This window comes from Typopeltis vanoorti, chromosome 13, assembly GCF_054136105.1.
Source record: "Typopeltis vanoorti isolate ZY-2024b chromosome 13, IOZ_Tvanoo_1.0, whole genome shotgun sequence".
NCBI lineage: Eukaryota > Metazoa > Arthropoda > Arachnida > Uropygi > Thelyphonidae > Typopeltis > Typopeltis vanoorti.
This window is the reverse complement of record NC_143561.1, coordinates 105,013,823-105,590,538: the sequence shown is the minus strand read 5'-3', so window position 1 is coordinate 105,590,538 and position 576,716 is coordinate 105,013,823. Positions and strand designations below refer to the sequence as shown.

Genomic DNA, 576,716 nt, shown 5'->3' with positions numbered 1-576,716 from the left:
TGGTTGCACGAAGTTGGGAGTGGGGAGGGGGAGATCAGCGAATATGTTTAACTAATTTATCAAAATTACAAGGGAAAGGCTTGCGAGGAATGTGAGCAACACTTCATTCCCACTATTATGCAAGATTGCACTCAATCCATTCAAAAGTGCATTCGCGTCTATTGATAATGACTCTGTCGTGGTTTTAAACGGTATTGTGACGGAAACCGTCAATATTTCATTGTTAGCATTTGTAAGCACAATTGTGTTTATTTCCATTGTTTTCTTTCTGTTTCATTTTGTTTTTCTTGATTGCAAACATTTAAAAATATTGTCTCAATGGGATGTTGCTTTTCTTTTAATAAGCGCTGTGTCGGAGGATACAAACTCAGCCGGTGTTTTGTCGCAATGATTGACGTAAAGCTAGGAGGCTGTTACTGGATACGATCGCATGGAGTTCACTTATTTATATATATATCATTATAGAACACGAACCGTACTTGTCACGTGATTAAATTATACCCGCGAGACTCAAACCACCACGTGAAGATATTGAAGCTCCATACAAACACACACAAATGTTCTCGCTGTTTTTTTACAATCAACATTGTTTCATTTTCAATGAGTTTGAATCCCCTTACACTACAAAGTTGGTTCATGCAGTCCAGAAAGTGAGCAACCATGGCAACCGCTTACGTTCCTGCAGCGGGGAAGTTAATTTCGTATTTTCATCTCTCACTGATATTAAAAAAAATCTTGTTACTATCTACGATTCATTAAGTTACAGGACGTTCCATTGCTGAATCTCCTCCTGCATTCTATCCAGACATTTTGCTTTCTTATTAACTCATATATTTATATCTAGATTGTCTTCGTTCAGTCTGAACACAGGTTCAACTCCATGAATATGACTTTTGTCGACAGACAATCCAATTTATCAGTACAATTAGCTCTTTACGGCGTTCTATAGCGCTGCTCATGCGATTGTACCAAATTTGGAATGAATTCATACGTTTAGCAAGTTTATATGCACGTAGCTCGTCAAAAGTCATCCAACTATTTATTTTTTAATTTAAAATAACAAATTTCGTAACATTGTTTTTAGTTTAATTTTCATTTCAACTTATTCCTGGTATGAGTTAAACACGCCACCTTTCGGAGTATCAGTGAATTACCGGCCCATCTTCCCACTTAATTTGTTTCTACGGTAACATAAACATTACGTCGCATTCATCTTAAACCAACAAATTCAGTCAGAAAAATTAAAGTTGTTTAATGTACATTTTTGGGATTAAAATTTAAATTTCCTTAGAATCAAAATTATATATATATTTTTGTATTTATTTATTTTTTTACTCAAACGCGTTCCTAAGAGGAAGATAATGCACCTAAGTGACTGAAAAACACAACCAACCGTATTTCAGAACACGTATTGTGTTACACTTGTTGTGATCTGTATTCAGAAACAAATATCGACAAGACAAACTTGTCTTGTAAAGATCCAACTTAACCGAAGCATTTCAAGTCTTTGGAATATGAAACATCCACTCAGTCATCGAGGCCAACGTTATCTGGGAAAAACGGAAGGCTCAGAGGATTATTTGTTGTTCGATTGTATTGTTGAACAGAAACTGCAACCACACGAAAGCGCAGACCGTCCATTGTTAAAGCAACAATCACCTGACATTTGTTAGCATTTCAATCAACGCTATCCGAGTAGGTTTAATAATGAAATCTCATTTAATCGAACTACATATAAAGATAGACTACAGATAAAAACAATCAATTTAAGATGCAATAAATGTTTCAATATCATTCTTGAGGGATATTTTTGAGGAAATGTCAGCCTTTAATTAGCTGTTGATCTTTCTGTTCAATTATGTTTATAAAATTCTGGAGTTTTCGCTCCAGAATCTCCAATCTAACTGAAAATGTCAAAGTAAATTGGCATCCCCGATTTACACCGATGGGTAATAAGCGAGTAACCGTAATTGAGGGACTTGAAAATCACAGTAATTTTCACTTCTGCCAAAACATTAGTTGGGCAGAAGTGATAAGATAGAAGAATTTCTTGAGCTCTTGCGAGACCACTTTCTCAAGCAGTGCGCGAGAGAAGTCGAGAAATAAAAACCCTTCCTTCTACTTCGTTTCGTTTTTTGAGTTCAGAGCTTTTGAGATAAGAAAATGAACTTGAATATCTGCAAGGGAACTTTGTTTTCATCGCTGGGAAGTTAAGACAGGCTTCGTTCAATTGCTACGATGTCCAATACTATTAACTGGACCTCTGCTTCACAACATTGTCAAATGTGAATTGAAACTCAGCAGTAAATTTCAATAAATATTTTATCCAGAGTAATTTGAAACATCGGGATACATCAGTTTTGTTTATAGCAAAAATCACTCAATTTTGATCGCTGATTGGCTGGAAATTGGCTCATGAAAGATGAGATTATCGGCGTACATTGACTAGTGTACGTAAGCTTTGTTTCTGGAGAAATAAATTAAAAGTGGTTCCAAGGACGTTTAGGAACAAGGGTGAATATAAATAAGTAATATTTTAATGTTTTCTCATTTTAGGTTCGTTTCTTTTGTTTCATTTCTTGCTGTTGATTGTTTGGCTGAAACGCTAAAGATACGAGGTCAATGTATTATGTCTGTTAACCTGGGAGGGAGGGAGGGATTGAACTGTGACCCACGTTTCTTGCAGGATCTCCTGCTGCATGAACAGCACATTCTTCCAATGTGCTAGTTTCTTTTCAAATTTCCCTTTACATCTTCTGAAATGGTCTACTTCACAAACGTCTTTCTTAAATTCTACGTTCAACATTTCTTAGAAAAAGATCAGCGAAATCGTAATCGGTGTCGGATATCAAGATCTCATCGGAGGGCATCTCATCTTAAAAATCTTCTATTAGCACGCCCCATATTTTTTATTCTGGTTTTATATTAATCTTTTCTACAAGCGTCTACCCTGTAACTTGGAAGTTCATTTGAATTTACGGGCGAAGCAGCTAAGGTTATGAGGCGCGTGTATTATGTCTGTAAATTGAGTGCATTCTAATGGTCGCCCAGTTTATCTGTTTTAGGAATAAAAATTCCTAAAACAGACAAACCGATAGGTCTGATTTTCAGACATAATACACGAGCTTCATTACCTTAGCTGCTTCGCCCGTAAATCCAAAGGTTTTCTGGGAGGAAAACCCTTCCATCGTACGAGAAAGATTAACTCACCTTAAGTGGAAAAGCCCTCTTTAACGTTCTCGTTCGGATTCGAACCCAGGTCTTTCCAACCAATAATCTACGGAGGCTCGCGACTTGGAAGCAAGCTCGTGTCCACCTTCCTCTTCAACTAGGACGCGAACCTGATCATTATTTTATCGGACCATTGTTCTCACTGCTGCCCTTTCGTAAGTATTCGAATGTTTATCGGCACCCAACCACGGTGTCTTATTTCTGCATTAGCTACTTCTTTAGTCCATCCCTTGCAAAGAAGTGGCAGAAGTTCTTTCTGGTGATTCATTGGGGGGGGGGGGTTTCCACAACTCCTTACAACTTAATTCTTGTGTTATCATGTTCTTTTCACATACGACAACACCTGTCTGCACTTTCGATAGTTTAAAATATTTCCGCTATCTTTATCTTCCTTGATCATTTTCTCTGTAGATCAACTTTCTTTAATTCGTATTGCAAACCCTTTCTTATAGAAATTAGTTTAAAACAGCGCAAATCATGCTTGGATTAGCGTTGATGACGAGCCCTGGTCCTTGTTCACGTCCTCAATTTCAAGGTGAAAATGCGTTCATTCTTTTGTATTGTTAGAGGGATTAGGGGGGCATCGTTTAGCGCACTCTTGCGTTAAAGTGGGTCATTTTTATAACAGCTTTTATTATTATTCAACTAGCCGCGCGTGACTTCATGACTATCCGTCTACACAACCGTGTAAAGTTATGTTTCTTGTGCAGGTGAACTTTTCTACTAGAAATTAAGCCGTTTAATACGTCGTTTGCTGTGTGTATCAGAGGTAAGAAGGTTTAATTCGATCATCCTTTTATAAGACGCATTTATGGAAAGGTATTGGAACTGTTTATTGTTCAATTGTCTTTGTAGATATTTCTCTTTGAGCAACAGTGCTTACTCATTTCGAGTTCTTTTCTCTTGCTTGCCTTGCACAATTTCGTTCGCTATTATTGAGTTAACCAAGCGTTGGTTTTGCCTTGAAAAACAAGTGTTGGTTTTATTAGTGAAACAGCAACCCCAGTGCATTCTTAATTCCATTTTAGAATTAAAAGAACTGGTGGAACGCCAACGAGTTTATTTCAGTTTTTCCACGTATTTTTTTACAGTCACCTGTGGAACTTTATCGATGAGACGTTAATGACTACAGTGGTTAAAACGCGTTGATTTAAAACTTAAGGGTTCATAATACATGAAAACATGCTCTTTCTGTGTTTAATAACTCGAAGATTTCAAAAGCATTGGCAAGGATTGTATTGTCTTTTATCAGTAAACGATCGTTGTTCGTAACTTCTACAAAATAGTGTGCAATTTAATTTTCTTTTGCATTTCTGAGCGAGCTCCTTCACCCACTACATGCATTTCAGGCCAGCACAACAGGTGACAACATGGTTAGCATAGTGGAAGTGGTTTTATAGTGGGGGGGGGGGGAAGAACGACGAATCGATTTAATGAAAGGTTAGCAGTAGTGAAGATTCGCGTGGAATTTTTTTTTTAAAAATTACAAGCAAAATTAAATTCATTACAAATGTAGATGAATGCTAATCCCATTCATCTATTGATAACCCTTAAAAGCAGTATTTAAAGCGTTCAAAATGGAGTTTCAGCTAATGTGTTTTTTACAACTGTATTGTTACGTACACGGTAAATGTTATTGTTAGAGAATTTATAATTGTTATCTTAATTTCCATTGTTACTGTATTCATGCTGTTTGCGATTGTTAGCGTTAAGGGCATTTATTCCCTTTCATATATTTCTTTGCCTTCTTTTTTATTGTAAAGGCGAGGAAAAAATGCCAAGGTATTGTCACGTAACGAATGATTACAAACCTACTTAACTACTATACAAAACAATTGTAATTTGTTTTTGTTGTTCTTGTGGGAGAAGTTTCCGTGCCTCTTTCTCAGAAGAAACTAATTCTGCGCTGGTACGCATGCGCTAGACATTTGTTTACAACAATTCCCCAACATTGATGTGATTACTCTTAATTGTCTTCTAATACTTGCGTTCTCTGTTTAAAATGACAAAACTGGTTTTCGTCATATCAAGTTTTAATATTGCTTCGTAGCTACATTAATAGATGTTGTGTGGAGCCAGTTAGCGATGTGTTTAAAAGGCGAACAGAATCCCCGACACACCCAAGATATTATATTTCAAATCATATCCTACACTTGCCACCTAAACTACGTAATGATGTATGCTCATTGTAGACGAGCAGTCTACTGTAACCAGCTTTCCCATTGTTGCAGTAAGGCTACGTCACAAATACCTATGTATATAATTCGCGTTTTCAGTGATTGCGCGATAAGAATGGTGGACAGATTTTTATTATTGCGTCCGAAAAACGTAACCAATGATGCAAATAGGCCTTAATCTGCCTCTGTAGTCATTAGAATTGTCATATTACGTAACAGTTGTAAATTAGTTTCGAAATTTTTATCAGATGATATAGTCAGACACCCTCAGAGTACGGCGTGCTTACTGAATTTCATATTTTCTTGCAGCAAGCGAATGAAACAAGTTCCAGGCTCCATCTAGAGATAATTTGCGTATTAACTGAAGATTACGCGTCCTGGTTTGATTTTGGTAGAATGATTTCCTTTCATCCATACGGATGGTAGGAGCTGCAATGCTATCATAGTAGGGAAGTGACTATGAGCAAGGTGGTTTCCCGTAGCCTTGCTTGCCGTACAATATCCTATGACTGTATCCTGTGTGTTCACGGGGCCAGTTGCGGGATATAAAACCCCGATAATAGACAATCATTACGTCACATCCCACTTTAAACTAAAGACTAAAACGAATGTTTGTTTGTTTTTTATTCCAGAAATACTTTCTTAAGAGGCAAATGCATAAAAGCAACATCCGAGTGACTGACCAGGATATCCGCAGTGTTAGAGCACGAGGTGGGTTACACTCGATGGGACTTGCATTAATGGGTAGAAACTAGGTTAGAGATTTTCTTTTTATTTACGCAAAATCAGATGACATCAGACAATCTATAACGATCAAGTTATCAAATCTCGCTTGCAATTTTTTTAAGGAAGCATTTTGACTCTGAGGAGTTTGGAACAAAGATGACAATTTACTGCAATTTGTTAAAAAAAAATAAACAAACAGTAGCTTCTGTTTGTGTATTTCCACCTGTTTTTCGAATCGCGTGTTTGTTTGGAATGTAGAACATGCATCAGCGTTTAGAAGGGACATCCCTAATGAATATTAATATGTGGAAAGAGATGTACAAACATCCCTACCACGGTGGGATTCATTCTTTGGGCCGAAGATAAAGCCAAAAGCTGTTCTCTGATAAAAGTCCGATGCCTTCATTTATTCCGTTGTACTGTTGATAGCACCTCATTCTTTTCCATGTAAAAGGCATTTGATCATGGTTTATTGACTTGCTTTGTTTCGAGAGCTGCATTCTGAGTGTTCTGCTAATTTTAATAACTTTTGCAGATACTTCACTGTTATTTCCCAAAGTTTATTGATGGATCAGACACCGAATTCGGACCAAACAATGGAGAGTATTATTGTGAAAGGAGTCACGTGGGAGTTGAATGGTTTTGCTACGTTCCAAGGCTGAAAACTGAATCCTAATGAGTTTTAATGGAACCAGTGCTGTCCACATAAGCTTACCAGTGAAATATCACAACCATGATAGCCTACTAAAAAAAAAAAAAAATAAATAATCAAGGCTTCGTTCTTAAAATGCTACATTTTAAGCCTCTTATCTTCAACATACTTTGAGTGCTGTGTTAATGTGAGTATTTATCTCACTGGAGTGTTTTCAGTAAAAATGTTTCTTGGTTTCGCATTCTTATGAGTCGAAGGTGACATTTGTGCTCTCACCTACCAACTGAAGTTACGAGAATTAATATCCTCTTGCGGATTTATTTTTAAAATTGCTCAGCGACGAAGTTTTTGCCGAAGAATATGAAAACAGGATTCTTTGTGGATTTTAATTTCAATGCAGGAAGTCGACTATTTATAATTTACGAGTTTCTTCACTTTTTTTTTAATTGTAAAACCCTAACGTAATGCAGTTTTCGAGTTGATTTATTTTTATGAAATGACAATTCGTTTAATATTTTAACCGTTACAGGTTAACAAATTTCACGGGTAGTTCTTCCGAGAAGGTTGTACGGGTGATTTCGTAATTCCTTAAGTAGGACTTAAGTAGGATTATGACTCAATGAGCAGAAATTAATCGAGTGAAGTTATCGGATGTTCTTGTCGTATCCATCTGCTGCGGTATCACCTTTTATCAGCTGGAAGAACAACAAGTTGAGGTGGGTTTCCCCCAGACATTTTACATGTGATCTTTCTAATGGCATGAGATTGTCAGCGGGTTGGGTGAGGTGGGGGGAGTGAGAGTTAGATGTTTCCCTAATAGAGTGGTCCGTGATTGGAACGAAAGAAAGAAAGCAGGCATGCAGTTCTTCGTAATGTTGGAGGAACTTCTTCTTCAGCATCAATGTACGAGTTTTAAGAGAAAAATGAAGTTAGATTTTAAATCACAATTGTGTCTGCTTGTTAATTGATAATATTGAGTAACACACTTCTATTAGTTACTAGAATAATAAATATTAAAGTTTCGATAGACCAGAAGGAAATAACTCAATTTTAGTTGACATTTTTTTCTGAGATTAGAATTAATATTACAATTAACTGCTTTCTCTCTCCTTCTTCCGTTGTTGATTTGAAATAAAAATGCGCTGAAGTAAGAAAACAATGTGCAAGAGAAGGTGCGAAGCAAGAATGCTTTTGATCTTACCCGTTATCTGTAGAGGACAGTGTAGGGATAAGGTGTTATTGAGCTATGAAATCTCTGATTATGGCAGGAGGGTAACAGCAATAGCCGAGCCTCAGTTAGAACTTCATTGGCTACAGCATTCCTCTCCAAGGGTATTAATCACCGCATCTCACTGTCAAACGCCATCCTGATTCAAGAAAAGGTGTGCAAGTTACAAGCATTGATTTTCAAAAATTTCCAGATTAAAATAAAAATATATAAAACAACTTTCTTGTGTTTAATAAGCAGAGGCTAAATTTCCGGTCTGTTCCTTATTAACAGTAATGCGCTTTACAAAATTTAAATAAAAACGTAATTTTCTGTACACCTGAGTGTACATAATTTTCTATTTCAACTTTTTCAATTTTCTTTTTCAAATAATTTATTAAGAACTGAATTCTCAGTTGGGAGATTGACTTGGAATATTTCGCGAATCTGTAGTTCCAACATAATTGATGTACTTTTACACCATGGCATTCGAATTGCAATATCCATTTGTTAACTTGTAATTTCCACCCTTGGCTATGATTTGTGTTGCTTCATTACCACAAAACAGTTTAAAGTATCGGGAAGTTGAGGTTTAATTACCGTATTTTCCGGTATATAAGACGCACTCAAGAAATTTAATACCATTTTCTGGAAAAAACCTAAACTTTAAAGTATGATTTTAAAAAAAAATGGATAAAAGAATAGGTAATTTTTAATAGTAAACTGACCTTTCAGAAACCTGCAAAACCCATGTCACTGTCATCTGATTCTTCTCTGTCATCATTAATTTCTTCTCTTTCTTCTTCCTCTTGTTCATCATCATCATATAAGAAATGATCTTCACTTCCATCAAAGGCGTTGCTAATTCCACATTTCAAGAAAGATTTAACAATCGTTTGTTCATTCATTTTCGCCCCTTAACCCACTCGCACACTTGAGAGATTGATGGCAGTTTCAGGGCACCCTTTGGTGTTAGCTGATGTACACCGGCATTCATCATCCACTTGTTCCACTCTTCGCTCATAAAGACTTTTTAAAAAATATTATGAAACTTGACTAGGGACTCCCCGTTCTTAGCCAATGCCGCGCTAGAATCACGTGAAGGTCACGCATCAATTTGGTTGCACCATTAACCACCTACAAAGATCTTGGAACATAAAAGGGAGTGCGTATGACTTTGAAAAGAGGAAACATCTTTACCTTCATTATATAAGACGTACTCCATTTTTAAGATGAATTTTTAAGGTAAAAAGTGCGTCTTATACACCGGAAAATACGGTAATGCGAGACCCATATCATTGCATTTAAAACCATAGCAATTCAGCCAAAACGATAAGACAGTTATAAGAGATAAGTTAAAAAGATAAGATATAGTAGGATAAAACACTATTATTTGTAATAAATATTAAAGTAACTTTTTGAAGATCTGTAATAATTTTATTTTCTTTGCTGAGTAAATGAAATTATTCTTATATTGTAAGATTTTTTTCTAACACCATTTATAAATTTAGTTAATTTTTATTGAAATTATCTTTATTAAGAGAAGTTTATATAAGGAGGTGACCACTTATATGGAACAGAGATTTCCAGGGTAACAAATGGCAATGCTGTAGCCAGTGAAGTTTTAACTGAGGCTCGGCTATTGCCGTTACCCAGCCATGACTAGAGCTTTTTAGCTCAATAACACTCCATCCACACAGATCTTCTTCATTCAGATGACGGGATAAAGAGTCAAGGACTCAGTCCATCGCCCAGTTCTTTTAAGAACTTTAAGAAGTTTATATAAGTCCCCGTGTGGTTGCCGGGATAAGAATAGCACCAATGTAGCTAATGCATGTCGTACGAGGCGACTAAAATTGGTACCCTTGGAGGGTAATGAATGGCAGTGCTGTATCCAATGAAGTTCTAACTGAGGCTCTGCTACTGCTGTTACCCTCTTGCCATGATCAGAGCTTTATTCATAGCTCAATAACACCTTCTCCTTACACTGTCCTCTACAGACAACGGGGAATATGAAAAGCAATATTGCTTCGCCCCTTTAAGCCAGTCCTTATAAGGATAAGTTTATATAAGTGGACTGAACGTCCCAGTCCTTTTTAGGACTTCCAGGGTAACCGAGATAGTAATGCTGTGGCCAATGAAGCTTTAACTGAGGCTCAGCTATTGCCGTTACCCAGCCATGATTGGAGCTTTTAACCCAATAACATCCCACTCACACAGATTTTCTTCATCCAGATGACGGGATAAAGAGTCAAGGACTCAGTCCATCGCCCAGTTCTTTTTAGAACTTTAGAAGTTTATAAGTCGATGTTTCCTCATCTACTTATCAGTATCGTCTTGAATGATATGGAAAAACTAACCCAGCCCTCATCGTGGCAGGCATAAATAACCAAAGGAATAATTAGTGAACATGATAACTAAACACTTTTCGTATTCATATTGGTGGAACAAAGAGTAGATCAATAGAATCTCTAATCTTGTTTCATTGTCAGTTGTTCGTGGAACAGTTCTGACTACTGGCTCTGCGCATGGCACGTCGTGTTAATTTCCTATCAGAAGTAAACACATCGAATGCACTGGTGACTGATGTTTTCGAAATCTCAAAATAAATAATCTTAATTTTTAATTAAAATAAACCACTAATATGTAAATGCAATTAATAATTCGTATCGTTAAAGAATATTATCGGTTTGGTGTTGCATCACGTTTCTAGAAACCATAACCTAATGCTCTTTATAAATGCGACTCTGTTAAAAACAAAACGCCGTATTTCGTTTAGTTAAAGAATTTGAATGGCAAATCCAGTTTAAACATGCATATGGGTTGAAGATGATACCGCTGTTTTCCTGTTGAGTGTTTCTGTAATTTAAGAAAAGAACCTTGATTAATTAGCATATTATTGTTTTGTCTTTTAAGGGAAAGCTTTTGATGGTTAAACAAAACTTGAATGTTTATTTCCAGACCAGAAGAACGACCGTTTACAGGTGTGTCAATAGTTACTGACTACAAAAAGTTTTTTTTTTTTTTCAATAGTTAGCACGTTAGTTGATCAGTTTTTATCTGTAAATTTTATGTGTTCCTTAGTGACTTACTACAGTCCTTTAATTGATACTCATCTTGGACACACTCAAGTAGTTACCTTTATGGAAATTAGATTTTTAATATGTAAGTTAAGAAAAATGACCGACGCAACTGCACCGATAACTGTGTTTGCAGTGGTGTGTCTTCTCTTACTAGCTCTGAAATCATTGGGTTCGAGATCAACTACAGCGAAAAGACCTCGGCCTGGCTCCTTTGAGAATGAAAGATTTTAGAGGATAAGACGATGTATAAAACTCGGAGATAAGATGCACAAAAAAGAATCCTCACTGCGAGCATAACGTAAGACATTATCGGAACCAAAGTAAGTTATAAATCGAAAGAAGGAAAAAAACGAGTATTATCGTAATGAATTTTTGAAATACGAAGGTAGTGTCAACAAAAGCAGTGGAAATTCGTAAACGATATACTCGATTCAGCCTATATAATAAATTGAAATAATGAAAGAACTTTAGAAGACAAATTTAATAATTATTTCATAGTCGCCAATGAAAAAATTGTAAATCACCCTAATAATCCATCCGTAAATTGCGTGCATAAAAGAAATGAGAGGTCAATGTACTCTTATTTACTACTTGTGAGAAGGAAACCAAAAATCTTATATTGAGACTAAAACTCTTCTGCTCCAGGCCACGATGGGATTAATATCAACATTGTGCAGGAATATTTGATGGGTCCTTTGGTGACTGATTTGCAATTGATCACTGGAGTGTTTCCAACAGAATTTAAGAAACCTGTCGTAATACCAATTCATAAAATAGGATGCAAAAAATGATCTTAAAAATAGACCGATCTCTCTGCTTGCAGTTTTCTCCAAAATATTAGAAATATTAACAATTCTTTAATATTTTGGAGAAAAAACCTCTTCTCTAAGAACCGGTATGAATTTAGTACTAAGCATGCAATGCTAAACTTCACAAACTTGATTTCTTGTATAAATTGAATCTTTATGGAGATGAAACGTGAATACTATAGCTTATTTAGGATAAGCTGAAAACTACATGTTACAGATGTATGCTATCTGGTGTCTTATTTTTAAAAATATTCCTGATCTTACCCGTATTGAGAATTTGTGGGATGAGGTAAGCATTGGGTGCAGTCAAGGGGCGACAGCTCCATAACGATCTTCGACTTCATTACATACCCCCAGGATGGAGGTCTAAAATTTCCATTGATCACTGTCGTATGTCCCATGGGACTGCTGTAGTGATTGCAGTGAAATAAAGTTCTACATCTTATTAAGGTGTGCGCCATGGTGTCTATTAACTTCTTTCCAAGCAGCGTATAAAAATAATCAAATGAAAACAAATTGCGTCCTTTGAAATAAAGGACGTGTGGCAACCCTAGGAATAAACGCAGGTCATTTTGTATTATTCCGCTCTAGGTCAACTGGCGATATGCAAAAATACAGGAATGGAGACAAAAGCAACTGTTGATATGGAGTGTTTCGGCATTACATTTGACACCACTTCGTTATGAGCTATTTTGGGTCAGGGTCTCTTAGTGATTCTTCAATCAATATAGAGTTTGGTTGTTCTGCAAGTATTTACTGATGTCAATGAAAACATGAATACAAATAATAACAGCTTCACTTATCAAGATTTCAAATTGAGCACTTAACTAATCTTCACTGTAATCAGTGAAGATTGGTTAAGTGCTAATTAATGTTTACATGACATAACAAGATAAGCTTTTTCATTGCTTAGGTATAATGGACATCGGTAATAGAATTACGATAAGCTTTCGTGGTGTGACGAAGTATACTAATTAAGAAAAACAAAACAGCTATAAGGATTTATTTTTATCAAAGGTCACTGATCCTTTAATGCTTTTCATCCTGAAGGACTAATAGATTAGGCCGTTGTAGTCTAACTTTGGGAGACCAACAAGCAGTCGTCTCCACCCTCAGCCAATCAGAGATAGCTGGACGCTCTTATCTCCATTAACTGCAGTGTGTGTGACTTCCCCATGCGTTTTCTTTGAGAAAAATGTCTATGATATTGACTCCGATGTAATTCTTATAAGGCCTTCATTAAAGAAGCATTATATACACAGTAGGTTTCTGGATTGTTCGTACATGCATTTGGCCTTGCTCTAGAGGAGATTAAATTTCCACTTGTTTTCGATTAGAAATCTAATATCCTCCACTTCCATGCGAGAAGATACGTATCCGACCCCCATTTCTTTCTTAAGCCTCCATTCTTCAGTTTCGCAGTTGTCGTGGAGTGATATTGTTAAGGTCTTGTTTAGTAAGTAAAGCTGGTTGATTTTCAATTGCAAGGTCCTGCGATACACAAGAATTTGGGAAGAAATCATCAATATCCGAGAGTTTGTCTTTAACAATTTCTAAGATTGGGAAACTGGAATAAAAAAGGCAATCAAACACTCACGCAATCACATAAGAAATTGATTTTTTAGTTTGTTCATATGATCACTCCTTCTGCTAATCATTCCTACCACTATCTACGCAAGCATACTCTCATTAAAAAAAAATCGTAATAAATAATTTATTTGACACCCTTAATTACACACAAATGTTTAGAATAAATAGTAGTAACAAAAAAAGTCTCGTGTACTGCTGTCTTTCTGGTCGAGTGCACAATGCACCTGCAGTCCACACAAATAGCCTTTGAGTCAGAATCTCACCAGGGTCGTGGATGTGAATGTCTTTAGATAGCGTGAGACGAGATGCACTTATATTGCGGCCCCGACATTACTTGAAATAGTTCCGTGTTTGGTCTCCAGAGCAACATTTCCTGAATATGTCGTTTAACTTACTGATGTACTAAATGCATGATTGGTGGTCATTGATAAACATGACCACTGCCCAGTTTCCCTAATAGTAACCATGAAAAGCCAAAACACTGAATATTGCTGAATACACAAGAACAAGATCTCTTACAATAAAGAACTTATCATTAAATATTGTTATCTTTTTGGAGTCTTTCAAACTCCTCTTCTCCTGCAACAACAATTTTTGTTACATAATTTCCAGTGGAAATGAACTAAAGTTTTAATTTTTACATATCTGGAAACCGTTCACTAGAGCCAAAAATATAGCTTTTCAATCCACTTTGGGCCTTATAAATGAAGTGGTCTCACATTGGGCAAAGAAATTCATATCCTGGCTAAACAATCACATGTCTATGGTGGAATTCTATCCAGGAGTGTACTGGTTGGAAAGCAGGTATGCTGCCAACGAGAATGGCATGAATAGTACGTAAATACTTACTTTAAAAGTTTTGCCCTTTAAACTTTCCAGTTGAATTTACTCCTGTGCTTGTATTGGCTTGGTTTTCAATGAATATTTTATATTTACAGGAAGAACAGGCAGGAGTCGATCCTGACCTGTTCCGAAATAAACAGCCTGTTCGACCTGCCAGCTCGCCAGAGGATGGCGAGTAGAACCCTAAAATGTTAAAGTAATGATTTAGCAATATTTTATATAAATATGAGAATTAATTATTTAAAATTGATTCGGTTGATTTAGAATCGTTTATAATTATAAATAAAATCCTGATTTATTCAAAGAGCTATTTCATTAGTGAAAAAAGTACATGGAAGGCTGTGTGGAATGGGTGATAAATAAAGCAATGAAACTTAGGGAATAACGCATTCTAACTATCTTTTCTTAATAACATAAATAGTAAAACAAACTTATATGCTGGCGTTTACTAAAAACTATTGTTAAAAACATAGCTTTGTGTCTTTCTTAAATCTACTTGCATAAAACAGACAAAATTTAGGGTAGTTTGCTGTGAACAAACTTACCAATACAAATCTTACCAATGTGCATCTTTCCAAATAGACAGGTGTGCTATTTGGAAAGATGCACATCTTTCCAAATCCAAGAATACCGCTGCATATCTCTCTTTTCCAATGCATTCATCTTGTTGTAGTACATATGAATATTGGAAAAACATGACCTCCCTTTTAACAAACTCGTGCTGACCATCACCCAAAACCGCTGTTATCAATCCATTTCTGTTTTCTAGTACTAACCATCACTTAAACCACAACTCCACACATAACTTGGCCTATAAATGTGGCCTCAGCTGAAACATACCCTTAAAACACATTTGATGCCTTACCAATATCAAGTTTACTTAATTCCTTGCATATGTCTTGCTAGCTTACCGACAGTACATCTCCAATTTTCTTCTACACCCATGCTTCTCATAATGTCAAGCTAAAATGACAATAAAATAACCTGGCTGAATTGCTCACTGAATACCTCAATTACATACTCTGCAGCAGTTAGGAATCTCACATTTCCATCCCTTAGCATCATTTTACCACAATAAGTGTCAGTCTGATTGGCTGCAGGTTCAAATCCCTCTGTGGACATGGATGTTTGTAATTGTCTGTGAAAGTACTAGTGGTGGTGGGCGGTAGAGGGTGATGGTAGTTGCGGTTCGTTGTAGTTGGTCGATTGAGTGTTGGAGACAGAGATATAGAGCAGGTATGCTCCCGCGATGACTCTCTGGAGGCTTAACGTAATAATCGTTCTTTCTTCCACATACTGAAAGTACGATTTTCCATGACCTGATTTTCTAATTTTTGCTTATATTGCAATTTTTTGTCGTTACTAACTGAGTTGCTTTTATGGCGCACACTTTGTAAGCGATGATTACCATTCTCATCTTTTGCCTTCATAGTTAGAGCTTTCAGCAGTCTCCTAAGTTCATAATCACCAGAACTGTAGCTCCACAAATTCTTTCTTTACAGAAGTCTTATATAGCTGGCCACCATCCAGGTGATCAATCTCATTAACTAGAAGAAGCAACACTCCATTCACTTTCATATCCTGTGATATCATGAGATTTAAGATGCAATCTGTGAGTGTCCTCCATTACTTACTGTCGAAAACGGTTTCCCCTTGACTCAAGAAATTTATTCTCCTTATTCTATCTCTTCATTTCAATGTATATTCAAGTTGTCTATACATTTCTTACTACCACCTTCCACGATTTATTGCGACAGTCAACTAAATATCTCTTCCTGTCAACTTGATATTGCAAAACCACTATCACTATCCCCCCCCCCTTGTACAGATATAATTCCCTGCTATTATATATATATCATCAACAACACTTCTCACTTCTTCTTGTCTTTGTATCCTATGAAAAATATTATCCTCCATTTCCATTATGATATAATCCTTGTCCAACCGTGTTACTTGTTCCAGCAGGTTTTGAGAATTTACTCAAACATTTACCCTATTTTTCGCCCTTATTTGTAGAACTACACACAAATCACTTTTAACTCTGTATCCACTCTTACCCATACCACTTCTCAGCTGTGATTTCCCACATCTGCCCATTCCCAATATCACCTTTATTACTCTTTTTTCCCCTTATATCTCCTGAGACTCAACTGCTTCCCTTACATCCTAGGCCATCTCTTTCATATCCTGACCATCTCTATACATTCACTACTGCTTACAACATCCACTCTCCTTATGCCATGTTTCCCTGGTCAGCTTGTTTCTTAACGCTCATCTCTCAGGCTACTGTTCTCCACTCCCAAGATCTTCAAGTCTCACCTGTTCCCTTTTCCTGATATTTCGCATCACCTCTATCTTTCGGATCTCTTGTTTACATCACCCATTACACCTTCTAACAACACTCTATTTGATTCGCACCAATTCCACTTAAATGTAATCCATAACGTTTTCTTTAATTCCATTCTTCCCTTACAAATCCCTTGTACCCCTTTTTTTTCGCACAGCCTCTGCCAACATACTTTTCATGATCCTCGCTTGCCATCTCAAATCAAACCATGTCATATCTTGGCAACACCCCAACAATGCAGTATAATGTTTCCTACCATGCTGTTAGTTTCCATTTCCCTCAGTATCCCCCTGATATCCGTTCTCACATTTCTCCAACAAAATCATTTATTCTCACAATCCCTTATAGCTCTGTATAGCAGCACAGGCATTTTGTAATCGTCTTGTTCATTCTCCCTGCTGAAAAACAGACCTCGTGCATCTGCTCGTTCATTACAACTTTAACGAGATATCCATTCATCACTGCTCTAAATTCATTCTATCATTCTATTCTTTTGCACTCTTTTATTCTCGTCCACCCAATATCTGAGTATTTGGTGGACGAGATATAGCTCATATCATACTCATCCTGATCAACAAAGTCTTTACATTTTGCATCCCAGAAATCAGACTGGTTGCACTACTGCAGTCTTGCTTGCTTTTGTTCTGTCAACCATATTCTGTTGTGTCCACAATCTCACTCACTTTTGTTTTCCAATCTCTTTGCAGTCACATTCTTGACAGTAATTTTCTCATCTGTCCTTTGGAAATAAGTTCTCTAGCTGATACTTCATAATACCTTCAGTTTAGTGAACAAGGAGTTAATTAAATAAAAATCAATTACTCTTACTGATGTATATTAAACTAATGAAAATATTTTCCTTCAGAGGATCGGTCCCTGGCAGGTGTAAAAAAAAAAAAACTCTCTCTGGTATAATTTGTTCTTGGGGAATACCTTCTCCATTAATGCAATTCAAATCTTAATGGTTTTATTCATTTTGCCATTTACCAATTTTAAGTACTGTTTTTAGAGATTTTTTTATCAGTCGGTTTCGTTTTCGCTTTTCCTTAGAAACTGTGGTTTTTAACTGGTATTTCACACAGTAATAACCTTAAAGTAGGGCATGGGATCATGAAATAGAATTTCAGAAAGAGGTGCTTAGAGATCATTCATGAGAATGTTTTAGAGTTTTAGGTTCTATATTACAGCTGGCCCTTGGTTAATGACAGAATTCTATTCCTGAAGAAACTGTCAATAAATATCCTGAATTATTTAATGTGGTCAATGGGGAGACAATAAGTTATGTTCCAGGTCCCTAAAAAATGATAGATAATACATTTCAAGCTCGGAATGTAAAAACAGTATTTTATGAATATGAAGCAATTAAATAATATACAATACAGTGGAAAATAAACTATTTTTTATTTAATTAAATTTAATCAAAGAAAATCCAATGGCTTAATATTTGTTATGTTCAATACGCAAGGGTGGATCTTTAATATCTTCTATTTCATGGCAAAAAGGGAAATTATCCCCTTCAGCTTTTGTTCTTTAGCCAACTCTCCACATTTCCATTGGAAAGATAATGTCCATGTCTATAGACCAGCTCTGTTACATCTTCAGCTGTAAACTTGTCCACTCCTGCCTTCTAATCTCTTCAATAATCCTCTCAACTAGCTCTACTCCTGGGAAGTTGTGCATAAATTCTGGAATAAGTTCGCACCATCGACCTGAATATATATAATCGACCGTTCGCATAATCGACCTGAATTAATCTCTATTTATTCAGGTCGATTTCTCATTAATTTCTGAAGTATTCTTTCCCTGAAGGAGCTATATCTAGTGTTATCAACCTTATGAGTACTGTCTTCAGTGAAACTATGAGATGGGATCCTGGTCTCCAGTCCTTGAAGGAGAAAGTAAGATGACAGACCAGATCACGATCATCAGTATCAAAGGAGAAGACACTCCTTTTGGATGCAACAGTGCCAAGTGAGTGTTCATTGCTTTGTAGTTCTTCCATCCTTTAATGCAAATTCAAACTTCGTAAATGGTGTTCGTTTACCATTTTACACTTTTTCGTTTTGTCTCAATATGGAAGCGTACGTGCTACCCTTGCATTGATCTGCTGCATGACCAATGCGGTTTCATTTTTCGCATTTCGGCTCATCGCAGTGTCTGCGTAGCTGTCCGATTTTTTTTTACAGCAGAAGCAGGATGGCGGCCTTCCTGGGACGATTAGTTAAGTTTTAGAATTCGCTCTTTTCACATTTTCATAAAAATGTATTTGTACATTACCAAGTTCACTTGAGGGCACCAGTAAGCAAGATGCCTCTACTAGATGGTAGTGGAAATACGGATCAAAGTCAGCACCAGGTCGACGGACCTCTGGTAGCATGCGAAAATCCAGTTCCTTCATGACTAGTCCATTATCATGTACCTCCGGTAATGGGCAAACTCCAGGAGACGAAAGTTCGTTTCCTGAACAGCCGTCAATGCATCTTCTGGACACTTGCCAGGACTTCTATGCGTTACAAAACAAAGTTAGATAACCTAAACAGGTAGGATGTGTATGTAGGAGTGATTTTGCTAATTATTATTACAGACATCTCATTAATCGTTATGTATGCAATACCTATCATACCTCTCCTTAAACTCATTCGCTATTACTTCACTCACATCTACATCTAGAAAATCCATTTTCAAGCAGCAAATATATTCCTCATACTCTTAGTAACAACATCCTTACTTAGCCTCCTGAGATGATTCATATTTCTCTCCTACTCATGTATTGAAAAATTTCTTTTGAGTCAATCTTCCAGAGAACCCATTTAACAACTTAAGTCTATTATGTGTCCTCCATGCTGCCTGCTAACTAAACTTCGATCTGTCGTTATAGGAAATATTCCACAGACCTGTCGCCATCTTGATCACTCCTTGTGACCAAATCTGTGCATGGTGAAGATGTGGCAATCTTAGAGAGAGAGAGATAATAAGAGGGATATCTCTACTTGTCAATGTCTTCCTCACCATCCAAGTAATCCTTTGAACCTTTGCAATATACCCTCTAAACACCAGCTCCTTGTTTCTTTTCTTCCGAAAATGCACAACCTTACAGTTTACAGCATTACATTGACAACCATCATCCCTTGTCCACTGCCAATTTTTTAAAATCATCCTGATGGATCTCTGCAGGATGCATAAAAAAACAGAAAATTATAAAATTAACAATAAAAGTGGGTAAATACTCATGTTGAAACTTTCATGCATTGATGAAGATCAATATATGTGGTTTCCATATACATAAAATAGAAAAAGACTTGCGAAGAATAACAACTGCTTAAATATTAATAAAAAATTCTTATTTCTCATCCTTTACTGGCTTTCACTAACATTTGACTCGATGCCAATATACACATGTATTCTGCAATAGCTTACTCATTTAACTTATAATCATAGATAGACCAGAAAGAGTGAAATCAGTCCAGCAAAAATATAAATATTTTCTGCATGGTGGAAATGCAGAAATTTTCCAGGTGTTTAAATGTAGCGGAAGCTAAGATGGGCAGTCACTAAGATGTAAGATTTTGAAAGAAAGATTACATGAGCATGAGCCAATGTGCTGTTTTTAGTAGCGCAATTCATTCATCCTTGCACAATATAGATAGGGAAACAAACTGACAAATATACATAAACAATGTATTTATATATTTAATTATAAACAACTGCTTATTATGGTGTGTGTGTGTGTGTGTATCCCACCATATGCAAGCATGGTTTGTTTTCATTATGTTTGCGATCTTCCATTTGGGAGCAGTTCAGAGATGAGGTTTGTTTTTAAGTTGTTGATTAATCACTTTCTGGGAACAATGATGCTGTTTCACACAATCTTCACTTCATCCTTTGCCCACTCAACTCAGAGGAGCCTTGTGCTGAGAAAATAGTTTTCTCGTTGTGACTCTTGACATCTCACACTTTTGGCCATGAAGCAATCTGATCTCTGATGTCAATTTATCTCTGAATCATACCTCTGAAGATATGCAAAGATTACGTAATAACATTGGCATGATTCATTCATTTTTACCTATGAGTAAACTTTCCACAGCTCTAGTCATGCAGACTCTTGATTCTGGAAGAAACTATGTGAGAGAGTGATTGAGGGCCCTAGAACTCTAAGAGACTCTAAACAGTATTCAGTTGAAAGCACGCCTGTTTTTGAACCTATACTGCTTATCTGTCCTCTCATTATTAGATGAATTGTCTTTTCTTAATAAATTAAGCAATTATTTTTATCTGTATTTCTCATTTGGGAATTAGTATTGTCATGAAGAAATCTCAACTCAAATTGTGCTCAACTGTATCATATACGAAGCAATATTTCAATGCAAAACTTTAACTGCTAATACTTGACTATAAATATAAAAAAGCCCAGTGTGTGTTGATGGTACACTTTGTAAGAGTAAACGTATGGTCATGAACGCAAGCCACTAGCACACCATCCTAAATAGAATAAAATTTTACGAGTAGAAATGTAAATTAAAAAAATAATTATATCAGATAAAATTCCGCTTTTGATGCGTCCCACGAGTGACAAAAGGCCTAGAATATTTTTGTATTATTACCATAAGTGGGATAAGGAGTTCATAACCTACCATTCCTCTCTAGAGACAAAACAAACATTCTCCAATATTTCATTCAGAGCCTGCTGGGTGGATTTCATCAATGAGTGGTTGACTCATACAAGGAGATGAAATTCATCTGCAGCTTATAAGAAATAAACCCTTTTTATTGTTAACTAGATGTGTCGGATTGTTGCATTGTATTTATCTGTCATTTTGGTTTTATTTTATATTGCACTGCTACAACATAAAATTGAGAAATATTAATTTTTATGTTTTACACAACAATGCTGGATATATAATTCAGAGGAAAGCCATTAGGCAATAGAAGCTAAACTTCTCTGAATGGAAGTATCACGTGATATACCCTATAATTGAACAAAACGTTTCATGAAGCCTCCTCATGACAACATTGAAATTTTCTTTTCAGAATGGTACCCACTCTTCAGAATTTTTGCATACTTGGCTTTTTAATTCACTTGTGTAATTTTAATTTCAGAAATCAACTGTAGTTATTGGAAGTTTTTCCACTTAATTACACAATGAATTAAAGATGCCAAGAAATTATATTCTTGGTATCTTTACCAAGACTTCAGGACTGGGGAAACTCGTATATGGAAGCTAATGACTTCACGTTACTTGTCTTCGTATCCCATAATGCAAAGCACATATCATTACGGATATGTATAAGGTATGTATTATGGGAAGGGCCACTACCCAGACCGGTTTTGACGTTTATTGAGATTGCATCAGTGGTAATCGAACCCAGAAGTCATGCCGAGGTTGAAGTAATGCAGAAGTCACATTATTCATCATTTACTTCAACGTTGGTATCACTTCTGGGTCTGCCCTATTGAATGCACTGTCAGTTTCTCTTACTGCCTAACATAAGCGCCAAATGTAGTTATTACAGTTGGCATCGCAGAGTTACATCTGTTGCGGCAGTGGTTCTTCGTAGTTTTGTTCTTTCCTAGCGGACTCCGGCAGTGACAGCCAATGACTGTTCTATCAATCAAATTCTGTTACGTTCTCAATATATAAATAACAGATTGTTTTGTAGTTAACAAGGTATTAAGCAGGATCGCTTTTCGAATTTTCCGCGATTTCCCTATGGGAAAAAAAAAGCTTTCTAGAAATAAAATCAAAACCGACATCTCAAACTGCCTTTTTCTTTAGTATTCTGCTTCGCATGCCAGAGATCTTTAAAAATCAGTTTTCCAATAACTTTTTCAGTCCCTCTAATTAAAGCATTGCTAATAATTAGCTTTAAGCTGCGCATGATCACATCATGTGATAGTGACGTCATTTAAATGAGTGCATTGATCTGCGCAGAGTACGAGATAATTCAATGCAAGATACAAAAACGGAATAAATAAATACGAAAAGCAAATGTTTAATAAATTAAAAATAAATAATGGAATCCTTATCAAAGTGGAAACGACACGGCGACCATTCAGACATTCTTTCTCTCACTGATCATCAAGTCAATTCGGGGAATATCCGTATTAGAACTTCCTGTCTTCAATGTCCGCTGCCGTAATGACAGATAATTTTTTTTTTATTCTTCCATCTTAATTTTCTGAACAGTTTCCAGCGAATCTTCATTTCCATCATCAGATGAAATTGAAGATTTTGTATATTATTACAAAAATATCAGAATGATTTTTGAGACGAATTTAATAATCACCTCAAAAATAATCACTACACGCGATTCCTCTTTGGAAGATGTAATCGGTGAAGCAGAAGCGTCTCGCAAATGAAAGAAAAATAAAATAAAACAGCCAGATGAAAAAATAATAATAAACCACATGAAGAAAGAATTTCTTTAAACATGGAAAGTGCATCTGTAGACAGAGAAAGGAACAAGAGAGACGGAATATACGGACATCGAAGAAAGGTTAAGTAAAGAAAATACAAAAAAAAAAGTAATGTTGAATCAAAGAAATAATTGCAAGAAGGAAAGTAGAAATGTTTCTTTTAAAAAGATGTTGAATCAAAGAAATAATTGTAAAAGAAGGAAAGTAGAAATGTTTCTTTTAAAAAGATCAAAATGTTGTTGTAGAGCGAAATTTAGAAATATAGATCAGTAATGCCACGATGTGCGATAGCAATTACTCAGAACAACATATTTACGATCATTTTGATAAGAAATAACCCCTCCCCCCTTATAGGGAAGAATGTTGGGATGATGCAACTTGAAGAGTGCACCAGATCGCCTCTTGGCCTAATTACGTGTCACGTTCAAGATAAAATTAATTTCCATATAATTAATAGTAAGGGGTTACATTTTCTAGGCTTAGTCTATTTGTGTGTGTGCTCGTGCCTATCTGGAGATCACCACCGTCCTCTAGCAGAGCACGTGTCATGAAACGCTGCGTGCATTCTTCAGGTTCTCAAAATAGTCTGTTCGTGTCGCTTCTACTCTCCCCCCCCCCTCCTCCTATCAGGAAGGAAGATAAAAGGAAGTGGATAGTTTTTTTGGGGGATATCGCTATTGTTGAATATCAGTTTGCGTAGCTGATTACTGTGGATAGGTGACGTTGCCTTGTAAGATAAGACAGTTCTGTCGCCATTCGTTCCACAGAAATCTTGCCGGACGTGCTGAGTACTGCTCGAAGTCCTGAGATGAATATTGAGAGGGATTTATACGAGAAATTGATGGAATAGTCAGAGGAATTTTTTCCCTTGCTTTCATTGGTACGAAAAATCTTTAAGCAATGACGTCACTTCACTTTCGGGATTATGTAAGTTCGAATTCGTCAATTTAATACTAGAAAAGACAATTAACTCATATTTCGGTTTCCTCCTATTTTCTCCATAAAACCTTCACAAGTCGTTTGTGTAAAAGAAATCAAAATTCCTGATGAAACAGATTCACATAAATAAAAATTCCTTTCAAATAGTCCGAGTGATATCTTAAATGTTCTTTGACAGAACACATTTTATTCTTGAGTCTTCAAAAATTAATATATAAAACTTTCAAAGCTTTCTTTAGGTGGACTTGAAAGAAACCTTTTTTTTCTTCCCTATTCCATTCTTCATCAAAAGATGCGTTTCTCGTGTGTGTGTTATAGTTGAATTAAATATATTCATTTTTAAATTGGTGATAAAATATTAGAACAAGTAAATACTTTCAAATACTAAGGATGTGATCACACGAAAAAGAAAAAGATACACTAAAATATCAAGCTTTGTCAAAGTAATGGCATAATAAATAATATATTTAAAAAGACAAAGTTTGCACTTTGTTTTACAGACGGACTGGGCCATGGTCATTACAGCTTCTTATATTCTGCAAAGTGAAATGATTTAAGACGTTATGAACACAAATATGTAAATAAAATTTAAGCCCAAGAAATAGAATAAAATAATTAGGAAATTATTTCAACGTCATTATAACCATCACAAATAATATTAAATATCTTCTTAATATGAAAATAATACGAATTCTAAATAGTGTCAACTAATACGTGATAAACAATTCTATTGCTTAAATTTCAATGCATTGCCTGTAATGAATTATTCTTAGAATAACGAGTACACTTTTACCCCCTAATAAACTCAAAGTCGTAGCAAAATCAAATCTGGTCAATTCTACTGCAAATCCCCCCCCCCCCCACATACACCCAGAGAATCAGAAAGTGGCACTTCGAAGCATAAAGAAAAGAAACACTCAAACAAAGATAAGAATTAAATTTGAGTTTCGGTCTGAAGACATACCAGATCGTGCAGAAAGCCGAACCAGTTGTGGAGAAAGCTCTGCGATGTTCCTCCAATCCAAAGAGCCTCAATGTTAAATGCCTTCACTTGCAGTGCATTATGACGATAGGTCGTAATACGACATTCGAGCATCAGTGGCAATCAAAAATATTAATAGCTCTGCTGATTATAAAAATAATTGAAATTTCATATTTAATTAAATATTTCAAATATTCAGTAGCATACTTAATGTATTATCAAATATTTAAAAAATTCTTTAGTTTACTATAAACTGCCAACTTGATACATAGAAAATAGGAAACACCAATATATTATTTAGATAGAAAGCACTAAATAGTCTAAGGTATGTGATCGCTAACTTTACCGGAGAGGGATCCGATCACACATTTTAAATGTGTTGGTCTCTTTATACGCTTGCCGTGGATCAGTCAATAAAAGCTTCAAAAGAAAAATATATCAACCTAAATCAACTTCCAAATAACGCCCTTGAGCATTGGATTGCCTTTAAATGTAATTCCTGCTTAGTGTGGATCATATTCATTTTTTAATTTGTATGCAGTAAGCGTCGCCTTTTGTTACTTATACTCTCTCAAAGAAGTGTACAAAAAAGGTATTCAAAACTTATAACTTATCGAGAATTGTATAAATAAATTTTTTTTTGTTATAATTAGCTGTTTAGTCTGCATCCCGAAACTCAAGAAACCGAGACATTTGCTTGCAATTTCATAGAGAAATTGCAAGCAAATGTCTCGGTTTCTTGAGTTTCGGGAAAAGAAAAATACCTATAAATATGCAAGTCGTATATCGCTTTGCTATTTCTAATAAAATAATCACCTTAAGTCAAACCAACGTCACTCTGTCATGTTCCCATGCATTCCCTCAGTAGAAGAAATCGAGATAAAATTACTTCCTTTTCCTTAAGAATTATTTATTACCATAATTTCAACGGAGCTTCTCGTACACGACAATAAAACACTTATGTATAATGACGTGGGGTGTTTGTAAGTGGTCTTTTCATGGAAGGTCCATTGTATATGGTTTATGAGCACAAGAAAAGCATAAATACACAAAAGAAAATATCTTCAAATATAATTTCCTTCTTTGAACATCTTTTCATTCAAAAACCATTTAATAATTTCCGGAAAAGTTTGCTTTCTTATATGCTCAGGGAAAAAAATTCCCTTAATCGAATCATTAGGTGGTCATTATTTGGTTTTATTTCGAAGAGAGTTGTAAAGTAATTCTGTTATTGTTCAGACCATTCGTCTGGTATATCAGTACAACGGCATCTATGAAAACATATCAGACAGGTAAATAAATGTTTTGTTTTATTATAATAAATAAAACTTCTGAAAAATTAATCTTTAAAAAGTTGTTTAAGCATATTCAGATACATCGCTATATTCTTTCAAATACCATAAAACAAAAATAATGATCTGAAAGGAAATTACCCATGTGGGATATGGATCGAGGCTTTGATCAGCGGTGTGTGTGTATATATATATGTTAAAGATATCAAGCAATTTCAAACCTGGTTTTACTCCATTTCCCAAGTGAGCAAACAGACAAACAAGTCAAGTTTGCGCCTGCAAGTCTAGCTGATCCTACAGCTAGTGCAAGACCAAGGCAACTCATGGTAAAAGTAGAATAAGCTCTGATCACTAATCTTAATATTTACCCTTAATGCCAAAACACATCTCCTAGAGGAGATGTTTTGTATTAAAGGCAAGGGGACCACTACCCAGACCGGTTTCGACCTTTATTGAGGTCTCATCAGTGGGAGCCAGGCTAGAAATACCAAGATTTTAGTAATACAGAGCTTATAAGTATTCTACCAGGACAAGTTACCATAAGGTGTTTTAACCTTATTAAATAAAAATCTCAGGAGGAGATATAAATGTAGAAAGTAGTTTACCTTGGGAAATGGAATAAAACCAGGTTTAAAATTGCTTGGTATTTTTAACATTTATTATAACCAGTTTGTCACTTGGCCTTGTGTCTTGCATTTCAGGGTGCAGTCTCAAAAGACGGCATTTGTCCGTATAGCAAAATCCCCTTAAAGAATCAAATTCTTTCACAGAACGTGAAAGACCAACTTGCAGTGCAACACCACAGGCTTGAGGTGTTGGAAAACCTGGAAAATTGAAGCGGACATTTTCCTATCAAATCAAGGCAGAGTCGTAATCTGTTTGCACAAACGTTTCATGTTTTTACTTTCAGATTGTTTTCTCTCAACTGTGAAGAGATCACAGCTACCGGAGGGAGAGTTAACCTGTTTTTTACATTGTGACAGGTGAAAATCTCCAGGGGGGCTTGTAATATTGTCCCCCCCCCCAATAGGGCTCTGTTTACATTCTCCAGTTCTTCTGTTTTCCTTTCATTGTCTTCATCCGTGCAGATGTGAAACAGTTCGACCTAAAAGAAAGAAAACAGACGACATACCCACAACATTTGCTGTCTTTAAATAATTGACAACAATATTAACACACAGTTGCTAGTTTTAAAAACCTCCACTACGAAGCTATTTTTTTTATCAACCTTAATAAAGGTAATAAAATTAAATGTAATAGCTTCGTCATTTAACTATTGCTTCTGAAATAATTTCATTAATATGTTCACAGAAAACAATAGAAATATAAGGGACGTAGCGTAACACCCATTCAAAATATCTGACTTATGATCTTCTTCTAATGACAATGCACTCGAGGACACCTTTCTAAAAATAAACTTAAAAATCTTATTTGTTGTCTTTATGGATTTGCAGCATCTTTTTGAGAAAGAGCGAAATGCGATGGCGAAACGTGGAACCGTGCTTCGACAATATGGCTATCATCAGTACTTTCACGCGGTTGATGGACACCAGGTTGCACATGAGTTGTTCAAACAGAAAACCCAAAGGATGTTAGGAAGGACTTAATTGCTATTTTTTTCTCGTTATTTATAATTATTGTAAAAACAAACACCAATGCTGTCAAATCAACTTGATTTTTTTCTTAACTCAAGAAAGTTACTGATTGAAATTCGTCTCAGAGTTATGCAGACATAAATACTGTACGTCCACAGATGCGAGACCCTTCGACACTTCTGCGCATGTCAGAAGGAGAATCCATTTCGATAATAGGGTAATCAATCCGCCTTGTGGGATGAGTTGTTCATTATTACACGTCGGAAAATTAACTTTTCTTTTATGAACATTGTAGTTTTGTTTTTAAAGTTGGTAATTCGATAACTATTTTGCTTATACAACAATTGGAAAATTGACGCAAGAAGTAGGTGATTTCGCCTGTTGGTAACCAATTCGTACATCTTTTATTTCTTTCTCCCATTCAACATCAATTGATTATTCTTGGCAATCTGCCAGTCCCGGTTTTATCCACTGTGGGCCTACAATACTATAAACTAACCTGTTTTTATATGATTTACATGGAGAAAAAGTCACTCTTGAATGCTTTATTCCTCAATGACAACCTAAGTCGTTGAGGAAAAAAGGCGAATGACTCGCATTCTGTAAACTGGTAAAGACGTTTTGTACTAAGTACACCAGTGCCGTCTGACGGCAGTTTAAAGATTTGAATTATAGCTTGCATTAGCTAAGTAGCATAGGATATAACTGACATGACTGTAAAATTAAATTTTTTCTCTGAGTGGATATAATTTGCTTTACCTTGAAGGATGAGAGAGCCAGTTTTGAATGTAAGAAATAGCCATCGAGTACGAATCTGTTTTTGGATCAGGAAGCGGATAAATACGAGGGACTACTTTGCGATCAAAATAATTAAATCGTTACAATTAATTTTTAACTGCACTTTTTTTATTTCATTTGACGAGCAATGAGGTCCATTTTCTGCAAGTTGTTTTCCCAACTTTTCGAAGAAAATATATATCAACTGTGTTAATGTAAACGCTTGAATAGTTATGTTATATAATAATAATACTTAAAAGATGACTTATTCAAAATCACTATTCGGCAGTGAACATGTAATAGTTTTAATGTTAAGCTCATGTTTCCTAATCAGAAAGTGTTTATTTTAAATCCAACATCATAAATATTATGTAAGTTTAAAATTTATAAATATATGTAAAATATTAATATAATTAAAATTAATTAAATTTCTAAATTATTTGGTTTTGTACTTTCATAGCCTAATACACCTATATATTATTTATATCGTTAGGTTGAAATAGGAGCCTTGGAGGGAAATATTTTTATGTCATGATTCTAATTCCACCATTTAGTGAGAAATAAACTGATTCTCTTCCCATTTAAGATAAAGATTTTCGAGAATATTTTCAATCGAGATTCAACAAGTTAAGAAAGAGCCCAGTTTCAAAGGTGTAAAGACAGTTTCAATCCAATACCCTTGGAGGGTAATGGATGGCAATGCTGTAGCCAATGAAGTTCTAACTGAGGCTCGGCTATTGCTGTTACCTTCCTGCTATGATCAGAGCTTTAATAGCTCAATAACACCTTATCCCTACTACCTCTACAGATAACGGGGAAGATGAAAGCATTCTTGCTTCGCCCCTTTAAGCCAGTCCTTATAAGGACTATAAGGATAATATTTTTATGAAGTGGAAGTATGATCAATCGACCGTGAGATGCGGTGATTGATTTTATATGAGATGCTCATATAGGGTAACGGATGGCAATGCTGAACCAATGAAGTTTAACTGAGGTTCGGCTGTTGCTGTTATCCTGGGTTAATGAGTTTCGCTCTCTTACGTTTTGCCCTCAGGGAGTAATTGAGTCACCGGGGAAAGTGTTCTCCAGCACGGCCCGCTGAGGGGTACTTGCCGGTGAATTATTTTCTTCGGAATGAGCGGTTCTGCTCGGTGGTCGAGTTTCACTGAGTAGAACCAACGCGGAGATTTGGACGGTCTTTCGCCCACGAATGAGTGGCCTAGAGATCGTCCGATATTTTTGAGATATCACCTTTACTTAAACAGTCGGTGATTGATTTTATACCCTTGGAGGTAATGAATGGCAATGCAATGCTGTTCCAATGAAGTTTAACTGAGGTTCGGCTTTTGCTGTTACTCCCTTGGGTGATGAGTTTTTGAGTTCGCTCTCTTAAGGTTTTTGCCTTAAGGGAGCACTTTGAGTCTCCGGGGAGGTTGTTCTCCGGCACGGCCCGCTGAGGGGCTTTGTCGGTGAATTATTTTCTTCGGAATTTGAGCGGTTCTGCTCGGTGGTCGGGGAGCCCGTCACTGAGTGGAACCAACGCCGAGATATGGGCGGTCTTTCGCCCACTATAGAGTGGCCTAGAGATCGTCCGATTTTTTGAGATGTCACCTTTACTTACATAGTCGGTGATTGATTCATTCAATCCAATACCCTTGGAGGGTAATGGATGGCAATTCAATATTCCAGGTGTACCCTCAAGCATGTGGTATTGCAGTTAAAGTTGGTTTTTCACGTTCTGTGAAAGTATTTGATTCTTTAAGAGGATTTGCTATACGGACAAATGTCGTCTTTTGAGACTGCACCCTGACATATAAGGCCAAGTGACAAAGTTGGAAAGTCAGTGGTAAGCAATTGAGTTATATATGGAGGCCTTCTTTACTATTGTTTCCATTTTGAGTTATCCTAGAATAGAACCATCTTTTTCGTCTTAGGGACACTTTTAAATAGATATCTGCGTGAGACCATTTATGAACCCGAAGTATTATTATCATTATTAATAATAGAATCCAAATTTAGTTTACTTTTAATGATTCTATTCATTGATTTATTGATAACTAAAATCTCAACCACATGACTAAAGTTTATTGAGAAAAACAGCAGATTTCTTAGGGGAGGTTATACGCGTATTTCTTAAGTCATAGTGCATTTATTAGCCCAACGATATGCTCAATGAAAACCCTTTATGAAATCTACTCCGATATTGGCAGCTGGAAGTAATTCCAACGCAATGCCTTTCCTGAGTAATATTTGAAGAAACTGAGCTTCTCCATTGTTCTCATTGACTTTTTCTTCCAGCTTAGCAAACACTACGCGATTCCTTGAGTTAAATTCCGAATAACAGTTCGCTATAACATTGACTCAAATCTAAGGAGAAATAAAAATAAATTACTGCGACGATTTGATAATGCATTATGTTTCAAAGTCAACTGCCTTTTCTAAACAGCATTATTTATAAACATTCCCAAAATGACCAAAGTGAAGACAAAACAGTCCATTACGCGATGCATTCTGTACTTAACACAAACAATAAAAACACACAAATTTCAAACACGCTTTATTCAGCATGTCCAATGCACAGGAAGTGAAGAGAATGCGTGACTATTTTAATCGAAAAAAGATAAAATTTGAAACGAAATTCTTACTATCCAAGAAGGCCAAAGCAACTATCGTTTACAAAACTCGAAGATAATTAGAGAAAAATTCTAATAGCTCTCATAAATCTGTTTAAAACGGAAGCAAAACTAATCGGATCACTGTTCATTCATATATCGCTGATCAAACCTCTCTTCGAAATATTAAACGTTTCACTGTTATGTCTGAGTTCCATATTTCTAGGTGTTTTCTCATCCCTTATAATTTGAGTCCTGTAACATGTTACTAGCTGGCTGTGAAATTGCAAGCGAATCTCGGTTTCTTGAGTTTCAGTATGCAGACTAAATAGCTAATTTTAATAAGAAAAACAACTTATTTCAACAATTCGCAAGTTGTCAATAACGTTTTTGTACACTTCTTTGAGAGATAATCTCTCTCTGTCAAAGAAGTGTACAAAAACATTATAAGTATCAAAAAACTACACTTACCATCTACAAACTAAGTCTAACGTAATCATTGGATGAAAACTGCTTTAAAAATGATTATATGATCATACTAAGTAAGAATTATATATATATTTAAATTTAAAGGAAATTCAATGCTTTGGAAGTTGATGTGGAAGTCTATGCAGTCGGCTAATAAGGCCGCCATTTTTAGTGATGAACAATCTGAACCATTCAAGTGCTGAATAATGGAAGTGATTCTCGCTGACAATTGTGGAAACACTTGAAAACAGTTAAGAATGAGGTCGACAATACTGATATGATTCCGCAAAACAGTTGAGTATATTTTTCACCATGAAGTGGCAGCCGTTTAGTTTCATTTGCGATTCCTCCATTCAAGCTGGGAGAGTTCATTAAAATTTGGAAGAGGAGCAGCTTTAATGTTTGAACACAAATTGCAAACGAAACCTTATAGGTCCTTATAAGGACTGGCTTAAAGGGGCGAAGCAAGAATGCTTTTCATCTTCCCCGTTATCTGTAGCGGACAGTGTATGGATAATGGGTTATTGAGCTATTATTAAAGCCCTGATCATGGCAAGAGGGTAACAGCAATAGCCGAGCCTCAGTTAGAACTTCATTGGCTACAGCATTGCCATCCATTACCCTCCAAGGGTATTGGTTCCAAACGAAACCAAACTGAATACTGCTAATTTATATAAAACTAGTCATAAAATAATAATAGGTGTGTACGTATTTTGCAGAAAGTTCTAAAAATTAGATAATTACTAGAAAATTAATACATTAATCATAATAATTTATAAACATTCATTTCTTTTATATTCATAAGTTGCAATATTCCTGGATAATAATCAAAGATTGTCGAATGAATATAAGAACGATTTCATATATTTTTAACTTTTAGAGTTACAAGAAATTTAATACGACCTTCATCAATGTTTCTCATGCAGTGTAATATTAAAGTGCATAATTCACTGACGAATTTTTCTCAACGAACCCCCACATCCGTATGATACTCCATAACTCACCTTCATTGTAGAAACACTCTAAAGTTTCTCTTAGACTGGATTTGAACCAAAGTCTTTTCCACCGAATGGAACCACTCTCGTATACTGAGGGAGCCAAGGAGATTCTAGATTTGAGTAAATTAATCTTGAGACTTGGAGCATTAAACTAGAAGTGTTCAATCCACTCAACAGCGATAAACGAAAGTTTCCTCTTGATTCAACAAAGAAAATGAAGTTGAGTCTTGATCCGCTCAAGGACAAAACGAGATCGAGACTTGATTCACTGCCTAAGAATGAAATAAAATTAAACTGTTTGGACCATTAATTATTCATTGAAAGAAGTGACATACCCTGTTTCGTTCAAATTGTAAGAATGTAAGCAAACTATGCTCTACCGAGAAGTGTTTACAGCAGACTGCATCTGGTATTTCTTTGTCTGATGCAAACTACACCCTCGACAATCGTAAAACTATTGGAGCGGAGAACGTGCGTTGTAATGGCCTTATTACTCTTCCCCAAGCCACATGCGATTTTGCTATCGATGTGTCCATTACGGAAAGATCAGTTTAAGGAGAGGAGTGCATGCCTACCCTTATTATTCATAACAGGCCTCTATTGTAACAAAAGCTTTCGCTAAAGGATTTAGCAGCACGAGACTAATTGTCGTCACAACAATTCTCCCACGCGAATGTTCACCCAATAATTGACTGCTGCAAATCGCATTCTAACAATGGAGAACAAAAGTCGATTTCCAGCAATGAAATAAGGCACGTTGGAGTGCGCTCTCAAAATTGGGATAAAATGTGCTCGTTTTCATGGCGTCGTAGGGCGAAATGAAATTCTTGAGCGACTAAATTAAAGTCTGTGAACCGTTTGACATCGTTTACACGCCAGCAATCTTAATTCCACTTAAGTTAACGCGATTAATGACTGCACAATGGAATCTTCCCATACGTGTTCGTTTAAGCCGTTACAAACGAAGAATCAGATAACTTAGACAAGATCACGGTTCTAAAGTAGAACTGACACGTTAAGCTTTCGAAACAAATAGGGAAAAACAGTCTTAAATCGCGTCACTTTATTTTTGTGTGGGTGGTCGGTGGATATCTTGAGAGCAGTTGTTGATGAGGAGACTATTTGGATTACTGCCAACTTCGACACGCATTCAATTCAATGAAGATGCAAAGAAAGACAGCGAGTAAAAATAGACCGACAAATACGGGAATTAAACATTGTGAGTTGATGTACGTCTAGGGCGCGATTGCGATTAAGGTGAATCTTCACGATGGGAAAGATTTGCGGTGTAAATTAATGCAATTAATATTTCGGGTAGTTTTTAGGGAGTTGGGAGGGATATTGTGCAGACCACATTACTCCAATGACAACATCTTACTCGGCGAAAAAGGAATAACAAAATTCAAATCAATGGGACTTGTTTTCTTCATTTTGTAACACTCGAAGTTCTGGAAATTAATTCGAAAATTTCAAAGAGGCTCTTTCGAATCTACTCAAATTTTCCAAGTTAAATATACACTTCTACTAATTAGAAGGCAGGAAATCAAATGTCGCATTCAGAAATTTTCTTATTTACTGTTTAAAGAGAAAAGTTACAGTAATTTAACATTTTAGACATTAAAAATATTGCAAAATTACTTGAAGCAAAAAAAAAAAAAAAAAAATAGCAAACTATGCAGTCGGATTTGTTTATGTAGAGCTAAAAAGGTACGAGCAAGGAAAAGGGTCAAATATAGGGATATACAATGAAAACTAACCCTTATCGAAAAAGGAAAATAGTTTTCGTTGGCTAGTTCTCTGAGGGTATCTCGGAGAAGAAGTGGATTTTGACATATTTACCTTTACACCGATGAACCCGTATCGACATCCTATCGGATGCCCATAACTCAATAGCATCATCAATCGATGATGCTATTAGCTCATTTCATGGGGGTGAAAAGCACTTTAAGGCAATCAGAGGTTAATTATCTTGTAAATCATAGCGTGAGTGTCCTTGAATTTTTAGAAATATCAGACTTTATTTTCCGCTTTGTTTTTCTTTCCACAAACGATAATTAGAAATACTCAATAGAACTAAATAAATTAATCTTAAGCGATTACACGTGCGATCTGACTAATCAACGCTAATTTTGGATGCTTAAGAAATCGCAGCTTGTGCGGAAAATTCGATCGAAAAACCACAAAGAATAGCCTTGAAGATGCACACTTGAAAATTCTTTATCATGCTTTAATGATGCTGTTGGTTATCCTTTAGTATTTCAGGCGTTAAAATTAATTGCAATTAGATTATATTTACGACCCTAATGACAATATAATAAGCTACATGATCAACTGGTTAGCCTAACCACATGCGAAAACTTTTCACATAACTGGCAGACCGAATTAAACTCTCAAAATCCAATCTACACAACGTCTTTCACAAGTACTGACGTCGAAACTGAACTTCCTTTGTTCTCCATGTATTGTTCTTGCAGTTTAGCAAACATCGCACGAAGTCGCTGCGACGTATTAACAATCATCACGCAAGCCATTGAGTCGAACTCTGAATGAGATTTCTCTGAAGTGACTGGAAAACTGAGTGGAAAACAAATATTACTGTTACGTGAAGATGCTTACACTTCAAAAATCGTCTGAAGTTTCTATCAGCATTAGAATACAGTCCAAAAATAACTCGAGTTAAGATGGAATAATTCTGTTCACCGAAGCCTTGGAACTCAAAAACACGCGAATTTCAAATCCACTGGTCAGCTGTCACCAAGCGCATGCTCAGGAAGTGAGGGGAATGCGTGACTGGCAGAGAAAAGAAAGGTAAAAATGTGTGAATAATTGCTCTTTGTTACTGTCTGTCTAAGAAGACTAACGAAGCATGGAATAAATAAACATTACTTCGTAATTTTCAAGATATTACTGAAAAAATGCTGGCAGCTGTTTAATCATAAGAAAATTATTTAAAAACAAATGGCAAAATCCTAGTAAATATCATTGTTGATGCCACTTTGCCAACTGAATAAATAAATAAAACAGACGAAGAAAAACATCTCCGAACGGTTCCCATGATATAAACCAAGTTAGGAAAGATACAACGTAGCACTGTAGGTGCGTTTGTGATATCCAACCGTAAAGAATATTACTTGATAAACAAAATACAGGAAGATCAGCGAGAGAGAGATCACTTTTACAGAGAGCGATGAAGATCACCGACGCCCTAGGATAAATTCACTGCTTGCATTAGGGTCTCAGTGAAAATGCATTTTCACCTTTTTTTTTTTTTTTATATAAAGTGGCAGTTATTGTTGTTTGATTTTAACAAAAATAATTACTGTTTTAAATATTAATTTTCAAAATCGGTCCAACTATTCTCGAAGTATTTCATACGGAGTTGAAGCTAATCTTGCAAAAGAAAAACGCATAAGATGTCTGTGCGCAATCAGGGATGTTCCGGAGCTAATGTGTCCGTTGTGAGAGCTCCTCCATTTATAAAAAGTGCCATTAAAATTATAAGAAAAGGTAATTTCAGTTGATACTTTAATTTCTATTTTTCAACATAATCTTCGTTTTTTTTCCCCTTAGAAAATGTTCTTACCAGTGATTTGAACCTGCTCGTCATTTTCGAAATGGATAACCTCGAGATGCGTCTTCAATGGCCAAAACTTCGAGGAAATAATACCCGGCTGTAAGGAGGATGCCACACTTATTAACATTTCTCTCTTTTAGATGGGGAACTCTCATTGAATAGAACAGTACGAAAATGGAACCCAACCTTACACAATGCATGTAAAGAGAGATGAATTCAGGCTGAATGAATTGAAATTTCTACCGACGCATAATAATGAGAATGTTTCTACAAATGCCTCTGGATCCATTTCCTACACGTAAAAAACGACTCCAATAACCTCCAATCAGCAAATAGTGGTAGATGGATCTTCACCTGCCATTGCAAGATCATCATCATCCTACTTGCTACAGATCAGATCTGAAGCAGCACGAAAAGCATTCTTACGATTGTTACGGTGTGCTTAAAGATTCGAGGGATTATCAAACTACAGTGAGGTACGGAAGTTATCTGTCTTGCTCTTCAAGCACATTCAAAATGTATTTGCCATTTTATTTTACATCCGGGACTTGGCGACGCCATGTTATAATGTTCTATTCAATACAACCTCCTTCGGTAATTTGTAGATGGGTTCTATCTTGCAATGCTTCTTAGCTTCAAAATAAATTAAAATCCATCATCATGAACTTCTCGGTCTTAAGATCATTTCACGCCGTAAAATAAAGTAACTCACACCCATTTTATCAGAATATCTTAATGTTTAACTTAATAATAAAAAATTAATATATTTCCGTGAGCTTTGTTAATTAATGGGATTTCGTACATGACTTTCAGATTTTTTTTTTTTCAAATGAAATGTTTAATTAAAATTTTTCTTAAAAAAAAAATCCAAGAAGCAAATGGTATTTCGTCGGAGCTCATACTTGGTCAGATTATACTGAGAATATTTTCGGTACTTTAGGAGTATATTTATACTATTCTGGCAATAATGACTTTATTTCCACTGGAGCTGTCTCCTGCATATCATACAGTTATTTGGATAGAAAACTCCAAAAAGACCAAACACTTTCGGGTGTTTGTCATTTAAGTTTACGGTAATTTGGCAACATTCATAATGAAATTTAATTTCATTTCTACGTAATAATGCGACACATAATTGTAATTCAATTATGTGTGGCATCCACTATCGAATAATGAGCAATCTTTTGACTTTCTATCAATTATCGCCGTTAATAATTCCAAACAAAAATTGATATTCTATTTGTATTTCTTAATTATGCCTCCAAATCTACTTTAAATCCGTCTTAAAGCAGATGTTCCTGTGATTAAAGCAATCCAAATCCATCTTGCTATTCTTCCAGCCAAGCTAATGCATTTTTATAACGGATGTGTTAACAGAATGAGAAAGAAATCAACAGACACTGAGAATCTGAATCTCTTTCTTGCATTAGATGGCGCTGGTAGGAAGCTTCATCTTACGCGAAAAAAATCAGCTTCTTAAGTGTTTGTGCGTTGCACGAGTGCATTGTTGAATTATAGATTGTTTTAAGCAACTGGAAACATTTTAATTATATCATTCAAGTATATCATCTTTTAAATACACATTTTCCTGGGTGTAAAGACAAGCAGTGTATTTCACTCACTAATTTTAAGATGATATCTAAAGTACTATTACTTTAACAGTGCCTTTTCAATTGATTTTTCTATATATACAGGTAACCCTCGTATAACGCGGATGTTAGGTTCCACAGAAATACCGCGTTGTATAAATCGCGTTGTGAGAGTCTCAGATCACATAGAAAAGGTAGGGTCATGTTCCGAAATGTTTTTTTTTTTTTTTTTTTTTTGGATTATATGAACAACAATGGCATACCCAACAAAAAATATTTTTATTTTATTCAGGTAAGTTAAGAAAACATATAACGCGGTTTCGATAAAAACACGTCTACAAATTGTAGTAACCCTTTACCTTTTCAAATATTTTTCACAGTGCGACTTAAAAATTAAAATTTTATCTTCGTTAAATTTGCGGCTCCCCGTATCGCGCGTTGTAGTTATAAGTAGCGAATTTATATTAGGGGAAATACCTTCAGCACGTCTGTACGTCAATTGTTTACCGTGTGAAGTGTTTATTGTTGTAAATTGTCTTTAGCGGTAAGCAAGGCCTTATTACAGACTTCTTGATAACTAAACCAGCCTTAGTATGCAATAAGAATTATACAAATGATGTCCAAGAGATTTCAAGTGATGACGTCCGGCCACTCGTAAATAAATAACATCTACGAAATGTTAGTATTGAAGACAGCGATGACGATTAAAATAGGCGTTTTATTTTATTTTCCCCAAAACAGTTATGCATTATGTGCAATGAAGTTTACGTACAATTTGTAATTTTTATAATATGTAGTAATTTTATATGTTTTCTTAACTTACCTGAATTAAATAAAAATATTTTTGTTGGTTATGTCATTGTTGTTTATATAACTAAAAAAAAAAAAGATTTCTGAACATAACCTGACTTTTTCTATGTGATCTAAGACTCGCATAACGCGATTTATACAACGGGCTTTTCTATGGAACCTAACATCCCGTTATACGAGGGTTACCTGTACATAGTATAAACTTATAAAAATTACAAATTGCACGTAAACTTGATTGCACATAATGCATAAATGTTTTAGGCAAAATAAAATAAAGCGCATGTTTTAATCGTTATCACTGCCATCAAAACTAACATTTAGATGTTTTTTTATTTACGAGTGGCAGGACGTCGTCATCACTTGAAATCTCTTGGACATCATTTGTATAATTCTCATTGCATACTTTGGCTGGTTTAGTTATCAAGAAGTCAGTAATAAGACTTTGCTTACCACTATGCTGCAATTTTTTTATTAAGTTGATAATATAGAGCTCACCTTAGTTAAAACTTACTTCATTGACTACAGCATTGCCATCCATTACACTCCCTGGGTACCCATTTTAGTCGCCTAGTACGACATGCATGGGCTACAGTGGGGTATTCACCACACAATACCTAGGAAGACAACTTATATTTTATTTATCAATTGCAGTAAATACTGTTGCTGATTAATATTAACTATATGAAAGAGTGAAAGAATCATAGTGGACATCCAATGAATATGACCATCATTCAGGTTTATGCACCAACTACAGAGGCACCAGAAGAAGACATTGAAGAATTTTATGGCAAGTTACAAGAAGTGATGGATGCAACACTAAAGAGAGATTTATGGCTACTCATCGGAGATTGGAATGCAAAAGTGGGAGAGCCTGAGGAACAAGGCATATCAGGTCGTTTTGGTTTAAGTATTCGTAACACTGCAGGGAAGAGACTAGTTGACTTTTATGCAGAGAATTGTTTGTTTGTTGCTAACACCTGCTTTAAACAGCACAAAAGAAGATTGTGCACGTGGATATCACCTGATAGACGATATATAGAAATCAAATTGACTATATACTTGGAAAAAAAAGATGGAGAAGTGCAATTCAGTCTGTCCAGAATTTTCCAGGTGCAGACTGTGGAACAGACCATGAATTATTAGTGACTACGATGTCAAATTGCAGAAACTGAAAACAACACAAATGTCAATTAGATATGATCTTGGAAACATATCAGCTAAATACATTACTCGTATACAGAACAGATTGAACACACTCAATTTGTGTGAAAGAGAACCAGATAAACTATGAAAAGAATACATAATTAAAACATAAGCAAAGATGAATATCCCAATAGTTTGTAAGAAGAACAAGTTCAAATGGCTGTCAGAAGATGCCATCAAAACTGCTCAGGAAAGGAGGAAAATGAAGGCCACAGGAAATTTGCAGGAAGTACGGCATTTGAATGTAGAGTTTCTACGACAAGTACTTTAATCAGGAATGACAACAAATAAAAAACCAAAACAAGAAATCTTTTCAAAAAGATCAGAGAACTAACAGGGAAGTTTAGTGCCAAGGTGACAATTTTGAAAAGTAAACACAAAGGATATCTTGCAGAAGCCCTTTACAGAAAGGACTCCAAAATTATTGAGAAATTTGAAGAGCAGGATTATACACAGGAGCCAGTACCACTGGAGAGTGAAGCGAGGTGGGCACTGCAACAGCGATCCAGTAAGATAGCACCTGGAGGAGATGGAATACCAATTGAGCTGCTCAAAACCCAGTTAAAATTTTAACAGTTCTATGTCGGCGGATTTGGATCACAACTACATGGCCTAGGGAATAGAAAAAAAACAGTTTATATACCTTTATTGAAGAAAGTGCGAAAATTACAGAACTATAGCACTGATTTCTCATGCAAGTAAAGTCTTACTTAAGATCATTCAGAAAAGACTGGAACCATTCATGAAGTGAGAAATGCCAGATGAACAGGAGATCAAATCTCCAATGTGAGATACATAACAGAAAGAGCACAGGAATATCAAATAATGTCTACCTTTGTTTCCTTGACTATAGCAAGGCTTTTGACTCTGTAGATCAGGCGTTCCCGGCACCAGGGCGCCCGTCGATCATTTTGTGTGTGCCCGCCGCTGTTCAACCTTGCGCCGTATAGTTGGAAATAATCACGTGCACATCACCCAACAATTCATGGCATGCTATATGACGCATGCGTTAATGACACATGACGATTATTAAACGCATACAATGTAAAGTAGACGCGCATTCGAAGTTGCACATTCATTTAACAAGAGAATTCAAAAAATTCGTTTGAAAAAATAGATGGTGCCCGTTCGCCTTATCGGTATTTTAGAATGTGCTCTAGGAAACAAAAATGTTGGGAACCCCTGCTGTAGATCATGTGAAACTGACGAATGTGTTAAGAACAATAGGAGTCCCAGAGCATTTCATTATCCTTCTGAGGAATCTTTATTATGAACAAGATGCTATTGTCCGAACACATCTTGGAGAAACTGAGTATTTCACAATACATAAACGGGTGCGACAAGGATGTATTTTATCTCCGTACCTGTTTAACTTCTACATCTATCTATCCCAATGGCTTTAACAGGCCTTTAAGGCCCACAACCTTCCAAGCATGCTTGGATTTCGTAACCGAAATACGAGGATAGAATGGTCACTCCTATGCCTCAAGGTATTCCTGGCTGTAGATCCCTGTGTGTTCACGGGGCCGGTTTGCCTGCTTGCGGGATGAAAAACACCAAATAAACTGGCGAAAAAAACCCTACTGCCCGCGGCCAAGACCGGCTAACTTGGCTATGGCTGAGGAAGATCCTTCAGCTCCTCACGTCTCCGACGGGAATCGAACCTAGGAGAATCCTTCCCCAGGCGTATGGTTGCGAAGCGCAAAGCCACTAGGCGAACCGCGCAGACGTTTAACTTCTACAGCGAATACATTTTAAGAATGGCAAGGCTGGAGGAGTCTTCAGTTGGAATTAAACTTGGTGGAAGAAATATTAATAATTTGAGGTATGCAGATGATACCACCTTGCTAGCAGAATGCAAAGAAGATTTGAAGGAACTTATTATGAAAGTTAAAGAAGAAAGTGCTAAATATGGTCTTAAACGTAACCTCAAAAAGACAAAAGTTATGGCAACATGTGAACCTAATGATTTTGAAGTAGATGGAGAGAAAATGGAAGCAGTTAACAATTTTGTGCTCCTAGGATGACGAAGTGATAAAGACAGGTATTGTACTGAAGAAGTTAGAAGAAGATTATTACTCGGAAAGAAAGCAATGACAAATTTAAGCAAGATCTTTAAAGATATTAGCCTCGCAACAAAAATCAGAATCGTGAATGCAGTGGAATTGCCAGTGGTACTGTATGGATGTGAAAGTTTGACCCTGAGAAAGAGTGAAAGAAGGAAGATAGATGCATTTGAATTATGGGTTGGAGATGCCTACTAAGAATACCATGGACTGCAAAGCAAACCAATAAATCAATGATAGACAGAATAAAGCCAGATTGCTCCCTCGACGGTATGATCATCAAGCAAACATTGTCATACTTCGGACATATTATGCGAGCAAATGACAGTCTGGAGAAGATGATGCTTGCTAAAGTTGTTGGAAGACCAAGAATTAGATGGGTGGATGGAGTTAAAAATAGCAACTGGAGTGGGCTTGGAAATTCTGAAAGACATGGTCAGGGACAGATCTGAATGGAGAATGTATGTTCATAGAATCACCAGGAGTAGAAAACGACTCGATGGAATATAACAATATGAAAGAAATTTAAGGATAATTCAATTTTTAATTAAACTATTAAAGAATATTATAAATCCATCATTATTTCAGAGCTAAACTGATTTAGAAACTTGGTTTCAAAATTAGCCAGAGAGCTAATGAGAATATGCAAGCTCGGTCATCGAAGTTGACTTGGTATAGTTCTCTTAACTCATGCACATAAAGTGAAATACAATTTTCTCATTTGGCGATTGGTATGGTATTCAAAATAAGAGGTTATAGCTTAATGTTTCTGTCTGGTCTCCGATGAGAACCAATAGTGGAAACAGCTACTAGACCAATGGCTGTTTAATCTCAACCAGATGCAGAAACAGTGACATACGGGCACCTGGTGTGAAATGATTTCGAAAGTGCAACACCATTGCTGAAGATTGTATTCTAGTAAGTTCTCTAGTCTTCGTTTTTAGTTTGAAATTCAGTTATATATATATCAAACTGATAAGTTTGATATATATATACAGGGTGTTCGGGATAAATTTGACATATTTATAATTAATTATACAGGGTGTTCGGGATAAATTTGACAGTTTCGTAAGGAAAAAGAAAATCTTCTTTGTATCTATTAAATTTAATGAATTGACAAAAAACATTACAGGCAGAGTTAATTACAATACTATCAACAAGATTTACTCAAAATAACCACCATTAGCATCGATCACAGCTTCAATTCTGCTTCGGAACCTCGAACAAGCTGATGCTACAGTCTCCCTGGGAAGGGCCGCAAAAACTGTTTTAATTTTATCCATTAACTGGGCTTTTGTATTACTGGAAGTGCGATTGGTGTCTTTTTCAACTGCGCCCCATACAAAATAATCCATGGGGTTCAGGTCTGGGGAGTTTGGAGGCCAAACATTTGGACTGGTGAAGTCGTAGAAATTTTCAGACAACCATTTTTGACTTTTCCCAGAGGTGTGGCAAGGGGTCGAATCCTGCTGCCATACATACGGCCTACCATTGGCTACCCTTGTTATCCAGGGCTTGACTACAGTTAGCAACTCCACGAACAAAGCCCGAATTCCAATGCCAGGGTTCTTCAACACCTGTTCCTGCAGATTTGCGAGGAATTCTGCTGTACGAACGCAATCAGATCGTCTGCTAGGGATCTTTCTTCTTGCTACATCCTCGTAGTCACCATTGCAAGTCTCTAGTTCATGCCTGATTGTTTTTACTGTATTCAGGGAGCATTGGGCAGCAGTCGTAATATCCTTATTTTGATGGCGGGCACGAATCATGATGATACAAGTTATTCTCTTCCATGATTCAGGTGGGTTCCAGCTATCCATCCTTTCTGACATCTTGTATATGAATGAAGAAGGGTCCAAACTTTTAAATGAAGAGAAGTGTGTGTTAATACATGTAACTTACGGAAAAATACTGTATATATATATATATATATATATATATATATATATATATACATGCACACCTTGTTTCCTATAACTTAACAATGGCAAATTAAAGAAACCTTCATGAATCTGTTTTCAGATATAAAAGTTGAGTTTTCCTAAATATGTACAAAAAATTGTTAATTTTTTAAATCAAATTCTATATTTTCTATACAGAATTATGTTATCTTAAATATAATCTCTAAAATTTTAAGCTTATTTGGTATTATTTAAAGATTCTAATTATTTAATGAATGACACATATACTCCTTTTATATTTGAACATAAGTTTTATATTATAATGCGATATGGCGGATTGTTACCTTTATTATCATTATTAGGCGATGAGTGAAATTTCTTTAATGACACTTATAATAGGTTCCTTTGTGTTTTTAACTGTGAAATTAAGTACGATTGCTCTTAACTGAGAATAGTTCTTTATTAGCTCAGAAACAGCGTCCGTAAAACGTACGGAATGCAATGACCGATTGGAATCGTTTCGAAAGCTCATTTCAGCAGGAGAGAAAGATGGTTGGTGCAGTTATCCGAAAGAAACGCATGCAGTTCCCCACCCTAACGATGACTTGTGACTGGCAGAAAGAAATGTAAACAGATGGAGACTTCCCTGCACACTCGAATGAAATATGATATTGGCGGAGACCGGAACAACTTCCTAATCTGCGGTTCTCTCTGGCAAGTGCAAACAATTCGAGTGTCCTATAAATGACCTAGCGGAGGAACAAACCATCGAGGTCATAAGGGGATTACATGAGGCAGGACTACTCCCTACTCGTTCTACGCCTTCCAGTAAATTGTTGGACAGGCCATCGTCATTAATATCGACAGGATTGCCGAGTTTTTAGTAAAAATAGAAATCGAATGCGAAAGATGTGTGAAAACCAATTTTCCAATAAATTACGCTCCATACTGTTAAAAGTCAATGATCGATCTTTCAATCCCTGTATAATTTAAGCCGTGCCAATAATCAGCTTTAGGCCGTACACGAACACATCCTATGACAGTGACATCATTTAAATGGGTGTGTTGACCTGAACAGGCTACGAGATAACTCCATGCATTGATGCAAGATTCATGGGCAAATGTTTAATGAATTTATTATTATTATTACGGGAGACTCCAGGGAGTCCTTAGACTCATCGAGGGAGGCCCTAAACATAATGCTCACACAATTATACGACATTCTCACAGTATCTATCATTACATGCCTTGAACTCACTCACGTCACAACAGACTCTGGCAGCTTATTCCACTCATTTACTACTCTAAAAGTAAAGAACCCAGCTCTAACACCCCTGCTAACCACACTCTTGCCCAGCTTCCATAGGTATCCCCTAGTTCTCCCAACACCACTCCTGATCTCAAAAATATCCTCTGAATTAATCCTATAGAAACCCTTTAGCAATTTGAATGTCTCAATCATATCTCCCCTTTTCCGCCTATCAACCAGTTTCTGCAACCCACAAATCTTCAACCTGTTCTCATATGGTTCATTCCATAGACCCTCTATCATCTTAGTCACTCGCCTCTGGATCATCGCCACCTCCTCCCCAGCAAGAAGGAACCAAGGTGACCAAATCTGGGCACAGTAGTCGAGATGAGGTCTTATCAGGGCTCGGTACAGAGGTACAATAACTTGCTTGTCTCTGCACGTCAAGGTATTTTTCAACAAACAAGTGAGTTGATGAGCTGATTTAGCTACTTTTGCAATGTGCCCCCTAAACTTCATCTCCTTATCCACCAACACTCCCAAGTCCCTGGCCTCATCAATCTCCTGGAGAACAGTTCCACCAATGTGGTATACTGCTGCTAATCTTTTCACCCTAAAATGCATAACCTTACATTTTGTCACAATAAATTTACATCCATTCTCCTTAGCCCAGAACTCCAATCTATCCAATTCGTCCTGCAAGATTTTGACATCTTCTGCATTCACTATTGCCCTACCTAACTTTGCATCATCAGTGAACAAATGAACTGTTCCTCTTAGATCCTTCCCTGTATCGTTAATGAACAAATTATAAACAGCAGTGGTCCAAGAACAGAACCCCACGGCACACCACTTGTCACAGGCCGTCTTTTGCACTCTACTCCTGAATAAACTACTCTTTGATATCTCTCCATCAACCACCCACCTATCCATCTCACCAACCCTATATCCATTCCCATATGTTGTACTTCACGGATTAGAATTCCATGTGGTATCCTGTCAAATGCCTTAGCCAGGTCCAGCAGTATCACTGTAAACCCATTACCCAGTTCAGCCGTCACTGTGTTATAAAACTTGAGAAAGTTACTGAGGCATGATCTACCCTTCACAAAGCCATGCTGTCCCCTGTACAGTATCTGGTTTTCATCAATCCATTCCTGTATTTTTCCCTTGACTACTTTCTCTAAGACCTTGACAACGACTCCTGATATGCTGATCGGTCGGTAATTTGCAACCGTAGTCTTGGATCCTCCTTTATGCAGTGGAACTATTTTCCCCTCTTTCCACACCTTCGGAACTAAACCAGACCCCAGACTAAGATTAGACAACATGGTCAAGGGAACTGACAATTCTTTAGCCGCTTCACGCAAGACCCGTGCCGGTATACCATCCAATCCCACAGATGTATTCACATTAGGGTTCTGTAATAGACTATTCACCTCCACTTCATCACAATTCCCGTATAAACTAATGGTTCCTTCATTTTTTCAATGTCACCACCTGGATGATATACTTTAGCAAAGTGCTCACTTAGTAACTCCACTATATCGACTGATTCAGTGACCTCCTTACCATCGTCATTCCTTAAAATTATTTTGCCGTGAACAGTTTTTTTCTTGCTTGCAGCATATTGAAAGAACTGTTTGGGATTCTCTTTAGCCTGCATAGCTAGATTCTTTTCATAATCCGCTTTTACTGTTTTTACCACACTTGTTACCCTTCTGGCCTGCACTTTATACCGTTCGTGTGCCAGCAGGTCACCTCTTTCTTTAAATTCCCTCCACAGTTGTTTCTTTTTTTTTGCAGCTCAAGCTTAATGGTGATATTCATCCATTTAATCCCTACTTGTTTTACTATTCGGACCCTAGGTATACAATCAGCCATAACCTCCTGTAAATGCTCCTTGACCACTTCCCATGCGCTATCGACATCCAGCCCTTGCAGTTGTACATGCCATGGCACTGAACCAAGCAATCTGCTAAGCTTGTCATACTTCCCAGCACGGTAATTCCACATATACCCCTGTCTTAATCGAAAATTCCACACCTTTAGCCACCTTATGATCACGCTCACCAATAGGTGGCAACATGGTCATATTCATTACAGTCAAATTCTCAGATTAAAAACAAATCTTATCAATATGGAGAACCTGCGTTTGTAGGTACAGCACACTTTGAACATTTATCTGCTATTTGGCAACAATCGTAGAATAACAATTGCATCAGAAAGCTCATGGGGGGATAGAAAAGCGGTATCTGAATGTAGGAAAGGCAGTCGATAGAAATATAAAATATATATTTTGTGGGAATAATTAGCCATTGTTTTATATTCAGATAAAATATGTTTGACAAATACCCTTTGAAATAACTTTCAAACTCAAAAATTGTATAGTTGTGCTCTTCCAAATTCATTTGACTCATAAGTAATCAAACAGTGACTCGAAATCCTATCCATGTCTTGCTGAGTATAATACACATACGGGGATACTCGCTATAATGGATGCTTACAGTAATGGTCCAAAAAAAAGTACATTCCTTGTTTAATTTTGCCCTAATATTTGAATAAAATAAATCGCGTAGAAACAACGTTTTAGACAAACTTTAGCAAACCAAAGAGAAATACCAAAGATAATATTTCTCAGAGGAGAGCATCGTCCGGTTACATTTGAAGTTAAGCTCTTGAATTCGGATATGATTTACGAGTCTGATAATGCACCAAATCCAAGCATTATTGGATTTGGTGCATCTCATTGTCTGATGACAAGGTGTAATATCCCTTATCAGACACTACTCTTCAAAAGAGTTACAAGTGTGTTGATAAGTAGGCACAAATACGATATCTAAAGCTTAATGCATCTTATTGCGGATTATCCAATTTCGTGTGGAGATAATTTGGCTTGTTTTCCACTGTAGAGTGGCAGCTTTCATTCTACGGGTAGAAGTTTGTGCTTTGGGCAGAATGCATTTGATTTCCACTCAGGTTCCTTCTTGCATTTATAAACCATCATGATTTTAGCCACTGAATATTGCAATCAGAAAAATCACAATGTATCTAATTTTTATATATGAACCGAAGAAATAGCTTTGAAAATCGTCCTCTCATATTTTAACCCTGTCTAACCATAGTTATTTCCCTCCATAGGTTTCATCACATCGTATCTGCTAGTGACCCAAATCTTGAACTTCTGAAAGTAAAGATTTCACAAACCTTCTAAAATTAGAAAAAAATAACTAATTCTAAATCACTTCTAACAATCCTAAAGCAATTACCTAAAACTCTTTAGATTTAGGTAATCACGTTCTTCTTTTCATGAAAGCAGTTGATTCTATCATAACGTTATATAAATAATTCTTATTTCGTAGTCTAACTATTATTAGAAAAATTCTTAAGGGAAAAATTTAAGCATCTCTCGTTATTTCGGAATTTTACAATAATATTCAACGAAGTCAGTGTTTAAAAACGTTCCCGCATTATCTTCTACTATGATTTGTTATTACTGAGTGAATCAGTTTTGCTCAACAGAATGTTGTCTTATACACGCATTTCCCCCGTATCAAAAGTGTCCACTTTATTAAAAGATGTCTTGTTTTGAAAATCTAGTTTTTGTTGGATCCAGTTTAAGCGTCGTAATATTGACTTATAATTTCGAATTCCTGGATTATCCAGTAATTGGAGTTAAAGTGTTCTCGTTGTTGTCTAAGAACAAGTTCCATAATCCAGTTATTTGATTAAAAAAAGCGCTGAAAGTAAAACAACGTTTCTTTTTGGATGTTAATAATAATCGAAACATCTTAATTTGTTAGCTATCGCTTTTATTTTTCTTGACCAGAAAAATAAGAGCGATAGCTATCAAATTAAGATGAGGAGAGAATCGTTTCCAACCTTTTTTTAAACAAGAATTTTTAACACAGCTAATCAGAAGCCAAGCAGTATTTTCCGCTAAGTTTCGCACTCAGACTTTTGAATATCCACTTGAATAAAGAATATTATTTCTTATAAAGTATTCTTAAGGGTGGAAATAATAAAATTGAAATTCGTGCCACAACATTTAAAGGTGTACCGAGAGGTTTGCATAAAGAAATGTTTTGACGAAAAAAATCCTCCACGAATAAATTAATAACCTAAGGATTAGAAAATAATCCTTATTCTCTAATCCTTAGATAATATTTCCAGTGAATTTCATCATATGCTGACAATATAATCACTATATTGATATTCTACATTCGGTGTATTTAACAAAATAAATAATAAAATAGGCTGACTAATATAATACGTAAAAGGGAAAAATAATATAAAAGTACAAAATGATGTTAATAATAATCGAAACACGCATCTCAGGCCAATTAACGATCGACAAATCCTTAAAAGGACTGGCTTAAAGGGGCGAAGCAAGAATACTTTTCATATTCCCCGTTATCTGTAGAGGACAGTGTAGGGATAAGGTGTTATTGAGCTATTAAAGCTCTGATCATGGCAGGAGGGTAACAGCAATAGCCGAGCCTCAGTTAGGACTTCATTGGCTACAGCATTGCCATCCATTACCCTCCAAGGGTATTGGATTGAATGAATCAATCACCGCATCCCACGGTCGATTGATTCCCCCCTTCAACCTCACCATCGGCAAATCTTATAGTTCTTATAAGAACTGGGCGATGGACTGAGTCCTTGACTCTTTATCCCGTCATCTGAATGAAGTAAATGTGTGGATGGAGTGTTGTTGAGCTAAAAAGCTCTAGTCATGGCTGGGTAACGGGAATAGCCGAGCCTCAGTTAAAACTTCATTGGCTACAGCATTGCCACCATCGGCAAATGTAATGGAGTTTGGAAGATATAAAAGAAATATTATGGAATAAAAATGGTGTATGAAGGAAATGCTGAAATCAGTAATTGTCAGAATGAGGAATACGTAAAAAATGCGATAACTACTATTGTTTTATAAATTGAAATTAAATAAAAGCGTTTAATAACATTAGTAGGATGTGCGATTGTAATTATCGAAAACAAATGGTTAACTACCACTTCTTAGGAAACGAAGCTTAATGCTCTCTTTAAGGGGACAGTTGTTGGGCAGATGCAACTTGAAGCTCATCAATCCCCTTCTCTGACCCTCCACCCAAGTTTGCTCTACTTTCTTACAATAGGCGGAAAATTTACGGTATTAGCCGAAGCCGAAATGGGTGAAAGATTTTTATACTGTTCATCTATTCGTGTGTGTGGATATGTGGAAATCAGTGGCGCCCTCTAGCAGAAAACGTGTGGAGAAACGTTCTCTGCTAGAGGGCGCCACTATTTAATTTAATGACTTTAAACACGTCTCTGCTAGTTAATCTAGCTGCTCCACTACAAAACCAAAGTTTCTCATATTTGATTAACACGTTCTACCGAGACAAAAATCCACAACCGTATCCAATAAACATTACCGAAAGGGGTTATGTTCTTAAAAGAACTAGGCGATGGATTGAGTCCTTGAATCTTTATCCCGTCATCTGAATGAAGAAAATCTGTGTGGATGGAGTGTTATTGAGCTAAAAAGCTCTAGTCATGGCTGGGTAAAGGCAATAGCCGAGCCTCAGTTAAAACTTCATTGGCTACAGCATTGCCATTTGTTACCCTGATTAGTAAGTAAAGGGTAAAATCTCAAAAAATCGGACGATCTCTAGACCACTCCATAGTGGGCGAAAGACAGTCCATATCTCAGCGTTGGTTCCACTCAGTGACGGGCTCCCCGACCACTGAGCAGAACCGCTCAAATTCCGAGGAAAATAATTCACCGACAAGAACCCCTCAGCGGGCCGTGCCGGAGAACACTTTCCCCGGAGACTCAATGTGCTCCCTTAAGGCAAAAACCCTAAGGGAGCGAACTCAAAAACTCACACCCAGGATAACAGCAACAGCCGAACCTCAGTTTACTTCCTTGGTTCAGCATTGCTAATTGTTACCCTGGTTAGTAAGTAAAGGGTAAAATCTCAAAACATCGGACGATCTCTAGGCCACTCCATAGTGGGCGAAAGACCGTCCATGTCTCAGCGTTGGTTCCACTCAGTGACGGCCGCCCCGTCCTAGCACCCCGACGGGCTCCCCGTTTAAGCAGAACCGCTCAGCGTTGGTTCCACTCAGTGTCGGCCGCCCCATCCTAGCACCCCGACTCCTGAGCAGAACCACTCATATTCCGAGGAAAATAATTCACTGACAAGAACCCCTCAGCGGGCCGTGCCGGAGAACACCTTCCCCGGAGACTCAAGGTGCTCCCTTAAGGCAAACCCTAAGGGAGCGAACTCAAAAACTCACACCCAGGATAACAGCAACAGCCGAACGTCAGTTTACTTCCTCGGTTCAGCATTGCTAATTGTTACCCTGATTAGTAAGTAAAGGGTAAAATCTCAAAAAATCGGACGATCTCTATAGGCCACTCCATAGTGGGCGAAAGACCGTCCATATCTCAGCGTTGGTTCCACTCAGTGACGGGGTCCCCGACCACTGAGCAGAACAGCTCAAATTCCGAGGAAAATATAATAATTCACCGGCAAGAACCCCTCAGCGGGCCCTGCCGGAGAACACCTTCCCCGGAGACTCAAGGTGCTCCCTTAAGGCAAAAACCGTAAGGGAGCGAACTCAAAAACTCACACCCAGGATAACAGCAACAGCCGAACCTCAGTTTACTTCCTCGGTTCAGCATTGCTAATTGTTACCTTGGAAGTCCTAAAAAGGACTTTGGGATCTTAATACCGAAAAGGTTATAAATTTCTCTTTTGATTACTTCTACTTTTAAATTTTCAAGTAAATAATGGTAGATGAACAAAACATAATATTATTGCAGAAATTTCAAATTATATAAAAAATTACCAAACAGTTCCTTTCATTATTAAAATTACAATATTATTTTATACGAAATATTTAATTCGACTTTAAAGCACAAATATAACGAAATAATCATTTCTTAATTGGTTCTACGTTTTACAATGATTTGTATTTGAACTTTTTTCAGATAAAAAAAAATTCAAAAATAACTACGAAATTCAAATAATCTCTAATTTAGTTCATCCTTAAATACTGAAGCAATTTAGGAAGTGAAAGATATATTTTGAGAAATGGATGCAATTTCTAAAATTGATTAAATTAACGTGAGATATCCAAAACTAAATATCTCGTGTACTTACAGCACAATACATGTGACCGTACTGCTTATTCGGGCGACTCGTAGTAAAGGTGGTTCAATCACTAGGCCAAACAAAATTCTTTCCTATTTACTGTAACTCATCAGTTGGTTGGTTTCGGAAGCTGACATTTTGCAATTCGTAGAATTTTCACTTTCGTAGTACCGCAGGAATTTAAGAAATAACATTTCGTCTTTGCTCTGTGACTCACACGAGAAGTTACGCAGATAACACAATATTGCTATAGATCTTATACAGTTTTGTTTAAACTGTGATAGTTGGAAGAAGTTGTTCGTACTGTTATAAAAGGCAAAGTAAATTCTCAGGTAAGCCAATAAATATGTGTGAAATTGATCCCCACGATTCATTGAAACTGTTATAATACTGATCGAAAAAATTCGAAGTCGAGTAGCCGGGTTTCCTGAACCTGTATTGCATGACAGGAAATGACACAGAAGGAGAGGACAACTCCAGGTGGCGCATGTGCGATGAACTGAAAAACAGCTGAAACGCCCAGGGACGACGCGATGGAGGAAAAGGCCCCATTACTGACTCCTCTACATCTCCCAAAGAGAAGGTACCTCCTATTATCCTTTGGGAAACGCACAAATGGACGACTCTGAGGTCCACTATGAAATATCTGCAGATAACTTACACAGGGGCTAAAATATGGACGAAAGCATAACAATCCAGCCCGCCACAGTGAAAGATAATCGCAAACTAACTGAAACGATGGATGGCATGGGTATGCAATACCACACATCCTCCCTCAGCTCTGGAAAAAACCTAAAAGGTGGTGCGCTGAGGAGTCTCAGAGGATATCAGCATGGAGATGATAGCAGCAGATCTCTGCTACCACCAGTTAGGGTTAGATGAATGTCCAGAGCTGACAAGAGCCAGACGCCACTAATCATTGGGGAAGAATCATAACTCCTTCAAACATATTGACGATGTAACATCAATCTGTGGGTTCAAGAGCACACCTGAACCTTCGAAGAAAAATTCATCTGCCTGTGCCACAGTTGTCAGAAATATGGTGATGCACAAAATCGTTTTAAAGCTGACTACGAAGTCCTAAAATGTGGTGACGGGCACCCTCTTTCTCGTTCTGGTACCAAAAGCTTCGGTTCCCCAGTCTCACGAAGCTCAACACAAGAAAGCATAATCTCCGCAGGCAGAGGTTTTTAAGAGGGTGAGTAACCAAGTCAGGGTAGGACCTGTGCCGACGAGGCTCACCCGTTGAAACACAAGAATAAAGACATCCGAACCTGACTGCAATCATTACAGCTTCTCCCGCTAACATGCTTCAATATTTTAGTAATCTTCAAGCAATCCAACCCATCACTAACCTCTACAAAAAGATTCCTTCAAGAAACACATTCTATTCTAACAGCACTCACTAATGAGAAGAAATAGACTTCTCCCGGATTCACTACAGATTGTAGCTTGGAATGGCAACGTCCTAACTATCTTAGAACTCCAAGAATTCTCACAGACATATCACCCAGATATCATTTTAATAAACGAAACCCATCTAAGATCCACAGATAATCCTAAACTGAAAGGATAACTGCTCCACAGAAATGACTGACTACATTACAGAGGCGGTGGCATGCGATCTTTATCAAAAACTGCATTAATGACAATTAATTAAAACAACTGTCCAACCTCTAACCTACAGATTACAGGCATTGAAGTTCGCACCAAAACAGCTGGTAAACTTAAAATCCATGCGGCTTACAACTCACCGGCATGAACTTTGCTGTTTTCTGATTTGAATACCATCCTTGGCGTTAGCGAGTCCATCATCATCGCTGCAGATCTGAGTTCAAAACATCTTAGAATAGGAAATCTACCAATAAGAACTTGGTAGATTTCCAAGTTACATAATCCTGTGTAACTGAATCCTTTTGAGTTACACAGGATTTAACTAGGCTGTTTTGACTGGTCCCACATGTGATGAGCTAACTCATCACAGTCCTACTGGCGCAGCTGACATCCTAGATATTGCCATTTCACAGAGTATTAAATATCAGTACAGCCTCAGAAATGAACTATCGTCAGACCATAACCCCGTTTTACTTCATCTAGGAAAATAAGAACTGTTTCCCCCCCCCCCCACACACACACACACCCTTTCATAGCTGGGGAAAATTATCTGAAGTATTTCCGAGGTATATTGTCCCTGTATAAGATCAAAGGAAGAAGTTGATATAACAAAAAAGAAATCTTACAAATCGATCAAGCTCTAGCAGCAGTCACAACTACAGCTTCCCTGAAGCCCAATCGTCTTCCAGAAGATAGCATGAATTTAATAAGATAAAAACAAGGCAAGGAAAGATATCATAACAAACCCACGCTTTAAGACAAAAAAATCTCTAATAAACTGAATAGCTCAGTCAGAAACGCTCTCAAAAAATTTCAGAAATCAACAATGGGAAATCAAGTTATTCTCTATTACCCCTGCAGATCATTCCATCTGGAAGCGCTTAAAGATCTCAGAAACCAGAGTAAATCTCTTCCCTCCCCTCTCCAATCAGATCAAGGTCTAATGCACACTGATGCTGAAAAACCAGAAGCTGTAGCAAGGAATTGTTAAAGCAATGCAGTCCGCACATAAAACGTAATGTCAAATCATATACTCGTATATAAGGTTCATCGCCAAGTTAGACGCACACTGAACCAAACAGACAATAACGCTATCCCGATCACGCCTACTTTCACCAGCGGAAATTTTGGGCATCGTCAAGCATCTCAAGAATAAAACAGCTGCAGGTCATGTTGGCATCACAGAGTTATCAACTATTACCCCGCAAAGTTACTGTACATCTTGCTAATATCATAAATTCAATCCTCAGAATGCAGTATTTTTCTCCCTCTTGGAAAATTGCTGACATTGTCCCAGTTTAGAAATCGGGCAAAGATCCACTTCTACTTCAAAATTATTGTCCCATATGCTTACTAATAAATCTATGAAAAATTGTTGAAACAAAAAATCAACCTCTCCTGACCGCAAGATTCAGTACACAATCTAAAAATAATTTCACTTTTATCGAAATCATAGCACCAACCAACAAATTCATAGGCTGATTGAACACATCATGGGATTCAATTGGAAACAACATACTGGTGTTGTATAACTTTAAATCGCAAGGTCTTTCGACAAAATTTCACACTATAGACTGTTCTATAAACTGATCTACAACATGCCATTCATTGAAGAGGATACAATTAACCAAATCATATCTCGCAAATAGAAAGATGCAAGTCAATATAAATGATACAGTCTCAACTCAACCTCGAGTTTTGGCTGGAGTTCCACAAGGATCCTTATTGTCTATTTACATGGCAGATATCCCACATAGCCCTATGTTGCCCATTATAGACCTTTATGCAGATGACATGGCAGTTTTAGTCAGTTCATTTCATCTGCGCCTTGTAACCAAAAAACTTCAACATCGCATTTTAAAGCTAGAAGAACGATGGTTCTCTGACTGGAGATTAAAAGTTAACCCTGAGAAAGTGTAGCCATATTCTTCACTAGAAGATTATCATCTCCCAAAGGGGACATTGTTCTGCTTAATACCAACATTCCTTGCAAAACTGAAGCCAAATACGTCGAAAGAATTGCTATTACTAGACAAAAGAATATGCGTCAACAGCCATATTAGGAACATAAGTACAAAAGCATATAAAGTTATCGCCCAACTCTACCTTTGATTAATAGACACAGCAAATTAAACTTAAGTAATAGACCACACACACCCTAATCAACTGCTACTCTACCAGATGGCGATGGTCCAAATTTACATGTGCCACTCCAGCATGGAACCAACCTCTAATGCTAATATACTTAAATTGCAACGAGCGCTAAACAAATGTTTACGAATCATACTAAATGCTCCGTGGTACGTCAGAAAGGTTCAGATTCACCGGCACAGAAATATCCCTTAAATCTCCTCATTCTTACACACCCCAGCAGAAATGTTCTTTCCTAAGACGACTACACACCTTATTGAACTGGTACAGCAAACTACAAAGGAAACGAATTCTAAAAGCATGAAAGACCTAAAGCCATTTTAATATCAAGTGAAGATACGTAACCCCCCCCCCCCCACACACACACACCATCACAGAGCGAGCTAAAAGCTCACTTTTCCCCTTTCATTGTGTTAGTTATCAGACAACGAGGAGTACAAATGCATTTTGCTTCACCCGATGAAACAGTCAAGTTCTGCGTCGACTAGTTTGCTGTTGTGTGGAACTAATAACATTGAGTAATCTTTTCTTGAAATTATCCCTTGCAATTGATTTCATAATGTTACAAGCCAGAATAAATTAGGATTTTAATGTAAAAATTGTTACAACTGATGGTTTGCGTTACATACTAATAATATATGCGAAGTACGGCACGAGACGTATGGTATGCGCTACTCCAAAAACTATTCTGAAAGAAGCGTGGTTTCGAATTGTGTGTAACTCAGGGGAAGTCGATTTGTGCGAAAAAATACCCGCTGACTTGTTAAACTTCTTGCGTCGGTGATGTTTTTGATACATGAGTGACTTTTCGTATGCCATCACTTGTTGTGTTATTAATTTCGGCCACCAAGCAAGCGTTACAATTTTATACTCTGCTGTATCTGCACATCGATTCATTCCCTTGATTTTCTCTAGATGATTATTGCGTTTTACTAAGAAACTGTGTTCTTTGACTTTGCTTTCTATTCAAATTTTTATGTTATTTTGATTGCCGCTGAACAGATAGGAACCATCATACTATCGGATAGCAAGCCGGCATTCGCATGTCTATACGGAGAACTGCTACAACAACTGCATAGCATTCTTCAATTTAGGACAGAATAAATGCATTTGAACAAATTTTTACCTTTCAGTTAAAAATTGTTGGATATATAGAAGACTTTTAGCGCCCTCTATAATCTACGTGTAAATCAATTGAGAAGTGAAATAAGCACTCGATGAAGATAAAGGTGCGGGTTCGAATTCCGCCGAGTGCATGCATGTGTGCGATTGTCTTTAGACGGGAGATAAATTTCATCGCTCGTTGTGAGATCACTGCTTATTGGAGGTCTGAAGTGGCTTGAAAAACGTCTTCGTTTAGTGTGTAGAACACAGTTTTCAAATTAGGTTTTAAAAAAAAAAAACTTTAGCTCGCCCACTGTACTTATATACCGTAAGTTTACAAATAAACATTTCGTGAGTGGGAACCACATAAAAAGCAGACTTGGTTTCGTTTTTGAGAAGGACAGACGTTTGCTTTTATTTTTTTTAGAGAATTCCAGAAAAATAAGAGCGATAGCTAGCAAATTAAGATGAGAAGAGAATCGTTTCCAACCTTTTTACAGACAAGAATTTTTAAGACAGCTAATCAGAAGCCAAGCAGTATTTCCCGCTAAGTTCCGCACTCAGACTTCTTTTGAATATCCGCTTGAATAAAGAATATTATTTCTTATAAAGTAATCTTAAGGGTGGAAATAATAAAAACAAAAATAAAATTCGTGCCATAACATTTAAGGGTGTACCGAGAGGTTTGCATAAAGAAATGTTTTGACGAAAAATAATCCTCCAGTTGAAACTTCATTGGCTACAGGATTACCATCCATTACCCTCCAAGGGTATTAATCACTGTATCTCACGGTCGATTCACATCTCTCATTCAACCATGTTCAACGATCGACAAATTTACACAGCTTGACTGGCTACAACATTGTCATTTAAAGGGGCGAAGCAAGAATGCTTTTCATCTTCCCCGTTATCTGTATAGGGCAGTGTAGGAATAAGGTGTTATTGAGCTATTAAAGCTCTGATCATGGCAGGAGGGTAACAGTAATAGCCGAGACTCGGTTAGGATTTCATTGGCTACAGGATTGCCATCTATTACCCTCCAAGGGTATTAATCAGTGTATCTCACGGTCGATTCCCATCTCTCATTCAACCGTCGAAAAATTGACACAGATCACTGGCAACAACATTGTCGTCATTACCATCGACAAATTAACATTAACATTTCTGGCTAGATGGGTGAAGCAAAATTGCTTTTCATATTCCCCTTTGTCTTGTAATGGAAGAACTTTGAATGGAGTGTTTGTGAGCTATATGCTCGCCCATTGAGGACAGTGAAGTTAGTTGCGTTCAGCTGAACTTAAAATAGATTTTGGTCTTTTAAATTTGTAGATTTCTTCTTCATTATATTCCGAGGCTTCTTTGATTAACGGGTTTGTATGGTTACTTGTCTTGGTAAAGAACTTCTCAGCTAGATTTATGAGAAAGGAAGAGATAAGGGATATTAACTTCTCTATGGATCTGGGTGTTTCTTATGAACCAGGAGGCATCCAGAATCATCCTCAGGCACTTATTCTGTAATCTCTGAAGTTGCAGAATGTTAGAATTTGCGGTGTGGCTCCAAGTTGGGGATGCGTAAGCGATAACCGGTCTAATTACCATCTTGTAAATTGTTAATTTTGTTTGCATGTCCAGTTTACTTTGTCTGTTGATCATAGGGTAGAGCTGTGCTAAGACGTTGGATGTCTTTGAGGAAATGTAACTAATATGTTTGCTGAATAGGAGTTTACTATCAAGAATCACTCCAAGATATTTAACTTCAGTCTGCCATGGAATCTTTACTCCCAATAAATAAATATCCTCCATGGTATGGATTTTCTTTCTAGTAAACAGTATGGCTGAGCTTTTCTGGGGGTTAACTTGGATCCTCCAGTCTGCCATCCACTTTTCTAAAGTGTGTATGCTATTTTGTAGTCTTTTAGTTGCCAGTTTTGGGCTCAGTGAATGTTGTTCAGAGGGATGTCTGCTACATAGATTGAAAACAGTAGAGGTGCCAGAAGAGATCCTTGAGGTACGCCTGCCGAAATCCTGCGTCTGGTCGAAACCGTTTCGCCTACCCTGACCTGCATGTATCTGTCTTTCAGATAAGAGTGTATTACCTTCATTAGTCTGACTGGGAAATTAAATTTTATCAGTTTGTAGAGAAGACCTTGATGCCATACTTTATCAAACGCCTTCTCTGCGTCGATGAAGATGGCAGCTGTATTGAGTTTCCAGTTGAAACCTTTAGTAATGATTTCTACCAGCCGGTGCACTTGTTGGGCTGTATTATGGGCCCTACGGAAGCCGAACTGTTCGTTAGGAATTTTGCCTAACTTATCTGTTTCTGCTTGGAATCTTGAGAGGATCACTTTCTCTGTTACCCTTCCGAGGCTGGATAATAGGCTTATGGGGCTGTAGCTTTTCTGTAACTTTCTGTGTCAATCTCTTCCTTTTTACTGATATTGGATACCGGACCAATATGATCGGGAAGAAACTTGGCTAACTTGTCCCATGGTATGAATGTGTGCAGAGGAGAGAATTGATCTGATGAACCTAGATTGAGCACTATGGACTGTGGTCAGAAGATAATTCGTTGACTGATTCCAATTTGAATTGGTATCCTAAATTTTTAAAAATGACAATGTCCAGCACATCCGAGCCACCCGAAGGGCTGAAATGGGTGGGCTCAGTAGGGCCGGCGACTACAACAGAGTTGAGCATTGCATAGTTGAAAAGTGTGTGGCCTTTGGTGTTAGTAGATGAGCTGTACCAAGATGTGTGTTTTGAGTTGAAGTCTCCTGCTATTATTATGGAGTCATTTGGACCAAGTACGGAGTCTAGATCCGTTGTCAGCAGAGGAATGCTTGGAGGGTTATATGCAGCATAGATCTTGAGACTCCCAGCATTGAAGGTATGTACCTCCACATCGGTCACTTCCAGGTTTACTGTTTTGGGTTTGTCTATTGTGTTATGATTCAAATAACTCTTTATATATATGGCTGTGCCTCCACCTCGTGCCAATTCTGTCGTTTCTGTACATAGTATCCACGGATTTTGGGGTTATTAGCTGATCTTAGGTGTGTTTCACCAATCAAGATGATATCAGCACTGAGACGAGTTGAAAGTTCTTGTAGTTCCAAAATCTTGTTCATCAATCCATTTGCATTCCATGCTATTATCTTAAGAGCTTTCTTAAGAGATTTTGGTTTGAATTTATTATTCATGACAGATGGCTGTTGTAATGTTTTGAGTACCATCGACAAATCCTTAGTCCTTATAAGGACTGGCTTAAAGGGACGAAGCAAGAATGCTTTTCATCTTTCCCGTTATCTGTAGAGGACAGTGTAGGGATATGGTGTTATTGAGCTATTAAAGCTCTGATCATGGCAGGAGGGTAACAGCAATAGCCGAGCCTCAGTTAGAACTTCATTGGCTACAGCATTGTCATCCATTACCTCCAAGGGTATGGTGACCAAATCTCGTAACCACCATCGACAAATATAATGGAGTTTGGAAGATATAAAAGAAATATTATGGAATAAAAATGGTGCATGAAGGAAATGCTGAAATCAGTAATTGTTAGATTGAAGAATATGTAAGAAATGCGATAACTAATATTGTTTCATAAATTTAAATTAAATACATTAACTAAATTTAAATAAAATCGTTTAATAACATTAGTAGGATGCGCGATTGTAATTATCGAAAACAAATGGTTAATTACTGGGAATTCTTCTCCTTCCTGTTTAGAACCAATGGTGACGTCACCACTGGTTCTAAACAGGAAGCAGGTAGGATCTGACTGTTGTGCAAAATAAAATAAATTAAAAATTAATTTACGAATCTTGTAAAATATTGTGGACCAAGAATATCTCTGGCATTTTAAATTTCATCTCACTTCAGGTTTTTGAAACTATTCCATTCCAAGATCAAAATTGCATTCAGAGTTTGTCGCTAAGAAATCTTATAATGGGCAAAACATTTTTCAATATGCTAATCGACAGTCTCACTAAATACCAGGAGTTTTTTTTATCTACACTAATTACTTCTGAATGTTAGTCATTTGCTGATAGTACTTAGAAGGCATAAATTCTCAGTGTTTGTTTATATTTGTTGATGTTTTTGGTGTGCATTATATTCAGTATTAATGCATGTTAATACTATTGAGTAAATATTCATCAGTATTTTGTTATTTAATAGTTACTACTGCACCAAATCGAATTTACTAATTTAAAGTCACCACTTTTGATGATTCAGTACGTAAATAGCCCTATTAATAACAAATCAAATAAATGGTGTACCTAATTAAATACTCAAAAATTTATGTTAAAGGCAATAGCTTGGAATAATTTAGATAATAAAGTAAGAATATTATGGATTCATTTATATCTTATTACTAAATTTAGAAAGACAATGAAGATTTTAAATTTCTAAGAGCTTAGAATATAATATTCGGCATCAAAATTTCTTTGGTTTGCACTACTTTAAAGACATGATTTAAAGTAAATTTCGAAACTTACATCTTTATATATATATATTTGGCTATAAAATATGGATAGAACTATAATATCTTCCATTCTAATATAGTTTACCTTTATCACAACTTTTTAATTTTAAACCATGGGTACTATTTAGTCTCCTGAACTATGTTATAATGACCCACGTTGTAGATTTTGTTTAAATAATTTATTCACTCAGTGTGTGATATCCAGATTACCATTTGGTAAACATCCTCTAAGCTGTCATTATATTTAACGGTGCCGAATTAAATATTTCTTAGACTAGCCCGTTTATAATTAACCGTCACGTTTTTCATAAACAATGCAATCCTATTTTATCAAATATCATCCCTGGATTCTGATTTCATAACGCCAGCGATTTTTTAGTCACTGCTACTAATGTCCAACGAAGAAAGTTAAGCAAGGTTAGTAGTTGAAAGGGAATCAATCGTTCGATACTGTTGGCACACTCTCCCTCGATGAGTCTTTGGACTCCGTGGAGGTGTCACAATAATAACTAGCCAATCGTAGTTTCTGTCACGCCGTAAGAGGCGCTATAATCGAATTTTAAACGGAAAATTAGCCATGATAATATATATCATGTAGCAAAAAATCCAATTATCTTTTATATTAAGTATAATTTCAAATGTTACATCATTGTATTTGAAGTCACAGATAATAATCTGATAAATGGGATTTGCATAATGAAATAGATGTGCCAAGTAATTTTGCAAGTTCGTCAAAATTAATAATTTTTTTTATGATTAGTATAAAGTTACAATGATTCTTTCTTAATATAACTAGGTTTCTGAAATTATCAATTATTTAAGAACCTTATAAGCACACCTTTATTTTTTATTCATAAGTTAATTATAATTAAGAAGTGGTTCAAGTTCTTTCACTTCACTTTCTAGGTAAAGACATGCATCTATAAGAAATTGCACAGGTCTATCCCCGTGTGGTGGCCGGGATAAGAATAGCACCGACGCAAATCCATGCGTGTCGTGAGAGGAGACTAAATGGACGCAGAGTTTCAAGAGTTTTGCTCTCTCAGGTTTCTTCCGGAATTTCGTTCCCGGTGAGGGGCTTAGATTTCGGGATGTTTGCCTGCGAGTGCATATTTTCAGTCTCCAGGGAGAGTGTCCTCCGACACTGCCCACTGAGGGGTTTTGTCGGTGGATGCTTTTCCCTGGAATATGCGTGGTTCTGGTCGGTGGTGGTGGGTGCCCCATCACCGAGTGGAGCCAACGCTGAGTTGGACGGTCTTTTGGCCACTATGGAGTGGTCTAGGGATCGTCCTAATTTTTAGAGTCGGCTTTACTTAAACAAAACGCACAGGTCTATCCTCTAAGCAACAGGAACAGTAAACTGAACACCAGAATCAAATTACTTATCTATAAACTGATGATTCGTCCTATACTCACTCACGCTTCTTCGACTTGTAGCCATACCGCTGACACTAGACTAATATTCTCTAGTTACGAGTGCAAAATAAATGTCTACAAATGATCCTAAACGTTCCATAGTTCATAAGAAACGTGCAACTTCTTCGGGACACAGATATCCCCCTATCTACATTTTCCTGCAGACTATAGCAACAAAGTTCTTTTCAAAAGCATCTGTACACCCCAACAAATTGGTTCAACTAGCTGCAAATTACGACGCGACAGATTACTTCAAACATAAAAGACCAAAAGCCATCTTAAACTCCTATTCTGATGTTTAATGTCGAAGCCCGCTCAGGGCGAGCAATTGGCTCAAATCTTTCCACTCACCGTTTCCCTATCAGATAGCGGGGAGTATGAAAAGCAGTTTGCTTCACCCTTTATGCCAGAAATGTTAATCGTTCCTTCACTTTACTGTAGAAGTTCTGTTTCGGCGTTAATAATTTCGTATTTCTCTATTTGCATGGGCGCTGCTTTACTGAATTGACCTCTGCCGTTTCGCTTTTTCGACTGAGGACATAAAAAGACCAGCAGCATCTGGTCAAGTCACTTAGAAGAGTAGATTCAAACTTACTGAATGCAATTCTCATGGGTCCGATACCTGTACAGAAGACAAATTAGTCTGATAGGACTGCACCATGAGGTAACATACAGGATTGCTGATTGAAGGCTTCACTAAAGTCGGAAGAAACGCGTTGGTAGGAACTCAGTTGTTTCCTCAGGGATTTATTCGTAGAAATGATGTAATTCGTTTCAGATAGAAGTAGCGTTAAACTTGTATGCGAAGTGGTAGGGTAAGATGTGTTTCTAATATATAGACTAGAACGTAATGACGCTTTTCCATGGCAACGCTAAGATCTGTTTGAGTGCTGCAGGGCTGGAAGATTAGTAGGTATTGTCAAGAGCGTGCTACGAATTAGCGATATTTCAGCCGAAACTCGATCTATTCCCACGATCCAAATTTGGCACTTTCTTTTTAATTTTCCTGCAAGTAGGAAGAGGAATTGAGAAGACATTCGTGTTCATGATCTTCTGAGGTAGTCTTTTCATCAACCCATCCGTTTTCTACACTCTTGGAATTATAAGGCAGTAACATGCCGTTAGGACGGCAGTGATCCATCTCTAGTGAGGCTTCCGTTGTGCAAGTCACAGAATTCCACTGAAGCTTCGGATCTTCAAAATTGGTGAATTGAACAGAATCTCTGGGAGAAACTGCCCCTGTTGTTGATCCATTCTCGCGTTTGTACTCCCCCTCCCTGGGAATATTAGGAGATGGACTGGTGCTATAACACGCACTGTTTATCTGCAATAATGAAAACTGGACAATAACTATCATCGCTGTGTTGATCTTTGAAATATAAAGTAAAAAAAAAAAAAAACGGCAATAATGTGCATCACATTCATTATCATGTGTTTCTATCCTGTTATATTTGAACGGGTGGTTCTCACATATTTAACTATTTTCATGTTCATCTCCTTTCACGTAATGAAAGGGTAAAGACAGAGAAATTTTTGTGGGAATTAAGCAAGATCTGAATATTTCTAAGGATGCCTAAATTGAGAAGTCATTTCTTACCGGTTGCAGAGTGAAGAGAATGAGTCGAACTTCTTCCTTTACTCAAGTAGGTCGAAGAGTGAGTTGGAAACCAATTGTTAGAACGAAGCGCTGGATCGGCTTTCGTATTCCACCTTGGGATGACCTTGCGGAGTTCACTTTTAACTAGAAAATAGACATTCATAATTACGTTCTTTAAGAACGCCAAAATAACTTAATTTAAAATTCACCTTCTTAAGTAGAATTAAAAGGTAGTGATGGTGAAAATTGCTTGAAAAAATTGATGGTGAAAACAGAAACCTAAGAATGCGCTTTGTATTCTTCGGCTTTCCTCGTCCATTGCATTATAGAAATTCCATCAGGTTCATCCTGACACGACTTCTTTTTAGTTGTCTACTGCCATGCACAGGTCTCCATTCCGCTAATAATTTCGGACGTCTTGCATTGCTGCATCTTCAAACTAGTCTAACCCATCCCCATTTAAGAACGCATAACGTAACTGTAATTGTCGTCTTATCAAATCAGAAGGCAAGATATCTTGTCTTCAAGTGTCCCCTCGAGCACATTCCATTCTGTTCTTCTTCGGGTAACCTTTCAATTTGTGAATCATATTTTGAGTTGAGTTTCAGCTTCACTACCAAATGTCATCACAGCTCTCTCACACACACACTCACTTCTGAAAAGCTTTCCCTTTCAAATTAAAGGGAATATCACATTTGAATATATCATTCATCCTAGCTGGATCCTTTTTATTTCTTATGTTTTTTATAATTTGTCGCATATAAGCACGTGAATGTACCGTCTCCAATTATCCATCTTCCCGTATAATTCTTTTTTGGTGTTAAATTGTCAATCATCATTACTTTCATTCTGTTCATCTTCAATCCATTTTGACTTTGAGCTTAATTTTATTTCTAGTTCTTCTGCATCTTCTAAGAGATGAATATCACCAGTACACGCAATTGACTCCATTAGTCTTTCTATTAATTTTAATTCTTTCATTCTTCGTAGGGTAGCATCCTCTAAAAGGAGGGTTGCAGCAGATGAGCAGCTCTTATCCATTTCTCTCGGTCTGCTTGCCTCCGTCATTCTCAAACCAGTCCATTCCACGATATCATTAAACCACTCTTTGGTTGGCCTTCCACTTCTTCTCTTCCATTCAACTTGTAATATACTTCTTGTCAGATGTCCTGCAAATCTGGTCTTTCTTTGCATAATATTATTGAGCAGTGTTCTTTGATTTGATATTTTCTCTGTATATGTAATCTTTTCCATCCTTCTGTAACACCACATTTCCAATGCATTAATTCTTTCCATCTCTCTCTTTCTGAGTGTCCATGACTCACTTCCATAACATGCAATACTCCAGACTCTTTCTTTAGCTATTCCAATTCTCACACCTATTTTAGTGTTCTTGTTTATTAAAATTCTCTTGGTTTCCATAAATGCTGATTTAGCTTTGCCTGTTCTATTTCTAATGTCCAACTCTGAAGTTCCTTTCTCTGAGATCCAGCTACCTAAATATTGAAATCTTTCCTCCACATCTTATCTTTGCATTATCTCCTACTTTTCTGCCCATTATCATTATCTTGGTTTTCTTTGTGTTAATCCTTAGTCCGTAATCTTTGCAGGCGTTTTCAATTCTTGGAACAATTTGTTGTAATCCATTTTCGCTTTCTGCCATCACCATAAAATAAAGGTTACACATATTGTAACTTTTATTTTTATTCCTCCTTCTACATTCTCAAATGCCTCTCTGAGCATCTGACTATAAAGGTTAAACAATAACAGTGACAACTTACATTCTTGTCTAACTCCTCTCCCCACCGGAATTCTCCTGTTGTCTCTCCATTTGTACATACTGACGCTGTTTGTGTCCAATATATTCTCTTTAGAATTTCCAAATCATAAGTCAATATCAATATTTTCTAGAATATCAAAATCTTTTCAAAATCTAGAAACCCCCAAAACACCTTTCCACCATGGTTTAATGCTTTTCCTCCAGTAATTCGTAGACAAGTAATATCCTCTCTAGTTCCTCTGTTAGTTCGGAAACCAAACTGTTCTTCATTCATTTCTTTTTCTATTTTACTCTTAATTCTCTCTAATATATTAATATATTATTTGTGCCAGAAGTTTTGCTGTGTGAGTTATGACTTATCGTTCTAAAATTGTTACAGTCTAAAACTCCCGTCTTTTTTGGAATGGGGAAAAATTGATCTTCTAACCTCCTCTGGTAATTCTTGTCCCTCATAAATTCCGTTTATAATTTATTTGCCATAACACTTCCATACCTTTTTCACCTACACTTGTAATTCCTTATACGTTCTATCTGTATACCATCTATCCCAGCGGATTTTCTCCTCTTTCTAGAGTCTTCATAGAGTTTACCTACATATTCCTCCCCTCTCTGTAATATCTTCTCTTTTTCTATTAAAATTTCACCTCATTCTTCCACTGCATTTCAGAAACAAAACCCTCTACGACAGATGTAAAGAGTCTCAATGAGATTGTAGCTGTCTTATTCCTCGTTTATTGAAAATGTTTCCCTTTTCCGATGCAGTTTAATAACCGAAAAACGTTGGGTTGGAACTGCTTTGTTTCTAACCTGAGACACTTTTTCCCATAAAATTCGTCTTTCAAAAAGCGGCAGTCTGAATATGTGTACCTCATCGATGTTTATCCCTCAACGCTTTTTAGCATTATTTAAGAATCTTCGCAAGTCAAGTGAATTGTTGTCTTTTGTTATCTGTCAAGGGGCATTTATTGTTCTTCCAGGTGTGTTTTCCAACATTTCATCCCCAGTCACTTCTTGAGCTGCTCACCCGCAAGTATTCCACATAAATATTCACTCATAGGTTTTTTTATTTCTATGTAAAAAGACCTTTAACATTTGGGATCATTGTCATGACAATGTGTGTGTATGAATTATTTGTTAAGGAAAATGATTTTCTTAAAACAACTCAATTTTTCAGATTAGAAACAAATGAATTCCATCTTTAAAATACTGCAAAGAAGAGGTTTAAAATTGGGTTTATAAGGACTTGAAATATAAATCAAATCAGTCTTTTAATGAGGAAACAATAAAGAAGGGCCACGAAACATCCCTAAAAGAAAATCAGTAATAGTCAATCAATCAATGAAACTTGGCGATTTGCTTTCACGATTGATTCTTATGTATAATCTATTATCGATTACAAATTTATAATTTCCTAGACATTTTCATGCTATTAAGACGGAGGTAAACTTGATCAATCGTCAAATAAATTCTTTGGTAAGAATTACAGCCGACTGAACTCGGAATATCGGCCGTAGTTTACGATTTTGTCAACTGCGTCTCTTCCACTTCCGTATGGAACTCCAAGTAAAAATTTGCAGAACAGTTCTACAGATTTCTAGATTTATTCTACCTCAGGCCAACGATATTATTCCTTTTTTTCTTTGAGATTAAAAGATAAATACTGCTTATTGTGATCGTGAGTGCTTGAGAAGTAGTTCGAATGCGCATGAGGTACGGACGACTCGATTTTTCGTATCATAAAATAAACGATTTTGTCTTACGAGGGAAAAAAATACTCAAAGTACACAAAAAGAATTCAGTTTTGTAATCGCAAAAGACTTCCTCATTGAAATTTGTGGTACGTTCGCATTTTAGTCAGAAAAATCGATTATAGACAAGGGAAACGTATATGAGGATGATTTTCAAAGGACTACTTGGGGAGGGGGGTGAATTTCATCCCTCACTGTGCAACCACCATTTTGGAGTTACCAACTTGAACAATTTCTGTGTTTGGTCTCTGGCCAAGTTTCCGATTATATTTTCTGCCCTTTTATTGCAGTTAATAAAAGGTTTGAAAGAACCGTTTAAAAATAAAATAAATAAACATACTTAAATATAAAGATCCAATAGGCTTCCCTTCGGCGATGTAACATTATTTAAATTAAGGGGATATTAAATCCCGCATTGTTTCAAAACCGAATAAGAAACTCAAAGATTTGCACAAGAAGTTTACTATATTCGGCATGAAACTCTTTGATTCCAATCTTTGAATTTCTTATTCGGTTTTGAAACAATGTGGGATTTAATATCCCCTTAACTTAAATAAATAAATATACGTTATTATTCCTGTAAGGCTTCCATGAATCACAGCACGTCGCGTAGTGGCCAAACTAGGAATTACCTGGAATAGGAAGAAGTATGTATGGACAGGGGGATAAAAAATAACTCACATGGTGACCAAGATTAGGAAGCCTAAGTGAACGGGGGGGGGAGTAGATAATACTTCTAGTAATAACGCTAACTAACCTAAAAAAAACTGATTTACTGATGAAAATAAACAAAATCTTCTTTACGTTATTAATAACACTCGCAACATGCATGCCAAATAGGGATTTAGCTGTGATTTTAATCCACCGATCTGCTTAGTCATAGTGAAATCATATCAACAACGAATCGCGTGAAAGCATTCTTTAAGAGAAATACAACAGGGTGGGGAAGTCTTACCTAGAAGGAGGAGAACAGCTGATCGATGTAGAACCAAACGACTTCCACCGCATCGTTCACTCCCGAAGCCAAAGACATCGCTAGAAGGACGGCATAATGAACTCCGAATAAAGGAACCAGGGTCAGAGTAGACTTGACTCACTTCTTGAAGTGGGTTCGAACGTTTCGCTATCAATTAGGGACACTTCGAAGAAATAAGATGAATGTGATAAACACAGTTGTAAACAAGCGATTTTAATCTAGCACTAAAAACTGTTCTCTTATTTAATTGTCTGGATTACAATAAAACAGCTTACTTAACAGATTAATCCAATAGTCGTAATGTGGAATCTTTCTCACCTGTATCGATGTAACGTCTTGTATGTAAAGTATTCGATGCAAACATCTTGAAGAACAGCACTCCAGTGATGTTGACGAAGAAGATGTTGACCTAAAAAGAAAAAAAAATCTTGTCACATGATAAAGAAGAGGATGGTTAAGCTAAAAAGTCATTTAGTGTTTTCAATAGCGCATACGTATTATTTCAACTTACAATGGATGCCGTGATTGGCCCACGAATGATCCAAAAATATCCTTCATTCACATTCTTAGTCCACGTATTTAAAGGAAATACGAGAACAAATAAAATAAAATTTCTGCCCATCAGGAATCTATAGCACACAAAAAATGCGACTCAATTTCAGACGAGTCTAAAAAGTCTCAGTTAGAAAGTAACTTAAACAGCAATAATAATAATAATGCCGTACTTCGTGCGGTGGATTTTTGTTTCCAAGATAGAGTTCCCAAGTTGTTTCCAAGATGTTCCCAAGCACTATTTCTTTTAACACTACACCGTGCTAATAATCTCTCTGTTTGCCAAGTGATCTATTATGCAGGGTTTTAATAGGTCAAGGGCCTCGAGAAACAGTTGTTCCTAAACATTTTTCTTAGTAGAGCAGTCAGAAATAAAATTTATTTATTTGGAGATAGTAAAAGTGATACGCATTTTATGTGTCAAAGCACTTCTTTCAACGTTATAATGAGTTGCTTTTTTAAGTACACACTTCAAAATAATTAAAGCAACTCGAGAAAAATTTGGTTGCAAATATTTTGTTTTTATTTAAAAGCATTTTAATGAATTATTTCTTGTAGTTATTTTAGGCGTGACATATTTGAACTGTTAATAGTAATATAATTCTATAAATAACATTGCTTGTGAGTTCGTTCAACCTTTTACATCAGCAAATTAAATCTTAGACTGTTATTTTCTATAAAATAAAAAATATATAATTAATAAAAACAATTTTAAATATTTAATTGATGTTTCTAATTATGTTTTCAAAGAAATATTTTAAAAATCTTCATATACCATATATAATATTATAACAATTTAATATTAATTTTGAGTTAACACAGCAGACTTTTTTGAGGAATCAATTGACCGTGAGATGCGGTGATTGATTCATTCAATCCAATACCCTTGGAGGGTAATGGCAGATCGCATCTATCTCCGTGTTAAGAACTGCCTCTCAGCCTACCTCCGCCGCTTCCTGGAGCAGGAAAGGTACTTACGGGGAGAAGAGCGGTTCCTGAGGAGATGGTGTGATCCACCAACCATCTGCCAGATCATACAGGGGGGAATCCGGTTGTGTCTGCCCCTATAACACCTTCAAGTTGTAGGTGTTGACGCTATCTCGATTCCTGATTAGCGTTTAACCCACAGGTCTAGTCCTTTCACAGTTGAAAGTTTTTCTGTCCCCAGGTTGGGGTTGACCTGAACAAACCCGGACTGCGAAGGCCAACATCGAGGTGGTCCCAAGCCCTTTTCAGGGCGGGGTCTTCCGGGCCAGGTCATCTCCCTTCTTTTCCTGGTTATACTGTTCTGGGTTTGCTCGGCAAACTCATTCCTCTATAGAATTGTCTTCCACATAGTCTTTAGATTTATTTACACTTGTTAAATTTGCTTAGTCTCTCCTTTTTTTTCCTTTTCAGGATTTTTCCTTTTTAAAAGTGAAAAATCAACGACCGTTTTAGTAGCACCCCTGGGGGGTCAACAGCTAAAACAGGTCAGCTGAGGCCTCTTTCATCTACTCTACTACTATGCACTCTATCTTTATTTCCTCTCCTACTATCTGCTGAATCTCAGGCTATCTTACTCCACAGGCCAATGATGAGATACGTTGAACTCACAAAATTTAATTTTTTCATTCAATCCAATACCCTTGGAGGGTAATGGCATGGCATAGCAATGCTGTAGCCAAAAATCTCGTTTTCCGATGGCCGTACATTTAACACATGCTGCAGTGAGCGTAATCAAGCACATTAAAATCGACCGCTATTGTTTTGAGCATCGGCGCCATCCTTTTGTTCTACAAATGGAGGCGGCAGAACTCCTTTGCTCATAACTAAGTTTTGGAAATTGGAAGGAAGCAGATCTTATTCCTTAGTCTGAGGCTCGGCTATTGCTGTTACCCTCCTACCATGATCAGAGCTTTAATAGCTCAATAACACCCTATCCCTACACTGTCCTCTACAAATAACGGGGAAGATGAAAAGCATTCTTGTTACCCTCCTGCCATGATCAGAGCTTTAATAGCTCAATAACACCTTATCCCTACACTGTCCTCTACAGATAACGGGGAAGATGAAAAGCATTCTTGCTTCGCCCCTTTAAGCCAGTCCTTATAAGGACAGATAACTTTTGTAGTAACTGTCATTACAGTATTTTAACTCATTAGCTGTGCGTTGTTAATGAAAAGTATAACATTTTTCTGACAAAAAAAAAGAAAAGAAAGTGTGCGTATCTATATATATCCTAGTTCTTTTACATGTGACATCGGCTTCACTGTTCTTTCTTTTGAATATGATATCAGGCTTTAACCACGGATTTTGAATAACTTTGATGGCAATTTTTTTTTGTGGAAATGTAATTATTACCGTCAGTAGAAATAAAGAAATAGCAGCAAACCGTGTATATTCCACTTGTAACCAATATGCAACTGAAGGATGCTCTTTCTCTGACAGCTAAACCCAAAGACAACTCCAGGAACAGTAAAAATTAGACTTACAAACTTTTTAATACGCTTTGAACAAAAAATCCTATGCTTCTGAGACTTGTGACTAGTATTACTCTATAAGAACTAAAAACTGCAATTTTGCAAAGGGAGTAGGACTTTTAGCTCGAACTTTTTTTTTTTCCAAAATCATCAGGATACCCGTCTCACTCTAAGAATTGAGTTGTAGACACATGAACGATTTATAGTACAGAAGGCGTTTGTCGCCTTCTTCAGCTTGAATTAACTGAATTTTGGTGCAGGTAAAGTCAGGTGTTTTTTTTTCCCATGACATTCAGGATTTTAATCTCCACAACTCAGAAAAAGCGACAGAAGAACGCACATTTCACACAACAGTACCAGTGTTGGGATTTAGGAACACGAGACGGTGACGGTTGTCTACCGTTCTCTCACCCTCAAAGTTTCAAATCATCGATAACGGTGAACTCAACTACAGGTGATGACTAAGGAATAAGATCTGCTTCCTTCCAATTTCCAAAAGTTAGTTATGCGCAAAGGAGTTCTGCCGCCTCCATTTGTAGAACAAAAGGATGGCGCCGATGCGCAAAACAATAGCGGTCGATTTTAACGTGCTTGATTACGTTCACTGCAGCATGTGTTAAATGTACGGCCACCGGAAAACGAGATTTTTGCAGAGAAATATTCCAGAACCTCAATATGAACGCAGCCATGGAATTGGATGGCATATCGGTCGGCCCGCGTATTCGGAGAATGTGCAAGGGAATTATCAGCTCCTCTGAACCAAGATTTTAAGTCTCAATATTGGGAAGGTGCCAATGGAATGAAAAAAAAAAAAAACAGAATAGTCCCATTCCGTAAAGGAGGCGGCAAGTGAAAAGTAGCAATCAGCATCCATAGGGAAGGTTAAGGCATTGGAGAAACCGGTGAAAGACAATTCAGGACTGGATGGATAGGAATATGAAACTCTACAAGAGACAACATGGTTTTGTAAAGGGTAGGTCTTGTCTTAGTAATTTGCTTACCTTTCATAATCAAGAAACAGTGGAGTTGGATAAGGGAAATAGCTATTCATTGATATTGCTAAAGCTTGAAAAAGCATTTGACAAGATTCCACACCACATAGAACTCCATCGCATAAATTGGTGCATATGGGGTTGGATATGAATCTACTGATTTGGATTAGATGGAGGCTGATGAACAGATATCCAATATTGGTTTATGGACACGTTAAGTGCAGGAGAAGGCAATGATCAGTGGGTGCTGTGCCAAACGGTCTAGTACTGTTTAAGTTGTACATCAATGGTATGGGAAATGATTTTACAGAAAATATTCAGTTGTTTTACTGAGGATGCTAAATTGGGAAGAGCAACTGGAAATGGTGATGCAGAGATCTTGCAGGAAGTCTTAAGCAGACTATCAGGATGGGCATAGGTAAATGGTTCTCAGTTTAAACATGGCCCAGTGTAAGTTGAAGCACTTTGGGAAGAGATAGGAAGCTCTGTACTACACTGATGGAACTGAAATGGAAGAAATTGATGATTTCAGAGACTTGGGTATGATTGTGGGCAAGGAGTTTAAGTTTAGAGGGCATATTGCAAAGGTAACCAAAACAGCATATTTCCTGCTTGTTGAAGAACACACTAACAAACAGGGATAGAGAATTTATTGTTCTCCTATATAAGGCAACATCCAGACTTCCATGCAAAGATCTGGAATCCCGGATTCAGCGGGGATGAAGAATTTTTGAGAGGATTCAGAGGCGAGTGATAAAGATTGTAGTAGGTCTGTGGAATGCTCAATATGAGAATAGCTTGACTGTCTGTAGGCTTCATGAATTAGCTGAAGCGAAACAGAGGAACATGATAGATGCATGTAACTTATTAAAAGATTAACACTAAAGACTTTTTAGTATATGACAAGAAGGGAGATAACCAGAGGGGTCCCCAGTGGAGTTGCTTAAGAGTATGGTTAGAAAGGGTATTAGGAGTAGCCCTGTTGATTGTAGGGTGGTGAATGGGTGGAATGGATTGCCAGAGCTGGTTGTGAGTGCTTCATCAATGTACGAGTTTAAGAAGTGTGATGGGTATTGTGCGAGTGATGGATCTCCTACGAGATCCATAATCTTCTTACAACTACAACTAAGAAATAGCAGATGAGACTTGCAGCACTCTGTAAACTGCATACATCAAAAAATAATGCATGTCAATAGGAAGACTTCGAGGACTAGTTAATAAGAGGACTGTCCTCCGTTCGTACAGGGAGAGGAGAGTTTTCTTAGAAGGGAAAATTCAAATATCACAGGAAAAAATTAGGATTTAGGAAGATTTCAATTTGTACCTTCATAAGTAGTCATTGATTCATTTCAGAGACGAGACCCAAACGTTTGGAAAATATAAAATAGCGACCACCTGTCTTGTACTTTTTGTACAAGAATTTTCCACTCTTCCTTTTCCGACTGACAACGCTGGTCCTACTCAACTACATCAGAATCGACCTGAGATTTAATTCCGATGGCAGACAGTGGAGTGTTGAGTACAGAGTTCGTAAACGGGCAAATGAATGCATGGTAGGACATGAAACCACAAATGCATACAATTTGAAGGGGATAGTAAACTGAATTGCAAGGAAAGGTTGGTCGATGGCGCACGAAAAAATATACTTAAGCATTAATTCTGAGCGGAGTTAATAACTTGAAGGGGAACAATTGTTCGATACTGCTGGGGCCTGTCCATTCTCACTGGGTTAACTTCGGCGTGTAAATTGGCGGATGCCTGGCCTCTGCGACCTCGGGGGGGGGGGGGGGGAGTATGACAGTAAACTGAATTATGTGTTAATTAAATGATACTTTGTATCCATTATGTTAAATTATATACATAGAATGAAGACATTTAACAACTGCGAATTTTGTGAATCTAAAAAAAAAAAGGTGCAATAGTTTCAGCTTAACAGCCAACTGTTGAAAGGATATCTAGGTCTAAAATTGATATTATAGGAGTTCTTATCTTTCATTTTCGGGCCTATGGAGTAAAACGAGTGCTGAGGGTCAGCAGATAGCAAAAGGGGTGAAATAAAGCTAGAACAATGAAATAAAGGTAGTAATCAGTCGACCTGATTAACTATATAACCCAAAGGCTAAAAGGTCCGCAGACATCTCCACACATCCGTTCTCACAGCTTTCGTCCAACAAACATATTTTAAGATGTTTGACAGACGAAAGAGCAGCAACAACAACAAAAAAGACAAATAAATTTCCGCATAAAAAGAAACAAGTAGACTGCAAAATTTGGGCAAGAAGAATGGAACCTGGACGGAGTGAGGCAGGCCACAAAGTACTGCACCGCCTCGATGTAAGCCTTCGCAGCTCGGGTTCACAGGTTTACCCCTCCTATATGGATTAGCCATTAACATGTTACAGACAAAAGAATTAAAAAAATAAAAAAAAATTTTTATGCAAAAGAAGCAACGAGGCAGTTCCTGTACCTTTCAGTAAGTAAGACAAGGTTTAAGTCTCCCTACTTCCGTTTGTTATGGGCTGTCAAGACTTCTTCAGCCAACCTACTTCCCCGGACCATATCTCACATGTAAAGAGTTCTAAAAAAACGCCACTGCCACCTCATCGTCTGTGTCAAGAATCTATGTGTTTACATGCGCGGGACTGATCTCACTTGTGTCATCTATGAATAGGTCACCCCATTTCGCACTAACTACCTTATGACCTTTTGGGCCCGTGACGAGGAGTAACGGGTACCTATTTTTCCTATGGTTCTTTTAAATTTTTCCTTACACACAAGGGGGTGTCTTTTAAGAGATGCTTTAAAGTCTCACCTGCTTTCGCGTAAGAGGAGGGGTCTTGGAAAGCAATTTCCGATTCCTTTGGTGTGATGTTAGATGATTGACTTTTTTTGTTTCCAATTGCTCTGGCCTTATTGGTCATTTGAACGTGTTGTTGGTGATTCCTCCTCAAATTGATTAATAATAAATAAATAATTTGTGAGTTCAACGTATCTCATCATTGGCTTGTGGAATAAGATAGGCTGAGATTCAGCAGATAGTAGGAGAGGAAATAAAGATAGAGTGCATAGTAGTAGAGTAGGTAAAAGAGCCCTCAGCTGACCTGTTTTAGCTGTTAACCCACCAGGGGTGTTTCTAAAACGGTCGTTAATTTTTCATGTTTAAAAAGGAAAAACAAAGGAGACTAAGCAAATTTAACAGGAGTGAATATATTTTAGGACTATGCGAAAAACATTTCTAGAGAGGAATGAGTTTGCCGAGCAAACCCAGAAGTGTATAACCAGGAATAAGAAGGGAGATGACCTGGCCGGGAAGACCCCGCCCAGAAAAGGGCTTGGGACTACCTCGGTGTTGGCCTTCGCAGTCTGGGTTTGTTCAGATCAACCCTGACCTAGGGACAGAAGCCTGAACCTGGGAATAGAGAGCTGGACAGAGATCTATAACATGGATATTGGTTTGGGGGAGGGTACGAAAAGCGCTCCCACACCTATAACACGAAACGGTTATAAGTGCACACACACCTGTATTCCCCCCTGTATGATCTTGCAGATGGTTGGCGGGCCGCACCATCTCCTGAGGAGCTCACGCCGTCTTCGCCCAGCGGTACCTTTCTTGCTCCAGGAAACGGCGGAGAAACAGTTCCTAATACGGAGATAAATGCGGTCCTCCTCAGTGAGAAGGTGTTTTTTCCTGATATTCCAGATGTGATGTTTGATCACATTTAGTAGGAAAATCAGGTGTTTCATTTTTTTGGTTATCGGGGGTGGGAAGAACTGTAGCAGGACTACTTCAGCGTGTGTGAGCACCGAGATTGCAAGCACCTCGGCCAGTCTACGCCAAACACGCTGTACGCGGGTAGTGATAGAGGAGGTGCGCCACAGTCGTCGCAGAAGGGAGAACATGGTCGCGAGCTGTAGACGGATTAGACAAGTTTCACCGGGAGTCTGCTGTAGGCAATTATCCAAGCCAAGTCCCGGAGAAAGGGTTGTCCCCAGCTGTTTTTTTTTTATGTTCGTAAAGAGCACCTCTGCGTTCATGCCCAGATCTAGCTTTTCCCAGCCAAATGTGTCGAATATTTTCCAGTACAGCTTGCTTGGGCTAAGCCTAAGTACTCGGACTCCATGCGTTGCCAGGTTTTTAAACAGCTTGCTGATTGTATACCACCACTCCGGCACCGTTTCCGCACATGGTCCGGCGTGGCCAGTGGTCCCAAAGCACGGTAGGAAATATCCTATAAAGTATCTGATGAGGTTGCCAGAAGGGTGATTCGATATGAGTGCTTTCCGTATGGTTTGAGCTTTGTTGGTTAAGTGGCAGTATTTGAGGATTGGCAAGGAGACCCCTTCCCCTGTGTGTGAGGGAAGGAGAAAGGCCTTGCGTATACCTCGTGTTTTCTGTTGTTCCAGAAGAAGTTTGTGATATGTTTGTTAGGTTGATAGTGTGTGTAGCAGCATTGGTTTCAGGATTGTCTTAATGACAGTCACTCTACCTTCGAATGAAAGGTAGTTGGGGTTGAAAGGGGAGAGTTTTTCGCGACAAGATTCAATTAACTTTGGTGTTTGTGGCACCGGGGTTGCGAGGAAGGGAATACTTAGGGGCCGGGTGTGGGTTTCAAACCATACGGAAGATCGACAAGGCCAAAATTTCCATAAATTTTGATTCTTGTTTTTTCGGGGTTGGTGTGAAGACCCAGGGTTTAGGAAGATCTGTAAATTTCCGATTAAAATCGTGAGCCCCGATGGGGCTCGTACCGATATCAACGGTTACGAACAGATACTACAATTTGCTCTTAGCCTGTTAACTTGGTAAGAACAGATCATAATGTCAATGAAAATCAGATCAAAGTGGTCTGTAGCTCACGCCGACTTCAACACCCTTTAAAATGATTTTCTGAGTGCTTAATATTATGTTTCATGAAACGGCTAACAATCTAAATCGATGAACTCGTATGGCGAGATAATAATAATAATTTGCGAGTTCAACAAGGAGATAATAAATAATTTGTGAGTTCAACAAATCTTCATCATCGGCCTGTAGAGTAAGATAGGCTGAGAGTCAGCAGATAGTAGGAGAGGAAATAAAGATAGAGTGCATAGTGGTAGGGTAGGTTAAAGAGGCCTCAGTTGACCTGTTTTAGCTGTTTGCCCCCCAGGGGCGTTTCTAAAACGGTCGTTGATTTTTCACTTTACAAAAAAGGAAAAATCCTAAAAAGGAAACATGTAACAAAACAAAAACAAAAAAGTACACAGAAAAGCAAAAATTGAAAGTTAAACTTAGATGTGGAGGAAGGATCTGGCCCGAGTGATGCAGCTCACAAGGAACTGCACCGCCTCGCTGTAAGCCTTCGCCGCTCGGGTTCTCAGGTCCTCCCCCACCTGTGATAGCTGAAACCGGTGAAGCTGTGTACAGAAACCCCACAAGGTGGTTACTGTGTCTTTCTTTTGTTGTGGGCAGTTATTATTCTTTTGGCCACCTCACTTCCCTTGGCCATGTCTAGTTTGCAGAGAGCTATGAAGAACGCCGAAGCTGCCTCCTCGTCTAAATCCTGGGCTACCTCTACTTGCTCAGGTGTGATTTTGCTGATGTCATCAACGAAAATGTCACCCCATTTTGCACTGACGATGTCAGATCCATGTTCTCCTATTTTTTTTATCGCTTCTTTGAATTTTTCCGCCATCCCTGGGATACCTCTGATGAGATGGCTGAGAGTCTCCCCTGCTTTCGCGTGAGGGACTTCTGGGTGGGCGGTCTCAGATACTTTTGCTGTTTTGGGCGTTACCAACTCTTCTTCCTGGCTTAATGGCCGTTTGGAGGTGTTGGTGTTCACCTCCATCTTTCCTAACTATATCTGTATTAGTATCTATATTGGTATTGATGGTTTCAATAGCGACTGTTTCTTCTTGTTGGATTTTACTGCTTGTGGAAGTTTTTTTCCCCTTTCGGTTTTTCTTAGACGTGGAGGTATGGATTTCTGTTATATCAGGAGCAGCCTCGAAAGGAGGAGAAGCTTCCTGTGGTGTATCATTTCCATTGCTTGGTGGAGTTTCTGGCGTGATTGCACCACCCATCCTCTCAGCAAGGGTTCTGGATGGGCATGTGTCCACTTTGTGGTCAATTACCCTACATTTCAGGCAAGCTGACTCACAGTTTTCTTGGTTGTGGCCTGCTTTGAGGCAGTTTTTACATTTCACTCTAGGACAGTCCGCCCCAAGGTGAGTGAAAGCACGACATCTAAAACATTGTTTTTTTACACCAGGGTAATTTATCATTACTCAGGCGGATCCAATAATAATGAAGTTGGGAACGGGCGTTTTCATCTCGAGGGAGATGTGGACTTCACCCGACTTCCATTCGGGGTTTTCTGCGTCATTTAGGACTTCCACCTTGTGTATAACGCCCCATTTCCCGAATATTTCGTGGATGATCTTTACATCCGTTTCAATATATTCTAAAGGGAATCTGGAGATTCTAAGTAGTTTGGTAATGCTCCCTACCAAAAATGGAACTATTGTTTTTCCATTACATTCGAATCCTGCAAGTAGTTTGTCTCTTGTTTGCTCACTCCTTACTACTACTACTTGGAAGCGGCCACCACCAAAGGGAGTAAACCCAAAAATCTGCTCAGCGCCGACCCTTTCGATGAGGGCTTTGGCCAAACATCGAGGTCGTAGATCAGCTTCCACTTCGATTCCAAGGGTCCACGTACGCGGCAAAGCCATGCTGGTGAGGGGGGGGCCTAACCTATTCCCACCACCGAGTGCGTTGTTCTTGCACCAGTCTGGGGTTTATTCTGTATCTGCTGCTGTAGTTTATTATCAAGTGCCTCTATGAGACGCTTTGCCGATAATAACTGAGCTAACATATACTATACTATACTACAATTTGCGCTTAGCTAAACAATTTGCTAATCACTTATGGGGAAAGTTCACAAAAATGAACTACACACTTGATCTAAGCCAAAAGACCGAGACCACAAAAATCCAGAAATGGTTCTAAGGAGTTATGTAAAGATATGAAAAATACCTTTCCCCAACAATTATCGTTGAGTACTTTTCATTACTTCTACTTTTAAATTTTCAAATAAATAAAGGTAGATAAACAAAACATAATATTACGTCAGAAATTTCAAATTATATAAAAAATAAACAAATATTTCCTTTTACTATTAAAGTTAGAATATTATTTTATAAGAACTATATAATTTAACTATAAAACACAAATGTAACGAAATAATCATTCCTTAATTGGCTTTACGGTTTATTGGGATTGTATTTTAACTTTTTTCAGATAAAATAAAGTTCATAAATAACTACGAAATTCTATAATCTCTAATTTAGGCCATCCTTAAATACTGAAGCACTTTAGGAAGTGAAAGATATAATTTGAGAAATAGATGTAATTTTTAAAATTGATTAAATTAACGTGAGATATCCAACGCTAAATATATCGTGTACTTACAGCACACTGCATATTACCGTACTTCTTATTCGGACGACTCGTAGTAAAGGTGGTTCAATCACTAGGCCGAACGAAATGCTTTCCTGAATACTTAAACTCATCAGTTGGTTGGTTTCCGAAGCTGACATTTTGCAATTCAAACACGTTTTCACTTTCTTAGTATTACAGGAAATTAATCAACAAACATTTCATCTTTGTTCTCTGACTCACACGAGAAGTTACGAAGATAGCAGAATGTTGGTGTGCGTGTATGTGAGAGTAGTAGTTAATAAGTTGCTTGAATAGCCGAGGGGTTGCAGTCATTTGCGAAATGGAAATTAGTTCGATGATGAAGGAATGTGTGGCGGTGCAGAATTATGAAGATACGTATTAAAAACATCGTGAAAAAAAAATAGTATATTAAAACAGCTTCGAAGGGGGGGGGGAATATATCCTCATGGCAGGATTAAAATATATTATAACAAATTATAATTAATACAAGAAAATGTAAGAAATGGCGCATTTTGGTTCATTGCTTAAATACTTCTGAAGATTTGCTTGTAAAAAATCTTTGGAAATATTTGGATTGATAAAAACGAATTCGTATTTTTGCATATAATTATTAAAATTATTAAAAGTGGTGGTTTACGTTACATACTAATAATATGCGAAGTACGGCACGTGACGTATGGCATCGCGCTACTTCAAGAACTGTTTCGAACGATGTACGACTCAGGGGAAGTCGATTTGTGCGGGGAAAAAAAAAAAAACCGCTTACTTGTTCAACTTCGTGTGTCGGTGATGTTTTTGACAGACGAGTTGACTTTTCGTATGCCATCACTTGTGTTATTAATTTCGGGCACCAAGCAAGTGAAGTTCTGCGTACAATTTTATTTTCTTCAGTAATCTGTACATCGAGTCATTCCCTTCCTTTTCTCTAGATGATTATTGGGTTTTACTAAGAAACTGTGTTTACTATCGGATAGCAAGCCACCATTCGCATGTCTATACGGAGAACTGCTACAATAACTGTGTAATATTCTTCATTTCAAGGCAGAATAAATGTATTTAAACAAATTTTCCTTTCAGTTAAAAATTGTTGGATATATATATATTTTTTGAGAATGACGGACGTTTGTTCTGCCAATGGACTGTCACCATTGTCACCGCTTGTATTGAAGGATTGTTCTTAGATAAAGATATTTGTTGAGATAACTTGCAATATAACAACAAAATTAAACTTTCATCCTCCCATTAAATAAGAAAGTTAAATGATTTATAATTTCAATGGTAAATGATTTGCACTTAAGAGATATGCAATGAATCTTTCACACATTATTATAAAAACGAATGAGTTAGAGAGCTGGCATTACACCACTTTTTCTGCTCATCATATTTGTTGTTAAAAGCACACGAACATCAAAATTTTAACCGACCACGTGAGATAGCCGGGATAAGAATAGCGGTATTTCTTTCCGTGTGGTGTTGCAGGGATAAGAATAGCCCCAATGCAAATCCAATCCATGCATGTCGTAAAAGGGGACTAAATGGACGCCGAGTTTCGAGAGTTTGTGTTTCGCTCTCTTAAGGTTTTTGCCTTGAGGGAGCAATTTGAGTCTTCGTGGAGGGTGTTCTCCGGTGCGGGGCCTTGTCGGTGGATACCTTTCCCTGGAATATGAGCGGAGCCAATGCAGAGTTGGACGGTCTTTCGGCCGCTATGGAGTGGTGTAGGGATCGCTCTAATTTTTAGAGTAGGCTTTACTTAAACATCGCCAATGCAAATCCAAGCATGTCGTAAGAAGCGACTAAATGGACGCAGGGTTTCGAGAGTTTTTCTCTCTCAGGTTTCTTCCGGAATTTTCGCTCCTAGTGAGGGGAGGGAGCTTTGCCTGAGAGCGCATATTTTGAGTGTCCGGGGAGGGGTTTTGTCAGTGGATGCTTTTCCCTGAAATATGAGCCGTTCTGCTTGGTGGTGGGGGGTTCCCCCATCACCGGGTGGAGCCAACGCCGAGTTGGACGGTCTTACGGCCACTATGGAGTGCTCTAGAGATCGTCCTAATTTCTAGAGTCGGCTTTACTTAAAAAACACCACTGTAGTCCATGCATGTCGTAATAGAAAATGGAAACAGTTTCGCTCTCTTTGGTTTCTTCCGAAATTTTGCTCCAGTGAGAGGGGGGGGTTGCCCTAATAGGGCAATTTGAGCCTCAGGGGAGGGTGTTTTCCGGCCGGATCGGTGGACGCCTTTCCCTGGAATGAAATATGAGCGGCTCTGCTCGGTGGTAGAGTAGGCCAACGCCGAGTTGGACGATCTTTCGGCCACTGTGGAGTGGTCTAGGGATAGTTCTTCTCATGAGGAACCAGGCTACAGTAGCGGTTTTACTTAAAAATCGCTACTGTAGCCCATGCATGTCGTACGAGGCGACTGAAATGGGTACTCATGGAGGGTAATGGATGGCAATGTAGCTAATGAAGTTTTAACTGAGGCTCCGCTTTGCTGTTACCCTCCTGCCATGATCAGAGCTTATAGTGCTATATTACCCTATCCATACATTTTCTTTACAGACAACAGGGAATATGAAAAGCATTTTTGCTTTGCCCATCTAGCCAAAAAAAAAAAAAAAAAAAAAAAATTAACCGGTATCGGAGTAAATTCAAGTTTAGCAATTGTTGTATGATCAAATATTAATATCATTAAATGATTACTGAAAATGCTGAGATAAGCCTTACTACAGTTTCTTGGAAATGCTTTGGCTATTGATTCACTGATGTGCACACACAGAAGTAATTTTGTTTGTTTGGGGCTCAACCAGGATATTATGATGTTACATTCTCCTTTAAAGATAAGCCTGCTCGAGACAGGGTAGAACGTATAATTTTCAGTTCAATTGAACCCCTTTGCTTAGATATTTTTAAGCAGAATGTCATTGTTTTCCTCATAAATGACAACATCTGGCACGTTAAAGGAAGTGAATTCGAGCATTTCAGCAAGTAATCGCACCGTCTATGTCGGCTGCTGAAAAAAAAGTAACGCAATAAAGGATGTTTTAATTGAGAACATCCTGAAAAAATGTATTAATTTTGAACCTTCTAATTTATTGCATTCTCTTCCTTCTGCTACTTGCGCCGATTATTTTTTATTCATTATTAAAATATTGCTGAAGTCAGCATCGAATGTGTTTTTCATAATATCGGAATTAAAATTAATTTCTAGCAGGCCACGTTAATTGATTCAGATTCTCTCTTTCGGACAGCTAGAACGAGAGGGAGAGAAGGTACAATTATACAATGATTTCCTTAAAATGAATCAATACTCATTCGTGAAAACTCTGTTAGATTCCTCGAAGCTAAAACACGTGAAATACAACGAATTACGGAGAAAAAATGAATTTCTATTTCACATCGAATGCCTCCCTGAATATACTAGAAAATAATCAATTTCTTTATTTAAAAATGGTAAAACTGTGTGCGCGCGCACGAGAGAGAGAGGACAAATACGATATTGCCAAGTAATAACACACTCGAGTTGTTAAACTTGAACGTATTCAAACGATAACCTTAAAGAGCCTTCTTTTCTCTTCAGGAGAAAAAGAAGGCTCTTCTCTCCTTTTATACGACGCATCTCGTAAAGCGAGTCGCGAAAACATTTAATCGAAGAGCATTCAGAACCATAAAACGATTCCCCTGAAAGAAATGCAACTCATTCGAGATGTTTATTGAAAACGATCGGGACTGACACTCGGAAAAATCGCAGGCTTGGATGGGGGAATCATTATTTGATGTCTCGGAATCACTCTGGCGAGTGTACGGCACCCCTACTGTCAGCTAAGACAGTGAATTAATTGGTGAAATAAATGACTTGGCTTCAACGTCACTTCTTTGTTGTCCCGAATCTAATGGGAACGACCAGGTGACTTCTCTTGCTTTCATTTGCACTATCTATCGATCACTGGGAATTTCTATGATGCTTATCTTCAGAAATAAAAAACACTTCATTCGCTAACAGATACAAACGGAATGCGCATTTACCTCAATCCGAAGTATTTCACGGCTAACAGCATCGAGACGGTGAAGGTCAGATATCTTTGAATTGGAGGTTGGTGTAAATGCAGCCGATTAATAAAGTTGGATGCGAATCCAATAAAGAACGAAATATTGAATGAATAACTCCACACAGTAAAACGAACATCATGCAAAAACATTGAAATTCTAAGACTGTAATATAAGTAAAATAAAAAGCGATTTCTTTTTTTTTTACTGATTTTTGTCTCGGCCAATGGCTCAGTGTCAAGCATTGTTGATGGCGGCCTTCAGATAAATTCGAAACAAATCAGTTGATTAGTCATTTGCGGTGTTCGATTCGAACAGCTTCTGAAGCAGTAAAACGACGCATGATAAAAACTTCAATTTCTTGTTATGCTGGTAATGTTAAAATAATCCGTGATGTGGATCTTAAATAAAATAAATCGAATTCATTCGTATCCCTTCGATACATGCGAACTTTTAAATAACCATTTCGTTTCGGTGGGGGAGGGCAAAGGCGAAAGAATGCTATCGGATTTTATTATCCAAAAGCGCCATTTTATGGATGGTATTATTTAAAAAAAGTTGTAAGAAATACAACTCGAGTATTCAGATGAAATATTTGAACTAGCACTCAGTCACAAGAAATAAATGTTCATCTCACAAAAGAATAAAGATGTCTGAAGATCCTTTGCACTTTCCCCGCTTCTGTGTGGCTATTTCTGATTATTCTTTCGCTTGGAAAATTTGTGATGATGATTTATCTAGCGTAGTAAGCAGAGGTAAGGAACTCTGGTTCCTTACCTCCTCTAACAACAGTTATCACAGACGTCTACAACATAAAACATTTTTCTTTTGTAGAGGTGAACGTCTCTGAATGGTAATCACTTAGATCTATTGAAGTTATGTTTTTTTTATTACTCTCAAATACAAGCCAGCGTAGGAATTCATTAAGTATGGGAGGGTTGAATAGTCATCGATTCATATGCGAAATTTGTAACACTAAAGAAATATTTAAATAAAAATGAATCGGTTGTCTCACTCAATTAGTATCAAACAACTTGGGCCTCAGCCCCAGCGGGTGGGATTTACATAAAATATTACGTTATTCGTATTGCTTTACAGTGGAAACGTATGTGCTTTTGGAATTTTCCATGTTTTATTCATGAAATACGTTCTAACACTAAGGCCGTACCTGTTCTAAAAAAAATCATAATTTTTTTTGAAGGACACTGCGCATAATACTGTATTTATATTCACTGATCAGTAATGGCTCAAAACTTACACGTATGTTGTCTGAACTCAATCATTTTGTCGGCCCACAACGTTCATTTACTCAGAACTCATTTGACCCTCTTTCTAGTCTACATTGGTATCGGAGTCACATTTTACTTTAGTAAAGAGTGTGACGAAAATTCCTTCCGAGAAAATGATTCTCATTCAAATAAACGCTGTTCTTACCTCAAATGCATGTGAAATGTATACGATACTCTGCTAAATTAGATCTCATTGCCATTCGTCCATGAAAACTGACATGCTAGGACCGGAAAAAGAAAGAATTTTATTAGTTAACTGAATTGTTTGCGGATGAAGGAAACAAACCTTGTTGGCTTTCATATTTTTGAAACATTCTAAAAGAGAAAGAAATAAGTATCACATTATATGACCAATATTAGGGTTTCTTAGAGGTGTATCGGCCATCACTTAAAGGGGAGCTCCTACGGGAAGTTTCTAAAATTCATAGTTCTGTCGATCCTTTCCGTTTTGTGTCACAACCACAAACTTCACACAGACAGAAGAGTTTTTCTTGACAATACGGACGAGACAGAAAACAATGTACGATTAGTGAAAAATGGAAAATTAAGAAGTCGCTGAAATTTCTTACTGGTTCGATTTTAATCTACCGATTACCTTAATCATTCTAAGATGATCACGTGCAAGCATTCTGTTACCGAAGTACAGCACGGTTGGGAAGTTTCACCTGGAAGGAGGAGAACAGCTGACCGATGCACAGCCAAACAACTTCCCCCACATCGTTCACTCCCGAAGCCAAACACATCGCAAAGAGGACGGCGTAGCGAACTCCGAATAAAGAAACCAGGATCAGAGTAGACTTGAACCACTTCCTGAAATGGGATTGAACGTTTCGTTATCAGCAATCAATTAAGGACACTTCGAAGAAATAACATGAATGTGGAAAACACAGTTGTAAATAAGCGATTTTAATCTAGCACTAAAAACTGTTCTCCTATTTAATTGTCTGGATAACAAGAAAACGCCTTACTTAACAGATTAATCTGATAGTCTTAATGTGGCTAATCTCTCTTTCACCTGTACCGATAACGTCTTGTCTGCAAAGTATTCGATGCAAACATCTTCAGGAACAGCACGCGAGTGAGGTTGACGAAGATGAAGTTGACCACAAACGAAAAAAAGAGCGAGTCACATGATAAAGGAGAGAACAGTTCGGCTAAAAAATCATTTAGCGTTTTTAATACCGCGTGCGTATTGAGTTATTTCTGTCTTATCACGACGGATGCCGTGGTTGGCCCACGAATGATCCAAAACTATCCTTGGTTCACATTCGTCACCCAATATTGCGAAAAGTTAAATATTCCGAGAAATCGACATACGTTCATTTTTTAGTCCCCCTATCGAAACATTTATCACAATGATTTAATTCGCTAATTCCTCGCTTCTGGCTGGTTCCTACTAAATTTATTTTAGTTCCCTGAAAATATGAATAATGTGGAACAGCTCTTACTTGTGGATATTTTGTTAGTGCATTAGTTTGTGCCTTTTCACTACTTAAGTTTCTGAGTTTTCTATGAGAGGCCGTAGATATGTTTGGACCTACAAATTATCCCCTTTACGGATTCACTTTATTATAAAAAGTGTAAACTTCCAATTTACTTCATCCATTTTCCAGTCCAACTGTACGCATAATCGCAGTCTGATTCTGAGTAGACCGATTTTAAACAAATTTGGTGTTCAGAATATTTGCATTTGTTTTTAAAAGACACCGCATTTTTTCCCTCACAATGTATTACATGCTGAGGAAACAATAGGATAAATGATAAAAAAGAAGCAATAATTATTCACTTCAGGTAGTTTCCTACTAAATTTATTTTAGTTCTCTGAAACGTTTTTTCGTGTTGAACCATTTTAATTTCGAAATGATGCAAACCAAAATTATGCGCCGTAACTATGCCAGAAAATTGCTTCAAGTGCAATTGTGTTGAAGGATAACGTCACAATCAAAGAATGCTATTACGAAACGTACCTGTGTACAAGTACATACATTCATCTCACTTGGTTTTTATCACGAAAATAGTTTTGCTGTACTTCAATTCCTGTAAAATTTTCAATCAATCACGAATAATAAGAAAAAAAACGTTATAACTGTAAGGGGGATCTTGTCATTTCAAAATGCTAAATTCTATTTCTTATAACAAACCACCATGATGATGCTGAACTACATTTTAATATGTAATTGATTTAAATATCAATTCTTTAATACTCAGACTTGAACTCTATTTATTTAAAAACAAATAAATGGTCTTATGGAATTTTATCCCTCAGAGTTAAATACTAATTATTTAAGTTTCATTTTTGAAGGAACGGTCAGGGTAAGGGTCTGTTAAACAGCACTATAAGGGAACACAAACGAGTCGAGTGTCTTTTTCAGTTACTGCAATTCGTTCATCCAGTGCAGCTGTCGTATTGTGTCATGGTGTTTTATGTCCAGTAAAGTAAAATAATGAGTGAACCACAAAAGTCTTTGAAATTTTCTTTCTTCAGGAAAATAGCACGAGACAAAACTCTTCACTTAGCTCTAAAAGGATGGAAACCGATTATTATTTTAGAAAACACGTACATTGTGATGTATTTATCCAGGACCACTTGGGAAAAGTTACGGAGGAAGTGGTCTGATATCATCGGCTACTTGCAAAGAAGAGTTGACTACGAAATGGACCTCAGTGAGTGTTATATTCTGAAATGCAAAGATGGGGAACTCATACTTGAAGATAGAGGAGCTGATGGAAGTAAAGTTTTTTCTATTAGTTGTGAAGAAGCTGAGAGATTCTCACCAAAAATGCACGACATTGATAATCATTTACTATTTATGGAAACTGAATACCAGCTATTCGTATCATTGGAAAAATTATCGCTAATCATCTAAATTCATCAAAGGTAAAAATAGACCTTTAAGAAACCAGGACGTCCTCTTAAACGATTCTACAATGACTTCTTAGGCTGGAACAGGCCATGCTAGGCCTAAATCCTTGATATGCATGAAGATGATGAGATTTTATTCAACTCAATAAATATTCTTTATTTTGGGATATTTACGAACATTTTACAAAAACTGCTTGTGTATATCTGGTGACAAAGGAATACACTGAAAGCTTAACGAGGCATGGTGTCATTTCCAGACTGACACATTATCAGATGTATGGAGGAGTACTTAGTATGGTAACTGCTCTAAAAACCCTTTTGCGTGACCAACTATTTTGATGTAATGTTACCAAGAAATAGTGAGTAACGAACATTTTCTTAATTGAAATCTTTGGAAAATGTTAAGAGTGTAAACTAAATCTTGTAAAATATTTTCAACTAATTACAAGATTCGAATTTTTTTTTCATTGTAAATAATAATATTTCAGCAAAATAAAATATGCATTTGTAAAACTTAAATGAACAAAGATGTGTGTTGTTGTGTTTTTCACAGTGAAATTTTTACTCAGTTATTCAGTTTAGAATTTGATATTTAAATCCATAACTTTATACCTTAAAGCAATTCTGTTTAATTATTAATTGCAGTGATTCTTAACCAGTGGGACACGGAAAATTTATAGAACGTTTCTAGTTTATAAAATTTTGAAATCTCTTAAAATAATTATTTCTGCTCATTATTTTACTTAGTTTCCAACTTATATCATTTTGTTAGTAATCAGATTTATGCAGTTTAATGCAGTAGTGTCTTTTGTGGTGGCACCAGAAGTCGACTTTTCGCTGCTGGCAACACTTCAAGTCGTGACATCTACCTATTGGACGTGTTGTAATAGTGATTCTCTCACGTTTTAAACAATACTAGTACGAATGCATAGAACTGAACGTTGTTAAGTGCTACTTGAGTGCAAATACTGATTTGTACTTTCTTAAAATTTACCTCCTTATAAAATGAGCAAAGAAAGAAAATTACTTGATTTCCTAAATAAATATAAATACAGTACTGTTGGTCATAATTTTTACAAGGCTTTACTTACATACCAGCCCCACTGTAGCTCATGCATGTCGTAAGAGGTGACTAAAATGGTGCGCAGAATTTCGAGTTTCGCTCTCCTAAGGAGGTTTTTTTGCGTTCGGGATCAATTCGAGTCTCCTGGAAGGGTGTTTTCCGGCATGGCCCCACACGGGCCATGCCGGTGGACGCTTTCCTCTGGAATATGGGAGGTTCTACTCAGTGATAGGGTGAGCCTGTAACTGAGTGGAACCAACGCTGAGTTGGATGATCTTGGGGAGTGGTCCAGGGCTTGCCTAATTTTTAGAAAGGACTTTACTTACATACCAGCATGTCGTACGAGGTGACTAAAATGGGTGGCAATGCTGTAGCCAAGGAAGTTTTAACTGATGATCGGCTATTGCTGTTACCCTCCTGCCATGATCAGAGCTTATAGCCCTATATTACCCATCCATATGTTTTCTACTACAGATAACGGGGAATATGAAAAGCATTCTTGCTTCACCCACCTAGCCTTTTTTTTTTCATATCGCAGAATAGTCTAAGATGAACATCTCTACTCCAAACATAAAAACTATCTAATAATCAGGGGTGTAATCGGGCCAGGGCCATGCCCAGGTACCTTTCTAAAACTATAAATATTTGTAAATTCATTACAATAAATTACAATAATGAGACTTATAATGCATTTCCAGCTTTCGGTCAAAAAACAGCAGCTTGCCGCTCTTGTCATTTTCGTTTCAGAAAACAAGGCAATGACCTGCGTCTATGTTCGGTTTCGAAGTTTCAAATCCAAAGAAAACTGACAATATTGCACCTCCACCCAATGCTATATCGCAGTTTGTCGTTTGTCATCCCTGCACCCCTTAACAACTTCCATGGACCTGACAAGTTAAAACGTGTAGTGTGCTCGCTATAGTTTGCTATATGTTCAGAGCAACAGTGGCTTGAAGGCAAGGACAAACATAAGTGGCTCATAGCGAAGAATGGATATGTGGGTTGTAGTGATTGTTCATCAGTAGGGGACTTAGGACTTCACAAAACTCAGGGGTTATCAGGGGTGAATTGCACAATAACATTTAACGGTACAGAAAAAAACTCAGCAATTGAAATCCTACAGTTGTTCCTAAACATTCTTAGTAGAGCAGTCAGAAATAAACTTTATTTGGAGATAGTAAAAGACTTACGCATTTTATGTGCAAAGCACTTCTTTCAACTTTACATGAGTTGCCTCATTAAGTACACACTTGAAAATAATTATCAAAGCAACTCGAGAAAAAATGTGATTTCAAAATATATTTTTCATTTAAAAGCATTTTAATGAATTATTTCTTGTAGTTGATTTAGGCGTGGCATATTCGTACTGTTAATAGTAATATTATTCTATAAATAACGATATTCGTAGTTCGTTCACCCTCTTATATCAGGAAATCAAATCTCAGACTATTAGAGTCTCTAAAATAAAAAAATAAGAAAATATATATAATCAATAAAAATCATAATTATAAATATTTAGTTGTTTTTAAAGAAATATTTAAAAAAATCTAAGTACACCATATATAATGTTATAACGATTTAATCTTAATTCATGGCAATTTTTTTTTGTATACTTACTTTTGTAGTAACTATCATTATAGTTACGTTTTATCCTTGTACTTACTTTTGTAGTAACTATCATTATAGTTACGTTTTACCCTTGCAGTCATGATTTAGCGTCTTAGGTGTACGTTGTTAATGAAAGGTAGAACACTTCTCAGATAAAAAAAAAAGTGTGCGTATCTATATCCCAGTTCTTTTACATATCAAGTCTGCTTCTCTGTTCGTTCTTTGAGTCTGATTATCAGGCTTTTGAATAATATCAGTCTGATACCACGTATTTTGAATAACGTTAATGGAAAATAATTTTTTGGTGTGGAAATGTAATTATTAGCGTCAGAAGAAATAAAGAAATAGCAGCAAGGGTGTATTTTCAACTTGTAACCAATATGCAACTGAAGGATGCTCTCCCTCTCACTGCTAAAACCAAAGACAACTCCATGCACAGTAAAAATAAGACTTGCAAACCTTCCAATACACTTTGAACAAATAAATCCAATACTTCTGAGACTCGTAAACATGATATTTGACACTAGTATTATTCTGCAAGAAATAAAAACTGCAACTTTGCAAACATTGTAGGTAGGGCTTTTAGCTCGAACTTTTTTTTTTTTTTTTTCGAAACCATTAGCAGACGGGTCTCACTCCTAGAATTGAGTTCCAGATACCCGAACGAGTTATTGTACAGAAGACAGCTTTTCGCCATCTCGTTTCCTGACCTTTACTGGTTGTATAATCTGCCGAAAATACTGTCAAGAAGGATAATTTTAATTACTTTATTTTTATTTATTATTTATCTTGTGTGCATTTAAAGGACTTGTTTCAGCTGAAGGTGGGTTCGCTGGTCTTTTACATAAAGTGGAAAGTTTGATCTTTCCTGAAAGTCGAATTCCGATTCCTCAAAACAGGCAAACCGACCTTAAAAACACGTGCGATTAACAGATATTAAATTCTGGTATATTTATAGCTTTCTTTAAGTAACGAGTGCAGCTTAAAACCAGAATTATGTCATTAGGAGTATGCATTGCCAAAAATAGTAATGTTAAAATTTGAAAGGTTTTCGGCCGTAAAGAGAACATATTCTGACAATTCATGGGAAACGAAAACAGAAAAGTATCCCGGATGTTAATGTGTTTCTAAGGTAAATGTAATCTTTTATTTCAAACGCGTCCACATGAATGGAGCGAATATCAAGACCAACTGACGACCATAAAATTTGACCAGTAGGGTGCTATATTTCCATGTACATCAATTAATCGCCTTCCATGCCGGTCATATTCATTAAATTACGTGTTTACTTTCTCATGTTGCGATTGGACAGCTAAACTCTTTAGATTGTTATGTAATAATAAAAATAACGAAACAGTTGAGATTGGAGCAATATTTGTAGTAATTTCTTCAGCTTGAATTAACTGAATTTTGGTGCAGGTAAAGTCAGGTGTTTTTTTTTCCCATGACATTCAGGATTTTAATCTCCACAACTAAGAAAAAGCGACAGCAGAACGCACATTTCACACAACAGTACCAATGTTGAGGTTTAGGAACACGAGATGGTGACGGTTATAGTTCGCCCACCATTTCTAGATCCCTTCTTGGCTTGGTGCCAAGAATAGTCGATTCATGCTGAAGGGGAGAAAGAAATGATGTACGAATTGGTCGCCAACATGCGAAATCACGTGCTTTGTCTGTCGCTGTACTAGTACTAGCTTGATTATTTTTTATTATTATTAATTTGTATGATGGATCCAGTACAGTCCACAAGTTCTGTTGTTACACGTTTCAGTAGCTCTTGCAAAAGAATATTGAATAATGTGCTGACATTCTGCGAAAAAGAATCGTCAGAAGGCCGTCTTCTTGTTCCCCTTTCTCAAGTCATAAAACGTGCAAGTGCAATTGCGGGCGTATCGGGGTCGACTGTTAAAAGAATTCGTAGGGAATCAAAAGGTGAAGGTAAGCCAAAATTTAAATCTCCTAAAAAAAGCGCCAGAGAAAGAAAACCATAGAATTAAATGATTTTGATGTAGACGTTATAAGAAGAGCTATTCACGAATTTTACGTGGTCGAGAAAAGAGTGCCAACTGTTCCGAAATTGATTCCTGTGCTTAAAGAAAAAATTAATTTTCCTTGTAAAAGAGAAACATTAAGGAAAATACTAAATGAAATCGGATTTTGTTTTAAAAAGTCACAGAATAAAAGGAAACTCATCATGGAGCGAAGTGACATTGTTTTATGTAGAGCGCAGTATTTGCACGTATTAATGTTGGAACGTACTTCTTAGTTTCGAATCCGCCATTTTGTTGTAACGTTCTCTTATTAATAAAATTAATTAATTGCTAATTGATCACTAATCCAAATGTAGGGAACTTTATATTTATACTGCGCCACCCTATATTTAGAATTAGTCTATATAAAATAGTAGAATCAATTTTCAATTAAATTAGCAGTCTCCTTACTCATTCAGGCCGAATTTAATATTTTCCACTTGAGGCTCCCGCAAGATTCGAATTATTTATGAACGGTGCAATAAAAAAGAATCAGGCAAACACAATATTGAAATTAACAAAACAAAACATTTAATATAAGGTTATATGACAAATACATGAATTCCACTTCTAAAATAATACAATTAAGTTAGTACATCAGATCAAATCATTCATATTAATTTAGTCTTCAAAATCTTCACATACAAGATTCACAGTTTTCTCAATTACAAGATTCTTTACTCAGATTAATAGAACAGAATTTCTTGTTTAATGAGTTTGCTGATATCTCTCAGTTATACTCCATACTTAACTCTCAGCACGCACTTATCATATTATTAATCGCGGCAAATTATTTTTAACTTCTAACTTCGGCGATATGCCACAGTAAATGTTAGAATAAGCGAAACGGAACTATCACTCAAATCTTCGTACACTGAAACAAATAAAATATGACTGTTCTTCCCGGAATTAATCTTCAGCACGTCAGATTTAATGTGAGCACATTTTCAAATTATATTTATTACACCCATGGAACACATTTAAAAGAATTCTTCAAGGTTATAACTAGATTTTCATTTGTCGCGCTTCACAATTCTCGACGGCAACTATAGGGCAGATTGATTATCCTTGTTTACTACTTTACAACAAATTAAGCTCCGTACAATTCTTCTTAAAGGCAATATAGAAATAAGTAGTAATTCTAAGCTAACTGGATTTATTCTGAATCCTTCATTTATCCAAATACGGCACTAATTTCCTATTACTGCCACTGCTGACTTTACTTTCAGCTATCTATAAGTTTTCACTTCGTCTCTGCACACTTCTAAATACTACTCCCTTGAATTCCTGCCCTTCAGTCCTTTTTATTTACTTTCACCTCCCTGCTTATATCCTTCCTTCTTCCCGCTTCAAAAACTCTCTTTACACTCTCTAACCACTCATAACCACTTCTCTCCTCGTTATCGAAGCTCACGGTCTACTCATGCGCGTTCCATTTTATTTCTATCTCCATGGCAACGAACAAAACGTAAACATTCGCATTAACGTTACATAAGGCTATACCTTTACATTGAGTAATGAAAAACAATAATAAAAATATTACAGTTACTTAATTTTCTCTTTCATTTCACTTACAAATAATAATAATAAAATATATGTTACAGCATATATATAAGGCACATTAAATTATATATATATAATTTCTTATAATATTATTGAAGGAATAAAGTAAATAAGATAAATGATATTTATCACTGAGTCCTTACAATAGCAAAATATACATTAAAATTATTTAATCAAATAATAGCTGATAAAATTCAGGAATAATACATAAATAATAATTCTTAAGCAAGGGATTAACAAATAATTTTTAAACATGCTTAATATATGATAGGTTATGTTAAATGTGAATGAAGGACAAAATAATTTCATTCACAGTTTAACATTAAACACTCTACGTACATATTTCTTGTATAACAACTGTTATACAAGCAAAATAGTTACACTTTAAAAACAACAATGTTCGTAAAAGAAAAGCTAAATTTTCCGACCTGTAATAATAAACAAACTGAGTTTGTTTATTATTACATCCCAGAAGACAGACTGATTACCCTATTATCGGAATGGATTCTCCTTTTTCTGACATGCGCAGAAGTGTCGAGGGACCTCAAATCGGTGGGCGAACTATATCTACCGTTCTCTCACCCTGAAAGTTTCAATTCATCGTTAGCGGTGAACTCAACTACAGGTGATGAAATATGAGTAAGATCTACTTCCTTAAAATTTCCGAAAGTTAGTTATGGGACAAGGAGTCTGCCTTGTCCCATAACGTCTGTTCTACAAAAGGATGGCGCCGATGCGCAAAACGATAGCGGAAGATTTTAACGTGCGTGTTACGCTGCAGCATGTGCGAAATGTACGGCCTTTTCAGAACGAGATTTTTGCAGAGAAATATGAACACAACCATCGGATTGGATGGCATATCGGCCCGTGTATTACGGGCCGATATACCATCCAATTATGCAAGGGAATTATCCAAGTGGCCATCCAAGAATATGCAAGGGAATTATCAGCTCCTTGAACAAAGATTTTTAGTCTCAATATTGAGAGGGTGCTATTCCATAAAGGAGGTAAGAGAGAAGTAGCAAATTATAGGCCAATCAGGAGTGGAGGTTAAGGCATTGGAGTAACGGGTGAAAGACAATTCAGGACTGCATGGATAGGAAGATGGTACTCTATAAGAGATAACATGGTTTAGTGAAGGGCAGGTCTTGCCCTACTAATTTGCTTACCTTTCATATTCAAGAGAGTGGAGTTGGATAAGGGAAATGGCTACTCATTGATATTGCTAAAGGTTGAAAAAGCATTTGAAGATTCCAAATAGAACTCCATCGCATAAATTGGTGTAAATGGGGATGGATATACTCTGGTGTTTTGGATTAGAGGGTGGCTGATGAAAAGATATCAAAGAGTGATTTATGGACACCTTCAGTCCAGGAGAAGACAAGTGATCAGTGGCCAGTGTACCAAAGGGCTCCATACTATTGTTTCATTTGTATATCAATGACGTGGGAAATGATTTTACAAGAAATATTCAGCCGTTTACTGATGATGCTAAATTGCGAAGAGCTACTGTAAATGAAGGTGATGCAGAGATCTTGCAGGAAGTCTTAAGCAGACTAGCAGGATGGACAAAGGTAAATTTCAACTCCCTGTCCACAATCATACCCAAGTCTCTGATGTCAGAGACTTGGGTATGATTGTGGACAGGGAGTTGAAATTTAAGGGTTATATTGCAAAATAGAGAATCATATTACGTGGTTGTTTCAGAACACACTAACAAACAGGGATAGAGAATTTATTGTTCTCCTATATAAGGCAACATCCAGACTTCCATGCACAGATCTGGAATCCCGGATTCAGCGGGGATGAAGAATTTTTGAGAGGATTCAGAGGCGAGTGATAAAGATTGTAGTAGGTCTGTGGAATGCTCAATATGAGAATAGCTTGACTGTCTGTAGGCTTCATGAATTAGCTGAAGCGAAAGAGAGGAACATGATAGATGCATGTAACTTATTAAAAGATTAACACTAAAGACTTGATCAGTACATGACAAGAAGGGAGATAACAAGGGGTCCCCAGTGGAGTTGTTTAAGAGTATGGTGAGCAAGGGTACTAGGAGTAGCCCTGTTGATTGTAGGGTGGTCAATGGGTGGAATGCATTGCCACAGCTGGTTGTGAGTGCTTCATCAATGGACGAGTTTAAGAAGTGTGATGGGTATTGTGTGAGTGATGGATCTCCCACGAGATCCATAATCGTCTTACAACTACAACTAAGAAATAGCAGATGAGACTTGCAGCACTCTGTAATCTGCATACATCGAAAAAGAATGCATGTCACTAGGAAGACTTCGAGGACTAGTTAATAAGAGGATAGTGCTCGATGCGTACAGGGAGAGAGTTTTCTTAGAAGGGAAAATTCAAATATCACTGGGAAAAAATTAGGATTTAGGAACGATCTCAATTTGTACATTCATAAGTAGTCATTGACTCATTTCAGAGACGAGACCCAAACTTCAGGAAAATATGAAATAACAACCACCTGTCTTGTACTTTTGTACAAGAATTTTCCACTCTTGCTTTTCAGGCTGACAACGCTGTTCCTACTCCACTACATCAGAATCGACCTGAGATTTGATGCTGATGGCAGACAGTGGAGTGTTGAGTACAGAGTTCGTAAACGGGCAAATGAATGCATGGTAGGAGAGGAAACAACAAATGCATAAAATTTGAGGGGAGGATAGTAAACTGAATTGCCAGGGAAAGGTTGGTCAAGTGGTACAGTCTCGGATCTAATGGCTCACGAAAAAAAAAACAAAAAAACTTAAGCATTAAGTCTGAGCGGAGTTAATAACTGGAAGGGGAACAATCGTTCGATACTGCTGGGGACTGGCCATTCTCACAGGGTTAACTTCGGCGTGTAAACAGGCGGATGTCAGACCTCTTTCGCCTTGGCGGATATGACTGTAAACTGAATTACGTGTTAAATAAATTATACTTTGTATACATTCTGTTAAATGATATACACAGAACGTGAAGACATTTAACAACTGCCAATTTTGTGAATCTAAAAAATTGAATATTTAAAAAAAGATATGAAAAATACCTTCCCCAAACAATCATCCTTATAAGGACTTGCTTAAAGGGGCGAATCAATAAATTTTCATCTTTCCCGTTATTCATTCAACTCAGTAAGGACGCAGACGAACTATACTCAACCAAGAAGCGTTTACAAAAATAAGAGCAGACATTTCTTTTTCCGATGCAAACTACACCCTCGACAATCGTAAAACTATTGGAGCGGAGAATACGCGTTGAAATGGCCTCATACTCTTCCCCAAGCGATGCTTGCTATCGATGTGTCCATTGTGCCCAATGTAGTCACCGGGTGGTATTTCAGAGACATTTATCGTATAATTACGGCGAGACAAGATCGTCGACTCGCTATTTACACCATGTGATCCACAATGGAAAGATAGGTTTAAGGAGAGGAGTGCATGCCTACCCTTATTATTCACAACAGGCCTCAACTATTTGACGGCTCGAGACTACAGTAATTGTCGTCATAACAATCCTCCCACGCGAATGTTCACACAATAATTAATTGACTGCTGCAAATCGCAATCTAACAATGGAGAACAAGTCGATTTCCAACAATGAAATTAGGCACGTTGGAGTACGCTCTCAAAATTGCCAAGATTATCAAACTATGAAGTCGGATTATACAATGAAATAATAACCCTTATTCAAAAAGGGAAATAATTTTCGTCCACTGGTTCTTTGAAGGTATTTTGGAGAACAAGTGGCCTTTTGGTGTATTTGCCTTCACACCGATAAACCCGTATCGGTGTGTTCTACAGCAATCACCTAAACCAGGGGTGGCCAATCTATGACGCACGCACCAAAAGTGGCGCATTGCATGATTAGAAGTGGCTCACTGAATCCCAGAGAAAAATTTAAAAAAATGTTGTATACGATTTATATATAAACACAATTAACCTACCACTGAATTCTAGAGTGCGCACTTATTATACTTGTTTGATCTTGAAGCAACAGGCACCGGCAAATGCTGATATGCGTCACCAGTTACTCAATCAGTTTACGGCCGCCTCTCGTCATAACGTTCGATGAACTTCTAATTCGATGTGACTGAACAATCCCTTGTTTTCGAACTTATGTTTTTATTAACAGTTCTTTAAGTTTAAGATAAGATTTCTGTTTTCATGAAGGGTTAATAGTTCTGTAAATTTAAAAAAATATATATTTTTTTATTTTGAACGCGTATGTCAAGTTCTTGCCTGCACCCCTAATTTGCTGATACTGAAACCTGCAATTATTCGGTGTATTTGTATGTGTGCGGTTTTATACAATATCTTTCCTTTTTATTTACGTATAGTAGATTTATTCCTAAAATTTAACTGATCATCAGCAAAGCTTTGGTAATGAGGATGTTTGTGTTGTGTGTGTGATTGCCAGCTGATCGACTGTTTTATGGCAGGAAACGATCTCGAATTGCATTGGACATAATATATTACAAGAGAGGGACGAAAACACTATGAAAAAAAATATATGTGAATTTTAAACTTATAGAACTGCATTAAGCCTTCATGAAAACAGGAATCTTATCTTAAACTTGTAGAACTGTTTTTGAATGTTCATAATGTTTAAAACGATAAAATAATTTAAATAAATAATTTAATAATAAGTTTAACTTTTTGAAATAATTTTTTACAGTCAGTTACTAATTACTTTGCAAAAGAAAATGAGCAGAAGAAAAGCAAACGCCAGTTTAATGAACTGTGGGAAAATTAGTTCTTATTTAAGCTCTCTCAGATAATAGAAGACATGATCTTATCACACTATAGAAAACATCAAGCGGAATTAGAAGAAAAACTGAAGTTAGTTCCTGGGTCTGAGCTGCGGAAAGAATAGGTGGTTAAGAAAAAGGAAGAAATAAAAAAGAGAAAATATATTTGTGAAACGAAGTTGTGAAAGTGTGGTAATGCTGCAGGCGTCTTCTGAAATTTCCTTTGTGTTGGCTAAAAAGCACAAGCCTTTCTCTGATGCAAAGCAAGTTGTTAAGCCCTGTCTCGAAAAATTTGCAAAATGCTTGGTGATAAGAATGTTGTAAGAAAAGTAAAACAAATTGCTCTGTCCAAGCAAACAATTACAAAACGCATCGAGGAACTTTCCCATGATGTTACTGAGCAATTGAAAGACCATGTTCATGCTTGTTCTTTCTTTTCTTTAGCCTTGGACGAATCCGCTGACATATGTGATGTAGCCCAATTAGGCATTTTTATAAGAGGAATTGATAGTAATTTTAACATCTTTGAAGAACTTATCGGTCTTGAGTCACTTCATGGAAAAACCAGAGGGTCAGACATATTTGACAAAGTAAAGTCATGTCTATAAAATCAACAACTAGATTCTAGTAAGCTTATCAGTGTGTGCACTGATGCAGCACCGTCAATGATAGGTAGAGTTTCTGGAACTGGAACTTTACTTGAAAGATTTTTAGGTCGTTCTTTACTAAAGTATCTGTATTATACATGAAGAATCTCTGTGTGGAAAAACTCTAATGAAGCATGTTATGATACCAGTTGTAAAGTGTGTGAATAAAATTAGAGCAAGAGGATTAAACAGAAGATAATTCAGAGAATATTGTGAACTGCTAGATATGGAATTAGTGATCTCATCCTTCATTGTGAGGTGCGCTGGCTTTCTAAAGGACAAGTTCTCAGTAGATTTTGGAAGCTGAAAGAAAGTGTTCGTAATTTTCTGGAAGAGAAGGATGAGCTGCATGAGGAAAAAGCCCTATTGTGTGATGAGAAATGGCTATTTTATTTAGCATTTTTAGTTATTGTTACCAGCCACCTCAATGATCTAAATTTGAAACTGCAGGGCAAGAACAAATTGCTTCCTAGCTTAGTAAATGACATCAGTGTATTCAAAATGAAATTAAAACTGTTCATCTCCCAGTTAGAAAACGGGGGTTTAAGTCAATTTCCACATTTAAAAGAACATAGTGAATCTATTGAAGATAATGGCAACTTGACAGAATATACTGAGAAACTCAGATTATTACAGGAGTCCTTTAACATTCGTTTTAGCGACTTTGCCGAAGAAAGAGACTGTATACGTGCATTTATAAATCCCTTTTCACTTACTGAACAAAAATTCTTGACGATGCCTAGTAACATACAAATGGGACTTATTGATCTCAGAACCAATTCTTTATTGAAAATGAAATTTAACGAACTTCCATCACTCCCAGATGCTTCTGATATAATTAATTTCTGGCGATCGTTGCCCTGTGAACATTTTCCAGACCTGAGAAAATTTGCTCAGAGTTATATCTGTCATTTTGGAACTACATACAGATGCGAACAAGCATTTTCATCAATGAAAATGATCAAGATCAAACTACGGTCGCGATTGACTGATTCAAATTTGAAAAACTATTTGAGGCTTTCTGTAACTGATTTAACTCCAAACATTACAAGCTTAGCAAAAGCAAAGCAATTTCAAAAGTCAATAAAATAATTAATGTTTATCTTGTCTTTATATGAAATCCTTTTATTTAAAACTGCTAAAAGTGTCTATATTACCATATATATATATATAATCATTTTATGCATAACTGTTAAATATATCCATATTACCATGTTTTAAAAAGGCTGAAAAGTGGTATAATTTGTATGGCGCATCTTAACTAAAAAATGAAAAAAATTGACGCATGAATTATAAAAGGTTGGCCACCCCTGACCGAAACGAATAGGCTGTAGAAATGTACCCGCACTGTTAACGCCATCTAGTGTCAATCCATGATGCTGTTGACCTCATTTCAGGTGGGGTCAACAGCATCATGGATTGACAAAACACCTTAAGACAATCACCGGTGTATTTTCTTACAAATCTTAACGCAAACACACTTGAATTTCAAGAAATATTAAACTTCATTTTCCGCTTTGTTTATCTCTCCGCAAATGATAATTAGCAAATAAAAATCCCAATAGAGATCAATGCAGCGAAATGATAAAATTACTCTTAAGCCACCTTTGGGCGCAATCCATTCGACTTTAATTTTGGATGCTTCAAGAATTAAATCTCAGCGAAAAAATTGAACGGAAAGCACTAAAAATGGCATTGAAGATGCACACCTCATTCAGGTAATGAAAAGTTAATAAAATACAGTTTTAAAAACACGATTCATGATTTTATAGCCTTAAGGAGGATGATCCATTCAATAGCTACGTCATATATCACGTCAAAAACTGGTTAGCTAAACAACATGCGAAGTTCACATAATTGGCAGCCCGAATTCAACTCTCAAAATCCAATCTACACAACGCCTTTCACAAGTACTGATGGCGAAACTGAGCTTCTTTTGTTCTCAATGTATTGTTCTTATAGTTTAGCAAACATCGCACGAAGTCGCTGCGACGTATTAACAATCATCACGCAAGACATTGAGTCAACTCTGAGATTTCTCCGAAGTGACTGGAAAACAAATATTACTGTGACGTGAAGATGCATAACATTTAAAAAATCGTCTTTAGTTTCTATCAGCATTAGAATACAGTTCGAAAATAACTCGAGGGAAGATGAAAAATTCAGTTCATCGAAGCCTTGCCACTCAAACCCACGCGGATTTCAGATTCACTGGTCATCTGTCACCAAGCGCATGCTCAGGAAGTGAGGAGAGTGCTTGACTGAAGGAAAAAACGAAAGATGAAAATGTGTGAAAAAATGCTCTTTGTTAATGTCTGTCTAAGAAGACTAATCAAGAATGAAATAAATAAAGATTACTTCGTTTATTATTCATATTCAGTAATTTTCAAGATATTTCATAAAAATGATGGTAGCTGTTAAACATCATAGGAAAATTATTTAAAACTAATGACAACATTCTGATACGATAACATTACCTAGATTCAATATGAAAGGATATAGTCCTTATAAGGACTGACTTAAAGGGGCGAAGTAAGAATGCTTTTCATCTTCCCCGCTATCTGTAGAAGACAGTGTATGGATAAGGTGTTATTGAGCAATTAAAGCTCTGCTCATGGCAGGAGGGTAACAGCAATAGCCGAGCCTCAGTTAGAACTTCATTGGCTACAGCATTGCCGTCCATTACCCTCCAAGGGTATTGGATTGAATGAATCAGTCACCGCATCTCACGGTCGATTCCACCCTTGATGTTCGTCCTTATAAGGACTGGCTTAAAGGGGCGAAGCAAGAATGCTTTTCATCTTCCCCGTTATCTGTAGAGGACAGTGTAGGGATAAGGTGTTATTGGGCTATTAAAGCTCTGCTCATGGCAGGAGGGTAACAGCAATAGCCGAGCCTCAGTTAGAACTTCATTGGCTACAGCATTGCCATCCATTACCCTCCAAGGGTATGGCGGTCGTGCAACCCCTCCATCCTCCAAGGGTATTGAAAAATTAAAATATTTAAATATATTATATTAAATAAAATATATTAGGTGTCTGAGTAGGATCCAGCAATGTTTTTTTTGAATTTAATTCAATAACATTTCTGAGAATTAATTTCACTCTTTTATTTTAGTTTTCAATTTATTGTTAATGAAAAAAAAAAAAAACTTTCCTAAAATAATACCGTTTATTTCTTTGTCAATATTTTCATACACGCCGATTGTACTGACATAACATGTCAATACAATCGCGTGGAATTACTAGAATTACCAAACACCTCTTCGCGATGAGTTCACCGTTTCAGTCCTACGTCGGTCACTTAACTAAACATCGCCTTAAAAAGTAATAATTGAAATGAATGGTCTTTGTTGCGATTATTGGATAGTAAGAACTCAATGAATTCGGGAAATTATTCAATGATTTATAAATGTAAAAAACATTCAAATAAAGAATCATTTCTGTTAATGACATCTGGTTGAGATGGAAGAACAAACAACGCAAATGAATCCGGTTTAAAATTCCTCAGGTCGTGGGATCGGATGAACCTATTTGATTCGCATCAGGATTGGAGTTGGATTTTTTCCGACCTAATTATGAATGAAACAAATTTAAAAATGTCGAAACGTCGCAATAGTTTAACTCTCAGCATTAATAACATAAATCATTGAATAATTTCGCCAACAGATCGCGGTTCAATTCTTGGGATGATAAATGACGTCACAGTACAAGACTACTGTGATAGGTGATTCGCTTGATTGTTTGCACTCTTGCTTATTTAAATTTACTCTCTCTTTGCCCACTGAATAAATAAATTAAACAGACGAAGAAAAACTCATCTCCGAATGGCTCTCATGATATAAAACAAGTTAGGAAAGATACAACGTAGCACCGTAGGTGCTACGTTGTATCTTTCAGATCAGCGAGAGATCAATTAAGGTCACCGACGCACCAGGATGACTTCACTGCTTGCATTAGGGTCGCAGTGAAAATACATTATTTTTTTTGTAAAGTGGTAGTTCTTGTTTGATTTTAACGAAAAAAAAATTACTCTGTCTTAAATCTTAATTTCATCAAAATCGGTCCATCTGTTCTCTAAGTATTTCACACGAGTTGAAACTAATCTCGCAAAAAAAAAAAAAAAAAAACCACATAAGAAGTCTACCGCTATACTGACATTCTAAGTGTCTGTGCGATAAAACTGTCAGGTACTATCCGAAGCTGATGTGTCCGTTGCGAGTACCATTAAAATTAAAAGCATAATTTCAATTGTTACACTAATTTCTATTTTTCAACATACTTTGCTGACCAGTGGTTTGGCCTGTTCGTCATTTTCAAAATGGATAACCTAGAAATATGACCCAAAGTTCGAGGAAATAATACTCGGGCTGTAGGGAGGATGCCACACTTATTAACATTTCTCTCTTTTGGATGGGGAACTCTCATTGAACAGAACAGTACGAAAATGGAACCCAACCTTACACAATGCGTGTAAAGAGAGACGAATCCAGGCTGAATGAATTCCAATTTCTACCGACTGATAACAAATAAATGTGGCGGTAAGGTAACGTTGCAAAGCCCGCATAGAGTAACAGTACCGGAAGCCGACCTACAGCTTCCTAAAAAGAGGTCTTCGAAAATGCTTCAAAACATTCCACGGAAATCGAACACGTAGAAAACAAACGACTCTTATAACCTTGTTTCGCAGCAAATATGGTAGATGAACTTTCACCCCCATTGCAAGGCCATCATCCTACTTAAGATACAGAAGGAACGGGTTTTAAACGAGGTTCCTATGATTAAAGCAATCCAAATCCTTCTCGTTATTTTTCTAGCTAAGCTAATACATTTTTATAAAGGGTGTCTTAACAGAATGAGAAAGATCAAGCACTGACAATTCACCAATTTAATTGAAACCACTACTGACGAACGAACAAATGCTCACTAATACTACTAGATTTCTTTATGTAAACTAGTCTGTTTATTATAAATGAGTATGCAAATATATTCAACGCGTCATCTCTGAAAAGGAAATGTGCACAAATTATAATCGGCAGTTTTAACAAGTAACTTAGTCATTTATTGAAACCTGTAACCAGCTGTCGAGCTTTGTGATCTACGCATAGCAAACCGAATAAAAATAAGAATCCTTATCGTGCTCACTCAATTTTATTAAAAGGAAACATCCCAAAAAATTAATTCTGTTAAAAACTCGCAGCATGTTTTCTTAAAACACGTGTTTTTAAGAATTACTACTTTATTAAGAAAACACATAAATATGAATAATGCTAGTATTTTCTTTAAGTGTATTGAGCTTGCCGTAAAACTGAATAATGTTAGTTAAATAAATGAATATTTATTTCGATCCAACTTCTTTGCCAAACATTTGCCCTAACATGCCACAATACAAGAGGAGATCTCCACGTCTAAAATATTATTCGAAATCCAAATAGGGAAATATAGTTTTCCTAAAATAAAAGAGAAAATGCGATTATCCTAAGATGAACACGAATTCATTGATATAAAGAGTGTGCGCAGATATAATTGTAACTGGTGACTTAATTAACAAATCTTTCCTCCTGATCAATTACAACATTTCGTAAATGACCAGAGGCTTCCGGTCTGGCCTCTTGTTTGGGTATAAAATAGGACGAAAAGGAATGGCAAGTTTCTTGGATGACGAGGAGGATGTTGATGTGATGCGTTTATGCCAAAGAAAAACTGAAGGTAAACCAAGCAATGAGATTTGATCTTGTCTGTATATTTTGTATTACTGGGGGTAAGGGTAGGCGAGCGGGGATCTCTTTTGCTCAAGAAGAGGTCGGTGCCATTCAACACAGCAGGATGTATTAGAGGAGAGTATAGAAATCATGGTTTAAGACGCTAGTTGTAGATGATCTCTTGGCCTCTGATCAGAGTATTCTCCTCATACCGAATGAACTTTTGGTACTATCTCAACTATAAAAAAAGTGGTTGCTATAAATATAAAGACAGAACATCTCCAAATTAGGTCCGAATGGTGAAGCTTTGGGAGACCTTTTTTTTATGCGAAGTGAAACACGAGCATTTATGAGGACTGGGTATGATAATACGTTTTAGTAATAGGACGATATTACTAAATGTATTGGCAAGCTAAAAATCACTTGCCCATACATCGTGTTATAGGTCACGTGACCTTTCATGTGTGAAGGCCGGCATAAAAAAAACAAAAGATTTATTCACTTGGTTGCAAATTGAATCAAACTCGTTTCAAGTACTGTACATTTACGACCAGTGGCCTAATTGCGAATGCACTTTACACGTGCAAAATATATTTACTTACACTTAAATCTACCCTATACTATAAAATGATAAGCTGAAATTGGAAACGGATGTGACGTCGGCTTGAAACTAACTTTTTTGTGCAACGTTTTTGTCAAGTTATTTCAAACTCAGGGGCTACCCCAAGTGTCGAGTTTTCAAAATTCGAGTAATCGGAATTCAAGGAGAACCGGCCTACCAGTTCAAAACACGGGGTGTTGGGCGTCGTAGGCTCCAGGGGGCTGAGTTCCCCTAGTAAAGAACAAAAACAGAATATAATTTCCTTGGAAGTTTAATGTAATTCGCGATGTTTTAAAAATGATTTCTGTTTCACTTTTAATCTAAATAATTTTACTAATAAGTTGATACACCTAAATATTTTTTGTACATTTAAAGTATACGAGTTTCTCATTAACTGTGTGTTGATGCCCTACAACTGGCGCCAGTGCACAGGCGCTGTTTTCCTAGACTTATCCAAAGCATTTGACAAAATCTGGCATTTTGGACTCCTGCACAAGCTTATCTCAGCCGGCATCTCACCTAAAATGGTTCATTTAATCCACTCATATCTTCAAAATAGATCAATGCAAGTAAAAATCAACGGTTCTACATCCTCCCAGCGCCACATCTTTGCTGGAGTGCCGCAGGGATCTCTACTGGCTCCATTGCTGTTCTCTGTATACATGTCTGACATCCCACACAATCCGATGACTTCCATTTTGGCCCCATATGCAGACGATACGGCAATACTAACCAGATCTCTCAGACCCCTTTTCATTACCAGAAAGCTTCAAGAAAACATTCTAAAGCTGGAGGGTTGGTTCTCTAAATGGAGATTGGAAGTCAACCCCCAGAAAAGCTCAGCCATTCTTTTCTCAAAAAGGCCAATGTCTCCTGTAGGAGATTTGTTACTGTTCAATATTAAAATTCCCTGGCAGTCAGAAACAAATTACCTGGGTGTAATTCTCGACAAAAAGCTATCTTTCAATCAACACACCAAGTCTGCATGCACAAAGGCATCTAAAGCCATAGCACAGATCTATCCGCTAATTAATAGAAATAGCAAGCTCAGCAACAGAATCAAAGTGCAGCTATACCAGTTGACGATTCGTCCTATAATCACCTATGCCTCTCCGGCCTGGAGCCACACCTCTAATGCTAACATCATCAAAATACAGCGAGTGCAGAACAAGTGCCTGAGAATGATTTTGAATGCCCCGTGGTATGTTAGAAACACTGAACTCCACAGAGACACAAATATTCCCTATATCTTCTCTTTTCTACGATCCTTAGCCACCAAGTTTTTCCTAAAGACGTCCACACATCCCAACGATTTGGTTCAACAAGCTACAGCATACGATCCAACGGACATATTCAAATACAGAAGACCAAAAGCTATATTGGCCTCCTTTAGTGATGCATAATCTCCATGCCCAATCAGGGCGAGCATTCTGCTCATAAATTTTAACCTTCACTGCAACCACAACAGATAGCGGGGAATATGAAAAGCATCTTGCTTCACCCCTAAAGACATAAATGTCAATTGTCAATTGTGTTGATGCCTGGAGATGAATAAGGTCAATTAGAATCAATCGACCGTGAGTTGCGGTGATTGATTCATTCAATCCAATACCCTTGGAGGGTAATGGATGGCAATGCTGTAGCCAATGAAGTTCTCACTGAGGCTCGGCTATTGCTGTTACCCTCCTGCCATGATCAGAGCTTTAATAGCTCAATAACACCTTATCCCTACACCGTCCTCTACAGATAACGGGGAAGATGAAAAGCATTCTTGCTTCGCCCCTTTAAGCCAGTCCTTATTATAAGGATATAAGTGTAGATGCCATAAATAAATATGTTTGGCCTGGAAAAGGCAATTATTTTTAGCCCCTCTAGTGGACTGAGTGATTTTAAAATAGCTTTGCATTGTGTATATATATACGCACATTATACTCTAATGTGCTATATATACTCGAGTATATAGCACATTAATATATATATATATATATATATATATATATATATATATTTTAATGTGCTATATACTCGAGCGGGTATTCATAGGCAATGCCCATTGTTGCAAATACAGGTGATTATCACGACTGAGTCGGTTATCATTGTTGTCAGGTCATCGCCTGTAATATTTCGATTTCTCTCTTTTCTGTTCATTTGAATCTGAATGAAGCTACAAAAATCTTCTCGCGAAAAATTATATAAATAATTATATACAGAAAGTAAAGCACTGAACAGGTTCTGAAATACTCCGTACATTCTTCCCTATAATTATTGTAGTAAATACTGTTCCAGAAAAACAATCTAGCAGATTTATTTCCATTTATTTATTCTCCACGGATTTTCAAATGAAACTTTACTTCATTGTTAGAAAACCCCCAATAGCTACACATGCAAAAGACGACGAAGCAACAAATTCGTTTGAAACTAAAACGTTCCCGCGTGGATTTGGTGTTTAACGTATCCTTCGAGAAACGGTGACATACTCTTCCTTGATGAGTGGCGAGAAAAGTGCACGGGACAATGTAAAACGACTAATGAACCTTAACGCAGCAGCATCTGCTCAGAGATGCATGCCCGCTCTGTTTATCCGACAGTGGTTATTAGGAGTTGTTGTGCACGTGGGTTTTTCTGCGAACTCTCGGGCGCAATCTGCAAGACACAAGTCACCTCCTCCGAAGAAAGCATTTGAAGGTGAACAGATGAGCTCGGAGGTCAGCCCTAGATGTAGAGAAATAAGGTCAAGGGTCAAACTGCAAGAGTGAGTTTTAAAAAACGATTCGTTTTGGCATCTGAATGAGAAAAATGTCTTACGCGACTTCTACAAGTGTCTAAAATTTTCAGTAGAAGGTTTGTTCGGCGCATATTAGATGGGATTCGAATGCAGGTCTTTCCAAATGAAGTGCAAATTTGCGCTTCCAACTGTTGCTATGGAAATAGTTTAAGAGACTGTACATGTGTCCGCTGGATTAACGTCAAGGAAACTACGGTTTCTAACCATTACTTCTGGTTGTTCATCTGTTGACAGAAATGGAAACTGTTGAAATATACACTACGTTGAAATAAGTTTGGGATAACATTATTTCGAATTAAAGATGATTCATGGTTTAGCAACTTCTTGTAAGTTGCTAACGATTAATTTCTGGGAGATTGAGCAAAGATTGAGAAACCCCCCCCATTTAAAGTCTGTCCAAGCCTATTTATTTTAAAAGTTTTTTTATATTTATGTCATCTTTAAAATACGCATTCTCCTGAGTAAAAGACAAACTATTTCACTCACCACTTCAGGATGATATCCAAAGAACTACTCTTCTTTCGGATAAATGGGTGAAGCAAGAATGCTTCTCATATTCCTCGTTATCTGTACAAGAAAGTACATGGATGGCGTAATATACAGCTATAAGCTCCGGTCAGTGCGGGGTAACGGCAATAGCAGAGCCTCAGTTAAAACTTAATTGGCTACAGCATTGCCATCCATTTCCCTAGGTCTCCTGTTTTCCAAAGAACTACTGTAACAATCCCTTTTCTATTATTTTTCTATAGAAAAAAAAAAGAAAACGATGTTTAAGAATATTAATATATACCCAGGAAAATAAAAAAATAATAAAAAAATGTTTCGGCTGAAATGAAAAACATATTATACTTAATAAAAATTATATGAACTCTGTTTTCCTAATTATATTTTAAAGATGCATATTTCAATTACCGTTTACTACAGACAGCTTCAGAAGTACTAAATTTTAGCATTCTGATTACACTCCATTTCATATCATAATTAACTACAAGGCAAAGATTATGCTGATATTAAAATTGAGTTTGGTAAACAGTTCACTTTGTGCATCGCATCTGAATACCAAGGGAGGAGGAGGAATCAAGAAGACGATTAATTTTTTAAAAAATATTTATTAAATTATATTTTTTATATAATTTAATAAATATAAATTATATTTTTTAAAAAATATTTACGTTGTGAACATTGTTTAAAACTTCTCAGATTTGCAACTTAAATGAAGATTCTTAACTTAAAATTGAAATCGCAATGCATATCTTGAAAATGTGTTTCAGTAAAAAAATCTTAAAATTATATTTAAGAATGATATAATTTAAATTTTAAATAAATATCCACTAAAGAATTATCAATCCGTATTACAAATCTGTTTCGGTTAATTAAAGATGGATGCTGTGACGTCATCCTAAGGAAAACAAGTGGATAATTTTTTGCTAGCACCGCTTTGTTTCCAAAAAAATTACGTGGGTTGGGGTGTTGTTTCACTTTTGTACATAAGTACTGCATACTAGATTTTTATTTAGAGCTACGTTTATGAAAGGGCTAATGCTGATTATGGTTCTGCATGGATTTCTTTAAGTCCGACTGCTTTAAGGTCGTTTCACAATACTTTCTTTAACAGTGAGGTCAGCATTTCTCTGCTCTGGATTAAGAGAGGAGCAGTTTCTACTAACAGGACTTTCTCAATTTACCTCCTTAATTCCAGTGATCCTTCTGGTTCAAAATAAACATAACGGGAGAGTTAGATGAGCCCGTTTCACAATACTGTAAAAAGTAAAAAATTTTCACGGAACACACTGGTTATTTTGTTATGTATTATTTAATAATTAATTGTTAAATTAGCTGATTTTATTATTAATTAATAAATGATCAATTAAACATAAACATCATTAAATTAATTTGTGCTGATTTTCATTGACATATCCCATTCCGATCACCAAAAATTTATATAAGTTCTTATGAGTGAATGCAGACGTTTTCTCCTGTGTGCCGGTAGTTTTCCCCTCCTTTTATACATCCTGGAGATCGTTGTAGGCTTGAGGTGGATGACTCACTATCTGTTGCTTCAAAAACACCTTCAATCAGAGATTTCTTAATACCAAAATTAAACAAAGCCCCTTATCTCTTATTCATATTAAAATTTCAATCTGCAGGCCTATTACTTTTAAAAAATCACGGCACTACGGTTTAGAAACGGTCACCCTACAATACGAACTTGCGAATAAAGTATTCAGTATTACTAGATTTGAGAACCGGATGCAGACTACCTTCGTCTTCAATTTCAGCTGAAATTTTTTTCTTTATACTTCCTTGCTGATTGGTCACTGATATTTGCAACACAGATGTTATTTCTTTCAGTTTTGAGAACAGAGGATACGCCGCCCATTGTTATAATCCTCTTGCAGGCAATTTTTATGACTAGTCATAAACAGCGGTATTCTCTTTCCCGATTGTTGAAAGATTTCGATGTGTGAAAATTAACGATAATTCATGAATATTTCTATGTTTAAAAATACACGGCTTGGTCACTAACATTTGCTACGCAGATGTTAGGCATTCTGGGTCTGAGCTTTTCGACATAGTCACAAATATTATTCTCCTCAGAATACTTCCACGATAAATTATTTATTCATGAAAAATGATTAAAAAACTAAAATGACAAATTCAAGGAGAACTTCTCGTGGAACACAGTTTGGGAGACCCTGCTCTAAAACATCAAGGGGTGGGTTCGCCATTGCCCATTCTGTTTTAAAGATGGGTATGAAATTCCAACTAAGAAAAATCCCTTTGGATTACGTAACATTATGAAATGTATTAAAATAATTTTTCAAAAAAAAAAAAAAAAACGTGATTGTATTGGTAGTTCCACATTCCCAATGGGGGGTGGGAACTATTAACTACCCAATTGGCCATTAACGGAACGGCAAAGTTTAACAGTTTGAATATAATGAAGGCATTTTTCACAATGCCACAAGGAATCTCCAAGTCCAGCTGATGGACTCGTAGAGCTTCTTAAACCTTAATTCACTGACGTTCCAATTCTTCCAAATTTGGTACAAATCCATCAACCTAATTACAGCATGTTAAAACTGATATGAGCAGCTGACGTATTGTTGCCAAATGTACTCGGCAAGCAGCAGATAAAGTACAATTGGCAACAATACGTAAGCTATACGAGAATGCCATTATTACAAACAATGCAAATGGAATTCACGTATTGTGACTTATCTAGGAATAAATACGATAAACGTAGAGGGAAAGCAGAATTCTCAAAGATCACATGGGGGGGGGGGAGTGCAAGGGAAGCAACAGGATATTCTATAATTTTTAAGGCATCGAGAGAAAGTGATGATTAAGATTAATATCTGAATTCTAAGTAGTGTTAAGTCCTTTGGTGCCCCTGTTATGTAATAATGGAATTCATTTAAACATGAAGGGTCGTAGTCTTCCTCCGTTAGTGATTATTTTGAGAACACCTTCGCGTAAATATACGAGTTGACAATCAGCTGTTCGGCGTATTCTAATGTATATTAGAACGCACAGCTAAGATTCTTACCACAAAAAAGTTTAGAAAGCGGATTGCTCCTCATATTTGTGCTCCTAACGGAAGAAAGAAAAAGCTCTCTCTTTCTAGACATCCTGTCTTTGTTCATAAGAGAAGGAAACTTCGTCTTCGTAAATGTAAACTTCTCTGGAGTACGCAATTTCTGCTGATTTTCATTCTGTTATTTAATTAAACGAAATTCAATAAAACTACGTCTCTTTTATAAGCAAAGTAAAGACCGAGATGAGGTCATTTGTTTATGAGAAAAAACGCATTTAAGGGGGAAAATATTATTTTATTAAGACATTTCTAAAACAATAATCATCGCAAGTTTTGAGTCTTTCTTGAAGTTCGTTTACAAGGAATTGCCGTCCTACCCGTTGTCGAATTCCTTGATGTTTCTTCCTAACCGCATAAATACATCTTTTGCTGACATCCCACCCCTTGTTCATCTAGTTTACCAGATTCGGTGGTACTTCTTACCATTTCTTTGATCATTCTATCGCATATTAACTCCACTTCCAATGCTAAATCCGATTGATCCGACACTCCATAAATCATGTCTTTTAATTACGTTATTTTGTATACCTTTTTGAAAGAATAAATGGGAGTTACTTAAATTAAGGGGATATTAAATCCCACATTGTTTTAAAACCGAATAAGAAACTCAAAGATTGGAATCAGAGAGTTTCTTGCCGAATATAGTAAACTATAAAGTATAGGCGAACACTAGCGTTAGCCAATGCAAGTGATCCTAGTACGTAGTACAATACCGGACGACTCGTTGCAAAGGTGGAGGAAGTTCAGATCGCTATTCTTAGGTATTTTCCATAATGTAAAAAACACATTTCCTAGGAAATGTATGCTGTTATTACATTATGGAGGGAGGTCACTACCCAGACCGGTTTCAGCCTTTTTTGAGGCTTCATCAGTGAGTAACTAGACCAATTAATACTAAAGTGTATAGCGAAAGTGTCCGGTTGCCCGGTGTTGTACTACGTAGCGAGTTGTCCGGTATTGTACTACGTACTAGGGTCACTTGCATTAGCTCACGCTAGTGTCGCCGATACTTTATAGTTTACTATATTCGGCAAGAAACTCTCTGATTCCAATCTTTGAGTTTCTTATTCGGTTTTAAAACTATGTGGGATTTAATATCCCCTTAATTTAAGTAATGTTTATATCGCCGAAATGAAGCTTATTAGGTCTTTATACTTAAATAAATGGGAGTGTTTTCATCTTCTACAACTTAACTTCATCTTTATTGATGGCTGTTTTACAGCCTCCGATTTATTATATCAAGTTCTCCGCAAACAAAATGAATTTCTGGAAGCATATTATTCGAAAGAATAATGCTATTATTTCTATTGCGATGCTTTTTTTATCTCCAAACTTTGTTGACTTAAACGTTTACAGCTGTTTCAAGTTAATTCCCATCTGTTACGTCATATGCCATTTTTATTCACCACAAAAGGCAGGGAAACGCATACTTCTCTCTGGGTTATGCATTGTTGACCGAATTCTCAAAGTGTGCCCACCATTCGTATGGAGTGTCCATGTTAAAAAAAAAACAGACCATGAATTTATTTGTGACGTCGACTCACTCCAACAATATGCGAAAACTATTGTTACAACAGATGACTCATTTGAAAGTAAGCATACATTATTATATTGTTAATGTTAGTATGTAATATTTTTTGTATTGTTTAGGTGGCAAATAATACCGGAAGCAATTTGAAATGTAAATCTTACATGTGGTAGTAATTCTGTTTGGCTCAAACAAAATAAGAATAATATAGTTACGATATAATATGAATATCTCTCCGTCGAGTTTACCAATATCTCTGACTAAAATGCGATTTTCTGCATTAACAAAATAAAATAAAAACAGATTACACCTTTTGAGTACCGAAAGGTCGTTTGAAATTTTAGGCAACAAACATCGGTTTCATTTGTTTGTTGAAGAAAGTAATAAGTTTTCAGATGTAATAATTTCGGAAGATGAGAGCTAATCCCATGGACACCTCCGGTATCTTATTATTACTATTATTATTAATTGAAAGTAAGAAATGCAGGAATATGCACAGGTCAACCGATTTTTGCATCAATATCTGGTCATCCGTTATTTTATTTTAAATATCAATTGATGATAACCAAAGAAATCAACTTCACCGGTGCAAGACGGGCATCAGTTGCCGTTGTCTCTTAATTTTCGCACGGCATGAGTACGTTCAGTGCAGTAAATGGATTTCAAATTATGAAAAGGAATGTAATGGAAACAAATGTTATATGACTGAAACGTTGTTTTTCATTTACATATATAGTATTTATTTTTGTGGGGGGGGGGAAAGGAGGGTACCATCCTGTGACTAGCATGTTGGTTATAAAAAAGGAATACCTCGATGTCTATCTATACTTGGAATTTTCATTTCTTTTCTTGCTGCAGGTTTTTATGGCAGCAAATATTTCTTTCTGATTTTAAAGTTAAGAGTATGCAGAATTGTACATCGCATGGGAAGAGGCAGTGCAATTAAAAATAATTGCACTCGATGAAATGCAAGAGTTGCTGCAATCTCTTATTATTAGCTTCCTCACCTAGAACATCCATCACACCCATCTTCTGATATTGTTGGACATACCACAGAACGAGGGTGGACTGAAGGGTTCTCGGCTTTTACCTTAGATGGCAAAATTATCGGCTAGATTTTTTTTTCTAAAGTCGGGACATCTGTCATAAACATCCATGTGAAACTGTAAGTCATTCTATCAAGTAGATGGTTTTATACAGCTGTCTGAAGCAAAAGTGTTGTCAGTATACTACCCTGAAATGGATAAAAGTGAGTATCGGGGGGGTGGTTATAAAATTCCTTTGTAAAAGAAGGTTTAACACCAACATTAATTCATTCAAAGTATATAAAAGTTTATGGACACTCTTCTCCTTCGTTTTCGACAATTAAGAAATGGGCTGCCTAGTTTAAACGCGGCCGTACCAGCCTTTAAGATGATCCACGTGGAGGACGTCCAAAAAATCACCACCAGAAATCATTGATCAAGTGCACGATATGGTATTGGATGACCGGCGAGTCAAAGTCGTGAAACTACTGAGACTATAGGCATTTCTAAAGAACGTGTACTATATATTTTGCATGAAGAATTGCAAATGAAAAAGCTTTGCGCAAGATGGGAGGGTTAAATGAGCGAATTTCACAATACTGTAAAACGTGTTCGACTGAAAATTTCATCCTCTACTACTAAAACATCAAGGGGTGGGTTCGCCATTGCCCATGCTGCTTTAAAGATTGGTATGAAATTGAAACTAAGACAAATCCCTTTTAAAATACCAGAAGATCAAAACACACGCGCATGAAAATCTCTGAACAGTGCTTGAAGAGTTTTAACAAGAACAAAACTAATTTTGTGCTTCGATTTATTGCTATGGATGAGACTTGGATTCACCTTTACACACCAGAATCCAAACAGCAGTGGACAGAAGTCCGTTGTTCAGTATCAAAGAAAACAAAGTCGGTTCCATCAGCAGAAATGGTTATGGTTATGTTTAGGGATGCTAAAAGTCATTTTCTTTATTAATTATCTTGAAAAGGGTAAACCAATAACCAGGAAAGATTATTCCAATCTTTTAACCAGACTAGACGAAAAAATTCGTGAGAAAAGACCCGGTTTGCAGAAGAAAAAAAAATCATCTTTCATTAAGGCAATGCATCTGCCCACAAAGGTGTTTTGGCAATGGGAAAATTAAGGGATCTGCACTATGAATTGTTGGGACATCCACCCTATTCCCCATATGGCGTATGCACGTTCTCTTACAATGAAGATTGACCGCCGAAGTACAATACTGGAAAAAATAAATATATTTTTGTTAGCTGAAACTACAGTTTGACGCTTTATGACCCCTGAAACGATATGAAAAAGAGGGGGAGGAGCTCGTACAACCAGCTAAAGTGCAATATTATGCGATAGTGAAGTATCTTTCACATTCTTACGTGCACGCGTTTAGTTTTGCTTGTAATATCCAGAATTCCACGCTAAGCATTTGGTAGAAACTTCAGAATTCTCTTGCCAAAAATGGGTTTAAGGTAGGTAGTGGCATGGAATCAACTTATCACCATTTACTTCAAAGAAGGGGTGAGGACGCTACTCGCACGTGAACAATCAGTTTCACTACTAATTATCATTCATTATTCCTCCCTCTTAATTGAAAGGGCTTTCACTGTGCTAACCCAACTGCCAGATGGGCTTATATTAAATGCCCGTAAAGGGAGGTTTCGCCTTTAGGAATCCGCTCAGACGGAAGAACAAAATTCAAACATTTTTACGAAAGTGAAGAATAGCGAGCACTAAACGAAAATTGCAATAGCTTTACCAATACCCAAAAGATCCTTGAATTATTAAATATGTTGATGTACTTGCGTTTTAAACACTCTCATAGTAAATTGTGTCAAGTTCCATAAGTAATACAAAAAGAGATAATACGGGGAGAAATTAAATAAAGCCGTCCTTCGGATCCTCGTGAGAACTCTTACAAATTAGAATAAAACGTCAAAGTCTGCTGAGGAGATCATTTTCTAACAGAACCTACCTTATTTAGAAAGAAGCACAAAACACGTCGCTAACAGGATAAGACTTACCTGCTAAATAACCCAAGCAGAAATAATTACATAATAAATTAGAAACCATCGCTAGCATAGAAATGCCTAAAACTACTCGACAATACTTGGCATTACTAATCCATTTACGCCTTCTTACCTTTAACACAAACGGCGATCAACGTGTTCTCAATGACTTCAGCATATCCTTCTTTCCACACTCGAATTCAATAGTAATAAATACCCATCAAGTTGGTACAAAAATATCACGAACGAAAACTCCGTACGGCTACGTAGTTGTCGCTACTCACGACACTAAGAACAGCTGATGAGTGGGGGGGGGAAAAACTTGATATTAAGTTTGCACATTTTAACACTAGAGGGCGCTAAACAATGTCACTTTTTCTCCTAACAGTACAAAACAATGGACACATTGTTACCTCAAAGTTTATGACGTAAACAATGACCCGTTAATATGAACTTAAAAATATAATTTCGAATAGTACGTTAATTATTATTTATAATGCAGGATTATTAGTTTGAATAATATTGGAGTTTAACCGTGAAATGGTGCTGGATAGATATGCAAGAGGGTAGGAGAATTGTTGATGGGAATTCAGATGATCATCGGCCGTAGAAGTATTTGTAGAAGATGCAGTCTGAAAAAATTGAATAATGGCTGTGCGAACGTGAGTGGGGTGTATTTGTGATGGCGGGGGGAGGGTCTTCAATTAATCTGACTGCTCTTTTCTCTATAGAATTCAGTATTTTCAGGGAACTCTTATGGGGCCAATCCCCACATATGAGAGTAGTATTCAATGGCGGGTGGATTTGTTCAGGGTTAAGAGCTAATCAGAGTAACGCGTCGAACAAAAGAGAAAGCCTAAAGCTTTGGCTACAAAGGAGGCAACAGTGATTTGAGGGATTGGAGTTATTCCGAGAAGATGGATCTCCTTTTGAATAGGAATTTGGATACTGTCAACGGTAAGATCGGAAGAACAATTGGATGCTGAAATGAATAATTTCAACGGGTTGAATCATCGGATGATATAGTTTGTATCTTTTGTAGGAGTGAGCCGATCACATATGGGAAAAGAAGATTTCATCCCCCACAAGCAAAACTGACAAATAAGCATATTTTTATGCTTGACTCGTGTTCTGGTTTGGCTCAGCATAGTTACCACCTCCCGCAACTCATCTCTTCATTCAATTAACTTATTAGAGGCTCAATATCCTGTTATGCTAAGCAACTTGTCTTTATAGACGTATCGTGATGTGGACTGTACGGCTAGGACTAACCGCTCTGTCACGCGTGCATTTTCTGCTGTTTCTTTGTGGTGCGAGATAACCTCGTCCCTCCCTCCGAGTTTCCGATAAAGGAATCCTGCCATCACCGTACGAGCTCGCTCATCTACTCATGAGTTTTCTTTATAACGGTTTTCCTATATTCTACAAGGAATTGGACTCCGATTCTTCCCAACCAAAAGGACATCATCGCGTAAAACCTTTCATCTATAAATTAAATATAACTCCGGCCAGCAAACTTTTTATTGCACAATTCTCGTTTATAAAATAGTTAATATTTCTTATCGAAAATACTAACATTAATTATCTAAAATGGCCACAACAATATCTTCCTTAAGAATGTCTATAGAAATAAAATACAGGGCGGTAAGAACGTCTCCACGGTGAACTAAAGTATCGCCAGGAGGTGCGTGAGTAGTTTTAAATTTCATGGAGAGGGCGCGCAAGCATCCGGGACTGGCACCTTTAAAGGCAGGACAGTTATTGAGCAGGTTAAGATGAAGGCAGATGTCTGCTTGCAGGCACTCAGGAAACCCCTTTAGCACCTGAAAAACATACAAGTACATTTCAGAATTTAAATTAAGGAGTAATTAAAGTTTAGTCATGTAAATTTTTAATATTACACGCCGATATGTTTTTTTTTTTTTTTGCTTGTGGCTCAAATATTTGAAGTAAATTTCAGTACTTTGCTTGATTAACCACGCTACCGGACAAGACGTATGTCTAGTTTGCTATGCATGCGAAGTGCATATTAAAATTGTAATAATTGATATTTCATTTAAATATGTGATATATACGAAGCGTATGAGGATGCGTATTTGATCCATAATGGCCGGTAAGGTGGTTAAAGAATACATGGTATTTCAGAAGGAAATATTGTGCACATTAATAGCCATATGAATAACGTAGTGACGTAATTTATAATTACTGTTAGTTTTAGATTTACTATACTAACTGAGATCGAACAGAGGATGAATGTAGGCAAAACATCTCGTGAGATGTAGCTTCACATTCAAGATGCCATGTTTGGTTTTGGATTGGGAGAATAAAGCGCACTGGACAGTAAAACAAACAAATTATATTTGCATTGATCATAAAGAGCATTCGCGTTGCGACCTATCCGAAAGAAGATTCCTTAGATGTTCTAACAAAGTGGGATTCCATTTGGGCAATCAGAAATGGATGTGGACGAGAGATCAGTCGGTAGAAGGCTTATCAATAGTTCTTTCTTATCTCGATCTGCTGTGGCATAGGAAAAAAGAAACAAAATCAGCCCTCACACTCCGAGAATAGACAATCAGTCGAGGGAGATAACAAACTCATCACGCTCAACAGAATACGTTTACTCGTTATATACAGAAAATATTGACAGTAGTAATACAAACTCAGCAACTGAGTCACAACCCCAAGAATATTTTAAAGTTAAGATCAAATGAAGGATTATTTGTACGCGTATTCTTATTTCTTTATTTGGCATAATTCTCACTAAAGGAAAATAGGAATGTGGTTTCCTTTAGTGAGATACAAAGATGAGGAAGCAAGCAGATTTAAAGGAAATAGTTTCTGTAGTGTGTTATTGGCCGGTACACGACGTGGAGTAGTTGATGCAGGTCGTGTAGTGTGCCTTCCGGCAATGACACCTTGAAGACGTCCAATAACACGAAATGTTCTGCTGTTTTTTCGATAGCCAAATAATGAACAGAAGAAAACTTCAAGCTTGCCTACGTTTATCTGACTTCGAACTCAAAATTCAATGACACTGGAATTCAAAAGTAACAAACGAATAAATATATGCCTACAACTCACGTATGGATTTATCTGAAACAGGAAGTAATTTTTATTGATTACGAGTAGTATATTGTGGATATATCAGGCCCCCATCCCCCCCCCCAAAAAAAAAGTATGGGTTTTGTTTTTAACACTTACGTAATTTCTAGAAGGCATTAGGTTATGGTTTCTAGAAACGTGATGCAACACCAAATCGATAATATTCTTTAACGATACCAATTATTAATTGCATTTACATATCAGCGGTTTATTTTAATTAAAAATTCAGACTTTATTTTGAGATTTCGAACGACATCAGTCACCAGTGCATTCGATGTGTTTACTTCTGATAGGAAATTAACACGAACGTGCCATGCGCAGAGCCAGTAGTCAGAACTGTTCCACAGATGCGCCTGTCAATGCACGTGTGCACTTCTCGACTACAAATAGCTTAAGATGAAAGGTTTACATCGAGCCTCGGTAGCGTAGTGCCAGCGGCATGCGCTTGCTAAGCGAAACACGACCTGAGTTGAAATCCACCTGAGGATTTCTTCGCAGGTTTTTTCCACTTAGTACTGAGTTAATCGGTCTTGGACCGAGGCGGTGAGGGGGTTTTTCCCCTCACTCCAGGAAAACCGATCTTAGAACACACAAACTTACAGACATGAGCACCCCATCGTCGTCAATAATTCCATAAGAGGGAATTATTTTCGATTTATGTGGGTGCCGAAAGAAATTTTCTCCTGGTATTTCAAATACATCTGCTGTTCTTAGTTTTTGCAAAGAGAAAAAAAAATCAAGGCATGATACACTATCATTGAGCAGTATATTCAACAACAAAAATATGCTATATTCTTATTGTTCATTATTTTTTTATTTCAATTATTTTTGTTGTCAATATGCTCGATGATAAAGTGTATCATGTCCTGATTTTTTTTTTTTTTTTGAAAAAACTTAAACAGCAGATGTATTTAAAGCTACTGAATAGCATATGAACAAAAATTCTCTCGCGTTGAAGGAGACACTTCTCAACAATTAAGTACCTACACACACAATTCATCAATGTCAAAATCATATTTTCTTCAAAGTTTAACTTAAAAAAAAAGTCTGAAACCCGCGCGCCATCTACTATCCAAGTTGTGCATTATTCTAATAATATCTGTAAGTCGCTTGTTTAAGTCATCTAAAGAATCCTCATGGAATTTCCAGCAAGCAAAAATATATTATCGTATGAACCAAGCAAGAAAATCAAGAAATGTGTGTTTATCTCGCATGTTTTTTCTGAAATATTTATTGCTTTCACACAGTACCAACGAGTTCTCTAACCGTCGATGAATACCGTCCAAAATAGGATTCGTTAAACTTTACTGATAAATATTAATCAAGTTAACGAATTAGCTAAATTAAATATGTTCAAAATGGGTTCCATCTTTAACACATACCTTTTCGATAATTTTCTAACTGTAATAAATTTCTTATGGCACCCAAAAGCTTTGACAACCCTTAAAGCTGTGCAAAAAATAAACTGTTATGCACATTTACCTTCAATGCTAGTCGTTATTTTCACAATTATCTGACACCTTCCAAACTCAATCCAGTTGCGAAATCTGATGTTAGCAGGTTCCATCCCACTGATACTAAAATTTCCATTGAGATACCCTTTAAAGAATCATTCGCCGATCAGTCCACGTATCTTTACAACAACGAAGTCATCTTGGAATACTGAATTCTAAGATGGTTAAACTATATGCCGAATGGACGCAGATGAACCTGTATGTAGTGTGGCCCATTCCGTCAAACTGCGGAATCCGATTTTCTCCTTTATTCAGTAGCAAAATGGCAAAAAACGAAGCACTGCTGAATATCAGCGATTAAAATGACTTAATGTCTGCTAGTAAACCAATCCCACTAATATCTTGAGGGACAGATTCCCTATATGGAAATCCCCTTCCGTCACGCGTGTTCACATGGTTTCTCCACTAGGAAATTCCTCTCGCCCCTTATGACATTTTCATTTCCCTTCAAAACCCTGCATGCAAAAGTAATACTCATTTTTCATTAACAATTTATCAGGCCATGTTTCGAATGGTAATAAATCCGGTATTTCGTTTTTTTCATGGACATGTGCACACACAAAAACAAATCATGTGATTAGGCTAAACGTCCAAAATCCTAGGAGGCGTGCCCTCTGTGGAAGATCACCCGACAGGCTATAATTAAAGTAATTTATATACAACTGGAAATCAAAGGGGAGGGAGTTAGCTTTTAATGGCTTCCAGATTGATGTGGAGATTTGAAAACGGTAGAATTATATCTGATTAACGTTCTTGCTATTTTCTGCTGTAGTGTCCCTGATGTTGGGAATAGTACCAGCATGGCTGTAATCTGTGGGATGCACAAAAGGAAAAAATATTTTATTCTGTTAGGAGGGTAGCCATTATAACCTGTGACGTTAAGTTAAGCAAGAAGAGACGTTAGAACATGAGCGGAATGCTCTGTTAACTGATGTTTTTACCTTATTGTGGAGGGGCGGGGGGTTGAAGGGAAAGTTTATGCATCTCCCTGGTGAGTTAGTTTTCTCTAAACTGTGAAACAACATGTTAAGGGTTGTGATTGAAGTGTCTAGTAATACTTTAGCATATAAATTAACAATCATTAATTTCTTTAATTAACGTCTGAATTCCAAATTTGCCACAATCGCGTGAGCAGCGTTATAGAACGCCGTAACGAGCAGTTTATGCAATGCCGCCAATTGTACCCATAAATCAGATTGTCTGTTGACAAAATTCAGGTCAATGGAGTAACACGGACGCCTAAATCTCAGAGACTAAAGTTCAGTTGGTTGAACCTGAATTCAGACTGAACGAAGACTATCTAGAAATGAAGAGGTTACAGGAAAGCAAAATGTCTGAACAGTAAATGGGGAGAACAGGCTCAGCAATTGTACGTCTTGTAAATGAATCGAGAGGTAGATTTTTTTTAATATCAGTTAGAGATGAACAAATGAAATTAACTTCACCGCTGCAGGAAGGTAAGCGGTTGCCATGGTGTCTCACTTTCTGCACGGCATGAACCAACTTTGTGGAATAAGTGGATTCGAAGGACACGTAATTGAAAATGAAATACCGCAATGGAAACAAAGTTGATTGTGAAAAAGCGACGACATTTACGTATATTATATTTCTATGAAGCAAAGAACCAGCATCACGCTAAACAATAGCCAATTCCTTCGTTACAAACACTGCACAATTCGGCTTCGGACTTTTTCCTTATTTCTTTTCCAAATGTAGCTTTTCAGGTCACTACTCTTTTTTCCTGCTTGGAAAGTTATCACTGGGATTGCTCGTGCAGAGCTGTAGATCACGCCTGAATATGCAGTGCGAATAAATAAATATGAATTTCACTACTTATTTAAAACATCGCCACTCCCATCGTATGGTTGCACACAAATGTGCGTTCTTACCTTTATATTAATGACGCAGAATGAAGAGTTTTTTCATGAGGTTTGAAGTGAAAACGAAAACGATCACGAAGACATTTGACCGACGCAAGAATGAAAACTAAAGACATTACATTAATATCTTTACATGGTGGTTTGAGTCTTTCGGGTATCATTTATCACGTGACAAGTATGGGTCGTGTTCGGTAGTGACATAAATAAGTGAATTCTGTGCGACCGTGCCTCGTAATAGCTTCTTAGCTTTATCAGTCATTGCGACAAAACACTAGTCGAGTTTGTATCCTTCGACACAACTTCCATTAAAAGAAAAGCAGCACCCCATTGAGACGACATTTTTAAATTCTGCTTGCTATCAAGAAAAACGATGACAGCATAGAAAGAAAATATAAAAGTTAGCTCAACAATGAGAAACAGCAAGAAGTAACAATGGAAATTAACAAAATTGTGCTTGTAAATACTAACAAAGACATATTGACGGTGTGCGTAACAATACAGTGGAAAATCATTTTGATTGGCTGAAACTACAGTTTGACTCTTTAAATGCTGCTTTAAGAGTCATTGTTAATAGACGCGAATGCACTTCTGACTGGATTGAGTGCAATATTGCATAATAGTGGGAATGAAGTGTTGCTCACATTCCTCGCAAGCGTTTTTCCCTTGTAATTTTGATAATAAATTAGTTAAACAGATTCGCTACTCTTCCCCCCCCCAACTTTGTGCAGCCACGTCCACTAAGGTGACCAAGTTGTCACGTGGAGAGGGGGGGGGGTTGTGCCTTAAGAAATCTGCTCTGCGCGAGAAAATTCAAACATGATTAAAGTTAACAAATTCGGGGGAAAACGAAATAAACTCGCCCTTTAGATCAGTGAAAGGTGCTTCCGAAAACTCTTCTCGCGTTAATATGAGAAGTTCCACTTTACGTGGCGGTTATTTCACTAACGGAACCAACTTGGTTGTTCAGAGAAACGTCCCGTTAACGCAGGAACACTAAACTAAATTAAATGCACGAAGTAAGAGCATACGAACGTGGTACAAAATGCTACCGCAAGCCCACAAATATCCACAAAGATAAGTTGTACAACAAACAATTCAAAAGTCTACCTTCCCTTGAATGCTTCTTATAAAATTACAATCTACATTTGTGCTTTCTTACCTCTAATACGTACTACAAGAAACGTATTCTTGAAGTGTTCATTAAGGCTATCCTTCTATCAACACTGGAATTAAATTTCTAATAGAGATGCGGCACGAAAAAAATAGCAAGAACTCCACAGGGCTATGTAGTATCGACAGTACTGACACTACGCTGTTGATTAAAATAAAGTTCTCATTTTTCAGTTGCACATTTCAACGTTAGAGCGCGCTAAATGTCACTTTCGCTACTAACAATACCAAAAAGAAAGTGGGAAAATGAACACATTATCTGATGACGTAAACAATGGCCAGCTAATATTATCATAATCCAAACTATATCTGCTAAGCGAATTGTTTTTTAATGAACGGTAATAAGTTTGGTGAATTAAATTAAGTTGCTTTACACATAAGAGAATGAATAGTTCAGTGCGCACCAATTTTAGCTATCGAAAACATGGAGAGGCTTTGCCACGTATAAAACGAAAATATAAGTAAATAAGTTTTGATGACTTCTATAACTCGCAGCAGGAGAGGTCTTCTGGCATTTTATTGCCAAAGGCAAAAGAAAACTGCAGAATGGTAAGTGACGTTATAGTAAGACGTCGTGATTGCGTGTCGATGAATGTTCCGTCACTTTAGAAGGAACAGCAGCAGTGAGAACAAGGGTCCGACAGGGAAATGATCGCGATTATTTTACGAGAAGGCTGGAAATGAGCTTGTTTCTAAGGGGAAGGGAGGATGTTAAGGGAAAAGAATATAAACACTGGGTGAAAATTGGGTCACTAACGGGAAACGAATTTGAGAACAACTGCGATGTGTCTCCGTTAAGATGTTGACATCCTCAATGATTAAGATTCCTCTTTTACTGGGGAAAAGATGAGAGAGAAATCGAGGACGACATTTTTCTGTCCTAGAATTATTCAGAAGACTATTCTGCAGCTGGAAGATATTCGGAAAGAAAGGAGTAGACGAGACCAAGTTGACCCTTAATGGAGTAGCGAGGAGTGTCACAGTGCGACGGCCAGGTGGGGAATTCTTCTCATTTTATACTTAAAACTGCAAAACTATTTACAAATACTGAAAGTGAAAATGATTTTAGCATTATATCCCGGGGCCTCTGTTTTCGCATGTAATTAATTACCAATGACAAGTTAATTACCTCACCCAAATCTCACAGCAAGATTGCTATTTGTCAGGATTCCTGAACTGTTTGTAACCCTTTCTCGTAAAAGTGAGAGGCCCATGGAGTCAAATCTCCTTTCGTAGTCACAAAAGTTTCAAACGTATTTTTATTTAAATCGTAATTTTTAATTTTTTTTTGGGGGGGGGGGGAACCGACATATTTAATTCTCTTCAGCTAAAGCAACTCAATTTATCGCACTCTCTGAACATTACTCTCAAAATGACCCCAAGTCAGATGTATTATTGAATTCTTCACAAATTATAAGCTCGTGCATAAAAATATACACCATTAAATCTATTCAAGTTGTTTTTATTAAGAAAAAAGTTCAGAATGTTAGTGAAATTTCTGGCAGTTTTTCTTTTACCGCGTGCGAAGCTTTTATTCTGACTTCATTTATTGCTTAATTTAACAGTCAGTGCAAGGCTTACCATTAATTATGACGCAACAATTAAAATCGGGTCTTCAAATAGTCTTGAAGTACTAAACAGCCTAGTACGTTGCACTTGTGGGTCTATGAGGTGACCAGGTATGTTTTTTTTTTCTTTTTTGTGCACATTGACTGAAACAGAAGCAAATAAAAATACCATGGATCACCCAGGACATTCTAGATCTAATAGATGAAAGAAGAAAATACAAAACCTTCCTAAAGGAAGAAAGCAAATAAATATAAACATATAAAAATATGATAAATAGATAGAAAGTGTAAAGAATCAAAAGAACAATGGTATACAGAGAAAGGTAAAGAAACAGAAGATCTAACAAAGACGGGAATAATCGATAAAGCTTATAACATTATAAAAAGAATAAGCAAGCAAAACAAGACAAGAGGTATAATTATCAAAATAAACAGGGGAACATAATTATAGATAAGGAAAAAATTTCGGAAAGATGGAAGGAGTACTTAGAAGATCTATATAGCGGAAATGATCTAGATACCATGGCTATAGAAGATGAAACAAGACTTGATGTGGAAGAAATTGATCCAACTATATGAAAAGATGAATTTGAATGGGCACTGAATGAATTGTCAACCAACAAGGCACCAGGAACTGATAACATCCCTTCAGAATTAATAAAATACTCAGGAAACATAACTAAGTCATACCTTTTCAAGATCATAAAGGATATTTATGAAACGATGATCATCCCCAAAGATTTTACACAATGTAATGGTCTATCATACCCATTCCTAAAGTAAATAATGCAAACAAGTGTGAAAATCATCGAACAATAAGCTTAATATCACATGCTTCGAAAATACTACTCAAATTTATACAAAAAAGAATAACGAAGAAGGTTGAAGAATATGTTGGTAATGACCAGTTTGGATTCAGGAAACAGCAGGGGACAAGAGAAGCAATCCTAGCTCTAAGAACAGTTATTGAAAGAAGAATCAAAATACTCTGATTACTCTTTCTTGACTTGGAGAAAGCCTTCGATAGTATTGACTGGAATCAAATGTTTCACCTCCTAAAAACAATAAAGGTAGATTGGAGAGATAGAAGGCTCATATTTAATCTTTACAAGCATCAAGAAGCCCTAATAGAAGCAGCCAGCAATACAACAAAAACCGCAATAGCAAAAATACGTAGAGGTGTAAGACAGGGGTGCTCTCTTTCACCCATACTGTTTAATCTGTATAATGAAGATGCAATAAATAAACTGAAAGAACAAATAGAAACCGGAATTAAGATAAATGGAATTGATATTAACTGACTACGGTTTACGGATGATATAGCAGTTTTAGTTGATAACGAAAACAAACTGAAAGCCACCCTAACAAAGATAGAAGAAATCTTCACACAGTACAGCCTAAAAATTAATTATAAGAAAACAAAACTCTTAATTAGAAGTAAAGCAAATCCAATGAAAATAAACCTGGAATAAATAATAATCTAATACAACAGGTATCCTCTTTTAAATATCTTGGAAGGCTTATCACAGAAGATGGAAGAAACCAATCAGATATTAAAGCACGAATAATCCTAGCCAAGAAAGCATTCTACAACAGAAGAAACATTTTTACCAGTAAAGGACTTAGCATCCAGCTAAAAAAAAAAGGCTAGTGAAAACATACGATATGGAGCATTGCATTATATGGTTGTGAGGCCTGGACTCGAACAAAACACGACATCAAAAAGTTGGAGGCATTTGAACTTTGGTGTTGGAGAAAGATGATGAAAATTAGTTGGACAGAATGGAAAAGTAATGAAGAAGTTCTGAATATAGTTAATGAAGAGCAGTCATTAATGAAACATCAATAAGAGAAGTAAAAGCCTAATTGGACACCATTTGAGGCATGGGAGACTATTACAGAAATAATGGAGGGGACTTTAGAAGGAAAGAGGCCACGAGGCAGACCAAGAATTTCATATATAAATAATATAATGATGCTAACTGGTGCTAAGAGTTATGAAGAGATAAAACGAAGGTTCACAAGACAGGATGTTGTGATGTGCTGCTATATTTACCAATCTTCGGATTGATGCACCAAAGAAGACGTTGCCTTTGTGGGTCTATGAGGTGACCAGGTATGTTTTTTTTTCTTTCTTTTTGTGCATATTGACTGAAACAGAAACATTAGAAGGCCCATAAATCGAGTAATCAAATCACTGAAAAATATTTCAATACACTCCATTAAAATTCTAATCAATGAAGAATATGTTAGAAAAAATGTCGTGTGTGTTCTTAAAAATCATGTTATAAATAAAATGTGAACTCTTCAAAAAAGTTTCAAATATTACTTTTCAATTAATTACCTATCAATTACTTATCATAAAACTTATTTCATTATTTAATATAGAATATTTAATTTTTAATAAAGTAAATTCTAATTACTATTGAGCTTGGCTTTCTTATAAAATCGTCAGAAGAAATATTTATTACTGGATTGAAAAACATTTTAGCGTCTAGACTCTAGAGAAGGGGGTCTTCAACGCATGGCTCGCGGGGCTCTTGGCAGTGGCCCTCCGGCCATTTTAAAAAAATAACTACTTAACATTAAAACGTGATAAAATAAAAAATAATTTCAATGAAGCCCGCGGGCAACTAAGCATAACTGCGGTACTTAGAATTGTAAGATGCTTTCCAGATTCACAAGGAACGCTGCTCATTTGAATCTTTACATAAAATCCTATAACAATAAATATTACATAGAATACTTCAGCCATCTACCAGCGCCAAGCGGTACTTAAGTACTAGTACCAACGTCGCTGGCTGAAGCAGTAGTTCGTTCGAGTGCGCTGTCTAGTGCCTTCCAAATACATCTCGAAGGTACTTCGTTATTTTCATATAAATACAAGGGGATCTCATCCACAGTCGTGAACAGTGTGATGTTCCTGTATAAGGCACGCAGGCTGTTCGTCGTATCAGCCATAGCCTATTGTGTTTTTATATTGCAAGACTTTTTTCATTAGTGTGAGACATATTCAGTGAATAATAACCGTTACACGGAAATTGTGGATCATTTTTTCGGTTCACCTTCCATCACTATGGCGTCTACGAGTAAAAAGTGTAAATCGAGAGATTCTTGTCGGGTTTTTAATGAAAAGTGGACCAATTTGTACTTTTTTGTACCCATCGACGATAAGCCAGCGTTTTAATTTGTTGTGAGTCAGTGTCAGTATCAAAAGAATACAATATAAAACGATACTATGAGACAAAGCATGCGTCCAGTTTCGATCACCTTAAAGGGCGTCTTCGTGTGTACAAAGCGAACCATCTCTAATTGATTTAAAATACCAACAGGGTACGTTTAAAAGGCAAAGGGAAGAGGGAGAAGCGTGCGTCAAAGTAAGTTATGTAATAGCTGAAAACAAATGCTAAAAAAATCAAAAGCCTTCTTGGAGGGCGAGTTTGTGAAAGAGTTTCTCATCGCTGCTGGAGATATTCTGTGCCCAAATAATAAGGAAATGTTTAAAAAAACCGAGTTTGTCTGGGGCAACTGTAGCACGAAGTGTCGAAGAACTTGCCAATGACATTGAAGGAACTTTAAAAAAAAAAAAAAAAAAAAAACGATCGTCTGAATTTACGTCATATTCACTTGCTTTAGATGGGAGCACAGATGAGAAAGATACAGCACAACTGGCTATCTTTGTCCGTGGCATTGATCAATAATTCAATGTGACAGAATAACTGCTAGCCCTCGTACCGATGAAGGAAACGAAAGGCACTGATATTCTTGAAGCGGTCATGAAACAGCGTTTCGACCACAGTTTAACCAATCTCGAGGGTGTGGTAACTGACGGTGCTCCTGTTATGGTGGGAAAAAACGAATGGTTTGTTGTGCTGCTGCAGAAGGAACTGGAAGGAAAGATTTCGCCCATTACCACTGTTTAATCCACCAGGAGAATTTGTGCGCGAAAACTATTGGATTTGAGAATGTCATGAAAGTTATTGCGACTGTCGTCAACATTATTAGGGCAAGAGGATTGAATCATCGTCAATTCCAAGAGTTTTTCACCAAAGAGTGCGAAGCGGATCACGGCGATGCGGTTTATTATAGTGATGTGCGTTGGTTGAGCAGAGGGAAGATTCTTAAAAGTGTCTTTGAGTTAAGGAGCGAAATACAGCAGTTCATAATACAACAAACCAAGGGGAAGCCAATTGCGGAATTCAACGATCCTAAGTGGATGACAGACTTTGCCTTTGTGACCGACGTCTCATTGCATATGGATGATCTAAATACGCGGCTACAATCCACAGATCCACTGGTGCACACTCGGTTTGATTACATCAGAGCTTTTGTGGCCAAGCTCAAACTTGGGAGGCACAACTCGCAAAAAAAGACTTAACTCATTTTCAGCTTCTCGCTGGTTCCAACTGTTCGTCTCTTGATGAATACGCTACAAAATTAGCCGTGTTGCGAAGTTAGTTCGAAGAGAGATTTACTGATTTTCGTAACCAACAGTCTTCTTTAGATTTATTTTCAATGACATTCAGTATCAATGCTGCCGAAATGTCAGGCTCAGTACAAATGGAGCTGCTTGAAAACAACTCTTCTTTGAGAGAAAAATTTATTCAATGTGCCCTTGCTTACATTTTACAAAGACTACATTTCTGAAGACGCATTCCGTAATCTTCGCCGACATGCTTTGAAGATGTGCGCTTTGTTAGGAAGCATATACTTATGTGAGCAGTTCTTCTCCAGAATGAAAATTCATGGGAAGTCCAAGACAAGATTACGGACCAACAACTAGAGAATACTCTTGTCATAGCTACTTGCAACATTGATGCCAACATCGACAAGCTGGTCAAGGAAAAACATTGTCAAGTTGCCCATTGACATTGTAAAACATGAATGTTTTATTCATTAAATTATCTTTTTTTCAAGTATTAATTGTATTTACTAATCATGAACCTTCTATCTACGCTCTTAAAGCTGAGTTTGTTTATTTTGGTAGGATTTTATGGCAAGTATCAAATGCACAGCGTTCCTTGTGAATCTGGAAAGCATCTTACAATTCTAAACACAACAGTATAGCTTAGTGTTCCGCCGGCTTCATCGAACTTTTTAATGCGGCCCGCACTGTCTGAAAGTTTGAAGACCCCTGCTCAAGAGTAAAGGAATTTCTGTTGTATCATCATTAGTGTAAGCCTAATAATTTCTCATGAATGTGCGATAAACTTACTGCACATTAATGAGGAACTTTAAAGTCACAAAATCCTTTTTAATCCTTTCCTGGATTAAAAGCATCTTAATACTCCTCGTAGAAGCCAAAGTCAATGAAATCATTAATAAAAGGCAAAATGCACGCTCTTCGAGTTCGTGTAAATATTCCAATACGAAAACATCTAATGTGGGCAGGTTTACATTTTCATGTTAATTTAGGAATCTATACTGAAATACGTGAACGCAATATCGTGTGGTGTGAAACCATAGACAGATCGTTGATATGCATTGGTGTAAGAATGATCAAGTCCTTCGCCTTAAAGGGGCGAAGCAAGAATGCTTTTCATATTCTCCGTTATCTGTAGAGGACAGTGTATGGATAAGATGTTACTGAGCAATTAAAGCCCTGATCGTGGCAGGAGGGTAACAGCAATAGCCGAGCCTCAGTTAGAACTTCATTGGCTACAGCATTGCCATCCATTACCCTCCAAGGGTATTGGATTGAATGAATCATCTTTTGATTCAAGAATGATCAATGACAGCAATATTCATATTAATATGGATTATACCAGTGTGAAAAATTGGTGTATAAGAGATACATTACAATTTTTATTATATTTCGCTATAAAAATTAACAAGCATTAAATTAAATTAACAAGTTAATTTTAATTAACGTTTAGTTAATAAAAAATTAACCAAGCAAGCATGAATCATTTATTCAAAATTTAAAAAAGAAGTAATAATAAAAGACGGAGTTTCTTCAGTGAGTTCTCTTTTGCTTTACTTCAGAAATACTTTGACAAATGCTTTTTTTTTTTCATTTTATTTCATGTCTTAGGGTGCTCGGAGCTGCTTGTTCACGATCCTTTAGGTGACACACTTAAATAAACATTTTGTCTTCACTCTTTCTTTACATTTATTCTGAATGCACATTTCTTAGACGCATGGGTCGTCAGTATTCTCGTTATTTCCTGCTTATCCTCTTACTTGTAGGTCGTAGTGCTAAGAATCATACTTTTGCGAGCATTTGACCAAAACTCAAAAGGTTGTCATGGCAGTGACGTCTTCTCACTAAAAACGACACTTGTTGTTTAAAAACTCATATGAGAAAGTGACGAGTATCAGACATTCCAATAAAAAGGGGCAGATTTGTTCATCCTTCAGATTCCGACTCGCGCCAACAAGCGAAATAACATTGATTTTTTTTTTCTGAGCTCACTACTAATTTTATACATCGATATCTGGACACCAACAATATTTCCTTAAGATCAGAATCCTAAATTAATAAAAATTATTATTTTTTACTTTTAAATTTTTTCGGTTTCCATTTTGATTAAGTGTAAAATGGTCTCGCGTATTTTTATTCTGCCCTTCTTTATTAAGCAAAAACTGAATACAAATACGTGAGAAAGTTTTTAAACTGCACGATTACAAACTACCCCGTGTGAAGAAGTGACTTCAGAGTGCTTTACTTTCAGTTTAATAGCAAACCAATTTTTCTTAACGAGCTCTTTGATAGTTTTGTCTTCTTTAAAATTCCACTCATTCCTTTGAGATGAACAGGCCTGAAGATATTCGTAACTTTCCCAATGAGCCTAAATAACTAACCTTTGATCTTTGTTTTCATCCCCTTTATTACCAGAGATTTAAGAGATCACATCTTAAACTTGGCTTGCATTTTTGTTATTGCGTATTTCTTAAATTATTCAATCTTCGGGGAAATTAATTCCTTTAGATAATAATTAGAAACCAATCAATTCTCATGTGATTTATCCCGAACACACATTACCGTAATTGATAATATAAATGAAAATTAGTGTAATTAGTTAATAATTAGAGGTCAATCACGGAGCAGTGTATGTTCAACTCCATTCTAAAATGAAGACGTTTTTCTAAGACACGACAGCATTAAGATGCTATGAAATTAACTATCAGTATTAATCGTGTAGAAAGCACATTCTATTCTCAGCGTGTGAAGGAGTCAAATTTAGAGTTGTTCAAGCTTCAACGTGCATCAGGATGTCTAACCATGTCGGAATATTGTCCCTTGTGATTCGCTTAAAGCAGCTCTCGCTGTGACTGCATCCTGAAGCCTTCACCCCCCTCGTAACATGTTCTTCTCAGCGATATTTTAAGTCAAGTAACTTTACTTCCTTTATTATTGTCATGACAAGGAGGAATTGGACCTTGATCATATCATCCCTCTTTCCCTGTTGACCGTTGCTTGCAATCCACCTGCTGTAATTCCATCCTCACATTCTGCATCGTATCATCTCAAGAAACTCTCTCTCTCTCTCTCTCGGTACCTAGTTGTATGTCTTTTTCTAGTATATGATTATGATGATGAACAGCCTATTTTTCTACCCACTGTAGGGTAAAAGCCTCTCCCATTGAGGGAGGTTTTGGGTCTACTACTCCCATGGTGACCCAGTCCATATTGGGAGAGTATATCTATACTTGGGTGAAGGAATGTACGAAGGTGGAAGACAATTACAAACATTAATGCCTACACGGATTCGAACCCGCAGCCTTATTGGCTGGAGAGCGGATACGCTAACCACTCGGCCAACCAGGCCGGCTTTTCTAGTATATAAGATAAGAAAAAACGTAAATCCTTGTTATAATTACCACGATAAATTGACATTTTAACGTTTTTTTTTTTTAGGCTCCTTGTATATACGAGTATATTTTATCTGCAACAAGCGAGTAGAGAAATTGTATTTTATTCACGTGAATAAGATGCTTTCAATGTAATTATTTAATTGGCTTGATTTTAATGTTCATTAATCTGGTTTGTCAGCGTACGTTTGCTGACAAAGCTCCCTTCTGAGAAATATTACGTTTGGTATTTCTCTTTGATTTGTAAAAGATGTAATAAAGTTGGTTGTACACGCCCTTTTCGATCCGAACGGAAGGGGGGGGGCGGGTTAATTCTTAAAAATATTTTTGAGAAGTCAAGAAATATTATGTAGAAACATTAAAAATGAGCGAAAAGGACGGAACAAAAAAAGAAATATAAATTTGATTATTTTTAATATTTGAAATTTTAATTGAAAATATTTAATACTTGAGATGTTTTATATAAAATAATTATATTATTCTTTCTACTCTTAGTTTTAATGACAGATTATTTTTTAAAATATGATTCACATACCTAAAAATATTTCTAATTAAGTATATATATTTTATAATTAAAAAAATATATATTTCAGCGATTACCATCGAGGTTTTGCCTTCAATTAAATAACAAAAGTTTTGATTTAGGCTTATAAAATCTTTGATTACGTTAAATATTTTTCAGAAATCAGTACTATTGGCCAAGGATGATTTTGGAAATTAATTGTAATTGGTAGTGCAAGACTTGTTTATCACCGTTTCTGATAAATATTATTGTTATATATTTTTCTTATATAGTATATATATAGTATATATATAGTATATATATATATATATATATATATATATATATATATATATATACAGGGTGATCCAAAAGTAACAGAAAAGGAAAAAAAATACAATAATTCGAAAAGTATAGACAGTAGAACGATGCGGTTTTCACAGAAATGCACAGAAAGGCATGAGATTTTTTTTAATAACGAAAAATTTTATTGCCAGAATAGTTACATTTTCCACCGCCAGGTGTCGCTTCACTTGTGTCAGTAGTTTGTGCAGTGGCGCAACGCAGCTAGGATTACAAATGTTCAATGTGATGGCCGTCATTCATAAGAATGGCTGTCAGACGTAGCACGACACCCTGCACAGCATCGAAGAGGGTTTCAGCTGTAATTCCTGTCACATGATGGCAAATGTATTGTAATACTTACCATGACCACATTCTAGAGTTTGCCATTCATAGATTTTCCACATTATTCCCATGTGAAATAGGGGATCGCCTTCAAACATCATTCTCACAACCACTGTGGAAGATATTTTAACATTCCCCGAATCGACTTTAAAATTTTCAAGGTTTCTCCTTTACGAGTACATACCACGATATACTAAAAGTTCAATAAGTTTCTTCTTATAACTTATTGACTGTTATCATTTAAATTAACAAATCTTTAAAATAAGACAGAGCAAGATAACCCAGTTGCTTGTTCAGGTGTAGATCCATTCTTGGCTGATTCGGTGCATTGCGGGACTCCTCTGGGCTCAGCACCAACTATCGCTTTGGTTTTACATCTCCTGCCATTCGCTATATTTTTAAGGTGGTTCATCCTGTTTCGCAACATTATGTTTAAGAAAATTCATTGTAACGTATTACATGTACATATGTCACGTTTACGATGCGGGTTCGATTTCATAAGGGCATCTGTACTTAATCCCATGCCCAGTTTCGATGAACTGATCATTGCACCTTCGGGATTCTCGAGTGTTTTAAAGGAGTGTGTTGTTTTCTGGCCATTTGGTTTTTTGTGGAATAATAAAACCACAAACGGCGATTAAGTTAACGAATAATCGTCAGGGTCAAAACAAGATGAAGAGAACAAACAGCTAAGGTCTTTGCATTATACTGTTGCTTGATGGCATTCGTTCTACGCTGGTTACCAGCGGCGTATCCATGGGAAGAACATTTTCAGGCGGCGAAATATTTATGAAGAAACGGGGTGGACTTCTCCCAAAGACAACGAATTCTTATCCCACATCATAATTTATGCTAATTCAATTTGGTTTATAAATCCATAATTGTTATCTATATTTCATAATTTAAAATAAAAATTCGGTCAATATTTTTACTTTGTTACTTCAGGAAATAAAAGCAATATTTGTTTATTTTTATGATGCATTGTGCTTCTTAAAATTAATGTTCATTACAAACTTAAATCGTTTAATCATAATAAAATGGAGAAGATTATGGATGCAACCATATTTTATAGTCGCATGTAGAAAGATGGCTAGTTCCCCCAAATTTACCAGAGATCTCATCAGATCAACCTTTAACAGCTGAGTTGTCTTAGATGAAAGCTGGATTCGTCTCAGAATGGAACAGATCGTCTTCGAAGTGGGATTCATCTATTGCGAAAGAGTATGACCTCAGGCGAGACCTGAGGTCATACTCTTTAAAATGTGAACCGCGATCAAACACGGTAAGAACACATTAATTTTCTTAGCGTCTGCAATTAGTATTATTCTTTTGGTATCCAAATTGGCCACTTATTTCGAGTTGAATTTGGGAAATCCAGCAAGGAAAATCAACATCAATGAAGAATGTCCGTGTTGTCCTCTGGCAGAGTGGAGAACCTTCGCGAATGTCTCGTAATTGGGAAAATCGATGTTCATCACCAACAAACAGCGATGTATGTTAAGTGAATTATTCAAAGCAATGACTGTTGATAGTAAACAATGCATGCTCTTTCATTATCAGTAAACAATGAAACAAATTTCATCCATGAGAAATTTTCGAACTATGCTTGTTATCAATAAACAAGGGAGAGTCGTTTATTTTTTTTTCCCGTTGTTTAAATTAAGTTTGTGTTCCTCTATAGCCACGCTGATTTGGTTCTTTGTCTCTTTCTTCTACTAATATTCTCCACCGATGAAAATAATGCAATAAATAGAACATAATAGGGGAATATAAAGACCATTGTACCAACTTAAAAATAAAAAGTCAAAAGGGCGACTTTTAGTTTTTACAGACAAAACCCAACTTGTTAATAAGGAGAATTAGAACCACATCCGATAGGAACTTCTACTCCCATTTCTCAACGCAATCATCAGGAAAAGAAAGTTCAATTACCCAGACATGGATCGGAAAATTTTCTTCCCTTAATTTTGAAAGTCTACTCATCAGAAATCTTCGCATTTATAAATATTTAAGAATTTTGTGGTTTCTGAAGTAAAACGTGCAAATCCAAAAACGCGTTCCTTTGGTCAGAAACAGCAAACGATTGTGGATGAAGTATCTTCACGACTAGATCAACGATAAAGAGGCTGTTGACTTCATATCAGTTGCTTCGTTATATAGCAAAAAGCTAAATTACATCCCTTCTATGAGAATTGCCAAGAAAGTGTCCTAATAAATTAATAATTATATGAAGGGCCAAAGGCTTCAATTCGGCTAAGAAACAATATGGGATGTAATATCCTTTAACTTAAATAAGTTCATGTCGCCGAATTGAAGCCTTTGGCTCTTCATATAATTAGCAAAAGTCGTATATTTCTGGAAGGTTGTGAGATTTGAGATTAGCAGAGCTATTTGCTTTGTCGAATTAATTTCTTTCCTCTCGCACGCATACATAATTATTGGTTGAATGTGGAAGCGTTAAAATACAAAATACTCGAGTATATCCTTATATTACAATTATACTATTCTATTCTTATAAGCCGATGTTAGTTGCAGATATCTGTATGAAGGACATTTCTCGTGAGGATGGATGGTTTGAATAATGACATGCCAATCCACGTTTCTCTGCAGGGATGTTATAAAGAGACAAAGGAGATAGTAAAAGCACCCTACTAAACGGACATTTCTCTAATCTAATCATCATCTAAGTAAGGAAGATGTGTTTATGACAATGTCGCGCTAACCATACGGTTAACAAATCATGGATCAAGTCTTCTATAATAAACACTTAGTACCCACAATTTCGAAGATAATTCCAGTGTTCATCAGTAATGGTATGTATTAATTATTCACTAAAATAAAATAATTTTACGTAATTAACAGAAATATTAAGCATCCAATTTACAAAAGAAATAAATACGGTTTCCTTTATTGCATTAACGAACTTTTATTTTAAATTAGTGTAAGCGATACAATTTCGCTACTGCTGTACACGCACATACTGTCCTTATAAGGACTGGCTTAAAGGGGCGAAGCAAGAATGCTTTTCATCATCCCCGTTACCTGTAGAGGACAGTGTAGGGATAAGGTGTTATTGAGCTACTAAAGCTCTGATCATGGCAAGAGGGTAACAGCAATAGCCGAGCCTCAATTAGAACTTCATTGACTACAGCATTGCCATATGTAAAGGTAAAGCCGTCTCTAAAAATTCGGACGATCCCTAGGCCACTCAATCGTGGGCGAAAGACCGTCCAACTGAGCGTTGGCTCCACTCAGTGATGGCCTTCCACCCACACGCCACCACGGATCAGAACCGCTCATATTACGAAGAAAAGAATTCACTGACAAAGCCCCTCAGCGGGCCGTGCCGGAGAACACCTTCCCCGGAGACTCAAATTGCTCCCTTAAGGCAAAAACCTTAAGAGAGAAAACTCAAAACTCTCGAATCTCAGCGCTCAAGGGGGGTAACAGCAACAGCCGAACCTCAGTTAAACTTCGTTGGTACAGCATTGCCATCCATTATTCTCCAAGGGTATTAATCATTAATCACCGCATCTCACGGTCGATTCTCCATTTCCAATGAAATACTTGAAACCAATTTCCTTATAGTCCCTATTATAGGGACTCGTGGTAAAGTTGCCCTGGTCCTGCATTACCTGTAGGATCAGCTAGACTTGCATCACTTGCAGGCGCAAACTTGACTTGTTTGTCTGTTTGCTTACTTGGGAAATGGAGTAAAACCAGGTTTGAAATTGCTTGGTATTATTAACATTTATTATACCCAAGGTAAAATACTTTCTACATATATATATATATATATCTGTTTTTGACTTGAGTTCACACATAAAACGCACGATTTCAGATAACAAAGCCGTGTTATAATTTAGGAGAGGGTTTCAACTGGACCCCGTACTCCCATTCCGATATTATTATTCCGATATTATTATCTTCCCAGCTACAAAGAGGATAAAATGAGATTAAATAAACAAACACTAATACTGGCGAAGAGAACTTGATGCTATTGAATCACAAGCAACTCCAATTACAAGGCGGAATGTCAAAATGAGAACTGGAGAATGTAAACAGAACAAGATAAGACCCAGGGAGATTTTCACCTGTCACAATGTGAAAAACAGGTTAACTCTCCCGCGGGTAGCTGTGATCTCTTCACAGTTGAGAAAAAAAACATCTGAAAGTAAAAACATGAAACGTTTGTGCAAACAGATTAAGACTCTGCCTTGATTTGATACGGAAATGTCCGATTCAATATTCCAGGTGTACCCTCAAGCATGTGGTGTTGCACTTAAAGTTGTTTTTTCATGTTCTGTGAAGGAATCTGATTCTTTAAGGGGATTTTGCTATACGGACAAATGCCGCCTTTTGAGACTGCATCCTGAAATGCAAGATACGATTCCAAGTGACAAACTGATGGAAATGTCAATTACTGAGTTACATGCTTGCAATTTTTGGAAATTTAACATATTCATAGCTAACTAGTTTTTTTTTCGCAGATCGAATGAAACTAGTTAATAAAAAAACTTCAATACGAATTTCTATTCTCAACGCAAGCATCAAGCAAAGAAAGTCGAATTACCCAACCCACATCGGATGGAGACTTTTCTCCGATTTCAGATTAACTTTTGGATCCAAGAGTGTTTACAAATCGTGATGTTTCGAACCTTTGGGGAATTCTACTGAGCATCAAGTCGTTGCAGTTATATTTAAGAATTTCCATGCAATCGGTGACCAGAGTGACGTAGGCTTTTTTTTTTTTTTTTTTTACACGCCCAGAAGAATAGGAAAAGGCGTCTAAACGAAGAAACCGAACACGAATGGTGGATCGGTAATAAATTCTGTGTTGGGTACAAATGTCACGCAAGTCGGAAAGTGAAGTGTCTAAGATGGTTTGTCTTTAGCCACTTGACGTCCATTCCCTGATTCGCTATAAAAGTGACTCCAAAACGAAGTCATAATAAAAGGTCCTAAAATAACCCAAGCGAAGACAAAACAGTTCATTACGCCGATGCATTCTGTTCTTAATAAAAACACACAAATTTCAAACACGCATTTTTTCAGCATGTCCAAAGTACATTCACAGGAAGTGAAGAGAATGCATGATTGATTTATTATTTATTATTATATGTTAATTTAATAAATGTTCCAGAGCAGCAAAAGAAAGAACACGGTTCCGTGACATGGTTGCCAACCTCCTTCTAGGGGATGACCCTTGTAGTAGTAGTTGATAAAATAGTTTATTTGCCTGTCTGATATGTTTTGATAGTTGCCGTTGTACTGATATACCAGATGAATGGTCTGAACAGTAGCAGAACTACTTTACACCTCTTCGAAATAAAACCAAACAAAGACCACCTAATGATTCAATTAAGGGAATTTTCTTTCCTGAGAATATAAGAAAGCAAAATTTTCCGGAAATTATTAGATGGTTTTTGAATGAAAAGATGTTCAAAGAAGGAAATTATATTTGAAGATATTTTCTTTTGTGTATTTATGCTTTTCTGGTACTCATAAACCATATACAATGGACCTTCTGATTTTTTTTTCTCTGTTATTATTGACGTCACCCATGTGTTCTTTTTGCCTAATTTCAACGCTCCTTGAAGTCTGGCCGATATAATTCAAGCCACATGAGCAGGTTATGTTGTAAACTCCAACATATTTGAAGAAAGGATGGTTATCGTTTGGAGATCTTAAGAGCTATCTAATCGTTTCTGTAGGTTTAAAGGCCACTCTTATTTTATGTGGTCTAAGGAGTCTTACGATCTTATTCCAAACTGTCCCTAAGTATGGAAGAATGACGATGGTAGAAATATAACGTATGTCATCTCGTTGTCTTTGTGGGAAGTCAAAGAAAAGTATCTTGTGGACGAGTATTCGAGGAAAATCATTCATGGTAAGGTTCTTAGATAGATATCACGGATAGTTCTTCCTGGAGGTCCTGTTGCTCTGCTGTAAGAAAAGAAGCACGGTTCTTAGTAATGTGCACAATGCTAAGTTTCTGAGAAATGTGGTGTGAGGAAGTGAAATGTAAATAACGTCCTGTAGTGGTAGGTTTGCGGTAAACTGAGAGGTTGATACCACCATTCGCTAGCTTCTTGATTAAAGTGTCCACAAATGGTAATTGGTTATCTTTTTCAGGTTCTAGAGTAAATTTGATTGTATGGTGTAAAGAGTTGATCTTGTTTAGGAAGTCTAACAGGTCCTTTTTTGTGTGGTTTCAAACAACAAAAATATCGTCCACATATCTCCACCATACTGTGGGTTTAGGGTCTACTTGTGATAGGATTTTACTTTCAAAATCCTCCATAAAGAGATCAGCACAAGATTGAGAGAGGGAGCTACCCGTTGCAAGGCCAGTCAATTGCTGATATATGGTTTTATTCCATGTGAAAAAGTTTGATGTTAAACAATGACGGAACACAGAAGTAATAATATCTTGTGGGAGCAAACTTTCTAAAATGTTGATGACTTCCTCCACGGGGATGTTAGTGAATAGGGATGTAACATCTAAGCTGGCGAGTAGATCCGTATTGGAGATTGAGATAGTGTTCAGTTTCTCTACGAAATGTTCCGAATTTCGTATATAAGTATCCGAATCGACGTGTGGTTTGAGGAGGCCTGCCAGATGTTTGGATAACAGATAAGTGGGCGAATTGATTCCATCTAGAATCGGGCGTAGTGGTATTTCATTTTTGTGTACTTTAGGAGCACCATATAGTCTTCGAGTTAGTGGATGCATAGATTTCAATCTTCGTTTTAAGTCTATAGGCCAGTTCACCATGTGACGTATTTAAATCGTTGGTATCATTGTGGTTCTTTAGTGTTGGGTCTGTGACTAAGACACGGTAGGTTGATGTATCCGATAGTAAGCTGTTAAACTTATCTTCGTAATCACTGGTGTTTAAAATCACTGTGGAATTACCCTTATCTGCTTTTAATATGCTAATCTCTTTCTTTTTCTTCAAATTGTACAATGTTCTTTTTCCAAAGGAGTAATGTTTTTTTGTTAGGAGTTCTTGAAGATGAGAGGATGATGCTACTTTTTAATCTAATATCATTAGCTATGGGTTCCGGTAACGACGAGACTGCCTTTTCTATATTACAAATGATATCCACTTTAGGGACATGATCAGGTGTTATCGCAAAATTGAAACCTTTTTTTTAAATATATTGATCTCTGGTTTTGTTAATACGTGATCCGATAAATTAAAAATAACTTTGTTATCAGGTAGAGAAGTTTTAAAATGTTTTGTATGAAGATCGTTAAATTTTTTGATTTGGTTTTGTTTGCTTGTTGTAAAGGCTTTGTCACAGCTCGTATTAACCATTCTGTCCAAAACTGACCGCATATTTTGGTCTAAAGTAATAGAGATATCGTCATAAATCTGATAACATTCTAAATCTATTTGGCTTAAAAGAAATCTGGTATGCTGTACCCGTTCACGTAGAAGTGTCAAAGATGTTTTAAAATAAACATGTTTCGCTCGTCTGGAATGGAATTGTTCTTTTAAAAATAAAAACTTTGGAATAATCTTGTTGTTCCGACATCTCTTAAAAAAAGGGAGGTGATTTAATAGTTTAGCTTTTTTTTTTTTTTTTTTTTTTTTTTTTTTTTTTTTTTTTTTTTACAGGAACCAAGGACTAATCTTGCCCGTGATATGGAAGACCCTTATTAGATCTCTTAACTCAACAGAACTATATTAGAATGCAAATGATAGAACGTTCCTAAATAACAAGTGAGGTCATGCACGCTCAATGCTTGTTTTGTACGCGCTATGTTCTTTTGTCTAATATAATTGGAATCGGTTGATTATAGTTTGTAACAGTTTACGTTTTAGTGCCTTACATCAGTTATGTACCCTGAAGATGCCAACAGCCTTAGTTGGTGAAACTGGTTGGTATAACATAATTTTTTATTATATGTACTTGATCAATATAGTCCCATCAGAAGTCTTTTTATAAGAAAAAATAACTTATTTATTCAATTTTCGATAAGTTTTGAATACATCCTTTGTACTCTTCTTTGAGAGAGAGAGAGAGAGCATAAGTAACAAAAAACAACGCTTACTGTCTACAAACTAATCAAAGCAAATATATACAAAAGAATGAATATATGATTCATACTATACTAAGCAGGAATTATAATTAAAGGCAATGCAATGCTCGAGGGCCATACATACATTCTACCAAACATATAATATGTATGGTAGAATGCATTGTTACCAGATTGAACTTCTGTAACGCTTGCGATAACATACCTTATACTATTTAAAGCTTTCTATCTAAATAATTTATTGGTTTTTTCTATTTTCCATGTATCAAGTTCGCAGTTTATTGTCAATTTAATTGTTTAAATAAATATTTGTTAATACATTAAGTATGCTACTGAATATTTAAAAGATTTAATTAAATATGAAATTTCAATTATTTTTATAATCAGCAGAGCAATATTTCTGATTGCCACTGACCCACGAATGTCGCTTATTACGACCTATCGTCATAATGCACTGAAAGTGAAGGCATTCAACATTGAGACTCTTTGGATTGGAGGAACATCGCAGAGCTTTCTCCACAACTGGTTCGGCTTTCTGCACGATCTGGTCTGTCTTCGGAACGAAAGTCAAATTTGATTCTTATCTTTGTATGAGTTTTCCTTTTCTTTATGCTTCGAAGTGCCACTTTCTGATTCTCTGGGGGGGATTTGCAGTAGAATTGACCAGATGTGATCTTGCTACGACTAAGTAAATTAGGGAGTAAAACTGTACTCACCATTCTAAGAATAATTCATTACAGGGGATGCATTGAAATTTAAACAATAAAAATTGTTCTAATTGTTTAACATATATTAGCTGACACTGTTTAGAATTCGTATTATTTTCATATTAAGAAAATATTTAATATGATTGTGATGGTTAATGACGTTACAATAAAACAATTAGGGAATTATTTAATTTCTTATGCTTAAATTTTATTTACATATTTGTGTTCATAACGTCTTAAATCATTTCACTTTGCAGAATATAAGAAGCTGGGATGACCACGGCCCAGTCCGCCTGTAAAACAAAGTGCAAACTTTGTCTTGTAATTATCGTTTTATTATAAAAGACGTCTTCTTCCTAACATGTATTTTAGGGCAGGTGGCCTGTTCCGGCCTCAAGCCATCTCTTTCTTGGTCTTCCGATTCTTCTTTTTCCACGTATTTATTTTTTCGGTATTCTGCTGTTGTCCATTCGATTTACATGTTCTATCCATTTTTGTTTATATTGTCTTAGGCAGTAATTAATTGGTTTTATATTCAGGGATTGTAAATTTTCTTCGTTTGTTTGATGGTCCCACTTGCTGTTTTTCTGAGAAATTTCGTTTCTTCTGTTTGAATTCGTTTTCCATCTTTTCTTTTTATGTTGCACGTTTCGCTTCCATATATCAGATTTGATTTTGACAAGACATTGTATAGTCTTGGCTTAAATATATTATTTATTACGCCAAATACTTTGACAAAGCTTAATATTTTAGTGTATCTTTTTCTTCTTCGTATGATAAATCGCATCCGAAGTATTTGAAAGTATTTACTTGTTCTAATATTTTATTATCTATCACCAGTTTAAAAAAGAAGATATTTAATTCACACAGACGAGAAACGCATTTTTGATCTACGAATGGAATAGGAAAAAAAAGGTTTCTTTCAAGTCCACCTAAAGATAGCTTTGAAAGTTTTATATATTAATTTAAGAAGACAAGAATAGAATGTGTTCTGTCAAAGAACATTTAAGATATCCCTAGGACTATTTTAAAAGGAATTGTTTTTATTATTTATGTGAATCTGCCAGTCAAAATATTCTTAATTATAGCTCAAAGATGTTTGAACGTTTTAAAACTGAATTTTGATTTCTTTTACGCAAACGACTTGTGAAAGTTTTATGGAGAAAATAAGAGGAAGCCGAAATATGAGTTATTTGCCTTTTCTAGTATTGAATTGACAAATTCGATCTTACATAATCCCGAAAGTGAAGTCATTGCATAATTTTTTTCTTACCTATTAAAGCAAGGGTAAAAATTCCTCTGATTATTCCATCAATTTCTCGAATAAATCCTCCCAATTTTCAACTCGGCACGTCCGGCCAGATTTCTGTGGAACGAATAGCGACAGAACTGTCTTATCTTACAAGGCAACATCACGTGTCCACAGTAATCAGCTACTCAAACTGATATTCTGCAATAGCAATATCCCCGATAAAAATCCCCACGTCCCTTTATCTTCCTTCTCTCTGATGGAGGGGGGTAGAGGCGGGGGGGTAGACTATTTTGACAACCTGAAGAATGCACACAGCGTTTCACGACACGTTCTCTGCTAGAGGTCTGCGGTGATCTTCATATAGGCACGAGCACACACACAAATAGACTAAGCATCGAAAAATGTAACCCCTTACTATTAATTATATGGAAATTAATTTTATCCTGAACTGAACACGTAATTAGGCTAAGAGGCGATCTGGTGCAGTCTTCAAGTTGCATCATCTCTACATTCTTCCCTATACGGTGGGGGGGGGGGGTATTTCTTATCAGAATGATCGTCAATATGTTGTTCTGAGTAATTGCTATCTCACATCCTGGCATTACTAATCTATATTTCTAAATTTCGCTCATTTAGTGGAATACAAGTTCTACAACAACATTTTGATCTTTTTAAAAGAAACATTTTCTCTTCCTACTTTCCTTCTTACAATTATTCTTTGATTCAACATTACTTTTTTTAGTATTTTCTTTACTTAACCTTTCTTCGATGTCCGTATATTACGTCTCTCTTGTCTCTTTCTCTGTCTAAAGATGCACTTTCCATGTTTAAAGAAATTCTTTCTTCATGTGGTTAATTTTTTTTCTTCTGGTATTAGTCAGAAAACTTGGCTGTTTGTTTTTTTTTTATTTGCGACGCACTTCTGCTTCACCGATTACATCATCCAAAGAGGAATCGCGTGTAGTGATTATTTTTCAGGTGGGGGGAGATTGAAAAAATAGACTACAGAATTTTATCGGAAATTGTACACTAATTTCAAATGTTCAAAACTAGCTAAATCATAAATGCTGGGCATGGCTTTTTCTTACTAAGATTAACTTTAGAAAATAAGTTTTTTTTATCATGTGGATATACAAAAGAAGTCGCAATTGGGGAAACCGGGCATCTCAAATGCTTCGCATTCCCTGTTTTTCATTTATTGGCTTAAAACGTATTTTCTGTAAACTTCTAATACTCGCTCTTCAAATAGTTTTTTGGTGGAATTCGCAAGAAAAAAAAAAGAAAAGAGAGTGATCGACGCTGGCTAGTATATTAACATAGAGCCCGGTAAAGGAACTATTATTTTTTTAAAGTCTCAACGCTTTCTTTACAGAATAAATGATGTACTCAGTTGCTATTCTGGACAACTTCATAAAGACTTCAACTACGTTTTCTGGATAATACAGAAATAATTTGTAAGGAGCTTCAAAAATTGAATTATCAAATCTTGGATTGCAAAAATAAGAGATTTTCAGAAGATACTGTTTTGATACTAAAAGTGCACAAGACAACAAGGTCACGCAGTATCAATTAAACAGTAGAATGATAATCTGCGAAACATTTTTAAGGGCCAATCTGCATTCTTCCGAAAATTTAGAAATATAATTATAATAATTCTTATTTGCAAGATCGACTTGCCAAAAATCATTCTGATATTTTTGTAATAATATACAAAATCTTCAATTTCATCTGATGATGGAAATTCAGATTCGCTTCCATCTATCAGAAAATTACGGAAGAATAAAAAAAAAATTATCTGACATCACGGCAGCGGACATTGAAGACAGGAAGTTCTAATACGGATATTCCCCGAATTGACTTGATCAGTGAGAGAAAGATGATGTCTGAATGGTCGCCATGTTGTTTCCATTTTGATAAGAATTCCATTTATTATTTTTAATTTATTAAACATTTACTTTTCGTATTTATTTATTCCGTCTTTGTATCTTGCATTGAATTATCTCGTACTCAGTGCAGATCAATGCACTCATTTAAATGACGTCACTATCATATGATGTGCTCTTGCGCAGCTGAAAGCTGATTATTAGCAATGATTTAATCTGAGGGACTGAAAAATTTATTGGAAAACTGATTTTTAAAGCTCTGTGGAATGCGAAGCAGAATACTAAAGAAAAAGGCAGTTCGAGATGTCGGTTTTGATTTTCTTATAAAAAGTTTTTTTTTCCATGGGGATATCGCGGAAAATTCGAAAAGCGATCCTGCTTAATACCTTGTTAACTACAAAACCATCTTCTATTTATATATTGAGTACGTAACAGAATTTGATTGATAGAACAGTCATTGGCTGTCACTGCAGGAGTGCGCTAGGAAAGAACAAAACTATGAAGAACCACTGCCGCAACAGATGTAACTCTGCGATGCCAACTGTAATAACTACATTTGGCGCTTATGTTAGGCAGTAAGTGAAACTGACAATGCATTCAATAGGACAGAGCCAGACCCAGAGGTGATACCAACGTTGAATTAAATGATAAATAATGTGACTTCTGCATTACTTCAACCTCGGCATGACTTCTGGGTTCGATTACCACTGATGCAATCTCAATAAACGTCAAAACCGGTCTGAGTAGTGGCCCTTCCCATAACGCATACCTTATACATATCTGTAATGATATGTGCTTTGCATTATGGGATACTAAAACAATTGATGTGAAGTCATTAGCTTCTATATACGAGTTGCCCCAGTCCTGAAAGTTCTCAGGCGCTAACTTTGTTTGCTTACTTGGATAAAGGATTAAATCACGAGTTTAATTTACAGTGTAATTAAGTGGAAAAACTTCAAATAACTACAGTTGATTTCTAAACTTAAAATTACACACGTAAATTAAAAAGCCAAGTATGCAAAAATTCTGAAGAGTGGGTATCATTCTGAAAAGAAACTTTTAATGTTGTCATGAGGACGCTTCATGAAACGTTTTGCTCAATTATAGTGTATATCACGTGATACTTCCATTCAGAGAATTTTAGCCTCAATTGCCTAATGACTCTACTCTGATCGTAAGTACAGTATCCAAAAAAAATGCCAACGGATGCATGAGATTTGTTTGTGTCATACTCTGAAGCTTGTGATCACCTAGTTATTGCTCTCGTGTCCAATCTAGAGTGGAGTGAATTAGAATTGAGAAACTGAATTATCTTCAGCATTGTTGCATAAAACATAAATTAATGTTTCTCAATTTTATGTTGCAGCAGTGCAATATAAAATAAAAACAAAATGACAGATAAATACAATTCAACAATCCGACACATCTAGTTAACAATAAAACGGTTTATTTCTTATAAGCTTCAAATGAATTTCATCACTTGTATGAACCAACCACTCTTTGATAAAAATCCACCCAGCTTACTGACGTTTTCGATATATATATTTTCGATATATGCCAAAAGTTTGAGATGTGAAGAGTCACAACCAGAAAACATTCTCTCATCACAAGGACACTCCGAGTTGAGTGGGCAAAGGATGAAGTGAAAATTGTGTGAAACAGCATCGTTGTTCCCAGAAAGTTATGAACTTAAAAAAGAAAAAACAAACCGTATCTCTGAACTGCTCCCAAATGGAAGATCATAAACATAATGATAACAAACCATACTTGCATATGGTGTGATACACACACTATAATAAGCAGTTGTTTATAATTAAATATATAAATACATTGTGTATATCCCTATCTACTTGTATATTTCGCAAGGATGAACGAACTGCGTTAACTAAAAACAGCACATTGGCTCCTACTCATGTAATCTCTCTTCCAAAATCTTACAGGTCAGTGACTACCCATCTTAGCTTCCATTACCTTTAAACTCCTGGAACATTTCTGTATTTCCACCATGCAGGAAATATTTATATTCTTTCTGGACTGATTTCACTCTTTCTGGCTTATCTATGATTATAAGTTAAATGAGTAAGTTATTGCAGAGTGCATGTGTCTAGCAGCATCTTGCCTTTGAGCTAAACGTTAGTGATAGCCAGTAAAGGATGTGAAATAAGATTTTTTTAATTAATATTAAGCAGTTGTAAAGTATAATGTCTTTTTCTATTTTATGTATAAGGAAACCACATATATTGATCTCCATCAATGCATATAAGTTTCAACATGAGTACTTAGCCACTTTTATTGTTACTGTTATAATTTTCTGTTTTTTCTGCATCCTGCAGAGATCCTTCAGGATGATTTTAAAAAATTGGCAGTGTGGACAAGGGATGATGGTTGTCAATGTAAGGCTGTAAACTGTACGGTTGTGCATTTTGGGAAGAAAAGAAACAAGGAGCGGGTGTTTAGAGGGTATATTGGAAAGGTTCAAAAGGTTCTCTTGGAAGGTGAGGAAGACATTGACAAGTAGAGATATCCCTCCTCATTATCTCTCTCTAAGATGGCCACATCTTCAGTATACACAGATTTGGTCACAAGGAGTGATCAAGATGGTGACAGGTCTGTGGAATATTTCCTATAACGACAGATCGAAGGTTAGTTAGCAGGCAGCATGGAGGACACATAATAGACTTAAGTTGTTAAATGGGCTCTCTGCAAGATTGACTCAAAAGAAATTTTTCAATACATGATGAGTAGGAGAGAAATATGAATCATCTCAGGAGGCTAAGTAAGGATGTTGTTACTAAGAGTATGAGGAATATATTTGCTGCTTGAAAATGGATTTTCCAGATATAGATGTGAGTGAAATAATAGCGAACGAGTTTAAGGAAAGTATGATAGGTATTGCATACATAACGATTAATGAGATGCCTGTAATAATAATAATTAACAAAATCACTCTTACATACACGCCTTACCTGCTTAGGTTATCTATCCTTGTTTTGTAATGCATAGAAGTCTTGGCAAGTGTCCTGAAGATGCACTGACGGCTGTTCAGGGAATGAACTTTCTTTCGTCTCAGGAGTTTACCCATTCTCGGAGGTATATGATAATGGACTAGTTATGGAGGAACTGGATTTTCGCATGCTACCAGAGGTCAGTCGATCTGGTCCTGACTTTGATCCATATCTCCACCACCATCTAGAAGAGGCTGAGAGGAAGAAGGGGCATCTTGCTTTCTGGTGCCCTCAAGTGAACTTGGTAATGTTTGTAAATTCAAATACATTTTTATGAAAAAGTGAAAAGAGCGAACTCTAAAACTTAGTATATAAGGGTAAACGAACACCATTTACGAAGCTTGAATTAGCAGGAAAGGATGGAAAAACTGCAAAGCCGTGAACACTCACTTGGCTCTTCTGCATCCAAAAGGGGTGTCTTCTCATTTGATTCAAATATTGTCTGCTGTTGAAGATAGTGATGATCGTGACCTGGTCTGTCATCTTATTTTCTCCTTCAAGGACTGGAGACCGGGACCCCCATCTCATGGTTCCGCTTCCACTGAAGACAGCACTCGTAAGGTTGGTATAACACTAGATATAGCTCCTTCAGGGAAAGAATACATCAGAACATTAATGAGAAATCGACCTGAATAAATACAGATTAATAAATCTGTTAATAGGATACAAGAAAGGCTTCTTTAAATAGGTTTTATTTAAAGATATTTGAATATTATATTTCGTCGTACATACAGCAAAATACAGTTAGTCCTCTGTTTATTATTACATGCCACTTCCAAGGACTCTTCATGGGAGGGCACACTTAATCATCCAACTACATGACACCACCACCACTACTATTATGGTTTGGTCTGCGACTATTTGCAATAATGTTTTTGAAATCAGAAGGCCAAAAATATCAAACGAATTCAATAATCAGCAACTGTAAACACAGCACAAACAGAGATAAGAGCTGCATAGCAATGATTTTTACATGCCATTAAACACCATATCACTTTTAAAGAATTTTCAAAGCCTATTGCAAAACTATCAAGGGTTACTGGGACTCATTACACATTTCAAAGGGTATTCATGACATCAGTGCAGCTTCGATGCATCAGTGAACCGCTTGAGTTTAATATGGTGCGAACTTATTCCAGAATTTATGCACAACTTCTCAGGATTAGAGCTAGCGGAGAGGATTATTGAAGACATTAGAAGGCAGGGGTGGACAAGTTTACAGCTGAAGATGTAACAGAGATGGTCTATAGACATGGACATTAGCTTTCCAATGAAAATGCGGAGAGTTGGCTAAATAACAAAAGCTGAAGGAGGGAAACCAGTTGATGTGCCTCCTCTATAATATATAAAACAGATGATCCACAGTGCCCCCCCCTTCCAAGCCATCGATACTCTGACTGATGAGCTCTGAGACTGACCAGGACTGAGAGTGAAGTGAAAGGGAACATAATCCATTGGTCCTCATTATGAGAGAGGGAGATTCTCAAAGAACGGTAAAATCTTCACAGTCAACTTCACTTGTATGCCTTCTTTAAAAAAATTGAAGACCTTAACCAGGGACTTGATCAGAAAAGTAAAATCTCTGTAAATTTGACGTTTTCTAAAATAGAGTAATGCAGAGGCCTTAAATGCAACTTAAAGAAATTTTAATCTGAACTTCAAACATATCAAAGTAAGTGCAGAAAATTTGTTTTTTTTTTTTTTTATAAGGAAATTGAGAAAGATCCATTTTTATTTCACAGCTGAAGGGGAAAAATTTCCCTTTTGCCATGAAATAGAAGATATTAAAGATCCACTCTTATCTATTTAACATCACAAAAATTAAGCCATTGGATTTTCTTTTGATTAAATTCAATTAAATAAAAAATAATTTATTTTCCACTGCATTGTATATTATTTAATTGCTTCATATTCCTAAAATGCTGTTTTTACATTCGGAGCTTGAAATGTATTATTTATCAATTTTGAGGGACCTGGAACATAACTTATTGTCTCCCTATTGACCACATTAAATAATTCAGGATATTTATTGACAGTTTCTTCAGGAATAGAATTCTGTCATTAACCAAGGGCCATCTGCAATGTAGAATCTAAAACTCTAAAACATTCTCATGAATGATCTCTAAGCACCTCTTCCTGAAATTCTATTTCATGATCTCGTGCCCTAATTTAAGGTTATTACTGTGTGAAATACCAGTTAAAAACCACAGTTTCTAAGGAAAAGCGAAAACGAAATCGGCTGATAAAATTATCTCTATCAACAGTAGTTAAATTGGAAAATGGCAAAATGAATAAAACCAATAAGATTTGAATTGCATTAATGGAGAGGGTATTCCCCAACAAAAAATTATAGCAGAGGGATTTTTTTCCACCTGCTAGAGACCGATCCTCTGAAGGAAAATATTTTCATTAGTTTAATATACATCAGTAAGAGTAATTGATTTTTATTTAATTAACTCCTTGTTCACTAAACTGAAGGAATTATGAAGTATCAGCTAGAGAACTTATTTCCAAAGGACAGATGAGAAAATTACTGTCAAGAATTTGACTGCAAAAGAGATTGACAAACAAACGTGAGTGAGATGGTGGACACAACAGAATATGGTTGACAGAACAAAAGCAAGCAAGACTGCAGTAGTGGAAGCCAGTCTGATTTCTGGGATGCAAAATGTTAAGAATGTGTTGATGAGTATGGTGTGATACTCAGATATTGGGTGGACGACAATAAAAGAGTGCAAAAGAATAGAATGATGGAATGAATTTAATGCAGTGATGTATGGATATTTCATTAAAGTTGTGGTGAACGAGCAGATCCACAAGGTCGGTTTTTCAGGAGAGAGAATGAACAAGGCGAGGATCATGAAAAGTATGTTGGCTGTGCGGGGGAACAAGAGATTTGTAAGGGGAGAATGGAATTAAAGAAAACGTTATAGATTACATTTAAGTTGAATTGGTGCCAATCAAATAGAAGGTGTAATGGGTGACGTGAACAAGAGATCAGAAAGTTAGAGGTGATGCGAAATATCAGGAAAGTGGAACAGGCGAGACTTGAAGTTCTTGGTTGGGGTGGAGAATAGTAGCCTGAAAGATGAGCGTTAAGAAACAAGATGACCAGGGAAACATGGCATAAGGAGAGTGGATGTTGTAAGTAGTAGTGAATGTATAGAGATGGTCAGGATATGAAAGAGATGGCCTAGGATGTAAGGGAAGCAGTTGAGTCTCAGGAGATATAAGGGGAAAAAAGAGTAATAAAGGTGATATTGGGAATGGGCAGATGTGGGAAATCACAGCTGAGAAGTGGAATGGATAAGAGTGGATGCAGAGAGAAAAGTGATTGGTGCGTTTATTTAAAAATAAGGGAGACAAAATAATTTAAATGTTTGAGTAAATTCTGAAATCCTGCTGGAATAAGTGACACATAGTTGGACAAGGATTATATCATAATGGAAATGGAGGATAATATTTTTCATAGGATACAAAGACAAGAAGAAATGTTAAGTGTTGTTGATGATATATATATGTAATAGCAGGGAATTATATCTATACAAGGGGGGGATAGTGATAGTGGTTTTGCAATATCAAGTTGACAGGAAGAGATATTTAGTTGACTGTCGCAATAAATCGTGGAAGGTGGTAGTACGAAATGTATAGAAAACTTGAATATACATTGAAATGAAGAGATAGAATAAGGAGAATAAATTTCTTGAGTCAAGAGGAAACCGTTTTCGACAGTAAGTAATGGAGGACACTCACAGATTGCATCTTAAATTTCATGATATCACAGGATATGAAAGTGAATGGAGTGTTGCTTTTTCTAATTAATGAGATTGATCACCTGAATGGTGGCCAGCTATATAAGACTTCTGTAAAGAAAGAATTTGTGGAGCTACAGTGCTGGTGATTATGAACTTAGGAGACTGCTGAAAGCTATAGCTCTGAAAGCAAAACATGAGCAATGGTAATAATCACTTACAGAGTGTGCGCCATAAAAGCGACTCAGTTGGTAACGACAAAAAATTGCAATATAAGCAAAAATTAGAAAATCAGGTCATGGAAAATCGTACTTTCAGTATGTGGAAGAAAGAACAATTATTACTTTAAGCCTCCAGAGAGTCATCGATGGAGCGCACCTACTCTACAGCTCTGTCTCCAACACTCAATTAACTACAACGAACCGCAACTACCATCGTCCTCTACCGCCCACCACCACTAGTACTTTCATAGACAATACAAACATCCATTTCCAAGGAGGGATTTGAACCTGCGGCCAATCAGGCTGGCACTTATTGTGGTAAAATGATGCTAATGGATGGAAATGTGAGATTTTAACTGATGGAGAGTATGTAATTGAGGTATTCAGTGAGCAATTCAGCAGGGTTATTTTATTGTCATTTTAGCTTGACATTATGAGAAGCATGGGTGTAGAAGAAAATTGGAGAAGATGTACTCTTGGTAAACTAGCAAGAAGTATGCAAGGAATTAAGTAAACTTGATATTGGTAAGGCATCAACTGTCTTAAGGGAATGTTTTAGCTGAGGCCACATTTATATGCCAAGTTATGTCTGGAGTTGTGGTTAAGGTGATGGTTAGAACTAGAAAACATTTTGAGTGATGGTCAGCACGAGTTTGTTAAAAGGGAGGTCATGTTTTTCCAATATTCATATGTACTACAACAAGATGAATGCATTGGAGAGGAGAGATGCATATGCAGTGGTATACTTGAATTTAGCAAAGCCTTTGATAGATTACCACATGAAAATTAGTAATAAAATTGGAACAGATGGATTAGATACTAGATTAGTGAGTTGGGTAGGTTATTGGTTATCAGATAGGTATCAGCAAGTTGTGTATGGGAACGTGGGATCCTGAATGAGGAACGCTGCTATTAATGATGCAGTTGCAAAATGGGGAAAGGAGCGAGGGGTAGAGCAAATGTCATAGCCTTGAGAGAGCATTTCAACAGAATGTATGAGTGGAGAAGTGAGTGAAACTATCAGTTTAATGTTGCAAAGTACAAAGTTCTGAAATTTAGTGGGAAAGGGATGAAGTGCAAAGTATATACTTAACGGGGAAATTTTTGAAAGAAGTAGAGGAGATGAGAGATCTGGGTGTGATGGTTTTCTTCAGGATGAGGCTATATTAGAAAGGATTCTTTGAATATTGACTAAGCTGGTATGTGGGGTATGAATACAGATTGAAGATGTGCAATTTGCACTGCCTTGTGAGTAGGAGAGGGAATCTGTTTAATACCTAAGTTGGGGTTACCAGGGTAATGTAGAATATATATTTCTTGTGCTATTTGGAAAGATGTGCATCTTCCCGAATAGCACACCTGTCCCTGCATTAGTAAGTTTATACGCAGCAAACTACCCTCAATTTTGTCTGTTTTATGCAAGCAGATTTAAGAAAGACACAAAGCTATGTTTTTAACACTAGTTTTTAGTAAAAGCCAACATATAAGATTAAGTTCTGCTATTTATATTATTAAGGAAAGATAGTTAGAATGCGTTATTCCCTACGTTTTCAATGCTTTATTTATCACCCATTCCACACATCTTTCCACGTACTTTTTTCACTAATGAGATGGCTCTTTGAATAAATCTGTATTTTATTTATAACTATAAACGATTCCAAAACAACCGAATCAATTTTAAATAATTTTAATCACTTTTAAATAATTAATTATCATATCTATATAAAATATTGCTAAATCATTACTCTAACATTTTAGGGTTCCACTCACTATCCTCTGGCAGGTCGAACAGGCTGTTAATTTCGGAACAGGTCAGGATCGACTCCTGCCTGTTCTTCCTGTAAATATAAAATATTCATTGAAAACCAAGCCAATACAAGCACAAGAGTAAATTCATCTGGAAATTTTAAAGGGCAAAACTTTTAAAATAAGTATTTACGTACTATTCATGCCATTCTCGTTGGCAGCATGCCTGCTTTCCAACCAATAAACTCTGCGATTGTTTAGCCAGTATATGAATTTCATTGGCCAATGTGAGACCACTACTTCATTTTTAAGGCCCAAAGTGGATTGAAAAGTTATATTTTTGGCTCTAATGAGGGGTTTCCAGATATGTAAAAATTAAAACTTTAGTTCATTTCCACTGGTAATGAAAATCAATGCTTGTAACTTGCGCACCTTCTGTTGAATCGCATCTCTTCTGGTTATCAGATTCCTTCTCTTACGCATGCGTAGGAAGTAGACACATTTGAAACCCTGGGAGGGTCATGAATGCCAATGAAGTTCTAACTGAAGCTCGGCTATTGCTGTTACCCTCCTGCCATGACCAGAGCTTTAATAGCTCAATAACACTTTATCCCTACACTGTCCTCTACAGATAACAGGGAAGGTGAAAAGCATTCTTACTTCGCCCCTTTAAGCCAATCCTTATAAGGCATAGGTAAGACTAAGGCATGCGTAAGATTATATAAAAAATGCCGATCTCTCCCTTGCAAGTTGTTTTCTTCGGCGCATTTTTATTTCAATTCACACAACGGAAGAAAGAAACCAGTTGATTGTAATATTCATTCTAATCTGAGAAATAATATTTACTGAAATTGCATTATTACGTTTATTTCCTTCTCGTCTATCGAAACTTTAATATTTATTATTCTAATAACTAATAGAAGTGTGTTACTCAATATTATCAATTAACAAGCGGACAGAACTGAGATTTAAATCTAACTTCATTTTTCTCTTAAAACTCGTACATTGATGATGAAATGAAGGAGTTCCTCCAACATTACCAAGAACTGTATGCCTGTTTTCTTTCTTTGGTTCGTTCCAATCACGGACCACTCTATCAGAGAAACATCTCTGTCACTCCCCCCCCCCTCTTCTTCACCGCATGCATACTCAATTTCCATGGATACCTTCTGTTCTTCTCCCCCCAGTAAAATGCCATCTACTAGTAACCTGTTACTAAGTTCACCTATCACCCCTTTTCCTCCTATTTGCTACTGTTTCTAGTCTACAAATTCTTAATAATCTTAAAGAAGGTGTTAGCATTGTGAAATGCATCCTCCTTTACACTCTTTTAATAAAATTTCAGAGCATCACCACGGAAACTAAGTTCGGACCTTCGCACAATAGTCCAAGTGAGGAAGTATTATGAAGATAATTATGGTCTTATAAAGAAGTAAAATTACTTTTTCCTCTCCTGTTAAGGTTCTCGAATTTTGCATGCAAATAACAAATAGTCGACTTCCTGCACCGAAATTAAAATCCGTTCTATTTTGTGCTTTAAATTAAAATCAACAGCAGCGAAGTTATTAGCCATGGCTGAGTACATTCGTTTTAAGGTCCACGTTGCAGGATATTCCATTCAACAATGGTGTGTTGTCATCCGGGTCTTTCTGCTCTCTACCCGTATTTTCCGAACAATGTTATTTATCTCTGTAACTCCACTGAGATTAATTCCCAGCCGTAATTTGCCCTTGTTTACTTACTCTAGATACTTTTGGTAGCTGTCTGCCGCTTTCATATAAGCAGTCATTTATTAAATACAAAAGGATGGTTATTTCTCCAAAAATCTTAAGCAATCAATTTAACAGATCTTCAACCATTAAAAAAAAAAAAAAAACATGGAGGCCTCAAAATTTACTTCAAAAAATTTTCCACCACAGACGGTTCAGTTTATTGAATGCATCATTTCCCTCTTTTGGCTTGCGATGGGACTTCACATTGTTTAAGGCTACCATTTATCCTTCAAGAAACCTCAGGGGAGAGTTGCGACCTTAGAGCAATGTCTGCTAACCCAGCAAATCGTTCAATTATTTAAATATCCGGATCCGCAGTATCCACAATCGATCATGCCGTTTGAATCACAAGCATCCCTCGTCTGACTGGTTTATTCATTGTAGGGGTAAAGAGCAGGTTTAATTACAATTAAAAACAATCTTAAAGAACAGAATGCATAAAATATAAAAGCAAACCATGCACACAGTGCGTCGTCATTTGTATCATAAGTTTACGTCCAAATTCATCAACCATTCGGCTGGCTTTGCCGATAAGCTCAAGAGGTCACGTCCGACTGGGCTGCCACGGAAGGCTCTTAAGCTGCATTCATAAGGAGGGTTAAAAGAGATCAAACTAAAGGCCGCTACTCGCATCCGCTATAATTTTTTGTCAAAGGTTTTGCGCCATTTAGATTCAACTTTCTTCTTTCACTACGCGTTATTCCCGCTTCCTATGCGGGGTCCGCGTGTTATTTAGATGCGACTTCTTGTTAGTACTACTCCCAACCGACCTGTCGCCTAGTCTGCCACGGGGGGGGGGGGATTTGTTTTTGGCTGTAGAAGCGTAGGTTCACGGGACCGGTTTGCCTGCTTGCGGGATGAAAAATGCCAGATAAACTGGCGGGAAAAAACCCTACTGCCCGCGCTCAAGACTGGCTAACTTGGTTATACCTGAGGAAGATCCACAAGTTCCTCACGTCTTCGACGGGAATCGAACGTGGGACACTCCTTCCCCAGGCATATGGTTGCGAAGCGCAAAGCCACTAGGCTAACCGCGCGGAGGCTATTTAGATTAAACTAAATTATTTTTTTCCTAATGAACATAAAAAAAACCTTATAACTCAAATAGCAGTATTTGAATATTAACTGTGCAATTAAGCGACATTGAGATTGATTTTCTGTCCAATAAACGAATGAGTCCAAGCAGGTCAAAAATATTCTCACACTCCGTGAATCTGTTAGCATTGCGTCGTTCAAATTTGACCCACGCAACTAAGGGCAGCAGGAATTCAACTGCATGCCTCACCGCCCATTACTATTTATCACTATGTCTCGAAAATTCACCCGATGTTATCGTGTAAATATTTCGGTAGTTTCTGAAATACTGTTCATTACGACACAAACTGTTTACATCGTGTGGTAATATGATGCACAAGTCGCACTCATCGCGTGCGAGTCATGTCGAAAAGCGATGGATTCGGTTTTTCATGGGCAAAGTTACATCGCAACAGCTGCCAAGAATTCTGTTTTCATATTCTTCGGCAAAAACGTCGTCGCAGAATGCGAAACTATAAGAAACATTTTACCGAAACCACTCCAGTAAGGTCACTTGAATTAACAAGGCACACTGATAACTAAACGTATATTGAAGATAAGAGGCTTAAAATGTACAATTTTAAACGCGAAGCCTTGATTACAGGATTATTTTCCAATTTTTTCACACATTAGTTTACTGAGATGTCAAGAGAAGGATTTTGTGAGGGCTTCCAATCAAGTTCTCATTTTCTGAAGACATCGCGCACGAATGTCTGCGAAACACACTATTGTACTTGCATTTTTTTTTTTAAATCAGTAGGCTGTCGTGGTTGTGATATTTCATTGGTAAACTTATTTGGACAGCACTGGTTCCATTGAAATACACGTACGCTTCTTAGGATTCAGTTTTCAGCCTTGGAATGTATTAAACCATTCAACTCCCAGGTGACTAGTTATTAAAACAAAGTTATTAAAACTAGCAGAACACTCAGAATGCAGCTCTCGAAATAAAGCAAGTCAATAAACCATGATCAAATGCATTTTACACGGAAAAGAATGAGGTGCTATCAACAGTACAACGGAATAAATGAAGGCATCTAATATTCATTAGAGATGTCCCTTGTAAACGCTGATGCATGTTATACATTCCAAACAAACACGCGATTCGAAAACAGGTGGAATACACAAACAGAAGCCACGTTTTTTTTTTTTTTTTTTTTTTTTTTTTTTTTTTTTTTTAACAAATTACAGTAAATTGCCGTCATTGTTCCAAATTCCTCAGAGTTAAAATGCTTCCGAAAAACGATTCTTGCAAGAGAGATTTACTAACTTGATCATTATAGATCGTGTGATGTCATCTGATTTTGTAAATCAAAAGAAAATATCTCTAAGCTAGTTTCTGTCCATGGAGTGTAACCCAACACGTGCTCTAACACTGCGAATATCCTGGTCAGTCACTCGGATGTTGCTTTTATGTTTTTCGCGAATAAAAAAAAAATCTTAAAATTAATTCTATCTGCATTTGGTTTTAGTTTTTATTCTAATGAGGGATGTGACGTAAAGGCTGTCTATTACCGTGGCAACACATTAAGTCGTCGGGTAACTCATTGATAAGATTTCTCCTCAATTCCGATAAGTAGTGTCGAACTTATGACATTTGGAATGGAAAAATGAAACTTTACAAAATACGCTACGAAACTTTACTGTTAAAAGAGAAAAAAATGTTTTGTATGCAGAAACGAATTTCCGCATAACTAATCAAAAATTAAATGCAAATGAAACAAGTTATACTCCGAGTCGAAACTGGCAACTTTTTTAATAAAAATAACTAAGGCATGCTGGGCTGTTTTTCTTTTAATAATTCTAAAGACTTTCCGGAATTGAAAACAAAGTCAAGCCAAATTTGGACGAGCCTGTTTCGTAACACTGTGGAATGATCGATAATTTACGACTGTTACGTAATATGACAATTCTAAGACTAGAACAGAGTTTAAGGGGCCTATTTGCATCATCGGTTACGTTTTGTTGACGCAATAATAAAATTTTGTTCACCATTCTCATCGCACTGAAAACGCGAATTATATGCATAGGTATTTGTGTGACGTAGCCTTACTGCAACAATGGGAAAGCTGGTTACAGTAGACTGCTCGTCTACAATAAGCATACATCATTACGTAGTTTAGGTGGCAAGTGTAGGATATGATTTGAAATATAAATCTTGCGTGTGCTGGCGATTCTGTTTGCCTTTTAAACACATCGCTAACTGGCTCCACACAACATCTATTAAAGTAGCTACGAAGCAATATTAAAACTTGATATGACGAGAACCAGCAGCGTCATTTTATACAGAGAACACAAGTATCGGAACACAATTAAGAGTGACCACATCAATATTAGGGAATTGTGGTAAACAAATGTCTAGCGCATGCGTACCAGAGCAGAATTAATTTCTTCTGAGAAAAATGCAAGGAAAGTTCTCCCACAAGAACGACAAAAACAAATTACAATTGCTTTGTATGGTAGATAAGTAGGCTTATAATCATTTGTCACGCGACAATACCTTGACATTTCTGCCTCGCCTTTGCAATAAAAAAAAAAAACAGCAAATAAGAATATAAAACGGAATAAATGCACTTAACGCTAACAATCGAAAACAGCATGAATGCAGTAATAATGAAAATTAAGAGATAACAATCATTAATTCCCTAACAATAACATTCACCGTGTATGTAACACAGTTGTAAACAAATAATTAGCTGAAACTCCATTTTGAGCGCTTTAAATACTGCTTTTAAGGGTTATCAATAAATGAATGCGATTAGCATTCATCTATATTTGTAATGAATCTAATTTTCCTTGTAATTTTTTTTAAAAAATTCCACGCGAATCTTCACTACTTCTAATCTTTAATTAAATGGATTCGTCGTTCTTCCTCCCCCCCCCACTATGAAACCACTTCCACTATGCTAACCATGTTGTCACCTGTGTTGACCTGAAATGCATGTAGTGGATGAAGGAGCTCGCTCAGAAATGCAAAAGAGAAAAATTCACACATTTTTGTAGATGTTACGAACAGCGATCGTTTACTGGTAAAAGACAATAAAATCCTTTCCAGCCAATGCTCTTGAAATCTTCGAGTTATTAAACAAAGGGCATATTTTCATGTATTATGAACCTTTATGTTTTAAATCAACGCATTTTAACCACTGTAGTCATTATAACGTCTCATCGATAAAGTTCCATAGGTGACTATAACAAAATACGTAGAAAAACTGACAAACTCGTTGGATTTCCACTAGCTCTTTTATTACTAAATGGGAAGTCAGAATGCACTGGGGCTGCTGTTTCACCAACAAAACCAAAACTTGTTTTTCAAGGCAAAATCAACGCTTGGTTAACTCAATAATAGTGAATCAAGTTGTGCAAGGCAAGCAAGAGATAAGAACTCGAAATGAGTAAGCACTGTTGCTCAAACAGAAATATCTACAAAGACAATTGAACAATAAACAATTCCAATACCTTTCCGTAAATGCGTCTTATAAAAGAATGATCGATTTAAACCTTCTTACCTCTAATACACACAGCAAACGACGTATTAAACGGCTTAATTTCTAGTAGAAAAGTTCACCTGGCACAAGAAACATAACTTTACACGGTTGTGTAGACGGATAGTCATGAAGTCACGAGCTGCTAGTTGAATAATAATAATAATAAAAGCTGTTATAAAAATGACACTTTACCGCAAGAGTGCGCTAAACGATGCCCCTAATCCCTCTAACAATACAAAAGAATGAACGCATTGTCACCTTAAAATTGAGGACGTGAACAAGGACCTCGTAATGAATGCTAATCCAAGCATAATTTGCGCTGTTTTAAACTAATTTTTATAAGGAAGGGTTTGCAATACGAATTAAAGAAAGTTGATCTACAGAGAAAAATGATCAAGGAAGATAAAGATAGCGGCAATATTTTAAACTATCGAAAGTGCAGACAGGTGTTGTCGTATGTGAAAAGAACATGAAAACCCAAGAATTAAGTTGTAAGGAGCTGTGGAACCCCCCCCCCCCAATGAATCACCAGAAAGACCCTTCTGCCACTTCTTTCAAGGGATGGACTAAAGAAGTAGCTAATGCAGAAATAAGACACCATGATTGGGTGCCAATAACCATTCGAATACTTAGGAAAGGGCAGCAGTGAAAACAATGGTCCGATAAAATAATGATCAGGTTCGCGTCCTAGTTGAAGAGGAAGGTGGACACGAGCTTGCTTCCAAGTCGCGAGCCTCAGTAGATTATTGGTTGGAAAGACCTGGGTTCGAATCAGAACAAGAACTATTAAGAGGGCTTTTCCACTTAAGGTGAGTTAATCATTCTCGTACGATGGAAGGGTTTCCCTCCCAGAAAACCTTTGGATTTACGTGCTAAGCATCTAAGGTAATGAGCCTCGTGTATTATGTTTGAAAATTAGACCTACCGGTCTGTCTGTTTTAGGAAGAAAAATTCCTAAAACAGATAAACCGGCCGATCATTAGAATGCACTCAATTTACAGACATAATACACGCGCCTCATAACCTTAGCTGCTTCGCCCGTAAATTCAAATGAACTTCCAAGTTACAGGGTAGACGCTTGTAGAAAAGATTAATATAAAACCAGAATAAAAAAATATGGGGCGTGCTAATAGAAGATTTTGAGATGAGATGCCCTCCGATGAGATCTTGATATCCGACACCGATTACGATTTCGCTGATCTTTTTCTAAGAAATGTTGAAGGTAGAATTTGAGAAAGACGTTTGTGAAGTAGACCATTTCAGAAGATGTAAAAGTAAATTTGAAAAGAAACTAGCACATTGGAAGAATATGCTGTTAATGCAGCAGCAGATCCTGCAAGAAACGTGGGTCACAGTTCAATCCCTCCCTCCCTCCCTCCCAGGGCCTTCTAAGGTTAACAAGACATAACACACTGACCTCGTATCTTTTAGCGTTTCAGCCAAACAATCAACTGCAAGAAATGAAACAAACGAAATGAACACAGAATGAGAAAACATTAAAAAAAAAGCACTTATTTATATTCGCCCTTTTTCCTAAACGTCCTTGGACCCACTTTGAATTTATTTCTCCAAAACCAAAGCTCAAGTACACTAGTCAATGTACGCCGATAATCTCATCTTTCATGAGCCAATTTCCAGCCAATCAGCGATCAAAATTGAGTGATTTTTGCTTTAAACTAAATTGATGTATTCCGATGTTTCAAATTGCTTTTGGATAAAATATATTTATTGAAATTTGCTGCTGAGTTTCAATTCACATTTGACAATGTTGTGAAGCAGAGGACGATTTAATAATATTTGACATCGTGGCAATAAAACGAAGCCTGCCCTTTACTTTCCCAGCGATGAAAACAAAGTTCCCTTGCAGATATTCAAGTTCATTTTCTTATCTCAAAAGCTCTGAACTCAAAAAACGAAACAAGTAGATGGCATTTTTTTCTAGACTTCTTTCACGCATTGCTTGAGAAAGTGGTCTCGTAACAGCTCAAGAAATTCTCCTTTCTTATCGAGAGATTTTCACTTCTACCCTACTAATGTTTGGGCAGAAGTGAAAATTACTGTGATTTTCAAGTCCCTCAATTACGGTTACTCGCTTGTTACCCATCGGGGTAAATGGGGGATGCCAATTTACTTTGACGTTTTTAGTTAGATTGGAGATTCTGGAGCGAAAACTCCAGAATTTTATAAACATAATTCAACAGAAAGATGAGCAGCTAATTAGTGGCTGACATGTCCTCAAAGATATCAGGCAAGAATGTTCCGATGTCGAAACATTTATTGTATCTTAAATTGATTGTTTTTATCTGTAGGCTATCGCGCTTTCGATTTAATGAGATTTCATTATTAAACCGACTCGGATAGCGTTGACTTTAAAATGCTAACAAATGTCAGGTGATTGTTGTTTTAACAATGAACAGTCTGCTCTTTCGTGTGGTTGCAGTTTATGTTCAACAATATAATTGAACAACAAATAATTCTGAGCCTTCTGTTTTTCTCAGATAATGTTGGCCTCGACACCTGCACTTGAATTTCACTAACGGAACCAACTTGGTTGTCCAAAGAAACGTCTCGTTAACGCAATGACCCTGATCCGAATTAAATGAAGAAGTAGGAGGGAAGAACGTGGCACAAGGTGCTACCGCGGGCACACAAATGTCTACGAACATAAACTGTGCAACAAACAATTCAAACGTTTACCTTTACTTCAATGCTTCTTGTAAAATTACAATCTATTTGGGCATTCTTACCTCTAATGGGTACTACAAGAAACGTATTCTTGTAGTGTTCATTAAGTTTATCCTTCTATTAACACTGTAGTTCACTTTCTAATAGAGATGCGTCACCTCGGCACACACACAAAAAAATAACAAAAACTCCATACAGCTGTTTAGTATCGACAGTACTGACACCGCGCTGCTGATTAAAAAAAAATTCTCATTTTTCAGTTACAGATTTCAACGTTAGAGAGCGTTAAATGTCACGTTTCCTACTAACAATACCAAAAAAAAAAAAAAAAAGTGGGAAAGTGAACACATTATCTGATGACGTAAACAATGCCCAGCTATTATTATCATAATCCAAACAATATCTGGTAAGCGAATTGTTCTATAACGAAGGGTTGTAAGTTTTTAAAGTTGCTTTACAGATACGAGATTGAATAAAAAGACACTCAAGTGTGCACTATTTTTAACTATCGAAAACATGGATATATTTTGCCACATATAAAACGAAAATGAGCAAAGAACGAAGTTCTAAAGACTTGTGTTACTCGCACCAGAAGAGGTCTTCCCGCATTTTGTTGCAAAAGACAAAATAAAACTGCAGAATGGTGAGTGACGTCGAAGTAAGACGTCGAGATTGAGTGTTGATGAATGTTCCATTAATTATGACGCAACAATTATAATCGGAAACAAAAAGTGGATGACAACAATCGCTTATATTTTGATTCTTGTTAAATGAGTATTTAGTCGCACTGGTGTTAAATACTGAACGCTGTATCATAAAAATATCAGATTTAGCAGTTAATCCGCCATTATAGAATTAAGCATGAAAACCTGACGATTTATTTCTCTTTGTAAAGCAGCTTCTGCAAATGTACAAAGAGAATGAGAAGTGCATTTAGGAAATTAAACGATCTGACACGAAACTCTATAGCGATAAAGATTTTCCGTTGTGCAAAACCATGCTCGGGAATAAAATAAACACGAGAAATTACTAAAAGAGCCAAAAGGCTTCAGTTCGGCGATGTAAAAGTACACAAGTCAAGCAGATCTTCGATCCAGCATTGTTTCAAGGCCGAAGAAAAAACTATTAAAGTTCCGTAAGGTAACTCGTCAGAGCCGGAGAGTGAATTCCGTGGTCAAGTTACCTTACGAAACTTTAATAGTTTCTACTTTCGGCTTGAAACGATGCTGGATCGAAGATTTGCTTGACTTACATGCGTAAACAGCAGGAGGTTTCGCATGCAGAGAGAAGGAACAAGGACTGACTCCCTTTTGCATTTAAAAATGGCGACTTCATGCGTAAGAAGATCTTTCTGGCAATGGGTGCTTCGGCATGTTAGACTGGTTGCGTTCTTTTACTGTTCTGCGCACCTTCTCAAATACTGTCCAAGTCTGCGTGGGTGTAATTGTGGCGGCATTGTTATGTCAACACTTTCGCAAATGACTCCGTGTATTGTCCCAATTACAGAAAATCGTCGGTCGTTAGTAATGATTGGCGGTATAGTTTGCCCACTCATTAGAGATCCTTCGACACTTCCGCACACCTCAGCAAAAGGAGAATCCATTCCGATAATAGGGTAACCAGTCCGTATTGTGGGATGAGTTGTTTATTATTACCGGTCGAAAAAATTAACTTCTCTTTTATGATTATTGTAGTTAACTATGTTGCTTGTATAACAGTTGGAAAATTTTACCTATAAAGCACGTGATTTCGCGTGTTGGCGACTAATTCGGACGTTCTTTCATTTCTTTCTCCTCTTCAGCATGAATCGACTATTCTTGGAAAGACGCGAAGCAGGGACCTACAAACGGTGGGAGAACTATAAAGGTCTACATGTGACAAGAATAGCCCTACCTTTCTCCGCAGAGGCTGATATTCCGTGTCCGAAGATGACTGCAGTTCAGAATAACATTCCTGGCTGCGATAGTCTTCAAGTACTAAATGGACGAGGGCATCTCCCTTGTGTGTCTATGAGGTGACATGGAATGCTTTTTTCTTTTTTTCTTCGTTGAGCATTAGACTGAAACAGTTCTTAAAAGAACTGGGCGATGGACTGAGTCCTTGACTCTTTATCTCGTCATCTGAATGAAGAAAATCTGTGTGGATGGAGTGTTATTGGGATAAAAGCTCTAGTCATGGCTGGATAACGGCAACAGCCGAGCCTCAGTTAAAACTTCATTGGCTACAGCATTGCCATTCGTTACCCTGGAAGTCCTGAAAGGGCTTTTCTGTCTCCGAGATCTTCATTGACTGAAACAGAAACGTTAACAATTCTAATCAAAGAAGATTATGTCAGAAAAAAAAAAATGGTGTGTTTATAAAAATTGTCGACCTGGTTGGCCGATTGGTCAGCGTATCCGCTCTCCGGCCAAAAGGCTTCGGGTTCGAATCCCGCCGTGGTCATGGATGTTTGTCTGTGAAAATAATAGTGGTGATGATGAACGGTAGATGGCGCGGTTCGTTGTAGTTGGTGGATTAAGTGTGGAGACAGCATTGTAGAGTAGGTGCCCTCCCTCAATGAGTCCTTGGACTCTCTGGAGGTGTTACGTAATAATAATAATCATATCGTCAATGGAAATTCAAATTTTGAAAAAATGTAAATTAATATCACTTATCATAAATATTTTTATTTTGTATAGAATATTTAATTTATAATGAAGTGAATTTTAATTCATACTGAGCTAGCTTTCTCATAAAATCGAAAGAAGAAATATTTATTTCTGGATTACAAAACGTCTGGAGCAATGGAATTTCTGTTGTATCAATTATTGTAAGCCTAATCAGTTCTCATTCAAGTGCAATAAACTTTGAGGCTTCAAACGAAGCTTATTCAAAGTCGAAAATCGGAGTGGTTAATAGCTTCGAAATTAAGATAACATTTTGAAATCTTCAAGGAACTCCAAGCCGTTCCCCTGTTTAGAATAACTAATTCATGCGATGAACGAGAGCCAACATAGTTATGATAATGATAGATTCGTTAAATCTCTTTTAAAAAAAGTCTTAAAATCTCAATACTTCAATTTTTAAAAGAATATCTGATGGGATTAAGCGCGTGTTTCACAATTAGATGTCAGAATTCGCGACATAGCTGTAAAGAACGAACGCAACCCACTTTCACGAAGAAGTGAAACTCGGCGTTACAGAACCACTTGCTCAAAATAAAGCAGAATAAATACAATAAAATCCTTTCTGGATTAAAAGCATTTCTCGTAGAAGTCAATCGAAATCATTAATAACAGGCAAGATGCACGCTCTTCGAGTTTGCGTGAGTGTTCCAGTACCAAAAACATCTCGCCTGGGAGCTTTACATTTTCATGTCTCGCTCACTTTGAAACCTGTTCGAGTTCTGTACTCATATTCCTACAAACTAATAATGGATGTGTTAATTTAGGAATCTAACTTCGATAAAATCACAGTTATCTAAACTAATTATAACTAGACCTTGGAGAACGACACGTTCTCCGATACTTTATCCCCTCAAATGTGCTGTTAGATTCTCTTTGTTTGTTTGTTTGTTTGTCACTGCAGGTCATTTCAGGGATTTGACGCAATGAATTATATTCAAATTCTTCATCTGAACTCGATAGGAAAATTGACGTATGATGGGTAATTTTACGGACACAAAAGGTGTCAATGAAATTTGAGATTTCGGTTGTAAATATTGAAGTATCTCAACGCACTTCGATTTCATTCGGATTGGATGAAAGAGAAGTTGCGGGTGCCTAATTTGGTAAGCAAAATTTGTTCATTTATACATTATCATACTGAACAAATGTTAACGTTTATGGTAAGATGAATGATAACCCCGTGGATTTTCATCCCTTCATCGCTAAGGAGTTGGTTATATGTATAAAAGATTATCCAGCACCTGGCTCGCCCAATTTAGCGCCGTGTGAGCGGGCGCTTGTGTTTCCATCTGTTGTTCTCATCGTAGTTGAGTCTTGAATGAGTTGATTGGGGGTGGCTAGCCGCCTGAGCGAAGTATGTAGAGGCGGTCCCGCGAAGAAACGTGGGAAGAGCATTCCTGACAAGCCACGGAGCATCAAAAATCATACGGATATTTAAGAACGGCTTTTTCTGTTGTCATCGATCCGTGAGGATAAGATCGTTTTCGTGTGTCATATAAATATATTTATATGACATGCGAGGTTAATCTTAAATGAATTCGATAAGTATTTCTCCGAAATATCTCTACAAATGGTTTTTCCTCCTATTCGAACTCCACGTTTTTCCCACATCTGAGATATGAAATGAAATGGCTCATTGAGAAAACATACTAAAATCACTATCACCATTTTCACCATACGAGAAGACGATGAATATGCCACCGCCAAAATATAACTTGCAAACTTAGTCCTTATAAGAACTGGTTTAAAGGGGCGAAGCAAGAATGCTTTTCATCTTCCCCGTTATCTGTAGAAGACAGTGTAGGGATAAGGTGTTATTGAGCTATTAAAGCTCTGATCATGGCAGGAGGGTAATAGAAATAGCCGAGCCTCAGAACTTCATTGGCTACAGCATTGCCGTATTTAAAGGTAAAGCCGTCTCTAAAAATTCGGACGATCCCTAGGCCACTCAATCGTAGGCGAAAAACCGTTCATCTCAGCGTTGGCTCCACTCAGTGATGGCCTTCCACCCACACACCACCACCGAGCAGAACTGCTTATATTCCGAAGAAAAGCATTCACTGACAAAGCCTTTCAGCGGGCCGTGCAGGAGAACACATTCCCTGGAGACTCAAATTGCTCCCTTAAGGCAAAAACCTTAAGAGAGCGAACTCAAAAACTCAGCGCCCCAAATGGAGCCGAACCTCAGTTAAACTTCATTGGTACAGCATTGCCATCCATTTCCCTCCAAGGGTATTAATCACCACCTTAACTTTCAAACTTATAGTCCTTACAAGGACTGGCTTAAATGGGCGAAGCAAGAATGCTTTTCATCTTCCCAGTTATCTGTAGAGGACAGTGTAGGGATAAAGTATTATTGAGCAATTAAAGCTCTGATCATGACAGGAGGATAACAGCAATAGCCGAGCCTCAGTTAGAACTTCATTAGCTACAGCATTGCCATCCATTACTCTCCAAGGGTATTATTGAATGAATCAATCACCGCATCTTACGGTCGATCCTAACTTGCAAGCCTTATCCTTATAAGGACTGGCTTAAAGGGGCGAAGCAAGAATGCTTTTCATATTCCCCGTTATCTGTAGAGGACAGTGTAGGGATAAGTTGTTATTGAGCAATTAAAGCTCTGATCATGGCAGGAGGGTAACAGCAATAGCCGAGCCTCAGTTAGAACTTCATTGGCTACAGCATTGCCATCCATTACCCACCAAGGGTATTGGATTGAATGAATCAATCACCGTATGTGTAAGTAAAGGTGATATCTCAAAAATATCGGACGATCTCTAGGCCACTCATTCGTGGGCGAAAGACCGTCCAAATCTCAGCGTTGGTTCTACTCAGTGAAACTCGAGTACCGAGCAGAACCGCTCACATTCCGAGGAAAATAATTCACCGGCACGTACCCCTCAGCGGGCCGCGACGGAGAACACTTTCCCCGGTAACTCAAAGTGCTTCCTTAGGTCAAAACCTAAGAGAGCGAACTCGTTTACCCAGGATAACAGCAACAGCCGAACCTCAGTTAAACTTCATTGGTTCAGCATTGCCATCCGTTACCCTATATATGGGCATCTCATATAAAATCAATCACCGCATCTCACGGTCGATTGATCATTCCATCAACCTACATCTAACTTGCAAGCTTGAACTTGAACTTGAACTTAATTGGTTGATGGACTGAGTCCTTGACTCTTTATCCCTTCATCTGGATTTTAGATTGTGGGTGATGAGATTATTGTGGGTAATTTACCCGCTCATTGTGAGCATTGAGGCTGCTTGCAAGCGAATGCATTACAAATCTAATCAATAAACGTTATATTAGTAAATAACAGGTGTACGAATAAAACTTGCATATTATGCATATCTGTGGTCTCATATAATAAAAACTGAAGTAAACTACGATAGCTTTGATTGTGTTTAATATATTATGTCATAAATGTTAAAACACTTAATGAACAGCACTAATAAAAGTCCGAATATATAACTGTTAGACTTGTGTAAGTAGTGCAAACCAGGTCGAAGGCTTATGTTTCATAAAGTGTTGACTGTTTTGAAAGTTTAAATGCTTTAGTACTCTTACCTCTAGAAACTAATGATGAATATGTAGATGTTATTTTATTTTTATTTATTTAAAAAGGTTTATTACCGATTTCCACTTGAGATATTATAATCCACTGCTATCACTTGATCCCTGTTCGAAACACGTGAGATATATTTCACGAATATATCCCCATATCCCTTTGAAAAATATGTCATACAACAAGCCACTAGTTTTTATTATATTTCTAAATACATTTCGCCTACTAATTTATAGCGTGGCTGTTGCACTCGCATTAACGCACGCTGGGAGATCGTAATGCACGTGTAATAGAAACAGACGTGTACGTCTCCTCAGCAGAACAAACTTTCGTCAAGCTCCGATAGAGTGATTTACTGGAGTATCCCTTACCAGCACGTGGAGGGATATTAATGAAATAAACATAATAATAATATGCAGGATTGTGCAAAACATCCATCTGGTCATTGCGCCCCCCCTAACCCCCGTTATCAATACATTTTCAAAGTGGAGGCATTCGTTTACACAAAGCGAGATTTCCTCAGAACGATCAATTTTGCATGTTATGTCGTATTTCTGTTTTGATAGGAAAGCCGAAGTTGCCTAGCAACGGATATATACGAAAATATTGAATGTTACTAAATGATGTTTGTGATATTCAGATCAAAACTGTTACATGGGTCAAAAAAAAAAAGAATTTAATTTTGTCAACACAAATTTGTGTTATTTCCCAATTCAAAATGACTAACATTTGCTTTTAATGTATATTTTATACATCAAAACAAGCCTTTAGACCTTCGGTGAGCGCAGCGGAAGTCTCACTGGATAATGATGCTTATCTCACACTTAGGGATCTTCAAACATCGATGTCTCATCAAGATCTGAACCACAGCATGCTGTTAAAGAGCCAAGATGTTATCCACCAAGCCAGCAAACTGACTTGAGATGCACGATGAAGATATCTCAGCCGTAGCTGACTAAATCATACTCGAACTGTACACGCCCATCCACAGTACGATTTATAGAATGACTTTGATCCAACCAACTGCAAAAACACACACAAAGATAATTGCTTATTTTTTAAATAACTATTTGCTTGCCAGAGATTATTGGCGTATTCAGAATGGGAACCTGTTAAACTGTAAAATGATCGTTTCTATGGTTTTTTTCAGCAATTTTTAGCAGATACAGTTCAGTAATATTAAATTGTGTGAGTTATTGCAGATATATATATATATATATATATATATAGAGAGAGAGAGAGAGAGAGAGAGAGAGAGAGAGAGAGAAAGAGAGAGAGAGAGAGAAAGAGAGAGAGAGAGAGAAATAACGACGCCAGTGTAGGTCAGATACTTCGAATATTGGAGATTCTATTTTTTTCCAATATTCTTTTTTCAATCGAATTTTTAAAAACAAAAGAATAAACGATGAGGATATTTACGCACTACGCGTGCTAATATTATTAGAATTATAATATTAAAACTAATATGGAGCATTATTCGCCTCTCTTTAATCGAATTGCAACATACTAAACCCTCGCCTCTCGCATGCATTGTCGATCCGAAATAATAAGTCACCATTTCTGAAACTTCAAGTCCTTCTTTTTTTGTAGGATTTTTTTCTTTCTTTCTAAAAACAAACGGCCTTCTTGATTGGTTGTATTCGAGTAGTCTGTTTTTCTTCAGAATGGTCAAATACAGCCAATAAAAGAGGCTCATCATGAAGCATGCTCACAGCTTTCCTGTATCACATGAAAATTTAATAAAAATAATAAAGTAGATGTTATAGGAATACGATGCACTGCACTAAATTGATTCAAAATTACTTGAATGTTAGATATGAAATTGTAAAAATAAACAGCAGTTCCAAAATGACAGAACCCAAAATGTACCCGAAGGATCTGTCTTAGGATCACCTTTATTTATTATTGATAACTTCTTAAACTAAAAACTAAAATAAACGCTTTGTAGATGATTCCGTCCAAATTTCCATTACGGACACAGCCGAACAAACGCAAAACATAGCAAATGCTGATTTTTTTTAAAGGTAAAAAATTGGTTCCAGTCAAATAAACTCGGTCTGAATGTCTCAGAAACTAAATACGTAAATTTTAATTTGCGAAATGCAACAAATAAATTTAACCTCGCGGCAATTATTCTTATGTGTTTATAATTTGAGAATAAATTAAAATTGCTTCTGTAGGGAAATAGAAAACATGAAAGTAATAACTTATTTGGGATTAAAATATGACAGTAATTCAAGTTGGAAATCGCACATCACCGATGTCGTAAATAAAGTAAGGATTATGTTAAACAGACTTTGCTACCTAAATAGATTCTTAAATTTAAATATGTTAAAAATATATTCTACGTGGATTCAACGCACACCACAATAAGGCATTTCAAGTTGGGGAGGAATCTATCGCACTACTCTGAAACCTTTAGTCTCGACTCAGAATAAACGTAGGAACAATACACGATATCGCAATGCGCGATAAATACACCCTACTAAACATACCGCCCCTTAGACGTTTATACGGTACTGCTTATCATAAAAAACAAATACGTAAATATGAACCAAGGTGCTTTCCTTAGTAGACATAAGGGTCTAAAATATATAGTTCCTAAAGTAAATAAAAAATCAATACACAAGCATTCTACTTATTTAGCGCGACAAATAATCAATCCACTACATTTAACATTACGAAGTGAAGCCAACCTAAACAGATGAGGTCATGGCATAGATACGTTAACAAAAGTCAGCTGCATTCGAATCAAAAAAAAAAAAAAAAGGTGGGGGGAGGAATCTAAAAAAAAAAATTTATACATTCTAGCAACATAGCAACAAAAAGTACCATTCACAATACGACGGACGCTAGAAATTACATGACCCAAACGTGAAAAAATATAGTGAGAATATTTCAATGTAAATCAAAGCAACAGGCAACATCCGCCATTCATATATTAACAATACCGTTGATAATCATTACTAAAGGGTGTATTTGAAATTTACAAAATAATTAAAAAAATTTAAATTATACAACAGGTTAATTAACTATTTTTAAGTAAAGTTTTGTAGCTATATATTTATATATATTTTACTATATTATGGTAATGAAACAACTTGTTATCTAAAAGAAATTTGAAAATTTCATTTATTATTTCCTGTTTTTAGATAAAAATAACAGATTTCGGAAAAAATAGATAAAAATACAATAGTTAAAAAAGAGCTTAGAAGGATTAAATTTCGTACAGTGAAAATTATAGAAATAAAGGATATTATGAATCCATCATTATTTCATAGTCAAATACTGCATATCGAAGCGGGAAAGGCTTTTACATTAACTTCAGTGAGATATCAATTCGCAGAACTCTTCATATTCCCCGAACTCAAAAGTACTACGATGCAACAAACTCAGGGGAAGCTTATTTTATTCATGAATTAAAATTACAAAGTAGCTAATTATCCGTCCATAAATGTTCGAGAGTAAGGAAACAGCCCAAAATCTTGTTTAGCTGAGGATTTTGAGAGCAAATGAAATCTTTTGAGTCACGTGTTTTCGATTTTAAAGTGAGCAACAAGAAATCGCAATATTTTATCCATAAGAAATTCTGTTTATTTTATAATTAGAAGATATAGGTGATAAATATAATTTAAAACAGATTTTTTCCTAGCTAGTGGTAAATAAAACCTCATTTTTATATAACATCAACGTAATGTTTACTTGCAAATGCGATTTTTAGATACAATACAAATATTAGATTAGGCCATACGAACTGTGTTATTCGTTAATTCGTTTTACCATACACTGATATCAGAATGTTTATTTATTTATGTTTTTGGTATATCTTTTGTAATACATGAAAAGTCCAGTATGTAAAAAGATCTGTAATAAGATATATTTAACAATTTTTAGAGACGGCTTTACTTACTCATAAGTTTTCTACATTAGTATATACAATATATGCTAATACCAAACATTTCTGATAACAATGTTCATATTGATGAGTTGATATTATACTAAAATTTTTAAGGTATGTGAATAAATTTATTATTTCAAAAACTTTAAGTAATATAAATATTTTAATTCCAGTTTTATATTTTATGATTTTTAAATATTATTTTTATTCAAAATGAAGAAGTTGTAAAATATATACCTAATCATTACGTCATGCAGTTTTTGTTAAAGTGAAATGTAACATTCAGATCTACTGATTCCTAGTAAACATATTTAATAACATTACTGCCAAAAAGCAACGAAAAATACACAATTACGAACAATACGTATCGTCAAAATGCATATTTAAAAATCAGTCCTCTAAATGCGTATTTTGTTTCCCAGAGGAAGTTGAGATGAAATCTTATCCCCGAAGGATGGGATATGGTATCCAACCTTCGTCATCATTTGTTGTTTATTTACTTTTTGCCGACGATTTATGCATATATCAGGCGAGCACAATGGGAATCGACGGTGAGATGCGGTGATTAATACCTTTGGAGGGTAATGGATGGCAATGCTGTACCAATGAAGTTTAACTGAGGTTAAACTTCATTGGTACAGGAAGGTAACGGCTATTGCTGTTACCCTCCTGCCATGATCAGAGCTTTAATAGCTCAATAACACCTTATCCCTACAGTGTCCTCTACAGATAACGGGGAAGTGGAAAAGCATTCTTGCTTCGCCCCTTTAAGAAAGTCCTTATAAGGATATAAGATAACTACCGCCACCTGGTGTTCTGAATCATAACATGCAGAGTATATGCTGTTGTTCGAAATCGATTGAGTTCTTCGGATGATTTTAAGGTTTACAGATTAAAATAGGAGTTATCGATGAGAAAACAGACGTCCATCTTTCAAGTCAAACTTCGAGTGGCAGCTCGAAAAAACGAAAAATTCTCTAGTTGGGGAATGGAATCAAACATATAAGGGCTTGATATATATATATATATATATATATATATATATACACACCTCTTCCAAATGGGAATTACCATAATCTCTGTACGGTATCTGAACAAGGTGCGGAACTCTACTGTGAAACTCCTGGTCACGAATTGGCAGATTAGCGATTGGTATTTGATGCAGCCCTCTAGTTCGAGAAATGAGGCAATCTATCGTTTAAACTGCTGTACCCGATATGACGGTTCACACCTTTTTCGGCATCCGGTCCATTCACCCCCACAAGACCAGTGGGGGGGGGGGAGAACTAAATTGTAATCCTAAAAATACTAGGCATCATTAACACCGGACTAGAAAAAAAGCGTCCAGTGGAATCTCTTCTGCAGGCGTAAACAATGTTTGTACCCCTGTGAATAATCATCTCGATCGCTGATCTGAAAGATTAAATGCCCATGCTGCGGGAACTTCTCGAAAGTCAGATGAAAACTCAAAGTAGGCAAATGGTGTCATCTACAGATTTTCTTTGTAAAAAAACGATAAGTTTGTAATAATACTCCTATTTGAATTATTTTGAACTAAAATGCCAACATATGTCGTTGCCATTTATGCATTTTTCAGTTGTCAATCAAGGGAGATGCGATGTCTAATCAACCAAACAACCGACAACACTTATACTGTTGGCTGGCGTAGTAACGACACTATCTACCGTTGACCTCAGGGAAATACACCAAAAACAGGTCAGCCATACAACTTCCGTATATTCTAACCTCTGAAAGGAACTGTCGCCACAGCGAAAGCCAACATTATAAATTATCAACAATATGATTGGTATTTTCCATCACACTGAAGCAATGCTAGATCTCTAAAGTGGGAATATTAGTGGTTTTCTGTATACCATAAAAGTTCCCCATCCCGCAAAACTCCCCTTTAGACTTTTATTATTCTTTCACTAAACGATGAGTTTGTGAGATGCATTGTAAGAGTAATTCAACAAATATTATAAAAACCATGTTGAATGCCGTCATTGAACTGATGTGAGCACTGAAAATTTTCAAATACATGGAAAAGCAGGTTTTTTCTTTTCTCTTTAAATTCCAGTAACCATAAATACTTCAACAAGAATTTGAAAAAAAAAATTTTTTCTCCAAGAGTATTAAGATCTTTGTATTCTTATTTATTTGTAGTTTCGTGGGGGTGCATAGCAAGATGTTTTAGCCATCTTGTGTACTTATATCTATTTTAAGAGCGGGAATGGCTGAGCTGTTTTAAGTTCCCGATTCGTTTCCTCTTCTCTGTGTTGAAGGGATGTCGTATGCTTTTCTGTCCAATGAGTGTTAAAGTAATACATGCACTTAAAAGGCATCCCCGACAGTGCGGAGAACTAAAATTTCGTGCCGTTTCACAATTATAGCAAATAATAAATAATAATAATAAATAGTACCACAGTGTGGCCTCCACATAGTTCCCGGACCGATCGTGATGTTAACGCATTAACAGACTGCTCGATTGCCCACGTGTAGAATCCTCCGCTTATAGATTATGAGGGCAAACACTGTCAACGGCACGATATAACAAGAAAGTTGGATATTCTGTAGCAGCAGCATGCACAAGAGTCGATCTCCTATTACTGCATGTCTCTCTTCATTGCCGATAAAAAATATACAAAAAAAAAGTTAAAAAAAAATAAATAAACAAAAAGTATAAAAAATTCTAAAAAATAAAATAATTTCTAAATGAGCTTTAACATTCGGAACATAAACACAAATATAAATGATAATAGTCTACCGTATAGATGTAGATATAAACAGACATGGGTTGCTACCTAACATCCAACCAGAACAACCTGATCATTTCAGGCTGAACATCCAGTTTCAACTTTACATGACATGGTGGACATTGGCTAAAAACGGAACTGGAAAGTTAAGGGAGCCCATATCTAGCAGTGAATGGAAGTGGCTGAAGACAAAGCATCGTAGCCTGGCGAGGAGTTTCTATCTATTGGCCTGCCGTGAATTTTCGGTAATTGGATGCCTATATTTTTCCTCTTCTCTTAGATTGCCAGCCACTGTGGATGGTTGTCTGTCTGTCTTGGGATTTTTCCACCAATGCAGGATTGTCCCAGAACTGTACGGTCCCATATCTTCATTCTCATATGTAATATCAAATCTTCTTGCCACTATTCGTTAGGTGCGTATAACCCAGTCAACTGCAATGCTCCCAAAACTTATTTCTTCCTTTATCCAAGCAAAAAGAATCACAGTTAACCTTCCATTGCTCTTGATAATACGTAAATTATCAAAACGAATTATATCACTCTTCGTAAATCGTCAGCCAAGGCGATGTCGCACTTATTGGGCTAAGATATATTGGTGAAACCATCCGGCTGATCCTTGATCCATCTCTCGCTAACTCACTTCAAACATCATCTCACAGCTGCCTGTTTCCAGCGTATGTCTTTTCTAGAGTTATTTCCCTATGTACTGCTCTGCTGAACTGTCATCCATCACCCTTCCACATTCCAGTGAACCTCTTAAATCAGGAGAATCAGCTGCTTCCAACATCCCAATTGCAAATCCACATGGAACCTACTTCCATCTTTTTCAGACTTCCTAGCGAAGTGTGTTCCAACAACTATAACTTTCAGCTCGTGTTTCCCTTCACCCGCTTGGCTACACATCGTATCAGTATGCTGTAAGTTATACCACTTCTACTGAATGGGATTTCCATTCAAAAAAGATTGATATCACTCTATTTAAAAGAAATAATTAACCATCGACTAGATGGATAGGAATATGATAGTCTAAGAGAAAACATCGTTTTGTGAAGGGTAGGTCTTGTTCGGGTAATTTGCTTACCTTTTCTAATCAAGTGACAGTGGAGTTGGATAAGGGAAAATGACTACTCATTGATATTGCTAAAGCTTGAAAAAGCATTTGACAAGATTCCACATAGGATTCCATCGCATAAATTGGTGCAAATTGGGATGGATACGAATCTGATGATTTGGATTACAGGGAGGCTGATGAACAGATATCAAACAGTGGTTTATAAACACCTTCAGTCCAGGAGAAGACACGAGATCAGTAGCAAGTGCGCCAAAGCGCTCCGTACTGTTCTTTACTGATGATAAATTGGGAATGGCACTGATAAATGAATGTGATGAAGAGATTCTGCAGGAAGGATTAAACAGACTAGCAGTATGGGCAAAGGTAAATGGCTGCCAGTATGATGTGGCCAAGTATAAGATGATACTCTTTGGGAAGAGATGAGAAGCTGTGTACTGTCTTGATGGAACCGAATCGCAGGATTGCGTTCCATCAAGCTGATCAAACAGAAAACTGGGTGTGATTGTGAACAGGGAGTTGAAGTTCAGAGGGCATATTCCAAAGTAACCAAAACATCGCAACATACTACGTGGTTGTTGAAGAACACACTGACAAACAGGGATGCAGAATTTATTGTTCGCCTATATAAGGCAAACATCAAGACTACGGTGCATAGATCTGGACTCCCGGATTCCGTGGGGGATGAAGAAGTTGTGAGAGGATTCAGAGGCGAGTGATAAAGATTGTAGCAGGTCTGTGGAATTCTCCATATGAGAATGGCTTGTCGGTCTGTATGGTCGCTTCCTAAATTAGCTGAAGCGAAAGAGAGGGGGGATGATAGATTAATGTTATTAAAAGATTAACAATAAAGATTTGTTCAGTAAATGACAAGAGGGTAGAGAACAAGGCGGTCCCCAGTGGAGTGGGTGAATGGGTGGAATACATTGCATGAGGTGGTTATGAGTGCTTCATCAACGGATGAGTTAAATAAGTATGATGGGTATAGTGTGTGAATAATCGATCTCCCACGATGAATCTTCTAACTCCATTAAGCTACCTGTATAATAATAAGGTATTCTTGGGATATACAAATCAACTGCACCACTCCTCTATGTTGCAACTAAGAAACAGCAGATGAGACTTGCGGCACTCTGAAAAACTGCATACATTGAAGAGAAAAGTCATGCACGCCAATAGGAAGACTTCGAGGACTAGTTAACAAGAGGACAGTCCTCTACGCGTACAGGGAGAGAGTTTTCTTAGAAGGGAAAATTCAAATATCACAGTGGAAATAATTAGGATATATGAACGATCTCAATTTGTACCTTCATAAGTAGTCATTGACTCACTTCAGAGACGAGAACCAAACTTCAAGAAAAATAAAATAGCGAACACCTGCCTTGTACTTTTGTACAAGAATTCTCCTCTCTTCCTTTTCATAGACCGACAAAGCTGTTCTTTCTACACTACATCAGAATCGCCCTCTGATTTGATTCTGATGGCAGACAGTGGAGTGTTTAATACATACACCCTCTGTCCAAAAAGAAACCGAACGCTTCGAAAATAGAATTAACTAGTTGCGCCACCTGTTTTATCTGTTTGTTGTCGAAAGCGACAACCTTCCTTAGTGTTGTGTCAACTGTTTATGACATTTGTTTCATTCGAAGCCGAGTTATAGTGCCAAGAGTGACAATGTGTTTTGACGAACGGTCGGAAAATGAGTTTCAAACAGAGAACTGCGGTTGACTTTTGTGTTAAACTTGGTAAACGTTTTACCGAAACGTATCAAATGCTTCGAAAAGCATACGGTGATGAATGCTTATCCCGTGCTAAATGTTTACGAGTAGTTTAAGCGATTTCAAAGTGGTCGTGACACGCTTGAGCACGACGAAAAGCAGGACAGTCCAAAAACTGTAGTTCATGAACGGACAAACGAATGTGTGGTTGAAGATGAAACAACGAATATATAAAATTTAAGGGGATAGTAAACTGAATTACGTGTTAATTAAATGATACTGTGTGTACATGATATTATAATAAATGATATACATATGTACATGATATTATAATAAATGATATACATATAATGTGACTATATATATAAAATGTGAAGATATTAAGTGTTGTGATTTTGTGAAACTAAAAAAATTGGTGCAATAATTTCTTCTTAAAAGCCAATATACAAGAACTCAAATATTAAAAAGTATGCAAAATACTTTTTCAACACCATTGACCATTGACGTTACTGACAGGATGGGTGAAGCACAAGTGCTTTTCATATTCCCCTTTATCTGTAATGAGAGTTATTTGGGAATGGGAGATTTGTGAGCAATTAAGCTCGCCCTCTGAGGGCAGTAGTGTTAGCTATGATCAGTTGAGAGAAGAATAGCCTTCGGTCTTTTGTGTTTGTAGTAATCAGTCTCATTGTAATTGACAGCTTGCACGATTAGTGGGTTTGAATGTGAACTTGACTTCACGAAGAATTTTTCTGCAAGATCACGAAGAAGGGAGGAGATGTATGGAATGCCGGTTTCTCGGTGAATCTGTGAATTTCTGACGAACCACGGTGCATCCAGGATCATCCTAAGGCATTTATTTTGGATTCTCTGCAATTTTGAAATGTTTGATCTTGAAGTGTGACTCCATGCTGGTGAGGCGTAGGTGATGACTGGACGTATTACCATCCGGTAAAGAAGCAATTTATTATGTAGGTTCAATTTGCTCTTGCGGTTGATCAATGGGTAGAGCTGAGCTATGACTTTGGAAGATTTGGAACAAACGAGATTGATGTGTTTGTTGAAAAGGAGTTTCTTATCCATCAATACTCCAAGATATTTGGTCTCTGAATGCCATGGGATCTTTTGACCAGAGAGCAGGATGTCTTCTTTGTTGCAGATCTTTCTTCTTGAAAACATCATGGCTGAGCTTTTGAGGGGGTTTACTTGAATTCTCCAGTTGGTGAACCAGTTTGCTAGTTCATTGATACTTCCTTGGAGTCTAGTGATTGCTAGGTGAGGGCTGAGCGATCTGGCCAGAATAGCGGTATCGTCGGCATAAAGAGCCGTAGTAGTTTTTGGGTTGAGAGGAACATCTGCCATGTAAGTTGTGAAAAGTATTGGGGCCAGAAGAGAACCTTGAGGTACTCCCGCCTGGATTCTGCGCCTTGAAGAAACAATTCCGTTGAGTTTTACTTGCATGTATCTTTCATTGATATATGAATATATCAGTTTCACTAGTTTAATTGGGATATTGTTTTCAATTAGTTTGAAGATAAGGCCTTGATGCCAGACCTTATCAAAAGCCTTGGCAACATCCAAAAATACAGCAGCAGTATGAAGGTGCCAGTTAAAACCATGAGTGATATGTTCTGTTAGTCGGTGAATTTGTTGCACCGTGTTGTGAGCTTTGCGAAACCCAAATTGTTCATTTGGGATTATTTTCTGTTGGTCCACTGCTGTTTGCAGTCTTGATAGGATGATCTTTTCTGTCACTTTGCCAAGACAGGAAAGAAGACTGATGGGCCTGTAGCTTTGGGGAAGTTGTGGGTTATTACCAGGTTTTTTCAGAGGTATAATGTCCGCGACTTTCCAATCAGAGGGAAAGTATTGGAATCTTAAGATGGAATTGGTAATATTAACTAGATGAATTATGGCTTTCCGTGGGAGTAGCTTTATTATTCTATTGGTAATGCCGTCAGGGCCGGGGGCCTTTTTATTCTTCAGATGGGAAATGATATTTATTATTTCTGTTGGAGATGTGGGGATGATGGTTTCTGAATCATCCTTAAGCTGACTTAGTGCATTTCTAACTTTACGATGGACTTTGTAAATAAGATTGATATTTAAGTTTGCATAAGATGGGCTGCATTGATTTTCCAGATTGTCAATTAGGGCTTCTGCTTTTTCTTCATCTGTGTGTGCAACTCCAAGATTGGTCTTTAAAGGGGGAAGTGGTTGTCTTTTGGTACGAAGAGATTTTACAAACTTCCACATGGAGTTATCTTCTGGGTTGATTTCTTTCAGTTTGGTTTCCCATTTGGAGTTTCTGTGGACCTGGAGGGCTTCTCGAACCTGTCTGTTCAAAGTGTTTAAGGTTGCTTTGTCCTGCGGGGCTCTGGTGTTGTGATATCGCTTTCTGGCCTTGTTTTTGGCTCTAATCAGGTCCATTATCTCTTCTGGGATCTTGGAAGCGTGGAAGACAGTGGTTTGAGTGACTGATGCTATTGCTGTGTTGATTTGCCTAGTTAAATTGTTTACAGCTTGATCTATTTCTTCTTTTTTACGAATGACAGGGGGAGGACCGATGTGGATTGGAAGAACCTTAGAGAGCTTGTCCCATGGTATGAAAGAATGATGGGGAGAGAGTTGGTCTTGAAGTCCTAACCTGAGTAGGATGGGATTATGATCTGAGTTAAGCTCTTCTACTGTCTCCAGCTGGTATTGATATTTGATGTTTCTGAGGATAACTATGTCTAATACATCAGAACTTCCTGATGGGCTGTAGTGGGTGGGGTCAGTGGGTCCAGCTACTATTGATGAGTTGAGTAATGTGTAGTTGTATAAGGTACGTCCTTTGGTGTTGATTGACGAACTGAACCAAGCCGTATGTTTAGAGTTAAGGTCTCCAGCTATGATTATGGAATCTGTGGAGCCGAGGATGGAGTCTAAGTCTGCTGTCAATAGTGGAATACTGGGAGGATTGTACGCTGCGTAGATTTTGAGTTTGCCAGCGTTATTTGTGTGCACCTCCACACCCGTCACCTCAAGGTTTAGAGTTTGGGGGTTGGTCAGCGAGTTGTGGCTTAAATAATTTTTGATAAAGATAGCTGTTCCACCTCCACTAGAGTTAAGTCTGTCTGTCCTGTATAAAATATAACCTCTTAGTTTTGGATTGTTTGATGGTCTGAGGTGGGATTCACTGATCAGGATTATGTCTGGATTGTATCTTTTTGCAAATTCTTGCAGCTCGAGAATTTTGTTTGTTAAGCCATTGGCATTCCATGCTGTTATCATGAGAGAATTTGGTTTAAATTTTTTAAACATTATAGAGAGCTGTTAGTATGGATTGGGTTTCTAGGTAGAATCTTTTTCTGGAGGATGGTGAGGTGCTTGCTTTGCTGAATTCATGCAGCATTGTTGCAAGTGACGAGGTTAAAGCTGAAGTGAGATTAGAGCTTGTTCGCTCTTGTGATGAAGAAGTCTGGGTTCTTACCGCTTCTGCATATGATTTGGACATGGTTGATGGTCTAGTGCCTTCCCGTGATGTTGAATGTGAGGTAATATGTTCTGGAGGGCGGACTTCTTGGATGTGCATTGTGTCATTTCTTGGAGGAGCGTGGTTACTTCTTAATGATCCACGGTTTTTTGGATGGAAAAGGCAACCCTTGTAATTAGAGGGGTGTGGTCCTCTACAGTTGGCACAACAGGCAGGTGTTGACCTGGGTTTGGTGCAGGAGTTGGTTTGATGACCCTCACCGCATTTTAGGCATCTATATGCAGCTCTGCACAGTTTTTGGGCATGCCCGAACCTCTGGCATCTGTGGCACTGCCCTGCCGATGCCTTCTTCCTTAGAGGTTCGGTTGTGATTTTAAGCTTACAGATGTCCGTTAATTCATAGATGCTTTTTTGTGTATTAGAGATTTCGACCAACACCAGTGGCATTGGTGTTTTATCTGATCTCAACATTCTAGTGACTTTGGTTGGAGTCAGTCCTTGATTGATGAGGTCAGCTGTAATCTCATCAGTTGAGATGCCTTCAGCCACTCCTCTTAGAACTACCTTTAAGTTCTTCTCGCTTGCTAGCGCAAAGGTGTGGAAGGGCAGTTTGGAGTTGTCAAACAATTTGGTCATCAAGCGATAATCGGTGACAGTGGTAGGGTGGATCTTTACACCCTCTTCCGTATTTCTTGCCCAGGAAAAATTGATATTATGATCTCCTAGGGATCTTGAGACTGAGGTCCATTTGTTTTTGTCTCGAAGGATAACTGGAGGGACCTTTTCTTTTCTGTCTTGGGAGATCTGATTTTGTTGAGTTGATACATTATCTTCCAGTTCACCTCCCGATGTTCTTCGTCTTTTATTAGATTGTTCCTCATGAGAACAATCGAGCTGTCGGGGAGACTTTGTAGGTAGAACAGGTGTAATGTCCTCTTCTATGTCTAAATCATCATCTTCAGTGTCATTTACTTGAGTAAAGAGATTCAAGCAGCCAGGGTAGTCTGTATCAAATTTCTTAAGGATGAATTTGAGAATGTCAAGTGACATATCTTTGTTTAGCTGTTGAATGGCGTCCTTGATATCGTTTACATTCTCCATTCTTGTGTACGAAATATTAAGATATATTTCGGAAAGGTATGATGGCGTATAGAACGGGCTAGGGCCAGTAAATTGTATCAAAAGTTAAATTCTTACCTTTTATTCTGTAAACAAAGCAGATTCACAATATCTAAAACTCACTAATCACCACTGATATCAAAAAACATTCTTCACAACAACAACCGTCATGCGAGACGCCATCTTTTTGATCACTTTTTCAACACATCTCTCTTCTGATTACTTCTACTTTTAAATTTTCTAGTAAATAATGGTAGATATACAAAACATAATATTATTATAGAGATTTGAAATTATATATAATATTAACAAAAAAATGTTTTTATTATTAAAATTACAATATTATTTTATAAGAAATATGTAATTTTACTTTAGGATCCAAGCGCAAGAGGGGGGGGGAGATATACCCTCATGCCGATATTAAAATTAAGATATAACAAAATATAATTAATACCGTAGATGTGAAAATTTTAGGCAACGAACAAAAATGCATTTTTTTCATTGCCTAAATATTTCTGAATGATTCGTTTATAAAAATCTTTGGAAATATTTGAGTTGATAAATTGAGAGAGGTTTTGTTGCTTATAAATTTTATACATTACAAATAAAGCCATTTTTATGAAATGGCACAGCATACTTAATAATACATCAAATTTAATAAAAAAAAGTGTCGATTTGTTTAAAATTATCTGACTATATTTATAATAAAGGCACTCTTAAATTATATGTAAACGATACATAATTTTCCGTTGGGATAGATTTTGAGTTGTTTAGATCTTCTTTTTTAGCCTTACATGATAAATGGAGTGAAGATTTATTCGTTTTTGATGGGATTAGATTAGATTACGACTTCTTGTGTGATTTGTAGTAGTAAATTATGAAGTTAGTAATAGTTTTGTTTAACCTGTGCTGGTTTGAAGAAGTTGTTCGTAGTGTTATAAGAAGAAAAAGTAAATTCTCTGGTAAGCCAATAAATATCTGTGAAAGTGATCCCCACGATTTAATTGCAACACTAGATAAGAAATTGTCATTAAACCTGTTTAACAAGTTATTGAAAAAATTCGAAGTCGAGTGACTGGGTTTCCTGAACCTGTATTTCATGACAGGAAATGACACAGAAGGAGAAGACAACTCCAGGGGAAGAAAAATTAGATTTGGTGATTTCCTCATCCTCAGATTATAAAGAGGTGCACGTGTGCGCAAGAAGCGCAAAACAGCTGAAACACACAGGGACAATGGGATGGCGGAAGACGTCCCCATTACTGACTCTTCTACATCTCCCAAAGAGAAGGTGCCTCCGATTATCCTTCGGGAAAAGCACAAATGGACGACTCTAAGGTCCACTATGAAAGATCTGCAGATAACTTACACAGGGGCTAAAATGTGGACGAAGGCATAAAGATCCAGCCCGCTACAGTGGATGATTATCGTAAACTGAAACGATGGATGGCCTGGGTATGCAATACCACATATTCTCCCTCAGCTCTGGAAAAAACCTAAAAGGTGGTGCTCCGAGGTGTGTCAAAGCACATCACCACGGACGAGATAGCAGCAGATGTCTGCTACCATGACTGACCACCAGTGAAGGTTAGCGAAATGTTTAACATTCTGCTAACCTTAACTGGCGGTAGGTCGTGGTATCAGAGATGAGCTGACAAGAGCCCGATGCCACTAGTCCTTGTGAAAATTCAAAACTCCTTCAAATTATTTACTGTCTAACATAAATCTGTGGGCTCAAGATCACATCTGAAACTTTAAGGAAAACAGCTTCATCTGCCAGTGCCACAGTTGAGAAATTTGGTCATGCACAAACGCTTTATAAAGCTGACTACAAATGCCTAAAATATGGTGAAGGCCGCTCCACTAACACCTGCACCAAGTCCAAAACCACCCGGGTCAAATGTGTCAACTGCAGTGGCCCTCACCCATCCAATTATAGAGGATGTATTTACTATCCAAAAATCAAGAGATAGTTACAAATAATCAGTCCACTTCTCTTTCTCACATTCATGTATCGGAGGATTCAGTTTCTCAATCTCACGAAGCTCAACAGGAGAAAGCAGAATCTCCAGTTTATAAGAGGGTGAATATCCACCGTCAGGGCAGGACTTATGCCGAGGTGGCTTGCCCGTTGAAGGTAACGAACCAGGATGAAGACTAATCACAAGCACATCCAAACCTGACTGCAATCATTACAGCTTCTCTCGCTAACATGCTTCAAGAAACACATTCCATTCTAACAGCACTTACTAATGATCAGAAATAGACTTCTCCCGGATTCACTACAGATTGTAGCTTGGAATGCCAACCGCCTAATTAGCAAGATCTTAGAACTCCAAGAATTCTCACATAGATATCACCCAGATATTATTTCGATAAACGAAACCATCTAAGACCTGCAGATAATCCTAAACTGAAAGCATACCTGATCAACGGAAATGACAGATTAGATTATAGAAGCGGTGGCACTGCCATCTGTTTAATACATCAAAAAATCGATACATTAAACACAATTCATTAAAAAACTCTCCAACCTCTAACCCAGATTACAGGCATTGAAATTCACACCAAAACAGCTGTTAAACTTAAACGACATGCTGCGTACAACTCACCGGCAAGCAGTTTGCTATTTTCTGATTTGGATGCCATCCTTGGCGTTAGGGAGTCCATCATTATCGCCGGGGATCTGAATTCCAAAACATCCATCTTGGAATAGCAAATCTACAAATAAGAACGGCCTATTGTGACAGGTTCCACCGAGCCAACTCGTCAGTTTTACTGGCGCAGCTGACATCCTGGATATTTCCATTCTACAAAATATTAAATATCAGTACAGCCTCAGAACATTAAATAAACTATCGTCGGACCATAACTCCATTTTACTTCATATAGAAAACACGAACTGTCTCCCTCCCCACCCCAAGCTTGGTAAAAATTATCTAAAGTACTTCCTGAATATATCGACCCTGTTCCCTTTATAGGATCAAAGGAAGCAGCTGGCAAAGCAATAAAAAATCTCGCACATCAATAAATCTTTAGCAGAAGCTAAGTCACCAAAACTACAGCTGCCTCGAACCCAATTGTCTTCCAGAAAATATCATGAATTTAATAAGAGAGAAAAACAAAGCAAGGAAAAGATATAACACACGCGCTCCTCAAGGCAAAAAAAATCCCTAATAAACTGAATAGCTCAGAGATGCTCTCAAAAATCTCTGAAATCATTAATTAGAAAACAAGTTATCTATTACCCCTGCAGATCATTCCCTCTGGAAGCTCTTAAAAATCTCAGAAACAAGAGTAAATCTCTTCCCCCCCCCCCCCTCTACAATCAGAACAGGGTCTAGTTCACACTGATGCTGAAAAACTAGAAACTATTGCAAGGAATTTGGAAAAGCAATGTAGTCAGCGAATATAAACTTATATATCAATCATATCGTAGTCACTTCGGACTACTCTATAAACTTATCATCTATAACATTCCATAGAATATGATGTTTAATCAAATCATCTCACTAATAAAAATATGCAAGTCAAGATAAATGATATAGTCTCAACCCAACGTCGAGTTATTGGCTGGAGTTCCAAAAGGATCCTTATTGGCCCCGAATCTTTTCTCTATTTACATGGCAGATATCCCACATAATCCCATGTCATGCGTTATGGCAGTTTTAGCCAGATCACTTCATCCGCACCTTGTAACCAAAACACTTCAAGACAGCATTTTAAAACTAGAAGAATGGTTTTCGGACTGGAGAATGCAAATAAACCGTCGGAAAAGTGTAGACATACTCTTCACTAGAATATCAGCATCTCCCAAAGGGGTCACATTTCTGTTTAATACCAAAACTCCTTGGCAAACTGAAGCCAAATACGTCCGTCGGAAGAATTGCTATTACTAGACAAAAGATTATGCGTCAACAGCCATATTAGGAACATAAGTACAAAAGGTATCTAAAGTTATCACCCAACTCTACCCCTTGATTAATAGACACAGCAAATAAAACATAATAGACTACACACCCTAATGAACTGGTAGAGCAAGCCACAAACTAAAAAGACTTCTAAAAGCATGAAGGACCTAAAAGCCATTTTAATATCAAGTGAAGATACGTAACCCCCCCCTGCCCTCACAAGTCGCGCTAAAAGCTCGTTGACTAGTTTCCTGTTATGTGGAACTAATAGTACTCAACCCGTTTCTTGAAATTATCCCTTGCAATTGATTTCATAATGTTACAAGCCAGAATAAATAATTTTTTTATTAATTTTTAATGTGAAAATTATTAAAATTGATGGTTTGCGTTACATGGTGCTATTACGAAGTATGTCACGAGTTACACGGCATTGCGCTACTTCAAAGGCTATTCCGAAAGAAGAGGGGTAGTATCTGTTTCGAACTATGTGCAACTCATGGGAAGTGATTTGTACGAAGAAATACCCGCTGACTTGTTAAACGTCTTGTGTCCGTGATGTTTTGATACACGAGTTGACTTTTCGTATGCCATCGCTTGTTGTGTTATTATTTTCGGGCACCAAGCAAGCGTTACTATTTTATACCCTGCAGTAATCTGTACATCGAGTCACTCCCTTCCTTTTCTCTAGATGATTATAGCGTTTTATTAAGAAACTGTGTTCATTGCCCTTGCCTTCTTAAATTTTTATGTTGAACAGACAGGAACTGTGTTACAATCGGATAGCAAGCCGCCATTCGCATGTCTATACGGGGAACTTCAACAACTGCATAATATTCTTAATTTCAATGCATTTAAACAAATAAATAACTTTCATTTAAAAATTGTTGGATGTAACAACACTTTTAGCGCCCTCTATGAACTACGTGTAAATCAATCGAGAAGTGAAATAAGCACTCGATGAAAATAAAGGTGCGGGTTCGAATTCCGCCGAGTGCATGGATGTATGCGATTGTCTTCACACGGGAGATAAATTTCATCGCCCGTTGTGAGACCCTGCTTATTGGAGGTCTGAAGTGGCTTGAAAAACTTCTGATTTTGGTCTCTAGAACACAGTTTTCAAATTACGTTAAAAAAAATTAGCTCGTCCACGGTAAGCATCTACCGTAAGTTTGAAAATAAACATTTCGTGAGTGAGAACCACATAAAAAGCAGACTTGGTTTCGTTTTTAAGGACAGACGTTTGTCCTGCCAATGGACTGTCACCAGTGCGCTTGTACTGATGGATTGTTCTTAGATAAATATTTATTCAGATAACTTGCAATATAACAACAAAATTAAACTTCCAGTCTCCCATTAAAGAAAAAGTTAAATGATTTATAATTTCAATGGTAAATGATTTGCACTTAAGTAATATGCAACAATTCTTTCAAAAATCATTATGAAAACGTAGAAATTAGAAAAGTAGCAACACACCACTTTTTTCTGTTCATCATATTTGTTGTTAAAAGCACACGAACATCAAGGACCTTGACTTATTTGATTGATTTATTCAATCAAATTGAATTGACCTTGACTTGATTGATTTATTCAATCCAACAATACCCTTGGAGGGTAATGGATGGCAATGCTGTAGCCAATGAAGTTCTAACTGAGGCTCGGCTATTGTCGTTACCCAGCCATGACTAGAGCGTTTAGCTCAATAACACCTCATCCACATAGATTTTCTTCATTCAGATGACGGAATAAAGAGTCAAGGACTCAGTCCACCTCTCAGTACTTTTAAGAACTTAATATGATTTGGACCGGAGTCAATCGACCGTGAGATGCGGTGATTGATTCATTCAATCCAATACCCTTGGAGGGTAATTGATAGCAATGCTGTAGCCAATGAAGCTCGGCTATTGCTGTTACCCTCCTGCCATGATCAGAGCTTTAATAGCTCAATAACACCTTATCCTTACACTGTCCTCTACACAGATAACGGAGAAGATATAAAGCATTCTTGTTTCGCCCCTTTAAGCCATTCTTTATAAGGAATAAATTTTAACCTGGATTGAAGTAAATTCAAGATCTACAATTGCTGAATTGTTGTAGGATCAAATATTTATATCGTTAAGTGTTTACTGAAAACCATTAAATGATTACTGAAAATGGTATAATAAGCCTTATTACACAGTTTCTTCGAAATGCTTTGGCTATTTCTTCGAAATGCTTTGGCTATCAATTGACTGATGTTCAATGAATTAATTGTACTGTTCGAAACAAGACAGAACATAATTTCCACTTCAGTTGAACTCCATTTCTTAGATACATTTAAGCAGAATGTCATTTTTTTCTAATACACGACAACATCTGGCACGTGAAAGGAAGTGAATTCGCGCATTTCAGCAAGGAATCACACCGTTCATGTCGATTGCTGAAAGAAAAACAATGAAATAAAGGATGTTTTTATTGAGAACATCCTGAAAAAAATGTATTAATTTTGAACCATCTAATTTATTACGTTCTCTTCCTTCTGATACTTGGGTCGATTACTTTTTTATTCATTATTAAAATATCGCTTAAGTCAGCATCGAATGTGTTTTTCATAATATCGGAATTAAAATTAATTTCTAGCAATCCACGTTAATTGATTCAGGTTCTCTCTTTCGGTCAACTAGAACGAAAGAGAGAAAGATTGTAAAAATAGATAACCATTTCTTAAAGAAATCGTTATGAGAAATCAACATGAATCAGTACGAATGTGCCAACTTAGATTCCTCAGACGTCGCAAAAAAAAAAAAAAAAAAAAAGAATTTCTATTGCAGATGGAATCAGTCGCTGACTATATTTAGAACTTAATCAATTTCTTTATTTAAAAAAAAAAAAAGGAAGATTGTGTGTGTAGTAAATGCTCGGACTCAAAATGCCCCTGTAACGAAAATAGGTATGTGCTTAAATCCAAAGCACAAATACGAGATTGCCAAGTAATAACAAGCGCGAGTTGTTAATGAACGTATTCAAACGATAACCTTAAAGAGCCTTCTTTTCTCTTCAGGAGAAAAAGAAGGCTCTTCTCTCCTTTTATACGACGCATCTCGTAAAGCGAGTCGCGAAAACATTTAATCGAAGAGCATTCAGAACCATAAAATGATTCCCCTGAAAGAAATGCAACTCATTCGAGATGTTTATTGAAAATAATCGGGACTGACACTAACTAAGGGGGAAAGAACTCACACTAATCAAATAATTACAAAAACAAATTCTGTTCTTTTTATTTGCTGCATTTCTTCCGTCATCACTTCAAGATTCTGGACTAGAAAAAGTTCCTAGAGTAGGAAACCCAGGGATTTTTTCCGCAATGGAGTATCATTCTTAATTAATTCAGAAGCTGAATTAATTAAGATTGAATCGTAGTTTAGTATAATTCTAAGAAACATGTAAGTAAAAGCATAAGAAATAGAGAAAATCTGTCGATGGAGTTTTCGTCAACGACAAATTACGTTCCGAGTTTACTAGCGGGGGTAAGAGACGTATGGGATTCGAACCACTAGAAACAAGGAAACAGTCGGAGGAAAATACGGATTCATAGTCAACCGATGGCCATTAGATACCAGGCGAGGAATGCTTCAGCCCACTGGAGATAAATTACCAAAGTGACATCTCTGTGGACTTGGATGGGGGAATCATTCTTTGATCTCTCGGGAGAACCAATCTGGCTAGTGCATGACACCCCCGCTATCAGCGAGGCCAGTGAATGAATTGGTGAAGTAAATTGCTTGACTGCAACATCCCTTATTTGTCCCGAATCTAATGGGAACGACCAAGTGGCTTCTATTATGTTTCATTTGAACTATCTATCGATCACTAGGGATTTCTAAGATGGTTATCATCTGATATAAATACACTTCCATCGCTAACCGATAAAAACGGAATGCGCATTTACCTCAGTCCGAAGTATTTCACAGCTAACAACCTCGAACGGAAGTGGCGAATTCTTCATGCTTGCTGCACAAGCTCATTAATTGAGAAGGAAGTAATATTTATTTGTTAATAAATGCAAGCATTTATAAGCATTCCATTTAGGCTTTTATTTTTGTAGACAGAAGACGTTTTAAGCTTGCGCGGCAATAATTGAGCTTTGCGTTGGGTATCGAAGGCCGACGCTAGTTAATCTACCTTGGCTTGCTCGGTTCTGGGAGCATCCAGGTCCTCGCTTCAGCACTGTGAGTTCATGCGCTCGCATAGCCATTTCCTCTCCCTCCAAGTCATCTCACCCTGTTGCTTAAACACGGGCTATATGCAGTCAAAGTAGCTCTAGCCAGTGAGCTTCAGCCAGCCTTTACAAGTGTGCGTGTTGCTAGGGAAAATTAAGTTACAAACCAACTTTTTATGACGATGTTACTGACCAGTTCATAAAGAAGAACCGTAGGGTAGAATTTGTATTCAAGTAGCTAAATTGAAAGAGATAGAATATCCATTATAAAATAAATGTTGTATTTGTATAATTAAATGTACATAAATTTCTAAATACAGGCAATCCTCGTATAACGCGATACTTATACGCGGTCTAAAATTGTAGTAACCCTTGTTGAACGCGGTACTTATACAACACGGTCTACAAATTGTAGTAACCCTTTCTTTCATATGTTTTTCACCGCGACTTAAAAATCAAATTTTATCTTCGTTAAATTTGTGTCGTCCTGTATCCCGCATGTAATTATAAGTAGCGAATTTATATTAGGGGAAATACCCTTTAGCACTCATGTACGTCAATTGGTTACCGTATAAATAATTGATTGTTGAAAATTGTCCTCGCTTCTGCCAGGAAAGTGCATTAAAAATCACAAGTGTGTTCATCTCAAGCTGAGTATTTTATTTTCTGGTGAATTACATACGATATGTAAAGCTTGCTCTTTTGTGTAAAAAATTATTTTTATAGTAATGGCCACAAACTGCACCGAAAAGGAAAAACCAACGTTGAAAACAAAATTAATTTTTCTCGAAGAAAAATATTCAAAATCTAGGATCGGTTGAAAAATGGAGAAAAAACAGGAGTTTTTGCAGGGACTTTGAATTTAAATGAATCAACAATTCGAACAATCAAACAAAATGAACATGAACTCCGAGAAAGTGTTTATTGCTAGGTCAACGATAAGTGCAAAGCGCGTTGCTCGTGTACGCGATATTCTAATGGAAAAACTCTAATGATTTCGATAGAAGATTGCACCTCAAAAGAAAATTCCTATGGATGGAAATCTTATTAAACAAAAAAAACGCTCATACTTTATAAATATTTATAGTGCAGACCAGGTGATCAATGCGGATGAATCCGGATTATATTGGAAAAAAGTGCAGAAACGCACCTATATTTCGAAAAATGAAAGATCAGCTCCTGGATTCAAAGTTTCCAAAGATAGAATTACTCTACTGTTTTGTTGTAATGCACCAGGTGATTACGTGACAAAACCGGTGTTTATTAACCAATCCTCAAATCCTCGTGCTGTGAAAGATTAAAATATGCACTATTTTATTTTGCCTAAAACATTTATGCATTATGTGCAATGAAGTTTAAGTACAATTTGTAATTTTTATACTATGTATTTGTTTCATAGTTTGTTTTCTTAACACATGAATTACCTGAATTAAATAAAAATATATTTTTTGTTGGATATGTCATTGTTGTTTATATAATTAAAAAAAAACGATTTCGGAACATAACCCTACTTTTTCTATGTGATCTGAGACTCGCATAACGCGATTTTATATAACGCGGCATTTCTGCGGAACCTAACATCCGCGTTATACGAGGGTTACCTGTACATAGTTTTAAATGGTCAGTAATTCATTATTCCGTTAATCAGACTTCAATCACACCTCTCATTTCCTGAATGATAACAAGAGCAAGCGTGAATTTCAAGACCAGCATTCGCCCCTGCGAGACGGTGAAGGTCAGATATCTTTGAATTGGAGTTTGATGGCATTAGGAAATGTAGCTGATTAATAAAATTGGATGAGAATTAAATAAAGAGCGATATATTGAATGTCGTAACTCCAGACAGTATAACGCACATCATCCAAAAACATTGAAATTCTAAGACTGTAATAAAAATAAAATAAAAATGATTTTTTTTTTTTTTTTTTTTTTTTTTGCCCAGTGTATTCTCATCTACAGTAGTGCCGTCTTGAAATAAATACAAAACGAATCAGTTGAAATCAAAGATGTCTGACCTTCACCGTCTCGGTGAAGGTCAGACATGGGAAATTGGTGGAAATGGTTTATGTAGCGTAGTAAGGATAAGGAACCCTGTTTCCTTATCTCCCCGAATAACAATTATCTCAGATGTCTAAACAAAAAACTTTTTTTTTTCTTCGCAGAGGGAAACGCCTCTGAATGTTAATCACTTAGATATATTGAAGTTATGTTTTTTTTTTTTTTATTACTCCCAAATGCAAGCCTGCGTGGGGATTCATTGAGCATGGGAGGGTTGAATAGTCATCGATTCATATGCGAAATCTGCAACACTAAAGGAATGTTTAAATAAAAATAATCAGTTGTTTCACACAAATTATTAGTATCGAAGAACTTGGACCTCAGCCCCTGCTTCTGTGGGTGGAATTTATATAAAAAATTTCGTTATTCGTATCGCTTTACAGCGATACGCTTTTGTGTGGTTTTAGAGTTTTTCCATGTTTTATTCATGAAATACGTTCTAACACTAAGGATATTATTGTTTAAAAATAATCGCAATGTTTAATGTCTTTTGAAGGACACTGTGCATAATACTGTATTTATATTCACTGATCAGTAATGGCTCAAAACCTACAGTTATGAACTCAATGAAATCAATGTCTGAACTCAATCATTTTGTTTGTCCAGTACATTCCTTTACTCAGAAAAAAAAAATCAGAACCCTTTTGGCCCTCTTTCTAATCTGCATTGGTATCGGAGTCACATTTTACTTTAGTAAAGAGTGTGATAAAAATTCCTTCTAAGAAAATCATTCTCATTCAAAGAAATGCTGTTCTTACTTCAAATGGGTGTAAAATGTACACGATACTCTGCTAGATTAGATCTCATTGCCATTATTCCATGAAAACTGACATCTTTTTATACCTTTTTTTTTTTACTGTAACCTCTACACAATATATTTAGTTATTTATCTTAGAAGTGTAAATCATTTGCTGTAAATCATTTAAAAATGATTTACAAACAGAAAATGCAGCTGTTTAACGATGCGACTTCTGTAATGAAAATAAAATGAGTTAGACAAGGTTGTAATCCTTTCATCAAATTTATTTAATATCTATAGTGAGACAGTGATGAAAAAGATTGAAAAACAAAAGGTAGGAATTAGTATCAATGGTATAAAATACAGTCTTAGATATGCTGATGATATCATTCTAATAGCAGAAAACAGAACAAAATTAATCAAATTACCGCAGTTACTAATTGAAGAAGGCAAAGAATGTTGATTAGACATAAATGCAAAAAAGACCAAATTTATGAAAATCTCAAAAGAAAACAGATCCGAGCCAATAAGATTCTATAAACAATATGAAAATTGAACATACAACAGAATACAAATATTTAAGCACCTACTTTACTGCAGATGGAAAGCAAGAGAAAGAAATAAAAATAAGAACAGCCATAGCTAAAGATGCCTTCTGGAAAAATAAAGAACACAGAACATGTGACAAATACAGATGTCCTACAGAGAATGAGAACACAGAGATCTTTATTAGAGGAAATGATCCAGAGAAAGATGAGGTTGGCAGGACATGTACTGAGAGGTTCAGCGGAAAAATTATGGGAAAAGGATCAAGAGGCAAAAAAAACGAAGGACATGGCTTGAAGATATAAGATCATGGACAGGATCACATGGCTATGCAGAAACAAAAATAAAAGCCACCAACAGAGAGAACTAGGACATGGTGCTGCACCCTCTCACTGAGGAAGATAAATGAACAACAAGATCATTTAAGTAACACTAACTTACATAAAGAAACTAAGATGAAAAAGGCGATTATCAGCGTGACTAAGAAAGTGATGTACCCAAATTTCGAAATTAATTTGATATTTTGCAGGTGTTGTTGAAAAAAAAAATTTTGATTTTATTTGGGAAAACAAGTGAAAACTATTTTTATATAGCATACATACACATGCGCAAACTGACAGAGCCACTTCATTATTATTAGTTTCTGTGATATTTGAAGGACTTACTTCGAGACTGGTAATATTTATAGTTTGCTTTTAAATTAGGTTTGGTAATGTTTTATTTTCTTCTTATAAAATGTCTTGAAATATAACAATATATGCATTATTTTCCTAATTAGGTTCAAACCTAAAGGTCTATTTGCTATTTTACATTTTATCTTATTCGTTCATGAAAAATTTTAAAATAATGTTATTAAAGAGCTTCGTTTTCCCATAAATAAGTGATACGAGAAGTGAACTGATAGGTGTAACAGAATTGATCTCTTCTTTCACTTTTTAAAATTTAAATAATTAAACATTTGAAATTTTTACTAAGTTCATTGAATGCCATAAAGTTCAATAAATTATAATTCAAGATTGATATCCAATCAATCTTGAATCAATTAATTCAAGAAACCAACCTATTGTAATGAGGTTAGCGTTATACCGAAATATGCACGTATGTGTAAACGTGTATTGGTCAGTGTTACATTAAAAATAAATAAACTGCTTCGATTGTTTATTTTTCGGCAGGTCTACTAATAGGAGCATTTCAAAAGTTTCAACTGCATGGCATACTTCGCAAAAGGGGGTCACAAAGTCGGCGAAGATATTGTGATTTCACTGGTCTCACCGGGAATCGGCCTTAAGCGATTCTCCAAGCCAAATTCCAGTGATAAGTTTATCGCAGCTGTTACCGATATTCTTAAACAGCACCTCTTCATTCCTGCCCAGATCAGGTGTCTCAAAACCAAAGAAGTCGAAAGGTTTACGGTACAGCTACTTTAGGCTAAGCTGAAGCACTCGAACACCGTCTGTAACAAATATTTTAATTTTTTACATATCGTAAGTACCATTAGTCCGTGTGGTTAGCCTAGTGGCTTTGCGCTTCGCAACCATATGCCTGGGGAAGGTTGTGTGTCTTAGGTTCGATTTCCGTCGGTGACGTGAGGTGCTTAAGGATCTTCCTCAGCCATACCCAAGCTAGCCGGTCTTAGGCGTGGACAGTAGGGTTTTCCCCCAGTTTATCCTGGGGTTTTTCCTCCCGCAAAGCAGGCACACCAGCCCCGTGAACACACGTTTCGACAGACATGGGATACTAGCGGGAATAAGGAGCAACCAACCTATTCCACGGGATTTTTGGTTACGAAAGCTTATTATTATAACGGTGTCTCCATGGAGTCAAAAGACTCATCGCGGAAGACCCCACATTGACACACTAATCATTATTTACACAATACTTATTACAGTTCTCCTTAAATTCATTCAGAAACGAAGCATTCACAACCACCTCTGGCAGCGCGCTCTACCCTTTTACAACCCTCCAAGTAAAAAATCTGGTCCTAACACCCTTGTTAACCACTCTTATATAATCTCCAGAGATGGCCCCTCGTTCTCTCCTTCCTGCACTGGACTTAAAAATGTCATCAGTATCAATCCTGTAAAATCCCTTTAATAATTCATATGCTTCTATCATATCTCCTTTCCTACGTCTATCAGCTAGTTTTTGGAGCCCAAAGATCTTCAATCTATCCTCGTAGGAACATCCCACACACCTGCAACAATCTTTGTAACTCGTCTCTGAATCGCTTCCACCATTTCTTTATCACCAAGAAATTCAGGCCAGATCTGTGAACAATAGTCCCAATGCGGTCTTATTAATGCCTTATAAAGTGGAACAAGAACTTCCTTATCCCTACTTGTGTCTTCTTCAACAACCATGCAATAAAAAAATCAGCTAACGCCTTTTTATTCCCGTATACGAGGAGTAGGCGAGACCATTTAGCCCTATCTAACTTTTGGAGACTGAGTGGCCAGTTCAATCTCCACTGGTACCAATCAGAGATAGCTGACCCAAGGCTATCACTAATTAAGCAGTACACAGTGAAGAGAGACGGCTCAAATGTGCCGCCATCTCGTGGTCCCTAACACAATATATTTAATGTCTGAAATAATGTGGGTTCTATGGTCGATTTTCTTGAGTTTACGGGACGAAAAACCCGCTTGCCCGTGCCAGAGATCGACTAACTCGGGAACCTGTCGAAAAAACAATAGTCCCAATGCGGTGTTAATAATGCCTTATAAAGTGGAACAAGAACTTCCTTATCCCTACTTGTTTGGGTCTTCAACAACCATGCAATTTGATGTGATATTTTCGCAATCTTCGCAATATGCCCTTTAAACTTAAGTTCTCTGTCCACAATAACTCCCAAGTCCCTCGCCTCGTCAACTTCTTGCAGTTCAGTTCCGTTAATATGGTAAACAGCATGTGATCTCATCCTCCCGAAGTGCATCACCTTACACTTAGTCACATTAAACTGAACCATTTACCTTAGTCCATACTGTCAGCCTATTTAAGTCATCCTGCAAGATATCTACATCATCTGAATTGACTATCGCTCTTCCTAATTTTTCATCATCAGCAAACAAGTGGATATTTCCTTTCAAATTATTTCCAATATCATTGATGTACAAATTAAACAATAAAGGGCCAAGCAAGCACTGAGCCTTGAGGTACACCACTAGTCACTTGCTTCTCTTGGACTCAGCTCCTCCATAAACCACTCTTTGATGTCTATCCACTAGCCATCCTCTAATCCAAATCACCAGCTTCAGATCCATATCCATTTGCTCTAATTTATGCAACAGAGTTCCGTGTGGAAGCCTATCAAATGCCTTTGCAAAGTCCAGCAGTATCACTGAGTAAGGATTTCCTTTATCCAACTCCGCTGTTACTTTATTATGGAAAGTAAACAAGTAACTGAGGCAAGACCTACCCTTCACAAAACCATGTTGCCCCTTATAAAGTATCATATTGCTGTCCACCCAGTCCTGAATTCTAATTTTTACCAATTTCTCCAAAACCTTAACCACCACTCCAGATATATTGATTGGTCTATAATTTGCAATCTCTGTCTTGGAGCCTCCCTTATGCAGTGGAATTATTTCCCCCTCTTTCCACTTTATTGGAACTTTACCAAACTGAGGCTTATAGTAAACAGCCTGATTAGAGGAGGTGCTAACTCTCTTGCACACGGGCCGATATGCCATCTAACCCAATGGCAGTGTTAGCATTAAGGTTCTTTAATATATTAAGCACCTCAATTTCATCTATCTCTATACTCATCAGTCAATGGCACATCTGACACTGCACTATCACTACGAAGATGGTACACTTTTGCAAAATAATCAGTAAGTAACTCGACTATTTGATTTGCTTCTGTAATTTCCCTACGATCAACACTTTTTAAAATCATCCTTCCATGGTTATTCTTCCTTTTACTTGCCACATAACAAAAAAACTCCTTGGGATTTCTTTTGGACTCATCAGCTAGCTTCCTCTCATAATTAGCTTTGGCTTTCCTTACCATGCAGGTTACTTTCTTTGCCGGTACCTTGTACTGCTCATGGGAACGCTCATCACCTTTTCTTTATACTTCCTCCACAACCTTTTCTTTATCTGCAACTCCTGCTTAATTATTTATCTATCTTACGCAGTAAAATGTGTAGGGGCCTGCGTGAAAGCGAAACATACTAAGTGCCACTATTGCTTTATCATTGGAAGGTAATTTGGTTCGAAAGGAATGCATTTGTGAAGACAGGAGTATCATATTATAAGGAACATAAAGAACAAGAGATTCACCGAAAGACGATTAATTACGGTAAAGTAACTTTAGTCCTTATAAGGATTGGCTTAAAGGGTCGAAGCAGGAATGCTTTTCATTTTCCCCGTTATCTGTAGAGGACAGTGTAGGGATAAGGCATTATTGAGCAATTAAAGCTCTGATCATGGCAGGAGGATAACAGCAATAGCCGAGCCTCAGTTAGAACTTCATTAGCTACAGCATTGCCATCCATTACCCTCCAAGGGTATTGGATTGAACGAATCAAGCATCCAATTACGGTAAAAGAATCAACTACAAATGAAATTTAAATATTATACAAAACATTTTATGGTGTTAAATAAAAATTAATCAGACTTCTTTTCTAACAAGAAATAAAAACGACAAAAATAGATGTATGAGAACTTATTACTTAGAATACTTCGGTTTTTTATATATTTTGACTTAACATGTGCTGAATAAATGAACGTGTTTCTAGCCAAGAACTTGCATCTAATTACATCCAAACTGAAATTCCACACAAAGAGAAGCCAGAATAATTTATTTATTAAATAATAAATTAATAATTATTTTTAACTTAAAATTAATAGTTTTTCATATATTCATCAAATATAATTTTCATCAAGTATTATTATCCACGTAATTATCTCAATAAAAGAAAGAACAGTCGCCAGGAACTCCTGACTGTTAATAAACGTATGTGGCAAATTTTAAATTGCAACTCACCTCTTGAAAGCCAACCGTTGTATGTGTTAATGTCATCCAATATTTGAAAGTTGTTTAGAACATTGCGAGTAATTTGTCCACGTTGTATTGGTACTTTCATTTACTCACCAGGTGCACATCGCCTCGAGGCGAAGGCTCTGAGAAATAAAATACTGCAGTAAAAATTATTTAACGATGTTCGATATTCAGATTTACAAAACTCTTATTTCGTAAACAATTTTTAAATGCAAAATTTTAACGAGTACTTCATTCTAATTTTTAATCCACATTTAATCTTAATTTAAAGCGCAAGAAATGAAATGTTATACGATGAGAAACGAAGATTAGCTAAGATATTTCTTTCTTGTATTTTAGTGTAAAAATCTTTGAAGAAAAATGTCTTACAAGCTTTCGCATTAAATTTATGTGTATTCATATGCACGTAAGGAAGAATTATAAGAGGACTCACCTTTGGTATTGAAGTCGTGGATGAAAGCCGGACAAGGGCTTGGAGCACAGACCCACTGGGGGCGTGAGGCCAACAGGTAGCACCATCCCACACAACTGGACAATAAAGGCCTAAAATAACGTAACCAATAAGCAAACATGATATAATTTAAAAAAGGTATATTCACCTCTTATTTTCTATGCTATCATCCACATTTAATCTTATAAAGCACAAGAAACGAAATGTTCTACAATGAGAAACGAAGATTAGCTAAGATATTTCTTTCTTGTATTTTAGTGTAAAAAAAAAAAAACGCGAATTGCCTAAAGATGCTTTTCGTTTCATTCAGAAACACACAAGACTTGAATGGGCTGGTAGGCTTGTTCTGTTACAAATTTGGCCTTTAACCCTGAATATGCAAACCTACAAATTAATGTTTAAGTATTTTGTAATGAGTGGTTTGCGTTTGCTTCCGAACCAACTATAATTGGACAATGACCATCCTCCGGTCACAGTTGAAAATTATATTTCAACACCAGCGAAAAATATTTTGTCACAAATGGAGCATTAGAAATGTAATATAAATCTCTTCCCATGTAGCAGGATGCTGACATCACACATCCGGGGCATCACCTTCTTTTAACAATGATTAATTTAAACAATTGAAATATTGCATTCTGCGATGATAGTAGAACCAGTTCGCTAACTGGCGAGTTATCCTATGCCTATGGATAATTTGTTGTATTTATTATTTAAATTAAGGGGATATTGAATCCCACATTGATTTAAAACCGAATAGAAACTCAAAGATCGGAATCAAAGAGTTCGTTGCCGAATATAGTAACTATAAAAGTATCGGTGACTACTAGCATAAGCTAAAGCACGTAGTTCAAGTACGTAGTACAAACTAGGGCAACTCGTAGCAAAGGTGGAGAAAGTTCTGATCGCTATTCTTAGTATTCGATACTAAGAATAGCGATCAGAATGTGGGATTCAATATCCCCTTAATTTAAATAATGTTTACATGGCCGAAATGAAGCGTAATGGCTCTTTATTTTAAATAATTGTTATATTTATATTTGGTATATTTCTTGCATGGAGCGGATTATTAACAATGCATTAGTATTCAGGTAATGCAGAAAAATTACTTCCGTTTCTATATCTCCGATAACAAATTCCTGATACTATGCATTATACAGCATCGATATTCGATCGAATTGAGATGAGCATACCTCGTTTTTTTTTTTAAACATTCTATCGGAATTTAAGTATTTATTCAATCATTCATTCAACAGACGAGACGGGAAACAGTTATTTTACTGTTCACTTTTATTTTGCTAACACCAGATTTCACTTTTATTTTCAATAATAATTAAAAAAAAAACAGTTACCTTATACGCGTATGGATGATGCCACTCACCAATTTTGGTGTCCACTTCATCGATGGTGAGTGTCAACGTTTATTTAGTTATTTGTTTTCTACGTGGAGTGAATGAAAGATGTTCACTATTCCGATACATCGTAAAAATTTTATAAAATTTCTATCCTGCATTGCAATACTTAAAGAACAATGAAATATTTAACATATAATGAAGTTGTGTGCTATTAAAACTTTAACAGTGCATTTTGTTTAATAAGCTCGCGCTCAAACCGCGCAGATGGAATTCGTTTCCTGCATTTGTTGATATCAAATTCATTACGCAGTGGTTTCATTATTTTAAAAACACGTGCAAGTCACTTCTCGACTAACATTCTTATTTCAAGTGACGTAATAGGAAATCCCAAATAATAAACTAGAAAAGAGAAATCATTTTTAGACTTGCTGATCATGCCTCGGCGAACCCATTGTCAGCCACTGATTACGCAGCTTGTCAATTCATAATCACGTGAACACGTAATACGGTACACTCGGTTCACGAAGTGTCTTATCATCCTCTATGATTGTCAGCGAAAATTAATTAAAACTTTTTTCCATCTCTGGAAAGGAAAAAGAAAAAGTCTTTTAAGCTACACTGATCAGAGAGAATCAAGTTGTATTCGTTAGTTAAATATTCTTTTAACTTCTTAATGGATTCTCCTTTTAGCAAATCTCAGAAAATTCCAACGCATTTAAAAAAAAACTGAAGATCACTAACACGATTATCAAATCTATTTCATCGCACACATTCAAATGTTTGAAATCCTAGAACTGTGGAAATACCCTGCGAATTATCAAGACGGACTTATAGAAATATTTCGGTTAAATTTTCCCTTTTGAAAATGACCCCGCATATAACTCTTCGGCTACGTACACAGGAATGTGCAGACAAAAAATTAAAATATCTTTAGGGTCTGCCTGTTCATTCCTGCTTACGCATGCCTGTAAGATGCATCGAACACTGCGTGAGTAAAGAATTTTTCAATAATGGAAAAGAAACAAAACTCGAAACAACGCGTCCCTCTTGCAATCAAACAGTGCGTTTTACTCTTGACGAAAAAAAAAAAAAAGTCGTTAAATAGTCTCGTTGCCAGAAATATTCTTTCATACCAACGGCTACAATTAAGCATTTCTTGGATTCCTTTCTATATTTTTTCTGACAGAAAAAAGAATAATCAACGAGAATGACTTGGAGTTTCAACGGTAAATGCAACACAAAAACTTTCCGCCACTAAAATAGAAGCGCGCCCGCACACACTCACAACAGCTGAATCCATCTGCTCATTCCAACTGGCGAGAAATTTATGAACAAGTTTGGCTTCGAGTTCTTTTATGGTATGCGATCCAACTTTCAATTTCGTATCGTTTTTGAGCTCAATCCAGTTCACTATATAACCAAGTTGTCTTCCCGTCCTGGATGGGATTCGAACCCAGGTCTTTTCAAACAAAGGCCATTCTGCATAGTCAAGAGCTACAGAGGCCGCTTAAACAGAAATATTTATGAAGGTTCGGGAAGTAATGAAGAGGGAAAAAGAAACTACGCCATCCTAGTTACAGTAACTACCGGATAACAATTAAAACGAAACAGAAGTTTAAGAAAAATGCAAAGTGCAGTTGTTTTTTTTATAAATTCGAGCAGTGAGAAATAACCTTTGAAAATATTCCCTCACATACGAACGTTTTCCAAACCTTTTATGAATCTTATTATTGTTCTAATGAGTAAAACCAGAAGAGCTAACTGTTGACGAATGCGTCGGTGTAAACCACAGATGGAAATACAGTAGCAACTTACCATCGGTAGGTGGCACTGCTGAAGATATTTTCCCCCTGCATTCCTTTTCTTTTAATAGTCTCCAGAACTGTTCATTGGTGAACTGATCGTTTCCGACTGCGAAAGAAATATTTTAGTAAGAGAATGTGTATGCAGCATAGATAACTTCAAAATAATATAAGTATACATTTGAAAGATATTTGGAAAAAGATCCAAAGAATAACTGATGCACCGAAGAAAAATGCTCCGAAATAAACGTATTTCTAAAAATAAAACCAAGAACTTGGTGATTGTAACTGGATATTAATTCTCGTGTTAATTCCCAGCTGATTCCACGTCCGACTTCTGATTAAATTGTGAGAATTTCTTCCGTTGCGTTGTCCGCATCAGACTGATGGGATATTTCTTTGGATTGCGCCATTATTAAACTATACATTAGTTTCATAATGTATCACGTTTTTTTTTCTTTTCCATAACTTTTAATCTAAGATGTAACGCAGATCGAACGGCAAAGAAATCAAGTTCTTCGTCGCATCGAAAAGATATTCAACTGAAGAAGTAGAAAGAAATTCAACCAATGACAATCAGTATTGAACCGGATGCAGTACTTCAAATGTGCTCTTTATTAGTGTTTATTGGAGAAATTTCCTTCATTGCAGCGGCGCTATGAAGGTCGGGGGTAGTGACTGAAGCGGCAGTTGATGAAGAGATTAGCACTGAGATCGACGATTTCAAAAGATTTTTTAACCTCCACCAAGTGTTGTGATTTCTTCATTTTGCTTTCAGGAAGCCATTAATTCGTCACACAACGAATGCCAGGGGTCCTTCGGCTCTGGTCATGCGCACAAATAAAAATAATAAACAGTGTTTCAGAGAAGAACTTCAGAGCACAAGAGCCTTTTATTCCACTGTCAATATTTAATACACCGCAGAAATAAAAAATGATAAAAGCCAAAATACCAAGAAAAAAATCATAATAAACCCTGAAAAATATGAACCGCGATCAAACACGGTAAGAACAGAATAAATCGTTTAGCGTCTGCACCTCATTTTCATAACCTTCATTTCTGAATACATTCTCTGACAAAAACTATTATGTATAGACAAGATTTCAAATTAATATAATTAAACTGATGGCTGACTTTACGAGAGCGCGGCGCCATCGATCACATAAAAAAACAAAATTCAGATTTAAGGTCCATCGTTTTGGATATGAGAACTTGAACGAGTTGCGTAACACAAGGTGCAGAAAATTATAAAAAATATGGAAGATGTGCCAAAATTTGAATTTAGTACACAACAGCAAATAAAGTAATGTCTTCAAATTCCTTCGATCTCCGAATTGGCCAATTATTTCCAGTTGAATTTAAGAAATTCAGAAAGGAAAACCAATATCAATGAAGGATGTCTGAAGAATGTCCTTGTTGTCCTCTTGCAAAGAGGAGAACCTCGAGGATGAGGGTAACCTAAGCCAGTTTTCGATGTCTGTTTGCCAGTCGAGCAATAAGCAGTAGCTTAACTTGCTTTTATGAAGTGTAGCCGTCCTCATTTCCTTTTTTATTCAAGAAAACCTGACCCGCTAAGCGCTCTTTCTTAGCTCGGGCTCTTTTCTGGACTGTTCAAACAGATATCACCCCCGATGATCCACCGTCATTATCCGAACATCATCCCTTGAGCTTTCTATTGTTGTCCACCACCTCCATCTACTTACTGATGAGCGCCGTCTTGCTGAAACGTAGGTGGGATGCGGCGTGAAAATTCTCATCACGTCATCCTTCAAGTATGGATTCAGGGCCACGTTTCTCCATCGCTCTTTATTTCTCTACAGCAAACTCTCAAAGGAATTCTGAAGATTCAGATAGGACACAATCAATAGAAATTAAATTTATTTCTTTTACAAAGGGGTGTTCTGAACGCAGCGTTATTATAAGAATATTTTAAATCAGATATTTCGAATTTGTGTGAAGGTGTTTCCCCCTTTTTTCATTATTTTCTATGCACATATAAATATACAATGACGTTAGAAGCACAATTAAAATATTGCGATGATTTTTCACTTTTCTATTAAAGATTTTAAAAGTTCTATTAGGCTTAACTACTCAACTTTTTCTTCAAAAATTACCGCTTAGCTCATATGCATTTAGGATTCCTCCTAAATTGCTGTTGCGAATACTCAGACAATATAAAAAACCGCATTCTTGCTATCAAATTTACGTAATCAGACCAATGAAATAAAGATCAGCCTCAATCGATTTCTGCCATCACCTAAAAATATTGAAAAGAATGACGAAAAGTTATCTTCTGTAAAAAATTGAAAATTTAAATTAACTTGAAATGTACGCCACGCATAAATGAAAAGGAAAGAAAACCTAATAGTAAGAAAGGCAAAGAAACCAAAACACTCTGCTCACCTGCCTGCGGTGGAACAACCAATCCATCCTCACACTAAACTAATTGTAGTGAAATATCTCAAAAACTTGGATCGATTTCTTCTAAACTTTCTCAACTTCACATTACTAATCCCCGTGTAGACATTTCAATAAGAATTATTCTCGATCAGCGGAAGGATAGCCCAAGCATAGGTCTGGTGTGCAGGGTTGTGACCGAGAGGCCGGTTGTTGAAAATTTAGAACATCAACAGAGATTTGGGTTTGAGAGTTTTTTTTTTAATCTGATAAACGATACATCAGCTGTTTAATAAGGGAAGATATTTCCCCGAAAATTACACCATTCCGTTTTTAGTGTATTATCGTTTTAATGATGCTGTACACTTTTATCAAAAATAGACGTTGCATATTTTTGGAAGGTTGTGAGGTACGATATTCGGAAAGCTATTTGCTTGCTTTGTATTTAAGAGGTAATTAGCAATACTGGTTTCTTATGTGACACAAGCCTGCTGCATGTTGGCCGTTTCTATGACCAGTACACACTATTCAACCTCTCGCCTGTTAGGATAGCTTAACTCTCTCTCAAACACACAATTATAGGTTGAGTGGGAAGCGCTAAAATACAAGACCCGCGTCTATCCTTATATTATAATTACAGTATTCTACTCTTATAAGACGATGTTATCTGCAGATATCTGTGTGAAAGACATTTCTGCTGAGGATGGATGGTTTGAATAATGACACGCCAATCCACGTTACTCCGCAGGGATGTTATGAATACTTTGCTGGAAATAGAAATAAAGTTAGTAGGATGTAAAAGTCACATCCTACTAAATGGACATCTCTCTAATCTGATCTAATCTATATAAGCAAGATGTGTTTATGACAACGTTGCGTTAACTACTCGGTTAACAAACCATGGAATAATTTAAAGTCTTCTATAATAAAAACTCAGTGTCCGGAATTTTGATTTTAATTCCTCTTTTTTTTTCTTCGATGATGGTATGTATTAATCATTCATTTTGAACAATTAGATAAAATAATTTTCAGCAATTAATAGAAAAATTAAGCATTCAATTTACAAAAGAAATAAATACGGATTTTATTGCATTAACAAACATGTAGATTAAATTTATATTTCGTTATGTATATTAAATGACCAACTATTATGAAGACTCTTTACTAAAGATTTTAAAGGTGATGGACATATTCTATTTTAACGTAAAAGTTTAGCAGTGTAACAATACTAATTTCAAAATTTTTCGACAAGTATTATTTAAAGTCCTTGAACTAATAAAATAAATGGTGTGGGAAGAATATATCTGAAAATTCATTAATATTTAAGCTTTATCATTTATTTCAAATAATTCCTTTAGATATTTTCAGATGAATTAATTTTATATAAGTTAAAATACGAAATATAATACAAAAATGCTTCGGCGTAAAATATACGCTCGCCTTAAGTATTCTGATCTATGGTGTCGCTGACGAATACATTTTTAATTCTGACGAATAAAACCCCAACAGATGAGATGAAATTAGCGAGCGAAGATCGCTGAAACTTAGCATTCTTCGTGAAAACGGAGACGTGGTCACCCGCAATATTAAAATCAACATCAATTTAAGATGGCAAACTTCTACATTAACTATTAACCATTCTGTGGAAAGAGAAATTAAGTACTTTGGAAAATATGGATCAGGAACTAACAGTTGTGATCAGTGCCAAATGATCAGGAAACAATCAAGCAAAAGAAAGCCACAAAAGAAAATAAAAAATGCTCTTTTTCTGCATGTTATTATGGGCGTATTGAAGCGATTTAAATTTACTTTAGTTTTACTACTGCATATCAGATATGGGGAAAGAGGAATGATTTAAAATTAAGAAACAATATATTTAGGAAGTTTAAAAACGATGGTTACGGTGTACGTCACTTTTTTAAGAAAAAGGTTGTACTTACTTGATTTTGATATTTTATTCCGTAAATGTCAAAATAATTTCTGGCTGCAGCATATTAACGAAGAATTATTTCAAGAAGGTCCCTCAATATCCCTTTGCGCGAGACAAGCCTTCACTAGTTGTGACCTCTAACAAAAGAAAGATGGCGATGGAACATCGGAATGGGACTCATTTATACAAATGCACCCAGAAAAATGTGCATTTTTATTGGGAATTTGTTTTGGAACGACACAGTATTTCTCCGTACATGTTCTTAAAATTCGTTTTAAGCACGTCTAATCTACCAAACAGTTCCAACACCCTCTCTGTTTAAAAATACGTCCAATCGGTTGCATATCAGTTGGAAGCGTGTTCTTAGACCTGAAAGAGAAAAACGTCCAGCACACATGAGTGCTCTGGACGTTAATACTGGACGAACATAATCAGGTAATCTCGATATATTCTACGTAACAATTATAAATCAAACTACGTACTTTGCATACTCAATGTTTACTATTGTAACGGTTTTAGACATCATTATTATTTTTGGAATGCTTCGAAACTATTTTTCTGTGTAGGATATACGAATTAAAATAGGAGATTATCTGCTTATTCTGTACTAGACAACAGGACGGACTCTACTGCTTTTTACAAGCGAACTGGTTTGAAAGAAGCCCACATGATATCTCCGTTATTTCTATGCCACTGCAGAGAAATCGAAATAGAAACATTTCAATGCTCTTCTGTTATTCTCCAAGGTTGGCTTGAAAAGTTCTCGGCCTAACAATGAAAAAAAAAAATTTATAATTTCAAAATTATTTTTATTTTTCAACATAATCTCCCTTAAGACTAATACATTTAATCCAGCGATGCTCCAGCGCCATCCCGTCCCTGTAGTGGTTCTCAGTAAGATCTGCAAAATACCCCTCTACTGCAATCTGCAATCACCTTTTGATTCGAAGAAAAACTCTGACCAGCGAGGAAGAGTTTTAGTTTTGGGAAGAGACAGAAGTCAGAGGGAGCCAAATATGGGGAATAGGGTGGATGTTCCAACAATTCATAGTGCAGATCCCTTAATTTTCCCATTGCCAAAACACCTTTGTGTCGCATTGTCCTGATGAAAGATGATTTTTTCTTCTGCAAACCGTGTCTTTTAACTCATCAACTTTTTTTCGTCTAGTCTGGTTAAAAGATCGGAATAATATTCACCAGTTATTGTTTTACCCTTTTCAAGATAATTAATAAACAAAATGATTTTAGCATCCCAAAACACCGATGCCATGGCCTTCCATGCTGACGAAACCGACTTTGTCTTCTTTGGTGCTGAACAACCGGCTTCTGCCCACTGTTTTGACTGCTGTTTGGAATTTAGTATATAATGGTGCATCCAAGTCTCATCCATAGTACTAATCAGTTTTTATTCTTGTTAAAACACTCCAAGCACACTTCGGAGATTTTCATGCGAGTGCGTTTTTGATCTGCTATGATCAAGCGCGGCACCGATCTTGCGCAAAGCTTTTTCATTTGCAATTCTTCATGCAAAATATATCCTACAGTTCTTTTGAAATGTCTATAGTCTCAGTAATTTCATGGTCATGACATGGTATTGGTCATCCAATACCATGTCATGCATTTGATCAATGATTTCAGGTGTTGTTACACTTTTTGGCCGTCCTTCACGTGGATCATCTTCAAGGCTGATAATGCCATGTTTAAACTAGATCGCCCATTACTTAATTGTCGCAAACGAAGGGGAAGAGCGCCCATAAACTTTTATGAACTTCGAATGAATTTCTTTTAGGAATTTTTTTTTAACCTCACGATACTCAATTGTATCCATTTCAAGGGATACAGGCAAGACTTTTGCTTCAGACAGCTGTGAAAAACAAACTACTTGATAGAATGACTTGCAATTTCACATGGATGCATATGACAGATGTACCAACTTAGAAAAAAAAATTGTGTCGATAGTGTTGCCATCTATGGTCGAAAACAAGAAATATTCAGACCACCTTCTAGATGGAAGTAAAGCCTGCCTTATCAATAATCAGATGCTAACAGGAATCTGATATTAATCAACTTGAGTATGAATTGACTTTGGAGCCTTTTCTTACAGATAAGATCAGAAAAACTCATTTGATTAGAGCTGAAAAAATGAGCGAAGGACAAAATAACTTCTTGTGACTTTATGGTTATGCATCTAATCTCCCTTTCAGGCTTCAACTGGAAACAATCGTGTTTTTGGGTATAAGATCAAAATTATAATCATTCTGGTACTGTCGGTTCCTAAAGTTTCTTCAATTTAACATTCTTCTGAAACCATTTTTATATTTATCAATTGCTTGTATCTACTCTATAATATAAAATAAGCCTTTTTATGAAACGTTTTTATGTCATGTTTTTTGTCAAGTTATTTGAAACGTTTAGAAACTCAGGTGTCGAGTCTTCAAAATTCGATTCATCAGAATTCAAGGAGAACCGGCCTACCAGTCCCAAATACGAGGAGTTGGGCCCCGTAGGGGGGGGATGCCTAGTGTGTGTGTGTATGTGTGTATATATATATATATATATATATATATATATATCACATTTTTGGTACCATAGTGGTATAATACTAAATGAAAGGCTTGTATGTTCATAGTACTTCCCAATGACACCACGTTGGGAAATCTATAACACCGTAATACCACGTGTGTGTAATTGGTTAAAGAATAAGAGGAATTTGCTGATGTATCGCATGAGAACTTTGTTCAAAAAGTTTGAATCTACTTCCATAAGTTACTTGTCCAGATGCTGGTCTTTTTATGTGCGCAGCTGAATAGGAGGAACGAAAGGGGTCAATTCAGTAAAGCAGCGACCATAAAAATTATCCCCAAAATACAAACAATGGAGAAACAAAACTTCTACAAGAAAGTGGAAGTTTTTTTTTTTTTTTTGGCTAGATGGGCGAAGCAAGAATGCTTTTCATATCCCCCCTTATCTGTAGAGGACAATGTAAGGATAAGGTGTTATTGAGCTATGAGCTCTGCTCATGGCAGGAGGGTAACAGCACTAGTCGAGCCTCAGTTAGAACCTCATTGGTTGCAGCAGAGTCATCCATCACCCTCCCTGGGTACCAATTTTAGTCGCTTCGTACTAAAATTTACATGGGCTGCTGTGGAGCTATTCTTATCCAGGCCACCACACGGGGAAATTGAAGAATTTGAAACCACTTGTTAATTATATCTAACTTATTAATAAAAAATAAAGGTGTGCTTATACAGTTCTTAAATAATTGGTAATTTTAGAAACGAAGCTATTTTAAGAAAAAGAAGAAGAATTAGTACTTTATACGTTATTCTAATTATATAAAAACGAAATTTTAATAATTTTATGGAATTTGCTGAAATCCCTTGACACACCTACTTCATTATGCAAATCCCATTTAACAGATTATTATTTGTGACTTCAAATACAATGATGTAACATTTGAAATTATACTTAATATAAAAATCTAGTTGGAATTTTCTACATTTATATATTTTCCTGCCTAATTTTCCATTTAAAAATTGATTACGGTATGACAAGAAGTACGCTTGGCGAGTTATATTCTGATTATAAGTTACAGTTGATCAAACTTAAAAGTTTCGAAATTTAATTTAAAACGGGTGTGTTTAAAGTAGTGCAAACCAATAAGTTTTCAGATGCCGAAAGTTATATTCTAAACTCTTAAAATTTTAATACTTCAGTGATTTCTACACTTGGTTATAAGATATAAATACATCTATGATATTCTATATTAAATTGCCTATTTATATCAAAATAATTATTTTCAAATTAATGTTTTAGTTTTGAAAGGCACATCATTTATATAATTTGTTATACTTTCGTTAATATGAATATTTACATAGTGAATTAACAAATTCCCGTGTGGTGGCCGGGATAAGAATGGCCTCAATGTAGCTCATGCATGTCGTACGAGGCGACTACAATGGGTATTCAGGGAGGGTAATTGTCAATGCTGTAGCCAATGAAGTTCTAACTGAGGCTCGGCTATTGCTGTTACCCTCCTGCCATGATCAGAGCTCATAGCTCAATAACACTCTGTCCTTACATTGTACTGTACAGATAACGGGGGATATGAAAAGCATATTCCCCGTTATCTGTAGAGGACAATGTAAGGATAGGGTGTTATTGAGCCTGAATACAGTGCGCACCAAAACAAATGTAAACAAACAGTGAGAAAATTATGACTTCTGAATGCTGTCAGTCAGTGAGTAACATTCAGATGTAATTATTTGGTGTTGATAAAGAAATAATTCCAACCAGAAGTCAAATGTTCCAATACCCTAGCACGTGTGCTACGTCATGCAAATAAATCGCACCCATATCGAAAAGAAGGTCATCCAGCTATCAAAGAGGGGCATCAAATTTTCACACAAAGGAATGAAAAAAGTTAAAAATAAATAAATAAATAAATAAGCGAAATCAAACTTAAAGCGCACTGTATACCAAGAACATTTTATAACATTTTCAAATTAATTCTTAATTATTTTATTCTGCTCAATAGTCAGATCCTACCTTATCAGGAAGTGGCGTCATCACTTGTTCTTAACAGGAAGGAGAAAAAATTCTTGTGGTTGTCAGTTCATTTTACTGAACTTTATTTTCAAATCATGTCCATCCTTCGTATGCATACCTACGGAACTATACCTTATCCTACGTGACGCATCACCTATCCACAGTAATTATTATTATTATTATTATTATTTGACCCCTCCAGGGAGTCCAAAGACTCTCGAGGGAGAGTGTGCCAACAGCATCGAACGATTGGACCCTTCCAATCACTAACCGCACTCAAACTTACTTAACTGAGCCATTAGTAGCAGAGGCTCTACCAATCGACCAACCTTTGCCGTAATCTGCTCTGAAAATTTATATTTTTCAATGGCGACAGTCGAACCCGATAAAAATCAGCGCACATCACTTAATCTCCCTTTCTGATAAGGGGAAGGAGGAAATAATTCCTGCATCACCTCCCTGCCTGGGTTGCAGGCTACTCTGACACATTGAAGACAGCGTTTCTCCACACGTGCTCTGCTAGATGGCGCCACTGATTTCCACATATCCACACACGCGAATAGACGAACAGTAGAAAAATCTTTTACCCATGCGCACGCCTCCGCTAATTCTGTATATTGTGAGAAAGTAGAGCTAGCGACGGTGGAGGATCTGAAAGGGGGAATTGATAGAAGCTCCGTCCATAAGAGTTTTCACTCGTCTAACTACTGGTCGATGTCAGATACATCTCTCTCTCATGCATGTGCCGCTAGGAAGGTTGGCCAGTGTAAAGACACGATTTCTTCCAAAGATTTAATTGAAAAATGCCCACTTCTTCAAGCTTCGGAGAGAATTTATTAGCTTAATGGACCAAGTCGATTATATGTTTACATAAGTTAAGGCTGTTTCCACTTTCACTTATTTTCAATGAATGACCGAACTCGTAAAAAAAAAAAGAAACCTATTTCGTCTCTTTTAGTAAGATTTACTTTTGTCCGAAGGTAAAATGGAAAACAAGTGATAATTGCAATCACTCATCCTACAAACATCATTAATCTAATTTTATTTTAATTAAGCTAATTAAATTAACTAAAACTATAAAACATTTCTAACTTTAAAATAATAACAACTGTTGCATTTTCTACTTAAGTTCCTTTATAATAATTATTTAATTTCGGCATTACCTTCATTCAATATTTCTTTTATATACTATTTCTATTATATCTTCTAAACTCCACTACCATTACTCTGTTGATCTGATTGACACGAGGGTAACAGATGGCAATGCTGTAGCCAATGAAGTTCTAACTGAGGCTCGGCTATTGCTGTTACCCTCCTGCCATGATCAGAACTTATAGCTCTATATTACTCCATCCATGCATTTTCTTCTACAGATAACGGGGAATATAAAAAGCATTCTTACCTCGCCCTTCTAGCAAAAAAAAAAAAAAAAATCCGTTGTAAACTTACAAAATGTTCCCAAGCTTAAGTATCCCATAAACTGCATTTGCGGTGAAAACTGAATTGTGATGGGGATTTCTCGGGAATGAGATTTGATAGTGTTGTCTATTTTTTACTAGTTTTTACGAAGAAGTAGCTGTTTCGCATTTAAGTTACTTCCTTGAATTATGAATAATCTTGCCACTGATGACTTAATCCAAATTTAGGATAAAAATCTCGCACTTCAGCTGCTTAAAAAATCTATTAAAGAAATTTGAAATCGAGTGGCCGGCGTACTGTAATAAACCTTTAGTCAGTGACCCAAAGGTGATGACACGAGAGCAGCGGAGGAAAAGATAGACTTTGTGGTTTCCCCACCTAAAGAATTTCAAGAAATACATGCGTGAAAAAAACGCAGAGATAAGATGGATGATGATACTACCTAATATTGACCCTTCTAGCTATGTTAAAGCGAGAGTGCCTCCAGTCATCCTACGAGAAAAATAAAATGGAAAACGCTCATACGGAAGAGGGCATAAAGATTCAAACCCCCCCCCCCTCACACAGACCACCACAGAGGCAGACTATCGTCATCTAACCAGGGTAAAGGACAGCCTTAACGTGTAATATCACACATCCTCCCTCGGCTTGGAAAAAACCTAAAAGTAGTTCTAAAATGAGTTACTGAAGATATCACTACGGAGGAGACAGCGACTGATCTCTGCTGTCAAGGCTTGCCTCCAGTCAAAGTAAAAGCAGAATGTTTAGAGCTGACAAGAGACCGATGCCACTGGTTCTGGTGGAAATTCAAAACTCACACACGAACATTTATGATTTAACTTCACGTTCTATTTATTCACTTAATGATTTAAGTTCAGTCTGTGGACTCACGATAACGCCTGAACCCTAAAGAAAAACATCAGCAGTCAGCGCCACAATGTCAAACGTATGTCTGTACTCAAAAATTATATAGAGCTGATTACAGGTATCTAAAACTCAGAAAGAACCACACTGGCCTGTTGATCCAACAGGCTGGATCAAACTTAATAACGGCCCTCAACCTGCAAATTACAAAGAATGTAGCTTCTATCCAAAAACAAAAAACAAACTGGTAGTAAAAAAATAATCAAACTTCCTTTCAACCTCGCATGCAGTTAAAGGAAACAGAATTTACTCAGACTCAAACAATATTAAAAAATCCAGAAGACACTCATCAAATGGACAAAGCAAGATGCCAGGATCAAACATCTTAACCTGACTGCGATTATTACTGCCTCTCTCGCTACCATGTCTCAAGATTTCAGTAAATCAAACCCATCACTAACCTCTACAAAAAGATTCCTTCAAGAAACACACTCTATTTTAACTGCACTTTGTAATTATTAGAAATAAATTTCTTCCAAACTCCATTTTGATTGTCGCTTGCAATGCCAATGGCCTCTCCATCAAAACTATTGAACTACGAGAATTTTCCCTAAGATGCAATCCAGATATTATTCTAATAAATGAAACTCATTTACGACCTGTCGACAATCCGAAATTGAAAAGAAACCTGCTTTACAGAAAGGACAGACTGGATTACAGAGGAGGTGGCACTCAAATGTGTTTAACAAAAATGTGTTTAACACATTTTTGTTAAACACATTTCAATAACTACAAATTTAGAGATTACGGGCATTGACGTCGACACCATACAGGTGGTAAACCCAAAATATATGCTGCTCACAACAACCAAAACTTTACTGCTGACGATTTAGATCCCATTCTTGGCATAAGTGAGTTCATCATCGCTGAGGATGTAATCTCCAAACAAACAGCTTGGAATAGAAAAACAACCAACCAAAACGGTCGCATACTTTATAATTACTCAGGATTGAACTGCATTGTAGTGGCTGGTCCTACTGAGCCTACTCATCACAGTCCTCTTGGCAGATTAGATGTCTTAGATATTGCTGTCCTACAGAACGTCAAATACCAGCACCACGTTCAATCTCCGAATGATCTGTCCTCAAACCACAACCCAATCCTACTTAAATTAGGCAATAAAGAACATCTTCCCCTCTTTCTTTCATAGCTAGGGGGAGATTATCCAAAGAATTCTCCGAACACATTAGTCCCGTGCCCAACATAAACTCAAAGGACGAGATTGGTAAAGCAATACAAAACGCTCACTAATCAAATCAACACTGCACCAACAGCCGTCACGAAAACTACAGCTACTCATAAGCCTAACCGTCTTCCGGAAGAAATCATGAACAAAATTAGAGAGAAAAAATAACGCAGGGAAAAGATAACATAATGCACGTGCTCCACAAGATAAACTCCAACAGATTGAACAGCTCAATCAGCGAAACTCTCTAAAATCACAGAAACCAGCAGTGGAAAAATAAGTTCTCTTAGTCCTAAAGATAACGTTAGATGTAAATTCTTAAAAAATCTCAGAAACAAACAAATCTCCCCCACCCACCCACCCACTATGCGCAATCAGATCAGGATTTAGAACACACTAATACTGAAAAAGCAGAAGCTATAAGTAATCTGGAAAAATGGTACAGTCCTGCATACGAAAATGTAAACATCAATCATGTTTATTAAAAGGTGCATCGTCATGTTAGACGCGCACTAAAACAACCTGACAATAATTCAAATCTGATTACTTCACCAGCAGAAATAATTAACATCATCAAGTATCACAACAATAACAAAAAAAAAAAAAAAAAACTCGAGGTCCGGAAGTCATCAAAAACAAAGTCATCCAATTGCTCCCGCTCAAAGCTATAGTGCATCTTATCAACATCATGTAAGCAATCCTTAGAATACAGTATTTCTCTCCCTCCTGGAAAATTGCTGACATTATTCCGGTTCACAAACCGGGCAAAGATCCTTATTTTCCTCAAAATTATCAGCCTATTAACAAATCTAGAAAAACTTGATACTATCTAGACTTCAAGAATCAGCAGACAGATTAAATATTATGCAATATGAACAATTAGGTTTTCGTATAAAGAATTTTAACTTGGGTATATTATGTTAAAGATACCAAGCAATTTTATAAACTTGGTTTTAATCCTTTTTGCCAAGTAAGCAAACAGACAAGTTAGTCAAGTTTGCGCCTGAACGCAGTTCAAGTCTGAGGGAGTAATCCCGAATTACTTTCCTTAGTAAGGAAATACTACTAAATACTAAGGAAAGTGATCGGAACTTACTCCACCTTTACCACGAGTTGCCTCAGACTTGAACTACGTTTAGGCACAAACTCAACTTATGTGTCTGTTTGCTTACTTGGGAAAAAGGATTAAAACCTAGTTTAGAAAATTGCTTGGTATCTTTAAAATTAGGTTTTCGTCGGAATCACATTACCACTGAACAAATTCATCGTTTTAGTAGAATATATTACTACGGGATACAACTGGAAGCAACATACAGGTGCCGTATTCCTTGACATAGCAAGGGCCTTTGACAAAATTTGGCACTATGGCTTGCTTTATAAACTTATCAATGAATACGATACCGCGCGGTTAGCCTAGTGGCTGTGCGCTTCGCAACCATCTGACTGGAGAAGGATTCGATTCCCGTCGAAGACGTGAGGAATTTGAGGATCTTCCTCAGCCATAGCCAAGTTAGCCAGTCTTGGAAGCGGGAAGTAGGGTTTTTTCCGCCAGTTTATCTGACGTTTTTCATCCCGCAAGCAGGCAAACCGGCCCCGTGAACACACACGGATCTACAGCCATAAATACTTAACCCCCATCAGGGGGACTCAACTCGCCCCAATAGGGACAGAGGAGAAAAGGGAGGAAACTCCATATGAATAAATAAATAAACGCTTTTTCTAACATATTTATATCAACGACTATACCAGGTTGTTTATTTCGTATGGCACAAAATATTTATCGCAAAACTGTTGACATTGGTTGAACGTTACGCGATCAAGCAGATGCTGAATTCAACACGAAAATTAAATGCTTCACAGCACTAGAATTTCTTCCAGTGACCGATGTTATTGATCGATTTGTTGAATTGACTGATGATGATTTGCCTCAAACATTTGGATCTTACTTTGGAACCCGCTATATAGGAGGAAAACGGGGCCGCGGCTTGCGAAGGCGAATATAAATTGTGGAACGTTGTTATATGCCGAGAACGAACAACAGTTTAGAAGGGATCCACAATGTAAAGCTCCATTACCAATATGCATCTAAGTATCTGGAAATTGATGGCTAAGTTGATGACGGAAGAGAGTTTAGCGTGTGATGCAGATCGAGGAGACATGGCAGAAATGTAAGAGTGTAACGAGGTCAATACAAGACTTCGGCAACAAGTGCTTCGATATGATCGGCAGCCAAACGTTAATTATTTACGCAACATCTCTTTTAATTGGAACAATTTTTAAAAGACTTCATTACGTTATGTATCGCTGACATTAATAACGATTTGATTTTTTAATGATTTTATAATAATCTTTATCATCCGTTGATTATTTACAGAAATTACTGTAAAATGTGTTACGGCGTAAATGTTCAGGACGAAAATGTTTACGGCGAATTTTCCTGGAACCGATGTTTTAATAGTCCGTTTTCGTAGTCGATTTTTTTTTTTTTTTTTTTGCTGATTTATTTTAGGCCAAATTTTCGCCCATGTATCACACCTGATCAAACCACCTTCCTTTGTTTAAGTTGTAAGGCGGACCTTAAGACTTCGCATTGCTCTGTATGACGATGCCCGTTTACACCAATGCAAGCGGAGCGTTTTGAACAACTTTTTCTCGTGGAAGTTTGTCATATTCGTTTTCTAACAGATCTAGAAAACAAACGCAAATCTCTTGTTATCTCTTAACTATTTAGCTATCTCCTAACTATTTCTCAAAGAATTTTGATGTACTTGACATATTCTTAAATAACATTCTGAAATAAAAAAATAAGCTAATCATAGAAAAGTGGTCTGTTCTAATACGGAAGGATTCTTATTCTTAATACGTCGAGGGAAATCGGCAATAGTTTAATATGACAAAGTGGGATATGCTCAAAAGTAAGAAACAAAAATTCGGAATTCGCTGATATCAGCGTGTCTTTAATCGCACTGATTTTCCTTCATATATTACAGGTTTGGTTAAAGAAGAAGTAAATTACTCAAAGAGAAGACTGAAAAACTAAGGAAAAGAACGATATTCAGGCAGAATTCAACAGTAACGAAATCATGGGGGGGAGGGGAGAAAGATCACAAAAAGTGTGAACTCGCTGTTAGACAAGACTTGGTTGTGTATTCGTTCGCTTTCAATGCAATTGAACCTCGAGACGGTAAAGATTAGATTAGGAAATAAAGCATGATGTGAATTAAATACATAAAAATACATAATAGAAACAAAATACGTAATGTCAGCTCCACTACACAACAAAACGTGCAAAAACATTAATTCTAAGAGTAGTCAAAATTAAATATGAAGTGTTTTAATTACCTTCAGTTAACATGAAATTTATTGTTTCGTTATATTTAATGAACATTTCTGAAATCGTTGTCTTTCATTCTGTCGTAATATTTTGATATGAAATATTTCAAGGTGTATTTTGAATTTAACACAATTTCTGAAATATTTAATATAATAAACTCATTTCGGAAATAAAACAAAAGTATTACTTCCGAGAGAAATAAACAGTGGTTTTATGTGACGTCACTGCCTCCTTAAACTACTGCAAGAACAAGTGTTCAGATGTCAGGAATTGCCATTTATAAATATATATGAATTAATTCGGCTTGATTTTATTAATATTATTCATAAACTATAATTTATATTATAAAAATGTACCATTTTACTATTTCTAAAGAAATTTTTAAAATCTATTTTGATATAACTTCTAACACCTTTTTAGAATAACTTTACACACGTTATTATTAAAAAACCGTTTTAGCATTGTATGTCAGCAGAAGAGCTTAACTCAGATCATAATCCCATCCTACTCAGGTTAGGACTTCAAGACCAACTCTCTCCCCATCATTCTTTAATACCATGGGACAAGCTCTCTAAGGTTCTTCCAATCCACATCGGTTCTCCCCCTGTCATTCGTAAAAAAGAAGAAATAGATCAAGCTGTAAACAATTTAACTAGGCAAATCAACACAGCAATAGCATCAGTCACTCAAACCACTGTCTTCCACGCTTCTAAGATCCCAGAAGAGATAATGGACCTGATTAGAGCCAAAAACAAGGCCAGAAAGCGATATCACAACACCAGAGCCCCGCAGGACAACGCAACCTTAAACACTTTGAACAGACAGGTTCAAGAAGCCCTCCAGGTCCACAGAAACTCCAAATGGGAAACCAAACTGAAAGAAATCAACCCAGAAGATAACTCCATGTGGAAGTTTGTAAAATCTCTTCGTACCAAAAGACAACCACTTCCCCCTTTAAAGACCAATCTTGGAGTTGCACACACAGATGAAGAAAAAGCAGAAGCCCTAATTGACAATCTGGAAAATCAATGCAGCCCATCTTATGCAAACTTAAATATCAATCTTATTTACAAAGTTCATCGTAAAGTTAGAAATGCACTAAGTCAGCTTAAGGATGATTCAGAAACCATCACCCCCACATCTCCAACAGAAATAATAAATATCATTTCCCATCTGAAGAATAAAAAGGCCCCCGGCCCTGACGGCATTACCAATAGAATAATAAAGCTACTCACACGGAAAGCCATAATTCATCTAGTTAATATTACGAATTCCATCTTAAGATTCCAATACTTTCCCTCTGATTGGAAAGTCGCGGACATTATACCTCTGAAAAAACCTGGTAATAACCCACAACTTCCCCAAAGCTACAGGCCCATCAGTCTTCTTTCCTGTCTTGGCAAAGTAACAGAAAAGGTCATCCTATCAAGACTACAATCAGCAGTGGACCAACAGAAAATAATCCCAAATGAACAATTTGGGTTTCGCAAAGCTCACAACACGGTGCAACAAATTCACCGACTAACAGAACATATCACTCATGGCTTTAACTGGCACCTTCATACTGCTGCTGTATTTTTGGATGTTGCCAAGGCCTTTGATAAGGTCTGGCATCAAGGCCTTATCTTCAAACTAATTGAAAACAATATCCCAATTAAACTAGTGAAACTCATATATTCATATATCAATGAAAGATACATGCAAGTAAAACCCAACGGAATTGTTTCTTCAAGGCGCAAAATCCTGGCGGGAGTACCTCAAGGTTCTCTTCTGGCCCCAATACTTTTCACAACTTACATGGCAGATGTTCCTCTCAACCCAAAAACCACTACGGCTCTTTATGCCGACGACACCGCTATTCTAGCCAGATCGCTCAGCCCTCACCTAGCAATCACTAGACTCCAAGGAAGTATCAATGAGCTAGCAAACTGGTTCACCAACTGGAGAATTCAAGTAAACCCCCTCAAAAGCTCAGCCATGATGTTTTCAAGAAGAAAGATCTGCAACAAAGAAGACATCCTGCTCTCTGGTCAAAAGATCCCATGGCAGTCAGAGACCAAATATCTTGGGGTATTGATGGATAAGAAACTCCTTTTCAACAAACACATCAATCTCGTTTGTTCCAAATCTTCCAAAGTCATAGCTCAGCTCTACCCATTGATCGACCGCAAGAGCAAATTGAACCTACATAATAAATTGCTTCTTTACCAGATGGTAATACGTCCAGTCATTACCTACGCCTCACCAGCATGGAGTCACACTTCAAGATCAAACATTTCAAAATTACAGAGAATCCAAAACAAATGCCTTAGGATGATCCTGGATGCACCGTGGTTCATCACAAATTCACCGAGAAATCGGCACTCCATACATCTCCTCTCTTCTTCGTGATCTTGCAGATAAATTCTTCGTGAAGTCAAGTTCACATTCAAACCCACTAATCGTGCAAGCTGTCAATTACAATGAGACTGATTACTACAAACACAAAAGACCGAAGGCTATTCTTCTCTCAACTGATCATAGCTAACACTACTGCCCTCAGAGGGCGAGCTTAATTGCTCACAAATCTCCCATTCCCAAATAACTCTCATTACAGATAAAGGGGAATATGAAAAGCACATATGCTTCACCCATCCTGTCAGTAACGTCAATGGTCAATGCTCATTGTATGTCATTCAGATAAAATATCTGGTCAAGATATTAATTTATTAATCCTGGTGGTCGCTTGCATTAAGAAAATCAATATTACAGGCAACAAACTAGAAGTCAATATTAATCACATTGGGATAGAAATGTTTAAGTATCTTTCGCACTCTGTCCGTTTCAGTATGCGGACATTTCTGATTCTTACACTTGACCAAGCCTCATCATTTCAGCTCAACTAATTGGCGAGTTGGTTGCGTAGCCTAGAATAAACCTTCACCTTCCTGAAGATCATCGAAATTTATGTATGCAAAATATTTTTGATCTGAATACACGAATGTCGCTGAATGTTCATCCTAGTAGCGTATGTCCAGTTATGTTCCTATGGCAATTATAACCCTGTCTAGGAATCCATTCGGTTTGCATATTCATAGATGTAGAAAATCTGCATGACTCAATAAGACGAAATATTTATCTAAAATGAACTAGTATGACATGTTATTAGTATGATACAACTTGAGTCTCAGCTCATCCTTTTAGTGGGTAAGGAATTGACACAAAAAATTGCGTTATTCTTGTTGCTTTACGATGATAATTTATGTTCAGAGATTTTATATATGAAAAGCCCCTGGTTCCTAATATGAAGATCATTCTTATTCTATAAATGACTGAACTCACATGTGTTATAATAGCGTCTGTTAATGATGCGGATTACACCTATTTATACATTAATAAAAGGTAATGATATCTGCTATTGTTTTGTTTGAACGTAATGCTAATTCTCTCTCCAGTGGTATTTCTATACTCAGAAAATCAAACTCATCTGATCCCTTTCCATTCTACGCGAAACGTGAAGAAATTTCGGATTTAGAGATAAATCCGAAAATAATCTGTGACTCTAAAGTCAATTTTATTTATTGTGGTTTCTAACTTATTCGCTGTTCGTATATTAAGAATTTAGGTGATTAACAGCATCTCGTAGTAATCCTGATAAAAGCACTTTTCTTTTTTTCTTTAACGAATTAAAAACCGAAGCACGCGCTTCCAAACTATACGTGAGTAATGGAGAGTTCCTTCTATCCAATTTTAGAAGATTTTTAATATAATCCTAATTGAAACGGAAAAACTATGACGTCATGCATCAACACCACGTTCTTCCAGTTACATCACAAATTCTACGAACAAAAAGTAGGGCTATAAATAAGTTCATTACTATCTCAGGGTTTACATAAAGGGGTTATGGAATCGTTTGAAAGAGGATCCAGGAAACATTGCGGATTAGGACTTAAACGTTGCACTTTTGGATGATATCGGAACAGATGGTAGGTTTGGCAAACTATGGAACTGTGCTAATCAACTTAGCAATGTTTATGCCCATATTAATTCCATTGTTCAATTAGATAACAGATTCTTTTCTCTTTGGATGTTCTCCTAGCATGTCACCGAAAAGAATATTAGCAATTCTCTCTCCAGAAAGAAAATGCTCATCCGAAGATACCTCCATGCAACCCATTTGTCAGAACAAATTGGCGCATTGCAAAACTCCTACAAGTCAGGGCAGAGAATTTCCAGCAATAAGGATATAAAAAGTCAAGATCCTAACACCATAATCTTAAACTACCAAAATGGATACAATATAAAAGCAGGGAACATCCCAAGTCAGTTTGCCATTATCCTTTCAGTCTTCCTGTGTCATAACGAGATTTGCAAAGGAATTACGTCAACAGGTAACCGACTAACCAATATCGAGCCCTCCTCCTTCCAAAAGCTACAAAATCACTACTCCAAACAAGAGTGTACACGACCACTTGCTCGTGTGGAATTTTCTATGGGACAAAGAGGGGGGTGAAAAGAGATGCGCACGTCAAACCCCATCAAGACTTGGAGGAAGAAAAATCAGAACTAACAACATTTAGAGATAAATCAAGTTTTGTGGTAGCGTGCAGAAATGTTCTATAGTGATGATGGTTAGGATTTTGAGATGCGATGAAAGATGTGTCTATGTAAACCGCATAAGGAAATGTTGAAGAGAGGGAAGCGAGTCTGTGAGGTCGTCAATTAACTGAGTCGCTTCCTGCTAAAATCAAACATTTTGATATTTTAGTGTCAGTTACTCAACCTGGAATGGTTAGTGCTGAAATCTGTAAAACAAAACAGACAACCTTTCAAATTCTAACCTTATTAGATAAGTATCAGGTAGTTCTATGATTTCTAATCCCAAGGATAACAGAATGACGTTTAACTAGAATATGAAGTGGACAACTTATATAAAAAGGTCCCTTATCTACGATAAGAACAACAGATCGTCTTTTACAGGGCTTTCATACACACTATAAAAAGGAGCCACAAGGGAGAACTTTCCCCTTTGCAGGGATCCATTGGCGCATTGGAAGCATTCAGCGCCATCTTGTTGAAACAGATCCTCTCATGAATGAAGAAGTGAGAATTTCTTTTACAAGCTCCCCAATCAGAAAGATTCCCTTCAACATGAAATTACATACCCGTAAGCTATTTTAACTCATTTTCCGTTTTCTGTCGCCGGCTAGGCACTCCACGCAGTCTCTCTCTGAATGAACAACGTGAGATCATAACTGAAAATGGAACTACATCAACGGTCTATCTAAACTGCACTTTTTTGAAAAGACTCTTGATGGGTTAAGATTCCTTAGAAAAGTCGTCGATTGTTTGTTACTCAACATATGATATCCTAGATTGAAAAAATAAAAGGAAAACGTAGTCTAATTATATACTGGGTTTAATCCTTTATCCAAGTGTAAGCAAACAAAGTTTGCGCCTGAAGTACTTTTAGGACTGAGGCAATTCTTGGTAAAAGTTCTCATCACTTTCCTTAGTATCTACAATAATGCAAAGCACATCGCCTTGCGGACATGTATAATGCTATGCGTTAGAGGAAGGGCCACTACCCAGACCGGTTTCGACCTTTATTGAGGTGTTGTTTAAGTGAAGACCTCTCTAAAAATTAGGCGGTCCCCCAGACCACTCCCTACGAGTGATCGTCCAACTCAGCGGCGATTCCACTCGCTGACAGGCTGACCCCACCACCAAGCAGAGCCATAATCTCAGCGGTGGCCCCACTCAGAGACAAGCAAAAACCTACATCCAAGCAGAGCCTCTCAAATCTCACGGGAAGTAACCACTTCTGCGCAATGCATAAGCAAGGTGGTCTCTAAAAATTATTAGGCGATCCCTCAGATCACTCCTACATGTGACTGAGAGATTGTCCAACACAGCGATGGCTCCACTCAGTAACAGGCTCACCCCACCAAGCAGAACCGTTCATATTCCAGGGTAAAGCATCCACAAACGGGCCACGCCAGAAAACATCTTACCCGGAGACTCAAATGCTCTCTCTCAGGGCAAACCCCTCAGAAATCTAAGCTCCCCTCACCGAGAACTGGATTCGGAAGAATCCTGAGAGAGCAAAGCTCATATCCCTCCCAGGGAAAGCAACCACTTCAGCGCAAATGCACATCAGTGGGAGCCAGACCCAGAGGTGGTGATAGTAAGATGGAAGTAATGTAGAAGTCATATTTACCTATACGAGTTTACAAAGTGTCACACACTGTTATTAAAATTCTCTAGATTAGAGATAAGTTTATGGAAGTTTTTCCACTTGGCTATGCTACTAATTATATATTTATTTATTTATTTATTTATTGGGTTTTATCCTTTCACAAGCGTAATAATATATTCATCTCCAAACTTGGATAAGGAGTAAAAATTTAATCTCCAAACCGTATAATTAGAGAAAAGATATATAAAATCAGTAATGGTGTATTTATATTTTATATAAAAATCCAAGAATTATTTAGTACTAAAAAGGGAATATTAATCATATATTATGAAAAAATCCTTCCATTTACATTAGTATAGCATAATATAGTTAGGATTATTATAAAAATTACGGGAGTAAAGTGTGCAAGGAGTTCATATAGCTTTTTCAAGTGGCAATATCTAATATAACCGTTGCCAATGCTTCATTATGCAGTGGAATATTACGGCTGTGATCGACTTGACGATTTCATTTTTGCTAAGAGTGAAGTAGTTCCATTGAAGCCCCCCCCCCCTTTCATGGTTTCACTTTATGGAATAAAACCCTTTCCTGACCAGCGCAACATCCCTTCGCTAATAAAGTGAATGCAGAAACAACCTCGTCTTTTAACTCAGTTATACGAAAGTAAGAAAAAGGCATTTCGAAAAAAGGAAGAGAATGCTTAAGATGAAATGTTAGTAGGAAATAGAATGTCGAGAATTGGTATCAAATCCCGTCCCCCGTAATGAAATATTACAGCAATATTACTCGTATGTAATTAGAGGGACATTGTTTCCCCTTTTACTGATAACATTGGTGTGTGGATGAGAACATCCTTTGCAGTAACAAACCTGCGTTCATAATTATCAGCAAGAGGCTAATTGTTGTTAACAATCCTTCCACTCGCATGGCGATACGTAATTGACTGCTGCTCATCGAATTCTAACAATAAAAGCACGTTGACAGCACTACCATAAAGTCTGTTCTTTTCGATAGCTCACGTGCAGTTAGATCGAGAAATTGTATTAACTGTATTCATTGCGTTAATTGTATTCATCGAAAGATTGAATAAAATTATTACAGGTTTGCGTATCCGCTATTCAGAAAATAAAATTCATATTTTGAGTCATAATTGATTTCAGCAAATCTTGCATCACAAGATCACCTCTTCCCCCCCCCCTAGATTACTTAAAACGCTGAACTTAAAAAAGGCATCGACATCGTATACTTTGGCCTTCGTAATTCTGAATACGACACAAAAATAACCCCATCCTCGCAATCATTATGCAATTTGTTTTCCTTGCTGTGCAATCTGCGTTTTGTCTTACTGAAGTATTCTGTTGGCTTTAAGATTTCGTAAGCAGGATATTCTCCTGCAAAGTGGGCCTCGAGTGAGTTCGCTTTATTTCCCTCACCCAGTCATAAGCGAAAAGACGTCTTATCGAACAAATCGAAGACGAATGAAGGATCGTTCATAAATTCTCGGTTGAATTCAAAGACCATGCACACGTGAGTAGTGTTCAGATGTCTTTTCTTTATCCGCTCGACGTCTGTTCCCTTCTTTGTTCTAAGTATTGAGGAGTTCCCCAATTTCCACACAACTGTCAGCATATTTCTCAACAAAGAAAGTTTTGGTGTATGAACGTAATCCTTTACGTGGTAATTTGTACAACATCTTTAGGAAGGCTAAACTGGATGCCGGTAAAATACCGAAAGTGCCAAACATGACTCGAATAAATACACGGACCACTCGTGCATCAGACAGGAGAAACCATCGAGTCCCGAAGTAATATAAACAGTAAGGAACTCAGCAGGTGGTCTCACACAATTAGTCTAAACTACGTTTGAAAGACTGAATTTATGAAGTAGCCAATGACATTCGTTGATTTCATTTTGATTATTTTAAAACTTAATATTTGAGGTATACGACTGACGTTATTGCCGGATAGACCAGACATTTTATATTTATCAATTTTTAAACAATGCAGAGTTCTCAATGCAATCCTGTTAAATTCCTCCATTGGTTTTCCCGATATTCTGTTCATTAAAGTGATTTTTTTTTTAATTATTTTCTGAATAACAGCTAGCTATCAAATGTGTCCGAAACAGCGGTAGAGATAAAATAAATCCCGTGACGGCCTGAAGACGTATTACTCTTAAGCGATTAAGTCTTTTTTTTTTTTTTTAACTATATATACGTGAAGTGTTTGGGTTTAATTTTATAATATTAAACACGTATTTGTACAGTTATGTTATTACAGTGAATTTAATTAGTTCGCTAACGACTCATGTGATCGAGCTAAAAAAAAAAAAAAAGCAATTCGGTTTCCACTAATATCATTTTACCTACGGCATTCTCATGTAAGTCAACGTCGACCTACTGATACAAAACGATCATTTTCCGAATTCTTACCAAATAATTACTGCACCTGGAGCACACTGGTGATGGAGGGGATGTCTATTGAATTTTGACGGATGCAGAAATAATGAATGTTAACAAAAAAAAATGATCGCAAAGGAGATCTCCAAACACAATGACTTGCAAAATGAGGCATTGCAGGTTTTTGCTGTGGTAAAAGAGTTAATTGCAAAACAATTAATATTAATTGTTTTATAATTTAATATTAATGTAAAGAGTAAACAAAGTATTATATTTTGATCAAGATTTTGTTTAATTTTGTAAACCTACTTTATAAAAACAAGGCAGGCGAAAAGAAAATGTATAAAATATCGATTCTTCTTCTGTTATGCTACCCTTCAACACGTAAACACCTTCATAAAGATTTTTTGATCCGTGCTTTGACCTGTTCTTCATTTTCAAATCCATCTACACGCACCTTCATTTAACGAAATAACTTCGAGTCCGATGGAACCATATCTGGGTTTTAAGGAGGGCCACACTTTACTTTGCTGACATCGTTGATGGGAAACTATCGTTGGACAGAAAATAATACGAAAATCTAACCTTACTATGCAAAGATAGCGAAATCAAGAAAGAATGAATGAATTACAATTTGTACTGACGGATAACAACTAATATTGAAGAAAGGTAACATCTGAAAGCCCGCGTAGAGCGGCAGTGCCGATAGTTGGCTTCTAACTTCTCCCTAAAAACTTAGGGTGTAGTCCGAAGTGTTATGCAGCGAACAAAAAATCCCTCAAAACTTTGTTCACGTCTGCAAATCGTGGTGAATAATTTTCACCTGCCGGTGTGAGTCCATTTCCACCCCTTTGAGATCTAAATCGGAATGGAAAAGCATTCTTAGCGACAATACTAAAATGTAGCTGCGTGTTGATACATTAAAAAGATGTAACTGCTACGTACACGGCATTTAAATCTACACTAGATCACAAGAAAGCTTATATAAACTGTAGGATGTTACGCGCAGGACTTGATGACGCCATGTTATATTCAGTACAAGTGTGTGTGTATTAATTTAGAAACACATGAACTTAACATTACAACTATTAAAAATATCCACGTTGAATAAAGTGATTTTTGAATAAAGATAGTTCCCCTGTTATAAGCAACTATCTTATACTCACTCAACAATTTCTGTTTAAACAGTTACATTTTTGAAAATGTTTAAGAACAGGTTTCCATTTTTGGCAAAAGAGGAAATCATCAACTGAAACAAAAACGAAATGGATATGTCGAATGTATTGTCATTTAATTTTTGAGCATCTTTAGCTTCCCACTTATATGCTTCCGCTAGCAAAAATAGTGCCATATTTGATGTATTGTGAATAACACCCTATTGCACTTAACTGAAGCAAGGTATTACACCAAATGTTTCCAACTGTCGTTAGATGGCACTATATTACAACAATAGTTGAAGACATTCACGTTTATTTCGCACATTTAGTTTGTTACTGAGGGATTGTGCATTGAAAAGTAGTCTGTTTTCACCATGAGAAAAAATGGGCCTAATCAATAGTTTTAAGATCAAAATACAGGAAGTTTCTTCCGATGTTTATAGGAAGTTTCTTTCAATATCAAGAAAACCGCTTTGAAGTGGATAATATGAAACATTTCAGAGGGAAAAAATATGGATCTACTTGATTAAGATCTATTTGCATAAATGGACATTAATAATTCCTCCACTGTACCATTAAAATAACGCAATGAAAATGTTTGCATACAGAAACATTGCGCAAGATTAACAGCGATAAAGTTGCCATAGAAACGAAAGAGAATAATAAATTCTGCGCTATTATCTTCCTGAAAGAGAGACGGGAGAAAATTAGCTAAAAAGAAGTGTTTTCTGTTTTAAGTGGCATCGGCGGAGTAGTTAGTTGCTGATGAGGCATTTCGAACTGTTGACATTCAATGAAAATGTTTTTGATGCTCCAAAGCAACGCGAATTCTAAAAGAAAATTTAAATTTGAGTTGTTTACTGTTGGTGTGAGATTCCGTTTAAACCAACGATGAAATGGTTTGCGATTTCCTAGTTCTTGCAGTCTGAATGAAGGCAATAAAGTTTTCGATTTTTTTTTTTTTTTTTTTGTGGGGGAGGGATTGCATAGAGCACAGCGCTGACCTATTCACTTTAATCAGTTTTAAAAACAAAACTCATTAATAGTACTTTTTTTTCTTCCTTTTGTATCAAACTTCTGGATAATCAATCTAAAAATTTGGAGGGTGCTCTTGTGATTCCTTTGAAATATTACTCTTTTTGCCACATCAGTTATGCTGATCAAAAGAGAAGCCAATAAATAAAAAGCCGCGTGGTAGGTAGACTGATTTCAGCCGATCGTAACTATTTTCTGAACTACTTGGCGAGCTAGAATAAACGACAAGGGATGCTACCGCACAAGAGGCCTTTCGATTTGCTTTTTAATATAAAAAATAAAGGAGAAATCAAAGAGTGAAATGAAGGGATGAAGAAAAGTACACCCGTGCTTAAACGGCAAATGACTTTCGTCCTCTTGTTCTGGGAGAACAGCAAAATAAAGACATCCTCACAACACAAGCAGTATTTTTTCCTTTTTCTTGCAATCATTTTCTTGGGATTTTAAAAGCAGGATATTTCCGTGACAACTGTGACTCAAGTGAGTTTTATTCCACCCGCCCAGCAGTAGAGAAAAGTCATCTAAACGAACAAAGCGAAGACAAATGGGGGAATCGTCAATAAATTCTCTCTTGGGTACGAACGTCAAGCACCCTTGGGTAATTTCTTTTATAAAAATTTCATACAGGAACGATCACACAAGATGGATTAATTAATATAGGAATGACAGCAGAAAAATATCGCACTGCTAATGTCATTTGGTGTCAATCGATGACGCACTCAGTTCATTTCCTGAGGACGAAAAACAAAAAGGCAACCAGCGGTTTATTTTCTCTCAAATCTCAACAACTTCATTTTTCGGTTTGTTCATCTCTTCATAAACGTAATTAGCGAACAGATAATTAGACTAATAGAATGGAAACATCCAAAGAGTGTTTGGATGTTTAAATAAAAAACACTAAGAATCTTATGGATCTGCCCTTGATTCAGGTAATCAAAAAGGTACTTTGTAAAATACAACTCCGTCGCACTTTTAATGTGCTTTTATTGGTTGTCCCTTATCCTTGATAATTCAGAAAGTGTTTGCGGAAATTCTATCTCTGGTCTTAAACAACAGATCTCAGTACATTACATTCAATGGCTATTTAAACTGGTTGGCCACTTCGTAACGTACGAAAACTGAATCGCTATCGGCGAAATAAACCCTTAGCGCTACACACTGCCTTTCATAAAAGTATTGGAGAAACTACCTTCGTTGTGGATCGATTCAGTATACGCCTTTTGTACTTAATTCGAACATTAAAAACACGCAAAGCCCAAACACTTTATTCAGCTGTCAAAAGTACAGGACGTGGGAAGAAAGTATGACAGTTTTAATGAGAAAATGGATAAACAATTGATAGAAAATTAAAACTGGAGTAAAATGTGCGTGTTTAAATCGCTATTGCCACACAAACTAAAAACCTTTTCGGAAAAAAAAATGTATAAAATATTGACTTCTAGTATGCTGCCTTTCTACGACGACCTCTGCTATAGAGTGGATGTTCCGAAGGAAACGTGTTTGTTCTAGCAATTCCATACCCAAACGATGTAAAAAAGGAAACATATTTTAAAGTGGTACTTTATTTCATACATTATTTTTCAACATTGTTCCCTATCCTTTCAATTTATTTTCATCATAACGTAATTTTTTTTTTTTTTTTTTTCAAATTCGTTCTGTTAAGACATCTTCAGGTTGTTGTCGAAGCATTTCCATCTTTACTTGGACCATCATTTTCAAGATGGATAACCTCTAGTTGTCTTCAATTTGCGTAGTAGCCAAGAAGTTTGATGGAACCATAACCTGGCTGCACGAAGGAAGGACGCCACTCTTATCTTCCTGACATTTCTCGATTTGGGGGTGAGAACTGTCGTTAGAAAGACAACAGAGTACGGAACTTTAACGTAACCCTCACCAAATCATGCAAACGTAAATCGCGACTGAGTGAATTGCAGTTGCTACCGATTGAGAGCAGTGAAGTCTTGCGGAAGATTAACATTGGAAAGTCGGCATTTGAGTATTTTACGTTCACTAAATTCCGAAACAAAACTAATGCAAACGCCATCGTTCAGTAATTTTTGGTCTAAAAATGAAAGCATTTCACACCATAAAGACAAGAAAACTTAAGACGTTAAGAAAGCAAACCCATTATGTTACATTATTTTTAAACGAAATGCAGTTCAATATGCGTTTTGACATTTTCTATGCGCAACGGAAAAGTTAATTTTTTACTCACAAAGATGGGTTTCTCCTTTTTGTCTTTGGAATTAACCACCTGCCGTTGTCCTCCATTTTCGATGCGGTTCGATCGTATTACCTGCAAAGCAGAAGATCGACACGAGCAAAATAGCATAAATGGATTTAATAGTCTCACAACAGAATTTGTCAGTTTAAATGCAGACATTTTCTTTATAATATTGGAATGCAATTTTACGCCCGTTTCCTATCGTAATTACATGCAATTCAATTGACGGGAAATCTAAGCGTAAGAAAGAGAAACCTTCAGGATGATCGGTGCCAGAATTTTAGTGCAGTTTTCTCTGCGAGCATAACACAACTTCCGTATCACAAGTACGTAGTTATTTGTGAAAGTGAAGAAAAACAGAAGAAAGAAATGCGATTTATATTGGTAAATTTCATCACTGACTTACGATGACGTAGTTCCTGCATACACACTTGAATATAATTTAAACAGCAAAAGATATGCTGAATGTAAAGAACCGGTCGTTGAGATTGGTTTAACACTGGATGTGTAATGATACTGCATACACAGGAATTATTAGGGTTATAATCTTAATGTAGATCATATCAATGTACATGGGCGTAATTTTTTATGCTCAATGATCAGGCTCGATTTAGAACCAGGTGACCTTGTCTTTTATTGGATTGGGTAGATGTATGCAATATTCCTAAAGTCTTTCTTTTTGTATGAAAAATTAATTTAAAGTTATTTTCTGCACTTTTAATATGCGAAACGTCACTTATAACAGCTTTATATACTAGATAAACTGTAATTTAATACGCCTTATAAGGACTGGCTTAAAGGGGCGAAGCAAGAATGCTTTTCATCTTCCCCGTTACCTGTAGAGGACAACGTAGGGATGAGGTGTTATTGAGCTATTAAAGCTCTGATCATGGTGGGAGAATAACAGCAATAGCCGAGCCTCCAGCATTGCCATCCATGGGTATTATTAATCGCCGCATTTCACGATCGATTAACTCTAATTTAATACGCCGAACACCTTGGTGTTCTTATTTAAACTTATTTAAATAACAAATTGGTGTATGGAATTTATTATGTACGAAAACCAGAGGTTTTAGTAATTTAAATTTTTTATAAGTATTAGTTAATATATTAAACATGTTCACGATAATATAAAACGAATCAGAAAACATCCGATTAGAAACAAGTCAACTGAAATTTTAAGTATTGCTACTACTGAATAAATACTGTTTGGGAATCGGGAGAAATAGAAAACAGAACGAGACTGTAATAAATCATTCATTAATCATGGAAAGCCTGCACACCCCCCCCCCCAGTTAGAAATACTCGTAATCTACATTACGTGCGACCTGATTAATGTAGCTGTTGACAGGATAAGAAAGTATCCTTTTATGTAAAATATCCTCCCTCATAGAGATACTGATGGAAAAAACACTCATGAAAAATGCACGTGATAAAACCCACATGACTTAGTGGAATGTCAGCAGACTGCAGAGAAAAGATTCATTGTTGTGCTTAAACAACGTAAACTCAACAATCGGGTATTTCTTGTATTTAAACCAAATATTGCCCACTTATCCAAAAAATGCTTCTGCTGTCTCACTACAAAGTTCACTAATTTACAGAATTGATTTTCTGGTGCAACGGGAAAAAAAAAAAAACTTTTATATATGATCTTATCTGAATGTGTTTTTCATATTTTTGAGTTTAAATGGTTAACTTTGAAAAAAGAATCAATTTTAAGCAGATGGAAATAAAGCATAATTCGAAATGAATGAGGTCAGGTATGTTGGGCAAACTACTAAAATTCGAGAGGGAGGCAATCAACCACCTTCATAAAATCACGTGATTATTTGGTTTCAAATCGTGAACTGTCAGTTTTTGGAGTGGGAAAAAGAACTTAAAAAAATAATTCACGGGTTAAACTACTTTTTTATAGAATAGCAGAACTGAAAAATAAAATCGCAAACAGCGTAGGAATAAAATATTCAATTATTTTCATGGAGCTAATTTTCTTTCACTGAATTACAGTCACTGTTTAAATATGCTTGATAGGCCATATTTAATGAATGGGGTTACCCTATAAGCGGTTTTCCTAAAACCGTTCTGATCCCGAGGGGGTGTTGAAGACACGGAAAATGATGAATAGCAGTGCGTGTTTGAAACGAATCAAAAATTCAGAAAATGAATTATTACATTGAACCAACAGCAAGAACCATTTTGTATCATTTTATATTTATGTAAACGATGCTGAGATCGAAGAATATGCTCGAGTTAAAGAACCGATTTTCAGTGTCAGTACTTTCGAGGAATCAACGTAAGAAAAGGAAATCCTGTTGAGCCTCCAGAACAGCACAACAGGATGATCTCTACTGAACTACTAATCAAAGTTTTATTCGCAATTAACATTCAACACTTCCTCTTCTAGAAACCAAAATCTTGACAAAATTTCTTACATGAAAAATAAGATTTTCGTCTCTATTTCCTTCTTAACTAACTTACTCGCAACCCATCTCGTGGCCAATAATTTCCGTACTATGTTTAACGATATTTGTGTCTTCGCAATTAAATCAGCCGACTTCGGGTACGAGGGGAAAAAATGACCGAAGATAAGAATATGAATATCCGTAACACTCAATCTCGCAGATAGCAATGATACTTTAGAGTTTAAATAAAAATGTATAAACAGATTTGATGTAAGTGAAATATAATTGCAAAATAACTAAAAATTAGAAAAAAAATTAAAATTATTAAGTAGAGTAATCAAACCGTTTCCTAAACCTTATTATAATATAAATGTATGATACTAAAGAGATGGAATATTTTGCCATTAGATATATATATATATATATTATATATATATATATATATAGCGAAGGAAATGAATACCCTTGGAGGGTAATGGATGGCAATGCTGTAGCCAATGAAGTTCTAACTGAGGCTCGGCTGTTGCTGTTACCCTCCTGCAATGATCAGAGCTTTAATAGCTCAATAACACCTTATCCCTACACTGTCCTCTACAGATAACGGGAAAGATGAAAAGCATTCTTGCTTCGCCCCTTTAAGCCAGTCCTTATAAGGATAAGGATTAGATATATATAGATAATAGGGGATATATGAGGGTGAATCGGTCGCCCGTGAGATGCGGTGACTGATTTTATATGAGATGCCCATATAGAGTAACGGATGGCAATGCTGAACTAATGAAGTTTAACTGAGGTTCGGCTGTTGCTGTTATCCTGGGTTAATGAGTTCGCTCTCTTAGGTTTTGTCCTAAGGGAGCAATTGAGTCAGCGGGGAAAGTGTTCTCCGGCACGGCCCGCTGAGGGGTACTTGCCGGTGAATTATTTTCTTCGGAATGAGCGGTTCTGCTCGGTAGTCGAGTTTCACTGAGTAGAACCAACGCGGAGATTTGGACGGTCTTTCGCCCACGAATGAGTGGCCTAGAGATCGTCCGATATTTTTGAGATATCACCTTTACTTAAACATTCGGTGAGATGCGGTGATTGATTCATTCAATCCAACACGAGGGTAATGGATGGCAATGCTGTAGCCAATGAAGTTCTAACTGAGGCTCGGCTATTGCTGTTACCCTCCTGCCATGATCAGAGCTTTAATAGCTCAATAACACCTTATTCCTACACTGTCCTCTACAGATAACGGGGAAGATGAAAAGCATTCTTGCTTCGCCCCTTTAAGCCAGTCCTTATAAGGACCGTGAGATTAGATAATAGATAATTTTCTTATTGTTCATACAGCACCTGGGAAGCTACACATAAAATTAATTTTTTCTTATCTTATTTCTATTTATTTAATTCGTTTCCCTATTTACAAATTGTAAATAAACCATTATGACATGAATTACATAGCAGTTGTCAAAGAAACTTCGACGCCAAAGGTTTTTTTTTTTTTTATTTTATACACTATTTTGGAACAAAGCTTTAAAATAAAATAATTTGGTTATGAAATAATGTATTTAAAATATTATAAAGTATTTGTAATTTATAACACGTATAAATAAAAATATATTATTTTATATAATATAAAATAATGTATAATATTTTAAATGACTTAACTGAATTCTTTAAGCAAAGTAATATTAAAGTCGGTATTTAGTATGATCAAAGATTGCGCTATCTTCCTGTTTCATTTATTAGCAGACCTATCCCAAAACATTCTTTCCAATCTCACCATAATATGTGCTAATTTCCTGAGGAATTATGCTTTCTTTAGACGTAATCTAAAATGCTTTTTTTTTTCACCACACGATTGCAAGTTCATAAAATGACTCGTTGGTGTTCTATTGCTTGCTTTATTTTTGTTTTTCTGCAATGCTGAAGTAAATTCGTAATTTTTGTTAGCGAGTGCGTGCAAAATAAGAACAAGGAAAGAACAAACTTCTATTATCCTTAAAACGTTGCATATTATTGTTAACTTTATTCTTTGAAAGCTGTGATTGCTAAGTCAGCTGTGTTTGTCCCTAAGCAGAAAGACCAAAGAATAACATTCTGCCATATTGCGAGTAACCAAATATAAATCCGATCTTGTAGTGTACCAGATGTTCACCTACTGCCAGAATCATCTCGTGTTTATTACAAAAGAAAGAAAGCGTTAATAAATTATTCAGGAAACAAAAAAAGGAAAATAAATTATGAAACATAATTTACATTTTTAATTTTAAATTATGCCAACCTATTGGTTAGGTTAATTTTGCGAACTTACCTTTTTTAATTTGATTAATATTCAAATATAAATGCGCATTGTCACTGAATAAAGTTATTAATAGACGTCTGTCAGTATCTGAACTTATATTTTCACGTGAAAGGCTTGTCCACACACGCGTTCTTTCAATTTCCGCTGATAATAATTCAGGATATTGGGGCACGGTCTCTCCCTTGATGCAGGAGTTGACGTTTCTGCCAGTTTATGTGGCTCTCATTTGAGGAGGAAGGAAATACAAATGGCTACACCATCAATTACTAGTAATAAAAATTAAGTTGAATTGTATGGAGTGAAATGGAATCACCCAATTGTGGTCCCCTGGCATTCACGATGTATTCATTGGAAAGCGGATAGGTTATGCCCTCGAACCAGCAGGTAGCTTCGCGGAATGAGAAAAAAAAAGTTCGCTGAAGCAAGCACGTCGCTTCAGTGTGGATAACGTACTTTACTTGAAATGACTTATAAAAGGTTTTTACATTTCATAAGGGATTCGAACCCATCTCCGAGCATTTCCAATAAAGATTGGGACGATTCAAACTAATAAGAAATCATTAGTCCTTCTTGATGCGACTGGAAATAGCAATCTTTACCAAACGAAACATCCAGTGCAGAATTAGTTTGTTTCCTTCCTCGCCTATTCCTGTTCGTGTAAAACATTTCGTTAATAAATTAAAGTGAGGAAGTCAAAATATTGTTTTTAAATTTAATCCTCAGACTTGTCAGTTATTTAATTCTTTAGACTTCGCACGTTATCAGCACGTGAACATTTTCCCCGACATTTCTAGCTGAGGCTAAATTATCCAATTGAAGACTGTACAGCGAATGCACACGAATTCGGACACACAAAGTGTCACCTCTGTTTGGAAAATGAATTAAAACAGAGCTTAACGTAGGCGATACTTTAATAACTTAACTGCATGAGTTTCTTGCCATACAGAGACGCCTGATTTAAAGCATTTAAAGGGCTTCTCCGTATAGCAAACAAATGAATACTTTTTTTTTAATACGATGTAACGGATAGGGAGAAAGGGAACCACTAATTAATTACATTAAACGAGCTTCCCTGCAACAAGTACGAGACCGTAAATCGAAGTGACATTATAAAGACTTCAGTTTCACGCATCGAATCTTCCCTTCTGTCTTTCATAATAATAAATTACGCTCAGCTGATTTAGTTAATGGTTTGCATTCATCAAAAAGAAAGTACACGAGAATCGGTAGCTGTTGCTTAATCCGCACCTGTGACTTATTCCATGACAAGCACGTTTACTTACTGCCTATTATCCTCACACTGTCCTCTACAGACAACGGGGAATATGAAAAGCATTCTTGCTTCGCCCCTTTAAGCCAGTCCTTATAAGGACAGATTTTTGATACTTACTTTTGTAGTAGCTGTCATTATGATGATTGTAGCTCCGTAGGTGTACGTTGTTAATGAAAAGTATAACTTTCCTGGAAAAAAAAAAAAAAAGTGTGCGTATATATCCCAGTTCTTTTATATGTCAAGTCTGCTTCTCTATTTCGTTCTTTGAATCTGATATCAGGCTTTAACCACGGATTTTGAATAACTGTGATGGCAAATATTTTTCTTTTTTTTGTGGAAATGTAATTATTAGCGTCGGTAGAAATAAAGAAATAGCAGCAAACTGTGTATTTTCCACTTGTAACCAATATGGAACTGAATTATGCTCTCTCTCTCTCTCATAGCTAAAACCAAAGACAACTCCAGAAACAGCAAAAATTGGACTTACAAACCTTTTAATACTTTGAACAAATAAATCCAATACTTCTGAGCCTCGTGAACATGACATTTCACACTAGTATTATTCTATAAGAACTAAAAGCTGCAATTTTGCAAAGGTAGTAGGTAGGACTTTTAGCTCGATTTTTTTTTTTCTCGAAATCATCAGGATACCGGTCTCACTCCTAGAATCGAGTTCCAGACACCCGAACGATTTATAGTACAGAAGGCAGTTTGTCGCGATCTCGTTTCCTGACCTTTATTGGTTGTATAATCTGTCGAAATTACAGTCAAGAAGGATTTTTATTTATTATTTTAATTACTTTATTTTTATTTATTTATTTATTTATCTTGTGTGCATTTAAAGGACTTTTTTCAGCTGAAGGTGAGTTCACTGGTCTTTTACGTAAAGTGGAAAGTTTGATCTTTCCTGAAAGTCGAATTCCGATTCCTCAAAACAGGCAAACCGACCTTAAAAACACGTGCGATTAACAGATATTAAATCCGGTATATTTATAGCTTTATTTAAGTAATGAGTGCAGCTTAACACCAGAATTATGTTATTATGGGTATAGTAATGTTAAAATTCGAAGATTTTCGTCCGTAAAGAAAATTTTACACACGTAAAATCTGCTTCCTTCCAATTTCGAAAAGTTAGTTATGGGCAAAGGAGTTCTGCCGCCTCCATTTGTAGAACAAAAGGATGGCGCCGATGCGCAAAACAATAGCGGGAGATTATAATGTGCGTATTATGTTCGCTGCGGCATGTGCGAAATGTACGGCCATCAGAAAACGAGATTTTTCAGTGAAATATTGTAGAACCTCAGTTTGAACACAGCCATGGGATTGGATGGCATATCGGTCGGCCCGTGTATTCCGAGAATGTGCAAGGGAATTATCAGCTCCTCTGACCAAGATTTTAAGTCTTAATATTGGGAAGGTGCCAATGGAATGGAAAAAGAGCAGCATAATCCCATTCCATAAAGGGAGGCCCCAAGACAGAAGTAACAAATTATAGACTGGTGAAAGACAATTCAGAAAGAGAAACTGGTGAAAGACAATTCAGGACTGGATGGATAGGAATATGATACTCTATAAGAGACAACACGGTTTTGTGAAGAGTAGGTTTTGTCCTAGTAATTTGCTTACCTTTTATAATCAAGAGACAGTGGAGTTGAATAAGGGAAATGACTGCTCATTGATATTGCTAGACCTTGCAAAAGCATTTGAAGATTCCACATAGAACTCCATCGCATAAATTGGTGCAAATGGGAATGATACGAATCTGGTGATTTGGATTAGAGGGTGGCTGATGAACAGATATCAAAGAGTGGTTTATGAACACGTTAAGTCCAGAAGGCAAGTCAGTGGCAGGTATACCAAAGGGCTCATTACTATTGTTTAATTTGTATATGAATGATGTGGGAAATGATTTTACAGGAAATATTCAGTCGTTTACTGATGATGCTAAATTGGGAAGAGCAACTGTAAATGAAGGTGATGCAGAGATCTTGCAGGAAGTCTTAAGCAGACTAGCAGGATGGGCAAAGGTAAATGGTTGTCAGTTTAACATGGCCAAGTGTAAGTTGGTGCACTTTGTGAATAGATCAGAATCTGTGTCCTATACTGATGGAACAGAAATGCTAGAAACTGATGATGCCAGAGACTTGGGTATGATTGTGGACAGGGAGTTCAATTTTAGAGGGTATATTGCAAAGGTAACCAAAACAGCGAATCATATTACGTGGTTGTTGAAGAACACACTAACAGACAGATAGAGAATTTATTGTTCTCCTATATAAGGCAACATAAAGACTACCGTGTACAGATCTAGACTCCCGGATTCCGTGAAGAATGAAGAAGTTGCGAGAGAATTCAGAGGCGAGTGATAAAGATTGTAGCAGATCTGTGGGATGCTCCATATGAGAATAGCTTGACGGTCTATAGGTTCATAAATTAGCTGAAGTGGAAAAGGGGAGACATGCTACAGGCATTTAAGTTATTAAAGGGATTTTAAAAGATTAAAGACTTGTTCAGTACATGACAAGAAGGGAGAGGACAAGGGTATACTCCAGTGGAGTTGTTTAAGAGTATGCTTAGCAAGGGTATTTGGAGTAAACCTTTTGATTGTAGGGTGGTGAATGAGTGGAATGCATTGCCAGAGGTCGTTGTGAGTGTTTCATCAATGAATGAGTTTAACACTCGGGAGATCGAATCTGATCTGACAGATACATGCTAATTGTTAACAAGAATATTCTTTAACCTATCTATTGTATAGGTTGAAGATTATGAGTAGCTGCGCGTGAGTATATTATGAGTGCTATTTCGCACTTTTGTTGCTGTCAGTTTGGTTTAACACGTGTTATGCAAAGATTTGTGATATTTGACCTGCGGAGGTCGCGGCAGATCTGACAGATACTTGCTTATTTTGTAACAAAAATTTTTATTCTTTATATTTCTTTGTTTCAATAATTTCTAGATTGTAACTGAAAATAAATAAACCATCATGTATTACTGAAATAGAGAGCCAAAGGCTTATTTTTATCACACATATCCTCTAAGAGATGTGCTTTACATTTATAGAAAATACTAAGGAAAATCATCTGTAGCTTGTTCCACCTTTGCAACGAGTTGCCCAAAGTTGCACTTCTTATGCTTGTTTCTGTCGAAACTTTTAGTTTCTATATATATTTTCGACACGAAACTCTTGTAGTTTCTATATTCGGGTATCAAATAACGTTTTGGATTCAATATTCACTTAATTTGTACCATCAAGTATTATATTTGCAGTGTTTGTTCTTTTTTTTTTTTTTTTTGCATTTTAGCACATACTAGTAATGAATGTATCTCTCAGATATACCTTGTCCTACGCTGCAAAATTACGACCTCGATTTCCCGAGTGTTACTTATGCAAGACAAATAAAATAGCAGAATATTGGTGTGCGTGTAGGTGAGAGTAGTAGTTAATAAGTTGCTTGATTAGCCGAGGGTTTGTAATCATTTGCGAAATGGAAATTAGTTCGATAATGAAGGAATGTGTGGCGGTGCAGAATTATGAAGATACGTATTAAAAACATAGTTAAAAAAAAAAACAGTTTATGAAAACAAAGTCGGGAAGGGGGGGAAGGGAATATATCCTCATGCCAATATTAAAATTAAGATATAACAAATTATAATTAATACCGGAAAATGTAAGAAATGGCGCATTTTGGTTCATTGCTTAAATACTTTTGAATGATTTGTTTTTAAAAATCTTTAGAAATATCTGGATTGATAAAAACGAATAGGTTTTTTTGCTTATAAATTTTATACCCTATAAATAAGAAAGGTATATTTTTATGAAATAGCATAGCATACTTAATAGTACATAAAATTCAACAAACATTTTTGAGCTGTTTAGAATTAGCTGACTATATTTATAATTCATAAAGGCACTGTTAAATCATTTATATATATAAGATTTATAATTTTCTGTTGGGTTGGAGTTTGAGTTGTTAACAATTACACTTAAAAACAGAAAAAGTTGAATAAACTGAAACCTTCCAGACTAGAATTTTCTGTTAAAGTATTCATTTACTAAAATTGCTGATTTAGTATTAAAAAAAATTAGATATTAATGTACTGCATGTAACTCTGAGCTGCTTATTTAACTGATAGAGTTCCAAGTTACAGAAGCATCAAAAATAGAGGTCGTATCCGTTCAAGCGCATAGTTTGAGTAGCAAGTGTGCGAGAAAACGATTCATAGAGAATTCATATCTGGTCAGAAAAGTGGCCATCACATCATATTCTAGCTAATAATTATGCTCATGGTTAATAATTTGTCACTGCTTTTGCTAAAATAGAGTGCTTTAATCCTCCAAGTTACTTTTGATAATCGAACCAAATCGTTTGGCTCATAAAAGAAGGCAGATATGTGATGCTAGTTTTATCATCGTTTTTTTTTTAATGTTTAAAATATTAAGGATTCATTATGATGAAATATTAAAAACGGAACTTAAAAAAATCTTACTTATTGGAAATTTAAAGCTGCTTGATTAAAACGGGAAAAAATGTTTTTTTAATGTAATGTGCCTTCAAAGAGAGACAGATATTTTACGGGCTTACTACAAACATAATTTGACAAAATAGTATGCAATTTTCACCGCTAGAGTGCTCTTTCCAAAGAACACTTACGCTTTGCAATGGCTTCGTTAGACGCTGTTTCGAGAGTGTAATGATTTCTGTCAAAAAAGGCGAACACGGTGGTCACTCTTCTGGATTAACTCCCTCGAGTCAAACCGGCGTCCTTTCAATTCCGGAAATATTAAATAATTATATAAGAACTGTTGCTAATTCCGGTGGTAGTTCGAACATCGTGGATTTTAAGTCGAGAAACTCTTACAGGTTAACGTGAAAGCGTATCGTCCTGTAACAGCCAGCCATTCAATACTGAGCCCCTCACTCATTCAGATATTACATGATACTGAGAGTGTATACCACTCAAAACCTCGTTCATGTGATAGGTAGTCGTTCCTGTACACCGGTTTAAGATCATTCAATGTTTCTGAGGCGGATTTTCCCATTAAAAATAAAAAAATTTATCACCATCTATTGATCAAATTTCGATTATTTTTTACACCACCTCACACAAAACAGAGTATACGCGAGAAATAATAAAACTTTCGAAAAGCGCAAATACCGTTGGAATGAGCGCCCTCTAGTTGTTAAAAGTTTCGTATGAAATTTAAGCATAGAGCTTACGGGAATACACTCGCCGGTAGGCTATGGCAACTCGTAAATAACGGCATGGTCAGTGATTCTTAACCAGGGAGAAGCGGAAAATTTATAGAACGTTTCTAGTTATTTTAAAATCTCTTAAAATAATTATTTTACTTTGTTTCCAACTTATATCATTTTGTTAGTAATCTAAATTATGCAGTTTAATGCAGTAGTTTCTATTGTGGTGGCACCACAAGTTGACTTTTCGCTGCTGGCAACACTTCAAGTCGTGACATCTACCTACTGGACGTGCAGAAGTGATTCTCTCAAGTTTTAAACAATACTAGTATGAATGCATAGAACTGAACGTTGTTAAGTGCTGTGCTACTTGCGTGCAATTACTTATCGAAACTTTCAGTACTGTAATACTGATTTGGTATTTCTTAAAATTTACCCCCTTATAAAATGGGCAAATAAAAAACATTATTTGATTGAACTATAAATACAGTAAAGTTTTTACATAATATTTAAGAAAAGTTGATTTGTTTTCTGATTTTTTGTCATTATAATCAGAAAGTAAAACCACTGTGTAAAAAAAATATATTATTATTATGTTACTACAAACAAGCGGGATGCGAAAATATTTCAGGATACTTAGGGGCCGCGACTACTAGAAAGTTAAGAGCCACTGGGCGAGTGTATTCCTGTAAGCTTTCTGGTCAAATTTAATACGAAACTTTAATAGTTTCTGCATTCGGCTTTGAAATAATGCTGGATTTAATATCCACTTAATTTTTATAAAATTTTGCATTGCCGAAGTGAAGCGTTTTGGCTCTTTATTTTAGTAAATACTTTTACGCACCGAAAAGGTGTATTTTCCGTAAGCGAACCGAGAGTTCGCTTACGGAAAATACACCTCTCTGATGTTTCAAGTTCCTTAGTACTGAGAGTCAGGGCCGGTGCAGTCCTACAGTGCAGACGAGTGCCACTACAAGGTGGACGCATTCGAAGTGTTAGTATGAAGTTTCATTCTTTCTTTAAATTTTTGTAAACGAATTAAGTAATAATAATTAGGTAAGTCAATATAATTGCTGCAAATTTACAGTTAGAAAAAGTTACAAGTTTACAAAATATTCTTGTAAATTCTTTTCACATGATTATGACAAAAATAAAAATAAATAAATAAATTGCCATTTTTTTAGAGGTGTCCATTTCAGCTTTGCAGGCAGGCGACCTCCAGCCTAGTGCCCCTGCAGAGAGTTTTGCTCTCTTAAGGTTTCTTCCGAATCTGGTTCCGGGTAAGGGAGGGGGGGGGGGGCTTAGATTTTCGAGGGTTTTGTCTTGTGAGCATTTTGACTCTGAGGAGTGTTTTCCGTTATGTCCCATGTGGGGCCTTGTCTGTGGATGCTTTTCCATGGAATATGAGATATGAGTGGTCCGGGGGATCGCCTAATTTTTAGAGAGGCCTTTACTTAAACACCAGTCTCTGATGAAAACCATCTAGTTTGAAACAGCTGTCAGGCCAGTGAAACTATCAAAATGGACCAATATGAGGCGAATGCACTGACCCTAGGGCTAGCAATTGTGCCACCTATAAGGTCCAGCTAGGGCAACTGGAAAATTTGAAATTTACGAGTTGAAGAAATTTGACCATTTCATACGAAACTTATATGACAAGAAGTTAAATGATATATTACATATGCAATTATGTGACACCTCCAGGGAGTCCAAAATCTCATCGAGGGAGTGTGTGCCAACAGCATCGAACGATTGTCCTTTCCAACTACTAACCGTGCTTAAACTTGCTTAACTTTTTGCATGAACCATTAGTAGCAGAGACTCTACCAACTGACCAACCTTTCTTTGCTGGCAATGTGTTTATGAAATTAGTCTCTTTTTATATTTGTCAATATTTGTCAAAGCAATATAATAATAAGCAGGCTGCTTGATTAAAAAGGGAAATTATATATATATATATATATATATATATATATATAGAGAGAGAGAGAGAGAGAGAGAGAGAGAGAGAGAGAGATTATATAAAGAGATTTTTACGGGTTTATTGCAAAAATAATTTGACAAAATAGTATACCATTTTCGCCACTAGAGTGTACTCTTTTCAAAAGGCACTTACGCAACGCAATGTCGTATTTTTGAGCACGTGCTTGGATCCTGTAGTTTAGTGATGTGCGTTAAAATCAGTGGCAGCTTGTACATAAGCATAAGCACTATGACACTGCAGCACCCCCAAGGAAAAAATGAAAAAATTAAATTTTGTGTTTACAAATAATGACAATGCTTACATTATATAAATGCAACACGTTAAAGATTACAGCTTATGTTTCGACATTGATTGAATAGCTAATAATTGGAATTGTTCGATTAATGCTTTAGATTACGAAACAAATGCACTGCGATCTAACGCAGTGTTGGAATTATCACATTCGGCCAATTGTAGCTAGACTCGCCGATATTTGTTTGCACTTGTCATTGCACGTAACAAGTGAATCCAACACTGCTCGTTTGAGAGTGTCGCTACAGATAATTTGTATGCATGCATGCGTTATTTTTGTGAGATATGAAACTTTTATTGGTGTGTTTGTGGTGAAGGCAAAATATTTTTAATAAAGCAATTTTTTAATATGTATATTTATTAATAAATTCGTTACTGATTAGGAAAAAAGAATTTTTTTATTTTGCATATGCAGCACCCCCACTTATAATTTTAATGGTCACCACTGGTTAAAATTCAACATTGTCAGAAATAGGTTATATATATATATATATATTCTGTTCTATTAACTATGTATCATCCATCTTTACTTATTCATCATATGTATTTCTTGTGTTTTAACATTTATTTCCAAATATTTTTAATTTTTTAAACCTTTTATAGTTTCAATTTTAACATATGACATACCCTGTACATGTTATACAAGATATAGGCCAATGCATGCAATCTGCTTATATATCAGCTATTGGTAGCTACAGTATGGAAGCGAGTCTGAAACTAGTTTTTGTCGCAGGTTTTCGTTAATTTGTGTTGCTTAGACTAGCTTTCCTCCAGGCTCTCATTACCTGAGCTTGTATTTAAATATCACGTGTGGTATTAAGCATTCTAGCAACCTTATGATAACCAAGTTACATTTTCTTTGTAAGTTACTTGAAAAATTGCTGTGCCTGTCTTTTACCTTGTATTTGTATAAAAGTTAATATTTATTACTGGTAAAAGAAATTTTTTCCTTTGAGATTTATTAAGCAGTGTTTAATAAAATATCATTTAAAACTTTATTATTACATGACATCTCCAGGGAGTTCAATGACTCATCAAGAGAGGGAACTTACTCTACAACTTTCTTCCTCCACCAACCAACTACAACAAACCTCAACCATCATCTACACCAACGCCATCTACAGCCCACTGCCACCACTAGTATTTTCACACACAATCACAAACATTCACGCCGACAGGATTCGAACCCGCAGCCTTTTGACTGGAGAGCAGATACGCTAACCACTCAGCCAACTAAGAAAACTTAATTTCTTTTCATAACAAAAGTTCTTGTATCAATTTAACCAAATTACTTAAATGTCATTGCATAAGTCCTTTCAACACCTTAAACCAAAATTAAAAGTACAGTACAATAAAGTATCCTTTTTCTCTGTATATGGACCTATTATATTGATGTTAAATGAAGTATAATGTTATATTTTTCTTTTTCTTTATTGGTGTTCAGTCAAGTATATATCACGATTTATTCAGGAAAGCACATACCAGCAGCCTCCAAATCTTGGCTTGCAAGCTTCATCCAGATAGCAATCTTGTTCACTGCAGCTCTTGAGGTAATTTTGGTTTTTACTGTGTCTATCATAAAAGCCAAACCTTCATGATTATTTTTAACATTTTTTTAGAAAACATCTTACGGCTCATGATTACAAAAAGTCCTATGTGCTCTTGGGACTAGGAAACTTTGTCATCACTGATATACCATGTATCGAGATATTTTAAGTCGTCTGAGAATTGACAACTTCTGGTTTAATTAGTCAATTTATCAATATGTATTCATTACAAAGTTTACTTAATTAGGCAATTTATTAATATTAGCTCTTCTTTGTATGAAAGAGAACTATTTGGATTAATAAGATTCTGGCGTGTGTAATGCTTTAGGATCAGTTGGAAGATTTTCTCATCAATATTAATAGATTTTGGGATGCTAATATTAAAAGAGAATTTTGCACACTAAAGACGTTCTTGTAATAACATGGCTGGCAATGCTTTTGTATATGTTTAAAAAACTAATTTTTAATGTAATTTACATCACAAAAACTAACAAAAATCCTAAAAAAATATGACCTCACAACTAGCTACAAACCACATAAATTGACCACCAAAGACCAGCCACTTCCCCTAGACCAACCTGGAGTATACCAGGTCGCTTGCAGTTCATTATTTACTTATTTATCATATAACAATCTACATATACTTATAAAAGTGCATGTACATAAATCAGTACAAATAAAAAGGTAAATAAAAGATGTAAATAATAAACAATTAAAATAGAACATAGGCAATTACATTTTCGGTAGCAAAGCACTTATAAGTTAAGATCAAGTTCTCTGATCCAGTCTATAACAGACGGTGTCACCTCCAGAAAGTCACTTCTTTGACTTGTATATGCACGAAGATTGCACTCAGTGGAAATGTGATAGATTGCAATTGTTCAATCGGAACAATTGAACAAGCAGGCTGGCAATTGAACTTGCAGTTGGAAACTGTCCTACTATGGCCAAACAGGCAGGACAGCCAATATCAGGGTATCCGAACCAGAGGGGACCAAGGGGCCCCTGGCCCCTTATTGTATGTGCGTATTCTCAAATCGTCTACTCAACTCTGGTTCCCCCCATCAATATTAAATCCTGAGTGCACTACTGATCTGAACACAAAGACTACATCAAGTTCCACCAATACAGCCACTCAGGATTGCTGACCATGCATTGGACACCCACCACAGAAAACACTGGAAGAAGGGCCACTTTACTACACTGCACTGCAGCAAGTACAAGTACAAAAGATTATTCCATGAATCAGCCTCAGCTCTAAAAAACTGCCCAAACCTCAACAAATTGGGGTGCATGAGACTGCCCCAAATTTGGAAAGTTGCATTCTAAGATCATCAGCCCAATGGTCAAGACACCTTTAGGACTGACTTCAGTTGCCTTTCTTCAGCCTTATTTCCTTAGTGTGAGTGCCTGCATGCTGAAGATGAAAGTCATGTTTATTCTGTTAGTTGTAGAATTAATAATTTATGCTAATAAACATTAATTGAGAATATTCTCTGGCTGCTTGGTCTGCTTTGCATGATTTTAAAATAAATAAATGAGTTTCTGGACAGTTAACATTCCCACCATGAACAACTAAGTTACTTTGAGTTGAAAAGACAAAGATTCTTCATGTTGTACATGAGACAGCTCAGCATTTGTAATTTTACTTTATTAATATACTTAATAACAATATTTTTCCCATCATCTTTGAATTATTTTAACTAATTATTTTTGCCATAAATTTTGCACTACAAGACAACAGAGGAAGCATACTGTTTCAAAGGACCTGCAAGCACAACAAATTGTCTTTTCTTTTTAACTTGAATTGAGTCCACTCTAAGTTTCTGGTGGAATAGGACATTACCTACAAGATTTTGTTGTCTTGAAAGGTAATGTCTTATTTTTCTTAGATCATCAAAGAGAAGCATATGCGTGTGATAATTAATATTGGTTACCTTTTATGAACAAGTTACACTCGAATCCTAAAATTTGCACTCCAGAAATTATATGTAAAAGCAAGTATTGATATGTTGTAATGTCACTGTTTTATTTTCATAGGGAGAAATTACTTTATATCCCTAATGGAAGATGTAGCCTGTAGACTATACATTCTATATGCCTAATATGTTAAATGCTGCACTGCATATATAATAAAGGTTCTTCAGATAGTGAATGATAACAAACCTACAATGGAAAGCAAAATTTTATGCTATTTTGATGTTTGCAAGCAAAGAATTTAATTTAGAACTCCCCACCACACACACACACACACAGCAAAAAAAAAAAAAAATCCTCTGATTTATTTACTTATTTTTAAATCAAGAGAAATATTATAAACAAATTCAAACCCAAACAAATTTGATCCTGATCTTAACAATATTTAATTAGTACTTACAGCTATGCTCTTATGCTGGATTTATCAGAATTGGCTCTGACAATTGCTATCAAATTATATAACCAATTATATAAATAATTCGTAAAATATTAATGAAATACATTTAAAATCAGGGTATACTACTAATCTATGGGAAGACTGAAGACTATCTGAATCCAAATTTAATCTCCAGAATTTCTTAATAATCCCATTACAGAATTACACCAGTGTTTGATCTGTTATTTTTTCTCATACTGCAAAAAAATCTGCCTGCCAACATGATTAAATCTCAAAGTTAGCTGCACAGCCAGGAAATGAGGTGCTCTCTGATTATGTTATGCAAGCCCCACTTTGTTTCATATTCCATTCACAAATGCAAGATTTCCCTCTCCCTGCAGAAGAATATTACTTGATCAATGCGATTAGTTCATAAGGATTAAGCATCATACAGTATCGTAACAAGAGAAAAACATTAAGAACTACTACTGCATGATCTTAATAGCTATTCTTTTATCAATGACATGTTGATAAAATGTCACTAAACACAGACCCCCCCCCCACCAATGACAGAAACAAAACTATAGTAATCCCACGATAAGATTCAAGAAGTTGCTTAGATCTCGGTTAATTTAAAAAATTGTCATAAAACAAAAAAGGCTTATATGTATTTTGTAAGATCAAGCAAGACAACTTGAGTTGGGTTGGTTGGAATTACAACTGAAGTAGCTAAGGCTAAAAAGGTCAGTGTATTTATAAAGCCTGGATGGCTGAGTGGTTAGCGTATCCACTCTCCAGCCAAAAGGCTGTGGGTTCTAATCCTGCCGTGGGCATTCATGTTTGTGATTGTCTGTGAAAATACAAGTGGTGGTGGCAGTAGATGGCATTGTTGTAGATGATGCAGTTGGCAGATGAGGATGAGTGGTGGAGACAGAGTTGTAGAGTAGGTGCCCACCCTCAATGAGTCTTTAGACTCCCTGGAGGTGTCAATAGTATTTTTTGGTTGGTTCACTTCTTACTCTGAGACCTTCATATGAGACCAGCTGACTCACCTTAAGATATGATATAAAGGTTTATTATGTTCTATATAGGATTTGCACCTATCTTTCCAATCAAAAGGCAAAATTTTGCAATCATTTAACACTGCTCATAAAATTTACATTACTATTATACTGTATAATTATATGTGAAAGGAAAGATATACAACAGCTATAACTGACTCTGCAAGTGATATGAAAATTAAAACAGAAATGACTTTAATAAAACATGAAAAACTTAATAATCTTTTAATTTGTTTCAAAGTAATATACACAACAGTCGTAAAATATGGAAGTTCGGTAGATGAAATCTTTAGTGATAGTAAAAAAATAAACAAACATAATGGAAATTTCTTGGATGTGTTGCAGATGTATGCCTATACTAATTCTATATGTGGGAACTTACTTCTAACAAACCTTAAATAAGTAATAGAAAACTTAAATTATATTTAAGCAGCAAAAATAAAAATTTATCACATTGACAGCATTTTTTTAAAAAACAGAAATGGTTTAAAATAGCTATTAAATGCTTTCTTGTATACATATACATCATGTACCAAATGGCATTACTGTTATTTGCATGTATTCTAGCCCAAGATAGTTACAAGGTTGCACATACAATACTGCTCCATTAAAACAAAAGACATTCCTGAGGTTATTGTAAATGTTATATACATACTGGAAACTATTGGAAACATCAACCTTTAATCCTATAATGGGTATAATTGACCGAGGCAATAAAAACATTCTTTTACTGAGATTCATAGTTATATGGATTTCTTAAAGGCACAAATTAAATAAAGATATTCCAAAGCGTTTTGCATATACTAAATGGAACTATAATCATTATTTTCAATCTGCTTAAAATTTGAACAGTAATTATCTCCTGGAAACAGTATCAAGATGACATGAAAATAAGCAAATTTCACTGCAATGATTAAAAATCCATGCAGATTTTCTGAACTTTCAACAGGATTATCAGGATTTGGTTCAATCTTTTGCAGACATCATTCAATCTATACTGTATTTTTCAGTACTATACATCTTTTTTTTTTTTCACTTGTCTATGACTGATACAATATATTTATAAGAGTGGTCATCAGATACTATAAAGCCTTTATTATATTTAATTTTCCATCTTTCACATGAAAACTGATATAGTTATGGCAATATCTCATTATTCTGTTGAGATTGATCAGCAAACTGTTTTTATACACAGTAAAAGAAGGCTAAAAGCAATGTGATTTTAAAATTCTTTAGCCAAGAATATTTTTTTTTTGCTTTTTATTATTTTTTCAAAAATTTTACTAATATAAAGTTTTTCCAAAAGAAGCCAGTATGCATATATAACATAATATTAATGTAATATTATAGGATGCCAAAACAAGAAGCTATACAATATAATTAGACAACTGACCACACAGAAGCATGTGTATCTGCATTTGTAAAATTAATGTAATATTATAGGATGCCAAAACAAGAAGCTATACAATATGATTAGACAACTGACCACACAGAAGCATGTGTATCTGCATTTGTAAAAAGTATTATGCTCTGCTATTCTTTACAACCAAATTACACTTTTTATAGGCAAAATGCATTTCGTGGATAGCAGTGAACAACAAAATAAGCATAAATGCACAGATACTAAAACACAAGAACATTAAATTCAACTATTTGTGCTGAAAAACCTTTCGAAAACACTCAGTATTTGTTGATTTTTTTCATTCTTCTGAAAAAAAAAATTTTAAGATGGCAGTATTCACACAGCATAAAAAAAACATACTGTAAAACTTGCATCACCATATAACAACAAACTAATACCTGCTGTGTATTTCTGGAATCAGATCTCTGAACAAATGGCATTTAGGAATAATGTACCAGAATACCTTAAGGAAATAGTATACTATTGCTGTAATAGAATGTTATACCACAAAAGTCCCTAGCAGTTTGGTTTGGACAGAAATTGCTCCAATGGCCTAGATAATAAAAGTGGCCAGGAAAGCACCTTCTCCAACCAGTGCAGGTGCCTGGAAAGCAAATGGCATTGCCACTGATTGGTGCCAAGATATTTCAGGCATTCTTCAACAAATTTCTTTTCCTCATTCTGAACTGCTTCATTATAGTGATTCTCAAGCTTTGATTTTTTAATCCTGTTACTTTCCTCAATGTCTCCATAAGAAGTACGAATTGGCACTAACTGATGACATTTGTGGAAGGAAGGATGGCACATTGCATAGATTACAAAGCGACGATGACACCACAAGGCTTCATGACCAGGAAATGTCATAATGAGCTCTGAAGTAAATATTAGTTCTTTGTGAAGAACTGACCATGTTTCAACAAAGCCATCCTGCAACCCACTTCTTGAACCATCACAGGAAAATATGGCAGCATCATATACATGGTTGTGCACTGTATACAGAGATGAACTGCTGTCAGAATGAGCTACTGCTTGAACCTGAGCATGAAGTGTAATAAGGAACTGTCTGTAGTGGAAGCCACTGTAGTCAGACACATGTTTAGCAACCCAGTGTTGCGTATTTTCAAGTTCTTGAAGCACCAACTGAGGAGGGGGAAAAAAAAGATAGTTAAGAAAAGCAGCAAAAACATATATATTACTGCATAAAATTCAAGAATTATATTAAACAAAACTTGGCCTCTTTTGTCAATACAATGATTTACATACATGGTTTTTTTTTTTAAGATAATCTTTAGCAGCAAAGCAAATTTCTCATTTCTCTTAACACATTGGGATCAATGCCCATCACAGTCATTTAGTTGCACAGACATCTAATCAGACAATCCTATCTACTTAATCTGTTATGTCTGTCAAAGTATGTATTCTGTTTTTTGGAGGGAGAATAAAAATTAGTTACTGGATCAAAACACCCTGCCACCTGCATATGATATTATGCTGGCTTACCTGAAGTAAAAAGACCTTATACTTCTTGTTTTTAAGTTTGTGCATCCATGTAACATCCTCCTAAATAACTTAATGCAAATTAACAAATGCATAAATAATGCACTGAGGAAAAAGAATTAAAATTTATTGCAAAACTTTACAGCTAGTACTTCTCTAGTGTCATACTAGCATAGCCAGAGTAACAGGATTAAAGGTAAACAATTAACATAATTTGAATCAGCTGTAGTTTTGTAACAAACTAATTATTTTTCATCAACAATTATCTGTTAAATTATTTGCAATAAAAGACTTTAAAAAAGAAAAAGCTCCTCACTGTCTTAAAATAAGATATCAACCTAGTTCTTTCCAGTCAAAGATAAAACATCATTCCAACCCTGTAATGAATGCACTTCAAGCAAATATAGTAAACTCAACTAAAAAGAAGATATGAGTTTAATAACTGTAAGAAAATCCACATACTATGGTAGTATAAGGATGAAAAAATGCAAACAGAAAAAATCAAATGAACAGAATAGCTTAAGGTAAATAGATGTTCTAATGGGAATATGTGGGGAGGGAGAACTGGAATTCATCTTCAAACTCAATCTCAACTGGTAAACCAAATGTCACTTCTACCCTCCCTCCATTGCTACATTGTTGGTCACCTTGCAAATGTTTCTATTTTATCTACAGTTCACTCATATTAAAAGTAGAAACACTATCACCATAGTCTCGAGTACTGTTTCCAATGGAATGTAATCAGTAGCATTAGCTACTAGGCAATGAATGTTTCAGTAGTAATTTCATACAAATTATTGCAAACAGCTACTGTCTTAAGTCCTCACTACATGAAAATAATGAAACAGTGTTCTCATTATTTTTCTTGTTGCAATCATAAACTTGCTGCAAGCCATACTGATTTATCTGACTTTTATTGTAGTAGTTAAATGCCCTGTGGACAACCACTTCAATGCATTTGTGTAATAAAAGATATTTCATACAATCATCATCATCATCATCAAATTCCTGCCATGTACCCTCAAGGAGTGTACAGGAATAATAGTACTACATGAAAAAAGTTACATCATTACTAACTTCCTATCTACAATTTTCCTCCAATCAGTCTGTTACTTGTCAAGACTCCAACATTATCAGATCTTATATTTCTATCATCTAAGGCACTTTGTACCGTATCAATCCACCTATATCTTGGTCTTCCTCTGGGTCGTTTTCCTGCCAACCTGGCAGAGAACACTTGTTTTGCTAATCTTTCTTCGCATATTCTGTTTAAGTGACCATACCACCTGAGATTAGCTCTGCTAGCACATTCCTGGATGCTGACAATGTCAAGTTCTTTCCTAATATCCTCGTTTTTAATATGATATTGCCATTGATGCCATCTGTTCACGCCTCTAATCTTTCTCAGGATTCTGATATCTGCGGTCTCTAGTCTTTGGTCAAGTGTTTTACTTCTGACCCAACTCTCAGATCCATAAGTTAAAACTGGTTTGAACACTGTCTTGTATACAGCTAATTTAGTGTTCCGACTAATTTCTCTCTTATTCCATATGAATTTATTCAATTGACTTCCCACAATACCAGCTTTGCTGATTGTGTTATCTATTTCTATATTTAATTTACCATCTTCAGTAAAAATCATGCCTAAGTAGCTGAAATGTTTTACTTGTTCCACAGGTTTTCAATTCACAACACAATTGACATTTTCAATGATTCTGCCTATTTTCATTGTCTTTGTCTTTTTATTGCTGACCTTCATACCATATCTATTACAACAGTTATTCAATTTAGTCAGAGAATCTTGCAGACTTGTAGCGGATTTATTTAGAAGTATAACATCATCCACATAAAGCAAAGAGCTGACATTAACATCTCCAATTCTGATATCATGTTTAATACCACTTTCCTTCATAATGTGATCCATATAGATAATGAATAACAGAGGGGATAATGTACATCCTTGCCTCACACCAGATTTAACATTAAACCATCTCCCTGTACTTCCTTCAATTCTAACTGCTGACTTACAACTCAAATAAAGACTAAGTATTGCTTGATATAATTCCCCATTGACACCATATAATTGTAGCGTATTGAATAGCTTCTCTCTTGGCACCTTGTCATATGTATTTTCCAAATCGACAAAACTTAAATACAGATCTTTGTTATATTCCCATGCTTTCTCGACTATTTGTCGTAAAGTGAAGATCTGATCCTGACAGCCTCTAATTGGCCTGAATCCAGCTTGTTCTTCAGCAAGCTTTTCTTCCACAATTCTTCTCAACCGTTTCTCAAGTATACTTGCATAGATCTTGCCAGGAACACTCAGTAGGGAAATACCTCTGTAATTCTCACATTGTTTTATTTCCCTTTTTATATATGAGTACTATGAGAGCTCTACTCAAATCATCGGGAATTCGTCCCTCTGTCCAGGCTTTCTGAATTATGCTGTGCAGCCACTGTAAGACTCTTATACCACCATACTTCAGCATTTCTGGTCGAATATCATCTACTCCTGCTGCCTTTCCACATTTCAAGCCTTTGATGACTTTTTCTACTTCAAGTATGGATATGTATTCCTGACTGCATGGCTGGTCAGTGTTTTTTTATCACTGTGCTGTCATCACTGCTTGTTTCATTTAGCAGTTTTTCAAAGTAATTACTCCATACTTCAAGGATATCTTTCTCTCCCGTTTTCATGTCACCTTTATCATCTCTAACTCCTTTTATAGCACTCTTTCCTCCATTCCTAAGCTTCTTCAACAACCTCCAGAATATTTTGCCATCTTCTTGATATTTATTTTCTATATTCTTGTCAAAGTCCTCCCATGACTTTTGTTTAGCTAGTTTTACACAGTGTTTAGCATTCTTGCATTTGTCTCTGTATTCTCTAAGAGCACAAGCTGACTTATTTGCCAGGAACATTTGATATGCTTTCTTCTTTTCCTTCACTGCCTCTTTAACCGCCCGTGTCCACCATGGAGTTCTAATTTTTCTATCCTTGCGGACAACTTCACCACATGCCTCTCTAGCTGAATCAATCAGGGCTTTTTTTTCCAAGGCTTGCCACTTAATCTCCAAGATTTGATTCCTGTTCTCAAACTCTTTCATTTTTTCTTCAATAATATTTCTGTATTTTAGTCTACAGTTCACATCTGAGAGCTGCTCAACTTTTATTCGCTTTAAAACTTTCTTACATGTCATTCTTTTCAATATGAAATTCAATTTTATCCTGCTCAAGACTAAATAGTGATCTCTTCCAATTTCAAATCCTCTGTACACTCTGGTGTCCTGCACCAGGGAGAAAACATCACTATCAACAATAACATAGTCAATGAGACTTTTCTTATTCCTAGCCTCTTCTCTCCATGTGAATTTGTGCACATTTTTATGTTGGAACATGGTGTTAGTAATAACCAGTCCATGTCCTGAGCAGAAATCCAACAGATATTTGCCATTATTATTAGCTTTGCTCTTTTCTCCAAATTTTACCAAAATATTTTTGTATGTCTCACAATCATTTCCTACTCTGCTATTTAGATCCCCAACAAGGACCAACTTTTCCTTTTTCATTGTGTCAGTTGCTTTTTCTAAAGCCTCAAAAAATTCTTCCATGTCTACCTTAGTATAACCTTCTGTGGGACCATAGGCACAAATAAGTCTCATTGTCCAGTTCCCCATTCTCATATTTGCCCACATTACTCTACTTGAGACTGACTGCCATTCAAGAAGATTAGCCTCGTATTTTGTGTTGAATACTATGGCTACTCCTTCTTTTCCTTGATTGTCATTGCCTGAATATAACATTTTGTATTTATTGCTCAGAAAGATCTCACCAGTTTTTATCTTTTTTGTTTCAGTCACCCCTATTATGTCGATCTGGTACTTATCTAATTCCTCGGCTAGCTCCATTTCTTTGCCATTCAGACTTCTTAAGTTGATAGTACCGATCTTTAACTCTGATGATGTTGAGTTGGGGTTTGTTTTCAGATTTGTTCCAGTAGCTGACTTTTCGCTGTTCGCCCTGGTTACCTGGCGAAAACAACGGGGGCCTTGTTTAACCGGGCGACGCCCCAGCCGGCATGAAATTTTGTCATGTTGTACCATCATTTTTTATTTTGGTTTAACCAATAAGAATACAATTTGGTCGGCTAAATCCCAAATTGCCAGCCCATCCTCGTTCGTTCAGTATCAAAGTAGATACACAACAGGGTGCACCACGAGAAGGTGAGGATTGGACATTAGGTCAGAAGACATGGTCGGTTCTCTGCATTCCTTTAAAGGCTATGTGGAGGTCTCCTCTCAGTTATACAGCTTTGACCCTTAAGCACCCCTTCTCATTTCAATTTTTGCCCTGTAGGGGAATCTTTCTGATACTATTTTATGCAATGATCTATTCACTTATGTTATCATTGTTGTGTTATACCATATTTCCTCTGGGCACTGTGCCCAGAGGAAATATGGTGAAGAAGATTATCATTTTTTTTGTAATTGCAGATTTTCATCCTCTTAAAATTGCCATGTCATGAACTGAATTTGGATTTATGTCATCACATTCAAATGTTATGGAGGCAAACACTGTTAATCAATGATTTCAAAAAGAAGCACAAAAATAGCAGTCAAGACTGTGTAGCTCTGTGGAAACAACATCTGAATGAGTGCTAGACTGCTCAAAGAAAGCCTGTTCTAAGTTTGATCCGAGTCAGCATTAGAGGAACTTTTTTCTAAGCCTTTCTCTGACCAGTTCCTGATTTAGTTTATCTCTGGCATGGACAAGTAGATGTTTTCTCCTGGAAACTCGGGTTTTTCACTTCATAAATTCAAAAAAAGCTGCCATTGAGCCCACACAATTTCAGACAATAATATGCTAGGGATCATGAGGTGGCAGCATGTGTCTGCTGCATGCTCTTTCACCAGATGCTATTTAACATCACTAATACTTGGGGCCAGCTAGTTTTGGAGACTGACCCTCAGTCTCCAAAACTTAGATAGGAATAAAATGCTTTGCCTACCCCTATGAAGAATAAAAGGCATTAGCAGCTTAAAATAGCAAAGTAACTACCAAAGTTTTATTAATAGCAAGCTTTTTTATGAGAATCTGACATATGGAAGATGTAAACCTTTAGCCTTTTAATTAATTATTCCTTCAGTGTGGTTAGTAAAGAGTATGCAAGCTAGGTTCTTTACTTGGAGAGTAGTGAATGAGTGGAATAGATTGTAAGAGGTGGTCTCCCTTGATGAGTCTTTTGATTCCAGAAAGTACCCATATAAATAATAACAATAATTAATACTGTGAATGGGCTAAGGTAAGATAACTACAGAATCCTACTCAAGAAAGCAAAACAACACACTTTTCAAGCAACTTTAGCCTCTACTTTCAGTAAGGAGGATGGTAGTCTTGCATCATATGATGAAGACCATCAGCCACCTAAAAACATTCACAAACACCGATGCCACAGTGAAATTCAAAACCCACTGCTAGCCAGGCAGTAGCAGCAGAATAGAGATGCTATCTACCTTGCCAACCAGGTCAGTTAACCTCATAACAAATTTGAGATTAAATTAACACAAACTTTGAAAAGTTTGAAAACTCCGTGTATTCCATTCATACCATATATCTTTGTTTTTTGTTGGATCTTCAGAACAATATATTTAATATATTTGTGAGGAAAGGAAATCCTATCTAGTTCACTTATTGAAGTATGATTTCCTTCACATGCCTGTTTAGCATATACTTTAATACATGATTTCATAAAATGTCTTTTCTTTTTTCATACTGATATACATTGGAAGTATATCGATATCAATCTGAGAGGTCTAATTGTAAAATATGGCCAGCATGGCTGGTCAAGTGGATAGTGTACCCACTCTCCAACTAACAGGCTGTAGAGTATGAATGTCACTGTAAAGCAGTTAACCTCAACAAATCTGAGATTAAATTAACACAAACTTTGAAAAGTTTTGATATTTGTAAATGTCCTCAAGTGGAAGATAACAGTGCCTGATATGAGATTACCACCTTGTTTATTGGGAGCCTAAAGTGGCTTGAAAAACTAATCTCTAGTGTAGAGGAAATATATACTAAGTATAAGTAAATATAAGTATACTAAGTATATATATCTTAAGATATATATATACTGAAAGGTGGACAAATGGATGGGTGCTAGAAAGGATCAGCAGAACTTTAAGGCTCCTTAAGAATAATAATAAGAAATTTGAAATACTTTGGACACATTGACACATCCTGGAAAAAGAGAAAGGAATAGATTTTCAGTGAGATGGATGGGTGTGTCTGAAGTGACGGATCTTCAGAGTTGAAGCCTCTAGAAAAGCAGACCATAGGACCACATGGCTAGGACTGGTGTCGCACATCAAGCATGAGTGATCATACGGCATCTGTTGATGTCCAATGAATGGATGGATGGATGGATAGAGTGCAGAGGAACTGGATTAGCTAATGAGAACATTAAAAATATACAATAGCTTTACCTTTTGTGGGTAGAAATCCATTAAAAAAATTTAATTAGCCTGAATTCATAGTATATGAGTAATTATACTCTTGTTTTTTTGCAAGCAAGAGTGTGCATGTGAGTTTACATACATTTTGGTAATCATTAGTAAGCCCAATAAAAGTGCTTCAGAAATCCTATAACAGCTGTACAGTCCAATGAATGTTAGCAGCAAGGAGGTGAAAAATTGTTGATTTTCAATTACTGTAATTTGCTGGAACAGGTGAGGTGACACTGCTTTGATAGTTTGTACTACTGAAATGTACAAAGACACCTTTGTGGGCAGGTGCATTGTCCTAAAAGATGATTTTTTTCCTTCCGTAAACGAGGTCTTTTCTCACAAATTATTTTGTCTAGTCTGGTTAAAAGATTGGAATAATATTCCCCGGTTATTGTTTTATCCTTTTCAAGATAATTAATAAACAAAATGCCTTTAGCATTCCAAAACACCGATGCCATGACCATGTCTGCTGATTGAACTGACTTTATCTTCTTTGGCGCTGAACAAATGGCTTCTGTCCACTGTTTTGACTGCTGTTCGGATTCTGGTGTGCAATGGTGAATCCAAGTCTCATTCATAGTAATAAATCAATGCACAAAAGTAATTTTATTCCTATTAAAATGCTCCAAGCACTGTTCAGAGATTTTCATGCGAGTGCGTTTCTGATCTGCTGTGAGCAAGCAAGGTGCTGGTCTTGTGCAAAGCTTTCTCATTTGCAATTCTTCATGCAAAATATATCCTATACATTCTTTTGAAATGCCTATACAGGGGGTCCATGACCTACGTCATCCTCAACATGCGTCATTTTGACTTTACGGCGGTAATCCCATAAATAATTTTAAAAATAAATTTCGACTTGAAGCAGCGTGACTTAAAATTCAAACATCGCGGACGAACTTGTTTGTGAGTGCGGTGGAAGAATACGCCGTTACGTGCCGTTTGTTTGGGAGAGGTGGCATCGCTTGGGTCCCAGCATACGCTCTTTGGATACCGCGTACTTTACTTACACCCACTCTCTCACTTTTGTGTTTGTGTTTTTTTGTGACTTTTTACGCTTCAATATGGCTCCCAAACGTTAGGCAGACTCTTCCAATGGCAGTGTGTTGAAGAAAAGGAAAGCCATTACGTTAGAAGTGAAATTAGACATTATTAAAAGGGCAAAAAGGGAGAAAAGCCAACGAACATCAGCCGCACGTTGAACTTAAGTCGTACCACAGTCGGACTATTATCAAGGATAAAGTTTGCATCCTTGAACACGTGAAAGGATTAAGTCAGTCTCTCCCTCCTTGCAACGCCCCTTCCAGTGTGCAAGCCAACCACAGGATAAAAGGTAAAGAATTGTTTTCATTTTTGTTTTTTTATAATCACCTGTACAGAATGTACAATTTCATTTTTGTCATTTTTCTGTACTATACAGTAATTATGTTCTCCCTTTCATTTTCCTATGGCCTAGTTCTGTTTCTTGATATATATGTATGACTTTAGGATGTTTTAGGTTAGGAAAGTAACTTAGGCTATGGCAATTCCGACTTGCATCGAAAATCGCCTTATGTTGGTCCGTACGAACGGATCTCCGCCATAACTCGAGGACTCCCTGTAGTCTTAGCAATTTCACGCACTTTGACTCACCAGTCATCCAATACCATATCGTGCACTTGATCAATGATTTCTGGTGTTGTTATACTTTTGGGAAGTCCTTCACGTGGATCATCTTCAAGTCTGGCATGGCCACGTTGTAACTCGGCAGCCCATTCCTTAATTGTCAAAAACGAAAGAGAAGAGTGCCTATAAACTTTTATGAACTTCGAATGAATTTCTTTGGGCATTAAACCTTCTTTTACAAAAAATTTTATAACTGCACGATACTCAATTTTATCCATTTCAAGGGATACAGACAACAATTTTGCTTCAGACAGCTGTATAAAAAACTACTTGATAGAATGACTTACAATTTCACATGGATGCTTATGACAGATGTACCAACTTAGGGGAAAAAAAATCTTGCCGATAGTGTTGCCATCTATGGGCAAGGCTGAGAACTTTTCAGACCACCCTCGTAGATATGATAGCACTGAATTAACGAGAAGGGCTATAACTGCAAAAGATTTGATGCATAATGTGTATAAAAAGAATGACCGAGTTTTTGGACGTGGTTACAAGTAAAGGAAAAATTGATTTATACAAGACCGATGGCCTGCACCTGAATGCATTTGATATCAGGAATCATGAGAAATTAATTATTAGTATGAGACCTAATAAGGAGAATCAAGGAAACTCAATTATGATAGGAGGAATGGTGAAAATCTATGCATAAGAGCAACTACATTAATGATGCAAATATACTTTATTAATAATGAAAGTGATCAGATGTTTTCGTCTGATGACTGTGTGCTTGCTCAGTCCAGATTCGTCAAGTATGTCAGTATAAGTGAAAAACTACATATGAACAGGAATTTGAAAGTCGTCCAACTGGGTCATGCAGACTACAGAGAAGAGTACACAAAAAAGCCTGGAGGTAACTTATTACATCTGTATATAAATACAAGGAACATTATGAACAAAAGGAGTTGAGTCTGTTGCCTTAGTTAATATGTTGTGGCCTAATACTATTGGCATTAGTGAGACCTGGCTCAGAAACACTAACTGTTGTGGAGTAAAAGGTACAGTATGATAGGAGATAGGAGGCAGTGTGATGTTGATGATATTGGATGATTTGATTCCAGTCAGGGCAGAAAGCCATAATTGAAATATTAGTAAACCTTTTTCATGTAGCAGTGAATCTGAAGCTATATGGTGTGAGGTAGATTCTGACAAGATCAAATATAAGGTGGAGTTGTTACAGACCTATTGGATTGGCTGCTAATGTCATTACCCATAATTAGTGACTAATTATGAGTGATAATCTCATTTTAATCATGATTGACTATCTTAACATTGATTAGGTAGCAGTGAAATCTCAGGAGAAGAATGAAGGCTTATTTATTTAGCTGTTGAGAGACAACTTCCTTAAGCAGTTGTCTCTCAACAGCTAAATAAATTGTGAATGACTTGAAGTAAAGAGTGTTAGACCTGATTATAGTGTCAGAGAGGGTTTTCAGTAAAAAAACTTGACTGTTCTGACTAAATATGGTGGCTGTGTTCATGTTGAGATGATTTGGGAAGTTGCCAAGTGTATGGATATTCCATTTAGAAAAGGTTATATGATGAATTTGTACAATGTTGGAAATTTTTTTCCCACTTGGTTAGACAGGTACAGGTATACAAAAAAAAATTGCAGTAACTAATGTAGGTTCAAGCATTTGGTTCAAGGGTTGACAGAGAATTTATACTTGACAATGAACAGCATGGGTTTACTAAGAGAAGATCATTTCATGCCTGAGTTAGATAAAGTGAATGGATACCATGATGCTTTAGCACTTTGCTTGAGCTTATGACAGGATACACCATGGAAGGTTGTTATAGGAGAGATGGGATTGAATTAGAAACTATTAGTTTGGATAGGAGGATTGCTGAATGACATACCAAAATGTGTATGGGGGACATAAGTGTGTAAAATTTAAGGTGACCAGTGATGTACCTCAGAGATCAATCCTTGATCCAGTTATTCAATCATTACATTAATAGCAATGCAAAGGTATTAACAAGAAACATACAGCTATTAGATAATGTAAAGATAGGCAGGGTAATCAGGAATGCAACTGATCATGCAATTTGCAGAATGATTTAAATAAGCTGGAGTTGTGTGCATGTAAAAATGGCTATCAGTTCAATGTCAGTAAATGTCAAGTTATGCACTTTGATGTAAAACTTAAGTTTTTTTCCACTTGGTTAGACTATAATAAATTTATTTTAATCCTTTATCCAAGTGTAAGCAAACAAAGTTTGCGCCTGAAGTATCTTCAGGAATGAGGCAATTCGTGGTAAAGGTGGACCAAGCTCTCATCACTCTTTGTCTTAGTATCTCCCATAATGCAAAGCACATCTCCTTGCAGACATATATAATGCTATGCATTAAGGGAAGGGCCACTACCTAGACCAGTTTCAACCTTTAGGAAAAGTTCAGGGACCACATAGCAGGAACTACAAATTCTACTAAGATGATAATTTCAGTGCTGAAACAATGACATGCAAAGGCAAGTAATTTTGCCTCCTTACAAAGTTTTGATATGGCCTTATCTGAACTACTGTGCAGAGATCTTGTCTGATGGCTTCGAAGGTGAATGTAAATACAATGCAGAGGGTACAAAGGTGAGTATTAAAGATATCAGGACTGTGAAATGTAGATTATGAGGAGAGATTGAGAATTTGAACTATCTGTGTGCTAGCAAACAGGAGAAAGAGGGGTGATATGAGAGAGGCTAACAATTTTCTGAAACAGACATAGGATATCAGTAGGTGGAATATTTCATTTTATGGAGGATGAGAAGGCATCCATGGAATATAATAAATTTAGTTTAATCCTTTATCCAAGTGTAAGCAAACAAAGTTTGCGCCTGAAGTATCTTCAGGACTGAGGCAACTCGTGGTAAAGGTGGACCAAGCTCTCATCACTCGTCTTAGTATCTCCCATAACGCAAAGCACATCTCCGTGCGGACATGTACAATGCTATGCATTAAAGGAAAGGCCACTACCCAGACCGGTTTCAACCTTTATTGAGGTCTCGTCAGTGGGAGCCAGACCTAGAGGTGGTGAATACAAAGGTGGAAGTAATGGAAAAGTCATATTTACCTATACGAGTTGCTAAAAGGTGTCTCACCTTATTATTAAATTACTCTGGATTATTGAAAGATGTTGGAAATTTTTTTCCACTTGGTTAGACTATAATAAATTTAGTTTAATCCTTTATCCAAGTATAAGCAAACAAAATTTGCATCTTAAATATCTTCAGAACTGAGGCAACTCGTGGCAAAGGTGGACTAAGCTCTCATCACTCGTCTTAGCATCTCCCATAATGCAAAGCACATATCCTTGCAGACATATAATGCTATGCATTAAGGGAAGGGCCACTACCCAGACCAGTTTCGACCTTTATTGAGGTGGTGATACTAAGGTGTCCACAAGGAGATGTGCCTTGCATTATGGGATACTAAGGAAGGTGATGAGAACTTAGTCCACCTTTGCCACGAGTTGCCCCAGTCCTGAAGATACTTCAGATGTAAACTTTGTTTGCTTACACTTGGATAAAGGATTAAACTAAATTTATTATAGTCTAACCAAGTGAAAAAACACTTCCAACAGCATCCATGGAAGTTGAGAATGAATGCTGTCAAGAAAGAGTTGAGAGTTAGTTTTTTCTCCTGTAGAGCAGTCTGTAACTGGAATGGCTTGCCTTTGAGGTGGGGAGTGCAGATAGTGCGAATGAATTAATTCAAGAGAAGGTATGATGTGCTGTGAGTGATGTGACACCCCCCCCAGTGATTCCCTAACTCCCAAGAGGTCTCTGGTGGTCGTAATAATAATTAACCAAAATTTTGCTCCAATGGCTATAACTATAATCTCAAAAAACAAAGTCTTTCAGCTCTTTATCTCTGCAAGAGAATATTATTATAGTTTCAGTCTGGTCATCAAGTTTATCAGACTGAAATTGTCCAAGCTTCCAAATATTGTAAACTTGCCAAAGCCTCCGAAAGACCAAGTTTTTCCATGTCCCAGTGCTTAATATATATAATGTTTCATATAATAGGAAGATCTGTGCACGTACTTAGATTGTCAGGATTATGTGAAAGTGGAATGTGACAAATTAGGTTACAGAGTCTGCTGGAAAAAAACTTTTTTTTACAAAGATTGTATAAAGAAAGGTGTTAAGCTCTAATCTGATTCACCAGCTAACTTAAATGAGCATGGTTCTCAATCAGTTCTGGGAAATTTTCCTACTAACTACCTCTCACCTATGTAAATAGCTACATTTCTTTTATATTCAATATTCAAATGATTTTCACTTTGGATTGTAATGGTATTACAAATTGATCTCTTCTTATGCTAGTAACATACATGTTGTTGTTTTTAATTATTCTGTTTTATTTGATTATTATTATATGAGCACCTCCATGGAGTCTGAAGACATTGAAGGAGATCCAAACTATCCAGACAATCTGTCATACCTTTCCTTGAACCCATTAACAGACAAAGTACTAACAAATGACTCTGGAATCCATTCTATTCATTCATAACTCTGAAAGTAAAAAATCTAGTCCTCACATCCCTACTAACCATACCTTTATTCAACTTCCATGGATGACCTTGTTCTGGCATCTTTAGTGCCAAGTGCTGAAGCATTTCTCCTGTATCAATCCTACAAAACTCTTTAAGTAACTTAAATGTTTCAATCATATCCCCTCTTTTTTGCTTATTATCACTCAACTTCTGCAACCCTCACATCCTCAATCTATCCTCATAAGGAATGTTCCACAGACCACTCACCATCTTCGTTGCTTGCCTCTGAATCCTCTTCACCATGTCCTCATCCTCAAGAAATCTAGGAGACCAGACCTGAGCACAGTAATCCAGATGTGGATGTACCAAGGCCTTATAAAGAAGAATAACAACTCCTTATCTCTACTTGTTAGTGTACTCTTCAATAGCCAAGTAATCTTATGAGTTACCTTAGCAATATTTACTCTAAACATTAACTCGGTCTACCACCACCCCTAAATCCCAAGTTTCATCTATTTCTTAGTACAGTTCCATCAATGTGGTATGCACTTGTAATCTATTTATCCCAAAATGCATAACTCTACATTAAACTGATACCGATTATCCTTTTCCCCATACTGACAGCCTATTTAAATCATTCTGTAAGCACTCTCCACATCACTTTGATTCACTAATATTCTACCTAATTTTGTATCATAGTGAATAACTGAATATTTCTTTTCAGGTTATTTCCTATATCACTTATGTACATATTAAACAGTACTGGTCCTAGCACTGAACCTTGAGACACAACACCAGTCACCAGCTTTAGCATGAATTCTGTTCCTCCATATACCACTTTTTGATATCTGTCCAGAAGCCATCCTTTACCTACACAACTAATATCATATCTATCCCCATTTATTCTAATTTGCATAACATAGTTCAGTGTATTCAGTCAAATGTCTAGAAAACTCCAGCAGAATCATTGCGAAGCTATTTCCTTTATCCAACTCAGCTGTCACTCTACAAAAAGTTAGTAAATTACTAAGGCATGACAGACCCTTCACAAAGCTACGTTGCCCTCATAAAGTATCATATTCTTATCCACTCATTCTTGCCAATTTTTCCAGTACTTTTAGCACCGCTCTTGAAATACTGATTGGTCTATAATTTGCCACTGCAGTTTTAGAATCTTCCTTTTGCAAGGGAATTATTTTGCCCTCTTTAACTATAACCATTACAGTTATAGTATGCACTGAAAATGTCCAAAAAACTTGGTCAAAAATTTTATTTTGAGTAAAGTATTAAGTTTGTATTTCTCTGTCTAAGTAATTATTAATAGTTACAGGTAGTTCCCGCCTTTAGGAATTAATTGGTTCCTGGCGACTGTTCGAAAATCAGGAATTCACAAAGTGGGAGTTTGTTCACTTGGTTATAAAACTAAAGATATAAAAATACAAAAATTAAAGATACCTCTGGGTCTGGTTCCCACTGAAGAGACCTCAATAAAGGTTGAAACCAGTCTGGGTAGTGACCCTTCCCTTAATGCATAGCATTATACATGTCCGAAAGGAGATGTGCTTTGCATTATGGGATACTAAGGCAAGTGATGTGAAGTCATACTACCTTTACCATGAGTTGCCCCAATCCTGAAAATACTTCAGGCGCAAACTTTGTTTGCTTACACTTGGATAAAGGATTGAACTAAGTATATAATTTCTTGGTATCTTTAATTTATGGAGTTTATTTGCCTTAAAAATAATGCTATAAGTGAGAGTTACATTCATAAGAAGGAATATATAAAATGAATATTAAATGATAAGAAAAGGCTTTACTGGCCTACATATTTAAAAAATAACATAAGAAAAATTTTAAATTAAAAAAGATTCTTTGAAAAAGCTTAGCTCATTTCTATATCATCGGGTGAATCGGCAGCCGTTGAGATAGTAGGATTATTAGGATGAGGTGCATTCTCTCCCCCCAAAGACGACCTCAAGTGTCATCTGCTTCGTTGATTTTCACTTCTTTTCATTTAAAATAGCTCGATAGCAAGAAGAACCATTATTCATTTCGCAGGAAAATTTACTAAATAGTTCAAAGTCTGAATCTTGTGATTCAAAGATTGCTTGAGCTTTTTCGAGAAATTGAAATGCTTCTTTTAAAGTGAAAAACAGAGTTGGAGCTTCGTATTCGTTATCTTTGTCTTTTTCTTCTTGTTTGTTTCTTTCTTTCTCGTTTCTCTAATTCAAGGAGATCATTGGATGAGAGTTCTATAGTGTGAGATTGAAGCAGCTCATTACATCACCTTCTGAAATTTCCATTTGCAACTGGTTAGCCATACCTAAGATCGCTTGAGTTTCAGAATTCAATCTTTGTTGGGTCTTCAAAGCCTTCGAAATGATTCATTAAACTTAGGACAAAGTTTATGCCATACTCCTTTCATAATTTTTTCGGAAACTTTATGCCAGGTGCTTTGTGTTACCCGAATTGCATCTAAAATGTTGAATCTCTTCCAAAACTCTTTGACAGAAAAGTTTCCATCTTTATCAGTTGCTTCTATTAACAATTCAAAAGTCTCTTTGAGATAACGCACTTTAAACGTTGTAATCACTCCCTGATCCAATGATTGTAAAGTTGCATTTGGAGGTAAAGAACTATTTTTACATTAGGGCAAATGTAAGCTACTGATGAGGGATGGCTAGGTGCATTGTCAATTATTGAAGCACTTTAAATGGAATTTGTTTTTTTTTTCCCAATACAGTTTCACTTCAGGAATAAAGTGATGCATAAACCAATCTTCGAAAAGGGAACCAGTGAGCCAAACCTTGTTATTTGTCTTCCATATTACTGGGAGAGTATCTTTATTAATTCCTTTAAAAAGAAAACAAAATAAAAAATCAGGTGTAATTGAAGAAAACTACGAATAATACATTTGAGCCGCCAAGGCTCGATGTATTATTCTGATCATTATGCCATTACATACTGTGTAATTCTCCGTACACATCCCTAATCACCTTCGCCATGCACAATTTAAAATAAAAATTCGTAAAGTGAGAACTACCTGTATTTGTTTCATTTCTTCTAACAGTCATTATTGCATCACTATGAGATGTATTCAAATGCAGCTCTGGCCCAGAAACATGATCACAGATTAAATAAATTAGTATTACACATAAAACTGATAATTTATATGGAGACTGTTTGCAAATGTAGTTAAACTGAAAGGATGAGGTTATAAATAATGGAGGGGTAGGGAGAGAGAGCAAGGTTAATTTCCCTACAAGTTCCTGGTAGTCACATCAGGTAAAAAGTTTTCAGCCTGAAAATGCTGGTGGTAGTGCATCTTTTAGTGCCATTTTCAACCTAAGGCAATGACAACCAGAACCTTTTTTGTTATGTGACTTCCATCCATAACAAAAAAAAGGTCCTGGTTGTCACTGCTTTAGGTACATTAGTTTCATTTTTATAATCTGAAAATCTTGTTCTAGAGACTAAACATGGAGGGTTTTTTTTTTTCCAAGTAACTCAGGTCTCCAGTCAGAAATGTGATAGTAGAGTCACACTTTGTGATAAAATTCTTCTCCCAAACCTTGTTGGAAAACTAAATGGAACTTGTGTTTTCTCGCAATACAGTTCCACTTCAGGAACAAAGTGATGCATAAACCAATCTTCGAAAAGGGAACCAGTGAGCCAAGCCTTGTTATTTGTCTTCCATATTACTGGGAGAAGAACTTTATTAATGCCATTTATAAATGCCAGCAAAGGTTGGTCGATTGGTAGAGCTAATGGCTCGCAAAAAGTAAAGTACGTTTGTGCACGGTTAGTAGTTGGAAGGGGTCATTCATTTGATGCTGTTGGCACACTCTCCCTTGATGAGTCTTTGGACTCCCTGGAAGTTTCAGATAATAATAATAAATTTTTATCCCTCTTCTATTTGTAAATGCCATCCTTTCAGTTTGGATGCAAACTAAGGTTGATTGTCACATTACACAACTTTGACTAATTAAAACAATCTACATAGAGAATGTAGGTATTTTATTTTACAAGATAAACTAGGACAATGTTCTTCCTCTTAAAAGAAGTACACTACTAATATATTTTTTTTACAAAACTAAAGTACCCATTAATAATTTTACACCAAACAAAACCACAAAACCTAACAGGTATTACACATTTTTCATACTCTTAACAGAATAACATAAAATTCCAAAAGAAAGTATATGGTGGAGAAGAAAACAAAAAAAATTATACATTGTGGTTAAAGTTGGTTCAATAAGCTACACAGAAATTTTTGACTACCCCTGAAGTTCACATTTTCCACTATTGTGGCAGTGAACATAACTATAAAATAATATGAATAATATAATGAAATGGAAATTTCAACACATACTTTTGTTGAGCTCCTGGCCATTTCTTTCACTACCCAAATTCGATGACTCCAAGCATAATAATTATTAGGGTAACGGTCTGCAGCCTTGCTACAAACATGAAACTCGTGTTCTATTATTTTTATTGAAATATCAGATGTGTCTCGTTTCATTAAAATCTGTAGCAACCATTTCCTGAAGGTGAAAAAAAAAAAAAGACAAATAATGAAGCAAAAATTTTGATTGATCAAAATAAAGTGAATTAAAGATAAAAATAAAGTGACTTAATCCTGATGATTTTACCTGTGAGCAAATAAATCTGTACATTTGGGTTTCCGACTGAGTACCAGTTCTGAAAATTGAAGTTCATCATCTATTTCCTGAGTTTGATTTATTACCATCTCTTTTCTGAAAAAAATAAAATAAAATAAAAATCATTAAATTAAAATCAGAGTATTGCCTATATAATAAACTGCAGTTTCAATTTGCTGTTTATTAATATCTGATATTTAAGACTATCTTTAAAAAAAACAAAATTATGATTTTGTACTCTGAATATGAGGAAATGAAATTTAAATATCAAGCTTTTCTTCTCTATGTGTTTACTAAATTTCTTGGTATAATTTCCAGTATTCTACATGTCATCATCATCATCATCAAATTCCTGCCATGTAGCCTCAAGGGGTGTACAGGATATGACAGTACTACATGAAAATATTATATCATTACTAACTTCCTATCTACACTTTTCCTCCAAATCAGTCTGTTACTTGTCAAGACTCCAACATTATCAGATCTTATATTTCTATCGTCTAAGGCACTTTGTACCGTATCAATCCACCTATATCTTGGTCTTCCTCTGGGTCGTTTTCCTGCCTACCTGGCAGAGAACACTTGTTTTGCCAATCTTTCCTCACCCATTCTATCTAAGTGACCATACCAGCTGACACCAGCTCTGATAACACATTCCAGGATGCTGACAATGTCAAGTTCTTTCCTAATATCCTCATTTTTAATATGATATTGCCATTGATGCCATCTGTTCACGCCTCTAATCTTTCTCAGGACTCTAGTCTTTGGTCAAGTGTTTTACTTCTGACCCGCTCTCAGATCCATAAGTTAAAACTGGTTTGAACACTGTCTTGTATACAGCTAATTTAGTGTTCCAACTAATTTCTCTCTTATTCCATATGAATTTATTCAATTGACCATACCAGCTTTGCTGATTCTGTTGTCTATTTCTATATTTAATTTACCATCTTCAGTAAAAATCATGCCTAAGTAGCTGAAATGTTTTACTTGTTCCACAGGTTCTTCCTTCACAACACAGTTGACATTTTCAATGATTCTGCCTATTTTCATTGTCTTTGTCTTTTTATTGCTGACCTTCATACCATATCTATTACAACAGCTATTCAATTTAGTCAGAGAATCTTGCAGACTTGTAGCGGATTTATTTAGAAGTATAACATCATCCGCATAAAGCAAAGAGCTGACATTAACATCTCCAATTTTGATATCAGGTTTAATACCACTTTCCTTCATAATGTGATCCATATAGATAATGAATAACAGAGGGGATAATGTACATCCTTGTCTCACACCAGATTTAACATTAAACCATCTTCCTGTACTTCCTTCAATTCTAACTGCTGATTTACAACTCAAATAAAGACTAAGTATTGCTTGATATAATGCCCCATTTGACACCATATAACTGCAGCGTATTGAATAGCTTCTCTTTTGGCACCTTGTCATATGCCTTTTCCAAATCGACAAAACTTAAATACAGATCTTTGTTATATTCCCATGCTTTCTCGACTATTTGTCGTAAAGTGAAGATCTGATCCTGACAGCCTCTATTTGGCCTGAATCCAGCTTGTTCTTCACCAAGCTTTACTTCCACAATTCTTCTCAACCTTTTCTCAAGTATACTTGCATAGATCTTGCCAGGAACACACAGTAGGAAAATACCTCTGTAATTCTCACATTCAGTTTTATTTCCCTTTTTATATATGGGTACTATGAGAGCTCTACTCCAATCATCGGGAATTCATCCCTCTGTCCAGGCTTTCTGAACTATGCAGTGCAGCCACTGTAAGACTCTTATACCACCATACTTCAGCATTTCTGGTCGAATATCATCTACTCCTGCTGCCTTTCCACATTTCAAGCCTTTGATGGCTTTTTCTACTTCAAGTATGGATATGTATTCCTGACTGCATGGCTGGTCAGTGTTTTTTTTTATCACTGTGCTGTCATCACTGCTTGTTTCATTTAGCAGTTTTTCAAAGTAATTACTCCATACTTCAAGGATATCTTTTTCTCCTGTTTTCATGTCACCTTTATCATCTCTAACTCCTTTTACAGCACTCTTTCCTCCATTCCTAAGCTTCTTCAACAACCTCCAGAATATTTTGCCACCTTCTTGATATTTATTTTCTATATTCTTACCAAAGTCCTCCCATGACTTTTGTTTAGCTAGTTTTACACACTGTTTAGCTTTCTTACATTTGTCTCTGTATTCTGTAAGAGTAAAAGCTGACTTATTTGCCAAGAACTTGTGATATGCTTTCTTCTTTTCCTTCACTGCCGCTTTAACTTCCTGTGTCCACCAGGGAGTTCTGATTTTTTTATCCTTGCATACAACCTCACCACATGCCTCTGGCTGAATCAATCAGGGTTTTCTTTAAGGCTTGCCACTGAATCTCCAAGGTTTGGTTCCTGATCTCAAACTCTTTCATTTTTTCTTCAATAATCTTTGTGTATTTTAATCTACAGTTCACATCTGAGAGCTGCTCAACTTTTATTCGCTTTAAAACTTTCTTACATGTCATTCTTTTCAATATGAAATTCAATTTTATCCTGCTCAAGACTAAATAGTGATCTCTTCCAATTTCAAATCCTCTGTACACTCTGGTGTCCTGCACCAGGGAGAAAACATCACTATCAACAATAACATAGTCAATGAGACTTTTCTTATTCCTAGCCTCTTCTCTCCATGTGAATTTGTGCACATTTTTATGTTGGAACATGGTGTTAGTAATAACCAGTCCATGTCCTGAGCAGAAATCCAACAGATATTTGCCATTATTATTAGCTTTGCTCTTTTCTCCAAATTTTACCAAAATATTTTTGTATGTCTCACAATCATTTCCTACTCTGCTATTTAGATCCCCAACAAGGACCAACTTTTCCTTTTTCATTGTGTCAGTTGCTTTTTCTAAAGCCTCAAAAAATTCTTCCACGTCTACCTTAGTATAACCTTCTGTGGGACCATAGGCACAAATAAGTCTCATTGTCCAGTTCCCCATTCTCATATTTGCCCACATTATTCTACTTGAGACTGACTGCCATTCAAGAAGATTAGCCTCGTATTTTGTGTTGAATACTATGGCTACTCCTTCTTTTCCTTGATTGTCATTGCCTGAATATAACATTTTGTATTTATTGCTCAGAAAGATCTCACCAGTTTTTATCTTTTTTGTTTCAGTCACCCCTATTATGTCGATCTGGTACTTATCTAATTCCTCAGCTAGCTCCATTTCTTTGCCATTCAGACTTCTTACGTTGATAGTACCGATCTTTAACTCTGATGATGTTGAGTTGGGGTTTGTTTTCAGATTTGTTCCAGTAGCTGACTTTTCGCTGTTCGCCCTGGTTACCTGGCGAAAACAACGGGGGCCTTGTTTAACCGGGCGACGCCCCAGCCGGCATGAAATTTTGTCATGTTGTACCATCATTTTTTATTTTGGTTTAACCAATAAGAATACAATTTGGTCGGCTAAATCCCAAATTGCCAGCCCATCCTCGTTCGTTCAGTATCAAAGTAGATACACAACAGGGTGCACCAAGAGAAGGTGAGGATTGGACATTAGGTCAGAAGCCCTGGTCAGTTCTCTGCATTCCTTTAAAGGCTATGTGGAGGTCTCCTCTCAGTTATACAGCTTTGACCCTTAAGAACCCCTATTCTACATATTAGTTGTTAATAAAAGTGAATTTTGAATAATGAAGATGAATAAATTTTTATTATAAGTGTCATTGTTATTTTTGTCTATTGAAAGAAAAGTAGAGTGAAAACTGTAAACTGGAGAAGTAAGGTTCAAGACAGGTGTTGGAGGCAACAAATCCAGGAGGCCAAGGCTCAATTTAGTTGTAAAGCCATAGAAAGAAGAGTGGCAACAGTAAAATACAAAACTTAAAAAAAAAAAAAAAAAAAAAAAAAAAAAAAAAAAAAAAAAAAAAAAAAAAAAAAAATTTGACTAATTCAGTGGTATAGCAGGAGACAAACCCCAGCATGAACGTGTTAAATAAATTTGTGATATCTAAAGTTGTCTTGTATTGAATAATAGCAGCTATTGTTGCAAATGCTTGTTTAAACTCTGAGCCTTAACATCCCTCAGCACAATGATCCGGAACCACATTTCAGCATAGACTGAGAATGAGGCTGGAGTCTTCTTACATTTTCTTACGAATCTCTTGATTAATTAGATTACATATCCATTTCACTCCTACTCTATTTATTCTTTGAACTCTAGGGATACATTCTGATATTGCATCATTTAAGTATTTTTTAACCACTTCACATGCACTGTCGATATCTTTCCCATCCAATAACTGATACCATGTCACAGAACTCAGCATACTCTTCAGGTGGTCATAATTTCCTGCTTTGTAGTTCAGAAAGTAACCTTTTCTGAATGGAACATTCATAAACTTAGCTACTTCTCAAGTGAACATACTGCATGATCAATGTCACCAACCAGAGGCAGAATAGTTATGTCTTTAACTATCCCCCCCCCCTTTGACACTATAATCAGATTTAACATTCTTTGACCATGAGTTCCTTCTGTCACATGATGCTACTTGAGGAAGTTGTCTCACAACAGCTCAATAAATTGTCTCCCATTATGATTAATCTTTTTGCATCCATCATATTCATTTGGTGATGCATTTCTTTGCCGCTAGCAACTGATCCACCAGGTCGATAACAACACCCCCACTATGTATTTGATCTTGTTAGACTCCACCTCACACCAGATGGTTTCTGGTGTGAGGTGAAGTCTAACAAGATCACTGCCACATAAAAGTGTTATTAGTACTGTAGTCATAGGTGAGGTCTGAAACAAAAATTGGAATGGCTTAAATTTTTGTTTAAAGAATTAAAATACCAATTTCAACAAAATCCATCTAGCCCTTAGTCTTTGAATACCTTCTGTGTGACAAACAAAACAATGTCACTAAAGGGTCAAAGTTCTTTAGTGATAGGAATGCAAAGAACCAACTGAGGCTTCTGACCTAATGTCCAATCCTCATCATCTTGTGGTGCACTCTAGTAAGTATTCACTGGGTACTGAATGAACGAGAATGGGCTGGCAATTTGGGACTTAGCCAACCAAACTGTACTCTCTACAGGCATAGACCAGAAATAAACACGATAGTATAACATGAAATTTCATGTCAACTGCTGTGTCACCTGGTTAAACAAGGTCCCTGCTATTTTCATCAGGGAAAGGAATAAAAAAAAGTCAGCTACTGGAATAAACTCTAACTCAACAACCAGATAATTGGTATGACTGAGAAGACTAAAGGATATCATGTTTTAAGAAGACTAAAACATGAGATCCTACTAAATAATAAGTATAAGATGTTACATTTGGGAAATAATGATCAAGAAAAGAAGGATTAGTAAAAATATTCAACACAAAACATGAAGATAAATTGCTTAACTGGAAGGCAATATCCAATAGTTATGTGGACAATCTTCAAAATGGGGAATGGATAATGAACCTTATTTGTGCTAATGGTCCCACAGCAGGTTCTCCTAAGAAGAAGAGAAGGAACCCTGAGTCATAATTATGAGCAGGAAGCTGACAAAGAAAATGAGAAAGTCCTTGTTGGAGATCTAAGCAGCAGAGTAGGAAATGAATCCACCAGGCATATATATAGGAACATTTTGGGAAAATCTAGAAAAAAAGAGCAAGGCTAATAATAATTGTGTAAGACTAATCTTTTTTCAATAAAGTATGCAAACATATTTGAGAAGAGGCAGAGAAAAATTGTAAAAAACTTGAAGAACTGAATTCAGGCCAAAATAGATGTCAAGATTAGATTTTCATAATAGTTGAGAAATCATGAAAATATAAGAAGAACCTGCAATTAAGTTTTGTAGATCTGGAAAAGCATACAACAAGGTGCTCAAGAAAACCTTTTCAAAATGCAACAATTACACAGTGTAAATGGAGCATTATACAGTCTATATTTAAGTTGTAAGTCAACTGTTAGAATTAAAGGAAGTATAGGAAGATGGTCTGATGTAAAATCAGATGTATATAGACCACATTATGAAAGAAAGTAGCATTAAACCTGATGTTAGAATTGGAGATATCAAACATAGCTCCTAAATACATCCAGTGCAAATCTTCAGTATTCTCTGACTAAATTGAATCACAGTGGTAACAAATTTGGCATAAAAATTAGCAACAAAAATGATGAAATTATGAAAACAGCCAGGAATATAGAATAGAAAACTTCACCTGCATTTTCAATGACGAATGCTATAGAACAAGTAAAGCGTTTCAGCTATTTTAAAGGGACAGTTTTAGTGAAGATGGCAAATTTGGAAATAGACAATAGAATATTTATATGGAATAAGAGAAATTAGCCAAAAAAAAAAAAAAAATTCTAGACAAGCAGTATACAAGACAGTGTTCAAACTTATGGATCTGAAAGTTGAGTCAGAAATAAACAAAAATTTGATCAAAAATTAGAGAGACCACAGATATGAGAGTTCTGTAAAAAATTAGGAGACTGAACAGATAGCATTGGCAGTATATTAAAAATGATAATATTAGGAATGAACATTGTTAGCATTAATGAATGTGTGAGAAGGGCTAATATAAGGTGGTATGGTCACTCAAACAGGATGAAAGAGGAAAGGTTAGCAAAACAAGAGTTTGAGGCCAAGATGGTCCTAAGAGAGATCAAGCTGGATGGATTCAATCAGAAATCTCCTATAAGACCATAATGTTAGATACAATAATACTAGAGACAAGTAATCAGCTATTTGGAGGAAAATTGTTAATAGCAGCTTAGTCATAATGTAAACTTCATCTTGTAGTATTGTCAGTGTAGGAAACTATCAAGAAATTAATGATGATGACAAATGAAACAAATAGGTGGTTAAAGTAAGTTGCTAAAAGTGTTACAATTAAAAGTAGCCATTATTAAGATTAAACAACAGCAAACAAAAAAATGTTACTTTTAATAAAACCACATGGAATTCGAAGAGATGAAAATATTTTTGACAGAAGTGCAAGGTAAACGTTATGGTGAAAAGGGAATCACTCTCTCAAATCAAAATTAAGTGAGCTTTTAGAAGTATTTTTCATTAATGTAGGAGCTGATTTCCATAAACTAGCTGACCTGGCTATTGTCTCATGCAAGCCTTCATGGTATGTTTAACAGGCAATATTGGATGAATTTTATACCTATGTATAGGAGTGTACACACTTCATTTAGTGAGAATTTCTCTCTTTTTCTGGTGGAACAAAAATTCTGATTAAATTTTTATATGATAACTAATGCAAGTGTGTAGGATTTTACTGATGTAAAGAGCAGTGTTTAGTCATTCTTAATACTGTGAATAACAGTTGCTTAAATACCAGGTCAATTGTTATGTATATTTAACTTTAGTAACCTTCATAACATTTCTAGTTTATTTTCAGTGGCCAAAGTTGTATGAAATGGCTGCCACAGCAATAAAGTACTACCTAATATACTCAGCAATATGTTGAGTATATTAACACATCAAAAAGGAAGCAAAGAATAGTCATCCATTTAAAACTGAACTGGCCTCGTGATAGTTGAATTTCAGCAGCCATCATCACAAATCTTAGGTGAGATTACCCACTATGATAGAGCAACATCCAATATTATCCAATCAATGACAGTAATATCCTTGCACATCTTGTCATAACTTCCCACTCAATATTCAATGTAGTTGATGTGCTAACTGAAATTAAGAATAAATGCATGGTTGTTTATTCAGCTAATAAACAATTTTGGGACATGCATTTTAAAATCATTCATTGGTAAATACAGTTCACTATAGTGAATTTTTAGACATCCAAGAAGCAAGCCATCATCTCACATCAGAATGGAAACTTATTACCTAATAATGAATATTTAAGATATCAGATTCAACTATTTAACTGGCATTTTGAGTTTATTAATGTACTCACACAAAAGTATGGCTTGTGATAAAAATATTTAACACAGGTACCTTATATCCCATGCTGTCTGGACATCAGGATTGATCAAAAGAACAGCTCTTGTCCAACTGAGCAATACTATAGGATCTAATAAGGAAAAATAAAAAAATAAAATGGGACTGCTATGTTGAACTCTTTTTACTTGAATAGGCATATAAATAACAAATAATATTCAATATACTAACTTCAATGTTATTAAATTTAACTCATATCTAACAACAGAAACTCTTAAATAGATTATATCTTTGTTATCATAATACAATAAATCAATCTCTAAATCATTGGATTAGTAGTTGTACATTGTAAGTTAGGCATGCAAAAAGTAGCAACTATGTAGGCAGTAACAACATTCATGCAATTTCTATCCGAGATGAATTTATGTCTCCTGAGAGGGCTAATAAAAATAATAACCAAGAGAATTCATACTTGATGACATTTCAAAGCTTCCTAGATCTGTTTAATATAAATGTAATTAACAAATATACATGTAAAATTACATAAGGGAAAAAATGAATTATTTAACATGAAAATCCTTATTATCTCATATCTGAGTGAGCATACAATACTTGGACTGTTATATAAAGCCAGAATCAAAATGAAAAGTGTTCTATACACACACCCCCCCTTTTTTTTTTTTTTTTTTTTTTTTTTTTTACTGACGCCAGCAATATTACACTATTATGAAACTAAGGAACAATTGAGACATAACCAATAAGAAGTGAGGTGCAAAGCTCAGTATATCATCATTATCCTTTTCAGGGATTTAGGCTCAGTAGGCCTGTTCCAATCTCATTCCATCTTTTCCTTGGTCATCCCTATATCCAGGGTGGTATTTGTGTATTTTTGGGGGTGGTCTTGAACTGTCCATTCTTTCGATATGTATTCATATATTTGGTCCAATACTGAGTCTATTTTTAGTACTTTACGTATTTCTATGCTTCTTTTTTTTTTTCTGTCCCAGAGAGTATGAGTATAGCTTGCTAACTTTTTGCAGGAATTTCTTCTCCAGTTTCCATTCTACAAATGCTATGTGTGCTTGCAGTTTTTATTGTCCATAATTTACTCCTGTACAGTAGAGAAGGTCTTGCCAAAATGTTATAAACTCTTACTCTTGCATGCTTTTGGACTTAGTTAGGTTTGGAAATATTATGAATCATTCCTATTATCTTTAAAAAATTTGAAATTTTGATATCAATGTCAGCTTCTTTTGTATATGATACGGCACATCCAATGTATTTGAAGCAGTTAATTTGTTCTAAAATTTTATTTCCAATCATGATTTTACTTCTGATTGTAGATGGTCCTTTAAAAGCCATGATTTTTGTTTGTATGTTGACTAATGGCCTGGTTGGCCAAGTGGTCAGAATATTTGCTCTCCAGCCAAAAGGTCACAGGTTTGAATCCTGCCATGGGCATGGATGTTTGTGATTGTCTATGAAAATGCTAGTGGTGGCAGTGGGCAGTAGATGGCATTGGTGTAGATGATGTGGTTTGCTGTAGTTGGTGGGTTGAGTGATGGAGACGGAGAGCTATAGAACAGGTGCCCTCCCTCGATGAGTCTTTGGACTACCTGGAGGTATCACATAATAATAATAATAATAATATTTGCATTCTAAACTTTTTAGCAATTATGTTTAAGGAATATATTCATCTTTGGAGTTCATCTTCACTTCTTGCTATGATTATTTGCAAACAAAAGGCTATTAAGTACAGTTCCACAATCCAGTTTAAATGATGGGTTTATATTTTTCTTACATTTCTTTACTTCATTTATATAGATATTAAATAAGTGTGGTAATAACATTGGACATCCTTGATGGACTCCTCTGTTTGTTGATTTTCATTCTGTAACCTTTTCACTGATTCTTACACCTATTTGGTTGTTCTGATACATGTTAGTTATTGCAGCAAGCAGCTGATTCGGAATGTTTAGATTCTTAGGTTTGGTCCACAGTTCGTTCCTTAAGATTTTGTCAAAGGCTTTCTGGTAATCTACAAATGCTATGTGTGTTTCTATGTTAAACTCATAATGTTTTTCCATTAAGATTTTTAATGTTAAAGCTGGGTCAATGCGCAATCGTCTTTTCCTGAAGCCATCTTGTTCTTTGCAAAGTTTATCTTCTACATATGATTTACGTTTTGAAGTTAACATTCATGCATATAACTCATAACTAGTATTTAGGAGACTTATTCCTCTAGTTTTCACAGTTGCACTTTCACTGACTTCCAATCAAGAAGTTTATCTTCATGTTTGGTGTTGAATGCTGTTGCTATTCTTTCCTTTCCATGTTTGTTATTGCTTGAATATAACATCCTCTGTTTTTGTCTGCTTTGTCTCAGTATTGCCAATTATGTCCACGTGGTACTTTTCTAGTTTTGTTGGCCTTTCCTCTCAAATTCTGTTTAAGTGACCATGCCACCTTAAATTATTTCTGCTGACACAATAAGTTCAATTTCCTTTCCATTAATACTCATTATACTGATGGTTCCTATCTTTTATTCTTCTTCTGATGGATTTGTTCTTCTTCTTCTTCAAAACTTAGACGAGAAAATTGTACTCTACTGGCTTAAACTACAAGCATGTATGACGGTACAACATGAGATTTCATGCCACCTGGAGCATTGCCCAGTTACCTACCCCCCCCCCCCTAGTTGCTTTCATCAAAGTAGGATGAACAGTGAAAAGTCAGCTACTAGAACAAATGGCAACTCAATTTAAACTTAATGCTCTGAACACTGGGTTAGAAATAAGTCACTCAGAGACTACTAGAGATCATCACAATCAGGAGACTGGACAGATGGTCTCAACTGCAAAATCATGTTAAAAATGAAGATATATATTAAAACAGAACTTAGCATCAGCAGAGTTAATCTAAGATAACATGGTCATAAACAGAATTTGAGAGGAAAGGCTAAGCTGTTTTAGCTTAGGTTGATAGAATGGAAAGATAAGACTCAAAAGATGACCTACACCTAGCTGGACTGATGTAGTTAAAGGTGCCTTAACCCTCTCATGCATAAGGGCCTCATATGAGGACACATATATTTTCCCTCGTAATAATTATTCATTCATAATTTAGTGCTACTGTATGCATGTAGTCCTCATCTGGGGAGACCAAAGTGTTTTTTAGAAACCACACCAGATGGCAGGAGTTTCAACAGAATTACAGGAATACCAATCTCTCTGCAGTGCACGGTAGTATCAAGGAGAAAGTGAAAAGCTGCTGTTTTGTTGATTTGAATTTGGTGATTTTTTGAGTCTTCTGGAAAGGTTAGTATGGTTTTATATATTGTTATACCTTATAGATGAAGTGTGAATATTTAATTTGTTCATGTTTATTACCATATTCATAAAACGAACTTGAAAACAACTTGTCCTCACATATGGACAATATGTTTGTAAGGTAATCTATGTGGCAAATAGTGTGAGGTTAGAAAGTTCTTGTACAATATTTTTATAATTTTATTTATTTTATTTTTGCAAACATAAAAGAAATAGTGTGTTAATTGGCATTACCATCTCTTTTACAGATGGATAATCAAAAGCCAGGTCCATCAGGCATAAAAAAGGTCTATTACCACAAGAGACTTAACTTACTGAAGAGAACATTGAAAAACTATTGGAGGAATCTGAAGATGGTTTGGAGCCGAGTGATTCTGATGATGATCCTACATACCAGCAGCCACAAAATGATCCTATAGAGAGTGACAGTTCAAGTGAAGACAGTGATGTTCAGTGTCCTTCCCCTGTTGGTCAGACTCACAACATTCAAAGTCCAGCTAGTGTGCAAAATACAGCTGTTGCTGGTCATCACAATCAGAGACAACCAGTGTGGGTTTAGTGAGAAAGATAATCCCTTTGCTGGTACTGAACTACAGTTCAGAGGAAAACACCAAGTAAATATTCACGGAGAGAGAGAGCCCTGTAGATTATTTTTCACAGCTGTTTTCAGATGAATTGATGGATGAAATTGTGAAACAAATTGATCTGTATGCATACTGTAAAGGCAAAGAACTTCAAGGTATATGCAGACAACTTCTTCATGAGCATCCCCCTAATTAACAAACTAAAGGAAGATGATATTTATTATGTGGGTACATGCAGAAGAAATAGACTTCAAGGTACTGACAAGAAACTGAAAAATGAAAAGGATTTGCAGAAGATGGGATAAGGAAATGTGTCAGTTACCATGTCCTCTGATGGCATTACTGTCACTAGATGGGTTGATAACTCAATAGTGCATGTGGTATCTAGCTACTTAGGAAAGGAGCCTGTCAGTATATGTCCAAGGTTCAGCTGGAAAGAAAAAAAAAGTATGTTGAAATTCCATTACCTCGCAGCATAGTTGTTTATAACAAATATATGGGTGGACTGGACCTTATGGACGCTCTTGTGGTTTTGCATCGAAATGATACCAGGAACAAACAATGGTATATGAGAATTTTTTACCACATGTTCATCATCATCATCATCATCAAATTCCTGCCATGTACCCTCAAGGGGTGTACAGGATATGACAGTACTACATGAAAAAATTACATCATTACTAACTTCCTATCTACAATTTTCCTCCAAATCAGTCGGTTACTTGTCAAGACTCCAACATTATCAGATCTTATATTTCTATCGTCTAAGGCACTTTGTACCGTATCAATCCACCTATATCTTGGTCTTCCTCTGGGTCGTTTTCCTGCCAACCTGGCAGAGAACACTTGTTTTGCTAATCTTTCCTCTCCCATTCTATTTAAGTGACCATACCATCTGAGATTAGCTCTGCTAACGCATTCATGGATGCTGACAATGTCAAGTTCTTTCCTAATATCCTCATTTTTAATATGATATTGCCATTGATGCCATCTGTTCATGCCTCTAATCTTTCTCAGGACTCTCATATCTGCGGTCTCTAGTCTTTGGTCAAGTGTTTTACTTCTGACCCAGCTCTCAGATCCATAAGTTAAAATTGGTTTGAACACAGTCTTATATACAGCTAATTTAGAGTTCCGACTAATTTCTTTCTTATTCCATATGAATTTATTCAATTGACTTCCCACGATACCAGCTTTGCTGATTCTGTTGTCTATTTCTATATTTAGTTTACCATCTTCAGTAAAAATTATGCCTAAGTAGCTGAAATGTTTTACTTGTTCCACAGGTTCTCCATTCACAACACAGTTGACATTTTCAATGATTCTGCCTATTTTCATTGTCTTTGTCTTTTTATTGCTGACCTTCATACCATATCTATTACAACAGCTATTCAATTTAGTCAGAGAATCTTGCAGACTTGTAGCGGATTTATTTAGAAGTATAACATCATCCGCATAAAGCAAAGAGCTGACATTAACATCTCCAATTTTGATATCAGGTTTAATACCACATTCCTTCATAATGTGATCCATATAGATAATGAATAACAGAGGGGATAATGTACATCCTTGTCTCACACCAGATTTAACATTAAACCATCTTCCTGTACTTCCTTCAATTCTAACTGCTGACTCACAACTCAAATAAAGACTAAGTATTGCTTGATATAATGCCCCATTGACACCATATAACAGCAGCGTATTGAATAGCTTCTCTCTTGGCACCTTGTCATATGCCTTTTCCAAATCGACAAAACTTAAATACAGATCTTTGTTATATTCCCATGCTTTCTCGACTATTTGTCGTAAAGTGAAGATCTGATCCTGACAGCCTCTATTTGGCCTGAATCCAGCTTGTTCTTCCACAATTCTTCTCAACCGTTTTTCAAGTATACTTGCATAGATCTTGCCAGGAACACTCAGTAGGGAAATACCTCTGTAATTCTCACATTCAGTTTTATTTCCCTTTTTATATATGGGTACTATGAGTGCTCTACTCCAATCATCGGGAATTCGTCCCTCTGTCCAGGCTTTCTGAACTATGCAGTGCAGCCACTGTAAGACTCTTATACCACCATACTTCAGCATTTCTGGTCGAATATCATCTACTCCTGCTGCCTTTCCACATTTCAAGCCTTTGATGGCTTTTTCTACTTCAAGTATGGATATGTATTCCTCACTGCATGCCTGGTCAGTGTTTTTTTATCACTGTGCTGTCATCACTGCTTGTTTCATTTAGCAGTTTTTCAAAGTAATTACTCCATACTTCAAGGATATCTTTTTCTCCTGTTTTCATGTCACCTTTATCATCTCTAATTCCTTTTACAGCACTCTTTCCTCCATTCCTAAGCTTCTTCAACAACCTCCAGAATATTTTGCCACCTTCTTGATATTTATTTTCTATATTCTTGCCAAAGTCCTCCCATGACTTTTGTTTAGCTAGTTTTACACACTGTTTAGCTTTCTTACATTTGTCTCTGTATTCTGTAAGAGTAAAAGCTGACTTATTTGCCAGGAACTTTTGATATGCTTTCTTCTTTTCCTTCACTGCCTCTTTAACTTCCTGTGTCCACCAGGGAGTTCTGATTTTTTTATCCTTGCACACAACCTCACCACATGCTTCTCTGGCAGAATCAATCAATGTTTCCTTCAGAGTTTGCCACTGAATCTCCAAGGTTTGATTCCTGTTCTCAAACTCTTTCATTTTCTTTTCAATAATATTTCTGTATTTTAGTCTACAGTTCACATCTGAGAGCTGCTCAACTTTTATTCGCTTTAAAACTTTCTTACATGTTATTCTTTTCAATATGAAATTAAATTTTATCCTGCTCAAGACTAAATAGTGATCACTTCCAATTTCAAATCCTCTGTACACTCTGGTGTCCTGCACCAGGGAGAAAACATCACTATCAACAATAACATAGTCGATGAGACTTTTCTTATTCCTAGCCTCTTCTCTCCATGTGAATTTGTGCACATTTTTATGTTGGAACATGGTGTTAGTAATAACCAGTCCATGTCCTGAGCAGAAATCCAACAGATATTTGCCATTATTATTAGCTTTGCTCTTTTCGCCAAATTTTCCCAAAATATTTTTGTATGTCTCACAATCATTTCCTACTCTACTATTTAGATCCCCAACAAGGACCAACTTTTCCTTTTTCATTGTGTCAGTTGCTTTTTCTAAAGCCTCAAAAAATTCCTCCACTTCTACCTTAGTAGAACCTTCTGTGGGACCATAGGCACAAATAAGTCTCATTGTCCAGTTCCCCATTCTCATATTTGCCCACATTACTCTACTTGAGACTGACTGCCATTCAAGAAGATTAGCCTCGTATTTTGTGTTGAATACTATGGCTACTCCTTCTTTTCCTTGATTGTCATTGCCTGAATATAACATTTTGTATTTATTGCTCAGAAAGATCTCACCAGTTTTGGCCTTTTTTGTTTCAGTCACCCCTATTATGTCGATCTGGTACTTATCTAATTCCTCAGCTAGCTCCATTTCTTTGCCATTCAGGCTTCTTACGTTGATAGTACCGATCTTTAACTCTAGTGATGTTGAGTTCGGGTTTGTTTTCAGATTTGTTCCAGTAGCTGACTTTTCGCTGTTCGCCCTGGTTCCCTGGCGAAAACAACGGGGGCCTTGTTTAACCGGGCGACGCCCCAGCCGGCATGAAATTTTGTCATGTTGTACCATCATTTTTTATTTTGGTTTAACCAATAAGAATACAATTTGGTCGGCTAAATCCCAAATTGCCAGCCCATCCTCGTTCGTTCAGTATCAAAGTAGATACCCAACAGGGTGCACCACGAGAAGGTGAGGATTGGACATTAGGTCAGAAGCCCTGGTCGGTTCTCCGCATTCCTTTAAAGGCTATGTGGAAGTCTCCTCTCAGTTATACAGCTTTTACCCTTAAGCACCCCTTACCACATGTTGAACATACTTATTTGTATAATGCACAGATCATTTGGAAACGGGAAGAAAAATTGGATTTGTTGGAATTCAAATCAAGAGTGGCAACTGCTTTGATATATCAAGGTTCAGCTCAGCTAGGTACAAAGAAACGAGGACATCTTTCAAGTCAGACAGCACGAAAGAAACACAAATCTCACTCTGTGCCACATAAGAAATGTTTGATGGTGGTGGATACTTCCCAAAGAAGACAACAAGTGCTAATGCCAAATGTTGCAGAGATATACACTGCAAGAGTAAAACAAGATACACCTGTGGTAGATGTGAGGCTCCAATCTGTCTGGAATGTTTTCAGTCTTTCCATACAAAATTAGGCAAAGAGAATAAGACTGTTCTTGATTTACATAGCTCTACTGCAAATTCTAATTGTTCTACTTTTTTGTATGTACTAAGTCATCCAAATTTTGATCATTCATGCAGTGTTTCAGCAAAATATAAATTATTTATAATGTTTTGTCATACTTGTAATGTCTTTCAGTGAAAATAAATTCCTTAGGCTAAGTCATTTCCATAGAAATATGTCTGTAGTCTATTGGCATTAGTGCATGATGTCCTCAGATGAGGGCATCGTTTTTTACATATACAGGGTATAAATTTAGCAAAATTAATGAATTCATGGTAATACTGTAATATTAAATGGTACTGTATCATGCCATTATAATTTTTTATAAATGAATATAAAAATTCATGCATGAGAGACTTCACAAATAATAGAATAATCTGCGAGAAAAAAAAATGTTAGTAAGCTAACAATAATACATACTTAATCATGCAGTACTATGTATATGTATCATACACTAAATATACATGCTCTTGGTGAAGAATGAAACATCAATGCTTATCATGATGTTAGAGATGAAAAAGTATGTATTTCAATTTAGAAGTGAAATCTGAAGGACTGTTTATGAAAGGTGATTTCCCTGTAAGATTACTGAGAAAGCTGGATAACACATTTTGAGAGAAGCATGCAAACAGAACAACCAATACAATCTACCACTGTGCATAATGTCTGATTTATTAAAAAAAGGAGCACTGTCAAGCAAGTGACTGCATTTATTCTTTTTTTTTTTTTTTTTTTTGTAATAGTAATACCATCCACAAGAAGTTGTTCAACCTATAATACATGAGTTCTGCAGGGGGAAAGAGTAGGAGAAATCCAATGTTAAGAAATTAACACTGAAGACTTGTGATTTTAAGCTTAGAAAATACATAAGAAGGAAAAACTGTTACAAAAGGCAGAAGGAATAAAATGGAAGCAAGAGATAGAAAAATTAATGAAGAGATAGAAAAATTTGTTCTGTAAATATGGAGCTAAGCTGTGAAGAGGAATGCTGAATAGCTGCTTCCTATGTTTTAACAGGTTTAGAAAAAAGTGGAAGAATTGCTTTTGATGAACAGTATCCATGGAAATATCTGTAGAAAATGCAAGCAGGAGAAACAATATACATGTGACAAAAGTGGTGAGAGATGGATCACTGCTTTCTTCTATACTGAGTCAAGTATTCTGAGGATGCTCTTATGGATACCATCAAATATGTGAAAGTAGTATTAAATAGTGGAATGGATTTGTGATTTTGTTGGAGTTAATAACTATTCAGTGGTAAAGTAACCTTAGGTCAACATTTCCCAAACTTTTTTAGTCAAGGAACACTTAAAATTAATGCTCAAATTTTTGAAAATAAAATAAAAATATATGTATAAAAATTATAAAATTAGTTGAAAATTAAAGCCATATTCTACATAAGAAAATTTACATACATACATGCATACCAAAACATGAATTATGATTGTTAAAAGTAAAAAATTAACTGCATTTTAATAGGCTTGGCGCTTGTGAATCACAAGCACCAAGCTTTGAATCATAATTCATTTAATATTACATATGATGTTGGAATGCATTATATCTAATAAAACATTTTTTTAAATTATTGATTACAATTTTCCAAGGAACACAGTTTGAGAAACACTGCCTTAGGCAATACAGAAAACTCATTTTTAGATGCTGAGGAGGTAATATCTGTAACATGTTTATGCCAAGAAATATCCAAGATTAGAGTATTCCCAAGAAGAGAAGTCTCAACTTGTCTGAAGACATGGATGTTGTTGAAAGCATGACTGGAAGAAAGGGAATTTTTTTTCTTCTTTTTTTCAAGCAATGAGACATCACTTCGCTTTAATAAAACTGATAGAGATTATCAGCACCCAAGTCAAGAATGGTTTGGAAATCAAAATTTAGGGTTACAGAAGCCAATATTCTGGAAGTTTGTAATTTGTAGATAGGAAAGTTTGTCAGACTCTTTTTTTGTGTGCAAAGAGGAATGCAGCATACTGTCATCAGCCTACTGCTTACTGGATTGACAGTCAACTGGTGAAGATTATAAATGTAAAGAAGAGAGAGTAGATGAAAGTACAGTTTTTTTTGTTACACCAACATTAGTTGCAAAGCTGTAAGGATAAAAATTCACCTGTCATCACATGTAATCTGTATATAGACAGACAACTGATACAACAGTTGCATTCTGTAGGTAAATGTACAATAGAACCATCCAAGAACACAAGAGGTGGAAGTAGGTTTGGACAAAAGTTGCAGCCAATAGCACTCGCAAGAGACCAAAAAACATGAGTATTATTTAAGTGCAATTTCAAAATCATTTTTGAACATGATAATTTGCTTGTCATCATGAGTGGGGATAACAAAGATGACTTCATCTGACAACAATCAAGATTTTGGTGCACTTTTGCAGTCGCGTTCCCTGGTGTGTCTTTTAATAATACACTCAGGTCTCTTTTAATGCGTATCTTTTTTATGTGGATTTGAAGTTATGCACCGCATAACTTCAAAACTTATGTACCGTTGTACATAATGAACAATGTGATGCAGCACATTCTGGTGTAACGTAAGTAACGTGTAAGCAGTGAGTATCCGTGAAGTTTAATTTTGCATGTGAGTAATGAAAAGACTTTCGATAATGAAAAGACAAAGTCTAAATTTTGCTAATTTTTATTTTAAAGATTTAATTTGGCCCAATGGAGAAAAAAAGCACCAAAGAAAAGCAATTTTTTTGGAAATGAAAATTGCAATTTTAGATCATTTAGAAAAAGCAGAGGGAAATCTAGTATAATAGCAATTAAAAAGAATGAAGTCGCAATAAGAAAATCTGTCATTTCTGGCACAAAACTAAGTGCCAAATTATCATTGTACTCAAGAGATGCTTTTTTAGAAAAAAATGGAACGAGCGCTAGCAATTTGGATTGAAGAATTAACTCAAAGAAGAATTCCTATAAGTGGTTATTTAATTAAACAAAAAGCTCTTTGGTTTTATGAACAGATGAAGCCGTCTACTTCCGCTTCCTAGGCTGATAAAGAATTTTCGGCTAGCAAAGGATGGTTAACCAGGTTTTTAAAAAGGAATGCACTTCATAATGTGAAGATTACAGGAGAGGTTGCAGCAGCAGCCAAAAATTTTCAAGAGAAGTTAGTCAAAATTATTGAAGATAGTGGATATTGTCCCGATCAAGTGTTTAACACTGACGAAACAGGATTGTTTTGGAAGAAAATGTCAAGTCGAACTTACATCGCAAAGTCTGAAAAAAAAGAAACAAGTGGATTTAAAGCAAGCAAAGATCGAGTAATGTTGTTACTTTGTAGCAATGCATCAGGAAATCGAATGTTGAAACCCCCTCCTAGTAAATCGATCTCTAAGACCACATGCTCTAAAAGGCAAAAGATCTAAAACAGCTTCATTGGATGGTGAATACAAAGGCCTAGGTATCAACTGCTGTATTTACTGAATGGTTTTCAATAATTGCTTTGTACCAGAAGTGGAAACATATATGAAGCAAAGAGTTCTCGATTTTAACGTTTTATTAATTGTTGACAATGCACCAAGTCATGTGCATTTAGAACATCCAAATGTGCAGGAAGTGTTTTTTCCACCCAATACAACAAGCATTATTCAGCCACTAGATCAACGCATAATTGCTACTTTTAAAAAATTTTACGTTAAATACACTTTTCAATTTATATTGGAAAAACTAGAAAATGAATCATTAATAGTAACTGATGTTTGGAAAAAATTTTCTATTTTGGACTGCTTAAATCATGTTGCATCTGCTATCGCTGAAATAAGAACACAATCTTTAAATGCCTGCTGGAAGGCAGCTTGGCCAGGATCTGTTGCAAACAGTGCAACCATGCAAGCATCTACATTATCAGCTGAAATCATTACTTTGGCACAGGAAATTGGTGGAAAAGGTTTTGATACATTTAGCCAGAACGATGTAGACGAATTGCTTGTGGATAATGCCTTAAGTGATGATGATATTATTGGATGTCAATTAACTTTAGATATCGTCGAAGATCCAGAAAACGATAGTGAAGCAGAAGAAAAACCTGTTCCCCCTCACTACAAATATAATTCGAGAAGGTCTTGAACTGTGCAATAAAATGGAAAATCATTTTCTGGTTAATGACACAAATTCTGAACAAGCCTTTAAATTCCAACATGAGCTGAAGAACTGTATGTCTGGATATCGCAAGCTGTATAAAAAATTAGTAAAATCATTATCGCAAAGTTTAATCACTGATTACATTGTCAGAAGAAAAAAATCAGCACAGAACGAGGGTGAAGCTAATTCTGTTTGTGAAGAACCATTGCCTTTACCATACAGATCTGATGCGCTGACTATCTCTTCTGATGATGAAAGTGATTTCGCACCAGTTTGCAAATGCTGCTGAATATTGTCTAATAGCGACGATAATTCTGATGACAAAATGTAAAAAAAAAAATTGTTACTTTTCAATAAATTTAAATGAATAAAGCTTTAAAACAAACTTAGGCATTCTTATTTTCCTGAATTTTTATAAACTTTTTTATGCGATTTTAAGTTTATTTTAATCCTTTCTTTTATGTTACACGGTGCAGTTGGAATATCCCCCATGGTTGTTCACGTGAAAGAATCTGTAAGAGTAAAAGCCAGATTACCTGAGTTTGGTGTGTATGCTTGGCATCAATTTCTGGTATTACCACAAAATTCTCCCCCACATCCAAGGTTGATACTAGGAGATGACTTCTTGACAAAATATAAGTTCACGTGTGATTACCATAGAAAGGAAATAAGCTTTCTAGGTAGAAAGAGAGTTGCAGTAAAACACAAAAAGGAAGGGTCACAAGCCATGAGTAAAGGAGGTGCTCCAATGAAGTGGAAATCCCAGAAAACGGGCAAGGGAAAATATTTTGAGAGAGGCTCTAAGCGTATTACATGTAACATAACCAAATCAGGTGAAGCTACCTGTTCGAAGGATCCTGACATGGTTGATCAGATAGACGGAATGTTGCTCACGGACCAAAGGGTTACTTGTGAAGGTGAGAATGAAAGAGGCATAGAGACAAGGGCAGTTAGCCACAATGATAAGAAATGAAACCCAACAATTTCCCTCAAACGACAAAAGGGTGTCAGGCATGAGACTCAAATGGGGCAAGGCAATCATGGACACACAGATTTCAAGTATACGGAAGTCAAGAAAGCTGCAGAACATGCCTCACCTGAACGTATTATAGATGCTAGACCTAAGAAATGCAAGGAGGTTAATCCTAGAGAACAGGAGGAGGAAAGCTGTAAAAGAATTTTACAGAAGTAAAATTTTTTCTTAGATGGGAGGGACCTATGTTGTGTCCTGAATAGTCAGAAATTGAAAATTAAAATTTAATTTATTCAGGAACAACTACCTTTAGTTGTAGGCAGACAAATGTTGTGTTTTGGTATGGAAATTGAAATACACATTATAACTTTAAGGCAAAACTGAAGAAATGTTTAGTTTAAGAAATGTGAGACTTAACCAGTTTGGTACAGAGTCAAATAAAGGGATTTATTTAAGGTTATTATTTACATTATTTAAGGTTATTATTTACTTGACCATTGTGTCAAGTAAATTGATTATTGTGTGAAAGCAAGTTGAGTGTAAGCTATAGTCCAAAGGTCACACTTTAGCCGTCCAGTACAATGTATGGCCTAAGGGAAGGAGAATTTATTAGGAAAGTGAAGCTAAAACGCTTTTTCGGAAGAACGTCACAAGCAAGTGAATGAGTGCCGTGCGGTAAACAACGTAGCTAAGCGCAAGAGACTCTGGACTCTGAGAAAGAGAGGGAGAATATAAGGGTCAAGCCCCCCCCCACACACACACACGAGGCTTTTTGGTTCCTGCGCTCTTGGACATTGGCTCTCCGTCTCTGCCAACAGGATGATTCCGGGTCAGCCGTAGAAGTCATGAAAGGCTTAGCGAGGTTCACGAGACAAGGCTAGCTATCTCTTCATAATAGAATAGCCAAGCTATATTGTGTGACCGATGATATAGATGTGTCCCTGCGGTTCCAGAGAAAGACCAGAGCGGCACATCGCCTTATCGTCCCGGAGAACCTGATCGTGCTGCTATCATATGTGACCCGAAGAACGGTAGCCCACAACGGTGCCTTGATGTCCAGACAAGGCTGAAGACAGAACAGAAAGTCATTCCATGGGATGGTAACGTAGAATGTTAAAGTATCTGATTTCCAATTAAAGATATGAGAGACTCATCATCATCAAATTCCTGACATGTACCCTCAAGGGGTGTACAGGATATGATAGTACTACATGAAAAAAATTATATCATTACTAACTTCCTATCTACAATTTTCCTCCAAATCAGTCTGTTACTTGTCAAGACTCCAACATTATCAGATCTTATATTTCTATCGTCTAAGGCACTTTGTACCGTATCAATCCACCTATATCTTGGTCTTCCTCTGGGTCGTTTTCCTGCCAACCTGGCAGAGAACACTTGTTTTGCTAATCTTTCCTCGCCCATTCTGTTTAGGTGACCATACCACCTGAGATTAGCTCTGCTAATGCATTCCTGGATGCAGACAATGTCAAGTTCTTTCCTAATATCCTCATTTTTAATATGATATTGCCATTGATGCCATCTGTTCATGCCTCTAATCTTTTTCAGGACTCTGATATCTGCGGACTCTAGTCTTTGGTCAAGTGTTTTACTTCTGACCCAGCTCTCAGATCCATAAGTTAAAACTGGTTTGAACACTGTCTTGTATACAGCTAATTTAGTGTTCCGACTAATTTCTCTCTTATTCCATATGAATTAATTCAATCGACTTCCCACCATAACCAGCTTTGCTGATTCTGTTGTCTATTTCTATATTTAATTTACCATCTTCAGTAAAAATCGTGCCTAAGTAGCTGAAATGTTTTACTTGTTCCACAGGTTCTCCATTCACAACACAGTTGACATATTCAGTGATTCTGCCTATTTTCATTGTCTTTGTCTTTTTATTGCTGACCTTCTTACCATATCTATTACAACAGCTATTCAATTTAGTCAGAGAATCTTGCAGACTTGTAGCGGATTTATTTAGAAGTATAACATCATCCACATAAAGCAAAAAGCTGACATTAACATCTTCAATTTTGATATCATGTTTAATACCACTTTCCTTCATAATGTGATCCATATAGATAATGAATAACAGAGGGGATAATGTGATCCATATAGATAATGAATAACAGAGGGGATAATGTACATCCTTGTCTCACATCAGATTTAACATTAAACCATCTTCCTCTACTTCCTTCAATTCAAACTGCTGACTTACAACTCAAATAAAGACTAAGTATTGCTTGATATAATGCTTCATTGACACCATATAACTGCAGCTTATTGAATAGCTTTTCTCTTGGCACCTTATCATATGCCTTTTCCAAATCGACAAAACTTAAATACAGATCTTTGTTATATTCCCATGCTTTCTCGACTATTTGTCGTAAAGTGAAGATCTGATCCTGACAGCCTCTGTTTGGCCTGAATCCAGCTTGTTCTTCACTAAGCTTTTCTTCCACAATTCTTCTCAACTGTTTCTCAAGTATACTTGCATAGATTTTGCCAGGAATACTCAGTAGGGAAATACCTCTGTAATTCTCACATTCAGTTTTATTTCCTTTTTTATATATGGGTACTATGAGAGCTCTACTCCAATCATCGGGAATTTGTCCCTCTGTCCAGGCTTTCTCAACTATGCAGTGCAGCCGCTGTAAGACTCTTATACCATAATACTTCAGCATTTCTGGTCGAATATCATCTACCCCTGCTGCCTTGCCACATTTCAAGCCTTTGATGGCTTTTTCTAGTTCAAGTATGGATATGTATTCCTGACTGCATGCCTGGTCAGTGTTTTTTACCACTGTGCTGTCATCACTGCTTGCTTCATTTAACAGTTTTTCAAAGTAATTACTCCATACTTCAAGGATATCTTTTTCTCCTGTTTTCATGTCACCTTTATCATCTCTAACTCCTTTTACAGCACTCTTTCCTCCATTCCTAAGCTTCTTCAACAACCTCCAGAATATTTTGCCACCTTCTTGATATTTATTTTCTATATTCTTGCCAAAGTCCTCCCATGATTTTTGTTTAGCATTCTTGTATTTGTCTCTATATTTCTCTAAGAGCACAAGCTGACTTATTTGACAGGAACTTTTGATATGCTTTCTTCTTTTCCTTCACTGCCTCTTTAACTTTCTGTGTCCACCAGGGAGTTCTGATTTTTTTATCCTTGCACACAACCTCACCACATGCCTCTCTGGCAGAATCAATCAATGTTTTCTTCAGAGTTTGCCACTGAATCTCCAAGGTTTGATTCCTGTTCTCAAACTCTTTCATTTTTTCTTCAAATGAGAGACTTAATAGGTTAATTTGTGAATGGACAAGTTGTAGAGAACTTTAGTGATTATCCCATTTGGCAGTAACCTGTCCCTGTTTGATGAATGTTTCCCTAGAAGGGATCTGTATGTGAAATAACTTTGATATGTTGTGAGATATGATTAGTGACCCTAGAGTGATTAATGATAAGATAATTTAAGCTGGAAATTTGTATGTTTATAGAAACTCCATGGTCCAAGTTATGATTTATGTATTATAGTGTTAGTATTGATATCAGAATTTTGCTAGGAAGGTGATTAAGTTAATCATGTACCCTATACTTTCCATGTATATCTCTTAAACCTTAATAAATATGTTTTATATCATTTGCCTGAATCCAGCCGATTTTATGAATTCAAATAACCACTCATAAAATTACTACCAAACCTAGAGGGAGGGATATATGAATATAGTCTGATATTTTAGGCTACGACTGCATGTAAAACAAAGAGAAGTGAGAATAGTTAGATTAATGTTTGAAATTTTGGTACTGTGTATTATTCTGAGATAGCCACCTTGGATAAGAGTCTTATCTATCCTCTGTATTGGTTGGCGCAGTAAAAAATAAATTTGTCAATATTTAACAGGCGGACTGTCTCAGAGGACATAATTTTAGGGCCTTGTCCCCATCGACAAAGCCCTAATGTATGAAAGGATTACACGTGACAAATTTAGGAACAGCCTGAATCATAGTTTATTTAAAAAAGGAGAGTGATAGCTGATTTATATAACTTCTTGAAAAACTATTATAGAAGCCTGAAAGGAAATAACTGTATGGGAGAGTGTAGAAAACAGTGGTAAAAGCAATAGTAATGATAGATATATATAAAGAAGAAGAACGAACGATAACAGTTGGCACAGATGATAGGACTTGTTTGAGTAAGGTTTTAGGTAAGAAGGATAGATTTAAGTAAACAACTATATTAAATCATATAGGAACATCAATAAATAACAAGACAAAGATATAACAATATCTTTGATATATAACAATATCTTTGAGACAAAAAGAAGTGTAATAAGGAAAACAGAGATGATCGTTGTCTGTATTTGCTGAAATAGTCAGGTTTCAATTTTATGACAAACAGTCAAGAATTTAAATTTTGTAGACATGGAAAAATTAAATGGAATTAAATGTAGCATTTTGAAACATTGGGTCTAATGGAACATTCTATTGAGCAATAAACTGCCTATATTTAAATTCCAAATCAGCCATCAGAATGAACAAAGTACATGATTTGATGTGAAATTGTGTGCAAGGCAAGAGTGCATTCTATTCCCACATTATTCATCATTTATATGGATCACATTATGAAGAAAAATGACATTAAACCTAATATCAAAAAAAGAATATAACCATGCTGTTTACTTTATTCAAATGAAACCTAAATGAATCATGTTTTCAGGACTACCTAAATTGAATGAATGCTGTCACTTAAATGATTCAATGGAGAACCTACAGAACAAATAAAATACAAATTAAGTACAGAAATAGACACAGAAATTAACTCACTACAGCAAACTCATACAGACCACAGACAGAATTTGTGATTATAGTGGATAGTTTGCTATAGTAAAGTTCTTTTAGTATTGTACACCTGCCTGTGGAGTTTTGGTCAGGACATTTCAATAATTTGTTGAAAGTTTATTTTTCACTTGGTTAGAGTATAATAAAATTAGTTTAATCCTTTTTCCAAGTGTGAGCAAACAAAGTTTGCGCCTGAAAGTATCTTCAGGACTGGGTTACCACCTTACCCCAGTCCTGAAGATACTTTCAGGCGCAAACTTTGTTTGCTCACACTTGGAAAAAGGATTAAACTAATTTTATTATATTTCAATAATTTGTTAGTCAGTTAGTTCATTAAAAGTGTTTGATACAGTGAGTCAACTGTAAAAGAATAAACAGGTGCTGGTTTGTTGCTAAGTCAAGTGAATATATTTAGAATAAGAGAAAAATTAATTTTAAAGATGAACTAGCACTACAGGACACTCTTCAAGCCAATTCTGACCAATATATCAGAGTTCAATAGTTAGAAATAAGACAGGTGATCAGACTAGAGGCTGCAAATACAGTAGGAGAGTTCTAATTATAGAAGTGAACAGATGGCATTACTTACAAAATCAAATTAAAAATGAAGATGTTAAAAAAAAGCTGATATTAATATTTAAGAGTGTGTGAGCAAAGTTCCTCTAAGGTTGTAAAGACACTTAAATAAAATGGGAAATAAGAGGTTAGCAAAATAGGCATGCAATGCCAGGATGATAGGAAAAAGATGTACATGAAGAAAACACCAATATTGAGATATATACTGAAACAGTCACTAGTGCCCAAAAGAAAGCTGCTGAAAGGAAGCTGGTAATAATATAAACTTTAGTGCTATCAGTGTGTTCTAAATACAGTTACTGAATTGTATTTAGAACATAAGAATTGATAATGATTAAAATGCTGAATGTTTATAGATCACAAATGTAATATTAGTGAAATATATTGAGTTTCATTATTCCAGCTTGAGGCAATTCCAGCACCAGATGGAATTACATTTAACATATAGCATAGTTAAATTTCAAAAACAGAAAAATATTAGTTACTTGAATTTTCCTGACTGAAAATAGCAAAAAAATCACTAAGCTCAGAAGAGATCATTTGATGCAGCTCATCATCATCAAATTCCTGAAATGTACTCTCAATGGGTGTAAAGGATATTACGTGGGTGGTCTGAAAAGTTCTCGGCCTCGACCATAAATGGCATGTTGCCATTTATGCAACACGCCATTTATGCCATTTATGCAGCAAGATTTTTTTTTCTAAGTTTGTACACCTTTCATAAGCATCATCATCAAATCATCAAATTCCTGCCATGTACCCTCAAGGCATGTACAGGATATGATAGTACTACATGAAAAAAATTACATTATTATTAATTTCCTATCTACAATTTTCCTCCAAATCAGTCTGTTACTTGTCAAGACTCCAACATTATCAGATCTTATATTTCTATCGTCTAAGGCACTTTGTACCGTATCAATCCACCTATATCTTGGTCTTCCTCTGGGTCATTCTGCTGCCAACCTGGCAGAGAACACTTGTTTTGCTAATCTTTCTTCGCCCATTCTGTTTAAGTGACCATACCACCTGAGATTACCTTTGCTAACACATTCCTGGATGCTGACAATGTCAAGTTCTTTCCTAATATCCTGGTTTTTAATATGATATTGCCATTGATTCCATCTGTTCACGCCTATAATCTTTCTTAGGACTCTCATATCTCTATTTGGCCTGAATCCAGCTTGTTCTTCACCAAGTTTTTCTTCCACAATTCTTCTCAACCATTTCTCAAGTATATACTTGCATAGATCTTGCCAGGAACACTCAGTAGGGAAATACCTCTGTAATTCTCACATTCAGTTTTATTTCCCTTTTTATATATGGGTACTATGAGAGCTCCACTCCAATCATCGGGAATTCGCCCCTCTGTCCAGGCTTTCTGAACTATGCAGTGCAGCCACTGTAAGACTCTTATACCACCATACTTCAGCATTTCTGGTCGAATATCATCTACTCCTGCTGCCTTTCCACATTTCAAGCCTTTGATGGCTTTTTCTACTTCAAGTATGGATATGTATTCCTGACTGTATGCCTGGTCAGTGTTTTTTTACCACTGTGCTATCATCACTGCTTGTTTCATTTAGTAGTTTTTCAAAGAAATTAATCCATACTTCAAGGATATCTTTTTCTCCTGTTTTCGTGTCACCTTTATCATCTCTAATTCCTTTTACAGCACTCTTTCCTCCATTCCTAAGCTTCTTCAACAACCTCCAGAATATTTTGCCACCTTCTTGATATTTATTTTCTATATTCTTGCCAAAGTCCTCCCATGACTTTTGTTTAGCTAGTTTTACACACTGTTTAGCTTTCTTACATTTGTCTCTGTATTCTGTAAGAGTAAAAGCTGACTTATTTGCTAGGAACTTTTGATATGCTTTCTTCTTTTCCTTCACTGCCTCTTTAACTTCCTGTGTCCACCAGGGAGTTCTGATTTTTTTTATCTTTGCACACAACCTCATCACATGCCTCTCTGGCAGAATCAATCAATGTTTTCTTCAGAGTTTGCGACTGAATCTCCAAGGTTTGATTCTTGTTCTCAAACTCTTTCATTTTCTCTTCAATAATTTTTGTGTATTTTAGTCTACAGTTCACATCTGAGAGCTGCTCAACTTTTATTCGCTTTAAAACTTTCTTACATGTTATTCTTTTCAATATGAAATTAAATTTTATCCTGCTCAAGACTAAATAGTGATCACTTCCAATTTCAAATCCTCTGTACACTCTGGTGTCCTGCACCAGGGAGAAAACATCACTATCAACAATAACATAGTCAATGAGACTTTTCTTATTCCTAGCCTCTTCTCTCCATGTAAATTTGTGCACATTTTTATGTTGGAACATGGTGTTAGTAATAACCAGTCCATGTCCTGAGCAGAAATCCAACAGATATTTGCCATTATTATTAGCTTTGCTCTTTTCTCCAAATTTTCCAAAAATATATTTCCTTTCATAAGCATCCATGTGAAATTGCAAATCATTCTATCAAGTAGTTTTTTTTTATACAGCAATTGGAAGCCAAAGCGTTGTCTGTATCCCTTGAAATGGATAAAATTGGGTATCGTGCAGTTATAAAATTCTTTGTAAAAGAAAGTTTATCGCCAAAAGAAATTCATTTGAAGTTCATAAAAGTTTATGGGCACTCTTCTCCTTCGTGTTTGACAATTAAGAAATAGGCTGCAGAAAGGACGTTCAAAAAGTGTAACAACACCAGAAATCATTGATTAGTGCAGGATATGGTATTGGATAACCGGTGAGTCAAAGTGCGTGAAATTGCTGAGACTATGGGCATTTCAAAAGAATGCGTAGGATATATTTTGCATGAAGAATTGCAACTTAAAAAAGCTTTGTGCAAGATGGGTACTGTACAGGTTAAAAATGAACTCGCATGAATTTCTCTGAACAGTGCTTGGAGCATTTTAACGAGAATAAAACTGATTTTGTGTGTCGATTTATTACATGGATGAGACTTGGATTCACCAGTACACACCAGAATCCAAACAGCATCAAAACAGTGGACATTAGCCTTTTATTCAGCGCCAAAGAAGACAGGTCATGGCATCGGTGTTTTGGGATGCGAATTGCATTTTTTTTTTAATTATCTTGAAAATGGTAAAACAATAACCAGGGAATATTATTCCAATCTTTTAACCACACTAGATGAAAAGAATTTGTGAGAAAAGACCTGGTTTGCAGAAGAAAAAAAAAAAATCATCTTTCATGAGGACAATGAACCTTCCCACAAAAGGAGTTTTGGCAATGGGAAAATTAAGGGATTTGCACTATGAATTGTTGGAACATCCACCCTATTGCCCAGATTTGGCTCCCTCTGACTTCTAGCTCTTCCCAAAACTAAAACTCTTCCTCACTGGTCAGCGTTTTTCTTCGAATCCAAATCAAGAGGTGATTGCAGCTGTAGAAGTGTATTTTGCAGATCTTACTGAAAACCATTACAGGGATGGGATAATGGTGCTGAAGCATCTCTGGAATAAATGTATTAGTGTTAAGGGAGATTATGCTGAAAAATAAAAATAATTTTGAAATTTTTAATTCGTTTTTTCATTGTTAGGCCAAGAACTTTTCGGACCACCCATATATGCAATAGTACTACATGACAGTTTACAACATTACATACTGACAACAAGAAGGTAGTAATGTTTACAACATTACTAACTTTCTATTGTCAATTTTTCTCCAAAATCAATATCTGTCAGGACTCCACTAATATCAGATGTCATATTTCAGCGCTTTCTAAAGGTACTGCTTACTGTATCAATTCACCAAAATCCTGGTCTTCCTCTGGATCTTTGATATACTTTTCTCAAAAATATTAGGTTGTTCTATACTGTTATACTATATAAAAATTCCCCCATTAAACATTATGGAATTTCATTAAATGCTATAATAAAAAAAATAAAAATCCTTACCAATTTTATACTGATGCTCACGCCATTTCATCAAACGAGAATAAGAGTAAAGATATACATGTTTCACACACCAGCCTTCTAATGCTAATTTGTGCTCTACATGAATGACTGGACATTTGTTCAAGACATCTTCTGTTGCTGGAAGAATGTCAAACTCATCTCTGTGTAAGAAAAATTTGCAATACCATATCAATTTGAAAGTTAAAATATTAATAAAAGAATTTCTATAGGTTCCATAGAAGTTTTTATTAATATTCAGAATTACTATATTCAATATTTAAATACATCATTATCATAGCCTGTAGTTCAGTATATCATTCAAAATGAGTTGTGCGAAGGCTATTCTTGTAGTATTCTTGGTACTTGCAGATTTCAGAGAAAATAGAACTAGTATTTTTGCCATGGCATGAGTATATTACACTTGAATGTGATTATGCTATGGAAAAAAAGGAGAAAGATTCAAATAAATAAATGCTTCACTAAGTGAAACAGCTATTCATGCAAAGTACATCTACAAACTTTTTCAAATTACAAATAGATGAGCTGAGAGTTGGAGAGTATGCATCTGCTGATCAAAGAACACAAAGAGCCTCCATTAAAGATGAAAAAGGTTACAAGTATTTTTTTAATGCAAATTGAACCAACTTGTTATGAAAAATATGTATATTATTTTTTCAGAACATGAGTGAAAGAACTACATTCGGTTTTAATGCTTTGAAGGATCATTTATTTCTTTCCTTGTGCTACACAAGAAGACTTAATGCTGATGAATTTCTCTTTTAATTCCAAATTAATTCTTTATAAAATAATAAACAGACTTTATCTGTATTTTGGAGTCCTAACTCAAAAGATATTAATTGTTACTGCAAAATTCTTTATGGAATGATTTCACAAATTGTTCTATTAATGTAATTTGGTATTTACAATCTAAAGAACCTTCGCACTTCAACACCCAGAACTTCAAGTAAACATATCCTAATTGTGAAGTAGCATAGCACTTTTGCCTCAAAATAGACTTTATTGCAATCACTCGATATTAAGATAGCATTCACAACATATATTTTCCTTGACTCTAATATTAGAGTAAGACATCTGATATTACTCCCTGGAAGAAGTTTAAACTTTTGTGTAGGGGGGGGGAAGAAAAGACGGGATAGTAGCAGATATCTTAGCTGTTTCTTCTTTTTAATCTCATGGTCAGCTGATGTGCAAATGGTTTCTGGACATGGTTGAGGCTTGTTGACAACCCTTTGAGGATGAAAGACATACTCAAAAGGAGAAAGATTCAGGGTTAGCAGTCCCCACCCATCAAAGACACCTGCTATCCAACGAGTAATGGTTGTGGTGTTAGGTTAGGGTAGACAAAGCTACCCTATCCTGATATCATAGTGGCCCCACAACTCCAGTGACCTAGGCAAGGTTCCCTAGCTCAAAGATCCCGGCCAAACCATCGATGACCACTCATCTTGCTGATGCAGGAGGCTAAAGTAATACACACACTGACAAGATTTCCCTTTCCAGTTGTTTACAGATCACACTGCATTGATCCCAGTGATGGTGTGGTTTGGGAAAATAGAAGAGTAAAAAAAGACTCAGGAGAAGTAGAGCAAGAAATACAGAGGAAAAGAATAGAAACAATGAAATGTACTATCAAATGTACTATGAAAAGTACTATCAAAACTAGCTAGCACAACCAAAGATGATTGTGAATGAGTATGGAAGTTAGCAACAGAATTACCAAAACTGGGTGATGTTTTGCAAAAAGGTGTTTCAAATAGTGGATGAAGTGAGTGGTTACACCATCAAGATTAATGCTCTTTTCCATGGAGTGATTAATATTAAATAAGCTCTAGGCTGCCAAAGATCCATTTTTAAGTAAAATTTCTTTTTTCCTCCCAGTTTTTTTTTCCATTTGCCACTCATCACAACTACAAGACCAGCCCTTCCAGTGAAATCACTAGAGCACATACTGAGGATCTGCAACAAAAGCCACCAACAAATAAATCTCAATGACCATCTTCTCAGGTTCTTGTCATATTAATAGTTAAAAGAATGAATATCAATTAACTTATTTCCTGTGTTCTTTACCACCTGTACTCTTTTTTATATATTATTCTCATTATTATTATTATAAATTACAAAGACTCATAACAGGAAGCCCCCACTAATAATTATTCATACAATATTTATCACAGTTCTTCAGAGCTCAATTCAGTGACAAGGCACTCACAACCACCTTTGGCAACTCATTCACCACTCTTCGAATACAGGCAACCCTCATTTTAAGCAGGGGGATGCATCATAAAAAATCCATGTAAAGTAAATTTCTGCATTAAACAAGGGATACCATTTTATTTGCATCTTTTGACTTTTTATTGATTGATTTTTTCTTTTCTCATATTAATGCAGTATACAAAATATCTTAAAACAAATAATATTTATTCAAATTACAATGAAATAATTGTATTTTGAACAAAATTGTAATTATTGTGTACTGTGCTATATGCACAGCATGTGTACAAGTGCAGAGCAATATACACAGCAGTGTAACATGTACATAGTAGCAGAGGAAAAAAATACCCTTGCAAACCACACTAATACAAATTCCAGATCCCTTTTTTCTCAGTCTTCCTGTCATATACTAAATAATCACTTAGCATCACTTCTATAAAGCCCCTTTTAGTAAACTGTTTTTATCATATTCTCTCTTCTTTCTCTTAAATAATACACAAATCATCACCATCTTCATAGAGCACAGACCAGTCACCATTTTGGTCACTCTCTTCTGGATCATCTCCACCACTTCCACATTACCAAGAAATCCAGGGTAACCAAATCTGTGCACAATTACTATCAACAATAACAGTAAAGAAATTAACTATTATTGTTCATAGTGATATCTTCACACTTGTTCAGGATAAAAATGTACAGATTTGAAAGAAAGAGCAAGTGATAAAAGCAAATATCACATTGGAAAATAAGTTTGAAAAATCAAAATTGAGCAGAATTTGGAGATAAACTGGTAATTCAAATATACAAATATTATTGGAGAAAAAGTGAAAGAATCTGAAAACAGCTAAATATTAGCGAATCAATGGCAAAAATCCAAAGAAAACACTGATTCAAAAAGAGAGGAATATACTAATAAGTTGTGTGCAAGGATAAAAATCCTAACTTTATAGTACAAAACATCCTGGCAAGTAATTCATCATGTACCCTAAGAGAATAGAAAAAAATGTCAGAAGCCAAGTTAGTGTTAAACAAAAGTCATGGGAAGACTTTGATGAAGAAAGACTAGACAGCTATATCAAAAATGCCAAGGAACAGGCAAAAGAAGGATGAAAGAAAAGCTTATTTGGCTTTTTTTTTTAAAGTTTATTTGGCTGTTTGTTATATGGATGAAGTCTTTACATCAGTATTGATTTTCCTGGTACTGAGCAAGTTTCGTAGTGGCCAATAACTACTGACAGGAAAATAACTGCTGAACTTGAAACAAAAATTTGTTTCAAGCAAAAACAGTAAAGGTATAAAGTAAACTCTGCACTGCTAAATACATTAGTATTTAGCAGTGCAGAGCAGAAAAATAAAACAGATGCTTTATAAAATGAATAGAAAGGAAAGAAATGACTGCCAGGAAGATAAAGAAAATATATTTATGCAGCTATGACTGCTTAGATAGCAATAACTTATCAAACAGCTCAATTTGGAAAACTGCTAAAAGAAAACTAGTACTATATGAAATCCTGAACATGGAATATAAAACCTGCATCTATCTTGCAAATGGCACTACTCACAAGGCAAGCAGGTGTTTACTGCTGCAGATGATGGTTAGTGTATGGTTAGTTAAAAAATTAACTAACCATACACTAACAATAACTAACTTCTTTTTTTTTGCAAATCAGTTTGCAACATTTTGCATATTTTGGAGAATAGATTTTGCTAAGGCATTTGACAGGATTCCACATTGAAAGGAAGGAAATGAAACATATGAAGTAAAAGCAGGTACAAGAAAAAAAAAAAAAAACTGATGAAAAAGGATATGGTGAATTCATGATTAAGTTGGATAACAAACAATGAAAGTGTGTTTCCCAGGAGTGAAGATTCATTATATGACTACAGCTAGATGTAACCAAGTAGAATGCATGAATATGGTTGTGTCATTCTGAAGAAATTCTTGAAAGAAAAAGTATGGTATGAGAAAAATATATGAAAGCTGTTAAGTGAAGCAAAACAGTCAAAACTGTGAGTCTTGTCATAGTATGACATGAGTGAGATGAAGTGGAGAACTGTGATTGCTAATGATTCAATGAGCAGATTGTACAAGACAAATGGCAAGTGGCATGCACTATGTTGTAGGGGGGGGATGAAAGGATTTGTATTTGTAGGATGGTTTCAGTGTTAAGTGTGTGGAGAAACTGCTATTCAGATAAAAAGAATTTGCATAGTCAGGAAAAATAAATATTTCTGACTAGCATGAAAGAATGGATAAGTGCATTAAATAGTAATAACTATTTAATGATAGTGTAATAACAGCCAGAGAATGAGAACATATTAGCAACGACCCCAAGAATGGCAGGACTAGTTCTGTCAACAAAGAAATGTGAAAAGCATTGAAATTTGGTGAAGGATTTGATTGAGGAATAAAACAGTTCAAATAGAAAACTGGAGTTATGTTCTTTTAAGAGTGACCTGAACATTTATCAACCTTGGTGGTCAGCTATCATGCATATATATGCTAATGCCAGAAGCATCAGTGTATATGGCATTACTGTATATATACTAAAATGTTAGAAGCATCAGGGATAAAAGCAAGAAGCTCTTAGAATTGATTTTGCTAAGGCATTTGACAGGATTCCACATTGAAAGTTGTTATACAAACTCAAAAGGATGGGCTTGCAAAATAAACTTACACATGGAATGTATATAGAAAGTAATGTATGGTGACCAGTGGTGCCCACATGTTAATCACATGGAGAGGGACTCAGTAGGACATTATTTGCTGGAAATGTTAGGTTAGGGAGATTGATATGCAATGCAGATGATACATGATAACTGCAGGATGATTTGAACAGGTCTGTTCGCATCATTCTGCAGTTATTATGTATCACTGCCCATATAACCAGTCGATTATGACAGTGACAATGAATGTCAGTTCGGTGTTACCAAAAGGTAAGGTTATGCTTATGCCAAGTGTATGCATTTTGGATGCAGAGGATATTGTAAGTAAATTATTATATTAATGCGAAATTTACTGGAATGAAATGAATTCAGTCAATGAAACTAGAGACTTGAGGAAGGGGGTGGGGGGTTATTGTGGACAATGAGATAGTTCAGTAGTCATGTTGCTAAGTTGGTAAGTCAATGCATAGGATAATAGTACCATTAATGAGGCTTTGATAAGACCATATCTAGATTACTATGTGCAGATATGGTCACCAAAGTTATGAGGACATGAGGAGACACCTGATAAGATTTGGCAGTGAGTAACCAAAATGATAACTGGGCTATGGAATTATGTATATGAGGACAGATGGAAGGAATGTGGTCATCATAGTTTGAAAAACACACAGCAGAGAAACGATATGATAGAAAAACACAAGTTAATAAAGGGATGTTACAATGTAGACATAAGTGAGATTTTGCTGCTTATGGATGGTGGAGGTAGAACTTGGAGTCATCTCTAGAAGCTAGCTAGGGGTGTTGTTAGGAATCATGTGAAATCTAGGTTGTTCTTATGTCATGTGATGAGAGTACAGATGGAATTAAATCCCACTGAGTGGTATCTTGAATGATGGTGGTAGAGTAATATTAGCAAGGATTCAGTTTTGGATGAAGCAGAAGTTAACAGGATAACATGCATAGTTGTATGCTGCTACAAAGTACAATCACCTGAAGAAGATGGGAACTGTATAAACAGTTGGATACAAGCAACTGTCATTACAGGTAATTTCAAACTACAGTGATATAGACTGGAAGAAGAAGAAAGACAAAGGAAAGAGAATTTAGAGTTACTGAGGGATAACTGCTTTAACCAGCATGTGATGGAAGGGACTTACAGTGCAAGAACTTTGGGTTTAGGAATGGCATCTGAAAATCTGTATATAAATGAGATAGCTGTTTTGCCTCCAACTGGAGAGAAAGAGTTTTAACTGGAGAGGGTGGTAAATCATGTAACAGCTTTGAATCAAAATATTACAGACCAAGAAGGCGGGTTGAAGCAACAAATGGGAAGTGATCAACAGATGTCTGAAGTAATCTACATCTGATTTCCGTAGAGTTAGCAGAGTAAATCACACAGGAGTTAAATGGATAAATAATGAATAAGACTATGAAGCAAGAGCTACATAAAATGTTGTGGATTCAATACTGAAGAAAGGTGATGACCAGGCCTAATAATAGTATAAAAAGCATGGGAGAGTAACAGTGATGCCACTTTGAACACTAAATCTTTACCAGTGGGTTTCCTCAAACGTGTTTGGTATCAGTTTGCAGATGATCTTCAGAATTTTCTTCGTTGGATTAACATCCATCAATACAGAAAATTCGCCACGGAACTTGAAAGAGATAATGTTGTATCCTTTCATGTCTTACCCATCATTCTGATGGTATCTGAAGTTTTTCTGTCTCAAAGACCACATTTACTACTGGCAGATGTGTATACATGTTGACTCACATCATTCAGCTAGTCATGTTTGGTGTAAGCAAATAATACAGATTCGATTAGTAAGGATTTTGATATGATGAGGAATTGTTTGTGTGTGTGAAATTAATTACACTAAAAGAGATCTGTTCTAATAGGTACTAAATATCTCTATTAAAAAGAGCACTCAGTAACTGTCATGACAATCACAATAAGATATACTATTCCATACATTACCACCCATGTGTCCATAAGGATAAAATATATCACCTATTTCATGCTTAAACATCTGGTAATTCCAATGGAATCTGAATCCAATTTAAATTTCAATGCACACTTTGAATCCATGTTTTTAGTGATGTGAATATATATATGACTGGTGGGGTGGTTGAAGGTAGTTCATATTTTAAAGAAATTGCAGTTTTCTGTATATCCCTCTCTTCATTTAAAACACTTATCTCCATGCTTCCTCTAAAGATATAGTACATCCTTGGTCACAGCCATGCATTTACAGTATTCCATGCTCATTCAGTCTGACGTATTAAGGCCAGACTGGCTATTCTACCAAGGTAAGGCATGAAGAATACAGATTACATCTGCCCTCAAAGTTGGCAAATCTGAACTAGGAGATCATGGCATTAATGTAGATCAAATTAAATGGTATACTCTTATACCAATTCTTGTAAATTTAAAACAATTATAAAGAACTGCAAGAATTTCCTGCATTATTCAAATATCAATGAGTGATTTTGATGTCTATCTTGCTTCTGTGAAGTCTTATCCAAAAGACTATATAAGGAAATTTAATTTGTTGCTGTAATTAAATAACTATTAATAAAATTGTCAATTCACATAAACATGAATTTCTATACATATTGAAAATTGTCATGTAAACGTTTACATTGTCTACATCATGTTTATTAATAGTGTAACACTATTAATAAACTTGCAACTAATACTTTTGAAAACTAATCTATTCAGCCATGTTTAATCCATCCAATTTAATTCAAAAATAAAAAAAAATTTAAATGCTTACATTAATGGATCTTTTCTGAAAACAACATCAAGATCAAGAAGTATTCTTTCTGCTAAAGTATCAGCATCCATGTCAAAATATGGTAACTGTGAGATCTAGGGGACATCTCCATAAAATTCCTTATCTGAAATTTGCCAATTAATATTAAAAACAAGTTATGATGGTAATTGAATATATCAGATACATTTTATAGCATTTATATATAATAGCATATATAAACAGACTAGCAAAAAATATTTATGATATGAATTACAAGAAAAGGTCTAAAGGAAAGACCAAGATATAAGTGGAACAATTCAGTCAGAAGTGACATAAAAGACTGAAATGTTAGATGCGTCAATATCAGCTGACAAGTAATAGGCTAATTTGGAGGAAAACTGGTGACAGGAGATTAGTATTAATGGAAATTTAATTGTGTAGTACTGCCATAATAGCCTGTATACCCCTTGAGGGTACATATCAGGAAACTGATGATAAATTTCAAGCTATGATACAACAAAAGCTGCCTACTTATTTATATTTTAATATAAAAAAAATAGAGTCAGTAAAAGCAATGCTATTTTTCAGTCTCAAACAAATAAATCCAGTTTGTGATTATGAAATTACATTTTTTAATTAATAGGACACAAACGAGATATGGCAAATCATGCCTTCATTAATTAAATCTAATTGATTTAATTAATGATTGTAAAAAGAGATGGATGAAATCCACCTGTGAGTAGAATTCATTTCACATAAAAAGGTGACCATTGATAATCATTAATTTTGCTCCATTAATCATAACACCTGCTTCAATTTCATAACTGAAATAATTCTTATTGGAATTTCAATTTATGGAGGTTGGGGAAAGGACGAGAGGGCTAGTTAAGTATGATAGCTGGTATGTGTAGTATGTGGCCTCCCTGGAGGTCTCTCTTAATAATAATAAAAATAATAATAAAGGCTTTCACCCACCCACCCCCATTCCACTCATAACTCCAGCTCCCTATATACAAATCTTCAAGACAGCTAAAGAATAAAATTAAGCATATCACTAGTGGTTTTAAACACCAGAACTCCAGCAGTACACACAGCCTACACTGTACTTAAGATCCAACTTCCACCTATCCATATTTCCACCTCTCACAACCAACGATAAGGCTGATCATTTTGCATCATTTTTCTTTCTTCAACATCTACATGAGTCTTCTGGTACTATCAGGACTCCTGTCCAAAGTGTGCTCATAAAAGTTATGCTCCAGAATTAACAACCATACCAATATCACCTTGTGTTCAAGAATCAATAATGATCCTATGCTATCTTTACAATCCTTCATACTCATCTGGAATTTATCCTACAGCATGGGAAAAAAAAGTCTACATAAAACAATTCCAGAGAAAGGAGATAAAAGCCAGCTATCACACTACTGTCCAATTACCTTCACCTCAATTCTCTCAAAAATAATGGAAAAAGTCAAAACAACAAAATTCTTTACCAAGTGGATTCCTACCAATTAATCTGTGACCAACAATATATATTCCACCAGATTTGATATGCAGTAAACCTTCTTACCAACATTACTCATATTTGGACTCAAACTATGGAAAATTTTGGTAAAACTCATGCTAACTTGTGACATTTCCAGAGCATTTGATCTAGTATAAAGGCCTACTCATCAGACTTCTATCATATGGTCTAAGTTCCACTCTTTAAAACTGTACCACCAATTTCTTTGCTGTTCATGTGTTATACAGGAGATGGCTTCCATTTTTCAGATTTCCCTACCAATACAAGTACCCCAGAACTCTGTACTTTACTCTTGTTCTTTTTTACTATTCATGTTTCCTTCTCTCACTACCAATCTCAAATCCTATCTATAATTCTGCTGATGACAGTATATTCCAATCCTTTTTTTCATTTAACAAACCTAGGAACACTCAAATATCAAGTTAACATATCCTCCATTACCAACACATTAAGCAATGCTCTCTATGGCATATTTCACTGCAGCAAGGATAACCTCAATTTCAAAATACAGTCCTGGCTCACTTCATGAATAGAGGAAAGGTCACATTTCACCTCCCCACACCTTTGATGATATCCAAATCTTTATTCAAGGTCAGATCATGCTTCTCAGAATAATATCTCTAGCCATGAGTTATTTTTAACAGTATTAAAAATGTTTTATTAACTTGCTTATTATTATTACGTGACACCTCCAGGGAGTCCAAGGACTCATCGAGGGAGGACATCACTCTACAACTCTGTCTCCACCACTCAGTCCACCAAGTACAAGGAACTGCAACTACACCACCACTAGTATTTTCACAGACAATCACAAACATCCATGCCCACAGCAGGATTCGAACCCACAGCCTTTTGGCTGGAGAGTGTATACACTAACCACTCAGCCAATCAGGGTGGCATATTTCACTTTTCATTGAATTTCAAATCAGCATCATCAAAGCACAATACAGCATGTATACATGACAAGGAGTAAGTGAAACAATGACACAGTGAAACAATTTGTTTCACTTACTTGCTGTCATGTATACATGCTGTATTGTGCCCTTTCCTAGTATAAGCATATCCACAGCCTCTGATATTGCCAAAAAAAAAAAAAATCCTTTTCCACTCAAGACATTACTTTTTATATACAACTTCTAATACTATACAAATCTCAAATTCATCCTACTTTATTGTTCTCACTATAGAAGGAGGACAAAAAGGTTACTTGATGCTTCCTCTCTCAAAGACTCAATCTAGTCACTTTCTTACAAATGTTTTGTTTCAGCCGTATGCCTTGTTTATATATATTATATTTATGAACATTGTTCATGCTGAACTGGTTGCAAAACTCCACTTTCCCTTAAACTCCTAAACATATGACTACTGGTTGCTCTGGTCAACATCCATCCATCTATTGTCCAGCTTCAAATATATCAAAATGACTTCTCTTCCTCCTCTTTAGAGAGTATGCAGAGTTAGCAACAGTGCCCTTTGGTTGGAAAGATTAAGATCTGAATTCCCATTGAAATGAAAAGAATCTTATACGGGCTTTTTCAAAGAGTCCTTATGCATGTCAATTGGCTGGTCTCAGACATGGCCAGCAGTTACCCCTCCTGGAAACTTCGGTTTTCATCTTACAAGCACATGCAAGTTTATTAAGTGTATTAACAGGCATAATGCACTGGCCTAGGCCTAGTTACTCCAGCCATAATTCAAAACGTCAACAATACCTCTTTGGAGCAGTCTTCTTCAGTCTTTTTCAAAGAAATTCAACCTCCACTTGCCTGTGCATGTCACTGTTATAGGTTTGACAGATTGTTGCATATCGGATTGATATATCAACTTCACATGTAACAGCCTGGTATAAGCACATCACTAACAAGCTGCAAAATCTATAACATATGAAAAATAAAAACATCAGTAATAATGAAGATGATTAAATTTCTTTATTCCCTGTAGTGTGTGAAGTACTCTTGATATACATTACAAGTCCAAATCAGTGCCACTAAAAAAATGTCTGTAATTAAAGTTGCATTTTTCTTTTGTTTCTTTTCTCATTAATAAGTTGTAAAACCTAGAGTACATTAGAACCATGGGTGAGCTAAGGATATTTTTTATTTTTAAATTTTTTTTTTTTTTAAGATTTTTACATAATTCACAAAATCTGTTCTAGAGACCAAGCATGGAACTTTTTTAAGATACTTCTAGCTAATGTTAAGCTGATAATAAGAAAAAGAACTAGAGAGAACCAAATAGAGCAATGCAATTAGCAGTGCCTTAAAAGACAAACATTAGGTTGACAAAACAAGGAGTTAAAAAAAAAAAAAAACAGATTAAATCAGAAAAAGACATCAGAAAACCAGTAAAAACGTTAATTATATAGTATACTCACAGCATTCTGCATATCCCTTGAAGATACAACATCAGGAAATGACAATGAAGTAGCACATATTATCCTAACGACTAAGTGTATATAATGATTTTCTGTGATTTTTGACAGTGTGAAAACAAGGTATATAATGATAATTAATCAAGTTATATGGAGCAAGTTAAAGCACAATTATTGGGTTAGCAAGCTATGAGAGAAAGAAAGTTACAAACAAAAGCAGAGCAATAGTACTTCACCTCCTGAAGTACTCCTTCATCCCTGCAACTGTTGTGCTGTGGAACAGTCTTCCCCTTGTTGTGTTTCCCAGGGAATACAATATAAAGTCATTGAAATCATATGTGAACAAGTACCTTCTTTCCCAACCCACCACCCATACATGGTACTAATGGCAACTGAATGACATGATATGTCATTCGGTTGCCTTTACAACTGATCACAATTTCCTGCTTTGCAGCTTGACATATCTATTCCCTTCTCATTAGAGCATGCATGCATGTGTCAATGGCCACCTTATGATCACTCTTACCATGCTCAGGAGACTGAACATGATTTCAGGCCTCTAGTAAGGTAGTGACATTCCACCAAGTGACAAATCACCTAGAGAACTAGTTGATATTTCCTCCAACTAAATTAAGGTATGATTTTAAGGCAATAATATTCATCTAGCACACCAGAGTCCTCAGTTGCAAAAACAGACCGCAGTGAAATGCGAGATGACGTGTCAGGGAACAGCTACATATCATCAGTCCACTATTGGCTCATATACAATACATGTCCATTCACACACAAGTGAAAGGACAAATAACAGATTTCTAAAACACATCTTTTTATGACTGTTTGCAATAATTTCTTCATTTCTTTGTAATATTTCTGGCATTCATAAATATAGCAACTTTTCTTCCAGATTCATGACAAACCACTACCACTATATTATAAATGAAAAGAAATATTCTTGTTTTAATCTCTTATCCAAGTATTGCATGTTAATCATCTTCACGATTGTTCTATCAGAGGCCATTGACTTCACATCAAATATCTCACCATGTATCTCAAAATGCAAAGTGCATTTCCTTTTGGATGTGTATATCACTATGCATTAGCGAAAAGGTTACTACCCAGCCGTTTCAAATTTATTAAGGTCTGAACAGTGGGAGCCAGAACCAGGTTAGACCAATATAGAAGTCCTATATTTCCTATATTTTTTACATCCAACATAGAAGTCCTATATTTCCTATATCCAAACATAGAAGTCCTATATTTCCTATATCCAAACAAAGAAGGCCTATATCCAACATAGAAGGCCTATATTTCCTATATCCAACATAGAAGTCCTATATTTCCTATTTTACTAGGTGTAAAATGGTAATCGCCATTGCTGATTCAATTTTAGTCTTCAGTAGGATAAAATTGAATTTCATACTGAAAGGAAGAACATGTAAGAAAGTTTTAAAGTGAATAAAAGTTGAGCAGCTCTCAGATGTAAACTGTAGATTAAATACAAACATTATTCAAAAAAAAAAAATTAAAGAGCGTGAGAACCGGAACCACACCTTGGAGATTCAGTGGTAGCCCTAAAGAAAACATTGATTGATTCAGACAGAGAAGAGAGGCATGTGGTGAGGTTGTCTGCAAGGATAGAAAAATCAAAACACCATGGTGGACACAGGAAGTTAAAGAAGCAGTGAAGGAAAAAGAAGAAAGCATATCAAAAGTTCCTGGCAAATAAGTCAGCTTGTGCTCTTAGAAAATACAGACACAAAGCTACACACTATGTAAAACTAGCTAAACAAAAGCTATTTTAAAAAGACTCTGGTAAGAACACAGAAAATAAATATCAGGAAGGTGGCAAGATATTCTGGAGGCTGTTAAAAAGCTAAGTAATGGAGGAAAGAGTGCTGTAAAAGGAATTAGAGATGATAAAGGTGACACGAAAGAGGATTTAAATAAACTAGCCAGATGGGCGAATGAATGGGGTTCAGATTTAATGCAACAAAATGTAAAGCCTTGAAGTTTGGGATATATCGATGGGAGACTGCATACTTGATTGGAGGAAGTAGGGGGAGACAAGAGATATGGGGGTGATGACTGACAGAAAACTGAAATTCAGTTTTCTGTCAATCATCACCCCCATATCTCTTGCAAAGGTGGTGAAGGTAACCCAGAGGATTGCTGCAACACTGAGAAGGATGCTGACCTGCAGAGATAAAAAAAGTTATCGTTCCATTGTATAAGACCCTGATCAGACCACACTTAGACTATTGTTCTCAAATTTGGTCCCCAGGATTTGAAGGGGATAAATTTACTGTGGAAAGGTTACAGAGGCATATAATAAAGATGGTTTCAGGACTGTACAATGTTAGTTATAAGGATCTACTGAGGGAATGTAGACTGCAAAGTTTGGTAGATAGAAGGAGAAGTGATATGATTGAGACTTTTAAACTGTTGAAAGGTGGTTACAGGGATGACACTGAGGAGTTCTTTTGCTTGGTGAAACAGCAGGAAGTAGTGTTGACAAGGGGCCATCCCTGGAAGTTGCAGAAGGAAGCTGTGAGCAAGAGGGTGAGGAGTGGTTTCTTTGCATGGAGGGTGGTTGAACCGTCGAATGCATTGCTTGATAGAATGGTGAGAGTGAGAACGGTCAATGAGTGGCATGATAGACTTTTGTGTTTCCTAGGAGGGACCTCCCGCAATGAGTCTTTCGACTCAATGGAGGCCTGAATAATAATAACAATAATGAAAACTGGTGAAAAAGATATCCTTAATGTACGAAGTAATTACTCAGAAAAATTGCTAAATTAAACAATGAGTGACAGAACAGTGATAAAAAGCACTCAACAGGCATGCAATCAGGAATACATATCCATACTTGAAGTAGAAAAGGCCATCAAAAGATTAAAATGTGGAAAGGCAGCTAGAGTAGGTGAGATATTCAACAGAAATGCTCAAGTATGGAGGTATAAAAATCTTACAGTGGCTGCACTGCATAATTCAGAAGGCCTGGACAGAGGGACGAATTCGAGATCAATTGAAGTACCCATCTATACAAATAGTACCCATCAATAAAAAGGGAAATAAAACTGAACGTGAGAATTACAGAGGTATTTCTCTACTCAGTATTTCTGGTAAGATTTATGCAAGTATACTTGAGAAACTGTTGAGAAGGATTGTGGAAGAGAAGCTTGGTGAAGAACAAGCTGGATTCAGGCAAAACAGAGGCTGTCAAGATCAGATTTTCACTCTACGACAAATAGTTCAGGAAACATGGGAATATAAGAAAGATCTGTATTTAAGTTTTGTAGACCAGGAAAAGGCATATAACAAGGCAAAAAGAAAAGCTATTCAAAACACTACAGTTATATGGTGTCAGTGGGACATTATATCAAGCAATATTTATTTGAATTTCAAGTCAGCAGTTAGAATGAAGGAAGTACAGGAAGATGATTTGACATTAAATCTGGTATCAGAAAAGATGTACATTATCCCCTCCTCCTGTTATTCATTATCTATATGAATCATATTATGAAGGAAAGCAGTATTAAACCTGATATCAAAATTGGAGATGTTAATCTCAGTAGTTTACTTTATGCAGATAATGTTATATTTTTAAATAAATCCAGTTCAAGTCTGCAAGATTCCCTGACTAAGTTGAATAACCGTTGTAATAAATTTGGTATGAAAATCAGCAACAGCAAGTCAAAGACAATGAAAATAGGCAGAAACATTGAAAACATCAACAGCATCATGAATGGAGAACCTATAGAAAAAGTAAACTATTTCAGCTACTTAGGCACAATTTTTAGTGAAAATGGTAAATTAAATACGGAAACAGACAACAGAATCAACAAAGTCAGTATGGCAGGAAGTCAACTGAATAAATTTATATAGAATAAGAGCAAAATTAGACAAAATAGTAAATTAGCTATATAGAAGACAGTGTTCAAAACCAACTGAGCTGGGCTAGAAATGAAACACTTGACCAAAGACTAGAAACTACAGGTATGAGAGTCCTGAGAAAGATTAGGAGCATGAACAGATGGGATCAATGGCAATATCACATTAAAAATGAGGATATTAGGAAAGAACCTCACACTGTTAGCATCCAGGAATGTGTCAGAACTAATCTCAGGTGGTATGGTCACTTAAACAGAATGGGAGAGAAAAGATTAGCAAAACTAGTGTTGTGTGTCAGGTTGGCAGGAAAAAGATCCAGATAAAGATTAAGACATAGGTGGATTGTCTTAATCCACTTTAAAAAAGTGCCTTAGAAGACAGAAATATAAGATCCTGATAACGTTGGAGTCTTGACAGATAACAGATTGATTTGGAGGAAAATTGTTGATAGGAAGTTAGTAATGATGTAAGTTTTTCATGCAGTACCATCATAATATTCTGTACATGGATATTAGGGTACATGTCAGGAATTTGATGACATCTTGTACTTCCTTCAATTCTAACTGCTGACTTACAACTTAAATATAGACTATGCACTGTTAGTATAATGTTCCATTTTTTAGTCCATATAATTGTAGCATTTTGAAAAGCTTTTCTCTGGGAAGAGAGAGGAATCTTGTTGAGCTTTTTCAAGATCTACAAAACTTAAGTATAGATCCTCGTCATAGCCTCATGATTTCTCAACTATTTGTCATAAACTGAAAATCTGATCCTGACAAACAACCTCTATTTGACCTGAACACAGCTTGTTCTTTTGCGAGTCTCTCTTCCACGTTTTTTCTTAGCCTCTTCTTAAGTGCACTTGCATAAATCTTACCTGGAACACTTTAGTAGGGAAATTCCTCTAACTCTCACATTCACTTTTATTAACCACCCTCCCCACCTTTACAGATAGGAACTATGAGAGTTCTACTCTAATCATCTGGTAAGGTAGTAAAAATGGTGCAGGTAATCTTTAAACCTGTGACATAATGGTCAAACAAGGAAAGGAAAGAAGGAAAAAAAAAAGTAATAAACTTTAATGAAAAGCACATATTTAGTACTGAAATTAACAGTACATTGTTGCTGTGGAAACAACAAGCAATTCAAGAACTCGAATAAAAGATAAATATAACAACTGGTTTATGTGTGTAGAAGCTTAAGTGCTGTGAGGACATCCATTCTATAAAAGATTAGCTCCCTCCTCTCTCAGTGCCTGGAGTTTATAAAGTTTATAAAGAGTAATCTTTTTTGTGAAAGGGGGCTGTGGATTACTGGTTTTAGTATTTTTTGGGAGGGGTAGCCATTGGCTGAAAAAGTGTTAAGGATGTGATTTAGTTCAGTGGTTAAGGCTTTGTCATTTGAACTGATTAGTTTAGCCCTGTTGAATAGCGTCTTAATAACTCCATATTGTTGTGAGGAGGGGGATGAGATTGTTGGTGAGTGTATCTGCCTGTATGGGATGGGTTTTCTATAAACTGAGAAAACCAAGGTTCCATCAGAGGTTGGCGGGTGACTAGTGTGTCTAGGAAGGGGAGGCTATTGTTTTCCTCTTTTTCCAGGGTGAACTTGATTCTGGGGTGTTGGTTAGTTGAGTGTGTTAAGAAAGAGAGGAGTGTATCGGAGCCATGCGGCCAAATAGTGAACACATCATCAACGTAGCAGAGCCATATGGTAGGTTTTTGTGGGGGAGAGTTTAAGGCTTTCTCTTCAACAGTCTCCATAAAGAAGTTGGCCAAGGGTGGGAAAAGTGGTGAACCCATGGCTATCCCCTCTATCTGTTTGTAGAATTTTTCCTGCAAAAACGAAATAGCCCGAGTTCATTGTGAACTGAAATAGGGCTGAGATATCGGGAAGAAATTTAGCTTGGATTAGCTCTAAGATGGGACATTTGTGAATAAGGAGGAGATGTCAAAACTGACCATTATGTCATTATGTTGGAGTGTAAGGTTTTCTACACTGGCTTTGAAGTGGGCTGAGTTTTTAATGTGTGATGGTGTGTTGCCAGTATAGTGCGAGAGTGCTTTGGCTAATATTTAGCTAGTTTGTATGTGGGGGAATCAATGCCATCAACTATGGAACGTAATGGCACATTTTCTACATGTATTTTTAGGAGCCCATATATACAGGGTGGGGGGGGGTGTCCAGAGTTATATGGTTTTAGTTTGTTAGTAATCTCCACAAGCCAAGAAGTAACCTTCTTAAGGAGCCTATGGAGTTTTCTAATTTGTGAGCAGGTGGGATTGTATTCAATGGGGAGGTAAGTAGCCTGATCTAATAGTAAAGCATTAAGCTTACCTGTGTAGTCAGTATGATTGAATACCACAGTGGCGTTCCCCTTATCCACTTTGGCGATAATTATTTCTTTGTTTTTTTTTTCATTCCCTTGTATTCATTATTGGATATGTTGGTTTTTGGTGGTCTAGCTTTTGTGAGAGCACAGGCTACATCCAATCTAATATCGTTGGCGATGTGGTTTGGAAGGTGGCGAATCCCGTGTTCAATCTGGATCATTAATTCCTCAGTCGGTATTTTCCTAGGAGCAATGGCGAAATTGTGACCATGTGACAGAGCGTTGAGTGCTTCAGGCTTCAAAATAACTGAAGAAAGGTTAACTACAGTGTTGGTTTGTAGTTTTGGTTTGGATCTTGAGTTCTTTTTTAATTTATCAAACTTGTTGATATGTCGACTCCATATTTTTTTGAATTCTTTATTTGCTGTAGTGCACAAAATGTCATTAGAAGTGACCAACGTTCGTGATTTAGCATATTAGAAAGCTCTTCCTCTAGCGTTAAAATAGCTCTATTTGCATCAGATAGGGAACTGCGTGTAGCGTTAATTTGTTCCTGTAGCAAAGCATGGCTCGTGTAGTTATAGATTCGGAGAGCTTTCTGTGAAAAGAAACGGTGCTTAAATTTTACACAATTTGGGATTACCTGATTATCCTGGCAGTGTTTTAGGAAGGTCAGTCGATTCAGTTGTCTCGATAACTTCAGCTTCATTTTGCCGTAATGGCGGGTCTTGCATGCAATGGAATCTCCGTGGATGATAGTAATTCTTGTAGAAAGGCTTATACGTGGGTTAATCGTGATTATTAAATACTTAAGGAATTGACAGCGTATACTAGAAATATAAATTAAATCAAACTTTAATATATACTTTTCAATATTTCGGCAATGTCACGTTGCCAACTTCATGGAAACTTCAGATAAAGAAACGCGCATGCAAGTACTACACAACAGCAAATGAGAAATGAAGCGAGGAAGCTACCCTTTTCCTAAAGTCCTGATGGTGCCCCCTAGCAAGCTATATAAGGTATTCTTGGCCTTTGGGCTGAAGTTCTACTGATGTATGTTTCTCAAATTTGGGACAGTCTAATGCATCCAAATTTGTTGAGGTTTGGCATGTTTCTAAAGGCTGAGGCTAATTCCATGAATAGTCTTTCATATTTGAACTTGCTGCAGTGTATTACTGTGGCTTTCTTCCACCTTATTCTGTGGTGAGTATCCAGAGCATGGTCTGCAAGCCCAGAGTGGCTGTACTGGTGAAATCGGATGTAGGCCTATGTTCTGAGATTCTGATATTTGCTGTCCTGACTGTTTGGCCAAAATAGGATAATTAGCAGCTACAAGGGACCTGGTATACACCAGTTAGGTTTAGGGGAAGTGGTTGGTATTTAGGGGAGCAGATATGGGATGCCAATTTTCTATATGGTCTGTAACAAGAGGTCAAGTCATGTTTTTTTAGGATTTTGTTGATATTTTCCGAGGTGCCTTGGATGTAGGGAATGCTGATGGATTTAGAGTAATCTTTTTTTGTGAAGGGGGAGGGGGGGGATTGTCGATTACTGGTTTTAGTATTTTTTGGGAGGGGTAGCCATTGGCTGAGAAAGTGTTAAGGATGTGATTTAGTTCAGTGGTTAGGGCTTTGTCATTTGAACTTATTAATTTAGTCGTGTTGAATAGTGTCTATTATTAGACACTAATATTAGATCGGGCTACTTACCTTCCCATTGAATACAATCCCACCTACTCACAAATTAGAAAACTTCATAGGCTCTTTAAGAAGGTCACTTCTTGGGCTGTGGAGATTACTAACAAACTAAAACCATATAACTCTAGATCCCCCCCATATATATGGGCTCCCAAAAATACATATAGAAAATGTGCCATTACATTCCATAGTTGATGGCATTGATTCCCCCACATACAAACTAGCTAAATATTTAGCCAAAGCACTCTCGCACTATAACTGCTCGCATATCCATCTGTGATTCGCTGCGCCAAGAAAACGACCCATTTTTGAAGCGGATGATTATGGGAGATAAAAAATGGGTCATGTACAATAACATGGTACGTAAACGATCATGGGGGGCACAAGAGTGAACTGCCGCAAAAAACAACCTCGAAAGTGGGATTACACCCAAAGAAGATCATGCTCTCTGTGTGGTGGGATTATAAAGGTGTTGCCCACTACGAGGTGTTACCTTCAGGCAGAACAAGTCATTCAACTGCCTATTGCTCACAGTTAACGAGACTGACCCGTGCAATTAGCACAAAATGTCCTGAATGGGCAAATCGGAAAAGAGTTGTCTTTCACCACGACAACACCAGACCCCACACATCGTTAACAACCCGGGTAAATTGTTACGTCTTGGCTTGGATGATTGGCCGCATCCTCCGTACTCACCGGACCTGGCACCTTCCAATTACCACTTATTCCAATCATTGCAGAATCCTCTGAACGAGGAAACCTTCGCTAATGACGAGGCTGTCAAAAGACACCTCGATCAGTTTTTTGCCAGTAAACCTCAGGAGTTTTATGAACGCAACATAATGAAGTTGGTGGACGGATGGCAAGAGTTCATTCATAAAGAGGGTAATATATAATTGAGTAGTATGTATTATATATATTAAATAAAATGTGTTTCATTCAACTCTGAAAAACCGAACGAATTTATTTGCCAACCCAATAAAATTGTTGTGATCTAACATTTTATGTCACTTACAAGAAAGAATTGCAATGGATGTATTTTTACATGGAAAGAGAAAGAAAATATAATATAGCAGTAAGAAATATGAAGGAAGAAGAAGGTGTAGTGAAAATCATTATATAATGAATTTAGTTAATAATAACAGTTGAAGACTTATAGTATTTCTCTGTGTTGTGCAACGTCATGTTTGATATTAGGTCACGTGGTTCTGTTCATTTCTCACTTATCAGAGGGAGAGAGATGCATTTTGCATACTTGCACAGAAAGAATAGTGAATGGACCATAATGCCTGAGATTACTAACCATGTTTGACCATTCATGGTGGGACAGTCATGGAAGAAGGAAAGGAAGATGACCCAGTCTTCCAGGAAAAGCCTTCCCATTATATGACTATATCAAATGTCATCTCAATGGGGAAAAACAAGATGGAGAATCCAGAGCATCAAGTATATCTTGTAAACTTTATCTATGATTTAATAACATTAAAAACCAGATATTTATCTAGTTTTTAATGTTATATCAATATATATATATATATATATATATATATAAATGATTTATTAAACTTCAGAAGTTTAATAAAAATACATTTCAGTACTCAAGATATGCCAGTCAACCTGAATTCAAGTTGACTGGTGTATCTACACACATGCAAACATCAGCATTTCAGCAACAAAAAGAACATCAGTAAATCAGTAATAGAATTTGAAACAACCAAATTCAGACTATGTGCAATAATTTGTACCTTCCCATACAGCATCTCATACCAAGATAGAGCAGTGCATGGGAAATAATCAAGAGGTATTTGATGAAAAATTCTCCTTGGGAATGAACGCCTATAAGAGAATGAAACCCTCCTGTATCCTTTTCCTCTAGGAGAAGAAACAGATGGGTTTCAAATGGATGAGTAGCAGCATCAAGCATGTGCTGTAAAAGAAGAAAAGTTGCAGAAGGAACATAATATGGGGTGTGATTAACTAGCTGAACAGTACAAGGTAAAGGAAAGAGGATAATTCTATTTGACCTGCACGGGCCAAACAGAATCCCATAGTTCTTTTCTAATGCAACTCTTTAAGGAATTGGCTGATGCAAAGCTAACAGAACCTGAAGAAACATTTGAATTGCTGAGTGACAATTTTGCAGTTTAATCATCAGGATGTGTTTGATGTTAAGTTCAAGGTGGACAAACTTGAGGTGTTTGGGATATTGCAGAATCTCAATGTCATTTCTGCCATAGGATTCGATGAGATATTGGCATGTATGTTGCTTGAATGTGCAAGGAAATTTTTTGGTATATTTAATGGTTTGAACTCTTCCAACTTAAATTAAAGATGGCAAGAAATTATATTCTTGTTTAATCTTTTATCCGAGTGTAAGCAAAGTTTGCATATGAAGTATCTTCACAACTAGGCTACTTGAATATAGAGTCTAATGACTTCACATTAACTGCCTTAGTATCCCAATGCAAAGTATATTGATATGAATTATGAGAAAGACTTCTTCCAACTTGTTGCCTAAGCTTGACATAATCTCCAGATCTGTAATTCCATGAGGACATTAAGAACCTTCACAAGTAGCTTACTTGTAGATAGAGGCAAACATTGGTTTGGTTAGCATATCTGCTCAATGAATAGCATGTGGTTCATCTCTATCCTTAGACATAGATGCTTACATGACAATGAATTTCATGGCCTGCCACAAGACAACAACCTCTTATTAAAGGCCTGAAGTGGCTTGAAAAAATTCCATATTTGGGCTCTAAAGAAGAGTTTCCAAACAACGTAAAAATGAGAAATAAAGAAAAGAAAATAAAGAAAATTAAAAAAAAAAAAAATCCCTAACCCACCAACATTACTTACATGCTACAGGTTTACAACTTTCCATAGGTGGAAGTCACATATAAAACTTTCCTCAACCGAGATTTACCTCACAGAACAATGCATGGTGTCCTGCTCTCCAATCGTAAGCAAAATGATTCCCTTGGATTGACAAATTCTCTGAAGTCATCACCAAATCCAACACTCTTGAACAATGAGTGCCCTCCATCAAGGTGTCTCAAGTAACTGCCTCTTAATAGCTGAATAAATTTCATTTCCTCCCCATATCCTTTCCTCTTTCCAATCTATATCTCCATAATTGAAGTCCCCATAATAATTACCCTGACATTGCTCACAGAACTGATCTGTTGGTACATATCATTTACTCTTGCATCCAGTTGCTATAGAAGCAACCGACAACATATTTTATTTCGTCTTATTGACCCTTATCTCACACCAAATACATTCAGAGTAATGTTTTTTATTCTTAAGTAAAACTTAAGAATAAAAAACCTCTTAATAGCTGAATAAATTTCATTTCCTCCCCATATCCTTTCCTCTTTCCAATCTATATCTCCATAATTGAAGTCCCCATAATAATTACCCTGACATTGCTCACAGAACTGATCTGTTGGTACATATCATTTACTCTTGCGTCCAGTTGCTATAGAAGCAACCGACAACATATTTTATTTCGTCTTATTGACCCTTATCTCACACCAAATACATTCAAATGTCCCACACTGGTTTTACTGCCCTTCCGATAAAACTCAAACTATGTCCATAAAACACGTCCTTTATTGGAAAGAGAGAGGAGGAAAAAATAAAAAAAAAAATTTTTTTTTAATTTAAAAAAAAAAAATATATATATATATATCACTTCATTTAAACTAAAATCGGGAATCAATTACCTGCAGACCATTAGTATTATTTAGATAAAACGTTACCTTATAAAACGGCTGCCGGTTGCCACAAGTAACTTCAACGTCAGGAATGAGAAGCTGCTCAGATCTATACTTGAAAATGACAAAATTACTATACCTCCAATATAGTCATTTATTCAAAATCAACGTCCAGTAACGCTAGTAGTTTATAAAACCATTATAAAGAAAAAAAAAAAACGCAAATATTTTTACAACAATCCATATGATTATAATACAGTCGGACGCATTTATGATCAATTACACCTGAAAATGAATCGGAAAATAAAACCGTGCTTTTATCACAATAACATATATAAATGGCTCAAAAGCCACAGATATTAATAATTTTAATTCTGCTTCTACTAGTGGCTAATCACATTTTGAAACGTTAGCAACCAAACAGAAAAACAAATTTCAAAGCCTACGTTAACTACCAACAACATTCACGCAATTTCACAGTAATTTCTCCGAATAATGTTCCTAGAGCCACCTCTCACCACAAAATGGAAAAACAAGATGAAGTATTATTTCGCTATGTAAGAGCCATATAAATGAAGACGAAGGAAAAGTTGTTGCATCCACAAGGTTTTAATGTAGACACCCTGCATTTTTATTTTTATATGTCAGTTAAGATTATTATATTTCGGTTTTAATTTTTCACCAATATTAGAATTCTTTTTGAGTACCTATAAATGCGCCCTGATACTTTTGTCTACCTGGGATCAGTAGTAAGCACCACAGGAGGAACGGAAGAATTTAATACGATGAAAAACATATGGAGATGTAAAGTATTAAACTAAAATAAGGCTTTTCAACACTAATATTAAAACTATTCTACTATATGGATCAGAAACCTGGAAATTAACTAAGGAAAATACAAATAAACAAACTACAGGTATACATACACTTAAATAAATGTCTAAGAAAAATATTGGGAATATTTTTCTTAGACATTATCTTAGACATTTCTTAGAGGCCAGATAAATTTTCAAACATGGCATTATTATTATTATTATTATTATTATTATTTTTTTATTTTTTTTTTTTTTAATATTCCTGACACCTCCAACGAGTCCGAAGACTCATCGCGGGAGGATACCTACAACTGTCTCAACCACTACATCGAACTTCTACTACGAATCATCTCCATCAACGCCATCTATTATGAGAAAGAACAAACCAAACCAGTATCACAACAGCAATAAAAAGAGTAAATGGAAATGGATTGGACATACTATAAGAAATCCTGATAAAGACATAACTAGGACAACCATGGAATGGAACCCACTGGGGGAAAAGGAAACGGGTCACTCCAAGATGACCTGGAGGAGACAGAACAAGATGGAACGATCCTGAAGTGAACTTAAGAGAGAGGCAGCAAACAGAGTCCGATGGAAAACATTGATTGAGGCCTATGCTCTACAGGGAGTGAAGAGGATAGGTAAGTATTAATTTTTACACATATTCAATATATTTGTATATATTTTTAAATAATTCGAAAATCTTGCTCTAGAGACCAAACATGGAATTTTTTCAAGTCACTCCAGCTCTCGTCTCAAGAGGAGGAAAGGTGACTTGGCACTGAGGCAGCAAATTCATTTTCCCCACCAACAAACATCCATGCTCACAATAGGGGGATTGGAACCATCAAGTTGGAGAATGGATGAGACATCCACTGAGCGACTTTGGCCAACAATATGGGCATTCCATTATGATTTTTTCTCATCCATTCGTTTATTGGTTATAATTAGCCTTTTCATGTGTTTTTAATTTGTGACTGTGTTGAATTTTTTTATTATTTAGTTTCTTAAATATATTCAGCATGGGATAAGATAGATTGTGATGAGTAACTATATGTTTTTGCATCTTGCTCTTGCTATTGGCGAGGTAACATAGACGGTTGTGACAAAGAATAAACTGAATCAGTCAACTCAAATGTATAACTTCAGCGAGAATAACAAGAGAGGGATGATTATTACGGGTATTTTAATTATGGTAATATATATTGAGATGAAAAGGTATCGTCGCGGAATAAGAAAGTAAAGTTCTTAAGGGACAACTATCTCATGCAGTAAACGGCAGATACACGACGATCGAAAGTCTTAGATCTGGTCAGGTTATCAGATTATGGGGTTGTGAATGCGATCACATCTCTCTCTCCATCTGGCGATAATGATTATGAATTGATCTCTTGAGTAGTAGTAGTAGTAGTAGTAGTAGTAGTCAGCAGGGGTGTAGTAGGGCCAAGGTCATGCCCTGGTACTTTTTTAAAACTATCAAAATTTTTTAAGTTCATTATAATACATGTAAATTTCCAGCTTTCGGTCAAAAATAGCAGCGTGCCACGTAGTGTGCTTTGTGAAACTGTCTCCTCGCTATGGTTTGCTATATGGTGTTGGAGAAAGTATTTTAAGAAGAAAAGTGTTATAGTGCATCAACAATATGAAGAGAACAAATGAAAACAAATTAACCAGTTACTTCTCAAAACTTAAAATAAATAAATAAACACTACTACTACTACTACTACTACTAATAATAATAATAATAATAATAATAATAAAAGTGGAATCTTCCAAGGTGATTCCTTGTCACTATTGCTCTTCAACATTTCTTTGATACCTTTGTCTATGATTCTGAAGAAAACAAAACTTGGTTATGAAATTCCTAAATGTAATATTAAAATTTCTTATCTGTTGTATATGGATGACTTGAAGTTATATGGAAAATCGGCCTAGCAAATAGACTCTTTATTGAACACTGTTCGTATTTTCAGTCAGGACATCAAAATGGAATTTGGTTTAGATAAATACGCAATTTTAACTATTAAACGAGGAAAAATTAATGACACTAGTAGCTTTAATTTTGATCAAGAGAAATATATAAAAGCAATTTCAACTGAAGAACACTATAAATACCTAGGAATATTAAAAGCCAGTGTTATTTTTCCACTCGAAAGCTAAACAACAGGCAGCAGCAGAATACACCAAAATAGTTAGAAATATTCTGAAAACAAAACTAAATGGATCACAATTAGAGCAATGAATTCTTGGGCTATACCAGTGATCTGATAAATAGCTGGCATAATAGAATGGACAAAAGAAGACCTGGACTAACTGGACCTCAAAACTAGAAAACTAATGACTATGCATCATGCATTATATCCACGAAGTGATGTTGACCGGTTGTACCTACCCAGGAGAATTGGTGGACGGGGTCTGCTGCAAGTGAGACAGACTGTGGAAGAAGAAGAAATTGGTTTAAGGAATTGCATCGACAATAGCTCTCAGCCAATGCTTCAAGCAATTACACAAGAGGGCCTTTTAAAAGCAACAGGAAACAAATCCGATTACAAAAAGGAACAACAAAATAACCGACATGTGCGCTGGAAAAATAAATCCTTGCATGCCCAATTTCTTCGAAATACTGATGACAAAATTGACTTGAACAAGACATGGCAATGGCTACAACACGGATATATTAAAAAAGAAACAGAAGGATTTATTCTAGCTGCTCAAAAACAAGCATTACAAACTAATGCAATGAAAGCAAAAATTTTGAACATTAATAATAACAGCAAATGCATATTATGCGATCAGAAAGATGAGGCTGTAGAACATCCAATCTGCAGCAAAATAGCTCAAATTGACTATAAATACCGCCATGATCAAGTGGCCAAAATAATTCATTGGCATGTATGCAAAAAGTATGCCTTTCCTACTTCTGATAACTGGTGGCAGCATAAAATAGAGACTGTATTGGAAACGAAACAGTAAAATTCTCTAGTACTTTAGAATAATTCAAATATTCTCTGGGACTTTAGAATACAAATTGATCGGCATTTGGAACACAAATAGACCTGACACAATAATCGAACATCGACAGGTTTGGATTATTGATATCGCAGTACCCAGTGATAACAACATTATCAACAAAGAACTGGAAAAAATTACTAAATATCGTAATTTTTTATCGATCTTCCAATCAAAATTGACCGACTGTGGCTTAAACACACCAAAGTCATTCTAATAGTTATCGGTACACTTGGTGCAACTTCAGAGAAACTATCCAACCATTTACAGCAATTAAACATCAACGAAGTGACCCCCACATGACCTACAGAAAACGGCATTACTTGGAACAGTCCATATTTTACGGCGCTACCTGACGGACTATTCTTAGATTCTTGGGTAGAATGTGAATAGTGCTGTATCACCAGTCAAGTTTTGTTTATATGATATCTTGTTTTGACTGTGTATCAATTATGTGAATAAAATAACAATGCTTCACTTGGTGATCTGGATATTTGTTTCTAAGGTAGAGAGTTCTGTCACTATTTCTTTTAGGACTACACCGTTAGTAGTCAGCTGGATGAAGATTTCTGTAAGAAAAGGATATATCTGGAACTACAACCAATGATCAGAAAAGCTTAAGAGATAAATTGGAGCTACAGCGTGAAATGATGAATAGGGATAGGAGATAAATGCTGCTTGGGAACAAAAGTCAAAAGGCTGAGTATTGTAAGTACGAAATGGTTGAACGAGGACATAAGATCACGGTATGGAAGAATAATTCACTGTGGAGGCAATACAAACTGAATAACAGTAATACTCTCTTAAACGAGGATTGCAAAGAGCAGGCCAGGAAGATTACCTTACCTGGTTAATGAGGCAATCAAAAGTGTGTCTTGTGTAAATTAGCCAGTCATGCATAAAAAGGTTCTTGAGAGTTCTTTCAATATGTGTGACAAGTAGAAGAACAATTATTGCGGTAAGATAACGTAAAAAATAATAATAATAGTAGATTGGCAACTAGAGCCTGTGTGGCACAGTAGAAGTGGTATTTGAACTCTATAGCTAGATCGCACGTAGAAAGATTTGAGGTTCAAATCTAGCCGCCAACTAGAGGAACATTTTCTAAGCCTTTTTGGACCGTTTCCCGAGTTAGTCCATCTCTGGCACGGGCAAGGGGGGTTTTCCTCCTGGAAACTCGGGTTTTTCGTCTAGAAACTCAAAAAAAATCGGCCATCGAATCCACACTGTTTTCAGACATTAAAAATACTGTATTGTGTTAGAGTTAGGGACCACAAGATGGCGGGACTTGCTAGCCACTTTCTTCACTGGGTATCTATTAATTAGTGGTAGCCTTGGGCCAGTGATATCTGATTGGTTACCAGTGGAGATTGAACTGCCCACTCAGTCTCCAAAAGTTAGATAGGGCTAAAATGGCCTTCCTATATGGGAACAAAAAGGCGTTATATGATTTCTTTTAGATTGGTAACTATAGTCACACTATTCAGGCAGCAAAATTCGTCACGCTATTAATCCTCATAAGGAATAAATTTCCACGCGGTTAGCCTAGTGGCTAGTTTCGCAACCATATGCCTGGGGAAGGAGTGTCCTAGGTTCGATTCCAGTCAGTGACGTGAGGAGCTGAAGGATCTTCCTCAGCCATAGCCAAGTTGGCCAGTCTTGGACGTGGACAGCAGGGTTTATTCCCCAGTTTATCCTGGATTTTTCATTCCACAAAACAGGCAAACCGGCCTTGAGAACTCAACAATACGGACATAGGATACACTGGGGCGTAGAGCTGTCCACTTTATCCTGTGAACGGTTTGAGGTCCGATGATTAATAAACTCTCGACACCGCAAAGTAAAAGAGGGAAAGGAAGATGAGATGAGAGGAATAAATCATGAGAACCTTGCCAAGAGAGAAAGAGAGAGAGGGGGGATTTGCTGTAGGCATGTAATGAGGTCATGGACTGTTTTTTTTTGGGGGGGAGGACATCCCTTAACCTCACCTGATGCTTCAGTTCATCCCGCAGATGTTCAGTAAGGTTGACATCAGGGTCTCTGTGGAGGCCGATTAAGTGTGGTGACCATTCATGTCCAAAAGTTACGCAGTTATTGCAGCTGCCTTATGACGTAATGCATTGTCTTGCTGAAAGATGCATTGCATTGTTCACAATGTTGAGATACTCTCGTAGTTCAATGTTCTTGGCACCACAAACAGATGTCGGAGGCCAAATCAGGAAACAGAGTACCAGACAATCACACCGCTACCTCCGAATTTTAAGAGTTGGGTTCCGCACTCTAGTAAGGTATGTTCGCTGGGCATCCACCACACCCACACCCACACCAGTCTATCTGCTCTGTAGAGAGTGTAGTGTGATTTTTCTCTCCATAACATAGCTTTCCAAGCTTCCACGTCCTGCTGAACATGCACTCTGCACCACTAAAGACCACCCTTCATGTTGGTTTGGGTAATGTGTGGCTTACAATTTTCAGTGCTACCAAGTTAGTCTCTGTTCTGAACGTTTCTGTGCAGATTAGTGTTCCAATCGATGCCCGGAACTCCGCATTCCTCGTGCCTGCCGACAAATGAAGTTTTTTTACATTTATCTTCTTGACATCCTTCGGTCACGTTCGGTGAGTGTGGTGAGTAGCACTTACAGTTGACTCCCTGTACTTCCATCTCGGTATGGCATCACTGATTATCAGCCAATGATTGAGACTGTCTGCTCAGGGGTTTCGAAAAGTTTTTTTAGGCTCTAAAGGAACCAAAAGCCTTCTCCCTTAGGGGAAGAAAAAGCCGGTAGAAGATTTTTCAAACTGATTAAGAGCGTTGGCTTCCCGAGTTGAGTTTTATGAGGCCTGAAAATATTACCTATGCTATTCAGTATTATATAAGATAATGTGCGGAAAGATCTCATATGTACTATGAGGGCGTGTGTGTAGTCACCTGCTTCTGTTTCGGTACAGCTGTGATGGTTTGTTGATTGTGGACTATAAGCAAAGAAAGTGTGAAGATGCAATCAGTTGTTTCAAATAGATTTATGAAGGCTGTAATAAAAACAGTTGTAACTTATTAATAATTAATTATTTAAATTATAAATGAAATTTGGTTACTTTCTCTAGACACAGTACTTTTTGGTTGTGTTTCGTTTTAATGGCTGGAAACCAGAATATAAGAGAGTTATTCTTTTTTTTAATCTTAATTTGTTGTCGAGGTTTATGTAGTGTTTGAACCCCCCCCCCCGCCTGTTTTTAAGAGGTATAATTTAACGATGCAGTTTTCTTTAATGAGCCACTAGAACTACGGACTGTGAAACCCGTAGTATCCCTATCCCATATTACGAAGACAAAGTATAAATCAAGGAAATCACAATGAATATAATAACTTCCATAAAACAATACGTAAATAAAATGATCGAAGACTGTGGTCCAGGGATGAAGGTGCTACTCATGGATAAAGATACGGTTAGTAAAAAAAAAAAAAAAAATACTATTAGCAATAATAACAATATAAAGCCGAAATTGAAATTCAAAGGAATTTCTTTTGACTCAGCATTCTGTCTTTCTTCTTCCATTTGACACCTGCTTATTATTTTTTTTTATTGCAGTTCATAATGTGATTAAAAGGAATATGAATATTACGATTAAAATTATCTGATAGAATTACTTTTTTTTTTTAAAGAGTTATATCCTGTTATATAAAATTACTTTACACATGCCACTACAGTTTTAGGGGAGAGAATTATGACTATATTTTGGAGACAACTTCAGTAGCATGAGAAGTTAAACAATTATTATTATTATGTGACACCTCCAGGGAATCCAAAGACTCATCAACGGAGAGTGTGCCAACAGCATCTAACTACTAATCGTGCTCAAACTTGCTTAACTTTTTGCATGAGCCATTAGTAGCAGAGGCTCTGCCAATTGACCAACAATCCAAAATGAAAAGTGTCATTGTTTAGACAATGTTCCCAGAGTTAATAAAATAAATGAGATATGATTAACAAAATGATGACATCATTAAAGAACTGCAGAAATCTTTCCATTTCTTTGTAATTCTACCAGTTCTAAAGCTTTGAGCCAGGCAAAAAGACCCAAAAGGAAAAGTTGCTATAGCATATATGGTAAGAGACTTCATCCTATTGCCTTAATTGATATCTGTTTTTATGCCTACTGTCTTGCATAATTCAAAATGTTACTTAATATGCAGCTGGTGTTCTGATATATAGTATGAATGAAATAGGATACCTTCAAAAAAAACTCAATGATTTTACTGTCTCTTATAAGTCAGTAAATACTTCCTCCTCCAATTCTGAAACATTACTTTTTGGTAGATGTCACTCGTTGAAATAATTTGCGAGATTTCCATATAAGACCTGGGTTTGAATCCCATTTGGACACAAAGAACCTTCATGAGGGTCTTTTCATCTGCAGGTAAGTCTCATATAAAGGTTTTTCCTTCCAGAAACTCTGATTTTTCATCCTACCAAACACAGACAAACTGGCCAAAAGAATACATGAAGTTTACAAATGTACCTAATCTTAACATGTAGATTAAATGTTTAATCTATAATGTTGAGACTAAATGTTTAATTTTTTAATGCAACCAATATCCTGTTATGCAGTTACTCATGTTTCAATTCTAATATTCTATGGCAATAAATATGAAATAAATACATTCTGTAGAGCCAAAATTACATCATCAGTTATTTTATACTGTTACAGGAATTGTTGTATTATTGTGGTTTCTCATCATTTGAGATTAATCCTGAATGATTTATCAAGTATGTTGATTGATAATGCCACTGACTTGATTATTAGACACACGTTCACAAGAATAAAGAATAATAATTTTAGTATTGGCAATATTGGCCAGAAACTAACAGGCCATTATCAATGTTTCAGCATAATCACAAGGTGAAGGAAGAACAAAAAACATTAATCTTATTTACAGAACTGAACCACCTGCCAGAGTGCCACCATAGCAGATGATTGCAAAATAAAATGAGATTGCAATTAAAACTAAAACTGAATTAAAATAATTAACTTTGAAATACAGTAAAATAACAAAAATAAATAAAATGATTGGATGAGCATATTTTAAAAGGGAGGGAAGGAAACCATACTACTGCTTGTCATTTATGAGGATGAGACTAATTACTTTGTTAAGTAGAGAATTCAATTTGTTGATTTAGGATTCTGAGTAATCTCCTGGTAAGTGATTTGATCTTGTAATACAGGGTGTCCCAAAATTCACGCAAGATTTAAATTTAGCGCCATTTGTGCGGTAAAGTGTTGTCAACGAGAAAAAAAGACAGCGTGACAGCTGACAGTTCAGGGTTATTAAAAATGACCACACACAGCGAAGAGAGTTCGTTGAATGGATTATGGAACAACAACAAGTGGATGCTTATTTTTCGAACAAAATCATCTTCAGCTATGAGGCTCATTTTCATCTTGATGACTTCATTAATCGACAAAATTGCCGCATTTGGGGTTCAGAAAATCCACAAGTGATTGTTGAGAAACAAATGCATCCACAATGTGTCACTGTTTGGTGCTGATTTTGGGCTGGAGCCATCATCGGTCCATTATTCTTCGAAAATGCGACTGGTAAGGCAATAACAGTTAACGGTGCTCGCTATCGCGACATGATAATCCAGTTTTTTGTGCCTAAATTGCAAGATATGGATGTGGACGACATGTGGTTTCAACAAGATGGTGCCACATACCATACAGCCCGAGAAACAATTCAATTACTGAATGAGTCATTTCCTGGTCGTGTAATTTCCCATTTTGGTGATCAGAATTGGCCGCCCAGATCATGTGACTTAATGCCGTTGGACTTTTTTCTTTGGGGTTTTTTGAAGTCTAAGGTTTATGCCAACAAGCCCACGACCACCCACACCTTGAAGGAGGAAATTGAGCACTGTATCAATGAAATTCAGCCACATTTATGCAAAACGGTCATAGAAAATTTCGACAAAAGAGTGCGTATGTGCCAGCAAAGCTGTGGAGGCCATTTACCCGACATGCTATTCCATGCATAACCCTATACTGTATACTTTATGAATCAATAAGAAATTACAATTTTTAATTAAAAACCTGTGTTTTCTATCAAAATTACTTCTTGCGTGAATTTTGGGACACCCTGTAGAAGGAAAATTTTTATATTACTCAGCAATGTCCATGATTACTACAGCTTTTTCTTTGTCTGCTTTTGTAATGGTGAACTGGTTATGTCTCAAGGATTTTGGATCCATGATTTTGGCTGGTGACAAGTTTAGAAGTGGAGGGGGGGGGGTTGGCTCTGAGTATTGCTGAGGAGACTAGTCACGAGTGACATTAAAAAAAAAAAAGCATGCCACTGACTCATTAATTGAATATCGCAGAACTGCTTTAGTGACATAATGAAAAATATTCATTTCTTTGAGTTGTGTGACACTGACAAAAAATGTCAGCTGCCTTATTGCCACTTATATATATATATATATATATATATATATATATATAATTAACTGACTTAAAACCCGAGAATTATAATACAATGACATTTCTAAATCACTTAGGGAATTGAAACAACGTAGATCCGAATATAAATTAAATTATACTTTAATTAATATTTCCGATATTTCGGCAATGTCACATTGCCATTTTCAAAAGGAACTTACAAAAAGGCAGTTGCACACAGGCACTAACAATACAGTAACTGAGAATAAAGATATGAAGCTATCGTTCTCCTAGAAGTCCTGATGGTGCCCTCTGGCGGGCTAAGTAGGCGTTTTTGGCCGTTGGGCTGAAGGTCTGCTGATGTATGCCTCCCAAATTTGGGGCAGTCGCATACAACCAAATTTGTTGAGGTTCGGAGAGTTTCTTAGGGCAGAGGCTGATTCCATAAATAATCTTTCGTATTTATATTTGCTCTGGTGTATTACTGTAGCTTTCTTCCACCGTATTCTGTGGCGAGTATCCAGAGCATGTCTGCAAGACCAGAATGGCTATACTTGTAAAACCGGATGTAGTCCTTGTGTTCAGAAATTCTGATATTCGCTGTCCTGCCTGTTTGGCCAAAGTACGACAGTTTACAACTGCAAGGGACCTGGTATACACCAGGTAGGGCTAGAGGAAGTGGTTGGTCTTTGGTAGAGCGGATAAGGGATGCCAATTTTCTGTAAGGCCTGTAACAGGAGGTGAGGTCATGTTTTTTTAGAATTTTGGTAATTTTTTCTGAGGTGTCTCGGATGTAGGGGATGGTGATGGATTTAGAGTAATCTTTTTTGTGGAGGGGGGGAGGAGGGGGGCTGTGGTTTGTAGGTTTTAATATTTTTTGGATTTTTTTGGAGGGGTAGCCATTGGCTGAGAAAGTGTTGAGGATGTGATTTAGTTCAGTGTTAAGGGCTATGTCGTTAGAACAGATTAGTTTAGCCCTGTTGTATAGTGTTTTTACCACTCCATATTGTTGTGAGGGGGGGTGGGATTGTTGGTGGATGTATCTGCCTGTATGGGTGGGTTTTCTGTAAACTGAGAAAACCAAAGTTTCATCAGGCTGGCGGGTGACTAGTGTGTCTAGGAAAGGGAGGCAGTTGTTTTCCTCTTTTTCCAGGGTGAACTTGATTCTGGCGTATTGGTTGTTTAAGTGTGTAAAGAAGGAGAGGAGTGTTTCAGAGCCATGTGGCCAAATAGCGAACACATCATCAATGTAGCGAAGCCATATGGTTGGTTTTTGTAGGGCAGAGGCTAAGGCTTTTTCCTCAAAGGTCTCCATAAAGAAATTGGCCAAGGGTGGGGAGAGTGGTGAGCCCATGGCTGTCCCCTCTATTTGTTTGTAGAATTTTCCCTGCCAAACGAAATAGCCTGAGTTCATTGTGAACTGAAATAGGGCTGAGATATCGGGAGAAAACTTAGCTTGGATTAGCTCTAAAGTTTCCTTGAGTGGGACATTTGTGAATAAGGAGGAGACGTCGAAGCTGACCATTATGTCAGTATGTTGGAGTGTAAGGTTTTCTATGCTGGCTTTGAAGTGGGCTGAGTTTTTTATGTGTGATGGTGTGTTGCCAGTATAGTGTGTGAGCTCTTTGGCCAAATGTTTAGCTAATTTGTATGTGGGGGAATCAATGCCATCCACTATGGGACGTAATGGCACATTTTCTTTATGTATTTTTGGGAGTCCGTAAATACGGGGGGGGGGGGGTATAGAGTTAAACGGTTTTAATCTGTTGGTAACTTCTACAGGCCAAGAAGTGACTTTCTTAAGGAGCCTGTGAAGTTTTCTAATTTGTGAGTTGGTGGGGTTGTAATTGATAGGGAGGTAAGTAGCCCGATCTAATAGAAGAGCATTCAGCTTACCTTTGTAGTCCTTTTGGTTAAGTACTACAGTTGCATTTCCCTTATCTGCTTTGGTGATAACTAATTCTTTATTATTTCTCAATTCCTGTAGGGCTTTAAATTCCTTGTTGGATATATTGGTTTTGGGTGGTTTTGCTATGGAAAGGACACAAGCTACATCCAGTCTTACACTGTTGGCGATTTGATGTGGAAGGTGGCGGATTCCTCTTTCAATCTGGATCATAATATCCTCACTTGGTATTTTCCTGGGAGCAATGGCGAAGTTGTGGCCACGTGAAAGCACGTTGAGAGCTTCAGGCTTCAGGGTGACTGAAGAAAGGTTGATTACGGTGTTGGTGGCAAGTTTTGGATTGACGGTAGAATTCTTTTTTAATTTATCGAATTTCTTCATCTGTCGGCATCGTATCTTTTCAAACTCTGTCTGCAGCGGTACACGAGATGTCATGTAAAATTGACCACAGTTCGTGATTTAAAGTGCACGAAAGTTCATCTTCGAGGGTACGAACAGCTTAGTTAATTTCGGCTAAGCCTAATTTATATTCGGATCTACGTTGTTTCAATTCCCTAAGTGATTTAGAAATGCATAACCAATGTATAAGCTTGTCTATGAGAAACAATAACATTTATTTGAAAAAAACGCAACATGTTTCATCAAGAATGACTTCATCAGGCGATAAGAACATAGAAAGATATTAAAAGACACTTAAATTAACATTGACACACTCTAAAGCTATACAATTATAAAGCCATAATATTCGACTGTAAATTACAGTTACAGATAATAACTGTAATTTACAGTCGAATATTATGGCTTTATAATTGTGTAGCTTTAGAGTGTGTCAATGTTAATTTAAGTTTCTTTTAATATCTTTCTATGTTCTTATCGCCTGATGAAGTCATTCTTGATGAAACATGTTGCGTTTTTTTCAAATAAATGTCATTGTGTTATAATTCTCGGGTTTTAAGTCAGTTAATTTAGAAAAATGAACATATCCCAACCCTGAGTTAATAGTACTAATCATATATATATATATATATTATATATATATAAACACACCTGAATAGGAAAATATATGATGACTTGATGTCTAAATCATAGATTTAAATTAAATTTATCTGTTCATATATAAGTAGGAGATGAATCAGTAAATTTATTATAGTTTATTATTATTATTATTATTATTATTACGGGCAACTCCAGGGAGTTCTTAGACTCATCAAGGGAGGCCCCGAATCATGTTCATCATTCGACATTCACACAGTATTTATCATACCTTGCCTTAAACTCATTCACTGTCACAGCACCCACTACCAACGCTGGCAGCTTATTCCACTCATTCAGCACTCTAAGAGTAAAGAACCCAGCTCTAACACCTTACTAACCACACTCTTGCCCAGCTTCCATGGATGGCCCCTAGTCCTCTCACCACCAGCCCCGTTCTCAAAAATATCTTCTGAATTAATCTTATAGAAACCCTTCAGTAATTTGAATGTCTCAATCATATCTCCCCTCCTCTGCCTATCAACCAATTTCTGCAAACCACAAATCCTCAACCTGTTCTCATAAGGTTCGTTCCAAAGACCTGATATCATCTTTGTCACTCGCCTCTGGATCCTCTCAACCTCCTCCCCATCAAGAAGAAACCTAGGTGACCAAATCTTGGCACAGTAGTCGAGATGGGGTTTTATCAAGGCTTGATACAGAGGAACAATAACATGCTTGTCTCTGCTCGTCAAAGTATTCTTCAGCAATCAAGTGATTTGACGAGTTGATTTGGCCACTTTTGCAATGTGCCCCCTAAACTTCAACTCCTTATCCACCAACACTCCTAAATCTCTTGCCTCATCAATTTGCTGGAGTATAGTTCCACCAATGTAGTAAACTGCTGCTAATCTTTTCACCCCAAAATGTTTAACCTTACATTTTGCCACATTAAATTGACATCCATTCTCCTTAGCCCAGACGTCCAATCTATCCAAATCATCCTGCAAAATTTTGACATCATCTGCATTCACTATTGCCCTATCCAACTTTGCATCATCCGCGAACAAATGAACTGTTCCTCTCAGATCCTTTCCTATATCATTAATGAACAAATTAAACAGCAGTGGTCCAAGAACAGATACTTGTGGCATACCACTAGTCACAGGCCGTCGTTTGGACTCTACTCCTGAATAAACCACTCTCTGATATCTCTCCGTCAACCACCCTCCTATCCATCTCACCAATCCTATATCCATCCCCATATGCTGCATTTTACTGATTAGAATTCCATGTGGTATCCTGTCAAAGGCCTTAGCAAGGTCCAGTAGAATCACTGTAAACCCATTACCCTTATCCAGTGCAGCCATCACTATGTTATAAAATCTGAGCAAGTTACTGAGGCATGATCCACCCTTCACAAAACCATGCTGTCCCTGATACAGTATCCCATTTTCATCTATCCAATCTTGTATTATCCTCTTGACTATTTTCTCCAAGACCTTGATAACGATTCCTGTTATGCTGATCGGCCGGTAATTTTCAACAGCAGCCTTGGAACCACCTTTATGCAGCGGAACTATTTTCCCCTCTTTCCACCCCCTTGGGACCGACACAGACCCGAAGCTCAAATTAAACAAAATGGTCAAGGGCACTGACAAGTCTTTAGCCACTTCACGTATGACATGAGCTGGTATACCATCCAATCTCACAGATATATTGACATTGAGGTTCTATAATAGACTATTTACCTCTACTTCATTCATCACAATTCCAGTATAAGCTGTTGGTTCTTCCATTCCTGCAATGTCACCACCTGGGTGATATACTCTTGCAAAGTGCTTGCTCAGTAATTCCACTATATCGACTGATTTGGTTACCTCCCTACCCTCAGCATTTTTTAAAATCATTCTGCCATGAACATTTTTCCTTTTACTTGCAACATATTGAAAAAACTGTTAGGGATTCTCTTTAGCCTGCATGGCCAATATTCTTTCATAATCCGCTTTTGCTTTTCTTACCACCCTTGTTACCTTTCTGGCCTGAACTTTATACTGTTCCTGCACCTGCAGATCACCTTTCTGCTTAAATTCCCTCCACAATTGTTTCTTTTTTTGCAGCTCAAGCTTAATGGTGTTATTCATCCATTTAACCCCTACTTGATTTATTATTCGGACTCTTGGTATACAGTCAACCATTGCCGCCTGCAAAGACTTCTTAACCACCTCCCATGCACTCCACCATCAACATCCAGCCCGTGCAGTTTTACATGCCATGGCACTGAGCCAAGCACACGCCTAAGCTTGTCATACATACCAGCCCGGTAATTCCACATGTACCCTGTCTTAATCGTAAATTCCACTCCTTTAGTCACCTCCCAAGTCATGACTTTATGATCACTCTAACCAATTGGTGGCAACATGGTCATGTTCGTTACAGCCACATTCTCAGATGCGATTACTAGGTCAAGCACTCTCTTCCCCCTAGTATTTTCCATTACATGCTGTTGCAGATAGTTGTCCCTTAATAACCGCATAAAATCCAATTCCTTTCTCCCATGTGCCCTCTCCTCCTTCCAGTCAATGTTACCATAATTGAAATCCCCCATAATAATTACCCTCCTTCCACTCATTTCTTCTATTTGCCTATGCATGCTATCCCATCACCTGGTCTATAGCAGCACCCAATTGTATATTTTGTTCTGCTAGCCTCTATCTCACACCGAATAGCCTCAAATGTGCTCCTTTCTCTATCCTGCAGTTCAACTTCTATACTCCATGGCTGCAACTCATCAGCTATCATCAATAACACTCCTCCCTCCTTTTTATTTTCCCTGTCATGAACACTTAGGGGTGCTTAAGGGTCAAAGCTGTATAACTGAGAGGAGACCTCCGCATAGCCTTTAAAGGAATGCGGAGAACCGACCAGGGCTTCTGACCTAATGTCCAATCCTCACCTTCTCGTGGTGCACCCTGTTGGGTATCTACTTTGATACTGAACGAACGAGGATGGGCTGGCAATTTGGGATTTAGCCGACCAAATTGTATTCTTATTGGTTAAACCAAAATAAAAAATGATGGTACAACATGACAAAATTTCATGCCGGCTGGGGCGTCGCCCGGTTAAACAAGGCCCCCGTTGTTTTCGCCAGGGAACCAGGGCGAACAGCGAAAAGTCAGCTACTGGAACAAATCTGAAAACAAACCCCAACTCAACATCACCAGAGTTAAAGATCGGTACTATCAACGTAAGAAGCCTGAATGGCAAAGAAATGGAGCTAGCTGAGGAATTAGATAAGTACCAGATCGACATAATAGGGGTGACTGAAACAAAAAAGACCAAAACTGGTGAGATCTTTCTGAGCAATAAATACAAAATGTTATATTCAGGCAATGACAATCAAGGAAAAGAAGGAGTAGCCATAGTATTCAACACAAAATACGAGGCTAATCTTCTTGAATGGCAGGCAGTCTCAAGTAGAGTAATGTGGGCAAATATGAGAATGGGGAACTGGACAATGAGACTTATTTGTGCCTATGGTCCCACAGAAGGTTCTACTAAGGTAGAAGTGGAGGAATTTTTTGAGGCTTTAGAAAAAGCAACTGACACAATGAAAAAGGAAAAGTTGGTCCTTGTTGGGGATCTAAATAGTAGAGTAGGAAATGATTGTGAGACATACAAAAATATTTTGGGAAAATTTGGAGAAAAGAGCAAAGCTAATAATAATGGCAAATATCTGTTGGATTTCTGCTCAGGACATGGACTGGTTATTACTAACACCATGTTCCAACATAAAAATGTGCACAAATTCACATGGAGAGAAGAGGCTAGGAATAAGAAAAGTCTCATTGACTATGTTATTGTTGATAGTGATGTTTTCTCCCTGGTGCAGGACACCAGAGTGTACAGAGGATTTGAAATTGGAAGTGATCACTATTTAGTCTTGAGCAGGATAAAATTGAATTTCATATTGAAAAGAATAACATGTAAGAAAGTTTTAAATCGAATAAAAGTTGAGCAGCTCTCAGATGTGAACTGTAGACTAAAATACAGAAATATTATTGAAAAGAAAATGAAAGAGTTTGAGAACAGGAATCAAACCTTGGGGATTCAGTGGCAAACTCTGAAGGAAACATTGATTGATTCTGCCAGAGAGGCATGTGGTGAGGTTGTGTGCAAGGATAAAAAAATCAGAACTCCCTGGTGGACACAGGAAGTTAAAGAGGCAGTGAAGGAAAAGAAGAAAGCATATCAAAAGTTCCTGGCAAATAAGTCAGCTTTTACTCTTACAGAATACAGAGACAAATGTAAGAGAGCTAAACAGTGTGTAAAACTAGCTAAACAAAAGTCATGGGAGGACTTTGGCAAGAATATAGAAAATAAATATCAAGAAGGTGGCAAAATATTCTGGAGGTTGTTGAAGAAGCTTAGGAATGGAGGAAAGAGTGCTGTAAAAGGAATTAGAGATGATAAAGGTGAAATGAAAACAGGAGAAAAAGATATCCTTGAAGTATGGAGTAATTACTTTGAAAAACTGCTAAATGAAACAAGCAGTGATGACAGCACAGTGATAAAAAACACTGACCAGGCATGCAGTCAGGAATACATATCCATACTTGAAGTAGAAAAAGCCATCAAAGGTTTGAAATGTGGAAAGGCAGCAGGAGTAGATGATATTCGACCAGAAATGCTGAAGTATGGTGGTATAAGAGTCTTACAGTGGCTGCACTGCATAGTTCAGAAAGCCTGGACAGAGGGACGAATTCCCGATGATTGGAGTAGAGCTCTCATAGTACCCATATATAAAAAGGGAAATAAAACTGAATGTGAGAATTACAGAGGTATTTCCCTACTGAGTGTTCCTGGCAAGATCTATGCAAGTATACTTGAGAAACGGTTGAGAGGAATTGTGGAAGAAAAGCTTGGTGAAGAACAAGCTGGATTCAGGCCAAATAGAGGCTGTCAGGATCAGATCTTCACTTTACGACAAATAGTCGAGAAAGCATGGGAATATAACAAAGATCTGTATTTAAGTTTTGTCGATTTGGAAAAGGCATATGACAAGGTGCCAAGAGAGAAGCTATTCAATACACTGCAGTTATATGGTGTCAATGGGGCATTATATCAAGCAATACTTAGTCTTTATTTGAGTTGTGAGTCAGCAGTTAGAATTGAAGGAAGTACAGGAAGATGGTTTAATGTTAAATCTGGTGTGAGACAAGGATGTACGTTATCCCCTCTGTTATTCATTATATATATGGATCACATTATGAAGGAATGTGGCATTAAACCTGATATCAAAATTGGAGATGTTAATGTCAGCTCTTTGCTTTATGCGGATGATGTTATACTTCTAAATAAATCCGCTACAAGTCTGCAAGATTCTCTGACTAAATTGAATAGCTGTTGTAATAGATATGGTATGAAGGTCAGCAATAAAAAGACAAAGACAATGAAAATAGGCAGAATCATTGAAAATGTCAACTGTGTTGTGAATGGAGAACCGGTGGAACAAGTAAAACATTTCAGCTACTTAGGCACAATTTTTACTGAAGATGGTAAACTAAATATAGAAATAGACAACAGAATCAGCAAAGCTGGTATGGTGGGAAGTCAATTGAATAAATTCATATGGAATAAGAAAGAAATTAGTCAGAACACTAAATTAGCTGTATACAAGACTGTGTTCAAACCAATTTTAACTTATGGATCTGAAAGCTGGGTCAGAAGTAAAACACTTGACCAAAGACTAGAGACCGCAGATATGAGAGTCCTGAGAAAGATTAGAGGCGTGAACAGATGGCATCAATGGCAATATCATATTAAAAATGAGGATATTAGGAAAGAACTTGACATTGTCAGCATCCAGGAATGCGTTAGCAGAGCTAATCTCAGATGGTATGGTCACTTAAATAGAATGGGAGAGGAAAGATTAGCAAAACAAGTGTTCTCTGCCAGGTTGGCAGGAAAACGACCCAGAGGAAGACCAAGATATAGGTGGATTGATACGGTACAAAGTGCCTTAGACGATAGAAATATAAGATCTGATAATGTTGGAGTCTTGACAAGTAACAGACTGATTTGGAGGAAAATTGTGGATAGGAAGTTAGTAATGATGTAATTTTTTCATGTAGTACTGTCATATCCTGTACACCCCTTGAGGGTACATGGCAGGAATTTGACGATGATGATGATGATGATGAACACGCTATACCCATCACATTTAATCCCACTAGCTTTATCATCTTCTGTCAGCCATGTTTCACTAAGACCAACAACCTGTGGCCTGGATGTGCCAACCAAGGCCAAAAAACTCCTCCTCCTTGTTTCTAATAGTTTGCCAGCTGATCAAGTATCATAATCAGTGGAGCCACGTTGCTTTCTTTTCTGTGATCTGTGTTTCTAAAATAGATATTTATATGCAACATAAACATTTCAGTAACCTTATTTACATATTACATTGATGGTAGAAACAAACCTACTTATGGAGCAAGTGTCGCAAACAGAATATTCTTCTTGTTCTGTTATTGCTAAGCATTTTTTAAACTTCTTAGTCATATTTCTCTTAGATGTTGATGATATCCAATGTCAACAAAAATCCTCACTGATGAGAATTTTGTTGACACAAAATTATTATTACATTATTAATATCGGATACTAGACTAAAAAGGTCAGGCTACAAGAAAAGGACATTATTCTGTGTCTAAAATTGCAAAAGTGCTAAAAACAGCACAAAGAAATGCTGCTATGCAGTGTCGGACATTGGCGTAAGGATGTAGTCACTTAATTGCACAATGCTCTGATAAGACCACAGATTTGGTTGCCTGGATTTCTAGGAAAGAAGCAAGCTCCAAAAAAGATTAAGAAGCAGATAATGAAAGCAGGGTTGAGTTTGTGGAATACTGTAATGATAGGCTGAAATAATGTAATTTGCAAAGTTTGGTAAATAAGCAGAGGAGGGGGTGATGTGATCGAGACATATAAATTGTTTAGAGGAGCTCATGATAAGGTTTTTTTTTGTTTTAATGAAATGAAACAGCATTAGGAAATGATTAAAAATAGTATGTAATGCTGCCAATATTTCATCTGTTACAGAGGCATTGTCAGAGAGTGCAAAATGAGATGTAACACACACAAAGGCAGCACATAACTGAAACATGTCTACAAAAGATTAGTCCTAACTAGGTGAAGTGCCCTCTATGGACACCTATCAGTGACCTAGGATGTAAACTGGGATCTCAAAGTATTAGGGTTTCCCATACTTAATTTTAAGCTCGATACAACCATATTTATTTAAATTAGGCTGATTTTTGAGAGCAGATTCTAAAAATTGTCTTTTTCTTCTAAATTTACTGTGATCGTCTTTATTCAACTGATTCTCTGAGCTGTATTCAAAGCATGGTCTGCAAGGCCAGATTGATCATAGTCATGACTGCAGATGTATTTTTTTTATGTTCTTCCATTTGGATGTAGCAGATCTTCCTGTCTCCTATAGTAGGCTAACTAACAGGAACAAGTAACTAGATACACCTGGAACTGAGAGTGGTGGAAGTTTGTCTTTAGTGGAGCAGATAAGGGCAGCTAGTTGTGAGTGGGACTTGAAAGTGGTGCAAAGATTGTATTTCTTTCAAATTCTGGATACTTTTTCTGATTTGCCTTAGACATAGGGGATGGTGATAGTAATTTGTTGTGTGTGTGTTACAAGTCTAATTTTGTACTCTTTGTCTAATTTTGTCTCTGTAACTGAGATGAAATATCTGAATCATTAAATATTATTTTTAATTGTTTCTTAATGCTGTTTCACTCCATTAAACTTTTATCATGAGTTTTTCCCAGCACTTAAGCCTTAACATATGGATGTTTAGAAGAGCATTTTTCAAAGGGTGAAAGGACAATATTGGGTAAGGACAAGAGGTCATTCAGAAATTGTATAAAGGTTTTTGTATTGTATTTTTGGATTTCTTCAATCTGCTCATGTAAAAATTTTATTTTCTATTTATTTTATTGGCTTCCTTGCTACTCTTTTTTTTGTATATCTGAACGGCATGAATATCAGTTGGATTATTAAGCCAGATGTTTCTATCTTTTTCTTTACTGCCAATTTTTGCATTCTAAATTAAACCATTTTCTATGCTGTATTTTACTTTTAATTCCTATTGAGTTTTCTGCTGCTACTTTTATGTTATCATCATCATCATGTGTATCAAGGATTAAGGAACGGGCCTAGCATGGCCTGTTCCAGCCTTAGAAGTCATCGTTTAAGAGGACGTCCTGGTTTTCTTTTTCCTAATGGCTTGTACTTTAAGGCTTGTTTTGGTAATCTTTCTGTTTTCATTCTTTGAATGTGTTCCATCTATTTATGTTTATATTTTTTATTTTTTTCTATTACTGGTTCTTGGTTTAATTCTTCCATAATTTCTTTGTTTCTTTTGTGATCACTTTTATGTTATCATTGATATTATTCCAGATGTCTTCTATATTTTCATTCTCTCTCAGCTGCATTTTTAATTTTTGTTTTAATTCATATTCATATTTTCTCTCTCTCTTTTCTTTTTATCTAGTTTGTTAATATTGTATCACATATGATTTGCATGTGCTGAAAAATATGTATTGTTTATTTCAACCTTAAGAATAGCATCCACTAGAAAATGGTCACTATCACACTCAGCACCTCTGAAACTGAATATTCTGAATGCAATTCCTGTCTTTTACTGATTATGTATATCCATCAAGAGATTTCCATGTTTGTTTGTTTGTATATATTTTTCATCTTATTATTAAATTTCTAGATGCAGCCAGATTAATCTTTATCTATTAATTCATCTCTTAACAAAGGCCTTGGCTTCCAATAATTTTTTTATATATTCTTTTCCAATTTTTGCATTGAAATCTCCTAACTGGATGATTATATCCTGTCAGGGAAATTTTTCCGAGGCTTAGATCTAGTTCTTGTTCTTTATAGAATTAATCTTTTATGTACTTATAAAAATAAATTACTTTTATGAGGAAAATGGACCTCATCAGAGCACAAAATTATGCTGTTTAGTGCCAAACTGCATAACAGAATTAAGTCCATCATCAAATTCTTGCCATATACCCTCAAGGGATGTACAGAATATGATAGTACTACATGAAAAATTTACATCATTACTAACTTAATTTAGTCCTTTTGTATATTAAATAAGTTCAATATTAAATATTAAATAGTATATTAAATAATATTCAAACCGATAGTTTATACGGGAACTGTGGTGAATGAAATGGAGGTGAATAGCATATTACAGAACCTTAATATGAATACATCCATGGGATTGGATTGTATACCAGCTCAAGTCTTACGAGAAGCGGCAAAGGAATTGTTAGTGCCCTTGACCATATTGTTTAATCAGAGTCTCAGCTCTGGGTTAGTTCCAAGGGGATGGAAAGAGGGGAAAATAGTTCCATTGCATAAAGGAGGCTCCAAGACTGCTGTTGCTGATCAGTATATCAGGAGTCATTGTGAAAGTATTAGAGAAGTTGGTCGAGCAAAATACAGGAATGGATAGATGGAAATGGGATACTGTATGGGAGGCAGCATGGTTTTGTGAAGTGTAGATCATGCCTCAGTAACTTGCTCATTTTATAATACAGTGACAGCTGAATTGAATAAGGATAATGGGTTTACACTGAATACTACTGGACTTTGCAAAGGCCTTTGACAGGATACCACATGGAATTCCAATCAGTAAACTGCATCATATGGGGATGGATATAGGGTTGGTGAGATAGGACAGTGGTTGATGGAGAGATATCAGAGAGTAGTTTATTCAGGGTAGACTCCAAATGAAGGCCTGTGACTAGTGGTGTGCGCAGGGTTCTGTTCTTGAACCACTGCTATTTAATTTGTTCATTAATGATATAGGAAAGGATCTTGGAATTGTTCTTTATCATTTGCCAATGATGCAAAGTTGGGTAGAGCATTAGTGAATACACATGATGTCAAAAATTTTGCAGGATGACTTGGATAGATTGGCAGACTGGGCTAATGGGAATGGATGTCATTTTAATGTGGCAAAGTGTAAGGTTATGCATTTTGGGGTGAAAAGATTATTAGCAGTATACCACATTGGTGGAACCATTCTCCAGGAAATTAACAAAGCCAGAGACTTGGGAGTGTTAGTGGATAGGGAGTTAAAGTTTAGGGAGCACATAGCAAAAGTGGAAAAATCAGCTCATCAGATCACTTAGTTACTGAAGAATTATTGTTCCTCTTTATTGAGCCTTGATAAGACCCATCTTGACTACTCTGCACAGATCTGGGGGCCAGGGTCTCTTGGTGATGGGGAGGAGGTAGAGAGGATCCAGAGGCGAGTGACCAAGATGGTAACTGGTCTATGAAATGAACTTTGTGTGAACAGGTTGAAGATTTGTGGGTTACAGAAACTAGTTGATAGGCAGGAAAAGTGAGATATTCAAATGACTGAGGGGTTTTTACAAGATTAATTCAGAGGAAATTCTTCAGAACAGGGATGGTGGTGGGAAAACTCGGGCCATCCAGGGAAACTGAGCAAGAGTGTAGTTAGCAAGGGTGTTAAAACTACGTTTTTTACTTGGAGAGTGGTGAACGAGTGGAAAAAGCTGCCAGAGTCTGTTGTGGGTGCCATGACTGTGAATGAGTTCAAAGCAAAGTATGATAGATACTGTGCGAATGCTGAATAGTTCTTGACATGATGTTCAGGGTCTCCCTCGATGAGTGTAAGGACTCCTTGGAGTTGCTTGTAATAATAAAAAAAAGTTCATTTTATATTATTAAAAAAAAAATATATATATATATATATACATACATACATACACAGATATCCCTTGCTTAACGTGGCGAAATTGATTGTGGCAATCCCTTGATATATGCAGCAAAAGTTTTGATTAACACGCCTTTAACCCTGTGGAGTTCGCAGCTGATCTGACAGATACATGCAAAATGTTTAATATAAATATTCTTACACAATTCAGTGTATAGCTTGGAGGTCATGAGTAGCTGTGCATTCATATGTTACGAGTGATATTTCGCACTGTTTTTGCTATTCGTTTGGTTTAACACATGTTATGTAAAGGTTTGTGATATTTGACAGTAAATTGTATCTGAGAGATACCGTGACCTCCAATGTCAGTATAGTATGGTTTAGTTTTTTTTTTTAATTTTTATTCTTTGTTCAAAAATTTCTAGATTGTAACTGAAAATAAATAAACCATCATGTATTACTGAAATAGAGAGCCAAATGCTTATTTTTGTCATACATGACCTCTAGGAGATGTGCTTTACATTATGGAAAGTGATCTGGACCTTACTCTACCTTTACTACGAGTTGCCCATAAGGTTGCTTATGCTTGCATATGCCCAAACTTTTAGTTTCTATATTTTCGGCACGAAACTCTTGTAGTTTCTATATTTGGCTATGAAATAATGTTGGATTCGATATCCACTTAATTTGTACCATACCATCATGTATTATATTTGCAGTGTTTTTTCTTTATGTTTTATTGCTTGTTTGCCAAGGTCTAGAGAGTCATTTTGCTTGTTGTCGTAGAATTTATGCTGATAAGAAAAAAAACTAAAACTGTTCAAACGACTTGATAACTTCTTTTGATAAAAAAAATTGCAGTAACTAATGTAGGTACAAGTTTTTATTAAACATTTACTTTGCATTAATTTTTTATCTTTTCTAAAAAAGTACAATATAAAACAAATTATTAATACAGTAATCGATCATGAACAAATTATAATTTTTACCATTGATTATTAGATTTGATTAACGCGATTTGATATATGTGGTAACATCGAGGGATTAATTAACCGTGTTAATCGAGGGATGCCTGTATGTATATATTTCTCACCAAGTAGACAAACTGTAGTTTTTGCTATGCAACTTCTAAAGAACATGTGCACACTTCTATGGTTATTTTCCGAGATAACGTAGTACACGTATTCACAGTAAAATATTAATTTATTTATACCTTTTATAGTAAATTAATATTTTGCTGCAGATATATCATGTTATCTCAGAGAATGTCTAGAGCAGAAATGTCCAACCCATGGGCCGTGTGAGGCCCTGGATTGTTAGTAATGCAGCCCATAAGATCTTAAACTTTTAGCATTAAAGGTTGCAAAAAATATGCTGTCTTTCTTTCCATTTTGATACAGGAATTTGAGAATAGGTTTCATGATTTCAGAAAAAATTGTCAGTGTTTTTTGTATATTTGTGACTCCATTTTCAGTTGACATAAATATATTACCTTCAAATTTTCAAATGGAATGTATAGAGTTGCAATCAGATATTCAACTCAAAGAAAAATTTGGTCATTGCTAGATTTTTATAAGACCTATCTTCCCAGGGAAAAATATCCTTCATTTCACAATCATGCTTTATTCATGTCATTGCTATATGGTTATCTCACTGTTTCAGAACTATTAGTCTTTACAGACCTGATAGAAACTTACAACAGTACCATAACTCATTTTGAAGGTATTGTCTGTATACTGTTCTGTACAGTTCATATTTCTACCATTGATCTAGATCAGGAGGTCAGCAACCTTTTTGGATTGAAGAGCGATTTTTAAAATTATATCTGTTAAAAAAAATTTAGGGAGCGATGAGCAACCAATGGTCTGCAGGTTGCATGCGGTCCCCTCAGGTTTTTTGTGTGGTCCACGGTATTCGTTCTGTACAGCAGAATTAGTATATTTTAATTAAAAATCTATTTTATGAATGTTGATTTTTACATGTGGATTTATTTGTGCTGGTTAAAAAATTAAAATATAACTAAATAATGGAAAATAAATGAATACTTTCTTATCAAAGAAAAATAAAATATTCTTTATGCGGATCGAACCGAGTATTTGATTTACTATTTAATTGCTCATCACTGCTTTAAATTTAGAAACTACATTGAAAAATATAATTAAATTATTTATTCAGTTTTTTTTTTTTTTTTTACAGTAACTTGTTATCATACTTGTAAAACACAGGAGTGGCATGTCACATGAAATTATATGATATTTTTAAATATTAAATAATAAAACAAAGATTTCCTCCTCCTTACAAAAACATATGTATAAAATCCAAAAACATACCTATTTCTTTAATTTTTTTTTTTAAATTTAAAATATCTTCTTAGTGCGACTTTTGCTGTTGAACTTCTTGGAATAGTTTCTCAATATGCGGCGAATACGCCGTAATTTTCATTTTTTTTCAAACATGACAAAAGACTCACGTTGTTTAGTTAGTTTCTCAACGTACTTTTAATAAAATTCATATTAGAAAATATTTGCTCACAGAAATATGTCGATCCGAAAATCGATAGAAGTCCAAATGCGTATGTTTGAAATCACTGAATGTAAGTGTCCGGTAAACAATTCCACAGATTGTCAAATACAATCTGATCTTACTTTTTAAGATCTTCTATTTCAGATCATTTTTTTTTGTATTGCAAAGGTAGATTTTTGTCTTTCCATCTCCTCCAGGTCATCTTTAAGATTTCTAAATTTTGAATTCTACAAATCCTGGGTTTTCAGGTCCTCTAACTGAAGTTAAAATGCAGCCTCATCAATTCCAGCAAAAGGTGAAAAATTTAACTCGGTAGGATTAATTTCAAGTGGTCGCAATAAAAATGACATAGTTGCCTCATTCTTTCTAAACTCCTCAAATCTCCCATTAAATTCAGATCGCATATTTACCACAATTTCTTTGAAAAAGGTTAAATTTATGGAATTATTATCAGCTTGTTATTGTTGATATTTCTTCAATGTAGGAAAATGTAATAATGTGCCTTTCTCTAAGTCTGTCGCAAACAAATATAATTTTTGTTCAAACGAAATCACTTCTTCTAAAAGCAAAACTGCTGTATTTCCCTTTCCCTGTAGTTTCTTATTTAGTGCATTTAAATGGGAAGTCATATCCACCATAAAGTAGAATTTTCATAAAATGTAAATGGAATGTAAACAAGCATTATCATGTATGATTTCAAAGAGTTCAAACATGAAAGTATTAAATTTTTCAGCATCGCATGTACTATTTTCAATTGTAAAATATCCTTGATTAAATGTAAAATGTCCTTAATTTATTGCAAATGCTAAATTTAGGGTTTTTAGTTTCTAATTTAATATTTTACATTATTCAAAATTTTGCAATATTCATTTTGCATTATTCAATAATAGATTGTTTAATAACGAAAAGAGCTGCAATTATTCATTCAAAGAGCCGCAGGTTGCCGATCCCTGATCTAGATCAAGCTGCATATGATGACTAGATCAAAATTAATAAAATACCTGAGGAGGATTAAGCATAAGAGGTCTACTAGACATCAGAAAATTATTATGCATAAAAAAATTCAGTGAAGTAGTTATCTCAAGTTGTAATTCTTATCATAATTTATAGAGCAAAATTGTGTAAATGTTTTTCTATCATTAAAAAATTTCAGTAAATGAAATGATACCACAAGATTTTCTTCATTGTATAATTAATCTGATCTTTCTATATTTTAAATTACCCATGGTAGATGGGTAATTTAAAATATACAAAAAAAAATTAAATATATATATATGTATACATTAGGGACAATGTGTCAATGAATTCAGTTATTACTGTACTCTAATTATAATAACTAGGTGCTTATGTAGCTTTTTTGCTAACTTCTGGGATGTCAGATTGACAAAAGAAAGACTCCTGGTTTAATCTAGTCACCAGTTGCTAAGAAAGCATTTAGTATTCTTTATTTCAGCTGGTTCCTGAATTTGGTGGGTGCAAATAAGGTTTTTCTCCCCAGAAGAAACAATTCATAAAAACTGACTGTATAACATAGTGTATGCAGTAATGCTTTTAATGATTAGGAACATGCAGGTTGTATCAAGTGTGTGGCTTAAAATGCACTCATCTCGCTAGAGATGAGTACATTTAAAGTGCATAACAGATATTGAGTTAATTTAAATAAAACTAAATAAGTTATTTTAAAAAAATGCATTTCTCATCAAGTAAACAAACTGAAATTATTGCTAAGGAACTTTTAAAGAACTCGTGAGCTTCTGTGGTAATTTTTCATATTCTGCGAGATAACAAAAGTTCTTTACTCCCTTCTTTTGGGGAACAAAAAAAAAAGTATTCAAAGGATTTTCTTTTTTATAGCAATAAGCACATAAATAAGCACATAGTATTATAAATTTATATATATTACAATCTGTTACAAATATTTTTATATGTATTTATTTACATGCACACAGTCAGTCCTCTACTTATGATAGAGTTCCATTCCAATGGTCATAAATCAAAACAGTTGAGATTATATTATTATTATTATTTCGTGACACCTCCAAGGAGTCCCAAGACTCATCAAGGACACCTACTCTACAATTCTTCGTCTCCACCACCCCATCCACTACACCAAACCTCTACTACCATCATCATCTATATCAACGCCATCTACTGCCAACTACCACCACTAGTATTTTTTTGTTTGTGTTTTTTATTTGTGTTCTGAATGGCCAATTTGTCTGTATGCAGGGTGGAAAACTCACGTTTCTGGGAACAAAACCCTGCTACCTCTGTATGTGATCGGCAAACTCACCCCTTCATTTGAAAAAATCCATATAAAGATTCCTCCCATCACAATGAGAATTGAACTTAAGCCTTTTCCAATAGAAGAGTGCAACTTACCATCATTCTTCCAGTTGCGCTATGGAGGAACTTCTGTAATGATTAAATAGTGATTAATTATATTTAAAAAAAAATCAGCTAACGCCTTTTTATTCCCATATACGGGAAGTAGGCGAGGCCATTTAGCCCTATCTAACTTTTGGAGACTGAGTGGGCAGTTCAATCTCCACTGGTACCAATGAGAGATAGATGGCCCAAGGCTATCACTAATTAAGCGGTACTCAGTGAAGAGAGACGGCTCAAATGTGCCGCCATCTCGTGGTCCCTAACCCTAACAATATATTTAATGTCTGAAATAATGTGGGTTCTACGGTCGATTTTCTTGAGTTTACAGGACGAAAAACCCGAGTTTCCGGGAGGAAAAACCTGCTTGCCCGTGCCAGAGATCGACTAACTCGGGAAACGGTCGAAAAAAGGCTTAGAAAAATTTCCTCTAGTTGCCGACTAGACTCGAAACCAAGTCTTCCTTCGTGCGGCCAAGCGCCGCACTTGGTTTTTTTCCACTTTCATTCCTAATTCAATTGTTTCTTTTCCAGAATAATAGAAGAATTGCTTTATCAGTTAACCATTTTCACAAAGAAATAACCACAAAAAAAATTGCAAATGAAAAGATGTTATTGTACAGTAGATGGAGCAGTCATCATTAGACTTTATGACCAAGCATCTGGAGTCAAAAATAATATAAGATAGGAACACATTTATGAGCAGGGACAAATTGTCTTGTGCTGTATTTGACCATGGTGTGGGCATGCCACAAATTGTAGCATGTGCTTCCATTTAAGGGAGTAAAACTCTTTCAGGACATATTAAAAACCAATAATTAAGGTATCAATTCTGTATGTGTTATATTAAACTAACTAATAATAAATATCTGTATATTTTGGTAGCTTAGTTCTGGAATGAAAATGACCCTCAATAGTGAAAACATCCCTCCCACCCAGTGAACATCATACTGCACCAACCCAAACAACATTCTATCCCTCACAGACATAGTGTACAGCTGCAGGCTAAAGTACAGTAGAAGTTTTATTGTAGTACTAAATATGACATTAACGTGTCACTGGTTATTATTGGCCATGTAAGTACAACTGGTCGCAAGTAGTATATGTCATAAATAGAGGATTGACTATATATATATATATATATATATATATATATATATATACATACATATACAGTGTAACCTGGTTTTCAGTTGCATGATCAGTTTGCAAACAGATTATAATGACATTTCAATTTCTCTCATTTCATTTTTAGACTAGTATAGTAAGCATGGCTTTTGCCCAGTCTGAGATCTTGCAGAAGGAAGTCTTTCTCTTTGAGAAAATTGATACCCCTGGTAGAGAAACTAATAAATATCTTAAATGCATAACTTTTCTAAGGCCTACAAAGGAGAATGTGGAAAGAATGACAATGGAACTCAAATTTCCAAGATATGGACAGTACTGTATATGTAAGTATTTATAGTATCTTATTTTATCATACTACATAAAATAAAAAAATATATATTTTAAAGCTCACTTTCCTCTTTGATTCCTCCCACTTGTGGCTGCATTATTTTGCAGATGCTTTAAAAATACTGAAATTCACTACTTCAGGGGGTTAAATATCAGTACATTTGTTGTTCAGATATACAGTTTTAAAGCTAAAATAATCTTGGTAGCTAAAAGTTTAATTATTAAACTGGTGATGAAACTAATGTCTGGTATGAGAACAAGAATGATTTGAAAGAGCAATGAGGGAAGATATGAAAGAGTTATTAGAAGAAGCAAAAATGAAGAGTAAGAAAGTGAAGATTATGAGCCTGCTGTCTCACTATGATAGGGTAGAATTGAGTAGAACGGCCATGATTGTCAAGAATATTGTGTGCAGTTTATAGATGTGTGGAGTGAATTTGATGGGCATAAGGGCCTGTATATGCCTGATGGACTGCATGTAAATGGTTTGGGAGTTAGGTGCTTGGAGAAAGTATTCTTCAGTGAGAGTTTGGGGAGGGGGAAGCAATCAAGCATGTGTCTAGCCACCCCTAGGATAGATAAGTATGTGTGCAGAAATGATTATGAAGATCTGGGTACAGTTTCCCTAGTTTTGAATCTGAATGGAGAGGTAATGACATTATGTAAGGGTTACTGTGGGCCCAAGAGAATGTTAAAATGCATGTACACAACAGCTCGAAGTATCTAAAATAAAGGAGAGGCATTTTTAGCATTGGTGAGCTCAGCTTGGCCAAAAATTATTGGTGAGCAAGACCTAGTTGTCAGAGAATGATGTAGTTACAGGAATGGAATGGATATTGTATTTTCAGGAGCAGCAAAAAGAAAGCATTGTGGAAGGAATATAAATAACAAGGTGATCAGCATGCCCATGAGCAGTATAAAGCACAAGCAAGAAGGGTAACTAGTATGGTAAGGAAGGCTAAATCAAATTTTGAGAGAAAATTAGCTTAGTGGACCAAAGTAAATCCATAAGTTTTTTGCTACATTGCAAGTAAGAGAAAGGATGATTGTAGAAATATAACTTTACTCAGTGCTGATGGTGGGAAGGTGACAGAAGCAGAAGAAATAATTCAGTTACTAAGTGATCACTTTGCAAGGGTATATCATCCAGGTGGTTTGCAGTTCCTGAGGTGAACATTGAGGTAGATGACTGGAGGTACTCACTATGTCGAAAAATATCACTGTGTCTGCTCATGTGCTACAAGGATGTGCAAGTGAACTGGTACTTCATCAGAGTGTCTCTGATGAAGTTGTTTAATCTAAGTTTCAGCTCTGGCAAGGTTTCAAGGAAGTGGAAAGAGGGTAAGATAGTTCTGTTACATAAAGGTGTCTCCAAGACAGAAGTAGCAAATTACAGACTAATTAGTATCTCTGGAGTGGTAGTTAAAGTAATGGAAAAGTTGGTAAAAATAAAATTTGGAAACGGGTAGATAGGAATATGATACTTTATAGGGAATAGCATGGCTTCGTAAAAGATAGATCCTGCCTCAGTAATTTATTCACATTTTATAGGGTGAACCATGATACTGCTGGACTTTGCAAAGACATTTGACAGAATGCCACATGGAGAAGAGAAGAAATCCCCCCCCCCACCTTCCCTTCAAAAATCTTTAAAAAAAAAAAAAAAAAAAAATTTAACTCTCATTATTAGCATTACATGAAACTTTGCTTTGTCCATAATTAACTGTTTGATTGATAATCCAGTAGTTATGCCTTGGCTTAGGTGTAGCATATTAAAATGAGAAAAATTTAGGAAATGATACAAACATCCATATTGGAAAAATGTATTCCACTTGTTTATTAGTTAGCATCATCATCAGAAAGTTTATTTCAATCACTAAATTATCATTATCACTGAATATTTGGAAGAAAAAGACTTCTAAATAATATGTATGAATGCTTGTACAGAATTCTGTTTATTCATTTGATAAAAATGGTTTCAAATTAGTTTTATAGAAAATAGGGCCATCTTCTTTGAATTTAAACATAATCAGTATGGTTAAAACTAGGAATGTTTGTTTTAGCTTTTCTTAAAAAAATTCTTTCAGTTTTAATGATTATTATTATTATTATTCAGGCCTCCATGGAGTCAAAAGACTCGTCGTGGGAGGTCCTTTTTAGGAAACACAGTCATTCATACCACTCTTTGAACTCACTGACCATTCTTGCTCTTACCACTCTAATCAGGCAATGCATTCCCCTCAACAGTTTAAAAGTTAAAAATTAATTGGTAAAAACTTGTTACCAATTAATAAAAAGGTATCAATCATATCACCTTTCCTTCTTCTATTTACCAAACTCTGCAGTCCATATTCCCTCAGCCGATCCTCATAACTAACATTGTACAGTCCTGAAACCATCTTTGTTATCTGCCTCTGTACCCTTTCCACAGTTAATTGATCCCCTTCAAATCATGGGGACCAAATTTGTGAACAATAGTCTAAGTGTGGTCTGATCAGGGTCTTATACAATGGAAATAACTTTTTTTTCATCTCTGCAGGTCAGCATCCTTCTCAGTGTTGCAGTAATCCTCTGGGTTACCTTCACCACCTTTGCAATGGTCTCTGAATTTCAGTTTTCTGTCAATCATCACCCCTATATCTCTTGTCTCCCCCTACTTCCTCCAATCAAGTATGCAGTCTCCCATCGATATATCCCAAACTTCAAGGCTTTACATTTTGTTGCATTAAATCTGAGCCCCATTCATTCGCCCATCTGTCTAGTTTATTCAAATCCTCTTGCAGGGCTGCTGCATCTGCACTATTACTAATAACCCTTCCCAGCTTCACATCATCTGCAACCAACTGAATATCCCCCTGCAATCCATTGACAATGTCATTGATATAAATGTTAAACAATACAGGTCCCAACACTGAGCCCTTTGGGATCCCACTTGTAACCTTCTGCCTCCTTGATACTGCCCCACCATACACAACTCTCTGATACCTATCAGACAGCCAATCCTGAATCCAGTTGACTAACCCAACATCTAAACCCATGTGCTGCCACTTAAATATCAGCTTATCATATGGTACCCTGCCAAATGCCTTTGCAAAATCCAAAAAAAAAAATGTTTGTCATAAAATGAAAATCTGATCGTGACAATCTCTAGCTGGCAGGAATCCAGCCTTTTACTCACTTGAGAAAAAGGCTAGTTTTTTCTGCAGTTTTTCTTAGCCTCTTCTCAAGTGTGCTTGCTTAAATCTTACCTGGAACTTAGTAGAGAAATTCTTCTGTAATTCTCATTCATTTTTATTTTCCTTTTTATAGACCAGAACTAGGAATGTTCTGCTCCAATCATCCAGAATTTGACCTTCTCACGAGGCCAGCTTTTTTTTTTTTGTAGCAAGAGTGCTTTCAAGATTAGTAGTTCATTTTTTAAGATTGCTTCATTAGAGTAGACAAGGTTAATTCTATTAACTGAAGTTTTATCACTCCACTGTTATCCCCCTCAGCAGTAGATGAGTGATAAAACTTCAGTTAATGGAAGTGACATTGTGCTTGCAGATCTTGGAATTTATTGTATTAGTATATGAAGGAATGGTAAACTGCAAAAGATTCTTGAGATGATACAGGCAAGGTGCTGAGGAGACTTAAGAAATTGGATGCATGTAGAAAATTACTTTCGTTGGGATAATTTCGTTGCAAGAAACTTTCCAGCAGTACTTTCAGTCTTTCCAGCAGTACTCTTTAATACAAAAGGAATGATTAATTGAAAAATTCAAGAGAAATCAATACCTGAGTACTTTAACCATTTGACACTTAAACTGAATTAAGCAAAAGAGGAAATAAAGCAGCAAATTTGCAAATGTGAATCAAAACTAGCCAATGTCAAATTGCTTTGTTACTGTCTGATCTAGTATTTCTTTGTTAGTCAGATAACAAGTGAGTTGCTATATATAGATTAATTTACATTTGCCTGAGAGTTTTTAAGTATTTAATTAAATGGTATTTACCTGCTTTCTCCTTACAGATTTTAGTAATTTTATTAGCAAGAGTGATATCAAGGTTCTAGCTGAAGCAGATGAGCATGAAACTGTTCGAGAAGTGATGGTAATATCAATTTTGTTTATAGCGATATGCATGGACATGTTTGTTAGGAGAGCCATATGTAATAGACATTTTATTAAGATTAAGATAAATTTTCTTAAATTGCATATCTTATAAATTCTTTAAGTGAATTTCATTTGTGTAGATTACTCTAGTTCAAATTAGATTGAACTGTGAGTTAGTTTATTCTTGAATTATTACATATGAGGGTTGTTCAAAACAAAAAAAAAAAAATTAAGAACACAAGGCTTGTGTAATTTCCTACCAAAGCACAAGTTAAACTGATTGTAATTAGGAGAGGGAAATGCATTCTGAAATGCATAAGAGTACTTTTCAATTTTCATCTAGTTATAATTGTTTTTTAATGCTTTCTAGTTGAGATGATTTTTAATCAACACTGCCATCCATTTTCAAGGGTGTATATATTTAATGATGAGCCTCCATAGCTCAGTCATTATAGATGAAGTCCTTTGGTCGTGTAAAAACTTGGGTTTGATTCCATTCAGTGACGTGAAGAAACTTTATCTGGTCTCTTTTGGCAAAAGGTGAGTTAGCCAATCTCATATGGAGGTAGGGGTTTTTTTCACCCGGCAACTCAGGTTTTTCGTCTCCCCCCCCCCCCCAGAACAAGCAAATTGGCCCCATGAACACATGCATCTACTGGCATTGGACACACTGGAAGGCATAAGACCAACCACCTTATCCTTGAGATGGTTGCAGTTGTAAGAATAAAAAACCTTGACACTGTAAAAGGTAGAAGAGGAGGATTAAGAAAGAAAGAAATATATTTAATGGCAATTATAACTAGATAAAAATTGAAAAGCACTGTGAAGTGGAATTATTTTGCTTTGCTATTTTCAAGGGCTTTTCAGTTTTTGTCATTAAATATATACACCCTTGAAAATGGCAGTATAGATTAAAAATCCTAACTCGGAAATTTTATACACAAGCATATACATATCAATCCTCCATGTATGTAAGATGTTATAGAGGCTTTAGCACTCTGGTATAGATAAGAGTTAAAGGAGAACAAACCCATTGAATTTCTCCATTAGAAAGGCTAGACTAGAGAAGAATAGAGCCACGTGGAATGAAAGAGGAAGAGAAGAAATGGGTTCAGTATAGTTGAAGTGATCTGTAAAAGGATGTTGGGGCTGCTGTTTGTGTTTTAATGGCTTAATAAAAATTGGAGGGATTATGATAAATGGAGCAGTACCCTTGAAAGTACCTGTGAAAGAAATAAATTGTTGAAATGGTAGTTGTAATGGATCAGTGAGAGAGAGAGAGAGAGATAGTAATCATTGATTAGCTGGACTGTCCTCTTCTACATCAAGAATTTTTAGGTAGTCCTAAAAATTCTTGATGTACTGGTGCAAACAATATTCTAAGATTGCACAGAATTGAAACTTGTATAGCATTAGTACCTGACGAGTGAAAAGTAGCATCTTGATTGGCAAAAGGATGACAAATTTTTGAGAGGCTAAGGAAGTCACCGAAATGATGCGTTTGTGCCAGGAATGGTTAGAAATAAATGTCAATCTACCAAAAGTGCTACCAAAACTGTGTTTAAGTATCATTGAAGGTGAACGTATTTGGGGCATTGGTAGAAGATTTTCGTGCTTGGCATGTTTGGACCATGAGATTGGTCATATAAGCAGAACTGGATGGTGGATTGTACTGGCATTATCAAAACCGTAGATAGGATTATACATCTGAGAAAAGAAGGAGAAGAATTTATGTATAAGAGGAAGACAGTAGGTAACAGAACTTTGGGGCACTCTTGTTGATGAGGAAATCCAAAGAGAGGAAGCCATATAAAGTAATTGATGAGAGAGAAAACTGGCTATGCAGTTAGAGTGGAATGATGGTAGTTTATTGAGTAGGCCTCAATGCCAAATCCTCTTGATATTACCAGATCAACTGCACTCGAAATATCAAGAGCAACAGCGGGTTTCTCCAAACCTTTCCATGGCATATGTCCAGAAGTAGGTGATGTAGTCTAGAAGATTTATTATGAATCGAAAGTAGCAAGATTCACACTATTGATTATTATCATTACACCCTCCATGGAGTCAACAGACACATCGTGGGAGGCCAATTCAACTGACAGCATATTTATCATATAGAATCTTAAAAACCTTAACGCTCCTTGCATTAACAACACGTTCTGGTAATGCGTTCCATTCACTGACAGTTCTCCATGTAAAAAATTTACTCTTCACACCCTTCTTCACCACACTTTTACACAACTTCCAAGAATGACCTCTGGTTCTTCCTCTCTCACCATAATCCCCTCTGGATTAATCTGATAAAATCCTCTCACTAACTTAAATGTCTCTCTCATATCACCTCTCTTCCTCCTATCCACCAAACTCTGCAATCCACATTTCTTCACCCTCTCTCCATAGGCCAGCATTCCAAAGTCCTGACATTGTTTCAGTCACGCTCCTCTGGACCATCTCCATTGTTTCCATATCACAGGTGACCAGATGTGAGCACAATAGTCCAAGTGTGGTCTGACCAGTGCCTTATACAGTGGTGCAACCACTTCCTTATTCTTACATGTTAGATACTTCTTATCATAGCATCACTACAATGTGCAGTCTTTGAAACACTAGCAATATGCCCTCTAAACTTCAGTCTACTGTCAACCATCACTCCCAAATCTCTAATCTCATCCACTTCCTGCAGTACAGCACCATCGATATAGTACACAGCCTTATATTTCTGCACTCCAAAATGCAACACCTTGCACTTATTGATATTAAAACTACAACCTCCACTCTTTTGTCCAAGTAAAAAGTCTATTCAAATCTTCCTGAAGGGAATTAACATCAGCAATGCTGCCTATAATTCTTCCTAACTTTGTATCTTTAGCAAATAGCTGAAGATCCCCAGTCAGTCCACATGATATATCATTTACAAACAAGTTAAACAGCAGGTGCACAAAAACAGAACCCTGGAGCATGCTACTGGTTACCCTCCTTTTTTTTGAGACACTGCTCCATCATACACAACCTGCTGGTATCATTCAGACAGCCAATCTCTGATCCATCTAACCAATACATTATCTATTCCCATCCTCTGCAGCTTGTACACCAACTTATCATGTGGTAATCTATCAAATGCATTTGCAAAGTCTAAGAATATCACTGTATATGATTCTCCCTTATCTATTGCACTTGCCACCTTATCATAAAATGCAAGTAAATTACTAAAACAGGACCTTTACGAATCGGATCATTTATGACTCTGTGCCTTCTCAGAAAAACAATAGCCTTTCTAAATGCCCAACACCAAACCCATTCAAATGTAATCCATCAGCTTTATACCATTTCAACTTCCCTTCAAATTCACTCCACATTTACAAATTGAACTCCCCTTTGTCTCACACAACTCAGCCATCTTATTATTCATTATTTCTGCTCTCCTTCTCAGTTCACTGTTATCATATCTGGACAACATGCCTATGACTTTCCCAACAACACTATTCTTCTTTACCTGCTGCAACAACTTCCTCAAGTTTCTATCAACATTTTTTTTCTCCCCAACTAAGTCATTTGTGCCCATGACTACCCTGTAACTTGGATCACTACCTCATACAAGTCTCTCCACAGAACAATCTTCACCCACCAGTTCTCAGTCTTGTATCCTTTTAGCACTACAAGGGTGCCAAATGGAAAGACCTCTGTGATTTCTGTTCCTTCTTCTGAATACTGCTTCACTTTTCTTCATCCAAACACCTTATCCCATGCCAAATTTGCAGCTAACATCCAAGCCCAAATCCAAACCAGACATTGAAAGGACCAAATGCTGCAAACTCACCTCCTGTCCAAATGGTAGTCAAGCCTTCTGGTTCCTTGCCAAGGCTATTGAGTGTAATTTTTGCCCATCCAGGTTTTGTCACTCACATCCAGATGGTGCTGTAGTCACCTCACCTAAAGAAAGGCCAACTTACTGGCACCACTCTTCTTTCAATTCCTGCATTGATGACTTGGGCAATAATTCCCTCCATTTCACCAAGAACTGCTCTCTGTCACTATGAATTTCTTTCTCGTTAATGACTACACCAGAAAGAAATTTGTGGAAAATATAATATCCAGAAACACAAACAAGGCATCTGGTCATGATGGTATCCCATCTGTTGTGTTAAAAACTTGTGTCCCAGAACTATACCTATCCTGTATTGCCTCTTAAATCTATCCTATTCAACTGGCATCTAACCTACAGCAGGTCCACATCCAGCCCATTCCAAGGAAAGGTGATAAAAGTCAACCAACCAACTTCTGTTCTGTCCTAAAAATTACAGAGAAGGCTATCAACAACCAATTCCTGAACCCTTGCAGTATCTCAAGATGATTTTATTATTTTTGAGTTAAAACGATTAAGTAACATATGATGTGTAATTACTTGATAAATCATGGATAAGTAGATTGCTTATTTTTCAGATTTACTTTCATCAACATGTACAGTAGAAATGTAATTACCCAACTTTCAGTTAACTGACTGACAGTTTTAACTGACATGTAGAATTAAAGGATGATTTCACCAGTGCCCTTCACAGAATCGGTTTAAATTTGAGTCAGATATGACTGCACAGCATACTAATGTGCACATGCATGCATGGCCTGTGCCTCGATTAAGATTGCTGTTTTACACCATAATTTTTTGTGTAGCAACAAGTGGAGCCATCAATATATCTTCGGAAATACTGGTATGATATCTTTGTTAAGATAAAAAATGAAACTGGAAAATAAATCCTAGATTTTTTTTTTCCCAAGTTCATCATCATCATCATCATCATCAAATTCCTGCCATGTACCCTCAAGGGGTGTACAGGATATGACAGTACTACATGAAAAAATTACATCATTACTAACTTCCTATCTACAATTTTCCTCCAAATCAGTCTGTTACTTGTCAAGACTCCAACATTATCAGATCTTATATTTCTATCGTCTAAGGCACTTTGTACCGTATCAATCCACCTATATCTTGGTCTTCCTCTGGGTCGTTTTCCTGCCAACCTGGCAGAGAACACTTGTTTTGCTAATCTTTCCTCTCCCATTCTATTTAAGTGACCATACCATCTGAGATTAGCTCTGCTAACGCATTCCTGGATGCTGACAATGTCAAGTTCTTTCCTAATATCCTCATTTTTAATATGATATTGCCATTGATGCCATCTGTTCACGCCTCTAATCTTTCTCAGGACTCTCATATCTGCGGTCTCTAGTCTTTGGTCAAGTGTTTTACTTCTGACCCAGCTCTCAGATCCATAAGTTAAAATTGGTTTGAACACAGTCTTGTATATAGCTAATTTAGTGTTCCGACTAATTTCTTTCTTATTCCATATGAATTTATTCAATTGACTTCCCACCATACCAGCTTTGCTGATTCTGTTGTCTATTTCTATATTTAGTTTACCATCTTCAGTAAAAATTGTGCCTAAGTAGCTGAAATGTTTTACTTGTTCCACAGGTTCTCCATTCACAAAACAGTTGACATTTTCAATGATTCTGCCTATTTTCATTGTCTTTGTCTTTTTATTGCTGACCTTCATACCATATCTATTACAACAGCTATTCAATTTAGTCAGAGAATCTTGCAGACTTGTAGCGGATTTATTTAGAAGTATAACCTCATCCGCATAAAGCAAAGAGCTGACATTAACATCTCCAATTTTGATATCAGGTTTAATACCACATTCCTTCATAATGTGATCCATATAGATAATGAATAACAGAGGGGATAATGTACATCCTTGTCTCACACCAGATTTAACATTAAACCATCTTCCTGTACTTCCTTCAATTCTAACTGCTGACTCACAACTCAAATAAAGACTAAGTATTGCTTGATATAATGCCCCATTGACACCATATAACTGCAGCGTATTGAATAGCTTCTCTCTTGGCACCTTGTCATATGCCTTTTCCAAATCGACAAAACTTAAATACAGATCTTTGTTATATTCCCATGCTTTCTCGACTATTTGTCGTAAAGTGAAGATCTGATCCTGACAGCCTCTATTTGGCCTGAATCCAGCTTGTTCTTCACCAAGCTTTTCTTCCACAATTCTTCTCAACCGTTTCTCAAGAATACTTGCATAGATCTTGCCAGGAACACTCAGTAGGGAAATACCTCTGTAATTCTCACATTCAGTTTTATTTCCCTTTTTATATATGGGTACTATGAGAGCTCTACTCCAATCATCAGGAATTCGTCCCTCTGTCCAGGCTTTCTGAACTATGCAGTGCAGCCACTGTAAGACTCTTATACCACCATACTTCAGCATTTCTGGTCGAATATCATCTACTCCTGCTGCCTTTCCACATTTCAAGCCTTTGATGGCTTTTTCTACTTCAAGTATGGATATGTATTCCTGACTGCATGCCTGGTCAGTGTTTTTTATCAATGTGCTGTCATCACTGCTTGTTTCATTTAGCAGTTTTTCAAAGTAATTACTCCATACTTCAAGGATATCTTTTTCTCCTGTTTTCATTTCACCTTTATCATCTCTAATTCCTTTTACAGCACTCTTTCCTCCATTCCTAAGCTTCTTCAACAACCTCCAGAATATTTTGCCACCTTCTTGATATTTATTTTCTATATTCTTGCCAAAGTCCTCCCATGACTTTTGTTTAGCTAGTTTTACACACTGTTTAGCTTTCTTACATTTGTCTCTGTATTCTGTAAGAGTAAAAGCTGACTTATTTGCCAGGAACTTTTGATATGCTTTCTTCTTTTCCTTCACTGCCTCTTTAACTTCCTGTGTCCACCAGGGAGTTCTGATTTTTTTATCTTTGCACACAACCTCACCACATGCCTCTCTGGCAGAATCAATCAATGTTTCCTTCAGAGTTTGCCACTGAATCTCCAAGGTTTGATTCCTGTTCTCAAACTCTTTCATTTTCTTTTCAATAATATTTCTGTATTTTAGTCTACAGTTTACATCTGAGAGCTGCTCAACTTTTATTCGCTTTAAAACTTTCTTACATGTTATTCTTTTCAATATGAAATTCAATTTTATCCTGCTCAAGACCAAATAGTGATCACTTCCAATTTCAAATCCTCTGTACACTCTGGTGTCCTGCACCAAGGAGAAAACATCACTATCAACAATAACATAGTCAATGAGACTTTTCTTATTCCTAGCCTCTTCTCTCCATGTGAATTTGTGCACATTTTTATGTTGGAACATGGTGTTAGTAATAACCAGTCCATGTCCTGAGCAGAAATCCAACAGATATTTGCCATTATTATTAGCTTTGCTCTTTTCTCCAAATTTTCCCAAAATATTTTTGTATGTCTCACAATCATTTCCTACTCTACTATTTAGATCCCCAACAAGGACCAACTTTTCCTTTTTCATTGTGTCAGTTGCTTTTTCTAAAGCCTCAAAAAATTCCTCCACTTCTACCTTAGTAGAACCTTCTGTGGGACCATAGGCACAAATAAGTCTCATTGTCCAGTTCCCCATTCTCATATTTGCCCACATTACTCTACTTGAGACTGACTGCCATTCGAGAAGATTAGCCTCATATTTTGTGTTGAATACTATGGCTACTCCTTCTTTTTCTTGATTGTTATTGCCTGAATATAACATTTTGTATTTATTGCTCAGAAAGATCTCACCAGTTTTGGTCTTTTTTGTTTCAGTCACCCCTATTATGTCGATCTGGTACTTATCTAATTCCTCAGCTAGCTCCATTTCTTTGCCATTCAGGCTTCTTACGTTGATAGTACCGATCTTTAACTCTGGTGATGTTGAGTTGGGGTTTGTTTTCAGATTTGTTCCAGTAGCTGACTTTTCGCTGTTCGCCCTGGTTCCCTGGCGAAAACAACGGGGGCCTTGTTTAACCGGGCGACGCCCCAGCCGGCATGAAATTTTGTCATGTTGTACCATCATTTTTTATTTTGGTTTAACCAATAAGAAAACAATTTGGTCGGCTAAATCCCAAATTGCCAGCCCATCCTCGTTCGTTCAGTATCAAAGTAGATACCCAACAGGGTGCACCACGAGAAGGTGAGGATTGGACATTAGGTCAGAAGCCCTGGTCGGTTCTCCGCATTCCTTTAAAGGCTATGTGGAGGTCTCCTCTCAGTTATACAGCTTTGACCCTTAAGCACCCCTTTTCTTTTAAAACTTTTTTCAGTGATACAAAGTTTTGGATTTGATGTATGCATTCTCTTTTAATGCATTTTAAAATATGACACTAAATTGTATGCATATTATCTATCTTCCTGTCTTTCATTTAGGTCAGTTATTTGAAACTCTAATGTCACTTTCAGCAGCTATAACTCTGTTGATTTATGGGTACGTGTATATGTAATACACTGTGTTACCATTGTTTTGATAACTGAGTAATGAGGCTTCAGTAAATGATAATGAGAACCTACTGTAATATTCATACTAAATTTTATAAATATAATTCCATATGAAAGGGAAATAATGATATCCTCTATGTAGATTTCCTACATAGAATTTCCTAAAATAGTAATGACTCAGTAATTCATTTAAAATTGTTTAATGTTAATACGAGGATGGTCTAAAAAGTTCTCGGCCTCAACCACAGATGGCAACACTATCAGCAAGATTTTCTTTGTTGTTGGTACATCTGTCATAAGCATCCATGTGAAATTGCAAGTCATTCTATCAAGTAGTTTGTTTTATACAGCTGTCTGAAGCAAAAGTATTGTCTGTATCCCTTGAAATGGATAAAATTGAGTATCGTGCAGTTATAAAATTCTTTGAAAAAGAAGATTTAATGCCAAAAGAAATTCATTCGAAGTTCGTAAAAGTTTATAGGCATTCTTCTCCTTCATTTTCGACAATTAAGAAATGGGCTGCTGAGTTTAAATATGGCTGTACAAGCCTTGAAGATGATCCATGAGAAAGACGTCCCAAAAGTGTAACAACACCAGAAATCATTGATCAAGTGCACGATATGGTATTGGATCACCAGCGAGTCAAAATGCATGAAATTGCTGAGATTATAGGAATTTCAAAAGAACATGTAGGATATATTTTGCATGAAGAATTGCAAATGAAAAAGCTTTGCACAAAATGGGTGCTGCATTTGCTCACAACAGATCAAAAATGCTCGCATAAAAATCTGTGAACAGTGCTTGGAGCATTTTAATAAGAATAAAACTAATTTTGCACGTTGATTTATTACTATGGATGACTCTTGGATTCACCATTACACACCAGAATCCAAACAGCTGTCAAAACAGTGGACAAAGGCTGGTTGTTCAGTGCCAACCAGCCTCTGTCCACTTAGTTCCATCAGCAGGAAAGGGCATGGCATCGGTGTTTTGGGATGCTAAAAGCATTTTGTTTATTAATTATCTTGAAAAGGATAAAACAATAACCAGGGAATATTATTCCAATCTTCTAACCAGACTAGATGAAAAAATTTGTGAGAAAAGACCCGGTTTTCAGAAGAAAAAATCATCTTTCATCAGGACAATGCACCTGCCCACAAAGGTGTTTTGGCAGTGGGAAAATTAAGGGATCTGCACTATGAATTATTGGAACATCCACTGTAGTCCCCAGATTTGGGGACTAGAGTGGATGTTCTCTGACTTCTATCTCTTCCCAAAACTAAAACTCTTCCTTGCTGGTTTGCGTTTTTCTTTGAATCAAGAGGTGATTGCAGCTGTAGAGGGGTATTTTGCAGATCTTACTGAGAACCACTATAGGGACGGGTTAATGGCACTGGAGCATTGCTGGAATAAATGTATTAGTCTTAAGGGAGATTATGTTGAAAAATAAAAATAATTTTGAAATTATAAATTCGTTTTTTCATTGTTTGGCCAAGAACTTTTCAGACCACCCTCTTTTAATAATAACTGGAGTTATTATTAAAAGTTTAATAATAACCCCTAATACACAAGAGATACAAAGGTAGGTATACAGTTTTTATTATGGAAAAAAAAAGTACTGATGATTATTAAGTAAAGATTAATACAATAGCTTTATTAAGCCACAATAAGAATCACATACAATGGCAATTAAGTACAATCTCTTAAGTGCTCAGATTGTCTGTCTTCAGCATTTACACATTCCTGTGTAGTCTATTTTCAACACTCAAGCACACTTTGGCACAGAGTTCTTTGTTGTATTATTTCTTGGCATGCTTCTCTTGAATCAAATCATGTAATCAACAGTGCATGGTTTTCTTGAAAATACTTTATCTTTGATAACACCCGAAAAGATATCTTTAGGTGAAGTCTGGTGATCATGGAGACCATTCAACTGGCTCTCGTCGACCTGTCCACCTATGGGGTAATTCTTGGTCAAGAAAATCATGCACAGTTATAGCACAGTGAGGAGGAGCCCCATCTTTCTGAAAGAAGTTCTCATATCTTCATATCTTGTTGCAGTCATAATTGTGGTATAACAGTGATTCACAACTGTATACCTACTTTTGTACCCCCTTGTATAGTAAGTTAAATGCCATCTCATCCATTCAGCTTTCTAGGAGTTGGTTGTGTGGAATAAATAATTGTTTTGGATAGATTTATTCATGTTCAATACTTTATTCAAATTATTCATGTTCACATAATCAGTAAAACCCAGAGATAATAGATATCAGTATAATTGATTCAGATTTTCTGATGCAAGATAGAATTTGGCGTTCAAATAATCCATGAAGTTGAAAATAATAGATATTGAAATTATCAATATTTTGTAAAATTTGTATAAGATGCCCCCATGTATAAGACGAACTCTACTTTTTTGAACCCAAAATTAAGAAATCTATATTTTAAACATAAAACAGAACACATTTAATATTTTTTTAAATATTCAAAGTATATTTAGTAATTAGGTAATATTTTTAAGATAAATGCTAAGAAATTATGCATCACTCTCAGTTCTGGGCATATCATTTTATTCATCACTATTAGTTCCAGACATAATTTTCTTTGACCTCTACTGTATCACTGCTGTCTTCTGAGTCACTGTCTATATATATGAGATCATCCTCAGTTCCATCCATGGCATTGCTGATTCCACATTTCTTGAAGGACTTCACTACCACCTCTTGCTTGACTCCATTCCATTCAGGCCCAATTTGCATACCTCAGTAATGGTTGGTTTTTTCACTCTTCCTGTCAGTGTCAAGTTATTACCTGCTTTTTGCATCTATTTATTCCATTCTTCTTTCATCAGAGCTTTGAAGGGCTTGTTGATAGAAATATCTAGTGGCTATAGCTGTAGACCACCAGGAATGCAAGTCCACCAGGAATAACTGCTAGCTGTGTTCGCAAATCCGTTGCAACCCTTTTTGTCTTTTCTGTTGTATATGCTCAGAACTGATCAAACACGAGCAAAGCTAGCCTCTTTAAGAGCCCTCCAGGTCTTCTGGACCAAATTTTTGCAAACCAAATAGCCATGATCTCTTCATTCATCCAGCCATTCTCATGAACTTGGATGAGAACGCCAGGTGGTATGCTCTCTTTAGGATATGTTTTCCTCTTAAAAATGAGCATAGGAGGCAGTTTGGTACCATCTGCACAGCATGAAAGGACAGCAGTATAGTGTATCTTTTCATGGCTACTTGTTTTGATTGGCACTGTTTTGATCCCTTTCATATCGACAGTTCTGTTGGAAGGCACATCAAAATTGAGAGGCACTCATCCATGTTTGCAATCTGACTTGGTTCAAAAGCCTTAAGTCTTAAGGCTTTTGAACCAAGTCTTAAGCTTCTGCTCCAAGTTTGGCCATTTTGCTGGTTTTCCTCTTAAGGCCCTCTTCTTTTTTTGGCATCTTGAGTAGTTGTTCTTCCTGTTTTCTCCACTGTCTAATCATACAGTCAGGGAAGGAGGTCCAAGCTTTATTTCAATGTTCTTTTGCATAATTAATGACTTTTAACTTGAATTTTGAAGAATATGACAATCGTTTTTTATTTTTGGACATTTTATTGGCTAGTGCTCAAAATATTGTTAATGTATTAACTTACCCTTCCAACGAGTTGCAGATGTATGAATGCTTTCAGACTCAGAATTAATGATTGAATAAATTAATTCTGAATAAATTCAGAATTAATGGCTGATTCTGAATTTATTCAGAATCCGCCATTAATGATGTCAATTGACAGAGTTAACAAAGGCTAGTGATTGGCAGAGGCAAGGTACCGGCAATTTCGCCACGGCAACCGCGGGTCTCTCAACCGATTACCGCCCATGTGTAAGACGACCCCCAATTTTTGGTCTAAAAATATAACACAATTTTGTAACTCATCATATTCATTTAATTAAATTTTTTGTTTTAAATTTTTTATTACATAAGGCTGAGAGAAGTTCTGCCTTTCTTAATCTCTCATTTGGTCTTAGAAAGTGAATAAAGATTTATAATATTGCATGGGATATATTCTATAAAAGAGAAAAGAGTTGCTTCACTGTGTTTCTTTGTCTCAGTGCTAATCCTAAACAACCTAGTTCAATCCATGCATTTATTGCTGCTGAAAATGTGATTAGTACATTTTATCTTATGATATAGATCATACAGATGTTCATTTTAAAAGCATGCATAGTTTGCATTTTCTTATTACTCACTTTTTGTTTATTTTTAGGAATTGTATGGAGACTTCATACCAGTTAGTCCTCATTTGTTTAGTTTGAATATAATAGGATGTTATCAGGTAATTATTTATTTAGTACATTATTTTTCAGTTATATCATCATTTTGTTATCATTTATTTATATGTAATTTTATGTTTTACCTCACATGTTTTCAAATATGTGCTGTGTCTGTTTCTTATTGATGATTCTAACCTATTCTGTATCAAGATCTAAACAGAGCTAAATGAACTGTATCGTTTATAAATCTTTGATATTATTCTTCCTTTTTTTTTTTTTCTTCTTGCAAGATCCCATTACATAATCACTTCCTAAAGAACTAAAGCTGTAATGAAAAGCTGGAGAACTGCAGTTCATTGATAATATTAGACAAGCTTTCAGGTGCATTTTGCAAAATGCATAAGCATTCATTATATTTGGTTTGTCTGTATGCAAGTGGCTCTCTAGCTGGATGGATTTTATTGAAATTAGCACAGAAATTTCTTGAACCATTCCAATTTTTATTTAAGTAGGACCATATGAAGGAACAATAAGTTTTAGATTTCAGTAACTCTGGCTAGATGGCATTTAATAAATTATGGGCTTTCATATTCTTATATGCATATAAGAATATATACATGTGGTTCAGTTTTCAACTAGATCATTATTATTATTATTATTATTTTTTTTTTTTGGGCCCACTTGGGCCTGGCTCCCACTGAAGAGACCTCAGTAAAGGTCGAAACTAGTCTGGGTAGTGGCCCTTCCCTTAATGCATAACATTAGACATATCTGCAAGGAGATGTGTTTTGCATTATAGGAGATACTGAGATAGGAGTGTTGGTAGCTTGCTCCACCTTTGCAATGAGTTGCCCTGGTGTTGTACCACCTTAACCCAGTCCTGAAGATACTTTCAGACGCAAACTTTGTTTGCTCACACTTGGATAAAGGATTAAACTAAATTTATTATACTCTAACCAAGGGAAAAATAAACTTTAAACATTATTATTAGATCATTATTATGGACAGAATTTGATAAAATGATTTGAACTGACATTAATTCTGCACTGGCTGGGTGGCATTTAATGAAATTTGATATTATGATCTGATCTCCATTAAAATTTGTTAGATCAATTCAATTTTGGTCATAGGGACAATTTGTTGTGGCAACATTAGGCAAAACAAAATTATGTGCATAAGCCAGTGTTCACACTATAACTTTTAATATAGTCATAAATTTTTGTACAAATTTACCATCACTTGATTGAGTTCTTTGAATAAATGGTCACAGATGTCATGATAGTTCATGTATAAACAGTGGAAGTATTGGTAGTCAAAAATTCAACCCTGAATAATTAAAAACTTATTGTATGTAAACAATTAAAATAGCTTGCAACTGCAATGAGTTTTGTTTTTGAACTAGTCATAAAGTCAGGAGGACAAGGTGAATACTTTTATAATTCTGTTCTTATTACCACAAATGGTTTAAAATCCCTTTAATCCCTCCTTTTTTCTACTCTAATTGACATATATTTTTTGACAAACGTTTTTCAAAAGTATATAGTAATAAGATTCCTTCCTGACTTGACAAAATGTCATTCTAGCTGGTTGAGCAATTATTATACTTGCTTCCCAACTAACAGACTAGTTTCAAATCCTTGCTGTGGCTATGGATGTTTGTGAATGTTTTTAGGTGGAAGGTGAATTTTATTTCCCAGCATGAGAGCATCAGCCTGATTATTGGAGGACTGAAGCAGCTTGATAAAAGCTCCATGTTTAAATTCAAGAGTAGAATTTTCAGAGTATGTAAAAAATAAATACAAAATAATAAAATTTTAAATCCACCCACAGTACTGATGTGGTACATATGCTTGAAAATATGTCGCAGATATTTATGTAGAGAGGTGAATAAGAGAAAAGAACAGGTGTGGTATGTAGGAAATGTGATATTCTGATAGGCTATGAGGCTTGCTTAAATATGAGTTTAAATATGAGTAGGAAACATGGCTTCGTAACTGGTATGGCAGTTGAAGATTGTACAAATGCTCTGTGTTTGATAGTGAGAAAAAAAGTTCGATTGATGATAAAGTGGGTGATAATGATGTTGAAAAACCGAGTAAAATTAATGATAAATTGTGCAATAATGACATCAACAAACAGAGTGCATTTAATGGTAAGGTGGCGAGTGGGGTGAACAGTAAATAAATGTGTGTAACTGGCAATAAAACAGAGTGAATGATAATGAAAACAGGATGCAAGATTTGAAAGCTGAATTGATGAAAATGAAACAAGAGATGAGGTGAATATAGAGTGACATGAAGAGAATTGGAGATATGCATGGAAGAATGAAGACGAAAACAAATTATGTTGGTATGAAAATGGTAATAAAAGACCCACGAGTGGCATTGTATGGTGATATGATTATTAGAGGTGTGGTGAATGAGAAGATGCACAAGTTTTATTTCCTGGGAAATAAAATGAATAGATTGATTGAGGCATTGGATATGAGAAGTAAGTCAGGAAAGGATTTGGTAGTGGTAGTAGGGACAAATGACTTGACTGGTAACAAGGAGAATGTAGGATTGTTATCAGGATGTTGTTGAGAAGGATAAAAGATAATAGTATGATAGGAAAGGTAGTCAATGTGTTGCCCAGGTATGACAGTGATGAGATGAGAGGAAGAGCAAGAATTATGAATGATATGTTAACAGAAATGTGTGAAGAAAAAGAAGTACAGTTTGTTAATGTGTGGAATGAGTTCAAGTGTGGAACTGTATAAGAGTGATAGACTGCATTTGAATGATTTAGTGTGAGTCATTTGGAGAGACTACTGCTTGAAGGAAGAGTAATGAGTGCAGAGAATGAATCTGAGCAAGTAAGAAGTGATGTGAAAGAGCAGGAGAGTAAGGAAGGAAAGATTGAAGTGGTGCTTATGAATGAAGAAGGGAATAGCATGAATGAGTGTAAAGAATGAGAGAACAGAATTCAGGGTGGACAGGGGAACACGGCATGAGAAAGGTTGATGCTCAAAGAAAATGCATTGTGTATACAAAAATGGAAGGGGATTACCCTGGACTTGAAGGTTCTGGGATGAGCACGGAGAAACTTAAATAGCTCGAGGAAAGTATAGAGAAGTCGCATCTAATAAGTAGTATCAGTGAAACTTGTTATAGATCCAGGAATGAGCTGTTATGTTAGTAATACAAATGCTACAAGTATGAGAAACAAAGGAATTGAAATGGTTGCATTGAGTTCATTCAACCAAAAATTGATGGAATAAGTGAGACATGGTTGGATGATGATGACATCCTGACAAGCATAAAGATGGAAGGGTATGATGTATTTAGTGAAGATAGAGTAAAAAGGGGAGTGAATAATGCCTGTGAAACTTCCTATAGAAAAGACATGTGGTAGAAGAATTCAATAAACAGCAAATTCATTTTTTGCCATTTAATACTTTGTGGCCTTTCTTGCCTTTACTACTGCTTGGCGTTGGCAGGGCATTGACAAAATCAATTTCCTGATGGATGGAACTATCGATTCATGGTTTCATATCCTTATAATGGCTTCTTGGAGCTTCCAAAGTGTTTTCAGCTTCTTCTTATATATTTCAATCTCCATTTGGTACCCAAAATTCTCGATGGGATTGAGATCTGGGCTGTTTCCTGGCCAGTAGTCGCTGAATAGACTGTTCATTGAGCCACTTATTATTCTGCAACAAAAATTAAAGCTTTTTTTAAGAACTAAACTCAATTCATATTGTCCGTTTTAGAGTTATAATAGCATTACTTACGCTTTCTTACCCGTATGACAAAGGGCAGAGTCATCCTGAAAGATGCAGTTGGTTGTTACGGTAACATGGTCTCTGACAATAGGTGGCAGTTCTAAAATTTTCTGGTACACTTGTGCATTCACTGAGCCTTTTGTGAAATGCAAGCAACCAACACCATGATATGGCATGCAGTCCCAGTTCATCTGACTGGCTGAGAATTTGACTGTTGACATTAGACAGTCAGGGTTGAATTTTTCACTGGATCATCTTTGAACTGGCTCTCTGCTGTCGTCACCCTGAAGTTTAAAGTTTTTCTCATCAGAAAAAATTACTCTTTTCTACTGATCAGGGGTCCATTTGGCATGCTCTTTCTGCCAATTTAACCAAGCCAATCTCATTTTTTGGTTAACAAGATCTTCATTTTAGGGTGAATAGCTATGAGACCCTGTCGAATGAGTCTTCTGATAGTACAGAACTTGCCACAACTCCCATTGTGGCAAGCTCTGTATACTATCAGCTCTGTTCTTTCCAGTCTAGTTTCAGTTCTCCAGATGACACGCAGTGATTTTTGAGGCAGAGTGTCTTTAAAACTCAATCTTGGCATGGTATAGACAGTTACGACAGAAGCCATACCATAGTAGATTTTTTACAGCACTCAAAAAGAATTAAAATAGAATTTAATACTTCCTATATTTCGTCCTAGTCACTAGGACATCTACGGGGATTACAAAAACAGTTAATGTAACATACAAATAATAAACAATACTGAGCCCAACCACGTGGGTGACACTAAAGTCCTATCTAGTTGGAGCGCCCTCTAAGGGCAGTAGTAGGTGGCTTGGAATGTAAGGTGGGACCTCTCTGAGCCCAACCACGTGGGTGACACTAAAGTCCTATCTAGTTGGAGTGCCCTCTAAGGGCAGTAGTAGGTGGCTTGGAATGTAAGGTGGGACCTCTGGTGATGAGTGTTTCCCAAATCTTCGGAAGCTTAATACAACCGTATTTATTCAGATTTGGTTGGTTTTTGAGAGCTGCTGCTGCTGCTTCCAAGAAAAGTCTCTCTTTCTTGAATTTGCTGTGGTGGAGCATGGTGGTTTTCTTCCAAGATACCCTGTGGGTGGTATCCAAAACATGGTCAGCCAAGCCTCAATGGCCATAGTTGTGTTTGCAGATGTAAGACTTGTGTTCCTCTAAGTGGATGGATGCTGATCTGCCTGTCTGTCCAAAGTACGCCAGCTTACAGGAACAGGGTACTTTGTAAACTCCAGGCAGAGAGAGAGGTGGTTCCACTGGAACAAAGATTGTGGGCTCTCTTGGTAAAAGTTTTAATAATGCCAAATTGTTGAGAGGGGTGGTGGTGGGAGAGTTTGTGAATGTATCTGCCTGTGTGTGTGGGTTTTCTGTATACAGTGAAGGCAAGTGTATCATTAGGCAGGCATGTGACTAAGGTGTCTAGGAAGAGTAAGCAATTGTTCTTTTCCTTTTCCATAGTAAACTGGATTCTTGGATGTAGGCTATTGAGATGACTGAGGAAGGAGTCTAACGTGTCTGGGCCATGAGGCCAAATAGAGAACACATCATCTACATATCTTAGCCAGATAGAAGGTTTGAGTGGGGCTGAGTCAATGGCTCGTTTTTCGAAATCTTCCATATAGAAATTGGCAAGGGGGTGAGAGGGGGGGAACCCATGGTGGTTCCCTCTATCTGCTTGTAGATTTTGTTCTTCCAAGAGAAATATCCAGAGTTAATGGCAAAGGAAAAGAGATCTAAGATGTTGGGGGGAAAAACATTTTCTATCAGTTAAGGGAATATTGGTAAACAAAGAGGAGATATCAAAGCTTACCAATATGTCTGTCTTATTCAAGGTTAAATTTTCTGTGAGAGCTTTAAAGTGGGTAGAGTTTTTTATAAAGGAAGTGGACCTTCCGGTGAGGGGGACCTCACAGCACTTAAGCCTCTACACACGAATTCTAATCATTCATGGAGAAGATTTAGCACGCAAATCTAAGCAATACGGTAAGTCAAAACTATGACTATCTAGGCAACTAAATAGGCTGGCCTTCTTAAAACGATGTCGGAATACAAGAGTGATACCGAACTGCGTTAAAATGAAGATAAATTTCCATTCCAAAAAAGCACTTCGTATATATAACCGGACCAGCCTGGCATTACTACGCGAGCAAATCGCCTCTACTCATGCTACGCTCTCAGTGACAAATGCCGCCATTGGCTCCTTACATTCAGAGCTCTCCACCATTCTTAATCCTGAACTTTGGTCGATTCTCTCCAGTATTTCGGAAACTTCCACACAGAGAGAATTTCAAAAAATAAAAAATAAACACATCAAGAAATATAACAACCTGGTTAAAGACAAATCACAACCACAAATTCAACCGCTCCATACAGTAATAAACCTCTCTTCCAAAATGCTCAACGACGATGCCGTCAGCGACCTTTGCCTCGGACGTAATTTTGCCGTCACTCCGAAAGAAGTGCCGGTGCTTGACGTAATGGTTAACATCGAACGGGGGATCGGTTGCTTACCGTCGGAGATAGCCAACAACATCAGACTTGATGTAGCTAACATCCTCGCTCATTCATCGCCGCCAAAAAGTAATTTATCTTATGCCCAACGCACTGCTCTCCTGAAACTACGGAAAGAAAAAAGTATCGTCATCACTAGAGCGGATAAGGGTAATGCCACAGTCGTTCTTAACACCAGTGAATACAATCGTAAAATGAACATTATACTCCGCGATTGCGCTACTTACATCCTGCTAGAACACGACCCCACAAAAACACAAGTTAAGAAATTAAAAATCTTATTTAAAAAAGTCTCTTCCTGGCCCCCTGACGTCACGAAAAAACTTATACCTTTCCGCTCCCATCCCCCCCCGAATTTACGGTATACCAAAAATCCACAGACCCAATTCCCCACTCAGGCCTATAGTAGATGCCACCAATGCACCTTGCTATAGACTAAACAGCTGGCCAACTCTCTGACCCCCCCCCTCCCCTCACCGGAAGGTCCACTTCCTTTATAAAAAACTCTACCCACTTTAAAGCTCTCACAGAAAATTTAACCTTGAATAAGACAGACATATTGGTAAGCTGTGATATCTCCTCTTTGTTTACCAATATTCCCTTAACTGACACCTTATCTCTCTTAGAAAATGTTTTTCCCCCCCGACATCTTAGATCTCTTTTCCTTTGCCATTAACTCTGGGTATTTCTCTTGGAAGAACAAAATCTACAAGCAGATAGAGGGAACCGCCATGGGTTCCCCCCTCTCACCCCCCTTGCCAATTTCTATATGGAAGATTTCGAAAAAACGAGCCATTGACTCAGCCCCACTCAAACCTTCTATCTGGCTAAGATATGTAGATGATGTGTTCTCTATTTGGCCTCATGGCCCAGACACGTTAGACTCCTTCCTCAGTCATCTCAATAGCCTACATCCAAGAATCCAGTTTACTATGGAAAAGGAAAAGAACAATTGCTTACTCTTCCTAGACACCTTAGTCACATGCCTGCCTAATGATACACTTGCCTTCACTGTATACAGAAAACCCACACACACAGGCAGATACATTCACAAACTCTCCCACCACCACCCCTCTCAACAATTTGGCATTATTAAAACTTTTACCAAGAGAGCCCACAATCTTTGTTCCAGTGGAACCACCTCTCTCTCTGCCTGGAGTTTACAAAGTACCCTGTTCCTGTAAGCTGGCGTACTTTGGACAGACAGGCAGATCAGCATCCATCCACTTAGAGGAACACAAGTCTTACATCTGCAAACACAACTATGGCCATTGAGGCTTGGCTGACCATGTTTTGGATACCACCCACAGGGTATCTTGGAAGAAAACCACCATGCTCCACCACAGCAAATTCAAGAAAGAGAGACTTTTCTTGGAAGCAGCAGCAGCAGCTCTCAAAAACCAACCAAATCTGAATAAATACGGTTGTATTAAGCTTCCGAAGATTTGGGAAACACTCATCACCAGAGGTCCCACCTTACATTCCAAGCCACCTACTACTGCCCTTAGAGGGCGCTCCAACTAGATAGGACTTTAGTGTCACCCACGTGGTTGGGCTCAGTATTGTTTATTATTTGTGTGTATGTTACATTAACTGTTTTTGTAATCCCCGTAGATGTCCTAGTGACTAGGACGAAATATAGGAAGTATTAAATTCTATTTTAATTCTTTTTGAGTGTTGTAAAAAATCCATTAAGCCTCCAACATGATGTCCTCACAGCACTTAAGCCTCTACACACATACCATAGTAGATTGACTACAGGACACCATTTTAAGTATTTCACAAGAGATAACCTTCTCTATTCAAAGCTTGAATCACACTTTTTCTACAAGGTGTTTACTGTGCATAACTAGCCATAGTGATCTCAGCATGAAAATGCAAAAACTAGGCCCTTGCTGTCTATTTATAACATGAAAAAATTCTGATGCACTAGCAGTAAAAAGCAGTAAATTACATTATACAGAAAGCCATGGAAATGATAATGATGCAATACAATGAAACAACTAATGATAAACCAATCAAAATGACCATTTAACTACTAAAAACTATATTGAAATAAGGCGATGTGGTTTCTATGAACATGAGTGTATATATATTTACACACACACACACACACACACACACACAGCTTCACATTTCCTATTTTGGGTTTTTTAATACTTCTTCAGAGTTTGCTTTTCAATATCTGAGGTTCTCATTTCAAAACCTGTTAAATCCTTCTGATTACTATTTATATATTTTTGCAAGTTGTGCTCAGTTTCTCTTTCTGATAACTCAAAAAAATTCTCTCTCTTTTTCTGGCATCTTTAACCAGACTAAGTTCAGATAAGTTTTGATTGTTCAGTTTTTCATTTTGAAATAAGTTATATTAAGATACCTAAAATTCTCTTATTCAGGAGCTTATATTTTATATTAAATACTATAACCATTTCTTTTATTATCTGATCAAATCTTCTCATACTGTATTTATTATGTAGAAGAATCTCAAGTTTTTTGCAGTATCCATTGTGTCATGGTGCTTGTGCAGTAGTAGCTCTGTGCTAGCTCTCCACTTTCCATTGAGAGTGTTTCAGCAGACATTAGGCATTTCACCAATCACTTTAGTTCAACAACAACAAAAAAAAAGCGTCACATAGATAGTGCAAGAAAGAAGGATATGTATAGCTGAGTGATATCAGTTTGATTACATTGTACCATCATGCTGGCCTGGTTGGCCAAGTGGTCAGCATATCCATTCTCCAGCCAAAAGGCTGCGGGTTCGAATTCCACCATGGGCATGGATGTTTGTTGATTGTCTGTGAAAATACTAGTGGTGGTGATGGGCAGTAGATGGTTGGTGCAGATGATGATGGTAGTTTCGGTTCGTTGTAGTTGGTGGATTGAGTGGTGAAGATAGAGAGTTATAGAGTAGGTGCCCTCCCCTCGATAAGTCTTGGAACTCCCTGGAGGTGTTTCTTAATAATAATAATAATGATTGTTGGTGAAGAATACAAATTAGTTAACATAATCCAAATTGTCGGTCTGTTTTCATTTGTTCAATAATCATGTGCATATTATTAATGGGAACAGACTATAAGATGCTGAGAATTCTTTTCATTCATTATGTATACACTTTATTATAAGTCATATTTGGCATCAATGTCATAATCCATAGAAGTTGTTTAATTTTGTAGTCCTTTAAGTATAATTATTTTCTTATATATTGAACTAAATCATGATGTTCATCATTATCATTTCATGATATGTATTGTCAAGGGAGCATAGGCTATTATGACAATACTACATGATTTAGTTTACTTTATTACTAATCTCTAATCAGTATTTATGAAAATTATCAACACTTTCAACAATAACAACAACAATCTTGATGATGTAATGAGATATTCATTCATTGCTAATTTCTTTCAAGGGTAGCCTTTGGAATCCAGTGCATCTTCAGAGAACAGTGCAAGGTGTCGCAGCTGTTTTACTTGCACTTAGGAAATGCCCAGTAATTCGTTATCAAGCCCATTCTGAGCCAGCCAAAAGACTTGCAGAACAAATTAAGGTGATTTTTAGAAATGTTCAATTTAGAAATTTGAATGGTTTTGGAAATATGAGATTTTTACATACACTTCATCCCTTGATGAATATTAATTTGGGAAAAAAAAACAAAAACATACCAGACTATTGGTATCTGACTGGCAACAATCATTGTTACATATTGCAAACATCAGTGTGTTTAGAGTTTTGTGGCAATTAACAGTAATGATTAATGTTGATAAGCCTGATTGTGTTATAGACACGTGACCAAGTATTTTTCATAATATATGCTGTGTAAGTAACATTTACTTACACCTGCATAAAAGTTTCTATTCAGTGGCTGGTATGTGTATTTATTTTGAGAGAAAGTGAGTGAAGGATACACACCTTATTGTGCTTTCCAAAACCATCATTTAGAGTTCTAGATGCTATTTGAAATTTTCAGCTGCCTTTATTATCCCACCCATGAAAAGTTTTTTAAACTTGTAATAGGATTTTTTTCCCTTTTCTTTTTATCAATTTTATATTTTTTGTTCGTTTTATTATTTTTTTCACATAGTCCAGAAACACTGATCTACAGACCAAATATATATTTGGTTGTATGCTGCTATGAGCATCATTAGTCTGGCAGCTGTATCCTTAGCTTACATTAGCCATTGGTGGACCTGTTAGTAGTAGTTTTATATCAAACTGTCATGTCACCAAAAAAAAAAAAAAAAATACTTAGCAGTGATAAAATGTATTCAATGATCTACACTTACTAGCAATCATGCCACCATTGAACTTCAGTCAAATTCAAATGCTGCAATGCTTATTTGAGGGACTGTTTAAGGGGGGGGGGGGGCAGGGGCGGAATATAGAAATATGGAAAGTTCAGTTATTCAAGAGACAGAGAAAAAATTCCTTTATGACAGTCCAACTAATAAAATATGGCAACCACTAGCACTGTACATTTGCCAAAGTATCAACTGATTATTGGAAAATAAGAGTAAATTAATGTTAAAAGTTTGGTTATTTATATATAGTTTTCACAAAAGAATGTTGGCATTTAAATAATTTGTTATCATACAGGCATGATAACAAACAAGAATTCAGAGGGTTTTTTTAATTTGGAGCTGAATAAGTACAGTGTCAACTTCATGTATAGTCCAGCATATATCCAATCAATGACTCAGGTCTAATAGACACTCCAATTTTTCCGGAGTAATTGTAGCTACATCAGCATCTCTAATTTTGTGTTTTAACTCATATGTTATGTGGTTACATTGTATACGTCCTCAAGGGCTAACTTTAGTGAGTATGGGAGTGGCAAACCCGAGATACCTGATGCTGGACCATGCCTTACTTCATGTGATATACATCTGTTATATTATCTGTAGACTGGTCCCTACCCTTCTTTCTTTCTTTTCCTCTTGCTCCTTCTCCTCAATGCTATTAGAGTATTCGAGGGCTGGGGTGAATTTTTCCTATTTTACTATTTCCTTTCGCCTTATGCAGTGGGAGTCTTACTTCTTTCCCAGGTATTTGCCTCACCTAGTAGGTGAGGAGAGGAGATGGGTACCATCTGTCCTTAATTATCCACTATTAGATATGAAGAAAAGCTTGCAGAACGTCATGCTGACTCAGTTTCTGCCCCGACAAACCAGGAGTGATGAAAAATGTGCAACTGTTGACAATTATCTTCCCATGAATATAAAGATATTTATATTCATGGGAATGTAATGAATATTTATATTCATTACATTCAGACTAAATTCATGTTTAATGAATTTAGTCTGAGAAACAGATTTATGATTGGATCATGGACTGTTAGACCATTATATCAACATGGTTAACTCAAGATTCTTCAAGAAATTGAATGCTATGAATGGTTCATCATTGGATTATGTGAGACAAGATAGCTAGAATCTGTAGAATTAACAACAGAAAAAGGAAATCTCTTTCTTTACTCAGGTTCTCCAAAAGTTGGGCAAGAAGGAGTTGCTTTCTTGATCCAAAAAAATATTAAGCACTGTATCATAGACTTTAAACCTCTGAATAGTAGACTTGCAGTAGACATATATTATACAAGTATACACACCAACAACCTCGTATGATGATCATGAAATGGATAGCTTTTATGACCAAATCAATAATCTGATTCATGTAACACCTAAGAAAGACTTTCTAATAGTACAAAGGGATTGGAATGCAAAAATTGGATTAGATATAAGAAGGAATTTTCTCCCATTTGCAGCCCCTGTTTGGATTAGGAGAAATAAGTGACAGGGGTATGAAACTGATAGAATTTGCTTTGCAGCATAATCTCACCGTAATTAATACACTCTTCCCACATAAAAGATCATGAAAATGGATCTCTATCTCCCCAGATGGAAGAATACAGAATCTAATTGATTATATAATTTTAAAAACCAAATATAAAACCTGTATAAACTCATCAAGAACTAGATCTTTCCTGGGTACTGACATTGGAAGTGAACCACAATTTAGTCATTTCAACATTTATGTTGAAATTTGGATTTAGACCCATGAGAAAAATAAGAAGAGAAAAGTTTAACCTTTCACAACTCAAATCTAATACCACTAAAGAATTATTTAAAACTAATTTTGCTTCTGCTCTTTCTGAAATCTCTACTGACTCTCTTGATCCTGATTCCGCTTATCTTTTCAAGGAGCAGCTGAAAATATCCTAGAAAGAAAATGCATTATTAACAAACCTTGGATTACACTTTTGTGATCAGCAGAGAAGATAACAACCAATTCGGCATATTGGGAACAACAATGAATTGAACATTGGGATCAGTATAATTATCTGAACAGATAAATTAATAAGGAAGTAAAGTTTGCAAAAAATAAATAGTATCCAAAGAATGCAAAGAAATTGAGGATAATCATCATAAGAATAACCATACAACAGCATACCAAGCATTAAGAAATTAACGAAGCCTTTTGTTTGAAAGAGCCGGATAACTGAGGATGGAACAAATATCACTGATTGTGAAAAAATATTGAACACGTTGATTATTCAAATATGATAATATCTTGGACCAACAAAATTTAGAGGAAATTATCCCAATGATAACAGAGAACAGCAATTATCCTATACTTAGTGATAGAAAAAGTAGAAAGAGCCATCTTAAGATCAAAATCAGGAAAAAACAGCAGGAATTGACAATATTCCAGCAGAACTATTAAAAAAGGGTAGAAACATTTAGTGCACTCCACAAAATTTGCCAGCAGGTGTGGAATGCTGAGATCTGTCCAAAAAGACTGGCACACAGTTATCCTTATTCCCATCCGTAAAATAAAGGAAACAGCAAAAAATGCAGTAATTTTAGGACAATTAGCCTCATCAGCCACCCAAACAAAATATTTTTCGACATCTTACTCTCACACATTTTTAGACTTCCATGCTGGATTTAGAAACAGGAGTGCAATTGACCATATATTTATGCTTCACATTATTGGAAAAAAATATGCTGAATGATCTGCCAACTTGTAAGCTTATTTTGCAATCCATTTTTTAAAGTGCCCAGTGAATAGTCAACATCAAACTTGAACAGGATTGACTCTTTAGATTTTTAGAACTGTTGCTTCCAGTATAAAACCACAAATAAAGAACATCATCATCATCAAATTCCTGCCATGTACCCTCAAGGGGTGTACAGAATGATAGTACTACATGAAAAAAATTACATCATTACTAACTTCTTGTCTACAATTTTCCTCCAAATCAGTCTGTTACTTGTCAAGACTCCAACATTATCAGGTCTTATATTTCTATCGTCTAAGGCACTTTGTACCGTATCAATCCACCTATATCTTGGTCTTTCTCTGAGTTGTTTTGCTGCCAACCTGGCAGAGAACACTTGTTTTGCTAATCTTTCTTTGCCCATTCTGTTTAAGTGACCATACCACCTGAGATTAGCTCTCCTAATGCATTCCTGGATGTTGACAATGTCAAGTTCTTTCCTAATATCCTCATTTTTAATATGATGTTGCCATTGATGCCATCTGTTCACGCCTCTAATCTTTCTCAGGGCTCTCATATCTGCGGTCTCTAGTTTTTGGTCAAGTGTTTTAGTTCTGACCCAGCTCCCAGATCCATAAGTTAAAACTGGTTTGAACACTGTCTTGTATACAGCTAATTTAGTGTTCTGACTAATTTCTCTCCTATTCCATATGAATTAATTCAGTTGACTTCCTACAATACCAGCTTTGCTGATTCTGTTGTCTATTTCTATATTTAATTTACCATCTTCAGTAAAAATCGTGCCTAAGTAGCTAAAATGTTTCACTTGTTCCATAGGTTCTCCATTCACAACACAGTTGACATTTTCAGTGATTCTGCCTATTTTCATTGTCTTTGTCTTTTTATTGCTGACCTTCATACCATATCTATTACAACAGCTATTCAATTTAGTCAGAGAATCTTGCAGACTTGTAACGGATTTATTTAGAAGTATAATATCATCCACATAAAGCAAAGAGCTGATATTAACATCCCCAATTTTGATATCATGTTTAATACCACTTTCCTTCATAATGTGATCCATATAGATAATGAATAACAGAGGGGATAATGTACATCCTTGTCTCACACCAGATTTAGCATTAAACCATCTTCCTGTACTTCCTTCAATTCTAACTGCTGACTTACAACTTAAATAAAGACTAAGTATTGCTTGATATACTGCCCCATATTGCCGTAAAGTGAAGATCTGATCCTGACAGCCTCTATTTGGCCTGAATCCAGCTTGTTCTTCAACAAGCTTTTCTTCCACAATTCTTCTCAACCATTTCTCAAGTATACTTGCGTAGATCTTGCCAGGAACACTCAGTAGGGAAATACCTCTGTAATTTTCACATTCAGTTTTATTTCCCTTTTTATATATGGGTACTATGAGAGCTCTACTCCAATCATCGGGAATTCGTCCCTCTGTCCATGCTTTCTGAACTATGCAGTGCAGCCACTGTAAGACTCTTATACCACCATACTTCAGCATTTTTGGTCGAATATCATCTACTCGTACTGCCTTTCCACATTTCAAGCCTTTGATGGCTTTTTCTACTTCAAGTATGGATATGTATTCCTGACTTCATGCCTGGTCAGTGTTTTTTACTATTGTGCTGTCATCACTGCTTGTTTCATTTAGCAGTTTTTCAAAGTAATTACTCTATACTTCAAGGATATCTTTTTCTCCCATTTTCATATCACCTTTATGATCTCTAACTCCTTTTACAGCACTCTTTCCTCCATTCCTAAGCTTCTTCAACAACCTCCAGAATATTTTGCACCTTCTTGATATTTATTTTCTATATTCTTGCCAAAGTCCTCCCATGACTTTTGTTTAGCTAGTTTTACACAGTGCTTAGCATTCTTGCATTTGTCTCTGTATCCTCTAAGAGCACAAGCTGACTTATTTGACAGGAACTTTTGATATGCTTTCTTCTTTTCCTTCACTGCCTCTTTAACTTCCTGTGTCCACCATGGAGTTCTGATTTTTCTATCCTTGCAGACAACCTCACCACATGCCTCTCTGGCAGAATCAATCAATGTTTTCTTCGGAGTTTGCCACTGAATCTCCAGTTCTTCAACTCTTTCATTTTTTCTTCAATAATCTTTGTATATTTTAGTCTACAGTTCACATCTGAGAGCTGCTCAAATTTTATTCGCTTTAAAACTTTCTTACACGTTATTCTTTTCAATATGAAATTCAATTTTAACCTTCTCAAGACTAAATAGTGATCACTTCCAATTTCAAATCCTTTGTACACTCTGGTGTCCTGCACCAGGGAGAAAACATCACTATCAACAATAACATAGTCAATGAGACTTTTCTTATTCCTTGCCTCTCCATGTGAATTTGTGCACATTTTTATGTTGGAACATGGTGTTAGTAATAACCAGTCCATGTCCTGAGCAGAAATCCAACAGATATTTGCCATTATTATTAGCTTTGCTCTTTTCTCCAAATTTTCCCAAAATATTTTTGTATGTCTGACAATCATTTCCCACTCTGCTATTTAGATCCCTAACAAGGCCCAACAAATAAAGATGTCAAATAAAAATTATTTTTATTTTGACTAGTTTCATGTAGTCTAATGAAGTGAAGTAAAAATATTTCACTTCATTAGGAAATAACATGGATAAACTAAAAACTAGAAAGCAATTAATAACAGCTAACCTTTCTACTCAAAAACATTCAAAGTATCAGCTGAAATGATGAAGCATCCTCTACAATTTAACAAAAAACAAGGGATGATTTTACATTAATGGTCTTTCTTAATCTATCACTACACACTCGATGTTACAGCAACTCACAAACCAACAGCTAGCATAATAGCGAATTCACGCTTTTCATTGTTGAAATGTTTTCAATTTTTTTTTTCACTAGAAATGTTAACTGCTATTATTTGCTTTCTAGTTTTTTAATTTATTCATGTTACTTCCTGACAAAGTGAAACAAAATATTTCCCGAAACTAGTCGAAATAAGAAGAACATAGTTTCTCTTTGAAATCTTCATTTGTGTTTTATACTGGAAGAAATAGTTCTAAAAATGTTATATCAACACAAAAGACTATGGGGGGAAAAAAAAACTTCAAGCGGTTCTGTGGCATCAATAGAGTTAAGTTGCATGACATAGCTAGTTTCTTACGAGAGTAGTCTGAAAAGTTCTTGGCCTCAACCATAGATGGCAACACTATCGGCAAGATTTTTTTTTTTCTAAGTTGGTACATCTGTCATAAGCATCCATGTGAAATTGCAAGTCATTCTATCAAGTAGTTTCTTTTATACAGCTGTCTGAAGTTGTCTTTATCCCTTGAAATGGATAAAATTGAGTATCGTGCGGTAATTGAGTAAAGTACATAAAAGTTTATGGACACTCTCCTTCTTTTCGACAATTAAGAAATGGGCTGACGAGTTTAAACGTTGCCATACCAGCCTTGAAGATCCACATGAAGAATGTCCAGAAAGTGTAACATCACCAGAAATCATTGATCAAAAATATGGTATTGGGTGACTGGTGAGTCAAAGTGTGTGAAATTGCTGAGACTATAGGCATTTCAAAAGAACGTGTAGGATATATTTTGCATGAAGAATTGCTAATGAAAAAAGCTTTGTGCAAGGTGGGTGCCACGCTTGCTCACAGCAGATCAAAAATGCACTCGCATGATATTCTCTGAACAGTGCTAAGAATAAAACTGATTTTGTGCATTGATTTATTACTATAGATGAGACTTGGATTCACCATTACACACCAGAATCCAAACAGCAGTCAAAACAGTGCCCAGAAGTGGGTTGTTCAGCACCAAAGAATGCAAAGTCAGTTCCATTAGCAGGAAAGGTCTTGGCATCAGTTTTGGGATGCTAAAGGCACTTTCTTTATTAATTATCTTGAAAAGGATAAAACAATAAAAGAAAAAAATCATCTTTCATCAGGACAGTGCACCTCCCCACAAAGGTGTTTTGGAAATGGGAGAATTAAGGGATCTGCACTATGAATTGTTGGAACATCCACCCTATTCCCCCAGATTTGGCTCTCTCTGACTTCTATCTCTTCCCAAAACTAAAACTTTTCCTAGCTGGTCAGCATTTTTCTTTGAATCAAGAGGTGATTGAAGCTGTAGAGGAGTATTTTGCAGATCTTACTGAGAACCACTACAGAGACGGGATAATGGTGCTGGAGCAACGCTGGAATGAATGTATTAGTCTTAAGGGAGATTATGTTGAAAAATAAAAATAATTTTGAAATTATAAATTCGTTTTTTCATTGTTAGGCCGAGAACTTTTCAGACCACCCTCATAAATTGTGATATCACCACTTGATATTCGAGGGTTGTTTGAAAAGTTTGGTAAATTTCTAATAGGTGGCGACACAATTCATTCATTCATACCAGTGTTGGCACATATCTTTTTTATGACCCTGGCAAAATTTTAGCCATGTGTGACCACATAGTTCTTGTTTGGCAAACATTTAAAATGACCGAGTTTGCATTTTTCATAAAAATGGAGAAAAACTAATTTCGTGCAGTGATAAAACACTTTATTTGAAAAAGTAGACAGCCGTGCAGATCAAAGCTGATTTAGATGTAGTTCATGGGAACTCTGCACTGGCATTAAAGACTATTTATTTTTGAATAAATGAGTTTTGAATGTGGTCGTAAGTCCATCGAAGATGAAGAGCACTCCGGACATCAGATTGAGGTCACTATGAAGAAAATGATTGACAAAATCCATGGTCTCATTATGGAAGACTGCTGAGTGAAAGTGCATGAGATTGTTGAGATTGTAGGCATCTCAACTAAATGGTGTGTATAATATCTTGCACAAAACATTGCACATGAAAAAGCTGTGTGTGCAATGGGTGCTACGATTGTTGACTGTCGATCAAAAATGCGTGCGAAAAGACCTTTCAACGCAGTGTTTGGCGATGTTTAATTGCAATTCACAGGTTTTTTTGCATCAATTTGTGACTGTAGACGAAACTTGGATCCACCACTACACACCTGATTCCAAGCAGCAGTCAAAACAGTGGACAATACCCGGTGAAAGAACACCAAAAAATGCAAAGACCGTTTTGTCAACTGGGAAGGTGATGGCCACTGTTTTTTGGGATTCACAAGAAATTATCATGATAGACTATTTGGAAAAGGGTAAGACAATAAAAGGAGTCTATTATGCGTCATTGTTGGACCGTCTAAAAGAAGAACTGAAGAAAAAAACTGCCAAGATTGGTGCACAAAAAAGTGCTTTTTCATTAAGACAGTGCATTGTCCCACACATTGGTCATCGCAATGGCAAAATTGAACAAAATGAGGTTCTAATTGGTTCCACATCCACCGTATTCACTGAACTTGGTCCCATGTGACTTCTTGTTCCGAAACTTAAAAATTTGGTTCAGTAGGAAAATATTTTCTTTGAACGAGGATGTCATCAAGATTGTCAATGACTCTTTTGCACAATTTGACAAATCCTTCTTTTTAGATGGGATAAATAAATTCCATGTGATGATACAGCGTTCCCCCTTTTTACGGGAGTTCACGGTACCATCTAGTCCCTCCAAATTTTATCCGGCCTCCGGAACCAGCATAGGCTGACGAATCAGATCTATGGCTGGGTCAGTATTTCTAACTGTAATTCGTGTGTGTCCTTGGATCGGTTTGCCTGCTTGCGGGATGAAAAATACCAGATAAACTGGCGGAAAAAACCCTGCTGTTCATGCCCAAGACCGGCTAACTTGGCTATGGCTGAGGAAGATCCTTGAGCTCCTCATGTCGTTAACAGGAATCGAACCTAGGACACTCCTTCCCCAGGCATATGGTTGTGAAGCTTAAAGCCACTAGGCTAACTGCGCGGACTTTTTAGATGGGATGAAAAAATTGGAAACTCGCCAGACCAAATGTGTATACCTCGATGGAGACTATATCGAGAAATAAAGGTGATTTTTTCCAAAAAAATGTGTTTAACTTACTTTTTTACCAAACTTTTCAAACAACCCTCATAGTTCCTAAATTCTTACACATATATCAGTGAATAAACACAGATTTTTGTTGATCTAGTATCAACACTACACTGGATTAGAATGAGATGGACACATACACATGTGCATATAACTATCATTTTAGTACTGAAAATTACTTGCATTTAAAATACTATCACTCTAGTGTGGAAATCCTATATATTTTCAAGCTACTTAATGATTTTATCATCATCATCAACTTCCTGATGTGCCCTGTACACCTCCCTTGAAGGTACATACTATGTACCTTCAAGGATTGTACAGGTATTTCAGCAGTACTACTTGATTAAATTTACATTATTACTAATCTCCTATCAACAATTTTCTTACAAATTAGCATAAATGTCAGTCCACCAATATTGTATCTAACATTTCTGTCTTCCAAGACACTTCTGATTGAATCAATCCATCTGCCATCTATATCTGGGTCTTTTTTCTGCCATCTTGGTATCTGACACCTGTTTTGCTAACCTTTCCTCTCTCATTCCATTTAAATGAATATATCACCTTAGATTAGCTGTCTCACATGTTCTTGAATAATAACAATTCTCAAGCCCTTTCCTAATATCTTTTTAATATGATTCTGCTATCTGTTCAGACCTGTGATTTTTGTCAGAGCTCTCATATCTGTGGTTTCCAATTTTTTATAACTTAAAACTGGTTTGAACACTGTCTTTTGTATTGCTAGTTTACTATTTTGGCTAATTTCTCTCTTATTCCATATAAATTTATTCATCTGGCTTCCTACCATACCAGCATTGTTTATTCTATTGTCTATTTCTATATCTAATTTGCTATCTTTACTAAAAACTGTCTAAATAACAAATATTTTAGTTGTTCTATAGATTCTCCATTCAGACTGCAGCTGATATTTTCTGATCTGCCTATTTTCATAGTTTGGCCTTTTTATTACTGATTTTCATGCCAAATTTGGTACAGCTGTTATTCAGTTATCATTATTATTAACAGCTTACCTCCATGGAGTTAGAGACTAACTATTCTAACTAATTCTCTAACTATGCATAATAATCTGTATGAGGCCTGATCAAGGTCCAATATGGATTATTGTGCAAAGTTAGAGAATTCTGGAGACTTGTACTATATGTTTAGAATTGCATCATCATCATCATCATCATTATTATTATGGGTATCTCCATGGAATCAGTAGACTCATCACAGGAGACCCAAACTAGCAAAATAATATCTGTCATATCTCTTCTTGAATTCATTTACAGACAAAGGAATTACAACTAAGTCAGGCAGTGAATTCCACTCATTCACCAGGCCCTAGGCAAAAAACCTTGTTTTCACACGCTTGTTAACCACACTCTTCTTTAATTTCCAGGGATGACCTCTTGTTCTTCCATCACTATCACACAGCTGAAACATTTCCCCTGCATCAATCTTATAAAAACCTTTCAGTAATTTAAATGTTTCTATCATATCCCCTCTTCTTCGCTTATCAGCCAACCTCTGCAATCCACATGCTCTCAATCTATCAATGTAGGGAGCATTTTTTTTTACATTTCTCACCAACTTAGTCACTCTTCTCTGAACCTTCTCCACAGCCTCCTCATCTCCAAGGAATCCAGGTGACCAGACCTGAGCACAGTAATCCAAATGTGGAAGTATCAATGCTTTATAAAGGGGAATGATAATCTCTTTATCTCTGGATGTCAGTGTGTTCCTCAACAACCAAGTAATCCTATGTGCAATCTTGGACACCTTAGCAATGTGTCCCCTAAACTTCATCTCCCTATCTACCAACACCCCTAAGTCCCTTGCCTCATCAATCTCTTGGAGTACTGTTCCATCAATGTAGTACACAGCTGGTAATCTTTTAATCCCAAAATGCATAACTTTATACTTTTCCACATTGAACTGACATCCATTACCTTTTGCCCATTCCACCAGCTTATTTAAATCATCCTGCAAACTTTCAACGTCAGCTTGATTTTTTATTGTGCTACCCAACTTTGCATCATCAGCAAACAACTGAATATCTCCCTTTAAGCCATTTCCTATATCATTTATATACAAATTAAACAACAATGACCCAAGCACAGAGCCCTGAGGCACACCACTGGTCACCTGCCTCATCCTGGACTCAGCTCCTCCATACACCACCTTCTGGTATCTCTCCCTGAGCCATTCTCCTATCCATATCACCAATTTAGTATCCATTCCCATCTGCTCCAATTTGCATAACAGTGTTCCATGGGGTATCCTGTCAAAGGCCTTAGCAAAATCCAGAAGTACCACTGTGTAGACAGTTCCTTTGTCCAACTCAGAGATGTCATTCTATTATAAAAAAGTTAATAGATTGCTAAGGCAGGATCTACCTTTAACATAACCATGTTGGCCTACCGCAATTTTAAAACTAACTACCGCAGTTTTAGAGCCACCTTTATTCAAAGGAACCACTTTGCCTAACTTCCACTCCCTAGGGAACCATACCAGAGTTCAAACTTAAGTTAAATATCCAAGTAAGAGGGGTTGACAATTCCTTTGCACATTCACACAACACCCGAGCTGATATTCCATCTAAACCTACAGCAGTGTTTGCATTTAAATTTTGCGATATATTAAATACCTCTGATTTCTTAACTTCATTTCTCACATTAGTTATTGTTACAGGTACAGAGATATCCTCACTTTAGTGATAGACTTTTGAAACGTGATCACTCAGTAACTTGACTATTACATCTGATTTTGTCACCTAAATACCATCAGCACCCACTAAAGTTATCCTCCCGAAGTCATTCTTCCTTTTACTAGCCACATAGCCGAAGAACTCTTTGGGATTATTCTTGATCTCATTGGCTAAGGTCTTCTCATAATCTGATTTAGCTTTTCTTACTATGCTGGTAACCTTCCTAACTTGAGCCTTGTACTGCTCATGAGTGTACTGATCGCATTTCTCCTTGTACATTCTTGATAACATTTTCTTTTTTTGCAGGTCAAGCTTGATACTACTGCTCATCCATCTAACGCCTACCTTGTTTGTCTTCCTGACCATGGGGACACAATCTGATATTGCTTTCCTCAGATACCCGCTGATTTTATCCCATGTACTGCTAACATCTTTCCCCTGCAATATGTTCCACAATGGGATGGCTGCAAGCTCACTCCAAAACTTGCTATAATTGCCTAACCTGTAGTTCCATATATACCCCTTCTTAACAGAAAAATCCACAGATTTTGCAACCTCCCAAGTCAATACCACATGGTCGCCTTCACCAATTGGAGGGAATGAGGACACCTTACTTATGCATATATCCTCTGAACCAATAACCAGGTCCAACACTCTCACACCACGTGTCCCTTCAGTTATGTGCTGTTTCAAGTAATTATCTCTTAGAAGATGTATGAACTCCATTTCCTTTTTGCTACATGATATTCCTCCTTCCAATTGATATCACCATAATTAAAATCCCCCATAATAATCACTAAACCTGCACTCATTGCACTAATTTGCTGATGCATGAATTCAATATCTCCCCTTGTACCCCCCTGGCCTATAGCAGCATCCAACTGTATATTTGGTTGCGTTGGTCACTATTTCACACCAGACCACCTCAAATGAACTCTCATTCACATGTCTAACATCTTGATATACTACTTTCTTGGGCTGCAACACATCAGCTATCATCAACAGTACTCCTCCCCCTGTTCTATCTTCTCTATCCTCCCTGAAAATATTATACCCATCACATTCAATTCCAGTGACATATTCTACTGATAGCCAAGTTTCACTAATGCCTACAACTTTTGGTGAGATTGCACGACTAATGCCAAAAATTCTTCTCTCTTATTTCGAATGCTTCTTGCATTGGTATACAAAAATTGCAGATTCCCTCTAGTTCTTGTACCGGTTTTAGAATTGATATACAAGTCACTAATTTCAGTAGTCCCATGCCAATTTTTATCCCCTCTCTTCTGCAATTTATTCTGCGAATAAGGATCAATAAATATACAATCACTGTTAAAGTTTCTCTCTCTTACATACACTCAACCTTTTTCAATATTAGTTTCCCTGCCAATTACTTCAACTTGTTCAGAAAACAGTAATTTCTTCAATCACTTCTGTCCTTCCATGTTCAGATGCAGCCCATCTCTAGCATACAACTGTCTTTTTTCTTCAAACACACTCCAGACATCAACAAATTCCAGACCTCTTTTTTTGCACATTCTTGCAATCATATCATTCATTATCATCGCTCGTCTACTTAACTCGTAATTGTCAAAACGAGGCAGCACACACACACACACACTATCCTCCCATTGACACTTTTCCTCTTCACAGTATCTAACAATGTTCTTAAATCCCTTGCTATCCGATTTATACCACCACTCAGGTCATTTGTACCCACCACTATCATCTTGGCTGCATCATGCCCTCTCTTTATTGCTAAAGCCACTCTTTCTATTGTCCCACAGGCCAAGCACTCCTCAGGCATACCGCTCTCCATACCCTTAATCATAGAATCACCATATATCTTATCACTCTTAACTTCATTAAAGTCCAACAAGCGTCACTCATGGATTCATTTTCTACACTATTCAGCATGACTCTCTCAGTTTCATTACTCAATGCGCCTTTACTCACCCCCCCCCCCCCCCGCCCACTCTCACGACATCTCGTTTCTTCTAGACTTCTTGTGGTTTTATTTTGTTGACTCCCAATCACTCCCATACTATTTATTACTTCATCATTCACCAAAGACACATGTATACATAATCCTGTTCTAGTTACTTCAGCTAAAGTAATCTCTATAGTCCTAATTTCTCTGTTTAACACATTAAACTCAGTTTTAACTTCCAGTATCTCCTTACCGAGCACTTCCAATTCCTCATGCAGAAGATGAAGGTCATTTTTCATTTTCCTGAACTCCTGCCAAAGTTCTTCTGTTACAGTCCAGATGACAGCTTCCATTCCTAAATGCTCCTGCCTATCCTGACACTTCTCACATACGTCAACATTTTTGTTCTTCTCATTTAGCCAGACTGACCACAGATCCTTCGTATTCTTCGGCGCATACATGTAGCAGTTTCTGCAATGCATCCATTGTGAAAAATCTAATGCTGAGCCAGCCTTTTGTGTAGAAGTAGAAGTCCTGCGCGCCGCTGACATAGCTTCTTGTTGGACGCCATCTTTACACGTTGAAGTAGTGAAACAAATGGCAGCGAAAACACAATATATACAACACAGTTTCAAACAATAACACCACTGAAGGACACTTGTATCTAACTGATGCACAACTGCAACACAATTTGAGACAAAAAGCCACACTATACTTAAATTTAAAAATGCGTTTTCTAGCCTAACTAAACACGACCACCACATTCACCAAGGACACTAGCGCCACAGCAAAGAGCTAAGTTTGATATTAGTATCAAACTTAAATGTCATATTAGTATCTGATGGAAGTTTTTTCACTTGGTTATACTATAAATTAAAGATATCAAGAAATTATATACTTGGTTTAATCCTTTATCCAAGTGTAAGCGAACGAGTTTGCGCCTGAACTATTTTCAGGACTGGGGCAACTTTTATAAGGAAGCTAAAACTTCACATCACTTGTCTTAGTATCCCATAATGCAAAACACATCTCCTTGTGGACATGTATAATGCTATGCATTATGGGAAGATTTCTGCATTACTTCAACCTTAACATCACTTAGTGTCATATTAGTATCAGATTTAAGTTTGTCATTAAATCTAATATTAGTAAATCCTATTCTGTTATCAGGTTTAATGCCACTTTCTTTCATATTACAATCCATATAGACTAGATGATGAATAAGAGGGGAGATATGCACTCTTCTTACATCTGATTTTACATCAAATGTATTCCATCTTCCTGTATTTCCTTCAATTCTAACTACTAGTGAAACAAATGGCACAGGATTTAGAACTTAAATCTAGACTATGTATTGCTCTGTATAATCTTTCATTTGCCCCATATAATTGTAGCACTTTGAAAAATTTTTCCCTGGGCATCTTGTTCTATAACTTTTCCAGATCTACAAAACTTAAATGCAGATTATTATTATATTACCATGAATTCTCATCTATTTGTCATAAAGGGAAAACATGTTCTTGATAGCCTCTGTTTTGCCTGAACCTAGGCTGCTCTTCAACTTTCTTGTCCCAATTTTTCATAGCCTCTTCTCAAATATGCTTGCATAAATCTTACCTGGAATGAAATTCCTCAGTAATTCTCATATTCAGTTTTATTTCCCTTTTTTACTGATGAGTACTATGAGAGCTCCACTCTAATCACACCTGGAATTCAGCCTTCTCACCAGGCCCACTGAATTAGGCAGTATATCCACTGCCAAACTTTTACACTTCCATATTTAGGCATATCTGGTTGAATATCATCTACTCCAGCTGCCTTTCCACATTTCAGGCTTTTGATAGATTTTTTTTCTACCTTGAGTATTTATATGCACTCCTATTTCCATTCCTCTTGAATATTTTGTACTATTGCTCTGTCACTGCTTGTTTCATTTAATAGTCTTTCCAAGTAATTACTCCAGACATCAAGAATATCTTTATCTTCAGTTTTCATGTCATCTTTGATTCTGTTTACAGTAAGTTCCCTTTATTTCTAAGCTTTCTCAATAGCCTTCTGAATATTTTGTCACATTCCTGATATTTATCATCTTTATTCTTACTGAAATCTTCTTATGACTTTTGTTTAGCTCGTTTTTACACATTACTTTGCTGCCACCTTTTTTTATATATTTCTTGAGTATCTGACAACTTATTTGCTATGAACTTTTGGAATACTTTCTTCTTTTTCAGGACTGCTTCAACTTGTGTCCACAGTGGTGTTTTTATTTTTCTATCCTTTCAGATAACTTCCCTAGATAATGAATCAATATTTCTTCAGAGTTTACCGCTGAGACTCAAAGGTTTGGTTCTTGTTTTTGAATGTTTCATTTTTTCTTGAATAATGTTTATATAGTTGAGTCTACAGTTTACCTGTAAAACCTTTTAAAACTTTTTTAGATATTGTTCTTTTCAATATGAAAAGAACAGTTTCATATTGATCCTTCATTTTTATCCCACTTAAAACTAGGTGATGATCACTTCCAGTTTCAAGTTCTCTGTATATGCTTATATTCTGAACCAAATGATGATATCACTCTCAACAGTAACAGTCAATGGGGCTTTTCTTATTTCTTGTGTCTTCTCTCCATGTGAAGTTATGCATGCACATCTTTATGTTGGAACATGGTGTTAGTAGCAAATAATCTGTATCCTGAGCAGAAATCTAGCAGGTACATACTATTGTTATTAGCCTTGCCCTTTTCTTCAAATTGTCCCAAAACATTTCTGTAGTCTTAGTGGGATTCATTTCCCACTCTGCTGTTTAGATCTCCAACAAGAACTGTTCTTTCCTGTTTTTTTTTTTTTTTTTTTTGTTAGCTGCCTGCTGTAATGACTCAAAATAATTCCACCACTCATTCCTTAGGGGGAACCTTCTGTGGGACCATAGACATAAATAAGTTTCATTATCCATCTTCCCATTTTGAAGTATTTAACATAACTCTTCTTGAAATTGCCTTCCATTCAAGAAGTTTGCATGTTTGGTATTGAATGCTCTTGCTACTCAAAGAAATTGTATACTTGTTTAATCCTTTATCTAAATATAATTAAACAAAGTTTGCACGTGAAGTATCTTTGTGACTAGGCTACTTGTATTATAGAAGCTGATGACTTCACATCAGCCTTAGTATTTCATAATGTGCAGCATACCTTCTTTTTATATGTCCATAGTGCATAGCTGTTCTCTGTCACCAATTTTGTTCAACATGTATTCTGAAGCAATGCTAAAAGAAGCACTGGAGAATTCGGAAGAAGGAATAAAGATTGGAGTAGACAAACATTTGTAATAAGATACGCAGATGACAAGGCATTACTATCAAACACTGAAACAGGATCACGACATCTGTTGAACAGATTACTGGAATCATGTATCTATTATGGAATGAAAATTAACATCAGAGAAACAAAGGTGATGAAAATAGTAAGGAAAGAGGCAAATATGGATATCAGAATAAATGGGGAAAAATTGAATCAAGTAAAGACATTTAAATATCTAGGAAGTGTTATTAGCAGTGATGGAAGATGTAAAAGTGACATAAAAGCAAGAATAGCAATGGAAAGAGATGCTTTTAATAGAAAATGGAATTTATCCAGAAGTAAAATGGATAGAAACCTAAAGAAAAAGACTAATAAAATATTATGTGTGGAGTGTTGCCCTCTATGCATTGGAAACTTGGACATTGAAGAAAGAAAAAATTAAGATTTTGGAAAGCTTTGAGATGTGGATTTGGAGAAGGATGAAAAAAATTAAATGGACAGATAAAATAATAACTAATGAAGAGGTCTTAAAAAGAATAGAAGAAGAAAGAAATCTGTTAAGAAGGATAAAAAGAAGCACGGGAAACTGGATCGGACATATTCTGAGAGGGAATGGAATCATCAGAGATGCCATTGAAGGAAAAAGACCCAGAGGAAGAATAAGGAAAACAATGCTAGATGACATGCTCAATGGAGACAGGTACACTTGAAAGAGAAGGCTCAGAACAGAAGAGAGTGGAAGGAAAGTTTTAGCTACTAAAAGAATAACCTGCTCAATTGCAAAATACTAAAGAAGAAGAAGTGCATAGCATTATTATTATTATTAAGTGACACCTCCAAGGAGTACAAGAACTCATTGAGGAGGGAACTCTGCAACTCTCCATCTCCACCATTTAATCCTCCAATTACACAGAACCACTACTTCCATCATCCACAGATACAAAACCATCTCCTGACTACCACCACTAGTATTATGCATGTCTAAAAGGAAATGCGTTTTGCATAATGGGAGACTAAACAGTTATGCACATTTAGAAGGAAGTGTGCTTTACATTATGAAATACTAAGGCAATTATGCATGCCCAAAAGGAAATGAGCTTTGCATTATGGGATGCTGAGGCACTTGATGTGAAATCATTGGCCTCTTCATACAAGTAGTGAAGATACTTCATGCTGAAACTTTATTTGCTTAAATGTGGATAAAGGATTAAAGAACAATATAATTTCTTAATACCATCATGAATAATAATTGATTGTTTTAAGAAGAATAATTTTAAACAGCAGCATTTCTTTCTTGGAGTAATTTACTATATTTATCTGTTTTTCTGTAATCTTGTCTTCCTTCTGTAGCTGCACTTCCCAGTGAAGTCCTTTCATAGAAGAACAAAACTAGTAGTTCCATTTAACTTAACACTAATAATTCTATTTTTCTGTTTCCTTTGGCCAGATAATCTAAAATCCATATATGTCCATATGTGTGTGTGTCTATTTATTTATTTAAAAAGTATAAATAATGTTTAATTTTCTCCTTTCATGTATGGTAATTCAGTGTATACCATTAATGATATGAGGCTTATTAGAAGTTTTTTTTGTGTGTGTGTGGCATTTGACTTATAATGTTATGTTCTTAAAGGTAGTTAAAAATTATGACATTTAAGATCATAAATCAGTACTACATACTTAAAAGAATAATTACTGTTACAGCAAACTATTATTAAAGAAGCAGGACTTTTTGATTTTCGTCAGTTGGATGTACCACCACTTCTTCTTATTCTTGATCGTCGAGGAGATGCTGTAACCCCACTTCTCAACCAGGTAATTTGATTTCTTGATAATTCAGATTTCAGCACAGAGTAGTGACTGTATGAGCTGCAGCTCAGCTTTGTTAAGTTTAGATGAAAAAGTTAATGTATATGGCCTGGCTTGGGCTGTTCCTTGCTTATTTTAAAAGGAGCCTGGAATAGCCAAATTTTGTTGGACTATTTCAGGCTTTAAAAACAAGCACCCCCCCCCCCCCCCAAGGTGATATTTCAATTTTTATACACTTTAAATATTGTATGTCATATATGATATGGATGTTTCATATAGACAATGTGAATTCCTTCAATGCTGAATATATTCTGACCACCCAGAATCAAAACTTATGTGATTATTAACAATCTGAGATTCTGTGATTATTTAACATAATTTTAAGAATTAAAACTTTCATATTACCCTGATATGTTGCTCGTTAGCATCTCTAAAAGTTTGTATATGCATTCAAGATTATCAAAAGTATTCTCATTTTCACAGTGAAATCACTATTCTTGTGTTTATGCATTTTGGAATGATGTCTTGATAATGATTTTGAGATAGTAATGTTCCGTTTCTAGTCATCACTCCAGTATAATACTGTACATATTCTTTCCATATCATGTACAGTATTTTACTGTACATGATATGGAAAGAATACCCACTAAACTAAATGCAAGTGCTATCACTATTAATGGTTGCATCTTGAAATTGCTCCAAGGTACAAAAATGTAAAGGATTTGAAATAGGAAATGACTACATAGTGTTGAGCAGGATAAAAATGACTGTCCCATTGAAAATAAAAATGTACACACTCAAATATATAAATATCATTGAGAAAGAGTTTGAAAACAAGAACTAAACCTTACAGACTGAATGGCAAGATCTGAAGAAAACAGTGATTGACTCAGCCAGTCAGACGTGGTGATATTGCAAAACTAGAAAAATCAGAACACATTGTTAGACACGGTAATCCCTCAGAACAGGAAAATTAAAGAAGAAACCTATGGAAAGAAAAGTATTTCTGGCTAGTACAGTTGACTCTCACTGTAGTTGTTGGAAGTTTTTTCACTTGGTTATAGTATAAATTAAAGATGCCAAGAAATTATATTCTTGGTTTAATCCTTTATCCAAGTGTAAGCAAACAAGAAAATACTTCAGTTTGCACCTGAAGTATTTACAGGACAGGACAACTCATATATAAAGGCTAATGATTTCACATCACTTGCCTTAGTATCCCATAATGCAAAGCACATCTCCTTATGGATGTGCATAATGCTATTCATTATGGAAGGGTTTTGACCATAATGATATTGACAGAAAGATTGAGAACACAATTGGAAGCATACCTTGCAGACGAGCAAGCAGGATTTAGGAAAGACAGAATTACAGTTCAACAGATTTTGACAATGTGGTTTATAGCCGAGAAAGCTAGAAGAAAAAACAAAAACATATACATCTGCTTTGTTGATTTTCAGTTGAATTTTTGATGATTTAGGAAAATGGTTTAAAACAAGCACAGGTACTAGACAGGGGGACCCATTTATCACCAAGCATTTTCATTGCACATTTAGAAAGAGCAATGGATAAAATGAAGGAAGATGCAAAGGAAATATCAGTGCATGGGATGAGAATTAACAATCTGAGATTTGCAGATGACATTGTTATTATCGAAGAAGGTGAAAGAGAACTACAAAAAACATTGAAACTGTTAAATGAGGAAGGGAAAAAATTTGGTCTTGTTATGAACCTGGAAAAAACAGAGACAATGGTATTTGATGAGAAAAACATGAAACAAAAGATACAAGTAGATGGAATTGTTATAGAAAATGTAGAACAATTCACATATTTGGGAAGTAAAATGACATATGATTTGGACTGTAAAAAACAAATAAAGATCAGGCTTGCAAAGGGAAGAACAAATGTGACCCTTCCCATAATGCATAGCATTATACATGTCCATAAGGATTTGTGCTTTGCATTACTGGATACTAAGGCAGGTGATGTGAAGTTATTAGCCTCTATATAAGAGTTGTGAAGTTCACGTGCAAACTTTGTTTGCTTACACTTGGATAAAGGATTAAACCAAAAACATAATTTCTTGGTATCTTTAATTTATAGTAAAACCAAGTGGAAAAACTTTCAATATAACTGAATGTGAGAATTAAAGGAATTTCTATACTGAGTGGTTTACCACATAAGATTTATAGAAGCATTCAGGAAAAGAGGCTATGAGAAATTCTGGACAAGAAACTTGGGGAAGAAAACAATCTGGGTTCAGGCCATGTAGAGATTGATTGACACATCCAACTTTCACTTTAAAACAGATGTTGACAAATTATAGAATATAAAAAAAAAATCTGTATTTAAGTTTTGTAGATCTGAAAAAGGAATGAAACAAGGTACCAAGTGTAAAGCTTTTCAAACCACTGTAATTATATGAGGTAAATAGAACAGCATACAGAGCAATACTTAGTCTTTATATTAGCTGAAAATCTACAGTTAAAATTGTAGGAGAAACATGAAGATAATTTGATATAAAATCAGATGTAATGCATACATACTCTCTTCTCTTATTTATATTATTCATGATCTACATAGATCACGTTATGAACAAAAGTGTCATCAGAGTTGATATTAAAATTGGAGATATTCATCTTACTTGTTTATATTATCCTGATGTTATATTCCTAAATACATCCAAAACAAGTCTTCAGGATTCTTTGACTAGATTGATAAACTACTATAACAAATTTTGGTATATGAAAATTAGCAGGTGGGGGGGAAATAGAACAAGTAAAATGTTTCAGGTATTTAGGCACAATTTTTAGTGAAGATGTCTAATTAAATATGGAAACAGACAATAGAATAAACAAAGCTTATACGGCGGGGAGCCATTTATATGGAATAAGAGATTCCATATAAATGAGAACACTGCATTGTATACTACAAGTATACAATGCAGTGTCCAAACTACTTTCAACTTATGGATCTGAGTATTGGGTTAGAAATAAAGCAGTGATCAAAGACTATAAACAGCAGATATGAGAGTTTAGAGAAAAATTAGGAGAGTGAACATATGATATCAATGGAAGCATCATGTTAAAATGAAGATATTAGGAAGAAACTGGACATAGTATTCAAGAATGTGTGACCAGATCCAGGGTGGTATGATTACTTAAACAGAATGATAGAGAAAAGATTAGCAAAGTAGGTTTGATACCATGACAGAAAAAGACCAAGATCTAAGTGGGATTGATGTGATTAGAATGTCATCATAAATAAAACCAAGTTTTAAGATCTGACAATATTGGAGTCCTAACAAATGACAGACTATTCTGTAGGGAAATTGTTGATAGGAGGTTATAATAATAATAATAATTATTATTATTATCATCATCATCAACAGACCTCCATGGAGTCGAGAGACTCATCCTGGGGTGCGTGTATGTGTGTGTGTGGGGGGTTCCACTCTCACATGCACAGGTCATCTTACCTCGACTTAAATGCGTTCACTCACCACACTCTCAGGCAATGCATTCCAATCAACCACCACTGTCCATGCAAAATATCTACTCCTTGCTCACATCTACCTTATACAGCTTCCAGGGATGGCTTTTAATTCTCCCCCTGTCTCCAGGCAGGATGAGAATAAGAGACACTATAATTTGCATTCTGAACCCTCTCCAACATCTCATCATCCTTTTGAAAACCTGGACACCAAATCTATTCACAGTAATCCATATGCTGCCTGATCAAAGTCTTGTACAATGGAATCAAAACATCCTTACTACATCAGTGTTCTCTGCATCATTCCCTTAATCTGCTGTATTGCCCTCCAGTTTTAGCAAAATATCTATGAAATTTCAAGTCCCTATCCACCACCATCCCCAGATCTTTCATCTCCTTCACCATCATCAAATTCCTGACATGTACCCTCAAGGGATGTACAGGATATGATAGTACCACATGAAAAATTTACACCATGACTAACTTCCTATCTATAATTTTCCTCCAAATCAGTCTGTTACTTGTCAAGACTCCAATATTAACAGATCTTATATTTCTATCGTCTAAGGCACTTTGTACTGTATCACTCCACCTATATCTTGTTCTTCCTCTAGGTCGTTTTGCTGCCAACCTGGCAGAGAACACTTGTTTTGCTAATCTTTCCTCGCTCATTCTATTTAAGTGACCATACCACCTGAGATTAGCTCTGCTAACACATTCAGGGATGCTGACAATGTCAAGTTCTTTCCTAATATCCTCGTTTTTAATATGATATTGCCATTGATGCCATCTGTTCACACCTCTAATCTTTCTCAGGACTCTCATATCTGCGGTCTCTAGTCTTTGGTCAAGTGTTTTACTTCTGACCCAGCTCTCAGATCCATAAGTTAAAACTGGTTTGAACACTGTCTTGTATACAGCTAATTTAGTTCCGACTAATTTCTCTCTTATTCTGTATGAATTTATTCAATTGACTTCCCACCATACCAGCTTTGTTGATTCTGTTGTCTATTTCCATATTAAATTTACCATCTTCAGTAAAAATCGTGACTAAGTAGTTAAAATGTTTTACTTGTTCCACAGGTTCTCCATTCACAACACAGTTGACATTTTCAACAATTCTCCCTATTTTCTTTTTAATGCTGACCTTCATACCATACCTATTACAACAGTTATTCAATTTAGTCAGGGAATCTTGCAAACTTGTAGTGGATTTATTTAGAAGTATAACATCGTCCGCATAAAGCAAAGAGCTAACATTAACATCTCCAATTCTGATATCATGTTTAATACCACTTTCCTTCATAATGTGATCCATATAGATAATGAATAACAGAGGGGATAATGTACATCCTTGTCTCACACCAGATTTAACATTAAACCATCTCCCCGTACTTCCTTCAGTTCTAACTGCTGACTTACAACTCAAATAAAGACTAAGTATTGCTTGATATAATGCCCCATTGACACCATATAACTGTAGCATATTGAATAGCTTCTCTCTTGGCACCTTGTCATATGCCTTTTCCAGATCGACAAAACTTAAATACAAATCTTTGTTATATACCCATGCTTTCTCAACTATTTGATTAAGGCTTCTATTTGGCCTTAATCCAGCTTGTTCTTCACCAAGCTTTTCTTCCACAATTCTTCTCAACCGTTCTCTAGTATACTTGTGTAGATCTTGCCAGGAACACTCAGTAGGGAAATACCTCTGTAATTCTCAAATTCAGTTTGTATTTCCCTTTTTATATATGGGTAATATTAGAGCTCTACTCCAATCATCAGGAATTCATACCTCTATCCTGGCTTTCTGAACTATGCAGTGCAGCCACTGTAAGACTTCTATACCACCATACTTCAGCATTTCTGGTCGAATATCATCTACTCCTGCTGCCTTTCCACATTTCAAGCTTTTGATGGCTTTTTCTACTCAAGTATGGATATGTATTCCTGACTATATGCCCGTTGAGTGTTTTTTACCACTGTGCTATCACTGCTTGTTTCATTTAGCAATTTTTCAAAGTTTTTCAACTGTTATAGATGTTAATTATCTGTACTTCAAGGATATCTTTTTCTCCCATTTTCATGTCACCTTTATCATCTCTAACTCCTTTTACAGCACTCTTTCCTCCATTTCTAAGCTTCTTCAACCACCTCCAGAATATCTTCTATGTTCTTGCCAAAACCAAAGTCCTCCGAAGACTTTTGTTTAGCTAGTTTTACACAGTGTTTCACTTTCTTACATTTGTCTCTGTATTCTCTAAGAGCACAAGCTGACTTATTTGCCAGGAACTTTTGATATGCTTTCTTCTTTCCTTCACTGCCTCTTTAACTTCCTGTGTCCACCATGGAGTTCTGTTCTTTCTATCCTTGCAGACAACCTCACCACATGCCTCTCTGGAAGAATCAATGAATGTTTTCTTCAGAGTTTGCCACTGAATCTCCAAGGTTTGATTCCTGTTCTCAAACTCTTTAATTTTTTCTTCAATAATCTTTGTGTATTTTAGTCTACAGTTCACATCTGAGAACTGCTCAACTTTTATTCGCTTTAAAACTTTCTTACATGTTGTTCTTTTCAATATAAAATTCAATTTTATCCTGCTCAAGACTAAATAATGATCACTTCCAATTTCAAATCCTCTGTACACTCTGGTGTCCTGCACTAGGGAGAAAACATCACTATCAACAATAACATAGTCAATGAGACTTTTCTTATTCCTTGCTTCTTCTCTTCATGTGAATTTGTGCACATTTTTATGTTGGAACATCGTGTTAGTAATAACCAGTCCATGTCCTTAGCAGAAATCCAACAGATATTTGCCATTATTATCAGCTTTGCTCTTTTCTCCAAATTTTCCCAAAATATTTTTGTATGTCTGACAATCATTTCCTACTCTGCTATTTAGATCCCCAACAGGACCATCTTTTCCTTTTTCATTGTGTCAGTTACTTTTTCTAAAGCATCAAAAATTCCTCCACTTCTACCTTAGTAGAACCTTCTGTGGGACCATAGGCACAAATAAGTCTCATTGACCAATTCCCCATTCTGATATTAGCCCACATCACTATACCTGAAACTGCCTGCCATTCAAGAAGATTAGCCTCATATTTTGTGTTGAATACTATGGCTATTCCTTCTTTTCCTTGATTGTCATTTCCTGAATATAACATTTTGTATTTATTGCTCAGAAAGATCTCACCAGTTTTTGTCTTTTTAGTTTCAGTCACCCCTATTATGTTGATCTGGTACTTATCTAATTCATCAGCTAGCTCCATTTCTTTGCCATTCAGGCTTCTTATGTTGATGGTACCGATCTTTAACTCTGTTGATGTTGAGTTGGGGTGTGTTTTCAGATTTATTCCAGTAGCTGACTTTTCGTTGTTCGCCCTGGTTTCCTGGCAAAAACAACGGGGGCCTTGTTTAACCGGGCGACGCCCCAGCAGTCATGTAATTTTGTCATGTTGTACCATCATTTTGTATATTGGTTTAAGCCAGTAAGAATACAATTTGGTCGGCTAAATCCCAAATTGTCAGCCCATCGTCGTTCGTTCAGTATCCAAGTAGATACTCAACAGGGTGCACCACGAGAATGTGAGGATTGGACATTAGGTCAGAAACCATGGTCGGTTCTCTACATTCCATTAAAGGCTATGTGGAGGTCTCCTCTCAGTTATACAGTTTTGACCTTTAAGCACCCCTTCACCTCGTCTAAAATATCCCACCAATCCCATACTCCGCATCACATCTTTGCTTACCAGATTTTTAAGTCTTACACTTTGTAACATTAAAATGACATCTCCCACACACTTGTCTATTCAGACAGTCTATTTAGGTTTTTTTGCAAAGCTATAACATCTGCTCTACTTCTTATAACTCTCCCAAATTTTGCATCATTTGCAAACAACTATATCTTACCATTTAAGCCTTTTCCAATGTCATTTACATACAAATTAAACAACAATGGTCCCAAAACAGATCCCTGGGGAATGCCACTGGTGACTCTCCTCTTCTGGGATATCGCTCCTCATACACAACCTGCTAATGGTTGTCTGATAGGTATTAGTTCTATCCAATGCACTAATTTACTATCCAACCCCCCATCTGTTCCAATTTAACCAATTTAACATGTGGCAATCTATCAAATGCCTTTGACAGTTATGTTATGACATTACATGTTATGATGCTACACCTCATCCCCAAGCAGATATAATAATGTAAACTTTATCATGCACTACTGTCATATATCCTGTACATCACTTGAGGATATATTGTGTGCATGCATCACCTCTTTCATGAAAAGAAGTAGCTCCAGTTAATTGGTGGTCAAAGTAGATAAGTGCTGTGATCCGTTGTTCTCTGTTGATTAAATTTTTTTTTTCATTCTCTAACCAAGAGATATGTTTCTAAATGTATCATTTAAATACAATACAGTACAGTATTAATGTTTTAAAGCAGTAATTAAGTAATGAAATTATTAATACTCTGAATTTATATGGATATCAGCCAAGTTATATTGTATTAATTAATCGCACTACTTTATATTTTAGTGGACATATCAAGCAATGGTTCATGAATTGTTAGGAATCAACAATAACAGAGTAAATTTGTCTAGTGTTCCAGGTATTACTAAAGATCTTCAAGAAGTTGTAATGTCACCTGAACATGATGAATTTTATGCCACAGTGAGTTTTTAATTTTTTAAATGTTCAGTTTTTTTTTTTTTTTCAATAAAAAACTTGGTTGTCATAGCATTATATATCTTACCTCTTTGACCACTACCTTTTTATCTCCTTTATTCAACTTGTGGATCCAAGTGTTATTTAAAACATGAAATGATTTATAGGAAAAATTTTCATACTAGGATAAGTAGTTATGATGGCATTGTTTAAGATTTCTGTCATTTCAGCATTAAAAATGCAGTTAGACTGCTTTTCATAAAATTAGGAACTTCTGATGATCATTTTGACAGCATAATGTAAACGATGTGCAACGCTTAGAAATATATTAAATAAGATACAAAATTAATAACGGAAAACTCACGTACAAAGATTATTTAATAGTATAATTTTCGCCTATGTGTCACAGGCGAAAATTATACTATTAAATAATCTTTGTACGTGAGTTTTCCGTTATTAATTTTGTATCGATATGTCTACTCACGGTATACCTCTTTTAAAACATATTAAATAAGAGTTTTTCAAACTGAAACTGTCGATCGACAGTTTAGTGGATCAATTTAGTGGATAATGGTCTGCATATTTTTAATGAAATAGGATAGAAAATATCAGAATGAATCGTGTGGATTTCATACCTATAAAACAGTTTGATTTTGTATGAGTATTCAAATCTAACTATAAAACACAAATGAACGTTGCACCTTTTTATGTGGCTCCCACCCATGAAATGTTTACAAATAAACCTTTCATACATTCCTACCATGGATGGGATAATGATTTTTTTTCTGTTTTGATTGATTTTATATATTTTTTGTAGTTTTTTTTTTTTTTTTGACCCAAAACCCCTTTACAGACCAAACATGGAACTCTTTCAAATCACCTCAGGCTTCCAATAAGTGTTGTGGTGGTCTTGCACTGGATGATTAAATTTATCTCTCACCTGAAGACAATCATAGACATGCCTGTAGTGAGATTCAAACCCATAGCCTGCTGGTTTGAGAGTGGATACACTACATCTCTTACATTAAATTTCAGTTTATTATTATTCCAATCATGTATACAAGATATTCATATATCTGGTATATATGAATATCTTGTATACAATTACAAGATATTCATATAGATTGAATTGTATATCTTATTATACAATTCAATGTACAATATTATGCAATACAATTCAAGTGATGTTGATTCTATAACAATGTTATAGAATCAACATCACCAGAGTTAAAGATCGGTACTATCAACATAAGAAACCTGAATGCCAAAGAAATGTAGCTAGCTGAGGAATTAGTTAAGTACCAGATCGACATAATAGGGGTGACTGAAACTAAAAAGACAAAAACTGGTGAGATCTTTCTGAGCAATAAATACAAAACGTTATATTCAGGAAATGACAATCAAGGAAAAGAAGGAGTAGCCATAGTATTCAACATAAAATACGAGACTAATCTTCTTGAATTGCAGGCAGTCTCAAGTAGAGTGAGGTGGTGGGCAAATATCAGAATGGGGAATTGGACAATGAGACTTATTTGTGCCTATGGTCCCACAGAAAGAAGGTTCTATTAAGGTAGAAGTGGAGGAATTTTTTAATGCTTTAGAGAAAGCAACTGACAGAATGAAAAATGAGAAGTTGGTCCTTGTTGAGGATCTAAATAGCAGAGTAGGAAATGATTGTCAGACATACAAAAATATTTTGGGAAAATTTGGAGAAAAGAGCAAAGCTAATAATAATGGCAAATGCCTGTTGGATTTCTGCTCAGGACATGGACTGGTTATTACTAACACCATGTTTCAACATAAAAATGTGCACAAATTCACATGGAGAGAAGAGGCAAGGAATAAGAAAAGTCTCATTGATTATATTATTGTTGATAGCGATGTTTTCTCTCTGGTGCAGGACACCAGAGTGTACAGAGGATTTGAAATTGGACGTGATCACTATTTAGTCTTGAGCAGGATAAAATTGAATTTCATATCGTAAAGAATAACATGTAGGAAAGTTTTAAAGCGAATAAAAGTTGAGCAGCTCTCAGATGTGAACTGTAGACTAGAATACACGAAGATTATTGAAGAAAAAATGAAAGAGTTTGAGAACAGGAATGATGGTCAGGAATTTGATGATGATGTTATAGAATACAATTCAAGTGGTTCAATTCAATGTACAATATTTTACAACACAATTCAAGTTGTATAATTCAGTGTACAATATTTTACAGTACAATTCGAGTATCACTATCATTTTCTGTTGGTACTTACTTATTTTTGGTTATTTATTTTGTTATAGTTAATAAAAAGTTTTCTCATATATGCAAGTAGTGTAAAATACATTTTGGATAGTTTTCATAGTTTATAATAAGTTACTGGTTTTAGTGATGAAGTAAGTTAGTTTATGTATTTATGCGTAACCAAGGGCCATAGCCATACTGGTTACTAGAGAAATAATTAACTCGAAATAGTCACTGAGAGTCCAGTGACCGCATCTATGAGGGCTCACCTTACACGGTTTATGTTAATATATTAGTCTCCTAATTGAATGAACTAGTTAGTTTATTGGTACTTTAATTGGATATGATATCTGAGTTCCAATGATCTCTTATATTATATGTTTAAAGTAACTGTCAACATTGTTTAGTCCCATGAGGTAGTGTCTCAATCTTTTTCTGAATGCATATTCTGAGGTTATAGATTTGAACTCATTTGGGAGTTTATTATAGCTGCTTGTCACTAGATATTTGAAGGATTTATGAAAAATTTCTTTGTTTTCCTTGGGTACTACCAGCATGTTCCGACCGCAGCGTAATCCATAGTCTACATTATATACCAAGAAATTTCAGTGTTTCTTTTTACATATAACCGACAACCATAGAGATATAGTTTCTGTAGTGGTAGAATATTATGAACGACATACAGATTGTTGATTGAATGCACGAAGTCGGTAGTGGTTTTGGCTCTAATTATTCTGTTTTGTATTCATATTAATGGAAGTAGATTGTTATAATAATCTCCACCCCCAACAGGTGATGCCATATTGCAGTGAGGAATTTAACCAGGAATAGTATAAGCATCTTAAGAATGCTGCATTTACTAATTTTTTAACATAATATATTCTGTTAATTATGGACCTGAACTTATTTGTTAAGAAAGTGGTGTGGTAGTTCCACTTCAAATTACTATCGATATCGAGGTCCAAATACTTGACTGATTTTATTTTTTTTTGATTAAGCTACAGTTACAATTTAGAATGTCAATACATTTTCCTTTCATGCCATTTTATGGTTATATTGTGGTCTAGCTTATCTGTTAATGTGAAGTATACCTTGATAGACCTGTGATTTCAGTCAGGATTTCTCCATGACTGCAGGTCGTAAAGAGTCCAGCTATTCCTGTCTTGGGCCTTTCTTCTCCATTTTCTTCAGACTTTCTTGATCATTGGGTCTTCCCACCTTAAGGCTGGTCTTCCAGGTTTTCTTTTGGTATCTCTCGGATACCAGTTTGTAACTCTGACTGTTCGTCTGTTGTCTCTCATTCTGGCGAGATATCCTGCCCATCTTCTTTTGTTGTTGTAGATTGCTTTTATTATGTCCATGCCTTCTTCCTGATTTCTGTGTGTCTTACGTGGTCTATTTTGTTTATATTGCACATTCTTCTTTCTATTGCACGTTGAGTTGTTATTAAGCTTTGTTCTTCTTTTAAAGTTGTGCTCCATGTTTCACTGCCATAAGTTAATGCTGGTAAGATGTGACTATTGAAAAGATGGGCTCTTATTTCTATATCTGTTGTTTGGTTGGTAATTGTTGATTTTATTTTGTTGAAGGCTATTCAAGCAGCTCTTTTACTTCCTTGATATTTCATTTAATATATCATTATTCATTTTCATGGACTGGCCTAGGTAGATGTATTCTTCAACTTTTTCAATAGTGTGAGATTCTAGAGTGATTGTATGATTTTTACAGTATTTGTTTTTCATCCATCTTGTTTTGTTTGGGTGTATTTCCAATCCAATTTTTTGGCAGTTTTGGCTTATGTTATTCAGCATTGATTCTAAGAGTTTGGGTGAGTGAGATATTAATACCACATCATCGGCGAATAATAGGATATTTAACATTTCACCATCAATGTTTATTCCATCTTTCATGCCAATTTTTCGAATGATGTTGTCCAGAGTAGATGTGAAGAGATTAGGTGATAAGACATCACCCTGACATACTCCTCTACTTAAGTTAATTTTAATTGGGTGATTGAAAAGGGTGATATTTGTTGTGCCTTCTTTGTAGATATTTTTTATGAGTTGGATGTATGCTTTTTCTATACCTTGTTCTATTAAAGCTTGGAATACTGTGTTATGCTCAACAGTGTCAAATGCCTTTTTAAATCTATAAAAAGAAGACAAAGTGGGATCTGGTATTCTCTGCATCTTTCTGTTAGCTGAGTAATAGTTTGAATGTGATCTATTGTTGAAAAGCCTTTTTTTGAAACCAGCCTGTTCTTTGCAGCTATTTTCATTGATAGAGGTTTGTATTCAGTTTAGGATGACTGGTGAATATTTTATGTCTGTGCTAATAGACAGATGGGTCCAGTGGTGTGTTGGTAAATTTTTAACAACCGGCTCGCATTATGTTTAACAACCGGCTCGCTTTATGAAAAATTTGATTCTTCACGAAATTCTATTTTATCTTCAGATGTCTTTGTTTCTGCTTCTTCAAATTTTGTCCTTTTAATGTTTAAGAAGTTTCGTTCTATTTAATTTTTTCAACTAATGGCTATCCGCTTTTTCGACCGCAAAACTCTAACCCTGATTAAAATTATTTTAATTATTAAAAAAAAAAGAAAAAAACGAAATAAAAATATATATTAAAAAAATGTTTCTATATTACCTACAACTTACCTATTATCAAATGAAATTTTCTTGAACAAAAAAAATGTAACACTAACATTACTCATAGTCGATCAAATGACCAGAGACTGTAGCCGTTGCGACGGATTTTTGTATTTATCGATAGTGCAACAATGTTGCAAGTTCTTGGAAATTCGCTGAAAAATATGCCATTATTGTTTATTCAAATACCCAGTTCGGGAGTTTTGATAATGTGTTTGTGTTTTAATGAATACAGACATTGTTTAGTAAATAAAATTGTTTCCAAATTCCCATTCGTAAATCGAGTTTGTGTTTTGTGAATTCTCTTTTATGCATTTATTTTTGATGATAATATATGTAAGTGTTTATTATACAATTTCAAAATATTTACGAGAAAAAGTATATACCACGATTCATCATCTATCCTTTCATAAAGAATTTTAATAACCAGCTCGCCCAACTTAAAAACATTAACAACCGGCTCGTGCGAGCTGGTCCCAACACACCATTGGACAGGTCTGTAGTTACTGATGTCTTCTTTATTACCTTTTTTATGCAGAATTATGGTCTTTGATGTTTTCCATTCAGTAGGTACTTTCCTTAATTGTATATATCGGGTAAACCTTTCTGCTAAAGCTTTAAAGAGTATTTGTCCACCCATTTTTAATTCATCAGATTTTATACCTCAATTCCTGGTGATCGATCATTTTTCATATGGTGGATAGCCATTTTTACTTCTTCAGGTAGGACAGATTGTATTTCCAAATTTTTGTCTGGTACTGGAGCTGTGATTACTTGTTTAGATGAATAAAGGTTCTCATAAAATGAATTTACTATTTTTTCCATTTCACCTCTATTTTTATTATTATTATTATTATTTCGGACAACTCCAGGAGTCTTAGACTCATCGAGGGAGGCCCTAAACATCATGTCCACACAACTATGCGATTACATTCTCACAGTATCTATCATACCTTGCCTTGAACTCGTTCACTGTCATAGCACCCACAACAGACTCTGGCAGCTTATTCCACTCATTTACCACTCTAAAAGTAAAGAACCCAGCTCTAACACCCCTGCTAACCACACTCTTGCCCAGCTTCCATAGGTGTCCCCTAGTTCTCCCACCACCAGTCCTGATCTCAAAAATATCCTCTGAATTAATCCTATAGAATCCCTTTAGCAATTTGAATGTCTCAATCATATCTCCTCTCCTCCGCCTATCAACTAGTTTCTGCAACCCACAAATCTTCAACCTGTTCTCATATGGTTCATTCTATAGACCTGTTATCATCTTAGTCACTCGCCTCTGAATCCTCTCCACCTCCTCTCCATCAAGAAGGAACCGAGGTGACCAAATCTGGGCACAGTAGTCGAGATGAGGTCTTATCAAGGCTCAGTACAGAGGTACAATAACTTGCTTGTCTCTGCTCATCAAGGTATTTTTCAACAACCAAGTGAGTTGATGAGCTGATTTAGCTACTTTTGCAATGTGCCCCCTAAACTTCATCTCCCTATCCACCAACACTCCCAAGTCCCTGGCCTCATCAATCTCTTGGAGTACAGTTCCACCAATTTGTGTGTCTGTTTCCTTGATTGTATATGAAGGCTGCCGGTAGTGGTTGCTTTAGATTTATTTCTTTCTTTTTCTACTTTTTTTAGGCTACTGCAGAGCCTTGCTGCTTCTGCCAATTTTGTTGTTCTATATATGTTATAATCCTCTTTGATATTCTGCCTCAGTTGTTTACAAATAATTTTATATTCTAGACTGTCTTTTCCTGTATCTTTCAGTATTCTTCTTTTTTTCAATAGTTCTATTGTTCTTGCTGATAGGCATTCCCTGGTCTTAGGAGGAAGTTCATACGAGGTTCTTTCTTTGCAATTCATTAATTGATTGTTAAAGTTTGTTAAATCTCTATCGATGTCATTTTTTAATTTCCAGTCGGTTTGTTCCACATTTTTTCTAAATTCTTCTGGGTTTATCTGTTTTGAGCACGCTCGAAGTACATATATTTCTTTTTATTGGTATTAATTTTAAGTCCATTATTTCTATACCATTTGTTTAGTTTTAACGTATCACAATTAATCTGATTTTCTAGATCCTCGAGGTTCGTTTCAGCGTATATTAATGCCATGTCGTCAGCGAAGGATATCATTTTGCCAAAAAAGTTTGTATTTACACAGATCATTAACATACATATGTTAAAAATAGGATGGTTTCTAGTACCGACCCTTGCGGGACTCCGTATTTTATCATGTTTGTTGCGCTTTTAAATGTACCGTAGCTGGTATATTGTTTTCTATTATTCAGATAGGATCTGAACCAGTCATTAGTAATTCCTCTAATGCCATATTTGGACATTTTCAGTAGCAATAGGTCATGATGAACACAGTCGAATGCCTTAGATATATCAAGAAAAACAGCTGCTGTGTGCATTCCTTTATTTATTCCACTACAGACCATTTTATGAAACTCCAATAGCGCTTTTTCGATATTGTATCCGGATCTAAACCCATATTGATTAGTTGCGTAAAAGGATATGGTATTTAGATAGCTATTTAAGTGTTTTTTTTTTTATTAGGATTTCAATAACCTTTGAGGTTGTGGATAGTATAGATATTGGTCTGTAATTTTTGAATTCATTTCTGTTACCTCCTTTAAATAATGGTACAACTGAAACAGTCTTTAAGTGTTCTATAAATGCAGCAAATGAATGCATTTGCTGCAATTAATGCAGCAAAATGTAAGGTATTGAGGTTTGGGACACATCAATGGGAATGATGCATACTCTATTGGAGGAGATATACTAGGGCAAGTAGGGGAGACAAGAGATCTGGGGTTGATGATTGATAGAAACCTGAAATTCAAGGGACATATTGCAAAGGTGGTGAAGGGAATACAGAGGATTGCTGCAATAATGAGAAGGATGCTGACCTGCAGAGACAAAAGAGTTATCATTCCATTGTATAAGACCCCTGATTAGACTACACTTAGACTGTTCTCAGATTTGGTCCCCAGAATTTGAAGGAGATAAATTAACTGTGGAAAGGGTGCAGAGGCAGATAACAAAGACAGTTTCAGGACTGTACAATGTTAGTTATGAGGATCAGTTGAGGGAATGTGGATACTGCAGAGTTTGGTGGATAGAAGAAGGAGAGGTGATATGATTGAGACTTTTAAACTGTTAAGAGATGGTTACAGGGTTGACACTGGGGAGTTCTTTCGCTTGGTTGAACAGTGGAAAGGAGTGATGGCAAGGGGCCATCCCTGGAAGTTACAAAAGGAAACTGTGAGCAAGAGGATGAGGAGTGGTTTCTTTGCATGGAGGGTGGTTGAACCGTGGTATGCATTGCCTGATGGAGTGGTGAGTGTAAGAACAATCAATGAGTTTAAGAAGTGGTGTGATAGACTTGTGTTTCCTAGGAAGGACCTCCCGCGATGAGTCTTTTGACTCCTTGGAGGCCTAAATAATAATAATCATAATAAATTTACCATGTTCAAAGGATTATTAATGATATTTGTGAAGAACTGTAATTTGTGTTTAATGATAATGTTTAGTGTGGAAAGTTTTTTGCATTTTTGCAATTTTTTGCAGTTTTTTTGAAGTTTTTTGCAGTTTTTTACTGCATGTAGATACATGGAATTCTTAATCCACAGAAGGTGACTCGCGTACTTTGTCCTTTCCACAGGTTTGTAATCATAACTACCATAGTTTGTAAAGAGGTTGTTCATTTTGTTTAGTACATCAGTGACGTCATTGCCCTCTGGGAATTCGCGTTTTCTGCTTTGTGTTTCCTATTATCATATTAACTAACCTACATTCTTTACATTTATCATTCATACAAGAAAGAAATTTTGATAGGAGATAATGTTCTTTTGCCTGCTTTATTTTTTCCTTTAGATGTTTAGTGAAATTTTTGTAGTTGTGTTCAAACATTAAATTGTAGTGATTTTTCCTATGCTAAAATATACAATAAGGACAAAAAAGCTTCTCTTTTGTTCTTATCATATATTTTAGTTCATCTGTTATCCAGTGTGTGTGTGTGTGTGTGTGTGAACATCCTTTTTTGTAGTAACTTTTTTGTGGCATTGTGATTTGCTGTTTATATATTTAATCATTTTGATAAATTCCTCATATAGCTGATTTGCGTCTGATGTGTCGGTTTGAGGCAGTTGATAATGTTTTATGTAGTTCTCAGATTTATTATAATTGGTGCCAATTTCTAATTTTTTATGACTACCTGTCAATGCTATTAGGTAAGGATAGATTCAACAGTATCGAATGGTGATCTGTTATTTTGCTAAAGTAGATTGCAGAGGATACCTCATAGGCCATTCTGTTTGTTATGAATATGTGATCAATACAATTTGCTCAGTTGTTCGCTTCTCTCGTATTGCCATCGATGTAAGCAAGAAACCCATGAGTAGATAGTATATTTTTATATTCTTCAGTTTTAATGTTGAAAGTTTATTTTTCACTAGGTTAGACTATGATAAATTTAGTTTAATCCTTTATCCCAGTGAGAACAAACGAAGTTTGCACCTGAAAATATCTTCAGGACTGAATATAGTGTTGTACTATCTTACCTGGGTAAGTAGTACAACACCAGGCAACTCGTAGCAAAGGTGGAGCAAGCTACCAACACTCCAATCCCAGTGTCTCCCATAATGCAAAACACATCTCCTTGTGGATATGTTTACTGTTATGCATTAAGGGATTGGCCACTACCCAGACTAGTTTCGACCTTTATTGAGGTCTCTTCAATGGGAGATACTGGGATAGGAGTGTTGGTATCTTGCTCCACCTTTGCTACGAGTTGCCTGGTGTTGTACTACTTACCCAGGTAAGATAGTACAACACTGTATTCAGTCCTGAAAATATTTTGACACAAACTTTGTTTGCTCTCACTGGGATAAAGGATTAAACTAAATTTATCAACTTCAGTTTTAATATTATTCTTATTAAGGTACAGATTTATATCCTCCACTAGTATGATATTGTCATGCTTTAAGGTTTTTAGGACATTATTTAGCTCTGATAGAAAGTATCAACTGGGCCATCGTGTATATGATATATATAGCAAATATAAGTATATTCATTGCTGTGTCGTTAATCATTACAGTTTCAGCACTTTGCATTTTTCATTCCAGTCTATGAAATTTATAAATATTTTTCCTAGCATATAGAATGAATTCACCTGAACGATTATAGTTGCGACAATCATAATAAGTATCGTAATTTGCAAGAGAATAATGATCAACCTCAAGTTGTTTGATCCATATTTCACTTAAGACTAGTACATCTGTATATGAATCAATCTCTGTTAAAGGTAACATTTAGTTATCAAAATTTGACCTTATCGATCTAATATTTACATGCTATATGTTGAAATTTTTGGATGAGTTTGTAGTAGTGTGAAAAACATTTTTTACAGAGGTTAGGTTATACAGCTTTTTACAGTTTACAGACATCAGAATCTAACCCATTCATGTGAAATCTTAAATCCATTTAGGTTATCATTGTTCCAGTTATTCATAGGCAACATTTAGATTTACTGCCTTCTTTGACTGTATTCGTTGAGGTAGTCCGATGTTTTTATCCGTATTACTTCTGTGTTATCATTCTTTCTCATGAATAGTTTACCTGCCATCTCTTACCCATACATACTTGACTGTACCACTTGCTTTCTTTTGTTTTGCTTTATAAAGAAGTTGCTTATTGAGTTTGGTCAGGTGTTTGTTTATATAGACTGGCACCGGTTTTAACTGTTCATCAAATTGTTGAGCTGTAATCTTGAGTTTTTCTTGCCTTTGTCATCTGTTTATTTTTAATATTTTTGCTTTCTAGTTGGATAACAACTGGCTTGATGTCTGTTTTTCTGCTGGTGGGTACTCTGTGGGCGTGCAAGATGTCTTCTCTTTTTACTCCAAGTAGATTCACCAGTTTTTCAGTTATAGCATGCAAGTTTTCATTCCAAAACCGATATTATTTAACCTAGAGTGCTACTGAATTTCATTAACTTCCCATTTCAGCTCGTTCATTTGAGCTTTCAGTATTTTATTTTCATTTGTAAGTTCTGTGTTTTTAGTGCACAGATCCTTAATTAGTTTTTCACTGCTTTCAGCTTTGTTCTTTAGATCTTGAATGCATGCAGAACTGTACTCCAGCGATGCCTTCAGTTCATTTATTTTGGCTTTAAATAATACTTCTAATTCTCTTCTTATCGTGAAGTTATTGTCTTCTGTTTCTGAGGAAAACCCTCATGTCAGCTTCTCCGTCGTTTTTGTTTAATGCTTTAGTTAAATCTAAACTGTCACTGCTTCTTAAAACTACTTGTAGTTTTAAGGCCATTTTTGGGAGTAGTATTAATACAACCCTGGCATTTCCATTTTAATTTTTTGTCCTTAGACATTTTACGAAAGTTACACTTATACATACAGGATGATAATATTTGTGACATACTAAAGAACGTTGCAGTGCTTCATTTTTGTCTCTTTTGCCTTGGAAGCTTTTGCAGTTTGCGACGGACATGACTCGGCTGTTGACCCTGAAGGAGAATTAATAGGTATCGTCTAGGTGAAAATGGCAGTTGACGCAGCATGTGAGTCGAGAGATTATATGGCGTCAGTGACTGTGGTCTTTGTTCTTCTGCTGTAGCTTGAATTTTTGAAGAACTATTTTTACAGGAACCAATGGATCGATTTCAATGATTAATGCGTCTACTTTTTCAATTACTGAGACTAATCATTTGAGCACATTTTAAAGGTGATTATATTGAGACGATTACTTACATTTAAGTATGGGACAGGAGCAGATTCAGCAACAGGCATTCATTCTGTGCCCTCTGTCATCCTGAAATAATTAGAAATCATCATCATCATCATCATCATCAAATTCCTGCCATGTACCCTCAAGGGGTGTACAGGATATGACAGTACTACATGAAAAAATTACATCATTACTAACTTCCTATCTACAATTTTCCTCCAAATCAGTCTGTTACTTGTCAAGACTCCAACATTATCAGATCTTATATCTCTATCGTCTAAGGCACTTTGTACCGTATCAATCCACCTATATCTTGGTCTTCCTCTGGGTCGTTTTCCTGCCAACCTGGCAGAGAACACTTGTTTTGCTAATCTTTCCTCTCCCATTCTATTTAAGTGACCATACCACCTGAGATTAGCTCTGCTAACGCATTCCTGGATGCTGACAATGTCAAGTTCTTTCCTAATATCCTCATTTTTAATATGATATTGCCATTGATGCCATCTGTTCACGCCTCTAATCTTTCTCAGGACTCTCATATCTGCGGTCTCTAGTCTTTGGTCAAGTGTTTTACTTCTGACCCAGCTCTCAGATCCATAAGTTAAAACTGGTTTGAACACTGTCTTGTATACAGCTAATTTAGTGTTCCGACTAATTTCTTTCTTATTCCATATGAATTTATTCAATTGACTTCCCACGATACCAGCTTTGCTGATTCTGTTGTCTATTTCTATATTTAGTTTACCATCTTCAGTAAAAATTGTGCCTAAGTAGCTGAAATGTTTTACTTGTTCCACAGGTTCTCCATTCACAACACAGTTGACATTTTCAATGATTCTGCCTATTTTCATTGTCTTTTTATTGCTGACCTTCATACCATATCTATTACAACAGCTATTCAATTTAGTCAGGGAATCTTGCAGACTTGTAGCGGATTTATTTAAAAGTATAACATCATCCGCATAAAGCAAAGAGCTGACATTAACATCTCCAATTTTGATATCTGGTTTAATACCACATTCCTTCATAATGTGATCCATATAGATAATGAATAACAGAGGGGATAATGTACATCCTTGTCTCACACCAGATTTAACATTAAACCATCTTCCTGTACTTCCTTCAATTCTAACTGCTGACTCACAACTCAAATAAAGACTAAGTATTGCTTGATATAATGCCCCATTGACACCATATGACTGCAGCGTATTGAATAGCTTCTCTCTTGGCACCTTGTCATATGCCTTTTCCAAATCGACAAAACTTAAATACAGATCTTTGTTATATTCCCATGCTTTCTCGACTATTTGTCGTAAAGTGAAGATCTGATCCTGACAGCCTCTATTTGGCCTGAATCCATCTTGTTCTTCACCAAGCTTTTCTTCCACAATTCTTCTCAACCGTTTCTCAAGTATACTTGCATAGATCTTGCCAGGAACACTCAGTAGGGAAATACCTCTGTAATTCTCACATTCAGTTTTATTTCCCTTTTTATATATGGGTACTATGAGTGCTCTACTCCAATCATCGGGAATTCGTCCCTCTGTCCAGGCTTTCTGAACTATGCAGTGCAGCCACTGTAAGACTCTTATACCACCATACTTCAGCATTTCTGGTCGAATATCATCTACTCCTGCTGCCTTTCCACATTTCAAGCCTTTGATGGCTTTATCAACTTCAAGTATGGATATGTATTCCTGACTGCATGCCTGGTCAGTGTTTTTTATCACTGTGCTATCATCACTGTTATCACTTTTATCACTGTGCTATAATTAGAAATTAGAAATAAAATATTTCTAATTTATGTTGTTGTATTGTTTATTTTGAGAGGTGTTTTTTTTTTCCTATGTTGTATTTAAATGTTAATAAAATTATATTTGATATTAATTTTTTTTTTCACTTTATTATATATAGTAAGGGCATGTTTTTTTTTTTTAAACTTTTGTCTCATTTTGTGTGTGTGTGTGTGGTGGATTACAATGTAAATTTATTTCTTATTGCGAGTCTTGTCACAAAAATTTTAAAAACACTGCATTAAATGATGGTTTAATGAGTAGTCTATTTCTCTTCTCCTAGAAACATCACTAGGAGGGTGATATAAAACTGTAACAAGCACACAAATAACACAAGAAATGGAAATGATTAGACTTAAAGCCTAGAAGACAGCTACTAGTAAGTAGCCTTAGTTGTTATTATTATTATTATTATACAGGCACCTCCATGGTGTCTGAAGACTCGTCGCAGGAGACCCAAACTATTAACACAGTCTATCATACCTCTCCTTGAACCCATTAACAGACATAGCACTAACAATTGACTCCGACAATCCATTCCATTTATTCACAACTCTCCAAGCTAAAAATCTAGTCCTCATGCTCCAGCTAACCACACTTTTACTTCCAATGATGACCTTTTGTTCTGCCCCCTCTAGCTAAGTGCTTCAATATTTCTCCTGCATCATTCCTAAAAATCCCTTAAGTAACTTAAATATTTCTATCATATCCTCTCTTTTTCGCCTATCAACTTTTGCACTTTCGCAATCTGTACACCCACATCTATCCTCATAGAGAACATTTCACAGACCACTTACCTCTCATTACTTACCTATCTTGGTTACTTGCCTCTGAATCTCCTCCACCACATCCTCAGGAGACCAGACTTGAGCACAGTAATCATTCTGATGTGGACATATCAAATCCTCATAAAGAGGAATAACAACTTCCTTATCTCTACTTGTGTATTCTTCAATAGCCAAGTAATCTTTTGAGTAACCTTAGCAATATGACCTCTAAACGTCAGCTCTCTGTCTACCATCATCCCTAAATACCTAGCTTCATCTATTTTTGGAGTATACAGTTCCATCAGTGTGGTACAATGATGGAACTGTATACTATTTATCCCAAAATGCATAACTTTACACTTTTCCATTAAACTGATACTCATTACCTTTTGCCCATACTGACAGCCTATTTAAATTATCCTACATGCTTTCTACATCACCTTGATTCACTTTTACTCTACCTAATTTTGTATTATCAGCAAACAACTGAATATTTCCTTTCAGGTTATTTCCTATATCATTTATGTACAAATTAAACAGTAGTTAAATTAAACAGTAGTTTAATTTAACTACTATTAAATTAATAGATAATATAATAATATCCAAGTTGCTGAAAGAAGATGACAAAGATTCAGAAATGTTTGGGAAAGGTATTCACTATTTCCTTTGTGTTTAAATGTTACTTTTTGTTATCTCAAATGAGTATATAAAAGACATTGATGATGACAGATGATGATATTAGTGATATAAATTTCTATCTTAAAAATAATCTAATCAGCAGATCAGCTGCTGATTTGCTGATTATACAGTGAGTTACATGGCATCTAACATTTTAATATCTGACCTTTTTAAACTGAGCTAACATCTAATGCTTTGCAAGTCAAATTCCCTATCCTACCATGCAATTATATTATTATTATTACCCCAAGTCCTCATGGAGTCAAAGACTCATCTGGGAGGTCCTTTTATCACACACACCTTATCATACCATGTCTTAAACACACTCAAACTCCTTGCAGACACCACACTCTCAGGCAAGGCATTCCAATCATTCACAACTCTGCACGAAAAAAACCTGTCTCTCACTCCACTATTCACACCCTCTTTATACAGTTTCCAGGGATGACCTCTGGTTCTCCCCTGATCTCCCACTATTCTCTGTAGAACTTCTCCAGCATTGATCCTATAACAACCCCTTACCAACTTGTAGGTCTCTATCATATCTCCCTTCTTCCTCCTGTCCACCAGACTCTGCAAATTACATCTTCTCAATCTTTTCTCATACTCAACATTCCAGAGGTCAGAAACTACCTTAGTAAGTCGCCTTTGGACCCTTTCCAACATCTCTTCATCCTTCTGAAAACCCGGTGACCAAATCTGGGCACAATAGTCAATGTGTGGCCTAATCAAAGCCTTATACAACGGAACAAGAATCTCCCTACTTCTACATGTCAGTGTTCTCCACATCATTCCCAGAAGCCTTTGTGTTGTCTTCACAATTTTGGCAATGTGTCCCGTAAATTTTAGATCCTTATCCACTATCACCCCCAGATCTCTCATTTCCTCTACCTCCAACAATATATTCTCACCAAGCATAAATTCTGCATCCCATCTTTGTTTTCCAAATTTTAAAACCTTACATTTTGCAACATTGAACTCACATCCCCATTTCCGTGCCCAATCATTCAATTTATTCAAGTCCTCTTGTAAGGCCACAACATCTTCACTACTCTTTATGGTTCGTCCCAACTTTGCATCATCTGCAAACAACTGAATATCTCCATCCAAATCTTCGCCAATATCATTAATATACAAGTTAAACATTAATAGCCCTAAAACAGACCCCCAAGGCCCTCCACTAGTGACTTTCCTTTTCCTGGATATTGCACCCCCATACACAACTTGTTGATACCTATCAGATAGCCAGTCTCCAATCCAATGCACTAATCTAATATCCCACCCCATCTGCTTTAGTTTGACTGTCAACTTATCATGAGGTACTCTATCAAAAGCCTTTGCAAAATCCAAGTATATTACTGTTTATCCTTCTCCTCTGTCCAATGAAGCAGTCACTTTATTGTAATAAGTAAGCAGATTACTCAAACATGACCTCCCTTTAGCAAATCCATGCTGGCCATCAAAGATAATACCATTGTTGTCAACCCAACTCTGGATCCTAGTTCTCACAAGCTTCTCCAACAACTTAACCACAACACCTGACACACAGATAGGCCTATAGTTTGATGCTTGAGTTTGATCTACTCCTTAGGAACTTGACCAAGTGCAAGACTCGTATTAAAATAATATGTCAAGGCAGGTGTCAACTCCCTGGCACATTCCTTCAGAATGTGCAGTGATATATTATCAAGTCTCACAGCCTTATTTACATCTGGTTTACTCAACTCCCCAAACACCTCTTGCTCACTTACAGTCAGTCTTTCCTCCCCATCATCAACTGTTCTCAAACTCTCCATGAAGTCACATTCACAAGATTGAAAGATCTCTATGAACTGCTCATTAAATATCTCCACCACACATTCTGCAACAGCTGTCTTTATACCATTTTCTCCAATTAATGTCATCCTTGCATAATCATTCTTTCTTTTGCTGGCTACATATCGAAAGAACTCCCTAGGATTCTTTTTGGCTTCATTAGCTAACTGCTGTTCATACCTCTCTTTAGCTACTCTCACCGACCAAGTCACCCTCCTTGCCTGGTCTTTGTAGACCTCATGAAATTGGTTATTTCCACTTCTCTTATGCTGCCTCCACAATGCCCTTTTCTCTGTATTGCATGCTTAATCTCTTTATTCATCCATCTCACACCTACCTCATTTAACCTTCTCACCCTTGGAATACATTTAGACATTGCATCTACTAGATAGTTTTTTGAAAATCCCCCAAGCTGCATTGATCTCTTTTCCAGCTAATTCCACACCACACCCGCAAGCTGTCTCCTGAGCTCTTTATAATCACCCCCCCCCCCTCTGTAGTTCCACATATACCCTTTTCTCACAGGGGTCCTCACACTGCTGGCAACCACCCAGGTAATCACCTCATGGTCACTCTCACCAATTGGTGGATGATTTGACACCTCGTTTATAATTACATCCTCTGATGAGATGACCAAATCCAAGACCCTTAAATCTCGTGTGCCCTCTGTTACATACTGTCTGAGGTAGTTATCCCTCAGAAACTCAAGAAACTCATTTTCTTTACTTCCAGTTGCTATATCATCATTCCAGTCTATATTACCATAATTAAAATCACTCATAATGATCACCCCTTTCTTATTTGTTTGGCTAATTTGACTATACATTTCACTATCACCACCATCCACATTATCTGGTCTATAACAACATCCCACCAAGTATTTGATTCCATTCACCTCTATTTTACACCATATTGCCTCAAAACTGCTGGCACTATTTCCGTCTTGCATTTCTACTTTGTATGGACATAATTCTTTCTCTATCATCAGTAGCACTCCCCCTCCCTTTTTACCCCTTCTATCCTCATGAAACACATCATACCCTTCCATCTCTATTCCTGTCAGGATGTCATCCTCTTCCAACCATGTCTCACTTATTCCGACAATCTTTGGGTAAACAGACGTAATTAGTGCAACCATTTCATCTGCCTTGTTTCTTATACTTCTAGCATTTGTATACAAACACAACAGCTCATTTCTGAATCTACAGCTAGTTCCACTGATACCACTCACTCGATGTGATCTCTCCATGCTCGACTGGAGCCATTTCCCTTTCTGCTTCTTCATTTTAGAACCCTTTTCAATTCCAACTGTTTCCTGTTGATCCCTGGTCATCCCATTCCTTTCCTGCCTACACATGCTCTCACCTCCTCTTGGAGGATCGACCTTTCTCACGCTGTGTACCCCTGTCCACCCTGAACCTCCCCATTTCCCTGCTCCTCTTGCACACCCATTCTGTCATTTTCTATACTCATACCACTTCCCCATTCATTTCCACTTCTTCAATCTCTCCTGTCTTACTCTCCTATTCTTCCACATCACTCTCCTCTCGATCTGATTCATTCTCTCTATTCACTTCTCTACCTTCCAGCAGCAGTCTCTCCAAGCGATTCACACCATAACCACTCAAATGCAGTCCATTGCTCCCATACAGCTCACTTCGTCCCTCAAACTCATTCCACACATCAACAAACTATACTCCCATCTCCTCACACATTTCAGCCTGCATATCATTCATAATCCTTGCTCTCTGCCTCATTTCACCACAGTCATACCTCGGCAACACACTGACCACCCTTCCTGTCACACTATTCTCTATTCTCTTTTATCCTTCCAAACAGCCTTCTGATATCCATTCCGACACGCTCTTTGTCCTCTCTCAAATCATTTGTACCAATTAATACTATTAACTCTTTTGCTCAATTCCGCCTCATATCCAATGCCTCGATCCCTTTACTCATTTTACCACCTGGAAAACATACCTTGTGCATTTGACCTGAATTCTCTTAATTTCATTCCGCATCCATTTCATTTCTTGCCTCATCCAATCCAATTCAACTTCCGAATCTTGTGACACATTCTCTCTATCATTCAATCTTTCTAACCCCCGACCCCCCCCCCCTTCTCACTTTCACTCTCATTCATCCTTCTTTGTTTCCGTACTTTCGGTCCAACTTTCGCTATCATTCTTCTCACTTTCACTCTCATTCATCTTTCTTTGTTTCTGTACTTTCAGTCCAACTTTCGCCATCATTCATTATTTTTTCTCTATCATTCATTCTTTCAATTTTTTTCACTTTCGATTTCTGCGTCACACCATTTCTAGTTTCATTCGTTCTCTCAATTTCGTTTCCTTCTGCCACTCTCACCTCACTTTCATCCCTTTTAACATCCGTTACGGTTTTCAAATCGCTCTTTTCCTATTTTACTGATTTTTTAACATTTTTTCGGCTTTCTTTCTCACCATCCTTCTCTTTCAAACATGCACTCATTTTCCCCACGACATTCTCGCTACCAACACTTTCTGTCATCAATTTCATATTTGCATTCATCATTTCCTAGTAGTAAGACTTATACGTTGGTTAGACATAACTGGTAATTAATGTACGGAATTAACAACACATATAAAGTATATTAATTAAAGATAACTTTAATGAATCACTTCTATATTTCGGCAATGTCACATTGCCATCTTCAGGAACATAAATTTTATGCAATATTGAACTTATTAACTAGATGAAGAAACTCATGCATATGAAGAGGAGGTACTAGTGCTGTTGCACCAAGTGAATTTATGTTCCTGAAGATGGCAATGTGACATTGCCGAAATATAGAAGTGATTCATTAAAGTTATCTTTAATTAATATACTTTATATGCGTTGTTAATTCCGTAAATTAATTACCAGTTTCATCATTTCCTCTTTCAGGTCACACTTCGCACACACCCTTCTTCCATCCACTCTAAACATCCACAAATCATTTATGTAATCGAAAGAATACATATAACAGACTTCACACTTAACGAAACTACTGAAATCTAAATCGAAGTCATGGAATGACAATGCTGGCGCCATTTTTTTTTTTTTTTTCCCTGCAGGTTACTAGGTCTAATAATAACGATTTTGTAATTAAGTTTAGGCAAGAAAAATCCCCCACATTAATAATACGGTTAGCACACAACATTTACAGCTGCTCTTAATCAATTACGCATATATACTTAATTATTCCTAGAATAACTTATCTCAATCAGGAGCTCTTCTTAGACATGTCCACAGCGCTTGGCTCACTAGTGCCTTCTTTCAAACAGCTGATCTGCTGGGGGAACTGAAGTAATCAGATGTCAACTAGCTCTGCATTATCTTTTCAAAATGTCTCCAGAGTAAAGGTATAAACATAGATTGTAAATAGCATTAACTTAAGTGTTGTAAATTCTCCACATCCCAAAACATGCAAAATGAAACTCAAGGCATCTGCAGACTAAAAATATTTTTATTTGCAAAAAAAAAAAAAAAAGGGGGGGGGGGTAAAAGAATTATATAAAACCCATAATACTGTTTTTGTAAGGTCTGTAAGTTATTACTGACATTTACTAGCTTTATCTTGTTGTTGCTTATAGAACATGTATCTTGATTTTGGAGAAATTGGAGCACACATCAAAGATCTAATGGAAGACTTTCAGAGGAAGACTAAAAGTCAACAGAAGGTTGAATCTATTGCAGATATGAAGGTAAGTAGATTTTTTTTGTTGTTATTTAAATTACTTAAATCATCAGCATTGAATATATTAGCATATTTTTGGATGCATAATAAATGTTTAAATAGTAACAGTTATATTATAATGCTGTTTTGAAGCAGGATAAAAGGAATTTGTATAAAGGCTTTTCATCTGGAGGTGGATAACTCATCTTTACAGAATGAGCCAGAGAACATATGCAATTAAGATCAGGAGAGACAATATGCTGGTCTCATAGTATAGGTAGCTTCAGCTGTACTAAGAGCTCGCCAAACCAGACTAAGCTGTTTTATAGCATGAAGGATGCTATAGTACTATTCAGTCAAAGATTAGATGAGCCAAGAAATTCTGCTGTGAAAACTAAACATGTTTTCTATGATTAGTCGTACCTCAAATAAGCAAGCAAATAAGTATTATGCTTGCATAATACTTATTTGCTTGCTTATTTGAGAAATTGGGAAAGAATCAACCAATGCTAACATTTAAAAGTTCAGTTAGCAAATCAAATGGTATGTATTGGACATATATGTATGAAAAATTACAAAACTGTATTGAAATTTTTCAGAATTAATTTTGTAAATCCTCAGTTTGTCATTTATGGGTTCAAAAAAAATCAAGTTTTTTTATTTATTTATGCTTTTTGTAACTTATTTTAACAGTCAACACCCCAAAATTCACTTCATGCTAGAAAAAGAATCAAATAACTCTTTTTCTTGATATATTAGTCACTCTCCTTCCATTCCAGATGCTTCACTATCTTTTCCCATTTGTAGAAAGCCAACACACACACACACACACACACCTACATAAACAATCACATCATCATCCAGCCTAACAACATGGAATTCTAAAAATACTTACAAAGTCAAGGCTGCTGGCTCTAATGATGTAGCCATTTCCCCAGAACTCTATTATCTTTGCTATACTCTCTTGGCCAATGGCCACAATTTCCACAAAATAGATTAAATACTACATGTCCCGTACTTCCCTCTCTCTCTCTCTCTCTCCAAACATACAAGAACACAACACCACTGTACCTATTCTATATATCCAAGGCACAGCTGAAAAGATAGCCAAAGTACTAATAAAATATAACCACTCAGACTACATAAATGAGTATACAAAAAAAGCATGTGGGTAACTTATGTCTGTACATGAATGCCAGGACCATCAAAAATAAACAGGTAGAATTTTTTGTCTTGGTGAATACATTGGGCTTCAAATTAACTGGCTGTTAAGGCATTAGGGAGACTTGGTTATCAGAGGCAGGTATACTGATTGATATTGAGTGTAAAGGGTACAGTATTTTAGCAAAGATAGGGAGGATAGGAGAGGAGGGGTGTGCTGCTAATGATATTGGATGAATTGAGTCCACTTATGGTAGAAAGCTATAACTGCTATACTGGTAACAATTTTCCATGTGGTATTGAGTTTGAAACCATCTGATCTGAAGTGAAGTGGAGTTTAACAAAAGTCAAATACATAATGGGGTGTTGTTACAAATCTAGTGGATTGATTGCTGATCATGACACAATGCATTACGAAATAAACATAATGGGTGCTAAACAAGTAATCATCATGAGTGACTTTAATTTATGAAGAGTTACAACTACGGTAGAGAAAGCTAAGTCTAAGAATATACACTGAAGCTATAGAAAAATATAAAAGAATTCTGTCATTAATCTGCAAGTAAAAGAAAGAATGAATGTGAAGAATAACTACTGAATGCAATTGTATGTGGGTGAAAGATGTAGATGAAATTGTTCAAATAATGAGTGCCATTTTGCTAAAAGCTATCATCTTGGTGTATGCAATATTGAACTTATTAACTAGATGAAGAAACTCATGCATATGAAGAGGAGGTACTAGTGCTGTTGCACCAAGTGAATAAGAATTTGGCAGTTGGTGCCAATGGGATATCAGCATGGCTGCTAAAAGACTGTTCAGCTGAACTAGCTGAAATAAGTTGGCAGAGAATCTATACTTTGCAATGAACAGCATGGATTTTACTAAGGGAAGATCATGTTTGAGCAATTTTTTTGCATTTTATAATAACATTACTGTTCAGTTAGAGACAGGTAATGGATACAGCATAGTGAATGAGATTGGATTATAAAGTATTAACATTAATATGACGATGGCTGACTGACAGTTATCAAAAAGTGTTTTATCGGAGGAAGGGTGAGTCTGTAAGATTTAAGGTGACCAGCGACATAACACAGGAAATAGTCCTTGGTTCATTGTTATTCAGTCTTTATATACCGATATAAACAACTCATAGTGACTGCATGAATGGTTTGTCCTAGCATACAGGCTATGGTGAATTTTCTTTATAATAATATTGTGCTTATAGAACATTTGAATAGTTTGTTGCTTGTTATAACAGTGTTTTCTATAGTGAGAGTCAACTATAGCTGAAAGTAATATCATACTGTGAGGGGAACTCTTGGATATATTGCCCATTATTATCATTATTATTACTTGACACCTCCAGGGAATCCAAAGACTCATCGAGGGAGGGCACCTACTCTACAACTGTCTCCACCACTCAATCTACCAACGGAATCTGCCACCCACCACCACTACTAGTATTTTCACAGACAATCACAAACATCCATGCCTACGGTAGGATTCGAACTCACAATTTTTTGGCTAGAGAGCGGATACGCTAACCACTTGGCCAACCAGGCTGGGTTGGCTGAGTGGTTAGCCACCCATACAAAAAGCAACTAGTCTCTTTGATATTACATGGCTTCAAGAGTGTCTTCCACATATCACTACTCAGACCCCATCTCACCCCACTCTTATACAGTCTAGTAGCAGGATTTTGCACCAGCTGATTAGGAAGCTTCCAGACTCATTTCCATGAGGTTCAGGTCCATTTACTCTGCTGGCTGACCTGTGAAACCATTTTATTGCTCTACTCTCAAAATGGAGGAGATTTTGGGTAGTTTAACTAAACGTACTTTGGGCCTCCAAGTATGTTTAACTAATCTTGAAGGGTATCACTCACACTGCATGGAAAAATAGAAGAAGAGTAAAAGCTGGAGCCCCTGCTCTGGAGATCAAGCATTGGCTACTTCAGGTCTTTCCCTTCTCCCAACCTTCCAACCAGTAAGTGGAATGATAATATTTCAATGGGATGTTTATTGTTTGTCTTAAAATAAAAATCTGGCCCTGATAGCTGTTGTTAGGCTGGAATTCAGGCCTAACAACAGCTTATTCTTCACAAAGTTGCAATTCAGCAATTTTTTTAAAAACGCTTTTCTTTGTGTATGCTTGCATAAAATCATAGGCATGAACTCAACTTATTATTTCCTTTTTTATATATATCACTACAAGATGAATATGCTGTATTCATTTGGAATTCAACCTTCTGACCAACATTATCATCATCAAACTCCTGATATACAGGATATGATAGTACTACATGAAAAACTTACATCGTTACCAACTTCTTATCTACAATTTTCCTTCAAATCAACCTGTTACCTGTCAAGACTCCAACATTATCAGCTCTTATATTTCTCTCTTCTAAGGCACTTTTTACTCATTACAACCTGGCAGAGAACACTTGTCTTGCCAATCTTACCTCTCCCATTCTGCTTAAGTGACCATACCAACTGACTGAGATTAGCTCTGCTAACACATTCCTGGATGCTAACCATGTCAAGTTCTTTCCTAATATCCTTGTTTTTAAGATTGTCATTGATACCATCTCTTCATGCTCCTAATCTTTCTCAGGACTCTCATATCTGCAGTCTGTAATCTTTGGTCAAGTGTTTTATTTCTAATCCAGCTCTCAGATCCATAATTTAAATTGGTTTAAACACCGTCTAGTATACAGCTAATTTTGTGTTTTGACTAATTTCTCTCTTATTCCATATAAATTTATTCGGTTGACTTCCTATCATACCAGCTTTATTGATTCTGTTGTCTATTTCCATATTTAATTTAATATCTTCACTAAAATCATGCCTAAGTAGCTGAAATGTTTTACTACTTCTATAGGTTTTCCATTCACGATGCAGTTGATATTTTCAATGTTTCTGTCTATTTTAATTGTCTTGGTTTTGTTATTGCTGACCTTCAAACCATATCTATTACAACAATTATTCAATTTAGTCAGGGAATCTTGCAGACTTGTACCTGATTTATTTAGAAGTATAATATCATCTGCATAAAGGAAAGAGCTGATTTTAATATCTCCAGTTTTCATATCAGGTTTAATACTACTTGCCTTCATAATGTGATCCACACAGATAATAACAGAGGGGATAATGTATATCCTTGTCTAACAACACCAGATTTAACATGCAACCGTCTTCCTGTACTTCCTTCAATTCTAACTGCTGACTTACAGCTCAAATAAAGACTAAGTATTGCTTGATATAATGCCCCATTGACACCATACAACTATAGTGTTTTGAATAGCTTTACTCTTGGCATCTTGTCATATATGCCTTTTCCAGATCTACGAAACTTAAATGCAGATCTTTGTTATATTCTCATGATTTCTCAACTATTCGTCATAAATTGAAATTCTGATCTTGACAGCCTCTATTTGGCCTGAATCCAGCTTCTTCTTCACCAAGCTTCCCTTCCACAATCCTTGTCAACTGTTTCTCAAGTATACTTGCATAAATCTTACCAGCAACACTCGGTAGGAAATACCTCTATAATTCTCACATTCAGTTTTATTTTCCTTTTTATATACGAGTACTATGAGTTCTTCTCCAATCATCTGGAATTCTTCCCTTTGTCCAGGTCTTCTGAACTATGCAGTGCATCCACTGTAAGCCTTTTATACCACCATACTTGAGTATTTCTGGTTGAATATCATCTGCTCCTGCTGCCTTTCCACATTTCAGGCTTTTAAGCATTTTATTCTTCAAGTATGGTTATGTATTCCTGATTGCATGCCTGTTGAGTATTTTTTACCCCTGTGCTGTCTCTGATTGTTTCATTTAGCAATTTTTCAAAGTAATTACTCCATATATGAAGGATATCTTTTTCTGTAGTTTTTATGCCACCTTTATCATCTCTAATTTCTTTTACAGCACTCTTCCTTCCATTTTTGAGCTTTTTTCAACAGCCTCCAGAACATCTTACTGCTTTCCTGATATTTTTCTATATTCTTACTAAAGTCTTCCCATGACTTTTGTTTAGCTAGTTTTACTCACTGTTTAACTTTCTTACATTTGTCTCTGTATTCTCTAAGAGCACAAGCTGACTTATTTTTTATATGCTGTCTTCTTTTCCTTCACTGCCTCTTTAACTTCCTGTGTCCACCATGGATTTCTGATTTTTCTATACTTACAGACAACCTCACCACATGCCTCTCTGGCTGAATCAATTAATGTCTTCTTCAGGATTTGCCAATGAATCTCCAAGGTTTGGCTCTTTTCTCAAACTTTTTCATTTTTTCTTGAATAATGTTTGTGTATGTTAGTATGCAGTTCACATCTGAGAGCTGCTCAACTTTTGTTCACTTTAAAACTTTCTGACATGTTCTTCTTTTCAATATGAAATTCAATTTTATCCTGCTCAAGACTAAATGGTGATCACTTCTAATTTCAGATCCTCTGTACACGCTAGTGTCCTGCTCCAGTGAGAAAACATTGCTAAAATCAATAATATAGTTAATGAGACTTTTTTTCTTATCCCTTGCCTCTTCTCTCTATGTGAATTTATGTACATTTTTATGTTGGAACATCGTGTTAGTAATAACCAGTCCATGTTCTGAGCAGAAATCCCACAGGTATTTGCCATTATTATTAGTTTTGCTCTTTTCTGTAAATTTTTCCAAAATATTTTTGTATGTCTGACAATCATTTCCTACTCTGCTGTTTAGATCCCCAACAAGGTCCAACTTTTGCTTTTTCATTGTAAGTTGCTTTCTGTAAAGCCTCAAAAAAATTCCTGCACTTCTACCTTAGTAGAAGTAGAACCTTCTGTGGGACCATAGGCACAAATTAGTCTCATTGTCCAGTTCTCTCTGATATTTTCCCACATCACTCTACTTGATGTCGCCTGCCATTCAAGAATATTAGCTTTGCATTTAGTGTTGAATACTATAACTACTCATTTTCCCTGATTGTTATTGCCTGATATAACATTTTGTATTTATCGCTTAGAAAAATCTCACCAGTTTTGTCTTTTTTGTTTTAGTCACCCCTATTATGTCGATGTGGTAGTTATCCAATTTCTCAGCTTTCTCCATTTCTTTGCCATTTAGGCTTCTTATGTTGATAGTACCGATCTTGAACTCTGGTGATGTTGAGTTTGGATGTATTTCAGGATTTGTTCCAGTAGCTGACTTTTCACTGTTCATCCAGGTTCCCTGGCAAAAACAATGGGGATCTTGTTTAACGGGCAGTGCCCCAGTTGGAATGAAATTCTGTCATGTTGTAACATCAATTTATATTGCGGTTTAACCCAAAATCCCAAATTGCGAGCCCATCCTCATTTGTTCAGTTCAGGTAGACAACCTGACAGGGTGCATCATGAGAAGGTGAGGATTGGACATTAAGTCAGAAGCACTGGTCAGTTCTCCACATTCCTTTAAAGGCTATGTGGAGGTCTCCTCTCAGTTATACAGCTTTGACTCTTAAGCACCCCCCCCCCTCTCCTTTCTGACAAGCCTTCTGAATTATAGTAGCACAGCCACTATAAACATGTTGTACCTCCATATTTGAGCATTTCTGGTTGAATATCATTTATTCCAGATGCCTTTCCAGATATCAGATTTCTGATAGCTTTTTTTTTTTACCTCCAATATTTGTGTCTGCTTTCCTTCTGGATATTTTCTGCTATGGTCCTATTGCTGATTGCCTTATTTAATACATTTTCAAAATAGTTAACTCTCATTATAGCAACTACTTGAAAATTTCCAACCAAATTCCTGTGGGACATAATGCTATGCTAAAGGAAATTAACTACAGCAAATTATGCACAAACTATTCCCCTGGTCCTTAATGAGAGTTGACTGTAATTGCTTCAGGCACCCAGGAGATCCTTAATTTCCAATTTGAAATTTTCCAACCAAATTCCTGTGGGACATAATGCTATGCTAAAGGAAATTAACTACAGCAAATTATGCACAAACTATTCCCCTTGCTCCTTAATGAGAGTTGACTGTAATTGCTTCAGGCACCCAGGAGATCCTTAATTTTAAAAATAATTTATTAACTAAATTATTTTATTGTCATTTATTTTGGATATCTATTTTGCTATTCTGTTATTGTCACCAGTTCCTAAAAGGAATCAGAGATAATTGCAATGAGAAACTGAACTGTTTCCTTTATTTCTCTTCATTCAGTAATGAGTGTTTTGTCGCCTTTGTGATATTTACCTTCTGTAGTCTTCTGTAGTTTATCTTCTGAAGGAGATGACATCATTATCTCCCTCATAAAATTAGATTTGTCCATTTTGATCATCAGTTGCTTTATTCATTGAAACCTATTTTTGTTTCTTTATAGGCATTTGTAGAAAACTATCCACAGTTCAAAAAAATGTCGGGTACAGTAGCAAAACATGTAACTATGATGGGAGAACTTTCAAGACTGGTAGCAACACACCACCTATTGGAAATTTCTGAGGCAGAACAAGAATTAGTTTGCAGATCTGATCACTCCGAATCATTAAAAGTAAGATAGTCATAAGTTTTATTTGGATGTTACCTTAAAATGTCTGAATAAATTATACATATAAAGCAGTTATTAACAATAAATACCTTTTTTTTTTTTTTTTTTGGTTAAAGTTCAAGAAACAAGTTCATGCTAACAGCACACATATCTTCATTTTTTATTATAGCAAATACGAAGGCTCTTAAATAATGACAAAGTGCGGGATTTTGATGCAGCTCGTCTTGTAATGTTATATGCACTTCATTATGAGCGTCATAGTAATAATGATATCACAGGTTTAGTAGATGCATTAAAGAAACGTATTGGTAGTGGAAAGAATGAGAAATTAACTAGGGTAAGTTAATTTTCACTATTCATTAGGTCACTGTTTTAATCTTAAGTGTTCTAGAGAGAAGTATCTTATTTTAGAAGGTATAAAGTGAACAAAAAATTGAGATATAATGGAAGGGTGTCCATTACAGAAACAGTGCTGTATTCATACTTCTCTTAATTTTTTTGAAAATGTTCTTATGTACCTCTTTTTTTTTTTTTTTTTCATTTCATTGAAAAAAAAAAAAGACTTATCTGCTGGTTAGCTATTTTCACAGGAGCTTCAAAGGCTAGAGTAAGCTTTAAATTTTAGTGATTAATACATTTTGAAATAAAATTAAAAGATAGTTATGGAGATCAAGCACATTGTTTTGATATTAAAGTTTATTAATAATATAATTTTTGAAGAATCATCAGAAGTTTTTTTTTTTCTTGCATTCATAACTCAAACTTGAACAAAAATAATTGCATAAAACTTTCTCAATTTTAGAAAGTTATACTGACTAATACTCACTATTTATGTTCCTTAATTTGTGGTTTTTTTTTATATTTAAAAAATAATTTATTAACTAAATTAATTTATTGTAATTTATTTTGGATATCTATTAATGCAGATGGAGCTATTCTCCTTTAAAGTTTCTCATGCTGCAAGAAAAGTCTGACTGATATTCACCAAATATTGTGTGAGACTGTAGGGGACTGTACCCCAACATATCCAACAGTTCAGTTACCAGATGTGTGGCCAAGTTTAAAACTGGGCATCCTGAGACAACAGATAACCCCAAGTCAGGAAGACCTTCCACTGCAGTCACACCTGAAACATCGATGCAGTGCATGTCATGTACCTTGATGATAGACAAATACCAGCCAAAAACATTGCAAAACTCTGGGGATATCCAGTGAATGAGTTGGGGTCATTATCCATTAATATCTGGAGATGCAGAAGCTCTTAGCGAAGTGGGTCCCCAAATGTTTGACTTCCGACCAAAAGAGAGAACGTGGCTGTCACATTAAGGGATTTTGGGTCATTTTAATTTGCATCATCAGGTGCAAATTTTTTGGCCTTGTATTGTGACAGTTGATGAAACATGACTTCATCACTATGATCCAGAGATCAAATAATAGTCAGTGGAGTGGAAGCACAAAGGTTCTTCACAACCAAAGAAGTTCTGAACCCAAAAGTCAGCAGGGAAGGTTCTTGCCATTGTTTTTTGGAATATGGATGATGTAATCCTTACCAAGTACCTCAAAAAAGGTGAAACTGTTACAGCTGTAGCAGTTTATTCAACAGCTCTGAAAGAATTGAAAGAGCTACTGAAGGAAAAACATCACAGGAAACTGAGCATGTTGCTTTTGGAGGAAAGTGCACCTGCTCACACTGCTCATGAAACCCAACAGACAATAGACAACTTAGGCTTTGAATGTCTGCCTCACCCACCCTGTTCACCAAACCTGGCTCTGTTTCACTATTTCCTATTCCCAAATTTAAAGAAGCACTTGAAAGGGACAAAATTTACTGCAGATGAAGTCATATTTGCAGCTGAGAACTGATTTGTGAAAAAAGGGAAAGACTTTGTTCTCAGCAGATTGCAAATGATGCAGCAGTGTTGTAACAAGTGTGTGACACTTTGTGGGGAATATATAGAATAATATGTAAGTTGCATGGCTCTACCTCAATTCCTTCATGATGATTATCACAACTTTTCAGCACACCCTTCTTTCATCAATGAAATTCACTACATACATTTGCAAACTATGCACTATTTCTCCTACACCACTTCTCTGACCATGATAGCAAACTACTCATTTGCTGCCATGGTCCTTCTTCTCATTCATACTTACAGTTTTGACTCTCTTGCTCTTCTTTTGCACTTTTTTTTTTCTGTAATAACTAGTAGTGTCATTCAGTTCGTTTACCTAAACCAGTTGTTAAAATTTGTCGCATTCTGAACCACTTATTGTGGGGACAGAAAACAAATGTTTCAGTGATATTCTTGTGATCTTACTAAATGTTTTACAGCATAAGTGAAATGAAAACAATAAATTATTATAGGGGTCATGAACATTGAAGGTTACACGTAATTATTTGAAATTAGTCGATTGCAACAGAAACCATGACTCCTTGTCTCCCAACTTCATGTAAGCATGTTACAATGATGAAAATGTGTACTAGAATAGCACACATTTTTTATTATAGCAAATACGAAGGCTCTTAAATAATGACAAAGTGCGGGATTTTGATGCAGCTCATCTTGTAATGTTATATGCACTTCATTATGATATATTTTAATATGAAATTCGCACTTTCTTCAGGCATATTATACTTGAAATAATATCATGAACACTTTGCTCCAAATTTAACATTCTGCCAACACAGTGGGTTTGCTTGCACCATCACATAGTTTGATTGCCATTACTAATTGAACTCACTGAGTGAATCACAATGGTTTTGTTTACAGTATCTTTCTAGCTTTCATTCGAGAAGACTGTCTTGGTTTTAGCTGTTTTTGTCAAAAGTATAATAATGAAACTGCAAAGTAGTATATTAAATTTTTTTGGTAGTGGCATCGACCTATGTGAGAGGATTAAAGTGCATGGTGAAACTGTTGGTTCTGTTAATAGTGAACATTCAAATGAGTTTTTGACTTATCATTTCCAAGTGACAACACAGGCATGCTGTGAGAAAACTGAAATAATAATTTAACAATATAGTCAATGATAGTATTTCATGAAAAGATATCTATGGCCTTGAAATAACCAAAATGACAGTGTTGGATGTAATACATATGCAAAAATAATAACAGTACATGTCAATTCAAAAAGCATTATTCTTCTCTCCTCAGAATGGCAGTCAGCAGAAGTAGTTGCATGTGGTTCTACTAAAGGAATTCAGCAGCCAAAATATGTAAGAAGTTGCATGAACATGACATTTCTCTTGCTGATTCTAAAGAAAATAAGCTACATAAATTGACTAAGGTTTATAAATGTGATGAAAAATATTTAAAATCAACAGTCAGTATTTTGAAGTGTAGTTTGATAAAGTGTAACCATCTAGCATCGGACAAAACAGATGAACTAATTCTACAAAAGAAACATGGGTTAAATTAAATCTTCGTATTTGTTTGCATTCATGGCAAACAACAATATGAATTGGCAAACACATTTCCCAAGAGTTGAGAAAATAAGTTTTTTTTCTTTTCTAAAATAATAATCCAAGCAGTCAAATTTATATTAATATTGACAAAGTGATCACAATTTCACATACAAGTGTTTTAGTGGTATTGTTAGTGGTAATGTAACAACATTAATGATTTTGAAGATCCTGTTAATTTTTGTTGATTTAAAAGAGCTGGTGTTAAATCTTCGTTTTACTTTCGCTATTGTTATTTAATATACTAACTTACTTCCTTAATAATGCCCTACTCAACTCTACCTAGGAATGCTTCCTTTTCGGACACTAGCAAATTTATTTTTTTATTGCTGCGCCAGCCAGAGTCCTATAATATGAGCTTATTCAAAATTCAGGGAAATATTCCTACATTAACTGGCATTCATTCTAATATGCACTAAATAGATACTGATTTTAATTGCAGTCATGACCAATAAATCTATTACTCAAACACTTTCATTAAATTCCCTCCCGCTATGGTTCTAAATTTTTGCTAGTGGTAATTTGAATTCTCGAATCAAGCACGAAACAGGCATATACAATAAAACATGTTTATTGGAACAAATTCACTTTACAACTATAATTGAAATGGGATATTAAGCTTTACAAAATCTCTTACTAAGTTAGTTACTCAATACTAATTTTAGAAAACACTCATAGACCAACTTGGCAATTACTCATACTCTATGCAACATTAAAACAAGTTAACTATGTTATTCTAAATCAAACTCTTAATTCTTGCTACAATAAAATACATTTCTCAACCTGTTACTATTCTGATATAAATCATCTACAAAATATCAAATTCACATATAATCTCAGTCACATGCAGTTAAAATTTCACTCCTGACATTCCTTTGTTTAGCAGAATTACTCTATCTCAAAATTCAAATCCTTATTATAGTCCACTATGAAATGTCCACTTAATATGATCTAACATTAAATTCTGTCTCATTTAAACATACAACAAAGGTCTTTACGTTACCCAATCTTTTTCTTCCGAAGGTCTGTTAACGGCCGCATGTATTTCGGGTCCTCCTTCTGTTGGTAGCTTCCGCAATGGGCTTACGACTACGCCGTCCGTTTTACATTCTTCCTGGACTCGAAATTCTCACTGCCTCGATACACGCATTCTCTGCTCCTACTCGAGTGGGACATCTCTCTCGCTCATCCCTACTCCGTTCGCTATTCAGGAATCCTCGAAGTGAAGTCAGGAACAACAAGAAAAAAGCCCCTCATTATCGCGCGCATTCCGCTTATATTTCGTCCCTTCTTTCACATACGACCCTTCGTTTTCATGCCCTTAAGGTGATCCTCAAGTCCTAGCTGCCGTTTAGGTGCTGTATTCTCGGGAATCCCGCTTACGTCATCTTCCTCGTATGTTGTAGCTGGTGGCATTACGGCCGATACGTGCGTATGTAACCCGACCTTTGCACTCGTACTCTTAACTTCTTTGGCGACTTATTAGGTTTAAGACAGTTTAATGGGACAAGATTATACTACAATTTCCTTATTAAAATTTCACTAATCCTATAATCCTTCAGTTTAACTTTCAACTACAAGATTTTTCTAGTACGATTTACATGTTATTATACAAATTCCCTTGCAACATAAATTCAGAACTGTGTGCAACCAGGTATCATCTGAGTTAGCCAAATTCTTATGTTAGATTCTGAATGAATAATTTCTAAAAATCGTCCATTCAGGATCTAACACTGGATTTGATAGCTGCAAAACAATTTGTTACACTTTATTAGTTCTTAATGTGGATTCACTTAAGTTATTTAAAGCAAAATTTAATAGCTTTTTGTTCAGATGGTACAAGTAGCTTGTTAGGATGGAAATCAGGAGTTGCATCCAGACTTCTTTCATTTTTTCCTGGAATTATTTGTTGACACTAAGTCACAGAGTTTAGTTAACATGCATGATACAGTTAAGTCTGACCCTAGTCAACTGTTTTGAGTCATTCATTGATAAAATCTATTCCTTCTATCATACATCAATAAAAATCAAATTGAATTAAGTAGAATTGCACAGGACTTAGAAGTACAAATCATTAAAATTGGATGAGTTTTTGAGTCCCATTGGGTAGCATGCAGTGCAAGAATCACAAAAGCAGTTCAGAAAGCATGAGCTCCACTGAGGACCATGCCCTGATTATTGACATCTTGGAAGACTCTCGCTTCTTTCTTCAAAATTACAATGTCCAGAGATAATGCTTGTAAGGGCTGATTAGAAGATGTATAAGAGCACTGTAGCAAATAACTGATAGGGAACATATGAGAAGCTTATGCCCAGTGTCATAAAATCTGAAACTTGCAAAATAATTCCATTTTGCAAGTTTCACATATTCTTATGTGTTTTTCACAAAAAACACATAAGAATACCAGAAGAACATTTAATCCATGTTGTCAATGACAACATGAACAGCACCGCTAAGTAAGGAAAAGGATTCATACACAACTGTACTATCATTGTTCAACTTACTGGAACCTACAATTTAGCTAACAATTCTTTCTGGCAGGAGAAGAAAAAAATTTGTATAAACCCTGTAATATGTTGAAATACAAGATATCTCCGAAAGATTTTCAAGATTTTGTGGATGAATGAGATTTTAAACCTAAAGTTCCCCAAACCATCAAAGAAACAAGAAAAATCTTGAAGGTAGCAGCTCTGAGTTCTGCAGAAGCAGAACTTAATGAACGACATAGCTATAGATAAAAGAAATTCCCTCCTCATTGAAAATATCTCAGCTATATATATGGTGTCCTTGGTTATGCTAAGGACACCATATAGCTGCAAACAGTCAGGTCAAGAAAGGGAACCTTGAGTATTCAAAACATCAACTAGCCTTGTCGATTCTCTAATTGTTGTAGCAATTGGTGAGTTTTGACAATGTAAAACAAAAAATCTGCATGTTGCAAGACTTATCATTGTCATCATAATCATCATGTTGTAAGGGAAATTATTCATACAACAATTGAATATGTTTGATTAACGTGTACACATTAAAAAAAAATAGACAAAAATAGTTATTAATTATTTCATATCATACATTTCAAATCACTAGTGCCTGCAAAAACTATCCACTCTTTTGCTTTTCCTTTTTGTATTATAATGCATAACTTACATCTTTAATTTTCACTGTAGAAAAAAAACACTGTTTTGTCATGTTCTCATTGTGTAGGTTGCAGGTGGGTCTTTCAGATTCTTGGAATTTCTAATCCATCCTTTTTGTTGAGATTGGGGATGATGAATCTGAATCTCTTCCCCACATTTTGGGAAGTTTAATGCAACTAAATTTATTCAAATTAGTCTGATTTTTAAGGGCAGCAGCAGATTCTAAAAATAGTCTTTCTCTTCTAAATTTACTGTGATGATGTGTGGTGTTAGCAGAGATAGCTAACAACATTAGGCTTCACATTGCCCACTCCCTTTCTAGATCTTTGCCTACTAAAAGAAATCTATCATCCTACCGGCTCAATGTACTCAAGAAACTATGTAAAGATATCAGCATAGTCATCACCAGAACAGACAAGGCAAGCCTACTGTTATCCTTAATGGTAGTGAATATAATAAGAAAATGGATATAATTTTCAGAGACCTCTCCACCTACAAACCTTTAGATCATGATCCCACTAAATATTAGATGAAAAAATTAAAAAGTCTACTCAAAAAAAAATTTCTTCCTGGCCTTCCGACATCACAAAAAGACTTAAACCTTTCAGTTGTCACTCCCCATTCCCACAGATATTCAACTTACCTGAAATTCATAAACCAAATTCCCCAAAGACCTGTAATAGATGCAACTGATTTTTCCCCCCTGCTATAAATTATCCAAAAAGTGAAACATTTTGCTCCCCTCTTATTATACCACATCATAAATAAAAACTTCCCATTTTAAAAGTTCTGTTGAAATTCAAACAGTTAATAATACAGATGTCCTACTGAGCTTTGACATCACCTTATTGTTCACCAACATCTTATTACTTTTAAAAAAGTTTATTTGATATCATAGATCTGTTTTCCTTTGCTATCCATTTCTGTTATTTCTCTTGGAAGAACAAAATTTATAAACAAATAAAGAGTCTCCCCCTTCCCTCCCCTTACCAATTTTTTCATGGAAGATTTTGAAAAGCAAACTCTTGACTCATCTCCTCTCAGACTAGAATTCTATCTGGTTAAGATGTGTAAATGATGTGTTTTCTATTTGATCTCATGGCCCAGACATATTAGACTTTTCCCTCTGTCACCTCAATAGTCTTCACCAAAAGAATAGGCATAGTTAGCAAAACTCTGTTTATTGTCATGAATAAAATGAATTATGTTTTATAGACAGCACATCTATAGCATTAAATAAAATATTTCCTAATTTCTATTTTTTTTTTGTTTGTGTGTGTGTGTGTTGTATTTAAATGTTAATAGAATTCGTGTTTGATGTTAACTTTGTTACATTTTTTGTGTTTACTTTCTTATCACATGTAATAAAGTAAACTGCGATAAAGTAAAAAGGTGGACTAAGCCATACACACTTTTCTGCCTTCTAAAGATTGGTTTATTTTGGGGGCCGATGGGGACCCATATAGATATTAAACTAATAAGGACAGATGCTACACTTTTGGCTAAGATAAGAGTGTAGTATCTGCTCCATAAGATATTAAACAGATTGTTTGGAAGGCAGTGAAGTTCTTTGAGCTTGCCCCACCTTTACCACAAAGTTGCCTCATATTGTACACCTTCAGTGCTCTTGGGCTATTGCTTCTTGACCTTATATATATTGTTGTGTGTGTCCTGGGATGAGATGTACACACACTGGCCACTGAATTAGAAACTTATTTTATGTATAAGCATGCAACTGCCAATAGCAATCCTCTTCAATTCACTGTTCATAGTTCAGTGAGATGTGAATTTGGAACAGCCATCATTAAAAGCTTTGGTCAATTGCTGCATGCAAGAAGTTCTGTTTATTTCTACAAGCCTTCTTAGATGATGGTGATCTCGCTCCTGACAGACTGTCTTAGGACCACAGTTATGCCTCTTAGACAAGCAATGTGGGTTATTTTTCTATTGATTAAACACTCTGGATATCTCTCCTTTTGAGTAACCAGTCAGCTTTACTGTTCTCAAAATTGTGGCTCCAGCCAGATGGGCACCCACAATAAGTCTATTATCGAACTCCAAAAGATCCTTTGTTTTTCCTATTGATGATTAATGACCAGCAGCATTCTTAAATAGTTGCCTAGAACACATGGTGACTCACATGACCAAGTAGTTTGCATATATGCTCATAAGTGATGTTTACGTACATCTGCATAAAGATTGCTGATTCAGTGGCCAGTATGTGTAAAATATATATTTTATTGTGGTTCACAGTCATAAAGATTTGAAAAACAGTGATTTAATTGATAGACTGAAAAGAGGGCACAGGTAGAGAGATTTAAGGAGTTTTATAGTGTAGGTATCTGCACTGAAGAAATATTCTAATACATGACAGGATAGGTGAGAAACAAAAAGTTACCCTTTGGAGTTGTGTAAAAAGGCATTAATGAGGACATGAAGATTAGATGTTTGCTCAGAGATTGATGAATGTGTTGTGGAAGTTGTTATGAATGCTTTGTCAGTGAAGTAGTTAAGGAAAATATAACAGGTAATTTATGAAAAATGTTAGTGTGAGCTTCCCATAAAGTCTTCAGAATCCATGATAGTTCTCTTATCATAATAATAATGAATTACATTATTATTATGATAAGAGATAATAATTTGTCTTGTGTACAACTTGTATTATAAATAAAATGTATCTTTAATGATATCTACATAATGGTTAATAACAATATACTTGCTTGTGATTGATTGGTAGATACCTGTTTTCATAATATTTCATGTTTTAATATAGATGGTTCATAAAATCTTGGAATTTGGTGGTAGTAAATCTCGGAATAATGACTTATTTACTGCTGATAACGTTCGATCATTTACTAAAAAAGTGATCAAAGGGCTAAAGGTAAGCACCTAAATTTTTTTTTATTATTTATAATTTCTCAGGTGCATATGTATAGTACTTATTTAAAAGTAAATTGACTCAACTGAATATCATATGTAAAATCACAACAATCTGCAATTTTGTGAAAATTACTTATAATCATCATTATAGTCATCATTATAATCATCATTGATATTATGACAGTCAAACTGAAAACTACTTATCAAATATTGTTAAGACTTGTGGGAAGCTTCCGGTATTGAGACCACATTTTAAGGTAAATAAAGAGCTTAATAAAAATACATAATTATAATCCTACAAGTTTCATAAATTATCAGACTTACATCATCAGGGATACTTGCAAAAGTTGTACACAACAAAGGACTGGTGAGAGGCTAGGTGTAGAAGTAAAACTGGCAGTCGCCATGTTGAATATAATTGTTATATGTGGAGACAATATTGAGACAGTAAAATCCTAACAAAATATCACACAATTATACAAAAAAAAATCATCAATTTGAATAGTGCAAACTTAAAAACTAGTATTGTCATGAAATAAACACAGTATCTTTCTCTATTACTAATAGTATATTTTTTAACAGCTTGCGTCATGCATTGCATCCGTCTTTGCATGCTAGCAGTACTTCATTTTTGCTAGACTTCTAGCAACATGAACAACAGCTGTCCATCATCCTTTTTTAATTGAAATGCTGACTCACCAAACCATGCTACTTCCATTCTTCTTTCATTCCATCTACTTAAGTTCTGTGGAGCAGCCTTTCCTCATGAAGTATGCTTCAAGGGCAACAAACTCTGCCTCTTCAAAAAGAATGTCTACAGATTACTTTGATCTAGTAATTTAATAAAACAAATAATTTATTTGCTATGGGCATTGCAGTCTCATATAGGAGTGATATATATAAATACTCCAGAATATCTTTATCTTGAGTTTTCATAACACTTTTATCATTTTTGATACCTTGTACAGTCAGTACCTTTCCTCCATTTTTGAACTTTTCATAGCCTACACAACATTTTGCCACTTTTGTGCTAGTAACACTGATACATATCTTCTATATTCTTATGGAAATCTTCCCATGAGTTCTATTTAGCTACTTTCACACAAATCCTCTGCTTTCTTATATTTTTCTCTGTTATTCTCTCAAAGCACATGCTGACGTACTTGCTAGGCACTTTTGATTTGCTTTCTTTTCTTCTTCTTTAACTTCTTTTGTCCACTATGATGTTCACATTTTTCTATTCTTGCAAACAAGATCACATACCTCCCTTGCTGAATCAAGGTTTTCTTCAGTTTTTCACAGAGACTTCAAGGTTTGGTTTTTGATTTTGAGCTCTCATTTTTTTCTTCAGTCATATTTGTATAGTTCAGTCTACAGTTTACCTCTATATGCCACTCAATTTTAATGATTTTTTAAAACTTTCATGCATATTTTTTTTCAGTATTACATTTATTTTTATCCTGCTTTAAAACTAAGTGATTTTTTTTCCTTATTTACTAGATAAATAGTGTGAGTACAGTCAACTATCATTATAGCAACTTATTCACTACTGCAAACCACTGCAAAGTTCCATAATATCAGTGTTGTTCATATGAAAATTCATTACACAATAGCAAACATTCCCTATAACAAACTATTTCTTTGGTCTCTATGAGTTTGCTATAGTGATAATTGACCATAATGGTAATAAAAATGTACAGTAACTTCTGCTATAAGAAAAAAAGTATTGATGCCTTGTATGTGTATTTTTATTAAAATGGCACTTATGTATGCATGTAACATTCATTTATGACAAATAATTTTTTAGGGTATAGAAAATATTTATACACAACATAAACCTTATTTGAAAGATACTCTGGAAGAGTTGATAAAAGGAAAACTAAAAGAATCTTCTTATCCTTATCTGGGTAATTCACAGTTAAGAGAAAGGTATGTGAATAATAATTTAAAAAGTAGTTTAACTAAATATGTTTATTATCTTTGATAATTGCACTTACATCCTCCTCACATGCTCACACACACACCAGAAAACTTGAGGTTCATATGGCTATAAATAAATTTAAACAAACAAGAAAAAAACAATAAGTTAAAACTGAAGAGTCTCCGTAATTCATTTGCCATTGAATTCATGCTCTTTCAATTGAACCTCATTGATCATGAGGTTCAATTGAAAGAGCTTGTATAAAACTCCATCTAGGACATGAAGAACCTTATGAGGGCTGCTCAGCTAAAAGTGAGCTAAAAACTAACTTGTAAAAAATCTCACCAGGAACACTGGTGAGATTTTTTACAGGTTCACCATTGCTTTCCCCAATCCCCAATTTTATCTGGGCTTGGGACCAGCATATGCCTGGGGTGTATTTATGACTGTAATCCATGTGTGTTCATGTGGTCGGTTTGCCTGTTCTGGGGAATGAAAAACTCCCTACCCTTCGTATGAGACTGGCTAACTCATCTTTTATCGAAAGAGACCTGACAGGAATCAAGCCCAGGTCTTTCCAGCCAAAGGACTTCGTCTATACTGACTTACTAAGCTATGGAGGCTCCTATATATATATATATATATATATATATATATTTTTTTTTTTTTTTGTCATGAAGAAGCCACAAGTAACTTATAGTGAAAACCAATGTTTTCACTATAGGTTAGTCTGTTTTAGTTGTATTTATTGTATTGGTTATAGTTGTATTTTTAATGACCAAATAAAAAAAAACAACTTTTCATCATTAGCCTTCATTGGGCAAAATTCTCCTTCAAACATATACTGAAATGTTACAGTTGGAATCAGTTCTGATATTTCAGTCTTCTGTATGACTATTAACTTCATCCTCCATCTAGATTTTGGCTTCCTTTAAATCTTTATCCTGTCATCCTTGCTTGTTAACCAAACAAGCAAGAGTACAAGTATTCGTGTGTTTTGTTAACCTTCCCTTCCCATTTAGTAATCATGCTACCTTACATCAGCTTTGTTCTTGATGTCAAGTTCCTTTTCAGTATTTTCATATTTTATATGATTCTGTCATTCTAATTTTTCCCAGAATGGTGATATATGTGCTTTCAGATCATTAACTTAAAATTGGCACGAACACTCTTCTATACAGCCAGTTAGTGTTTTAGCTAATTTATTTCTTATTCCACATAAATTTATTCAGTTGACTTCTTACCATACTAGCTTCGCTAATTCTGTTGTCTGTTTCCATATTTAATTTGCCATCTTCACTAAAAATTGTGAATAGCTGAAATATTTTACTTGTTCTATAGGTTCTTCAGTTAAGATATGGTTGATGTTTTCAATATTCCTGCTTATTTTTATAGACTTTGTCTTTTTTCTTTGTGATTTTCTTATCGAATAAATTACAGCAGTTGTTCTATTTAAGGGTCAAAGCTGTATAACTGAGAGGAGACCTCCACATAGCCTTTAAAGGAATGCGGAGAACAGACCAGGGCTTCTAACCTAATGAACGAGGATGGGCTGGCAATTTGGGATTTAGCCGACCAAATTGTATTCTTATTGGTTAAACCAAAATTAAAAATGATGGTACAACATGACAAAATTTCATGCCGGCTGGGGCATCGCCCGGTTAAACAAAGGAACCAGGGCGAACAGCGAAAAGTCAGCTACTGGAACAAATCTGAAAACAAACCCCAACTCAACATCACCAGAGTTAAAGATCGGTACTATCAATGTAAGAAGCCTGAATGGCAAAGAAATGGAGCTAGCTGAGGAATTAGATAAGTACCAGATCAACATAATAGGGGTGACCGAAACAAAAAAGACCAAAACTGGTGTGATCTTTCTGAGCAATAAATACAAAATGTTATATTCAGGCAATGACAATCAAGGAAAAGGAGTAGCCATAGTATTCAACACAAAATATGAGGCTAATCTTCTTGAATGGCAGTCAGTCTCAAGTAGAGTAATGTGGGCAAATATGAGAATGGGGAACTTGACAATGAGACGTATTTGTGCCTATGGTCCCACAGAAGGTTCTACTAAGGCAGAAGTGGAGGAATTTTTTGAGGCTTTAGAAAAAGCAACTGACACAATGAAAAATGAAAAGTTGGTCCTTGTTGGGGATCTAAATAGCAGAGTTGGAAATGATTGTGAGACATACAAAAATATTTTGGGAAAATTTGGAGAAAAGAGCAAAGCTAATAATAATGGCAAATATCTGTTAGATTTCTGCTCAGGACATGGACTGGTTATTACTAACACCATGTTCCAACATAAAAATGTGCACAAATTCACATGGAGAGAAGAGGCTAGGAATAAGAAAAGTCTCATTGACTATGTTATTGTTGATAGGGATGTTTTCTCCCTGGCGCAGGACACCAGAGTGTACAGAGGATTTGAAATTGGAAGTGATCACTATTTAGTCTTGAGCAAGATAAAATTGAATTTCATATTGAAAAGAATAACATGTAAGAAAGTTTTAAAGCGAATAAAAGTTGAGCAGCTCTCAGATGTGAACTGTAGACTAAAATACACAAAGATTATTGAAGAAAAAATGAAAGAGTTTGAGAACAGGAATCAAACCTTGGAGATTCAGTGGCAAACTCTGAAGAAAACATTGATTGATTCTGCCAGAGAGGCATGTGGTGAGGTTGTCTGTAAAGATAAAAAAATCAGAACTCCCTGGTGGACACAGGAAGTTAAAGAGGCAGTGAAGGAAAAGAAGAAAGCATATCAAAAGTTCCTGTCAAATAAGTCAGCTTGTGCTCTTAGAGAATACAGAGACCAATGCAAGAATGCTAAACACTGTGTAAAACTAGCTAAACAAAAGTCATGGGAAGACTTTGGCAAGAATATAGAAAATAAATATCAAGAAGGTGGCAAAATATTCTGGAGGTTGTTGAAGAAGCTTAGGAATGGAGGAAAGAGTGCTGTAAAAGGAGTTAGAGATGATAAAGGTGACATGAAAATGGGGGGGAAAGATATCCTTGAAGTATGGAGTAATTACTTTGAAAAACTGCTAAATGAAACAAGCAGTGATGACAGCACAGTGGTAAAAAACACTGACCAGGCATGCAGTCAGGAATACATATCCATACTTGAAGTAGAAAAAGCCATCAAAGGCTTGAAATGTGGAAAGGCAGCAGGAGTAGATGATATTCGACCAGAAATGCTGAAGTATGGTGGTATAATAGTCTTACAGTGGCTGCACTGCATAGTTCAGAAAGTCTGGACAGAGGGACAAATTCCCGATGATTGGAGTAGAGCTCTCATAGTACCGATATATAAAAAGGGAAATAAAACTGAATGTGAGAATTACAGAGGTATTTCCCTACTGAGTGTTCCTGGCAAGATCTATGCAAGTATACTTGAGAAATGTTGAGAAGAATTGTGGAAGAAAAGCTTGGTGAAGAACAAGCTGGATTCAGGTCAAATAGAGGCTGTCAGGATCAGATCTTCGCTTTACGACAAATAGTCGAGAAAGCATGGGAATATAACAAAGATCTGTATTTAAGTTTTGTCAATTTGGAATAGGCATATGAAAAGGTGCCAAGAGAAAAGCTATTCAATACACTGCAGTTATATGGTGTCAATGGGGCATTATATCAAGCAATACTTAGTTTTTATTTGAGTTGTAAGTCAGCAGTTAGAATTGAAGAAAGTACAGGAAGATGGTTTAATGTTAAATCTGGTGTGAGACAAGGATGTACATTATCCCCCTCTGTTATTCATTATCTATATGGATCACATTATGAAGGAAAGTGGTATTAAACCTGATATCAAAATTGGAGATGTTAATGTCAGCTCTTTGCTTTATGCGGATGATGTTATACTTCTAAATAAATCCGCTACAAGTCTGTAAGATTCTCTGACTAAATTGAATAGCTGTTGTAATAGATATGGTATGAAGGTCAGCCATAAAAAGACAAAGACAATGAAAATAGGCAGAATCTTTGAAAATGTCAACTGTGTTGTGAATGGAGAACCTGTGGAACAAGTAAAACATTTCAGCTATTTAGGCACGATTTTTACTGAAGATGGTAAATTAAATACAGAAATAGACAACAGAATCAGCAAAGCTGGTATGGTGGGAAGTCAATTGAATAAATTCATATGGAATAAGAGAGAAATTAGTCGGAACACTAAATTAGCTGTATACAAGACGGTGTTCAAACCAGTTTTAACTTATGGATCTGAGAACTGGGTCAGAAGACCACAGATATGAGAGTCCTGAGAAAGATTATAGGCATGAACAGATGGCATCAATGGCAATATCATATTAAAAACGAGGATATTAGGAAAGAACTTGACATGACATTATCAGCATCCAGGAATGCGTTAGCAGAGCTAATCTCAGGTGGTATGGTCACTTAAACAGAATGGGCGAGGAAAGATTAGCAAAACAAGTGTTCTCTGCCAGGTTGGCAGCAAAACGACCCAGAGGAAGACCAAGATATAGGTGGATTGATACGGTACAAAGTGCTTTAGACGATAGAAATATAAGATCTGATAATGTTGGAGTCTTGACAAGTATCAGACTGATTTGGAGGAAAATTGTAGATAGGAAATTAATAATGATGTAATATTTTTCATGTAGTACTATCCTATCCTGTACACCCCTTGAGGGTACATGGCAGGAATTTGATGATGATGTTCTATTTAGTGAGAGAATCCTCCATACTTGTACTGGATTTTATTTAGGTGGAAACATCATGTGCATGAAATAAGGAGCTCAGTTGAATATTTCCACTTTTGATATTAGTTTTAATGCCACTTTTCTTCATAATGTGATACATATAGATGATGATAGATGAATAACAGAGGAGATAATAAGCACCTTAGTCACACATCTGCTTTCACATTAAACTGTCTTTTTGTAACTTGATTTCACATTAAACCATCTTTTTTGTATCTTCTTGAATTTTAATTGCTGACTTACATTCAAATTTAGACTATGTATTGTTTGATATAATGTTCCATTTACACCATATAATTGTAGTGTTTTGAACAACTGATATGCCTTTACCAGAGATACAGATTCTTGTTATATTTCCATGCTTTCACAACTGTTTATCATAAAGTGAAAATCTGATATTGGTGACCTCTATTTGGGTTGAATCCAGATTGTTCTTCTCCCAACTTCCTTTCCACAAATTTCCTTAACCTTTTCTTAAGCATGATTGCATAAATCTTGCCACAAACACTCAGCAAGAGAATTCCTTTTTAATTAAATAGTCTTATTTCTTTTTTTTAATAGAGAGATACTTTTAGAGCTCTATTCTGATCATATGAAATTCAGGTCTCTAACTAGGTCTTCTGAATTATGCAGAGTCGTCGTCATCATAATTTTTATATGCTTGTTTCATTTAGCAATCTTTTAAAGTAATTACTTCAGACATCTAGAATATCTTTATCTTCAGTTTTCATGTCACCTTTATATCTGATTCCTTTTATAGTACTCTTTCCTCCATTTCTAAGCTTTTTCAATAGCCTCCAAAATATTTTACCACCTTCCTGATGTTTATTTTCTTTGTCCTTACATAGAAAATAAATACCCTCATCTTTCTGTGATTTTTGTTTAGCTAGTTTTACACAGCTCTCTTACACTTTTCTCTGTATCAAAAGCTGACTTACTTGCTAGGAACTTTTAATAAATGATGGCTTTCTTCTTTTCCTTGACTGCCATTTTAACTTTTTTAGTTCACCATGGAATTCTAATTTTTCTATCCTTGCAACCTTACCACATGCTTCTCTGGCTGAATTAGTCAGTGTTTTCTTCAGGATCCCTCAGTGAATTTCCATGGTTTTGTTCTTATTTCAAAACTATTCCCTTTTTTTTTTTTTTTGGAATGATATTTGTGTATTAGAGTCTATAGTTCTTTTTCAGTGAGAAGAAGAAGCAAGTAGCTTTCTCAATGAGAGAAGGTGCAGCACCATGTCCTTTCAGTTCTCTCTGTTGGTGGCTTATATCTTCAAGCCATGTCCTTCATTTTTTGCCTCTTGATCCTTTTCATAATTTTTCCTTCTAAAACTGTTAGTATCCTCTGTCCTGCTGAACCTCTCAGTACATGTCCTGCCAATCTCATCTTTCTTTGAATCATTTCAAATAAAGATCTCTGTGTTCTCATTCTTTGTAGGACATCCGTATTTGTCACATATTTTCAGAGCTCTTCTATAGCACCATATTTCGAAGGTCATTATCTGTTGTCTTACTCTCTTCTTGAATATCCAGGTCTCACTTCCAGATGTAAAAACTGGCCACACTAATGTTCTTATCATTCTTTTCTTTGTCTCGATACCCACAGAACTTCTGAGCAGATCTTTATTGTTCCAGTTCTGTGGCTGTTCTTATTTTTATTTCTTTATCTTGCTTTCCATCTGCAGTAAAGTAGGTGCCTAAATATGTGTATTCTGTTGTATGTTCAGTTTTCATATTGTTTATGAATATTTCTGGCTCAGATCTGAGATTTTGAGATTTTCATAAATTTAGTCTTTTTTGCATTTATATCTAATCAAAACTCTTTACCTTCTTCAATTAGTAGCTGTAGTAATTTGATTAATTTGTTTCTGTTTTCTGTTATTAGAATGTATCATTAGCATATCTAAGATTGTTGTATTTTATTCCATTGATACTAATTCTTATGTTTTGTTTTTCAATCTTTTTCATCACTCTCTTACTATAGATAATAAATAGATTTGGTGAAAGGATACAACCTTGTCTAACTCCTCTTTTTATTTTCACTATAGAAGCCTCAGAGTTAAACAGCTGCATTTTCTGTTTGGTGTAAATCATTTTTATAATCTTAAGTACATGATCTTCTATGTCTAATTTATCTAATATATTGAACATTTTATTATGTTTTACCTGGTCAAAGGCCTTCTAAAAGTCTATGAAGCATATGTTAATGTTCCTATTTCTTTCAAGTGATCTTTCTATTAGTATTTTTAGTTCCAGGATAGCATTAATGGTTCCCATTCCTCTTCTGAAGCCTTTCTGTTGTTCACTCAATTCACCGCTTATGGCTCTTTCAATTTGTTTGTTAACAATGGTTAAAATAATTTTAGATGCATGGGATATTAGGCTTACAGTTCTGTAATCCTCTCAGTTTTATGCATTATGTTTTTTTGGAATTGGTATGCAGATAGATGTTGTAAAAACTTCAGGTAATTGTATTGTTTTATAGATGTCCTGAATGGATTCCACTAAATAGTTGTTATTATTGCCAGTCAAAGCTTTCAACAGCTCAGCCGGAATATTATCACACCAAGGGGATTTATTATTAAGAAGATCCTTAATTACGTGTTCCACCTCCTTTCTTGTGGGTAGAGTGGTATCTGTTGTTACGTTTAACTTAAGGTGTGTCATGAATCATCTAACATGTTACCATTATCATCATCATAGAGGTCTGATAAGTACTCCAACCATCTTCCATTTATCTTTTCCTTATCAATGAGTATGTTTCCATCTTTGTCCTTGATATTATTAGACTGTGTACGTTTTGCTTTTCCATTAAGTTCTTTCACTTCCAGTAATGCTTCTCTGGTTTTGTTCCTATTTTGTAATTCTTCTATCTCAGTGCACTGTCCATCTATCCAATTTTCTTTCAATCTCCTGCATAACTGTTTGATTCTTTTATCCAATGTTTTATATCTTAATCTTTCTTTTTCATTTGCTCCTCTTTTCCATGTTCTTATTTCATCAATAAGGCTGATTACTTCTTGTGTTATCCATGGTTTTTTCTATCTTTCTTCTTTTTATTGATGTGATTTTTAGCAGATGTTATGATAGCTGCTTGTAGTCTATTCTACTAAGAGGGTTAATTTCTACAGTTCACCAAAGCTGATTGACTTTGATTCTTTTTAAAACTTTCTTGCACACTTTTCTTTTCAATGTAATATTCAGTTTTATCTTATGCAAAACTAAATGATGCTCACAGCCTATTTCAAATCCTCTGTATACGCATGTTCTTTATCCTGAATGAAGATGTTGCTACCAACAGTAAAATAGTTAATAAGACTTATTTCTTGTGTCTTTGTCTTTTTTCCATGTGAATTTGTGCCCATCTATACGTTGGAACATGGTGTTAGTAATGGTTAGCCATGTCCTAAAGAAATCCAGCAGATACCATTTTTATTAGCTTTGCTCTTCTCTAAATTTTCCCAAAACATTTCTATATGTCTGGTAATAATTTCCTGCTCTGCTGTTGAGATCTCCATCAAGGAGTAGCTTTTCCTTTTTTCTTTGTGTCAGCTGCCTTCTCTAATGACTCGAATTATTCCTCCAGTTTATCTTTAGTATACTTATATATACAGAAGGTGGGACCATAGGCACAAATTTAATTTCATTGTCCAATTTCCCATTCTGATCATCCATTTGATATTGCTTGCCATTCAAGAAAATTATCCTCATATTTAGTGGCACATTAAAAAAAAAGTTACGCATTATTTTCTGTGATTGTTATCATGTGAACGTAACATCTTGTATTTATTGCTTAGAATGATCCTACCTATTTTTGTCTTCTTTGTTTCGGTAACACCTATTTTGTCAATCTGGTACTTATCCTATTCTTCTGTGAGTTCCTTTTTTTTTTTCATTGATGCTTCTTATGTTGATTATGCCAATCTTCAGCTCTGCTGATGTTGAGTTGGGATTCATTCCAGTAGTTGACTTTATGCTTTTTGCCTTGGTTTCTTGAGCAAAACAGTACAGGCCTTGTTTAATTTGGTGATATCCTGGCCAGCATAAAATTCTGTCATGTAATACCATCATTTTATTTTGGTTTAAGCTAATAAGAATGCAATTGTTTGGCTAAATCCCAATTGATAGTGTGTGTATATATATATATATATATATATAACATATATTCAGTATGCGGATCTATACTTAGTATCTACCTAAATATTGAACGGTGCACCATGAGATGTTATCTGTTTTTAATATTTATCATGATCATCACTAAAAGTTATGCTTAAATAGCTAAAATAATGTAGGGTTTCTGTTGTCCAAAGTTAACGTGTTTCTGTGCTCCTGCCTATATTCATAATTTTTGCATTTTTATTGCTGATTTTCATACCAAATTTGTTACAGAAATTATTCACTTTAAAGGGTACTGAAAATTTGTATTATATTTCTTTATGAGACTAACATTGTCTGCATAAATTAAAGAGCCCAGTTTAATTCTTATACTTTGATATCTGATTAAAAGCCACATAATGTGATACATCTAGATGATGGGTAACAGTGGAAACAGCATGCACCATTGTATTACTTCTGATTTTTCATCAGATCATCTTACTGTATGTCTTTCAGTTATGACTGCTGATGTACAACTTAAGTATAGACTGTATATTGTTCTGTATAATATTCCCAACATAACAGCATTTTGAATTTTTTTTTTCTTTCTTAGTACAGTACTTTATCATATAGCTTTTCTAGATCAAAACTTAAATGAGAGTTTCTGTAGCTCAATTAGTTTTGACAAAGTCCTTTGTTTGAAAGACCTGGTTTTGAATCCCAGTATAGTATGCAGAGAACCATTTTTCAGGACTTTTCAGTTGATGTTTTAGTTAGTCTTATATGAGGTGTGGTAAGATTTTTCCTGCCATAACAAGGCAAAGTGGCCAGAGAATACATACAATTTACACATCAAAATATATATTTAGGCCTAACACTAATTTTGCATTCTAAGAAATTATGGTTACGAAAACCATGGTAGGTGGTAGGTTATAAGTGTGTAAGTACCATGGATTATTATTATTGCAAAACTGAAATATATTTCCTTGTTATATTCACAAGATTTCTCAATGTTATAAAGTGAAAACCTGATTATGACATCCCCAATTTGATCTAAACATAGGTTGTTTTCAAGTTTCTCTTCCATATATCTTAGCCTCTTCTCAATCAAGTATGCTTGTATTAATTTTACCTGGACCTCTCAGCATGGAAATACCTCACATTAATTCTCATATTTAGTTTTATTTTCCTTTGTATAGATGGGTACAACGAGAGCTCCTCTCCACTGCAGTTATCTGCAGTTTGATATTCAGAATTATGCATATAACCATTGTAAATATTTTATATCCATAAGCATTTCTGGTCTGATATCAGCTATTCTATATGTCATTCCTCATTTCATATTTAACTGCTTTTTCTATCCCTAATACTGAAATGCACACATGTCTCTATATCTACTACTTTCTTTCATTGCTTATTTCATGTACTATTTTTTAAGATGATTATTCCAGACATTCAAATCCCTTTTACTTTAGTTTTCATGTTACTATTATCATTATTGTTAACCTTTTACTTTGTTCCATTTCTTAGCCTTTTTTTCAACAGCCTCCAGAACATTTTGCCAGTTTATGATATAATTATCTTCTCTATTCTTCCCAAACTCTTCCCATGACTTTTGTTTTACCACTTTTACGCATAGCTTTCTTACATTTTTCCTTTGTGATTTTTTTTCCTCTCTCTCCCCCCATGACTAATTTCTTAATCCCACAATGAAGTTATAATTTTTTTTCTATTCTTACAGACAACTTTACCAAATGCTTCCCTTCCTGAATTAATTGATGTTTTCTTCAGATTTTCATTGGTTCTTTTTAAATTCTTTCACTGTTATTCAATAATATTACTTAGAATACTATTTTAGTACTTGAGTACACCCTTGTATTGCTTGTGATCTTACATCAACTTAAGTATAAGCTGTATATATGTTGTTATTTGTAATATCTCATTTACACTGTATAATTATCATTTTGAACAGCTTTTCTTTTGGTATCTTATGCCTTTTTCAAGACCTACAAAACATAAATATAGATCCTCGTCATATTTCCTTGCTTTCTCAACTGTTTTTCTTAAAGTGAAAATCTGACTTTGAAAACTCCTAATAAGGCCTTAGCCTCTTTTTAAGATTTATGCTTGCATAAATCTTAATGGAACACTCAGTACAGGGATTCCTCTAATTCTGACATTCCATTTTATTGCCCTGTTTATAGATGGTAGTATGAGAGTTCTACTCTAATTTTAGACTAGAATTCAACCTCCCAACCAGATCTCAATTATGCAGTGTGGTCACTATAAAACTTTTATATCCCCATATTTGTGCATTTCTGGTTGAAATGCACAATCATATTTGATGCATTTTTCTACCTGAAGTAATGATATGTACTCCTGTGCTTTTTTGTCATTTAAATGTTTTCTGCTACATCCATATTATAGTAAGATGTAAATTAATAGCCCTTAAGTTAGAGTGGAGACACCATATACTCATCCTGTTAGCAGATATACAGGAATTTACCAAAGCAGCTCTCAAAGAGAGAGAGAGTTGTTCTCCTATTACTTAATGTGGCAAAAACACAAGAGTAAATTAATTTGCATGTAAAGCTGTGGTATGTCAGGTAAAGCACTATGCAACTTACCTGAAAGTAATTAAGAATTATGCCTCTGAGAGAATGGTACTGAATTACTACATATCAAAGAAAACAGAAGTATTTTCCAAGCCTGCAGTGAGTAAGGTGCATTTTCAACAACTTTGTGTAAATAAATAATAATCACTCACCTTTCTTGATATATGCATACTGAGAGAATAAACAATGAGAACATGTTCTATTCATAGTTTTGCTGATGATAGTGCATGCTATTCCTCTTCTTCATTCAAGAGACCTTTAAGATCAATATTACTCTTCTGAGCATCTTTTTGTCTGCTAGGGTTTGCTTCCTGTGTTTCTTTGCAGAGGTGACATTGTCACATTGCCATCGATATGCCATAACATATTTTTGGTGCTGCAGTCTTTGACCAATGTAGGTAACAGATGTGCTACTGATATGGCATCCCATGGTAATACCTCTTTTGAAGTTAAGTTTGTGTCTGCTGCTTGCCATTGACAGTATACAGATCTGACTCTTGGGGGGGGGGGGATATATCTGTTTGCCTTACATAACAGTATATAGGCCATGTGTGATGACTGGAATATACATATTAATTTGTTTCTTTCTGAAATACTGGATTTTGAATCTCTTATTTCTTACTTCAATGCAGCTTGACTAATATACATAATTTATTATGCTAATATACATAATTTATTACGCCTCTGTAATAATTAATGGAGTACTACAGTAATTTAATTAAGATAATTTTTTTTCATGTCTGTAAGTTGTTGGGCCTTAATAAGATGCACTGATATCACTGACTTGAATTATTCCTTTAGAGAGGTTTTAGATTTGATTTCAGATGATTTTTATAAATCTTAATCATTTTCAGAAAAACTTATGAATCCTTTATGCTCATTGGGCATTTGCAAAATTTCTTAGTTTTTATCTACATCTCCCCCCCCCCAGCAATTTGCAGTTTATGAAATTTACATTAAAAAGTTCAAGATACAAAACAGCTAGTTTAAAAATAAAACACATATCTAAAATTTGTGATATGACATGGAGTGGGAGGCCTTGCATTCCAAGGACACAGGAGAAAATTGTCCCTAAGTATAAAATCTTGTTTCTTTCATATATTTTTGCCATTGTCAAATAAGTAAATATATTCTGTGATTTTATAAATATAAAATTATAAATATACAATAAACATGAAAAATAAAATACAAAAAAGGGTTGGTGTCATTGTCTAAATAATGCTAATTACCTGTACTGGCCTTGATATTTTTTACATGTCAAGGCTGGTAAAGGTAATTAGCATTATTTAGACATATAAATAACCCAATACCATTGGGTTATTTATATGTCTATAATTATGTAGATGTGAAGTGTTCTTTGAATTTAAAACTATTGGACATAATTGAAAAATGACATGGTTAAGAAGCATAAATTATTTGATATATTTAATCCATATGGTCATTTGAATAGTTAAAGCACTAGTTAATAACTTAGAGTTCATGTTCTGAATGGCAAAGAAATGGAGCTAGCTGAGGAACTGGATAGGTGCCAGATCAACATAATAGGGGTGAATGAAACAAAAAAGACAAAAACTGGTGATATCTTTCTCAGCAATAAATACAAAATGCCATATTCAGGCAGTAACAATCAAGGAAAAGGAGTAGCAGCTATAGTACTCAACACTAAATACAAAGCTAATCATCTTGAATGGCAGGCAATATCAAGTAGAGTGATATGGGCTAATATCAGAATGGGGAACTGAAAAATGAGACTTATTTGTGCCTATGGTCCCACAGAAGGTTCTACAAAGGTAGAAGTGGAGGAAATTTTGGAGGCTTTAGAGAACTTGACTGAACAATGAAAATGGAAGTGTTGGTCCTTGTTGGGGATCTAAATAGCAGAGTTGGAAATGATTGTCAGACCTACAAAAATATTTTGGAAAACTTTGGACAAAAGAGCCAAGCTGATAATGGCAAATACTTGTTGGATTTCTACTCAGGACATGGACTGGTTATTACTAACACAATGTTCCAACATAAAAATGTGTATAAATTCACATGGAGAGAAGAGGCAGGGAATAAGAAAAGTCTCGTTGACTATATTATTGTTAATAGCAATGTTTTTTCACTGGAGCAGGACACTAAAGTATACAGAGAATTTCAAATTGGAACTGATCACCATTTAGTGTTGAGCAGATAAAATTGAATTTCATATTAAAAGAATATATAATGATAATGATAATATTAAAAGAATAACATGTAAGAAATTTTTAAAGTGAATAAAAGTTGAGCAGCTCTCAGATGTGAACTATAGACTAAAATACACAAACATTATTCAAGAAAAAATGAAAGAGTTTTTTTTCATTTTTTCAGTTGATTCAGCCAAAGAGTCATATGGTGAGGTTGTCTGCAAGGATAGAAAAATCAGAAATCCATGGTGAACACAGGAAGTTAAAGAGGCAGTGAAAGAAAAGAAGAAAGCATATCAAACGTTCCTGGCAAATAAGTCAGCTTGTGCTTTTAAAGAATATAGAGGCAAATGTAAGAAAGCTAAACATTTGAGTAAAACTAGCTAAATAAAGTCATGGGAAGACTTTGGTAAGAATATAGAAAATATATATCAAGAAGGTGGCAAGGTATTCTGGAGGCTGTTGAAAAAACTCAGAAATGGAAGGAAGAGGAATTAGAGTAAATTGGATTAATCAGAGAAATTAGAAGTAAAAGAAATTAGAGATGATAAAGGTGACATGAAAACTAGAGAAAAAGAGATCCTTCATGTATGGAGTAATTACTTTGAAAAATTGCTAAATAAAACAATCAGTGACAGCACAGTGGTAAAAAAACTCTCAATAGGCATGCAATTAAGAATACATATTCATACTTGAAAGCGAGGGCAGTTGATGAGGTTTATGAAGAACTGGAGAGAAACGGTGGCGAAGCTCAGTTGTTGAGAATAGCGAAAGCCAGAGAAGGCCTCGAAAGACTAACATCACTCAAGCAGATAAAGGATGCCTCAGGAGTAGTATTATAAGACGAGGACAAAATCAGAGGAAGATGGAAAGAATATTTCCAAAAACTACTAAATGAGGAAAATCCAAGAGAGAGGTGCGAGGATGGAGAGGTAAATGAGAGACCGGTGCAAGACATAAGTAGAGAGGAAGTGGTTTGGGTACTGAGAAAAATGAAGAATGGAAAGGCTGTGGGAGCAGACCAGATACCTGGGGAAGTGTGGAAAAGTTTGGGGCAGTGAGGGCGTGGATATGTTATGGGATCTGATGTGTAAAATAGCCCAACAGGAAAAGATACCAGAGGAATGGAGGAAAAGTATTCTCGTCCCAATCCACAAAGGAAGAGGAGATGTTTAAGACTGTGGCAACTATAGAGGAATCAAGCTGATGTCACACACATTAAAAATATGGGAAAGAGTAATTGAAGCAAGGTTACGGCAGGAAACGAAAATTGGTGAGGAGCAGTTTGGATTTATGCCAGGAAGAGGGACAACGGATACAATATTTGCGCTAAGGTGATTGATGGAGAAAAATAGAGAGATGCAAGTGGATCTGCACATGGTGTTTATAGACCTGGAAAAGGCATACGACAGAGTGGCCAGGCAGGAGGTATGGAGATGTATGAGGAAGAAGGGGGTGTCGGAGAAGTACGTGAGGTTGGTGAAGGAGATGTATGAGGGAACAGAAACTTAGGTCAGGTCTAGTGTCGGCATGACAGAAGGGTTCCCTATTGTCGTAGGGCTACACCAAGGGTCAGCTCTGACCCCTACCTCTTTGACCTGGTCATGGATGTACTAATGGAGGATGTCAAGAAGGAGGCACCATGGAGCATGCTGTTTGCCGATGACATTGTTCTATGCAAATCATCCCGAGAGAAGCTTGAAAATACCCTGGAAGAGTGGAGAAAGGCATTGGAGAAGAGCGGCATGAGAATTAACCGGGTGAAGACTGAATATATGTCAACGGGGAGAGATGAGGATATCGTCATACGACTCCAGGGTGAAAGGCTAATTTCAGGGAAGAAATTCAAGTACCTTGGGTCGGTTGTCAAGAGGAATGGTGACCTGGATGAGGAAATACAGCACCGAATAACATGCGGTTAGATGAATTGGAGGAGGATGAGCGGGATCCTGTGTGACAAGAGAGTGAGTTGTAAGAGGAAAGGAAAGCTCTATAAGATGGTGGTGAGGCCGGCGATGCTCCATGGTGCGGAGACGTGGCCTATAACCAAGGCACAGGAGAGGAAGATGGAGGTAGCAGAGATGCGGATGTTGAGATGGATGAGTGGTGTGACAAAGAAGGACAGGATAAGGAATGACTACATCAGAGGGATGGTTAAGGTGGGACCAATTGGCAAGAAGATACAAGAAAGTAGGCTGAGGTGGTTTGGACATGTTGAGAGGAAGGGTGAGGAGTATGTTGGTAAACGAGTGGAGTATATGGAGTTGGAGGGAAGGAGGAAAAGAGGCAGGCCCAAGCTCAAGTGGAGGGATAAGATGACAGAGGATCTTAGGGAGAAAGGATGGAGTCCGAAGGATGCTCTGGACCAGAGAACTTGGAAGAGGAAGGTTAAAGATTGGTGCGCCGACCCCGTTTAACATGGGATAAGGCAGAGTAGAAGAAGAAGAAGAATTCATACTTGAAGTAGAAAAAGGCAGCAAAAGCCTGAAATTTAGAAAGGCAGCAGGAGTAGATGATATTTGACCAGAAATGTTCAAGTATGGTGCTATAAAAGTCTTACAGTGGATGCACTGGATAGTTCAGAAGACCTGGACAAAGGGACGAATTCCAGATGATTGGAGTAGGGTTCTCATAGTACCTATATATAAAAAGGAAAATAAAACAATGTGAGAATTATAGAGGTATTTACCTACTAAGTGTTTCTGGTAAGTTTATGCAAATACCTGAGAAATAGTAGAAGGATTGTTGAAGAGAAGCTTGGTGAAGAACAAGCTGGATTCAGGCCAGATAGAGGCTGTCAGGATCAGATTTTCACTTTATGACAAATAGTTGAGAAATCATGGAATATAACAGCTATCTGGATTTAAGTTTTGCAGACCTGTAAAAGGCATATGACAAGATGCCAAGAGAGAAGCTATTCAAAACGCTACAGTTGTATGGTGTCAATGGGGCATTATGTCAAGCAATACTTAGTCTTTATTTGAGTTGTAAGTCAGCTGTTAGAACTGAAGGAAGCACAGGAAGATGGTTTAATGTTAAATCTGGGGGCAGACAAGGATGTACATTATCCCCTCTGTTATTCATTATCTATGTGGATCACATTATGAAGGAAAGTGGTATTAAACCTGATATGAAAACTGGAGATATTAAAATCAGCTCTTTCCTTTATGCAGATGATATTATACTTCTAAATAAATCAGGTACAAGTCTGCAAGATTCCCTGACTAAATTGAATAACTGTTGTAATAGATATGGTTTGAACATCAGCAATAACAAGACAAAGACAATGAAAATAGGCAGAAATATTGAAAATATCAACTGCATCATGAATGGAGAACGTATAAAACATTTCAGCTACTTAAGCACAATTTTTAGTGAAGATGGTAAATCGAATATGGAAATAGACAACAGAATCAACAAAGCTGGTATGATAGGAAGTCAACTGAATAAATTTATTTGGAATAAAAGAGAAATTCATCAAAACACAAAATTAGCTGTATACAAGACAGTGTTTAAACCAATTTTAACTTATGGATCTGAGAGCTGGGTTAGAAATAAAGCACTTGACCGAAGACTAGAGACCATAGATATGTTCTGTGAAAAGATGGCATCAATGGCAATATCATATTAAAAACGAGGATATTAGGAAAGAACTTGATGTTATTAGCATTCAGGAATGTGTTAGCAGAGCTAATCTCAATGAGTATAATCACTTAAACAGAATGGGCGAGGTAAGATTAGCAAAACAAGTGTTCTTTGGCAGGAAAAAGATCCAGAGGAAGACCAATGTATAGGTGGAGTGATACAGTAAAAAGTGCCTTAGAAGACAGAAATATAAGATCTGATAATGTTACAGATTACATATTGATTTGGAGAAAAATTATAGATAGGAAGTTAGTAACGATGTAAGTTTTTCATGTAGTACTACTATCATATCCTGTACACCCCTTGAGGATGCATGTCAGGAATTTGATGATGAGTTCGTGTTCAAAAGGAGAAAGTATGGTCATCCTGTTATGATCAAACTGGTTTTCATCTGTTAATCATTGTAACATGAGGTAGAGCTGCTCTCTCTCTCCTCTGAGCTAATAATTCATTGTAAACAGCAGGGTAACCTACTTTTTTCTCTGTAACTATGGTGACATTAAGACATCCAGAATTCTTTATTCAGTAAATGAACACATTTGAAACAATTTTGATTTTGTTGTCAACTCATATATGCAGTTTGCTGTAGTGAATATTCGATTTTAAATCTTTCATACTATTGAGTTTAAAAGAACATCACTCTGGAGCTTTGGAACTTTCAGTAGATTGAGGTTATAAATTTGCTATATAATTGTGCATTTTACTGCACTTCAGTGTTGATCATATCATTACTGAAAAAAGTGATATGCATAGATTTTGTATGAACTTTTTTTTTTTTAAATTCAAAAAGTTGTTTACTTATTAGAAAATAGGAAGTTTGATTGTGGCTGTATAAATCTATTATTTGTGTTGCCTTTTTGCATTCATTCAGACTTTGGTTCCCTGTGTTTGAGTTTCTTTATTGCAATTTACCAAGTAAATCAATACAAATGTCATAATGCCATTATGAATTGCTCAAATGGCATAATGATTTGCTTTTGTATACAGTTTGGAAAGACATTTTTGTTTTTTAAAGAACTTTCAGCTAAATTCCTCTAAATAATTTGCATAGTCCTGACATCTAATCATTTGCATGCTATTTGCATAGCATGCAAATGATAGATTTAGTATTGGTTAAATGTTACATTTACTTTCATATATGCACCATAATTTTATGTAACCTTTTCCATAGGCCTCAAGATATCATTGTGTTCATGATTGGTGGTACTACCTATGAAGAGTCACTTGCTGTGTATAAATTGAATAAACAAATACCTGGGGTGAGAATTATACTTGGAGGGACCACAATACATAATTTTAAAAGGTGAAAAGATGATTAAAAATTACTCATATCTTCCTTTTTATTTGTTTCTTTATATTGATATACATTTTTTGCCTGATAACTTCTACTTTCTATTTTAGATCTTTAAGTGCAAATCTAATTTGAGTTGCTTTAATGTCAGATTTTAAAAATATTGTAGTATACATGAACTTTTGTTTTTGCTTATTGATCATAATTAATTATATTCAGGATTATTATTATAGTCAATGTTAGCTGTAATCACAAGGATAATACCAATCACTGGCAAGTTACTAAATAATTTTTTGGTAGTGTAGAGTGACATATCAGTTTTTTGCTTTAATCATGTTTATAAAGGATCAGAATTGACCACCACTATCTTGTAATATCTTGTGTGTATAAAAGTTAGCATGGGTTTTCCACGATGAGTGTCTAGATTCCATAGAAATGCTGGATAATAGTAATAATATAATATTATTCTCAATAAATAGGTGTTGCAGTCTCTTTTGGCTGAATAATTTTAATCATTGAAATAAATATTAAATCTTTTAAATTAAATTTAGCTTGTATACAACATTCATGTAGTATTTTCTATATGTTACTATATTTTGTTTTGCCTAACAAAAGATGAGGTGGATCTTAGGTGTCTATATAATGTAGCAAACTACCAGGAACCAGAGAAATAGTTTGTTATAGTGCAAAGTGGTCTACTATAGTGAATTTAGGAGAAAAGGATTTTCTTCCCTACTCCATCCCCCCATGAAACAAAGAAAATGGCAGGAACCAATACAAGAAATGGTGGAAACAGAATAGAGGGAATCACTGGAAATTATCTATTGATAAAGAACACAAAAGATTGGAAGGAACTAAACATAAAGAACACACAAAAAGAGCAAACCAAAAGAAGTACAAACTGTGGGAGTCATATAAGAAAGAACTGAAAGTGTATGAAATTATTATAAAGTTCAAAATGCAGAATTAAAATTTCAATTTTGAAGTGTTATGTTAGCTAATGTTACTGAACTGAAATCTTCTAATAAAATGTGTGCAATCTGTGCCATTAAAATAAGAAATAACTTGAAAACTTCAGCATTCAGTCAGATTTATATTACATTTTATATTACTTCATATTGATTACCTCCAATTACAAAGACAACATTATCTACAATAGTCAGTTTAAAGGGAGGGGAAACAGTGATTGACATAACTAGTATAAACAAGGCAGCTTCCTAATGGGACAGAGACCCCAATCATCGACAGTTGACATAAACTGATACTATTTTTGTTTAGATTATATTTGGTCATCCAAACATATAATTAAAATGAAATATATATTGATCTTTAATTGACCATGATTTATAAACATCTAATACCAACAAGTTTTGCTGACAGGGCTGTCCGGCTTCTTCAGGGCTTATAATGGTAAGACAAAAAAACTCAAAGTGGCTAGTACAGAGAAAATGGAGTAACACTATCATATAAATTAAACATTGAAACCAAATGTGTAACATTACACGCATGGAGCATGTTGTGATAGTCACTGTTATGAGAGCACATTCTGTAGTTTTGAGCGAAATTAAATTCTGGCAGACTGAGTGATCTTATTAAGGTTTTTCATATGTCAGCTATTATCATTCCCTGGTTTCTGTTTTTTCTCCAGAACGGAGGACTATAATGGATTCTTTAAAATTTCTACAATGGAAATCTTCTTCAAAGGAAATCTTTTTCATCACTGCCTTAAATCTAATTATTTTAAATGGAATGAAACGATTCTCGTAGAAAGGCTTATACATTGATTATACATGATTATTAATTAACTTAAGGAATTCACAACGTTTGGGCAGTCCCCTTTTGCTTCCCTGTGCAGATCTGTTCATGGAAAAGCTAGAAACAGACATCCTCTCCAAATTAGACCAAAACCCTTAGTGTGCTGGAGGTATGTAGATGATGTCTTCATAATTTGGAGGGACACAAAAACAACTCTTTTGGACTTTTTAACCAAAATTAATTCTTTTCATCAAAAAATACAATTCACTTTGGAACTGGAAAAGGATAATCAACTATCATTTTTTGATACCCTAATCAAGAAACCAGCAGATGGACATATCAAACTGCTAGTTTGATATGTCCATCAAACCAACACACCTGCTGCATCTGCTGCAAACCAACACACACTGGACACTACCTTCATTTCAAATCAACTCACCATATTTCTCAGAAGCTCAGCATAATACATATGCTCAAAAATAGAACTACGAACATCATCTCAGAAGAAAAAGAACTCTATGATGAAATTACTCATATATCAGAGACATTGATAAAAAATGGCTATCCAAAGAATCTAATCAACAAGATTCTTCATAGAAACCCCCCACAACAACAACAACCTACCATCACTCAATACAGTTCATCCATAGTTATTCCTTATGCAGGTAGTGTCTGAGAAGATCGCAAAACTTTTTAAACCTTTCAACATCAGAGTTGCGTTCAAACTGATCAAGACCGTCCGTCATGTTTTAAGCTTGCGAAAAGACATTAATCCTTTTTTCAAACACACTGGAGTGTACAACATCCTATGTGCTTGTGGACTAAACTATATAGGGCAGATGTCGAGAAGCCTCGAAATCCGAAAATATCTGTTCTTGTTAATAACGTATAGGAGATGTTAATAACAAGAACAGACAACTCAGGTCTAGCCCATCATTTTGCAATTACTAACCATACCATTGATTGGGATAGCAGCTCCCTGCCTTACCTAGAAGAAGATTTCCATTGTAGAAATTTCAAAGAAGCTGTTGTAATCCTCCGTTCTGAAGAAAATCTTAACAGAAACCAGGGAATGATAATAGCTGGCATATGGAAAACCTTAATAAGATCACTCAGTCTGCCAGAATTTAATTTTGTTCAAAACTACAGAACGTGCGTTTGGTTTTAATGTTTAATTTATACGATAGTGTTACTCCATTTTTTCTGTACTAGCCACTTTGAGTTTTTTCTGTTACCGTTATAAGCCCTGAAGAAGCTGTGCAGCCCCATCAGCAAAACTTGTTGGTATTAGATGTTTATAAATCATGGTCAAATAAAGATCAATATATTTCATTCCGATACTATTTTCTTTGAACTGTAAACAAATATGGCACAGTATACAGTATTTCTTTACTTTGAAGTTTAATTAAAAGTTATGAATGTCTGTAGGTAATAGCTCATTTTGCACTTGAAAGATTTTTTATCCATAAGGTAAAAATTATTCTGATTTAAATTTTTTTTATTTTAATGCTGTAGCCTGTACATATTTAGTTCGTTATGAAGATTTCAGGCAAGTGATATTGATTTAATCTAACATTTCAAAATTTAAATGTTAATTCTGCATTTTTATTTTTATATCATTGTTATTATTATTATTGACATCTGACCTCCATGGAGTCAGAAACTTATTGTGGGGTGCACACTATCACACACAAAGTTCATCCAACCATCCCTTAAACAGATTCAATGTGTCTACATTCACAACACATTCAGCCAGTGCATTCCACTCACCAACCACCCTGCATGCAAAGAATCTTCTCACTCCTCTGCTCACACCCTTCCTATACAGTTTCTAAGGATGGCCTCTTGTTCTATCCCCCCCCTCCCTCCCATTCTATGAAAAATCTCTTCCATGTCAACCTGATAACAACCTCTAACTTATGCCTGAATCATATCCCCCCCCTCCTCCTCCTCCTCCACCTATTCACGAGGCTTTGCAGTTTACATTCTCTCATCTATCCTCATACTCTACATTCCAAAGACTGCTGACCGCATTTGTGAATCTTCTCTGGACTCTTTCTAACATATCCTTATCATCATGAAAACCTGGTGACCAAATCTGTGCACAATAATCTATATGAAACATGATCAAGACCTTATACAATTGCATCATAATCTCTTTATTTCTACATGTCAGGGTCCTCTGCATCATTGCCATTATCCAATGTGATGTCTTCACAACTTGTGCAATGTGGATACTGAATTTCGAGTCCTTGTCCAACACTACTTCTAGATCTATCATATCCTCTACCTCATTTAAAGTTTCCCTACCAAGTGTATACTTTGCATCCCATCATTACTTACCAAATTTCAAAACCTTACATTTTGTAACATTGAACTAAAAGTTCCACTTACCTGCCCATTCATGCAATCTATGAATCCTATAAGGCTGTAACATCTGCTTGACTATGCATTGCTCTCCCCAATTATGCATCATCTGCAAACAGCTACATATCGCCAGTTAAACCCATCCCAGTATCATTAATATTCAAGTTGAACAACAATCATACTCTTCTATTTCTTTATTATGTCTCCCATTATTGTTTGTATTTGTTCTTTTACATATGGTTCGTTATAGCACACATCATTTTGTTATGGTGGTTTATTTTTGGTTTGAGTTTAATGTGTCACATGAGTTTTTCCCTTTATCAGTGAGTATTTTATCAAGTTAATAGTTATTTTTAAGCATAAGAAATACAATACTTTTTCATTTTATTTCTTTAATGTTAATTTTCAGCTTGCTAATCACATGAACTGTTAATCTAATGAGCAATATCCTAGGTAATTTTTAGGGAAAGACAACATATACTATTATATTAATTAAAAACTTTAATTAATACTTCCTATATTTCGGTAATGTTATATTACCGAAATATAGGAAGTATTGATGTTCCCTGAAGAAATACCATCTTCAGGGAACATCAAAAATAATGATATATGCACGCAGGCACTAACACTGAACAAATATGGCTGAAGACAACAACTGAAGTCGGTCCTAAAAGGTGCCACCTAGTGTGCTAAATTGGGTAATAGTCTTGGCTGTTGGCTGATGTTCTAAGAATGCAAGCTTCTCATATTTGAAGCCGTCTCATGCATCCAAATTTGTTGAGGTTTGGGGAGTTTTTTCGGAGCTGAGGCTGATTCTAGGAATAATCAATCATTTTGAAACTTGGTGTAGTGTAGTAAGATGGCTTTCTTCCAGCGTATTTTATGGCGGGTGTCCAAAGCATGGTCAGCGAGTCCTGAGTGGCTGTATTGGTGGAAATGGATATAATCCTTATGTTCAGATATCCTGATATTAGCTGTCCTAATATCTCTCCTGCCTGTTTGGCCATAGTAAGACAGTTTGCAACTACAAAGGACCTGGTATATTCCAGGTAGGTCTAGGGGAAGTGGCTGGTACTTGGGGGAGTGGATAAGAGATGCCAATTTTTTATATGGTTTGTAACAAGTTGTCAAGTCATATTTTTTTTAGGATTTCTGTTAACTTTTCAGAAGTATCCCAAGTATAAGGAATGGTGATAGATTTAGAGTAGTCCCTGTTATGGGGGGGGGGGAGGATTGAGACCAAATCCAAAAATTCTACATCATTCCTTTTGCACAATCTATGAATAGACTCATTGGCTATCAATGTCCTCCCCTTCCTCCTTCTCAGTTTGCCTCTATCGTAGCATGGTAGGAGACTTATCTTCACCTTCTTACTCTTCAGTTTTGCCTCCTCTGACAACTTCTTTACATCCTCCCTCATAGAATACTTCTTGCCTCTCAAATCATTGGTACCCATTAAGACAATCATTTCTTTTGACTTACCTTTTTGCATCCAGATGGCATGGCTAATATCGTGAATTTTTGCACCTGGGAAGCACGATTTTCTCATACTTTCGTTAAGTATCCCCTGATTATTAAATCTCCATACATAATTTTCTCCTTGACTTGTTTGTTTGGTCTTTATTATTTTTTTGGATCACCTGCTTCTTTCTTTTTTCTGCCCTGCTTAACTCTTGCTGCTTCTGCAGTTTTTCAATTTCACTATGTCCTATGAAGAATAACATTTAAGCATGTTAATTCTTTATTGATATCCATTTCGTTCTCATCTGTTTCCATGGCCGCACGTTCGACATTATTAACATCATTTCCCATCTCATCGTCGGTATTTGTTGTGTTCTCGTTACCTAATAGATGCTCATTTTTAAAACACTTAATACGTATTCTCTCTCCAGTTTCAACTTCCTTTCACATATCCTTTAATTTTCTCGACACATACATGGGTGGTCTAAAAAGTTCTCGACCTCAACCATAGATGGCAACACTATCGGCACGATTTTTTTTTATAAGTTGGTACATCTGTCATAAGCTTCTATGTGAAATTGCAAGTCATTCTATCAAGTAGTTTGTTTTATACAGCTGTCTGAAGCAAAAGTGTTGTCTATATCCCTTGAAATGATTAAAATTGAGTATCGTGTGGTTAGAAAATTATTTGTAAAAGAAAGTTTAATGCCAAAAGAAATTCATTCGAAGTTCATAAAAGTTTATGGGCACTCTTCTCCTTCGTTTTCGACAATTAAGAAATGGGCTGCCGAGTTTAAACATGGCCGTACCAGCCTTGAAGATGATCCACGTGAAGGACATCCAAAATATGTAACAACACCAGAAATCATTGATCAAGTGTTTAGCTAATTTGTATATGGGGGAATTGAATCCCCCACATAAAAATTAGCCGAACATTTAGCCAAAGTACTCACACAATATACTGGCAATACCTTCACACATAAAAAATTCAGCCCACTTTAAAGCCGGTATAGAAAACCCTCTCAACACATTGACATCATAGTCAGTTTCGATGTCTCCTCCTTATTCACCATTGTCTCACTCAAAGATACTTTGGACCTCATCCAAGCCAAATTTCCTCCCGATATCTCAGCCCTATTTCAGTTCACCATGAACTCAGGCTATTTCGTTTGGCAGGGAAAATTCTATGAACAGCCATGGGTTCTCCACTCTCTCCACCTCTGGCCAACTTCTTTATGGAGACCTTTGAAGAAAAAGCCTTAAACTCGGCTCCACTTAAACCTACTCTTTGGCTATGCTATGTAGATGATGTGTTCGCTATTTGGCTGCATGGCTCGGACATGACTTTCCACAACTTCTTATCACACTTGAATAATCAACACCCCAGGATCCAGTTTATCTTGGAAAAAGAAAACAATAACAATCTCCCTTTCCTAGACACACCATTTCTGATTACACACCAGCCTGATGGATCCCTGGCTTTCTCTGTTTACAGAAAACCAACACATTCAGGTAGATACATTCACCACCAATCACACTCCCCCCTCCCAACAATATGGGATTCTAAAAACCCTATATAACAGGGCAAAATTAATCAGTTCAGATAACAATGCCCTTACTGCTGAACTTAAACATATCCTTAACACCTTTGTAGCCAATTGCTACAACCCCATAAAATCCCAAAAATATTAAAACCAATTAACCTCAAACCTCCCCCCCCCTCTCCATAACAGGGACTACTCTAAATCTATCACCATTCCTTATATTCAGGGTACTTCTGAAAAGTTAACAAAACTCCTAAAAAAAAATATGACTTAACAACTTGTTACAAACCATATAAAAAAATTGGCATCTCTTATCCACTCCCCCCAAGGACCAGCCACTTCTCCTAGACCTACCTGGAGTATACCAGGTCCCTTGTAATTGCAAACTCTCTTACTACGGCCAAACAGGCAGGACAGCTAATATCAGGATATCTGAACATAAGGATTATATCCATTTCCACCAATACAGTCACTCAGGACTTGCTGACCATACTTTGGACACTCACTATAAAATACTCTGGAAGAAAGCCACCTTACTACACTGCACCAAGTTTAAATATCAGAGATTATTCCTAGAATCAGCCTCAGCTCTAAAATCTCCCCCAACAAATTTGGATGCATGAGACTGCCCCAAAAATGGGAAGCTTGCATTCTTAGAACATCAGCCCAACAGCCAAGATTACTACCCAATTTAACCCACTAGGTGGCACCTTTTAGGATTCCAGGACCGATTTCAGTTATTGTCTTCAGCCATATTTGTTCAGTGTTAGTGCCCACGTACACATATCATTATTATTTTGTTCCTTGAAGATGGTAATGTAACATTACTGAAATATATTATTATTATTACGGACAACTCCAAGGAGTTCTTGGACTCATCGAGGGAGGCCCTAAATGTCAAGAACAACTATTCAATATCCACACAGTATCTATCATGCTTTGCCTTGAACTCATTCACAGTCATGGCACCCACAACAGACTCTGGCAGCTTATTCCACTCATTCACCACTCCAAGTAAAAAAACTAGTTCTAACACTCTTGCCCAGTTTCCATGGATGGCCCCTAGTCCTCCTACCACCAGTCCTGTTTTGAAAAATATTCTCTGAATTAATCTTATAGAAACCCTTCAGTAATTTGAATGTCTCAATCATATCACCCTTTTCTGCCTATCAACCAATTTCTGCAACCCACAAATCTTCAACCTGTTCTCATAATGTTCATTCCATAGACCTACTATCATCTTGGTCACTAACCTCTGGATTCTCTCCACCTCCTCCCCATCAAGAAGAAACCCAGGCACTCAGATCTGGGCACAGTAGTCAAGATGGGGTCTTATTAAGGCTCGATACAGAGTCACAATAACTTGCTTGTCTCTCTCATCAAAGTATTCTTCAGTAACCAAGTGATTTGATGAGCTGATTTAGCCACTTTTGCAATGTGGCCCCTAAACTTCAACTCCCTATCCAACAACTCCCAAATTCCTGGTCTCGTCAATCTCCTGGAGTACAGTTCCACCAATGTGGTATACTGCTGCTAATCTTTTCACCCCAAAATACATAATCTTACACTTTGCCACATTAAATTGACATTCATTCTCCTTATCCCAGTCCTCCAATCTATCCAAATCATCCTGCAAAATTTTGACATCATGTGCATTCACTTTTGCTCTACCCAACTTTGCATCATCAGCAAACAAATGAACAGCTCCTCTCAGATCCTTTCCTTTATCATTAACGAACCAATTAAATAGTAGTGGTCCAAAAACCCTGCGGCACACCACTAGTCACAGGCCGTCTTTTGGACTCTACTCCTGAATAAACTACTCTCTGATATCTCTCCATCAACCACCCTCCTATCCATCTCACCAACCCTATATCCATCTCCATATGCTGCAGTTTACTGATTAGAATTCCATGTGGTATCCTGTCAAAGTCCTTAGCAAAGTCCAGCAGTATCACTGTAAACCCATTACCCTTATCCAGTTCGGCCGTCACTGTGTTATAAAACATGAGGAAGTTACTGAGGCATGATCTAGCCTTTACAAAACCATGCTTCCCCCCATACAGTATTCCATTTTCATCTATCCATTCCTGTATTTTTCTCTTGACTACTTTCTCCAAAACCTTGACAATTACTCCTGATATGCTGATCGGTCGGTAATTTGCAACAACAGTCTTGGAACCTCCTTTATTCAGTGGAACTAGTTTCCCCTCTTTGCACCCCCTCGGGACTAACCCAGACCCGAGACTCAAATTAAATATAATACCAGCTCAGGTCTTACGTGAAGAGGCCAAAATGGTCAAGGACACTGACAATTCTTTAGCCACTTCATGTAAGACCTGAGCTGGTATACCATCCCACCCCATAGATGTATTCACATTAAGGTTTTGTAATATACTATTCACCTCCATTTCGTTCACCTCAATTCCCGTATAAGTTATTGGTTCCTTCATTCTTACAATATCACCACCTGGATGATATACTCCTGCAAAGTGCTCGCTCAGTAATTCCACTATATCAACTGATTCAGTTACCTCCCTACCATCGGCATTCCTTAAAATCATTTTGCCGTATACGTTTTTTTATTTTACTTGCAGCATATTGAAAAAAACTGTTTGGGATTCTCTTTAGCTTTCATGGCTAATTTCCTTTCATAATCCGCTTTTGATTTTCTTACCATGCTCGTTACCCTTCTGGCCTCTGCTTTATACTGTTCATGGGTCTGCAGGTCACCTTTCTCCTTAAATTCCCACCACAGTTGTTTCTTTTTTTGCAGCTCAAGCTTAATGGTGTTATTCATCCATTTAACTCCAACTTTATTTACTATCCGGACTCTAGGTATACAGTCAGCCATTACCTCCTTCAAACTCCTTTACTGCTTCCCATGCACTATCGACCTCCAGCCCTTGCAGTTTTACATGCCATGGCACTGAACCAAGCAATCTCCTAAGCTTGTCATACTTACCATCCCGGTAATTCCACATGTATTCTTTCTTAATTGAAAATTCCACACATTTAGCCTCCTCCCAGTTCAAGAGACCTTATGATCACTCTTGCCAGTTGGTGGCAAAGTGGTCATATTCATTACAATCAAATTCTTAGATGGAATTACTAGGTCAAGCACTCTCGAACCCCTAGTATATCCATTACATGCTGTCTCAGGTCCCTTAATAACTGCATAAAATCCAATTCCTTCCTCCCATGTGTCCTCTCCTCCTTCCACTCATTGCATTTATTTGTCTACGCATACTATCTTCACCATCTATTCCATCACCTGGTCTATAGTAGCACCCAACTGTATATTTTGTTCCACTAGTCTCAATCTCACACCAAATAGCCTCATATGTGCTCTCTTCACTATCCTGTAGTTCAACTTCAATTCTCCTTGGCTGCAGTTCATCAGCTATCATCAGTAACACTGATGATAGCTGATGAACCCCCTCATTCTTTTCTCTCTGTCCCTCCTGAACACACTATACCCTTCACATTCTATCCCACTTACTATATCATATTCTGTCAGCCATGTCTCACTAATGCCAATAACCTGAGGCCAGGAAGAGCTAACCAAGGCCAAAAATTCTTCCTTCTTGTTCCTAATACTATTGGTATTAGTATGCATGAAGTGCAAAAGCCTCCTAGTCCCACTCCTATCTTGATGCCTTATACTAACTATCCCATTCTTATTTGTTGTCCTTCCTACAAGCTCAGGCATATTATACACATTCTTACACTCAACTGCCTCACTGATGCCTGCATATCCACTTCCCCCCATCTAATAGCTCTAGTTTCCCTGATTCTGCACATCCACTTTCACATCATTCAGCAACACTTTTTCCAGTTTCCACACACCAAATCCATTCAGATGCAAACCATCCATCTTGTATAAGTCCTTTCGCCCATCAAACTCACGTCCACAAACTCCACACTACTTTTCATGCATAACCTGCGCATAAAGTCATTTGCAATTATGGTCCTCCTTCTCAACTCTTCTCTGTCATACCGTGGCAACAGACTCACTATCTTAACTCTCTCACTTTTTTCTTTTGCTACCTCTAGTAATTCTTTCAGGTCCTCTCTCATAGCAAATTTTTCACCTTTTAAATCATTTGTTCCTGCCACTACTATAATTTCTTTCACCCTCTGCTTTTGCACTCTAATAGCTTCACTTACATCCTTACAACCTCACTTACATATAGGAAGTATTAATTAAAGTTTTTTAATTAATATAATAGTATACGTTGTCTTTCCCTAAAAATTAACAGTTATGTAAACTTATACAACGCATAAGTTTATCTACAAGAATTATAATATCCTAGGTAGTCTTTTTTTTAAATTATTGGCTCCTATTCTTCCAATGGGATGCACTTAAATGTCTACATTGGTGAACAATAGCTAGAATTTAGTTTTGGTGAAAGATTTATTGAATGATAAAAAAAAAAGTAAAAACTAATTTTGCTTTTTGATGAAAAATTACAATATAATTATGAAAGAAAAAGAAAATATATTTTCTAACAAAGCTGATAAATTGCAGTTTTGCTAAGAAATGAATCTTTTTTAGCAATTGCTTGACTTTTTTATATTGCTTCCACCCACAGAAGGTTATATGCAAACCTATAGTATATTTTGTATGTGGGTGGGTTAAGGATTTTTTTCTCTATTATGATCAATTATATATATATATATATATATTTATGTATATGCACTCATGAGCAGTTGAATTAGAGATACCTGCCTAGTAGCAGGTAGCACCCCCCTTTTCCCTTGATGATGGCTGCGATGCACCGTGGCATGGACTCCACAAGGCATCGGAAGCGTTGGGGAGCCAAACTGATCCATGACCCTGCTGCACAGCCTCCCACAATGCATGGAGATTGGTCGGAGCAGGGTCCAGGACACACATATATCTCTCTCAACAGCATCCCAGATGTGTTCGATAGGATTGAGGTCAGGGAATCTCGGGGGCCAACCAAGCATCCTCACGTGCGTGGAGTGTTCATCCACCCACTCACCCACAATTCAGGAGTGGTGGGCCGGTGCATTGTCTTGCTGTAGGTATAGGTCTCCTGCAGGGTACTGTAGGTGCAGAAATGGGTGCACATGATCTGACAGCAGATCCCTGTATCGTTCGCTGGTGAGGGACGATGGTAGATGTACCAAGGGTCCCATTTCATCCCACGTAAAGTCTCCATATGAGGATACCACTGGCCTGAACTGTACCCTGCTGGCACAAGAGATCCATCGCTTCATGTGCTTGCCGACGCACTCGTACCCTGCCATCGGCATGTACCAACGTGTACCTCGACTCATTAATCCAGGAGACCTTTTTCCATGTGTTCGAGGGTCCAATGGTGGTGTTCCTATGCCCATGCTCAGCCAACCAAGCTGGCTCTACTTAAAAGATAGTTCTGAAGCATCATATTTCTATCTTTTATTTATACATTTTTATAGTTTCACTGACCTAACAGCCTTGTTTTGAATTTTTTGGTTCTTTTCAGAATCCATGTAGAAATCTGGAATAGCAGTAAGTAACATGGAACAGTGTTGTTCATGTGTTTGGAAATCAGAATCTTTATTTTGAAGAAAGGGTCACAGAGAGCTTCAGCTTGATGTTTTATTAAAGGAATACTTCACTATAGTTTCTTAGTGTAAATCCTGCAAAGCAGTATTTGTACTGAAACTGCAGTTGTGGGACATGATAGCATATGGAACTTCACCTTTGCTATGAGTTAAGTCATTTTTAGGGTTTCATTAACATGTTCAGCTCAGTGAATAGCCGTGCTTAAAAGTGAATATTTTATTCTTCTTTGTTAATAGTTAAACAACCAAACCATTACTTATTCTTGCTCTTTCTTCAGAAAAAAAAAAAAAAGATTTATTTAAAATTAAAAGAAAAACTGATCAAATCCAATTTAAAAATTAAAAAAAGTAATATGTTCTCTTACTAATAAAAACAAATTATATACAGTTTTATATATATAATATGAAAATTTTCCTGAAAAACAACTATTGTTTCAATTATAATATGAAGTCAATTTGCTTTCTGTGGATTTATAACATTTAAAATTGTATAAATGTTTGTCTACAAATACTTTGAATGTCATTTTAGAATTAATATTTTCCATTATTGAAAATGTTTGACATCAGTATACTTTTATACACCATGAATATAAGAACAACAAACTTTCTTAAGGTGTATAAATGATCAAATTGATTTGTAATATGCTAAGCAGTGCACTTGTACATCAGTGAATTTCAACCATATCAAGTTTCTTGAGCATTTTCAGTTGATGTATCAAAAAAAGATTTGTTTCATTCATTACTAAAATCACTAAGCTAAATTTTATATGTTCTCTGATATTTCTAAATAATCATGCTCTTGCACACCTGAATTTATGTTTTGTTTTCTCTAATTGAAGAAAAGTGAAGTTCTATCTACATTTCTTTCTTAACTTTTTTTTTTCCATGTTCTAAAAATTGAAAATCACTTCTATTTCTTCTATAACATCGTCATCATGAAATAACTCATAGATACCATCAGTGAGTGTACAGAATGCTATAATATTATTACATGAAAAGTTTACATTATTACTAACTTCCTATCAATTTTGCTTCAAACGAGTCTCTTTGTCAGGGGTCTGCTATTGTCAGATTTGATATTTTGGTCTTCTAAAGTGCTTCTAACTGCATGCATCCAAATAGATCTTGGTCTCCCTCTTGGTATTTTTACCTGTGCTGATGATATTGCAGCTGACCATATGTTGACTGATATAATTTTTCTCATCATTTTCAAATCTGTGATCTCTACGCTTATTTCATCACTTATGCATCAATCTACCAAAATTTTGATCTTACTGTAGGTCTTTTTCCATGCATGAAATACCTCTTTGGCTAACCTTTCCTCTTTTATTCTCATTAAGCAACTATACCATCTGAGGATAGCATTGCTCATATTACTAAATACTAACAAGTTCCTTTCTAATATCTTCGTTTTTAATATGATTCTGCTGCTGATACCATCTGTTCACATTCTGTTATTTTTTTCTCTGAAGACTCATATTGATAGACTGTTTTATTTCTGATCCAGTTCTCATATCTCATATTGTTTTGTATACAGCTACTTCAGCGTTTTGATAATATCTCTCTTATTCCATATACAAGGATGGTTGGAAAATTCTCGGCCTAACAATGAAAAAATGAATTTATAATTTCAAAATTATTTTTATTTTTCAACATAATCTCTCTCTTAAGACTAATACATTTATTCCAGTAATGCTCTAGTGCCATTAACCCATCCTTGTAGTGGTTCTCAGTAAGATCTGCAAATTACCCCTCTACAGCTGCAATCACCTCTTGATTCGAAGAAAAACACTGACCAGCGAGAAAGAGTCTTGGTTTTGGGAACAGATAGAAATCAGAGGGAGCCAAATCTATGGAATAGGGTGGATGTTCCAACAATTCATAGTGCAGATCCCTTAATTTTCCCATTTCCTTTAACCTTTGTGGGAAGATGCATTGTCCTGATGCAAGATGATTTTTTTTACTTCTGAAAACTGGGTCTAGTCTGGTTAGAAGATCAGAATAATGTTCCCCGGTTATTGTTTTACCCATTTTAAGATAATTAATAAACAAAATGCCTTTAGCATCCCAAAACACCAATGCCATGACCTTTCCTGCTGTGATGGAACTGACTTTGTCTTCTTTGGCGCTGAACAACCGGCTTCTTTCCACTGTTTTGACTGCTGTTTGGATTCTGGTGTGTAATAGTGAAACCAAGTCTCATCCATAGTAATAAATTGACATACAAAATCAGTTTTATTCTTGTTAAAACACTCCAAGCACTGTTCAGAGATTTTCATTCGCGTGCGGTTTTGATCTGCTTGTGAGCAAGTGTGGCGCCTATCTTGCGCAAAGCTTTTTTCATTTGCAATTCTTCATGCAAAATATATCCTACATGTTTCTTTGAAACGCCTATAGTCTCAGCAGTATCATGCACTTTGACTCACCAATCATCCAATACTATATTGTGCACTTGATCAATGATTTCTGGTGTTGTTACACTTTTTGGAAGTCCTTCACATGGATAATCTTCAAGGCTGGTATGGCCATGTCTAAACTTGGCAGCCCATTTCTTAAATGGAGAAGAGTGCCTAGAAACTTTTATGAACTTCGAATGAATTTCTTTTGGCATTAGACCTTCTTTTACAAAGAATTTTCTAACCACACGATACTCAATTTTATCTATTTAGGGATACAGACAGCTGTATAAAACAAACTACTTGATAGAATGACTTCCAATTTTACATGGATGCTTATGACAGATGTACCAACTTAGAAAAAAAAAATCGTGCCGATAGTCTTGCCATCTATGGTTGAGGTCGAGAACTTTTTAGACCACCCATGTATGTGTCGAGAAAATTAAAGCATATGTGGAAAGAAGTTGAAACTGGAGAGAGAATATCCATTAAGTGTTTTAAAAATGAGAGTCTGTTAGGTGATGAGAGTACAAAAATACTGACGATAAGATGGGAAATGATGTTAATAATGTCGAATGTGCAGCCATGGAAATAGAAGAGAACGAAATGGATTTCGATAAAGAATTAGCATATTTAAATGTTATCCTTCATAGGACAAAGTGTGAAATTGAAAAACTGCAGAAGCAGCAAAAGTTAAGCAGGGCTGAAAAAAGAAAGAAGCAGGTGATCCGAAAAAATAATAAAGACCAAACAAACAACAATAATAATGTATGAAGACTTAATAATCAGGGGATACTTAACAAAAGTATGACAAAATCATGCTTCCCAGGTGCAAAAATTCACGATATTAGCCATGCCATGTGAATTCCAAAAAGTAATTCAAAGGAAATGATAGTCTTGATGGGTACTAATGATTTGAGAGGCAAGATGTATTCTATAAGGGAGGATGTAAAGGAGTTGTCAGAAGAGGCAGAACTGAAGAACAAAAAGGTGAAGATGAGTCTCCTACCATGCTATGAGATAGAGGCAAACTGAGGAGGAGGAGGACATTGATAGTCAATGAGTCTATACGTAGATTGTGCAAAAGGAATGATGTAGAATTTGTGGATTTGGTCTCTGTTTGATGGAAATTACTTGTACAATGTGGATGGTCTGTATCTGAATGGTTTTGGTGTTAGATGTCAGGAGAGAGCTTTGTTTGCCGAGCATGCACGTCAGCATGCTCGCCGAACATGTGAAATTCAGGGAAATTTAAGCAATTAGGGTGGAAGCAAGTGAGTTTATGTGAAGACAACCATGAAGTGAGTGAGTGTGAGAATAAATGAGGAATCTAGTCTCTCAAACAAAAATATTGAATAGGTTAATTAATTCAGAAAGTAAATGTAGGTGGGGAAATAAAGGGATTTTGCTGTTTCTATATATTAATGCCAGAAGTATCAGGAACAAGTGGGATGAGTTTTTTTCATCGATTAGTGCAACCTCACCAAACGTTATAGGCATTAGTGAGACTTGGCTAACAGTAGATGATATAGTTACAGGGTTTGAATGTGAAGTGTTTAGTATTTTCAGGGAAGATAGAGAAGATAGGATGGGTGGATGGAGTACTGTTGATGATAGCAGATGAACTGCAACCAAAAAGAATAGGAGACAGGCAAGAGAGTGGTGGCTGTTCATTTGGAGTAATCTGGTGTGAAATTAAGACTATTAAGACAAAATAAACAGTTGGTTGTTGCTATAGGCCAGGGAATTCCACCGATGATATGGAAGACATACATCGCCAAATTAGTACAATGAGTACAGGTCGAGTAATTATTATGGGGGACTTCAACTATGGAGATATAGACTGGAAGGAAGAAAAATCATGTTGCAGAAAGGAAATAGAATTTATACGCCTGCTGAGAGATAATTACTTATGGCAGCATGTGATGGAGGGGACTAGGGGGTGGGAGATTAATGGATCAGAAGAGCTATCCATAACCAAGTTGACAACATTGCCTCCAATTGGTGAAAGTGACCATGCAGTTTTGACTTGGGAGATTGTAAAACAGAAGGAATATTCTATCAAGAAGGGATATTTGTAGAACTACAAGGCCTGTGATTATGACATGCTTAGGAAGAAGCTTAAATCTGTACCATGGCATAAAACTCTGCAGGGTAAGGTTGTTAGTAGTACATGAGATATAGAGAAATGCTGTGGAAGGTATATAAAGAGAGAGGTGATGACCAGCAAACTCAGTACAAGGCTCAGGCAAGAAAAAGGTGGCCAGCATAGCAAGGAAGGCAAAATCAGATTTATGAGAAGAATTTAGCCAAGCAGGTCAAAGGAAATCCCAAAGAATTCTTTCATTATGTGGCAAGTAAGAGGAAGATTGACTATGGAAGATTAACCTTAATGAGTGATGATGGTCACAAGGAGATGGAAGCGGATGAAATAGTTGAGTTACTGAGTGATCACTTTGCAAGCATATATATATTCCTAGCAAGGTTACTGCTTTAACGTATGCGATAGACACTAATATGGGAACAGCGGTGGAGGAATTGGAGGTTCCTTACGATATTGCAGAATATGGGATATCAGCTAAGGTTTTGTGAGAATGTGCAAGAGAACTGACAATGCCTTTGACTGAGCTGTTTAATTTAAGTCTCAGCTCTGGGAGAGTTCCCAGGGAGTGGAAAAAAGGCAAAATTATTCCTTTGCATAAGGGAGGTTCTAAGACTACAGTAGCAAATTATAGACCAATCAGTATCTCAGGCGTGGTGGTAAAAGTATTAGAAAAATTAGTAAAAAAGAGAATTCAAGAATGGGTAGATAAAAATATGATACTGTTATGAGGGTCAACATGGCTTTGTGAAGTGTCGGGCATGCCTTAGTAATTTACTAACTTTTTATAATAGAGTAACAACTAAGTTGGATAAAGGAAATGGCTACACAATGATTTTGCTGGATTTTGCAAAGGCATTTGACAGAATACCACATGTAATACTGTTACACAAATTAGAACAAATGGGGATGGATATGACACTGGTTAAGTGGATAAGAAGGTGGCTGCTGGACAGATATCTTCTTGTGGTGTATGGAGGGACAGAATCGAGGTGAAAGCAGGTGATTAGTGGTGTGCTGCAAGGTTCAGTGTTGGGACCATTGCTGTTTAATTTGTACATAAATAATTTAGGAAATAACCTGAAAGGAAAGTAGAGTAATAGTTAAGGTGATGTAGAGAGCTTGCAGGATAATTTAAATATGCTGTCAGTATGGGCTTAATGGTTGTCAGTTTAATGTCGAAAAATGTAAAGTTATGTACTTTAGGATAAATAGATTACAAACTGTTTATCATATTGATGGTACTGTACTCCAGGAAACAGATGAGTTAAAGTTTAGAGAACAGAGAGTTAAAGCTAAGGTAGCACAAGTAGCGATAAGATGTTGTCATTCCTCTTTATAAGGCCTTGATACACCTACATCTCGATTACTGTGCTCAAGTCTGGTTCCCTGGGTTTCTTGGGGATGTGGAAGCAGTGGAGAGGATTCAGATGTAAGTGACCTGTGGAATGTGCCCTATGAGGATAGATTGAAGGTGTGTGGATTGCATAAGTTGGTTGATAGGAGAAAAAGAGGGGATATGATAAAATCCTTTAAGCAATGTCATTTAGGTTGCTTAAAGGATTTTATAGGATAGATGCAGGGGAAATGTTTCAGCATTTGCTAGAGCGATCAGAACAAGGGGTCATTCCTGGAAGTTGAATAAAGGGGTGTGAGGGCTAGATTTTTGCTTGGAGAGTGGAGAATGGGTTGCCACAGTCAATTGTGAGTCCTTTTTCTGTTAATGAGTTCAAGAAGATGTATGATAAATTGTGTGGATAGATTGGGTCTCTCGCAATGAGTCTTTGGACTCAATGGAGGTGCCCATATAATAATAATAAAAATAATAAAAGTCCTCACTAACTCAAATATCCCTGTCATATCACTTCTTTTTCCTCCTATCCACCAAACTCTGCATTCCATATTCCTTCAGCCTCTCTCCATAGCAAACATTCCATATCACTGATATTGTCTTATTCATTTGTCTCTGAACACTCTCCAATGTTTTTCAATTCACGATGAAAAATAGGTGATGAAATCTGAGCACAGTAGTACAAGTGTGGTCTGGTCAGAGCTTTATACAGTGGCACAACCACCATCTTATCCTTATATGGTATTGTATTTCTTATCATAGCAGCAATACAATGTTCAGTCTTTACAACACTTGCAATATGCCCGCTGTCGACCAGATCTCGAATCTCATTCATGTCCTGCAGTACAGTACCATCAATGTAGTACACAGTCTTATCCCCACTCTTTTGTCCAAGCAAAAAAGTCTATTCAAATCCTCTTGAAGGGAATTAACATCAGTAGGAGTAATGTGAGGAACTTAAGGATCTTCCTCAGCCATAGCCAAGTTAGTCGGTCTTGGGCGTGGACAGCAGGGTTTTTACCACCATTTTATCTGGGGTTTTTCATCCATCAAGCAGGCAAACCAGCCCCATGAACACACAGGATATAGTCATAGGATATAGCATGGCAAGGAAGGCAACGGGAAACCACCTTGCTCATAGTCATTTCTTTAGTATGTAGCTACCTTCACCAGCTGTATGGCTGAAGGAATAGAATAGATAGAGTTCTACTTATAATTCTCCCCAACTTTGCATTATCAGCAAACAACTGAAGATCTCAGTCAACTGCATGATATATCATTTACAAACAAGTTAAACAATAGGGGGCCCAAGAACCAAACACTAGGATACGTCACTGGTTACCTTCCTTTTTTTGGGAGGGGGGAGGACACTGCTCCATCAACCACAACTTGCTGGTTTTGTTTAGAGAGCCAATCTTTCCTTCAATTCTAACTGCTGACTTACGTCTCAAATATAGACTATGTATCGCTTGATATAACTGTAGAGTTTTGAACAGACTTTCTCTTGGCACCTTGTCATGCATTTTCCAGATCTACAAAACTTAAACACTGATCTTTTTTTGTATTCCAATAATTTCTCTGAACTGTCTGCTTTAAAGTGGAAATCTTCAGCTCAAGTTTTCAGTGGACTTGCCTATTTTCTTCTTCTTCTTTTTGATTGAATACTTACAGAAGTACAGTAAAACCTCGATATAACACACTAATTGCCGGCCTGGTTGGCCGAGTGGATAGCATATTGACTCTCCAGCCAAAAGACTGTGGGTTCGAATCCCGCTGTGGGCATGGATGTTTGTGATTATTATCTGTGGAAATACTAGTGGTGGTGGTGGTGGTTGGCGGTAGATGGCTTTTGGTGTAGTTGCGGTCAGTTGGTGATTGAACTCTGGAGACGGAGTTGTAGAGCAGGTGCCCTCCCTCGATGAGTCCTTCGACTCCCTGGAGGTGTCAAATAATAAAAATAAAATAATTCGGGTGAGGGGATGTCTGTTATATGATAAAGTAGATTTTCTGAATGCATTGGCTGGCACATGTTAAAACTGCTGCAAAAAGTCATGCCACCCGACAGAAGAACCTGCAGTGCGATCACATGCTAATCATTCGCCGAACATGTTTTATGAGTGGTGACTCATTTATGTCGGCTAAATTACTACAGTGCTTTTCCAACATATGATGGCCTATTCACCAAATTTGTTAAAAATAACAGGAAATTAATAACAAAAAAATAACCTGTTAATTTAATTATAAGCAAATCTTGGTTAAAAGCATTTTAAAATTAACAGGGTATTAATTTTCACGTGACATACAGACCGGAAATTTTGTCCATTAAATCCAAAGTCCGATAAATTGAGGTTCGTAAAATCGAGGGTTTACTGTATTCAACTTAGTTCAGGAATCCTGGTTATTTTGAAGATGATGAATAACATTGCAGATGTTGTTAAACCATCTTTTTTGTACTCCCTTCAGTGTTTTAACTGCTAGCTTGAAATTAGAATTATTCAATGTAATCTTCTGTGTATGCTATATAATTTTAATATGCTGAACAGATTCTCTCAGCACTTATCATATGCCTTTTCCAGATGTACAAAACTTAAGTCTTCTAACTCCATGGAGAGAGTCATATAATAATAATAATTCCCATGATTTCTCAATTATTTGTCTTAAAGTGACTGATCCTGATCAACCTCTATTTTACCTGAACCCAGCTTTTTCTTTTGCAAGTTTACCTTTCACACTTTTCTTAGCCTCTCAAGTGTACTAGCATAAATCTTACCTGTAACATTCAGCAGGGAAATTCTGCTGTAATTCTCACTGTTTTATTCCATTTTCCATGTTTTATTTTCTCAATGAGTACTATGAAAATGAAAGATCTTTACTCATTTTTTTCTTCTTTTTTTTTATTGTGCTTCCATTTATAAAAGGTTATTTGCAAACCTTTAGTACATTTGTACCATGGGTGGGCTACAGATCATTTTTTCTTTCTTTATCAATTTATATATATATATATATATGTGTAGAAAGTTTTTTTACCATGGGTATATATTATGTTAAAGATACCAAGCAATTTTATAAACTAGGTTTTTAATCCTTTTTTCCCAAGTAAGCAAACAGACAAGTCAAGTTTGCGGCTGCACATAGTGCAACACAAGGCAACTCGTTGTAAAGGTGGAGTAAGCTCTGATCACTTTCCTTAGAATTTCCCCCCTAATGCAAAGCACATTTCCTTGTGGAGATGTATGATGTCATGCATTAAGGTAATGGTCACTACTCATACCGGTTTCGAACCTTTATTGAAGTCTCGTCAGTGGGAGCCAGACCTAAAAAATGCCAAGGGTGAAGTATATATATATATATTTGTATTTTAATTTAATTTTTACATAGTCTGGAAACCCTGCTCTAAAGACCACACATGGAACTTTTTGAAGCCACTTCAAGCCTCCAATAAGTGGACCATTGGTCTCATGCAGGGTGATGAAATTTATCTCCTATCACTCCTGTCATCCAAAATGCATCTCTTTGACCAAGTATTCCAAATCATGCAGTACTGTAAAACTTATAGCTCTATATGGTCCAATATCATCTATGCCAGATTCCATTCCACATTTCGGTATTGATATGTGCTCCTGATTGTATCTCTTGAATATTTTCTACCATTGCTATTACTTCTTTCATTTACCAATCTTTCAAAGTAAACTTCAGACATCTACAATATCATTCTTTAATCTTCATGTGACCATTATCATCTTTTATTCCTTTTACAGCATTTTCATCCATTTCTAAAACTTTTCAGTAGCCTCTAGAATATTTTGTCACCTTTCTTATTTACCATCTTCTCTTCCCATGACTTGTTTAACTCCTTTTACACATTGCTTTTCTTTCTTCTATTTTTCTGTGTATTCTCTCAGAGCCAGTACTGTCTTACTTTTTCATAACTTTTTGTATACTTTCTTCTTTTCCACTGGCTCTTTAACTTAAGTCCAACCTAGAGGTCTGATTTTTTAAAAACCTTGCAGACAACTTCACTCTGCTGAATCAGTTGTTTTCTTCAAAATCTGCCACTGTCTCCATGGGCTGGTTTTTGTTGTAATAGTCTTTTTTTTTTTTTTTTTTTTTTTTTTTTTTAATATTTGTATATTTGGGTCTATAGTTTGCCTCTGAAAGTGCTCAATTTTGATTCTTTTTAAAACTTTCTTAGATGCTTTTCTTTTTAATATGATATTCCGTTTTATCCTTCTCAAAACTAAATGGTGATCACTTCCTATTTCAAATCTCCTATATACTCCTATATAGATGATTTGAAATAAGAAATGATCACCATTGAAAAATGCAGCACATAGTATTATTATATTTGTGCCAGGGTGGCAAAAAACAAGATTGATGGGAATGGATCGATGCATGTTAGAACAAAATATAATATATGATGTTGGAGTTCTGACAGATAATTGATCAATAAGAAAGAAAGTTGTCAATAGAAAGTTAGTAATAATGTAAACTCTTTTCATGTAGTATGTACTGTCATAGTATTTACATATTTATGTACGCTATAAATATACATACATACTTGGTATTCATTTCTTATTCTGTTGTGATATCAGCTGCTTTTTTCTGATGACTCCAAAAAAAAAAAAAATCCACCACTTCTTCCTTAGTAGAACTTCTGTGAGGCCATAAGCACAAATAAATCTCACTGTCCAATTCCCCATTTTTGATGTTTGCCTGCATTCCTCTACTTAATCTTCCTAAATGGCAGGCAATTTTATCTTTGTGTTTAGTGTTAAATACTGGGTTAAAAATAAAACAGTTAATCAAAGTTCATCTCGTATCTATGGACACTAGAGTTCTGAGAAAAATTAAGGGAGTGAAAAAATAGCACCAATGGCAGAATCATGTTGAAAAGGAAGATATTAGAAAGTTACTTGACATTGTTAGCATTGAGCAATGTATGAATCAGAGCTAATCTCTTAAATAGATTGAGAAAAGAAAGATTATAGAGCAGCAGGTTTGTGCCAGAGTGGCAAAAAATCAAGATTGATGGGAATGGATTGATGCATGTTAGAAGAACAAAATATAAGATATGATGTTGGAATTCTGACAGATAATTGATCAATAAGGAAGAAAGTTGTCAATAGAAAGTTAGTAATAATGTAAACTCTTTGCGTGTAGTACCTACTGTCATAGTATTTACATATGCTATAAATATACATACATACATATGGTTAGCATATTCGCTCTCCAGCCAAAAGGCTGCGGATTTGAATCCTACCTTGGGAATGGATATTTGTGATTGTCTGTGAAAATACTAGTTGTAGTGGTCAGCAGTAGATGGCGTTGGTGTAGATGATGAACATAGTTGGTGGATTGAGTGATGGAGACAGAGTTGTGGAGTAGGTGCCCTCCCTCAATGAGTCTTTGGACTCCCTGGAGGTGTTATGTAATAATAATAATAATATTGGGAATTTGATGAATATACTGCTCCTCATAGCCTTAGTTACATCAGCTATCGTACATCTTATGTTAAAATGACAGTATGTGTCATAAGAAATTCCTGCTAATTGAAATATTTCGTGGATGCTTGATCTTTCCTCACTGAATTACATAATTCAGACTTTCTTGATATCTAACAGATGGCTATCCAAGATATTTGCCACTTTCAGTGGATGTTGATTTTAAAAATAGCAGGACCATGCAAACACTTGTACAGTGTTATTGTGTCATCACCAGTACTCTCTGCTTTAAGTTGTATTTTGCTTGCTGCCTTGTAGATTTTTTTTTTGCATAGCCTTCTGTATGTATCTTGGAATGATGATGCTGAGAAATGTAATGTGGTGGGTAATAGCACACTGACTATAAATGACTAAAGCATGATGACTCATGACCATTCATTCTTGCACTGACGCATTCAGACACTTTGCTGTATGTGCTAGGTTATTGAAAATGTGATTTACAAGAGAAATTTAGTTTTAACCTTTTTTCATTCTTTTGATTTTTTTTAATTCATTGTAGTTTGGTTTTCCTTTATAGACCATTTCTCATTTGAAAGATGTAGCAGGTTTGTAGAATTTAACAGCTGAAAATTTTTAAATAATGTTATTTTATCTGAAAGAATTTTAATTAGTCCTTTTAATTTTGACAACATGTAAATTTTCTGAGTTTTATTTGTTTCCTTTTAGTTTCCTGGAAGAGGTAAAATCTGCAACATATGGCCTATCACATTCTTCACATTCCCGTTGGTGAAAAAGAACTCAAAGATAATCAGTTATGAAAGTATGTACTCTAGAACAAGACCAGATCAAAAATTCAAGAGCTCTCTGACATTTTAATATTCCAGTATGATTTTGTGTAGCACAGCTAGTTTTTATAAGCTGACAGCTTTTGATTATATGATGATTATATTGTATAATTGTGTATAGTTTATTGAAAATGGAATAATAATGTTATGAAGTCTGAATGCTCAAAGTATCCTTGAAGTTTTATTTTTATATGTTAAATTTTTTTGATATCTTGTTACATTTTATTTTGCAGATGACCTTATTTTCTTTCATAAATTTTAAATAGTTTACATTGTACATTGTATATGTTCAATGTAAATAGTTTACATCGAACATATACAACTTGCCATTCAGTCTCAGATATTGAATATTGAATGATATTGAATTACTTTGACTAATGTAACATTAATATGAATTTTAATACACATAGTGGCATGTATAAAATGCAGTCAGAGGGACAATATGATGAGAGGAATAAAGCAAAGGGAACATTACTTATAGTTAATTTTAAGATGAGGTATGATAGATATTGTCTCTGTTAGTTGCGTCTTACTATTGCCTTCCTTGATGCGTCTTGACTCCAGGAGGTGTTTGTAATAATAATTGCACACACCACACACACACACACACCACATACATGCATCACATCAATTTAGCAAGGAAATTTAATGATGCACCACCCTGGAAAGAAATATTTGGAAATCACCTAACTTATGTAATACTATTAATTCCTTAAGTAATCTGTTGGTGTAAATTTTTTATTTCATTTAAAAAAAGTATTGGAAAGAATTTTTTTAAAAACAAAAACATCAAAACTTTCTTGTACTACATCAGTGTTTGTTACTGTGTGTATCCTGTTAATAAAACTAATGTAAAAATTTTTTTTGTATTTATTTTTAGAATATTGTTCTTGATGTATTTTATGATATATTCAAACTATTAGCTAAAAATAAAACTGCCATTCAAATTACTCTGCTAAAATAAATTTATGAAAAATCTTAGTTAAAAATTTACATATATATTTATCATTTTCTGCTATATTTTGCAATATGAAAATAGGGTGCTATATTTTACCCGACCGTATAGTATTTCCCAAAGTGTGATGCATGTACCTTGGAATACACAGAAGATCTTTAAGGGATACGAGGCACTTTTTTTAATTTTTTATGACAATTTTTTTTTTACTTGTATATTTTTGCTGCCATTTTGTCTCAGACAAGTGTAGGTTTACCCTATAATGAATTTTTCAGTAACTGAAAAATCTAAAGGAAGTTTTACACAAAATGTGTCTCTTGGCATGGGTTGACTTAACCTCCATTAGGGCTATGCCTGGTTGATAGCACAATTACATTTCTGCCACATCGTTTGAACTGTTCACATTAAAAGTTTAAATTCAAATAGTTTAAACCATAATGTCAGAACTTTATTATTTTGTTATGTTTTTTACATAACCTGCTAAATTTTGGAATCATATCTTAAATTATAATGGTCCTCAGTAATTATTTCATAACCTATGCATGCATCTATGAATGTTTAATCATATGTGTGTGTGTCACAAGTTGTCTTCTTGATTTTTAGACATAAATGGGATTCCCATTTATGTCTAAAAATAAGAAATATAGAACCTGATTTCACTAAACTAACTTCTACCCAACAGTAACCATTTCATTTGTCTCATTAAACTTTTTTATTGTTGAAAATTTAAATTTCACAATTTTTGTTTCTGCTGTCTGTATGGATTTGTATAACTAAAATGTATTTAATAATTAAAAAAAAAATTCACATCTTTGTAACTTATTATAATACAAATGTTAAAAAATAAATACCTTTATAATTATTTGTGTTTTGAATGAAATATAACTTCTCTGAAATTGCCTTTGCCTAAGAGGAAGTAAGATGATGATACTAAAATTTTAGAAGAGATACATTGGTACTAAAAGTTTGGGAAATGCTGCACCAGTGTATACTGTTCTACTGGTAAGAAATGATACATTGTATTCTTCCATCTAGGAAGAGACCATGTATCATCACTTATTCCAACAATTATTGGGTGAACAGATTCAATTAATGCAACCATTTCATTTGCCTTGTTGGAGATGGAGAAAATAAGAGATCTTGTGGTGATGGTGGATAAGGATCTAAAATTTAGAGAACATATTGCCAAAATTGTGAGGACAACACAACTAATTCTCAGAATAATGCAGAGAACACTGACTTCTAGAAGTAAATAGATTCTTGGTCCATTGTATATAAGGCACTGATTAGGCCACACATGGACTACTGTGCACAGATTTTGTTACCTGTTTTCAAAAGGATGAAGAGATGTTGAAAAGGGTCCAGAGGTGACTGACTAAGGTGGTTTCTGATCTCTAGAATGTCGAATATGAGGAAAGGTTGAGAAGATGCAATCTACAGTTTAATGGATAGGAGGAGGAGGGGGGTGATATGATAGAGACCTACAAGTTAGTAAAGGGTTGTTATAGGATCAATGTTGAAGAGGTTTTACAGGAAATCAGGGGAGAACAAGAGGTCATCCCTGGAAGCTGTATAAGGAGGATGTGAACAAGGGAGTGAGAAGCAGATTTTTTGCATGCAGAGTTATGAATGATTGGAATGTCTTGCCTTGAGAGTGTGGTGTCTGCAGTGAATTTGAGTGCGTTTAAGGCATTATATGGTGAGCTGTGTGTATGACAAAATGATCTTCTAGATGAGTCTTTGAATCCATGGGGGTCTTAGGATAATAGTAATAATAATAAAAATAAGATTCATTTCACATTAGCAAATGAAATGCAGTTTCAAGATAAATTTAAAAAGTGATAAATGCACAAAATTTCTGTATTTTAGATAAGTCTCTTCAGTAACTGTATAATAATTGGAATGCTATATAAGGATGATGTTAATGGCTTCCTCCTTTATAATATCAATATATATCCATTTACAGACACCAAAAGAAAGCTGGATACAAGCATTTAAAGAGTAAGCATTTTTGAATTTGTATTTGCAAAGTGTATATAATACAAAATATAGCAGTATGTTATATTGAATTTTAGGACATTAAAATAATAATAATAAAAAAAATTATTGCATCAAAAATTTGACCTCATTTTTTGTTCATTATAAAGCAAAAATGTTTTCTAATAATTCCTTATCAATAGATTAAGCAGTTTATAATTCTGATTTTATTGATAATTTAGAGATAAATATCTTTCCAAACACACGATGGTAAAATTTTAGTATAAACTAGAACTGCTGTATATGTGCAGTGTCTACCAAAGCTCTAATATCTGTTAGGAAATAGACAGCATTTTATATTGCCTGTTTCCTAGATTTATTAATTTTATTCCAGGCAGTATGAAAACTATTATCTTATATATATATATATTCATTTATTTAGAGTTTTCATATTATTATTGTTATTATCATTATTGCATGGGTGCTTCCATGGAGTCCAGGGACTCATTGTGGGAGATCCAAACTATGCCTTTAACATCTGCTATATCTCCTTGAATTCATTGGCAGACAAAGCACTCGCAATTGACCCTGGCAACCCATTCCACTTGTTCATCACTCTCCAACAATTTCAGTTTAAACACCGTTGTTAATCACACTCTTACTCAATTTTCAGGATGCCTTTTTTGTTTTTCTTTCTTTAACCAAGTACTGAAATATTTTCTCTGCATCAATCCTATAAAACACTTATCCAGAAAAAGATTATTCTTGGATATCTCGAGAAATTACATTGAACATCCATTAAATGAGATTGTTAATGACAGAACAGTGACAAAAAAAAAAAAAACTCTCTTTCCAGCTAAAAGACTATAGATTCAAATCCCACTCTAGACATGATTGTTTATGAATACTTTTAGGTAGTGTTGTGTCCCATTCTTGTTTAAATATATATTTCCCTTATACTTTCCTTTCCTTTATATATCTTATCCCTTTTCTCTGCGTATCATCACTTCTGTACTAGAAATCTAAGCTCTTGCTCCTCTTAGTATCTTAAAACATTTATTTTTTTAAAGCTGCACCATTTAGAACATTTAGTTTATAAAGAAATTTAAAACAAGAAGCAATTCCTAAATAAGTCTAGAAGTGAAATAATCATGCAGTCGTAACCTTGATCTCGTAACTTAACTTTTTCTTCCCTTCCTCACCCGTGCCTAGGTTCGTACGTTATTACAAGCAGTGCATTGAATGGCAATTTCAGACACTGATTATTTGATAAGCAAAAGTTTATTAAACTCATAAATACAATACAATACATTAAATTCTAAAAACTCCAATTCAATACTAAGGTGATACAATGTTTATAAGATAAGCAAAATTCAAAATATAACAACCTCACTCTTACATATGGGATAAACAGCTATGTCTCCACAAAGGACTCTACACACACAAGATAAAAAGGCTTTCCCATCAATAATTAAGTTGGCTTAAATATTTCACCCTCTTAAGCACAATAATTCAGTTAGACACAATTGGATTACACACATTTATTTAAAGAATTATGAGGGCTTAGCAATTCCGTTGCTACAATGAACGCCGCATTCAATTCTTTTGACCTTTCTCAGTTAAGGGTAAATTACATATACTAGTATCAATATACACTATCACTCATTCAGTAACACTGATAAACTAGCTCCCTCTTTCTCTATACTATTAAGTGAGCTAAAGTCCTAGTTCAACTCTTATTCAAGTCCTTCAGTTGCTAAGTAATACGAATTACAATTACAACTATATTAAATTAACATAAAATCTTTCACAATACCATTTGATGAAGCTCTTCTACTAGACGTTACTTGTCTGCAATTCCTGAGGAAATATTCCTTCTGTAGTGGGACATATTTGGGGTACTTCGGATCATGAGGGCCACCTCGGTTACACCATATCAGGCTTCTTCTAAGGAAACACGATCTATCTGCTGTTCTGCAGTCATCAGATTCGCCATGAGGATATCCACAATTTCTATTGACGATCTCCTTCCTTTAGACCAGGGTTGGTGCTTAGTATACAGTAAATACCTTTCTTCCCGACCATGTGGCGGCCTTTGTTTTCGATGGTAGGAAACGGGACCTAAAATCCTACTTACTAATATTCCATGTCATGGCGGACGGAGGGGGGGGGGCGCCTCCTGACCTTCACTCCGGAAACTCATAAGGTAACCTCCAAACGAAAACTGGCAAAAGACCTCGTGTGTGGGGGTCCCCCCCCACACATTCCTAACTCTTCTATATTATGACCCTACCGGCACCTCGTGCAACTAAATCCCCCCCCCCAGACATTAGGATACATTTATCGTCACCTGTTAGGGCAGCATCTCCCTGCTGAAACTTCTACCTTTGGTGGGCCATGTGCACTCGACTGACCCGCAGCAGTGTCTAAATTGGGGACCGTGACCTTGGGCTTTACTTTGGTTCTAGTTAATCCTCTGAGTCAGCTTTATCAAACTCTATCAGCTCACCCAATTTTTCTAAGAATTAGCATAACTTACAATCTCTTGTTTCAGGTGTATAACAAGCAAGCCCTTTTACATGCAAAACTTTTATAACTAAATACTGTAAATTAATTATCTTATTTTTCTAATGCTATACAATCAATGTTCTTATACTAGTTAACATTATTCTTTTCAATATATTTATTTCATTTATACCTTGATGCAAGCATGATTTTCTTATTAAGGTTTCTACTTGTTAAATTGTGATCAAGTAAATTCTCTTATGAAGTTTACAAGGATCACAAATTTAACAGTAGTAGCCCAGTAGGAAACCCACCACCCTATTTATTAGAGGACCGAAGTGGCTTGATAAAGTTCCATTTTTGGTTTCTAGAGAGGGGGAGGAGTTACCAGATTTCTAACCATTACACCCACCCATGGTACTAATGTGTTTATAGGTTCACAGCCAATTTTTTTTTTTGGGGGGGGGGATTCACTTTACATTTAAGAAAAGAATAATATATTGTGGAAAGATGACTGAAGTAGGTGATTTTCAATCTCAAATGTTTATATATGAGGCTACATGCACACTTGCAATTTTCTGCTATATGATTATTTAGTCGCAAAAATAAAACTCACAGTTTTAATATGAATGTGTGCATATATATATGACTAAATAATCACAGCAATTAAAAGATGCAACTATCCCTATTTTCTAACAATGCGATTACCACAAATTAAAATGATTCCTATGTGCAGGCAGTGAACTTACATTCACTTGCGACTATTCAGTTGCAGTTCTTGGCATAGCATTGAACCATTGATTTCTTTAACCATGTCTGACAATGAATCGAGTAATGACACATTACCAGATCACGTTCCTCAGGTGGTATAGACTTTCTCCGTTTTGTGTCTTGGTATATTATTCTAGATCCTGGTATTTGAAGTAATTTATCAAAGCTTTTAATAATGATTCTGTAATATTGGAAAATTCTTAAATCATGATGAATTTTATTAATTTGCCATTTTATTACCCTCTGACTAATAATGGGATAGATCTAACATTGTTTCTTTATGATTTTTCTTTCTTTTAAGTGCAATGACAGAACCATGATACATTTATGTAAAATCCATTTTGAAGCTGACAAAGTTGCATTTGATCAGTCACAGTTGAGCACATCATAATATTTCATTGTAACTAGTTTTTCAGTTGCAGCGACAAAAAAGTTGTAAGTGTGCTTAATCTAAGGAGGTATAAATGTCTCAAAGGAGCTCTGCATAATTCTAAATGTTTAATCATAATGTTAAATCCTAGTGATTGCAGAAGAGCTCTCATCATACCACTTTATAAATAAATATACTGAATGTGAGAATTATCGAGGCATTTCTCTGCTGAATCAAGAAAGATTTATGCAGAAAAGGCTAAGAAAAGTCATTGAAAAGAAAAAGAAAAACATTTTATAGACATATACATGTCAGACCTAGCTAAAATGCAACAACAGCAATATCTATAGCAGTAACACATCAGAAAAAAAAATATGGCTCTCATATATTTCAATTGGTTAGAAGTGCACATTTCTTCAGAGAGTAAAATAACTCCAAAGGTGACTTGTTCACATATTAACACTTGTTAGCACTTAAGTCTCAGCTATAGTTATATGTGCAGAAACACCATCATCATCATCATCATCAAATTCTTGCCATGTACCCTCAAGGGGTGTACAGGATATGATAGTACTACATAAAAAAATTACATCATTATTAATTTCCTATCTACAATTTTCCTCCAAATCAGTCTGTTACTTGTCAAGACTCCAACATTATCAGATCTTATATTTCTATCGTCTAAAGCACTTTGTACAGTATCAATCCACCTATATCTTGGTCTTCCTCTAGGTCGTTTTACTGCCAACCTGGCAGAGAACACTTGTTTTGCTAATCTTTCCTCACCCATTCTGTTTAAGTGACCATACCACCTGAGATTAGCTCTGCTAACACATTCCTAGATGCTGACAATGTCAAGTTCTTTCTTAATATCCTCGTTTTTAATATGATGTTGCCATTGATGCCATCTGTTTACGCTTATAATCTTTCTCAGGACTCTCATATCTGTGGTCTCTAGTCTTTGGTCAAGTGTTTTACTTCTGACCCAGCTCTCAGATCCATAAGTTAAAACTGGTTTGAACACTGTCTTGTACACAGCTAATTTAGTGTTCCGACTAATTTCTCTCTTATTCCATATGAATTTATTCAATTGACTTCCCACCATACCAGCTTTGCTTATTCTGTTGTCTATTTCCATATTTAATTTACCATCTTCAGTAAAAATCGTGCCTAAATAGCTGAAATGTTTTACTTGTTCCACAGGTTCTCCATTCACAACACAGTTGACATTTTCAATGATTCTGCCTATTTTCATTGTCTTTGTCTTTTTATTGCTGACCTTCATACCATATCTATTACAACAGCTATTCAATTTAGTCAGAGAATCTTGCAGACTTGTAGCAGATTTATTTAGAAGTATAACATCATCTGCATAAAGCAAAGAGCTGACATTAACATCTCCAATTTTGATATCATGTTTAATACCACTTTCCTTCATAATGTGATCCATATAGATAATGAATAACAGAGGGGATAATGTACATCCTTGTCTCACACCAGATTTAACATTAAACCATCTTCCTGTACTTCCTTCAATTCTAACTGCTGACTTACAACTCAAATAAAGACTAAGTATTGCTTGATATAATGCCCCATTGACACCATATAACTGCAACGTATTGAATAGCTGTTCTCTTGGCACCTTGTCATATGCCTTTTCCAAATCGACAAAACTTAAATACAGATCTTTGTTATATTCCCATGCTTTCTCGACTATTTGTCTTAAAGTGAAGATCTGATCCTGACAGGCTCTATTTGGCCTGAATCCAGCTTGTTCTTCACCAAGCTTTTCTTCCACAATTCTTCTCAACCGTTTCTCAAGTATACTTGCATAGATCTTGCCAGGAACACTCAGTAGGGAAATACCTCTGTAATTCTCACATGCAGTTTTATTTCCCTTTTTATATATGGGTACTATGAGAGCTCTACTCCAGTCATCGGGAATTCGTTCCTCTGTCCAGGCTTTCTGAACTATGCAGTGCAGCCACTGTAAGACTCTTATACCACCATACTTCCGCATTTCTGGTCGAATATCATCTACTCCTGCTGCCTTTCCACATTTCAAGCCTTTGATGGCTTTTTCTACTTCTAGTATGGATATGTATTTCTGACTACATGCCTGGTCAGTGTTTTTTACCACTGCGCTGTCATCACTGCTTGTTTCATTTAGCAGTTTTTCAAAGTAATTACTCCATACTTCAAGGATATCTTTTTCTCCCGTTTTCATGTCACCTTTATCATCTCTAATTCCTTTTACAGCACTCTTTCCTCCATTCTTAAGCTTCTTCAACAATCTCCAGAATATTTTGCCACCTTCTTGATATTTATTTTCTATATTCTTGCCAAAGTCCTCCCATGACTTTTGTTTAGCTAGTTTTACACAGTGTTTAGCATTCTTGCATTTGTCTCTGTATTCTCTAAGAGCACAAGCTGACTTATTTGACAGGAACTTTTGGTATGCTTTCTTCTTTTCCTTCACTGCCTCTTTAACTTCCTCTGTCCACCAGGGAGTTTAGATTTTTTTAAAGTAGTAGAACTGTATTAAATTTAAGGATATATAAACCTTACCATTATTAACATTCAAAAATGTGTCAGTAGAGCTAATCTAAACCTAAAACAGAATGAGGGATTTTGGAATTGTTCCAGAATTCACTGCATAATTTCTTCCAGAAGTTAGAAAACATTTTTTTTTATTGCTATGCTATATTATTCACATATGGTATCATTAGAAGAAATGAATAATGTACGTCATATCCTAATTTAACATTTTTAATAATTTAATGAAAGGGGATTATATGTCATTTTATATATGACTTTTTGTAACACTACCTTGAAATTCCATATATTACTATTATAGGTGATTTATCCTAGCTCAGTTGGTTTTCCACAGCATTTAGTGATCACTTGCTGTGTGGGAATCAAGACCTGGCTTTCTTTTCTTCTCTAAATCTTTTATGTATTTCTGCTATGCAGATTTTTCCTGGCTTTTTTATATGGGTGGATAGGGCAGTTTAGACAGACATAATGTGGTTACTGCTTTGGGTACTGAAGGCTACCTTTGTCATAATGCTTCAAAATCATCACTATTCTAGCTGTCATATGTTGAATGAATAGTCGAGTTACTGCTCTTCTGTAGTCCTAATTCTGGTTATTTGAAGCTTCATTGGGAAATTGTTGAAGGAATTTTTGTGTTCATAACTGTTTTGTAATGGGATAAAAAAATTTTCTTCCTTTTATGAGGTTTATTTTGAAACACTTTCCAGATGAATAGACAGTTACAAGGAAGGAATGGGCAAACATTAGTAAAGGTGTTTGAAGCAAGAAAATAATAATAATAAAATAAAAAAGCAAGAAAAGATCCAGTGGATGACTAAGATATAGGTGAGTTGATATTAGCAGATTTAAAGGACTGAAATGTAACAGCAGATCATATCACTCACCTGTTAAATAACAGACTAATTTGGGAACTCATTAATGAGAAATTACTAATGACATAGTAACTTTTTTTTATTATTGTATAAGATACACATCCTTGATGATATACTTTAGAAAAAAATAATGATTACATTTAAAAAAAAAATTGATGATAAAAATCCAGCCTAATCCAGACTAATTTGGGAACTCATTAATGAAAAATTACTAATGACATAGTAACTTTTTTTATTATTGTATCTGATACACATCCTTGATTATATACTTTAGAAAAAAATAATGATTACATTTTTAAAAAAAAATAATGATAAAAATCCAGCCAAATCACCAAATTACATTACTCATTTTGTATAAAATTTCTCCATTAGGTAATGGAGAAATTTATTTTATTTTATATAATGGAGTAGAATCAGCTAGATTATGTATAGTTCATTTCAAAGTAGTTTATATTACTTCTGAATAACAGAAGTAATATAAACTACAGTTTAATATAATATAAAGTTTCAAATATATGTTGTTTCTTTTGTTATTTTCAATTTATCAAAAATGTTAACAGAGAGTCTGTCTTCAAAGGGGACTACCACAGGAATATAGATGTTAAAAACCTTCTTTTGCAGAATGAACACAAAACAGGGCTGATGTCTGTGGTCATTCTTTTTATATTGTTTGAATTGGGGATTACATATTTATTCCCAAAGGTCATACTATGGATCTTCATTTCTGTTCTAATGTCTGCATGAAGATACACTTTCTAAGAGGAAAATGTGCCATCTACAATATGAGTAGTAGTTTGCTGGAGATTGATTTCTCTATCAAGACAATGCTACCACTCATTCTTCTTCTTTGTCTGCAGGTGCATTTGCAAGGATGACATGATATTTGGCCTTTGGTTGAAAATACCTGGGTTTGGCTTCATTATAGGATTTAAAGAACCCATATAAGAATTATAAAGTGAGTTAAGCAGCCTCATTCATAGGTTGCAGGGTATTCCTACTAAAAATTGTTTTTATTTAACTCAACAGATAAATTGACTAGTTAGATGAACCTAATATACTACCCTCATGGACCCAGCTGTCTCTTCTTATGGTATTGTTTAAAAAAAAAACAGTACTGAACTTCAACACCCCCTTCAGTACACGTGCTATGATATATGCTGTTTGACTTCATGCACATTAATATAGAAGAGCATGTGTAGAGCCTACGCCATTACATTTAGCTGTATGTTGGAAGAAAAGACATTTATTGTTGAGAATTATTTTCATTTATAGAGAGTTCACAGAGCAAATGGGCCAAGCCTATGACATATTTGGGAGCAGTTTGTTCATCGTTTCCGTAAGCGTGCCCCAAACAAGTATCATCATTACCTTAATCGAGAGGTTCCGACATACTGGGAGTGTTCTGCAGCAATAAAGGGCATTTGGGGAGACTAGGAACTGTTAACACAAATGGGAATCGCAGATTAGTGCTGGAGCAAGTGTTACAATCTCTGAAACGCAGTCAACACTTGAACAGTGGAAAACTTGGAATACCAAGACAGTCACTACAGAGAATCCTTAAGGAGCCAGATGCCTCTTTGCACGTGAACAACGGATTACGCTACACAGCAGGAATACTCTGCACACGTGCTGGCCAATTTATATGAAGATCCATCCTTCCTGCCTAATGTCTGGTTCATTTCCATCCCAGCAGTCATGTAAACAGAATAAAACTACAGAATTCTTTACACCTGAATTTGTTAAAAGAGAAACCTCTTCACAACAAGAAGGTTACTGCTTGGTATGCAGTTTCTGCCCATGGCATAATTGTGCCCTACTTCATTGAAGAGAGTGGTATAACCGCGACCTTGAATACCGAACGCTTATCGAGAATGTGTTTGTTCTGTTCACTCAGGATTTACATAGGATGTATCATAAAAACTTTCCAGTTTGTGCACAGGTGTTCCAATAGGACGGAACAACCTATCACACATGTGGTTCTAGATCTATTTATCAGAACACTTCCCTGGGAAGCTCATTTTGAGTGTCACAGAATTCCCATACGCTTCGTGTTCTCCTGATCTCACATTGCTTGATGCCTTCATTTGGGGAAGGAATGGGCATTCCATCATGACCCACCTTTAAACCTTGATGAACTAAGGGATAACATACGATATGTCCAGCAGATGTCTAAACTCTTGTTCTCTAAGATGACAGAAAACCTCCTTTGCATGTGCTATGAAACCTGTCTTGTAAGACACGGTATCCAATTTGAGAACGTAATCTACTGTCACTAATGCTTTATTCGACCAAGATTTGTGGATGTGCATATCATATGTAAATGTATATTTCTTTTTTAATAAACCTATTTACTCCGTAACATATATCATTGTTGTCATTCAGTACTTTTTTTTTTCATCGTCATACTGTATAATTCCAGTCAAACAAAAGCTTTTACTACATACACACACACACACACAACAAGACATAAGTTTCAACATATGGTTCTAATGTTTCAAACTTGTTGCAACATTTAAACCATAAATGTTATAATAGTGGCACATTGCTGCACTCACTATATCAAGTTGCAAGTGAACTACTTCAGCAAGGACAGCATAAAATAGCTGAATGGCATTATCCCAGACAAAGACAGAAAATTTTTTAAATTTCATCAAAAATTGTCTCCATGTGTGATGTTTAATTTTTGTCTTCTGTTTATTCTGACATTTTTAAATTTTATGAAACTGCATACTAAAGCAGTTTCATTCATCATGTATCTGTTTATTTACTCAGCTGCTTATACTCTCATTCCACTTGAATCATGTCTTAAGACAAACATAGTTACTAGCTGTATAATTTCACATGTAACCTTTCCTTACAAATGTATTATTGCCTTCGACCATGTTTCAAGTCAAGTTAATGATTACTGTTAACCTGTTAGAATCGTTCATTAGTCCTCATATTTATACAACAATATCATCATCACATGTTGCTGCAGAGAATTACCACTTAGCAAATCCAATTCAGAAGAAAAGATCTGGGTTTAAGTAAGGTCAGAAGATTTCATTTGCTCTGCATTATATTTCTCCTCAAAATTGGCATTTCCTTTTAGTGCTTACCCCATGTTTCCTAACCCATTCAATGAGCATGCCATGTGACAAATATGCCAGGTTTCAACTACACAATTCCCTGTGTAGAAATAATGAATCCTCCAGACTTTCGTTACTCCCTATAGCAGTGTGCTGCCCAGTTAGAATCGAACACATTCATCACTAATCTAAAATACTTCCACAAACAGCGAAAATGAAAATTTCTTTATCCACAGTCTGTTTCATCAAAAATACTCTATTTGATTAAATATTTCTTGGTCACAATCGACTTCTTGTAGACGGATACGAATTATGACTGAAAATTAAACGAGCTAAAAATACAGTACACTTGAAATGAGCTACACCGTTAAATACCGAATGTTGTATATTCTAAAAGTGTTAATAGCTTAAACAGCAAATTAATATTGTTTTATTGTTACAGTTGTGATGTCAGCAGAAGACACTTCGATTCATGAGCTGAGTACAAACATCTCAGTTTTCGTATAACAGTGAAAAAAATTGTTTAAATAGTGAAACTATTACAAAATATGTGCGTATTGAAAAAATAATGAAAATAAATTAAAAATGTGTTCTGTTGGAATGTTGATTATTTTTTTAAGGTTGCATCTTAATCTCGTAACTTGCATTACACTAGATCGAGTGGAAGTTCAATTTTTGGTGTTCAATTAGAGAAAATTTTCTTTGGCTTAATTCCCCTAACCCGAATTATTCGAGCTTCAGAAAATTAAGTAGAACTTTTTTCTTCCTTGCGGAAACGTGGATTTTACAGCAGAAACCTGCAATGATGAAAATTTTTTCTGCATCGCAGAAAAATCTACCGTAGAATTTACACTATTTGACACAATAATATAGTAGCTAGAATTAGGAATCTGATAAAAGTGACTTCAGGATAGTGAGAATAAAATAATTGTCTGTTGTATCCTTACGTTTACAAATCAGTAGACTTGAATTAAACTATCGGCGATAGGGGGTTGATTAGAATTACGAGAGAAACAGCTAATGCCTCCATTGCATTGTCTTCGTTGCGTGTGTTCTTCGGCCGGTTTGACAGTTTTGCAAGATAGAAACAAAACTTATTCCGCGAGGGAAACCTTCCATCTCCTTATGAAACTGTTTAACCGAATTTCAGTTGAAAACCTTATAAAGAGTCCTCACTTTCCACGGGATCGAACCATTTGCGGCTGCGCTATAGCACAAAAAATAAAATAAAATGCTAGAGATCAAGTCTCTACCTACCGATTTCGATGTTCCTTGAAAATAGTTCCACCTGCTCCCTATGTAGAATAAGAAGGTACTGGAGGATTTATTAATTTGCTGCAAATTCCGCAGGAATATCATTTGATAACATTTTAAGGCTTTTTAGCTCTGATCCTTATTTGTCTCCTGCATCAGCACAGTATTTAAAAGTGCACTGGCTGAAATAATTGTAACATAAATAAGACTTTTTTATATATTGGAAACCTTTCCGTATAAATATTTAACGGAATCGAGTTGATGAACTTTCTTTACCAATTGTTGTGTTATTGTTAAGCAAAATAAAGTGATGAAGGATTGAAATCCCAAAACTTCATCGAAAAAATTTCTGGACACAGAATAACAGCTACGTGAATAGTCTTTATTCAAATGAATGAAAGCAATCTTATTTGTGCTAAAAATCACTTAAAAATCAGTTAAGTTTTTTTTCCCCTGGAGTGAGGCTTGCTGTAAAAAAATGTGTCATAAAGATTATTGTAATCTAAGGAAGTATCATTGCTTCCACAAGCTGTGGATACAAATGAATCATTCCAGAACATACAGCAAAACCATGGGGAGAAGATCATGATTACTTTCGCATTCAAATCAAAATGAGCCTGGAAATAAAATTCAAGTATATCATACAAAGATTTCTACTCCCTCTGGTTGAGCTATTTATCTTATTATATTATTTTAGAGAACGTATACAAAGGTGACTGACAAAAACAATATAGTTTGTATGTTTTCCTTTGCAATAAAAAAAAAAAAAACTTTTAATTTGTAAACTGTTCGTCGTTTGTGTTGAAACAGTGCTGTTTTCTTTAGACGTATGGAGCAACTTTGGTGCTGAGCTTTCATAATAAATTAAAGGTCCTCGTCACCAAAATTTCTCCATACGTCTTTTAACATCATTTATTAAAATGAGTACCTACCCGGAGAACTTCAATGTAATTATTCCCTTGTCACTTGAAAGAGCAAGGTCACAGTTCGAACCATTGTCGAAAACATTTGCAGCAGTTTTGAACTCTACGGGTATAGCCGCCTTTTAATCAATACAGAAGTATAGTGTGTCTACTGTTTGGACAGTGGGGTCACTCGAACTCTTGCATACAGTGACAGAATTTTGTAATTTAGTGCTCTTAATTTTACTGGTTGCAGTTAGCCGAAAAAAAAAGAGTCATATTGATATGAGAAATATTTCGTCCGCAGTTTTAGTGCAAAACTGTTAAAACCTCAAAATGTCATTCCATCGCCCTGAACTTAAAGCTGAAAAGAACTTAAAAGAAATTCGTTTAAATTTGAATGACTGAACAAATATAACATTTGTTTAGATACTGCGTGCTTTCTTCTTGCTTTAAGCTTCAGCCTGTTGCGTCTGCAGTACATCAGTGTAAACAGTGTCTATCGTTTTCTTCATCTACCAGCTCGTATTTTCATATTTGGTTTCCAGTTTCTTGCTAGTTTAACTACTTAAACTAAAAGCTCATAGAAACAATATCAACAGTACAAAACTGCGTCGAGATTGCTCTGGTAGAAATATATATATACTAGGGGGGCTCCTGACGCCTGCGGTGCCCCCCCCCCTCCCGAGTTCCGGACTGGTAGGCCGGTTCTTGAATTCTGATGACGCGAATTTTGAAGACTCGCAACGGGTTTCCTGCGGCGCCCCCCCCCCCCCCGAGTTCCTGACTGGTAGGCCAGTTCTCGTTGAATTCTGATGACTCGAATTTTGAAAACTCGAAAGGGGGTTTCCCTCCCCTGGCGCTTACGGCGCCAAACCCCCTGAGTTCCGGACTGGTAGGCCAGTTCTTGAATTCTGATGACTGGAATTTTGAATACTCGACACTCAGGGTAGCCCCTGAGTTTCAAAACGTTTCAAATAACTTGACAAAAAAAAAAAAAACGTTACAGAAAAAGGCCTATTTTATATTATACGGTAGATATATAGCACGTACAATATCGTAACAAAATGTCACCAATTTCAAGCGTATCAAATTGAGAGTTTGTGGCTTGTAATTTTCGCTATTGTAAGATATTCATTGAATCTGAGAGTGGAGACGTGCGCACAAAATGTTTTTCATATGTACATGGAGCGGCAAAAATTAGGGAATATTGGTCTAGATCCCACTGACGAGACAATAAATGTCGTAACCAATCGTAGTGACTCCATAACAGTGGCATAGCTGGGGGGGGGGGAGGTCCGCCCCGAGCGTCACTTAGAACCTTTTTGAACTTTTGCAGTTAATTCTAAAATACACTCTCGAGAACTCATTTCCAAATATTGTAACTGCAAATTTTCCTTACAATTGCTGTAAGTGTTGCTAGTTGTGAGAGGAGTTTTTCTAAATAAAATTTGATTAAGAATTACCTACATTACTATGAAATAGACTTCGCCAATGTCATCGACGATTTTGCTAACAGAAAAGGAAGAAAAATAACAGTTTAGAATGTTGAAATTAAAGTTTTACTTCAAAAATAAACATAGGGTTTTAATTTATTTCCCTATGCGTTGTTTTGACTTGTAGTATTTTTGGTGTGTATTGAGAGGGGCGGCAAACTCAGGGCCCGCCCTTGGTGACAACAGCTCTAGCTACGCCACTTCCCCATAATACAATAGCAATATTATTGTTATTGTTCCGGGCAACTCCAAGGAGTCGACAGACTCATCGAGGGAGGCCCTAACATCATGTCAAGAACAACTATTCGACATTGACACAGTATCTATCATACCTTGCCTTGAACTCATTCACGGTCGTAACACCCACAACAGACTCTGGAAGCTTATTCCACTCATTCACCACTCTCCAAGTAAAAAATCTAGCTCTAACACCCTTGTCAACCACGCTCTTGCCCAGCTTCCATGCATGGCCTCTAGTCTTCCCACCACCAGTCAGATTTTCAAAAATATCTTCTGGATCAATCTTATAGAAACCCTAAAGTAATTTGAATGTCTCAATCATATCACCCCTCCTTCGCCTATCGTCCAATCTCTGCAACCCACAAATCTTCAACCTATTCTCATAATATTCATTCCACAGACCTATCATCTTGGTCAGTCGTCTCTGGATCCTTTCCACTTACAAGTCCAATATACAAGTCCAAAAGATACTTCTCGTGCAAAATGGTGCTACCTTTCATAAATCATTGATTTTATTATTTGTAAATGCACTTTCTCATTTACTGTATTATTTATAATTGTTTTAAATTCTGTTATTTATTAATCTGCACATTTTTAATTTGATTACATGGAAGACTGCTCCAGTTGGTTGTTCTTAATGTCAGTCCTCTATTAAAAAAATAAACCGCTAACGTTTTATTTTCCAAAGAGAGTAGGCGAGGCGTTTAGCCTTAACTTTTTTAAATTCCAGCTACCAGCCAACCTCCACTCTTAACCATCAGGATTAAGGGTGGTGATTGGCTGGCAGCTGGTATTACCGATTCGGGCCAGCTGTCAGTTTTCATAAGTATCTAGGAAGAAAGTAAGGCAGATAACTGCAGTAATCTGGTTCCTAAGTAATTGTGGGCAGCGAGTCTCCATCACTGACAGCTGGCCCAAGGCTATCAATGATTTTCATAAGCATTCGGGAAGAGATTAAGTCTGAAAACAAACTGCCATAATCTCGTATGTTAAAGATTAACTCGGGAACCGGCTGGGAAAAGGCTCTAGTTGACGATTATAATCGAAATTCTGACGGTTTTATTCTGTGGAAGTAGATGTTAGTTACACAGGTTCCAGTTCTGCATTACAGTCGAAGGATATAATGAGCAAAAGGCCATAATGATTTTAATTTACGCATATTTCTACACAATTGCTCATTTTTATAACGCGCTTACTACTGGATATAACCTATAAATTTTGGTTACATTGCAAACATAATTGCTCAAATGGATCTCAGAATTTATAAAAAAAAATAGAGTAATTTCTTGCCCAAAAAACTCGCACCGCAGTCATTTTTATTACATTTTAAATTACGTATCAGGTAGCGTCAAAAAGAAATTTGGACTAAATATAAACAAGAAATCGTTATGGATTATTTGCGACAGATTTACATTTTATCCATGATGGGTAGCTGCTATCCCATCCATTTTATTCATTTTACTTAACTTAAAAAAAGTTAAGTAAAACGCCAGTTTAAAAATACAGAAGAGCCAATTTAACAATTGAAAAATCCATCAGCGTGTAGATTTTAGAGTAACTGGCTTGACCATAATAATGATGACATGTTTTAAGGGGTTATCCACACACACACTTGCCCCCATAGCCTTAATTATTGCTTTGGTTGTAATTCCAAGTAATTAGTGTCCCTCAGTCGACATTAGACATCATCAGATTGTACCTCCATTTGTTCTTTCTATGTTCATAGACCTGTTTATTATTATTATTATTATTATTACTTGAAAATAGATTACTTGAAAAATGCATTACTTGAAAATAGATTACAAAACCTAAAAGACTGTTTAATCGATTTTGTTGGAGTACTATTTTAAAAACATACCGCACAAATTACAGAAAAATTCATTTTCTTGTGAATTAAAATTTAAAGTACATCAGTGAACTCCGTTCTTCAAGACGAACATATAGATGTAAAAACTGTAAGTATCTGTTAAGTAATAAGTAAAATATAAGTATTCAAAGTTCGAAGTGTACGTTGGTCAACTACGCGAGAAGAGAACAAAGGAAGACGCCATATTAGAAAATACAGCAAGATCGTCAAACAAGAAATATGAAGTGCTACAAATGCCAAGAAGACCTAACGGGGGAAGAAAACCACGTAACATGTAGGAACTGCCAAAGAAACATGCACTTTTTATGTTCAGGATTGTCCGAGACTACTTGGCAACGAAAATTAAACAAGAATCGTGACGAGTGGAAGTGTCCCCATTGCAGAGACAACAACGGAACGTCGCCTTCGACCGCAGGCGGAAAACAGCCAATGCAGAAAACAACCGCAGGCAGTAAACAGCTATCAACAACAGAGGGAATTAAAAACAAAGAAAACAACAACGGAAACCAAGGTGAGCAATCTTTAAATGTATTACTTGAAAATAGATTACAAAACCTAAAAGACTGTTTAATCGATTTTGTTGGAGAACTATTTAAAAAACATACCGCACAAATTACAGAAAAATTCAACCAGTATGAGGAATTTATTAAATTCAATAATAATTCGATAGAAGGTATGTTGCAGACCGTTAGAGAAATTAAAAACTGTGTCAAAGAGCTTACTGAAAGACAGCATAATTTAATTAAAGAGACAACGGACCTACGGCAAGAACTAAACTCTCTAAAGAAAAGTACGAGCTCTCAAACCAACAGCAGCACAAAAATGACCTCCTCATAAATGGTCTCCCAGAAATAGCTACGGAACATCTAAGAGACACTGTAATACAACTAAGCCAAAAAATCGGCTCTCCCATTGAATCAAGAGACATCCAGTCAGTGCATCGGCTACCATAAAAAAGGAAAAGAGAAAATAATACCCGTCCTTCTCCCGTCGTAGTGTGACTCACCAACAGCCTAACAAAAACTACACTAATAAAAGCTAGCAGGATTAAAAATCCAGTAGTAAAGGATCTGAAAGGAGACCACGACATCACCCCAATATACCTGTCTGAATACCTTACTCCACACTATCAGAAAATATTCTACCAAGCAAGGAAAGTAAAAACAGAAAACAATTTCCAGTTTATATGGATAAGAGACAGCAAAATATTCCTTAGAAAGACACAAGACGCAAAACCAATCGAAATAAAATCCGCAGATGACCTCAACAGGCTGTCACATTGAAAGGAATATTGACAACTCGTAAAGAAGGAACAGCACACCAACCAACATGAATGCACACCATCAAGCAGACGTAATCACCCCGGAACATGATAATTGCCACATCCTGAATTCAATATCAGAATGGAAACAACTGACAATCCCCAAAAAAGGACTATCTATTCTCCACAACTGACAATCCCCAAAAAAGGACTATCTATTCTTCAAAAATACTGGCTGACCAAAAATATTGGTCAGCCAGTATTTTTGAAGCATTCAAAAATACTGGCTGACCCTGCAAGCTTATCTGAAGGAAGATATAGACGAAATAGACATTTTAATACTGACTGAAGTATCTACGACAAACGAAGAGGCAACCGCCTACCAAATGCCACACTCTAACAACACAAACACTGCAGACAAACAAAACGAGGCGGTGGTGTAATAATATTTACCAAACATAAACTAGAAGTAACAGAAATAAACTATAAATTAGAATACGCAGAAAACATATGCATCGAAATTAAAAATATCAAACAAGAAAACTCCCTGATATTAAACGCAATATACAGACCACCCAACTTAAGCACCACAAAATTCCTAGAAGAACTAAACAGATGGCTTTCAGCCACGAAAGTAGGCACCTCGAAATACTTGATAATAATAGGAGACATTAATATAAACATTAGGAACATAAATAACAACACAGAACAATACCTAGACCTATTATTGGCATATAGCATAACCCCATCCATACAGTCGTATACACTAGAAGAGATAGTCGGAAACACAACAACCTCAACCTGCATTGATCATATAAATATAAGGGCCCCTCCAAACAGCCACACAGCAGCCGTCATAACATGCAAACTAGCAGACCATTATTTCACAGCATTGCAGTTACACACTGAACCAGAACCCATAAAAATCACTGAGACTACAAAACAGTATCATAGCATTGTAAACGAAGCAATAGTGAACGATGAAATCAGAAAAACAGACTGGATGCAGATAGCATCTTTAGACTCTGCTGAAGCTGTATATAATAATCTTAAACTTGCATTTAACAAAATATATACAAAGCATTAACAAAAATAAAAATACGCCCCCAAACGAAACAAAATCCATGGATAACAGACAACATACTAACAGACATACAAAGAAAAGATGCCCTATGGAATCAACTTAAGAAGTCGCCAAACAATATCGCTTTAAAAGCTGAATACAAAAGAAAACGGAATCTCCTAACAACCCAGATTCGAACGGCAAAAAGAAACTATTACAGCAACAAATTAACAACAGCTCAGAATGAAATAAAGGAAACCTGGCACCTGATTAATGAAATGCTGGACAATATACACAGAACCACTGCCTCAGAAACAATAAAACACAGCTTTGCCTGCGACCCCAAATCCCTCAAACAGTTGGCAAACAACTTTAATCAGCACTTCGTGAACTCTGTCCAAAAGCTACAAGAAACAACCTTTCCTCACACAAACGAACATTCTCCACTAGGTCCACGAGCAACCCAGTCGATGTGGTTCCCCACAGTAACAAAAGAAGAACTATCACTGGCAATTCAACAAATTAATCCTAACACAGGACCGGGGATAGACGGAATCAGACCAAAAGACATCAAGAAACACTCAACCGACCTACTTCCAGTTATACAAAAACTGTTAAATAAAATCTTCGAAACGGGACACATACCTGAAACACTGAAGAATGCATTAATCACACCGATACACAAACAGGGAAAAAGAAACATAATAAGTAATTACAGACCTATCGCCATGCTGCCTGTAATCAACCAAATCATGGAGCGCATTGTACATCAGAAACTCTCCACATACGTTGAAAAATTTCAAATCATACCCAAAACACAATATGGCTTTCAAAAAAATAAAGGAACAGCAACACTCCTGGAAGATTTCACAGATCTAATAAACGCTGCATTGGATAAAAACAGAATAACATTAGTGGTATTCATTGACCTAACAAAAGCATTTGACACACTAACACATAAAATCTTGTTAACGAAACTTACCCATATCGGAATTGGAGGTCGTCTACTCCAGTGGTTTAAAGCGTACACGAAAAACAGAAAGCACATCACACGTATAGGATCAGCACACAGCAAAGTGGTACATGTAACCTGTGGAGTACCGCAAGGAGCTGTCCTATCTCCCATTCTATTTAACATATACACACACGACATAAGCCAACTCCCCCTAAAAAGTAAAATCTTCCAGTATGCAGACAACACTGCCATAGTATCCATTCACAACAATGCAAATATCGCTTACAAAAATATGCAACACGACATCAATCAAATCACTAACTGGTTAACTGAAAATGGCATATATATAAACACTGGAAAAACAAAGCTAATGATATTCAAAAACCCCCAAACCCTGCCCATAGAAACTAAATATCTCACTATCAAACATTCATCCTCCTATACACAAAGTGCAGAACCTAAAATCACAACCATCACACAGGTGAAAACAACACATTATCTTGGACTTCACTTCGATGCTGATCAAAGTTGGAATAGCCATACAAACTACCTACATACCAAGCTTAGGATAATAGCAAGCAAACTATACAGATTAAAAGACATTGTCCCAACCCACATAAAAATACTAATCTATAAAGCATTATGTGAAAACATTTTAAGATATGCAATCACATCATACGCATTCTGCACAGACTACAGACTTAACAGGCTACAATGGTTGCAAGACAAAATGATAAAACTGATATTCTGGAACAACCCACTCTTATGCAGGAAGCACAGACAAAACACAAAATATTTAAGGTGAAACACTTACGCCACTACACAGTCATGTTAAAACACTACTACAGCCCAACATATCAAATAACAAGACCACAGTCAACAAACTACATAACATATAAGTACAACAATCACTACGTCAAAGCCACCCGAAACTTCTACGTACCTGACATGATAAACAAACTGCCGTTCGACAACAGAAACCTAGGAACATACAGAGAGCTGAAACAGGCACTATATAAATATTATAACGAGAATGAAAATTAGAGCAATTCCTGTCTCTCTCTCCCCCACCACACATGCACACACACCCAAACCTATGACAATCCCCCCTCTCAAAAACTATCACTACAAGAACACAAAGAAACAAACACACCATGTCTAAATCCAACCCTATTTGCACAAAAAAAAAAAGTTAAACTGTAATAGCAGTCGAAGTCTTTCAAGCACGTACCAACAAACAGTAAAATCAACACCTGGCTTGTGACCAGTATAGGAACACAACCATGAAACCACCACCCTCTGTCATCTATTATCTTCCTCAGATAAGCTCTGCTAAGCTTCGAGGAAGAAAATTACTAACTTGCAAGAATCTGTTATACACACTTGTAATGCGTTATAAATATTATATATATATAATTACAACAGCAACTATGTATGCAATTCATCTGAGACATAAAAAAAATAATAAAATAAAAATTAAAAAAAAATAATAATGATAATAAATAAATAAATAAAATAAATAAATTATTATTATTATTATTATTATTATTATTATTATTATTATTATTATGTATATTCTAAAATCGAAAATTCTGTATAATCCTTATAGTAATTACTCTAAATATTATTATTGTAACTTATACTGAGACATAATAAATTGTTTTAAAAAAATTATTATTATTATTATAGAGGATAGGTTAAAAAATAAGTTGATGTCAATTCCTTCTATTCAAATACTTGTAATCCTTATTACGAGAATAGGTACAAATATTTCAAAAAAAAAAGCAAATAAATTTAGATAGCCCTTAAAGAAAGCGGAGAAATGTGGAAAGTTTCATTTATCTGAAAAGTCTATGAACCATTCATCAGAGATGTTATATTGGCATGTGGTGAGAACATTCGATGAGTATCTTCTTCTCAGGTAAACGTATCGAGGACCGACTATTATTATTATTATTTAAGATTCTTTAGCTCAGTTATTAGTGATGATACGGTTAGCCACCTCATTCCACTAATTTAAGTTTCAAAGTTATGAATACTTGGCGGTCATAAGCCTGAGATATGCCTCGAACACGACCACAGAATTATTGTTATTATTTCTGAATTTAAATGAACATCATATTCCAACGCGGAGAGGTTGTCCTTATTTTTCGATGTTGGAATGTTTTAAACTCGCATACTAAATTGTGTCCTCTGTGAAAAGAAGTAGAATGTACACAAAATTTCATTTCGATTGGATAGCGAGAACTCGTACCTCAGAACCCATTCGTTTATCCTGATACTCTTCGGTTCCCAAGTTCAACCTATTCCGGTTGCAATTAGTGTACATGTTTCCACTTGTCTCATGTTTCCTTGTTTTAATCATTGTGCTTGTTTCTTTTAGTGTAACAAAGATTATCAGTGAGTATAGGGTTACATCATTTCCGGTGTCTCACATTAAAGTTAATTATCATTAGAGCTTTATTTGTAAATTTGTATATAAATTATTTGTAATGGAACCAAAATCCAGCTGCAAGCTTCTACGTAACGATTTTTTTATAAATGTTCTTTATAATCTTAGAATTATTACTAAACGTCAAGGAAAAGATATTAGAGTAATGTGTCTCTACTAAAAATTTTCATGAAAAAAAAAAAAAAAACACTTTAAGACGCTTTTATTTGAGAAACCTAAAACAGTTGCATTTTTCCGTTAACAGCAATGTACTTGCTGTTAACGGAAAAAGTCACAAAAAATGTTTCCAGGAAAATTTAGAGTCAACAAAAGGATTAGGAAAAAGTTCAGAGACATGTAAAACATACGCTAACTCTTTAAAAGAGCAATATTTTTTTACAGAAAGATCGCACATGGTGTAAATCGACATTCAATTATCCAAGAAAGAGAAGGGGGGAAGAAAGAATTGTGTTTGGAAAAAAATAACTGGAACAACAACGAAAAAAAAAAAAAATGCGCGAACATGTTAAAAGTTAGGTGCCTATGCGGTTGTGTGTAAATGGCATCCCTTAGATCAGTTCCATGATTAAGAGAACTGATCACGGCGAATTAATGCAGCCTTATGCGACTCCTTTGCTGCATCCCCCCCCCCCCAATGGCAAGTATTCATTCCTGTACATTTGTTCAGGGAGCGCCACTTTGCCTGCTTTGAGGGACTAAAAAACTCAAGTGTCCGGGAGGAAATGTTAAGAAGAAAAGAACCTATTGATGCTTTCTTTGAACCACTGAAAAAGGCAGTCCTTGGAGAAAAGTGTTAGAAAAATTAGTCCAGGGAATAGATGAGGGCGAGAATTTCAATTTCTAGGTTTGAGGATGGACTGCGAGTAGATATTGACTAGAAGCGGCAAATGTTTTAACAGACAGCCCAGCTGAAATGGCTTCCATTCTTCCATATTTATATTTAAAGAGGCTAAACTCCATAGAGAAATAGAATACACCATTGGGAATACTTCAGGGGAAAAAAAGGCAATTTTTATTTGTTTTTTCTTGAACAAGTGATTTTCTGTTACTTTTATATGTGAATTGAGACAAAAGTTAGTTTTTTCTTTGCTCAATAGTTTTCTTTCCACCTCTGATATCCTTACTCCTTTTTGCCAAAATCAAATTTGGATACAAGGTTTCATCTATATGTTCTTGGTAGTTTTTATAGGCTACTAAAGAAGAATATCGTGGGGCTTAATCCAATCCTTAGATTGGGATTCCTCGATATGGAATATCACAAAATGCCACTTCCAATCATGAGCGGTTAGCAGATAGAAATCCAGTACTGCATCACAAAATATTTCCCTATATTAAGACAATTTTATCACCGTGCTTCATAATCGGGACAGTGCATCCTTGTTAGAAAGGCTTACTGGACTAGACTGCTGTTAGATTTAGATTGTCCATCCTTGGGCTGGATATTATCAGGAATATCATTTCAAAATGATTTATAATGGACTTTGGACAACTGCTGTTATTTTCAGCCTTTACCAATAACTGCTGTTATTGGTAAAGGTGTCCAGAAGCACTGTAAACAAACACAGAATATTTTACAAAATTTCTAAAAATAAAAAATAAATTAAATCTGAGATGAATTTCATCACCAGTGTGACAACAGCCACGCTTCTTGGAGAACTGAATTGGCTTGAGAAACCTCAATGTCCCTTTTGTTCATCGTAATAGCTGCTGTTTACATATCATATCACATCTAATGATTATCTTTTGGTGATCATTATAATTATCCTTTTGCTCTTTATGATAACTGCACTTTTTTGGTTATCAAATAAATATAACTTTTCTCATTACACTAACGATCCTTTTTTGTACGTTATATCCTTTTGCTTATCTTTATTGCCATCATTTGGCATCATATCACGTGTTATGTTTTGCTCATCGCATTATCTCTCTTTATGCTTATCATGCTAATTATCCTTCTGTAGATCTTATAACATATCTTTTTTGTGCATATCGTGATAACTACCTAATATCATCATAATACGCTTTTTTCATCGTAATTCTTGCACTTTTTTACTTATAATTATTCCTTGTTCTTTCTGCTCATCATAACAGTTATCATATAGCATACCTTCAGCGTCCTGCATCTCTCTCTCTCTCTCTGTGTGTGTGTGTGTGTGTGTGTGTGTGTGTGTGTGTGTGTGTGTGTGTGTGTGTGTGTGTGTGTGTGTGTGTGTGTGTGTGTGTGTGTGTGTGTGTGTGTGTGTGTTTTCTTTCATTATTTTGTTCCCTTCTCCCAATGAAATCCAGAAGCAAAAAAGCTAAAAAAAAAATCAATTTTCATCTGAAATACCTTAACGTGAAGGTTCCTTCCTCCTACTGTGAATCGCCCTCCAGTGTATTTATGACATAAAAACTTAGAAGCGCGTTCTTTCAATTTTGATGAGATGAAATATGAAAGAGAAAAAAAAAACAAACTCAAAAGGTGTCTGAGGTATCTTAACGTTGCACTCATTCCGATGGGTATTGTGATGTCATAAGATTCACCATATGGTTTTGTCAAAAACCAAGGGCTTATTACAATAGCAGCCTCTAGCGGCAAACTGTTTTTCTATGAATATTCTCTTTCAAATCATTCGGTTATTATGTTCGTATTGCTTTTGTGTAGGCCTGTCGACTGTCTTAGTCACGTTGGCTTTCTCATTTTACATATGCACTTTGAAAAATATCGAGTGATATTTACATAGAAACAGAAATAAATGGCAGAAAAATAAAAGATTTGTGAGATGAATTCTAAATAATTGTAGTCATGAGGTGTAACAAGATATTTGAACGTAAGTTCAGCTAGAAATTTCTTCATTATAATGATGATGGGAACTTGCAGGAATAAATAAACAAACACTGCGAAATTAATATTTAAATAGGTTTATTTATTGTTGCCAGGGCGCTCGCCCTTTTGTGTGTGTGTGTGTGTGTGTGTGTGTGTGTGTGTGTGTGTGTGTGTGTGTGTGTGTGTGTGTGTGTGTGTGTGTGTGTGTGTGTGTGTGTGTGTGTGTGTGTGTGTGTGTGTGTGAAGGTTTAATAATTGATAAACTACACACTTCAATTACTGACGAATATTCCTCTTAAATTACTAACTGCGCTGATTAACGTTGTTGAAGAAATGAGTTGCGATTGCAAAAGAATATTGCCTCTCACTATAAAGGTAGTTTAGTATAATGCTTCATATAATAGTTAATGTTTTTCATAAGTAAAAAATAAAGAAAATAAAATAACAGAGAGAAAGAGAGAGAGAGAGAGAGAGAGAGAGATCATATAACTTTGATCTGGATTGGACCGCTTTTGATGCAATTTGGTCTTTAAGATCTTTACTACAATTTGTGGAGTCAATTCAGTTTTCTTTACAAATCCGGCCCTGTTTAATGTCATAATTATCCAATCGAGTTGAAACAGTACAAAATCAAATGCCACAAATGAAATTAAATAAACTATCACAGTAGATAAGAAATAGAGCGCTTCTGTAGTGCAGTCGGATGATTCGCTCAGCATGCATTGTCTGGTATCAATCTTGTCTTTGAAGTAATGAACATTTTTCTCGGCTTTTTCAACTGAAGGTGAGTTAACTTGACTCATACGGGGTTAGAAAGATTGTTCATCGCAAGAAAGATTGTCAGACAGGGTCATCGGATCGTATAATGGGACCGCAACAGTTGGCTGGTAGAAGTCACTAAAGGAATCTTGATTCGAGCCAGAAATTGTCTGAGTAGGATTAGAATGAGGAGTTAGAATACTGAAGATGGGATCTAAGAAAAGAACAAACATCGGCAACGTCTGAGATACAAAGGTGATTCTGTGGACCAGATTAGGTATCTGATCAGGAGAAGGTCCAAGGACTACTTTTGTGGACCAGTAGCCTTCCCTCTCTCAGTCCTTATAATGGCAGCCAAGTCAAGAAGTAGGGAAGTAGTCTGAAGCAGTCATAAAAGTTGAAGTTCGAAATTTTTCTCTGGTGAAAGTTATTGTTCATCTCCATACGTATATACAGTAATAACTCCCCTATGGGTCTGTAAACATGAGTGAAATTTATTATTTCACTCATGTTTACTTTTTCTAAAATTTAAATTAATCTTCTCTATTTAAATGAAATAATAATAATAATAAAGTCACTGTTATTATTATTATTATTATTATTATTATTACCTTGAAAGCTGTAGATTGAAATACTCGTAGGATATGGATATTTGTTTACAAAAGTCTGTTCTGGATGAGCTTGTATAGTTGCTTGAGTTTAGCTTGTCTTATGAAAATAATTAATAAATCAAATAAAATACTAACATTTCACAATTTTTATGACACTTTTCAGAAAAATAAAAATAAAATTACTTGTTTTAGTTGAAAAGAATATTTTAGTTTCAGTTCAACATATTACTAAAATAATACTTTTAGAAAATTTGAATAAAATAATAATCTAAATATTTTGAAAATAATATTTCTATACTGCAAATTTAGTAATTTGGCTAATTTCTCTCTTATTTCATGTAAATTTATTCAGTTGGGTCTCCACCATACCAGTTTGTTTATTCTATTTTTTTTTTTTTGAGATTTAATTTATCAGCGTCACTAAAAAAAATTACGTCTTTAGAAAAAAAAAGTTTATTTTTGGTACAAAGATTTTGAAGTAATTTAAATTGTTCGTTTAAATTAGCTGAAACAAACAAACAAACAAAAAGTTCACGAGCAGTCCGGTGTTACCCAACACTAATTAGAATCAATTTGTTCTTCCAGTTCAATTTCTTTAGAGGCAAACAAAAACGTCTTTCCAAAGATAATTCAATTACATAAAAAGGAATAGTTCTACCATTCGGAAAAACATAATTTTATAAAAGTATTAAAAACATTAAATCACAAAACTTCAATACAATTAGAATTGTTTGAATTGTTGGTATTTTAAAGTTATAATAAAAGTGTTATTTGTACTGGTAAATGTTATACCATAATAAAGGAATGAAAATTTTTCAGAGGTCGCTAGTTTATAAACTTGAACGTGAAAAGTACGTCGTCTGTTCATTCTACAACAGTAAATATTCTGACTCGAAAGCTTTCGCAAAGTTCAAACAGAATGTTGGTTACTTTGTTCATTTATGCAGTGTTAATTATAATGATTAACAGGTGGCGAAAGCGGTATACAATGGAGATTATCTGTTTGGCTGAATGCTAATGAAATTACAGATTACAATGGTTTCTTGATTAATCTTGCTAAATAATTTGAATATCTTGCATAAATAATCATTTTATATCCAGAGTTCATGCCTTTGAATAAGCCGGTCGATATTCATATGTAATATATTTTTATTTTAAACTATTTTTTTTAAATAATTATTTAGGAATGTAACTGAAATTTATTCCAACTGCAAGGACAACAATTGCAATATCATTCAACCTACTGACCTTTCACTAATCCTTTCAATTTGTGCGTGATTTTTAAAGAATTCAGCGACATTTAAATCGTTGAGCTTATTTGTTAGCTGCTATTCTACAGTTCTGATGTTGCTACCGTTCGTCTCTTTGTTCCCTTTTACACACACAGAACGCTTTGTGCGTGGCTTGGTTGTTAAGCACGTGCAGTTGAAAAGAGGGGAAAACTTTATCTGCGCATCTATGAGACTTTTTTTAATGTCAGTTTTTTTTTTAAATTAAAGATTGCGTTAAGTTTTTGGAGAGAAGCCGATATACAAAAGATTAAATTAGTTCGTTGTTCGTTATCCTTGCTTTTGTGAAAGGCAAACATTTTCCTAACAATGGACAGTTCTTGGGGAGAAAAATTAATTTGATATTCTATACGCTGAATTATGTTAGTAAACAAACCACTTTAATCTCCTATTATGAAGAATTAAAAAGTAGAAAGTGGTGTAGGTGCTTAACAACAACGAACGTCACCCCCCCTCTCTCTCTCTCTCTGTTTTTTAAAGAAAAAAGATGAACAGATGTTTTAGAGAAACATTCATTTCTTTTACATGTGTGAAAGGTTAGCAAAAGAAAAGTTTTAATTACTGAAATATCGAAAGACACAGATTTTTAAAATAGTAGTTAATATCTTCATATGTTGAATCACTTCAGAGATTTTTCGCTTTCATCACTCACGCTCTCTGAACCATCGATCTCTCTCTCTCTCTCTCTCTCTCTCAATGTGAACTCGCTTTAGCGATTCTTTCTCCATATCTAAATTATCATCCGATATTCCTGAACTCACCGAACTATCTTCAAATATCCTTAATTTCATATCTTTCTCCCTCTCTCCATTTCTCTGTCTGCCTTTCTCTAAAGCATCTCCAGAAATAATGTTCACTCCATCTCTCTCTCTCCTTCTTTATCTGTCTCTTTCAAAATAATTTTTAGTCTTCATCTCTCTCTCTCTCTCTCTCTCTCTCTCTCTCTCTCTCTCTCTCTCTCTCTCTGTCTATCTAAATCTTCTGAAAAGTGTATGAATTTCCAATCGAAATAACACAGTAAATCAATTAAACAATAGAATCTTTTGTTGTCTCAACAACCCCCTCCCGCCCAATACTTGAGATCTACCTTCTAAGAAGCGCCATTAAACCTGACTTTGACATACAGTGGAGAATGTGGCACAGGGCCCTCCCTACTATATTACAGAAATTCTGCTGTGAATTATCAGCGAATTGCCACTTTTGCAACAGAACCGGAACAATTCCTCATATCTGCTTGATGAGTCCTGCAAGCAGCAGATTGATGCGCTTGTCTCAGGAAAATGCAGCTCTGTCCTCTGGCAGGCTGAATTCAGGGGAATAATACTTGAAACTTGTCCATACATAGTCTGAAAACCATCCAATCTGCAAAAGTTATATATTACAGCGAACGCAATATAATTCAACATATATATATATCGTTAAATCATCTTCAGCTTCATCTTTCTTTTCTCTCTGTAACTCCATTTCTCTCTGGTCATCATCACATCATCAGAGTTTCTCAGTTTCTCTGAAAATCTTTAGAAAAATCTTCGCATCACTTTCTGAATCTACATTTGTGGATTCAGAAAGTAACAAAATAATGTAACAAAGTATCTGAACTTAAAAATACCTGAGCAATTCAATGACCATCTCCTTAGTCTGCTATATTAAAAAAGGTGTCTATCTCAGATATAATAGTTGGATTATTGTTAAATGGAAGTTGGATTTTCATTTTAGATGCGATTATCTTCACCATTCTTTTAGGATGGGTCTCTGTTAAAGTTTGCACTTTTATCTGTTGCCTAGCAACATAGATTATCTGCTTTAAGACTTTCATCATCAACATTTCAAAGATTAAGATATAATCATTTCGGCATAGATAAAGCGGAGATAATTAGTTGTACATATTATTCTCAATTTTGTTGCCTTAGTACTGAACATATGAAAGCAGTTACCTGGTCCTTGATTGCGTATCCTGAATGAATGAATATTATTTGAGCTAATGAGAACAATTTGGCTGTTCAAAGTTGCTAGACCATAATATAATAATTGTATACGCGATGTTATCAGACATATTATGAAAGACAACTGAAAACATAATGCATGCAAATGAGAAGTTTGGTTGACTTACTTTATAATGTTCTCGATTATAACATTCGTATTATAACAATAATCATTATTGTTAGAATGCGTATTCTATTTTAAAAATATTAAATGATAAGTTAATTAATAAACAAACTAAGGAAACAAACTAAGGAATTAAACAAGAACGTCTCCTTCTCCTATCTCCAACACCTGTTGTTGTTATGTGCCATCATAACTTTTACAAGATCACCAAGAGTCATAACTTTTGACTCTTGGTGATCTTGTGCACAAAGGCTCTCCATCTTACTCGGCCTCTTGTCCTTTCTTTCAATAACTGTAAGTTCAAGTTGGTAAGTTCTTTTATGTTGTCTATCCAACTCATTTATGGTCTTCCTCTTCTCATTCCCTCAATCACCCCAACATAATTGCCTTTTCCAATGATTCATCAGCTCACATAATATGTCCAAAGTACATCAACTTCTTTTTATCGATCATCGCCTCCAAGTAGCAGTCTGTGTTTATATTCTCTCATGGCACCCACATCCTGAAGCGGGCCCTCTACCTGTCGCTCAGGTTAAGGACAACGCATTGCTATACAGTCTTCAGGGTTTAGGATCAATTAGTTTAAATGATAACACAAAAGTAATATTTATTTAAAAAACTACCAACATCTACATAATACAAACTAATAATAATATTCAAAATTACTTCAAAGTATATTTTCTAGCTTTTGTCGATGCAAAATTATCAATAATGTCAGTAAAATCAACTCGCTTATAAATACAAAAGATTTATAAGTAGCCAAGAACGACTTAATCACCTAGCAATTTTGTGCATTGAAAATAATTTGGAATTCTTGAAAGCTGATAGTTCGTACTATCTCTTGCCGCATGTTGTTTGAGATTACTTTTGGCCAAGTACTAGGGTGATCATATTTTATATCAGATTTTTCAACAGGGCCTGCAACTGAAGCATCAAATGTATCATATTCTTCTATAGTTACTCCTTCTGCAGGTCGGCCCGTAATTATCACTTGCCGCTTTTTCTTCAGTTGCAAGAGATTCACATGTAATAGTCGCTTGACTTTCGACTGCCTTATGAGTTTCAATTTGACACTGATATTCTGTTTAGATTTCAATGTCACAAGCATTATCACCACCTTCACTATGATCAGTACTGGGAACTATGTCCTTTTCATTTTCAGATTTGAAAAATTTGGTTATGAATTGACGACCTCGCGATGCTTCGATTCTCTCTCGGATTTAAGTTTCCTCTTCCGAGCTACGGACTTATGTTTGTACTTTGAATCAGACATTGAGATTTTATTTATTTTAACCAGAACGTCTTTGCTTGCTTGAGAGCAATTTATTTAAATATTTTTAATATCTCAAATTTATATGATCTGAAAAGAAATAATAATTAAGTTTGTTTCATACAAAAAGATCATAACTAAAAAAGCTTTATATTTTCTTTTACTTACTAACTAGCAAAATTTAATTCAAATAACACAAATTCTTATCAAATAAAGAATTTTGTAGAAAATTTTCAGTTTCTTGAGATCAACTTAACCAACTAAAACCATCAAATAAAGCTTCCTCATTTATGAATAAAATAAAATTCTCTCAGCATCCGTAGCATATGCACCGTAGGGTAGTGTTCCCGTAACGTCGGCATTGAAACGACGGCGTGCATAGAAAGAGAGCCGGGCGAACGAAACCGAAAACTAAAGTAAGCCCTTTCGAATGGGAAGTTCAGAAGAGTAACCATAAGTTTGAAAAGATGGATAATGGGTTGGAAACGATTGCAAAAGCTAGTAGCCTCTCGGCACATATTCATTCATATTTTATAAAGTTTCTTTTTGTGTTTTGTTAGTCTCAATTTACTGGCCGACAAGATGGGCCCCTAGGCTAGAGCCATGTCAGCCCCGCCCTTGTGGGGGGGGGGGCTTTGCATTATGGGTGTGGAGGAGACTATTAAGAATCCCATGAACTGCAAGAATGACCGATAAAAATGTGTTAGAGAATTCTCTAAAACCTTTTTATCGGTTATTCTTGCAGTCCATGGGATTCTTAATAGTCTCCTCCACACCCGTAATTCAAATGAATCAATTCGCTTTCTACCTTTCTTCTTAGTAATCTAACTTTCACACCCATACATCACTACTGGAAATACCATTTGCTTTGACAATTCTAACTTTCGTAGCCTTACTCACACTTCTATCTTTCATAATTTTTGCCAGGTTTAACTTCGCTTTTTCCCCATAACTGTCCCTTTTTTCAATTTCATCTTCACATTTACCATCATTTGTGATTCTGGATCCCAGTAAAACCTAACTTTCAACGGTTTCTATATTATCTCCCTCTATTATAAATTCATTTAAATTGCCAGAATCCATCACTTTTGTTTTTCTGATGTTTAAATTAAACTCAGCTTTGTTACTTTCAGTCTTAATCAATATAATCAACCGCTCCAGATCTTTCTTAGTTTCTGCTATGAGGGTTGTATCATCTGCATATCTTAAATTATTTATTTTCCTGCCACCAATCTTAATTCCAGCGGGAACTTTGTCTAAATCAGCCATTCTCATAATATATTCGCTATAAATATTAAAAAGGTAGGGCGACAGTATACAGCCCTGCCGCACCCCTTTTTCTACTCGAACACTGTCTGTTTCTCTCAAGACTGTTTTTACTGAAGCTTATTGGTTGTCATACAGCTCGCTTATCAAGAGAACTAGATGTTCAGTTTCTCCAACACTACAAGATCGAACAGAAAGAACCGTAGCAGTATTGAATTATCTTCCAATGTAAATTTAACATCCCTTTTTCGCAGACGACAAGACAAGAATTCAGGAAGCTATTTCTGAATTCCCCTCCCTAAAAAAAAAGTGGAAGATTTCAGAATGATAATATCAAAGCACACTCGAGAGAACAGTGGCCTTTTAAAAACCATTACTCAACTAGAAGTGAAAACTAACTAAAGTAAGATAGTAAGAAATATTAACATTTTGAATAAGTTAATTCTTTAATTTACAATTTTATGATTTTATTGCAGATATTTATTTATGTCTTATTAATAAGGGCATAAATATGTTTACAACAAAATACCTAACAATAACGGGTATAATAAATTCTGTGTTTAAATTTGGTGTAAAAACGCCATCTATGTGAAAGAGTGTGAACTATCGTACATTTTCCTATGTAGATATCGTAAGTGAATGGATAGGCGAACATTTAAAAAGAAAATCATAAATTCTTACTCGGAGTGGAGAATACAGAGAAGTCCCGTAAGAAAGAAGTTTCATTTTCGATTCTAGCTATGTTCTTTTAAATACCAGTTCCACACACACACACACACACAAGAGAACGCCTAATAACCTATAACATACACAACCCTGTGTACTGCTGTGTTATAGATTATCATGCGTGCCATCTGGCAAATGTCGGATGGTTTATGAGTCTTAAGAAAGCAGTTTACTTATGTATTTCCGAAATTGTCTTCTTGGTCTTCTTGTTGTCCATTAGTTGGTCTGTATAGATCGAAGTATTGATCGAAGACATTGTACTAAAGCTACTGATGATATATTAACTGCTCTTGGAGCAGTGATGTTCTGTCTATGCGAACTTTATGTGAATATGGTTTGACTGGTTATGTTTCCAAAGCTCTTTTCCTCCATGTTGGATTTTTAGCACACTTTCAAATTCTTGCATTGTTAAAAATTGTTACACATAATGGGAAGTTCTGTTTGGATTGTTATTTCTGTCCAAGTACCTGTAGTTGTCTTGTTGTGGTATCTTGCTGTTTCAACCTTTATTCTTTGCCTTTTAAACCAAACCAGCGCACCGTTTATATTTGTTTAACATTGCGTATGGGAACAATATAGCTTTTATCTACATCAGAAATTATGTTTTCTTTTGAAAAGCCCAAATAAATTCTGAAACCTTGCGAGGTCATTTTAAGGACAATATAAAATAACTGAATACATTTCAAAAGATATTCTCATCAAATAAAACTTAAATAACACCGCCATAGAATAAACAAGTGTATAGCTATCATGCGCTTCTTTCTTTTAATGTGAATGATAACATTTAGATCGAAGAATCATAGAAAATGTATTTTATAGCAAGATAAAAAAAAAAACCAAAGATGGCTTTTAACTTGAGACTACATTATTCTTGCATTCTCGAACTGTTTCAAAAATTAATTGGATTTTGTAGCTTGGATAAGCTATTTTTATAGAAATTGTGTATATGGTATCTGCTAATAATATTCCATATCAAGTAAAGTGCCTTCACTGATTGTTTCAATGCAAGTACTTAAATTTCAAAGCCAATAGATGAACGCTTAACTGTGGCCAGTACATTCAGTGCAAGTTAACGCGAAGTGAGTGCTGCCATCAGTTTTCTCTTGTCTTTGATAACAGAGCTACTTATTATTTGTTCTCTGCTTCCTAATTGCTAATACTCGGAAATCCCGGGCTTATTTTATTTGGATTTCTATTTCACGTATTTATATATCTAACTGACATCAATTATTTGAATAGAGAGGGATATTTAAACTTAACTAGCTTAGATGACTCAATGAATAGCATTACTGCTTCTCAACCTAAATAGCGTCAAGTTTTGCAGATATGCTTATTGAAGGCCTTCGGTTATTTGGAAAAGCACGTGTCTAATATCGAAAGCAGGGTAAGGGATTATCTGACTCTAGTATTGATCCATGACACTAATGTAAATAGGCATGAAAAACCCTTTTAAATGACTTATCTCTTAGAGTAGTCAGATTAAAAAACAAATAAAAAAACAACAACTAAGAGACATGTGTAGGTTGATACTGAACAATATTTAAATCATAAATAACTTTTTTGTTTTTAAATGAAAAAGCCAAGTTCTCAAAAGAAAGATCTCATTACTCTTCCCCTTACTTTTCAAGGAACACCAAGAGCTCCAATCACGATCATATTTCTCTTCTTAGACTGACTTAATCCTGTAGCCTTTGCTCTTGCAAACATATCAAAGTCGTTGTCAAAAAAAAAAAAACCTTCCTGAACATGCTTGATATTCAGAAGAAAATAACCTAGTTAGCTGAAAAGTTAGTTAGGGTGCTATTTCAGCCATAAGTTAATGGGAAATTAAAGATTTTCGGATTCATTTATTTTTACTTGAGTAGGAAAAACGTATAACAACTCATTTGATTCATAGATAGAATTCTTATTTTTTTCCCTGTCTCCATGTTTTTACCGTTCTGGCCGCCTCCCAGAACGAGTTGTTAAACGCCTTCTGGCTGGCAGGACAGATTTATTGAAATTTGGTATTTGGGATATTTACTACGACTTGTCAAATCACCTCAGTTTGGATTTAAATCAGGCCGTTTAGGTACAAAAATACACGAATAACAGTAAGGAAGCTGTGTGGCATAGTGGTTGCAAACGGACTTCAGAGCACAGAACTGCTTCACCCCCAACATGTAAAACAAGCATAGAATGGATTATAATTATTTAATCGGCTATTAGACATGATTGCTTCTTAACTCCTTGCATAAAAGGTGACTCTTCAAGACTGACAAGTTTTATCAGGATATTATAAACATTTGACTCTTCTTTTTTAAAAGATTGCTGACTAACTACTACAGACATATAGGCCTTCAGAACACACGCAATTTAGTGACAAAAATACTATTGTTGGTGATGAGAGTTGATAGATGGCGCTGATGGTAGTTATGTCATACTTGGATAATTAAGTAGTAGTGGAGAGGATGACATGTATTTAGCGAAGTAGAGTAGTGTGTCCTTCCACGATGAGTCCTTGGATTCTCTGGAGGTGTCACGTAATAATAATAATAACGACAGGTCTAGTGTGCATGTCTTAAACTGACTCTGAGTTTCGATTCGTGTAACAATGACTGACGTCACCATACAAAAATCATATTGCGTAAAAAGGACTTCTTTTTTTTTATCTCCGATTATTTCTATTATTTCTTGATACTTCTATTATTGTCTTAGATTATATACATACTTATTGAATTATAAACAGATATGCAGATAACTATTAAAAAGTATGCGGCAGCTTTTCACTTACAGAGAGCTCTAATTAATTTTTGATAGTATGTAATGCATTTGTATGTTAGAGAGAGAACAAAGAGTAGAACCTTTAAGTTCTACCCAATACATATAAATTTTAAGTCTATGCAAATGGTAACGATCTGCACAAAACTTGAATTTTTTTTTATTTATTTATTTTGGTTCTATCCACATTACCTCAGTCAAAATGTTGATGGACAGAGAATTTAAGGTGTTAAAAGAAAATACTGCTAATTTAATAAGAGAAATGTTTATCTCAGAGACTCCAGCCATTTCTTCAAGTTCCCAAAAAAAAATGAATAGTCCAGTTCTAATTATATTTCGTTACTGGAAAAAAAAATGATGTAACTTATGGTTCAATTCTGAAGTTAATTTCATATTCAAAGCTCGAGTTATGGCTACCACAGTTATGGTGGACACAATATTTGGAGATATTTCAAAGGAAGAAGATTAGAATATTTGGAAGATGTTTCAAAACCGACAAGCTTTTGACCAGTGTTTGTCTTAATTTCTGAAATAGTCTCTTGGATTTTATTCTTGATAGCTGTAACCATTTTTTGGGAATTATTCTTTTGCCTTGAAGAGAATTCATGAAACCAGAATTTTCTTAAAATCTAGTTGTGTGAGTTGCTTGATTAAAAGAGGTCCTAAATGTGACTTTAGAAAGTTTCAACTACGTGCTTAGGTTTCATACTCAGATTCATAGCTGGGAAAATGTTTTGTCAGTAGCTACCATTTGGTTCAAGAAATCGCATCAATGAGAGTCATATGAGACTTGTTCATCACCATGCAAGCCTTCATGTTACGACTTGAAAAGATAAAAAAAAGAAAGAAAAACAAAAGTGATATAAATCCTTATCAGATATAAAGTAAAGTAAAACAAGCGATATGCAATTGATTTAAAGGGTTTTCTTGTTTGTCCTCGCTGTGGGTTCAAGTACTCACTCTTATAGACTCCTTAAAATAACCAACTTACAATCACAAAACTATGACTTCAAGCTACTTTAGACAAGCTGCTAATATGTATTTGATTCAGAAATTACAAAATCAATTATATTATTTTCCCGTTATTCATTTTACGCACGCACGCACACACACACACACACACACACACACACACACACACACACACACACACACACACACACACACACACACACACACACACACACACACACACACACACACACACACACACACACACACACGCACGCACGCACGCACACACGCACGCACACACACACACACCACACACACCACACACACACACATTATCATCATCATTATCATCAGCCATTGTCGATCCACTGCCTTTCCAAAATAACTCCAAAACTGTCTGTCCATGACTGTCCTTTTCTTCCATGTCATTCCTGCAAATCTGATGATATCGTCAATCCACTGATTTAGGTCGGCGTCGAGGTCGTTTTTCCTCTCGTGGAATTCAATCCAGTACTTCTTTTGTCCATCGTAGATCTTGTATTCGAGCAATATGCCCAGCCCATTCCCATTTCAGATGTTTCACTTTTCCTATGATTTCACACACTTTGGTTTGATTTCTTATCCACGTATTCCTTTTGTGATTCAGTCTTGTGATACCAAGCATACTTCTTTCGTACTAAATTGTGTTGTTCTTAATTTTTGAATTTCCTTTGCATTTAGTGTCTATGTTTCACACACACACATATGTCAATATAGGAAGAATACATTGCTTATAAACTTTTTGGAAAAAAAAAAAAAAAAAAAAAAAAAAAAAAAAATATATATATATATATATATATATATATATATATATATTTCTATAGAATGCCTACACGTTTTTTGGCAAAGTACGAAATGTCTGTTTTTTTAATATTTTACATACTTTCCCTAGGTATTGTATTGAATGACAAATTCTATTTCGGATATGTTTTCATTTTGAAGTTTTAAATTTTGCGCCATGGGAGGTTAGGTTAGGGTAGGGTAGGGTAGGTGGTGGCGGTTGTTATGAATGTGACAGACGATGGTTTTTACCGACTTGGAACTGATTAGGTTAGGTTTTGAAGTTTTAAATTTTGCCGCCATGGGAAAGTTAGGTCAGGTGCAGGCGGTTCTTGTGAATGTGACACACGATGGGTTTTACCGACTTAGAACTGCTGAAGGAATTGTAAACCAACTTTATGCCAGATCACAATTCACTTTATGTCTCAGGGACTTAATGATAATTGGAGAACGTTTTGGAATGGCATTTTGAATTGCATTTAACTGCCTTTTTCATACAAAAGCACTTCAAATTTTGGCACTTGGTCTTGCAAGTACACCTCACGAACCCTTGGCCGCTACTTGTGGACTGAGCGGAAGCGGATGACCGGAGAGCTATTTCGTGGTAAGGAACGTCTCCAACTCTCAGTAAGTCCTTGAGACATAAAGTGAATTGTGATCTGGCATAGAGTTGGTTTACAATTCCTTCAGCAGTTCCAAGTCGGTTAAACCCATCGTGTGTCACATTCACAACAACCGCCTGCACCTAACTACCCTAACCTAACCTGTCGTAACCTAACCTTCCAATGGCGGCAAAATTTAAAACTTCAAAACCTTACCTAATAAGTTCCAAGTCGATCAAAACCATCGTCTGTCACACTCATATCAACCTCCAGCACCTAACCTAACCTAACCATCCCATGGTGGCAAATTTTAAAACTTCAAAATCTAACTTAACCTCCCATGGCGGCAAAATTTAAAACTTCAAAATGAAAATATATCCGAAATAGTATTTCTCATTCTATACAATATCCAATGGAAAGTATGTAAAATAAAATAAAAAAAAAACAGACATTTCATACTTTGCCAAAAAACGCCTAGGCATTGTATAGAATGCCTAGGCATTCTATAGAATGCCTGCTTTTCGCACTTTGCCGATAACACACACACACACACACACACACACATATATATATATATATATATATATATATAATATCGGGCGTCCCATAAGTTCCTAGATATTTCAATAATTCATAATAATTAGAAAAATTGGAATATTAGAGTGCGGTTTGCACGAAAGTGAATCGCAAGGAGGGGGATTTTTTTAATTTTTTTTCAAATTTTCATCTATAGAGGACGCTGTACCACATGCAGTATTTGCAAATACGTGCAAATGAGAGTTCTATAAAAGGCAGGGTGTATGTACTGCTGACAGCTCGTAATGAATGCGTGCAAACTCCCAGTCATTGGGGGTGAACAGAACTGTTTTTGTGAAACGAAAAATTTGTTGCTATGATGTTTACTTTGGTGGATAAGATATTGTTCGTGAAGTTGTCTTAAGTAAGTGGGGAATCGGTAGCGGAAGTGTTACGAAAGTTTCGAACGCAGAAAAGAATGAAGAAAGGTCGAGGTGTCTCTAATACGATGTTTCGAGATAAATGGAAATTTGTCAGATCGCCCTCGAACATGCAGACTAGTGTTATCGAAAGCTCGTACCAACGTTGTGGTATCGCAAATGAATGCCCTAGTGGCACAATCAACAAGCGGTGTCAGCAGCACGGGAAGCTGCAAGAATCACAGGCATTGCGAAAATCACAGGCACAGCAACAGCCCCAGCGACTGGGAATTTCCACGCATTCATTACGAGCTGTTAGCAGTACATACACCCTGCCTTTTATAGAACTCTCATTTGCAAATAATGCACGCACTACAGCGCCCTCTATAGGTGAAAATTTGAAGTATTTTTTCTCCCCGCTAAAAAACACACACACAAAAAAAAGTTCCCCTCCTTGCAATTCACTTTCGTGCAAACCGCACTCTAATATGCCAATTTTTCTAATTTGTATGAATTATTGAAATATCTAGGAATTTATGGGACACCCTGTGTATGCTGTTTGAAAAAGCAGAATTAGACATTTCATTTCATTTCCTCCCTCACACGACTTGAGCGTGACTTCACAACAAGGATTACTACTGAATGGAAGTATAAAGTACAAATGTTTTTAATTCGATCTCTTCATTTTAAATGCACCGAAAAATTCAGTTAATAGATATGATACTAATTTTCAAATCAAGAGATGGAGATCTTTATTAGGGTTATTAATATCTATAATATAAAAAAAATTCAAGTCCCAAGCATCATATATTGCCCTTCATTAGAACAGTAGTTGAAAGTCTCACCCTAAGAGGCATTTCGATTATTTCTGTAATCTCATAAACCAGTGGGAAGGAGGTGATTGACTAGGCCAATGATGATTAGCAGTATAGCTTATATGATAATATGACAATGATTAAGCCAAACTAGAGTCATGTCTACTACTTATGAATTTTGCGTACAGTTTGGAGGATTTCGTCGCTATCACTCACTCGGAAACGTATTGTCTTCTTGATAATGGGACAAGACTACTGGAAATAAATAATTTACTTCTGTCGTCGAAACCATGTGTTTGTTTCACTTTCAAAATTTTATTAGCTATTTGCATGGCAGGAAAATATGGACCCTAACTTTACGTTTTGTTAAAATATATTTAGTTAAAGTGATGAAGCAGGAAGCCTTTCAGGGGATCTGTTGACAAACTTTACTAGTTCGCAACAACAAACGTGAACTATGCAATACTTGACCAAGGCCTTTATACAACTGTTACCTATTTCCCCTTTCATCCTGAATATTTTACTAATCAGATTTCACTTATTTACTAGATATATTTAATCCCAAATAGTTAAATAAGAATATACCAAGTAATTCGATATATACCAAGTAATATACCTAGTAATATACCAAGTAACAGCTTCCTGTTGCTTATATTCAAATTTGATCTGCTTTTCAGCATCGACGAAATATTTATATATAATATTTGCTGGATAGTTATTTTGTTAATATTGATATAAATCCAAACATTACTAAAACTCTGGCGATAATTCAAAATAATCCACATTTTCAAGTGTTGTTGTAGCGCCTCCAGCGGTAAAACTGTTAATTCTAAGTGCAGACGACGCAGTTTTTTTTTTTTTTGTTTTATCTTTCTGTTCAGAAAGAGGTATTTATTCTCGATTTGTTTTGCATAATTAATTTATATATCTAATTTAAAAACGTACAGCTTCGATTTTTAACTGCAGGGAAAAAAAACGACTTTTGTTGGGCTAATTTACTTTAAATTGGATCGCCTCTCTTAGAAGTGCAAAAATGAACGTTTGAAGCTGGACTGTGCATTTAACAGGTCAGTACATATTCGTTCTGATTTCCTTACTGAAAAAAAAAATGACAGCTCACTCCTGTATTTTAATTTTTCTTACTTCCAGTCAGTCTCGCATTATCAGAAGTTAAGTTAGTAACCTAATTTAAAAATATACTATTTTATCCTATTAAGTATTAGTTTTTATTTATTATATATATTATGAAACGATCGAAGCGTAGTTATCAAGTGGATTTATAATCACTTTTACAACTTGAAACAATAAGAGGTTATGAACTGGAATGATTATTACAAGTACAGAACATTCCTTTCTTTTATTCCTTTTCATGCTTAGTGAACTGTTTTGATCTCGAAAGCATTACGTGTAAGTAGTTTTTGTGTTAATGCCTTTCACTAATAAATATGTTTAAGCGGCATATTTTTGTTTGGATAACTGATTGGGTCATTTGTTTATCACAAGAAAAGAAGAATCATCCAAGAAAAAAAAAATTTCTTAATCTATTGTAATTCCTTAAATCTCTTTGAACTTAAAAAACTCTACCAATTGTTCAGTCATTTGTAAAACCTGTTGTGCTAAATCACAAGGATTAAATCTCTTTTTCTCTCCAACTTACTAGCTACTCATTCGTAAATATATATTATTTATAATAATACCCAAATGGGACTGATGATGTTCTAATGGTGGAAAAACAATTAGTAATAATTCTCTTAACTGGCAAGAAACTGTTAACTTTTAAAATGAATGAAATTTCAAGAAAGAAAAAGAAAAAAAATGCTGACTTTAAATAAATAAAGAACTGCTAACAGTATTTAACATATAAACTTAAAAAATAATAAAATATTATAAAATAGACTCGGAAAGAAGCAAGAATATGAGTGAAGTATATATATATATATATATATATATACACTCGTATTCTATATACATTCATATTCTTTCTTCTTTCTCACGATCATATGTCTTGTATCTGAATAAACTTCCAAATTCAGAAGTGTTATTTTTTATTTAAATAAATGTACTTTTTACAGCTTTAGTTTCACATCAAACAGCAATTATCAAAGTTCGTTTCAATCTAAGTTATATTATAGCCACTCAAAATAGCATGCATGTATAAAGAATACAAGGTAGTTTGAAAAAAGAGCAATTATTATATGTTGGACGTTTGGTTTGCATGCAGTAAAAGCAATAAGCTGAAATTACATGTGCACAAAAGAGCGTGTACTTCGTTTAAAGCCTTATTTAAAAATGCCTCGTAAGAAATATAAATATGTGTGTATGTGCGTGCGTTTGCAGATATTTGGCACATCAAAACACAGACAAGAGTTCCAAAAATAATTTCAACATATAACAGGAAGTGCCGTGTTTTTTGCGAAGAAAAAGTCTTTCATATTGTTTCATCGATGTGGCTCATTCAGTTGGAAATCAGGCTGCTTTTGGGTGAATCGAGGGTGGAAGATTCCAAGGGCGTTTTCGGTAGTGGAAGGGGAGCGGTTATGAACTCGGAAAGGCAAACATACAACTGGCATAATATGGGAACTGGAATGATTTCGGAGCATGGACGATCGAAATCTGACCACTTCCTTCATCTTTTTACGGGCATTCTTATTCAGTATCCAATAGACCACTGGATTTATGGAGCTGTGGGCATGTCCAAGAAGGAGTGTGAAGGGAAGCAAGTTTGCTAACGAAGGACTAGGATAGAGGTCTAGATAAAATGACGTAATATTGTACGGAAGCCAACACGAAACAAAACACATCGTCATGCCCATTAGAACATTGGCTAATCTTCGACGGTTCTGGGGACTGTGTGACTTCCCTTGATGATCGCCGCAACTGTATATTTCCTTGTTCATTAACGTATCCCTTCCATAAGAATGGTCAGTAGAGGCTCTCACATCATGAGAGTTAACGCTCCTATTTCCTTGACTCTTCTTGCTGCATTCCGTGTTTGGTGGAGCACGTGGCACCCTCCAAGCTCCCGATTTGATGCGAAAAGTTGGTTGCTGGAAAGGTCCGTATTGTTTCTTTTCTGAATAGCAAAGAGTGCAGCTGACGCATGCGTGGCACACCATCAACACTAGACAGGGAAGGACGTAAACGATGACCAGAGTGAGGATGGTAAATAGTCGGCGATTGCGGGCTGATTCCCAGTGCTCTATGCAGAAGGTCATGTGCAGAGAGTCTATCTCGACCTCTCTGGTCGTTCTCACGAAGACGATGGGAAGGGACATTAAACAGGAAATTACCCACACTGTGCTTATCATAAAGACCACCAGACGGCGCCTACTGATCTTTCCAAAAAGCGTTGGATGACGGAGGAATATATACCTGTCCAAACTCAGCGCAGTCAATGACATTGTTCCAGCAGTGACAGAGACACCTATGTTAATGAAAAAATCCATTAAAAGTGTTTTTTTTTCCTTGTTACTCGTAAATATTTAAGAAACAAATTTATCTGTCATTACATTTTGTTTAATTTAGCTCCAGAAATTAAATAACATAAAAATGAAATATAGTTTAAAATAATAATTAATAAAATAGTTTTTGAGATTTATTAAAATAATTTTCTAGAGAAAATTTTAAGAATTAAAAATATTTGAACACTTTTATATAAGGTATAAACATTTAAAATATATTTTATTTAATATGAAGTGTTTTGTTTTTATTTCTTATTATTTTATTATTTATAACATGAAGACATAAGCACATCTGAACTTTATCTTTTCCTAATGACATCAACGCCAAAAGTCAATAATTATACGATGGACTTTCCGTGGAATATTTTTCACGCAAAGAATACAGCTATTTACGAAAAGATCATACGCATTCACCTGTGTAGGTGAAACAAACGCAGGAACTAGTTCATCTTGGTAAAATAGTGCAATTATCTCTTTCACTAAAGAAAAGCTTTTCTTGTGTCTTACGTTCATTAGAATTTCATTCAGAGTGGAATATTATGTGAAATTCTATACCTAGTGTAAGATGTTTTTAGTTTGGTTTGTATATCCGCTACGGATTACCTCGAAGCTCTGTTAAATATGATAGCTATCAATTAAGATTATAGCAGTAAAAAAAAAAAAAAAAGGCTAATTTACAAGGTATTGTCTTACACTGTAAACGATAATTTTCCTTTATTTTATGTTCCTATAAAAATAAAATCCGGACAACGTAAATACAGGGTGATTATAATTAAAGTTCACATTTCGAAAGGTAACTGGGTAACTGCTCAGCGAAACGATTTAATATAATGTGCGGCAATGGAATTTTATTTTTCGCAAAAACCAACGTTAGTTCTAAAAGTTGCCACTAGGTCAATACATGCGCTGTAATACTGTAGTGAGTAATTCAAAACGTCACAAAATAGGGTACACACGACGCGTTGTATAGTTACACAACAACATGTTCGATATGCTGTCCTCCGTTGTCGGCAACGTGCTGAAATCGCAAAATCGCATGCTCAACCACAGAACATAGAGTTTCGCTCGAAATGTTGTGGATATCTCAAGTAATGCTGGTCTTGAGGTCCATTAAGTTGGCTATGTGTCCACGATAGACATCGTCTTTGGGGATGTCCCCACAGCCAAAAGTTGCAAGGATTCAGATCAAGTGCGCGCGCTGGCCTTGTTGTACGAAAATCGCGGTTGATGATTCTGTTCTCGGTAAAATGTGTCTGAAGCCACCGCTGGACAGGGGTGGCGATGTGAGGAGGGGCACCATCCTTCATAAAAACTGTTGAATCCAGGTACTGACGCTGTTCAAGTGTTGGAATCACCTGATTGCCTAAGAGAGATGGATCGCTGGCCATTAACAGTGCAGGTAACGAGACCAGTAGGACCGAGCTCCTCAAAAAAAGAAAGGAAATAAAACGACACCAAACGGTGATCTTCGGGGAATGAAACGGAATCTGTCGCACGACGTGTGGGTTTGCGGTTTCCCAAATTCTGCAGTTTTGCGTGTTCACAGCACCCTCCAGATGGAGGTGAGCTTTGTCAGTCCAGAAAATGTTCCATGATCAGTCGTTGTCCAGTTCAGTGCAAGCAAGAAACTGCAAGGCAGATGTTTCTCGTGCAGCCCGGTCAGGATTAAGCAATTGCTGAACGTTGGAAAAGTTATGACTTTGTGAACAGTGATTACGGATTTGTCTAAAGACCGTGCAATACGCCGTACGCTGCTACTTCCGACATTTGCCGTCCTTTCTTGCTCTAATTTTGTGGTTACTTCCTCCACTGTCTGCCGTTCGGTGGGCTTCCGTTCTCTACAAGGTTTGACATGTAAGGAACCTGTCTGTTCAAATTTCCGAATCATTTTGCGTAAAAATCATTTGCAGTCATAGGACCCGTTTTTAATCGCTTTACTACTCTGAACTTTCGCAATGCTGTCAAGGCACAGCTGTTATTTTGGCAAAACACTCCACGAGAAGTGCGCGATCCTTCGGTAATGTTGACATTGTGCCTGAACACGTCTGTTCACAGGCAATGAACTTACGCATTTCGTAGCTACCCGCTTTTATAGAAGATTCTTTCGAAGCATAAATAAGTCATTTGGGACATTTGCCATTTGCATAAATATACGGTCGAAGCAATTTACTGCATACCAGGAGCATCATATGTAATTTACATGTATTGCAGCGCCATGTATCATCTTAATGGCAACTTTGAGAGCTAACGTTGGTTTTTGCGCCAAATAAAATTCCATTGCCACACACACACACACACACACACACACACCACCACCACCACCACCACCACCATCATCATCATCATCATATTAAATATTAAATCGTTCCGCTGAGTAGTTACCCAGTTACAGCCTTTCGAAATGTGAACTTTACACCGAAAATTACACAGAAACAAAAATATTATGAAGCAGTTCGGTCGTATTTCAACTCCAAGTGAACACAAATACAGTAATAGAAAGAGCTGATTGCAACTTATTGCTACTCTCTATTAGGATCATGAATTGCTACTGTCTATTACTACTGTCAATTGCTACTCTCTATTAGGATCATAAATTTTAAAAAAATAATAATAATGGTAAAAACTAATGGAAATTACAGAAAATGTAAGTTCACGAGAATAAAATTAAAGAATAACAAGCAGAAACTCTTTCTTGTCTTAGTTTTTATAATTTCTGTCATATATCTAATCCTGCTGTAATTAATAAATATAGATATATCGTGTCCAGGTAGTTTGCACACGTTTTATTAAAAAGAGTATATGAAAATAAATTCATCAGAAGAACATGCATTTATTGCTAAATATAAAATTTAGCATTACTGAAAATTAGTTGGATGAAACAGTCACGAATTATTTAGTTCCTCCCATAAGAATGAATATTTTTTAAAACTGATACCGAAGTACTATTTTCTGATTGATTATTAAATTATTAAATAAATATAATAAGGACTGACAAAAAATAATTAAGGAGTCTGCTTTACTAAACACATTTGACAATTTCATTTTGAAGTCACGTTCGATTGTTAGATAGAAATGGGCATCTTTCACGTTATAAGGGTTTCCCGCCTTTACACATGGGCAGCCTCCTCCAGCTTTAGTGTCTTCCTCTTGGAGAAGATCTCAAAAAGTGTTAATAGGCTAATTATAGCGATAGCATGAACGGAGGATTTGGTTGTCGAACATTAATCTACTTAATCGAAATTCAGCAGACATACAATTCATAAAGACTCAAGTAACATGCATGTCAACCCCGTCAGCGTTTAGTTCCTCGAGTTTTAAATATCATGATTGGCACCACTATTTGTGCATTCTCTTGATGTCGTCTTTAGAAAAGCAGAAACAGCTCGCTCTTTCTCTCTCGACGCAATTTTAGTTAAATTTTAAAAAATTTCTTGCTCATATTTCCACCAAAACTGATCTGTGTCGGTTATTTTTAGTGAAGATTCAAAATACCAAATTTCATTACAATCCGTCCGGTCAGACCGAAGTTTGTCACTGAAAAGACTTTTCAGCTTATAATCAAATCACAATAGGCTACAAAAGAATCTTAGTATTTGGTGAAACACTAGTGGAATGGGAGAATTTCTTTTGTCTGGCAGAGGAGGACTTTATGGCTACAAAAGGGACAAGTGTTCCAACATAAGAATGGTTAACATGTGACAGATTTCACCCCCCCTCCTTTTTTGGCCCCTGAGCCAATATATATGCCGATTCTTATATTCAGTTCAGTTTTTTTAAGGCAAGAAACCAATCTTTTTTCGGACTTTTTTTTATTTGTTTACAATTTAAAAATAAAAATAAAACTGTACTTCAGGATATCCTCTTTCTTGTTTTTTTTTATTATTTTATTATTATTAAAAAAGAGATGTAAACATGAACATTAGAAAACTTATGTTCAGTGTTGTTAACTATAGCATGCTGGTCATATATTTAAATATACAGAATTATAAGAAAGTGCAAGAAATATATCAAATATCAAGTGTGTGTGTGTGTGTGTGTGTGTGTGTGCGTGTGCGTGTGCGTGTGTGTGTGTGTGTGTGGTTTTGTAAGCTCAAAGATAACAAAAATATCATAAAAACACTGCTTTTGGATTTCGTTCCATACATGCTTTGGAGCTAAAGACTGATAAATGGACCGAAGATTACATGTAAACAGAAAACAAGTTTTAGAAATGTCAGGAAGATATTCAAAAAGTTTCTCTTTTCAAACTACTTGTTTTTGTTCTTTGTTGAAGTGTTTACGAGCATTAAATAAATGAAGACCGCTTGACAGTATCCAGTCTACTGGCATATAAAAAGCTTTTGTTTCCTCTGTAGAATGAAATATTCCTGAAGGCACTAGGAACACTTCTTTTTTTTATCATCGTATCATCTTCATCTGTGGTGTTTTACTGTCCGCGATATGAAGTACGTACCCGAACGTCAATACTAGTCTAGTTTTCAATTACGGTTTAAAGAATGAATGAATATATACCATGTGAATGAAGGGACGTCTATCCTAGAATTTAGGAAGTTGCTGTAAAACTTGTTGAAAATAAATAACTTCTGTAATTAGACAGATGAAATGTTGCTATGATGCTACTTTTATCGGAGACTTTCCCCTCCCCCTCTCATGAATAGTTCTGTAATTCTTCATGAGGGGGGGGGGGTTCGTTTGGGTACGTACTTCATATCGTGGACAGTAAAACAACACAGATGAAGATGATGCGATGATAAAAAAAGAAGTGTTCCTAGTGCCTTCAGGAATATTTCATTCTACAGAGGAAACAAAAGCTTTTTATATGCCAGTAGACTGGATACTGTCAAGCGGTTTTCATTTATTTAATGCTCGTAAACACTTCAACAAAGAACAAAAACAAGTCGTTTGAAAATAGAAACTTTTTGAATATCTTCCTGACATTTCTAAAACTTGTTTTCTGTTTACGTATAATCTTCGGTCCATTTATCAGTCTTTAGCTCCAAAGCATTTATGGAATGAAATCCAAAAGCAGTGTTTTTATGATATTTTTGTTATCTTTGAGCTTACAAAACCACACATACACACACTCTTGATATTTGATATATTTCTTGCACTCTCTTATAATTCTGATCCTGTCCATCCTTCTGTTTCTTAGATGTCATCCACTTTGCATATTACACGATTAATCAATAATTGGCTCCTGTTGCTCAAGTCTTTAAAGAATCCGATGGTATCACATTTTAAAATGTGATATCGTTTTTTTTTAGGTAAGAATTCCAAAAAATATTCCATAATTTAAGAATAATTCCTAAGTATCGTGTGGCATGCGAACTGGAGAAATAGGTAAAAGACTGAAAAACGATATCAGCTCAGTAAATATGCTAAAAAAACGAATTAAATATACTTTAATTCGGTTTTAGATAAATATCATTTTGCATTTAGGAAATTGGCAAGACGACAGATCTCATAAAGAGACAAAGAAGTAAATAGTTACTTCGGAAAATTTCTTATTCTCACAAAATCAAATCTTATTTAGGTAGAATCAGCAGCTTTGAATCATTATTGGAGATATTTTTGTTCTTCTTCTTCTTCCTCACCCACTTTAGCATGTGTCATATTGCTTATTAAACTTAGGAACATTATATGTCTTCTGGGATAGCACGAATGTAGTTCCACATACTGTGTTAAAAAGAACATATGATGCAAATATAAGCTAATTTAGTTCATTTGTGAATAAAAATTATGTTGCTCATGTTTCTCATTATCATGACTTCGATTGTGATAAACAGGGTTCACGCTCAGAGGCAGTTGTATTGGTATTTAAACCAACTCCTGAGAGTTAGAACTAGGTACTTTAGATTGATAATCTCGATACAGGTTTTCTTTTCTTTTCTTTTTTTTTTTGTTTTGTTTCTGATGGGTAAACCTGGATTAGTAAGAAGCCCAGCGAACGGTAGGAGCGGGCCTAGATTGTCCTAACATTCGAGCATAGTGGAAGAACTTTGTCCCATACCAACGTATACTCTAATGTATTTACCATCTCGGAACACCCTTCCTAAATCTAACTGATCACTTGTTGGAATTGGAAGACCCAAAATTCTATGTTACAAATAGTAAACTAAAAAAAGATTTACTATGATGCAAAATTCAATATCAAAATTCATTTTTGATCGGTGTTTTAATAACAAACTGTCGAATACGGACTGTTGAATAAAGGTGAGTTGCTCTCTTAACGCAGTTAAAGATCACCCCGTATGTTTTGCTGACGCCGCAATGTTTCGAGTTTTACTTCCGTTTCCCTCTACATATCTCTGCGAGAGTGGTTTTTAAACGCTTCTTCATATCAAAACAAAAGCAAGAAACAGACTTAGTGTTGAGGATGACACGAGGTTGGCTTTAACAAACAATCAGCCGCGAAGTTTGAAGCTGGTTGCCCAGATGCAAGTACAACCATCGTATTAAATGTTAGGTTAATTAAATATTAGGTTAGAATTATATTCTGAAAAACTCTATTTTTATTGCGTTTTCTTTAGCCTATTAAAAATGCTTTTTTTATGCAAATATGGCGGGAGTCGCAGTTACTTTGCTTTTATAAAAGGGATCGCGACACGAGAAAGATTGGGAAACACTGTTTTAGAAGAACACAAAAATATTGCATAGGTAAATATACTGCTCAAAACAATTAGGGGATATTTTTATTTTCTTGTAAATTATAAAGTTATAAAAATAATTGACAAATGTAATACATTTATTTTAAAATATTCTTAATATACAACAGTGTAGAACACGCAACTGCGTACAAAATCATGTTAAGAATTGTCGAAACGTGTCCTAGCTGTATTATCATGTTTAGGGAACAAAAGCATGGCTTGTTGTGCTCACTTCCACAGTGCATAATTATCACTTCAATTGTAAACTTATGTCACCTACCACCCATTATTTTGTTAAAAATGGCAGAGCAACATGATATCCCGGAATCCATGGCTTGGAGAGCCATTGATCGAGTAGAAGCTGGACAAACGTAGCAAGTTGTCGCTCAAGCGTGTCGTGTATCTCAAAGTGTAATTTTGCGACTTTGGAATCGCTTTCTAGAAACGGAAAATGTTCAAAATCGTCTTCATGCAATAGATTTATATGCTCGAAGACCAATGGTTTGCATTCCCCTTACTGCAAATCATAAAAGAGCCAGAAGAATTTGGACACAGGAACACCGCAATTGGACAAATTATGATTGAGCTCGTGTACTTTTTACTGACGAGTCTAGGTTCAGTCTGCAACCAGATAACTGACGTATCTTGATATGGCGTGAAAGTGGAACAAGAAATAATCCACAGTTTGTTCGTGAAAGACCCCAACATCAAGGTGGAAGTTTGAAGGTATGGGCCGGAATACGTATAGGTGGCAATACTGATCTCTGTTTTATCAGAAAAGGTTCCTTAACAGCCCAAAGGTATCGCGATGAGATTTTGGAACCTATAGTTCATATGCTGCTGCATATGGATGAAATTAATTAATTGGCCAATAATTAATTTTTATGAATAATATAAGCTCATAACACAAGAAAGATATTTAATTAGCCAAATATTTCGGTCTGAAAATTGCAGACCATCTTCAGTAGCACTACAAGAAATGTTTTAAAAAATACAAGGTGGAATACTAACAATAGATCATTTAAAAATAGAACAAGCTGCGTGATGTTATATCACTAAGTAATAAAGGGAATATTATTAAGCAGAGACATGACTGAAATAAAGATATTAATTAATAATATCATAAAAATAATATGAATTAATGAGTTATCCTGATTAGACTTTCCCAGATTTTTGATACAGATATACAGTTCATTCCGATTCAGGTTAGGACGATGGAGTAATGCCTCTACGCTTTCTCTGAATAAACGTTCAAATTTATAGCGGGATCTATGTAAGAGGCGAGTTTTTGACCAAAGGATGTTGTGGTTAGTTTCAATCCCGTGCTGAGCCAATCCAGATTTTTCAGGTTTGTTGTGATGAATGGAGGATTAATGTTCTTGGATTCTTTTTTCAAGAGAGCGTCCAGTTTGTCCAAAATAGGAGAGATCACAGTTGCAGGGAATTTGATAAACTCCAGGAAGAGACATAGTTGAGCGTTTGTCTTTAAGAGAAGGAAAATGGGAAGATAATTTGTTAATAGGTGAATACGTAGCTGCTAACTCATATTTCTTCAGAATTCTTGAGATAGGTTCTGAAAAACCGGAAATGTATGGAATTGGAACTCGACGTATTGAATCTTTGTTGTTTAGTGGTGGATTATAAGAATCGAGATGTTGTGTACCCTTTTCGGAAAATCCATTCAGTTTCATGTGTTGTTGGATAGTAGAAAGTTCTTTCTGTAGAATATTAGAAGTAGAACAATTAGTTTTAGCTCTTTTGATTAGACATTTTATGATTCCTGTTTTTTGACAAGGATGATGGGCTGATTCTTTACGAATATACCGACCTGTGAACGTTGGTTTCCTGTAAACTGTAGTTGTAAGAGTATTTGAGGTGACCGGATGAGGAGAACGTCTAAAAATGATAACTGGTTGTTTTTTTCCATTTCCATAGTAAACTTTATTTTTAAACAACCAGTTATCATTTTTATACGTTCTCGCTAATGGTCGCTAATTATCCATCCATGGATAATTAGCGACCAGTTGATAGTTACAATGATCCTCTGATATGAATTCACTGGATTTCTTTGTATGACACAGCTGAAAGCCTATGTTTATGTTATACCGGTGCCTAATGAACAGGCACTCCTTCAAAGGATAATGGATGGATGCATGCACGACAATGCCGAATACTCCGAGACTTCTCGAACATGTATGGCAATCGACGCTGTGTGGCACGCCTGTTGCTGCTCGCTGAGCCCATTTCCAACATCTCTTCAGTCATTTTTTTATGTACAGCTGGAATATAAACTTGATACGATACAAACCTTCCCACTGTGTATGACGTGCACGTTCATGTGCTATGTCTCTGTAGGAAAGCGTTTCTGGTTGAATTTTTATGTGACTTTTTGTCACAATCGGAGATAGATCAAGTACCCAAAGTTTGGCCAAATATTTTAGAAACAATCTGTATTTATAGTGTTTTTTGATTATTTGTGACATTAATTTCTATTATTCAAGTTAAAATGATATATTTAGTTAGGCATAATATAACTTAGTAACTGGATTAATAAAAAAATAATTCCAGAAATTCTTGGTTAATTTGAGTTCATTTTGGAAGTCATTCATTTGCTGCACAGCAATGCTGGGAACTGCTATCTAGTGATACCAGAAGAGTCAATATTCTTCAAGAATTTATATTTGTTGATTAATTTACCCATGTAAGTGCCTTCATATACTCGATGTTAGTATATGAAGGCACGTACTAATTATTTCCAGGAAGAAAGACTCAATATCACTTACTGTTGACAATATTCTCCTTGCCAATACCGGTTTTCTCTTCTTGGGTAAACTATCATATCTAGTGCTATTCGGGCATAGATACATCAGATCCATAGCCTCTTTAGCCTCCAGAAATCTTGGTATTCGTTTTCATTCTAAACAGAACTTATCTCCTACTCAACTCCTAACACTTTATAAAACTGAAATCCGCGACGTTGGAAACACTATTCCTACATTTTGGGTGTGCTCCTAAGACCACCCTCAGAATGCTTGATTGTATTCAGAAGCAAGAAATTCGCTTAATTGACGACCCCCTCTCTCACCACTTCCCTCCAGTTGCTTTCCTATAGACTCCCTATTGCTGCAGTATGCCTTTTTATAGGTATTTCCATGGGCACTTCTCCACTTAACTGGCATTCTTCTGCTTTCCTGTAATCATACACAGACACGAGCGTCTGCTGGTCAACATCCTTATACTGTTCAAATACAAATTCATCGTATGAGCTTCTCATCAGCTTTCATTCCCTATACCTGTGTTCTTTGGAACAGTCTTCACCATACCGTTTTCCCCCAATGATTGTAATCTCGGGTCTTCAAGAAACATCGACAAATTCTTTTCTTCTTTGTAGTCCTCTTCCAAACACGGCATTATCGTGTCATTGGTCTTGGGATCTTTCGTGCGTGTGTGTGTGGGGGGGGGGCTGATATAAAGAAAAAAAAAAGTTGTGCCATGCGTCGCAGAGAAGACATTATAGTTCAATATTTTTATATAGAGAACTGAGCACGCCAGAATAGGTGCAATACGAGACTTGGCAGAATGATTACTACTGCTCTATAAGCGTGAAATTTGGCAATATTGTGTTACTTATTTCTAAAGATTTGTATTAAATGTTATTTAGGATAGGTAATTGTAACAGGTCATAAAATAGTTACAAACTCGAATTGATTTTGCTAGGCACGCATCGGTTTTACTTTTTTTCTTGCACCTTACGATTTTAAATGTTTTATTATTATCACCTATTAAAATGATACAATAACACTTACCCTGTAGGTAGGCTAGAATCTTGCAGAGTGATCTTCCTAGCAACCATATTTTGGTTGCACTAGTGTATATAGCCATGGGATAGCAGACGATCACTACTAAAGTATCAGCCAAGCAAAGGTTGATTAGCACGTAATTTCTAGCCGTCCCACGTGGACCCTGCTTGCGTTTATATGCCAAATAAGTAATAAGACCGTTGCCCACCAATCCAACTACTAACACCAGAACGTATAGACATATTAGGCTTAAGATCTGGCCATCATTAGTTCGAATTAATCTTCTGGTGAATTCTTCCAGAATACTGTCCCATCCTGTGTTGTTAAAAGTAATAGACAAGGGAATATTCAGGAAACCATCAGTTGAATATGCAAATGAAGACGAGATGGATATTCCAATATGATTTTTTGGTGATACACGAAGTTCTTCCGAATAGGAAAGAGAAGCGTTGGTCATGATGAAGTCCAAACTTGGTTTATATTTCATCTGATAGCTGTAAAACAGAGAACGTTTATATAGGTATTTTAAAAAAACGAAGCATTCAATGATTAAAAAAACTGTATTACTTTTATGAAAATGTTTTAAACCTCTGGAGAACTTACGAACTCCAGATTGAGAAAAACTTCTCTAACATATTACATGAATGAATGTTAAAATGCAGCCATATACATATATATATATATGTATGAATATTAATATGGTTTAAATGACTATAACACCGAGATTAAAAAAATATAAGGTTTAATCGTGAGACACTACTAGTTTCGTTGAAAAAATCGACTTCCTCAGGTGTCCAATACAGAGAATTATATAAAAAATAACAGAAACATTGTAAAATAACAACAGATCTAATGTAAAAAAAATGAAGTACAGTTTAAAAAAGAATACGTGCTTAAATTCCAATTGAAGTAAGCTACGTGCGTGAGCTATCGCGGGTGCGCCAATATTAGACAGTAGAGATGTGCGCATCAGATAAATTGTAGCTGAGGCTGTTATTCATATGGGTTGAATCGAGGGATATTTCTTTAGATTGAAGTATCCTTCTCTCGAGTTCATCATAACAAGTATGTATATTGGCCGTTTGAGACCAGTCTATGAGATGATGGCAGCCTTCGTCGGAGTTTATAGAGAAAAGGACGTGGCTTCAGAGAGCGCTGTCTCGTGTCCTATTGTAGGATATGTCTCTTTTGTGTTCCTCAATACGTAAAAGCAGAGATTTGCCACATTCACATCATTTGTGAATGTGGCAAACCATAAAACGTCAGACTGCTAAATCTGTGCTTTTACGTATTGAAGAACACAAAAGAGACATATCCTACAATAGGACACGAAACAGCGCTCTCTGAAGCCACGTCCTTTTCTCTATAAACTCCGACGAAGGCCGCATCATCTCATAAACTGATCTCAAACGGCCAATATACATACTTGTTATGATGAATTCGAGAGAAGGATACTTGAATCTAAAGAAATATCCCTCTATTCAACCCATATGAATAACAGCCTCACATACAATTTATATGATGCCCACATCTCTACTGGCCAATACTGGCGCACTCGCGATAGTTCACGCACGTAGCTTACTTCAATTGGAATTTTACGTATTTTATGTGTGTGTGTGTGTGTGTGTGTGTGTGTGTGTGTGTGTGTGTGTGTGTGTGTGTGTGTGTGTGTGTGTGTGTGTGTGTGTGTGTGTGTGTGTGTGTGTGTGTGTGTGTGTGTGTGTGTGTGTGCAAATGTATAATAGTATTTTAAAAACACCTGGATAGAATAAACGGAATCTTTTTCGTGTTTTACAATAATTTTGAGCATCTTAGGCTGTCCTTCTCGTTATTCAGTTTCCTTGTTTGTTTGTTTTTTTTTCTTTTATTTTATTTAAAATCCACGTCCACTGAATTTCGAGATATTATAATAATTGACTTTCGGTGAAGCCCAAAATTGGAAGATTCTTAACGACCAGCATAAGCTACATTCCCCAGAGAGAAAGAGAGAGACCACTGCATTGGATGATCATTGATCACAGCAAATTGGTTTGCTAAAACAAACGGTTCTCTTTCGTATCGCTTCTCTCAGGTAGATAACTATCTTAAGTTCAGCAATATTAGAGAAAAGATAGACCGCTGATTGTGAAACATTAATGTGCAGTGGAACAGCTGGAATGCGTAGAAAGAAATGCTGTTCTGGTTTATTTACGAGATCCGTGGGACTGATTGTTGTCTTAGAATACCCCAAGTCAACTAACAAATCGGAACAAAGTTATTGTCATCATATATGGTAAAACGAACACTGATGCTACATCTATATAAATATAAGGCGATATACCTCTTTGGACAATGTTTTGTTCAAATCTAAGAAATATCTTTAACAAGATTGCCTATTTAAAAACGACGCCGACGAAACAGAGCCGCATCCAAACTGGAAGACCCGCAACTAAAAGACTTTCTTTGATGATCCCATTACTTCGTCTCATTGAAATTTACTGACACAGCACGAAGAAAGTTTAGAAAACAAATAAAAAAATAAATTTTATTCATAAGGACTATCTTAGAGAACATTAACTATTGAGAGTGATCATCATCACCAAAGGGTGTTACTGTGTAATAGGATTAAGTAATTCATTCTTAAATTATTCTTAAATTAATTCTTAATTGATTAATTCTTCTCACAGAGAATGCCAATGAATAATAAATAGCTCACTAGTTAACAAGTAATCATTTACCTTTTTAAATTAATCCTTGAATTTTAAATTTCTCTATTGACATTTTAATGCAATGTCAAAGCTGTGAATATGCGCATTGAAAGCTTTGACTACATGTCATTTCTTTTTCTTTATTTCTTTTTTTATTTCATTCCCTCATCATTAATCAGTGTGAATTTATTCTTAGCTTATAATCTTAATGTACAAATTGACCAAAGATTTAGAAGGTCTCATAAAAACTTAATAGCGTTATTAGGTGCAAGAGCGCTAATTTTTTATTAAGAAAGTTGATATGTTTGAATCCTACTATATAGGCTCGTGGCTTCCATTACGTGAAGTCAGCAGAAGAAATGCCGTTATAGATTCTATTTCTAATCCTCTACTAGAGGAGCTTCTCTATAGAGCAGTCGCGAAGAACTTTTATAAGCGCTGAAGATTAGTAATCGAGCTAATAAGAAAATAGCAGGGGGGGGGTTCTATCTGAAACTCAGGTCTTTCATTCAGCCTTAGTGCTTCGACTGACAACGAAACCAAATCGACTATAGGAATTTTTTTCTAAGCCTTTTTTGCACCCTTTCTACAGTTCATTTGGTTGAGTGAAATCGTGTTTACAGTAAAAGAATTTAGATTTGTTTCAGTTAAAAAAGATCTGCCTTAACTTTTCTGAAGTATAAAAAATTTAACATGCGAGTACATGGAAGATTAAGTATAGCTTTTATTTTCTCAGTTGTACGGAAAAGGCATAAGTTTAACGATGCTTAGCTCGGTAAAAGATATAAAATATGCAAATTGCTTAAGGCGATCAATCGTTTATTTGATTGAATCTATTAAGATAAAAGTTTTACTTTCACAGCTCTGTTATTAAGAGTATTGTTTTCTAACTCTTTGAAATATCAGCAATCGTATGTTATGACTGAGCTACCCTGCGGTTATTCAAGAAACATTAACTACCTCTAAAATACTCAGTGAACACACAAACATGCTGCGGTATTATTCACTGAAGATAGATAGATAGATGAACGACTATCGGAGAGAGTATGATGTGTTTAAAATTCTCTTTTTTTACCAGCTGCCAATGTACAAAATCGACAGGAGAGTCACTGTCAGCAGAGAAAATATGCTTTAAACCACGAAATTCTCGCAATTAAAATTGCAAAATTGATACTATATTATTTCAATTTTTCAATTTTAATTTTAGGGGGAAACATAAAATTACAGTTCCTTCCCCCAACTAATTTTGGTGATAGTAATGATATTGCCTTTAGATTAAATGAGGCTTTCATGGCTGCTAAAGTTTTTTTGAGTTGTTATTAAGGCAGAAATTGCAAGAAATAAAGGTATATCAGTATATACTAATTCCCCGAGCTGTAACAAAGAAGTATAAATCTTGGTAAATGTTACCAAGTGCTTCACTTTGTCAGAATGACGGTTGATTGGGTAACGGTAAACAGGCATTTAATCGAAAACCAGTTTCTGATGGCATCACTTTGTCCTGTGAGATTCCTTGATACTGTAATATTCTTGAAAGCTTTGTGACAAATATTACGCTTGTCATTCCTTAATAATTCCTCATCAAAAAGCGATTTAATTTGTGTAAGTGCGCGCAAATAAAGTTCACTCGGGCTTTTTTTTTTTTTTTTTTGATGATTTTGGTTTGTTTGTTTGGTCATTTAATACGAGTGGTACTTCAACATTTCTTTTAGTTCTCATCACGTATTAAAAAAAAATTGAAAGAATAGTAGAACGCCTATAAAGTAGTTTATAAGTTATGCATTATTTCAAATAAAAAGGATTGGTTGCTTGTTTGGGGTGAATTACGGCCATAAAAATAATCTTTTTTTGTTTGTTTGTTTCGTGTGATCTGGCGGGTTTGCCTGTTTCACAAGATTAAAAATCCCAACTCCCGTGCGAGACTGACTAACATACTTTCTACAAAAATTCTTAAAGAGATCTTTCTCGTTCAACAAGGGACATTAATCTGTATCTTTGCAACTGAAGGATAAATATTCGCACTTTCCATGCGAACTATGCTGTGACGATCGTAAAAAGAAAGGGAGTACGGAGTTTATATTCCAGTATATTCTACTCTATTCCACCTACATCTTGCGAAGAAGCATCTTACTGTGATACCTTCTTCTCAAAGTATAGGTGGAGTAGAGTAGAGAAGAGAAGAACGTACTGAATTATTCATTGTTTATTTGAAATTTGTATTTTGCATTATTGTAAATTAATACCTTGTGGAGTGTGACTGCATTTGTGCTGTTTTGTATTGTCTACTGCATCAAAAAATAGCAAACTTCAAACAACACTATGCGTACATCAATTTCTGCTCCAAGCTAATCTGAAGTAAATGCTTTTCTTTCTTTCTTTTTTCATTTTTTATGTTTATTATGCCTGTGTAGCTCAGTAGAAGTGGCGTTTCCACTCTACGACACTTGACCGCACGAAGAAAGACTTGGGTTCAAATCTAGTCGCCGACTAGAGGAACATTTTCTAAGCTTTTTTTCGACCGGTTCCCGAGTTAGTCGATGTTTGGCACGGGCAAGCGGATTTTTTCTCCCGGAAACTCAGGTTTTTAGTCCCGTAAACTCAAGAAAATCGGCCGTCGAACCCACATTATTTTCAGACATTAAAAATATTGTGTTGGTGTTAGGGACCACGATATGGCAGTACTTGTTGGCTTCCTTCACTGCGTACCGATTAATTAGTGATAGCCTTGGGCCAGGTATCTCTGATTGGCTACCAGTGGAGATTGAACTGCCCACTCAGTCTCAAAAGTTAGAGGCTCAAACGGCCTCGCTTACTCCCTATACGGGAAAATTCCCAATAATAAAACTATGAATTGACATTTTCATTTAGATGTTTTGCGTGAAAGTCGAGAAATGGCGGAGCACCGAAGATCAGTTTATCTGCCAGGACAATGCTGCCTATTACTCTTTTATCTCTGCAAGAAATGTGGTTTAAAACGGCATGACTTTGTATCGCATCAAAATAATGGAGAACGTCATCGGGTCAACTTCTTCCCCTCCTATAAGGTCACGAATTAATTAGGGATCACCAATGGATTCTGTTATTCTTGACCACTGATCTCTTAGCGGACCTTACCCGCTTTTGAACACAGGCCATGGAAGAATTTGGAGAATCTCACCTCTTGCAAGAAAGATCCCACTTCTCTTGCTCTTACCTTTGATATTAACTAATCTCCGGGCAGGATCAGATTTCTTGTTTTGGATTGACTTATACTCTTAGGACCCCGCAGTATATTAGATTTATAGCTTCTTCATTTTCTTAAAAATAAAAATTCTCAGTTGATATAAAATTATATGGCAACCAGTTTGCACTGCTGTATAGTTTTAATTAATTCAAAAATGCAACTAAATCTATCATTATTCAGAACCTAAAATATTCTAATATCCAACAGATAACTTGCTAAAATGCTTAATAGGTTTCTTCGTTGTGATGGCCATGTATTCATGACAACACATCTCTTTTTCAATTACTGACGAACCGAACGAGTTGTGGATCGCATATTTCTTCCAGCTAGAGTTATTTTTAGTGTGACAGTTATGCTCGATGAAGACTTTTCGCAAGCTAACGCAATAAAGCCCTGTGGAGCGAGTCGATGAAACACCTCTAGGCTTTCGTGCTACTTACAAAGCTTTGCTATTCAATAGATGCTTCTGGTTAATCGAAGACGTGCCATTTTGTGACAAAGGTACAGTTTGCCTTTAAGGAAATTAAAACTATCACGTATTTAATTTATGAAACCAACTTTCGGGAAATAAAAGGGAAGATATCCTTCTAAGTATGAAATTAGCATTAAAAATGAAACGGAATCAGTCCATCATCACTATACAGTGGTGTCGAAAATAACAGCGTAAAGTGGTGTAATAATGTCGGTATATAAAGCATTAAAAAGTATTAAAATATTGCAGTGAAGGAATATTGAATATTGGAATCGAGAATGAAGTTAGATAATTACTACATTTAACTTGCATATCTTCGAGGAGGAGGAGGTTAAACAAAATAGAAGAAGATTGTGAACAATCTTATACATTAAAGTACACATAGTAAATACTAAATAGTAATCACAGTAAAGTATACATAGCGTAATTAATAAATATGGTCATATCTTGATAGACGGAGATTTAACAGGACTGAAAACAGCAGAATAAAGAAAATATTAGAATTTATAATAAAACAACGAAAAATAACACTGGAATAAGATTAATAGATTTCATAATTTTCATTGACTTTAGAATAACGAACACTTTTTGTAACTATACGATGACTCAAGCGAGAGGCTGTTATTCAGTGACATTTTTGTTCTTCTGCTTCAACCCCTTTTCGTGATAAATTTCCAGTTGTCTTTCTCCTTAATAATGTCCATTATGTTATGTCAAAGCCTTTATAGATAAAATCCATTTTGTCCTTTGGCGATCTTTCCTTATCTTGGGATTATCCACTCAGTACTTAATTTTGTCCATCTGTCAATTTCATATCAGTTAATATACTAGTTTATATCAAATGACAAAATGAGAAAACATTATTCTGATGTAACAGGTTTTATAAATTGTCGTTTAAGGCAATGATATTTATACAAATACAGTGCTCTTCATGCATTTGTATACGAACATATTAAAAGTAAAGTTCTACCGAAATGGGAAAGAAACGAAGAAAAGAAATGACAGGAATATCAAAGAAAATACTTCTTAATACAGAAAGCAAAACTTATTTAACCAACAACAAAAAACGCTAAAAAGATATAGAAGAAATAATAATTGATAATGATGCAGAACAACAATGGTAGAATCTACAAAGTTATAAGGAAAGCAGCTAAGAGGTTACTTGTTCTGATGAAAAACTGAGGAAAGATTTTTTTTAATTAAAATTTGAGACGAATTATTTGAACTTGATTTTACTGTAGGCTTTTCAACTTCCTATAAAACATTTTCCAATAAAAAAGTGATATAGCAAAATGGGAATTGCGAAAGATATATTGAAAAAAGAAACCATTACTAAAGTATTACATACAGTAGTGGAGAGATAAATATCATAAAGAAATAAACTACAAACCTCAAAGAAGATCAAAGCACATTGAAAGGAGTAGAAATTGTATCGTCATTTTGTTTCTGGTTTACAGATACAATTTGGTCTGCTGAATCTCAAATTGAAGACCCATCCACATTCACTCTGCAGTACTGAAATGAGATGATGAGGGCTAGACACACGAGGTCAGAAGCCCTCAGTTGGTTGTCCGCATTTCTTAGAGACTATAATAGAGGTCTCCTATTACTTATCTGGCTTTGACATTAAGTGACTCCATGTAAAAATTTTTCTTAAAGAAATATGGAAACCATGGAAAGTAAAAAAGAATCTACATAAATATGAATGTTTAATCCGTCTACCAAATGTTGGTATATTAGAACACAAAATTATTTAATCTCCTTGGTAAATGGATTAAGCGGTTATTTTTAATACAGATTGTTACTCTATATTATCGGAAAAATTTAATAACATTTGCGCAACAGGGATAATTCCTAGAGAATTGGGGAAAAATCGATAATAATATCAATATTTAAGAAGGCAGGTCGACAAAATGCTGAAAATTAGGAAAGAATTTCATAATAAATTTAAAATGTTGCCAGAAGACTTTTTACAAGAACCACAAATTAGATTTCGAAAGGAGATTGTGTACAGAACAGCTTTAGCTTCGCATTATTAATGGGAAAACATAGGAAATATAATACGGATACACATTTAATATTAATAAATAAACTACGAAAAAATGAAGTTGATAGATTTAAAAGAATAATTCTATTCAATAGTTTAGAACAACAACAAAAAAATTACTTGAAATAGAAGACAGATTCATAAAGATAATGAAGCGCATCAAGCAAAATAAAAACAGTTCGAAGATTCTTAACAGCGGAATTATATTTCAATGAAGTAATAGAATAATGAAATATTTCACATAAAGAAGGAATTAAAAGAAGAAACGAAAAGAACATTGTATTACTCTTTGCAGATAATCAAGTTTTATAGCAAACACCAGAAGATAATCTATAGAAACAGTATACTGATTAATCAACACTGCAATGAAGTTAGAATAATAATTTCAAGAAGTAAAACAAAAAATAATGCTATTCAAATATATAGAACTAATATCAATCAAGAATGGTGTAATTAATAATTTTAGCTAGATATTTAGATAATTACTTAAAACATCAGCAACAGCATAAAGAAGATGATGGATTTACAGTACGTTAGTATTCTCAACATACATAATGGATTTAAAACATGGACAAATGTTCTCGTTATTTACGAGACCATCAAAGAACTAAAATAGCGGAAATGGAATATGTGCTCCAAACAACTTTACTTCGTGTGATCATATCGTAATGAAAAAATATTGAAGGAATTAGAAATAAAACCACCAAAACTAAATTTTAATTGATTTTGTATCTAAGTTTTGCAGTTAACGCAAAACTTAGATGGAATGCACTGAGTTAATGCACTGAATGCGCCATCATTGATCGTGAAACTATTTATGAAGAAACACGAAAGTATTCATATAGACTTAAGATAGAGCAGAAAATGAATAAATTGCCCGTCAGCAACTGCAAGATAATATTAATGAAGAACGAAATCTTCTAACATCTTTCATTCGTCAAAAGGAATTGTAGGTCTTAAAACAAGGTCTTAGAATTTGTATTTCTAACTTAGTAATTTTTGTAAAACATGACAGCAGCCCGTCTCCGCACTTGTCATCATCGATGATTTTAGAGGCACTGGAGATTGAGTAAGTAAGACAGCTACCACCATCTCTTAATCTTAAACCCTACCACTCATATTGTTGCCTGAAAATGGTACGAGTTTTATGGTCGATTTGTTTTTGAAATGTAGGGTTAAAATCTGGTGTTTTGGGAGGGAAAAAAACCTTTCTTGCCTGTGCTAGCTAAGCAAGCAGGGATTTAAAAATCTTACAACTAACTAGGGAACGTGTTGGTAAAAAAAGGTCTAGAAAACATTTAGTAGTACACAACTAGAATCGAACCTATAATTATGCTAATTCTTCTGATGATTTGGATACCGAAACCTTACCACGAGGATATGGTTCAGTCTGCACATTTTCCACAGGAAGTAAGCAGTACTTCAGTCCTAACTTTTTGAAAATCTGAAGGCAGTTCGTCTCTGCTCATTATCGCCTTAGTTCATCGCATTTTTGTGGCATTCCGGATGAAAAGCGATGTCAGTCTTAACTGGTATTAGTTTGTATGTACTTGTGTGTGTGTGTGGGGGGGATAAAATGTGCTGAGTTGCGTGAAATCCATTTCTCGTCTAGTAGAAAATATTCTGCTAGTCTACACCAAAGATGGACTAATTCTGGAATCGGCTAAAAAGAGACCCAAAGAAGTCCTCTTGGTTGGTTGGAACTGAACTTCTGCAAATCTGGCGTCATGGATGCCACCAAGAGTTATGTAGCACATGTTGTTGCTGAAGTTAAAGGATCAAGTTCTTGCATCACATGACTTCCCTTTCTTTTTTACCCTGAATCTCATGACTCTTCGTTTATTTGAATTTTCTATGAAAAAGATAATCATAAGATTAGAGAAGTTGTTTTGAAAAAAAAATACTTGAATTTGATAAAATTTATTCTAACATGTATTAAATATGTGGTATCGGTTAATCAGGGTACTTTTAACAGGCTTCCATATTCATGTGGTCATTTCAGACTAATTCTGCAAAAGAATGACTGAAAAGTTCTATAATCAATTTTTCGCCGATTCTAGTGCCTTTTGCAAATAGAATTTTCTTTTTTCCTCTTAGTTTTAGATTCCTTAAATATTTTTCTATTTATATTTTTACATTTTATATGATATATATATATATATCTGAAATGGTCGTTTTACCGATAGAGGTCAGTGGGAATTTTTACGAGATGACTATCTGCTGTATGTTGCCCCAGTTACATATACAGTATTTAGAAATATTAGTTTCAAAGCTGCTAAAATGGCAGATTGTCTTTACGTGGTGAATGAATTTAATTTCGTCACGCTGTGTGAAACCACCTCGCTTATTGGAGACTTCAAAGGATTTGGAAAAATTTCATATTTGATTTATAGAGTTGCTTTCTGTATTAGGTAAAAATTAATAAATAAATAATACAAAATCAATTAAAAATTAATTGAAATTGAAAAAAAAATCCATGGGTGGGCACCCACGGTGCTATATATCAAAGGTGCATATAACCTTTCTTGGGTAGCTCGCGTAAAGAATAATAATAAAGTAAGGATGACGAAATTATTTTAATACGTTCTAAGCTTAGAGCATAATCAGTATAAAATGGGACAGCGCGATCGTTTTTTCAAGAAAAATTATTAAATTAAATATGAGTGTTAAACCTGTGTTTAGCACCAAGGAAACTCATTCTTAAGTCCGGTATTCGTTACAATTTTATTTTATATAACAAAAGTTTGGATTAAAATTTAATATTATATTAGGAAGATATTTTTATGTAAATCCCACCCGTAAAAGCCTGTTATCCAACATTAGTACTGTGGTATTGGCTGAGAATTAAATAATCTGGAAATCTTGCACAAAGATGGAATTTTTTTTTCAAGCCACTTCAGGCTTCCAATTAGCAGGATGGTTCCACAGCGAGTGGTGAAATTCATCTACCACCAAGACAGTCATAAACATCCATGCACACGATGGAAATCAAATTCGAAACCTATTGATCTGAGATAGTTACGCTGCTAATCGCTTAGACGAAGGCTAGAAAATCATTTATGACAGCATGATCGATAAATAAAATTATTCGAACATATAATAATATTGCTAACCACATAGAATTGAATGGACTTACAACATGAAACAAGTTCAAACTTTCTGACAAGAAAAGGACTTCACAATCATTCTTGCGAAATCTTCCCACTGTTAAAATACTGCTTAAGAAGGTACACCAGATCTAAATATTTTAAGGAAAATACTTTCGTAGCTCGATGGTAATAGTTCTTACTCATTAGAGAACACAACTACATACGTCATACGTAGAAACCGTGCGGGCGAGGTTTCCATTTGTCTGATCATTTCTTTGAACTCTACTGTTCCACGGTAACTTCATTCTACTGTTTCCAGTCAAAAAACAAATACCTCTTCCTACAGCAATCTGTTCTTCGCATTTTCGCAACACAAACTGAGATTGTATTCTACCTTTCATTAAATGCTTAATCTGTTTAAGGAGAATTCTCTCTGGGAGATATAAATACATTTTTTTTGTAATAATTAAGTCGAAGTTATTTTAATATGATTCGCTGTAGAACTTTGTATATATATATATATATATATATATATATATATACTGTATATATATATATATATATATATATATATATATATATATATATATATAGAGAGAGAGAGAGAGAGAGAGAGAGAGAGAGAGATTCTGGAGTTTGTGGTAAGAAGCAGGATCGTTGTTACAGTATATGTCGTCCCTAAGCACGCACCATTTTGCCGACCCTAAAAGCAGATTCTCTTGATTACATTCAAGATTACATATCTCTTGATTACACTGATAGCATACATGAATAGATGATAACGCCTTTTGACAGAGATAGGTTTTTATAACGGACAAATTATAAATAATTAGGAATATATTCTGTAAAGTGCTTAAACGCGGATATACTTTCAAATTGAAAAATAAAGATATATAAAAAAAATAAATCCTGTAATATCTTTTATTTCTCAAAGAGAGTGAGTGAGGAGCGTGGCCGATATGCTGTACTCTCTTCCCATTGCTGCTAAAGTAGTCGATAGCCATGGGAGGAGAGTACAGCAGATAATTGTCGCTATCTCGTGATCCTAAACTTTAACAATCGTATACTGTGTGAAACAGAGCTTTTTAGTATCGAAGTTAAAAACCCGATTTTCTGGAGGAAAAAAAAAAGTTCCTCCAGTTAGCCACCAGAATGAGACCAATTGATTAACTACAACTACTCAGAAGGAAAACAAAAGTATGAATTTTGTTAGCAGTGTTTTGAAACTACTGCAATTCACATGTGCCGCCAGAGTGAATAAGACAGTGATTGTACTCAGTTCGAATGGACGAAATTAAGTTCCGAGAAACAAGATGCCTTATACATTATATGCTGTATATATATATATATATATATATATATATATATATATATATATATATATATATATAGAGAGAGAGAGAGAGAGAGAGAGAGAGAGAGAGAGAGAGAGAGAGAGAGAGAGAGATGCTGGGGGTTTGTGGTAAGAAGCAGGATCGTTGTTAGAGTATATGTCGTCCCTAGGCATGCACCATTTTGCCGACCCTAAATTCAAGACAATATGTAAAACAATAAAAATAATAATAAATAAATAAATAAATAAAATAATAAATAAATAAATAAAAATAATAATAAATAAAAGTAATAATAATAAATAAATAAAACTAATAATAAATAAAAGTAATAATAATAAATAAAAGTAGTAATAATAAATAAAATAATAAAAAATGGTGTTTTAATGCTGTAAAATACAATTCTGTTGAGATACAATTCTGCCAATATTTGCCGCGTTCAAACTTGCCGCTCCTAGGCATCGCTTTAGTTGCTTAGTGAGTTATGACGGACCTGGTGAGAGATCGTACTATCTAAACCAGCCAAATTTGCGATAATGTTTTCAAAAATAAATTGACGGCATCCTTGTTAATGTCCTTTAATAAAATGAAACGCTATGATGAGAAACACTAGAGATTCTTGTGATATTTTATTATTAAGGCTTCGCCATATGAGGTTCGAATCCTACTGTGGCGTGGGTGGCTGTAAAACCCTTCCAGCTTTGGAAATTTATAAATTTACTAGGATTGTTTGTTGAATTAGATATACAGGAAACCTTTTTATGGCAATGTAACTTATGACAGTTGTGAGATTTGCGATTACCGAATGGAGGACACCAACTCACAATTCAGATGAGTAAATTGAAAATTGGATGTCTCTTTTATAGGAAGTTAAGAGAAATGGTGAGTCGAAAGATTGCTGATTAATCTAACTCTTGTCTTTCAAACATTGATTTGAGAAGGCTTTTTTTTTTTGTAGCGTGGATTTAAAATTTGTTTAGAATTAACAACTTCTCATGCATACGTGTTTACAATGAAAGATAAATAAAAAGACAAAATCCAAGTCGGGATGACAAAAGAAACGGGCTGGTACGAGGTAGCGACTGACTATAGAGCATTTACAGAGTCCTAAACGGAATTCGGATGTTAGGATAAAATGGGCGGCCACTATGTTTATCATAGGCAAGGCGTCGCAATAATCTCTTGTTGCAGTGACAAATAATCAAGGATTCTAGCAGAACTCTGAGCTATTGCGGTTGAAGAGGTGAGTGAAAAGATAAGAGTAGAAATGTGCAATATTGAATCTTAACAGGAGAAGGTACTGAGTTTGGGTGCATTGAAGGCAAGAAAGGTATAATTGATATGTTTGCAAACACTGAGAGGAAGGGCGACAATGCAAAGAAACTCGAAAAGTTTGATTGGGTTTTTTGGAATTATGGCCATATCAATTAGGCTATGAGGTCTGTGTATTGTGCTTGCTCATTTTTTTTTATTTGTGTGTGTGCACGGACGCGCCGGTTTGCCTCTTTTGAGTGATGAAAAACTAAAGTTTCTAGAAGAAAAAAATCATTCCTATCTCCACTTCAGAACTGTTAACTAACTTTTAGTTGAATGCCCTCTTTTTTCGCATCCAGATAAATGGATGCGAAGAAAGAGGCGAAGCCACTTTTCTGATCAAAGAGCAAATATCGCAGTTTCCGGAGGGAAAATACTTTCACCTTCATATGACGTCGGCTAACGCAGCTTCAATTGAGAGCCCTAATAAAACTTCACGTTGTCGACGGGATTCGAACCCAGATCATTTCAACCCGAGCAGGTTGTCATTACTGACTGGAATAACTTGGATATGTTTTGATATTATAGGTAGCAGTAAAAAAAAATAATGACTGACGATGAAAAGGTATGACGGTTGGGTGGTGGTATTAGAATTAGTATTGAAAAAAGAAATAGCGAACTCTGTTGTGTTTAAACACTAGATAGGTTTAGATGATAGTAGAGAGAGTTTTGGAACTCTTTGAATGAGCTACTGAACGAATGCTCAGTGAAGAAGCGATATTTCAGCAGACCTTAATGGACAGGTAAGGAAAGCTAGGGAAGAATATGGTTAGATCTATAGAATTTTGGGAGAAAGAGAAAGGAATGATGACACACTTTTGTATTAGAGACTATTGTAGCTTAAGTATTATTGCAGCTGGCGATAGTGAACGCACTGTTCAAGAAAAGAACTGAGCACTAGTAACTTGTAAGGATGAAGACAATACCTCAGGACAAGCTGTTTTATGATGAGGATAAAATATTTCCTTGCATGTTTAAAGATAGGTAGATATTCTTTATTCTGTGCTTCATATTATAGTACAAAATTTTGAATAATCAATAATCTAAGAGCAACAGGTCGTCCAGGTTACGATATGCATAAAGTTACAAAAAGTTATGTAATGCATCATCATTATATACACATATGTACATCTATATAATATACATATTATATGTTATAATATTATTAAGTATAATAACATAACAAAATCACAGGAGACATGCTAATGTACAGAAAAAAGTTGCATAACATTCATTAGATTTTGAAACAAAATAAAACAAAGTAGTTAAATAGCATTTAAATTTTTACATTTTACACATAAAACTGGCTCTTTTTAATACCATTATGCTAAAACCAATCATTTATATATTTATTTGAATAGAGCTTCCTCATTTCTATGGGAAAATAAATATACTTTCATTAGAGTTTTGTATTTGTTTGGGTTAGTTTCATTTCTTATTGTTAAAGGCAGTGTGTTGAATACTTTTGGCGCTAAATTAGTATAATGTTCGTGTAGGGCTTCTTTATTTGCTTTAGGAACTATATATTTTAGGCCCTTATGTCTACTAAGGAAAGCACCTTGTTTCATATTTACATATTCGTTATCGTTTTTTATGAATATCAGTACCCTATAAGCGTACGAATATCTAAGGGATAGTATATTTAATACGGTGTATTTATTACACATTGCAGAATCGTATTTAGTTCTAGTTTGTTCATCTAGGGAGGTATAAACTGTGTTTGCAAAGTTCAGCAAAGCATGTTCTATACTAAACTTTTTGTCTGAACCTAAATTGATTCCTTGAAAAGAGGTTGTTTTTATCCAAAAATTTCATGAGTCTATTTTTTATCAATTTCTCTAATATTTTCGAAAAGACTGATAGAAGGGAGATCAGCCTGTAATTTTTCAAGTTATTTTTGTTTCCCCTTTTGTAAATCGGTACAACTATGGTCTTCTTAAAATCCGATGGAAACGTGCCTGTCATCAGTGATAAGTTAAAAATGTACAGTAGGGGTTCCATAAAGTACATTTGTCATTCTTTCACAATGCTAATGTTGTTATCATTATTGTTGTTGTTGTTGTTGCAAACGAATAAATATTGCAAACATTATTGTAATGTAAATATTGCAACTATTATTATTGCAAACGAATAAATATTGCAAACATTATTGTAATGTAAATATTGCAACTATTATTATTGCAAACGAATAAATATTGCAAACATTATTGTAATGTAAATATTGCAACTATTATTATTGCAAACGAATAAATATTGCAAACATTATTGTAATGTAAATATTGCAACTATTATTATTGCAAACGAATAAATATAGCAAACGAAAACCAGAACAACACTGTACAATTCCTAGATACACTATTCATGTATAACCTAATACAACCATAATATCATGTACTAGAGAAGAAATATTCGGAAATACTATCACTGCTTTCTGCTTAGATCATATAAACATTTTGGCACCACGAAATAGTTACACTGCAGCAGTCATAAAGTGCAAAGTAACAGACCATTACTACACGACTCTCAACTTGCACACTAAGACAATATCCATGCAATGCCCCACATTTGAAAAGCAACACAAAACAATAATAGATGAAGAAATAGTCAACCACGAAATAAGAAAAATCGACTGGGAACAGATGACATCACCAGATTCAACAGAAACCTTATAAACTCACACTGGAGGAAATATATAAAAAAGCTACAGAGAAAGTCATAATTCGTTCAAAAACAAGACAAAGTCCTTAGATAAACGCAACACTTAATCCTATATACACAGAAAGGACATTCTACGGAAACAATTAAAGCGATATCCAAATAACGCAACTTTAAAAACCGCATATAAGATAACAAGGAATCGCCTTACAATGCAAATAAGAAATACAAAAAAAAAACTATCACAGAGACAAATTAAACTCTGCACAAAACAACATGAAACAAACCTTCCACCTGATCAACGAGATGCTAGATTGTGCATCCAATACCACCGCCTCTGAAACCAGAAAACACAGCTTCATGAAAGACGCAAAATCTGTCCAGCAACTAGCAAATGATTTTAGCCAATACTTTGTAGACTCCTTCCAAGAACTAACAGAAATATCCCTCCAATCATAAATCGTGATCCCCCTACTTGGACCTCAAGCAGACATTATGGTTCCCAACCGTAAAAGAAGCAGAACTTCTCTCTGTAATACATCAAATCAAACCAAACAAACGCCCAGGAATTGATGGTCGAAGACCTAAGGATATCAAGCAACACGCAACTATTCTAGGCCCTATCCTACTAAAATTAATAAATAAAATATTTAAAACCGGATAGATACCAAGTACCTTAAAGACTGCCATAATTACACCCATATACAAACATAGAAAAAGAAATTTAATCAGTAATTACAGACCTATAGCAACACTACCAATTATCAATCAAATTATGCAGCGGATCGTACTAAGGAAACTCGTAACATATACAGAGAACTTTCGTATTATCCCCCAAACACAATACGTTTTTCAGAAAAATAAGGAAACAACATCTCTCTTGGAAGACTTTACGGACGTAATTAATACCGCCTTAGATAAAAAAATAATCGACATGGTAGTCTTTATCGATTTTACTGAAGCATTTGACACACATCAACCCTTATTAGAAAAGATGAGACATGTTGGAATAGATGGGCCTCTGCACAAGTGGTTTATAAACTACTTTTAAAATAGAAAACATATCACACGTATCGAGTCAGACCGCGGTAGAGAGCTACCAGTAGCCTATGGAGTGCCACAGGGAGTTGCTCTCTCCCCAACTCTATTCAACGTTTATGCGCACGATATTAATCAGCTACCTCTCAAACGCAAGATCTTCCAATACGGTGTCGATACAGCTATAATATCTATCCATAATAATGCCAGCATGTACATAATAATGCAATCATTGACTGGCTCACCAGAAACTCCATACACCTAAATTCAGAAAATACAAAAATAATTATATTCAGAAATCCATTGACTCAGCCAGTTGATAATATATATATAACCATCCGACATCCATTCTCCAACATAAAAACACACAAAACGGTAAAACCACTACCATCACTCAGGTTGAAACAATACGATACCTTGGAATCTACCTCGATGCAGATATGAACTAGAATAGCCACGTAAACCATCTACAAAACAAACTACGAACAATAACTGGCAAACTCTACAGGTTAAAAGACATCGTCCCACATGCCTGAAAACACAAATATACCAAGCAGTATGCCAAAATATACTAAGATATGCTATAACAACATATGCTTTCTCTGCACACTACAAACTAAATAGATTAATGTCGTTACAGTACAAAATGATAAAACTGATCTTTTGGGAACAAAGAGACAATACCGCACTGCACATGTCAGAACACAAAATACTGTCAGAAAAACACTTATGTCACTATGCAGCTATGCTAAATCATTTTTTTAAATAACGAAACCTGTGGTGCGATCATAATTAAAAGAAACACACGTATTAACCACAGTGAAAATTATTTAATTGTAAATATTTCATCCTAAGTATCTTAGGACATCATCAGCACAGTAGTTTTAAACAATAATAGGAATAACATATACAGTTAGGGCGCATGATTACAATAGAATCTCATTAAAAGTGCATAACGTGCTACAGTAGTACAAAAAAAATAATAATTATTATTTAACACAATTTTGTATGACAATTTCCCATACTTTAGGAATAGTAAGAACGTCGTTGCGGTTTAAGTTTGGTCTGTGTAGTAGGGCTTCAGAACTTTCTTTGTATAAACGTTCATGTTTATATAAAGATCTATGTAAAAGTTTAGACTTTTCCCAATGGATCCTATGGTTTGGATTTTCAATTCCGTGTTGAGAGAGGCCAGATTTCTGTGGTTTAAAAAGACGAATGTGGTCTTGATGTTCCGAGATGCGTTTCTGAACAGACCTACCTGTCTGTCCAAAGTAAGATAATTTGCATGAGCATGGAATCTCATAAACGCCAGGAAACATCAAAGGTGAGAGTTTGTCCTTAGGAGAAGGTAACAAGTTGTAAATTTGGTTGATAGGTTTGTAAGTAGTGGCAAAATTGTATTTCTTCATAATTTTAGAAAGACGTTCTGAGATGCCTTTAACGTAAGGTATGGGAATTCAATGGACTTCTTCCTGTCTGGTTTGATGTGTGGAGAAGTGACTACTGATGATTTTTTGAGTTGTTTTAGGATTATATTCATTTAGGATGGCTGTATTTTTGATTACTTCTAATTCCTGGTTTAAAGATTCTTCAGAGGAGCAGAATTTGTGTGTTCTGGAAACTAGTGATTTAATAATGCCAGATTTCTGAGGTGGATGGTGAACAGAAGAATTGTGAATGTAACGACCTGAGAATGTAGGCTTGCGAAAGACAGATGTGGCGATGGAACCGTCTTCTTTTCTTTGGATGTGTAAATACAAAAGGGAGCTATCCTGTGGAGATTCTTTTTCTAACGTAAAGTTCATGCGATGATGAAGAAGGTTAATTTTATCTAGAAACAGTTGTAATTCATGTTCGGGATGATCCCAGACTGCAAATGCGTCGTCGACATATCGTAACCAAATTTTTGGTTTGGGTTCAAAAGTGAATATTTTTTCCTCAAGGTGTTCTAGAAACAAGTTTGCTCGGTTTGGTGATAAAGGAGATCCCATTGCTGTTCCTTCTTTTTGCTTGTAAATTTGACCTTTCCAGGTTAAGTGACCTGATGCAATAACAAACTTGAGCAATTCAACTATATCAGAGGGATATAAACTATATAAATATAAAAACTATATAAATATATATAAGACGAATATAAATGTAACAAAAATATAAATGTAACACGCTATGCACGTTTAATGAGATTCTATTGTAATCATGCGCCCTAACTGTATATTATTCCTATTATTGTTTAAAACTACTGTACGGATGATGTCCTAAGATACTTAGGATGAAATATTTACAATTAAATAATTTTCACTGTGGTTAATACGTGTGTTTCTTTTAATTTTAATTATGCTAAATCATTATTTTGATGCCAACTACAGGAAAACCAGAAATACATACCGTGTAACAAGACTTCAGACAACCAATTATACCACATATAAATATAATAATCACTGCGGAAAGGCTACTCGAAGCTTCTACATCCCAGATATGCTAAATAAACTACCTTTTGAATACAGGAACCTTACAAACTACAATCGCCTCAAAAGCCCTAAGGACATACTATGAGCAAGAAACACGTACTCTACACACCATACAAACTTAATTGGAACACAATATATTAGTTCAGGCTTTCCAGTTCAGCGATGCATCATGACATTCCAAATTATCTGTGTGTCTGTGTGGGTGGGTGGGTGGATAGGTGGGTATGGGAATGTTTTTGCGTTTTCCTCCCAATAGTTACCGTACCAGAAGGTAATTTATTCCTACATGTTCCATTGCATACAATGCTTATATTACATGTAGCTTACAAGTACTCGTTAACAGTTGTATTTATATTTTTGTATCAGTTTTCATGTTTACATTTATATTTTTATATATGCATATATTAACACTATATAATTCACACAATATCAGTAATTATGTTAGATTACAAGGACTATAAGTTGATCTTATTGGCAAATTTAATTAATTCTATGTAATACTTTTCGATAATTCTCTGTTTTGACACTGGCCACTTGGGAACAAAGAGACAATACCTCACTGATGGAGTCCAATAGCTGACAGTCGTCAAGTATGTGGTCAACAGTCTGTTGAATGTGTGAACTACAAATACATGGTGGTGATTCTAGGATATGGAATCTGTGTAAGAAGTGTCTTAGTTTTCCATGTCTAGTTAGTGGCGTGGTTAAATCTGGAGAAATGGCGTGTTTTTTCAGCCGGAGTCTGCTTCCTCTCGATGCTTGGCAAAAATTCTTTTGTTGTTGATCCGTTTTTTGATGTTTTCCATTCTTCTTCCCACATGTCTAGGCTTTTCTCTTCTGCAAGTGTTTTTATAGCACATTTTGAGTACTTTTGGTAACTTGTTTCTAGTCGTTCGTTTCTAGCTGCTTCTTTAGCCAACCGATCCGCTCTCTCGTTTCCTGCTATTCCAGTATGCGCGTTCACCCAGCAGAACTTGATTTCCCATCCCTCTATAGTGAGATTCCGAACCAGATTTCTTGTCTCTTCCATTAATGCTATATGGTTGTTTCGTTTTTTTATAGTGCTTTTACTATCACTGTAAATTGTTGCTGTCTTTTGATGAGAGGTGTTGAGTTCTAATTCCCGGATATATGTAAGTCACTGGACTATAGCAAGTTGTTCTGATTGGTTTTTGGAACAGAGAGGTGCAGTCGAGAGCAGCATTCTTGTATAATGGACTGTCTTTTGTATGCAATGAAAGAACAACCGACGTTCCCTTCGGTTTTGCTTCCTTCAGTGTATATTTGGAAATCGTCGCTTTCATAGCTTTCCTTCTCCTTAATGTATGTTCTCTTTGCTGAGCGAGAACACCTACTGTAGTGAAGCGGGTGTTCGTAGTAATTTGGATCGATGTTGTAACTTTCATTATATCTTCCGGAAGTGACGTCATATACAAGAGATAATTCTTGTATTTTCAGGCAGATCGGTGTTAGAGCTGCAATAACACAAGCTGCCTCGTAAGATATTGTCCTATATCCTTTAATTATACGTATATGGTTATAAGGCATTGAACTCTGCTTAGTTTTTGTCAGTTTATATTTGAATTTAGTGTATGTTTCCAGGCAGGTGCACCATAAGATATCAGTGGTAGTATAGCTCCGGTGTGTATTGTTTTCAGCGCTCGTTGGCCTAATCACCACTTAATCCTTGCCGACTTAGCTATGAGGTTTACTACTTGTAGGCTTTTCGGCAACATGTGAGATGTGCTTATTGAAGATAACTTTTTCGTCTGTTGTTACTCCTAGGTATTTTAGCTCACTGCCTCGAGAACTTCTCCGTTTAGGAAGATTTTTACAGGTTGTTTGATTTTTGCGTGAGATATGGTGCACTTTAGACTTGGTGCTATCGTAGGTAAATTTCTTCTAGCGTGCCTACTCTGCAATTTTAAAGAGTTCTTTGTTGATCGTTACTTCTAACGACCAACATCCATCGCGTACCCGCATCATTAACATCGCATCATCGGCGAAAGCTATGGCTTTTGTTTCAGTGGTGAAATGAAGTCTTAATAGCGAGTCGTACTTGATGTTCCAGAAACCTGGCCCACAGCAGGAAACTTGCGGACAGCCTCGTTTGACTTTTTTCGTTACAGTTGTGGTTTTTAATGTCATAGTTGCTCTTCTGTCTGAAAAATAATTTTTTGCAAGGTAGAGTAATTTCTTCGGGCATTTTCAATGTATTAATTGATTGATTATGGCTGGCCACCACGAAGGCTTCTTGTACATCGAGTGAGATCAGTAGTATGTCTTTTTTTTATTGCTGTAGACTCTCTTCTGCGAACTCTTCAACCACCATAATTGTACTGGACTGCGCTGGACCGAGGTCTGAATGCGTATTGATTGCTACTTAATTGGTTTCTTGAGTATACATAATGCATTATTCAGTTTATTAGAAGTTTTTCTAATACGTTACTATCAACGTTTATGAGACTGATTGGTCTGTATTTGTTAATTTCATCGGATGTTTCTTTTCCTGGTTTGATTATGGGTATAATTTTTGAGCGTTTCCATATTGAAGAAAATTGTCCTCTTTTTAGGCATTTGTTGTAAGCTGTTGTTATGAATTCGGGGAATTCGCGAAACGCTGTTAGGAGTATATCGCTAGTTATTCTGTCTTCTCCAGGAGTTTTTTCTTGGATCCATTGATCTTAATACTGACTCGATTTCATTAGTTGCAAATGAGTCGTCGTCAAGAGTGTCTATATCTGTTTCTATTCTTTGTCTGTAAGTTTTGTGGATTTCGTCATCTGTTGATTCATCGTCATCAGGAATAAACTTCTCTATCATAATAGATGCAGTGTCTGTTAAGTTTAGTGTAGGTCCCGTCTGTGTTTCTTGATAGTTGATAGTATAGGTGTTGTCATATTCTTGCTTGCTGCTAATTTATATATGCAATTCCAAGGATTCGATACTGTTGAATCTGTACAAAATTTTTCCATGATTCTTTTTTCGCGTATGTAATTTTTGACTGATAGCTGTATTTGGCTTTATAGTAGTTCTGTCTTCTTCTCTCTCTTAAATCTTGGTTATTGTATGTTCTTTGATATAGTTGTCTGAGTGCGTTGACACGTTTTCTTAGGACTGTTACTTCGTCGTTCCACCAACGCACTAATTTTCTTCCATCGATGTTTAGCTTCTTGGTTGTTCTGAGTGTTTGGTCGCTGGATTTTATCAGACCCGATGAAAGTGCAGAATCAAGGAAGTCTATATCGGTTTGTGCTGATGCCCTTTTTGTCTAAGCTGAGTTGTTGTTTGCTGTTCGCATTACAGTGATATTCTGAGATTAGGAGTGAAATTTCTCTTTTTAATGCTTTTATAAATGTGTTTAGGTTGGTTTTATTGGTTTTATTTGATGTTATTGCGATGGTTTGTATTGTCTATTCCGTTTACATTTTTTGTTTACTGATAATGAAACTTATTATGCGATGGCCAAAACAGCTTTTCTCTTCTTCGTATTTCCATTCAGAAACCCGTGGTAAAATAGCGTTGTTTGCCATTGTTAGATCGATGAAGCTGCTTCCTCTGGTATTTTCGAATGATGAAGTGTTACGGTCATCGTTTAGTATGTGTAGAGAATTTGATGCTATGAACTCTTCCAAATTATTACCTTTATTGTTTGTGTTTTCATTAAACCATAATACCGAATGGGCAAGTATTAGGCCGTGGTTTGTGGTAAAATCAACGATGTTGCTCATTTTTTTAAAGTAGTGTTTTATGTCTGTGTGATAGTCGAGATACATACTCGCAGCAAAAGTTTTAATTCCTCTGTACGTAATTTCGATACGTACCGAGTCCTTGTTGTTGTGCTGAGTAATATTAATATTGCCTCGACTTCAGGGGTTTACCACGAGTGTGTGTGTGTGTCACCAGGCCTATCAAACATCAGCCTACTTCCAACACAGCTGCAAGCTGAGAAATTAATATTTGGCCATAAATTACACTCATGTGTGTGTGTGTGTGTGTGTGTGTGTGTGTGTGTGTGTGTGTGTGTGTGTGTGTGTGTGTCACCAGACCTATCAAACATCAGCCTACTTCCAACACAGCTGCAAGCTGAGAAATTAATATTTGGCCATAAATTACACTCTCCATGTGTGTGTGTGTGTGTGTCTTTCTCAGCTTGCAGCTGTGTGTGTGTGTGTGTGTGTGTGTGTGTGTGTGTGTGTGTGTGTGTGTGTGTGTGTGTGTGTGTGTGTGTGTGTCACCAGACCTATCAAACATCAGCCTACTTCCAACACAGCTGCAAGCTGAGAAATTAATATTTGGCCATAAATTACACTCTCCATGTGTGTGTGTGTGTGTGTGTCTTTCTCAGCTTGCAGCTGTGTGTTTATTTTATGAGAAATTAATATTTCTCAGCTTGCAGCTGTGTTGGAAGTAGGCTGATGTTTGATAGGTCTGGTGACACACACACACACACACACATGGAGAGTGTAATTTATGGTCAAACATCAGCCTACTTCCAACACAGCTGCAAGCTGAGAAATTAATATTTGGCCATAAATTACACTCATGTGTGTGTGTGTGTGTGTGTGTGTGTGTGTGTGTGTGTGTGTGTGTGTCACCAGACCTATCAAACATCAGCCTACTTCCAACACAGCTGCAAGCTGATAAATTAATATTTGGCCATAAATTACACTCTCCATGTGTGTGTGTGTGTGTGTTTCTCAGCTTGCAGCTGTGTGTTTATTTTATGAGAAATTAATATTTCTCAGCTTGCAGCTGTGTTGGAAGTAGGCTGATGTTTGATAGGTCTGGTGACACACACACACACACACACACACACACACACACACACACACACACACACACACACACACACACACACACACACACACACATGGAGAGTGTAATTTATGGTCAAACATCAGCCTACTTCCAACACAGCTGCAAGCTGAGAAATTAATATTTGGCCATAAATTACACTCTCCATGCAAAAAATTCATGCCCACTCTCTTATGCACCCCCCTTCAATCCTTTGAAAAATATCCTGGATATCTATTTGATAACAATTCATATGTCTCAATCATATCGTCCCTCTTCCGCCTATTGACTTAGAGTCTGTAATTTATATTCTCTCAACTGTCTTTATAGGTAGTATTCCACAATCCCGATATTGTTTTTGTGATTCGCCTCTGAACTTTTTTCCGGAGCTTGCTTCTCACCTAGGAACGCCGGTGACCAAATTGATGCGCAGTAGTCCAGATGTGGTCTAATCAAAGCCTTGTAGAGCAGAATGATCACATCCTTATCTCTACTTGTCAATGTTCTTCTTAATATAGTGGCATTTCTTTGTGCTATTTTTATCATTTTTGCGATATGTCCCTCTTACGATATATCTAACTTCAATTACATCGTATCCTGAAGTTTTGGTTATTTTTAGGCTAGCTATAACACTTTTGATTTCGTTTTCACAAGTGGGGAAAAGATATATGGAGTTATCAATTCTCTTGGGAGTGCAATTCAGAAGGGTGGGTTTAGCATTTTTCAGAATGTTTTCCCTGACTGTGCAAAGTGATTATTGAATTCTTCAACTAATCCTCTGTCTCCATTCTCTCTATTCTTTTTGATATCTTAAAGTGTGGTAAGGGTTTGTTTGCATATATCTTTGACGATTAATTTATTCACAGACTTCCATTGTTTTCTGGAGTTTTCCTTGGCATTTTAGGAATTCATTTCTGTAGTATTCGTTTTTACTTTCTTTTAATTTATAATATACTAGGGCGGGGGCTACGCTCCCCTGGCGTCTACGGCGCCCAACCCCCCCTCCCCGGTGTTCCGAACTTGTAGGCCGGTTCTCCTTGAATTTTGATTACTTGAATTTTGATGACTCGAATTTTGAAGACTCGATACAGTTTTATGTCAAAAAACGTGACATAAAAAGGCTCATCATTTTATATATATAGGGTAGGTTAGCTTTTTATAGTACTTGAAATTGTGTTCATAATATTGATTGTGCAGGTAGTTTTTTAAACTTTTTATACACTTTATCCCTAATTTTATGTAGTGTCTGAATTCCTGTTAATCCAGGGCTTAGTTTCTTTTATTTTGTCTATTATTTTAACTTTGAGTTTTGTATTTTACTGTTTAATATCTTAATAAATTTATGATA

General features: G+C 35.9%; 2 protein-coding genes across 4 annotated transcripts; one reads left to right on the top strand and one right to left on the bottom strand.

Moving 5' to 3' along the window:
• Window positions 1–253,294: 253,294 nt before the first annotated feature.
• temp (protein prenyltransferase alpha subunit repeat-containing protein tempura) lies at window positions 253,295–327,516 on the bottom strand. Its single transcript, XM_090402584.1, has 7 exons — window positions 327,090–327,516; window positions 311,525–311,648; window positions 303,849–304,009; window positions 281,241–281,316; window positions 273,260–273,364; window positions 272,980–273,151; window positions 253,295–255,586 (listed from the first exon to the last, which is right to left on the bottom strand). The coding sequence occupies exons 2-7, from the start codon at window positions 311,593–311,595 to the stop codon at window positions 254,963–254,965; spliced, it is 1,209 nt and encodes a 402-aa protein (XP_090258710.1). The 5' UTR covers window positions 311,596–311,648; window positions 327,090–327,516; the 3' UTR covers window positions 253,295–254,962.
• Window positions 327,517–333,833: 6,317 nt separating this feature from the next.
• Vps45 (vacuolar protein sorting 45) lies at window positions 333,834–506,419 on the top strand. Of its 3 annotated transcripts, none has more exons than XR_016549286.1 (16): window positions 333,834–334,321; window positions 357,128–357,323; window positions 361,340–361,419; window positions 374,001–374,069; window positions 383,712–383,849; window positions 402,933–403,043; window positions 411,081–411,215; window positions 431,505–431,615; window positions 439,103–439,270; window positions 439,437–439,604; window positions 448,642–448,749; window positions 450,556–450,677; window positions 469,097–469,228; window positions 493,936–494,029; window positions 496,976–497,010; window positions 505,333–506,419. XR_016549286.1 is itself a non-coding variant. In XM_090403157.1 (14 exons), the coding sequence occupies exons 1-14, from the start codon at window positions 334,229–334,231 to the stop codon at window positions 493,997–493,999; spliced, it is 1,695 nt and encodes a 564-aa protein (XP_090259283.1). In that variant the 5' UTR covers window positions 333,834–334,228; the 3' UTR covers window positions 494,000–495,871. The 3 variants fall into 3 exon arrangements, 1 of the variants encoding a protein (XP_090259283.1); XR_016549285.1 differs by having other exon boundaries at window positions 504,682–506,419; XM_090403157.1 differs by lacking the exons at window positions 496,976–497,010; window positions 505,333–506,419 and having other exon boundaries at window positions 493,936–495,871.
• The last annotated feature ends 70,297 nt before the right edge of the window (window positions 506,420–576,716 follow it).

Coding starts and splice junctions, on each gene's coding strand:
- temp (XM_090402584.1), bottom strand. CDS start 311,595: ATGGATGCTGATACTTTAGCAGAAAGAATACTTCTTGATCTTGATGTT. Junction 281,317..303,848: donor TGAGCATCAGTATAAAATTG/GTAAGGATTTTT, acceptor TTTCCTTATTAG/ATCCTATAGTATTGCTCAGT. Junction 255,587..272,979: donor TGGCCAGGAGCTCAACAAAA/GTATGTGTTGAA, acceptor CCCCCTCCTCAG/TTGGTGCTTCAAGAACTTGA.
- Vps45 (XM_090403157.1), top strand. CDS start 334,229: ATGAATATAATAACTTCCATAAAACAATACGTAAATAAAATGATCGAA. Junction 357,324..361,339: donor ATATGGACAGTACTGTATAT/GTAAGTATTTAT, acceptor TTCTCCTTACAG/ATTTTAGTAATTTTATTAGC. Junction 439,605..448,641: donor AGAATGAGAAATTAACTAGG/GTAAGTTAATTT, acceptor GTTTTAATATAG/ATGGTTCATAAAATCTTGGA.